The following is a 454,192-nucleotide window of genomic DNA, read 5'->3' on the forward strand; positions in this document are numbered from 1 at the left end:
CCCAGTAGAGAGGTAACTAGAATAAAACTTGCTCTTCGCAATGCATTCATGGACTCTGGCTCTTCTTGTGACGTGCCTGCGTATGTGTACACGGTATACATATACCTATACATACATACACATATGTTTTGCTAAGTGTTGGCAATCAGTCACTCAGGTGAAGAGCTAACATAATAGGTGTTATGGTTTAAAATAATTATCAGTGAAGATTATGTCGGTATTGGTGTTGTATATATATTTTGAACCTCCAAAAGCTCCATCAAGATGTTCACATAAATATAGGTAATTACAAAAGATCACAGAATGAAAATGGATGCAGTAGAGTTTTGGACTCTTTGCAGCAAATGCAGCAAAGTAAGTTCATGGCACCTTGCACTTCGGTGAGTGTTCCAGATATGTGGGTTTAAGTACTCATCAACTCGACAAGTATACTGTGGATAAAGCTGGAAGGACTCCTAGAGATGCGGGTTGCTCCTGGCTGTTTATATAGATGACAACTCCATGTTCTCTTAAAACAAAAGTAAGTAGTAACAACACTTCAAATACGACATTTTTGTTATATTTCCTCTCATTGCCACAGTTTACCTCCAGTTTAGACAGCTGTAATTTCCTGTGTGTATAAACTGCATTTGCTAAAGCCTTTAGAACAAAGGAGCTGAGAGGAACTTTGATCGTCTCTCACCCTTACTACGGTTTTCAGGGCTCATTTGAGAGATGTATTTTGGAGTCATATGGATTTGTGGATTATCAGGTATCTCGGATCCTGCAGCCAATGCCAGCATTGAAACTAATCAATTAGAAAACATTTAGCAAAAGCATGCCCCCTTGTGCTGTTGTATGGTATGAGATTTCAGTTTTTAAAGAGTAGTTGAGTAGATACTTATCTGAAGAAGGCACTTCAACATTTCTTCATTAGAAGGCAAACTGATAGCTGTAAAATTATGTGGACAAGATTGTATGACAGAGATGGCATGAATTTTTATCCATGAATGGGTAAATAAATGCTAAACAGGTCACCTGCTTACACAGTGGATTTGATGTTTTGGCACTTGGTGTCCTTCAGCCTTTCAGAAAGACATCCAGATCGGGTATTACAAACATATGGTAAGAGTCAAACAGAGGAAGAAAGTATTACATGGGGTTATTTTGCTGGTACTATACTGATGGTCAGGCCAAACAACAGTTGTCTTTTCAGATCACACGAGTCAAAAAACTTTTTGGTGTTCCAGTATTAACTTCACATACAGAATACAAAGCTTCTGTCTCTAACCCTTGAATTATTGTAATTGAAACAAGAACCACAAAACAAGCATTAAAATGTGCAAGCATAATCAACATTGACGGGCTGAAAACTGTCAGAAAGAGCATAAAGAGAACAAAATAACTGAGTATATAAATTTTTTTCACAGATTAGTTTCAGAATTTGTGTTCTGTTCTTATCTTTAAGAAAGTCTTTTCTAATATGCATATTCCTCAATCCTCTCTATGACTCTTACAAACCAGCCCAGACTGATGAACAGTCCTTCACAAATGAACAAAAGATATAAATGAGTTAATGTTTCAGGTAAATGTCTATGTTACAACCAGTGCCTTTATTATTTCATACCTGAGACTACATACAGGTATTTATTGGACCTTCAGCCTGCTATACAGCAGTGCTTGCTCATCCAGCAGTCCAACATAAATGAATTTGTGTTAACTTACTACAATCTAAGCCTGTTTGTCTCAGATAGACTGCAGTCTTAAGGAAGATATTTGATTACTCACTACATCCAGGCCACAAATAGAATCTGACTCAATATAGAAACGTTTAGCCAAATGACTTAAATGATGACCACAAATGCATACATTGCACACAAACTCAAGGTATTTTCACATCAAACTGGGGCCTGCAGCAGTGGCATTATTCCACAGTCCTGAATGGAAAAAAGCCTCGGCGTTCACAATAGACATGTACTAGCAAACAGCCCCGCTCTGTGGACACAGCATGTACTAGTAAAATAACGTGCAAATTTACTGCACTTGAGCTCTCTCGTCTCACCCAGCTCTGCCAAGATATACTGAATATTATCATGTTGTGATTAATTTAACAATTTTTTTGATATTAAATTTGTCTAGAGTATTGGGAAGAGGAGGAGCTTTTCAAAAAGACAGTTGGTAGATTTGGATTTTTTTAAAATTTTTTATGTTTTTAGTTTTATGGGGGAAAAAATGCAGAAATTCTGAAAGAGAAGCTGTTGAGTGGCATGTGGTCTTCGCAGCCCTTAGGGAAGCAGAACTCGGTAGGCCTTTGTAGAAGGATTAGTGGATGTCCCACACTTGATAGCTGAGAACAAATGCTATTCTGGAGCATAATAATAATCTCCTCCAGACTCATTGGACATGAAGATTTTAAGACTTATTTTCTGAAAATGAGGATTTTAAGAATTTTCCAGGGATTCAGCAGATTTGGATACATCGGTCTTTACAGGACGTTGCAGAATCTTTCTTCCTCTTCTAGGAAGCTGCTTCTGACCTGATCCTGGATCGATCGATCGATCGATCGATCTATCTATCTATCTTTTCTTTAATTCTGCTTTAAGAGGTGGGGAAAAAGGCCTCTATAAACATTTCTGCCAACATCCCTTTTATTTGGCTGACAGCTGGAGCTGCTCTGGGCAAAGGGAACATCCCTGGTAGTCACCCACTGTGCAGCACTCCATCCGGGGCTGAGAAGAAAGGTGGTTTCCCAATTTGCAAGCAACCACCATATATTCAGGAATGAAGAAATGCATATTGCACATGGTCCCATGAGCTTCCTCTCTCCCCTGTGGCCTGTTTAAAGTTATTCTAGTACTCTTTATTGGACTCCAGCTATTAAGTGAATACCTAAAAACTATAGACCCTTCAAGCTAAGTAACTGCAAGCAAAGCTGGGGAAAAACTGAGCACGCACTAACTATTGTTCCTAGTGACTCACAGTATCATTTCCCCAAGTGACTACGTTGGTGAGACTCCAAGGCTCCTCCCTTTAGAGCAGATGGCAGAAAAATTTTCATTTGGCATTATTATTGTGTAACATCAGCAATCAAGATAACAGTTTACAGAAAGATCCAGAGACAAGATCCCTGTCACAAAGTTCTCACGTTTTGTGAGAAACTAGTTAAAAAAACCCAGATGGGTACTTCAAAATGCTGAGGGGCTACCTCTCCCCTCAAATATGCAAAGTGACTTTTACTATAAAATAGAGTTGTAGCCAATAATAATGTAACACGTTATATCACCAGCAAAATGAAATGCTTTTTCATTTCCAAACCATTTCATGGGTTTCCCAAACCAGATGCTATGAAAAAAGTCTGACTTAAGCTTTATCTAAACAGCTAAAAAGATATTTCGGGAATTGGTATCCAGCCACTCCATACTGTTGCACAGACTGCTGCACCGCATTTAGCATTGGTGTAAGTGATCGGAAAAAAAGCCTGTTCAGGGTGGAGCAAAATCTCCTGCACTATGGCTCTGCTCAGGAGGCAGAGAAGGAATTTATTACCTAACCTCTTTTGGCTCCCTGGGGAGCCAAACTGTTTCTCAGGTAACAACTTAGCAAAACAGGTACCCCGCAAACATACCAAGAGTAGCAATTCCTCCCTAGACCTGTATTTTAAGTCGCTTAAGGGCAATCATGCCATTGGGAGGTGTCTTTGAATACAGCAGAATTTGCCTTCTTATGAATGGAATAATTCGCTGCTTGGCCAGAAAACAGAATGCTCAAGAAAACTGTACTCATACCCAAGCGGATAAAAGTGGGGAAGAAACCCTCTCTTGTACTCTTAGCTTGAATTATTGCAATTAAAGAGATCAAATTACAATGTGCAACACCACACAGCACATAATTTGTTGCGTGGTTCTCCTTATTTCCTGAACTGTACCATCATCACTCAGAAGCATGTATATTTAATTCCGAAGTCTACTTTTTGCATAGCGCTACATGTGACACTTTTCTGGCAGTTTTTTTCCTGGATGAATTAATAAAAAGCTCATAGAAACTAGCAACATAGAGTTGCTTTGTATATTAATATCATATAATGCTGACGTGATGTGTGCTTTAAAATGAGCTTGTTTGGTTTTTTTTGGAGTGATTGCAAATCGTATTTTAATTGCAGCATCAAGAGAAATCGTCTTGAGAATATGCCTTAAATGGTTAGGCTAAACAGGAATTACATGTGGAAGCTTACTTTAAAAACAACAGAGGCATCTAGTGGAAGTGTTTGAGGACTGCAGCTATGAGAGAATGCATTGATGCACCACTGATTTTCTCGCACTGCATCTTCCCAGGTTGAATTTCATTAATTGAATGACAAATGCCAACGGTGTTTATGTTTTATTTAAGAAGAGGTGAATCTTTAATGGTATGTAGGCACTGTGAGGCAAACATGATTTAGGAGCCTAAGAGCCACCCAAAACGGCCCACAGGAAACACTGAGAAGAGGTGCAAGTCTTCTACACAGAGTCTTTCCACAGTGGTAAGCTGAAGAGTGTGGTTTCCAAGCATGATCCAGAGCCTCAAACCCCCTTTAACTTAAGTTTTTCTTATAAAAGCTGACAGGTTGAAGTAGGGAGTCAGTCTTCCTTCCAAATAGAAAAGAAATAGCCCTTTCCACTTGCTTACCCAATACTTTGATAGTTAGAGGACTGCCCCAGGACAAGGGAGAGGAAGTTCAACTCCCTTCTCTGCCTGACAGCACACCTGAGCATTTTTTATTTCCTTCTGGGGAAGGAGAAGAGAACTCAGCAGAAATCCAAAAGCAGGTTCTTCTTAAACACAAGAAGAAACCCAAACTACAGCCAGACTACAACGCACACATAAAGAATGAAGGCCCAGGCCTTGGTGACACACTGGCCTGCTTTTCAGTTTTCCCCTAGGCTGTGGGGCAAAACACACCATAGAAGCATCTGTACTAACGTATTCAGAACACATTACACAAGCATTCATAGGCTCCCTGCACAAGCCTAATACACTGTGCTGGTTAGCCAATTAGACCAAGAAGCCTAACGTGGCTCTGTGTTTCTCTCTGACAGGGCCTTGTGACAGCAAAGTCATTGCTCCAAAATATTTCACTGCCTGGCAAAAGTATCTTCATAGATTGGGTCAGTTGGGCTCTATGATATGACTAGAGGAACAAAACTTGAATTTCCAAGGTGTGCAAGCGAGGAAGTGACCAGGTAACTTCAGGCATTTTATTGGCTGACTAGTCATATAACTCCCACACTATTTTCAAAATATAATTTTTAAGCACACTTCAACTCTATCCATGTGTCCTCATGGAAGAACGTGAGGTTTAAATAGAGTGTGGATCCTCACAGTGCATTTTCAATCTCTAGGCAAATTCCACTTACAATAAACTACCTGGCTCATATTTGCCAATTCCTCTCCTTGTTTGAATGTAGGAATTACTAATAAAGCCTACCCTCACAACTTTAAACCACAATTTTATTACTTCCTCTGCTAACCACACTGTCATTTATTTCCTCTGCATTCTTCCCTCACTTGCAGTGATACATTTCTTCCTCCAAGTGCAGTGTAGGCTCCCATTTGTCGTGCCTACTATTTTTTCCCGTTTTTGTTGGTGTGGAATTTGATTAACGAGGGTGGGCCTGCAGCCCAGGCTTTAAACTCCACGCTGCCACCGCTGCTTTCTCGCTTTCAAGCAATTTTCTGTTCCCATGTTCCTTCTGGCGCGGCACCGCCATTCCCGGGAGGCGTGAGCTCCCAGCCCAGGCTCCGGGCGGGCGGAGGGACACTCAAGGCCCGGGCGCCCTCGCGAGCGGTCGCTGTATTTTGCGCTGGCGCCTGATGGCCGCCCAGGCGGCTCCCCCCTTCCTTTAACAACACAAAAGACAAGAATTCCGCCTTCTTGGCTCCTTCTCCTCCAGGCGTGACGCCGCACCCGGGGCTGAAGGGCTCCTGGCTGCGGCCTCACTGCACAGCCCGGGCCGGCGGTGACACGGCCTCTCACGGCCGGCCCCGCCTCGGCAGCCGGGCACAGCCGGCCCCTTCCGGGCGCGCCCCTTCGCCCGAGAGGCGTTGACTTAACGCCCCGGCCGCTGCCGCGGGTGGGTTCCCGCCTCTCAGCAGCCGGCCTCGTTCCGCGAACGGTTCGAAGCGTTTTGGCCCGCGCCGGCCGCCCTCCTCCCCCAGGCGCTGTCGCGTTGCCATGGCGTTTTCCGCTCGGAGCGGGGAGGCGGCGCGGCCTGGCCGGGCCTGAGCGGCGGGGAGCCCGCGGGGCCGCAGCCTGGCCGGACGCTGACCGTGCCCGCCCGCCCGCGGCCGCACAGGACTGCGCGGCCCCGCTGGCCGATCCCCCGCCTCCTCCCTCCTCCCCGCCGCCTCCGCCTTGCCCCGCCGCTGCTTCCCTCGACCCCGAGGTTCCGGCAGCGGCGGGAGGCGGCGGCGGGCGCCGGCTGGGGCAGGCGGCGGGGAAGATGGCGGGGAACGGCGGCGGCTTCGCTGGCGCCGGGAGCGGGGAGATCATCCAGCTCAACGTGGGCGGCACCAGGTGAGCGAGGCTGCGGGGGTGGCGGGCGGAGGGGGACAGGCCCCGGGCCCTGCCGGCGGGCATCGGAGCGAGGGAGCGCCGAGGGAGGCCGCGGGGAGCCGCGCTCCGGGGGGCCGGACCTGCCGGGTTGTCCCCGTGGGGCGCTGCCCGGCTGGCCCGGCTGCCGCTCCGTCTCGCCTGGCACCTGCCCGCCGGGGCTCCGTGGTCTGGACGTGGTGCCGCCTCCGGGGGGCGCTGAATAAAGCTTCCCCCAGCGTGTTGCAGGGGAGCTGGGCCAGGGGCACCTGGAGGCGGGTACGGGGAGGGTTGGCTGTCCTGAGGGGTGTCTGCCTGCAGTGCCTGGGGTCTATAGCTATGTACTTCAGTAGTGCGTTTTATGGGCTGTCTGGGGACACTGCTGCTTCGGGACAGCTTTGCTTTGCCATTAGATCCGTATGCTTCTAGTGATCAGTCTGCCTAGTAGCCTCAGAGACGAAGGTATTGAAAAGAATAAAGAATTATATTGTATTCAAATATACGCTGGAAGTGCGGAATATGGCATATGTTGGCATTTTGGCGGGCTCGCACAGACAATTGTGGGACAGCTGCAGTCAGAATCTGTGTGAATGTTCCTGTCAAAATGCTCAGGCATGAAATTATTCAGATTACCGTAGCTAGTGGAAACTGAAGTGATGTGTCTTCCTGAGTCTGTGCACAATGTGAAACCAGCTATAAATAGTGGGAACTGTTAATATTTTAAGAATTTTCTTGCATTACTCGAGAGATTACCTTGTTCTTATAACTAAATTGTATGTTGCAGTCTTTATTAAAGGAAGGCGCCATTAAAATTGATGTGGAATTCCTTTGTTGTTCTATGACACTAAGAACCTGATTCAGCCCAGAGAAGTTGCTTGTAACTTGCAGAGGCAAAGCTCACCTATAATGATGCTTTCAGGATGACTTTGATGTTGGCTTGGACCGGATTTCATGTTAGACTGAATGAGGTTCTTCAGTGAACTCTATCTCTGAAATTATAGGCCAGTTCATCTTTTAGGTTTTTATTACAAGTGGAATCACAAAGATGCTTCAGTCTCATAATTTTAAATAGAACTTATTAAATGACACCACACAGAGAACTATGTAGAGGGCATGAATCAGGGAAGAAATATGCATCCTCAGAGGGCTTGCCTACACAGAGTATGAAGAATAAGGCAAACTAACAATTGTGTGTATTTCATTTCTCGTTGAAGGTCTAGATTCTCGTCAACAGTTATCCTTTGCATGTAGGGAGTAGTGCATGCATGTGTGCATGGACATTTCCATTTTAATAGGGAGACAATGGGCAACAGTCCTGTGTACAAGGTTTTGGTCTTTTGCAAGTTCAACTTCCCTTGTAGTGCCGATATTCTTTGAAAAATATATCTGAGCCAGGTTTCTCAGCTTGGAAAGGAAGGTGACTCAAAGCTGACAGTGGAGTGAATGATCTGGACAGCAAATGGGAAACCATGGATACTATACATGTTTCCCCCTCTTCAGTAGTTCCCTTTCTAGAAAGCTGAAACTTTAAAGTTTTGTTTATAGAGTTGTATGAGAAAATTAGTGCTCTCCTCTGTCTCTGACATTAGTTGTACTTTGGAGCATCTAGTACAGAGACTCCAGCTTTCCATGTTCTGACAGGAGGTTCCTACTGCTCACTGGGACTGCCAGAGCTGCTCTGTTGTGTGCAGCTGCTCCAACAGTTCCTGATCTCAGCTTTTGTGGATTCCTTTGCTAGGAGCACAAGCCTCTTGCAAGTTCACATTCACAGAAATTACTGTTACAAATTTGGTGAATTTTCTTAACTCTCTATCTGCCTCTCATTATAAGACAATTATACAAGTGCAATAGACTATGAAATGGTCGTTTTATAACTGACAGTGTGTCTGTTTCCAGTTGCCTTTGTTTTCTTTAAAATAACTGTAGACTGCTATTTGCTTAAGGGTATTTGAGGATATTGCACTGGGTTTGCGTAATTGTCCTCATGCAATGTCTATGTGACCACTGCATGTTAGCTACATGGAACTGCAGATGCACTTACACATGTAAATGTAGCTAGCCAAGCTTCTTTCTGCATCCTGGAAAGGAGCACTCTTATGGTTTACATAGGTTAATGTATATGTATTAAAAGTTCTAACCTATATGTTAGTATGAGGTGTTGCTTACAAGACGGAAAACCCTTGTGCTATCTAAACCCACTGATAAAGTTGCAAGGAGATGAACATGGAACCAGTGGATGGCTCTTTTTCCTGTCCTCCTTATTGTGTGGCTTGTTCTTCTGGAACATCTTCTAGTCCCAGATGTTTTGCTACTAAGCTTTTTAACTGACTTAGGAAATGCTTGAGTGGAACCCAGCTGGTCAAAATGCCAGCAAAATGTCAATATTGACACCTCTGAATAGTTGACTGTCACTCATGTGCCTAAGTGCAAACATGCCTCCAGTTCAGAAATTGTGCTGTAGCGTATTGAGAAAATAGTACCATTGAGTCCTCAAACATCAAATGTCTGTTTAAAGATCCAGAATGTCTTAGTGGTGTCATCAGACTTCTTTATTGCTTCAGAACTAGCTTAGCGTTTATCATTCAGTGTTGTAGAATCTGCCAGTTAGCAGTGGTTCTAGTACTTTTTCCATATCTTTCTACATAACCAAAAGTTGTAAAGTATTTAAAGTATAAGACAATAAAAGTCTTTAGCTTGTGAAGACCTTTAAAAGGGGTGATTGCTTGTAACTGTGAGGAAAGATGCAGCTTCACCCATGTCTGGATCAATCTTGGATAAAATTCATGTAACTCATTGTTTTCTATTATGCACAAACTATAACACTCTTAAAGTAGAGAAGGGTAGTGATATGTGTTACTGATGGTAAAAGCTGTGCAAAACTGCAAATAGAAGTCACTTTCCATTTAAGTAGCAAACTGCTTTGATTCTCTTTAATTTTTTAAATTATTTTTTAGAAAAGACTTTGTGCATGTTTGTGCTTAGAACGCTGATACTGTAGACTTTCTGTTAAGAACAGATTTGTTATTGTTATGCTTGAAGTGAGCAGCTACACAATCCATGTTTTATGCAGGATGGTAGTTCCATATAGCCTTTGTGTTTCTGCCTCTTAGGGGGTATAAAGTAATGCTTTTTGTTTACCTTTTTTTTTCTTCTCCAAAACTGGAAAATATAAGCAGTGAAAACTAGATAAATTATGATTAAGTACTGTTATTCAAAAAATATTTTGTAATGTGTTCCTGTACTGTATGTAAACTTGTCATGAAATCTTACTTTTGCATTTCCTTTCTTCATTCCCATTAATTACGAGGTCATCAAAGGTTTTTTAGCTATGGTACTAGTAAGAGGATATATGTGGAGCATGAACTCATTGTCCAAGCTGCCAGTCCAGTTGTCTTCCTTCGTGTTAAATCAAAACATCATAAGTAGTACTTTAATTTTTATTATTCAATAATTTGATTTGGAGTAAATGCTTTCTTTTAACTGGTATTGTTATTGGCTTCCCCTAAGATGGCCCAAATAGCAAAATGGTAAATAATTAGAGTTACTGTAAAATATTAAGTTGAAGCTCACAGTAGTCTTTTGCAGTGCAGAATCTAGCATTCTTTTGAGTCCTAAGTAAGGGTAACATGCAGGTAATGACAAATGTAGCACACTGTTGATAAACTTATATTTTAGTAGCTTCTTTTTTCTGTATTTTTTGTTTTTCTTGTTTTGAAAGCATTGACGTTGACAAAGTATGAGAACCAGAATATGCAGGATGTTTGGGACAGTGTGTTACAAACAAACATGCAAAGAATGACACTCTTGAGGTCTCTGGATGGTCCCGCTTCATGCTTAAGAACAATCTGTGCAAAGAATATGCAACCTCTTTGACTTTGTGCAGACATTTAAACGATCTCACATTTCCCAAACCCATTTGATATCAGCTTTGTAGGACAAATCAAAGAATTTTGATAAAGCAGACTTCCTTCCAATTTTACAGCTGATTCTAAACTTGTAACTTTGGTCTCCTAGGTTCAGCACTTCAAGACAAACATTGATGTGGATTCCAGACTCCTTTTTTTCCAGGTATTTATAATATATTATCACATTAAAGAAAGACAAATTATCGGCCATTTAAAAAAATATATACATGTCCTCAGTTCTTAATTTATGCTGTAAATAGTGTTTTTATTCCTTATGTTTTTTCCCTGTCTCAAGTAATGGGACAGATTAATTTTAAATAAGCTGTTGTCCAAATGGTGTCTTCTATCTTGAATGATGGTATGGCAGCTTATGTGTGCTGCAGAGTTGTCACTTTTTAGATGAAGTGTTGTGGAAATAAAGCTCCAAGTCTGCAGGAAAGGGAGATGCCACTGACTTGATTACTATATTGCCAGTTGTGATCTTACTGACCATGGAAGGTAGCACTGCCTTTAGTGTTGTTTAAATTATTGCTGTATGTTGAGTTTAGTCAAAGTTTTGTAGGGTTTTAACTTGTGGGACAAGAGCTGTTGGATTATTGAACAGCCTTCTGGTAACTTTTACTACTTCTGTAGATTGTGCTACTTACAGTTTGTACCCTAGTAATTTTGTGCTGTAGTTTCTGTACTTTTACCACACCAATTAATCACAAACATATAAAAGAAAACCTGAAGGCTGGCAGGTTTGCTTCCTTGCATTTAACTTTTCTGCTCTAGACCTCTTTCCCAATAAAAGCCTGGCAGCTGACACAGGCACCATTACCTGCTCCTGTTTTACTGAAATGTTCAGATAAATGGAGTGCCAGGGAAACGTCACTTTCTTTGAGGCACGGAAGGAAAGGCACAAGGAGGAAGTCCCTTGCTGTTCCCCAATCTCTCAACACTAATCTAAGGAGGTTGTTCTGAAAGTCATCCAGTACTGGAAAATCTCAGAGGTAGTTGTCACCCAGACTGGAATGCAATCTTGAAATAAAACTGTTGACATTGTTTAGTTTTCCTCACATCTGTAAAACAAGGTTTTGGTGTTGTGTTTCCTACTGATCTGGAGCAAAAGTACTTTGATCTGATGGGAGAGAAACTATGAAATAACATGGTGTAAAAGCTCATTCACCCCAGTAAGCCCTTGCAGAATAGATTGTTTACTCTTCCTTTTTACTTGAGCAGCTTTTACTGATTTACTAGATTCTAACAAACTATGCAGTCTTTTGGGTGTCCAGGAAAACTTTTCTATCCTTTTAGGCTAGGCCTTGTGTCTGTTTTCTTTGGGAATCTGAAGGTACTTATGATGCCGCTCTTAGCCTTTCCTTGCTCCTTTGTTCAGGAGAGATACTTCACCTTCACCATCATGCTGCCTTACCTAGACAGTGTTCTTTTCTCAGCTCTACATTTTTACCAGAATGCAATCTACAATACACAAATAGAGCAAACTGACTGAGAGTATTGCTATCTTATATTTGTGTTACTACATTTCTGGGGGACATCTAATGACGATTCCTTATGTTTCAGTTTGCTGAGTGGAAGAATTTCCACACTGAAGGATGAAACTGGTGCTGTGAGTAATAAACCTACTGATAAATCATTAATTTGATGTTATGCTTTTGGTTAAGTTCTCTCCTAGGGACTTATTCACTGTGGGTGCTAATGGGAGTTACACTGCCTGAGTCAGCTAATGCTTAAAAGCGTGGAAAACAACGGGTCAAATGAATTAAAAACATCCACTTTCCTGGGCTTTAAAAAGCTTGTTTTGGCTTTTGCCAGTATTTTCTCTGTCACTATTGTATTACATAACCCCTAACGTTAAGTATTGCAGAAGCCCACATTTAAAATGTCGACAGCCCCATCTCCGCTTCAGAGTCCACGAGGATTAATGTTCAATTGGATTTGACCTTTTGTTCATGTTTTGTCACTTATTTCAACAGGAGGAAAATATGTGACTTTGAACTAATTTCAAACTGTCATGATGTATTTTCCTTTCGTTATACTCAATACAAAATACATAATCCTTTTTCTTATCTCGAAGCCTAGTTGAAATACTGTTCATGGTATCGAGTGCAAGAATGACTGGGAGTATTTAATTTAGTTATGTCTAGTCAAGTTTTAAAGATTTTAGGACAGAATAAAGGTCTCACAGGTGTAACTACTTGAATGTGACGGCACCAGTCTGGTCTCCAGACTTTCATGAAAACTGGTGACATCTCTGGATTTCTTGGTTTTCATCTTCATTCCAAAATAAATGAGACTGGAACAATACGCGTATTATTGTACTTATTCTGAATTGTACAGACAATGCAGAGACAGAATCTGTAGTTTTTTTCAACAGAAAGAACTGCTAATTGCTGTATTGCAGAAGGAGGGATAATTTTCATTAGATAGTGTTCCGTATGTAGTTGACACGGCAATGTAGCTTTTGTTGGCAAACATATTTAGCAAAATGGCTATTTCAGTCTGTGTGTGTGATATTCTTAAATGTGAAACTATCGTTACAGCAATGTAGTTGAGTGATAGTAAAACACACAAGTACTTTGGTGAAAGCATAGAGGTAGTTGTAATGGTAATTGACTTTGTTAAAAGAAGTCTAAACTTACCTTGATCTTAATACATTTACTGCATTCTGAACACATGATAGAGAACGAGAATACCCGTTGACCTTTGCGGAGCCTCTAGAACTTAAATAACACATTTATTAAGTGCCATCTATTTGCAGCAGTGTTTGTATACATGTCTTTTAAGAATATTGAATAAGTGGATGGTAGAAGAATAATGAGAGCAAAGGGGTGGTCCAAAAACTTCAGGTTATGTTTGTCTGCTGACTGCCTCATCCTCCACTCCTCTTTCTCAGGCTCAGCATAAAAAAGCATTTTAGTGGACAGCTGCTCCATAATAATGCTAAAAGTACAGCAATTTTTCTTTGCAGATATTTATTGATCGAGATCCAGCAGCATTTGCACCCATTTTAAATTTTCTTCGCACAAAGGAGTTAGATTTGCGGTAAGAAGTTCTAACTCTTTCAACTGAAAATTAATTTCATTGGATGAATTAGAAAACTTTTTCAAATTAAGATTGTTCAGTTTTACTCAGCTAGTTGAGTGCCTGGTATAGATAGCTCCCTGGTGGGTTTGGGGTCATGTCTAGAGAGTATATGTATGGTGTGGTGGAGGCAGAAATAGTAGCATTATGTTTTGTTAGTGGATTCATGTAATTTAAACCACTTGTGGCAATATTTTTCTATCCTTGTTTTAATGCAAGATAATTGATATTAAGATCAGTTTGAAATCTCAGACATCCACATGTTGAATGTATTTGGTGTTAATTCAGTAAGTGGGTAGCTTGATGTTCACATTGTGTAATCTAGTTATATGCAAGTATTTTTATTCAAGATATTGACTTGCTCTGTGTGGTTGTTTTGTTTGGTTTTTTTCTTTCTCTAGGGGAGTGAGTATTAATGTTCTCAGGCATGAAGCTGAATTCTATGGAATTACTCCTTTAGGTATATATTTTTTTTTAATATGAGGTAATCTCACATTTATTACTATAGTAATGACCCACTTAGAAGTCCTGGGCAGTGGTGACCCTGAAGATTTTCAAACTTACTGATACAGAAGGTTATTTGAAATAATGTAACGTTTCCTGGGAAGTGAAAGCTATCCTCACATCTGTTTTTCCACCTTAGTGAGAAGATTGCTACTATGTGAGGAACTGGAACGGTCCTCTTGTGGCAGTGTCCTTTTTCATGGTTACCTGCCTCCTCCAGGTATTTTTGTGTTCATGATTTGATGTTGCTTACAGTCATTTATTGCTTTGGTTTGTGGGAGTGACTGGCTGAGGTAGTTACTCTAGCTGTCAGACTGTTCAGAGAAGGCTTTCCTATGGAAAGATTAAGAAGAATGGTTGAACCGAGCATTGTTCTCATTTAAAACCAAGTCTTTTATCTGTATGCTGTATGAAATGGTATATTTAGAGTACTGGGCTGGGGGGGGTGCCATGTTAATACTAAACAGGCTGTATTTGGTAGTGGACTAGAGCAGAGGTTCTTCAAGTACATTTCAGTTAAGTGTTATCAGTATGAAGTATTTTCTTCTTTCTGAAGGTACAATTGCTTTAGGTGTCCTATGTCTAGATGACAAATCAGCACAAATGAGCTTTCCTTAACAATATGAGTAGTTGTTGAATTTTTACTTCTCTGTAGAGATGAACACAGTTCATGTGTTAACATGAAGTGTAGGGGATATCTAGCCAATTGTTGACAAGTTTTCTGAAGACTGTTCCTTAAATTGTGAATGTGAACATGGAGAGCAAAAGCATTTTCTGTTTCAGTGTTACGATATTGCGTAATTCTTATAGCAGATGAATTAGACTTTAGATCAAAATACTCAAGTATTAATCCCGTAGTTTGAAAGTTTATTCATACCTGTTATATTGCTGAAGCTTATGAAGTGGCACAAAACATCTCTTTTCTTTTATAGGCATTCCTAACCGTAAAATAAATAATACTGCTGGGCCACCAGCTGATGTCAGAACTGGTCAAAACAGCTCTGAGAGTGAGATTCATGGAGGTGGTGTCCAACCTACACTTGCTGGTACTGGGGAAGGTACAGTCAGGCTAGGTGAGAAATGTCAGTTTTAAAACCAAAACAAATCTCAGAGTTGATTGTCACTGGGAAATAAAAACTGAGTGACTATTTCTTGTTTCAGTCTGTTACTCTGTGTTTGCCTGATCTTACATTGCTGAACATTTACTTAAACACTACTCCCTATACAGTATTTAAGGCTCACTGCTGCGCAACCAAGACATGAGGCTGAGAGAAAGGCAAATCATTCATGCAGTCTTAGTAGGGCCCTAGACAAATGCCTTATGCTGTACTAAAGCCATGATAAAAACCAGACAGACAGACTAGTGTCTCTTTGGTCTTTGTTCAGGACCTCCTTCCTGCTCTTGTGCCTCTTTCTTGCTCCTGGTGCTTATCTTGCCCTGCAAAAGTTGAGTTTCTAGAGCAAAGGTGGTCTTCAGTTGTTTGACTAAATAGAGTACTTTCCATATAAAATGTATATAACTGTAAATAAGATAAGCTTGAATTCTGTTATTTTCCAGCTTTTGACTTTGCAAGCAAAATGATGCTGCTACAGTGTCATGTTTCTGCTATAATTGTGTAAATCGTGGTAGTGTGAGGAAAATCTAGACTGTGTTAAAAGGTGAATCTATATCCACGTCATATGAAAATAGTTCTTGGATATGATTTGCTAATTCTTCTTTGTGAAGGTTTGGAAGAGGGCAGTATTGGGGAAAATGAGACACAAGATGTAGTCTTGAGGCATTAGTTCTTTTGCATGTCAAGGTTGAGAGCTAACGTGGGGAGAGTAGGACCATAATCATTGATTTCCAGTGTCATCCAACACTTCTGTCAAACCTGAGTTATAGATCAGAAACAGGCATACTCCCACTAGATAATAAATGAAGGAGCCATAGGTATTCTGAGATACTGGAAATTTCACTTTACAGCCTGGAACAATAATTCAGGGTTACACCAACTATTTGGAAAGAACTTTTACAAAATAAAGCAGTGTTTCTTATTTGATAAAATATTTTTTAACCTATTTGGCAGGCTTTAAAACCAAGGCTCATACTTGCCTCTTTCTTCTTATGAACACTTTGCATTGTAGTCACTGTGACAAAATGTCTTCTTTCCATGTAAGAACTGTAACAGTATTAAGGATTGTGAGGAATAACATTGCTAACTAGAATCTAGCTACAAATGTTTGTTGAGAAACTTCATTATCGAAGTTTCTGTTGCATATCCTAGCAGAGAGCTCTATCCTATTCTAGATGTCTCTGTTCATCTTCTCATACCCATCACTTGACTGACTTTAGCTTTCTTGTTGTTTTTAGGATTTCCTGTGGACCCACGGAAAGTCCTAATAGTAGCTGGCCATCACAATTGGATAGTAGCTGCCTATGCCCATTTTGCTGTTTGCTACAGGTATGAATATAGTTGATTGTTAGGTTACAGGAATCTAAAAAAACAAATGATGATTTGTTGTGAGCAAAGCAAAAAGCTTGCTTTACTCTGAAATGACAGCAGATCACACGCATTGTCTGCTTCTATAAATATCAATTGCCACTTGTGCTCGTGCAAGTAAACTGCTTGATAGGAATTCAAATTTTGCTGCTTTTATGGCAATTCTTGGTGTCATTGCGAAAGCAACGGACTACAATTGAACTATTTCAAAAGCCTGTTTTAAAGCAGGCTTTTAAAGGAAAGATTAATTTACAATGTTCTTCCTAGTTATATGGGTTTGAAGACAGTCTGTGAAGTTAGACTATCAAAGAACTTGAAACAGTTAATGGATTTTTGCTACATAAGTGATATACCTCATCTTCAACTTCTTTGTTTTTTTTGGCTCAGCAAAACTGTTATGCACTTGCTACTTCACCTGGATGGCTGAAAAATGTCTTTAAATGTCTTGTAAGCAGACTGGCTGTTTTTTAAGATCAGGTGAAGATAAATAACATCTTCATGTTACAGAAGCGGTTCTTAGTTCATATCTGGTAGTCTTGATTTAATTAGTGGCTGTCTTTTCAATGAAAAGGAATGTTTGAACAAGAGCTGTTCCCAAAAACAAATACTGCTGTCATAGTGTGGTTCAGAAACAGAAGAGAGAGTAAAGACTGTAATGTGAATAGCTTCTTTCTTTACTGCCAAACTGAAGCCACAGTTTGCTGCCTTTTTCACGATATAGAATACTCGCTTAAACTTTGTAACTTAAATCACATCTGACTTGTCTCTTGTGTTCACCATAGCAATTTGTTTTGCTTTAATTTGTGCTAAATATGGCTTCTTTTGCTCTGTTTAAGCATAATTGAAAACAAGAACATTAATATGGTCTGACTGGAGAAAAAGGCAATGATTTGCAATTGTCTTTGTGCTAATTGTCCCCTCCTTAGGAATTGATCTCTGACTGTTTTGCTTGGATGCCGGCTCACTTAAGTGAAAGTGCTTCTTTCCTGCTTGGTAATCTCTTAATGAGACTTGTTACCATTGAACTTAAGTCCTTAGTGATGCTTTTGATGAAGCATGTCTTACTTGAGTGGTTGCTGAAAGAGGACACAGGTCAATATGCCAATTTTAAATGCTGCTTTTCTTCATAATGGCTCAAGGTAGCAGTCTTATCTTGATTTGAATATTTTTTCTTCTGGAACTTGCAGGAATTCTAGGAATACAATGGTGGAATTTTCCTTCCTCCATTCTGCTGTTATACAGCTTTGGTAAAAGTTTTTTCCCCACTCTGCTGCATCTTAGTACCTGCTGCTTTATATTGCTTGACAAATGAATTTGCCCAGACATTTTGAATATCTAGTGTTTGAGGAGAACAGCATACACTTAAAGTACTTCTCTCTACCCACAAATTTTAGTATAGCTTGCTTATGCTACTGTGCTCTAGTCAAGTGATGTGATTTTTAAGAGTCTTGTAAGGGTTATGTTCATGTAAGGGCAACACCTGAATTTTAGCCAGAATCACTTCTCAAAATAAGTGGTAATTTGTAGTGGACTGGACAGTGAATCCCATGCAGTAAAAAATGAAATATACTCAGATGTTTAGTTTTGTGACTTCCTTTTATGCTTCTTGTAACAGGTATTATTTAAATACTTATCGTAATTATTTTAGTCGAAAGCTACAGCAAGGCACAATGCATCCTAAAGATAGTATTTTTTTCCCCTTTGAAGTATGGCATAAGTCTTCAAAACTTGATAATAAAGCTTGCGATAATGTCTTGGTTGCACTTAAAGGCTTATGGATATTGCAGTCCTGCTCTTAAGTCACTTCACTGCGATTTGTTCTGCACGTATAAGGGAGAGCACAGAGATCTGGGGTGTTTCATCTCCAGGCTGAAATGAAAGAATGGCAACAATGGCAAAAAATACTATAGATGTGTTTGTGCTTTCCATGTTAACATTCATATAATTTAAATGCTTGGATTTACTGTGCTCTAGCTCAGTTGCAAAGTATCTATACTATTGCCTAAAATTAAATCAGATAAATTGTGCTTTTCTGGCATCATATAAGTCTTTAAAATTGTACAGGCAAATGACTCTCTAAAAGAAAAAGCTTATTGTCAATTCAGCATGGTCTGTTTACAGTATACCATAAACAGAAAATGTGCTGGAGTGTGACTGGGTATCTTACAGGACATGTAAGACACCTTGCCTCTGCAAATTAATAGAGATTTCTTCTAAAGTCTTATGTGGAACCTCATTCTCCAGCATTTGGCTAACCCAAGCGTTTGGCTGGATCATCCACATTGGTTCAGGCTTAGGCTGAGATGTCTGTTTCTACGTGTCTAAGCTGCTCCCTGTTCCCTCCTTTGCCTTTCCAGAATTAAAGAATCATCTGGGTGGCAGCAGGTGTTCACGAGTCCCTACCTGGACTGGACGATTGAGCGAGTGGCTCTCAACGCAAAGGTGGTTGGAGGACCTCATGGAGACAAGGATAAGATGGTCGCAGTTGCCTCAGAGAGTAGCATAATTTTGTGGAGCATTCAAGATGGTGGTAGTGGCAGTGAAATTGGTAACTATAATTCCTTGGTGGTTTGTGGTGGTTTTTTTGTTGGTGGGTGTGTGCGTAACCAGAAAGAAGTCTGTGACCTTATTTTGAGGTGTGGATGATCAGCAGTGTTTGGTGATCAGTTTCACAAAATGTCAAAACAAGCTATAGTAAGCAACACATTGGAGCATATTAAGTCTCTTCCCTGTCATGCTAGAGGAATCCTTTCTCAAAAACAAAATGATGAATAATAAAGTAGCCTGTTTACTGAACAGATACTAACTAATACTTACTGTTTAGTTCAGCTTGAGTTTTTGTGTGAAGATGCAAATTAAACGTTTCCCTGGACTTGTATTTGAATCTACATCATAGCACAAAGGAACTAAGGTTCTGAGATGGAAAGCTACCAATACTGAGAGATTCTGCTCTTTTCTTTCCTTTGTCTTATTAAAGCCCTATTGTTACACAGAGATGATGAAAAGGTTTCAGTTCTCTGCCAAATGTAGTTCATAAATGGAATTTGGAAGATGAAAATGTCTTAATTTTATAACTTGGGTGTCTAGCTAGGGAAAGAGCACACTTGACTCCCCTAAGCATACAGGAATTGCTGCTTCTGCACCTTGGCACTGAAGGACATACAATTAGGAAGGCTTTAGAAACAGCAAGAAGACATTTTCAGAAGAAAACATTCCTTGGTACTGATCTGATGGCTTGTCTGACTCACCATCGTTCAAATCCAGGGCAAGTTTGGGAGACAGTGAAGGGAACATTATTAGGAACTTCCGCTAGCCTAATCCCTGGCATTGTGCCAGTAATGTCTGTTTCCTCTGGCAGTGGATACTGATAACAAAGTATGACAGCAATCTCCTCATGTGGACACTTTTCTCTGAAACTTAATGCTGAGTTAATTTGTTATTAGATGTATCTCAGTAGTTGAAGTCACGACAATTAATGTCATTAACTAAAGTCAAAATGACAAAACTCACGTTTTGATCCATGTGCCTTTAAAGGAAAAGCTTACTTGAAAGATGCTCCAGCGATTTTTAGCTATGTTAACAATTGTTGCTTTTTTCATACTTGAATGAGTAGAAGCAGCAAGTCAGATTTAGAGATGGGGAAAGGCAGAGGTCTTGTATGTCATGGTGCAGCCATGTACTGCTCTTTCTTTTGTGGCTCATAGAGTTCTTATGTGTAATTGTGGTCAGCAAAACGGAAAAGGAGGTTCCATTGTATTTAAAAAAATAAAAATCTGAGAAGTGTGTCTAACAGTTGAATGTGAAATATCTGTCTTAAACAGGAAGTAAATGTTATACTTAAAAAGCCTTTTCTTTTGTTATGCTCCCCTTGACCAATTCTTAAAGGCAGGGAAGAGTTGGCATGACAGCTGTACTCCTGTAACAGGCATTGCTTTAAGCACTATGCTATTTCATTCCTCCTGCATTTTCTGTTTTGACTTAGCTACCTTGGGATTTGCAATAAAATATGTGAAGCAACATCTTGAATTTTTGGAAATCAAGTGCAAAGAGAGGCAAATGCAATAAAGGGACTTTTACTTCGAATAAGAACTCTAAAATATGCCAGTATTATAAGGTTCTGATAACTCGGACTATGACTTAACATGGCAACAAAACTGAAGAAAGCACTTTTGCTAAACAGGCTGTGCTGCATTGAAGTGACTGTAAAACAAAGGAAGTGCCACTTGGGGCCAGGAGGAGCAGAGAGAAGGTACCCGCAGGATCGAATCTTTAGTCCAGCTAACATAGAACAAAATGTACTGTTCCTCTTTTAGATAATAGGTCATGCTGCTTGGTTTAAAAAAAATCTAAAATATACTTGTGTTAAATAGTAATAACTCAACTATCGCTGCCTTGTTTCTTTGTAGTGGCAAGTGCTTGCAGTCCTGCTTTGTGTTAGAGATGTAGTACGTTGCTATGATCTTCTGAAAGAAACTGCTTGTTTCAAACAGTCATTGGAGCCTGGCAACACCATCCTCAGAAAATTGTGTGGGCTGGCATCTTTGTGATAGAGCTCTCCCAGAGCGCTCGCTTTCCTTTCAATATTACTTACATAAGACACTGCTGCTGGATTGCTGCTGTAAGCAGTATTTTACCGGGAGGGACCCTTAAGACAAGAGCCTGTCATTACGTATAGCATTGTCTCCCCTGTGGATGGGTCTCAAGATTGTTGAGCCTAAGCAGGACTGACACTTCAAATTCCTCCAGACCATTCAAGCTGTCTTCCTTGATTTCCTTGAACCTCATCCTTCTCTGGAGGAATCAATTCTAGTTGTTTCTGTGGATTTTTCTATTATTGCCTTTTTCACGTGCCCTGTACTGCTGAATCTTATCTGCATCAAGTGATTGTACCATGACCTGGAAAACAGTTTAGCATCCTAATTAAAACATAAGTATATATTGAGCTTCCTGAGGTTCCTTCTTGGGGTTTAACAAAGGGCTGCTGCTTGGTTGGGAATGGCACTCTGTTCATTTGAATTTATCTAAAACAATGTTGGGAAATTTTCCAGCTATTGGGTACTCTTGTTTTGAAGACATCTGTCTGCTGCAGTTAAAGTATATTAGTGAGGAGTAATATAAATATGTAGAGGAGTAGTATAAATATGTAGAGTGAGCAGTATGGAATAGGAAGCTTGTGAGTGAAGCTTGATATTCGGTAGTGTAATGTATCCCCAGTAGTAATGACTTTTGTACTTACCAAGCAGTAAAACTTAGTAGTCTGCAATTGCTTACAAACTGAGTTGCTTACAGGGCTGATTTGCTGGACTTCGTAGCTGGCAAACTCGGAAATGGTCTCAAACCTTTTTAGTTTGCTGTAACTTTTAAATCCACGGTACAATAAATAGTACAAAATGTAGTATGCTATCCAGTTTGTAATTCAACAAAAATATTCATATTGGATCTATTGTGAGACTAGGAAGCTCAAAAGAGAGGACAGATTTTGTGGAAAAGCTCAGATGTTTAAGGTCTACTATAACTGTAGTCATCAATGCCTGTCATATTTTGCAGTGTTCTGATTTTTATTAAGTGAAATGTTCTTGATGCCACATTTCCTTTACTTGGAAGGCCAGCATTTGCTGGTAAGTTTTATCTTCCAGATTTTGAATAGTATGTGATGATTGGTGAAACCGGTTCCATAGATAGTTTCAGTTTTTAATAGCCTTTAGTCTCTACTCATGGGCTGTAACCAAACTTAAAGATCTGGAGATGAAAAGAGAAAGAAACAAAGAAATAGGCTTTTGCAGGCTGCTTATTCTTACGAGTTCAAGTATTTCTGCTAAAAAAGAAATTTGAATGTATTCAAGTAGTGTCACATTGGGGATGTTCAATCTTTTCCCAAGAATAGGGATGAAGCCTTATAGCCTAATTTAGTTTCTGAAATATGTTGTCACACTGCACCTATTTGATTTGACTTTAAAAAAACCAACCAAACAAAAAAGCTCTGAGAACTTGTAATACTTTAAAAGGTAATTGCAAACTAGTATGGCGTAAATTTGTCTGTCTAGCAAAACCCATGAAGTTACTGCTTCTTAAATGACATCTAATAGTCACAGACAAAAAACAAAACAAAACAAAAAACAACCAAACAAAACCTAAACAAACAACCCTCCCCCCAACAAAAACAAACACAAAACCACCACCACCAACAAAAAACAAGCCAAAACAAAAGAGTCCTGCTTGCTGTGATAGGATTTTGGGGGTTTTTTAATGCTTTGGGGTGTTTAAAGCCATTTGTGAACTTGATGGCTGTAGAAAAATAAAGAATACATATTTTGCATGGGCTCTTCTTCCTTCTCTTGCCTCCTTCTTCCCAAGTAATGATTGCATCAGCAGAGATGACATCACACTCTCATTTAATTTAACAGAACCCAGTTTGCTGCTTGAATTGTAGCTCACCTGGTACCCTGCAAGCCCAGTTTTGGCTTTTCATTACTGGCTACTGTAATAAATGTGACGTTTAATAATAGCGAAGAAATTCTATTGTTACTGTGTTTTTCTCTTTATTTTAGATGAGCTTCATAGACTTTTCATTTTTTGTAGGAGTGTTCAGTCTTGGAGTCCCTGTAGATGCTCTCTTCTTCATTGGCAACCAGTTGGTAGCTACAAGCCATACGGGGAAAGTGGGAGTGTGGAACGCTGTGACTCAGCATTGGCAGGTGTGTTCAATTCAATTTTCTGCATAATTTTTAAGAAACTAGTATGTCTTTCTAGTGAAAAGAGAATAAAGTAATCTAAAAGTATGCGTGAAATGCTTGTCACAGGGTTTTCAGCCCTGAGTTTGCAACCTTGGTAGCTGAATATAGTGCCTGTAAGCAGAATGTTGAATTGTTTGGTGGTACTACCAAGCATGCTTTTTAGGCTTTCAAAAAAAGGATGTGGTGTGATTTGGAGTAACAAATGTCAAGTGTGTGTATATTTAAACTTCCATGTGGATCGCTAACTTCGTAAAAATTCACTAGGATCACAGGAAATAAAAAAATAAAATTGTGGGGAATGTGTGATGGCAATTCTCACCATCTGAAAGAAGAAAACAAGAAGGCAGTCTGATATCTGAGGATCTCAAAAGTTCTCAAAAGATTTTACAATGGGAGACTCTTTAGCAGAAATATACATTATGCTTTAAAGATGTCTGTCTTGCATGTGGACGCTTTTGACTTTATTCCTATTGTCAGAATGCATGTTAAACAGAGAGATCCTTGGAGTCTGTGTGAGTCTGAGAAAACAGTTGAGCATTCATGTGAATAACAAAGCTTGTAACACAGCCAGATGGACGTCTTTGTGGAACAAAACCTGGATGCAATAAAAATCCCCAAACTGCCTTGCAAATCTCAAGAGGCAGAACTGACCTGAGGCTGCTGCAGTGTTTGCTGACTAAGTTCTGAGTCAAACCCTGAGTGACAGTACTGCTAACAAATAACACAGATAATAAGCATGGGATAGCACTGCTTCTGCAGCAGAGACAGACGTGTTAGTATGGTCTTGAATTAAACAAAACATTATTTAAAGCTCCATTGATGCCTTGGAAAACTTCTGTTAAGAGACAACTTACTGCTACGTGACAAACTGGCATTTGACAATGTTTTCTAAAGGAGCAAGTTATAAGGAATAAAAAACGATGTCCCATTCATTCTTTTTGTTTCCAGGGGGAGCCACAGAAATCTTTCAGATCACATTAATAGTTCCTCAGTTTGACTGACCATTCCTTTGGTGAAAGCATTTCTTACTGAAAAGCAGAAAATCTTTGTGCCAGGATGTCCTAAAACCAAGCTTTTGGTTTTCTATTTTTTTTTTTTTCCTAGAGTGATTTCCTAGATGGATTTCCTATGAGAATAGCTCCCTTTAAAACAAACAACAATAACTGCCCCCCCCAACCCAAACAAAACCTAACAACAACAAAGCAAACAACCACAAAGCCAAAACACCAAACAAAAAAACCAAAACAAACACCTGCCCCCCCCAATCCAACAAGTTTCAAAATGCTTTCTGCACCTCAGACTCTTTTGCTAGTAAGGAGAAGAAAAAAATATCTTCCTATAGATCTTCATCTCCCTTTAGAACACACTCTTCGTGAAGAATCCCATAAAGCCTTAAGTGGCAGGACTGTACCTCTGATCTTCAAATTCCTCATGAGAAATCATGATATTTGTGTAACTGCTTTCCATGAGTTGCCCATAGCTCTGGACTTAGGATGTAATCATGCTTGCTGCAGCAAGAAGGGTTTTGAGGAACAGAATGTGCCAGTGCTCCATTTCAGACCAAAAACTTCTGTTTCCTTTCAGGCTTTCTTTCCCGATGCTTTTCTAAGTTCTGCTTTCAGGAACTTAGTTTGCGCAAAGCTATCCTTCCTTACACTGTGCTTTTTATATTTGATGTATTACACCCTATAGAATAAGAGGTAACATAAAGCAATAGAGTATGACAGAAAAACTTGATCTGTAAAGTGAGAACTCTCACTGGCCGTGTTTTACCAGTTCTTGTTTTATAGGGTTGCTGTTTCCTAACGAAGGTTCACGTCTTGGCAGGTGCAACTGCTGAATCACCTCTGGTGTTCCTATCTGCTGCAGAAGAAAGGGCTCTCCTTGTTTTGTATGATCTCTCTGACCCAGTCAGTCAATCTCTGCTGTCAGCAGCATTGTGGATCCTCTTGCTCAGACCTCTCTTTGCAGTTGTTATGTTTTCTGCAAGGTCATGAGTGAAGTAGTGTATCTGTTGATGGGTTTCCTCTAGTTTTGTAAACTTTTTGCAGATGGGAGAGCTTCTGTGTATACCTTTGATCCACAGAACCAGAGAGCACACTGCACCTTGATCCATAGCCTCTTAGATGCTGAGACTGTTTTGTTTCTTGCCTCTCTGCTCTTGTACTACTCTTTTTTAAAGTAGTCTGGAAAAGAATAAATCTTTTGAAACCAAGCTCTGTGGCCCAGATCGTTAGACATGTTACTTAATTAGGTGTAGTATGACTTTGACTGTGGGGAGGGTAGGGTACTTAAACAGCTTTATCTGAAAAATACTATGTGAAAGCATCGAGATCAAGAATAGCAATTCTTTTCAGTAATTGGAAGGGATCCTTCTCCAGGTCATTCAATCATCAGTTGTATGAGGAAAATCCAAGTGCTTTCCAAGAACAATTGATTTTTAGCATTGAATCTCTGAGTTATGAGTGAGTGTAAGTGAGAGAGGCATAATTCTTTAAACAAAGAAGGGGGGGAAGGTGCCTCTTTCCTCCGCTCCAGCTGGAAAATATGCAGAAGCTGTATTCATGTTGCAACTTTCTCTGTAAGGCTAAGTGATAGGCTTAAAATATGTTTTAGGGGCTTACAGACTATCCATAGGTTAGGAATGGGTACTGGTTTTGAGTGCTAGCTCTTTGGGATGTGGGGAAATTTCTTTGGTTGGTTTATTTTGCTTTTATCCAACAGATTCATTGTAGATATTTGACAAACAATTTTGCAAGTCTCTGAAGTGATCAGAAGGATGCTGCTGGTCAGAGCGAAATGAGACCTTAAGCTGAAATTTCCATGAATTAGTATTCAGTGTCAATTAAGTGGACTGACTGAAACATATGGAATACAGGAAAAATGCTATGACTGTGCATCTTTGAGTGCTCTGGATAAAAAATGGCTTTTGGCTTTTTCTTCCTCAGGGCTGAAGCCAAAAAGAATTGCTTGAGATGGGGGAACCATACTTAGGATAAGTTTAACTTTTTCTTTGCATGAGATCTCTGTCCCAGCTGAAGGGATAAGTGCTCCTTTTGATGCTAGAGGGCAAAGAGAGGGCATTCTTAATCCCTCACCTTAAGTTGTAGACAAGTAAGTAAAATGTCACAATGCTGCCTTTCAGTTTACTTAATGTGGATGTGTATTGGAAGTGGGATATTGTAGTGGGAGAAGAATTTTTTTCCCCTCATATATCTGCTAGAGGCTGAGATATCCATAGAGGCTGGCAGAGGGACACAAGAACTGGGGGGTAAAAGAAGGCTTAGAGAGGCAACATGTAGTTCCTTTGCCCAGCAACCTCTTAAGGAGTTGTCAGAAAAGGAAGAATGGATAGGACAGGAAGTGTGACGTACATTCACTTTGCATATTGGGAAAAAAAAAATCCTCTTTTGAATATGTGCTTTAGCTGCAATGCATTAAGCTTTGTGCCTTCACATGGAGAAGGATCTTCCAAAGCAGTTGTGCTAACTTGTCTGTGTGCTTCTGCTGAACTTCATGACTTAGGATTCAGTTTGGCAGAGGAAAGTAGCAGCCTAACTTCTTGATTTTTTTTTTTTTTTTTTTTTTTTCCCTCCATTCTGTTTGCACTAGGTTCAGGATGTTGTTCCTATCACAAGCTATGATACTGCTGGGTCTTTTCTGCTGCTGGGCTGTAACAACGGCTCTATCTACTATATAGGTAAGAAATGGGGCCAGGTTGGAATAAAAAGGAGGTGGTACTGAGCAGCTTTGTTCTTTAATTCTTTAGTTGGTCTCAGTTGCATCAGAACAACTCTGTCTATTCAGAGCAATAAACAAATGGCTCTTCCCCACAGACATGCAGAAGTTCCCATTGCGAATGAAAGACAATGATCTTCTAGTGACAGAATTGTACCATGATCCCTCTAATGATGCTATAACAGCGCTCAGTGTCTACCTCACACCTAAGACAAGTCAGTATTCTATTCCTGTCTGTTACAGATGCAGGTTGTTTTTTGTTTGTTTGTGTGGGGGTTTGGGGTTGTTTGTTTGTTTGTTTGGGGTTTTTTTGTTTTGTTGTTGTTTGTTTGTTTTCCTAAATGGACTTTTTCTGTGGCTGCATAGCAGGGCTAAAGCAGACAAGTTAGCCCCTGACCTAAACAATGCATTTTTCTTCATTTAGTCACCTTCAAATGAATGGTGAACACTAGGCATAGCTGTTTCCCCTTACATTTGTACATATGTATAATTAGGTACATGTACATACATGTATGTGTGCAAACGCTTGTACATCATGCATTATACATTAATGTATAATGTAATAACAACACATCATATATTAATGTTTATGTATAATGTATCTTTGCTGGTTTTAAGCCTTTTACACAAGATATGCACTTAGATTTTGAATTGTATTTATTGAAATAGTTTTTTGAGCTGGGGGGGTAGACAACCTTGCTGTTGTGTCTAACCTTATAACCAATATACTAATTAACATTGCCATCTGCAGCTGAATGATGCTTAGCTATTGTGTCTATTCACCGTTTTGTAATCACAGTATAGTTTTCTTTTAGATTAAAAAAAAAAAAGCAAAACAAAGCAAACCCCACCCCCCAACCCCACATAACTATATTGATACCACAGTGACCTTTTAACTATAGTCCTCCTTGCTCTTGCCCTGTTTTCCCATTTGACCTCCACTAAGGCAGAAAAATAAACAGTATGTGGCACATATTGACCATATCACTATGAGGAGTTCCAAAATATCTGATCATATGACTATATCCATCTCTTTTTACACTTCTAGGAGGGAGGAGAGATTTGGAGAGAAGGCTGTTGTTAAGACAGTGTTGAAGATTAGAGTATGGAATTAAAAAAACGCTGGGGTTTTTTAGTGGCAAAAGGTCCTCTCTGTTCATGTGAAAATAATGAGTAAAAAGTGTTTAAAATTAATATCTATCCTACTGTGGAAGCTTGGAAATACTATTCTCTACAACTATATTCTTGCTTGCTTTAGGTGTAAGTGGCAATTGGATTGAGATTGCATATGGCACCAGCTCTGGAGCCGTAAGGGTGATTGTACAGCATCCCGAAACAGTTGGGTCTGGGCCTCAGCTCTTTCAGACCTTCACAGTTCATCGAAGTCCTGTTACAAAGATCATGCTCTCAGAGAAACACCTTGTGTCAGGTAATCTTATTTGTACTGGTGGTTCTCCCTTCCTCCTGAGCAGTGAAGTATTTGTATGCATTACTGTATAACTTGCATCATTCCCACATGTGATAGAAATGGGTGGGACAGATTTGGGAGCAGGGGAGGGGCTAAATTGGCTTGGATCCTCTTTCTTAAACTAAGTATTCTTCAAAGCCTGTAGCAGTTAAAAGGTTTTATTTGACCAGATACTGGAACAACTAGTTCTTTCATTTGTGTCTTACTCCAAGGTTGCTATTCGGGGAAATAAGAGGGTTTGTAAACAAATGTATCCCTGTCAAGTCTTATTGTTGTGGGCAGGTCCTTTAGGATTTGTCTTCTTTTAACAGCCTTTCAGGAGCTTTCTGAGTTGCAGCAAAATATGCATTATCTCCTCTTGGGCCCTAGAAAAAGCCTTCCCATGGCTTCAAAGGGCTGTCTGTGTTTCTTCTTTCCCCAACAGTCCCCCAGTGTTTGTTGTGCTGTCCTATTTGTCCTCTCTTATTCTCAGGAAAGTGTGTTGCTTTCAGGGAAGATGCAATCACTCCTCCCCCTGTAAGAATCTGTTTTACCTACAATCCAGCAACCAGGGCAAGGCAGAGAACAGATTTGCTTTCTGCTGCTATCCCTTTTTTGAAAAAAAAAAAGGAACAGGAGACATGATATCCCATTATACTGCAAACAAACGGCACAGAGATCATCTGTTCCCCTGCAACTTGGTGCCAAACCCTGAGTGCCAGGAAAGGGCACATCTGCATGTAGAAAACTGAGTAACTGATGAAATGAATAGAAGAGCACTATTGTGTGAGGAGGGTTCTGCAGCCAGGCTGCTCTCATGGCATGTCTTGTCCTAGCATCTGCACACAGACAACTGAAGTGTGCTGTAGGCTACTGGTGCTGACTCAGTCAGACCTTAATGTTGTGTTCCACCTGCCACAGTTTGTCTCTTGAATTTCTGAGGGAAGAGACAAAACTAATAGAAAACAGGACATCAACAATTTGTAGATTATTGGATAATTGTTTGGAGATGCTATGTCACATGACATTGACTGAATTTTGCTTGATTGCTCAGTCTTGGAAAGACAGTGTATAGAAATAATTAAAGAAGTTTCTCTCTAAAATTTTGTCATCCCTTGTAAATGCTATTGTACATCTTTTCCTTTTTAGTTTGTGCTGATAACAACCACGTACGGACATGGACTGTGACTCGGTTCCGGGGCATGATTTCAACTCAGCCAGGCTCAACACCTCTTGCATCATTCAAAATCTTATCCCTGGAGGAAGCAGAAAGTCATGGCAGTTACTGTTCTGGAAATGACATTGGTAGGATCTCTCTTGAATGCGCTGTGATGAGCTGGTACATTCACTGATCTCATAAAGATTTAACATACCTTCAATGCTATAACATGCAAGTCAGCTGATGGGTGTAAGCTCTTACATACTGCTCTCCCCTTGGAAAGATGGCAGGGATCTGTAAGATTCACCTGGAAATACTATTTAGGCTCTACAGAGTGAATACACTTAAGGGCTTACTCTGAAGGTCAGGAAAAGGGAGGAAAAACCTTCAAACACAGATACTACACCTCTTCCTTGAGCAAATCACTTTTGATTTAACTAGAGAATGACAGAAAGCACAGGAGACTGTATGGAAGCAGATGAGCACAGCAAGGTTTGGTTCTACTGCTAATTCCAGTTCACTGTTCAGTCAGGCTTGAATGATGCACATGTGAAAAATTTGTAAATAGTTTTGAAGTTGCGACAAAGTTTACTGAAGCCTTGAAGCTGCCGAGGCAAATGGTGGGAGCACATTGCTATAGCAAGATACTGAAGGAATGCGAGTAAATATGGGTAGACAGATAGTCTAGATTCCTGTCTGGTCTGAGTCTCACAAATGAACCTTTGATTAATAGGATGCCCTGTGAACACAGGGTGGGGTCAGTTCTGTGGCAGGAAATCTGATTAAGCCTTCAGACACCTAAGAGCTGCAAAATAAGAAAGTACTTACTATAGAGGCCTAATGTAGGGTTCGTACTGACATAATAATACCTCCAGGAATATGCAGGAAACTCAAGAATGGGTGTCCTTTAAAACAGAAGAAGAAAAAAGATTTGTATCTGTAGAGGCTTCTAACTATTGGATGGCTTTTTCTAGCTATTAGTTGTCTTTGATTCACTGGTCCTGATGCTTTAAAATTGCAGTGGTCATAGTAGTATGAGTTTGGGTCTTCAGAACCATGTGGGGAAGAAGGTGAGGGAACTGAAACAAAGATGTGATCTTTCTTTTTTTTCTCTAGGACCCTTTGGTGAACGTGATGATCAACAAGTGTTTATCCAAAAAGTTGTTCCCATCACTAACAAGCTGTTTGTAAGGCTGTCTTCAACTGGAAAAAGGTACCTCCATGTTTAGGGTTTTAAGTGGGAACAGGGCAGGACTGTTCAGGTGTTGGAGTCTCCCATCCCTGGGGATGCATGCAGTTGCACTTAGCAAGCTTCTAATGTGCTTGACAGCTCTGGCTGAACTGTAGTTTGTGTGTTATTAACAGAACTGTACTTAATGATCTACTATAACCTGGGAGCCAAATGGCATTTTGAAAAATGTGATATCAGAGACTCACTTCATTGTTGTTCACCTGCTGAGCTCACAAACATTTGTGTGCCTCTACAGAATCTGTAATTCTCAGCCACAGTACTATGTTAACGTTAAATTTCAAAACTAACGCTGAAGTTGCCAGTGGCAGGGATTATGCTGCTCACAAAGGTAGACAGAGAAACAGTTTCTATCTTCCTTTGCACTTGTCTTTGAAGATATTAGAACCTTTAAAACTGAGAGACTGTGTTACTAGGTCCACTATATAATTATTTACTTGATCTTGACTTCATAACGTTCTTCTACATTGCTGCCAATGTAGTAAAAAAAGTTTCCAAATAACCACAGCCACTGTATATCCCGTTAGGCTAGGAGGATGACAAGAGATCAGAAACGATGATGCATCTCAGTTCTGTGCTGCTGCTTCTTCCTTCTCTTGCCTAATAATTTTGAATCTGGGTGAAAACGCTGATGCCTTAATGCTGTTGGTGTGTGAACTGAGGACTGAGGACAGAAACCTGAGAATTACTGATGTGCCTTTTTTTTTGCTTACTTCAGGCTAGATTTGTATATAGTGGAGAACTTTCTTAGATGACTTATTTTGTCACGTCTTTAGTAAAAACCTCAGTGCAAGGGGCCAGTAAAACAAATGATCCAGAATATGTGAGGTTCTGGTGTGGAGCGTGGCTTAGCAGCTTACTTTTGGGAGTCCTTTTCCTCTCGCTCCCCACATAAGCTTTTTAAATAAAGGGAAAAAAGCAATGGAGATCTGCCACGTCAAGTGATATTGTAGTTGTCATAAGACAAAAGTTATCTGTATAGATAACCTTGGATTTATCGTCCTTGGATTTTTTTGCATATCTTTTATATGGTTAAATGTGCTGTTTTGGCAGGTTGGTTTCCTAGAGTGTCTAGCATATGAAGGGGCTAGCTGCTGTCATTCTGTGAGAGCCTTTGGTTTCTAATCATTGCAAAATGAAAATAGACATCGAACATATGGGGGTTCCCTAAAAAAAATAAGTAGTAAGACTGCAGATGGACTGGGGGGGAAGGTACTGTCTGCAGCTGAGCAGCATGCTGGTCATGCAGGGGAAGGAATTTAATCTGGAAGGAAGGTCCTTTTTCTGATGGCAAATTTGGTGCCTTCTCAGAAAATCAAAACAGTACTGACTTTACTGGCCAAACTCTGGCAGTTGGAATTGTTTTGGTAACTTGTGGTTTCCCTTCCCGTAGGATCTGTGAGATCCAGGCAGTGGACTGCACTACCATCTCGTCATTTACTGTGCGAGAATGTGAAGGATCCAGCAGAATGGGCTCCCGGCCGCGCCGCTACCTCTTCACTGGGCATTCAAATGGCAGCATCCAGATGTGGGACCTGACCACAGCTATGGACATGGTTAATAAGAGTGAAGACAAAGGTAAGTTGTGTTCTTTTTCTGTCCTCACGCGTGCATGACTATGGTAAATGGAGAGCACTAAGAGCTGTCTCTTTCAGATGTTGGCGGCCCCACAGAGGAAGAGCTGCTCAAGTTGCTTGACCAGTGTGACTTGAGTACATCTCGCTGCGCCACACCCAATATTAGTCCTGCCACCTCAGTTGTTCAGCCAAACCGGCTTCGGGAATCTAATTCCAGGTAAGTCACCAAGGGTGGCACCAACTGCAGACACCAAACGTTTTACCCTTCAGGTAAACAAAGAGGGGTTTGGTGACCTGAACGCTGTAGCTGAGCCCCAGAATGCATCCTCTAAGTGTCTTGAACTTGATTTCTGTTGGTTTATATGTGTGCAGATTAAAGTATCCGATGAGAATCTGAAGTGAGTGATCTGGAAGCCCTTGTGTGGGGGGTCGTGATGAGTATAATGTTATTTTAGTGGGAGCCGCAGTGGTGGGTGGGAGCAGAATGTGCAGAAGAACTGTTTATAAATATGTAAAAGGTGAGTGTCACGAGGATGGAGCCAGGCTCTTCTCGGTGACAACCAGTGAGAGGACAAGGGGCAGTGGGTACAAACTGGAACACAGGAGGTTCCACTTAAATATGAGAAGAAACTTCTTCACAGTGAGGGTAACAGAGCCTGGAACAGGCTGCCCAGGGAGGTTGTGGAGTCTCCTTCTCTGGAGACATTCAAAACCTGCCTGGACGCCTTCCTGTGTAACCTCGTCTGGGTGTTCCTGCTCCGGCGGGGGGTTGGACTGGATGATCTTTCGAGGTCCCTTCCAATCCCTAACGTTCTGTGAGTCTGTGGACTGGCTGCTGTTCTCAGCCTAACATCTGCTCTTCTCATCCTTGGTTGTTTTTCTCTTTCAAAGCCTCCAATTGCAGCACCACGAAACAATCCATGAAACAGCCACGTATGGTTCTGTGCGGCCATACAGAGAGAGCCCGTTATTGGCAAGAGCAAGGCGGACGGAGAGCTTTCACAGCTACCGGGACTTCCAGGCTTTTAACTTACCCAGCAAAAGCCCGACAGAAAAGGCAGCTGCTGCAAATGGGAATTCAAGCCAGGCAGAGGCCAGGAAGGCAACAGCGGAGGGCAGTGCTGCTGAGAGGAAGGCAGTCCTGACAACAGCGCTTGAAGCGCGAGGCACAGGCGTCACAGATGCAGGCGGGTGTTGCAGCACAGAGGTTCACCGTTTGCCAGAGAGTTCTCTGGATCTCAGAAGAAGAGGACCAGAAGAGGAGAGTGAAGCCAAAGCAGAAGGCAAAAAGAAAATGGGGTTTGAAGGAGCTGGCTTCCTGGGAAGGAAGAAAGTGCCTCTCTTGGCATCTGTACCGGTCCTGGCTGAAGGTGGGCCTGAAATACCTGCTGCGGCTTCTCCATCGCCTACGAAGACATCTGCTTCACCGCGTCACCGGAAGAATGACTCATCCTGCCAAGACTATGGCTTGTGAATACGTGACTGGTGGCAAAGATGAGGTGCAGGTGCCCTCTGGCTGGTAACAGGCATAACATTATGTGTTGTGGGTCGTTTCTTGAATGGGAGTTTGCTTTAATACCCACAATGAAAGTTGTAAGGTTATGAGAAAGTACCTGGCTGCTGCCAAACCTTTGAAGAGTTGTCCACATCAATGTGTGGCTTTATGTAATGCTCCAAAATGTAGTACGGTACTTGGTCCAAAATATTGTTGTGCATTCTGGTGTAAACATGGTCAAGCATGTGGTATGTTGTGATTATTTGATTTGGGGGAAGAGAGGGTGCTAAAGGAATGCTTGGTTGCCCAGTGGAAGATGCCTTTCAGACACAGCCACACACCGTGCTGCAGAGCTGCTGCTCTCTTGGCTGGATTTTGCCTAATTCACAAGGCTGCCTCTGTTGTCTTGTGTTACGAATGGGATCCTTGCTCTGTACGCTGCTGTTTGAAATCTGAAATGTTTTGTGCAGGTTAAGGGTGAAGCTATTCAAAATAGCACATTACTTTGCCTCTTAGTCCAAATAAATGGCCAGAGGAGTGTTGCTTGTGCTTTCTGAAAATGTATGGTATAAGATGATGGGTTTTGCTGATTGTGGCTGGAAGCATGCATAAAAATATGCTTGGCAGAATACACAGAAGTGGCAGTCTCTTGAGGGCTTCCTTGTCACTTTCTTCAGAAAAAGGACAGAGATTAATATGGGAGTAGGTTTACTGTCATGGTATAATGTAATAATTCTCAATTACAAGTGCCTTGACATGGTATTTCCTACCTGTGTTGTACTGGCTGCTTGCTGTTTGCTCCTAGTTTACTGTGGGTGGTGAACAAATTTTATTGCCTGTAGGTTAGTAATACATAAGCAAAAGGGAAGGCTGTGACAGCAAATGTTTAATATGGAGTGGGTCAGGAGGTTCGCTACCTCTGAAAAGCATGCTTGGAGTTAAGCATTAATTAATGGCTTTTTTTCTTTTTTTTTAATTTGAGCAGAGAGGGTGGGGATGAAGGAGGGAGAGAATGCAAAGTTTAAAGCAACTTCATAAGAATTCTTTAATTTGCTGTTTATTCACCTGTGCATGAAGACAATTTTGTGGTGGAGCTTTGTCAGGCCAGGAAAAGACACAGCTATCCTGTCACGAAGGTCCCTGTTAGCCACATGCTGTTTTTTGGATGGGTAAAAGACTTTTTTCTTTACCAAACACGCTGCCCCCCCTCCTGCCCCCACAACCCTCTTCAACTGTGAAAGTTGGATGAGAGACAGAGATGAGAGCCTCTGCCTTCACAGTCTGCTACTACTGCGTGACCTGGGGATTTTCAAACTGTTCTCTTACATTTCTGAGAGGTCAGTGCTAGCACACAGTTTTCACTATACATTTAAAGAGATGGTGGAAAAAAAGGCCAACTTACCCCCACTCCATCCCTTCCCAACAAACGGTTTTATCTTTTAATAAGTGGCCATGGGGTGAGGAAGCAATAGGCCTATCCCCTCCCCCAAAGGCCATGCAGGCTGCTTTTGGCAAGTCACCCACTTTGTATTTTCTAGAGAAGGTGGTTGTGTTCTTCAGAGGTGGGTGTCAGTGAATGTGGTGTGCTCCTTGGTGACTGTGCTGAAGCCTTTGATGACACTGACAAGATCTTCTTCATCTACATACTGTTAGGAGGGGGGAAAAAAGAAAACACAAACATGTAAGCCAAAGTTATACCAGACTAAAGGCGATTCCTTTATTTCCCTTTCCTCTCACCCCCTAAAAAATGGTTCTGAAATAGATAAATGTGTTTGTTTCTAGCTACGTTTTCCCATTCTTCCCAGCACAAGAGAAGAATCTAATGCATTCAAGGACCAGAATCCAAACCAAGTAGATTCTCATAGTAAGCAATTAGTTAAAAAAAAATCAATTACTATATATATCTGAAAAATGGTAAATACAAGTGTTTGTTGCCGTGTGATGGGGAACTTGGAGAGGTGAAAAGACAATACATGTTTACATTTTTGTTTTGTATAACAACTCTGTCACCTGTGATTTAAGTAAGATTTTCGTTCTTGAGGCTTCTAAAGGAGGGTCTAAGCTTCTTCCAGCTGTACTCATGCTGATGCACTGAGCCAGAGAAAGAGTTGAAAGCAGGAGAGAAATAAACTGTTTCCATAGCATAAAAAGATCACCAGCAGTGTTACTGCAGATGCGTGTCCTGGGCCACTTCCTTCAGTATATTAATTTGCAAGATGGAAAAAGGCATGAACGAAACTTGCTGGCAGTCCTATGCTACTGAGTGTAATAAAGGGAAGAACTGAGTGAAAAGCATTGCAGGAGGTTTGTTTGCAGGAGAGTAGCTGAGCAACACAGGAGCAGAGAGTTTAGGTTCAGGGCAACGTAAAGCAATGTATAGAGGGTGGACTGAAGAGCCTGGCTCTGTATATATAGCCACTGATTTTAAAAAGCAGCTGAGCTCATGCTCTCAGGGTTGTTTCCCACCAAAAGTGAGATAAAGTGTTTCTCCTGCTCCTATCACTTCTGAAACTCATTGGACTATTCTGTAAACCAGTTCTAACATAACCAACATCCAGCATGTGTATGAAGGGGTTGCAAATTAAACCAAATCATGGTGATAGCAGAAGATAAGCAGATAGAGCAAGAGCTTCCTTACTTAGTATCAGGAAGCTGTGCTTTTGGCTAATGAGAGATCATATGGAGGTACAGCCTGGTTGGGCCAATAGTCCCCAAGGAGTTAAATCATGAGGTTGTGATGGCTCTGAGAAAATGAGGGTGAGCCACACCACCACTGACTCAGGCAGTCCACAGACTGCAGAGCGCCGGCTGGAAGATTAACCGGTACCTCGAGGGGTTTTGCCTAGTATCGCTGTCGTCTTATTTAAGCCTTATCAGCTTCCTTGGTCCTGCTGTTATGGGCTAAGCAGGTATAGCAGCAGCACCCCCGTGTGCCTATACGTCCCAGCCCTTCTAGCCATTTGGTGTGCTGAAGGTGAAAGCCCAAGGAAGCTGCCTGGATTTGTGTGCCAGACCATCCTTCTCCAGTTCACTTTGCATTTTGGACAAGATCCACTCAATGGTAGCTGCACACTCCATCTAACTTTGTTACTACCTCACGTGTCTTTCACCCCATCTGTCTGCTTTTTAGGAACCTTATTAGTCAGCTTTTTCTGGGAGCAAATGCATCTTGCTGGCCCCTGAATCCCTTCCCACACATTTGCTCAGGGAATGGTGGAAGCTGGGGGAGTGGAGGTTAAAAAGCCTGTTTCTTGGTGGCAAATAGGAAGGGAAGTTGCCACTGTCCTTGTGTCACTTCTTATAACTAGATATACAGGTCCTTGCTGGTGACACTGGCCAATCCTGTCCTGTCCTATATTAAAAGACCCATACTCTGTCTGCCCCTCCCCAGCGTCCTAGTCCCACGTGAGCAGAGTATGAAGTCATTCGTCATGAACGCCAGAAGATCTGAGCATTCACGTGATCTCTGCATTGCAATTGAGCAGGGGCCAGATAGCAGGTCTTGTCAGCAATTGAGTCCAAGGTCACAGAAGAGGAACAAAAAGCTCCTGCTTCTGGCATTGAATGTGTGAAAGATGCCAGGAAGTCCCTCGTCACACGTGCATTTGCTGAAATGCATGGAGAGACAAGCCTATGAGTTTTGACCAAATAGAAGGGAATTCTTCATGGTGCATATCCCTGCTAGACCATGGAGTTACTGGTTCGATGGAAACCATAGACAGGTGCATGTGGACCCCTCATCCCCTCCCATAAGAGCAGTGTATGATCACCTGCGTCTCTAGAAGAGAGCAGTAGGCAGGAAGGATTTTGAGGATTTAACCTCTGACCTTGTCCTTCTGGGTCTTTTGGCTGCATCTCTAGCAGCTTTAGATATTTAGACCTTTTCACGATCCTAACAGAACACACGAATCACTAGCAGTTGACACACAACAACATCACAGGGGAGCAGGTGTCCTTACCAAGCCACGGCCAGCAGTGCGATGATTGCGAATAATGGCATCCCAAGGTGATTCTTCAACAAGAGACTTTTTGTCATAGAGGTTGAGCAGCTGGCTGACACTGCGATGAAGGGAGGGTTGGGAATATGTGCGACTTAGCTGGCTCTGACTTGGTCTCCTTGCCCCAGATGCAATACGGAAACTGCGGTTGCTTGTGGGAGAACCGGCTCCTGGAATTTTCGTATCTGCCAACCCCTATAAGGAAGACGCAAACTAATAAATCAAAAATAAACAGCGTGGTATCAAACACTTTATCTGAAAAACACCAAAGCAAGAGTGGAATAGAGAAACCCATGCTTCAAAAAATCATGCACAGTTATAAACAGAAGAAAATTTAAAAAAAACCCCAAAAAAACCACAACCTTTCCCCATTGTAGGACAACCATCATTTAAAAGGAAAAAAAACCCAAACAAAATACCCCTAATTTTTTAAAAAAATGAGTCAACAGGTAGAAGTTCAAAGATTTTAGGCTACCAGAATGCTGGCCCAGACTTGCACAGCAAGGAAATGTCAGCAGACTTCCTTTTTTTCAGTTAGCATGGCCAGGGAATAGACATTCACCCACCAGGAGAAACATGCAATGTGAGATGCCTTCGTGCAGCTGGCACATCACGCATCTTGCAACTCCACAAGCTAATGACTCTACCTCAAAGTGCATTGTGTAACTTTTGAGAGTGACACTGCTTGATGAATCAGATGTGTCAGCAATGGTCTCAAACTGAGATGAAAGAGAAGGAGGAAAAGCATTAGGGCAGACGGTGTAATGTGGGTAGGATCTGTTCCTTATGGAGGGTGTGAATTAGATGCTGCTCTGTGAAGGGGAGCAATGTGCAGGGGAGTAGGGGAACAGGCAAAGATGAGGCATGATTTAACTTTTAATAATTGCCACATGGGCAGCCGGAACTGTTTGCCACAATACCTCACTGACAATGGTAAAACACAAGCAATTTTTCCACTTCATAGTAGATCTATCCTAACTACTCAGATTAAGTCCTTCAATTGATGTAATGTAGAATCCTCCTTTCTATTAAGAAAAGAAGGGGCAGGAACATGGAAAGGAATCGTGCAGGCATGCCAATAGCAAAGGCATTTTAAAGTCAAGAGTAACAACACAACATGACAGACTGTAGAGGAAAAATAATCAAAACCATGAGACCAAAAAAAAGAAGTTTCTTATGCTCTTAGCCTTTGCCAGGAGAAGGGGCACACTGGAAATCCCATTGTTTCCAAGAGCTCCTTCGTTGAGGCACAGACGCAGCTTCTTGGCACTGAGACAAGAAGGAACAGAATGCGTGAAGGATGCAGGAGTCACTATCCTGCTTGATGGCGCTCACAGGAAAACAAAGCTGAGAAGTGACAAGAAGAATCATCTCACGATCTGCTCCTGGGAAGAAGCATGGAAATGGAAGGCACCGCTGCTCCCATTCTCAGTCTCATGCAAATTCTCATATTCCTTTTGTCTTGCTTTTCCTCAAAGGGTAGGACAGCACTACTACTCTGCTACATGGTGAAATGTGTTCTTTATCCATTGTGTTACAGAATTATAACTCGTCATAATAAAAATGATGCAAGGCCTTCCTTTTTATCACTCCCCAGCAGTCCTCCTCCCACCTCTCCAGTGGTCCCGCTGTGGCTCTGTGTGCACAGATGCACACACACATTTTGTGAAGGTCCCCAGGTTTCACTTGTGCTCCCCCAAACCTTCCTGGCACACAGCTCATCCTAGAGCAGTCCAGCTGGGTGTTGGGTGGATCCCAGAAAGAAACAGAGCTGCTCCCTAAGTCCTGCTTTTTGCAGGCACATTTCATGGATGCCTGACAAAAACTGTCAGGCATAGCCTGGCTAGCCATCCACAACAGATAGTTGGGAACACGTGGAAGATTCATCCAAAAAGCACGTTTATCACCTACGTTCTCACAGCATGCCGAGGCCTTTTCACCTCTGTTGCAGATGTCAGTTAACATCAGGTGACATTGATGGCTCTGCATTTTCTGTGACTCCAGACCCAAAGTTTGTCTTGGGCATCAGAAGCATTGCAGGGCTTGCAGACCAGATGCCATAGAACTCTCTTTTTGGACTGAGCATGGCTCTCTGTGCCCACATAGGTACACCAGACAGCCCTTTTCCTACACTGAACAGCCTTCACCTGGTAACCTCGAGTGCAACAAAATGGTGGAAGGAGGAAGAAAAACTGTGTGTGTGTTTAGGACGGCACAGATAAAAGTATAACGTGATGAACAGAGAAAATTGCATTTTACCAGACATACCGGATGGATTTCACCTGATGAATACACACTCATTGGTGATGTTCTTTTCTGTAGTGGAACTAAAGGAGGTCTGTCTCGTGCATAGGGTTGCTTGTGGACTTTCCTTTGAAGGATTAAGGAGAGAAGAATAGCCAAGATGATCAAACCTAGAACTACCATCAGCACTGCAAACCACAACTCATTGTAGAATTTTACACGTTTGGACTCCGCTTTGTCCTTCTCTCCAGGTGTTGTCAAGATCAGACCTGTAAAAATCAAGAGGGATTAGGGGAGAAAGGGAATGTTATTTCAGAAAGCGTTTAACAATATGCTATCCCTTTCCTCGCTAATAAATTAGGCGGAAATTTAAGTAATTTTGTCGTCATGTGCTTATTTGCACTTATGTTCAAGGTGGCATAATGGTTCAATATGCTAGAGGGCTATAATAAAAAGCTTACTACCCTCAAGAGACCCTGCTTAAAGTTCTGGCATTGCTGCTCAGGCTGGAAATCACTACTGCATCAGCAGCTCTTGAGAAAGGAGGCAGTGGAGGTGGAATGCGAGAAAAAAAAGGGTTCTCCAAGTAACCTTGAAGAGTGGAAATGACTATGGTAATTTCAGAGCAATACAGACAGAGGACATTCTCTCCAGCACTGTGTAGTGGCAGGCCTGTGCAGTTAAAAAGAGAGAGGGAGGAAGACCGATCCGAAATGAGTAATAAATTAATATAAAAGCAAGGAAGAAGAAACACTTTATGACTTCTTCCCCCACCTGTTAGAGAGAAACAGCCACTTGGTTGGCTTTGCTCATACACAACACAAGCATAAGAAATCTCAGTGACAGCATTTCCTGGTTATTTGCAAACCTACATGCATATCCAGACTCTTTGCTAAGGAATTTCCATCACCTTTGCTTGCAAGTCTCTGCTGCAAGTTGCCTGCAGTGCTGATGAAGTTTGCAGCACACTCTGGGTACAAGCAGCAATCAAAAGAAAAAAAGGAGCAGACTGTGGAAGGTCATGGATGTAGAATAACTGGGAACATTTTATAATGCCTTTACAGCAGCCTTGCCTGAGATTCTGCAGGAGGATGGAGTGAGAGCATGAAAAGGGATATAAGGGCAATGCAGTGTAAAGAGTAATTGCAAAGACAAGGCCCATCTATTTTAAGAAGCTGAACAAGATGCAACTCAAAAAATAAATAAATGAATTAAAACCAATATGTCAGTTAGAAATGATTTGAGCTTAGCTTTTCTTCTCAGAAAACCAAGGAAATAAAATCCTGAAACTTTTACTGGTGTCTACTACTCAATGGACAACAACTCTCTGGAATTTTATCACACCAAACTCCTCCACAAAACAAGCAAAGGCCTCATGGACAGAAGAGAAAGAGCAGATGTCATAAACGGGGTCCCTATGGCATCTCTTATGACATTCTTGTAGACTGGTTAGGGGAACACATCCCAGGTGAAACTGCAGAGACTGGCTGGTTGCTCATTTGAAAGGAGCAGGCAGGTGCCCATTGCTGGGGTGGGTGGGATGCAGGGAGGAGAGAGGATATGTATTTACATTGTCAAACTGAGGAGTACTGTGGGAGGACAGGATTAGAGTTTGAGATAATGTTAATTTGGAAATAAAATCTGGAACAGAGCAGATTCTATTCAGGAGGCAAAACCACCCCATTTTTGAGCAATATAATTATGTAAAAATACAAGAAAAAAACTATTACACATTTGAAAAGAGGATCTGAAGCTGATCATGATGTAAAGGAACAGAAATCCGTCCATGGCAAAAAAAAAGGGCATGTTACCTACATACTTCATACCCTAAGGCACTAAGGGATCCCCTGATCCTGCAGTGAGATGCCATCCTGTCTGGCATGCACTACATAGCACATTTCTACCACAAACACATAAAATGAATAGATGCTAGATAATTGCTTCACCTACTTACCAATTCCATCTGCAGTGTTGTACTTGATGACCGGTGTCATGGCACTCCCTTCATCAGTGATGCAGGTCACTTGAAACAAAAAGGCTGGGCAAAAAGATTATAAAATACTGTCAGCAGGAGAAATCAGAATTCTGTAGATGCTGCTTTGTCACCATAATCCACCAGTAGAGATGTCCAGGTTTGAGAAAAGCCAGGCAGGCATAGCACATCATAACCCACTTGAGACCCAGATCAGAGCCTCATAATCTCTTACACATGGGTATTGAACTTATAAACTCTGAACCATGGCAGATCACAGGTAGTTCCCAGTATGATGTTGCTACAAAGCATGTTCCTCTTTCACCACCCAATCCTCCCTCTTCCAATGACATGTAGCTGTCAACTTCCAATTTATTCATCATTTTGTTCTAAATTCCTCATATTTCGTTAATGGCTGATATAAAAATGTCAAGAATGTTTGAGTAAAGAAAAAAAAAGTATTAGCACCATTGCAGGAAAGTGAAAAATAAATGACAAAATCCTTTAAAATGCAAAAACCCCAACAACTTAAAAACAGATATTTTTTTCTTTTTTTTCTTCCCCTCCCACCATTTACAGAGTTTCTTTTTATTTTAAAGACTGCAAATTGTTGAAAGAGAAACTAAATTTCAACACATAGCTGATTCCAAGAGCTATTGACTTAGTTTTGTTTTAAAAAAAAAAATGCAGGCTGCAGCCTTTTCTGAAGCTGAAGATTTCCATGCATTTCCAAGGATTTTTGTTTCAAACATCTGCCTAGATGTATCTCAGTGTGTCTGTAGCACACTCCTGTGCTCTTAGCTTGGGATGGGTATGGAGAGTTTTTCTTAAATTTAGCACACAATAACATTAATTTAGCTCAAGAGCCTTTCACAGAGAGAAAGCTATAGGAAATTAAAACTGACTTTTGTCAGACGTCCTTGGTAAATAGAGCTCTGTGTCAAAGCCACTGTAGATGCGCTGCCCGCTCTCAGTTAACGCGTACTCCTTCAGGCGGCCGTTCAGGACAAAAGTGCGGCTCCAGTCTATGTGGATGGTAGATAAATTGCTGACAACAGAGAATGGAGCCATGTACCGAGGTGCTGCGAAAGAAGGAAAAAAGCCAACAAGCGTGACCGAGTTATACAGCGCAGAGAAGAAGACTCTGCATGATACAAGCTCTCTGTCACACACGCTCCCTGCCTCTCTCATATACATGTGTGTGAGTAGGGAGGGTACACGGTGAAACGAGAAAGCTGCTGTAGCATGCCAGCCTCTACACTGAGGAAGCAGAAGTATCTCCTATCTTTAAAATAAAGACCGAGAAGTCCCTTCCTTTGCCTTTCTATACATGGTACAGACACTAAAACTGTATAAATTGAATTCTAGCTTAAGGTGGGGGACAGGGAATCACAGGAGGTTCTGCAAGTTCAGCTGCGGCATGCTGGCCTGTGGGAACTGAACTGCTAAGGAACTCTTTTGCAAGCCCCAAGAAATTGCCCAAGATGATCTTTTAACACATGCACATACATGAAAACATGGGGTTTCAGCAAATCAAGAGCAGACAGCAGGCAGAGAGGAAAGAAACCCAGAACTCACTTCAGGAAGGAAGAGTTCATCAGTTGGGCTCAACAGCTTGCTGACAAAAGACTTCATTGAAGTTTGAGATGGCCCTTTCTTGTGGTTTTGCCATTAAGCCACGTGCCCACTACCTGCTGGTTTGTTCTTAAGAAAGCTGCTTGTCCAGCTGCACTTTGCTGCTAATTGCACCCTGTCACTAAAGCAAACCTTCCAGGCAAGGGGAAGGAGACATTCAGAGGGACTCAGGAGACCTGGTGTGAAGAGGTCAGCAAGGTGAGAAAAGCAAGACTGAAAGAAAAGGGCTGCAGACCCAGGGGGCATGGGGGTTAAAAATGGCTTTCAAACCCCTGTGTTCTGTATGTCCCACCAGTTCGTTATTAATTCTATCCATTTAAAAGTTCATTATCATGTTCTAGCTTTTTAGCTTTCAATGTAATAAAACACAGCTTTAGAGATAAGGACCTTTTTCTCTTTTTTTTTTTTTTTCAGTGGTGACATTAAAGAAAATCTGGGGCTGTTCTACCTGAAATTTTCACCTAAGGATGTAGCTGATACATTTTTAGTAATTACTAGGCAGAACTACCAAGTGATATAAAAGGGATTTTTCGAAAGCTGATTCTGAAATCCTAACACGAGACTATATGATAAAAAGTGAACATCCTCTTTGCCCTGACTGGGCAGGCTGAGGTGAAATGCCAATCTCATCTGTTATGGAATGACTTTGGCTACAGCACTATAGATCTTTTTAATAAAAGCTGATGTTAGACTACTACAAATTCAGTTTTGATGGCAAAATCTATTCTGACTGTAGGCACAGATCCTGCATGTTAAATTTCTGTGCAGACCACCACATGGCCTTCAAGTACTGCCTGTGGTGGTTAGATAGGTAGCAACAAATGCTTACTTCATTGTCAACAAGGCCCAATCATTCAGATGACATCCATGGAAAACTCTCATGAGCCTTGGCAGAAATCTGGCATGGATTAGGATAGTAAGATTGCTCCTGAAAGGAATCACCAGGCCTTCCTCAAGGTCTCCACTTTTCTTAGGGATTATTTATTACTACACCTCACTCTTCTGGTAATACTTGAACATTTTATGTTCTGCAGCTTTTCTGCCCATTCTCAGTAAAATAAAAGCTTTCCAGGCTCCTGAGACAGAGGATGTGATCTCAGATGATAAGCAAAGAATTATTTTTGAAGGAATGAGCAGTCAAGCCCTAGAGCAGAATTTCAATGAATGGGTAGCAGAGTCACAGTGACTGGAAGAGCAGGTTTCTGAGGACATCAGCTTTCACAAAGGTGGAGAAATCATTTGGTGCTATGCAGCCCTGTTCATCGGAAGTGAGCGTTGGTGATCAGTGAACCATTTCTCATACTCACGCTCCTTTTCCGTAGTGAAACCAATCCATTCCGAGGCACTGCTGCCAACAGAGTTGTAAGACACGACTCGCAGGTTGTAGGTCGTGTAAGGCTCCAGGTTGGACACGTTGGCACTCTGTCCTTTTCCTGTATACTTCACCTCAGTTGGGCCAGGACTGCAAGCCTTCACTGCTGGCTGTAGGTTCAGGGGACAAGCCATATACACATGGAGCTCATAGCTGACAAGGAAGTTGAGATTTCAATTAATCAAGAGCCTTAATAGTGTAAGGGCCAAACATACATTTCATCCTAATTGCTGTATGTCTGGCTATCAGAGAAGAGAATGGACCTCATCCCAGTTTCTCCCTTGGAGATTTTGGCCCCAACTCTAAGATGCCTACAAGCAATCGTGGTTGTCAGTCACACTCACAGTGAAACTGTTGATGCCTGTTACCTTGCTGCTCACTTCTGCACATCAGGATTTGCCTTCGTGATTACAAGATGCAGCTGTCTCTTCACTGCCACTTGATCTCACAACTTTTTGGCTGTGCAGCCACAGCTCTCAGGCAATTACCTCCACTCACAACAACTCAACCCCTCCACCTTCATTCCCCAGAATATCCTGCTCAGGAGAAAAAACATTGTTTTGTGTAAACACCTCTCAGGTGGCATTTAGGCCACACAGGATTTCACCACTAACACTGGGAAGAAGCAGCATGGCTGTCACAACCCTCCAATGCTTTCAATCCTGCAATTCCAGCCCACGTCCAGGAAAATTGTTCTGCCACCACCCCTGGCTGAGGTGGGCATGTTCAGCTGGGTGGCAGCTCCTACCTGGTGACAATGCCGTTGGGTGACTGCGGGGCGCTCCACTGGAAAGAGGCGTTCCTGGAGGTCACGGTGCGGATCTGCGGGGGAGGCTGCTCTGAGGGTGGAGCTGGCTGCGTGGTGATTTGGGCCATGGGTCCTTTGCTGCAACAGTTGAAACAGGTGCAAGCCTCCACACCAATGGAGTATGTGGTGAAAGGTTTCAGCCCATGTATTGTCTGCTGGGTGGCAGTTCCTTCTGACAGCTATAAAAATTAAGAGGGAACCTGTCACAACTTCAAGCACCACAAGTACTAAATAAGGGTTATGGAGGTGAATTAATTCCAGAAGAAGACGGACACAAGGTTCTGCGTGTCCTTTAAGTCTGACATTAATGCAGCTGCTGTGTACTGAGAACTCTGCATTCATTTTTCTCCCATTACGAAGTTAAAGGGCATTGTTCAAAGGAAAAGACCATGCCATCAGTGGCCCCACAGATGTCTTGAGTTGAGCTGTGACCACTGTATATCAAATTGCAAATGTCATTCTCAGGAACAGAGAAATAGAAAACCTTCAAGGAGAAACTCTGGGATAAGTGGTACTGAAGCAAAAAGAGATTAATGTGGAAAATAGCTCCATGATAAGTGTGCTAGCAAATACTCATGTGTATCTCACAACCTTCCTCAACATAGATACAGGAGATGGTGTTGGGCAGAGTGACATGCATGTGCATGGTGGGTCAGTTTACTCACAGACGGGAGAATGTCCTCACTGGTAGGTACCTCTAAGTTGAGGGCGAACATGATGCTGCTTTGCATTCAAACAGCCATAGTGCTGGGTGAGCTTATTAGGAAACTCTCCTATGCTCAGCAAGGGAGACGTGGCAGTTCTGGCAAAGAAGATGGTGCCCTTGTTCTGAAACCACTTGCAGGAACTGCTGCTTCACACCACTGCTATAGTCATTTGTGGGTATAGCTTCTTAAGCCAAAGAAATAAAAATATGTAGAAAACTCCAATGAGGGACAAAATCTGATCCCATTTGGCAGAACATGATTTAGCAGAGTGGCAAAAAATGGGAAGGAAAAAGTCAAGCAAACAAAGGAAAGCACTTAATACTTCTTGATGCCAGAGCCAGCAGCACGGCAGGTGTGAGGGGATGGAAAGAGAGGGCTGTGGTGGCACCAACGAGGTGAACTGGCTGAATCGGACATCGACAGAGCCAATTGCACTGGAAGGAATAATTGTGTAACGTGCAATTGGTAGGCAGCTTAAGCTCACACACAGGACTGATGACCTTAGAAGGGGTCCCTAGCATTTACAGGCTGAGAAAGATGGGTCAAGGGAAAAAAAAATCCCATACAAATATTTACCTGCGTGTAAAAAAAAAAAACAGATAGGGTTACAGACAAAAAGTATTCCAATATTTTGCATTGGTTTGGTGGTAACTGTTCCAGGCACCTTCCACAGCCCTAATCTTTCCCTACATCTCCATGTTTTATAACTAATGAAGCCCTGAAGGTTTCTTGAGCTGAGAATGGTCATTTCTGGACACCCAATGATATCTAAGCTGAGACACCAAACACAGAAGAAGTTGCTTGGCTACTTGCACTATTCTTCAGTGCTTTACCATTAAATACTTCTTAACAGCAAGAAAGATTTTCAAGGGAAGCCATCTAAAGCACACAATAATTTCCTAATGGCTGCAGTTTCTGCCTCCACCGTTCGTACTGGCAGGAGCAGTCTGGGAGCATTTTGTTTGGATGCTTAGCTACCCCTGAACAATACTGCTGATTCCCATCGCATTGTCACAGCACATCACCACCTGAGAAGTGTTTAATGATGAGGTTAGTTCCTCGCAAAGCGCATTTAGATGAGTGAAAGAGCTGGTGGTTCTTTAGCCAAAAAGATAGCACTGCAGAGCAGCTAGCAACGGCAGTGCAGGAGAGGAAGACAGTCTGCAACTAACAGTAGCAGCTTATAAAAAAAAAAAAAAAATTGTTAAAACTAGAAAATACAGGCTCAAATGGAAGTACAGAAACAGCGTTGACAATACTCACCACCACATCAGTCCCCTTTGTGTCGTTAGAAAACAGCCTGTAGATACTGACCACCCCATTTGGCTTAAGAGGGGGGCTGATGTTCACCACGGCCACTGTGGACGCCACCGTGCCGAAGAGGGGAGCTCCCAGGCCCTCGGGAGGCGCAGGGCCCGTCCGGCAGCGGGACCAGCCGCTCGGCGTCCGGCCCGCTGAGTTTACTGACCACACCTTCGGCACACAGAAACAGAGAAACTGTTAGCGAAGGACTCAAGCCTACAAAACACCCGCAGTTATCCAGGGATATTGCTGCAGCTGTACTGACACTGAGAAAAATGCAGTGCAATGACACTCATGCAAAACGTCCCTTGACTGTCGCTGAGCACCTGTGTCAACCCAGTGACTTTCTAACAGAAGAGGGGAATGTTTCCCACTGCTACATTTAGGGAAAAGGAGCAGATTTCGTGCCTCAGGCAGGATGTGTTCCTGTGTCTTCATACCTGATCCCCAAACTCTGAATTCCCACCACCGTCTGTGTCATAGCATGCAAAGATGGCTCCTTGAGAAGCTGTGATCAACAGTGATAATGTTTTCAAAGATACCCGAACAAAAATATTGATACGTAGTCCTGCCAGTTTCTCCCTTCTACACATTTCCTTCATGTTTTCAAGCAGCCCCAATTAATTCAGCCTAGCACTGTGTGACACTGAAGTTACGTTCACCTTGACTGAATCACACAAGCCAAACTCTAGTTACTCTAAAAATTGGAAAGTTATACAGGAACATCCTCCTCTAAAAATATTAACATATCAATCACATTTTCAGTAACTCACAATATAAATAAAGCCTATTGCAAAGTATAGGTAACTCAGCATCTCATTTATTTTCACAACATTTGCTTTATTGCATAAGCACAAAGGCAATGGCTTCAGTTCCAAGATTTCAAAATTCAGCAGCTTGAATTAGACCTGATTAAAAGCCACATGTCTCTATGAACTATGCCTACTGATTTTGTCAGCTTCCCAAAGCCAGGGTGATCTGCAGACTACATAAAACTCAGCACTTATTAAACACACTCTCCAACAAATCTGCATGAAAATTAAATTTTGCTTTCATCAAGGAGTGAATAAACATATGGAAGGATGTATAATCTTATTTATCAAAAACCATTTGTATAATTAAACACGAATATCATAAAAGGTTGCCTTAGGTCATCATTTGCATGAGTAAGTAATTTGTAGAATGTCAGGTACAATAGACAGAATAGATGGATGTGTGAGCGTATAGGGTTAAATTAGGCTCAATATTAGCCAACCACATAGTGATCAATCAGAATGATAGATCTAAATGGCAATACAAGAGGACTGTTTGAGCGATTTTTAGTATAAGTATTCCTTAGTAAGCTTTCATGTTGAGCAGTTCTAACTATAGTAAAACATGTTCTTATATGATCTGCTTTGGGCAGAGGTCCTGGAGAAGTGGATGGTGGGACTGTGCTTTAAAAAAAAAAAAAAAAAAAAAAAAAAAAGAGGTCTTCAAAACTGACCCTGGAGTCCTTCTGGCTTGTAATATTAAGTTCCAAGGCCACAGGACACTTCACAAAGGGTCTGGGGAAGGAAAAAGGCCAAAAACTACAACAGTGGCTTTGAAGACTGTGGTTCTGCCAATTACAAACCCAAAGTGACTGCCTAATTCCATCAGTAACACATAGCACCGTCCAGTGAAACACCACTTAAGTGCAGATGATGCCCTACAATAAAATGCGCAGCCAAAGCACTTTCATTTTCAGTGAAATCAGTAATTTATCTCCGTTGTGAACTTTTCATAAAGTCAAACTCTGTTCATTTTACTGCCGTAGGTCAAACCCTCTATCTCAGTTCAGTCCCAGCTGCTACAAAGATTTGCCCACAGTCGTTCATTGCGAGGGGCATATTTCTTTGTGAAGAGAATAAGCCACGTATGGAAAGAGCAGCATCAACTCAGTGCTCACATGAGTTCAAACACACCAGTTATATCCAGACTGTGGCCTTAATGAGCACGGAGCGTAACAGTGTCAGACGTGACCTGCTGAGCAATCTGCCCACAGCAAAACTGAAGGTGGTGATTTAGGAACAGAGGCTTTCTGTGTAGCACAGGAATTCAGCCTCAGAATGGGACCCCAGAGGAACTTTAGAGAAGAGAGAGATGCAACTCAGACACCTCAGCAGACACCTCACTGAGAGTTGGGTGGAGACACCTTCCTCCATGGATCCCTCTCCTATCATTGGTGCCTACTACTTGTCTTTTAGAAAACAAGGCTTATTTCAGACAAACAAGGGCTCTTTCTTTCAAAACACTATCTTAGAACAAGAGAAAAGGGGATGCTCACCCCCTTTCATACTACAGATAAGTGGTTAAAGGACTCCTCCAGAAGGCAGGTAATTTAGGTTCGACCACATGCTCCAATGGAGAGAGTCGAGCCCGCTGCCCTCCAGAGTGGGGATGCCCAAGTGGATGACCCATCTTTGTACTTGGGGTGCTTCCAGTGCTCTCTTTGGGGCTGTCTCACTGTGCATGAACACAATGAAATCAAGGTTGACTGGGCAGAGCACAAGCAAGTGGGAGCAAAGATGCTTCCCCAACCCAGCCCTTTCTCAGGGAGGTGAGGGAGGCAGGAGAAGGCTGATGTTGCAGTCCATCCACCAGCCACCACATGCCTGTCCTCCTTGAAAGAAGGGCAAGGTCATGGCTGCATGTGTGTGATTCTGACGGACAGGCATGCTCTGAGCATGCCTTCTAGACTGACACCAGCTACTCAGCCCTGCCAAGACATGTTTCCAGCAGAAAACCTCTTGGTGCCTGTGAAACGCCAGCTTCTGAGACAGCCGTGACAGCTAAATAGGACTTCTGAGGGTCTAAATTCTGGATTTACACTGACCTAAGCTGGATTCCCTTAACTTCCTCTGCTTCTGCTCAACCATCTGTAAAAGGATGGATGGGTATAAAAATATTTCCCTTTGAGAATCGCCATCCAGATAAATCCTGGGCAGCGTCTGGAGACTTGGAACAGTAAGTTCCCAGAACTGAATGCAGATGGAAATGCTGATGTTTAGCCACTTCTTTGCAAAAAGAAATGGGGCAGCATAGCAGCAGAAGCCACAATGAGGAGTGCCTGTTAAAATCAGAAGTTTGGTCATGGCTCCTCAAAAAGTAGCCACAAAATGATCACAGATTAAAGCTGTTGCCTGGCTAGCCTGGTTAAACTGAAATTTCATGGTTTGAACTTTTGTAAAAAGCTTTTTGGGCTCACAGAAATTCCTTCTAAAGTGTGATATAATCAGTACCAGAAAATATTTAACTGCATTCATATAGAAATGTAAAGAGCTTAATAGGCAGCAGTATAAATAGGCAGCAGTATATATAAAAGAGGAATGTGGAGCAAACAAGGAGTGATAACATCTTGGGGATGTATTGAATGGCAAAACACAGACAGCAGAAAGCCAACCAAAGTTTCTTATAACTTGGCTTTCTGAACATTGTGCCTCCAAAAGCATTAAGTCTGACATCATGGTGTGTGGCTCAGCACTCTGACGAAAGATGTGCTGCTGTTAATGGCTGCGCTGTCCCAAAAAAGCCAGGAGAGGGCTCTGAAATCAGCCGCATGGGTTACTATTTAAAATGCTTTATCAATCTGCTGGCCCCTGGCCCAGACTGCACTTTGAATTGGAGCCAGAGTGAGAGAGAAGGGAAACCTCTTCGGAGACCGTATATTCGGAGGACTGAAGAATTCCAGTTACAAGTAACTAAGCTTGTTTCTTTCCATCATAACTGAGCCTCCAGAGATCTCTGCTCCTGGAAGAAACTGGGGATCAGCTGTTGCTCAAAATGGTTACAGCACAACCTGAAGGTTCATCAGGACAGCAAGAAGGGTCAAAAACTATAAGGAGCAGGAAGAGAAGTGCTGAGAAGGTGGCCAGAGCCTTATCATGGTGAGCCCAGCCTGTTCAAGCTTAGTGAAGCTGAGTAACAACTCCTCCCATAAAGGCCAATAAAATCACAATGGCCCTCAGGCTTAGAAGCAAAAAAATCATGGTATTGTAGATTGTGACAGTAGAAGAAGCCCATTAGATGACTTACCCCATCTCTGAGCCACACAGATTCATCTGCTGCAACACTCTCAAAACCCCAGGTGCTTACTGAGGAAGCTATGTTTTAAACTAAAAAAGCTTGTATTTCATTAAATTGAGATCATATGTGAAGGTATTTACTCCATGCAGGAGGTACTAATGGGAACTGAGGGAAACAGCTGCATATATGCTTCCACAGCTCCTCCGACACTGCAGCACAAGAAAGGCACTAGAAAAAGAAAAGCAATGATAAACCAGATGAGTGCTATGGCCTCACCATGATGAAAAAGGGAAGGCAAAGAACCTGCCAAAATAAAGCACTCAAATTAACCTCCCTCAAAGAACAAAGATAGTCCAGGATTGAGGCAGAAAACAAAGTGCATGGCCAAAAATACCCCAAAGCAAAAAAGCAATCTCTTGATCACATGACTGATTACTTGAAGAAGCACAACCACGGCTGACTGAGCAGCAGTTTGGCAGAGGACGTTGTGCCTGTGAGAACGCCAGCCAGCTCACAACACTAGCATCTCAGACCTGGCTCAAACAATGTGACAGGCATTAAGGCTGCAAACACAGGGACCCAGCTGGAAGTCCCCAAGCAGGAATCCTCTCTGCTCCTGCAAAGGGGAGCCTCAGACAGCCACAGCCCATGGAGACTGAGAAACTCTCCCTTACTGGAGAGGTCTCATTTGCTTCTGCTGAAGCACGGCAAGGCAGAAGTGTGGACTGGCTGGCAGTAGCTTCCATGTCTGAAGGCAGCAGTCCTCAACTTCTGCTGACTTCCCAGGCCAGGGACAGCTGGGACCCCCTGCTTTGCATGATGGCCAGATGCTGCTCACCCTTCCTGCTTGAAGGAAATCAGCAGAAAGGAGAGCGAGCCAAACAGCTGACTGCCGACCAGCCACGACTCCTGGCTCCCACCACATCCTACAGACACTGTGCATCAGACCACTCTGCACTGCAGTTAATCTGCGGTCCCCACAGTTGCTTCTGCAAAGGACAAGATCTCGGCTCTGTATGTGACTGCAGCTTGCACTGAGCTCCTGCAGGCACTCAGAAAACAGCCGTTTGCCTTAAAGAAAGTCTCATTAGTAAATCACTGCCTACATTTGGCTTTGAGCGCTGCTTAGAGCTATAGGGCAGTTAGGTAGTGCTGTAGGTTCTGGGGAACCACAAGGTCAGACCAAACCACCCCTTTCACAGGTGCACATCACTCTTTATTCCGGTGTGTAAGAGTCAGGTACGACTTGGGTCTCTGCCCTTAAGGCATCCATGTGCTCCAGACACCTGTCACTGCTGGTCTTTCCAAAAAGGATTCAATGCTGGTACTACTCGGCATATGCCAGGAGAGACAAACAGTACCAGAGGAGGGTTTGTACCACTCTTTCTGGAATTGTTTCATGGAGGTTGGAAAGACGCAACACTACTTTGAGACTTTGCTTTGCGTTTCTTGACTCAGATTTGTTCAATTTATAACCCTACATTTAAATCAATGCAGAGTTTTCAGAGAGTAATTATTTTTCCAGATAGCAACACATTTTAGGGGTATATAAGATGTGACATCAGTAAGTTCAGAATCACAGCACCCAAGTTCTAGTTGTGTTCAAACAGTAGTCTGCAAGAAAATTGGAGACCATAATCTTTGCTGGTTAAAATTAGAGAAAACCAGAGCAGCTCCCTCTCACCATCAGTTGCAGCACCCTTCACAAGTCTTTCTTCTCATCAGAACTGACCGGCGTGCAGGCTGAGTAATTTGGAGTTGCTTATACAACATCAGCACAGCTCAGAGCACAGAGCCTGTCTACCGAAATCTAGCATTCAGCATTAGGGTAATGTATTCGCATCTAGGTGCTGCAGTGTCAGGCAGGTATTCACAAAGCAGAAAGTTTCAGAAGTGGCTGCAGCCTACGAGGGACAGAGCAAAGGCATGGGAAAGAAAGCATCGCACCCACTCATGACCAGGGGTACAAAAAGGTAGCAAACAAATGTGCGCCTTCTGATTGCCCATCCTCAGATCCATACTTTTCCCTCTCCAACATTCAGTTAGCATCCTTAGGGAGGCCATAAACTTACAATGGCATAGATTTTAGGTCCAGGCTTCTAGCACTGTGATAATTTGAGCCTCTTAACTTTGCCATTCATCTCCACTGTTCAAATGGTAATAATAAAACTACTAAACCCATTCTGGGGAAGGGAAAGGGAAAGGCAACAGGCAAACACTTTGGGACTTAAGCTAAATTACCAAATTCTAAAGGAAGCTCATTTCATGTAACGTAGTATAACACCAGTAATTAATGAGAGATGTAAACATGTTAAACTTTAAAAGGTAGAAAATTAAAGAATTCGTTTCCTATGGGTATATAATGAGATACTTACCAAGTTCCCATGAGAGAGATAAGCAGATATTAAAAGGTCTTTCCAATACCTGTAATGGCTAAGGGCAACAGCTAATTCAATAGGTTCGATCAAAATCACCACTTCTTTCTCCACTTCTGATTTATTACTTTGGCTGTAGTTAGTCATCACTCATTTTAGTTTGCTTTCCAGCAGTCATAAATTATGCCTCATAAATAAAAAGATACAATCAAGGAAATCACATCAAGTCATCTACAGCCCTGGAGTATATTTTCCCCTGATACTCACGCTAATGTCTTTTTAAAGGATAGCTTGCCATGGTTTTGAATATGTCAGAATCACAATTTACCAAGAAGAGTCTTGCAAGAGGGGTGCTGTAACAGCCTCACTGGTAATTTTAGAAGACAAAAAATCCAGTCTAATATCTGTATTTAGTTTAACGAACAAAAACCAAGGTTTGTTGCATCAATTAACTGTTTATGCACTTGAATTTAGGATGGCGTTGACAACAGAAACATAGTGCCTGAAGTGGGGCTTAATGAAAGAAATCGTGTGGTTTCAAATGACCCTTCTCTCTGCTGTCTACTCTCTACCAGGGGAGAGGAAGCATGTCGTTCTGCCAAAGAGTATTTAGAGTAGGTACCACCATTACATCAGTGAAACAATATAGGTATGTCTGCTTTACTTTTCAGAAGCTGAAATCAAGCTTGGTAGCCTAATGAAGGTGTAGTATGAGAAACTCTCTTTACTGAGAAGCAGAGTGCAAAACAAACCTTTTAAGAAAAAAACATTCTTCCAAACAAAATGAAGAGGGGACAACAAGCAGAAAAAACAATGAAGAACTACATTTTATGTCACTACTTTGTAGTGTATCTTTCTGTCAGGGAGATGGGAAGAAAGGGTGAGCTAAATCGACAAAATGCCGGATATGAGGGATATTACAAATGGGTGACTATCCATCACTGGCCAGTCAGAAAACCAGTTTCACCCCATTTTAAGATGCAGAAGTCACTGAGCTGTTTGTCAGTAACTAAGCAGCACAAACGGCAGCTCAGCCAACGATTTGATGGACAGGCTGGTAAACCAAGTATCATTCTTGTCATCTCTGTAAAGTGACCAAGAGGGATGACATATTCTGCACTCCATGTAGTTAAGTCCTTCCTGTCTTTATGACTTTGCACCATTTTTTTTTCCTCTTTATCTCTCCAAAGTCAGAATATGATTTGTTTACTCTTTGAGAGTCCAAGAGGGAGGACCAAAACCACAATTTCCCTGGTGTATCTTGGGGTATTTCCTAGACCCTTCCCTTGGCTGCAGCAACTGCAGTGTGAGAAGCACGCTTCACAAGCAAGAGGGATGCTGTGCCTCCCGCGGCAGTCGGAGGCAGAGAGCTCCAGTGCTGCAGACCCTGTCTCTGTGCACCAGACAGTCCTCCTGGAAAATAAACCTCTGCAGGGAGCCATAAAACTTCCTGAAAAGGGACAATCCTACTTTTATGTCTTTTACGTGTTCCATGCCTGCCAAATGGTAATAAGGATGTGTCCTAAACCAGGAAGACATTAAGCCATTAATCTAAGGAAGCAGTCTTAAGTATACAATTAAGCGCAATTGTAGATGAGTGACATTGCTCTTGCGTGGAAATCACACCATACTCTGACAGCTCTGCTCTGCACAATAGCACTAAATGCCACAAGTCTCTGTTCGAAAGGGTCTTTCCTTAGCTGAGAAAAATGGATCTGACTCTACAGGTTGCTATTTGGTAACACTGCACACCATCCTCAGTGATTCTTGAGAAGGGTCTACACACTCAATTTCAGAAAGATTCCAGGAATCAAAAGATTACACTTGCAAACTCATTGAGTTATTTTTTTTTTTTCAGAAGATCATGCAATTGCATCTGTTTAATACAGCTGAGGATCTCAGGCAGCATGCCAACAAATACCTAAAAGGCCAGATGCTCTAGAAAATGCAAATATCTAAATATACAAATAGACCAATAGAGGGAATTTCAATAGAGGGAATTTCAAAGATCTGAGTAATTATTTCCAAGTATGGGACAGTAGGCACCTTAATACCTCTTAAAAGCCCACAGAAACCTAGCAGGTGCTAACATGCTTGTGTAGATCTGATCCTTAAAGAATAAAAGTAGTTCCTTGAACAATAGTGACCTAAGCATTTAGGGGGCATAGTCCCTTTGACCAGCATGAACTGCTAAAGTCACTTCATTTTTGAAAGTGCAACTTTTACTTCTACACTCATGCGCTCTAAATATTCAGCTGAAGTTTTCACAAAAACCCCCAAACCAACAAACAACAAAAAAACCCAAATCAAAAACAAAACCAAAAAACCAGCTTCCAAAATACTGTTTTCAGATACACAGAAGCTATCAGAGTTCATTAAACTAAATCTCAACACCTCCAAAAATACTGGAGAGAGCCCCATCACAGCACTTTGATTTTATCTGCATTCTGCTGGAGGAAATTCAGTTGCATTTAAAGTTTTATGTCCAGCAAACAAGCCTCAAATGCAGAGACAGCAGAATCAATATCCAGTTTAAGTGAAATATAAATCTGGGTTTCATCAGCATAACAGCAAAAGCCAAGCCCTATACTTATGAATAACTTGTCTCACAGGCAAGATATAAATTGTCAACAATGGAAGGGCTCAGAAGAGATCCCAGAGGACTGCTGCAAGTGACATAAGCAGAAGACAAACATATGCATGCAAAAACTTCTCCTAGTGAAATAAATGGCCACCAGTGAAAAACAAAACAGAACAAACCAAAAATGATTTAGGGTTCTAGTCGACAGCTCAGCCTCGTTATGGAGTAGAACTGGGATAAAAACCAAAATCTTGAACAGGAATCTGGTCAAGAGACTTTCTTTGTTACCCATCACTAATAGATCATTAAAAACTTCAGCTCAAGCAAGTCTCTGTGGTACCAACTTCCCAAAAAACAGCTTCTGAATGAGATAATTGAAGGTTGGTACAATTGAGAATATCTCATAGCCAATATCTACAACTTCCAGCTCAGATAACAACCTGGTATGTTTTTCTTTATCTAAGAAAGATTCCTAACTAGTAAGTAAGGCTTGGGTCTGCTACAACACTTCCTACCTACCCAGCCCCACCTGAACTTGAATTTACATTCTGCACAGATTCTGTCTGTAATAGCAAGGAGATCTGGTCTAACAACAGTTCTGCTATAAGGAAACTACAGTAAATGGACAGCAAACTTCAGACTGTTGTGCGCCTACAGATGGGCCCTACACAGGCATTAAAGGAAAGCTGGGAGAAAGAAATGGAAACCTTAATATTTGCACACAGTAGGACTCAAAACACAAATAGTGTACTGTTTCCAGCACAAGAAGGGTTTAGCAGCTCTCGCCACAAGAGAAGTGACAATTGGAAATATACCCTTGTATATTTAAAGTGTAATAAATATTCAGGCTTTAAGTAATTATAATTTTTGCTTTGGAATGTATTGTTCTAGCACCTCCTGTACTGCTAAGTTTAGAGTAGATGTCATTAAGTAACTGAAGGAAATCAAGTAACTGGCATCTGCAATCAGAACTAAGAAGCAGTCCGGTCACAGATTCTCATCTTTTCCTTCAGCACAAAGCTAACAGACACACTTTTCACACTGGCTCTTACCTCACAGACATGCTGCCAATCCAGAAATACCGAAAGGAACAAAACAGGTTTGTGAGTGTTAAGCAGAGAAGAAAGGCTTTGTGAATGCTGCAGTGAGTACACTTTTCTAGTAGCATCCTAGGCTGTCTTTTCAATAGTTTTATAAGTGTCCCTTCAGAATACTTTTCTTATGCAAATTAGAGCTGCTGGAACTGATTTATGAAGAAAGCCACTGCATTTCTCCCTCCAGGCCCCACGACCCTGATAGTAAAGGAGCAAGAGGCAGGAGATGTGGGTTGAAACAAGGGAATTAGATGTAAAGACAGAGATACTACTACAGAGATATGTAGTCAGGAACTGGAATACGGTCGCCACACAGGCTGTACACCCTTCATTCTTGGAGATGAAAGGATGAAGAACTTGACCTAAAACTCAACTGGACACAGTCCTGAGCAGCCTGCTCTACAGAACCTGCTTCAAGCAGGGAGTTAGGCTATATGCCTTCTCGATATCCCTTTCAACCTACACAACTTGGTGAGTCTACGACACGTGTACATGTCACAGTTGGATAAACTAATGTGATAAAGCAACTTTTGAGATTTAATTCTTCATGGTTTCTGGTTACCAAAAAGAACACAACAATAATAGTGGAGCAGAGCTACCAAAGAATCCGATCTGTACAGTGCACTCTCATCAAATTTGCGGATGACACCAAACTGGAAGGGTCCCATTGATACGTTGAAGGTCAGGTCTGCCATTCAGAAGGGCCAGAGGAATAGGTCAATGTGAAGTCTTGCACTTGGAAAGGAATAACTTCTTGCAGCACTACAGTGTAGGGACTGACCAGCTAGGGAGCACCTCTGCTGGAAAGGACCTGGTCTTAGTAGACAGGAAGCTGAACACGAGCCAGCGGTGTAATCTGGCAGCAAAGATGGCCAACAGCATCTTGAGCTGTTTAACAGGAGTATAGCCAGACAATTAAAGGAAGTGATTACATGCCTTTACTTAGCATTTGTTCCATTTTGGCCCCTGAATTCAAGAAAGATATTCATAAATTGGAGCAAGTTCAGGTGAGGGCCACCAAGGTAATGAGGGGATTGGAGAACTTGGCCTGTAAGGAGAAGCTGTGGGACTAGGGCTTGCTCAGCCTGGAGAGGAGATGGCTTTGAAGGGATATAATCGCAGTCCCCCAGCACCTACCCACAGGCTAACAAGAAGGTGGGTCCAGGTTCTTCCTAGTGGTATGTGGAGGGAGGGACAAGAGAAAACAGATGTAAATTCAAACAAGAGAGGTTCAGACTGGCCATAATAAAAAAGCTTTTTTACAATGAGGACAGCCAAGCAGTGGAGCAGACTGCCCTGAGAGGTTATACAGTCTGCCTCCCTGGATGTTTTCAAGGTGCAACTGGATAAAGCCCTGTGTAACCTCATCTGACCTCTTAAATGGGCCTGCTTTGAGCAGGAAGCTGGACTGGGTGGCCTCATGAGAGCCCTTCCAACCTGAATTATCTTGTGAGCCTATAAAGCAAATGAGCCTGTAAGAGAAAGATTGCCACCACCTTGCAGGAGCTCATGGAGTGGAATGCACTGTGTGTCATACATTTCAACACAAATCCATGATTGAGCAATTTTAAATGTATTCATTTATTTAAAGGAAAAAGGTTGTAATGACTTCTGAGCACAGCCAAACTCATCTTCAAGACATATAATGTCTACAAATCTTGTGTACAAAATCGGTAGTGATGTTTACTGGTATCCTGTTAAATGGCAAATAAGTGTGCTTATTTGTAGACATCATCATATTAAAAAAATCAGCCTCATCCTGCTATGATACTACATTCACTTACCTTTAGAAACAACAAATGCAGGGCTGGTTTTTTTGCGAGGGTCTAAATTCCACTAACTCATATAAAAACTTGGAACAGATGTCAGAGGGTTATAAATAGCAAAGATCTCAGTTCATAGGCTTAAATCAAGTAAAACCTTATATTATCACTATATGATAAAAAAAATTATGCTGAAACTTGTAACTTTGACACAGAAAACAATTACAGGTGAAAGGAAGTAATCACTTTAGGTCTAAGGGCCAAGATATATGTATGTAACTTGGGCCAAATATCCATGGCACTATTCATAGCCAGTGATGATGATACCTACTCCACAGTTGGACTGATTCCAACAGTACCACTGACTTCTAGTGAGGAAAGAGACCACTCAGTCTGAATGGCAGAACTGGTCTCCTTGCTTTACCTTAGCCTCATACAAAAAAACCCCAATAGTAAAAATACCAATGTATATGGGAAGTAACAAGAACCATCAACAGCAAATTCATTTTTGAACCACCGATGAAAACTGCTTGTGATCATAACATCTATTTTAAGGAGAAAACAACCCCAGTCGCTCTTGATGTAAACTACGCTAAGATCATAAAATCAAAATTAATTCGGAAGAGATTGGGGAAGGATGGAAAAAGAAAGAAAAACTAATTAAATGAAATGAAGCTGCCTTTTAAGAACCAGAATTTCACACTACTCAGAGCCTTGCAAAAGCTCTGGAGGGTACACAAAAATGTAACATACAAGAAACAGGCACTTAGGATTCAGCTCAAGAAAAATGACCACTGAATGAATGTATTGCTTGTGTAAAATTATTTTCAGCTTCTCAACTATTTAAAATACATTAACAATAATCATTCAGGTATCACAATACTATTAACATTAGAAATGAGATGTATATGTTAGTTGTAGGTGTAAAGTAAGGTTCTCAAAGACTACTGAAACCACAATCAGAGTTGCTAAATGACTTCAATTCCCACCTGATATTCATATTCGGTGTAAGGCAGCAACTTGTCATCTTTGAAGGAGGTTGAAGAGCCATTGTAAACGAGTGCGAGGTCTAAATTTATGTGGGCTTGAGTCGTTCGCCTTCTATAAAGTTCGTAGTATAAAATCTTCCCATTTGGCTGCTGTGGGCCAGTCCACAGGATGGAAGATGTTGACTGAAAGCCCCCAGCTCTGGTCTGTATTTCTATGAGAGGGGCAGGCTGCAGTGCTGGAGGGGACTCCAGTGTCTGCACCGATGCCCACTCACTGGAGGCACAACCCAGCTCTGTGCAAGCTTGGAGTTGTACTTCATACCTTCAGGAAGACAAATCACAAATAAAGTGATTAAAACACTGCAAACACTAATATGGACTGTGCATGAGATCTTAATCAAGTATACATGGGAGGTTTCTTAATTTCTCTCGGTCTTTGGCAGTTTTTAAGAAAACCATTTGTATGGACACACAGATTACATGCTGTGCCTGGTATAGCAAAAAATGAAGAACACTGCCTTCTGGATTTCGATTTTTTTTTTTTTTCCAGAGCAGAGTTGACATCTGCAGGAGTCAAGTGATCAAAATAGTTTTGATTTTGATGATATGAATCAAAATGATGATTCTTTGTAAGAGATTATTTGGATATAATTTGAGAGCTATAGAGCTTCGCTCTATTACTCTTCTCTCTTTGGATTCAGATTAGTTATCTGTAAATTGTAGACAGACTTATCGAGCATGTAAAACACAAAAATTATGCCTACACAAATATATAAGGAAAGGTCAGGTAAACAATCAAGAATTAGTGGGGAAGATATTACTTCAGTATCAAGTGTGCTCCTTCTGTAGCCAAGTCTGGTGCCCTCTCTTAAGTTTTAGCTTTCACTTAAACACAAGTTGCTTGTTTTCAGCTCAAAGGTGCCAGCGTGTTCTTGGCGTGACTCCATAATCAGCTCAGCTACACTGTGAATGGGCAAGCTAAAAGGCCCACCCTGAACTTTGTGAACTAAAGCCCTAATTATTGTTGAAGGCAGACATCTTGCAAAAGATAGACGTGTACAAGATTGCAGATTTTGGAGTCTATAGCAGAGTACTGTATTAATTACAACCAAAGTCAACCCCTATGCAATTCAGCAAAATGATATATAGCTGGTGTTACTATAAATTAAAAAATCCTGGTTTTATCATGTGCTCTTTAGGAAACAAAACCCCATGGGCCTGACTATCTGTTTAAACAAGACGGTTGAGCTGTCTGCCAGCCCACTGAATGCCCTTGCAGCATTAATTTGACAAATGAGGTTTTCCAGGCTTACCTACTGTAGGGTTGTAGCTCTGCCACGATGTACGACCGTCTCAGAAAGGAAACATGAGATGCATCGAAGTCAACAATTTTCTTTCCTGTTTCAGCAGGCTTGTGGATCGAGACTGTGTAATTTCTAATGTCACCGTTGACTTTGATAGGAGGATCCCAGGCCACCAAAATCTCTCTTGAGGACCACGCCTGCAACCTAGGAGGCAACAGCCCAGATGGAGCAGAAGGGTTGGTTTTTATCTGAGCTGGCGGGCTGGTCACACTCCCTTGACTGTTATTTGCAGTGACAGTGTAGCTGTACTCCATGCCTGGCATGAGGGTGAAATCAAGATACCGAGTTTCCAGACCTGAGTAAACAAGTACACCATCCCTCCTTAGCTCATAGCTTGTGATTTTGCCATTGGGCTTAGCTGGAAGCTTCCAGGTGATTTCGATTGACTCTGAGCCCATGGCAAGCAGCCTGGGGGCTTCCATGTTTAATGGTGGGGCCTCCATGGTCATCACTGACTGGGACATGCTAGATGTGCAGCCACCCGCAGTACAGGCAACCAACACAAAATCGTACTGGGTGTAAGGCTGTAAATTAGAAACCAACATTTGCAAACTTTTGCCAGGATAATACTCTTCATGGTTTAATTTCAATATGTACTTGGTGATATCTCCATTTTGTATTTGGGGAGGTGCCCAAGATGCATTAATTTGAGTGGCACTGACAGCCTGCAGAGATGGTGGATCCACAAAGGCAGGAGCTGCTTCCAGCGTCTGTATTGCAGCTGGTTTGCTGGTGGAGCAGCCTCCCATCGTGCAGGCAACTATCGCGTAACTGTACATTGAATAGGGCAGCAAGTCTTCATCCGTGTAGTTGAAAGTTGCAGCGTCAAAGCTGAAAGGGTAGAGAACATCGTTCTTTAGCAGCCTGTACGACTGAAGAATACCATTTGGCTGTGTTGGGGAGGCCCACGAGATGAGCACTTTCTGAGGGTTAACTGATGCCAAGGATAACCTGGGGGCAGCGAGACCTTTTGGGGCAGTTTGACTAGTCTTTGCCACTGTCCAGGAGCTGTCAGCATAGCCTGCTGCATTCCAGGTGCGTATTTTATATTCATATCTTGTCCATGGCTGCAAACCTTTATCATTATATACGAATGTGTTGCTTTCAGTGTTATATTCTGTGAAAACAATTTTTTCATCTTCTGTTGTTGCTCTGTACCCTGCAGCATTTTCTTTTGTGTGTCTGTGAATAACTTCATAGCGAATTATTTTTCCATTTGGATTAATTGGCTGCAACCAGCTCAGTTCAATGTTGGTAGCGTTCACTGCCTGGATTACAGGTGCCATCTGAGACACTGGAGGTGCTTCATCTGTTCGAACCGGCTGGGGTGGAGAACGGGTGCAGCCGGCTGCGTTGCAAGCCTCCAGCACAAGGGTGTAGAGGGTGTACGGCTCAAGGCGTCTGAAGAGGAACTGGCGAGATAAACCACTGTACTCCAGGTTGTCATCACTGAATATATTGTAAATCTGGGGAAAAAAAAGAAATAGAGAAAGAAAGAGAGAAAGAAACAGAGAAATAAATAAAGATAAATAAATAAATAAATATCAGAAACCAGGATAAAAGGAAAAAAGGGTAAGGGCTATTAACCAATGATTCAGAAACTTAGTTCCTTACTAGCAACAATCACTCCACAAACAGATCATTGAGACATAAGGAATGTTTTGATCCAGTTTTCTTTTTTTTTTCTTTTTCATTTTGGACGCAGTAATAAATCACTTAGTGACAGTTTTCATTATATTTATTTGTTATCAAGTTTCATTGTGAGGCTCTCACAGGCTAGCATAAAGCTTCTTACAGACTAACTCTAGAGAAAATCACTTAAGACAGAAACTCCAAATAAACCCCTTTAGTTGCAAACCTTGCAGGTAAAGGTTTACACTGGGTTGAAATTGCTGAGCTAAAAGAAGTCCCAAATTTCAGAACAACATTTTGTCAAACTCAGGTTTTCTAGAAACGCATTTTGGCAATGTCTAATGTATGCCAAGTAAGACTATGAGCTTTCATGCATAGCTTTCTATACATTAAATTAACAATTTGGTTCACTGTAAATGAACGTTTACAGTCATGGGGTAGCACAGAATTGTTAATACTTATTTTAATACAACCACAAGCAGAGAGTGCTCACAGAATGCCTTGTGCTTACATTGGACTTCTGTCTTATTTTAAAGCATAATGCATTTAACTGAATCCTTTTCAGCAAAAATGTTTAAATTTGATATTCAGCATTTCCTCTCTCTTTTTTGATCAAGTAAAGTGTCAAGATGAAGATTACCTTAATCACACCATTGGGCTGGGAGGGCTCTGACCATTTTAGCAGCAGAGCCCTGCCATTTTCCTTCTTTTCCACAGTGAAGTTGCTCAGGCCACTGGGTGAAGCTTCCAATGTGCGCACAGATGTCCAGGGGCTTGAAACCTGCCCAGCATTGTTTACAGCTACGACATGAATATGATATGTTGTGAAAGGTTTCAATCCAAATAAATGAGCCTGATGCTTTGTTCCCTGAAGCAAGAATACAGATGTTTGAGTTAGTTAAAAAAGTAATCAGCATCTGTGGTTTATGTCACTTGGAAAATGAGGTCTCAGCTCTGGGTCACTTCTGACCGCTTTGCAGAATACCCCATCTGGTTACCAGGATTTTTTGGTGTGTTTCCATAGCCGAACCTCAAAAAGAAGCTCTTAGGCTTTAAAAAAATATCTATCATTAAGGTGGAGCCTTTGGAGCTGACTCCTGGGGAGCCCCGCACAGTCCAAACTTCAGCTAGCAAACAACTTGTATTTCGCTCAGCATGTGTTCAACTTTTGCTCCGTGAGGACCGAGGGCCTGGTACTCTGCAGGACTCAAGTACGTGTGAAACCTGTGGTATATGAGTCACGCCTGCCTTTAAAGAATCCTTGCACATCTTGTGTGTAGAAGTGACATTTGATAGGCATGCCACCCTGCTCTACCTACTTAGAGCATTGCGGTTTCACTTCCTTACTGAAAACAAACCCCTTAAAAGTGAGGGGTGGGAGGGAAGCGAGTGAGGGCAGGAGGGAATAAACTGGTTTCCACGTTCCTGCTTTGTAAAGATGTCGCTTGAGATAAACTCACAAGGTAAGATGATTGCGGGACAACCCTCTGCCTGAGAAGAACCCTCTTTGATTCTCCAGGTTGGAGGAAGCAGCCACACTGCTGATGGGGACACAGGCCATGGGGCTAGGCCCTCCCTGGCGCCAGACCCTCTCCTCGCACCGGCGGGGAGAGGCTCGGAGGAGCACGGCTCTTCATGAATCCCACCGGGCTCTGCCAGGGCTGGGGCTGACCCACAACGACGCCAGACCACAGTCCAGCTCAGGGCCATGAGGCTGGATGCAAACTCAGGGACATCGGCTATGGCCAGAGGCGCCACTGGCATCGCAGCTCACCCCAAAGAGCATCTGACACAGACCTGAAACCACGCAAATATGAGGCAAAGCACAAATTCAGATCTAGGCAGGAGGGCGACACAGCCATAGCAGTATTTTTAACAGCCAAGAAAGACCAGGTGGCAAACAAAGAACAGGGGTAATGCGTTTCAGTAGGAGACTGTTCAGATTTGTCTCATCAGAGGAGCAAGGAAGAAAGGAGTTCGGCTGATCACCAACATATTTAATATCATTTTTAGTTGTGCTTTCGCATTAATTATATATACCTCAAGAAGGGGAGTGCAGGAATTCAGTTTCCTTTGTGTGGCAGACACAGCTGAAGTCAATTTCCCTGTTTCTGGAAGTCATATTAAGTTGTTAAATGCTAACACTTCCAATTGTTTAATATTTAAACATTTGTTAAGCTATCAGACTCAGAAACAAATTTTAAAGAAATATTAATTTCTCTTTTTAAAATATTAAAAGTTAGATCATAAATATTTAAATAGTTATTTCCTCACAACAATGAGTTAGTCTTTTAGATAAATATAGCACAGCATTTGAATGACCATTATGAATATTAAATCTGAAGATGCCACAAGTACAGATTATAAACATACTTTTCTGATAAATGATTCCTTTTTCTGTTAAACAGGGCAAACACTAGCAAGATTAATAATGCAAAAAAGTATAATTCTTTGTTAGGAATTCTCAGTCATCACTGCCAAAAAAGCATAAGCTCAAATGCAAATAGCAATCACCTCGAACAGATTATATATAAAAAAGCTCTGGCTGCTGTGGGACATTTAGAGATATCTTTTGTCATAAGAAACATGGAAAGCATGTGGGCTATAAAGCAAAAACATATGTATATTGTCAATAGCAGCACCTGTCCAATTACAGTTTATTTCAGTATGGAGAATTTAGTTCAGCCCCTAGATGGCAATACTATCAAACACTTTTTGTAACATGAGTACTTAATGATTAACAACATGCGTTCAGTCATCCAACACACTCAAGGCAGCTATTAAAAAAATAACAAAACTGATTTCATTATAGATTCTTTTAATAAACATTTATGGCTTAGATCCTTGAAACTGGAAGCGTTCAAACTGCCATAGCCAAAAAAACCTATACAGCCGAATGCAAAATTATGAACTGCAGGTTAAAGTACAGAGCTCAAATTGAAGTTCATGCTTAGCATAAAAATCTGGCATCAGAAATTATGTTGGCACAAAACATGATTAAAATTAGCTTTACAATTGGATGTAGTCTGTATTAATAGTTTTTATGAGGACAGTTATCTATTAGGTTTTCAAAACACAACTTTTAAAAGCCTAAAATTTATATTCCATGGTTCGGGGGTGGGGATGGGAGGAAGGGAGCACACAACATTAAATTACTGCCCCTGAACTGCTAGACAGAGGCTCTCCGAAGGTACAAACACATTATTATACACATCATACAAAAAGCAATGGCTCTGCTTTCTAATCAGCTGCATCAGGGTGGGCTTTTGTGACAGCAATGCTACAAAACACTTCATTTTTAACCAGAAAACCAGCATATTTTTCATCACCCTCTAGCATTTTCCCACTAAACCTCAAGATTTAATTATTTACAATCCTCACCACACTTTGAAATGAAACAAAGATGGAGGGATTTCCTTGCCTGCACTTCATCATGTTCTCTGGAGACTGCTAAACCATTCCTTCCAGGGATGACTTTTATCCTTGGCTCCTACAGCTACTTCTTGAAGAGCAAATGGTTTACACGTATTTTTGTTTGGTTTGGTTTTGAAGTAAGCTCAGGGGATGTACTCCCAGAATACGGAGCCACGTTTTCTCCCTCTGCACTACTGACATTGCCATTTCTGAATTTGCTCAAAGGCTGATGCTGAAAAGAGGATGGATGACAGTCTTGGTGATTCATTTTAAGAATTACTTAATGTCCCTCCCATGACATTTTCAGCCTAGAAATACTGTCTTGCTGGAATGGTCAAATATAAAGAGCAAAATACACCTTGCAAAGGATAGCACTGTGACCTTTGGCTTCAGCTGACAATGGCACAGCCTTAAACAGGCACAGGATCAAAATCATTGCGCGGAATATTCTCCTACTCTTTGTCTGCAAAGCCATGAACTCATATATCCCATGTTTACATAGTGCTAACAGGCCAGATTTCATTCACCATTAAAAGTAAACCAACAAAATAAAATTTTAATGCAAACATTAAGATATTCGTAGACTGACTAATGATAATATCTGATGGACTACAGGCCCACGCTCTCCTTTCTCTGTCTCCTACCGTGAAGCATTCTCGGTCATTAAATTAAGAATAATCCAGCAAACACCTAAGTGTGTGCACTCTCACATTCCTCCTATAAGGCCCATCCTTTTAAGGTAAACACTACAGAAATGGACACCTGAGGCGAGCTGTGAGGAGCCACCACGACCTGACCCAGCACCACAGCTCCTCCAGGCAGGACCCCACCTTTGGTTTTGTTGTGTAAAATGCTTCACGCACTGCCAGTGGCAGCACAAGCTGTTAACTGCAACAAATACACTGCTCGGCTAATTCAACTCTTCTAACTGTAAATTAGGATAAAAGTTATTTAAAACAAAACCTTGTTTTAACACATTTTTCAAAACATAAAACGAGAGAACATGAACCATGAATAATGTATCCGCCAAGATTTGCTTCAGATTGCCTTTTTTGTTTGTTTATTTTTTAATTCATGAGCACAGAAGTCACTTAAAGTCTGGAAACAAATTAGCATAGTCTTTCATGCCGTTCAAAGGCAGTGGCATCCATAATGCAAGGTGCCTGCCTTCCTCACTGCCTCTTGATCCTCCTCCCCATCACGGGCAAGGCTGTGCAGTCTTCAAGGGTCTGACAATTTTACACTGCCCACTGTGATTGCTTTTGACTACTTGAAGTGCCCCTAAGGTAGCAACAGGGTCAAGAGGTCTTTGTAGGTTGAAAATGATCAAAAATTAGCATTGATCCATAGCTGTCAATAATACTCTGCACGGGTGGACTCCCTGCACAAATGTTTAAACTGCATACAACTACACAACGTAGTCATCTTTGAATGTATCGATCTGACGAAGCAGCACTTTCCAGTGGTGTCACTCTGGGCTCTTCGTCCTTTTTTGAGGCAGGCCACCTTACCAGTTGCCCAGGCCTCAGAGCCTGAGTTCCAAATGTCACAGATATATATCAGAAGATCGCTGAACCACTGAAGAGCTGCCCAATAGGCAGCTTGAGTATCTGTTCTCTTCTTCAGGGGTAATCATCAAAACTCAGCAAGTCCTCACTAGTTATGTTAAGGTTATGTTCTGGTTTCTTCTCTCTCCCTATCTTGTTTTCAAACAAAAATCTGTATTTGGCAGGCATCTTTGATAACCAATTAAAAAGCTAGCTCATTCTTTCTGTGAGTCTCTAACTAAACTCAGTGGCATCTGACACCACCACACTGCTAATGGTCCAGGGATGCAAACCTGTTCTTTCATAACCCCCAGACATAAATGATGGGAAGATAATTCGGCATGACATTCTCTTGTCTACAGAGGCAGAAATGCTGAACTCTCCATGGACAAGGGAGGAGAAAGCTATGGTCTCCTGGCAGTCAGCACATCAACCCAACCATCCTCCAATGCCAATTTTCAAATTTTCCATCAAGAAAGTCAAACAGATTCCTCTGCAGGTGACAGAAGTGACAGGGAATGCTTGAGGTTTACTAAGATACTCAGTCTATCCTCACCTTTGTCATCATCCTCTTACCCAGTTCTCCATTTAATCCAGATTCTTTGCCATCTTCTGCAAAGCACTGGGGGTGTTTCCACCTTGGCTCTGATGTTCACTCTTACTTCCCAGCCTAATTTTTAGCTCCTGCCTTCACTCTAAAAATTGCACTGAGGTCATACTCATATGCAATCCCTAACTTGTCCTTTGGGTTGCTTTTGTTCTCAGGCTTATATCATCTGCACTGTCTTTTTCATTTAAAAAAATCTACTCTAGTCCTAAAGTCTTATGCTCAAATTCACAGGATATAACTTAGGGACACCCAAGTGATCTATGAGTCCCTTCCTGTAGCAGTGTGGACTGGAATATAAATTATTCCCATGGTAGTACTGAAAAATCTCAAAGGTTAGGCAGAAACCAAAGTGTTCTTCATTTTACCAGAAATTCTCTTCCCTAGAGGTGACCAGAATTTCGATTTTTACCAGTAATTGATGTTGTACTGTTTACTTTCCTCCCAAATTGTCTTAAAAACTATTTTAGATTTTTCCTTTTTTTATGGTAAATTTCACTCTTAAAATTTTATTTTTTAAGAACTTTGCATTTCATTTTAGAATTTAAAAATTGCATTGAAAAATGTATTTTTCATTTAAAATCATTATTATATTATTTTATATTAGCCAACAGGATTTCTATAGCAGTAACATGTATCACATTGGTGATGCTATATAAAAAACCTCATGTATTATGAAAAAGAATCTAAAAAACCATTTAAATAAAATGTTTAAGTTTGTAAAACCAGACATTTCCTTATTAAATCTAAGATAATTTTGAGACATTTTTGCCCAGGGAATATTCTTCCTAATTGTCTTTGGTTGAGATGAAAAGACACTCTTTCTTTCTGAGCCCTGAGGTGGATCAATGGAATCTTCTACAGTGGCTAGGAAATGACATTCAGGAATTCATTGTATTTGAGCTTGCTTTTTTATGAATACATTTAGGAAAATTTATTTTAAAAATATATTAGATTCAAGTTACAAAGTAAAGCATATAAAATGGCTTTTTTATTAAAACATAAGCTTTGATTACATGATCATAAAATATTATTTCCTTGAGATTCCTAGAAAACTTAATGTTTGATGGGTTTTTTCTTTCAACTTTAAGAATGTTCTAATAATTTATTTTTAAAACAAATGATAGTTTTGCCATCAACATCAGAGAACACTAGTCTGTCCTCTATGACTCCACATTCTTGTCCTTTCCTAACAGTACCACGCCAGCAGCTTCTTTAATAAAAAACCCTAATTTACACAGCCTGTTTCACTCAGCACATAATGGAATCATTTCCTATGAGAATAGTCCAACATGGGTTTGTGGACTATACCAGGGAGAAACCCTTAGAAACAGCAGTAATCCAAGTTTAAAATGTTCTGCAAACAGCAATTAATACCTGATATAGAAATACGACATTGCGATTCATTTTCCTCCTTTCTGGCAGAGCATGTAGGGAACTGTGAATTGCTTGTTGCTGAACCTCTCTGGTGGACCTGGTGTCTATTTTCCCAGCAGACAGTTCTCTTTCCCAGCACACCTGGGGACCTCCTGCAGGCTCACCAGGTATCTGAATCCCCAGCTTTGACTTGAAAGCAAAGCATCACAAAGAAAACTAGGATGCATTGCAAATTAAAATAAGATCAGGCACATTTAGCAAGCTGCACTCAGTCACTGTGTTGGCCTATGGGCAGCAGGACACTTTTAAACCACGAACAGTGTTGTGCTTTTGCTGGTAAAACCTTAAAAAAACATCTTTGGGCAAAGTCAACACTTCACTTGCCTTCTCCACGCTATTTCAGCAAGATATTTTTCTTTTATTTTCTCTTTTCTTCTCTTCTTTCTTTTCGTTTTTTCTTTTCTTTTCTCCTTTCCTTTCCTTTCCTTTCCTTTCCTTTCTTTTCTTTTTTCTCTTTCATAATTATTTATTTAAAACTCATCAAACATCCCTGAATGCCGCCTTCTCAAAAATGTATTTGAATCTGTATTTGTCTAATTTATACTGAGAAATACTGAAATCCAAAAAGAGATTTTTCTGCATGACTAAATAAATCAAATAAACCAAAATATCAATGACATGACATTCCTCTACAGACACCATCTAGAGGACGATGTCAACATGTTTTCCTAACATTAATATTTTATCTCTAACAACACTCACAAGACCTACTGTATAATAAACCATAGTTTTGCACCTTTCTTCTCTCCCTGCACCCCCCCCCCAACCCCATTTACCACTTTAAATCATGTTTATTATTCCTCATCACGAGAAAGTGATGGAGAAGGAAAGAATAAGCTCTTTTTATAAACTAGATACCTGACAGGACTGTTTTCCCAAAACTTTTTGTTTTGGTCAGTTCAAATCCGTACTTAACCTGAATGATACTTTTTGCTTTCAATAATCATTCTGCATATGAAGAACTAGAATAAGTTTCTCTTCAAAATAAGACAGGCAGAATCTGAAGCAAAAATTTTAATACTATCTACTAGAGATACAAGAAGGCATGAGATAAAATACTTAAACTCCACTGAAAAATTATGTGTCACACTCAGTAAAATGCACACATATTGTAGGTTCTGGTCTTTAGCTGAGTGGGGCATGCTTTGTGGAGAGCTGATGGGAGTGAGAGAGGATAGAGCATACACATCAGCAAAGACTTCATGGTATATGAAATTCAGCATCCTATTAAATCACTGTCAAACCCGACAGGATTGAGCTGTGAGGCCTTAGTGATGTTCCAAACTCACACACTGCATAATCTGGAATCTGCATAAACTCATCCAGAACTTGCAATTTGTTGAGGCTGCCCTGGTTACAAAGGAAATGGGAACGAATGATCCTTCAGATGTAGCTTTATAACCTGGGCTAGAAATGTGTATTCAAGGGAAGCTAAAAAGCTACGAAAGGCAAGCACACAAATGCTGGCTGGAGTCTGTATGTCTACAGTTACAACTAGTGCACTCACACAGTTGAACTCCAGGAATATGTTTAAAATAAGTTGCTGAGCAGCAACTTTCCATCCACTGTTTGTCAACATTTAGGAGTGGTGGTCTTCTCAAGGATTTGTTCTATGTTGTCTGTAGGCTTGGCACAAGAAAGAAAAACCACTGCTGCTCTAAAACAGCAGCTAGAGCCTAAGGGCTCAAACCTGCAAATGGTAGGGGGTACATCCCTCAATATGGAGCATTAGGGGGTTAATGTTATATTTTTCCTAATGCCATAGATCGTATTTTCTATCTGATGCGTTGGCTGATGGCCAGAATGAAGTTAGATGCTTTTGTCAGAACAAACAAAATCCAGACTGCCGCATCAGTGCAGTCCATGTCTTCTTAGTCTCAAATCCTTTTTTTTTTTCCCCTAGCAATGTCCAGAGCAGCAGGTGTTTTGCAGAAGAGCTTCTGTAATTTTAAACTAATGTAATGAAACCATGGATGTTTTTGTTATCCATAAAAATGGATAGTTTATATACCCAAACTTCTCAACTCAAGGTATCTTGTTGCAACCAGTTTTGCTTTGTTGTAGAGAGAACATGCCCTTGTCATTATCAAATGTTTTGGCTTTTGATTTAATTTTAAGTTTTGTTTTTCAAGCATTCATGTTGCTCCACTATTTGTGACTTCATATATCTGTGAGATAAACTGCCTTCTTAATCTCCTTTCAAATTATGTCATATATGATACTGTGAAGAAAAGAGGCTCTGAACACTGTAAAACTTCTCTGATCTGATCTTAAAATAACCCGGGCACAGTATCTGAAAGTTTTATTTTCTGTAAAACTTAAAATAGACTGTTTGTCTGTGGTTTTAGTGAATGGAAAATAGAGGGGAGAAAACCCTTATTTTTCCCCTATAAAAGCAATTATTTTCAATTTTTGCCTTTGCACAACTCAATAGCCATAATGGAGAAAAAGAAATGTAAAGAGAAAAAAAAGTTTGAAGAAAATCCTTAAGGGGACTTGTACAAGGACAATCTGAATCTTAACATAGTTTGCAGCTGAACTCCCACATCAGTTTCCTTGAAAATGCCACTGAATGTCAGTTGTGCTCTATAAAATTAAGACTTTCAAGTTATATATGACTTTTCATCATAGGACCTCACATCATGTTACAAACATTAATTAATTAAGTCTCAGGATAACTCCCTGTGTTACTGTGTGCAGCTTCAGGAAACTATCATTATTGTTTTAGATCACATTTTACACAGGTACAATAGATGTGTTGTATTATTGCTACATGCAAGCTTAATTTATTCCCTTTTCTCAATCATTCTGAGTCCTTGTCTCTCTCACCCAACACATGCAGAGCAGTTCTAACTGCTGCTAAGTAGAGGAAGATAACACAGCCTCAAGGCAATTCACAGTTTTAAATCCCTGCTTTCTGCCAACAAAATGGAAAATAAAAGCAACATTTTAAAGGAGACTAAAAGGTTTTTACTTCCTACTGTTTTATTCTTCTGCCCTGTACTGAACAGTCCTAGCTCTTCATTCAAACTTTGCCTGCTATGTAATCACTTCTGAGAGATATTACAAGGTAAGCATAAACAATTTACTTGGAGCTACATTATACAGGCTGAAGTTTATTCTGAATATGTGGCTGAACATAAAATGTCACCTTTAAAATGAACTGGGTATTTTAAAAAACAGTAGGTCAAAAGGTATACAAACTCCTATCTCTCGAAAGGCTTTCCTTACCCAGGTTTTTCATTCCTTCCCCCGATGCTTTACACTTCCTACACTAAAATACCTGCTCTCTAAACAGAAAGTAAATGAAAGTGTGCAGGAAGCAGTTTGGGAAGGGTGCAGGGTAACTATGCCAATCCATACCAGGAAAAATAGATTCGCTCTGCACTTTTGTGTACAGAGCAATCGCTCCTAGCAGAAGGCCAGAAGCACATCGGTCATGCAGGTAGGGGTGTCCTCTCTCTCTTCTGTAGCTGGAGGAAAGTTCATCCTATCTTCTTAACATTAGCAGGGGATATCGATTAGGCACATATTTAGGTGTACACTTTGGGGACATATTCCTCAGCAAAGCACAGCTTCCCATGAAAACACTGACAGTTTCAGCAGAAAACTGACACCTTTCTTCCAGAACTTGTGGGATGTTCCTTGAAGTTTGGAGTAGAGGATTCCTACCAGAGATTCCTGCCCTTAGTGGTCCTATAAGCTAGTGGAAAGCCTTAACAAGTAGTCTGAAAAATCCCTCTGTCACATGATGGCAGGAGGAACAAAAATCTAATTTGCCCATTGCAGCTGCTGTGGACTGCACCGTTCACAAAAATAATGAAGTCCAATAAAGACAAATTATATATTGTTGTGTCCCTTCACAGCTATATCTTGCCATATGAAGGCTCAGAATCAACTTTACACCAAGAAAAGGACTGAAAAGAAGACAAGAATAAAGAGTGGTTATAGAGTTTGGTAAAGTAACTGGAAGAGAAGTTGCTTACAGGCTTAATGTCTTGAAACCAAATGAAGGCAGTGGACGGATGAACTTCCAGATACTCCTAGGATCATACAGCTACACGTCCCTCTGGCTTAAGCCTTTAAAGACACACTGTTGGGAAGAAACTCTCCTTGACACAGCATATGAAGCAGTGCCTGCAGACTGCCCATTCCCATTTTCTGTGCTGTCAGACCAACACTAAATTCATATACATATACAGAAAAGTAGCCAAATAAATCTGCTGCAGTGTGAACAGGAAAAACAGCTAGCTAGCTTCACTTTTAAATGTTATACGCATAAATAAAACAGAATCAATCATGACTTTTCACGTGGTTACACATTCATTGGTCCTTCCTCATATAACTCGGGTTTCTCAGTGCAAAGCTCTTGCCAAAAGAGAAGAAAGTCTAAGCTGCTTGTTACTTTGTTAGGGAAGAGGTGAAAGATGTAAATGCTGAAATATTACTTGAAAACTAAAGCACAACAGGTTTAGTTCAGATTCTGTATTTTTCTTGGATATTTAAGTTACTTGTGAAATTAAAATAGATCACTAAGTTAACAGATACATGGTTAAGCTTAGTACAAAACAAATTGTGCTCATTTCAGAAATGAAAATGTCTTTACAGAACATTATTCACTCCAGCATATTACCTTGTAAATCCACTAGTCTGTCTCATCTATTGATTAGCTGCATGTATGCATGTTATAAATGAGCAATCCAAAAAGAAATTACTAGAATTTAGTCATTTCGGCCTAGAGTTGTAAATATATTCAAGTGCTCAAATATGAAGATATGTGCTATGGGAAATAGCAGAACCCTTATATTCTGACACAAAACTTGCGTAGCTGGTGTCCTCAGTTACTCTCTATACTCTGTGCAGAGGAAGGGATATTCTTATCTTTGATTTTGAATAGCCCTTCAGAGGGCCCTCACTCTCTTTAAAGACAGAGTAGACAGACTGGCCTACATTGGCCATATAAAGTGTGTTTTTAGAATTCAGAGCTGTGAGTTTTGCTTAAATTCACTTAAGAATCAAAGAGCCAAGAAACCAGTGACAACATTTTCAACCAGCACACAGCAACAGACCATACAGGTGAGCTGTTTCTTTTTTCTTAAGGTGAAAGAGAAAACTATTAATAGCCTCAGAACTTAAACCACAGCTGCTTCAAAACACTTCCAAATCAATGGAAGTTTCCTTTTGCCTTCTCAAGGCTCCAGCAACAGGGTCTTAATGAGTAGAAGAACAAAACTATATGGTGTATGTAGGTGGCATTCAATTAGAACAGGGATTTTGTTTAGTTAATCCATACTATAGAAGCAAATATCCCTGACTCCTTATTTCCATGCATAGGGGCAACATGTTGGCAATGATATTCAGTTTGAGATGGTGTTACTCAGATCAGTGTGGTTTAAAATTTCCATTAACACCCTTAAACCAAGTATCGTAACAAAGCAATTGAAAGTGTTGTGATGCTTCTATACAGGACCAGAAAGATGAAAAAAAATGCAGTATGCTAAACAGCTGTTGCAAATTTTTCTCTCGGAAATGTCCTGTTTTAAAAGCCACATGTTCTCAGCTCTATTTGTCCTCAAAGGGGGCACTGTATTTGACATCAAAGCAACTAGAGCTCAAACTATTGTGTTACCTGGTGGAAAAGGTGATGTTTTTCTTTTCATTTGTTCTCAGGGTCTCTATTCAGTCTTTTTAGGCCAGGACTTCCCAGTAACATTACGCACAGCACTTAAATGTGTCACTGTCTTAAGCTACAACTATAGCATAAATCTCATGAGAAGAAAATCTAAATTATCATGTCTTGAACCCCTGAAGAGAAAACAATAAAAAATAATTTTATGATACCATAATGACAAGAATAATACTTCACTTCATCTGGGAAAAGATGTCTTCCAGACTTCTCATTAATTCTTTTTTAAAGCCTGTTGAAATAGAGTAGCTCTATAACATTTCATTCATTTTGTTTGTGCAAAGTTTTCTTTATGACAAAAACACAGAAAATTCATCACTGCAAGGAGTCCACTTTTCTTATCTTCTTTATATATGAAAACTGCATTTGCAGTTCTGATTTGTGGGACAATTATAAACTTGGTGCCTTTTTTGCAGCCACTAGAGAAGCCTCTCCACACTGCATGGAGGATGCACTGGATGGGAAAAAAGAATTGGTGCATTCAAACCTTCAGCAAATGGACTTGGAAAAATACTTGAAGCAAAATTCAGAAGCAAAATGAGTAATGATTTGCTGTATGCCCCAGTAGGTTAAATAGATACTGGGATCTCTGTTCATCTTCCTATTGTGAGTATACAGCTCCTCCGAGGCCTTCTGGCACACAGACAACACACACTCCAGGGGTCTCATTCAGATGGACCATACCCCAGCAGCAACATCGTCTCTGTGTTAGGGTGATGTGGGCACAGAAGCTTAGGAGACGTATGTGCTACATAAAGAAGGAAGGACGAGCAGCCTCCTTTAGTTTAAAAAATAAATGTGCAGCTGCAGAGTCAAATAGCTTAGTGAAGGATACCCTGCTGCAGGTCCGGCTGCTGCTCTTGCACCAGCCATAGGTTGTCTAAAGTGGAGATGTAAGTCTTTGTTTGTCTTTCAAGGCTTTGCCTGCATAACTACAAAGCCTCCAGTAATGTGAGATCTTTAAGGACATTACCTGACTGAAGCAGAGTCCTGTCTGTTGTAAGGACTGCAGGACCCACGGAATATCTGGAAATAGAGACAAGTTCCTAACAAAAATCTGAAAAAGACAGAAGTTTTTTTTCTACTAGACCCTCAGGATGGGAACTAATTCCTGCTCCCTGTATCACACTCATCACAGTCTCTAAATAGGCTCTTAGAAAAAAAGGCTTGTGAAGGGAAAGGAATGGAGGAAGAAACAGTCTCCACAGATTTGGTCGAGAAAGTAAAACAGCCTGCAGCTGCCAGAGTTATAACAGATGATGTTTGATGCCATAAAGGTTGTAACATGGCACCTACTAATAAAGTGAGAAAAATTTCTCTGAATCTGGTAGCAAGTTTGGCAGGGGTTCTTCCAGCAAGCCCCCCACTTCATGGGTAGAAACCTTCTCTCCATGCTTATAGTTTTTCTTGGCACTCATAACGCAGTTCAATGAGCATATCTTTTCCAAGTCTTCCAGCCTGTCAGACGCTGGTGGAGGGACATCTGTACCTATCTCTCTCTCTCTTTAAAGACCAAAGAGATTTTGTTTGATGAATGCTAAAGAAACAGATTTCAAAATACAATAAAATTAAACAATAAAATCCATCCATTATGGGTACATGTGAGTAGAGTAAAATACACTTAGATGTTCCAGATCCCACTTGCCATGCATTTATCATTTATCAGATAAAAAGTTGAAGGTGCTGAGGGAAATACTTACAGTTTATGATGGGATAAACCCATAAATTGCACTTTGTTTCCTCCTAATAAAGATTACATGTATGTAAACTACTCCACACATTGTATATAGGAAGTTTTCAGAATATCATTCTCACAAGAGTGTTCTACTTTCTGCCTTCAGTTTTTTTGGAAACAAACTAACCAACCAACTATTAATTACTTATATTTTGGTGCTTTTATTTTTGATTGTACTGGTACAGAAAAGGAGGACGGAGAGACTGTTTTGAACTTTATTGAATTTGATTAACTGCCTGGTTTGGGCTGCATTTAAATTTCTCAAGAGTAAAAGCCTCCTGTTATCTTTTCCCCATTCCACACACAAATGAAATCCTCACGTGATTCAGAAACTGTGCTACGTTTGAAAACAAATGCAAGAGCTGCCTGTCAGCTCTTTTACCAACCAGCCAACCCGGTCAGCTAACTCGCAATGTCCCTTCTTCCATTCATCTGTTTGACATTGCTCAGTTGTGTTTTCAACACTGTCAAAATGCATTTCCACCAGCATGAAGATCCCGCAAGACCTGGGTGCCTTTGCAAGGGTGTGGAAGTTTCTGTTTTCAGAGGTGCATGGGCGGCAGGTGCAGCAGCTCCACCTTGCTCAGCAAACCCCAAGTGACAGGGTCCATGGGAGGGAGGGGTGGCAGCGGGGGGGTGCAAGACCCTTTGGTTTCCAGTAGCCACTTCTTCCAAACTGGTGTAGACCACTGGGAGTGCACCTCCCCTGAGCCGCTGATGTGCGCCCCATCAACCAGAACCCCAGCTGGTAACGTGGCTGTGCTAGGTTACTTTACCAAAATGTCTGGCATACACAAACTGTTAAAAACAGCACATGGTTTAAAGTAGAAGTGGTCAAACTCAATATTCCAAATAGCATTTTTTATACATTTATGTGAATTTTTCTCTTTGTATGGCCATCTCAGATTTTTTCCTTTACAAACTGAAAAGCTGGATGAATGTTTTTGACATGAAATCTCATTGGCTAATTATTCAATCTATTTATTTACAGTTTAATTTTCATATTCTATGATGAATCATCAGAATCTGTCAGTAATGTATCTGCTGACTTGAAAACTACTTTCATTTTGTTTTTAATAACAAATAACTTTCAGCTATTTTTAATAAACAAATTTTTAGGATTGCTAACTATGTTAATATAATCACAGAGCTGTTGAGCTTGAACCCATTTTAATACTCTGCAGTTCTCCAAACAGAGAAACAACAGAAAGTACTATTATGATCCAAAAGAATAGAAATAAAGTTTCAGTTTGAAAAGAGAGTCACATTTTGGATTCCTTTTTCATACCCAGTTAACTTTATATACCGCTACAGCATAATGCGATAATAAATTTATACCCCTCCATTGTTACCTGTTCAAAATGCATCAGAATATTCAGGGCTTTTTTTTCCTGTTTTTAAATCTCCATCAGAGCCTGTGTGAGAACTGGAATAAATAAGCAGCCACATTTTCCCATACTGGAAAAGTTCCAGAAGGGAAAGGGCTCTTGACATTACAGAGCTAAAGGAGTTTTCAAGACACTTTCTATTTCCATACTCGTTCTTTTGTATGCTAGGTTGCCTGCCATTATGTTTATGTAATTCTGACAGTGTTCTTAATGACACACTAACAGATTGTAAAACACGCTGCTGGCATTTACTTGTTTTTTATATTTTTAAAACAATGTCCTTCATGTAACAGTAGTTAAGCGCGGCAGAAGGACATCATTAGAGCCATGGTTAAACTGTAATTTACACCATTAGGAAGGCAGGAGCAATTTTTATTGCCTGGCAATTTTCTTGCTGAAATATTTGGACCATATGGCTCAATTTGTGTAATAACCTTAATTTCAGCACCCTTCAGGTCTGCCTCCATCTCCTACGGAATGGTAAAATGCGGTTTAGCAGAAAAGGCAACTGTCTATACTTAGAGAGTTGAGATTAATAACATGTCACGTCCTGTTTTTGGTGAAGGAATTCGAACAGCAGCCAGATGGTATCTCTACAAATAACTGTCAGGGGTCTTGATCTAATCAATACAATGTATTAATACATCTCCCTTCGCTGCTTCTCGAGGGGCTAGCGTGCAACATCTGGAAAGATTGGGGGGACCGCCAAGTAGAAAGCTGATCCTTTTCAGAATCAAACTGAGCCCAATTAATTTTTCATGTATACTTGATAACTGTTTCATAATGAGCTATGCGTCTTGACAGAGTTAAGGTTGGCGGCACGAGCGGCTTGTGCTTCCTATCCCCATTCAGTCCACTTACAGAAACCAACCCATTAATCAAACTATCTGGCATAAAACTGAAATCTCAGCTCAGCAAGAGATCAATAACCATCCTTAAAAAAAAAAAAAAGCAGCAACAAAGACCCCACCATGGAACAAGGCTTTAGTGGGCATAAGTATCCAGGCATGACACTAGTAATTTAACAAAAACCAAAACTCAGAACCATACTCACCTGACAGGCACCTACAACATAGAATTTAATATTAGCTTCCTGTCAAAAAGTAACACTTAAGTCCATTAAAAATACACTGCCACTCTGCTTTCTAGATACAGAGGCCATCTGGCCCCTACTCACCATAATTGCTATTATAGTCTCAAAAATAATATTCATATAGTGCTGTAAATTAACAGCCAGACACCCATTCCCACTCCCAAAGAGCTTTCTGTTGATAAACTCATGTTTTAGCACTGTGCAGGAATTAGGGTCTCACCCCCTGAAAAAAGAGTGTGGCAAGATTATACATGCATCCCAGTGCTTTTGTAAAGTCTGAAAGGAGGAGAGAGAGAGGTCACTTGGCAGGCAGAAAATGGGAAACTGCAACAAGCATAGGGGAGATGAGCTTGAATGCGGCTGTGAAGCTGAGTGATGGGAATGGATTCAAAAGGGAGCAATAAAGAGAAAGGACAGGAGGTCAGCTGAGAATCCTAAACTTATCTTGCGTAGGACACCCCACGGCTGTTTGATGAGAATGACTTTGGTGACTGTAGACCTGGATTAGATTCAAATGGAGTCCCCAGCGGTACGAGGCTCTCTGTTATAGCACCAATTCCCATGAGTTGTGTGGCTTGCTCTTGCTTTTTTAAAAAAGAGGTAGGATTCTCCGTTTCTTAAATTACCTATTGCTTGTTAAAATGCCCTATGAAATATAAGCGTATGACATGACACTTCCCAGCCAATTTGAATAGAAGACCTTACCTGTGGAGAGGAGTGGGGTAGGGGGATAGGATGGGGGGTGGGCAGTGGCCTTTCTAATTATCAGCTGAAGAATTCCTGTATCTGTAGCTGTTGGGCATGACTCTGGGGATTTTAGGAAGCTGCCCTATGACTTTACCAATGAAGAGCGTTATCTTGGAGTTGCCTGATACATCCACTTAAGAATGTTGGTTAAACGTGAATTAAAATCTAGTCAAATCCAATTAAGCGTTTTTAAACAGATATCTAATTTGAAAAACAGCTGTACACATTACCCAACGAATTTCCGCCTCCCCCTTTTCCATTTTTATTTCCTACTTATATATGAAAAAGCATCTGTAGCTTACCAAAATCTTGTTTTTAAAGCAGATTTAGTGCAGTCACACACAACATGGCACAAACGGAACGTCCTTCATATTATATCTTCCTATCAAGCTATAATTAATAAGGTGAAGGTTCGGGGTGGGGGGTTGTTTTATTTTGCTTTTACAAATTAGAAAACATTCTGTCAATGTTGTTTTTCTACAGTGCCTGATTAGCTTAATTTTATTCTCATAACTGAAATGTAAGACTCACAGAAAAGCACCATAGAGAACAACATAAAGTATATATAAAAACATATGTAGAGAAACAGCATATGGAGCATTTATACTATCTCATTTTAGTCACGTGTTTTTAGGCTTTGTCATGTGGTCACCTATTCTCTTATGACTGCAGGTGCACAAACTGAAAAGATTACGACTTCCAGACTGCTGCCCACCACCATCTCTCTGTCAGAGGCTACCCTCTTTTAAACCTGTCAACCTAGATAATCTCATTGTGTGGGTTAGTAAAGACCTTTTGAGTGACACGTGCCAGTAGTGGCACACAAGTGCACAAGAGGAAAGCAGTCTTGTGTGAGCCATTGCAGCCCAAAGATGGTAAATGTCAATGCCTTACTTGTTTTGGAGGTTTCATGGTCTATAGAGGGCAGTTATGCTCCTAACCACGTTACATGCCTGAAGTCAGACATTATAAATATCCCTCAAAAGACCTAATTCTACATGTGTTTCACTCATCAAAAAAAGACCTATGGAATGGGTGAAAACTGGATCTTGCACAAGGAGAACTCAAGGATAAAACACACCAGATATTTCCAAATAGGTAACTAATGAATTTTTAGAAAAAAATGCCTATTGATCCAGGCACTCTGGTCTGGTCAGTCTAGAGTATGGGATTAGGCATAGTCAGGCATAACCCTATCAGTGTTTATACTTCTGGTCAAAAAATTTATCGAAGGGCTAAATTACGTTAACTTCCTGTTGCACACTGAATTAGGAGGAAAATATTTAAGAAAAAATGTAATGAAACAAACCCCTTCGCTGTAACCTTCACTAATTCAATCACCAGTTGTCTGACAACGTATTAAGACCTCACAGACACCAGCTAAACCTTTCCCTGCTACTCTGCAGCTGAACTTGCAAGGATTCTTTCATTCTTGGCAGAGTCCCACCAGGGTCTAAAGCTCTATTTCTGTGGCTGCTGAAAGCATCCAGAAGACACTGAAGTGGCCTTGGTTACAGCAAGGTTGGTATAAATAGAAGAACTGAAGCCTCTCTTTCTCTCTCCCCATTCTCATCCAGTTCTGTTACCGCAGTACTTCAAAATCATCAAAGTTGTGCAACAATCCATTATATCCTTTCTGCTCTAATTAGGCAATTCTACATGTCTGTCTTGATAGGTGGGGCTTACTGAAGCACTTAATCAGTTTCTGGAGGGGCATCACAGTGCCAATCCAAATGCTTATTTAAACAGAGCTGTAGTGCCAAATCCAGCATATTTTGCAGCAGCATGGAAACAACAGAGTCTGTGAGATACAGATTGCCTCACACACTTTTTTTTTTTTTTTTAGCAGCCTTCAATGTGAAGAAGCTCTTATCCTGTATTCATCCTCTGCAAGCTTAACAGGTCTAGACATCAAAACATAGGAAGCATTTTATATCATTGGGCTTTCCTGGCAAATAAAACAATTACAGCAATTCCAGTACAAGCCCTTCCTGAAACTGTGTTAACGAGGCTTTGAATCTTAAAAACTGCATTTAAATCAAATGATTCATTTGCAAACCCATCACATACAGCACACACGTAGTAGGTGTGGGTCATTTCATTGGAATTAGAAAGCAAATGTCTCTATACATGAGAGGTCACCAGTTGTTGTAAGTTAAAATCTTTTCACTGTTAGGCATAATTAAAATACTCTAACAGTGGTTTCAGTAATTTAAACATTGCAGTATTGTTGTAATATTTTTCTAGGCTCCAAGAGTTCACTATTGTTTGGTCCAATCAAATCTGGGAACACTGGAAAAGTTATCACCCATCAAGGTAATTACTTTCAAGTTGAAATAATTACTCCATCAATGTTAATGGTCTTTCAACTTCAATAAAGCACTCACCTGCCGATAATCACAGCTAACCTCTTGCTCTCATGCAATTCCCTCTCTATTTAGCAGGTTATATTACAGCCGTTAGAGTGGTCACTTGTCCTGAACAGCTGCTGAATTTCACTTTGATCAGCTGTGAACCATAAAAAAATTAGTCATCTGTGTATGATTTCCTCCTAACCCATAAGCCCTTGCAGAGTTAAGGATATGATCTTTTGGCTGTATTAGGGTACTGCTGAGCAGCCATCTTGTTTCTGGTTGTGGCTACTTTCCACTCACTAACAGCAGCACAGTAGCCTAATTAACTTTTGCCCTCCACTGCTGTTTACAGCTTTCATTCTTTGCTAAGCAGCACATCTTCTGAATTTATGGTATGTGTAGGGATTCCTCTATTTAGTCTCATCTTGTTTTCCTAGAGTCCAGTCCATTTTGCAGGCATTTGAAACAGGCATGTATAGAAAAGTTTCACTGGTCCCTCTCTTTGGCATATTTTTTCTTATTCTCATGGCTACGATCTTCATTTCTTCTTGTATAAGGAAATTGTCATGTACAGACCTGCATACTGCATTACCAAATAATGTTACGTATGAGGAAGTTAATAAATACGAGGGATCTCCAACGCGGCCAGATGCTCACTGGTCTATATGAGGAAAGAGAAATAAAGGATCACACACGGATATATTAAGTATTTCTGAATGTGATGAATAGAAAGGAACTAACTCTGGATGCAAGATTCCAGATATCTGTAAAATCCTGCATAGGAGGCATGTGTATACAGTACTATTGGCCACTTAAGATTATTTCTGATGCAATTTATTTTATATGCAGTTTTTCAGCAAGTATGTTTTAAAATTATTTTTCTCCCATTATATATTTGGTATACAAATTACTGTCTGATTATAATGACATAATCATGCAAACCAAAGCCTCATCCTACCAAAGTCTCTATTATTATTGGTATTCTGCAATATGCCTACAGATTTCCCTACCACAGATGAAGCATCTGCCAAGAGGAACTTGGCCAGCATAGTTATATGCCATCTCCCCAAATAATGTAAGGTGAGCCAACGTGTTCTCAACTGTTAGAATAGCTGCATCCAAACCACAGACTTTGCTGGTGCAGTGATATCAGCTAAGAGACATGTTAATTTTTTACACCCCAAGCTGACATAACTATGCCAAAAAAGCCTTGTAGGATAAATTTGGCCTGAGAACCTCATACTGCAAAACACATTGTGAGTAGACCTGTGCTGCTAGGTAGGCACAGGTGGAGGATTTCCCAGGAATAAGGCTATAATACTTATACCTATCTCACGCATCCTGTAACAAGCACATTGTACTTTTAGTTACACTCTGCTGAGGCAGATTTGACATGCTGAGGCCTTGATTCTACACAGTAATAACAGGGATGACTGCCCATAGCAGGCAGAATTCTTCTTTATAACCCTCATATTATCTCTGGATACTTTTCCTCTCCAAGCACATTCCTACAGCTACTTATTCTTACATTTTGCACTCATATTCTTGGCTTTGAAATCTCCTGCTTATGATAAACAACCAAGTACTTGACATCATTGTCATGGGAGTATCAGCATTACACGCCCACAAAACATCTACGAAGGAAAAGTCCAAACTTACGCCTAGTTTGACCTCAGGGCAGCGTTTGGAATACAACAGTTAAAGAGCTGTGATGCTTTGATGCCATTTGGCAGGTACTGGCTTTATAATGAAATCAGCTCTGGGTCCTATGTTCACAAGCTTAAGCCGTAAGTTCACAAGAGTGAGAAGCTTGCTTTGACAATCCAGTCACTTTATGCAGATTTCTGTAAATGAGAACTTACTGTCACTCCATTCCTCTATAAACACATCTGTCTTGTGTTAATGCTGTCAATAGGACACTAAATATCATTCTTGCTTCAGAGGGTTAAAATGAACTGGGGAGACATTGCGGGAGACACTTGTACTGCTGTAACCAGTCTTGACTTGACTTTGCTCTGCAAATAAACCAGAATATCAGTTTAACTTGCTGTCACCTAACACATGTCACTACGCTCCTGGCCAAACAAGCTGGGGAAATGGGTGACACTGCTCTCTAACTGCAAAGCGTCAGAGTGGTTCACAAGCACTCAACTTGCTTCTAACAGCGCAGGGAGATCCTCCTTTCATTTGAGTGGCAGCAGCTTCTGCTCTCAACTGAGTTCTCATTTTTATTTCCATAGGCAGCATAAAATTTCAAGGGGTCAGCAATAACCTTAAATTACTGGACAGCCTTTGACACATCAATTCAAATATAGATTAATGCACCTTAACTGGGGAGTGAATAGCTGCATTTTGGAAAGGTAGAGTGGATAAGTCTGTCAAATGGTTTGAAAACCCAGAAGTTGCTTTTCATTTGGCTCTGGAAATGGATGAAAACGAAGCTGTCAAATTAGAACAGTCTGCAGGGATATCAGCAAGAGCTTAATTTGTATCCTGCAGTGTCACAAGGGTTGTATTTCCACTTTAGGTTTGGTCAAGGTCTATGTCCTGTGGCAGGCAACCAGGGAGCAACCAACGAGAGCAAGGGTGAGATTGGCTACCATGATTCTAGCACTGCTTTTTTTCTGGAATAATCTAATGGGATAAGAATGGAGTCTAACAGATTAAATAAAGGACTGAACTCATTGCTCACTTAATACTTTAAGTCTTGCTTGTAACATGGAAGCTTGTGTGAGAGAATGACTAATGGCATATCCCATGAGGGAGCTCCAATAGAGATGCTTTAGGAGATTAAATGATTTAGCCTAGTACCCCTGAAAGCTATATTTTAAAGGGGTAGAATTTTAATCATTGGAATGCTAGTTCCTTCAATAAAATTACATTTTAATTAAAATGTCTCATTCACAACGCTACAGCTAAGGGTATACCAGCAATTTCTTAATAAAATTCTGTTTTTAACGGGTTATAACTTCAAAAGTTGGTGTCCAGGTTTTTGCCTGCTGAGATAATTGACCTGACCTCCTGAAGATATCTTTGATAACAGGACTCCATGCACTTTATGTCAATAACTTTGATTCAAAGCTTTAGCTGTTCTGCCATATTCAGAAGAGTCAGGATTCAGATCTCAACTGCTTGGTATAAATCAGCAACAACTCCATAGAGTTAATGTAGTTGCAACAGCTTAAAGTGAGTACAACTGATGGAAGAGCTGTGCGGAAAGATTTCTCCCCAAAGGGTAGTATAATGTTTAAAAATAAAAAAGTGTAGCAAAAATAATAATCGATAAATGTTCATGACAAAGGACAGCAGAAAAAACATGCAAGTCAGCTTTGCTGCAACAGTAGTAGAACAGCTACACATATGCTGCCAGAATGCCATTTTGATTCAGGATAGTGTTTGGGGAAAATAAAGGATTTTGGAGCCAGGAAAATACTAATTCAGTAAATAATAGCTTGTTAATTTAAAATGCTTTTAACTGATGCTGTTAAAGAAACATACTGTGGCAACATTATTTAAAAGGCCATTTTGGTAGGTTTTATTACCCACAATACAACCATCTTGGACATTTTCTGTTGTTGTTGGCATGCTTAGAAGACATTGCAATGCATGACCAGCCAGGTCAATTCCGATGCTCAGCAACACACTGCATGCTGCTGAAGCAGAGTATTAGAAGCCCTGTCATTTCACTGGTTTTGAAATCTTAGGTGTCCCATCACAATTATGATTGTGATTATTATTTTTAAAACAAGTTAAGGGAGCAAAGTATCAAAATCCTACTAAAGTTCAATAACTTTAAAAGCTAACATACTGTGCACTGCAAATGTAACTATTTCAGATGCTAAAAGTATATATGCCTATCATTCAGTTCAGGACCTGGTTTTTGTTTCAGAAAAAAAATGTATTACAGACTTAATCCATTTAGGCTTCCAGGAAGCTAGACACAAAACTGCTTTGGAACCATATGATCACAAGAGTAAGACTACTGAGTGGGAAATGTCTCCCACCTTGTCATGTCGAGATTTGTCTAAGGGAGTTACTTAAAGGTTACTATTGGGTATTCCAGAGAAAGCTCTTTAGGATCCTATTTGAATGTCAAACAGATACTTTATACCTGGGATCATTAAGAATTTACATGATTTCTGGTGTTATTCAATACAAACATACAATCATTTAGGGAAAATTCTAGGTTTATGAAATAGAGGTGGCACTGATGAGGAAACCCAACCTTATTACAATCTCCTTAAACATTTTCTAAAATTTATTTTCAGGAGACTGCCAAATACAGCAGCTATCAGACTATACAGCTGTTCAGTTCAACTATCTATAAGCTGTCTTTCTATAGACGACTAGAATGTAATATACAGGTTGGACAAGCAGTGGTAACTGCACGAACCATAACCACTTCTGTCACTGATTTACATATTGTTAGTCAGTTCACAAAACAACCTGCCCTTTCCTGAGTCTATCCATCTGCATATACATACTGATTAGAAATTTAATATTTACAGACATTCATGTTTGGAAAGTCCCTCGAAGGGAAAGACGTGTTAGCAGTGCAAAGTAACATGCTAATACAAGCACATGTAAGGAAAGTAACAGTAGATCTGCTTTTATTATTAATGAATTATGAGGGGAATATGCAAATGCATTGCATATATGGACTATGTAATTACTAATTAATTCATTCACTTTGTGATTCCAACTAAATTACAAAATTAGAATTATATACAAAGAGGACTGATTTTGTTGTTCTTTGTGCATATCCTGTGAAACTATTTTGACAGTCAGACAAAAGGTCAGGACAATATTTTCAGGGTGAGGCTGACAAAGTTACATGCATGTGCTTGAATCCTCCACACATGACCCATCTATGCTTTCGAGTAATCTAGTTGCCTCTACCAGGAGCTAGATATTAATGTGAAATGTTTCAGTCTTCATTGGAGCGAAACACAAAATCTAAACCAGCAAAACTACTGGCAAATGGAAACCTCACTTTTCCAATCAATGTTAAATGAGATTTTAAAATACCACAGAGATCAAAGCAGAGTAAAAACAACTTAAAACTGGTTTTGTGGTCCAGTTCTTACCGTCACGGTTAGTGCTGTAACAGGTGGGATGCTAAATGTCGGATCATTGCGTTTTTCTTGATAAACAACTTGATACAGAGATATAACGCCATTAGGAGAGACTGGCTGGGTCCAGTTCAACTGTACGGAGTATGCACTTGTTGCTTGTGCCGAAGGGGCTCCCATGCCCCATGGGGAAGCCTCTAGAGTTTGTGTTGAAGCCCACAGGCTGTCCACCGACCCCACAGCATTTTGAGCTCTGACACGGTATTCGTATAGAGTAAAAGGCTGCAGAGCATCGGACGCATCAATAAATTCCAAAGCTCCTTCAGCCCAGACGAACAAAAGCAGCTCTTCTTGACTGCCCACAGGACGTCTGAAATGAAATCAAAGGCAATGTGTTCAAAATTGAAAATAACTTGAACTGTCCCATGGTAGTAGATCCTGAAGCTCTAAGTTCAACCTGTACCTCAAAAAAGTACAGAACTTCTTTCTGTGCATTACACACACACAAGGAACTGCCTACCTGTCTTTTCATCTTAAATGCATTTCTCTGAACTTGTGTTAGGTGCTGAGTAGTGAAGAAGAGACTTTTGAGGTAATCATTTAATTATTCTTCTTTGTCTAGAAGAATACTCTAAAACATGTCAAACAAGTGTGCTGTCACAGTCCACAGTAGCAGAGTAGCAATACAATAGTATATTGTCTTTTTAGGATAGAACACATCAGATATGAAACTTTCAGAATTTAGAACATTAAATTTTAAATCCATATGTAGTTGTAAGTAATGACTTGAACTGCAATATGGGTGAAGGTTTTCAACATTTCTGAAAATCAAACTATTTATGAAGGTACTCACCTCAGCATCCCTCATTAATGGAAAACTTATGAAAAATTTACTTGAGAAAAATGTTACCTAGTGAACAAGGGATAAATATTCTATCATGCCCTCAAAACCAAAGCTGTGTACTTTTTAATACTGGTTTGCTGATGATAAATATCCCGTTTGTTCTTGTGAATGGAGTAAGTAATCCCTTGTGCATAAACTTAGCAGAATTTGCAGCTCCACCAGAAAAAACAGAGTAAAATATCACAAGTAGTACTTTCTATAATAAACTACATATTTTTCCCTGTGCTCTTTTTGATTAAAAATGCAAACTGAAGACATATGAAGACAATTCACTGTACAGGCTCTTGGTACACTGGGTATTTATTTTTGTACACATGCATATATATCCGTATGCATACATACATCCACACACATATATATACACATATATGCATTTGTATAGCATTTCTACTACAGATCTGCTTGTGTTGGACCTGGTGATATTCTGAGTATCAAGAGAAGATTAGAGATGATCCTCAGCCCCCTTCTAATATGTCCCCTTCTAGTATATAATTTACAACAGTTGTAATAAGGCAAGCAGTCATCTTCAAAACAGAGTTATCAAATCAATTCTTTCACTTGGCATAAAAAATGTTTGTGTGAAATTAAGTTGGTTACATTTAAACACTGTGATAAATCTCAATGACGGTTGTGCTGTACTGCACATGAATTTAAGTATTTCCCCTACTCTTCACAGGAACCTTGGACTTTGCAGAATGTAAAAGCACTTTCACCCTTCGTGCCAACAACAAAAACCAAATTACATTATCTGCCACTTTTATTGCAAGTAGGGCAAATTTGCAGAAGTAAAATTGGTTTGTCTGACTATTTGTTGTCATCATCACTACACACATGCAGAAGCTGAAGAACATTTCTTTGGCAAGAGAAAATCTGTATTTCAGAGAATCCTGTTGGATTTTATCTTGTTAGATCAACCAGGAATTACTTTAAAAATACAAGATGCAACGATCTTTAAAAACTGATACTCTTAGCTGCTTGAAATAATATATACTTAGGTATTTACATACAAACATGAAGAAGATAATGAATGCGTCTGTGTACACAGCTGTTTATTCATCCTTCGTATACGTGCTTATATAAGGCATGCATGAATACATTATTTTCTTATACGAAGTTAAGAATTTTTGCTAAACTCTAAGATAAGCAGGCTGTATGGACAGTTTAGTTTAAAAAGGGTAAAGTGTGATTTTAAAAAAAAAAAAGAGTTTTGTGTTACAATGTGCCTAGTGTAGTGAAATAGGCAAATTATAAGATATGTTGATACTGAGAATTGTTTGGCAGAACTGGGTGAAGAACGGCAGGTAGAACAGGCAGGAAAGATTCCCTAGCAATTCTCTCTCTTGCAAAAATATGTCTGGAAGAGTTGGGGTACAAAATGTCCCATTGACCCCAAAATTCCATCAGCTATTTTTAATACATGTCCCCATGCTCTACTGTAATGACAGATCAAGTCTTATGCAGAACTTTCCTTTAGATGCTTTTCACTGACTTAGTGTAAAATTCTGAAAGGTGAATCACTACTATGTCTTTCTCCTGCACCTGAAAATTTGTTTTTTCCCTGTGTACTCGAAAACGTGCCTAACAAAAATCTCTGTAGATAAATGAAAAGGGATTATATTTTAGTGCAGTAAAGTCACATTTAATGTTTCTTGTCTGACCAAACACTTTGGCATTTAAATAAATACACAAATTTATGTTTTATACATTTTTGAAACTCCGTGATAAACAGTTTTTTCACACTGAAAGATCAAGTATGCCACTGAGTGTAAGCTCATCCACAAGCAAAGCTGTACGATGTAGTCTGGTTAAGTATTTAGATCTTATTACTGCTGAATATTTAATGAATGAAACTTATGGTTAGGTAAATGGTTCCATCTGTAGTGCTAAAAACCTGAATATCTTCATGTATGAATAAACTTTGAACAGAAGTGGTTGAACAGTCTGTAATCATTTCAATCGTCTCAAGATTTAAGATTCAACTGCTCATTTAACTGGAAGTGTTTCTTATGTACAATGAGCTGCAAAGGAGAATAACATTTCCGGGAGCTGGAAGCTGTCTCTTAATCTGCATAGTCTGATTTGCTGCTTACATTCGTGTTACAGATGCTCAGATACAGTTATTTTTATAAGGGCAAATTCTCCCTGCCCCACTGCCAATCTGAGCCAGATGACATGAAGAGGAGAATATAATCTTCTTTGTGACAGATAACTATAGAGCTGTATGCAGACGACTGCAGCAACACTAACTGTGACACTCACCCCTGGGCTTTCTTATGTGGAAGGAGACTCAGTGAATCCCCGAGGTCTTGCAGGTCAACCCACAGTTATTCTCCACATGTTTACCTTTCACCAGGCAACAAAAAAACATGTTTTAGCAGTGCCTGCTGTTTTCCTTACCAGAGCAGTAGTGATTTATTTCTAGAAACACTGAGAAGTCCTGGGGTAAAATTCAAATAATTGGGGAATCCACTGTCAAATGTGGGGGAATAATACAACATCAGCAATGCTGCCCCTCTACAGTTTCACATCCAGTTAAACAAAGCAGCCTCACTTGCCATTTGGATTTGGCAAATACTAATGTAGCTTGTATATACGTGTATATATATATATATGTATTTTTTTTAAAAGATTTGATGTCAAAATGAGAACAAAAGGAATTTGAGATTATTATATGAAATATGCTAGTTTAGATTAGATATTATATCAGTTCCAGGTAGAAATAAAACCCTTCAGGAGATCTTATACTCAATGACATGCATCTATAAGAATTCTTGTATTAAGCCATCTACTAATACATGTGCCTTGGAAGCTGTCTTTGGTGCAGCTCACAGTTAAGGGTATAAGGATAAGCAATAAATTAATTATAAAGAGTCAGTCTAGAAGCCTCTACACTGCAAGTCATAACAGTCAACAGCAACTGAGACGTGTCCTCTGTCTTAAATTGCCTGTTGATTTTTTTGCTAGATTTTCACCATCAGGACTGCTCAGCTAATGAGAAGTACGTTACAATCAGACATATGTATACTAAACAGTATGATCTTACTGAACATGACTTAGACACGTTGACAGAAATTCAGACACTCACTTAAGTAAGATGTGAACCAAAATACTTATAATTTTACCTGCAACATTTCTTTCAGAGTCATCTCATGTGCATCCTACACAGTGCATGCTGGTGGTCAACAAAGAGCAGTTCCATTAGCTGATGTGACCTATATCTTATTAAAATACAGCAAGAAATATTTCCATAATATTATTTTTCCAGACTAGCAATTTCTGTGGTTGTCACAGGGATGTTATCTAATGATGAATGGAAAGAGAAGCAGATTGCTTGATTGTCTCATGAACCAGATCTTTTCTCATTCACAATCTCTTCTAAGTTGTGTTCCTTGCCAGAAAAGTTTAAAAGCTTAAGATCTGTGTTTAAAACTGCTATACGAATCAAAAATAAAATGTCACCACCTCTCTTCTCATAAACTAACATCTTAATTTTTTGTTTTCTAACAAAAGAACTGCAAACTTGCAAGTGCTTTATGATTCTAGAGTAAAGAACGAGTCCTGCCATTTTAATGCAAAAATCTGCACACAGACTCGTATGCCAGATTTTGAGTTAAATGAATTTATTTTGGTGGTGATGCAGTAAGGGAGAGGCACATGATGAAGAAGAAATTACATGCCATAACCTCCCATAGAAATACTGCAGTCTTGCTGCTATAACAATGTAAGGCTATGTGTGGCTACAAAATGAAAAAGAACTATGTGCTTACATCCCATTTCTGATTTTTTTGCAGCTATCTGAGAAAGATTTGATATTGTTGTTGTCTAAGCACATTTAAACTTCAGCTGAAATAACTGCCAAGTGATTCATGCCTATGTAGGTGAATATAACGATTGTATCTGGAGCCCCAGTGCGCCATTTTCATTTCACTTTAAATAAAAAACAAAATGTATCTATGTCAGTCAGTGCCCTTCTGCTGTACTCAGAGGTATCAAACAGGCTACAATTATGATTGTGAAGTGATTGTGTCACATTGGAGGAAGGTTTATTGCTTTTGAGTCTGCTAGGCAGTAACACATTCTGTTTCATATTACTCTTTATATCATTGTTTGGCTGTGACTAGAATAATCAAATGCCATCAAATGCTGTCAAATTCAATTTACAGTATTTTTCACTGAAGCAGGCTTTCTGCATTATATTTCCTGTTTTCCCTTTCTATGGTTGCCATGGAATAGCAGGAGTAATCATCAGCTTTATTTACAAAACCAACAGAGTGAAGACATGTCTTGGGCTATAACATACACTTTATTCCTCTTTATATAGGTGAGGGAGTTGGGGTTTTTTTGATTAGCCAATTAAAAAAAAAAAGGCAAACAAAAGGATACTTCAAGAGAGGAGGAATTTTTAGAGACTACTAATGTGTTTAAGGCAAAAGTGAATTTATATTAATTACCACTGCTGATTCCAAAAGGTAATTTGATTCCCTGTCTTCTCAGTCACAGCTCTAATACAATCAAATGTCCCAAACTCTTTGTGGGAAGCTAGGTCCAGCCCAGCATATATCTGCCACACATATTTAGAGTGGGGAAAACCAGGAATTTCAGAGTTTAGATTCCTCTCCAATATATGGCTTGAGTGTTATATTCTCTGCCTTTCTGAAGCTATTCAAGAAGGTCCCTTCAGCAAGCTTTTAAAAAAGGGTTGATGCGCACAGCAGACACCAGCACTCTTCTACTTTAATACTTCCCTAAACACAGTTACCTATATAGAAGAATCCTCATGCAGAGGTTATGAAGCTCCTCATAGGGAGTGAGGCTCTGTCAGTCAACCGCCTAGACAGAGCAACTGAATACAAATACCAAGGAACATGAATAGATGCTCTGTAATCACACTCCAAATTACTTACTTACAAACAGGAACATAATTCTGTGTTAGGAACCTAGACACCTTTTTTTTTTTTTCTTTTAAAAACCTGAGAAATGATGAATTACTCGTATTTCCATTCCAAAATTCTCAACCGTCTGTCAGAGAGGTTTGAAGAATCTACCTAGTGGTCTGGGAAAACACAGTGAGAGCATCTATCTTAAAATTTTTATCTGTCCCTTTGAATTTTTAAAAATGTATTTTCACCTGCTTTTTGTCACCTGTAGATCAGAAAGATGATTCTTGTCTCAGATCTTATTCTCAGCTTGTCCAGATCAGCATCTTACCTTAATGTTTGAAAGGTAACATATATTTTACCATATACTTCTACACATTTTTTTCACCTCTTAGTATATCAAGGAATAAAGAAATGAACAGTTCAATGAGATTAAGGATCTGAGACGATAAAAGCATTTACCTGTGAATAAAGTAGTTAGTAATGATGCCATTTGGTTTCTTAGGTGGTGCCCATTTCACTTCAATGAGTGCAGATCCCATTGCTTTAATGACAGGTGGGCTCAATTCTCTAGGAGGCGCTTCAGCAGTTCTTGAATATGTTCGACCACCCACTCCACACCCACCTACAAAACCAGAAGTTTGCTTTGTAATGAGAGCTTCTTCCTCAACAAAAAAATACAGTAAAAGCAAATGAATGTCAAGTAAAGAAGCTGCTGATGAAATGGTGCCTCGTTTCACCACATTTCATTATTGAATACTCATTTAAACCACTACATCTCCATTATTGAATTGTTCCTGATTTTCACCAGAGCAGGTGAGGAGAGAATTGGTTCTAAAGTGTCATTTTAGAAAGACTTATTTCAACAGGATTTTGAAAATTTCCACTAAAGTCAATGAATTTCGTAATATTTGGGGTCTTCTCTCCTGTCTTTATGATTTCCGCTTCTGGTTGGTGAACAGTTACAAAACTAATTTTGTTCTATATGTGCATTTTTTAAAATTGTTAAGCTATTTCTGAAGAGCTTTTAATATAATGGCACATATTACCTAAAATACATTTTTAAAATTTCCATTTAAAATATTCATGATATAATATGGAGAAATATTTAATGCTTCATCGAATGCTAGGCCTTTTTTTTTTTTTCCTAGGTAAACATTTGACTCCAATGTAGGAATAAGATTTTATCTGTTTTGCTGAATTGAATCTATCTGAAAAATCTCCATTCCCTTCCAGTCACAGAGGTGAGTCTTTTAAAATTATCTTACCATTCTGGCATGCTTGTATTCTTATCTCATACAGGGTATAGGGATCTAGGCCATCGACAAAAGCAAAATGTGCACGTCCTACTGGCTTTACCCGTAGAGTGGGACTGCTTGCGTTTAGTAAGATGTTGTATTCCAAAGGCACATTGACAATGAATATCCCTGTTGTGAAACAGAGAAGAACCAGTGATTATCTGAAATAGTAACAACAGTGCAGGACAACTTCAAAGAGGCATTCATCATATGCAATTTTAAATGTAAGCCCCCTCTGGAGTTTTTTCCTACTGCCTCTTTTGGAAACTACAACCATTTAAATATAAACTGAAACAGATTAATCTGTAGATCACAACTGGAAGACAGACACTACAGTTGTTAGTTAAAAATCAAAACTCAATTCAGTCAATGCCTCTGTTGCAATTGCTACTTCTGGGAAGAGTGACCTTATGACTGCGAACCAGGCAGCTTTTATTTATTTTGGAGGGACAATAGTTACCAAGAACTGCTGTTTGAACATAGAGTCATATGATCAAAAAAGTGAATTGCCACCATTCAGCAAATTATCCCTTTTTAGCCCAGCAGCAGTAGCTGAGTGTAGGTTCTTAGCCTGCTTTACCAGTAAAGTACAATACACTAGATTGAACCAAGAAACATATTATTTCAACTGATATAAAAACAAACTGTTTCATTTTTGTTGAAGACGGAATCTTCAATTTTTACTATTTTGTTTTAGTTCACACATTTTCCCCATCTCATGCTGTCAAGTCCTAATTTTCCAGTTTTGTTGAGAAGGTTCCTGGATTTTCTCCCTCTCTCTCTTTTTTTTTGGTTTGTTTGTTTGCTTGTTTTATTTTTTGTTGGTGGTGTTTTTGTTTTGGTGGGTTTTTTTGTTGGTTTGGTTTAGTTTTGCAATTAGGAACTGGGCTGCAGGGTTTTTATTTTTTTTGTCTGCTATGTACCGTTCTATGCAGACAGCATCAATTTCATAAAACCATGAGAATAATCAAAGAAGAGCATCTGTTAAGTGTGTTTGCTTTCCTCTGCAGTCACGTAAGGCACAGTCTTAAGAAAGAACAAAGTAGACAAGGCACCTTTCTGAAATGCATACATTTTTCTTTCAACATAATATCTATTTCAGATGTCACAGAGATATCTTTGTGGTTGCACCAAGAACCAGATGCCTATGAGCAGTTCTGAGACTTGTCCAGATCTTGAGAATCTTTCCCTCCTAACTTTGGAAAACAACTCCATTCTTTCTTCTAATTGTGGTCTTGGTCCTTTTCTGATAAAGTATCTACATTGATACTATTACCCTGAAGCTACAAAGAGCATTTTTTTCCACTGTAGTGCATCTTTCAGATGGATTTTTTTAAGCTAAGTTTGTAAGTGAAAATGCAAATTAACTAAACAAAAAAATTACAAGAAATCAGAGAGATCTCAAGTTTCTTTTGTGGTACTATAAAAAACTGACGTACTTTGGAAGATCAGAAAAATCTTTCAAATACCAAGTTTTTACAATTCTCAGAAGAAAAAGAGGACAGAAAAATCCCAAAGAAATAAGATGTTGCTGTCTCACTAGATGCTACACAAAGGAAATGCCATTACACTAAAAAGCTGAAAAACCAGCCCTGAAGTGGAGGCATGACTTCAATCATATTCAACTGCTCAGCTTACAGGAAGAAAAAAGGTGCTGATATTAGTCACTGGAAGAGGTAAAGAGAGAAGAACATAGAAAGTGCAAAAACCCAACTGTAAAATCTTCCTTTTTCAGTGTAAAAGTTTCAAGGAAAATGCCAAGATCTAATCATTAAGAATGGAACAACAGAAACAACAGAACAACTTTTAAAGTAATGCAGCATGTTACAGAGTAAACCTCTGAGAGGTGATCTTGAAGCAGATGGCTTCTGCAATGAAGAAAATTTTTTTTTTGTCTGTGATATATGGAAAATGAAATGCTCAGGAAGAGTGCACTTGAGTGTTCATTGTATAATTGTACCAGTAATTAAAAATATATTATTACAGCTAAACTAATTTTTTTTTTTCCTGTAGTTGGAGTACCTGTAAAGAACACAAGAGAAGATCTGAAAGTAAGAGCTTGAAGTGGTAGACAGCACATCAAATAGAAACCTTTTTTTAAATCTCACAGTTAAGGTCCCCTTCTTCTCCAGTCCTGACAACAGACCAGATATTTTAGCCAGAAAAACTCACTACCTTATGTGAGTGACACATAATTCACTTCTGTGCATCTGATCAGGGCATTTATTCTAGGCAAAATTCACCAGAAACCTTTGAAAATGGAACTGTTCAGAATGCTTGATTTCCCAAAGAAGATTAAATACAAACAAGGCCAGCCAAATCTAGACATCAATATGCAGTAAAGGACAATTATTTAAAAATAATTGACCTATCCATGTCCAACATTCTGTCCATATCTCAGCAGAAATGCTAAAAAACTCCCAAACAACCAAAACTCTAAACCTTAAAATTCTTCTAAATGCTGCAATATATTAGGAATTATATCAATAATAAATATGCTCAGGAGAAAAAATATTCTCAAGAAGTGAACATGATATTGTAAGTAAAACCAAGTAAACATCCTGAAAAATTCCAATATCTAATGGAAATCCTTCTACAATTTGACAAAATTCATTAAATGCTAAGTTCAAAGGATCACTTTATAATCAGAAAAATAAAAATATATATACTCATACAACATAGGAACTTGGAAAAAAAGCCTTTTCTTCCAGAATAGCCTTCAGCATCTGTGGCCAGTCTGAAACCACTACCTTATGTGCTTTGATGACTGAAGGAAACAAAATGGGCATATTTGTTAAAGTCAGCTGGGAAACCACACGACTTGGTTAGTTCCAGAGTTCATAAATTTATGTCAGAATAAAAGGAACCGTAAAAGCACAAGTGAACCAATTTACCCTAAGTGCAAATGGCAGTTTTGTTATTTGGTGTCAAAGTTACCACGAGCACAATGACAACCTGCCATAACACATTTTCATGTTCACTAAAGAACAAGGTTTTAGTTGGTTAATATTCCCAGCAATACTCTTTTTCATAATTTACAACAACTAGATGCTGATAGGTTATTTAACATTTATGAAGTTAAGATGTAATCAGAAAAACCCTGATTATCTTTACAAATAAAAAAGTTAAATTATTCCACTTTTTTTCTCTGAGACTTCATTTTACAGCAGGTGCACATTTTGCAATGGGACAAGTCAATCAAACTAAACCTTGTTTTTTTGTGGGCATATTTGGATAACATTTAATGGACAATTCTGTGCAAAACTCCGCAAATTAGGTTTGATGGCTCTGTGTACTTCAAAAATAGGGTCGCTCAAAAATAGAGTTTGCAGCACAAGATGCTTAAAATTGGGGGGGAAAAGCCACAGTCTGTTCTACAGACTCGTCACCAAAAATCTGTTTGAAGTCAACTGCTGAAAAATTGTTTAATAAGTTAAACCCAATCACAACTGATGTAAAATAGTTGAACTGTTTCACTTACAGTAAACAAATACTAAAATAAGAATGTAATATCTTTTATTTTAAAACAAGTAAGAGTAAAATGATATTTTAATATTTAACTTCACAAAATAAATCAATCTATTTGGCTTCCTGAGATTAGGTATTTACATTAAGCTTCAAATATCCAGATATCTAATTCTGGTTGTATGAAGGTTTTCCAACAACATTCTGAAGACAGTAACAGCTGGAGACACTAACTACTTTAAAGATGCAGAACTTTGGATGCCGAGCTTGAAAACCTTGTCCTACAGTGATTTGGAGCAAACAACAATTTACATGAGAAAAAAAAAAATAGGAAATGTAACATTAGCTTAGCAAAAGTCTGAACAATTTGTTAGGACACCATAAAGGAGAAACCATATTGGCTGGGGAAGTTAAGAAACAAACAAATGTCATTCAAATACCAAATTTGATCCCAAGAAGAATAAAGAAAGAATGTGGACATATTACACAATTTTCATTCTAACTGACAAGCAAGCCCAGAGGCAGATAGAGTGTTACAACATGATGAAAGAAGACATTTTCATCCAGATGATCACTAACATATACGAAGCAAGTAACCTAGGAGCAGAGGACAGGATCCTCTTTTGAGCATGTTCAGCTTTCAGGGTATCACCAGCAGTGACTGAAGACATCTAGAAGAATCAGGCCCCCAGTGAGGACTAGCAGGGTTGTCAATGAGTTGAAATGCAGAATGGCTACCTGCCAACCTGTCAATAACATTTATGGATATGGGTTAGGAGAGTTATGTGGTTGGGTTTTTTCCATTCAGCTTTTCTGCTTCTATCCATGGCACTAATAGTTGTTCCACAATAATTGTAACACATCCTTCTGTAGCGTATCAGTGAAATGTACCGTACCTTTGAGGTCTGTGCACTGAGGCAATGCAACACAAGATAATGGAATACCTATTTCAGCAAATAAAGTCCTATTTTCCATAGTGAGTGAGGTGTGTCAAATATTTTTTCTGAATCCATCACTTTAACCGCTACTCGGCCACCTTGCTGTTTAGCTAAGCCAGGAGTTTTGAAATGCTGCATATCTATAAAGTCATAAGATTTAGATACATTACAGATGTTGAAACATTATAATTAAAGCCATTCAAAAGGAAGGTATGTGTAATATGATGCCCATAATTAATCCTGAGGGTGATTACTTGATCCAAATTTATTACAGCAGATAAGAAGGTACAATGCCAAAGCATACTTGATATCCACAGACAGGAAGACACTATGACCAATTACCCTCTCGTCAAAACTTGGTTAATGAAAAGCACTTTTTTTTTCCACGGAGACTATACCAATTAAAGCAACTGTCTTGTCCAAGAGTGACTGCCACGCCTGACAATCCATATAACAAACACCGCACTCTGGGTTTATGAGAGAAACCTGTATTATCTCAGTGTGGCGTATTGTGAAACAAGGATTCATACGCAGAGTAAAATAGATCAGAAAAAAAAAAAAAGTTACTCCACGCACAATGACATAAAAAAGGATAAAAAGTTGCAGACTATTTAGGCTAATCCTACCAAGATGGGGCTGTATGTGGCCCCAGACATCTGCATACATAGGACTTGTTAATGGGATGTATGCCATTCCGGAAGGTCAGAACCTTCAAACCAAACCTCCACCTGCATCCTTCACAGTCTTCCACTTGGGGAAAAAAACACTAGGAGCACAACGGTCTCAGAATGAGCACGAAGCAGGATTATGAAGGGTCATACAGGGTTTCTTTCAGTAGCATTTAGTAACGTTTCTCTGCTGCTAGTACTCCCCATTCCCGTAAAATCAGCTAGTGGCCCTGAGGTGCTATAATAAGAGGAACAGCAAGTTTTGCTTTCCTGTCTGCCCAACAGGGGTAGTGTATTAAAAACAATCCCTTATTCATACTTAAAAACTTAAATAATTGGCCCCAAAATGAGAAGGCAGAGAAGAATGGAGTCAGTCACCAAATATCCACAAAAGTGAGGTAAGTGTTCAAGGTGCATCCAAGTACCTGGGCAGAAGGACATGTGCCTTTTCCTGACTGAGGAGAATTGATACAGCCATGTGAACACATCAACCCTGCATCCTCCACAGAGCCATAATGTCCAGCCTCTTCCTCACCCCTCTGATTATGTAGTTTTAGGGATACATGAACCTTTATATGTACAATCCTAACTGCAACATAACCAAATGTACTACTCAGAGCCCGGTTCTCCTAGCAGGCTTGTTACCTAGTGTAACAGGAATTAGAGCAGCTGGAAAAGAAAAGGTCTAGAACAAGGACAAGCTTTTCTGGGAAACACCCCACTCTTCACAAGCCTACACTATTCCAGTATATTCTTATGTTTTAAATCTATGTATAATGTTGTTGAATATTTTGTACCTTAAATTATATTTATTATCAAAACCATAATACAGCATGAGTCACTTTCCAGTAAAACCAGCTGTAGATTATATGCCATTGGAATTCACCTGCCTTCTGCTGGGTTCTAAATCCTTTCAGGCAGCAGGGAGAAAAGTTTAATTTAAGATTTTAATCTTTTTCATATATTATAGCATTTCTATAATGGATTTTGTGCTTCTGAAAACTAAAAGATTGACAGCTGAGGGTATTATAGATTTATTAATCATTGCTTAAATGGGTAGGGTGAACACCGCTAAGCACTGCCACAATACTTGCAATCCCAGCCTTGAAGGCAAAACATTTTTTCTAGGTGACTTTATTTTTAATGCCAATTGACTCTACTGTGACTGCTATGCAAGGAAATAACATCTCAAATAATTAGGAAGAGGAGACATCAAAAACTTCTCCGAGATCATTGATAAAACACACATGGTTATTATTGCAAGATGCAAACATTTGAAGTTTCTTAAAAAAATTACCTAGTTTCTACTGAAAAAAACAATATCTGGAAACTGGGAAATACCTTGCTGGAGATGAACTGCACTAGATAGAAAATTGTTCATTTACAATGCTCTCGTCCCACAATAACTACTGCATATAATTTTTATAACATCAGTAAAGTACACCAATCACTTATTAATCTATATTAATGAAAGAGAGCATGGTCTCTCATACAAAAATATGGTATTATTCAATTATTCCTTCTTAGTCTACCTCTGTAGAAGGCCAAGACAGCCAGAAGAGTAACAAGAGGAAAAATATTTCTTGGATTTTGCTGACCCACCCTCCACATAACACTATAGTGCTCTGATAAATAAAATTTACTCAATCAGGATCTCTGTGTCACACTCTTACACCTCTTGTTAAAAAGAGCTCAGCATTGCATACCTGAGGGAAAAATGAACATTTTAATTGACAGGATGGCTATCAAGACATCAGCAACCCGAAAGGCTGGCAGGTTTCCCTGTCGATAGCTCGGGTTAGTCTGAACAGAAGGGAAAACTTATTTTCAGTGTAATTTTTGTATTGTTTTGTTGTTGTGGGGTTTGTTTGTTTGTTTGGGGTTTTTTTGTTTTGTTTGGTTGGTTGGTTGGTTTGGTTTGTTTTGTTGGTTTTTTTCCTTAATACTTGCACTCAATAATAGTTTACAAGATCAAATTAACATACAGATCTTCGATCAGCTAATCCTCACAATACTTATGTCAAGTACATAGGTCAATATTATTAAAATAATGTCTCTAGGAAACAGCAGCTTTAGACACTGGTTATTTAAATCACACAAACACTAAAACCAAACACAAAAAATAAAAATATCAGAACGATTCAGCTGCCTGCCTGAATATGCTAATTTTTCCATCTTTGCATTTTGCTACAAAGTACTACATAAAAACATTTTTACCTGGCATGTCCCAAGCTAGAAATATAGAATATGCATCAATTACTGTGACATTATATGGGACATGAATTTTCTCTGGTGTTCCTACTGGTGTTTGTATAACATATTTATCACTAGTGTTGCTGCCGCCCCAAGTGCTGGCTTCCAGCTGGTAAACATATCTGCACAAACACAAAAAGATCAGTAGACACTACGGTTAGAAGCTTTAGGCATATCAGTAATAGAACAGTTCCACTTTCACCAATTTAACGTGAATAGGCTATACAAAGAGTATTACAATTACTGCATTAGTGAAGATTTTCACCTTTAAGATTTCTTAATGTGAGAAAAGTAACTATTTACTTATAATAATAATTTTAATACTAAAATTCACATTAGCTTACATAAGAGAAAGAAGTATTGACTCAAAAAGTGCCAAAGCCAATTTCAGAATGGTCTCTATAAAAAAATCAGCAGCTGCTACTTTTGAGCCAGTATGTTCCATATGCATGGAAACATTATAAACCATATTCACTCCTGTCTGCTGTATAAAGACTTAAATTTTTCTGAATATATTCCATGAGGGAAAAATACAACCAATGAGCCTGCAACAACCAAACAATGAAAAAAAAAAAAGGCCTCCCTCCTTTGAATCAGAATGAGCTTTTCTAAGAAAAGTAAAAACAGGCAAGTCCTTTGATAAAGGCTACTGATTTTTCAGTAATCAAGTAATATTGTAAGAGATTTTTCTGTTGTTAAAAGAGTAACTCGTATTTTGTATATTTCACAAACACATGTACATGTATTTTGAATATATTCCACATGTTACCAGAGCTCTTTAATGCACCTTACCTACTGTTAGGCTGCAGGTTAACATCTGTGAAATTCAGGTCTGTACGGCCACCCAGGAAAATCTCTTCTCCATCACGAAATAATAGATACTGAGTAACGATTCCATTGGGTTTCTTTGGTTCTGTCCAGTAGATTTCCACTTCTGTTGAGCTGACTATGATGTGATGAGGTTTTGGCCATACCCCTATTAATATCAGGACACTATTTTAATTTCATGCCAGAAACATAAAGTTGTTTTGGTTTTTTTTTCCCCACAGTTTGTGCTGCTGCTTTCAGCAATGTAACAAAAACATAAAACTTTGCCAGAGACAATGACAACATTTAACACACTTTCTGTATTAATCCGATATGAAATGCAACCAAATAGACAAGGTACAAGTTAATGGAGAATGAGGCCAAAGGCTGCAGCCTTTATATTCCCAGATGTCTATGCATATTTATTTGTGCTTTAAAAAATATGCGTCTGCTAATTCTAACTTGGGGAAATTGTTACAAAAAGAAAGTAGAAATGTAATGCTAGGCAGTCAGTATAAAGAGTGTGTTAAGATACAAATATTCTGAGAGAGATGAATTCTCTTGCATAAATTTATACATGATAGCTTGATGGATGATAGTGAGGTTTTACACCTTGTTAAACCTTCAGAAAATACAAGCCCATATGACCATTTCTTTGCAGTTCTATAAGAATGCCTTCTTCCCTTACCATGAGGAGCAGCTTGTAAAGTTTGACCTGAAAATGGTTGGCTATAAGCACACCCAGCAGATGTGCATGCAGTAAGGATGAAGCTGTAATTAGTGTATGGCTGCAGACCTAGAAAGAACAAAGAGAGGTTAGACTGAGATGTTGACATCTGATATTCGAAGAATTGTATCGCTACATAGAAAGTTACTGGACTTAAAGTTAACTTTTAGTATTTTCATCAAACAAAAAAGTATGAGCCATTCTAATTTTACACCTGAACAACACTGAAATGGTGAATTATTCCTAATTTAGATATGTATCCCCTAGTAGTTTAAAAGACCTAACAAAACAATTCAGATTGAATGTGTGCCTATGCTGCAATGGTTCTATGGATACCCCTCATGTAGACATACCTGAATTAACTTCAAATTAATTCACTTAGGTGGCACTTGCCACATAGATACAATGGTCCACATGTCCACAGAGATTACCATCTGAAAATTCAGCCAGTCTCTGAGGTGTGTTTCATTGGGTTTTTTAACCTATGTTTCTGCCTGTATAAAATGCTTAAAAATTAACTGGAAGGCATCTAAACATTCTTGGCACAGACATAATCTCCACCGCTGTTTATGGTCATAGAAATTCAAAGGTTTCCAACTGATAAGCACCTGAAAGTGTAATTGCTTAGAGTTTTGGACTCAAAAGCTGAAGAGCCTGTAATGTTTTGAAAATGTATTACAAATATATTTGCAACAATAAGAAAAGATAACAAAATACTCTCTTGAACATGAAATCTTCTACTATCTTGCAAACAAGTCAAAAGACAGTCTGTTCTTGCCCCCTTCCCAACTTACATTTGTTCAAATTTTCCCCCTATTTTTTCCTATTTTTTACAAGATTTTACCATAAATGCTATAAAGCAGTTAGAAACAATACTGACAACCAAGCCATTACAAGATATTAATTTTAGTTACCTGTATTTTTTAAAAAACTATTTTATCATTTCAGATCTTCTATGCTGGACATCCTTGAATGAGACTAAAAGAGAATATATTGCTTTGACCTTTCCTTGGAAATTTTCGAACATCCTTGTCCTGTGTGTCAATGCCTTTGGATTTGACATCAAGTTACCTGCAGCTTAAGAATTTGACTTTAGGACTCCTCATAAAATTGTACTTGAAATTTGGCTAAGATACTAAGCTTTCAAAATAGCCATTTCTGCACACCCATGAAAGGCCTCTTGCAGCTAAATCATTAAAGATGCAGACCACTGTGAGCCTGTCTTGAACATCTCAGAGCTCAGCTTTAACCATTTGATCAGATGCTTCAAAGGGCATGCTCCAGCCCAGGTTATTACAGGGTCTTTGCCAAACTACTCTTTTGGGTATGTCTCAAAGTTGATGTTAAAAATGATATTATCACTCACTCAGAGTGATACCAGACACTGGAAACCTCTCTCTTGCATTTTTTCAAGGACCCTCTTGTTAACGCCTCATAACACATTTTTTAAAAGTTCCTGTTCATGAATGCAAAGGGGGCAAATAGTACAATGATGAGGAGCAAATTATAACAAAAAAGTCTGAGAAAATATTAAGAGTGCATAACTGAACACACATAAACTAGGAAACCCCAGCATCAGGACACTGTACAATACAAATTGATCCCTTTTGCATACAGGCTCTGTGTCACAGTCCTATTGAAAATTCACTCCAGCAAGTGGTCTCTGGCCTGTATGTAATTTGAAGCTTTTTTGGTAGCGTCCACCCCTAGTGCATACAGTTGCTTTACTAACACCAACCAGCTGAGCATTGCAAGTGGCCTGTTTCAATAACAGAGGAATTAAAAGAAAAAAGAGAAGAAAAAAAAATTCGCTCGCTCAGAAACAAGATGCAGACACAAAGAGGCAGAGAAACTGAAACGTCCCTGGACCTGAGAAGAGGCCATTTGTGATGCCTGGGACCTGGTTGTCAGAGGACTTGGTGTCATGCAAAACTTCATATATCCAAGCACAACCCCTAGTGCCTTCAGCTGCAGCTCAGAGAGCTCAGGAATTAGCAATTCACGCCCCAGGTCTCAGGCAGGGTGTCTGAAAAATAAAGATGATGTAGTTGTGACAAGCTGTGAAAGCTTGAAAGCTTGAGATGTGTCTTCCTCGGTACCGTAGCCTGAACAGAAATGAACGCCCTGCAGAGCCAGGACAGAAGCCAGCTGCCTTGATCCAGAGACCATCTCCCCTCTGGGCCATCTCACAATTCACTCACTGGAACTTTTCAATCCAGCATCTCACAGGATTTAAGAGACCTGCCAGGGTCTGTCCCGCTGCCCTGTCTGTGGAGTGGGGCAGGCCAGGGGTAGCCCCAGCCCAGGCACCTCCCTGGGGACATGGGCCCGTGGGTGGCCCGGTGTTGGTGTGGCCCGTGGAGGGGCAGGAGGCCAACACAGCTTTGAGCAGGGTTGGAGGGCAGAAGGCTGGGCTGAAATGGGGTCCTGGCCCCCAAGGCAGGGCTGGGGGAAGGCCCTGGGGCAGGCTGGCAGCAGCTCAGCAGAGCTGATGTGGGGGCACGCTGCACCGGCGAGGCCGCCCTGTGTGCTGCCACTTGGCCATCTGCCCAGGACACCAACCCTCTCCATTCTTCCTTCTGGCGGCCACTGCCACCAGCCCATCAGCGATCCACGTTTCATCCCTCTGGGCTGGCACCATCCCTGTTTGCGTGCCTTGCTGCGCTCCACATTCACACAAACCTTGGGCTTGCATCTCCCTGACTTCTGCCAAACAGAAAGGAAATTTAGCTTTGGGCAGATACAGAATTAGGCCCATCTACACCGAGGTTGCCAGAAGGAATAAACCTACCGAACAGCAAACGCTGAGGCAGCAGTCCTACATACAGGGGTATTTACTTATTTGCATTCCCCCCCAGAAGAGACACAGCTTGTGGACTGAATGAAGCAGTAATCCTATGTATAAAGGACTGCGCTACTGTGTAATGCAGACTGCTTGTGTGAGAGAGGCTGAATTAGGATTATACAGGTCAATTGAGAAGTATTATCCAGGTCAATTTTTAAGTGCTTGGCTTTGTGACCTTAATAACGTACTTTTGATGTAGCTCATGTGCCTAATTGTAATTACATCAAGAACAATTTGATTCTGTGACAAGAAAAAAGTCTGTGCAAGATCTTTGTTTATAAACAAATCCTTGCTTATAGCCATTATGGTGATATTTTAATTAGAATATATTACAAACGAATGGAGAGAAAGAATAAACAACAATTATGTAGAAAGGTAAAATACTGAATGGAAGATATGCAGGCTGCTTACAAATTGAACAAGACATGGAGAGAAAATAAAGAGATGACTCTGAGGGACAGCCCTGGCTGTAACCTAATCATGAACTAGAGGAGAAGAAAAATCATCTGAACGCGCCGTAAAAAAGTAAGAAGGGAGAAAATGACAGTTGCAGACTAGGGAGAGGCAAAGGCATGGAGGAAAGCCAAGTATTTAACATTTCAGGATAGGAAAGATTACTGTGGCAACAAATTACTTGAATTCCCCTAAAGGGAGTCATGTTCACTTTTAAAGGAAACATGCATAATAAAGCAATACTCATTTTCAACTACACTTTAAAGAGAAAAATGGGCATTAAAAAAAGAGCACATGGTTTCACTAAATTTATTGGTGAAATTCTGGTATCTGAAACCTCTAGTCATACATGGAGCAGTCACTGCAGATTTTTATCTAGATTATTAAAGCTTTGCATTAAACACATTGTCTTATGTACACTTTGGAAAGCTCTGTGCAAATCTATGTATGTAATTAATAATAAAAATAACAAGTAAGATAATCTTGAAACATAAACAGCATTTTGCTTTCCCAATTTCTCTGCTTGATTGTTCACTAGAGGATACTTCTCCCTTTTCATTTTTGCTCTATTATTTTATCTGTTTATTTATTTATTTATTTGACTTAAGAGTCTATTTTGTTATGGCAGCGTTCATCATTCGCCAAAAGGCTGTGAAACAGTGGCGGGTTTTGGTATGGTTTGTTTGTGTGGTTTTGTTTGTTTGTTTTTGTTTTGTTTTTGTGGGTTTTTTTGGGTTTTTTTTGTTTTGTTTGTGGGGTTTTTTGTTGTTTGTTTGTGTGTGTGTGTGTGTGTGTTGTGTTTTTTTTTTTTTAAGAATGTATTCCCCTATTAGCCAAATCAATTCCTTCTGATACTGTTTGTCTCCATTTGTGGGTATGGCTCCAGCAAGGTCAGTAATTAGCTCCTAAGCTAACACTCCTGGGCTCCACCATGGGAATTTTATTCAGGAGGATGTCAGATTGCTGACCACAGCCTCACACAACCCCTCCACTCCCAAGAGTTTCCTTTAGATAAATAGCACTAATGATTCAGCGCTGCATGGAGATAGAGTTGACCAGTGACAACCTTTCTGTATCCCTTCAGTTTTCACTACCGTGAAATGGAGAATACGTTCAGATGAAAGAATTTCAAACCATTCAGTCATAAAGTATTCCTTAATATTGTTCCTTTTACTAAAATAAACATCAACAATCTTGCTTGGCTTTTACCTAAAGATGATCAGTCCTACAAATTCTTGACAAAGCCTCTTACTTGGGATACTATCTTTAGTGTACTAAAAAGGGGGAGCTGAGAAGAACCTTTGCTATAAATCCACCTGCTGCTGCTGAAGAGGGCACTCTTAGCTTTCTTTTACAATTCCTCTAATTATTTTCTTCAGTCTCACCCTCTGCCTGGCCCCCACTGCAAAGCATTAGCAGGCCCATTTGTAAAGTAGTAGTAACACAAAGTGAAACAATGCCATAACTGTCATCCAAATTGTTCTGTACAGGGTAGTGGAAGTGTTCAGTAATAAATGATATAAAAAGGTCTTTTATTGACAAGCTGCCATGTGCTGTTTGCATTAGAGAATATGAGAAGATGATGGCTGCTGCCCCCAGGTCCCAGTGGCATTCAACTCAGTGAGATAGCAGAAAATGCTTCAGTTTGCTTAAAGCATTGATAACACCTCTAAATAATTAACTGAGGACTTCCTGTCTTCAATTACTTAATGCTTTTTTTAACATCTTGAGAGGATTATAAGCAATTTATGGATTTCACATGATGAGCACATTCACCGCTCTTCCCACAAAGCATTTGTGGGATCATGTTTCCAAAGCTTTGATGTAATTAAAAATAAGCGGCAAGACAATGGTGCAGTGGCAAGGTGCTAGCCTTCTCGTCTATTATTTGCAAGACCCTAGATTCAAAGTCTCAAGAAATACTTATGCTACAGCTTCATTAATGTTCAACTGTTGCTCAGGGAAAAAATACAGTCAAAAAAAAAAAAAAAAGAAAAGAAAAAAAGCGAGATAAGAAAATGAAAACATACATCCACAGGGAATAACATGACAGTTCAAACATTTGAGAGTATGCATGAAATAAATTTGATTGTTTTATCTTATTCTTTTAATTTAGAGGGCAATAATTATCCACATTGCTAAATCAGTGTCAAGAATTACATGTTATTACCCAAGGAAGGTCCTGCAGAAAATAGCACAAGATTTGATTGTGACCATTAGGAGGAACCATCACTTATTGCACTCCTGGCTTAACATGGCAGCATTGGGCAGTGGCTTAACAGAACAGGCACACAAAAGGAAAAAAAGATCCTTGTTTCTCAGAAAGTAATTTCATTTCCTCACCCTTCCAACTAGTAAGAAAAATAGTATTGTATGCATTAAAATCTCAGTTACTCCGGAGGTGCAACTGCCTTTTGGGAAGGAAGTGGGAGCATGAGAAGTACTTTTCAAATGGGTTTGATAAATCATTCCTTGTTAGTTAGGTGTTCTTTACAGTAGAAATTTAAAATAGCAATTCTAGAACATGTGCCACCAGCTGGCATACTCTAGCTAATATCTCATGTCCAGAAGCACTGAATATGGAGACAGGCGTAATATACAGTTGATGAATTTCACACTTGAGCATGATATTGTCAAAGAGGAATAGCAATCCTTTACTCCTCTGTGAGTGACTACAGCAAGGACAAACTCTTTTAAAGCACTAAGAGATCTACTTCAGCTCAGGGCTCATGCTTTGAGGGGTGGTTGAGAGTGCCATATATGCTGTATAGGTTTTATGTGCCCTAAGTCAACTTATACTCTTTGGGAGGCTGTCAGATGGTGTGTACATCAAATGAATCTCTACATTTTCTACTCAGGTGGAAAAAGAAAAAAAAAAAAAGGAAAATAAAAGCATTTCTGAAAAACATAAATACAAGAATTTGATGAGCAATCTGAGGTCAAAAAGTGAAAAAGATAGCCCAGAATGCTTATGTTCCTATTTGGTGTTCAATAGAAACGTTTCTAAAAGTAATTTTGCTTCAGTGTAACATCCAAATATAACTAAAAATTGAATACGTGAAAATAATACATTTGAGGTCTGAGTTAAATCTTCCCCCACAATCCCTTGAGTAAAGCTTCTTTCAGATACACACACGCTAGTGAAATTTCACCAAGTATTTAGAAAAAGGCTACAAGCAGTATATGAGATTATAAACAGAATCCAGGATCTTTCCCTTTCTGTTTTCCTTTCCTTTCCTTTTTATTATCTCAGGCATAAAGTACTGGATCCTTCTTGCTCCTACATTGCTACATTCACAGCAGCACTAGTGACTTCAATTGCATTGCTGCACATTAATGACGGTAAAAGAGAGAGTTAAATCTGTGTGGAGTGGCAAGCCTACACAGAATACCTGAGACCTCGAGCACACCACAAAGTGTTCATCTTGAATCTAGCTGCATAGATTTATTTTAAAATTTTGAAATAAAATCTGTCAATATTTTAACAAACAGCAGCCAGAAATTATTGAAAAAATAAATTTAAGATATATAAAGTCATGAAAAAGCATTCTAAACTGTGCACTGTACTGGGGATTTAGAAGTTACTGATGAGTAGGATTTTTAATATGTTAATACTGTTTTATGTCTTAAGGACAGGACATTAGCCTGTCAGAGAGCTCTGCCTCCTTACCTGATACTGTGTGCTGCATTCTGCTTGCAGCATCAGTGTATATAAGTCCTTTTCCTACTTGACTGATCTGGTACTCTCTGATGATGCCATTTGGTTTCTTGGGTGCAATCCAGCTTAAATGTAACGCTGTTGAGTTCAAAGCACTGACGTCTGCTGGCTGAACACTCTCTGGGACTCCTTGGACAGTGACTGCAACTACCTGAAGACATATGAATTAAACAGCAATTTAATGCAATAGTACACTAGATACCATGATCAATGAGAATGTCACTTTTGTTTTAAAATGTTGTTTGGGCTGGCATATCATTACCAAGGTCCTGGAGAACTAGTTACTTTTTTCCTCCTTTTTCACAATGAAATCTGACCTTGAATACATTACATAAGTCTATGTCTACAATTTATCACAACAGGTTTCACCACGTTTTAGCTGCAGTGTATAGCACAAAGTGAAACAACAAAAACTGTATTGCTTGAAAACTCTTGATAACTCTCTTCCATATGGTTTGTCAGTGTCTCTGCATTTTAACTGCCTGATTTCATATATTTTAAGCACCAGTAAACATGGAGCTAAGCCTCCATATATCCCATGCAATCCGAACTCTCTTGTAGTTATTTGCAACTCAATATTTTTGTAGGGAAACCAAAGATTTTGAAAGATAGAATAACTTTGCAGTTGTTAAGGTCTTTCTAAAAAAAAAAAAAAAGAAGAAAAAGGAAAAAGTTAATTTTCTATTGACAGATCTCTACCATCTCCTACAGAGGCATTTCCAAATTACAGTTTTAATAAGTGAGTCAGACCTTTTTCTCTTTGAGAATCACTTTTCTTTTTCCATTATTACCACCATAAAGTATTTATATTATGCTTTAAATATAAAATATGCCCTCTATAATATATTGTCTTAGTGCATTTGGTAGAATCAGTCTCTACTTGCAGACTTCAATGTTTGCAACACTAAACTCCTTAATCACAGATAAGTGAAATAAGCAGGATTTATTAGCTCAGGCCAATGGTTGCAGTAGTTGTGCCTATATAGCTTGCAGATCACTATGTGCCTATCTTCATCCCTCTGCATCAGTGTTTCTTATAATTTTGGCTGAGATTTGCACAATAAGAAAAACATTTAAACACCTGAAAACAAAACAAAACAACCCAACTTTTCAATCACATAGATATTGTAATTACAAAGCAAAGCACAGTTGTTATTCCCCACCTCTGCCCCACAGACCTTACACTTGTAGTCCTAGAAATTAATTTTCATAGAGGCAACGATATTATTGTGAAACAGAAGTCACCTAAGAAACAGTTTTTCCAAGTGATGAATAAGGCCAGTACTTTGCCAAATAGAAAGTAGAGCTGGTTAAATAGTCATGCTGGTGAAAGGCATCTGTGATTTGAAGTGATACAAGAGGAAAGGAAGCAATGACAAAGGGAAGGAAGAAATTATTTTTGCTTAAAACTGAAGCAGAGGCAGGTTGTACACAAAGGGAGTGTAAAGCCTGAAGCAGGTGCAGACAGTGAAGGGTAATATAGTGGAAGGAATCTCAGAATAAGAAGGTTGTTGAACAAATTGATAGACTAGAGCTGGAGCAGACAAACTAAGAAATACCAAGGAAGAAGAGGCTATAGACCTCCTAGTGAGAAAAAAATATTTAATTTCAAGGCTTAGATAAAGTGCATTTTAATATTCCTTGCTCTATTATATCATGTGCAGCTTTCTCTTTAACAAACATCGGTTCCTACAGTACAATTTCATCTTTGCCAAGACTGCGATGCTGCTTTCTTCTTCCACCCACTTGCATCAGCCTTAGGTTCCAAATAATCGCCTGCCAGTAGCTGAATCCAAATGAGATTATCGATGTTCTTCACTTACTCAATAATCAGCATGTCTTCAAATTACACCTTTCCAAAAGCATTTTTATGTTACCACACTGGCTGATAAAATTCTGGCACCAGTTCCATACAGACCAATTCACTAACCTGGCTGCTGTCTGCGCAACCAGCAACAGTGCAGGCTCGCAGCTGGTAGGAATTTTCTTGGTATGGCTGGACACCACTTGTGTCTATGAAGCTCATTTCTGTTCCTCTGAAACGCTCGATTCCATTTCGGAGAATGATATAGTGAATAATAAGACCTATTGCAGAAAAAAGTTTTCTCTTTTGTTAGCTGAGAAATCCTGCGTGATGGTATGCTATAACAACCTACTCTGCACACAGAAAATATTAAATGAAATCTCTAGGCGACCACTGTAACAGACAATCATCCTGCTTAAATGGCTAAGGTGAATTACCAGCTACAACATCTCAGTACATCTCAATTTTTAAGAGTGCTATTCCAAGTTTTCTCACTCTTTGAAAATCACAAGCGAGATTTCCTGAAAGAAACTTGAGTATCACCCTTTCCCCCTCCCACCCCTGAGTCCCCAAACATGTTGTAATATGATTGTTATTTTCTGATCATATTTGCCAAGCATCATTACAACTGTTCTCAAAAGAGGCTTCTGGGTACTTCTTAGAGACATCCTAAATTGTCTTCTATGAAGTTAGACTCTACGCTTATTCGCAATGAAAATGACCTCAATCAAGAGCAAATTCTTCTTGCAGAGTTTAGGAATATGTATATTTCAGTGCCAGTGATTAATTAAGAAACATTTTGTGAGTTTGGAACACTGTCAATTGAATGATAGAACATACTCTCTCTATTTTTTTTTTTTTTTTTAAACGTGTATCAATACCATTTGGTTGAAGTGGTTCTTCCCAGTTTAGAAGTATCATGTCTTCCCGATTATCCACTTTGGCCCACTTTGGTGGACTTACACCCTGTGGCACATCTTGCTTAGTGACAGCTCTGCTAATTTCACTGAAGCCTCTTCCGTAGCTATTCCAAGCAGCCACCCTGTACTCATATGTGATAAAAGGTTCGAGGTTCAGGTCTAGAAAAAGAAAGTTACATATGGATCATCTCAGTCTCACCAAATACAATATTTTTATTTATTTTTTTAATTTATCCTGTGCCTATGGGACTACTCCTGTGTTTAAAGACAGATTTCCTTTAGTCAAGGCCACTTTCTGATATAGCAATACTTCTACCAACTTTTATGAACACAGGTTTAGACCTTATGTATTCAATGAATTTCTTGCGACTCATTTCCCTGAAGATACTGTCCTGATTCACAGATGACTTCTTAAAGAATGCTACTTCACTACAATTGCTTTGCATTTCATTAGAATACCTGATAGCATTCAGGACATCCTTTCCTCCAGAGCAAAGTAAGTACACTAGCAAATCACCACCTGATATGCCAATTTTCCTTACCTGTAAATGAATATTGGTTTGGACTTCCTGTGTAGACGGTCTCCTCTTCAGTTGGACACACACCTTCTTTTATCTCCTTTTCTGTAGCACTCTGTGAACCTTTTATCCATGCGCAGATATTCTCCCTAGGATCAAAGTCACACTTTCCGCAATGTGCTGTTGCCGCCATAGATAAAGGGCAGAGGATATTAGCTTTGCATTCTTCTTTTACCTAAGGAATATACATTCAATTTTAATATATTTACCACATCTTATTTTCTTTACAGATGCTTCCATTAGTATTTGTCTTTAGGCAACATACAAATCAGGCAATCACATTGAGTGTGTCGATATGTCTAGTATATGGGAGACCATTTCAGCTTTGGTCTGTCTACAGTCTTTGGTCATCAATGCTTTTATAATTATTTCTAAAAGAAACAGATTTTTGTTTTATTTGGTCCTTGAAAACATCACAAATTTTAACCACTGGAAGCCCAAATGACTGGGTTTGTTGAAAGCAGAAGAGTCTAGAATCAAATGAGATCAGGATTTAATCCAAGAATTTGAATAGTCTGCTCCTCCAAAGGCCAATATCCCGTGGCAAATAAGTAGTAAATTCCCAGCCCCTCACACAGCTTGCCAAGTACTCAAGAGGCCTCTGTGCAATTCCTTGGCAGCTTTCAAGAGCTGAGGACCCTCTCCATTAGCTATATAAATCGTGTCTTCTACCACATCAGTCTGGAACAGCAATTTTGCTGCAATAAGAGGACCTCTGCAAATGTCGACACAGTTACAATATTTAACCCATAAAGAACAATTCACAGAAATACAAATATACGCTGAACATCTACAAGTTTCTATTAAAATTCATGAAATAGTATTTTTGCCAAAGCATAAGCCAGAGAGCAATAATTCTCATAGAATATAGGTTGTTGCAGGAAGAAATGTACTGCAATACTTCCTACAAACATTTCTGCCCATTAGGCTACAAGCTTTAGAAGGAAAAAAAAATGTATCTAATGATTTCTTAATTCACCCATTGAAATTAGTTTGCTATCTGATCATGAACTTCAGCTAATTTAATTTCCCAAACTGGGCACTTCCACAAAAATTAGATTGTGATAGACATCAATATAGGATGTAGGATACAGATGGATTGGATTCACATATAAAAGTAGCTCCAGAATACATCTCAGAATATCAGTGCTTTTAATGTTAGTAAATCTATACATATCAGAAAACCAGCACTGCTATCTCTTTTCTACTGCAGGTAAGTGAAATACAAACCGCTTCCTTTGTTTATACATTATACCTATGGCATGGATCTAGCATGTTATCTACCAGAATTCATTAACTTATTCTCAGCCATTTTTTGCCTTGCATGAACTACTAATACAATGCATTGAGGAACTGTAGCTGACTCATCACAACACTTGGGTTTTCTCTGGGAGAAAATTATTCAGTCTGAAAATGGAATGACATGAAAACCTTGGCATGAAAAGGAGAAGAGGGAAGAAATATTTGTGTATTAACTTAGCAGATGAACGAAAAGTATACAGGAATGCCTGTATGTGGCAGGATGGGGTCTGTTTTTCTTTTTACTTTGGTGATAAATTCCACAATACCTACCTGATTTCCATATTGTAGAATTTACAATATCCAACCCTCTTTCTTTCTCTCTCTGTCTAAATATAGATATATATAACTATAAATAATTTATATAAAATAATATACATATATATGAACAGCGTTTTCGTCCTTTGAAATGATCATTTCCTAAAAAAAAAGTGATAACAGTTGGCAATATTTTCAAAGGTTACATGTAATACCAAGATGCTAATTCTTGAAGATTTCTATTCAATTCAACTGGAGTTGCAAGACATTGCAGCTTTGAAATTTTGGCTAAATTGTCTCATGTTGATACACATAGCCACTGGCCACTCTTAGAAAAGATGGAATTAGCCTTTATGGTGCATAGTTTACTCTTAAATTAGAGTAAAAATAAACTGTACAATTCGTTAGGCACTAAATGCACCAAAGCCATAATACCCTCACTGTTGCTGAAAGTTATACAGGTACCTATCCTAGTACTGTTGAATTCTATGCCAAAATTGCCATTGGTTTTCTGTCGGATCAGGATTAAGTCTATCAAGAAAACATCAATTGCTTTATTTTTATTTATATGGTTTTAGGAGGTTGGGGAATCTATGTCATACTGCCTGCTCAAATTGAAATGTAATAGCATTTTTATACTTCAGAACTGGCCACTTCAATTTAAATTTCCACTTAAGGAACATCATCAGAAACAGTGGTCACAGAACGGAAGCTGGCTGTACGTGCCAGTCTTGTTAGCATGCCAGCTTTTAGCCCCTGTACTAATCTGGAGTGCTGGGCAACACTTCACAGAGGCAGCTAATCATTATTAATTCCTTTAGAATTCATTGCAATAACATCAATCATGGTGAACTCATTCGGTATTAATATGGATGTAATGTGAAAATGAATAATGCACACAAGAGTTTTTATATTCCTATTTTAGAAAAATAGTTATGAACAGTGTATTTCTCTTTCCATCATCAAATCAGAGCTACCGAGAGATTTTCTATCAATTACCTTCATCATCATTCCAGCTGAAATCTTGTCAGAGCAAACATATTTCAAAGGATTATATCCAACTCCATTACAGCATTCTTCGCTCTTTGGAATAAGTTCAGTCTCACAGCATTTTACTGGCACTTGGTCATTCTTTCTAACATGTGTGAGGGACTCACCACTGGAATCTGAGCAGCATATGGTATCTGACATATTCACATATTCCTGCCCACAACAGAACATTCCTGAAACGAACAAACAAATATATCTGAATATAAAATGTAAGTAAATAAATAAATAGTTAGGAAAGGAGAAAGCTCAGAATGCAATATGGCTTGGCAGCTGGAATTACGCAGATTCAGCTGAAGTGAGTTTAAATTTGAACATGAGGTGACTGAAGTGAGTGTCCTGACTTCTAGACCTACTGAAAACAATGAAGAATTACAGCAATACACAGGGATTCCCTACAATCAATTTATACAACTGCTGAACTTTTGTAAGAACCTTTGCTATGAAAAACCGTACCAAGGTACTATGCACAGCAGGTCAAAGACAGACTGCTGATGAAAATTTCCTGTAGAAAGTAGAAAATGAGAAAGCTTCTCTATGTACTTTCCAGTCAGGTCTCATTCATCCCCCCCTTACACGAGCAGTCTTCCAAAAGAGCATCTTAGCATTCCAGAATGTTTCACGTTATAGTTTATGTTTTAAAGTGGGGGTTCATACTAGATATGTAGAACTGAATAGGTGACTTGACAAATACCCACAGTGAAGCTTCAGTCATCTGATACTCTTTAAGAAGTTACTATCTAAATATAATTTGCATTTCTGTAGTGGAAATGATAAGCTGCCAAAATTCATTCCACAGCCTTTCTTCTAATTTTAATAATTTTATTTTAAAATTAAAAGCTTGCCATAACCACTGTAATTTTCCAAATATTCATGTGAATGATTCTGCAACTGTGAAATAACAGTGTTGAACCACCCACCATTTAAAGAAAGGGGATAATTTTAGCTCTGAAACAAATGCTATAAACACCTCTGTAATTGGCAATGAAACAAATGCTATTACTAATTCAACTAGAACGATACCACAAAACAAACGAACAAAGAAACAAACCAAACAGGGCTGTGATACACTCTTAGATCTACAAAGTAATTTGTATTTGACATAATTTCTGTTATATGTCAACATTTTAAACACATGCAAAAGCGGCCACTTTTCTCACTGCCATTTCTTGCAGCAAATTTCTCTTACGAAGTCATACATAATGAAAATTACTCTTTAAGGGTATGATCCTGCTAAAGCATTCAGACCATTTCATTCTTTTCACTGGAATGACTCAAAATGGTGATGTTACTTGAATACTTTACCTGTTTTACGGGCTGGTTCCATTCACAGAAATCAAACTGTGATCACCAGCTCTCCAAGAGGTAAATATTTCCTCTTGCTCACACCCTTTTTCCAAATTGTCCTCAGATTCTACCAATTTTAAGTAGAGAATTACTGTAGAAAATGACTCAATTCAATACTAATAAGCAACTCAGACAGCCCCAAGGGACTTTTGACAGGCAAACTAAAATTTTGATAATGAACTGTTTCTCTATTGAAACAAACAAGGCTGTATTCTCTCACTGCGAACCTCATCTTTGTTTAACTGAATTAAATTTTTCAGCCAAGATTTCACTCACATAACAAGAAGTGACTCCCTTTCTAGTTTCTTTGGTAAACCATTACTTCTTTAATTATTATCAACCTTGTTCCAGTGTGATAAATTGCTAATTACTTAATACCCTAATCAGCGTTCATTCTTTGCACAGATAAACTGTGACAGCGCCATTAATTTAAATAGTAATTTCACTTAATGGCCAGAACGGCACACCAGATTTTTATGCAGCATTTTCTGAAGACTGCATCCATCACTGCAATATTCTGACATAAAGATGTCTGACGTGCACTAACTCACTTAGGGAGAGCAGATGTTGCAGAGCAGAGTTTGGTAGTAATTCCCATAGTGCATCACTTCAGCATGAATGAGCTGCAAAGGCAGAGGTAGACAATCTTCTGAAACTGCATTGCATAGCCTCTGACCTTTGCTTAATTTATCACATGTAGCACTTGACTCCTGAACCTTGACACCTTGAATGTACAATTTTAAATATGCTCCAAGAAAAACAAAATAGGACCATGTAATAGTGATGGATTGATTTGCCTTCTAAAAATCACTTTATTCAATTGCTTAAAGATCCAGAAATTCATATAATCCCTTGCTGAATTCAGCAAAATATCAAAATACAAACTATTTGTTTGTAGATCAGCTGGAATGTGTGTGTCATACTTTCTATATTTATGTTTCACAGGCACATAATGCATTACAGCTAAAAGGAAATCCACTGGCTGGAAAAGATATTTCCTGCTAACAGTGATTTCTGTCAACAATTATTTCATGTTGATCCCCAGCAACTGAAAAAATTTACAAACATTGCTGAGTGATGAATTACTAATTTAGTAAATCTGCAAAACCATTGCTTTCAAAAGGGAAAAATGAGTATTAAAAGGCTTAGCTTTTGGAGCCAGAATAGAGGATCAACAAAATACAGAGCCAGTGTACATTGCACACTAGTCCAAAAATCCTTGGCTTACATGTGGGTACTGCAACTCTTACAGATCAGGAACCACAACAGTACAAAGCATCACCTTTCATGAGTCTTGGATGTCAGTATAGGGGCATTTTGCTAGCTTTTTTTTTTCCTTAAATACAAAATCCAAGAGTGGTTTTAGCTGACATTATCCTTCATAGCCAGAAATAGACAATTTTGGATAATTCCACCACAGTGGTGGGGCTAGGGGGTGTGTGTGCAATGGCATCACTGCCAGCCTTTGCCAGTAGGTGTCTCTATGGTCACCCCACTAAATGAGGCCAACAAGGGGTGAAAAATAGAACATAAGAAAACAGAAATTATTATTTTTTTTTAAAAAAAAGAGTAATGTGAGATGGAATTTTTTTTTTTTTTTTTTTTTTTTTTTAGGACAAACTCTCTGAAGAAGGTATAAAATGGCAAACAAAAAGGTTCTACCATCCGAGCTCTTCAACCAACATTCAGTTCAAATGTGGGTCTAGATCCTGCAGACACATGCTGCGTTCAAGCTGGCCATGAGACAATAAGGCTGTGCACAAGGCTTTCACTTTTATCGATGCTGTTTTTCTTGTAGGATTTTTTTCAAGGAACTAAAACTCCCAAAAGGTTTAAATTGTCATTATATTTTTAACCATAGCATTCACTGCCAACTACAAAACAGATCTTCAGAAGCATTTCAGCTTTTGCATAAAGCCACCTCTGTTACAATTTCCCCTTATAGACAACGAGATAAGCTTTCCAATTATGATATTGTTTCAAAATTCTACTTATCTATTTGCCAATGATAAGTAAATTTTGATTTTATATGAGAGTATTATTTCCATTAGAATCATTACAACAATAGGGATGGAGAGCAAGTAGATTTTTGTGCCTGGCTTGTGTATTTTCATGATGTATTTAGCAAGGCTGAATTACTCTAAGAAATTAAGCAAAAACCTATTGAGCATGATACATACGATATGATCAAAGCCCACAATCTATTCTATCCTTAATGCAAAAGAATACGATCTCTTTTCAACTATGGCACTAATTCATCTTTCAAACCTGTATTGTGTTCAGCTGTATGCTGGCTTACAGTATAAAGTCCTCACAGAAAACCTGTGAACAATGAAAAAGACACTGTTTTCTTTTTTAATAGCCAAAAAAATGTCATCCTGACCCATTCTCAAGAAAAATGGTATAAATGATAGAGCGCTTTAGGCTTAACACATTTTAAAGAGAGGGGTATAAAGGGTTTTAAAATATATACATTTAAGGAAAAAAAAACCTGTTAAGAATACATATACACTGAAATGAAGAACATAACTTTCATCCCAAGATACCTGCATTACACTCCTACACAACTCATCTGCCCAGAGAGAGCAGTAAAAACATAAACGCTACCCCAGCAGTTCTGTTCCAACAGCATCTGTTAATTCACTCCATTTATAAAATACATATTGACAAAGACAACTGAACTGGGACCAGGGAGATTTGATTTGGTGTGAGAAAGTCAATTCAATGTGATTTTGTTAAAGGGCTCCTGCAGGCAAATAAAAGAGTTTAAGTAATAAAGTACATAAAGAGATGTTTTACGAGCCAGCCCCGTTCTTGCGGCAGCCACACAATGCATGGCGATGCAAGGGGGCCTTGTTCAGAGCTGATATCGTGAGCCCTGCATAGATACTGTAGGTCAGGCACAATTAGGGATCATGGTGAGGAGGAGCTAAAATCACACAAGCGGTGCTGTTCACAGCATACATGCCGTGAGTCACCACTGGAAGAGAAGGATGGTGTCGAAACCGCAGGAAGCCTTGCGATGGCTCTTCTGACAAGCCCTTCCTGACTGTCAGCGCAGAGCTGGGGTACTTCTCATATTGCAGCGGCCGAAGCATCTGGTGAATGCAAACAATGAGCTGAGGAAAAAACCTCATTTCTTAGGAAAGGAGGAGTGCAACCTTCAGATATGGATTTTTAGTTATGTATTAATACCTTTAGTTGTACAACCAGAGGCTCAAACTGGCAGGTATATTGTGAAAGCAATGCATTCCTCATCTTTGTACATCAAGTAGAATTGCATAATAAACCTTCATTATTTCGGTGTTTTGAAATTGGGCGCCCCTTTGAGACCGCAGTTGTTTCTGAAGTCTTTTGTCAGGCAGAGAAAGCCTAAGGCTGATTGTATATAACTGTCTAATAACTGTGGAAAGAAAAGATACGTGAAAATACCTGAACAGAGTTTCTAGTAATATAATACCTCCGATCTCTGTCACCAGCTAGTCACAGAGTGTTTTCCGAGGAAGTAGGTTTTAGATTGTACCTCTGAGAGATGGGGTGATTTCCTATGGTGTGCAAGAAACTAATGGGACACACAGATGAACAAGTGACTAGAGCTAGGCATTAAGTATTGTTAATTATAAATTGCAGCAGGTTTACCCCTAAGTAGATGCAAAAATGAGGGACATAGACAGCCAAGCAGATAACGACATCATCTTCAGTTTCTATGTGACTAACCACACATCTCCAGAGCAAATGAAAAATCCCTGCACTGCGATGCATAGCAGCACAAGGTGGACAAGTCTAACCTCTGCTCTACTCATTAAGAGGGGACTGATCCTATTTCCTGACTGGCATAATGAAAGATTATGCACTCCTTTTGAAATTTCTGAAGTGTCTTCAGACCCTGCAGCTTTTGGACAAAGGCAAAGATGACTCATCGAAAGCTCACCATTTTGCAGTCCATCAGAACAGACGACTAAAGTGCAACACCATTTTAATAAACTGGCATACACACCTTAAGACTGAGTGTGTCACTGCTGAATGGTTAGTGTTACAAGAGAATTAGAAAGACGAAGACCCTTTTTTCTGGAAAACTTCTCACTTACCTGTGACAGGTCTGTGTGCGGTCCCTTCTTCTTCATCACCACAACAGATCAAGTCCGTGCTTACCACTTCTCCACCACAGCACTGTTGGTTGAAACTGTCATGGAGGGATCCACCACAGCAGATTTGATCTCCTGATGTGGAGTAGGGTGTGCCCCGGCAGCAAGAGTCACCAATTCCAACTGAAACTCGGTTTTGCTCTTCGTTACGGCAACATACCTCTCCTGTCAATTTAAGAATACAATTAAAGATTTTATGCATGTATAGCTCTTGAAATCCCTGAGAGGCCTTTCATCTGATAGCAACAAGTCTGGGTTCACACACTGCTAGCTTCATGTATAAAATGTTCCATGTGAAAGCACGGAATCACTCACTACTTTAGAATGCTATTGAAAGTATTATATTTGTTTAGTAATAATACTTAAAGAAACATGCATTCATGAATTCAGGGCCAAGACTCTGTAAGATATCAAACTGCAAGCATGCCAAACTGAGGAGAGCAACAAAAAAAATTTCTGTAAATATAATAATTATAAAGTGGAAAATCTTAAGGTAGAAGCAGATACATAGTAAAGAGAATTAATTCCTGCTATGGTTAACCGAATATCCAGCTTACTTGTTCTCAGCAAAAAATTTCCATAATAATTTCAAACTTGTTTTGAAGGACTAATTCACATTGCTTAAAGAGTTTTTCAGTGTCTCCCAAAGAACTTCAGAACTAAACTCACTTTAAAAATTAAATACCACTGTCACAATCACATCAGTGGGCTTGGCTGCTACTTAAGCAAAAGCACCTGCTTTTGCAGGAAAAGGCTTTAGGATAAGACTGCCAATGAGACTGGCACTGTAATGGCAGGATGGGCTGGGATAAACTGTGCTATGAATGGAATAGACACTGCTATAAAAAATACAAAAATTATGGTGAATGGCAATAATTTTAATTCATTAGTGTCTGCACTTGATCTGATCCAGTGTTCTTAAAGTTCTATTTTTGTATTATCTTTCTGCATTGCAATGTTTTCTGTGGCTCAAATATCATTTGGAAGGTGCAGGGCTTTTTTTTTCTGCTATTGAAGACAGGTAATAGAGGTGAATCAATTATTTGGATTCCTGATTGTTAATAAAATAAATGTGTTTTGATTTTTAAAATTAATTTTTCTCACGGAAAGTAGTATCTCAAGTCCTTTACTTCTAAAAGGTTGGGAATTACAGACAAGGAGCCCTAAACCCAATGCAGCTTTTGTCAGAAATAAAAATGTGAGGCAATTGTAACAGGTGAGGGAGAACACCTTCCTTCCCCTCCAGATTCCCCACTATGAGGTGCCTGGGTGGTAGCAGCGTTATTTATTTTGCTCTGCTTTAAGAGTCTCTCCTCCCATCTTAGCTCTGGGATGGATGTTTGCACTTCTTTATGCACTACTATTAAAGAAACTGAGATTCCTGCCTTCCTAATTTGTAATCTTCATGCCTTCAGCCCAGTGTGCTTCAGTACATCTAGAGCTATCAAGCTGGCCAAACAACATCTGGGAAATATGTATGCTTAGAGAGTTTCCTGTATAAATAACTTTATCAAATAAAGTCAACAATAAACAAAAAAAGATGAGAACAAATTTTTAGAGTATAATAGATATAATCTGTTTAGATACTTCATCATATTTTCCTGCGTTCCCCGGAATCTAATTTCGTTGTCAGATAGAGTAAGTATTAAAACACAGAATGTAGCTTACATCTACTGGAAATAAAACTGTTTTTCTTTTTTTTAAAGAACTATTAGACATAAGACACAAAGGATCAGTAACCTTCTCATTAACCTCTCAAAATGGGATCCATTCCAAGCTAGGCTTGAAAACATTCTCTCTCTGAAAACTACCATGCAGTCTTACCAGTTAATTGTTATCCTTATCAAAAAATGACCCACATTAACATTTAGCTTGAGGTTATTAGCATATTTATAAAAATAAAAAAGAAAAGAGTGACCAACATTGTTCATGTTGCTGCCCTTTAGAGTGTGGAAAAAGAGAATGCAGCAAGTATACTTAGGAAAAAAAAAATCATATTCAAACATTCACTGTTTCATGCTTGTGGACTGCTGACTGAACACTAACTACTTTCAGACATTTTGTTTCACTGTACTTTTCCTTCTTGATGTAAACAATGTTAAGCTAGTTAACGCAGACCACTGGATGGGGATAGAGGTCACAGTATAATCTCTCCATTTCAGTACGCTGAGATTAATGAGGACAGCGAAATACTCTTCTCTGGTTCTTCCATGTGATAGCATTTTTCTGATGACATCATGGAAGGCATTCTAATATTGTGATATATGAATTACTTTTCAAAGGCTCAAAACTTGAGATGTGCTGAATGTGTTGGCAAAAATTCAAGCATTTCTGAGCCTAGGGAATGTGTGCCAGCTCATGAGTAATGGAAGCATTTTAGCTCCTGACCTGACAATTGCCTACAAAGAGATATATGCTCTGAACACTGCCCCCTGAAAGGGTTCTCCTCCCCCTTTTCTTCCCCTCTCCCTGTCAAAACCCCACCAGCAAACTGGAAAACCAAACTCTGGGCAACAGCACAGAAGCACAGCTTTGGCAAACTTCCTAAGCAGTTCTGAGAATAAGGGTACGATCAGCCTTAAGAAAAGCATAAATTTCCATCAAAGATAATAGATGTGGGATATGTAGTTTAATCTGTAACATCGGTAGAAACAAAGAGTAGACAATTCAGAAACAAGTAGAAGTGACACAATCCATAATATCAACCCCAAATTCTAACAAATGTTCCACAAAAGAAATGGCTGGGGAAAATCACACAGGGTCAAGTCAAACAAAGAACTAAGCTGCACCACTAGATTGCCTGATGGTGTTCCTATTAAGCAGAACTGCCCTCCCCATTATGTAGCACTTACTGCAATTAAGCATAGTTCGGCATAAATTAGTTCTCTGGGAAATGACCCAATCATCAGGTTTCATCAATTAAGCCTTTCTTGTATAAACAGAGTGTACTGTGTTTAGAAGACAAAGTCAGTGCAATTTTCTTTGCTTATCCCACTGAACACAAGTCTCGAAGACATCTAGAAATCTCGATAAATCCCACATTTATTGCTATGTTTTCATTCTCCTTGGTTTAACAGATATATCAACTTTGTTGTTGTGTTTCTTTCAAGCACTTGAAAGGAGTTGTTTCTTACCTGCTAATACCCTAGTGTAATAACCACCACAGCACTGATGTTTCGGTTGCACAGCATGTATCTGACCACCACAGCAAACCCCTGGTGAATTAAGAATAAATGGAATGTACTTGTCTTCGCAGCACTGGAAGCCAGGTTTATTGTCGTGAAGAATCCCATTACAACATACCTAGAAGGAGTTAAAAAAAAAAAAAAAATCAGTAAGGCAATATCTATTAAATAGAACATAATGTGTTCTCTGGCAAAATAACATATATGAAAACGTGTACAACACATCCTACTGTGGACACTAATATGGCTGCAGTCTAAAAAAATGTAACTTGGCTAAAATCCTGTGCCCTCCAGCATTATCAGACTTCAATAAACTATTGTGTCTCTTGTCAGAATGCTGATGTTTTGTGGCTTTCAGCCATACTTCACCTTAATAAAATAGTCGATTAATATGAATCGTCTTCATATGCCTGGAAGGCTGTTTGAGTCTCTCAGTGTGGAGTAGATTGCAATATGGAGCTATAATCCACCATCACCTTATTCTTTTATTTTCTCCCCAATTCTTATTTATTTATTTATTTATGATGAAGCACGTCATCTGAAACCCTTACAACTTAAAAAACAGTATTTCCCAATATGAACTCTTGGGTATTCTTTCACATAAAAATAAGTGGTATTTTCCTCTTATAGCACATGATCACTTATTTATCACCACAGTTCTTCAGACAATGTGATCTCAAGAGAATTGCATTTATATAAGGATTTTTTTTCAAAACAAAATTTACATGGAAATGAATTTTGAACAGGCCTTTTAACTGTGGACTTCTTTCTAGGTTCTGTCGAGAAAATGATACACTTGAACAATCAAATAATTGTTTGTACACTTACTCCTGTGTCGATGGAGTGGCATACTGCGTATACAGCAAATCATATAGAACAGTCAGTAGAATCTTCATAAAAATTGGAACCTCAGAACCTACAGTCGGTGCAATTTGTATGAGCCAGAAGGATGCCTTTTACAGAGAAACAGCAAATGCGGTTGGGCAGCGTAGCACAGATGTTAAAGCAGAGTTGCTTCTTTCTTTTCTTTTGACGTGGAGCACTTCCACCCCTTACTTAGCCATGCCCTAAGTCAGGTTATCTTAGCAGCAAATAAAATATTTCTTTGGAAGAATCTTTTGTTTACCTAGGTACTTTCATAACAAAAACGTTTAAAAAAATGTATGTTACTTCGCACAGGACATTAATTTTTATTACATTTATAGTATTAACATAAATATATATGCAAGAAAAAATATTACTACTTTTCTAGAGTCATAAGCAATTTTTACTGACTTCTACTTGAATACATGATGCTGTGTTTTGTTCAGTTTTGAATGGCCTTTACTCAATCATCCTTGGGAGAATTAGGTTAGGTTCTGAAGTTACAATTTACAATACATAAACTAGACTTAACACAAAATTAACATGAGGTAGAGTAGAAGGTGTTCTTGTTTTCTCACTATATTTTCAGGTTTTATAACCTTATATACTTTCAGTTGTCACACAGTTTTCTGTTTTTCCAGCACACTTTCACAGTCAGCTTCTTTTTTAGACTACCAAAGCAGCTGAATTTTGTCATTTTCTGTTGAGGCACTTTGAATCTCTGTAGGTCCTATTATATTATTTTGCTGTCCACCTTGTCACTGGTAATACAATCCAATCTATGAATTTAATTAACCTACTGTTCTTCCTTCCAGATCATTAGTTAAGATGTCAAATAAAACTCTGCTTTACACCTCTTCTCCGCTTCCCATCTTTTGGATATTTTTTTGGCTGGCACGCACTCCAGGCTGTGTTTTTCTTCATTTACAGTTGGCTCCAGAGCAACTTAGAAGATTACCTGATCTCTCTGTATTTCCAAGTCATTTAAAAGCATTCTTAAAAGCATCAAGTTAAGTACTATCACGCCACTGTCCTCAGAATAGATCACAATAATCAACGATTCTTGTCACTTGTAAAGAATGGCCTCTGTCCTGTCCTTTTCACTGCATCCTGAGCTTGAGACACCAGAACCAGTAAATGCTGTATGTGCTTGCATGAAAGAAGGCCAGAAATATGTTCCTCACACATTCTTGCTCTCAATCTGTGTGGCCCTTGGGATTGTCTCTCTCTGTGATCCCGTACCGTTTCCTTGTTTTCAGTGATGCACACCACTCAAATTTCACCCGAACGCAGTCCTTCCATCTTCCAGATAAAGAAACTTGCAAATCTTTGGCATTATCAGGCTCAAATGCCTGAGTGGCCATTTTACTTCCCATACAATGTTTCCAGTTTTAAGAAAGGCCCTTTCTCTTGTGAATCCTCAGTAGAAACCTCTGCTCTACATCTTCCACACAGACACTGGGAGGGCTATTTTAGTACTAACTCTAAAGCATTCTGGTTGGAACGTTATTTGTAAGATTGCATTATTACTGCTGTCTCTCCTTTTCCTCCTTAATTCCCTCAAAAAATCCCCAGGTATGTTACAATAGTTTTAGCCCGAACTTTTCTTTATTAAAAATTATTTAAGATCCTCAGTATTTCTCAATACCCTATAGACAGCTTCCAAAAAGGGGTCCAGTCAGCTCTAAATTACATTCAGACTCTCATCGGGCATTACCCATTGATATAGTTGGTGCTATTGTTATGTAGCTCCATAACATCCTCTGTAGTTGGCTGTAAATTGTTAAATAACACTTTTTTGGCAGTCCTCTAAAGATAGTTAGTTTCTATTTGCATTGATATTCAGCCCCAGGATTCTGCATTATCAATCCATAAAATAAAATGCATTCAAGTAATGCTAAAATTCTGTCATTGACAAAGAAGAAAAGCAGATGGATTGAAAGTTATAGTGGCAAAAGGTTATTATTATCTCATCCTCTTAGATCTAAAAGTGACAGTCCCAGCTGGACGGTGTTACTACATACATGAAAGCAGAAGCCTCGTAGCAATCAGATACAGTGATACCAACATTTTAGGCAGGTCGGAGATCTCACCCTCGTACAGAGGGTTGAACGCTTGACACATGCTTGCTAACCAGATCTTCACTGTCTATGGAGATGATACAAGATATTCATTCTTAGCTACCATGAGAGCCTTTAAAATATTGGTAGACTGAGTTACATACAAATCAGTCCTGTAGTTATCCTCCCATCCAAGCCTAGTGAGGGACTGTGACCCAGGAGCAGAGGGACTGGGAAGGTCTGGGCATAGAGAAAGGCTTTTTACGATACCTGAGAAAGGCCCAGTCAGCCATGACACTAGCGCAGAACAACTAGATATCAAATCTGGCAGGCAGGATTACACAATATTTTAGCAATTTTTAAAAAGACTTCAAATTTTTCTGTGCAACTCTCTTTTAATTAAAACTGTGCCATCCCTGATCTCTCTGCTTGCTGAAGACTTTGCAGAAGGATATTACGTGGCCTTGTGGACACATGCCAGTTGATATAGGACTGATTTACTCAAATAAACTGATGTGCTAGGCAGCTATGTTTATCGTTCTTGTCAAACGCTTGCTGCCAGAGCTACTTTGTGAAATAGCAAATCACAAAACACTCTAAGGAATTCCTATTAGCTACAGGAGTTCATTAAAAAATTTCTGCCAGTGGAGCAAACACCAGAGTAATGATTCACCCATCATGTTCTCATGTGAGAAGGACTATTTTAAATTAGCAAGGCTCATTCTTTTTTACTTAGATTATCTCTGAATCTATATAGACACACTTTTTTGTTAAGTGCACTTAGCCATTTATTTTCTCAGCCTGCTGTTCTCTTTTGGAAACTGGTACAGCCTTAGACCTAAAATCCATGAGCAGAAATTATTGTTATTCTATTACAAATCATTGTGTATTATCTCACTAAAATGAGTTTCATTTCCTGTCTTTCAAGTGTGTTAGAACACACACTATACATGAAGTCTTACCTTTTTAAAGGTTCTCTAAGCCTGAAAGAACTTGAAAAGAACTTGCACAATATTGCTAGCATTAATAGTAAATTTTACATAAATATTGATGGAATATCCTTCACCAGTGTCAAGATGTGCTAGTTTTCACTTCTGAAAATGGTGCTTTTGAGGCTAGCTATCAAGCCACCAATTCCCTCCACCTGTCCTCAAGTAAAAGAGTCCTGCTGCTGTTTTTAACAAATGACACGTTAATTATAGTGAGTAAAGGGGCAAGCCTGCACTTCTAGTAATGACAGAGTTATATTTGATCAGTTCATTAACTGCAGATTTATACAGCTTGTTGCTACTGAAAATAAAAAGTGCTGAAGCTGTATTAACACCTTCAGTCAGGAACCTTTTAACCATTGATGGTCATACTCTCGATCCATTGTGTATGGAAATTATTAGCCTTTTTGCCACTGTTTTAATTCCATTTTTACTGTACCTGTCATATTACTTTCAGTGTTCACCTCAGGATGCCAGTAACAACAGGACACTTCAGTAGCTACACGGATAACACAGGAATGCCTTCCCATCAGTACTGAGATCATGCTCCCTGATGGGTGGAGCAAGGGCACATTCCCTTGTTAATTGAAGTACATCTCTGCAGATCTCATGATATGTGCTCTGTAAGCTGATGTCTATTTTGAGATATCAAATCTGTATAGAATTATAGATCACACCTTACTGAAAATACAGCTGTAAAAATACTATCAATTTTGGCAGCTTGGGAACACCCAAGCAGCACAGGTCTGTTACTGTAAAAGGTACACAGGACATAGGGACCCTCCTGGCAGCTGACAAAATTAATCATGAGAGTGCATTCTCAGCTTTTCTGCAAAACTACACACAAAACCTCCACCCTTTCTAAATTCTTACTGTACTCAAGAATTATAAATCCATCCAAGTCTGATTACAAACACCAGGGTAAGCTTACCAGGCACAGCACTGTGCTAGCTATAGTTAAAATAACAAAGATTTCTAACACTGAAGCAGAAAACCAGATTAACAACTAGAAACAAGAAGTAGGGATCTGATACAAAGATTATTTCAGATAGCAGGAACCTTTTCTTGGTTGTCATTAGGCTGAATATCAAGCCCATATGAGCCCATGAATGTATATGTACACATGTCCCTTGTAGTTAAAAGGTCATTTGTTCTTTTAGAGATTCCAAACCCAGCTCTGAGCAAGCTGGTGTATTTACACAGCACAGTGCTATGCAGAGATAATAACCTGGAGCCCACAGGCAGCACACATATAAGGGTGCAACCCCACACCCAAGCTATTTAGCAGTGCCTTTCTGATCTAACTGTGCTACTCAGCTGGACCCAACCCAGCCAATGTTAGCAGAACGGTCTCTGCATCCCACCCTGCTGTGCAGTCAAAACACACCCTCGTATTCCTCTGAATGAAACCCTTTGGTTTCTGTGGATGGAGGGGCTATATGTTGGTGATCTCTTATGTAGATGAGAAATGATAACAAATCTCTCGTTTTCTACAGTGCCTTGCAATAGCAAGCTGATGATGACAAATATAACCCGTAAGGAAATATAAATAAATAACCCAAGACATATCTCCAAATTATTTTTGTACAAAAGGCCTAGTTTTCCTTTCACTTTATACTCCTGAATTCAAGGAAATTTTAAGAGGGAAATTAGAGCCATTATGTCTTGTACACAGGGTACAATAAATGACCTGATCAAAAGTGAGAACTCTACAACTTATTTGTCTATTGGAACTATGTATATAAAATATCTCTACTTTTGCTGAACAGTCTATCATCAAATGAAAAAAAACACCATGTTTATTGTTCTGGATCTGAACATTACTTAAGCTGCTCAGCATTTAACTCTCAGTGGCATCTCTTCCCATTTGGCTGTACCACTAGTGCATGGTGAATAGCGGCTGGCATTGTGATAAGAGGCTTTCTTTTCAGAAAGAGCATATGCTGGACAGTGTTGCTTTTCTTCAACTATTGAATCTAAAGGGCACATATACTAGCACAAATGCTTCCACAATAGCTGGCACATATTGACAGTGAATTCTGTAAACGTGTGACAGCGGGCTGCCACATAAGGTCTTAGGCTGTCCCTGCCACAGACTCTGGTTGAAGAGGAGGAACACGGATGTGCCAGGATCTCTGTAGACATCTCCTATAGATATTTTGGATGGCTGATGCTGGTAAACATAGCAAACCAGACAAAGCATTGAGAGGTGAATTTTAACCAATTCACCCACAAAAATTACTCCTGTGTCATTTTCCGTATGAGTGCTTCCGTTTCCCATGGACCTTCCAGTCATTTATTATCTGTCCATTACTTAACTAAATAGTACCCAGTCCTAACCACAGTCTCTGAGAATACAGAGAGACTATTATAACAAAATAATGCAAAATTAATTAGAAAAAATTAGAAAGTCAGGAAGCCATAAAAATAAATGGACATTCTCCAAGGTCAAAGTTACCATAAACGCATGAGGGCTGAAAAAATAAAAATGGAGAAAAAACTTTTAAAATTAATATAATACAAATTTAACTCACACATATGCTGAGATTTATTAAAAAGTCTACCATGCTAAAAACCTGAAATCAGTAAATTTACCTTTTAGAACAAGAGACTACCCATAATTCACTCACAAGATTTGAGAAATATGTATGTTTAATACAGCATTGGTTTCAAGGGAACTCAAAAGCTAAAGCTGTGTTGGCTGGAATAATTTATATTGAACACCTCAAATAACTCACTTCCTTAATTACTGTCTTGTCTGACAGGGAATCTTGTGTACATATATTGTTTGCTTTAGTCACGGAACATGTGATGATGCCTTTGACAAATAGGGACACTATTTCATTACATTAAATCTTACTTTCAAACTAAGAGTTTTCTACCTCATTTGTCAATAAAAACCATTACAGAGTCCTACTATGCTATTGATCCTACTGCTAAACAGGAATTCATATGAAGATTAACCTGAAAATAGCCATAATTTAAAAATACATCTGAGAAATCTCAATGGATCCCCTTCAGAGCTGCTCATCATTGTCATGTAACAGCCATCCACTTGTAGCTGAACCTAAATAGATAGTCTGTACTGGAGAATCTAGTCATTAAGCATTTAGCTAAGGAAGAATTTGAGTTGAGGCAAAAAAACAGCAAGTCATGTTAATAACCACTATTTGCCATGTAGACTTTGAGGAACGATTCCTCACACAGAGAGGAGCTTTATAGCTTTACTAGCTTTTTTGAAATTCTACATACACTCTGAAAATTTCCTATAGCCTTTAAGTGGCCCAATGAAATCACTTTATGCCAAAAGAGCCATGTGAACCTCCATCATGTGCTCCAGAGATACCTGAATATTTGAGCAGACAAAGAATCTCCTCTTGTAGTTTACAGTGTGTGATCTATGGCACGAACTGAGCAAAACTGATTGTTCCAAGCAGGACGCAAAAATACATAGAGAGATGTAGATATGCCCACCATGTAATTTGTCAGACTGAAATTTGATCTGTGGATTCAAGAGGCAGGTACTGAGATTCCTCACACTTCCATTACATGTGGCTTCTGAGATTTATTTCGGATCAGATACAGCCTAATTCCTTGGGATGAACACCTGCACTATGTATGTGGAGCAAAGCTTTCTGAAGGGGAGAAACTTCAGATAAGTGCTTCTGAAGTGAGGTGGTCCACAGACTGGGTGGGAGCCTGAAGTCCCCATCCAGAGCTGAAGCATATTTGAAAGGTTTTTGAAACACAGGTTCTGGCTTAGCTTGCTGGAGATTTTTGCAGAGATATCCCTGTATTGAGCTTCAGTTTTTAAAAGTTTCAAGACATGTATCAGACCCTTGATTTTAAAATATCAAAAGAAGTAGAATCCTCCACTTCCCTTCCTCAGATACCTAAAGAGGTTTGGTTTACACGCTTAGTCTTAAATGTATAATTTTTCATTGCATTGCTAGCTTAAGAACACATGCATACCTTCAACTCTGGATGATAACACACTTCTCCACAGATATTTTCATGCTTTTTACATTCTAAAGAGATGCACATTCTATTACTTTTGCTGCTTCTTGGAGTCTTTGATGGGCTACACCTCTGCCACACTTTACGTAGAAGTTCATATCCCAGGATAATGCCATTTGGTTGTCCTGGTGATGCCCAGTTGATCTGAAGAGATCTACAATAAGAAGAAAAGAAATATTTGTTAAATTACTGAAATCATTTATGTTTCTATGGATACTTACATTAAAGGATTAGCATGTAATAGTTCTATTTTACACTAGTTCACTTGCAGTGAAATATTTGGAAGTGTCCCAATTGTTCCTCTGGATGGTGAATTTCACAGCTGCTTTAATAACTGAAAGGTGTAAAAGTTTGGAAAAAAGTGTCAATATGTGCTAACAGTCTGGAAAAATAAATGACACATGCAACCAAAGTCCTTAAAAGCTGCTATTTAAAAGAAATCTCATTCACACTTCTGGAAACTTATATGTTAAAAAGTTTCTAGCATTTTACTAATTTCATTTCAGTGGTAGGAGAAAGGATTCAGGATGCCTTCTTGATGCTATATCAAAGGTGTACATGAACTACTGTCTGGGCTGGTGTGACCATTCCATTCTCAGATAAGAACGTGGTAGAGGACGGGCAGCTGGGGGGCAAGAGAACACCTCCTGCTCCCCCAGCTATTGCCAGTGCAGCTCACTTACAGTGTGCTCAGTCACCATTTAGAACAGATTTGAATTCTTCTTGCCTTTTCTCTGTTTTCAAAAACATTAAAAAAAAAAAAAGTTGCTTTGAACTGTGTTCTTCAGCACAGAATCAAAAGAAAGAACTCATCACAGCATCAGTAAGCACTAGTTCTCTTCTATGCTTAAATAGTTTCATTGACATAAAATTAGAAGTACAAAATGCAAGTGTTTATCACAAATAAGACTCAAGATTTCTGACTTTGAGCACAAAAGCATGACTGCAGCAGCCTGCATAAGACTGTCTCCAAAACAAAATCCTGTTGATTTGGAGTTCGATATCAGACCATAATCAGTTTATGGAAAAAAGTATCTTAAAGGAAAAATCATGTTAAACTGTAGCATGCCTGTCACTACTAATAAGGTGCAGATAGTGGCTCCAAAATCTCACTTAATATTACAATTAAAAAAATAAGTCAGAAAGGACATTTGAAACAGAAATTTGCTCTTTTATAATGTATATATTTTACATTGGTATTTCAAATGGAAACATCATTTCTTGCATAATCACTATGCAATGTTGCATAAGACATGTTTCTTTCATTATGACCCTCTTTGGGTAGAGAGACAGATCCCATTGCTACATGTAGATCAATAGGAGGACTGACAACATTGCATAATATAGGCTCCAAGTACCTCTTTTTAATCTCCATGTCCCAATTACACAGCCACTATCAGAATGACAGTGACATCATAAATTAGCATTAATTTAAACTGAAGATGTTACAGTGAAACAGCAGGTGCTGAGATAAACTTTGCCATCTTAACAGAATAAAAATAACTGAACTATTATTTCACTTCCTCGAGGTATAAATAGAGGAATACACACAGCAATAAGCCTTTACAGAACAGGAATTAATGTCACCTATGAACAGGTGACTTGTAGTGTCACCATTTTAATTCCAAGGTCTTCATCTGCACCATAGATTTAATTCCATATTCCATACATGGCTATTTTGTATTCAATACATATTCTACTACATGCACACAAACACATACACACACACGTCTACCTTTAAATGGTGTTACAAGAGCTAACTTAATAACTTAGAAGCAGGAAAATATGTTGTATGAACTTCAGAATAAAAAAATATAAAAAGAAAAGGAAAAGAAGGGTAGTACTTCAACCTTTATAAATGCCATTGTAACTCTCTCCTGGTCTTTGCACAGTATAGATCATAGGAGCAAAGAAAACATTCCCAGTCATATTTTTGAATGATTTGCTTTCTGCAAGTTTCATTCAGAACCTCAAGTGTATATTTTCAAAGTATTCTTGCAGGTTTTGCAGTTTTGCAAGTCATATTTCTCTCTAAAATACTTTCAAATTAAGCCTAAGAATTGATGCAATGATTTGGACGTTTGTCTTTTATGCAGAGCTCAGCATGTATTTGTGTTAGTCTCATCACATACAAGGTTTACATTTTAAAAAATTACATCAAATCTAAGATTAAAAGACTTGACTTTCAGGAGTTAGAATTGAAAAAAAAAAAAAAAATCACAGAAAGATCACAAGATTCACCTGACATTCTTAAGACAGGAGACAGGAAACACTGCTCTTATTAATGACCACTGGATAAAATACTTTCCTCATCAGGAGATCACACATACTGAGCAACCTCTTCAGCATTATTGCACAAGAGTTAACTACCTGCTATATCACAGACTGTAGTCCTAACGTAATTAGTAAGGCAAGATGCCATAGTACAGAAAGTCTGATAAATAGAATTATGCATCTGCTGTCACTATAAACTTCTTAGAAAAAATATTTCTATGCCTTGTTTTTCCCATTATTAAAGTAGAGGGAGTGATCAGATTTCCTCCATGGAAACACTATCTTGAACACTTGAACACTTTAGGGAAAGTGCTATAGAACTAAGCATATGTGAGAAACCTTTGTGTTTTGCCTGTCCTCTAGCTATTTCTGATTATCTTGCCATAGGTTGGCTGGACGTGTCTCCACAACAATCTTCCCCAGCATTTCATGTTTATTCACACAGTTAGGAACCTCTTACTTTATTTGTACTTTCCACCCATTTTCCCAGTATGAAAAATCAGACTTACTGGTCTGAACCACAATGTCTCGTCTTCCTCCAGTACCAAGACCAATGTAAAGGACATTTTACACAGCACAGTAGTTTCACACTTTCATATTTGAGCTCCTTTAGAACTCCTAAGAAAATACCATCATCCCAACAATTTATTACTAAATGTTTTATCAGTTTGTTCTAAAATCTTTCTTACTAACATGTTAATTAATCTAGCCCATTCACCCACAAACAGCATCTGAAATGGAAACCTTGTGAAGCTCCATTGACACTGAACGTCAAACAAAATAACTGACCTAGATTTTCTCCCATGGCCTTATCTTCTCTGAGCTTTGCATTAGACCCTGACCGCTGTTTCTGGTTCCTCCAACATGCATAATGGGCCCCCTCTTTCTTCATGAAGCTCTGAAGGATTTTCCCTAGTTTATGCCACATGGTGTTTTCTGAGCCATCAACATTTTAACTAAGCCCTGAACAGAACTTCTGGCAGGATTCATCTGCATTGCGCCTCAGTGTTCGGAAAGGAACAAAGCTGCTACTAAGTATTATTATTAAGGGAAAATTAAGCATGCTGTAATACAAAGAACACAAGAAAGAAAAGAAGTATTTTAAAGGCAAATTAAATTTAATCCACTACACAAACTTTAAGTCGACATCCATGTGCATGCAGTACTGAGAGAACTTTCTAATCTGTGCAATAAAATACATTACTTCTCTATAGAGACAAACTCTTAGGTCTTAACTTAAAACAAAACAAAACAAAACCAAACAAACAAACAAGAAAAACCAACAAAAAAACCATACTTGATTTTAATAGGATTTGTTTCTACCTAATGATGGCCAAAGCCACCCTCCTTCAAAAAAATCCCCAAACCCAGATGAGAAACATAACACAGCAGAATTGGGTCCTGTACTGTTTTCTATTTGAAGTTTGGCATTATAAAATAATCTTCCTATGACTGCGACCTTTTGTGCCAAGTTTCAGCCTGAAGCTGAATTATTAACTGTAAAGGGTGGAAAAGTAAGGTATTTGTAATGGCTCCAATGGTATAACCTTCATTAGAACAGTGTGGATGGAGCTGCTATCAGAAAGACTTCCAAGAAGTTGCTGGGTGAAATTATAATTTATGTCATGTAGCACCTTGAGGCAAACTTTAAAACAATTATTTGTGAATGCTACAAAGACATTATCCTACAGCATTCTCATCAATAATACAGCCCCCCAAAATGATTCAGAAGAGGGAAAAACACCGTGATTCCAATTAAAGACAGTAAACTGCACAGCCTGTATTATATCTCAGGTATCCCACAAGCCTATACTCTAGAAATGCCTTTTTTCTCTGTCTGATGACAGATATGTATTAATATGTCCTCTTGTCTACACAAACTGTGGGTGTTTTTGCCCAAGCTTTTTCTTTTATGGAGGATAAATAAGCAAAATTCATATTCAGCCCAGCACCTGCTGAAGCTGTCAGCTGTAGTGTTTGTCATATTTCAATCAAAGCTGAAGCCAGCCAGTCATTTTTATACTGCACAATCCCTACATACTCGAGGACCAGAATTAATGAATTAGCTATTGATTAAATTCCACTCTAGCAAATCCACCGTGGCAAATAAATGAACTACCCGGGGCACGTGTAGGCCACGGCCAGACATGTCCGGGCAATCGATCAGTAGTTAGTATTCTTTTGGGATATAAGAACAGCTGATGATAATATGACATGTAGGAAAAGGCAGTGTAGAAACAGAGTCTGTTTCTGGCTGAGCAGATTATAAAGTAGGAAGGCATTTTTGATCCCTTTGCATTCATGTGTTATGACATAGTAGTCTATATATAATAGCAGAAACATGCATAAGTGTTTGCAGTACAGACAATACAGACAAAGGCATACATAAGTTAAAGCCAAGGGCAAAAGATGAGATCCTGAATTGAGTTCTTATCATCAAACAAGCTTTGACTATATCTGTTTGTGTGACAGAAAAATAGCAAGCTTAATTTCACCCTTACACAGAGACAAAAGCTGAATTCAAGCAAAATGTAGGAATGATAAACAGCAAACCAAAGTCCTTAAGAGAGTGGAGAAGCAAATAAATTCTGCTAACCATTTCCGAAGGCTCAGATGTTAGATTTTTGTTATTAAAAAAAAAAAAAATTCTTTCTATAAAAGAAACAACTGCTAATGAGCATAATCCACCAGAAGTGTAATAAAAACACAGGAACAATAACATACACACAGGAGGCTAACTGTGTTATTGTTGGTGTAATTCTGAAAAATGTGTTAGAGAGCTTATTTTTAGTCTGTCTTTGGAAGATATGTACTCACAAATAATCACTGTATATGTTACCATTTGGCTGCTTCTAAGGACTGCAAATCTGATGCTCCCTTTACAATGAATAATTTTGCCCATGCCTGTGAATGCAGTGGATAGGCAGACTGCAAACCGTGGTTCAAGGAGACATAGATATGCATGCCTTTTGAGATAGCTTCCTAATTCTTACTGTTGTGATAGGTGACTTTTTTTTACCCATGATTATTCTAAGCTTCCATTATCAGCATCGCATTGCTCCCCGAGCATTAATCTTCCTCTTCTTAACTGACAGCAAAATGTGATAATTTTCATTCCTCTACACTTCTTCTCTTAACTACTTCCACTTACGCTTTATTTATTATCACAGCACACCAATACCCAAATGGGTATGTACATTCAACCAAGGGTGAGATTTCTTCAATTGCTCTTTTGGCCAAAAACTCCAAGACCAAAAATGACAACCATGAGAAACATTTTCAAAGTGCCTACTGAAATCTTGTATGCACCTTATTCAATTGAGAGAAGACAACCTCACATTCTGGTCCCCATTCTGGTTACAAATCGCTCTGATATACGAAAGCCAACCTATAGCATAGTACCTTGAGCCAATTACGTGAATAATGGGTGCTGACAGCTGCTTTGGCTCATCTTCCACAGTTGTAATCTGGGTCCCATTGCTTCTCACACAGGCATACACCGTGCAGGCTTCCATCTGAGGAAGAAGATGAGATTCACATTCTCAGCTGCAGAAATCATTCAGCTCTGCTACTTCCTTGGCCCAAGATTTTATTCTTTTCAATTCAACAGATTCCATATGGTCAGGAAAATACTTCAGTTTTGAGATAACTGTATCTGCCAGCACACATACTGTGCTGTATCACGTTTTCCCACACCATTTTAGAAAAAAAGGGTATATGCAGCCCTTTGGCACTAACTGTTGTTCTCCATTAAATTACCACCAACAGAGTAGCAATGAATTTGTTTTTCTGTATGTTTATGTAGAATAGGGTACACAACACTGAAAAAAACGTACTCTGACTTCAGGCCTTGAGTCAGTTTTCTACACCTGCCATACATTCTAACATGAATATGAGGATAACTTTTCCTTAGTATTTTCTATTCCTTCATGTCTATTCTGGAAAATTAAAAGTGAAAAATACAATTAAGAATCATACACTTAGTTATGAAAAATGCCACAGGAATAAAAATTTATTCCTTCAATTATTGGAATTAAAATACACAAAGGCAACATGAAACAGTTAGTGAAGGTTGCTAACATTGCTGCTGTATTGCCAACAGAGAAGTTGCTCAAAATGAAAGGGCACAAAAGACGAAAGATAATGCTGTAAGATTTCCAGTGAGATGCACATGCATCCAATACAATACTGTTTCCAGGACAAGAAGAAAAAGAATCAAAAGAAAAAAAAATTAAACCAACTTATTTTGGTTTTGCCTATATTAGTCCAGTATAAAGACTTGGAAAGCAGAAGAGAAGAATAATTAACATCTCAAGCAACAGAAGGTGGCCACAGTAAATTAATATAGAGGATCTATAAGTGAGGCAGTACACTGAATTTGCATTGTTATTGAGAAAAGACAAATGTGTTTCCAAGTGGCATTCAGAGAGTCATATGTGTATCCATGGATGGAGGTTTGCCGTTTGAGAGGGGCTGGAACACAGAAGTCTGTTACGGTATGCCTGTCTGTGATGTTTATTTATGGCATGTAGTAACTGGATGCAAATTTTCAGAACAAAGTATACATGGTACTACTAAGTCCTTCTCATATATAATGCAAACCAAACCTGAACAAAATAGACAAGAATAGTTACAGTTAAATGTCGAACTGCATTTCTTGAATACATAAATACCACTTAAGAATAGAAAGATATTGTTTATTCTTTTTTTTTTTAATTCTGCACACAGTATTCTGCCTTCCATTATATGAATATATATGAATAGAGAGGCAAAGATAGAGAAAGGGAAAAGCAAAGAAAATATATTGTACTTATTAACAGCATAAAAAGTACTACTATGATTTCAGAGATCAGCTCTGCTTCTTCCTTAAAAGGATAAGGAGAAAAAAAAATGATAAAAGAATGACAAATGCAATATCATTATTTCTCTGTGCTGATCTATTATGCATGCCTGATGTTTCTAAAACAATTGCAATTTTCTTTTAATGAGTAGGAGTAGAATCTTTTCCTCCTTGTAATATATGTTGGGGCTTTGCTAATGTTGTAGCACAAAGCATTTAGGGGAAAGTAAATGGAGTTTTGATGGTTTGAAAAAAGATAATGGAAATTTGTATTACGAAAAGTGTACACAGACCTAAAATATGCTTTGTATGTATATGCACACAAACATCCATGCAAATATATGTCCACATATGTAAAGAATGTCATGAAACAATGTTCCGCTTGGAAACACAGATATTTTATGTAAAATAAAAGTAACTTACACAACTCAGAAAAGAGATTCTAACCTGTATATCATATACAGTGAACGGAGTCAAATCTGCTAAAATAAAGGACCCCGGCACATTCATTCCAGTCTTGTACTGCTTATTATTTACATAGACAGAGTACTCTGTGACAACACCATTCGGGTTTGAAGGCGATGTCCAGATGACACGTACAGCTGTACTGTTGATGATGACAACCTCTGGAGGGAACATGCCTTCAGGCTCTAGAAATAAAGGAAGAAACTGAATAAACTCCAGCTGTCTCTGCAAAAGCACTTGTTTAACCAAATGCAGATTAGTATTTAGGTTTAGCAAAGGGTTCACTGCTTATCTGCTTCCCTCTGATGAAGTTATCACAGTCTGTAGTCTTCTGTAAATTGGCTTATTATACTCTCAGTTAGAAACCACGAGAGCTGATGGTAAAATGCTTTATACCAGCAGCATAGTGTCAATCATCAGTAGTATGTGGCCAGTGAGATATGATGATAAATTATTTGCCCATCTGCACTGCCAACATACAAATATTATTTTAATGTGCCCCCCAATCCTAATCCTTCCGAAAAAAAAAAAAAAAAAAAGAGGAAAGCAAAACCTGAGACCAAAATACTTTATGTCTGGTGGAACGTGACGTTATCAGCCTCATAGCTGAAGCGATATGAAGCAATATGCAATATTGTCATTATGTAAATGGTTTTGAATGTTGATTACTATAGGTAATGATGAGGTCTAATACTTATTTAAAAAAAGAAAAAAAACCACCTTGCTTAGCGTTAAATTACATAATTATCTAAGCATATCAGAAATAACCATGCAAAGACCTATTTTATCATAAGTACCCATCTTTGTCAGTTGAAAAATTGCCCTTATGATCCATTCTATTTTATAAACAAAAGGTGCTGACCCTTGGCATCAGCAAGGAAATGGAATCCTCACTTAAAGTGCTTTGCTAATGACCTGGAACACTTGCTTCTGAGGTAATGATATTATAATGTTTATAATGAGACTTTATAAAGCAAAAGGATTAGAAATACCATTCTAAACACATTTCAGATGCACATTTTTTTATTATTATTTTATCCTCCTCCTTTCCTCAACCCCCCAGTAGATGCCCACTGGCATAAAAATGACTCATAAAGAATTTTCTTACAGGCTGAACTTACACCTGGAGTTTCTTGTGAGTCAGGAAAGGCCCCGCGTATGACTGTCATGTCAAAAGCACATCGCTTCACAGAGCAAATCTTTTAAAAAACCCATTAATTGTTTCTAAATTCCACCATTTATTGATATGAACTCAGTTCCCAACTTAGTGCACACAGATAGGAGTATGCAGGAGAAGATGAGAACAAACTGGGTTAATATCTGCTATTAGAGCTTTTGCCTCTGTCTCAGTGGGACCGTTTATTGATCTACCACATGATGACAAGCAGCACTTAAGCATTTTAGCGTTTTAGACCTTTTTCCTTTTATACCGGAAATTTTATAATGGAAGGATGACTGATCTCAACCCTAACAAAAATCAATCAATTTCATTCTCAGATTTTAAACCAAGCCAAATACGCTGCTAACCAACCTCCATCTGAGGTAGTCACATGCACAACTTCGCTGTTGATGCTGTGGGCTCCGTTAAAAACTTGAAAAAATATCTGATACTCCGTGTTGGGCTGCAAATCACCTATGACTATAGAGTTTACATCAGCCTGGATCCTCAGAGATCTTCTGTCATCAGTAGAATTCAAGTAGAGGGTGTAATATGCAACATCTCCTTGCAAATCTTGTAGTGCTAAGAAAGTAAAAACACCGGGAGATCAACTGACAAACATTCAGTTAGCAAGTTTCTTATCAACAACATTTACTTTGAAGAGAAAAAACAATTTTATGTAGACTTCCTTATCAAAAAACAAAACCAAAACCAAATGAAGATTCCATTACCTGCCTTGAATTTCACCCTTATAAGCAGTGATGAAGACTGCTCCTCCAAACTTGTCAAAATCGCTAACAGTTCATCATCCTATCTAATACTGGAGAAAGCTTTCTTTCTCTAGACATCCCCATGATGACAATGGAATCTGTGAAGTAAATGAATTAATAGGGGAAACCTGCTGCTAGCAGTGGTGTGCCGACCTTGCAGCTTGCCGCTGTGAAAGGGTGGCTTTCACCCAGAAAGAAGGAAGAGAGCAAATCAGATTGCTCTATGGCACTAGTTGAAGTTGGAAACATCAAAGATGTTTTTCCCTTTTTGCTCCTTCCCTCACAACGCTCCCCCACACCAAAAGTACTCAATTCCTGTGTTTGTCCTCTGGCTGTGAATAAGGGGCAAGTACCAATGCCTTAAATTATAGCTGCATTCACCTTTACACAGACAGCCTTTTGGCCATAGTGAAAATGAAAATCTATGTGTTACTATTTTAGAACAAGCATGATAGCATCATCTACATGTAAAGCTATACTATTCTCAGAAGCATTACATTTACAGGGGAAGAAAAAAACAACTCCTCACATTTCTTCCTAAAATGTGTTTTGCCCAGCGTTAGCTTCTCCAGTGAAAGAAAGGAAAAAACCACTATGATTTTCTGGCTACACAGGGAAGGACATTCACTGGTCTGAGCTGGTGCATAAACATGGATTCCAGGCAAACCTTGCTCCCCCATTTTCGTAACTCAGATGTAGTTTATTATCTCATCTGTCCTTTGTCAAACAGTTTAAGTTCAGATCTGATCAAATGCACCTGCTTTTCCAGTATCAAGATGAAATGAAAAATTACCACAAAAACTTAAAGCACTATTACATATTGCTTTAGGTGACACACCGTACCACTGAGCAGGACTCAGCCGACTGGGAAAGAGCACTTATAAAAGCCAAAAGCATAGTTTCAGTTTTAATAATACACGGTTTTGTCATAGAAATTCCTAATCGAGAGTGATATGTTGTTTCTATTTTAAGTGGTACAGATACAAGTCCTAAATCCTTAGAAGTCTGAAACCTTCAACAAGTTTTCCAGAAAAAGAAAGATAGCCAAGCAATTTACATTAAGAACTCTCAACTTCCCAAAGACAAGAAGAAAATAATTTGAAAACTAATATTATTTAAAAAATCAAAATTTATGTATGAAAAGTAGTTAATATGATTATTGCCACATAGGAAGTAATAAAATATGATAAGGTTTTCAAATATTGAATGGCCCTGTCTTGGTGTTTAACCTTTGTATTCACAAACATACATGAAGGAAATTTCTAAGGTATGAATGAAAATAAAACCAGATTGCATTACCTACATCTAGAAGGTCAGGGGTTTAGATTACTAAGGTAATGAAACTTCAGTGAGCTGCTTCAGATCTATTACATTTGTCAGTTTTTATAAGCATGCTTAATTCAGTCATGCAATTATAAAATAAAGAGACGATATTTGTTGCAATTCAGCACCCAGTCCTTATAAAATCATTTGCATGTAAGTCATGCAGAAATTCCCCACTACTGTATTAGCAAACCAACTAGAGAAACTAGCTAAATTCATTTTAAGGAGTAGAGCAAAAAGAGAGAGAAAGGGGATTCTCTCATCCCGAAGGGAAGTATTTGTAAATTTTTATACAAAGGGATAAAGTATACCACAAAGACAACAGAATTTTGTGTACTACTACTTTATATATTTCTCATGAGTTTATATTAACTATTTCTTCACTTTCACTATTCTCATTTTGCAGAAGTAGCATATAATAAATACGAACATGAGTGAGAAATAGCAAAACGGGCACATTTTTTTTCCTATTTCTTTCCTCTCCTTTCAAGGACGCTTAGGTATATTATAAATCAAGACAAGGACTGTGTTTCCTATGAGAGCAAGGCAGGCTAACATAAGTGATGGCAGGTTAACATCTAGTTATTGGAATAAATACTAAGCACACTTACTTGGTTGTGACCATTCCACTTCTACAGCAGTGTGATTAACAGCACGTGCACCGACGACACTTCCTTTCTCTGGTAATCCTGCTAATGTAGTAGCTATCACTTCTTCACTTGATGTATATCCTACCTCGTTGTGCACTATGAGCTTGTACTCATATGTTGTGTACCTAAGACATTTTTAAAATAATTAAATGGAACGAAAAACACAGACATAGAAAACATTTGCTGTAAGCCTTCTGCCTGTGCCAAAGTTTTGTTGTTTCTTCCCTCCCCCCAGTCTGAAAAAATCAGCTGCATTGTTTGCATCAATTAAGTCTCTATAAGAGGTGTCTATTTTTTGGAAATAATTCAGCAACATTAACATGATAACAAAAATAAAACACATTCTTTCACTTCTTCATAGCTGTAGCTTCAGAGGTGTTGAGAGATTATAGCTCAATTCAATATGTAATTACAGCAGTGGCAACCTGCCAAAATTTGGATCAGAATTTAATCAAATGAGGCTTTTTTCCTCTTTTGGGAAAGCCATTGATTTTAACTTGCAGAGTCTCATTTGTAAAAGTGATTCACCACACAGCCAGGACTCCCACTACAAAAACATTAAAAAAAAAAAAAAAGTGCCTAGGAATGCAAACTCATTTAATTTTCTTCAGACCTGTATATATTCAACTTACATAGATTTATTAAATACTTCATGCATATTTAGTAAACTAAGCAACTGTCACTCCACAATTTCTTCTCTATATCAACTGGCATACTAATGTATTTTAAGTGGGATTTCATGATCTCAAATTTAATTTCATCATAAAAAGTGAAACTGTGCAATCACAGAAACACTGGATCATCTTGTTCAAATTTTCACTGAAGCTGCAGCACTTTGGGATAAATATCTACAAATGCAATAAAGGAACATACAGTAAAGGCCTAATATTTAGAGATTTCACTACAAAAAGTCACTCACTGTACATTTACTTTTACTTTTTTTTTTTAACTGCTTTGCTCTAGCACCTCATATTATGCAACCATCCAGTCTGACTTTCAACAGAGCTAAGCTTTAACAGTCCCACTGAGAAGAAAGCAAACTAATGGGAGCTTACTAGCTGCAGCTGTAACTATAAGCATGTAGAATGGTGACAATATACATAACATTTCCCTCTCTGCATTTTCTGTCACTTGCAAACGTAGTATTTCCATGGACACTGTAGCACACATACAATAAAAATTGTAATTTGATGATGAGAATTTGAGATTCATTTTTAGATCCATATTTCCAACAATGAAGATGAAATTTGTTTTAGCCTACTAGAAAAGAAGAAGCCATCATTGTTAAAATAGACTTCTGTCAAGAATATAATAAAAATTCATTAATTCTGAAACATGTTTAAAGCATGACACAAATGAAAATAGATGCTGATATATGGATTTTCTTTCTGTGAAAAATAAGTTTTGAGGTTCTCTGAAGCATCTTCTCTCCAGCCACAAAATCATCCGGAGCTGGTGACTGCAAAAACATAGCTGCAGGTTGCAGAAACCTGCCCAGAAGAAGTGTTCAGGTGTGTCCGAGGGTTAGGCACACTTTTGTGGTCATAGCTCATTCAACCCAAAGGGTCATTGTGCCTAATGGCTTCTCACTGAGGTCCTGTGAGAATTAATTGCCCCACCTGAATTTCTTGTGTAACTGCTGCACACATCAGCACTGAAACCAAAGGAAACCCTACGTGGAATTTCAAACACAGCTGAAAGAAAGAAATGGACACTTGGGCATGATGGAGTAGAAGAACAGCTCCATGATCAGTTATTGCAATGGATGAAAATGAGCAGAGACTTTCAGCAAGCAGGCAGTGACCAGCCAGATGCTGGAGCCCTTGGTTTGGTCTATAAAACAGTCTGGAGCAGAGGTCACATTCTGCCTCTTCACACCGTGCTCAGGAGGGATGCTCACACAGCTTTTACCAAGATAAGCAGAAGCAACATACAAATATTTGAGGGGCAATGATTGACATGTGGTCCTCATAAAGCATGTCAGCACACAAGCACAGAGAACACACACATCCTGAAACCATCCACGAATGCTTTCCTGAGATTGTACCTACAAAAAGCAATGCAGAATCCATGTTGAATTTTGTTAATATGTGTGTTGGCTTGTCTTAAGGACAGGAGGCTTGACTTCAAGATGTGGAAACTAAGACTGATCAAGAGCAAATGCCTTGCTCTGTACCACACACAAGGTCTGACACATACTGAGAAACTGAACTCACTCTCCATTTCCCCACTCTCAACACTCTGCATTTAACTATAATGAAGCTAAGACAAAGCTGCCCTTAAATTAGATCTGCCGTGAGTGTGATAAATACTCTTCTTGCCTTTGGAGATATTAAAGCAATTATTAATCTGCACTTTTAAAACCAGGTAAGAAAAACAATGCTGAAACCAAGTTTGAAATGTTTCCCAGCTAGGACTTCTCAAACATTCATTCTGCAGGTGTGATGACTCTGTCCACACACAAATCTAGAGCGTATGTACACATACATCTAAATGGTTTGATTGCATGAGCATATCAATGCTAAAATTTCACAACATCTTTATTTTCATTTGTTTTTCAGAGCAAAACAATATATGAGACAAGAATAACAGACTAATAATAAATCCCTGCATATTAGAATTATTAATAACAAAGATGATGACAAAAAATATTTCATTACATAATTAATATGTTCACTACATAAAGACACAAGAAATACTTTGAACTATTAAACATACACTATACAAAATGCCAGCATTTGTTTTTATAGTTTTTGTAATCTCACCTGCTAAGACCCTTATCTTCATAAAACCACTGAGTTCCTGAGTAAATATTGTGCCACAGATTTAAATCTTCAGGGGGATTTGATGCAAGTGGTTGCTGGATTTTACGTCTCAGGAGCTCATATCTAACACAAAAGACAAGCGAACACCAGGATTATCTCAACTAATGTTATTACACACACACAAAAAAAAAAAGACCAAAAACCCCAACCAGTTGTGTTGTTTGGTTTTTTTTAAAGCCACACATTATTTTGTTTTTACAGCTGTAAACTTTCTGAGATAAACATTCTTTTCAATGTTTCATGGTTTAAAACATTCAATTACTTAAAAAAGCTACTTTGAAAATGCAAAATGAAGCACTTCCATTTGAAAGAATGAGTTTATTTAACGATTTACAGATTTTAAACTTTGTGGAAATGCTATGAAGATCAAGTCCAAATAGCCTAGTAACGGTGTCTTATGCAGACTTGACTGATGCCATCTGATAGGCACAGACTGCTCCAGAATAAGAAATTACAGTGTCTCTTTCTTGCAAATGTGCTGAAACCTATTTTACTGTTTATAGCAACTTAAGCGTGCATTTGTGTTTAACGTGTGTTTGCAAAAAAACACAGTGTAAATGACAGGTGACAAAATGGTGTAGAATGAGTTAGCTGTTCCATCTTTGGACTTTAGCAAGACACCTTTGTGTCTGGGTAGAGATTCATGATATGAGCTTGAAAGACCAAACTATTTCATCTTGGTTTTAATCGGTATCTGAAGCTGTATTCCTGTCTCTGTTCCAAACAGCAGGTCAGCTAAAGCCCATCTTTCATCAAGTCACCCATGAGACCGCCTGATTCAGGAAACATCCTTGTCACCCATTCTGCATCACTCACCCTTCATGATCTTTTATACAAACCCTTTATGGAATTTGACAACGATTAAGTCACTTAATGTCTACACAAACTAAAGGCGATAACATTTCCTAATCATTCTAGGGATTACATAGAGAACTATACTGTAAAGGAAACAAAATTATATAGATTTGTTCAAAATCTTTAGGATTAGTATTATTACATTTTACAGGACTTTCTAAAATAAGATTTTCATTTCAGTTTGATAGAGGTGTTTTCTTTGTAAGGCACCAGATGTTTGTACTCTTCCTACCAGAACTGCTTTCAATGCTGAGCTGCAGTTTTAATCAAACTAGAATTACAACAGTGTTTCCACTGATGCCCAGCAAATTAGGGTCATATGCATATATATATTCACTTAAATCCGCAAGTTGATTCTCTAAAGTGCTGAGCTGCTGTGTATATACCTTTCCTGTCCCTGCCTTCCCCTCCTGCCCCATTTTGCTGAGGTACTACTGTTAAATTCCAGCCAAAAGTATGCGGATGCTCAGGCAGATCTTAAACACCCTCGCTTTAAGCACTTTTTGTGCAAATGTTCCCTTCTGTGTTTAAGGATTCTGCAGAATGCCTCAGTGTGGGTCACCACCCCGTATTTAATAGGTACTGCATACATTGATTTTGCTTTACTTCAAAAACAGAAATCAACTGAGAAGCTCTTTTACAAGACAGTTGAGACTCCCTATGCCCCATGGCAGTGAGATTGTACAGGCATAAATTCCAACAACTTTTGCCCTTGAGTTTGGGGAATAATCCTCAACAGCTACAAACACAAGCATTGTGCCACTACCGTTAGTGATGCAAAATCAAATTGCTGAAGAAGTTGGGAGTATAACCTCAGAAATCAAATAGTAAAAACTAATTAAACTCCAATTCTGTCAAAACATTCAGATGACTTTATACACCCAGAACAACTCTCCCGTGGGTGGTTCACCACTGTCAACAGAACCCAAAACCAGATCATTACAGTTTTATTAGGAACATTCCTGGCATATTCCGTCCAATATATTTCATAGTCAAGTAATGAAAAGCATCAAAATCCTTTTGAATGCTGAATGGTGATCATGTGTAAATCACCCCCACTGGCAGCTGCTGCTGCTACTCTGCTTGCTGCAGACTTCTTGCTCCATCATGCTGTACAGAGCAGCTGCTTCAGTGGTTGTTCTTGTTGAGGGCAGCATGGCACACCATGAAGGAAATGAAGTCTGCAGATGTAGGTCGTGCTGAATTACTTCAATAATCTATGGTAAAATGGCCATGTTGTTAACCCCAGAATAACAGGGACTGGTTTTCAAATCTTCAAATTTTATTGTAGAGCAATCAGCATCTCACTCAGTTATAGTGTGCCCTAATTAAGCCTGAAGAAATAGTCAAGCTACTGTGCTGTAATAACATACGCAACTGAAACTGCATTACATGATAATTATTGAACCCATCAGTGCGCCTAGAAGAGAGCTACTAACCAGAACATATGGAGTACAGAGATATAACTCCATGCACAGTTTCACATACATTAAAGCACTAGAATGAAAGATGTATTTGACATTTTTTATTGTGTATATATAAAGATACATTTGTCTTTATAAATCTTCATGCACTCAAATCCACATTTTTTTAATGTATATATACACACACACTCAGTAATCAATAGACTCAAATCAAGGTCCCCACCCCAGCATTCTAGACTGATGTCAGAGGAGATGCCTTCCTCTGGTTGCTGTGGTGGGATCCAACCTGCTACACCCAGCACTTCCTTGAATTTCCCATTTTTGAGTCTGCCCCCAGCATTTTAACTTCCATTTTTCTCATGCACACTCTCATTTGCAATTTCGTTAATCAGTTACGTTCTGAAGATTATTTCATGTCATCACACTTCCAAATGGTCACTTTATGTGGAATAAGCCACAGAGAGTATTGAGAATATCAAACGAGTTAGTTACTTATGTTCACAGAGATCTCATACTTTTCTTGTCATTTTGTTGGTGGAACGTATTGCTTGAACCTGCCACCAAAATGTGGCTGATGCTGCAGCCCAAACCCATTCTGACTTTGCAAATGTCCTGTGCTTGCTTCTTCTGGCTTTTCACACAGAACTCATCTGAAAGACCCAGAGCCTTCTGGAATTTGTTCCACAAAGGAAATACCACAGCACAGACATCATGCTTGCTCTTAAAAATCCTAACTTTTGTTTAAAACAATTCAAAGCTCACCCTGCTATCATCTGCTTCTAGGCATACCCACTTTCCATGAGTCCACTCACTGGCTCCTGAACTCTAAAGAGGAACTTCCAAAAGTCAGAAATGTAGAGATCACCTCATGAAGTTTGCATCACTCAGAATTTTCTGAGTCAGATCTAGGTAAGGAGAAGAAAACTGCCACCTCAGTTGCAACTAAGAGCTTACCTCAGATGAGGACCATTCGGCCTTAGTGGTGGTTGCCAAGAAATGGCAATAAAGGACTCGCTGATTGGAGTCACAGACAATGGACTAACACTCTGAGGCACTGCTGAAGGTGTAGTCACGCTTGTAGGCAAACTCTCCGTGCAGCCTCCTAGAAAGCCATCGCCTCCAGAACAAGCTATTACAGTGACCGAGTAGTTTGTATAGGGTAGAAGATTAGTCACCAAATGACTTAACATTGATGAAGTGTTCCCAGTAATGACAATTCGTGGATCAGGCATGCGAATCTCATAGTTAAGGATTTCACCATTCTGTATCAGAGGAGGTTTCCATGAGACCTGAAAGAGGAGAAAAAAAAAATAATTGATATAACAGGTCTGTTACAGTCAGAATGCAGAAATACAGACACAACAAGTGGGATCTGAGGATGTGTTTGTCCTTCATCAAAACAGACTTTGTGTAAGACTTTTAACTGAAATTTTATTTTTAAGGGTACATCAGTTAGAAATCTAATCTCCTTTAATTTTAGTGAGGGTTGCAGTAAGAGTTGTAACCATTGAAAACTCTACTATTTAGCTTCAACCAGTAAAATGTGAATGCTCCACTTCACTCAAAATTTGGAGGTGTTCAGATGCATTAACAAAAGTACACTAATTATCATAAGTATCACTAAGTGCCATTTATTTTCTTAGGGTGTATCACCTGTTGTGCTCATCTATTTGGGCAGAGTATAAAGAAATCTTACTTTGTGTTTGCAGAGTTTTCAGAAGTATTTAACTACATTAGGTTCTATGAGAAACAAGATTTGTCTGCACTCTCTATATGATGAAATATGCAGGTTTTCCCTTTTATTTTTCAGTAATAAATTACACTGGTAAGTATCAGACTACTAACAGACACAATTTTCAATTTTTAGAACAACAAATTCCCGCTGAGAAAACTTTATCACTAAAAAACTGGAAATTACATGCAGAATTCATGTTATATATATGTATATACATATTGCTATGCTTACTGTGGCTTTACTCTTCTTAAACTGATGTTAGGTGTTTGGGTTTTTTTAAGTTTTCCTTTTTTTTTTAAAAAAAAAAAGTATATTATTCTATATATTTATTCTTACCAGCTCCACTGAGGAATCACACTCAAATCATCATACGGTAAAGTACAAGGATGTTCTCAATTATTTTTTAAGGCTTTTTGCCACAGTATCATGACAGAGGGCAGTTTGAACTGACACAATGAGGATATGTAACTGAATTAAGAATCTCAAAATCTCATAAAGGTAGTGTAAGAGCATCTATTAATCCTTCCAGTCCTTCCTTCCCTAGAAGACCCAGTGTAGGAAGTACACCAGCTCTGCTTTGCTCATCCGTGGGACTATTTTCCTTGCCATCGACCCACTCTTCTATAATATTTCCTGTCTCTTTTCCTCCCAGGCACGGGGTAATTAAGTATTGAATACAACATTGCAAAGAACACAGAAATGCAGAAAACCGAGATGCAAGTATGTGCAGAATAAAATGAACAAAGATAATACTAAAGTGCTAAATAGTAATACCAAGATACTTTGTTGAACTTAAGTTTGTTGGGCTTAAGTTGAACTTTTTCCTTAATTCTTTCCAGCCTCTAAAGTAAGTATCTTTAAAAAGGTATATGCACAATTACACATGGCCGTGGAAACAGAGCAGCTTGATTTATAAAATGACTTTTAAAGGACCCTTGGGGATTAGGAAATGTTATATTTCAGGTACAGAAGGACCTCTTAGGCCATCAGACTTGTAAGAAACCTGGCAGAAAAGTACTGGAGAAAGCTGAAGGATTTTGATAACGGAATCTGGAATACTATTAAACAGAGAATTAGAAACAGGGTGATGTTGAGTAAAGACAGCACAAACAAGATTATTGGTGCCCATATAAGAAAGGCTTAGCTCTGGCTAATTATCAAATGCTGTATTCAGATTTCTGCTACTTCTGGCCCCAAATCACAACCAAAAAAAATGAAGAAAATACTATTGATAAAGCAATGCAAAATTTCACAGAGGGTAGAAATCAATTCTTCACCATTCTCACAGACATTTAGCAAAACTTCTATTTTGAAGTACTTCATGTGATCTAGTCGTAAGCTTAGGAAGGAGAGAAGAATGGAAGATTAGCACAGACAGCAGCAAGTATGTGCTGGTTTTGGCTAGGACAGAGTTAATTTCCTTCATAGTAGCTGGTATGGGGCTATGTTTTGGATTTGTGCTGGAAACAGTGTTGATAACACAGGGATGTTTTAGTTATTGCTGAGCAGTGCTTACACAGAGTCAGGGCCTTTTCTGCCTCTCACACCACCTCATCAACGTGGGGGCTGGGGGTGCACGAGAAGCTGGGAGGTGACACAGCTGGGACAGCTGACCCCAACTGACCCAAGCGATATTCCACACCATATGACATCATACTCAGCATATGAAGCTGAGGGAAGAAGGAGGAATGCAGAAGCATTCAGAGTTATGCTGTTTGTCTTCCCAAGTAACCATTACGTGATGGAACTCTGCTTTTCTGAAGAGGGCTGAATGCCAGCTCCTCCATGGGGAGGAGCAAATGAGTTCCTTTTTTTGCTTTGCTTGCATGCACAGCTTTTGCTTTACCTATTAAACTGCTTTTATCTCAACCCATGAGTTTTCTCACTTTCACCCTTCCGATTCCCTCCCCCATCCCATTGTGGAGGGAGTGAATGAGCAGCTGCGTGGTGCTTAGTTGCTGGCTGGGGTTTAACCAGAACAAACTAGAAAGCAGGCAGGCCAGTAAACTTCAGATGGAATTTCCAATCTCAGTGCTTTTTATTGCTACTTTACTGCTCCTGCTGGATGCGTTGTAGGAAGAGAAGAAACATGCATCACAGAAAGAGAGGAATGCACATTATTCCCTGCTGTTTTCAGGGACATATCTTTGAAGTTGCTGGAAGAAGCACAGAAGACTTTAAGGTCTGTCACTCTACAGCAAAACACCTATTTCTGCAACCATGATGTTATTCTTTTTTGAGGTGTAGCACCTATCCTGAAATTTTGCCTCAGTGAAGTGTGGCTAAAGATGATATATTTCATGTCTTTTTTAGGAATATTAATAAAGTACATGTCATTATGAGGGGAAGAAAACCTTCTTGTTGCTTAATGCAAGGTGTCTTCTAATAAAAGAACTACATGGCAAATGCTTTGGAAAATTCCTAGTACTACCCTCTCAGAAGAAAAAAATTGTCTAAAAATGTTCACCTTCTACCAAATCTTGTTTTATTTCCTGGAAGAGTAAAGGTGTTATTTTTTAATTACATTACATATTAGGTGCCTAACTTTTACATCTGAAACCACGAAATTACTCTAACAGAATTTACACAAGATTCACCATACACTGTAATCCCTTCACATTAAGGAACAGATTAATAACATGGGGAGGAGAACAGACACTTCTCCAGAACCTCAGCTCCTGAGTCTTATACAGCATGTGCACTAGCTGGTAAAACTTGGAAAGACTCCCAGGTGTTACTTCACAGCATTTGCTGTGCACTAGCAGATAAAATACTTCATGCTGTACATAACATAGATGCTTCATGGGGCTTACACTGGGAATATTCTCTCTCTTTTATTTTGTTCTTTTTTCTAAAAGACATTAAAACCAGGCTGAACAGAAAGAAAATTCAGTGAGCAGCATGACACAGAATGCAACTTTTTTTTTGTCTGAGCATGGATATCTTGTACAAAGGTATGCAGATGAGTTATCGCTTTGGTTTGTATTTTTTTAAACTACACAAAAAGGATGACCAAGGATACTCACAGTCACTGCTGTGTCACTTGACCTGCTTTGAATGACATATGTCACCTGGAAACGAGAGGACATGCAGTCTCTGACAAACCTCTCTTGTCAAGAGGCAAGGGACTGCTTGAGCCATACAGTGTAAATGAAGATGATGGAGCCCGCCTGGTTAACACACATGTGGCACTACTGGACCCCTTCTCCACTTTGATGTGCCAAGGTTTGAGGTAAGAACTTGGCAGTGCATGAAAGCAGGAAAGCTCACTAGACAGGCTGTGTTGGAAGCAGTAACAGTTTGTTCATTGATTTGAAGCTCAGCACTGAGACCATGAAAGAGGATGCCCATGAGGAAGAGAGAATAAGGTAACTACTGGGAGAGATTAACCGATTCAATGTAATGACTCTGGAAGCTCTCATTTAAAGATCAAAGCACCTTATTTTCTCCACCACAAAATTTAAAGAGACAGAAATTAACCATTTTCCCTCCATTAAACAGTTATAACCTTGGAAATTCTGAGCTATATGAAGAGAAGCATTGGCACACGGGTAACTATTTTACTAGTTCAGGTGTGGCTTCAACAGTTTGCTTTTAAATCAGTGTGTTTCACTTAGTTTTATTCTAATTTCTCCTAGCTATTGCTTGTAACATGTACAAATTGAATGTAATAAACACTACTGAGAGCTTTTCACTGTTGGTCTCAAAGCATGTTGTTTCAAATTGCAAGTATTATTATTCCAGTTTTACAGATGAAAAGACTAAATCCTAGACTAAGTCACATATCAGAAAGAAGGAAAACTGAAAACAAAGACCTGCTACCCTAATTCTGTATTCCAGCCACTGGACTATAGTCCTCTGGCAATCCCCTGGGCCTCAGAAAAGTAGTTGGGAGATGAGTTTCCTCGTGAGTTCTTATCCGCCTTAACAGAAATTATAGTGGGATTCAATCAAGAGCCAGTATCATATCAGAAAAGCAAATCCTGACAGTCACTGATACTTATTCTCATACACTTCGCATATGACTTACATTCAACTTTAGCAAGCACTACCACAAAATAATAGCATGATCAAGTTTGCTGTAACAGACTGCTACTGCAAAAACTTCTAGAAGCACTTAGCTTGAGTAGTCGCAAAACAGAAAGAACATTTATTTTTGATCCAAAACACCTACTACAGTAAAGTGTTTAAGCTCTATCAAAGGCAAGGGCATAATGCTGATGAAATCCTGATTAGTTCACCCCACTGTATGATCTGTATCAAATGAGCAAGCTGTGCAAGAAATCACAGTCCTAAATGTGGTAAACCTCTAGTGTGCAAGTTAAGGTTGTTCCTATGGGTGTTGGAGTACCCTAAAGTCGCTCAAGCAGCACTTATGTGGCAAATAAACCAAGGTCTCACTGACCTTAGCAGCATTACAAGGAAATCTTCACACAAGGATTGATTGCTCCTAAACAATTTCCCCAATGCACCAGACATACCTGCATAAAACTGGAAGTGTGATGAGTAAAAGTCCAAACTCTTTTTTTTTGGCCCCAGCACTAAGGTGCTATGTGGGCTTACTGCGTCCCCCTTTAGTGTACAAGGTCTAGGTATCAGGGTTGTTCGTATTCTCAACATCATGTTCTTAGGCAACTGCAGTCTGAAGCATTTTGAGAATGAAAAGGCAACAGGGGGTTTTAACCTGGAAGACAAGAAGGGTCTTAACAACCTCGTTCTCTACCACACAGTGATCTGTAGAGGTAAAACTCTGAAGGATCACCTCTTAGTCACTGACTTCAGTGACCATGGAGTTATTACAATTGCATCCAATGTTTTGTAATCAGAAACAACTTCACAATGACAGTAAATATTAATGTGTGGGACAAAAACCAACTACAGAACATGTGTCTATAACTGTAATTCCATAGCAAGTGGAAAATGGACAAAGAAAAACACCTTCCTTTTCATGGATGATACTTGAACTGTAACTACAGGGTACATTGCTTAAAATGTGTCAGTGGTATCCATTTCACACAGCTGAAATATTTCTCTTGTATATTTCAGTCTCAAGCCTATTTACAGAACAGCAGGCATTTAGCAGTCCACTGTCCAGCTTCTGGGACAATAATGAAGAACAGAAAACAACTATAAAAATAGCTCCTTGTTTATTTGTGTTTGCTCACTTGCGTATGCAATTGAGTAGTCAAATTTGAGAAATAGCTACTAGTTTCTCACTTTGTAGAAAAAAATGATAAACTTCTGCAAAGAAAGAGTGCAGACTGCAACTCTTGAAGATCCTGTGGACAGCAAACTGACGACATTGTTCAATCTGTAGGGTGGAATACCATCTTTCTCTACCGCAACTCATTGTATACAACTAAAAGAACAGCAGGTGATCCGTAAATTAAGTGATTGTCATCTATGAGCGTAAAAATAAACATGAATGACAAAGGAATTAGAAAGCCTACAACCCTTCCTCAGTCAGAAAACTAATGACACGAAATTAAATCAATACACAAAAAAGGGGATTAGAAAGAAGAATGAAAGTTTGGTGCTGAAGAATCACCACAGCCCTTCAGTTCTAGCAAGTAACCTGTATAACACATATTAAGGGAGCAATCAATGAAGTCATCATAATTATTTATATTTCTCACTTTGTTTTTAATCAAACTGCAGGAAGTTTCTGTAACTGATGTCATCACGAAGGAATAGCATGGCACAACAAATATATATCAAGAAGATACTTCATCCAGCCAGGATGAAAACATTCTTTTTTAACCTATCTAAGCATGAAAAAGATTTCCTTTTCCCTTGAGAGAAACATCAGGATTAAGTACAGCTCATGCCAAATTCTATCTTCAGAAAGAAGTTATGCAAAGAATGACAGGAAATGGATGCAGCTTCTTGTCTTATCAATGGTCCAGTTGGTGGCACCGGCCAGCAAGGGAGAGCAATACAAGCAAACATGCATCAGCAAGTCTCCAGTTAAGCCAATAATCAGGACTACATCTGTCTTCCCCAGGCCGAAGCCCTCAAGGGACAACCACAGCAGCAAAAGGGAAGTCTTCCTATTGAAAGTTAAATGGCCAAAGTTGGAGAATTTGCATCCTGCAGTTAATTTAGCTCAGCATACTCAGCCACATAATGCTTTTCTGACACAAAGAACTCCTTTAAATAATTATTCACTGTGTAAACCAGCCTCTTTCCCAAGCCACTCAACCTAGCTACATTCCCGAATGTCATATCAGTGTGAAGCGTGAGATTGAAGCAGCACAGCAATTGCAACCCTCACAAGAAAAGGAAACAATTTCTTTTATGCTTCTGTACATTAGGGTATAGCAAATCTTGTATAACAGGAATAATGTTCATGGCATTGGCATATACTAAATAAACGGCTTTTGCAGTTGCTGAATTCCTCCACTTCACTTTGGCATTTAATCAGCCACAAAAGCAGTTTATTGCGCAGTATACTCTGCTACTATGAACATTATCAATTCAGCAAATATTAAAAAATAGCACGCAGGTGTCACAGGAATGGGTACTTTAAAAATTATCGACAGCTTTACACTTTCTGTCGCACAAAAGAAAGCCAGCTAAATGTTACGGAAAGATACAAGTCCATTCTGACTAAAATTAAATGTTAAAGGAGCACGTACACATCAGAAGTGTTTATGCCAAGAGTGACCTGCTGTGTTGATATTTTCCTCCTTGCAGAGTGAAAGCTTTGGTCTATGAAAATAAGCTGTATACTCAAGTGAGTACTATTCTGGAGCATTTTGAATTCTCTACGTTGTCAAATCATTTATATTGATTCTATGACTAAATAAAGGAATGGAAATATGTTCCTCTTTTTTTGTAAATTCTTTCTGTTTTCAATAGAAGTAAATATTTGTGCTCATGGTTTAGGGATCGGTTGCACTGACAGCTGAAAGCCTCTATTGATTTGCAACCATGGCTGGTAAAGGAGCCTCTTGCTAATCTTTCCCACTCTGCCCTTCCAATACTTTCCACTCTAACCTGGGAGGACAGCTCTCTCTAGGGCAAGAGGTAATTAAAATCTCCCTCCCAGAGAGACGGTGTGTTTTCCACTCTCTGCTTAAGAGTTACCATTGTAGACACTGAATAAGATGAGAGCATTGTACAGCACACACGGATTCCACAAATTTCATTTGAACACCACACAGGTGATAAATGCACTGCAGGTATAGTGAGCTTGACCTGCTCAGGAGTGAAAATAGGCCTTTCTGGGACCCTTGTCAGAGTTTAAAGGCACCGATGTAAAGCAATCCCAAACCAGATCCATCCTATTCCCACACAGGAAAAGTTCTCAACCACTAAGTGTCAATCCATGCACAATACTTGACAGTTGTTCTGCCTGTGCACCCAGCGTACTTCTGGGGTGAAGGGGCACAGCGGGGTTTGCAGAGCAGCTGTTCAGATGTACACCTGAGTTTGAAAGAGCAGTGCAAAAAACCCAGATGTTTTTAAACCAGGCGCTACGTCTTTCTTCTTGTATTCTTTTAGGACAGAACCGTCACACAGGCCACAAGGCAGCCTCAGTGCCACGGCACAGCCCAAGGGGTGGTCTCAGAGTCTCACTCCTCTGATGTGAACTTGCCATAAAACTGAAGAGAAGGAAACACCAGCACCACGGGTGAGCTAATCCATTTGACAGACCTGTAAGAAGGCTAACTAACACTCAAGATGAAATGCCAGTCGCTTCCTCTGGTGCTCTCATCTGCAAACAAGCAGAAGTTGACAAAACCACTGGGTCTAGCAAGCCTTGTCTATAATCTCTTCAGTTACGAAGTGCAATGAGCTGTTCTGCACCTATAACTTTATTTTGTTTTTTTAAAGATACAATAAACATCAATAATAATGGCAATAACAATAATAATAATAATAGCACCTGAAAAATAATTAAGTGTCTTTCCACCTTGAACAAGAGAAATTTTAAGATTTTAAGAAGTTTTAGAATCTTAGAAATCAAAGTAATGTCTCAGTCATGGCATACTCTCTGCATAGGAACTGTACCAAGTATTAGCAACTCTCCCACAATTATGATGACTATCAAATTAAACAGCACTAGGTAAAATAAACCACTAGATAAATTAGAAGAATTCATGTCTGTATCAGCAAAGGACAGCAATACTCTGTACACTGAGACAATCTTTGCTGAAGGACAGATACTCAGAAGACAGTATGTTTGGAAAGGCACAGACATAAGTCACTTTTCTCTATTAAATGCTGCCACCTTTAAATATTTTGAACATTTTAACCTAAATATTTAAAATCAAGAAAAATGAAGAGTAAAACTGAGTCATGGAAATAAAAACATGCAGGTTTCAGCCTCTTTGACAGAAGATGCTGGTCTTAACAGGCCAAACAATATGTGTCTCCAGGTGGAAAAAAGAAGCCTGAGACTACAAGAGCAGCAGTGACACAAAATATGAGCACCAGTCATACAGAAGGTCATACAATGTAGACATTAAAGGGTTTTAAAAAGCTTTGAACATTAATGATTGGCTGGGGAAGAAGAAGAAAAGAAAGCATATGAACTCTTCATCAAGACAGGAAATTTAAAAAGCATTGTTATATTGAAATTAAATTATTACACAGTGAAGATGGCACTGCCTGATTTCAGGTTTCAGAAGAAACAAATTATCAAACTGACTTTCAGTATTGGTAGATTACTTGATCTTGGAGCTGAGCAAAAGACAATAAAATTACAACTAACCACTGACCTCTGATCTCAAGAAAAGACATCCAGTAAAGAATGACAAGACCTCTGATAACTTACAGGCTTTTAAAATTAGGATTGGGTGTTGACTGCACTTGGAGAAAGAAAAAATATGGGTAAGATATAAAATTATTATGCCCTTTTCACATTAACTGAAGCATTAAATGTTGCAGTGACAACTTCTTTGTGCTCAGAGTTGAAGCCAATGTGTAAAAGCTCACACAATAGATGTGGACATGTGTGCAAGTATGCCATCGAACTAGGGCTACTGTTTACTCAGCATTGCTGCTTCTGGCAAATCCATGAAAAATGCCTTACTATAAATTGTGGTGGATATTAAGATACATCTACAGAAGCACAGAGGGCAGAGTCCTGGAAGTAGATTGCCCAACACTTCAATAAGCAGTCTGGCAATTCATCACAATTACTAGTGGTCGATCATTATTAATTCTTACGGTAACTATTGTACTCATACTGAACTCATTTGCTATTAACATGGAGGTAACATGTAATTCCTCAGACATTAAAGCACAATTTTCAAAGCTCAGGATTTCTTTGTCTAATGGGGAAGAGCTTTTTTCACAGCTTAAAATTATGTGTGAACAAAGAAAAAAAAAACAACAACAACAAAAAAAACCCCAACAAACAGCATTGGTTTACTGCTTAAATTCATACCTTCAAACTATTTAGACTGCATTGGTAACACCACTCTGTTTACCTTTTGAAAATACAGTGTATACCAAAAATAATAAATCTAACAGATGAACTTCAATCTTATGCAAATGTCCTTTGTTTTGTGCTCTGGTGAGCAAGCTACTGTAGCAATACTTTTGGCAGTAGTACAAGACTGAATCCATGGAAGCATGTGTGTATTTACACAAAAGAGGCTTCTAAGCTACAAAAATCCCTCTTGTTTGGTTACACTAATTTCCCTTGAATGAAGTTTGTATGCAAGCCAAAACAATGGTAGTTATCCTGTCCTCTAGAGTTCATTCCCAACAGAACAATGTGAATAATTGAAAACTTCCAAGGTAGTCCTGTAAGACTCTTCTTTTGTAAATCAGGAGAACCACAATGCTATTTTTTTCTTTATTAGCTATTTTTTTTTTTAAATCTGATCATCATATACGTGATTTAATTACATTAAAAAATCTTCTTATTTCTTAGCATTTTAATGAAGTCTTTAAATTTTTGAGAAGGTGGTAGGTCATTTTCTGATCTGATTAGAGAGTTAAAAGTAAGCATTCAAATTTAACATTCAAAATATGTCAGGAGTTTAAGGAAGAAAATAAACTGGAATATAATGCCAAAGGCTGGTGTAACAGAAAAAAAATGGAAAAGAATCTAATGCTTTTGAGCCAGAGGACAGACACTAATTATTCAACTACCCCTGCAGCAATGAAATCTGTTGGCTCACTCAGTAGATGTCTCTCTTAAATACACAGCTGCTACACAGAAAACAGAGAATCATTTTGGTTGGAAGAGACCCTCAAGATCATTGAGTCCAACCATAACCTAACTCTGGCACTAAGCATGTCCCTAGGAACCTCATCTATATGGCTCAAACATGTTAAAGCCATCAGGCAACGAGAATTATTCCTACCTTAACTGAATGCGGTCCCAACACTTCTACATCAGGTGGCTGAACACCAGCAGGTCTTGACGGTCTAGTGGTAACTTCTGACCATGCACTGTTGTTTGTGCCTCCATGAAGAGTGCTCATCAGAATTCTGTATTCAAATTTCTGCCATGGGCTCAGAGCAGTACTCTGGTCAATGTAGCTCATGGACTGACTGAGGGGGAGAGTCACCACAGTTGATATTTGTTCTGTTCCTTTCACTCTCCTTTCTATCGTAAGGTTTTCCACCAAACCATTCGGGTGAGCAGGTGGTTGCCAGGATATGACCACAGAAGTTGGAGTATCAGAATAGAGCTGTGGAGCAGGAATATCCTCAGGAGCATCTGGAAGAGTCTGTATTGCTGGGGTCTCAGGTGAAAGAGAGCATCCTTTAGATGTGCATCCTTCTACCTGAAACACATAGACTGTGTAAGGATGCAAGTCTTGTATAGTGCAGTTAGATCTAGTTCCTACCACCGTAGCATGCAGTTGGCCATTTTGGTAAATATTATAATGAATGATAATGCCATTTTGCTTTAAAGGATGCTGCCAGGTGATGCTTGCTGCCCTTGCTGTAACATTCAATAGAAGTGGTGGATCTAAAGGTCCAGGTTCTGTAATGAAAAAAAAAAAAAAGGAAAGGAAAATTACTAGCAGTCTATGATTTGTAAAAGTCAGCATTAGGAAGCAGTACTCATCAAATGAGTCTCAAAACGACAAAAGAAGTTCAGATCTGCTAAACAGCCTATTTCTTGAGAAATGGTGGGCCCAGCTATTCAAAGCATGAATACAGCTCTCTTCTCAAAGGCAAGCTGCTCTGTAAGCACACCTTCCCTCCTCTCAACCTTCTGCTCTCCTTCTCTGCATCCTTTTTTCCTCCTTTGTCTCAAAAGCATCCTATTAGTTCTGTTAGCATGTGGAGAAAGTGCATGGCTAAGTATCAATATAGAATTGCAGTTCTAGCTTTTGTTGATATTCTTCTAGAGTGCAAGATACTAATTGCAACCAATGGCACAGGCATAACGAAGCTGCATATTTTACAGCTCAAGTAAGCCCTTACTGCATCTCTCATTATATATTCAATATTTTACTTCATTCTGTTTATAATTCTAATCCATTTTTTGCAATTTATCTACTCTCTGTTAATATTATAGGTGATTTTTTACTGCAACTGTGACAGAAGCTGCCGATTTAGCTCTTTCACCTACTGATAAATAAACAATGCACAGATCTGACCTTTAGGTTAACAGGTTTTATGCTTGCTCCACTCAGCACTCTAACTGATTCAATTATCATAAAGGTTCAGGAGCTTCCATGAATACTGAAAAAGACCGACCATATGCCTGCATAGGTGTTGTGGAACAGCAAATACTCTGCAGCCCTCCAGAGAAATTCCTTAATTGTAAATAATTTCACCATGCGACACAATCAAGTCACCTTGAATGCAAAACCCTCAGCCTGTGGAGGTAAAGTGTTATTTAAGCTTTACTGGGCTGCGTTAAATTCTGCAATTTGAAGGGCTGTTAAGTTTTTCAATTGAAATTTCATTTAAAATGCAGGTGCTTTTTATTATATTGAGGCTTTACTGCTCTCTAGGTACAAGCAAGAACATGGTGCAATAACACAAATCTGGCTCAATCACTGATCAGTAACAGCTGTAATTCCAGAACATTTAGCATTCTTATAAACCACGTCCTGAAATCTATAAATTGCTACAGCAGATCAAGAAAATACTATATTTCCCCCTATTCTGCCCATAGCAATTTTGACATTTATGAGATTTTTCTGTGAACATTACATTTTATTGAAATCTTAAAAAAAGATATACTTGGATTTAGTAATTGTTTAAAATAGCTGTAGGATTGGGGATTTTAGGAGAGTAAGCTTCAAATGCTAAGGGTCGAAAATTTAAAATTCATTAGCAATTGTGAGTGTGTTAAGACTCCAGGACACACAACATAGCACATGCTGAATTCCACAGCAGTCAACAACACCATCATTTAATTCCTAGCGATGTAGTACATTGTCCATACCACAATGTACAGCATTTCTATAGGAAGAATAATTTACTTCATTGGAAGTTAAATAATTCCTGATAATTTTAAAGTGAAAAAAGAAAGGGGGGGAGGGGAAGGAAACCTAGAAAACAAAAAAATCCAGCACAGAGCGGCCCCATCTGTATTTTAGAATAACAGCTGAAGCAGTCAGAAGTCTCGTTTCTCCTCTTACATACAGAGAGAGGTAAATCAGGGTTATTCCACTGATGTCTGTGGAAACAGTGATGTAAAATTGGGATAGCAAGGGTTTTTTTTTACTTTTAAATTTGAAAAATCAACAGTGTTTTTTCTTTCATTATATGATGCATCACAAAGCAACTCTATAAAATTCATCCGTATCACAAATCCTGTTCTACTCACAGTGATAATAAGGATGGAGTTCTATATTTAATGCTTATGCACTCTAGGATTAATTTAGATCTCTGAATTTACAAGTATAAAAGATGATCTGTTGTAAAGAGCAATCCAATTCTTTTGCGTGTACTCTTGGGCAAAATCAATTAGGTCATAAACTGGAACAAAATTTGGTCCATTATTTAGACTTGACTGAAAGATGGAGATGTGAGGGTGCAAACCAAAATTAGTTGTATATTCCATAAAGCAAATATTTTGCTGGGGTGAAAGGGAAAGAGGAAAAATTGCTTTGGAATTGAAGACCTTTCAAAGAAGTTGCTGCAAAATCTGCTTTAATGGGAGGGGGAAGGCTGAAAGATATAATATTTACCACTGAGTTACAAACTAGCAATTTATCTAATTATACCTCATAAATAAGCTATCATGCTGTGAGCTTTTGCAGAAGGAAAATAATAAACCAAAACAAACCCCACAACAATCAAGCAGTTTGTTGTGAGGGAATGGATAAGCCTTTTTATTCCTACTGAATAAGTTGCTGGCATTACAGGTGAAACATTCATGGTAATTACTTGAAACTGTGCTTCAACCTCCCAAGAGTTTAAACATATTCCTTAAGGACAACCTGTAATGTATGGGAGGAGCTGTCAAACTTAAACTTTAGGTCCCCCTAGCTCCCCCCCGCCACCTCCCCTCAAAAAGGCATATTTTGGTAGCTAGCATACCTACCCACACATTCCCTACTGCCCTTTTAAAAGAGAGACTTTTAAGACTCTCTGAGTTCAAACAAGACGTTTGAGAGATGCTTAATTGGCCCCACTGGATGGGAAAGCATTAAATCCTGGTCCCCAACACTCATTCAGTATAGCTTCTTTTTAAATGGCAAGCAGAATCATCTAATTCTATATACAAATCAACTAGGACGATACTGCTTGGTTGAAAGGGTCACCACAATTATGTAAAACATGAGTATTAACTATAATTGGGATAGTTTGCTAATACAATAAAAAGCTCTGAACATGAGAAAAGTTATGCTCACAGCACTAGCTATCACTTTCTAAAGTAAGAATTCATGGATGAAATGACATGAAAAAGATGGTTATAAAATTTTAATGGAATGATAAAAGGCAAAAGTCAGCCTCTCAGCTGAATTCTTAAAATCCCTATATATCACAATCAGCTCCTTAACTGTAAAATCAATGTGGAGTATAACATGTTGTCAATGTGGTTGTCACTGGAGGGAAGACTGCAAAGTATGACAGCTACACAGCTCAGCCTGACAATGATGAAAATAAAATCATAAAGCTTTTTACATGGATGTAATTGTTTATAGAAGTAACTACTGAACACAGGAACAGTGGGCATCTTTTTCCTAAAGATTCTAAGTTCATATTTCAAACCATTTCATTACAGTATTAATACTAAAAGGTAGTTTCATTTTGGCAAATGAAATTATCTTTTATGGCAGGCTATTTTGCTCATCTGCTTCAAAAGTTCAGACCTGACTTAAAATGAAGGCACAAAATTGTCATTAATCTTTTTTAACTCCCTGACTAGAACCACATATGTGTTTACTTGTTGTACAGACTAGGGGAGCAAGGAGCTCCCCATCTCATGGATGTATTTCAGGGGAATCTATACTTTCTCTAATATGCTGAGACATGTACCTGGACTACTGCCCTTTAGAGCTAATGAGAAATACCTGGTTTGCTTGGACACTCTTTCACTAAGCAAAATTGAAATTCTGTGCCTTTTATTCTTGAATCATTTACTCTTTTGAGGAACATGGACAATGAATTCATATATATTAACAAAATGTGGTGTCTTACCTATACTACCAACTACACCCAGCAGAAAATCCAAGTGTGTAGCTCCGGGCAGAAGGAACCACAAGAATCTTTTATCACATCGGATCACAGGACTCAAAAGTCCTTAAAGTGTTCATGCAATGCATGCAGTCCATTTGAACTTCCTCAAATATGTATTAAGAGTCATCTTCAAAGTATTCAGAGTTTTTGCCCACTACTACTCCAAATGCATATTAGCTCCAGGACATCAGTCTAGTGGTTAAGAAAAATCTTCTAATTCCTGATTTACAGGCATGTACAACCAGTTAATACTATTTATCATATGATCATCATATCGTATCAGCCATGATACAATTTCAGTTTCATTTGTTCTTCTGTCCTTTTGCTATTCCCCTTGTCATGTATTAATACTTCACATGACTTTATCACATCACTGGGTTTTGTCTTCTCTGGCTTCAGTTTCCTTTTATCTTTCTTGCGCACAGGTGACCACATTCACATCAGCTAACTATGGATTAGTTTCTATGCCTAAATTGTATGGATCTAACTTACATAGCTAAAGTAGGAGACTTGTCTTCTCAGACAACAAACATAATCAGCAGCAAAAGCAAATACTTCCAAAAGCCAAGAACTGCATCACCTGCCCTCATGTCCTGCATTGCCTCTGTGTTGTCTACATAAGGAAGCTTTAAGAAAATAGGCCTTCTCATCCTGGTACCAATGCTTTGTGGTAAGCATGCCAGAGGAGCACACCAGAGTATTCTATATATGATAGGAATAATGTTTCCTTCTTTTTTTCAGCTCAGCTGATACATTGCAGGAGTTGTCTCTTTTTTTTTTTTTAGTTACTTCCATACCTAAGGATTTTAAGAGACTACGGTGTACTTTTGACACTACTTATTGTGACTAAACATTGGACTGGCCTATAATGTTTTCATATATAAAAAAGAGATGGACTTGCACTCACGTAAGAACTAAAAATTAAAATATTGGACTGCCTGATAGGCAACTTGCAAAGCCTTCTCTCTGAACAACTGCAAGCCAGGCACTTATAAAAGGGCTTTAGTAAGAGTTCTCCATACTGGAATTGTATACTGACCCGTGAGGCTGAAACATAGCCAACGCAGGGAATTGGTTAGCAGGGCCAGGAATTAAGTGTACTTCTGCAACAAGCTGTCAGTATAGGCAGCTTTATAAGCAGCATATTGAAGCCTTGACAGAAATACTGCTTATACCCAATGACAACCATTCAGTCTTAAGCAATTGAGTTGAACGTCCTTTCACAGATGGCAGCCCTCCACAATGACACCAAGACCAGAGTCCTTTTTCACCACTGAAAGTTGGGGTTTTTTTTGTATTTTACAAGGATTGTTGGATACTGGGGACACATCAGCATATTTTAGCAGTATCAAGGCAAATGGAAGAGGATATTTTAAAGAAAATAATTTTCCTCTTGGAGAAATGGAATTTATAACCGACTATAGACGTTTGTTTTAAGCTAAGGAACAAGATACAGCATCATAGCTGAAGAGGTGAGTTGTCTGTTAATCTCAAAATATTTTAATTGCGTAAAGACTGACAGAGGCATTACATTTTTCTTTCCTTGTTCTTAAGTTTCCTTTGGCAACATCTACCTTCCATACTAACTTAAGGTATTTTTGCAGCCAGGTTTTGCAGAGGGTAGCATCTCATCTCATGCTAGTGCACAAAGACCATCCAAGTTCTATGCAGCAGGTAACTTCTACATACACGTTCACGAAGACTATATAGGAATGCATGTCCCGTGTAGGCCTTCTGCCCTGCCCTACACTCTCGAAAAAAGAATTTTAAAATTCTACATCTACTTACCTTGCACAAAAAAGAATTTTTACATATACTAACAAGTGATGCCTTTGAAATGCACTTCTGTACTCCTCCTATCTAATAAGAAGCAACCCTCTGTGAACTATCTGACCAGAGCTAAATAATCATTGCAATTTGAGTTAAATAGTCATAGGAGACTGGTTGCATTTAGACCATGAACACAGACAGGTTTAATAATATTGCATCCATTTTTGGTAACTAACAATTACAATAAAGGAATTGAATCTCAGTTGAAGATTTTCACAGGTAGATAGCACATCTCTGGTATGTAAAAATCATGTTCAGAACTTTAGTTTTATTAGGTAATTACTTATACATAATGTGTTCATAGAAGCATTTACAGCTTTGGAGCTTAAATTGATGTATTAAGTAAATTTCTGTTGTGAATTATTTGATCAGTTTCAAAGAAAATATTTTACAATTCTGAGAACATGTTTTCTTCTAGGTGTTTTCTTGAGATAGACAGCTATCCATTTAGACAAGGGACTAAAATGAAGTTGAGTCACAAGAACTAAATATTTGCTACAATAATTGCATATGAGCATCAGGTTACATTTACAGTCTGAAATGAAGATCTTATATCAGTGTAAAATAAAGACCACAAGGCAATTCGGTGTGAAGGCAGAGAAAGCAGCATATTATAGTAACGAAACCAGCAATGAAACACTTCCCACTCCCTCCACCTTTTCCTGCTCTGAATGACTTACTTTCTTATTAAACAAGATAACAGGAAAAATCTCTTTAGAAAATTCTTAATTTTGCTAAATGTTGGTCCAATGGGGTCATCCATTACAGATTAAAAAAAAAAAATAGTCAAGAATATATTTGAAAACAAAAGATTTTTCCAAAAACCATGCTATTAGGTATCCTGCTACATTGTGAGAGAAAACTAGTAGTTCAGTTTCTTAAAAAAAGCTAGAGATTATGTATTTTGTATATGCATTATGTACAACAAGCTCAAGTTTTGCCATATGCTTCTGCTTACATATTGTATCAGGTGCAAAATCCTGCCAACTAAACGGCTGTACCTATATGCTGACACCTGTTTGATAAATCAAGGGACTGTTCAACAAATTATGCAGAACTAGTCTGCAAAACACAGAACTATTAATGAGGAAAGTGATGGGACTGGCAATGACAAACTCAATTTTAGACCAGTAGATCACCACTTTGAATTAACAATGATCTCTGGGAATGAAAAGTTCTGTTCAGCTGTGGTACAGCTTTGGTATTCTCAACACAGAATAAGACAACTGTCATACACTATTAATTTCAACTTAGTTTCTCTGATATGACTTAAATCAGAAGTCTCTGAATGTAAAGGAATAACACTTACAAATATATACATAGCAGTGTATCTTTAACCATATATGAACACATATGCTTGGAGGGATATTATATAAAGAAATAAGATACTACTTCACGAAACATGTATTTAAATATTTACATTTTATGAAAATCTAAGACAACAGATACTTGATCTCTTAGAAGTTATTATTGCAAGTTAATATTCAGGAAGGAAATACATTATTGCTATGTAACTGAGAAAGCTAGATAACCAAAATAAATTATATGCAGAGGCAGCTGAACTGTTATTTGTATTTTCTGCTAAAGGGAGTTAAATAAAATTGGACTGCTTACTATCCTCTGCTGTCATCATTGAAGTCCAGTTGCTATAAGTATTGCCATAACCATTGGAGGCAACCACTCTCATCTCATACTCAGTGTACGGCTGAAGATCTCCGACCCTGTGTTGTAAGGAAGCAGTAGGGCTGGAAAGCAAACTGCAAAGAAAAGCAGCGTGAGCTACATCATTAAACATCCCAACACCTAAAGAAAGACTAAAACATTACATGTCTTGTAACAAAACCAGCCACCCTAAAGGTGAGCCATATTCAAGACAATGGGACTTTTCTTGCTCAGCTGTTGATGGTGGCCTTGCTATGCTCTGCATACTCTGAAATGTCACCAGCAGAATGGCTTCGCCGCATCTGGAGTCGGTAGCTGGGTGCGCCTGGGGCGTTGTTGCGAACTGGTGTAGACCAGACAACCTGAAGACTGGTCGGAGTGGCAGATGAAAGCCTTGGAGGCATCACACCATCTGGAGCTGTCGAAAAACATGGATGAATTAGAGCAGAGAAAACCACAGAGAACATATGCCGGGTGGAAACGAAATGCTCCATACAGTGGAAAAACTGTTCCTCGGGATCAACAGCAATGTTAACATGGTCCATTTAGTTTAACATTTTCACTACTGAACAATGCTATTTCTTCATTTTTCCAATACAGTTATGTGACTATCATTTTGCTAAAAGCAAACCTCCAAAACCCAAAAGTAATTCAGAAGCAACATATTCTCTACCACCTGTTCAAATATTATCTACTTCTCCTTGTGCCCAGCTCTGCCACCCCAAGAAGTTAAAGAAGTGCTCACAGAAATGTTACCTGGCAAGAGTAAAACTGATCAGACTTTTTATCGTTCAGATAAATTCTTATAAATTAATAACCATTTGAAAAGAAAACAGTGGAAATTTTAAGGGAAAAAAGGCCTTAAGGTTGAAATCAAAATAGATTCACTGAAGTCTCAGTCTTTAGCCACTGTTTCGTTAAGGAAATTAATTTTTATGAAGTCCAGGAACTGCAGATCAAAACGTGTCAGTAATGATATCACCAATGACCTTTAACTGCTGCAAATTTCACTGCATGCAGTAAAAAGAACTATGCCAATCTTCACCTCTGAGTTTATGGCTCTGTTTTTTCCTTTAAGAAGAAAACAATCTGTTGAAGAAACTTTCTGTATATAAACACATCTGGAACTTTTATATATAATGTATGTCTCTGCAGCTCTTTTCCAGAGAGTTAAAACACTGGGAAGTTACTGCCTTTGTCATTTAAATAGTTTTGCTTTTCATGGTCCAGTAATTACCATTTACTTCTTGCTTTGGTCTTTCCAACATAATTTTTTTTTTGCTCTTATTTTTCTTCCTTCTCTCTATTGGAAAAAACAATCTCACAAATCTGTAACTTAAGGTGTAGTTGTAAGCCTCAAGGCACAAGTTGTAAGTTGTAAGATGAGCTAACATTATTTTGCAGTAAATTTTATGATTTTCATTTACCACCTGTATATGGGGTGGTTATTAAAAGAACAGAAACCAACTTTGTGATACACTGTCTGAATCGTTCTCTCCCTGAAAGAGACGAAAGCATGGCATTAGCTCAAAAAAAAAAAAGGGGAGGAGGGGCAAAAAGTAATGAGTCATATACAATAATTTGTTTTTATACTGACATATATATACAGAGATATGTGAACCAGCGTCTGACGCTTTTATTCTCATTATACACTCTTATGACTGGGGAACTTCAAAATTATTCAGCTCCAGCTCCAAATTTTATTACATAGAAAGGCACAAGACATCTTGCTCTGATCTAGACTTGTTCCCTTTCCTTTACGTTCAAGGTGTGCCAGTACTCATAAGAATTTTTACTAAAAGCTGGATGCTGGGGTACCTGAGTTATTACCAGGTATTTTAATTCTGAAAATTGGCCCCTAGCCTTGCAACTCTACATTTTTTTTCAGGAAAAAATGAAGTGAAACAGGATCTCCAGCTTCCCTCACTCCTTTCCCCTCCTCTCTGTTACAGTGAAAAAGACAACATAAAATTTTTGGGCTTGAGCCAACCTGGCTGCCTTTGGATGCTCCTTCTTCCTGTTGTTATCTAGACCTAGGCAATAGGGCTCCAGTAAATCCCAGGTAAACTTGAAATCTTCCTGTTTCCACTTCCAGGAGATGTCCGAGTCTAAGGTAACTCATGGCCTGCAAATCTCTTGCCGACACCTTCAAGGCCAATCAAGAGCTTGTGAGCACCTCAACTCAGAGGGGAGAAGATGGCTGATTTAACTTGAACAGCCACCAACATCCCTCCAGCTGAGCCATCAAGAACAAACATCTGCACACCAAATGCCTCTGTATGTGAATTAAATTTCACTCTCAGGGTAAAATGGAGAACATATATTTACCTCACTTAACATTGTTCTGTTTAGCAGCAACATAACTAATGGAGTTAAGTTGTGCAATTAGGGGGTGTAAATCTTATGGATGTAAAGTACAGTATTTGCACATAATCATGAATTATTTTGGCATCCTTTATAAAGTGATTCCTGAAATTGTTAGCAGGCAAACTCAGCCAGCATGAGAAAGATAGTGCAATTAATGTAAAAACTTTCATTAGAGGGTTTAAAAGTGTTTTCACAAGCTGACACTAACAGAAAGACTAAATATCCCTTCAAAGCAGAGTACTACCTCATTTAAAGCCAAACTGTCTGTAGCTTAAAATTCACCAGTTGTTTAAGTGCACACAGAAATTCTACACAGAAAAAAAAAAAAGCTATATCTAAAAATGATTCTAATTAGCTGAGCTGTAATTTGGCGAGGAAGTCAAAGTTCACATTGTTGTTGAGGAGACAGTGTGAGCAACTCACTGAGGAGGCAAAAGTGTTAAATTTATTTCCAGTTCTGCTAGGACACATCACTTCACCTTTGTCTTTCATTTCTCAATCTGTTAAATGGAGATAAAAATACTTATCCTTCTTTGTAAAGCTCTCTGAGATCTACAAAGTAAAAGCTCTGATTAAGCTTTATGTATGTATAGTGGTGGTTATTATAGCGATACAAGAATGTTCATCAAAAAACAAAGATGTAGCTGTCTAAATGTCAATAACAATACACAGTGTGGATGTTATTTTAATGGCGTAGGTAATCTCAGCTAAATGTTCAAATCTCTTCTACCAACAAAAGCACGGCATAGAGAAGAACAGAAAATTTGGACAAATCTCTTCTGTGAAAGCCGAGTGACCTGTAGAACAAGCCGAACCCACTACTTTCAACGTGTTATAATATAGAGCAAATTTATTTAATCTGAAAGACTTCCTGTAGGTCACAGAGAATGTCCTCAGCTATGCACTAGCAACTCTCCTCAGTTCTGCGCTTCCAAAGGAATGGGGCAGGGGGGCAGGAGGGTACAACAAATAAATCCTCAAGTCTCTGCTGAGTCATAATGAGAAAGGTGCTCTATTAAACTAATCATGTTTTGATCATTAAAACTAGAGAGCACTTCCTCTGAAAAATGGTAATTCTAAATTGCACACAAAAAAACCTTTGACTATTTCAAACACTCTTCATTACCAAGGTCTTTGGTGTAACATTTCCCCCATCTTAACCCTTTTTAGCCAATCCATATTCCTGAGAGGCTCCTTACTACCCAAGTAACAACTGGCAACCAGCAATAATTCTACTGCAAATTTCTCTACAGAAGAGCCATGTATCTATCAGCTTGATATATTGTCTTTAAGATGCAATGTTGCTCAAAAAGCTCCCCTCAAGCTTTAATATGACCCTCAGGGGGCAACCACTCCACTTGCAACCTACTGAATCAACATCTAGCCCAGTAAATCCTCACTTAGCAGGGCAGAAAGTCACGCTTTGTATATGAAGAGACTACAAAGGCAGAATAAAATATTTAATCAGATGTCAATTTTAATCAAAGATTTAATAAAAAGCCCCACAAAACAATAAAAACTGTAGACTGTTTCAAGCCCACAATGATATATTGTATTCCAGATACTCAGGTACATGCAGATGAGTCAAGAAAGATCTGATCCCTGCTCAGCCATTAATGTGCTAAGCAGTCATTGAAAAGTGTTTCAAATTCTTGCCTCAATTTCCTTATCTTAAACAACATATGCAGTACTACTTCAGCTTTGTAAGTATTTGTTTATTTTAGGTCAGAAACTATTATGTTGAATGATTGTACTTAAATGTTTACTCCACTTTGAAAGTCTATTTTTCAGAGAGGTGTTCATTATTTCTATTATAAGGATATATCTGAAATTTAAATTTTCTGGAAGTACAAAACTTTGAGCAGGACTATTACAAGTTAGGACAAGAGGTTATTATTTAAATGTTTCACTAATTATTTTTAATAAGAGTAAGAAAAGCAGTAGAATTTGATTTGATCTCTATCATATTCATTGTAAATTCAAAGCAACTTTGAAATGAAGTGACACCACTTTTAACAGTGATCAGATATATTGGCCCTGCTGTATCCATAATATCTACAGACAGGCAGCTAGAAGAGTTTGGAACTATGTAAATGTTTGGCATATCTACGTATGTAAAATATTTAGTACAGATGATGGATTTTTATCTTATCAAAATATTTTTCATCCATGCGGATGCAAATGATAAGTGCAGGTATTTCAGTACAGAGGAGGAAAATAGACTCTCCACAGTTTGTGCCATGACAGCAAGGAAAAATTTTGGTTCAGACTGTGTCTAGATGAATGTCTCTGTCAGTCATGCCTATTGTCACTCTTTTCCAGGTTCAATTCACAAACGTCATTTCTCGATCTTATTGCAGTGGTTGTTCAGATACTCCCGATTCATTTTCTATTTTAGGTGCCCATACTGAGATCATCTCATTACAGCACTTTTTATGGCAATATGTTCTGCACGTTAACATTTGTTTCTTCTGATTTTCCCAGGTATGCCTGTTATCTAGTTGTTTGCTCAGTCCAAATAATTCCAGTCATTGCACTCTCCATAATTCTCAACATGGACATATGGGTTTTTTTCATTTAACCGAAAGACAGGCCATGATTCTGGGCCATATGTCATCACTAGAAAGGCATGCTAGTTATAAACCTGTATCTATTGGCAAAGCACAAGATTGCTTTTTTGTTTCTCATCTTCACAGTTTCACCGAAGTTTACTCTGCTTTGGTTTTTAACCCTCTTTTGCCAGTTACCTTTCCTACTCAGTGTATAGCTAACATATGCGGTTGTTCTTGATTTTTCATTTAAGGTATACATTCAGCCACGTTGATTTCTACCTATTCAATGCCTAAGAATGCATAGAATACTCCTGGATTTTCTTTTTAATTTTGTACTTCCACTGATACATGTTTTCAGTTACAGATATGTCTCCATCTAATAACATGTATGCCATGGACAATGCACCCCTTATTCAACACTCATCCATGCACTTTGGAACATGCAATGTGAAAGGTCCTTGGTGGCCTTCTTGCTTGCCCATCTCTCGCACATGGGGCTTGGGAAAAAAGGAAGCTGCGCTATGGGAAAAGTGGATAAAGAGACACAAAGGAGTGCCTTAAAGCCTCCATAAACTTCCCAGTGAATCCAAATCTGTTCACATCTCATGTTAGTGAAGTTTTCTTTTCAGAAGTATAACAGAGTACAGAAATATCTTGTTCTCTCTTCATGATCTATCCTGTTTTGTACATCTAATCTCTGCTATAATAGTAGTGTCATTTGAAAAGGAGTGGCTTTGTAAATATTTTCACTTTTAGCATTAATCTTTAAAATTACTTGTAAGGCACCATATCACCCAGAAAAATGAAAACAATAAGTTTGAGAAATATTTATCGGGATCGAGTGTGTAAGCTCTAACTGCAAAGTTTCCTCCACTTGCACTATTTGGTATTCCAGGCTGCAAAGCACAATTTTAGTAGGGCCCTGAAAATCAACGCAGGCTTTACTCTGTGACCCATAGACCTAAAGTTTAAGAAGACAATTGTCTTTTGAAATCAAAGAGTAGGCTTACTAATTCCTCATTAATACTGCTCTAGCAAAAAACTAAATCATACCTTCCCCTCCTTTTAATGAACTTTTCTTCATGTACAACCTCAGCATCTGCAATCCAGATACAGGTCTCAAGTAAAAATATGTGTAAGAGATGCCCCTTTCCCAAGTGTTGTATTTTACTGAGGTCAACACTATCAAAACGTCTTCTAGATTTGTCACCCTTACCTTTATATAAAAAGTAACCTGCTTTTCTTCCTCATGCTAGATAGAAGTTTATCCACGTTACTCAGCAAGAACTTTGCTAGACTATAAAAGCTACAAAAGAATGCCAATAAGCAATTAGCTGGATGATTAATGATTTTAATACCTGTAATAAAGACATTGGATGGAATTTATAACTGCCCAGTAAAACTAATTATTCATCAGGCTGTTTAAAAGGATGCCTAGCCAATAACTGTCATATCACAAAACTATTTTTTAAAAATACTATGAGGAAAACAATAAGGATTAGAATTACAAAATCAGGCAGAAACCACAATTAAACAAACAGCTCCTGTGGGTTAATTGTGACTCTGGTTACTGGAAAATGAAGTATCTCTGTGAAGCAGCTTTGAGAAACTACTAGATCTTCAGCTTCCTGCATGAAGCAGCTTTAGAGATTAATTTTAGGACCTTCCCTTTTTTTTAAAGGGAAGAAGGTGAAAGAATTTGACATCGTCTTCAAAATCTTGCAGCTTCCCTTAAAATTGATATCTGTAGTCAGACAGCTAGGACCAGAGGCAGGTATGCTAGCTTCCACAGTGATGGAAACATCTCTGCTGAGCCTCATAGACTGCTGGTGAGGAGATGCGCAACTACGCTGAAGTTTCTTTCTTAACATTGATGGTACAATTTCAAAAAACTGCGGGCTGGCTTTTAAGCTTTTTACTTCATGTTTGAAACTAAACAGTTCTTAGACAGGTCTGGAAATAGGGGACTCCTAAAAGCAACATAAGATACTCAAAACCAGAAAGCAGCATTCTACTTGGACAAGCAGATGTGGTTTCTGCAAATGATTGTTGCTGTATCTCCACTCAATGTGGCAAAAGAAACTGAAAATACAGCAACCTAACTGAATGCTAAAGAAAGTGACGTGTGAGAAAATATGTGAATATTCTCATTAAATAAGAAGGCTCCTGGTTCAAATGCTACCATTATGTGAACTCCTGCAGTATGAAAATGCCGGTGGACCATTACTCATAGAACAGTCTTCTCTGCTGGCAGAAAACTAACATGTTACCAGTTGATGTGCATTTTGATGGAAGCATCAGTTTATACATCCCTAAATGTATTGACTGGAGAACAATGCAGATTTGCAAATAAATTAGGTCTGCAATAGGATTACCTATAGATATTTTTAATTCATAAATTTCTCTGCAGTACATAGAGGATGACGTGAAACACTACCATTTCTGGTGGAATCCAAGCTAGAGAGTGTCCATAAATAGAAAATAGATCTGACAATATGACAGATTAGCTGGTGTTAGGGAGCCACAATGCACAGTGGGTGGTGCAGTCTTATTATACCTTGAATGTCCTACACGTATCTGTGAGATCCAGGTCACTGGACTACCTTTTGGCCATGAAACAACTGAAGCTGTAACAGACATTTCCCCCCTCAAATTCTTTCCTTATTTGCATAAAGAGGAGGAAAAGAGGTTTCCTCAAAGTTTCTGCTCCTAGTAATCCAGGCAACACAGAGTTGGATTTGGTTCGCACCTGCTAATTAACTTCTTTATGCCATATCTGGTAATCACAAAAAAATCCTTGTCTCATTGTGAATGTATTTTTATAGGGGAAATAGGAAGCAGGTGTTGAGAAAGAAGGAAGTGATTCTTCCCACATACAGTTGTTGTCCCCATCCCTCTCATCTCCTCCACGAACAGCACAAGCAGAAAGTCTGACTCTCCAGTATACCTGGAGGGGACCAGCTCTCTGTCATGGCTTCGCCAAACCACTGCACTCCCTCAAGCTGTCATCTCTTCTTTCCTTTCTGTAACAGAAAAATGAACATTTACATCGCCATGTTTCCAGTGGCATTTACGTTTTGTTTTGAAATGAATACTATTCATTATGATTTATTGAGTATTATGATTTATAAATAGAGGTAACTTTTCAAAAAAGAAAATCAGTATTGTTGAATGAAACTAAACTGTTAGTTATAAATGAGGAAGAACAGTCATCTTACTTTTAACTTAAAATACCCATTGTTTATCCCAATAAATAAACCACTCTTCACAGCAGAGTCACATATTAAAGGATCAGATGACTTTAACATTACCGGGAATTTGCGACCTTGCCTCCTTGGGTGTGAGTACATTTGGAAACCTCAGCTGAGGATGTGCCATCATTAACACATCTCATTACAGCTTTGGGTTTGGTTCTAGTCTCCCGATGGTACTGATACAAAGCAATACTGAAGCTAAAAACACAGCTGGTCTCATCATGTTTCAGATTTTGTGATGTGTTCATGGTATGATATTGCCACAATCGCTGTTCATACACCATTGTGATCTGTAAGGGGTTTTCAGAGTTTCCGAAAGCATTTATGTATTCTAACTTACATAATCTTCTGAAATATATCTTTATGAAATATATGTATATGACATGAGAAAAGCAACTAGTTCACATATCAAAATGCGCTGCAGGAGTGCTCTAGGGAATATATTGTCAAAGAAACCATGGAATTTTATCTTCTCATCTCCCATTTTCTCTAAGGTGTAGGTGCTTATCACAACAATATCAAAGGGTCTTCTATGTATATGCACTGAAATAAATATATTGTCATCTAAAGTCATAAAGGAAATTCAGAAATTGGGAATGTACAAAATCTTATAAATGTTACAAACTCTGACTTTACAGATTGGGAGTCTCCTCGCCTTTGCTTGCCAGAAGTGTCGCTCACCTAAAGATAGTGGAAGCCATGCCCTTAAAATACTAAGCATGTGATTCTTTGAAAATTTACATCTTATAGTTTGATCATGTGTCTTCTAAAATTCTGCTCCCTGGAAGTCTTTTTAGTAGCAAACATATTCTCACAAATGGAAGTTAAAAAAATAATTTACTACTTCGCTTCAATTTTCAAGCAATTAAAAAAGCATATTATCCTGTCTTGTTCACCTGAGCTGGACAAGGCTGAAAACAAAAATATCAAAGCAGCAATACTTATTAAGTAGAAACTCTGGTTTGTGTGTTATCTTAACCTGCTTCTCAATTCACTCTAAGGCATTCAAAGCATATAGTCTTTGAAGTAGCCTATACTCTCTATTTTTCTTCTGCAAAGTACAGCACATGTCAGGTTCAGACAAAATACCAAAAATGACTGTATATTTTATTAAAAGCTTATTTTTTCCTCTCTCTCTCTTTTTAACAAAAGTCTAATTCAGTTGTTGTTCCCTTAGGTACAAAGTACACAGTTCATAATTCATTTGATATAAAATGTCAGTTTAGATTTTTGCACTTCTTTGATAAATGAGAAAAAACATGTACATTTCAATTTCCTTCTACGAGGTTTTACTAGCAGAAGCCCCCCTCCCATTGTGCTGCTCAAAGACCTTTGTGTTAAATTAAACATCAAGATTCAGAAACTGTAGGGAATGATATTTCCAAGACATACAGTACAAATATATGAGACTGGGAAAAAAGGTAATGATTTTTCCTACCACTAAAGTGATCTCTCCCAAAGAGCATCTTTGATCCTTGAATTAGTTCTCAGTTATAATTTAATATATCAAAACCGTCAGCAGCTTTCCTTACATTTAGACATAAAGTGATATAGTCAGCTCCACAAAGACCAAAATACAACATTCAGGGGCTTGCTCCCCTCCCAACTTGTGCCTGTGACTCTAAAGTCCATCGATATTAATGGGGAAAATCTGTTTACATCAAAGGAGATGGCAGAGAATTAATTTAATTGTATCTGTCATCATTAACGGTATTGAGTGGGTTTTTTTCCTATATAACCAAATCCTACCACTGATCAACATGCAAACTCTCAGGGAGATAATCTGCACAACGGCACAGAGCAGAACCCTGGCAATAAAACTATTATAATTTTAAAAATAACAAAAAACATCGTATATTATTCTCTTATGTAACACATGAGGCCGAGGCAAACAAATCTGAACTATCACATTTACAGAGTAAACAAGAATTCTTATCACTTCTCAAAATTGCCACTGCAATGCTATGGCTGTCACTTCACATTACAGTCTAGTTCAACAGTTGCAGTATCAATAAATTAAGTTGTATTAGAAAACAGCAATAGGACCACATTCTGATGCTCATGCTGAGTATCAGAACTGATGAATAACACGTGTCCAGATCCACAAATGCCCAGGACTCAGGACCTGCTCCTCTTGCCCCCTTTGCTGCTGACATGTACCCTGCCTCACCCCAACCTGGGAAGTGTCTGTAGTCCTTGGTTACAATAGCACCTGCTCTGTCTTCTCTCCCAATAAATGAGGTATTTTGTTTGGTTGTTTTTGTGATGTTGTTTTTCAGGCAGCATTCTGCCTTCCTTGCTCATGAACCCAGAGGTTAGTATGCTGCCTGGCAAGTGGGAGACGGGAGTGTTAGTCACTTTAGGATGAATAATCCAGCTCTCCTTTTTTTTCAGCCAGTGCTCCGACAGTGATAAACTATGACAGAATATGAACGGTGATGCCCCTGTTCCACCTAACTGTGGCAAAAATCCCTAACTGTTTTTATGGATTGGTCCCCCACTAAAAACAGCATTTCAATTGACAGAAATTGATCCAGATGTTATCCGCTGAAGTAAAATATTTAATATTTAAGATGAAGAAAAAGCATTATAGACAAGCCTATTCACACATGGAAATAATCCGTGCAAAATAGACAGTTGACTTATCTGATGCATAGGGTAAAAGGATTACAATCTTTTTTACCCAACCCATCCACATAGGAGTGTTCGTACAGCATTATTAAGTAGCCACTCATCAATTAATGTCCTGTTCTAGATACTTTTAACAAATAAACCATTTATATGAATTAAGTCTTGGCTTCAGTTCCTCAGATAATGCTGAAGAACACATAAATCCACTGGAATTGGTGGAAGTGTGTCAATATACAACAATGAATGACCTGTTCCCAAGTATTTTTACTGAAAAGAGCTTGGCTACTGTCTTCTCGTTCAAAAGTGGCCTAATTGATTAGAGGTCTTAGTAACACCATCACGTTTTATTCAAATGCAAGCCGGGCTGACTGTGTTTTGCCTTATATGCCACAAGATGTGTCACAGCATTTACTCTAATCTGCACGTACAATTTACCATACTTTGAGGTAAAGGAAATACCTTGGCAATACTAACTCTCCATGGTATAGATTTTCTGCAGTCTTTTGAAAAAAAGTGAAGAGGCAGGGAAAACTTCCTCTCTTTTGTTCCTTTTTTAAAACATAGACTGGAAGGGCTAAATATTCATCACAGAAAATTTACAGCTGCTTAATTCAGATTACAACCATCAGGAACATCCTGTTGAATTTTTTGGACAGCACTATCAATTTCTTACGAATAACCCTCTCAAATAGGCTTCTTAGTATGTAAGACCACTCACAACTTTGGTGGAAGGAAAAACAGAGAAAAGAGAAGTATTCTTTCCTTATATAATGCCATCTCTTCACTCATTCAGCTTCTTTTCTGTGTGTTCTACTAGAGCTGTTTAGACAATCTAAAACCAGTCAACCTGAATTCACGCATTTTCTATGTACACAGTGGCCACATTCTACTATGGTGACACCTTTCCTGGAGAGGCAATCCCCCAGTCTAAGCTGAGGGACAAGAAGAGAGGCTGACAAACTTTCTGACATGTATATTTTACTTTTCAGCATGAGGATGAATGCAAAAGTCTCTTTCACCTTCCCTTGCTAACACATGCCCATCTTTCTATCTGTAAATGGGAATAACAATCCTCAATCATTTCAGAAGCCTGTTGAAAAGCTGAATTATTAAATATTTGTAAAAATTATAAAATTAAATATGTCAGTATACAAGTAGTAAGTATATAATTCAATACAGGACATATCCCACTGTAACGTGAAATATATTAATTCCCTTTCTGTCTTATTTTACTAACCTGGAATTAATCTAAGAGCATAGTATTTACTTGTCAGAAGAAAGCAAGACCTGCATACAGATCCAAAGAAAAAAAGGCAAAAATCCAGCATGTCTGCATGAACATGCACATACTAATATATCATATACATATTTGTATGTGTGTATCTGCATGTGTGTGCAGACACAAAAATAAATGTTCAGAAAGAAAAGCACAGTGAGGAAAAAACTGTCAAGTTTCAGGAATCGGTAAGGGCTATAGACTCATAGTTGCCTTTGTTGTAAGAAAGAGGATAGCATACAACAGCACTGCAATACAGGGACACTCTAAGGACTGATTCTCAATCAGTTTCCCTTTTCTCTCCCTTTCTGTCATTGTAGAAAAGCGTATTTCTTCTTAGGTACTCAGTCAACTAGCCCAAAGACAACTGCATAGATGTTACATAATGAGGAGCCTATGCTAGGAAAAAATAGGCAAAAGTCAAAATTAAAACACTACCAGAAAAAATAATTAACTATATGCAGGAAAAATATTGTAATTCTGCAAATAGTTTTAAGAACTCAGATACATACTTTAAGATTTATTAAGTTCCATTTCAGATCTATTTTTAAAATACACAGAAAATGCGCAAATAGGAGTTAACAGGAGTTATACTTAACTGTTAAGAAAACCAGTAAAAAGAGCAAAAGCATGTTTATGGCAATGATGTTTAAGAAAGATCATATCTGGTTTTGTCCCTAGCTAAAGAGAGGAAAAGAATAGTGATTTGACTCCCTGTATATTTCACCCACAGCAAGATCTTAAGAGATGCTTAATTTTTTCCCCGTTAGGCTTTTTTTTTTTTTTTTTAAGTAAATGTGATGAATATGTGAACATGTAACAGGGTGACAGAACTTTGCTGGAGGCTTACGAAGTTCATTGCAAATGGTGGAACTTCAAAGCTTCATCAACTGTGCAAAGTACCTCAAAAAACCACTTGTGACTTTCCTCAAGTGCTTTATGATCAGCAGGCTAAGTTCCATAATAAAGATGCTTCAAGTGCAGAAAATACGGAACAAAATGACAAAAAGCAACAACAAAAATAGCCCCCCCCCCCAGATCTTTGCCTTTGCTGACCGTTAATGGAAATAGCATCTTATTTTGGAAACTATAGGGGCAGGAGTTGTTCAAAATAAGTATTAAAAAGGGAGCTTTTTAGAAAAGCAGTGCAAATCATAGCGGCAAAAAATTGACCCAGTTCCTAAAAGTTGCATATTTCTGGAAAATGGTTCAAAAGACAGAATTCATGGTGTGATTTTTCAAATGTCTTCTGTATGTTTTCACTAGGAATTTCAACGTCATTTTATTGTAGAATTCCTCCAACAGAAGAACCTAATTTATCACATACAGAATGTTGACTTTAATTAGAGTACTGAACAGTCTAGTTCAGATTTACAGCAAATGAAAAAAAAACCCACAAAAAAACCCAAAATCAAAACAAAAATAAATCCCAAACAAACAAAAACAAACAAAATACCCACCAAACAAACAAAAACCAATCAAACAAAAAAAACAACCACGAATAGGCTTAAGCTTATATTAAAACTGCATACTTCATCTAAATTGTGTCCTTTTTTATGTACAATTAGAATTGGTCCAAAATAGGTTTATGTGATGGAAGGCAATAATTTTAAATAGTGATCTGCTGCTAAATTCCACAAAAGCCTGTTTCTCCCACTCTTATATACTATTCCAGTTTTCGGAATTACAATCAAGCTGTAGCTTTCCAGATTTCTTACATGAGATCTTAAGTACTGCCTGGACCTCATGCTAAGGCCGAGGTTTTGGAAAGACCTGGAGTGAGACCTCTACAAGGAGGTTAATTGCCTGCTTATAGATGATCAATTGGCTATTTCAAGTTCTTGCACCGTTCTCTCTTTTTAATCTGGCACTCCCCAAGCAAGTAAAAACATCCACGTTCTTCTTTCTAGACAACTAACATTGCAGTTTTGATCTTCTTGCCCTAACTGTTTTGTGCAGCTCCAGAAGACAGAAAGCAACCTAAGAGGTGGTAAATACAGGTGTCCTGTGTCTGGAGCATGGAAACAGCAGAGCTGTAACTATGGGAGATCTGCCCAGCCCCAGAAGTACATGGTGCAGGGGCAAAGGGAAGGAGGCAATCAGAAATAAAAAGACATTGTTGGAGTGTCATCGCCTTCTGGCCCTCTCCAGTTTTCTGAGTAGGGACTTACACCAAGGTTCAATTTAAAGCAACCTTGAGGTGGTCCCTTATGATGTGTGGAGTTAGGCTGAGACCCAACTGCCTGCAATTGTAGGAAAGCGAGCAGTAAAGTCGGCACCTCTGTACCTCTCATTGCTGGAGTCTGAATACACAACCCTTCAGGAATGAGACTTACCCCTCTCTTCTCTTGCCACCAAAAACACCCACCCAAAACCGAGGATAGACATGGTATGAGCTCACTGAAAGATGTGCTGAGCAGTCTGGGAGAGGGGAATAAAAAAAGGAAGTAGAACTGACAAAAATGGCAATCAGTTCCATACTGCAGAGCTTAGAGAAGAATTACTGTTCCATAGAACAATTCCCAGTTTTCCACACAAGCACTTTTGCAATCCCACCCTTATGTCTCCATGAAATGACCTTTCTGGACAAAAGGAACTAAAACAGACAATTTACACAGCTTGCAACTGACACTCTAATTAGCCAGGTCATTACTGAGAGATGTAGGAGAGCTCTTTCCCCGTCCCTACTCTATCCTGCTCTCTCCTTAAACTACCTCTAGAAAAGATGTGGTCATAGTTTTTCATTAAGAACTTCTTGATAACACTCCCTAGCCCACCTCTGTTGACTTGTTTGCAATTTTGTTTAAAACATTTCCTGTTCTTCATCAAAATAGGAGATTATGTTATTCTGAAGTAAATAAAGATATCATGCAAATGTTTGAGAATTTGGAATTTTAAAAAATTGTTTTTCACAATGAATAATATAGAATGATGCCAGAAGCATTTTTTCTAAACTACCTTTAATTTTTTTTTCCATTTCTAAATTATGTTTTTACTACTCTAAAGGAAATCTCAAAAAAAGTTTTATGGTGTGACTCAATGTGATACTAAGCATCATGGAAAAACAAACCTGTCTTACAGGGAAAGTTTTAGCATATACAGGTTTGATTTTTCTTCCTAAATAGTTCTGGCCTAGCAGCAACAGTTCGCTTGCTTTACTGAATACTAATTCATCTAAGGAGGCCTGTTGGCTTCAGTGATCAACTTGCATGAGCAAATGCTTTTCTGATGTGAATATAAGTTGTATGATGTGATTCTTATTTGTTTGCATAATTAGATCAATGATCCTATGATGTGGCTCGATATCCAGTCTCAGAGGTGTTCCTACCTAAACTGACAGTGGCTGAAATCATCTGGTTGCAGGACACCATCCTCTGTAGATTTTGAACAAATGTCAACAGCTACAAGTATGTAGGCTCACTTTTTGCTGCTGAGAACTAGCCCAAGCTTGCAAGCAGATGCATGCAGCATCCCATGTGCAAACAAGGAACCAGTGAAGGACAGGTGCTTAGGAGGCCACGGCAAAATCTGACGTTTCACTGCTAGGCATTCCTACGTTGTGCAAATCACATAGCATAGAAATGAACAACATACTTCATAAGTTATGGCAGAGATTAAATAGACACTTCACTACTTAGGCAAATATATTTTTTTTTGCCCAGAGTATCTTCCCTCTTATGTTTTACATAGGGAATATATATCAATTCTTGGAGGCTCTTTTCTATAGAAATTTGCATCCAGGTAATGATTTCTAATCCCCAACACAAGTAACCATACACAGACAACTCTGCAACATGATCCAGAATTACCATCCACAACCAGTTTCATACCTCTTGCCATCACTTGGGAATCCAGTCCTTTTCTGTGCTTTGGAGGTGACATTGAGCCCCCACCTTCCTGCTTCCCATCTGATCAGGAGCCTGTCTCCCTACCTCTCTTTGCACCTATTTTTTCAACACAACCCATCCTCCTTTCTGCATACAGGACTTCTCATTCCCTTCCATACTCAGGCTATATTATATACTATACTAGAGTATAATCACCAGCAGTGATTGCAGCTTTCTTTTCTGTTAGCTTACCATCTCTTACTACAAAGCAATCCTGAATTAACAGAGTCCTCTATCTGCCACTACATCAGAAATAGCACTCATTAAGAAGAAAAATATATAACCAAGGACTCCATACAGAAGATTTTCTCCCAGATATTTGCAGTTTTACATCCACTGTATCATTTCAATTCATTTACCTAATTTAATTAATTCTAAAACAATTTTTTCTCCAGATGTTTTACTGGCTGGCATCCTCAAATTAATGTGAAGCACTGGCTAGTATATGATTTTTACAACTTCTACCAAAGAAGTTTAGGACAAGATAAATAGAACAAATTTATTCTTTTTGGAAAAAATATAAAACTCAAAAAAATTTACTTCCACCTCTGCAGTATGAAATTTCTCACTAATCATTTTAAACTATGCCCTTTTATGCTTCCTCCATCTCTTTTAGCTTTCTATGCAGTTCTTTGATGTAACAAAGACAGTTTCAGACAACATTTCAGTTCAGCTGGAAAAAAAAGCTTTAAGTCTTGAGGCAAAAAGTAGTGTATTTAAAATTTATATACTCCATAATGCCTTTGTTCTGAACTTGAACATCCTGAAAAACTTCCCCGCTTTCTTTTGCCTTCCGACTCTGAAGATCATTTGTTCTCATGGTTCAAGCTTCTTATTATGCAACAGTGACTTTAACTGGTGGTTCCAGCATTTAAGTACATGCACAGTCATGGCTGACCCTTTCTGATCAATTGCCAATCCATACAGGTTTGACTGATAAAAGAGCCAATTAGATTTAAGCAAATTAAGGGACATCACCAATGTCAACCACTTATTAAACTGAATGCTGAATTCCATGCATACAAAACACTAATGCACCAAGTCCCATTAAGAGTTGAAATCCTAACCCCATTAGTAACTCCAGACCACTGCAGGGTAAGGGTCAAAACAAAGTTTCATATTTATGGATTAACATTGGATTCAGTTTTTATTTTTTTAATCTTTCCAAGAACTCTTGAACCTGCACTGCAATTTTAGTCAAGAGCTTAGATAAAATATATTCCTTATTTCTAAGATTTTTTTTTGAGCATTGCCTTTAAGCTTGGCAAATCAGCTTGATGAGAAATTAAGATATATTCAATCAGGTAACACTAAATATTTGGTGTACTTTACATTATGTGTTAAATACACTTTAAATACACTTTAAAAATGAAACAAAGGAAATGCATGTTGGAAGAAAATGTGTATAATAATTGAAAAACAGCGATCTGCAGTAACTTCAAAATGGAATATCCCTTTGTCCTCTGACACTCTCCCTCTTTATACAATCTTCCATCAAGCTCCATGAAGCACTCCCCATAATGTAAATTTTTGAAACAGCTTTTTTTTGGTGATCTTTGAAAAGAGAATGCTATATTTTAACACTCATTAAAAGACTGTGATTTTGTATATAATGAGACCTCTTTCACTTCTTGATTAAACAAAACTTCTGTCAAAGTGAAATCATGGCCACTGAAGTAAAAAATAAAATCCTTTCTGAATTTAGTATCATTTAGATTTCATTCAATGATTTAGAAAGTGCTTGTAAGTGAAGGCACTGAATACAGCCCAGTGTAAACTTACCGTTGTATTCATAACATGCAGTGGAACTGTATGGCACTCAAAGAGTCGTTGTAATAAACATCACAGTAAACATAGCTTGTCCTAGATATACACAAGTGTGTATCTGTATGTGTGCACACATTCAGTGGAACATAGTGTATGTGAGAGTACTTCTCTCATATACACTGCTTCATTTATTATTCATTTCACTACAGATCACAGTCCACTGGACAATAATATGGAAGATTTCTTTAATAACTCTCACTGTTAATTTAATTCTACTTAAACACACATATCCTAGTGAATGCCACATGCTTTTCAGCATGATTTTATGTGTAAATCAGGATAATATGTTTTCAGATCATTAACTAAAAGGAAGCATGAACTAAAACCTATTTAATCAATGAGGTATTGCTTTTAAACTACCACAAGGTCATAAAAAAGATAATTTCAAAGCTATAAGTTTTCTAATTGTAATCAACAACAATCTAATGATGAAAGAAAGTGTATCTTAATGGCTGTCATAAACTTGTGCACATCCTTGCCTATCTTAAAAGATCCTTTACCTTCTCATTTGGTAAAATTTTTACTACCAAATTTTGTCATTTCTACATGAAAAATTGAAGTGTGACAATGGGACTAGAAATGTCAGTATCTTATCGCTGAATCTAAAATGAGCAGTAAAACTCAGATGTGGTTTTATTATTACACGACAATGTATATTTGTTAATATTAGCTGTAATGTGGCAATCAGATTGGAAAAGTATAAAATGTGCTGGGAATTTACCTTTTCCTTCTGGTTCAGTAATGTGTCATACAAACTCTGCATTTAATTTATTCACTTTTCAGAAGTCTCTCTGTTGTTTTGCCCCCAAAACAATTCACCTGTTTGGAAGCAAACTGTTCTAAGTGTAATTTTATTTTTGAGCTGTAAGGTTTTGTTGGGCTCTCACTATAGAATTCAAAATTGCCTTAAATTCCACTGGCATTTATTCACCAAAAGCTAATTCACTAGGATGTCCATGAAAAGAGCACTCAAAAGGAACATATATACATCAGCTGCAAATCTAAGCTTTCATCTTAAAAAAACCAAAAAAAACAACAAAAAAAGAACATGCACAATTTTTAGGGGGTATTTGGACAATTATTTCATTTCAAATTTTTATGAAGATAAGATCCAAAGTGGCTTAGAGCCTCATTCTGTCAATCAGCACATTGCAATTGACTTTCTTACAGCTACATCAGTTTGTGTATTCTGGCTCAATATATAATTATGATTACTATTATATATATTACTATTATTAAATAAATTTGCTAAGTCTATCCAGTAAGTGCCCTTTGTCAGCATTTACAACTTTTATTCTAAAACAGACTACAAAATGCAGGTGACTCTCCATATTCTTAGATTATATTAGCCATTCATGATAGAATACATCATCATTCACAGAAAAAAAAATGAAGTATATAATGCATGTCTCACCTACATAATATGCTGTCTATAGAACTACTTATTTCCATTCTCTAGTTCTTAAATTGAACAATGTGACAAATCAGAACCTGAAAAGAATAATTTTGTTAGTAAGAACTACTAATGCAAACATATTCTTCCAAACTTCCAGTTCTCAGTTGCAATAATAAATATCATTTTGTTCAACAAAGTATTTCTGTAATTGTTACATGCACAGAAAAAGCACTTTTTCATACTTACCTCCTGGAGGCATGACTATTGTTATAGCATCACTTATCAAGCTGCCCTGACTGTTGGAAGCATTCACTTGTACTGTGTAATTAGAAAATGGAATCAGTCCTTTAATGGGTACCCATACATTGGATTCGTTGCTGCTGCATAACATCCGAGTACTATTTATAATGGAATAATCAGCATTAGCTGTTATGAAAAAAGAAAGGAGGGGAGAAGAACAAATGTTACACTTTGCATCTGCTACAATTCACCGTCTTTATGAACCAAGTCTTATTTCTACTCATACGAAAAGTTGTCATTGATCCAAGTAACACCAAAAAATGGTCTGTTTGGGAGGAAAAATATTAATCACCGTTTTCTCCTTCTTTTGCCAACAGTTGTACTTGTAAAACTTAGAACGTAAATGAACCAACCATGCAGTTGCAAAGCTGACTGCTAGGTACTGCAAATAGAAGCCAGCTTTCAGAAATTACTCATGTTCTAGAACAATTATGTTATAACTGCAAATTCAAAACATTAAGGTTAATTCTTATGCCTATGAAAGACTCCTAAAACTCTTTGAATTCACTAGGAAAAGACTTACCTTAGGAGTTTACAAGCCAACTCCATTGCATGTGTAAGAAGTAGTTATCTGTAGTAAGAACCACATGCTTTCCAGCATGGCCTGCAGTCCTCTCAAAGATAAAACAAGGATTTGAAGTATTCAGTTTATCGGTTGAAATCATCAGAGGACACCACAGCAACCTACATGTCCTTTACAACCCTTTTAAGATCTTAAACTTAAGATAAGACAATATTCTACCCTACAAAAATAACAAAATAAACCTTTCCAAAATAGCTGATGAGTAAGACTGGAAAATTTTTAAAAATGTCAAGTAACAACTTCTTTTTTGACTCAATGAAGATTTTACTCACGTATCTGAGAACAAAGCTGAGCTCATTTAAAATTATCCAATATTTTGAACGTATAAAGTGCTATATAAATGATTAATATTATTACTACTATCCATCATTCCATGGAGAGGTCCCACATTGAAGTAAACGGAAATTCTGCTTCACAAACAACAGCAGAATCACACAAGTCTGAGACCACAGGTATGAGAATGAGATTAAACAGACTATAACTATTAAAGATATCTTAAATTAATTAAAGTATTGTGACAGGCAGAAGGCTATATATTCACACGTGAGTCCTCTACAAAATCTAGTGCTATGTTATTTAAAAACTAAAACACCTTAGAAACTCTCTTTTAGTTAATTTTTTAAGTGAAACTCATTGGGTTTACACATTTTTAGGCAACTTTCAAATGAGCAGCTAAAACTACAATGTTATTAAACCCGAAACAGTGTCCTGGCTTCAGCTGGGACAGAGGTAATTTTCTTCCTAGTAGCTGCTATAGTGCTGTGTTTTGGATTTAGTATGAGACTAATGTTGATAACACACTGATGTTTCAGTTGTTGTTAAGTAGTTCTTATAATAAATCAAAGACTTTTCAGCTTGGAAGTGCACAAGGAGCTGGGAGAGGACATAGCCGGGACTGCTGACCCAAACTGGCCAAAGGGATAGTCCATACCATACGGTGTCATGTTCAGTATATAAACTGGGGGGAGTTGGCTTGGAGGCTCACATTGCTGCTGGGGGACAAGTTGGGCATAAGTCAATGGGTGGTGAGCAGTCGGACTGTGCATCAGTCATTTTGTATATTATTATTATTACTTTCTCTTCCTTTGCTATCCTATTAAACTGTCTTCATCTCAGCCTACAAACCTTTTTTTTTTTTTTTTTTTTTGAGCAAGTTGCTGCTTAGTGCTTAGTTGCCAGCTGGGGTTAAACCACAACAAACAGTTTTCCAAATATTCCATATTTCTATGACGTGCACTAATGTACATATGCAGTATATTTCAGTCATGTTCACGTTACATTTTACCATGGATAAGTGGTCTGGACCTTCCTCTAATTTGGGGATTCCTATAAACAATCTGTGACTCACTGTACAAGTCCGAGCCATTCCATTATTTTGTTGTTTGCAGACCAGCACAAAGGGTGTTTTCAGTTATTCTGCTGGCAAACTTTCTGAGTTTTGGGGGAGGGAGAGAGTTTTATAAAACTCTTTTTATAAATCTGTCTTGTAGTCTAGTTCCTCATTGCTCAAATTTTACCAGACTGTCTGAAGAGACTACACTAGTGTGAATGTAGAATAATTTCATGAAACCTGATGGATTTATTTTGGATTTCACTGAGCTTTACATTAACCTGAGAGACCCCATTGTATAAACAGCAATGGAGGCAAAGTTTCTTATCACAAAAGAAGAACCACCATGTTTTACACATTCCATGTACAGACACACCAATTCTGCAGAAGCAAAGTTATTTTGTCTGAGATTACTCTTACGTACCCAGGCTGCTCAGCCAGCACTAGAAAAATGCATCTGCATTACTTGATCTCAGCTCTGACGACGTATATCAAACCCTCCTGCACCTTTGTAAAGCTGTCTCTGTGTGGTCTGGGAGTAGATACAATCCAACAAAGCACATTTCTCCCATAATGTATCACAGCTTTTCTATGTACCACCAGGCAGTCTGCGACTTTTTATTTGCGATGCCCACCCAACAACATGTGACTCTTATATACACCTACTGTTTTATTCACAATAAAGCCATTAGAAATGGCCAACTGACGTGCACAGTCTTAAGGTCCTAGTGACATAAAACACGTAAGGACTCTGCTGGCTCTGAAAAGAAATGAATTTTTAAAAAATTTCACCTACAATGTGTAGGAAAGTTTAAAAATCCAGTACTGACAGATCAAGATGCTCAGGATAGATTCATACCTCAAGCATAAAAGTAGGCTGCCTAACAGCAATTTATGTGCCAAATTTATGAGAAAACTAAACTTCTTCTACCTACAGTGCAGTCTCAACATCATGTTAATATTCGTATTCTCATCCACCTGAGCCCAGAAGGAAAGGATATACTTCCTCTGCTGATATTTTTATCCCACTATTAATCTTTCTTCCAATGGCTAACTATGCTATATTTCTAAAAATACAGTTTAGAGTAACAGAAAAGGAATTAAAAGGATACCACTCTATTCCAAATTGCCTGGATAACAACATTAATATACAGTAATTATACAATTAGTTGTAACATTAAATTCTAGTTATAGCAGAGTGATTACTCGGCAATTATAAGAAGTATATAATTACTCAATAATTAGGAGAAGTATGTAATTACATAACCATTTTATTCAGCTCAAAAATGAACTTGCAAATTTACAATGAGATAGACAACACAGGAGTTCAAAATTTTGAATTGGTTCTAACAAAAAGCTGAGGAGTACTCGCAAGTTTCCAAACCTGAATATTACACAGACAAAAGGCATTTTATCCTAGTTCCCAGCCAAGCAAATTTCCGCTGCTGGCAAGTAAAATATTAGAAGAACATTTTTAAAATGCAGGTCTTACTGGGGATGACTTGCAATATGCAGCTTTGCCACTTCTCACTGCTTAAACTTTGCTTTCAGTGGGCTGGAAAATGCAGACACATAGGTTCAGCCTGACAGAAAGTGATACAGTGATAACCCTGTCATATCACTCTGTGCCATTCCTGCCCAGACTGCTTCGGGGCGGACCCTATTTGTGAGTATAAGTGGATAAGGCTTCTCTTTTTCCATTTTTCATGTGTGTTTTCCTCTCCATCCTGCTCACAGGTCCTACTGTAGCCTACCAGCAAGTCTTCCACAGAACTAAACAGCAGCTGCCTCAAACGCTGGTAAAGTTCTAAGAGACATTGTTTTACTTCAGATAAGTGGTTTCTACCAGAATACCTCCTCATTCCTGCACATTTCTGCCTTTTAAGTCCTTCCACGAACAGTCACCAGCACTCCAACAAGCAAGATCCCCTCAAGACACAGCTAACATGAACAACCTAACTAGGGAGGCAGAAAACAAACTACTAGAACTGGCTCACCATGTCCTTCAACACTTAGACACACAAGCACCTATACCAAAAGATGGATTTGGATGGAAGGGGGCTCAGAGCCACCATCTCCTACAACCCCTCAAAAAAGACTAAACCCTTTGCAGATACAAAAGGCTTCCCCATGATCCTTAATCTTTACATATTTTTTTGCATCGTGATGGTTTTGTTCTTTTTCTAGCCTTCCTCCTATATGGCTCTCCATATTCCCCCCAATATTCCTGAGGGACTTCTTTGGCTAAGTCTGGTATCTGAGAAAAATCCGTGTCATTCCCAGTTTAGCCCTAGTTTATACCAGATGAAAGTGTCTCAGTTTTTCAGGAAGACATTATCCAAATGACAAAATTAGGGCTAAAGAATATCCATACACATACTTAAAAACTATACACACTTGATAAAAAGCCAAGTAACAAAACATGCTTACATTAAAAAAGATACACGAATACATGTTCCATTCAAAACAATTGTTTAAAAGTGCTAAGCTTCACACAGTACTCTAGCTGGTAAGTATCTGTGTTTGCAAGTGCACTGTGTTTTGGGGTGGACACTTTGAAGGGAGTTCCCAAGCACACACTCATTCCTGTTACTGAGTACCCCTGTAAATAGGTGAATCCTGTGGGTCAGTGGTGCGTAAATTACTGCTGTCCTGGGTCCATCATCCTATGGGGTTCACTAGATTGAAATAACATAAATGGGTATCCTTTTCCATTCTTGTTATAATCATTGTCACAAGAATTTTAATGCCTCATATATTCCATAATTTTTTTCTCTGTGCTGTACTGCTCTGACCTTTTCAATATTCTGTAATTTGACTGGCTGGCCATTTCAAGTTCTCTCCTTTTTACAGCCTTATTAACTTGTGGGGAAGAGGTGAAATGGACAGCCAATCAGAATACATAATATTGCAAAGGTCACAGTAGTACAGTATAGTATCAGCAGACACAGAATACTGTATATTAGTCATTAGTGTTCTGATATCTTATTCATGTGACAAAGGTTGTAAGTAGTACAGGAAATGGTACAGCATGAAACCATCCTTATGACAAAGACCACAATGGAAAAAAGAAATAACACAAACTAAATGCATTCATCTCACATTTAAAAACTCTTTTTTTGTGTTTTTTTTTGGTGTGTGTAGATTTTGGTGGGTGTTTTGCTGTTCCCCATCCCCTGCCCCCCACATTTGCTGTATTTAAAGGTACTCTTTCCATCTGGATCAAAATAAATGTTCATAAGGAAATGGGTAATAAATTGAGATGTTTCCTTTTTACATATTAAACAGGAAATACATTTCATATTTGTGGGCAAATACCGAATACTTCTACTACTACCACTGCATTTGTGATTATTAAAGTAATAAGTTTAAACATAACCAGTCTAATGTGTCAGTATTGCAAACACACTGACACAACTATGCTGCTGACTTCAGGAAGTGAGGAGGCCATGCTGGTGAAAAATACTACTGGGTGCTCACATGGTTTTCTTGCCCTGATCATCAAGAGCTAGCCATCATTATACAGAAGATATTAGTCAAAATTCAGTTTCCTTATACTTCTGTGTTTGTATTCTTATAGGACTTCAACAACTGAGCTGCCTTTGTAAAATAGATTTCTACCTCCTCCTATTTGCAATGTCCTAGAAAGTGACTGACTGTTCATCTTACTCCTAGATTTGTCTGAACTTAAATGATATTACAGGACCATAGTCTGTGAAATGCAGAGATTTCCACCTGAAAGGTACTTAAGCCTGAAACACCTAAGTCTTATAATCACAAATGTTTAATGGGCTATTATGTTCTTTCAGTATCACTATTTCAAGATAACGTGAGGCTTCAATCGCAAAAGTACACTACATATTGTGTATTTTTCAAGTAAGTTTAAGGCTTTGTGTCATACTCTGAAATATTATTATCAATCTATACTGTTTCCTTTATGTACATACAGGTCCTGATAACCTCTTTTACATTAGAGAGGATGTTACAACACGACGTGCAAAAAGATAGAAGCAGAATTATTACCACTGTAGAAGACTACTCAAAGAGTAAAGGTAGCAAAGATACAGGTCAAGGAACAGTTTATATGAGGACCTAAAGAATTACACAAAGATTATTTAGTTAACAAGCACAAATACAGTTATTTTTTTTGCCACTTTTATATATGTGTGAACATCTTATCTTGGGCCACAGAAAAAGTTAGATAACAAAAGAAAAATGAAACAAGAACTCACTTTTTCACCTCTTTTCCCCATCCTTCCCCATACCTCATCCTCAGTGTCCAACAGTTTCTGTCCCTGTGCTGGTTTCTGGCTATTTGGCACCACATCTTTCTGGGGGAAATTCTGTGAATATGCACACTTCTTCATCTGTAAACTCATTCTTCTGTCAATTAGTTTTGCCTGTTCTTCAGCCTCATTAACTTCCACACAAGCTACTCCATTCCTCTCAGCTAAGATTTTTCTTCTTTTCCCACTGTTTCTAGAGCAGTATTCAGAATTTTTTTAAAAAAAAAAAAAAAAAAGTGACTTTCCATTTGTTCAATTTTCCCAATAACACACAGGTAAAAGTCTTTCCTTATCATTACTGGTGACTCTCTTTTCCTAAGACCTGTAATAATAAACTGTTCTCCAATTATCATCCCAATTGTTATATTGATCTTATGAAGTGGTTTCAGTGCTTTGACACCATATCCCTCTTTTCAAAGAAGCATTGAGGTTTTTGTGTGTGTTCTGTGGTGGGGTTTTCATGGGTTTGGGGCTTTGGTTTTGGGTTTTTGTTTTTTCAGATGAGTACACTGCTGATTCTGTGCCTCAATCTCCTGAACCATTATTTGTTCCTACGAACATATCATGGCCTCAGTCCACAGAACTGAGTCCAAAACTTCAAATTTCTCTTATCACAGGAAGTCTTCATACTCACGGGCCAGAGGAAGTTGCTGGATGAAACAAGATGGATAACTTAAAGGCACTGTGATGAACTGGAAAAACTATGAATCCAATATATTCCTTTTCCTGTAAATAATGAACAATTCACATTATCTGCATTGAGAAACCTTAGTTTTTTTCATTTTTCCCTGGTAATTAAAGAAGCCTTAGTTTTAAGACTGAAAAACAAAAAATATTTAAAGAACAAGATGAAAGTCCTTATGGCCATATACAGAAAAAATCTGAAAGCTCAAAAACCCAGATGTAGTTTCTGACTGTACTACTCAAATTGTTTCTTTGACGGCTCAGTTTTCCTCACTTTAAAACAGGCAAAGGCACCTTCTGTGACTTTTCACGGACTTAAATTTGATACAGCTGTCTTAGACTGTCTTGAGATGTACGGAATGCATATGCTGGACATTCTGTCCATCGCTCTGAGCCGGCCCTCAGTACAGGCTGGGGGCTAATGCTGGAAAGTTGCTTGAAAAAGTCATGGAGGTCCTGGTGGACAAGAAGTTGAACATGAGCCAGCAATGAGTCCTTGTGACAAAGAAGGCCAACAGCTTCATGGGCTGCACTAGGAGAAGCATTGCCAGCAGGTCATGGGAAGGGATCCCTCCTCTCTGTTCAGCCCTGGTGAGACACATCTGGAGCGCTCATCCTGTTCCAAGCTCCCCAGTACAAGACAGATATGAACTTACTGGAGTGGAGTCCATGCAAAGATGATTAAGGTCTTGAAGCACCTGTCACACAGAGAGAGTTCGAGAGAACTGAGGTTGTTTAGCCTCAAGCAGAGAAGGCTTAGATCCTACCAACGTCTATAAACATCTGACGTGAGTGCGTAAAAAGCCGAACATTTCTCATCAGTATAGAGCAACAGAACAAGAGGCAATGAGTACATACAGAAAATACAAGAAATTATGTTTAAGCCTAAGGAAAAAACTTCTTTACTTTGAGGTTGGCCAAACACTGGAACAAGTTTCCCAGAGAGGTTGTGGAGTCTTTGTCCTTAGTGATATTCAAAACCTAACTGGGCACTGTCCTGGGCAATGTGCTCCAACTGACCCTGCTTGGAGAAGGGGGGTTGGACTAGATGATCTGTAGAGGTGCTCTATGACTTCAGCTGTTCTGTGATTCTATGAAAATCTGCAGAATACTTCAGGAACCCTAAGGCAAAGCAGGGGTAATCATTATGATGAAAGCACATTCCTGTCAGGAAAAATAAGTGATCATTAGTATTACAAACACAAAGGCATGTGCTCATTTATATGTTCGTTAATTATATGGACTGACACATGAAGAAAGCCCACAGCTTGATGAGAGAGCTCATACAAGAAAGTTAGCACAGACTCCATGGATAGTTAATGACTGCAGTCAAGACTAGGCTCTGTCATGATGGCAGGCGGAGAGGAATGTTTGGTGTGTGGTCTCATCTACACTTTTGAGATTCCAATTCAGTGCCATGAGGCTTTCAACTTAAAAACTCTGTAACTGTAGATGAAACTGTCAAGAAGAAACTTGTTTCATTTGAATTACTGGTTTAGGTTTCCTCATTACTCTTTCATAAACATAGAAATGCCTAATGAGTCTTGCAATGGAGTCTGTCTCATTTAGACCTTTTGGTTAAAACAGCGTATTCAGTATAGTGTCAAACCTCTACTGTAAGTATACTCATCTGTATTGTAACTCACTTTGCTGCAACAGCACCAAGGGCCATCAGTCCTGCTCCCCCTCCCATGCACTGTACTAAGTACATTAGGGACACACTGTAAGAACTCCATCCATTACTAAAGAAATCATAAAATAGGTTGAGGCCACCCAACTCTGGAAAGCATTCTTTGAGTAGATCCAACTTTTGTGGGTTTCACACAGGCTTCCAGTATCCAGGTGCTCTTATCCCAACATGAACAGGAGAAAGTGTCGCAGCACAGTTTAGTACCCTGAGTGGCACAACATCACTTCGTCTATAAATGACCAGAAGGCATCAAATCGCAAAAACGTTTGCCATACTTGTGATTTTAAGCTGATGATAGACCATGTAATAGTTGATTTCATCCGTTTTGTTTGAGGAGTTTTATAGACAAATGATGACACTTTATAAAGTTTCTTTCACAAGAGATTTCACACACTAAATAAATTTCAGAAACAGTTAACTTTAAAATCTTTAAGTTGGTTTTCCATAGTTAGAACATTCTTTCTCAAGCTGCAGCACTACATAAATAGAGATTATCATAGTATCCGCTTTCTGAATCTATGCCCATAATTCATGGATGCCAATAAGAGTTTTACATTCTCCAGGGACACTATCAGAAGGAGACTAGCTAAACACACAGAGCAGAACTGGGAGTCTCAAATCCATAATCAAATATCTAGATTGATTGTGTCACTTGCACTTGTATTGATTTCAATTGGAGCAGCTGACCCAAGGGAACAATAAAAATGTGGAATAAAACTGATTTATGAGAACAAAATAAATCCTTTTGTGAGTGGTAATGAATTGGTACTATTTAACCCTTTCCATCACAAAGGGAGAACACCATTTATTTTTTCAGAATGCTGAGTTAGCTGAAAGAAGTCATATAAAAAATGTCAATACTGTCAAATGCCATTACACTTAGTTGTAATACTTTGGAAGGAATGAAGCTCTAAACTTGATCTAGGATTTTTATTTGACATAAGACATTCTTTTGGTTTTTCCAGTCACCTTACATGAGGCATCATAAATGATGCACTTATACATTGAAAGAATCACAGAATCACTCAGGTGAGTGTTTGTTGTGCTTACTTATATGGCCTATTTAGGGCAAAACCAGCCTATTTAGGGCAAAAACATATAGAACATAAATAGCCATATGAATGGCACACACTCATCCCTATAGAAGGATGATCTATCATAGTATCTAGACCTTTCTGGTATAACACTAGAAAGTTACATAGTCAAAACCAAATTTGATTCAACCTTCAAATAAAAACTTCATCCAAACTTGTCAAATCCCAGTTTTCATCATGCTTTCTCTACCTGAGAAAACAGATGAGTTTTACATTAGTTAGTCTCTAAAGAGAAGCATATTTCTTTGAAACCAAGACATACAAGTATCCAAACACAATTTCTTCATCTGCAGAAGCTCCAGTCAGATTATTTATATTTTGGGGGGGTCTTGTATTTACACCATTGACACTAATAATTTTGTGTCCAATGTCTTAAATTGTTTTTTGCATTAGGATTTACCACAGATAACTAAGCACTGTCAGTGTAGCCTCCTCAGCCTTCATGTGGTTTAAAAACTCTGGAAGACATTCATTAACTAAAAGACTGTTTTCATAGGAAAGCTGATTGGCAAATTCCCTTTTACTCAATACTGTTTACCAGTGCCATCTCTAGAAGATTGCTATTATTCCCTAGACTGTTCCAAGGGAGCAGCAACAGCCTCAGAGACTATCCTGCTATTGGAGGTCACTAGGAATTTCAGCTTTTTAAGAACTGATAATACATTCCTCACAGAAATGGGGTTCAGCCTTATGTATCTGCTTTATAACATGGAAGCCAATAAATTACACAGTACAGTATAGAAACAGATCATTGTACATGTGACAAAAACATAATGATGTGAAGAGAGATGCAGAAGATCAGTTAAAACACTATCTGCAGTCTGATACTAGAGTCCTCACCAAAGAAAGAGTCCACTGTAGAAATTAGAGAGAGACCACTTTCTTTTTGCCTTCCTCTGGGACACCTATATCAAGGAACAGAACAGAAAAGAAAATAAAAGCATATCTGCTGCTGAAGGATATCATGCTAGTAGATGGTGTATTGTGAAGCTGCTCAAAATCTACTAAATCTTCCTGAAGTGCATGCAAAACTACAAGTTTTCTAGCCATGCAAATCAAACTTTAAATGGCACATTACTCAGTCCCAAAATACCCCTACGTCCTGCCCTAGTAAACAGATTAAACATGACTATTTGAAAATGAGTAACACATCCCCTTCTTTTCCACCTCAAACATCTTCAGGACTAGCGAGTTCTATAGCTAAAACTAGGGAGATAGACAAAATGAGGTAGTAAGGGGATGAAATATGAAAAATCTCCTTAATGGCTGATTTGGAAAAGCAGCTAAGGGCTTCCACGAAAGCATCCTACTTTGAGATTTAGGAGGGTATCTTTCTGGCGAGCAGGGGGCAATGATGGATATGGAAAATACTTCCAGGAAGGCTCTGGAAAACACTGCCTCAGTGGCTTCAGGGTCCTTAGCATTAGTAACATTAAGGAACTAAGGTACCTTAGGCACTGTGCAACATCACAGCAGTACAGCAAACAGAAACGGATTAAATATTTCTTTATATATTACAAAGGTAACTGATAAATTACCAATATCATTAATATCACCACAATTTCTCAGATTCACATTCCTTTTGAAAACTTTACCCTTCTTTTAAAGTCAAGGATTTCTATTACCCTTAGGCCAGCTTCTTGAAGAAAGGATTATTTTTCTTATTAGTAATGTAAAATTTAGTGTGCCTATCGTATTGAAAAGCAAAATAGCCAAGGACTGCTACTAGGGAATTCAGGTTGCAGAATGTACAGGGTTACTTTGCAATCCTAAATAGTACCAGAGTAAAGTTGGAATGACTTTTCCTGTCCTTAAGAGACAATGGTCTGTCCCTGGCACAGGAACACACGATATTCTGAACATCTTTGGTAAGTGATTAAATGCAGGAAGAACACAGTCCTGACGTTTGCCTACTACAAAAAATACATTTCTTTGGTACCATCTTCTTGAATGTTCAGATACACGAGAGGAAACCCTTAATAACTACTCAACAATAGGAAAAAAAAATTAGCAAGTTTTTGAAGAAATAGCTTATGATGAAAGGAAATCATATGCTTTGATTACATATATGGAATGACCATACTGCCATTTTCATAAAAGAATTTTTCTTGTAAATATTAAAGCACATCTGAACCTGTATCTCTTGTCAGATATTGCATATCCATTTGGAGCAACTGTAGATGCAAAATTATACTTAGGTATTTATATTTCGAGGTAATTATGCAAACAACCATGTCTAAAACAATCCCTTATGAAAATTAGCCTAATAAGTCTCTCAGAAATGTTTTAGTCATTTCTGAAATGTTTAATTCTCAAAAATTGTTGTGTTCCTTTTAAACTGCCAGATTTAAATGTAAAACTCTTACCTCCTTCTGCAACTTTGAAGATAACATCCCACAGAATTTTCATTCTCCATTCTCAAGCCTTCGACACAAGACAGGCTAGGAACTTTAAGGGGCCCCAGCATTCCTCTCCCCACTTCTGTTGGCACCTGCAGATGGCACATCTTCCCCCAGCAGACATTGCTTGTATGCACTAGCTTGATTCACTTCATTTGATGAATGAAGTTCTAACATATATATGCAAAAGTCAACTTGTTTATAGATGTAGCTTTTTTAAAAAAAATTCTTTTTATCAGAAAATGCTGTATTCTGTCGTCGCAATTCTGCAGTTTGCCAAGAGAATGAGTACTCTGCAAGGAAGCTTTCTGGCACAGTATCTCAAAATAATCAGAGTTACCAGATGAATAATTTCCCCTTTACAAAACCACCAGATGTACTACACCACTGAAAAGTAAGAACCTTGGATGATATGTCAACAAGAGAAGTTACAAAAAGTAAAAAACTAAACACTGAAAGTAACATACATTGATTTCTGCATTCATGAGCAAAAAAGCGTTCTGAGTATAACCCTGCAACTTCGTGTTGTGAAACTCCCTAAGGACATATAGTTAATTAAGGATTCTCTTTATGTCAAACTTGCATTCAAATGCATCACAGCATCCAGGGGACTACAGATTTGGATTCATTTTGTGCTAATGCAGTCATCTGACACAGGTAGGAAGATAAGAATTTCCTCCAACTCTCTCCTCTGGAAAAGAGGTAATAACTGATTCTTCCTGTACTAGAACTTAATTTCAGATATCCAGATGCAATTAAAAATGACCCTGTACTTAATCTAAACCACCTGGAGGGTAAATAGGTCCGAATGAGGAAGCTACTTGAGGGAAATAAGCCTGACTCTGTCACCTTTCTTTCTCCCTCAAGTCCTCCGAGAACTGGAAGTGTATCAGATAATAACAAGAACTTTAACTCCTCTTAAATAGAAAAACTGTTTGTGATCTGGTAATATCAGTATTTCATGCCTTGGAATAACCAATTGCAAAACAAATACCTCTTTAACGCTTCTTCCAAGGAGGCACTAGGACTTAAATGACTTGAGGCAAAGCAACTTTCGCAGAAAAACACGTTGCCTGAGCATTGCAGAATTGGGACAGAACCCTCAATTTCTGAAGTTATATTTTACTCCCCTATGGAGTTTGCTAGGAACAAATATGCTTCTGGAAATCATACCTGTACAGATCAGAATGGTGAAACGGACTCAACAAAGCTCTTTCCTGTATTTTAACCAATACTTTCAAAGAGAAAGACTGCTACAAAAATAAACAGTTGAATTAGAAAATGAAGCCTAATTGACACAGATATTTCTCCTGCAGAGATTGCTAAAGCATGGTTCAGCTACGGAAAAATCCATTATCAGTAGCCTCCTCTATTGGCAGAAAATCCAAACTATCTCCTACTGATCTACATTTCACACTTAAAATTCCACAGTGACCTTTTCAATCAGTTTATGATAGGTAACCTTTTCAATCAGTCTGTGGTAGTATTTCCTTCTATTTCAATTTTGCTATTGATAAATGTTGACCAGGCTTACACTATTTATCAAGACCTCGCCATGCCAGGATCTGAAAATCCAAAAATAAGTATCCCCAGCAACATCAGAACTAAACAGCAACCAAAACCCAGGACATGCATCACAACACATTTATATTGGATTCAAAAGTCAGGAATTTAAAGGAGTCAGTACAATTAGGACATTCTTTCTTGTTTTATGCATTACAGTGTAGTTTTTACTAATGTATTTCCGTTTTGTCTGTAAGAGAATAAATATTCCACACCCCAGAAAAACACCACAGCAACTTTAAATCTTTTGCAAACTATTTAAGATGATCTGGCCCTGTTAGAAAACAGTCTAGAATGAAATACAATTTATTATAACAAGGAAATAGCGAATAAGCTCCCAGGCTGTTCACTTGAATTCCTATGAGGCATGCATATTTGTAAAAAACAGCTGGATGGAAAGTTATATGGTATCTTAAACAAATACAATGAATGGAAAATCCATTTGGTGGAGAAACAGTAGACATTAAATATTAAAGACAGTCAGACAGAGACATATATATGTGAAATTTGAAAAATTTGGAACAGAATGAAAAAGGAGCTAAGCCTGGGGATATCTACAGAATATCCAAGTATGAGATCAGCTGATGTCTCTAACGTGTTGGAATAACAAGTTCATGACAGAGAAAGTGTTAAGTTACATGTTATTTAAACACTTTCCATGTCATCGACCTGCTATCTCAACATACCATATGTTATAGTAGGGCGGTGATAAGATAACAACACATCAAGCAGAGCTTCACAATATACATTAGGGATGGTGGTGTAAAAATATCGAAATGCAACATGAATTAGAAAAAAAAAAAAACGCTCTCTCATAGTGGTGTCCTTTGCCCTGTCCAGGGCCTACACTTATGCAGAAGGATTTGCACTCTTTATAAGTGTGTATCCCACTAATCCATTCCTCAGATTAGTAACAACTCTTACTTAAAAAAAAAACCAAAAACCAACCAACTACAACACACCAAAAAACCAAACAAACAAGCCATGGGGATATGTTAGGTTCAAACGTAGGCCTTCCGGGTGCCATGTAGTTCAGTTACAGTTCAAAAAGATAGTGATATAATGAATTCAACTCTTCGATCAAACACAATAACCCCCACATTATCAAATTATATGTACCTCTGCAATATGCTCTGACATTCTTAAAAGTTTATTCAGGTTTTTTTATCTTTAATTCTCTCTAATTCTACTTCATCTAGAAACAGACATGTAGCTACGTAATTAAATACTAAACTTTTCTAGAACCATTTCCAAAATCTGGGCTTTCCCCCCCGCCAATACTCCATATCCAATGGGCTTTTTTTAAGCAGTTCTTGGCATTATGTAATTGAGTATCCCTACTTTCACATAAAAACAGGTCACGGCTGGGATGTCTTGGCCATACAGACAGTCAAGCAAAATCTCCCCCATCACACCTTCCTTCATAACAGACATTATTTTGACATCTACTAATCTTTGAAGTATTTCGCAAGAGAACGTAGTTGAAATTCTTCTCAATAAGACAAGGTGACTGTACTGTTTGGGAAATTATAAGTTTGTCTATTAAAGACTCATATTGCTACCAGAAGCATGAGGTTTTAATAAAAAGAATTAATTTAAATAAACATTTTTTAATTGAGAGCTGTATACACAGAAATCACAAAATATCAGTGTGGTCACTGCAACAAAATCTTGTTAGGCAAGCAACAGTCTTCAAAACTTATTCACTTATGTGACCTTCCATATCTGAGATCTAAAATCTGTTTCCCAAGCTTCCCAAACTGACAGCTTAATGTACTGCTGAGCAGGCCACCAATTCAAGTGATGGGTGCAACTATTTTAATGTGTATATGCAGCCCTTGGAGGTGAATTTCACCTCCAATTTTTACATTTTCCTCCCTCCTTCTAACAGACGTTTCAGCAAAGGATGAAATACAGTTGTTCATTATGTCAAGAAAATACCAATTAGCCAACAGACAATTCAATAAGCTTTGTGTAAATATAGTGAACAGATGATGTCTTATTTAAGTTTGATGAATTAATGCTTAATTTCCTTCCTGCATACCCCCAAAACAGCCAGCATAAATGTCAATTGCTAGAGCTCTGACTTCTGGGGGGAAACACACTTTATTTATTTAGCATTGCAAAGCAAAGTTTCAGCAACAGTGAACAAATGTAATGAAATTTTCTGGGTTCCATTCCCCGATGACTCCTTCACCACCACCCGGCTCTCCTGAGTTGAACTAACATAGCAGGCACTTTAAGTCAACTCTTATAATTGCTTCCAATTTGCCTGTTTTGCTTTTGGCAATTAACAAACTGAAATGTTATCATGAAAGAGGCCATCTCATTTATAAGGCCAGGTTTTCCCTCCACTAAAATATGCAGGCACTCTGTTCTTTATTACCAGCAGGAGATAAATGGCTGGTTTTCGTTGCTGAAGAATATATAATGGTTAAAAAGTCACTTTTTTCCTCCAGCTCTACATAAATCACAGAACTAGTCAATATTTAATAATGCTTGCCTTGGTCTGGAGTCCCTTGATCACCCCTGTCATGTGTAATAGCTCCCTCTCCGATATCTTTGACATAAAAGCCCAGCTTTACTGCAATACTAACATGTAGAGGGTCATTACGGATCGACATTTACCTTAATCTGTGACTGCCAACCATGAACCGATAAATTCCAGCAGATTCCACTGGGAGAAATCAGTAAACTTCTCAGTGGAAAGAACTGAAGGAAAATTCTGCCGAGAACAGAATACATTTTCTACAAGGGCTGCTCTGCAAATGGGTTCTGACTTTTGAAAGTTCTCTAGCTGCACAGCTTTGCAACATTTAATACCGTTTTGATGGTTTGAGAGACGGGATGACAACCGAGGATGACATGACTTAGAAAGCAAGCAAAAATTTTCTCTGCAAAAACAATGCAAGATTAAACACAAGGGGAATATGGCTTTTGCATTATTCACCCTGCTGCCTTGGCGGAAATGGCTGTGCTGTCACAGGTCCAGCCAAAATGTTGCTCCTTTTTTTCAAATTGATCATCACTCCTTCTCCTCATAATCTTACAAGTGCTTCACAGCAGAATACATCAAAGACTTCATTGCATAAAAAAGGGACACAACAGCCTTTGTGAGGGGTCAGCTGAGACTGCCTACCACACGTTACGCTCCTCAATGAATGTCTCTCTCCAAACAGCGCACAAACAAGTTCATTTATATACTACTTCGTAGAGGACAGCAATTACAGCGTCCATGTTCTCTTTAGCAGCAATATTGGAAACAACAAATCGTTCGCATTCTGAGCAGAAAAAAAAGGCAAGTTATGAAGCCATCAGTGGTTCAATTCTCTATCTGTTACCACATTTACAGTACTGATTAAATTTGCGTACAGTACATAGAAGGATTAAATGTCATCCAAACATTATTTTCAACGACAATTTTGTATTATGCTCATAAGAAAATATTTGTATAGTTGCCTGATGTCAATCACGCTATTTAAAGTGCACTAAAAATTAATGACAACATTGTTGGGTATAATTCATACACATTATTTGTGTACAATATTTTATTATTTATTATACCTTAGAGCATGCTTAATAGCTCAAATTGACATGTTAAATGCTCACACGCATTTTGTGAGCATTCATTTTTACTCACTGCCCAAGTATTTTATATTTATATAATAATTAGAGGACACAATGTTTTACTTTCAACTGAAAAATATGCACTTTGTGCAATATATTTGGAAAAACTGTCAATTTATATTCTTTAGTGCCTTATATAGTCTTCTTTGCAATGGTAACATCACTGTTTAAATCTACCTCTTCGGATTTAGCAATATTTTTACCCAAAACCACATTATTATGTTTAGATTTAAAAGACACATGAAAAAAGAAACCAACCTATAACATAAACCAGTGGGAATAAAACAGCAGCTCACAATGCAATAAGGTTTAACAGATAACTATTACTCTTCAGGCTTTTTTATTGTATGTTAAGTCTGTTTGTTATATACAAATAAAGAGTCTGTTTTCCTTTCATCTTTTTAGGAATAAGTATCTGATTTCATTGCATACTTCTTTAGGTAGCTGATTGTTTGTAAGCCTTACTTCTTCACACCAGCTTATATAAATTTCAAATATACCCATAATCAACCATATTATGAAGAACTCTCATGAATGGCTCCCACTTATACAAGCAAACCAGCTGAAATTTTCTGAGTATAGCCTCCTTATCTGACTGAAGGTTGTGAGATAAGACGCCATGTGTATATCTAGAGACTAAATGACTGCAGAGGGCTTATCTTTATTTGCCAATTTATGTGTTTGTACAAATGTAAAGCACCATAAATCAAAGCAGCAGTACTTAAAGAATAAAATTGATAATTCTAAAATAATCAATGGAGTAGCAAAAAAAGGAGAAAAATTTGGTGCTAAAGGGATTTTTTTAAAAAAATTAAACGGAATATCAATGCTGTCATTAGACTTATTATAAAGGAAAAAAAAGTACCTTGATCAGCATAGAAGAGACCAGTGACAAAGACTGTGTAGGTCAGTTTTCCATTAGGTTTATTTGGGGCAAGCCATTTTAACTGGGCTTCTTTGGACCCATGCACAGCAGCAACTATATCAACTGTTCCCTTGGGGGAAGCTTCCATGGTCCGACCTTCTACCTGTAAGTTCAATCATCAGACAGAGGTTTGCTGCCATAGTTTACAAACAGAGAAGCAATCAGAAATGCAAAATTTTAAGAAAAGTTATTTCTTCAGAAAAAAAAAAAAAAAAAAACAACACTCCAGGTGTCCTAATTTTTAAGCATTTTACTTTCCTTTCATCTACATTTGTTTGAAGCTGTCCAGCAACTAACATACTTTATACAGAGACCCCTGTAAGGGATAGCAAAAAAATACTAGAAAAGAATGATTCATTTCTTGAAAACACCATTACACCTCATGTGGACGAATTATCTCAGCTTAGCATTAAAGGAGAAAGCAGCAATAGAAGGCCACATGTTTTTGAGCTTCTGCATTTTAAAAGACAACTGTAAGCAACACGCATTTAAACACTACAGTAAATTACCACAGATATTTGATAGAGTAAAATATCCGTTGCGGAATACTGGTTGCTCCCCGAATTAACAGGTTTAAGTTGCAATTAAAACTAGATCTTTGAGAGAAAACAAAATATTGTAAAAGAGCTGGAAAATGTAACGAATATTATTTATATATGTATAAAAATAAGTAAATATTCATTCAATATTATAGAAATCTAGTATTTAAATTTCACACATTGTAGTAAACATGCAGTGCTGTGGAACAAAATAATTTGTTATTATGTTATTTGTGGCAACAAGTTTGTTTCTCATACATTATTTATTTGATGTTTTCTAAGGTATAAGATGATTTCACACCTTTTTAAGTGCCTCTCAGCTGTAAGTTCATGGCAGTGCTAATAAATGCTATTTTTAATCTGCCACACCTGCTCTGACATCAAAATAACCAAACATACTTTCTCTGTCCTTGAAAAATGAATGTTTTACTTTTTAGCATGTAAAATTTGGAAACCTTATTGTTTACAAGTGCCAGGCTGTATCTTTGATGGTCATCAATATCTCTACATGTGCTTCTATATTCATACACTCTATTGTATTTAAAATACAATAAAGTTGCAGTAAAGTCAACAGGATAAAGTCCATGCTTAAAGATAAACACTTCACAGATTTACTGTATCAGTACCACATTGATTATTTGGATATTTCAGTCAAAAGCCTTATGGAAGAATGTGACTAAACTGTGCTTTCTAAACTGAAATAATTTCCTGTAAAGCAGTGCTGCCAAATACACCTACTCTGATCTCATCACATTAGAAATATAAATAAATGAATGCCAACTATTTTTTCTACTGAGAGGATTAAAATATTCTTAAAACAGTAGGAATTTGCAGCAACCTGTACCACAGCCTAAACAGTTGCAACAGATGTGCTGTGTCTCTCGCCTTTTCTTTATGACCTGCTGTTCTTTTAGTATAAAAAATATTGAAGCACTGTCTAGAATCAGTACATGTAGTATCCTCTAGAGCAGATATCCTACAGATACACACATTTATACAGCCCTAAAATTACATTCGGCCCTTTGAAGACAACCGCGAGGCTGATGTGGCCCCCAGTGAAAATGGGTTTGACACCCCTGCTCTACAGCTACACCTCTGCAGTGTATTTTGAAAATAATATTTTGTGTAAAAAATGTACATGCTGTATATAAACATCTGGCACAGAAAACCCACTTCATATTTCTGGTTTTTTTCCTGAACCTTACAAGAGCTAACACATTCCAAAACCAGCTTTATTCCTTTTTAAGCAACAAAAAACGATTGGAACTGCCGCACAAGTAATATTTTGCCTTTCCTAGAGAGTAAGATTCAGCATTTCTTAATTTACATGTTACCAGTTTGCATCTCACTTGAAAATAAATCATAGTCACTGAAAAAAATAAGTTAAACAAAAACTACCTAACCCAAATAAAGAAGTTACTATTAATGCATTCATAACTGATTAAGATCTTCAGAGCCACCTTCAGAAACATTAGCTGAAGAAATCCTGTATTTAGGATAGTCACATTCATTCATTGATTAGGGCACATTAAGCTCAAGATCAGCAACAAAAATAGCTAGAAGCATATCCACTTACTGCTGGGAGACAGCTCCCACACTATTTAGGGTAGAGGCAAAACATTTGTTTTTTCTTCTCTTTTTTTTTTTTTAAAGTTTTGGATTTATTCTGTAATTGATACAAAAATCTTTCAAAAAATCAAATGAAGATGCAGTGCTTTCACTTCCTGGCAGCACTTTGGTGAGCCTGAATAAAGACATTGTACTTCAATTCCTGTGATTAGAGATGGATCACTGGCTTTGGAAAACAGTTTGCGTACTGATCATGGGTTGCAGATGAGTATCAGCTACAGTGACCTCTACTTTGAATTGTTTCAAAAGTCAAGTTATGAGTCTGCAGTTCAGTGGAGATGTGTAAAAAGACTACTAAAATATTTTTTAAAACTCTACTGCTTTTCTGTTCTGTCCCGTTGATGCCTATTTGATAGGACAGAAGTACTGAAAACATGCATATTTCATCTGTATGCAAAGTCTGGTAACGACTTGTCTTAAATGTTACTGCTAACACAACGGATCAGGTTATTGCACACCAAATACCTTAAAACAAGTTTTGCTTTTGGGGCATATGTGAAGTTGTAAAAAACGTACAAGAAAAACTGGCAAAAAGCCATTCAAGCTTTTAAGAGTAAATATCCTTCAAGGCAGAGCAAGCTATAAAATGTTTAATGGTTATAAAGTCTAGTATTCTACAGATAGACGATGTTACCAGCATTTAAAAGAAAGTAATCTTGGAAAGAATATTGGAAATGTGACTAACAAATTATATCATAAAAATAAAACCTGGAAGATCTTTTCAGAGCACAATATAGTGATATTATAAATTATGATGGAACAACATCGAAAACTTTAAGATCTTCCTTTTTCTCTTTTTTTTCCTCTTTTTTTTCTTCCTTTTCTTGTTAGCAAAATTAAAAGAGCACACAAAGTTGAATTAAACAAAAAATAAAATCTCAGAATAATACAGATTTCTTAGTTATGCTTGAAAACAAACCCAAGCATAGTAGATATTATTCCAGTTAATCATCAGCCACAGTACTACAAAATCATACTCAATTTATCAGTTCAGCTATACGTCTAAAAACCTGTAAAAAAATAAAAAAGCCTTGGAAGGCTTGTTTTTCACATGTCAAATTTAGCGTTCCTGTAGTCTTAAAACCTGAAAAAAATGGAGTGTTGTACAAGACTGTTAAAATATGTCCAATATAATATTTTGATCACATACTTACATTCAAAAGATATTTACTAATCACCATATTTTCCTTGCTCTTGTTGCTACTTCTGGCTTCTGCAGTTCTGAAATTAACTTCAGCCCTTTCAGTCAGGCAGCTAGAAATTTGCTATTTACTGGAACAGTAACTCTTTATTTATATATGTCCTTATAGATCTGGCTAAAGCACATCTGCACCTTTCAAACATGTTTACTTAATTTCAGTAATGTGTGTTTCAGCCTCAAATTTTGCCTTTCTTCACTGTACCTATGTTCTACTTTGGAACTGTGCCTAACAATGACCTATCAAATCTTTTGCAGCTCTTAAAAAGGATTTTTTTTTTAAATGTCACATTTTGCCAGATGGGTTAGCACTGACCAGAGTGAATCATCACCATTTACTCTGATATTCACTGCCATCTGACATTTATTACACTCCCAGAATGCAAATTAAGGTACTCACCAGTGGACCCAAAGCACAACCTTTTGCAGTGCATGCCTGGACTCTGAAGGAATGCAGACTCCAAGGCGCAAGTCCATAAGCATAACAACTTAGCTGTGATGAATTTTGCATCAGAACACCATCCATGTACAATCCATAGCTAGTAATAATACCTATAAAACAATGTGATAGCTCTCACTTAATATCTAAAGAGCTACAGAGTTTAGAAGAAAAATAATGCTCCAGACATTAGGATGGTAGTAGCAGTATTTCAAACAGTTTTCAGTTAAGCAGGTAGGTGTTCAGCAGGACTGTGTAGGCAACACTTAGAAGAAACACACTCTCCCATCTTTAACTGTTGAAAATCTCACAAGTGGACTGCATCTTTTGAAAACTATCCTACTGTTCCAAAGATTACCCCTTAAAAAACATGTTTCTGGATAGCACATAAGATCACCTTGCGATCAGGAAAACTGAGGCAATTCTGTTTCACAGCCTGCTCTGCATTTGACTATGGAAACAGGAAGGGGAAAGACACATAAAACCATCTCGCATCTTAACAGCTTTAAATTTAGAAAAAAAAAAGTGATCTACAATATAACTGAAACAATGAAAGACAACTCAGGCCAGTGTTATAACTACAATTGAACAGTTCCTAACAATTTTATCATACAAAAAACCTTATTGATATTAATTGGCAATTATCTCAGATTTTCCGAGTTTTGCCAACAAGGTAGATACTTCATTCGAGGGTTTTTTTCTTTGGAAACAGTTTTACCGACTTTTCTAAACAAAACTACAAAATTTTATAAATTGATGTTTCCTCCTCAGTATGCTGTAGAAAAATTCTTGAAGTAAACTATTCCTTAACTATTCAATCTAAAGAAAGAAAACATATTTGCAAACTCAAAACAAATGTTAGCAAGATTTTTAGATAGATGAGCAAATGGTCCAACTGATGCAATTGGCTAATACTAACTCAAAAATTGCAGATGAATGTTTATCTCATTTATAAGGAAACCTAAATCTGTGTTCTTCCAAAGGTGCATTATAGGATAGCATGACTCCTGTACAGAATATACATATACAGTGTTTTGAATTTAATGAACTAAAGACTGAATTTGACAGATTTGCTTAGTCTTTGGAATTTGAGCTTGCAAAGGAATCCTTTTTCTCAGGGCTATTCCTCCATCTTTCTCACTTCTGAATTTTCTCCTTTTTAAAAAGAGATATTTAAGGCAAATAAACGCAAAGCTATAGGATTCGTTAGAAGTGAGTTTAATTCAGAGGATGCCTTCTAATCTTTCCGTTATAGAAAACATCTTCTTATTGTAAAATTATAGCTCGGTTCCTCTTCTCTTAAAACTGAATTGTTTGAAACTACATTGAGGAAGATTCTGTTGAAATTGAGAAAAGATTTTCACATCTACTGAATGGAGAAGTGCTTCATAAATAAAAGTGTATACACAACTGTTTCAGCTGAGCTTTGAAGAGTTACACTTCAAAAGATTTATACACTAAAGCAATGTAGCGCTGCTTATGGTGAAGTGATTCACCGACTCCTCAATTCTTTTCTCTTCTAGAAAAGCGAGAGGCTAAACTCGAGTCACAGCAGAGACGTGTGTGTGGGAGGAAGTCCTGGTAAATCTCACACTATCAATCCTACCACATTTGACAGGCTTCTTAAAGCAAAAATCCCTTGGGGTTCCATGTTTAGTTGCTTGTAAAGTAAGGGGATTAATGGTTGATATTTGCCCTACATTACATAAACAAATTATATATATATTAAAAAATGTTATCTTTATCTCAGGAAAAATGTGAACACTGGCATTAAGGATGTGTTTTACAGGAAAAACAAAACAAAGCCACTGAAGTACTTTAAGTATCTATACAAGTAACACTAACCTTTTAAAGTAATGGACAAAGCATTATTAAGTCCTTTGATATTTATGGTAACAGCATGAATCATAATGAGATCATTTGATATTAATGTGGGTGTCATAAGAGCCTTTATGTGATCCCTGCTTTAATTCAGTATTATTTAACTGGACCATTATTTTAAAGTGTTCCTAAAAACCACATCACCGTGCAGCACCTACACTCTTGAGGAGCAGCTTCCTGGTCAAAATCGTGAGCTTTCGTTAGTCCTCCCAGTACTGTCAGAGAACAATCATCTCTAATAAGTTGACCGATTATCTTGATTCTACTTCTGCCTTTGCCTTATACGACTCTGATGGACAAAATTATAGAATGAAAAGAAAGAAAAAAAGTACATTTCAGAACAAAAGGGCTAGTAGTCTGACTTAGAGATGTGAAGCCATTTCTCAAAATTGGGCAATAATTCTTTTTGGCCAGGGATAAACAACTTAGCCTCTCTATTTCACCAGTATATGTTTCCAAAGCATACTAAGAAAAAGTTCAAAGTCAGTCCAAAGTTTATGTACTTCTCAGTTCTTCCTAGATATTCCTGAAGTTTACCATCCATGAAATACTGAAGAGTATGGCATATTTTTGTAATTTACAAGGCTTTGGTGCAACACATGATCACCATGGAAAGATGCAGTCTCTTCATACTTATTAAGTCTAGGTAGCTAGATTAAATCTTGCTTTCACTGATGACAAATTCTCTATTGACTACAGTACAACCATGCTTCACTTTTGAAAAAAAAATACAACAATGCAAATTAAGCTTAAACTGAATAAAGTTACACACTCTTCCCTTTTTCTTCTTCCTCTCCCCACCCTGGGTAAGGCCCTATAATCTGTTAATGACATTCCAGACACTAAAGATGAAAAGAGGTTTTGAATCTAAAGTGTCAAGAGAACTTTACTCTTAGGGTGCAATCTAGAGGCCAAATCTTATGCAAACATACTTTTACCTACACCAGTTTCACTGACTACAAATACAAGTCATGTCTCACAAGCACAAGGATTTGCAGGAACAAGTACTGGATTAGTTCACTGAATAATTTTATAAACCTAATATTGGCCATTCAAATTCCACAAAGCCTTGGAAGATACGGTCCAGATCAAGACTTGATTTTATCTATGACCCATACACAAGTGAAGTGTTCAAGAAGTGGTCACCTGAGGAAAATTTTCAGTGATGAAAAGAGACAAAGTCACATTTTCATGTGAGTGGATTGTAGAAGAGCAGATCTCAAACTATATGGCAAGACTGTAATAGATATGTTCTGAAGAATATATGATTCTTTACTGAGGCCGCTAGAATGATGAAGGCTCAGAGCAGAATATCTGATGCCACATGTCATTTCACAAGCATCTCCATATCTTGCCCTCAACTAAATGGTCAATATTGCTTATATTGCACTACCTATGTATGTGACATGTATGTGATAGAAATATAGGAGGATTCTGCTGTAAAGTGGCATACCTCTGAGCCATGTCTCATCAACAGTTGCTTTGCTGGTTTGAAAATAAGATAAAAGAAAATGTGCATATTACAAATATACTCAGCATACCATCTTCCAAATGTCTTTCTTCTACACCTGGTAGATAAATGACGTTTCTGACATAACTTTCAACAAAGAATTGGGTGTATTGTTTCCCATTTTCTATGAAATGGAAAATTTTCACATGATAATATAAATTTGTCTTAAAATCAACCAAAAATGGAGCCCAGGAATTCAATATCCATGTCTGAATAACATTAGCCTTTGACATACAGATGGTCCCTTATCTCAAAGCTTGACTCCCCTACATTGCGCCATCTTTATGAAGAACCCAAGTAGCCTTTAATCCTATTTGCCACCTTTGGCCTCAAGGGTAGCATATTAATCTCCCTTAACCTTTTCTAATTGGTGGCAAGCAGCTGGACTCCATATATATGTAGAGAGCATGGTAAAATCTATGCTGTCCAAACCCCAGTCAGCCTACACGCCCATTCAACATCACCAACAGCTAACAAGTTTTCTCAGCCCTTGGAAATAAACAGTAACTTCTGTCATATAGTATCAGAAGAAAGGAGGAGGGAGATAAAGAATGGCCTCAGAGATCTACTAAGGAGATGACAATTTATGGGATGCAAATGTGTGCAATTCTGAGGTTTCCACCTGAAACAAAGCCAGGTTTAGTAATTTCAAAAAGCACTACTTACACCTAGCAGACTGAAACTCAGGCAGTTTGGACCAACTAAGTCAAAAATGGGAAACAGCTTCTATCTTTTTGGAAAAAAGAAAAAAAAAATCTGCTTTAGAACTTCTGACTACAAGAATACACCAGTAAAATGCTGAAGAAAATTTAAGGAAAAGTTCCTTCTGCTGGTCTTTCTCATCTTTCAGTCTTCTCAACTATGATATTTTTCAGCCTCCTACACAGTTTTAAAATACTGACACAGAGAGCGATTATAAATGATGTGGCCACTAGGCAGCCCAAAAGATATGCTGAGAATGAACAAAACAAAGTCACTGAACAATGCAAGCTTTCCTGATTAAGCAGTTGTTCAGTTTTAGAGCTTATTCTTTTTTTTTAATTTTAATTCTTTTTATGAAATAAGGAAAGGGATGGAAATAGAAGATTGGAAAGAAATAAATAGGCGAATCGAAAAATGTGTTATTAGTTATATCATCTTGCTGAAACTCCTAAAAAGAGTGGAGAAGAAAGAAGAAAAATGATAGAAAATTTGCATACCTCTTCTTGATCATTGTGCAAGTGTGAGCATGCAAGGGTGAAAAACAAAGTCTTTGCTCCCCTAATGCCTTTCAGACTGCTAAATGCTTATGAGATAGCAATTCTTCCACTCTGAACCACTCAGCAAGAGCTCGCAGGTGGAAAGAAGCCTTTCCCTGCAAGGCAGAACAGCAGCAGCTGACTTGGCTGAATCAGTTCTGACCCTAAGGAAAACCCTCTAACAGCAGCACGCATAGTATCCACATATCACCAAAAAAATAACAGTCCCAAGGGAAAATGTGAAAATACCAGGAATATTTTTTAAAGGGGAGAAATACACACAGGAGGTCTACAGAGGGTATATTCAGGATCACAGAGTAGGCAGATTTATGGCAAAACTGGTAATTACATAGATGCATTGTTCAAAACCCCAATATTGAGGTGAACAGCATTGTCATTGAGGCTGTTGAAACCTCCAGTTTCCATTGATGAAGGGATAAGGGACAAAAGAATATAATTTCTTTCATAAAGCTCCCCTGATTCTTATTACATATCTGCTGCTCATCCAGTTCAGATTCACAGCTTTCCTAACAAGCTATTTATTGTATTTCCTAACAAGATATTTAATGTATTTAAATATTTAAATTATAATTAAATTATATATTTATAATATTTAAAAAGAGATCCAAGCTGTACAGAGTAAATGCTGTATTAACAACAGCATACGTCTAAATTTAGTAATGTATTCCCAACTTTTATTTGTTTTAAAGGAAGTGTGAGGAAACTTATTTATCAAACTATAGGTCTTTATCCTGTGCTGTTCACATGCATCTATAAATATAGGTATGTATACGTATATGTGTATATTTATATTTATTTGATTAGTTAAACCACTCTCTAAACTATTTGGATTTTTTCCCACAATGCAAGGATAACAGCATCAGGTCCTGACAGGAACTGTTCCATGAAAAAAATGTTGATTTCATTGAAAATTATTCAGACTTCAGTCACTAAGACACACACATGGCCTTCCTTTCCCCTTCCTCCCCCATCCCATACATCTTCCCCCTTCTCCTTCCTCCTTGCCATCCTCTAAACCTTTGCCACATATGCTGATAGGATTTTAGAAAACAGGGTTTCTAAGGGGGTAGGATGCAACTTCGTCCAATATGACTATCACACAAAGAGCCATAAATTATCAAACAGATTGTTTAACAGGAGATACCATACTCTTATTTCTTTCTAAAGGTCATGTAAGACCTTACAGAATATTACATAGATGTAACTTTACAATCACTACTTTTTGAGGAATCATTTAAAGTGCCTTGTAGTGAAGTTATACAAGTAGGATGTGCTTTATCACAACTGAAAGCAGGCAAAAACTTGCAGGGGAAAAGTGAAATTAAAGAGAAAACACTGTGAAAAATAATTTATATATATCAATACGATAAGCCAATGAAGAAAAACATTTCTGCTTCTTTAAATTCAGTGATTTCTGCATAGCTTCCTCTGCTGTGATTTAAATTGTTATATGCACGATAATAAAATCAAGGAGAATCCCAAGGCCATATGATACTGCGCAATACCATTAGAAATGTAAAATTTGTCCAAAACTTTTACACATAGATATTTCACAATGGAAAACATTTCTAAGCAAAAGAAAGTATATTATTTCACTTCCACAGCCATGAAAACGTACACCTTCAAGATGACTATGTAGAACACAAATTTAATTATTATTTTGTATCAATTAATGTAAAAGAAATGAATGTTTTATTGGAAAGTGAAATGAACACCCTAGACTAATACTGTCCAAGAATGCCTATTCCTCAGCTCAGTCGTCCTGGAAAACATTAAACAATGAGATGCAGTACACACGAGTTATCAAAAGGGAGCACTTTTGAGCCACTGAAACAGTACAATAGGCTGAAATCCACAATCTCCTAGCTGCATACAATGATACTATCTCAGGTATTTTATGTGCTAAAATGATCATTAAAAATTAAGCACCACATATAAGCTGCCATTTAGAATATTAATTTACCTTTACTAATCATCTTTTTAACTTGAGGCTAAAAGAGTTCACTTACCATTCGGATACTCAGGCTTAGTCCATGAGATGTTAAAGGAGTCAGATGAATATGACTGGGCTTTTGGAGCAGAAACACCTTCTGGTGTACTCTCATCTGTTATAGCTGTGCTCGCTTCGCTTACTGAACATCCACCTCCAGTGCAAGCCTTAAAATATGAATCAAAACAAATAAATATATTTCAATGTAATACCAATAATTTTAGCAATGATTCTTTGTAATGTTTTATAATTTTTACATACCTGAACTTAGTAAGTCTGTGCTTTTCATAGAAGATACTTTTCTTAGCATAGATTTGTTTACCCTTTTCTTAAATATTAAGATGTGCTACTCATGATATTTAGTTTTTAGGTATAACATAGCTAAAACATTGTACTAATATTTGACTTGCAGCATTTTGCTTTGACTGTGACTCATAATCACAATTAGATTTCTACTGCTTTTGCAGCCACATTTAAAGAAAACTACAGTAACATATACAACATTTAGAGTGCAAAACTCCTCTGGAGCTGACTGAAAAGCTCTCACAAGTTTCAGACAGAATACACTGACTAACCTGCAACGCACTTAAAAAATTATCTCAATGAGTAGTCATTAAGAAAAAAATGCCATTCAGACACTCCTGCACTTCATGACAGCACATGGAGTAGCATGCAGATGCAAATAAAACAGTGAAAAAACACTATTATAAATAAATATGTAACAGTTATTATTACATGTTTATGGATAACAAAGTCAAATCATTTGTATTCAGTTACCAGAGAAGAAAAGATTGATTACATGATTTTTACATTTGGCTTGATTATGAAACGATACAATGTGATATTGCCCCACATAACAGGCTTTTAAAATTTTACATGCACAAACGTAAGTCTACACAGCAATGGTCCTTACGTGTGCTGGTTTTCCAACTACTTGCACTAAGATCAATGACAAGAGACTGGAGTTCTTAGGGAAGTTAAAAAAAATATACAAGAATATATAAACTCTGTACTGGATTTAAAGATTTTTTTGCTTTAGTTTATTGTTTGTATTTAATTTTATTGTTTAGCAAGAAAATGAATCAAAATCTGAATTCAGCAAAGATTCAGACTCAGACACAGGCTTAACTGAAATTTATGGGATCACCTGTGTTTTCAGGAGTTGCCCATATTTTGAAGTGGACAAGCAGCCACAAGGAAACTGTCCAGATCTCCAGAAATAAAATGTTTGTCTCAATCTAGCATATTTCATTTGAAAGCACTAGCTTCAGTTTTCCATTTCACGGTGTGTTTCAAATCAGAGAGCAGTCAACATATTTGCTACCCCCTCACCCCGCCCCCCAAAATGCATACTAGCCCCACAGGTAAAAATAAGAATTGTTTGTGAATGAGAGGCTATTTTATACACCAAGATTATTGTGATTTCACTGGAAATTATACTCCCAACACAACTACAGAATTAGTCCCTGTGTTCAATTTTGGCTATCAAATAAAGATGAAAGAATACAACCTCAGTTTTGGGAATATCCGAAAATGGCATTTATTTACCAAAAAAAAAAAAAAAAAAAGGCAGGTAGACAGATGCTCAGACAACTGTTCATGTTTTGATAAAGAAAATATCTAAGAATGTCATCCTTCCAGCAAAAGCAGACTACTCTTCAGGTTATTTCACTTCTACTGGCTTCATGCAGCAGCCAAAAAGACCAGCTCTGGAAGACCTCTTCCTCATACATTCCTTACTGCCTTGCTAAAGAAGTTCCACCAAGCCTTCCTCAGCAGTGGAGGGCTTTTTCATTCACAGGCTCAGTAACAGCAGCCTTCCTGTTCATTTATTTATTGAATTTCATGAAGCTCAGTTTTGGTACTCTGAAACTTGTTGGGTATGAAGTTTGCGGTTCTTCTAATGGAAAAATCAGTAAAAGAAAGCTCACCTGCATTTCAAATAGTGGGGTTTTATCTCAGTGTATCCAAGTGGATTGGACACTGCTGGGACTCTGGCAATCACATCCAGTGATGCTCAAAGGCATGAAATCCTACACCTAGATTGAGCCCCACTGTGCATTTCTGAACTTCACTGAAAAACATATGTGTGGCAAAATTTGCAAAAATACCAAAACATCTAGAGGGCCAAGGCACAGACACAAGCCGCATAACAAGGCAGCACGCAGCGATCCTCCAGCTAGCACCTGAGCTAGTTTGCCCACACGATGCAGTCGTGAGGAGATACTAGCTTAACAGCGGAATCACTAAAGCGCTCAAGTCATGCAAATGGGTGTGCACCCCAGCGACTCCATGCAGCCTTTCAGCTTCCCATGTGCTGTCGGGTTGGCCTGGCTCACACCCACCCAGCTTAGAGCACAAACAGAGCAAAACCAAGTTCCTTTGCACTAATCCATGGAGACGTGACCTTAAGAATTCTCAGCTGACTTTTGGAAAGAAGCATTAAATTTGTTCATAAAAGCTGTTGCACTCTTTTATGAACACAATTGCTACATATTAAATGCCAGTAATCAATTGTGAAAATTGGTAACAGCATACAAAGGTAAACATTTCGTTAAGTATCTCTAACGTACTTATATTAACCTCTCATACAAAAGGTAAAGCCACCAGCCTGTGATGTGCTGGAAGTTCTGTTCAAGAGGATCCTGAATCCTGTGTTCAAAGCTGCAACTTTTGATAACTCAACTTCCAATTTCCCACATAAACCAAAACCAGTTTTTGCATGGATACAAAAGAAAATTATTAGTACCTGTGAAACAAGGAAAAGGTTCTGGCTAATAGAAATGTTTCATTCTAACAAAAAAAAAAAAGAAAGCATTTATTTAAGTTTCTAGTGTTTAAGGCATTCTATTGTTGTTTTTACTTTAAAAGTTTTACTGAAATTCAGATTAAATTATATGAGAAACACTATCTTTTTTTTCGAGGAGTGTGTGTTTTATTTCATTGTGCTTTCCTGTTTGTTTGTTTTTTCTTTCATGAGGTATAACATTTGGACATGTTTAAGCTTATTAAGTCACAAACCTCTAATATTACACTCTTCTCAAACTAGTCTGACAAGTTCTAGATACAAGGGGGCCAAATGTTTTAAGAAAGCTATCACACCTCAAAGATGCTGTGCATTTCATGCACTTCTAGACTTGTTATTTTTAAAGTTGCAAGGACATTTACATCTTCTAACCTTGCTATCAGACTATTGCATTTTATCCAGGTAAATCTGATTATCTTCATCACCAGAAGAAATTATATTTTCTTATTTTCTGGTTACCTCTGATGCAATGCAAATATTAAAAAAAAAAAAAAAGACAGAGAAATCAAATATAAAGATCAAAGTTTTCTAAAAATGTATTCAGTAACTTCTAGCAAAGCTGTACACATTGATGAAGTAAAAACGAAGTCCACGCAACACTTTGTTTTAACCATATGCCAAGGCAGCGCCAACAAAACCAGCCATCCCTGTTGCTCTCCAGACTCCAGATCCTACCTCTTAATTCTCCCCTGATCCTCTCTCCTTGTGCCCCATGCACAGGAGCTGGGTAGGGGCAGACAAGAGCTGTGGCACAGTGAAGAACAGCACGAATTCCTTGGACAGTCCCACTTGCTTATAAAGGTACGAAATGCTTGTTGAAGTACTGCCTTAGTTTTGCACATGGTGCTATTTTATATGCTATACAATCTAACTTGCTGAAATATCTAGGCACAAATGAATTAATTTCGACATGAATCTGAGCTTTAATTAGACTAAATATCCTTGCTTTTTCAAGTTCAAGTCAGATTCTTATCATTACCTGAAGGTAGTTTATTTTTTGTGGTATAATATTTAGAACATTCAAGAGCATGTTAAGAAAAAATGAATGCATATCCAGTCTACATAAATGTAAATTTATTCATAATCAAGAGCAGAATATTTTTCTATGGCATTTATCAAAGCAAATATCCTTATATAGGTATTGTTACAAAATGAACAGAGTGCTTGAAACAAGGGATGATCCCATGCTTTTATGAACACATTTTCAGGTTTGTTAGTGAGCTAAAGCTGTTCTACTTCATCAGAAAATAAAACCAATGATAAAGAGATGCAATGAAAACACAAAGGTCTTTCAAAATGTTTTGAATGAACAAACTGCTACTTTGCACTGAACTCTTTTTCTCTCTGCTACTTCCTTCTACATTTTATGAAGAAAGAGCAAATTACCATGGTAGAAAATATGAAAGGCTAACATTTTCAAATATATTCAATGTTTCTCATAAGTTGGAGGCAGGAGACATTTGTTTAAGTCTTTCATATATTTCTGGTCAATTCTCTATTAGTTATTCAATTTAACCTTGAAGAAAATCTGTATTTAAATTACATACACATTTTTGAGGACCTGTTTTGAAACAAAACACCTCCTGTTGTTCAAAATGGCACATCCACCTTAGTTTCAGAAAGAAGAAGTTAGACAAAGTGGGCACATGAACCCTTAAGTATTTAAGATGTTAACAAAATCAGAATCATTTTCACCATTTCACACCTCTACTACACATTTTTAAAACTTACAGCTAGTTTTATGAGGTATTCAGTACCCGGGAAAAGCTGCTGAATAGTAAAATCCAGAAAACGTTCTGTGTTATTATAGATTACATTCCACTTTGTAAAATTCTGCTCATTGTTGGCAATATAAATTATATAGCGATCTAGGATTCCATTTACTTCTACTGGTTCTTTCCATCTGCAAATAAAAGCAAAATATGATTAAGACAAGCAAAGATCCAGACCATACTGAAAAAATGTAAGGCTCTGTTTAGGGGACTTTGTGGGGTTTATTTTAAGAATTTGAAAACATAGTTGTGCGACCATAAAACTAAATCTAAGGTATACCTCTAATGCAGTATGTGTACTCAGTTGATAAATGATTACAGTAACACACAAAGCAGGGGCTACAAAACAGGCATATCACCAGAACATTTCCTGCACTGAAGTTTGCAGAGGCTATGCCCATATGTAGGTTATACTGATTGCGTAAAGACAAAATGGAAATTAAGTTGGCAAGTGATAATCAGAAGGTTCACAGAACCACTAAACTAATCACTTCTATGCATTTAATCACAATAAATTTAATTTTATGTCACAAACCCTTCCCCTGATTGAACTCACTGGAATTCTTGAATAAACTGAGGCACTATTGTGTTGTCAGGAAAGAAGAAATCCTTACTTACTGTACATATATCGTTCTAGAATCCAAAACTGTCAGGACCGGGGCATCTACATGAGATGGTGGCAGCTGTGCTGTAAACAAGGTGACCTGGGAACTGTTTGTACAGCCAGCGAGCGTGCATGCGGTGAGCAGAAACTGGTGTGGCGTAAAAACTGCTAAATCTAGGGCAAAAAAAGAATAAGAATTTACTTTGTGTATTAATTTTACCTTGTTTTTGTATACCTTCCAGAGGGTAATGAAGAGGGACCTGTATCTCTTAAAGGTTTCACATTTGTCTGAGAGGAATGGATAGGTGCTGGCTACTTAATAGCAAATAACTGCAAATTTTGACTACTAATAGGTCTATGGGGCTTGCTTTGGTTGAGATGACCCCATTGTACAGTACATTTACAGTAAAACACACACCACCCAAACAAAATAAAGGTGTTAGCCTTTTCAGTGCTACGTACTATATCAATTTACTACAGTGGCAAATGAACACCTTTAAGACAATTAAATTAAATCAAGTTAATGAAAAAACAAGTACAGGTTCATTAACACAGATCCTTATTTTTTTAAAACGTGCCGGATGGTACATGAATGTCAAAAATCAATATACACAATGATTCACTATATGCAGATTTCACTATAAGCATGAACACAAATGATGCTTATCGTTGCCACCACTCATACTGGTCTATTCTCTCTTTTCCTGCTTGTCTTCAGCTGCATGGATGCCAACAACCTGTCTAACGCTATAGCAAAAAGACCTGTTAAATGGTTATTCGTTATGAAGCTATCTTGAGTTTCAATTACTGCAGAAATTGCTGAATAAAATGTAGCATCTTTGCTGAAAAAATATTCTAAAAGATCTTTAGCTTCATATATTCTTTCCTATACTAATAAAAGATTTTTTTGTGTAGAAATATATAGTAGGAAATTAATGCAGACATAATTTTCTCATATTTTTAATTTTTATTAAAATGCAAATGACAGATTTGAATGAGCAAATCCTTTAAGAAGGAATTTACAATTGAGGTTTTGGCAACAGTATAAGGTATATAAATAAAATGCATACATTATAGATACATATTTTTAGTATGTGTTTTTGCAAAACATAAGAAATGCTACACTTTTCAGAGCCGAATAGTATCAAACTATCACTTTGAGCAAAATTATTTGAGAGTACCAATTCAAAAATTGCAACTAGACGACGAAGTCATCACTAAAGCAGAAATGTCATAGACCCAACTTCTTTCTCATTAGTTTTCCCCCCATATAATGTCTCTAGCCCCCACTGCAATGGAATTCCTTCTGATTTACTCCACTCTGTGTGAGGAAAGAATGAACTCGTGCACTTTTATTGAAAACACAGTATCACTCAGTGGTATTGCTCTGTGGAGCACATGGCAAAGTGCGAGTTAAAAAAAAAAAAGCTGTAACTAAAAGAAAAAAAACCCATCAAGTGAATGCCTGTAACACAGTGACATGTTTAATCAACATAATGGGGCTGATTCTACCGGGGTTAAGCAGTGCTTATGTGGGTGAGAGGGGGAAAGCACACTCCAGAGCAGGTGCTCAAGCTGGCTCAGCAAGCAGAGAAGGTAAAATCCACATACTGCACCGGCTGCATTGCCCTCATTAGTGCACACCTCCCCGGAGCCCTTGCTCCTTGCAGCTGCCATCAGAGAAGCCACAAAAAGTACAGATGGAGATGGAAGTCTGTGAGACAAGCATCAGATACTCTGTATTCTGGGTGGGCAAACAAGTGACCAGAAGGATTTTACTTTTAGCAATCCTAAAATGAAGAGCCGAGAGCAGTCCATGGCACCTATTTATTTAATATCTTTGTCAACAGTGAATACGCCTTCTCTCTAAGTTGAAACTGTATCGTAGGGCTTCACTTAGCAGAGTAAATATAACGGAAGAGTAGGGAGAAGAGAAAGAGTGGATTTCTCTTTTTCCATTTCTTTAGGGTAGATCACTGTTTTCCTTGTACACGGATTTGTGATGGGGGTTGCAGAGTAGTATTTTTCTCTCCTTTAAGGAAAACTGCTCATAAAGGAACTGCATTTTTTAAAAAGGTAGCTTGGACTGAAACCCCGATTTGATGCACACTGTAGCTGATGAAACTACTTGCATGCATAAGATTTTCTGGAAATACCTGGTTAAATTTGAACATGGAGGAATTTTGTCAAGGATTAAGATAATGGAAGATGGAAATGTGGTTTATTCTGCTCCATGAAAAACACACATGACTATAAGTAACTATGTGTGTCTCAGTGTCTGGAATGGAAAAAGCAAAAAGACAAGGCTGGGAAACATGCAAAGTTTAAAAGAAAAGGAAAAACACGGAATGGAAACACGGGACATATGAGCAGCAAGATCCTTTAGGATGAACTGATAAGCATACTGAGAGGGGAGACAAGGAAAAGAGACCTTAAAAAAACGTAGAAAGATAAAACATGAAAAAAAGCAAATTGGCACCAGGATCAGAGTAAATTTTTATTCCTCATCTTGATTTAATAGTGCCAATCTATTTTGACTAGTAAATGCCAAATATTCAATGGAATATGAAAGAATTTGATGGGATAAAGGTTGCAAAGACAAATTACATTAGGGGGAGCAGGAGAAGAACATACAGAAATTTGAGACTTAGGAATGTTACTCAAAGCATGAGCTTTGCAGTCAAAGAAAATCTCTCCGTAAACTTCATCAAGGTTTGGATTAGCCCACAAATATGCTGTAGGCTGTATTTCTAAAAGATTAGAACCAGAAATAGACAAACTGAACACTAAAAATTGTATTGCATCATAATTGATGCAATTATTTGTCACAATCTGATTTGGCAGATATTTTCCTATTTAAAGTTCAAAGTGTGTCATAATGGATCAATGGATTCAAACAACTACAGATACAAACATGAATCTGAATGAGGAGGGAGGAGGTTCTTAAAACTACAAAGCCACTCTTTGTCAAGGTCCTCTAGCAACAATGCCTTGTTTTCACAGAATCACAGAATCACAGAATCACAGAATGTTAGGGATTGGAAGGGACCTCAAAGGATCATCTAGTCCAATCCCCCTGCCAGAGCAGGAAAACTTAGGTGAGGTTACACAGGAAGGCGTCCAGGCGGGTTTTGAATGTCTCCAGAGAAGGAGAATCCACAACCCCCCTGGGCAGCCCGTTCCAGTGCTCTGTCACCCTCACTGAGAAGAAGTTTCTTCTCACATTTAAGTGGAACCTCTTGTGTTCCAGCTTGAACCCATTACCCCTTGTCTTACTGTTGGTTGTCACCGAGAAGAGCCTGGCTCCATCCTCGTGACACCCGCCCTTTATATATTTATAAACATTAATGAGGTCACCCCTCAGTCTCCTCTTCTCCAAGCTAAAGAGACCCAGCTCCCTCAGCCTTTCCTCATAAGGGAGATGCTCCACTCCCTTAATCATCTTCGTGGCCCTGCGCTGGACTCTCTCCAGCAGTTCCCTGTCCTTCTTGAACTGAGGGGCCCAGAACTGGACACAATATTCCAGATGAGGTCTCACCAGGGCAGAGTAGAGGGGAAGGAGAACCTCTCTGGACCTACTAACCACCCCCCTTCTAATACACCCCAGGATGCCATTGGCCTTCTTGGCCACAAGGGCACAGTGCTGGCTCATGGTCATCCTGCTGTCCACCAGGACCCCCAGGTCCCTTTCCCCTACACTGCTCTCTAATAGGTCATTCCCCAACCTGTACTGGAACCTGGGGTTGTTCCTGCCCAGATGCAAGACTCTACATTTCCCCTTGTTATATTTCATTAAATTTTTCCCCGCCCAACTCTCCAGCCTGTCCAGATCTCGCTGGATGGCAGCACAGCCCTCTGGCGTGTCAGCCACTCCTCCCAGCTTGGTGTCATCAGCAAACTTGCTGATAGTACACTCAATTCCCTCATCCAAGTCATTGATGAATATATTGAACAGTATTGGTCCCAGAACTGACCCTTGAGGCACTCCACTAGATACAGGCCTCCAACCAGACTCCGCCCCATTGATCACAACTCTCTGGCTTCTCTCCTTCAGCCAGTTTGCAGTCCACCTCACTACCCGATCATCCAGTCCACACTTCCTCAGTTTTGCCGTGAGGATGCTGTGGGAGACGGTGTCAAATGCTTTGCTGAAGTCAAGGTAGACCACATCCACTGCTCTGCCATCGTCAATCCACCTTGTTACGTCTTCATAAAAGGCTATGAGGTTGGTCAAACACGACTTCCCCTTGGTGAAGCCATGTTGACTGTCCCTGATGACCCCCTTATCCTTGATATGTCTTAAGATGGCACCAAGGATAAGGTGTTCCATCACTTTCCCAGGGATGGAGGTGAGGCTGACCGGTCTATAGTTGCCCGGGTCCTCCTTCTTGCCCTTTTTGAAGACCGGAGTGACATTTGCTTTCCTCCAGTCCTCAGGCACCTCTCCCGTTTCCCAAGACTTGGCAAAGATGATGGAGAGCGGTCCAGCAATGACTTCAGCCAGCTCCCTCAGCACCCGCGGGTGCATCCCATCTGGACCCATGGATTTATGGATGTCCAGATTGCTTAATTGCTCCCTAACCCAGTCCTCATCAACTGAGGCAGACTCCTCCATTGCCCTGCCTTCCTCTGGGGCCTCAGGGGTACGGGGCTCCTCAGGACAGCCTCCGGCAGAGTAGACAGAGACAAAGAAGGCATTCAGTAATTCTGCCTTCTCTGTATCTTCTGTCACCAGGGCACCCACCCCGTTCATCAGTGGGCCTACATTGCCTCTGGTGTTAGTTTTATCTGCCATGTATTTGAAGAACCTCTTCCTGTTGTCCTTGACCCCTCTCGCCAGGTTTAACTCTAAGGAGGCCTTAGCTTTCCTAGTTGCCTCCCTACATCCTCTGACAACAGCCTTATATTCTTCCCAAGTAGCCAGCCCCTCCTTCCATGACTTGTAAACCCTCCTCTTCCACTTGAGTTTGCCCAGCAGTTCCCTGTTTAACCACGCAGGTCTCCTGGCTCCCTTCCTTGACTTCCTGCGCGTCGGGATGCACTGATCTTGAGCTTGGTAGAAGCAGTCCCTGAAAGTTAACCAACTATCTTGGGCGCCTTTACCTTCAAGCAGCCTTGCCCACGGGATTCCCTCCAGCAACTGTTTGAAAAGGCCAAAGTCGGCCCTGCTGAAGTCCAGGGTTGCAATTCTGCTCGGTATTCTGCTCCCACCACAGGAGATTCTGAACTCCACCATCTCATGGTCACTGCAACCAAGGCAGCCCCCCACCTTTACTGCTTCGACCAGACCCTCCTTGTTAGCGAGGACGAGATCCAGCAGCGCACCTCTTCTAGTCGGCTCCTCCACCATTTGCATGAGAAAGTTATCGTCAATGCACTGGAGGAACCTCCTAGACTGAGGCTGGCTGGCTGAGTAGTCCTTCCAGCAAACATCAGGGTAGTTAAAATCCCCCATAACAACCAGAGCCTGTGACTGTGAGGCCACGCTCAGCTGCCCATAGAAGGCCTCATCAACTTCCTCACCCTGATCTGGTGGCCTGTAATAGACTCCCACAACAGTGTCACCCCTGCCAGCCTGCCCCTTAATTCTCACCCACAGACTCTCAACTCGCTCCTCAACCGCACCTGGACAGTACTCTATACATTGCAGTTGCTCTCTCACATAAAGAGCAACTCCACCACCTCGCCTGGCTGGCCTGTCTTTCCTGAAAAGGGCATAGCCATCCATGACCACATTCCAGTCATGTGAGCTGTCCCACCATGTCTCTGTAATTGCCACCAGATCATAATCTCCTGACCGAACGCAGGTTTCTAACTCCTCCTGCTTATTCCCCATGCTGCGCGCATTGGTGTACAGGCATTTCAGGGAGCGAGCCGAGTACACCGATTTCACCCTAGGGGCCATTTTTTCCATTTTTTCCTAGGGGCCTAGTTTTCCATTTGCTTGATTGCATGATTTGCATAAGATCAAATGTAGGCAATTGTGGACATGAAAACCAGATCACTCTGAAACACATTAGAAATGGATCCACAAGCATTATACAGAAATGTGTTACAAGAAAATGCACCCCAGTGCATGGAAAACTCAGTGATTAATGTCAAGCAAACTATCATTTACAATATAGGGCATGAATTATATGTTATTTTACAATTGATTTCATGCTTTTGCTGGAAGAATTTCATTGATCTCAATTTACAAAATGAACCCAATAAGCAGACAATTATTTTCTTTTTAACTCATAGCAAAAACTGAGATTTTTTTCTTACACATTTGCTTGATCAGGTTATATTCCTGTGTGTTCCACAATTCCAGTCCCCTGTGTTACTTTAAAATAATATCAAATGATTATTATTGCAATTTTCCAATATCTAATCTCTTAAATCACTTATTTATTACCAAAATAAAGCTAAACTTAAAAATTATAGGGGTTTACCGAGAAAAATCTAAATTCAGTCTTTGGTCTTGTACTCATTTCTGGACTCAAAAGGGCAAAGAAAGAAGATACTTTCTTGGGGGTAAGATTTCCCTCAAATCATTCTGTTAGGGCAGCAGGTAGACAGAAAAATAATTCGCCATTTTTCACATCAAAAACAGAACAAAAGAAGAAAACTAAAATAAAACTCCACATATTTTTTTTTAAACCATTACTTAATTTCCCCAAAGAAGAAGGTGGGGTGGAGGGAGGGGATGGGCAGGGAGAGAAGGGGTCAACCTGCCTTTTCATCTCTTTGACCTCAGAGGCAATACAAACAAGCTAAATTCTTTTCTAACTCATATGTCAGCAAGAGAATTCCTAACTACAGTGGCTGTCATTAAAATCGACATTTGCATACCACTGCATTTATTATACATGTGGTACACGTAGAACTTCCCACACTAACCACGGCAACTATCTTAAATATCATGGTAAATCTAGCTACAGGGGTTCATATATATCTAGTTTCTAATAACCACCAGCATAAGTCCTGATAGCACAATCAATGCATGAGACAGAAAGAATAAAGAATGACCGTGTTTGCATGGTCAATAAGAACACTCACTTTGCTCTGATCAAATTCAATGGGTAGTCATTGAAAGATAATATGCAACACTACAGTGCTACTTTTAGTATGGAATTTGAGATACGTTACTAAGAGAAGAAACACAGTCTCAGTAGAGTAAAAAAAAAAAAAAAGTGTGATATTAAAGATTTAAGAACTTGACTCAAAACATGAGCTTTATCATCAAGACGTCAGAGTACATCACAGTTCAATAATAACATGGTAGTAATGTCTACAATGTTTTAATTTATCTGTAGCATGCAACATTCTGCATTCAGGTTTACAGCAATGAGTCACATACCCTTCTTTCCTCCCATCTTCCACTCTATTTCCATTCTCCCTGGTTTTAGGCAGCTGTTGTAAGCCCCAGAAATGGCAACGTCCTGTCCTGGTGAGTGCTCAGCTGGAACATGACTTGGGTAAGGAACCCCACATAGTTTCTCTCAGGAAAATAATTGGGACAATAGCTATCCCATTGCTATATTCAAAGGAAAATAATATGGCAGCACTGTAGCAAAGGATTGTTAGCAGCACAACAAAGAAAACCCGCTGAGAGGGTATGAAGATGAAAAACTTCCAAAGAATTCCAATCACCACGTTGTTTATGTAGGTAGACTATACAACTACTTCAGCTCATTATTCACAGCCTTATTCAGTTCCCTCATCTGATATCTCATAGTTTGTTAAATTAACTCACAGTAACTTAATATTTAATTAGAAGGTAAACTCTTTGGGATCATAAATCTGCATCACCAAATATAACAATATCCCCATCTGATTTTTATGCACTACCAAAAAAAAAAAAAATCAATTCTTAAAGTGCCAAGATTGTATTATCAGGCTTGCTCCATCAGACATCATTAGCAATTTTTCCCCTTCCACTATTTTCTAAAAGCAAGCAACAACTCATATGTAACTTCTAGTACAGTATATCCTGCTTTCCATATTTAGAAAGCACCAGTCACTTAATTATATTGACTCCTGAAGAACCACCACTAATGTACAACCTTCTCTGGCAAGGTATTATGCTAATACTGCATCTTTTTCACAGTATCTCCTGTGAACCCCATGCCATACTCATCACTTCCTTAAAAATATTTCAGAAAAACAGGGTGTCAAAAATGACACCACTTGCCTACTTCAGGCAACTCAGTCAAGCCCAAGAAAACTGTGCTCATGCACCTGTTTGTATAAATTAGCAATGAATGGCCCATTAATTGAAGAAAACAGATATCTTCCAAGAGAGTGACAAATTCTGCTGGATATTAATAGTTAAGAATGTTCCAGAGTGAGATTTAAAAGAATTTTGTGAAGCCACTAAAAACAAGGGCAAGAAATAGAGATTAAAAAACTCAGGGTCACAAATAATTATTTTCAAAAAGCACCATAAGCTGTTGTTCTGGTCTCTGACCAGCAAAGACTTTGACAAAATGGCATCTGGACAAAACAACTTTGCTTCTGGCTGGCCAACAAATGCTGATGTGTTTTAGAAGCTATTTGCTCAGCAGTAAATATCGCTGGTTTTCCAAATGACTCATAACGGAGTAAATCCTCATTCCATTTGAGATTTATAAGTTTCAGAATAGTTTAGGAAAGGTATAACTTCCAGGCCTTATCTGAAGGGAATTAAATAGCATAGCACAAAACTGTATATCATATGGGAGCACCAAAAGCATGATAGCTATGTGTCGGACTGTATAAAAAAGTTATTTTCAAGAAGAAAAAACCTTTGGCACAAATGAGAAACAAAAGGATCTTTATTCATTTCAGTTTGCAATGATTTCAAACAAGTCATGGAAGTTATTTCATGCATGTGAAAGAACTACAATTCCACTTTTGGTAAAGTGGCAGCTCCAAAGTATTTTAAAGCTTTTAAATATAATTATGTTTTAACAGCAAAGATTATAAGTCTATTTGTTCTTACATCTAGTAACAGCATCTCTTGGTTATGCTCTTATAACCCTTAACTGCTGCATGGGCAAGCCTTTCTGCCATTTATCAGCCCAAACTCTTGTACTGCACTGAACACAAGCTCTTCCCTCAAAGGTTTGATTTCATCCTGTCCTGGCCAATTCACAAGGCCACATTAGCATCCACTACTGATTATTGTCTTTTATTTTCACTTTTTCTTTTTTTTGTAAAACTACTAGTTTTAACCTTACCCTAGTAAGGTACGCCTTTTCAATTTAACATGCAGATTATGCCTTTCCCATTGCAAAAGCTGGAATACAAGGATTCCAGTCTTTTACTTTAAAGCCACATCCCTGAGATCGCTACTATGGTTATGTTTTTCAGGCTGTTCTTGCCCTCCACTTAGGACACACGAGCTCAAAATCCTAAAGGTGCTCAGCTGAAGAAAACTCAAATCATGTGGAGTGCTTCATACCACATTGTTTAGAAAAGGTTGAAGGGAAACATCAGAGAAGAGATTTAAACTTAATACTTTACCACCAATTAATCTACCTGATTCCTTGTGTGACTCGAGACATCTAATGGCACTTCATGGTGCATGCGTGAAGCTCCTTGGGACCCTTCTTCCCCGACATCCCTAAAGTGTCTCCCTGGTCCATCATCATTAGTCACCATTAAAAAAATATAGAGTAATTTTGGGAGGTTTATAAAGGCTTCTCTTGCCAAAACAACACATAGCCAGTCAGTGCAAATATCCAGCATCAAATGAACCTAATGAACTTCCAAGTTACGTCTTCATTTACTAGAATTAAAACCATACATTCTCTCCCTAGTTTACTTCAATTATAACAGCTGGAAAAATAAGGTAAGTTTGAAGGTCAGAGAGTGGTGGGAAGCAGAAAGAGGACAAAGCAGATTAATTTTTACCAGGCACACGAAGAGAACTAATTGTGGTCATACCAATATCCCTATCTTAGTTTTATTTCTCTCTTTGCCATTTCTTTGCACATCATATAGCATGACGCAGCCCTGTTTTGAGATTTAAATCAAAATTTCCATTCATGAATGCTTCCAATCCAGCCACTGTATTGCTATCAGCTTAAATAGATGTTAGTGTACATCCTAAGAACCACGATCTCTATGTCAATGTTGAGCCAAAAAAAAAAAAAAAAGTGAAAAAGAAAAAAAAAAAAAAAGTGTTTTGAACATTTCGTCTCTGTATTACTTCAGTTTTATGTCCACAATTGGAAAATAGATTTGCACTAGGCAACTACCCTGCCAATTTTAATCTCAGATACCAGCTGCTATAAAACTGGAACTACTCTGGATTCACATTAGTATGACCAAGAACCCCTTGGCTCACTAACAGAAGTACATCCTGTATTCCCAAGTAATTCTGATCTTGCTGCAATGGGAGAAACAAAATTCAGAACCAGCAAACATTTGGTGCAAAGTTAATTGTATCAGGTCAAGAGAAGTGCCTGGCTGCCACTTTTACAATCCTCTGAGGAACACATATGCATGTGCAGCTATGTTAGAGAAACCAGTAAGATTTTCAGTTATATAAGAATATATGGTAAGTAATACAACAACTATTACTATCCGGTTTATATAAATCAATTGTGCAGTCTCATCTGGAATAGTATATATTCCAGAGTGCAGAAATAAAGTCTGTCTGGAAAATGGCAGTTCAAAAGCACAGGCTTACAAACAGTCTCTTAGGAAAAGAAGCTGAAAAAACAACCTGAGAAAAGGAAACAAAAAATTGGACACATCATACAGGTATATAAGATAGTAAGTGCTACATAGAAAAGCAATTAGGACCTTGTGTCCCCATGAACTCCCTTTCAATAATACAGGGGAAAAAAGGACATCCAATAAATCTAGAAAGTGGAATTTTGAGAGAAACTCATCCCACCCAAAATCATGGAACATCTACAGCTGACAAAAAGTTTCAGATTGATCTTTATAAATCAAATTCTGGAGACAGACATTAAATATCATCATGTTTTTAAAGTTATTTTTATTGGCATCACTGTAATTTGCAGATCTGTAGAAAAATGCTGCAAGATTTCTATACTTATCTCTGTATTTGAGACTACTTAGAAGTCTTCAATACTGTATTTTATTTTTTAAGTTTCCTGCCGAAGTAAAGAAAAAAGATGGACGGAGTGAAATAAATTAATTTCCAAATTTTCTTTGGAAAAAAGTAAACAATAAAATTACTAGTAGATTTTCACTTATTAAAATTGTCTATGCATACTAAATCACAAAATACCATTTTAACCCCAAAGCCATTGTTTTAGTCAACAAAATGTTCAACAACAACAAAAAATTCATTAAGTGGAAACACACTCAGACTAGAAATTGGAATCTAAACAAGAAAAATACAACAATGGCTGTTTGAACTGCCAGCAGATAAAGATTACAGATTAGTGGTTTGTAAGTTATGAAATTTAGCTATATATGCATTTTCTATCCATTATGCGTAACTTGTTCCACCATTTTTCATAGTACCAGGCATGCAAAATGAGAACAACTCTCACCATCCAGGCAAGGCATCATGTGATTTAAGAGTTTCTGTAGAAGACATACTATCCCCTTCTCAGGACCAGAACAGCTCTGTATATCTGAATTATAGTCAGAGAATACAAAGGTTTGCTAAAAATTACTGTAGTGCTGGAACAAGTTTAGTGGGAGGACTCAGCTTCTGAGCATTGTCCCTAAAAAACCCAATTTATAGCAAGTTAAATCTGTTGCAAGACTGCAAAAGCTGAGCCAGTTTTCAGATGGCCACAGAATTAGCAGCACTGTAAAAAATACAGTACTTCCACCTGCTTGCTTCTGTCCTTAGCAGAACAATCAGCCCTAGATGTTGATTCATTAATATAGTCAATATGTGGTTGGGGAAAACTATTGAGATTTTTTTTTTTTTTAAGTTTACTAGCTTTATACTTCATTGCAAAACACACACACACACAAAAAGCCCCCAAACCCTGAGAAGTCCAAAGGTTTTTTTCAACTTGACAAGTTGCACTACCCAATTATGTCATGTAGTGTCAGTAATGTCATCAGATAACATAACTGCCACAATCTGATGTGATGCATTAAACTGGGATTACTGGAATAAATCATGTTTGTGGGTACACAGATCACAGGTGGTGCAGTCAGATGCTCTGTATTATGAAGTATCTATAGGACGTGCAGATTAGGATATAATGCTCAGAGGCTTGTCCTCGTTTGTGAAGTGCTTTGCAACCATAACTCAATAGTAAGGAGCCACCAAACAGTTATAATGGTATAAACTATCATCAGGGAAAAATACAAATTGATCAGTGCCGGTGATATAAAAGAAAGAGCATGCATCTGTCCCCAGTCTCATAAATCCAGTGGTTGTTGCAGGCTTTTTCTCTATCCCACATGTATTTATTAATAACAGTAACTATCATAAATAATAATAATACAGAGTAGTTCCTTTCAAGATGAATGTTCTTATTAGCTGTTGATCCTTTCCCTTATTTCTTACATCCTGTTTATCTTCCTCCCGTAAATGGTGGGGGAGAGCTATTTTAATTTATTGTTTGAAGTTTATGCCCTTTAATTGGCAACAGTGTGCTATGCCAAGAAAGTTGTCTGTGTAGGCTCCCTGAAATATCTGCATACCTTAAGTGGCATGTTAAGCTTCTACAGAGGAGGCACAGAATTTACATTCTACAGTATGTTATAAATAAGTAATAAGAACAGATTAGAATTATGCATTTACACCTACTAGTGAGAGTGAGATGCATAATTCACAAGTGGCAAACCCTTAAGAGGCTTTTGTATTTCACCCCAACCCTCTCCCCACTCCAATCTTGAGTATGTAGAACATAGTATATTTTTCAGTCCCACTGCTCCACAATTATTGCTTTTTCCCAGCTAGACTGTTTAGATTTTATAATTACTACTTTATCTTTCTTGCAGAAAAGCAACAGACACTATATGTTAGTAGTCATCATTGGGAATGTATCTGCTTTATGCTACAGTATTTGTGCCACCTTTCTGAATTTTTGTGATACTCAGGACACGACTGTCAGAGGTCGATGTTAACTGGCAATGCTTTCAGAAGGTGGCAGAGTAAACTGAAGTCCTCAACTTACAAAGAGAACACAGAACTTGCAACTGAAAGTTCCTTATGCTTCATAGTTCATGTGACATACTGCTCCTCCAGTCGGATCTGCAGGAGCAGACTAATGTCTGTGCCCATTCATGTCCTCAGCTTTTCTGCTGAAGCCTGTAAACTAGTATCTAGTTGTGACCACAACTTATTTGTGCCCTGGGTCATTGGGGGGAGCAACGAGAGGAGGTGGTCTGAGTCAGGTGACCACAGATTGACCAGTTGGAGTATTCCATCCCATTCACGACTTCCTGGATATAAAAGATGGACCCGAAGGACTCTCTCTCTCTTCCGCTGGGTCTCGTGATGCTTCATTTCGTTTCTTTTTTTTTCTGCCGTCCCTGCAAGCTGAGGCCTCGTGGCTGTCCCTGCAAGCTGTGGCCTCATGACAGACTGAATCTAGTTCCGGTTGGCTGCAGGATCCTGCTGGACTAGCTGCTGGGAATTGCAAGACTGGTTCTATAATATTTGTTCTGCTTTATTTTTCTCTATGTTTATTTAGTAGCGTTAGTAAAACGTTTTCAAATTTTCCAGCCTTCTTCTCTCTGCCCTTCTTTTCCTTTCCTCTCAAAATCACCTGTCCTTAGTGAAAAAGGGGAAGGAGGGGGGGTGAAAAACGGGAGGGGGGAAGAGGGTTAAGGAAAATACATCTGCCACGGTTTTTGATTGTCTCCCTGCGATCAAACCACAACAATATGACAGCATACAAAGGTCATGGATTTTGCAGAGCCTGTGGCTTTCCTTCACAGAGGTTCTACCTCTAAGCTGCACTTTGTTACTGAGTGATAAGGTGTAGGAGCAAGGAATGATTTTAGTCTAGTTGCTTTAATATTTTTTGGTTCTCTGCTGGAGCCCTACAATGTCAATTAATGTACCTTCCAAAGAGAAATCACTAGGGACAGGTTCTTTGGTGGAAGATGTCATATTTTAATTTCTCTCAATTGTTTTGAACTTGATCTATTCAGTTCTTTGGGTTTTCCTTTGTCTTGTGGGCAATTATTTTAAATTATGTTCTAGTTCTACCATTTATTCTGCCTGAACCTCTGCCATTCTTGTCAATTGGATTATTGTTCCTCGATCAGAAAACAAACGACTAAGAATATTAAAATTAAGTGACCATCAATAGTGTCAAAGTTGAAGTCAGTACAAAATTCAGCTTTCAAAAGGAAGCTGTTGACATACTGCACCATCATGGGTTACTTTCCACTATTGACAATTTCCTTCATTTTCTACATTTCTCCTAGAACAGACTGTGGAAATTTTCACCACTTATGTATCCTTTGTATGAGCTCACCCAGTCTAGCCAATGATACTGGAAATTTAAGCAACGAGGATGCAGAAACTTTTGATAAGTCAGATTCTCTAGCTACTTCTGAATAACCTTCTCTACTAACAAAAGGTTATCAAAGCTATTCATCCACTGTCCTAACAAGAAAGCTTCCAACTGTTGGAGAGCTGTTTTAGCTGCCCCTCCTATCTATTCAACTATGATCACAACTCTATACCAAATAGAAAAATTTTTAAGTAAAAATATTGTAAATCTCCCCCAGGATGTTTGTATTAAATGTTATAAATTCATACATCTCTGTCGATGGAAAGCGTATATACTCACAGAAATAACACAGAAACTTTGATTAAATAACAAATTAGAATTTTGGAGTGGGGGCGGGTCTGGAGATGAGTGCTGGTTCTAGATAGTTGTGTGGTTCTAGAGCGGGTTCTAGCTCACTTGCTGGTTCTAGATCATGTACTAGCTGACTCGATGGTTTTAGAGGGGGTTCGAGCTGTTCACTTGTTCTAGATCATGTTCTGGCTCACTTGTTTGTTCTAGCGCGGGCCCATTTGCTGGGTCTAGATTGCCTTGAGGTTCCAGATCGGGTTCTGGATGATTTGCAGTCTAGCTTGCTTGTTGGTTCTAGATCAGGTTCTTGATCACTTTAGGGTGCTGGATCCTGGTTCTGGCTGGTTTGTGCCTCTAGACAATGATCTAGTTTGCTTACTGACTCTACATCAGGTTGAGCTCATTCTATGGTCCTAGATGGGGGTTCAGGAAAATTTGTGTTTTGTAGAGCCGATTTGTGGTTCCAGTCCGTGCTCTAGGTCACTTTTTTGTTCTGGAATAGGTTCAAGGTCGTCCGGTGGTTCTAGATCGGCGTCGTAGGTTTTGCGGTTCTAGAGCGGAGTTCTAGAGCGATGGTCTAGGTCTGGTGGTTCTAGATCGAGGGTTCTAGGTTTCTTGGTTCTAGATCGGGTTCTAGGCTTTGTGGTTTTAGACAGGGTTCTAGAGTGACCGGGGGGGGGGGGGGGGGGTCGGGGGTCCAGGTTCTGTTGTTCTAGATAGGGTTCTAGACCAACAGTCTAGGTCTCGTGGTTCTAGACCAGCGTTCTAGACCAGCGTTCTAGGTCTCGTTGTTCTAGATCGGGGTTCTAGGTTTTGTGTTTCTAGACCGGGTTCTAGATCGGGGTTCCAGGTTTTGCGTGTCTAAACCGGGTTCTAGAGTGCCGTTCTAGGTCTCAGGGTTCTAGGTTTTGTGGTTCTAGAGTGTCATTCTGGGTCTCGTGGTTCTAGATCGGGGTTCCAGGTTTTGTGGTTCTAGATCGAGTTCCTGATCAGTGTGTGGCTCTGAAGTGGGGTTGGGTTCTGAGTTGGGAGCAGGTCTTAAAATTTTAAAATTACTCCTGTTTTAGCATCTCGCGAAGATTCCTGATACTTGCTGATGAGAGCAGTCTTGCTGGGGATTTTGATTTTGTGTTTTTGTTTTGGTTTTGTTTTTTTTTGTTTGTTTGTTCACATGCTTATTTGCTTATCTGTGGCTTTTTTGAGTTGAAGGCCCCTAGGATGGGGATCCTATTATCCCACAAAGGGCAGCTCTCCAATGTTTCCAGCTCACTGACTTGTGCTGCCTCTGTGGCCATTCTCTTCTCTGGAGACAAATTCAGAAACTGGGCACACGGCAAGCTCTGACTTGCCACTCTCCACGGTAACTGGTTGTCACCCTCCTGCTCCCAGGATTCTTGCCAGCCTGCCCAAGAGTCTTGTCCAAGACTTGTCAAATTGGCTTTGCTACCCACTCGTGCACCCAGAACCACTTCAGCCAGGCCAGGTGTGGCCATGCAGCTCAGAAACAGCTCCAAAATTTTCAAGTATACACAAGTCCCCACAGCTGCCATCAGCCTGCTAACCTGAAAGCTGAAGGAGCAGCTGAATCTCTCTGGCAAGACTGAAATCTGCTGCATCACTTGCCTGCTCAATCCTCATGCACAAGACTATTGCAAGAGCCATTGGTGCTGTTGGCAGAGCCCTTCTGCAACCTTGCCTGAAGTCCCAGGGTCTGAAAGGCATGAAGATGAAATCATCCGGTCTCCTTATTGCTGGACTCCAGTGATAAGTTTGTGATCTCTATGAGTAGCTGCAGCACTGTCAGCAGTTTACCAGGCTGACACCGCTGCTTTTGTACTTGTAGTTTAGCTCCAGCTCTGCCCCCTACTCAGCAACTAAAACTACATGCCGCCTGCTTACCTCTTCCCTGCCCTTGGTGGGATGGGGAGGAGAATCAGGAAACAAAAAGCAAATCTTGTGTGTTGGTAAAAGAACAGTTTAATGGAACAGAAAACTGTGGGGGACTACAATGGGTCTGTGGATTCCCTGACAGAGGGCATGGGAACAGAATTAGCCTTGAAGGTATTAAGGCCTACCCGTGAGAAAGATGGGAGTAAAGGAGTATCCAGAGATATTAAGGTGCACCCGTGGCAGAGAAGGGTAACATTGACTATAGCAAAATTAGCCAATGAGATGTTACTACTGCAACTTGTAACCAATAGCAACAAGACACATGAACTGTTAAAGACTATATAAAAAGGCGTTTGTGGCAATAAATGGAGACTGCTGTTTGTACAGAAGAACTTGGTCTATGTCGTTTGTCCGTCTCAACCACAACATATGGCGACCTTGACGTGATCCTGCATGAAGAAGGATTCCGCATGAAGAAGAGACAGCGGTGAAGCTGTGACAGCCGATGACGAGCTGGGGAGACAGAGCCCAGTGCAGCTGATAGAGCAGCAGGGCGGAGCTGCCAAAGGTCCGGATCCTTGAAGAGACATCAACACCAAGAGTAGGTGAGCTACCGGGAACACGGGAGGGAACGTCTCTAAAGAAGAGGGTATTATATTATCTACATGGAAGTTGCTTCTGAAGAAGAAGGGTATTAGCCTTCTGGAATTGACTTTACGAAGGATGTTACTATGGGGCAAAGCACTACCCAAAGATCCAAAGGAACAACTGAACTGTTAACGACATGACACTTGTTGCTAAAGACTTTGAGAGGATTAAAAGAGGAACGGGAACAGGCAGAGACAGTGCAGGGGGGTGGCTTCCCTGGGCTAGATTTGGAAGAAAAAAACTGAAAATGTGCACTGTTCCGAACCCCCCTGTTACTAATGATTCTCCAGCACTGTTCAAGTCCGCGTTGTCTGATGATTCGGGTGAGGATGAGGGTCTGCAGCATTCTCTTGAAAAGTTAAAAGGAAAAGGAGTATGTGTATGTGTTGCCCTGAGATCAGATAAAAACCATGAAAGACTCAAGCAAAATTAGACCTATGCAATGTAACAGCTATAGATCATTTAAGACAGAATGAAGGGGATTTGTTGAAAGGGGTGGGTATCCCCCAACTTTTGGAAGAGACACTAATTGGCACACCAAAATTACAGGTGCGATTAGTTTCTGAAATCCTGAGGCAGTCAGCAGATCTTGCATATCAAGCTATGATAAAGCTGCCTGAAACCGACAAAGCAGCCAAATCATTTACGACTATTAATCGGGGTCCCAATGAGAATTATATGCAATTTATTGACCATCTTCAAGAGGCCATCAATATGCAGGTCGAAAACTTAGAAGCTAAGGAAGCACTGATGTTGAAATTAGCAGTAGAAAATGCTAATGTTTGTTATCAACTTGTTATCTGTGAGTTTTACAGTATATATTACGTGCTTCTGTGTATTGCCTCTCTGAAAATCAAGCAGCTTGCCAGGAATGTGAGTTGTTTTACTGGTTGTTGTTACAGTTGTTTCTTTGTGGTATTGATTGTGTAAGTGCGCTGTAAACCTTCTCCCCACTTTTCCTACTCGCGCTGCAAGCAGCTCTGTGCTTCCCTCCCTGCCCCCTTCTCATGGTTTTTACTTACGATATGGGGTCAGAAATTACTGTTTTCAGTCATGTTCCTAAGAGATCGGTATTGGGAGGTGTTTTAGAACATAGGAAAGCACTTGGAAATATGAGGAAAGAGGATCTTGTGAAATATTGAAATCAGTGGTGGCTGCCGTGTAAGTTAAATGATTGGGAAAACTGGCCGGAGAATAGAATATTTAAGTACCTTTAAGTATAACACAGCAGTCATAGATGTCTTCCTTGTTAGCCTGTTTTCTTTGTGGGTATCTGTTTAAGCATGTTGCAGTTTTAGTAGGTTTTTGTCTGTTGTGTGGTATGGTGAATTCGCAGACTGTTAAACCATGAGAATCCATGGACTCAAAATGTGCGTTTTGTGATAATACAGAAGACCACGAGTAATTTAGTTCTTTACTGCATGAATGTGATGATAAAATTTTGTGTGTAATAGCTGTTACTTTTCTTTCTAGCATCTTAGCTTGATTCCAGCATTCAGACTTGCGCAACTCTGTGATAGGCTCTGTCTCATCTCGGTGTACTAAATTGGGCTCCTTTGTATGCACACCAAGTAAAGAATCCTGTTTTCGGGATAACAGTTGTAGCATGCCAGATGAGACACTAATAAAAGCCTTGCCCAGTCCAGCTTGCTGGGGCAGCAGGGGGCAGGTGGTGACTGGGCTCCAGCGCGCACTGACCTGTTTTGTCAGGGAGACCCAGCAGCACCTCTACCTGGCTGAGCAGTAAGCGGTTCAAAGGTGCAATGCAAAAATTGAGATATAGTCTTGAACAAGTGTAACTGTGATCCATCTGCATATTTGAACTGGGTATTTGGTTTTCATATCTGAGCTCAGTATTTTAGTTTGCACATATATATATATATATATATATATGTTTGGTACCAAAAGAATTTTGTTTGGGGAGATAATTACAAAATGGAAACTGGTTCTGCTCCTAAAATAATATCACCTTGCTCCCTCTTAGGATGCATCCTTACACATTAGAGTAACTTTTGGGGAAATATTCTGATAAAAGAAAACTTGAAACGATATTGTACTCGAGTGTGGCTTGAATGTGGAATTCTGGGGTTTAGTGCTGTATTGCAATTAATGTTGTTTTGCAGAACTTTGGAAAAAATGGGATGAAGTATGGTACTGTAAGCTAATTTGCTCCTATTGTTATCTCATAATTTTGAGACCAGAAAAGATTTTAAATTGCTAAACTCTGATTCGCACTGAAAAAAAACCCAAACCAAAACAAAACCAAAACAACCCTAAATGCTATGATGGATGTGAACTTGGTATTGTATGAGGTCATATTTAAAAGTTGCTAGAATATGAACTGATTTGGATCTAGGAAAATGGAATAATGGATTGATGTTTAATATGCTGGGTTTTGACATCTGTAAATTGTAAAAGGTAAATGGGGCTGAGGAATGTGATGACTGTTGAGCTAATAGGAATTGCATATAAAGTGTATTATGTTTGGAATGAAATGGGAAAACAAAAAAGCAAAATATCCCAGGCCTGTCCTGTACAGCTTGAACATAAATTTCAGGCCTGTGTCAAGCTGCAAGATAAACTCAGCACATTGTAACCCAGCAGTCTGGCAACTCCCCCTTAGCACCAGGGATTATGCCACCTGCGTGGCCTTGGCTATGTCTAAACTGCAGCAAGAAGAGAAAGAAAGGAAAAAAAAAAAAAAGGAAAAACCTGGTTGACCACTGCTAAGCAGAGAAAGGGGGCTTTATTCCCCCTCCCCTGTTTTTTTTTTTTCCTGGAGTGTTGTCATCCATCCTTGTTGTGGCGCTGCATTGCTTCTGGGCTTTGAATCAGGGCTCGTTGGTGCTGTTTCTTTTTGTTTCCATCTCGTTTCTTAGGTTCTGGCACATCTGGGGAAAGAGCTCATCATTTTACCTCCTTGCTGAAGTCGGTCTTTTCACACTGGTCAGCTTTGGAAAGTCAGAGTGCTCAGTGCTTCTCTGGGTCAGACTGGTATTAATTTGGGTGTGGAGTGGAGCCAGGCTGGTTTGATGTGGAGTTTGAACTGATTTGTTTTCATGCTGGGCTGGAGATCTTGCCATCTCAGATGGGGGCGAGAGGGAAGCTTTATTCCCCCCTGCCCACCCCCCCAGCAATGTTACTGCTAGAGAAGTGTAATGCTGTGTGAAGGAGTCTGAGGGTGAAATTCAAAGGCATCGCCAGTGGAACCATAGTTCTAATGAAGCTGGGAAATTAAAGCAAAAATTTTTTTTAATAGACTTATTCTGTGGTAACTAGTTGTAAGAGACTTCTTAGTAAATTCACCGTTCTAGTTTTTGAGGTCATGAGAAAGAATGAAAGAAAGGCCATTTTTTGAGACCATTGGAATGCCCAATTTGGAACCAAGTTTTAACAGATAAATTCTTGTATTTGCCAGAAATCCCTATACCCATTCTTGGGTCAAGATTTGTTAAGTAAATTGTAAGCCCAAATAACGTTTTCTGAGAATTCTGTTTAGTTGCATGTCCCATAAGAAGCTGCTTGGATGGTGCAGATCTGCTTGCTTCAAGTGAGAAATCTCCAAGAAAATTTTGAATGCTGTATTTCCATCAGTATTGGCAGCCAAAGTATCGATAAAGCCAACACTACTTTGATAGAACTGAATCGGGTCTTCAATCCGGTAAGGGAAAGCAATATCCAATAAATATAACAGACAAAATGGAGTTAGAGACTTTGATGAATAAATTTATGACAACCTTACATGCTGACTGCATTCGATTGGACTTGCAGATTTGTCTGTTTAGAGCTACAACATAGAAACAGCCTGTGGCTATTGTGGAACAGTATGATGAGAATGCTAACAGACTGATATACCGATTGTTACTTCGATCAAAAAATGCAGGGAATGAATTTAAGTCTTAATAGGCCATGATCCTTTTGTCATATATGTACCATTTGTGAAATCTAATTTTGATATTTTTATTTGCAATCTATGTCCTTGTAAATTGCACTAGCTGATTTTCTTAACGCTATAGCTTTTGGCATGCCTAAATGTAAATTGCTGCAGAACCTGCAAGTCTTTCACATTGGGTCACAGACCATACTTGTATTTGGTCTGATCCCACATGCTTGCACAGTTTGTGTTGATGTTTCAGGGAAGTCTCATAAAGCTGCAGTGGTCTGGCATGAAGATAACAATTGGCATCATTCTGTAAAAAATTATTGAAGGTTCAACCCAGTTAGTAGAACTTGGCGCAGCTTTACATTACTTAGAGCTTTTTAAGGAGGAATCTCTAAATTTGATTTGTGATTCTGAGTACGTAGTCAGGGTCCAACGCACGTATCTGATTCTGAACTGGTTTTTTGTAAAAACAAAAAGGGGGAGAAGTAGGGGAAACGCCACAAAACTGATTGTCAAAAGCATTGTATGTGATGAATCACTTAGATATAAGTGATGCAGCCCAAGTTCATCGTGTGATGAAACACTTTACAAGTATGACCCAAAAACATGCTAAATCAGAAAGAACCTACATTAGTTATGGTCAAATCACTAGTTAATGGTCAATGGGAAGGGCCAAATCAAATGATAACCTGGGGGAGAGGCTATGCTTGTGTCTTTACAAATCAAGGGCCGCAATGGTTGCCGGCAAGAAATGTGAAACCTGTATTATCTTCCTGACGATGATTGCTGCAGCTGCTGCATTTTGGATGCCTGCACAGACAAAGACTAACATGTGGATTACTTTAGCCAACGTGACTGGCCAGGATTCTACATGCCTAGCTATGGCATCTCCAGAAAACCTGTTCCACACATGCTTGGTTGGCATCCCCCTTGATGACTACAACAGCATCACACGACCGTTTCAAAATAGTGGTCAGTGAAAAGACATTGCAACGAACTGTAATAATACCAACATGGCACTTTAGATTAATTGCCTCCCGGAAGCAGATATTGAACCACAGGAACTGGAATTGCTGGGATCTGTGCCCGTGGATGCTTGTATCCAGCTGGTTTGTGAAAAGTGTGAGAACAATATACAAGAGCATGAATGGATAAAACTGCAAAATGTTAATGCTACCTTTGGTTACTATAGAAATGAAACTTGATGGTGTAATGCTTCATGGAAGAATCCAAGGGGTGACGTTGATAATGTGGGACAGCGACCCCAAAAACTCCTGTATGGTGTATTCCTGATCTGTGGAGATAGAGCCTGGCCAGAAATTCCTTCTCATGCTGTTGGAGGACCGTGTAGTTTGGGACGATTAACTCTCTTAATGCCCAATGTATCTGCGGTAATAGATCACAGAAGAGCAAGACGGCAAAAACACTTTTTGCATGTATATGAGTCAAAATGTGATGATAGTGTAGATTTTTGGGGATCAGGGTTAAGAGTTTTAGGATCTCTTGTACCTGGTGTTGGCACAGCTAAAGCTTTAAATACTTTAGAAAAATTAGGATGGTGGCTAGCTAAGCAAACTAACAGAAGTTCTAAGGCCTTAAGTTGGCTCTTGTTAGATGTAGATTCTGTAAGACATGCTACACTGCAGAATAGAGCCGCAATAGACTTTTTGTTATTAGCTCAAGGACATGGGTGTGAAGATTTTGATGGTATGTGCTGTATGAACTTGTCAGATCATTCTGAGTCAATTCATAAAAGTATGCACGGGGAAGTGAGTCTTACTGATCACTTCTTGGCTCTCCAGTTGACGGAGCACCTTATGGATAGGAATCAGAAAGTCTTGGTTAGTGCAATATTGCCACCAATGCTAATATTTCCAGATACAAAAGATGCACAGTATATTATCACCAGGGTAAAAATTTACACTTTCCCACCTGATCACTTATTCTCTTACATGTGCAGACTTTGTGCTTTGCCACTCCTCACCAAAATAACTGAACAGCACATTTCTTAAATTAGAAATCCAGATGCTTATTTACATGCAGCCATAAACATACACAGACATGCAGGAAAAAAACCTGCATCCTATAAATGTGACTCAAATGTGTCTCTGTAATAAAGGAATATGGTATGCCCAAAGTAGCCATCACAGAAACAATGATGTTTATCACCCACCTTTCCGTTCACCTTAAGACCATGAGTCTACTAAGCATTACTTAAAGCACACTAATCTGTGTTCTTCGTACATGTTTAGTTTTATGTTCACCCATGCACTAGTTAATTTCCCAGTAACATGTCACTTTAATTTGTCATTCTATTCACACCATGGAAAAGAAAGAAAAAAAGATAAACCCCCCAGCAGCTTTCAAAGTCCAACTACAATTTATGTAAAATGCTTCAATCAGAAATAGATTGTCATAAAAATACAATATTTCATGGAAGACTCATGGAAAGCATGATGGAGTTCAATACTGACTAAAAGGCTATTAAGATTTATGTAAACAATTTAGGCAATCAGTGTAGAAACCTAAGATTTCTGGCAGCAATTCAACAGGAAAGGAAGTATCCTACAATGTCTTTCATGCTTTTTGTGACATGATTTATGCCTTGCATATGTTTTCACATAACTTAGGAAGAAAAGGAAACAGACTGAAAATACAGAAATCCTCCTCCAATCATATCAACCATCAAATATTTTAAAAATCAAACTTATATCCAAGTATTTCATCACATGATAATAGTCTGGTTGGTATTGTTCACACACAAGATAAGACTTGTGAAAGATGAAAAATACTTAGGAAGGTCTGGACTTACAGTAACAGAAAAAGACTTTAATTAATGAAGTACTTTAGAAATGCAAGTTGTAAGGAAGTTGCTCAGCTTTATTGAAATAACAACTCTGAAAGATATGCAAACATCAAAGATGTCTCATAGCTTTCCAGGGGTTTTGTGTGTTTGGTTGGTTGGTTTGGGGTTTGTTTGTTTTAAAATAAATAAAATGCTGAAAATATTTAAGTAATGGTTAATGACTCAATACCCTGGTGGCCATGCATTTAGTAAAACCAAGGAAAAAGGGAATCCTTGGTTGGGAACCCTTCAGAAGTATTACCGTGGTGTTACCTGCCTGTACGTTGTCACCATTTATTAATATTCCACTAGTGTTAAAGGAAGGTTGGAACATATCATGTAGAGAGAGAAGGGTCTGTGACTGGTGCAAGCCAAATAGGAACACATGTACTGCTCAGTCAGAATAATTATCACAGCTGATAAACCAAAACAATTTGTAATAGCAGCATGGAAAAAATATTTATCTTAAATTAAATATAAATCAAGTGTTTGGCAGTTCGAGAGACCTAAATGAGTAAGGAGATCTATGAGTGTATTTCCCAGGGCATAAGGAAATTCTCAGAGAGATGCCTTATTATACATCTTGCCATATCAAGGCTGCCTGACCCTTTCCAAGCCCATTAAGTTAGAGCTAAGTGAGGTATATCCTTATGAATGGATATCAAGAAATCCAAATAGAAGCAGCAGATTTGGCTTTAGTTCATCTGTGCAAGAGATGCCATATCTTTATTGACATGAGTCCAGTATTACCTGAAACTAAGTGGAAATGCTTTTATTTATCTATAAACATATGATTTGTAAGTTGAACACAGAACCTTGCGGTTTCTGATGTTTTCTAAAGCACTTTAAAAAAGTCTGACTGAATGAAATCTTGACTTAAACTATAAGCTCATGCATCTGTTTCATCAGCAAAATTAAAACTAGAACAGAACCCATCACCTTCCCTAACCAGCTACTGGCAAACCACAATTACCACAATTACTGAAAATAAGATCCCACAAAAAGGATTTCAGGCTATGAGCACAACATGGCCAAGAAACATACTCTAGTTCTCATAAATCTAAGAAGACGTCTCAATGTTTAATAGCAAACAATAGTCACCATGTGACAACAGCTCACAAAGAGAAACTGTATCACTTGATAGGGCCCTATATGAAGTTCTCCCTGATGAAAGACAAATGAAACAGATTATGCCCTTCAGAAATCCCAGAGAACAAAAGGTTCGCACAGGTAACATTACAACAAACCGATCTTGGAAAGTAGCAAAATAAGAATTCGTTGCTATCTGACTGCAGCGGGAATGTCTTGGAGAAGACCTGAAAATCCACATGACAGTACAGAACACCTCCAAGACAATAATGTGTGGACAGTAAGCTCTGCTGCTTGGAGGTAAAAATAAGTAAGTAAGTAAGTAAATAAATAAATAAATAAACACTAAGACCATATTTAAATTTTACAAATTGAACTCAATGAACAATTGATTTAAATCTGTCCTCCACAGTACACACTGTCTTTTGAAGAGATCTCAGCATCTTTAAGTCTGCTGACCAAACATAGATATCTGCTAAGGAGAAAATAAAGAACTAGATCCTACAAATATTAAATTCTGACAACTAATTTTGAAGTAAAATCACAAGGCAAAATAATCTGGCAGTTTCACATTTTCAGTGGGCTTAATTCTTGTCATAAAATTTAAACAAGCCTGGAAATCGGTGTTTTTCTTCTCTTTGTTTAAAAAACAGAGCCCAGAGTGAAAATATTTCCTACACTGAGAAAAAAAGGCCTCTCCCTGTTCTACAACCACTAGGCTCTAGACAAGATATTTACTCCAGTATGCATTGGTACATACAGAAGATTGGGAGGTACCAATCACTCTTATTTTATAATTTGTGTCGCATTTAAATTTCTAGAAAGTGGTACTTAAACAACCTGAGAGCTCAGCAATTCCAGCAGGGTTAGCGTGAGTTCTCTCCTGGCTTGCTGTGTTACCCAAATCTGATCAAACGACAAGGACTCCAGAAGCTTGTCCAGCTGTGGTTTTATAATGACACCATTAGGTTTTGCTCTATAATCAAGGTCCCTAAAAGTCTGTGTAGCTTCAGGCTTAATATCTGCGACAAGGTTAACTGAAATCTGCAGCAAGGATAACTACTTTAGCAGATTGTATCAGCAGGAAATATTTAAACACTATTTAAAAGGATTTTAAATAAGCAGATTTTATTTAACACTGCACTAATGCACTGCAATAGAAAATGATACAACAGAGCTGCTACAAATAAACATAATGCTTTTACCCTTACCCCACTCCCCTCCCTTCTAAATTCCCCAGATTGTATTATTAAGTCCAATGCGTGTACCAGATCTTTCTGTCTGAAGCTGAAATACAGGAATGCCAGACTCAGACGGCCCATTTGCCCTTTGGTTTTGTGCCTGCTGAATCTGCATTCTGGGTCTGCAGAATTAATTACGATAGTACCGGTCACTGGTAATGTCAGTGTTGCCAGTTCAGGTGTATCAAATGTGCTTTCTTAAATGCCTACAACTTTTAGAGGAAGGCAGCTTCTCCTGTAAGACTGGTGTACTCTGCCCTCTAGTGCTAGGTGCACCAATATATGTTTACTTAAACGCATATTGGGGGCAGAATAAAGCCTGAAGCAGCAGGTGTTCTTTATATGCCATTCTGGAAAACGTGTTTTTTCTTCTAGGCCTTATCAGCTGGATATGTTGCTAAATCAAATATAAGGGGTGCGCCTGGAACTGTAGCATGGTATTGCAAGACCCTAAAATAAGAAAGAGGCACTGGGGCGTATCTCATTGGATCACATGCAAGACATTTTAGACAACTAATTCTAATTGTGAAGAGGTGAAGACTAACTTTTCATTGCTCACAATGGTGTTAAATAACTCTGTGCTTCCCAAAAAAATTACAAATTGTGATATTCAGAGTTATAATATACATAGATCTAGCACTAACATATTAGATGGCAAACCACTCTTTCCAAGACGCTCTAGTGAAAGAACAGACTGGGTTCATTTAGTATTTATATGTATTTCACTGCAACCTGGAAGATGGGAAATAAAGTTATACCAGAGTGCAACAGAATTCTTCTGGTTTTTCTGTCCGTTAAGGCAAAAGCTGCCTGTCACCTTTGACCAGGACCTAAAACAAAGGAACCCAAATCCTTGGAAATTGGTTGTTGGAAATTGGTGGTTTTAAACATGGCTAAACATTGGTGGTTTTAAACATACAAACTGTATGAAAAGTAACCACGAGATCTACATCCAAAAGCTAAGTACTTTCTTCTCAGTGATTCAGCTTTTCGCAGTGGTACGTATTACCGCAATTATCCTCTATGTACAATTCTGTCGATTTTCCTGTTCAAATTATTTCACTTGATAATTAGTACAACACTGATATTTTGATGGATTTCACTTTTGTTATCATTATCTATCATGTAAAACAAGCAGCAGTAGTCATAAGGATAAAAAGTAATAATAAGGATAAAATGTAATAATTATGCATGGCTGTACATAGTGTGTACTGCAATTACTACTGATCTAGAGCAAAATAAAAAAAAAAATAATAAAGGCATACCGGTACTAATTTACTAATTTGGGTTCTCCCATTTTTTAAGTTCGGATATGATAAGCCCTGTTTGCACAGATGCCAAACATCTGCCTCTTCCCAACAGAAAAACAAGGTTTCCATTCTATCTGGGTTTTGTAGGATCACCCTTTCCACACTCAGGTCAAATAACAGTTTGAATAAGACAAAGCTTAGTTCATACTCTTAGACAAAATTGTGAAGACAGCTCTTTCTCACCTTTTCCAAAGCTCTCCTTAATATTTTGCCCAGAAATATGGTACAAAGCAGTCTGTCACAGCTTTTTAAACTCATGGCCATGTATTATAATTTTGGATCACTCTATACTCGTTTAACTCAGATGAAGATCTGCCCTTGTAGCATAGTTGACAGGATCTTTTTTCCTGAAAAACTAGAAACACTTCTTTCAGGTTGGCAGAGAAAAATAAGTTTCATACAGCTGAGTCTTAATAAGAACATCTTCCTTTTAAACATTCATGATGAGAACCATTAGATTCTGCTAGGAAAATTATACGAACACAATTTGTTAACATTGTCAAGTATCTAGTGCTGCAGAAAATGCAGACGTACATCCTCAATGCCAAGCTCAGTAAAAAGACAGACTTATACATTCTTTGTTTTCTGAAGATATCTACAAAGTCATTTCCCTTTGTATAAACATTAGGTAACAAATGCCTTTTCTCAGTCCATCAAGTACTCAGCATTTAAGAATAGAGGAATATTTTGCTCTAATCTTTTTTCTGAAGTTTCTACACAACAACAAGGTTTCCACCAAAACACAATTTGGCACTTGGGTCACATCAAATCATTACTGTCCCTGCTTATACTATACCTTTCTGCATGTATTAGACCACTTTTTTGCTGGTGGTATTAGCACCACCAGCTCAGGCCACTGCAGTCTGATACTTTTCACTATAAAGTCCACTCTGTTTTCTCTTTCATGTAAGGCAGGTGGAAATTTTTGAGAATAATTTAAAGAAAAAACAAGAACAAACACCTTGCCTAAATGTAATGAACGAATAATAAGAAAAAAATAATTACATTAAGAAATCTCCATATTTCAAAGTAGAAGCTTCAATTTTGCCTGTGAGTGCCTGGCTGAGTGAGAAAAGCACATTTTCCTCTCTACGAGAAAAATCAGGTCAAATTTTCCTAAAGTCAAAAGCCTTTGTAAGAGTAGTGTGTATATACTAAGTCTTGAAGATAACTGTACAAGCTTCTCCATCTCTTCACAGCTGTTAGTCATCTCTACAAAATGGTAAGCTATGCAGGTTTGGAGAGCAGAACCATGTTACAATTGCTTTCCTGAGCTGCAGGTGTTGTTTACAAGAGCTTCTGCACTCTCACGTGGAGGAACTGAAAACATGCGTACAGGGGCATGGATTCACAGAGCCTAAATTCCACCTGGGATCCTGGACTGAATATTTCATCTTTGGGCTTGTCCCTACCCATTGGAGACATTAGGCATTCACTGGAATTCGGGATGTGAAACAGCGCCCAGATCGCATGAGGAAGCAGCACCACATAAGGTAAATGCATGAAGGTAGGAGACAGAAAAATCGCAGACAGTTAACGAAGATGTCGCGGTACAGGGGCTGGTTTCATTTCAGTGCTTTATTACTTACAACACAGAAACCGAATTTGTCAATATGGGGAAAATATTTAAAGGCACTAATGGATGATGGATGCCTAATGGCTCCCCGTTTTCAATGTGGTGAAGTGTACATTTGCCATATGTGCTTTTAAAAGGTTTCCTTTTTAATTGCAGCTCACCCCCTAGAGGAAACAAACACTTGAATTTCCATGAAAATCAATGAGTATTTTAAGCCCTCAACAACCGTCAAGATCAGAAAGTAAGTTAACAATACATTTGCAATTATGGTGTTGAGAAGATATATTCCTCCTCAAGTTACGGATTAATTAGTAGGAGTCTAAACTGATTGTACTTTCCGTGGTCTGAAGTGGAAGTCAGTGGAGTACTAATTTTCAGATAGAATTGACGCCTTCCTAAAAATAAAGGTTTAAAAAAAGACATTTCAATAGAAACAGCACTTCAAAAAATACAGAATCTATGACTTTCTAGGATAGACTAGTGGTCAGGAACTGAGTCATATAGCTATTAAATTAGGAAAATCATTTTGTGAATGAATAGGCAACAGATGTCAGAGACAAAGAATTCTGTCTCTCTGTTTAGGGTCAATATCATATCATGTTGAGACAATTAAGTCACTAACATCACTAGCATAAATACTGAAAGGAAAAGGATAATAATATGGGAAAAGCCAAAAATGCAGAAGAGAGATAGGTATAACACTGGAAAGTCAAAAGCTGCAACTTTTCACTGTAAAACCACAACCCTCGCAAAAAGAAAAAAAAAAAATCAACACCCACAACATTATGTTATACCTTTTTTTACCTCTAGCCTACAAAGAAGAAAATCTTGGGCTCTAAAAGGAAGCAAAACCAGGTCAAATCGAAGATACATGCATATCGAAGAAAGATCTTGAATAAACCTGATTTGGAATGACTGGGATTTCTAGTGACCCAAATCCCAGCCTGCTGGCTCACGTTGCCTCTTCCCCCTCCGGCAGAGTGAAAAATTGGCCACTGAATACAATGGATCCAAAGCAAACAGCCTGATCTCCACGGCCTGTTTGGAATGGGAGGCAAGAGTGGCTCTTGTGCTATACTGCATAGGGCAACACAATCTGGTTCACTAGCCTTGTCTTTTTATCTTATGTCTGCCTAAAAATTAATTGAAATCAAAGTTATGAAGTGTTCAACAGGACCAACAATATAAAATTTATAGAAAAATATAAATAATTTCTACATACAAGTGGCAAGAGCTCCTCTAGGAATCTTATGAACCACATGACTTTTCCTTAGACTAGTTTAGCTGCGTGCATTTCACTGTGTCATTCAAGACTTAGAAGTAGAAAAGTCAAGTCCCGATCCTTTTAAATTTATCCATTTCTGTATTTTCAAAGAACAATTATAAAAGTTACTTGACCACAATTTCTATCAATAAGCATTCATTTTGGCTATGAGTCAGAATATAATCAGACATGAATCTAAAACCAACCAAAATATACTACGGTGAACACTTCCTCAAACATTTTACATTGCTTGTGGATTTATAACGAGGTCGCAGAAGAACACATCAGTAAAACTACCTGTGATGAACTTTCAGTAATGATTTTAATAAGATTGGAATCACAACTATTTGCACTTCAAAATTCTTAAGAATAGTGTTATGGTATGGCAATAAGAGATTAATGGAGATCTTGCAAAAAAGATAAATGGCACTACAAGAATACCAGAAAACTGGGGAGATGGGGGGGAAATTAATCGAACCTATACTTTTGATAAATATTTATTTTTTTGCAGAAGAAAAATGCACAGTAGTTTGAGCTGTCATTATGCTAACCTATATCCTATTTTTCATATTATTAGTAATACATAATGTGGTAGTTTATATTCAAAAATAAAACCAGAATGTATATACCTCATGTATTTATCCAGAAATACACTAAGGTTACTATGGTAACGAAAAATCCATTACCTTTGAATACAGAATGAAAAAGTTTGACTTAAAGTGTGCACTATTTATTATAGCGATCATCAACAGCCTTCAGGAGGTTCTCTAACTGGATTCATTTTTCAGTGTCAAAACTGACCCACCACACCAGTAGCTTATGGCCTGTGCAAGGCAAAGAAATTTGAACTATATGAATTTTTAAATATGTTTTATACTAACTCAAGATGCAGAAATGGCTTTGAATTTTAAGGCCTTACATTAAATAGAAAGTAGGGTCTTGGTACCCTTTTTCCCCAAGTTATCAAATATGAAATGCTTTAACTTGTACCTGCTACCATATACAAATTCTGTTGGGTCCAGAATAGTGCTTATGCTGTGCTATGATACTTCTAGCTCAACATTTTGTTGTTGCTGTTCTGGTGGTTGTTTGAATAATATCTGAATAAATAACTTGGATACTTCATTAAACTACACCAATAACATTAAAATAGGAAGTCTGATTATCATGCTTCACTGTACTGCCAAACAACAGTCATTTAGCTTCTATATAATAGTTTAAGAGCACTGATATAACTTTGTTATTGACACATTGCATAATCGTTATCAGAAGAAAATGGATTTTTAGTTTACGATTTTAACAAATGAATTACACATTCAGGAAAGCAACACAGTGTCTCTCTAATTAAGAATATTTAAGGAAGACAGTAGGAAAAACTATTAAACCTGTACATAATACCTTGTCTTCAACAGCTTACAGTTTACTGATTTTGAGACCTAGACGGTACGAGATCAAAAAGTTATAAAACTACTAAAAAGATGACTCAGGTCCTGTGAAAGAGGACAACACAGCATAATATTTACCTACACCGTGGCAACATTAATTTCTGAGAGTCCCAACAGAGTTCTATGAAGGATTCTTTATAAAAAAAATGGAACCCATCAGGGTTTAAAGTGCATCCAGCCCTTTTTAAAATTATTTTTCATTTCATCTGAAATAAGGAGTCAGTCATATAATTAGTCAAAACAACTATGAGACACCCATCTGACATGCTACCTACCAGAGAACTCACCTTTTACAACATATTTAGTTCCATTTCCAAAGTAAATCGGTACTCCATTCATATATAAAGTATATTGTGTAATAATACCATTTGGTGTTTTGGGTGGACTCCAACTCATCAGCAGGGACATGGGAAAGGATATTGCTGTGGGTGACTGCACATCTTCAGGGGCTGGTGAAAAAAATGTATAACATTATATCGTATTTCCACAAATAACAAACAATTTCACTGAGCAGCTACTAACAGAATGATTTTTAGTAAAGTTGAAATTTCAGAAGAGATTTTATGCTTGCAACATACATGCTTTGAGAACCCTGCTATTACATGTGAGGTATCCTAGCCAAACAGAAACTTCCATGAAAGACAAGGACATACTTTTTGCTTTCTAGGAGAATAATTATGATCAAATAACTTTATCTTTCCAGCTTGATAACACTGAGCAAGGAGAGAGGTACACGATTTTGGTACAGTCCTTTTTTTTTTTAATACAAGTTATTTTCTCTTCCTTCATGCTTTTTATTCCTAATTACAAAGCAGTTATTCTTTCTAATCACAGATGCAGATGCTGTATTCTTAGGTACTGCCCCTTATTTCAGACTTTTCATAATTCAATACACTTAGTAATATTTGTCTAGCCTAGATTTAATGTATATAATATACTGGAAGTTGGCAATGGATAATAATTTAAAAGCCAAATTCTCTCACCATTTCAATGAGTTATATGTGAGAGGCACAAGCAATCCCACTGAATATCACGGGGGGAGCAGAACTCAGGCCTTAGTCTGGGAGGAATATCTTGTAATTTACAAGCTCTGTGCTCTCAATTTAAAACAATAACTAGCAGTAGCTGGCAATGTGAAACAATATAAAGTAATGAATGTTTCAGTAGGGAAACAGGGATAGCTGGAGGGTGTGATATGGTGTCTGTCTTCTGTATCATCCATTTATTGTTACTAAGAGCATGCAACAAGAGCATCCAAAAATAGAATCTCCACACATTGACTTTTTCTTCAATTCTTCTGAGGGATAAAACACATGTTCCCCATGGTTTTATTTGATCTTTGGGAGAAAAACAAAAAAAACCACCAAAAAACCAAAAAAACCTATTTCTTGCCTAAATCTTCTCCATATGACAGCAATCTGAAAACAGTGGATGTTTTTCTCAAACACATGTAAGAATTCCTGCTTTATTCACTAAGCTGAAAAAATAAACCAAACAATTTATTTTTTAGTCACTGTATTACACCAGAAAGAAATATATAATGCTGTATTTCATGTTTACGTCACAGAGTCCATTAACTAACTATTTGCTTGTCAGAAGCTACACCCTTTCATGGATAATGCCACCAGACAAACTCAGTCAGTTTATTTAGAACTTCCAAGAGGTGATAATAGGATTTTGATTCAATCAGTGCTGCTGGCAGTTGCTAACATGTTCACATCAAAACACTGTTCCAGCAACCTTAGACTGCAATCTTCAGGACTGTTCTCATCAGGACAATGCCTTGCATGACCTGCTTTGGCAGCAGTTCAACACTCCAGCATTCTTTTAATCATTGTGGTTGTAATTCTCATAACTTCATGCTTTTTTTTTTTTGTTTTATTGGTACTGTATTACTACCTGTTTACATGAGAAGATAAAACAAAGCACTGTGGGAGGGAGGAATTTTGAAAAGTACTCCACATTATGGAAGATTAACTACTGTCCTATAAATAAACATCAGATTGTCCTCAAGTTGCACCAGGGGAGGTTCAGATTGGATATGAGGAAAAATTTCTTCGCAGAAAGGGTTGTCAGGCATTGGAACAGGATGCCCAGGGAAGTGATGGAGTCACCATCCCTGGAGGTGTTTAAAAGACATATAGATGAGGATCTTCGGGACATGGTTTAGTGCTGGAGTTAGGTTATGGTTGGACTTGATGATCTTAAGTGTCTCTTCCAACCAAAATGATTCTATGACTCTATGAAATTCTTCATTATTCTACTGGTGTGAATTTGGAGTAACTGATGATTTTAATTGGATTAACATGGCTTTGGGATGATAGAACCAGGAGACATGGACTTCACGTTTAATTGAGAGTGGAGTGAGATATGTCACAGATACTTTGGGAGCATTTACTCCAGTAAATGATGTGTATTACTTATCAGCCTAATCTCTAAAGTGAGAATTATAATGTATTTTCTCTTTCTTCCTGCTCTAGTTCTCAATGTAAGCATAGAAAACACTAATTTACACTCACAAGCTTTAAGTTTGAGCACAACAACATGTAAAAGTGTTTAGGAAAAAAAAGGGAAAAATCTGAACAATGATTAATAAATAACCCAATCAGCATTTGGAGGTTTCATCACACTGAAATAATTGTTGCCTATTGCTGGTGTTTAGCAGTTAAAAGAAACCATGGAAATCAACCGTTTGATTCTCAATTTCATACTGTGCCATACAATCAATTCTTTTTAGTCAGACTGTCTCTAGATTTACTTCTGAGCCATAGTAAAATGAGGAAGCTTTCATTAATCTTTCAGATGCTTCATATTAATGACAAGGCTCTTGCATGAACAATGTAACAGCAATTAAAAAGCCCATTAATCTGCATTACAGCTATTAAAGATGCATGTCATTAAAGGGTATGGAGTTTGATTCATTTTCGCACCCCCCAAAAAATGGAGCAATTATGGTCTGGCAATGCACTTTGTCATCAAATTAGGTTGGGGTTTTCCAGCAAATGGCTTTGCAGCATTTAGCTCTTCTCCTGTTTTATTATTCATGACTGAAATGTGGAAGTCAAGACCTTTGAAATTACTTTACCTTCTTGTGGAGTGGAGATGTTCAATGCATGCAAGCTCTCAGTACAGCCAGCCAAAGTGCAAGCAGTTAGGGTTACAGCATAGTTTGTGAAGGGATGCAAACCTGTCAATACACCTGCAACAGAAGAAAGCAAGGTGTTACGCATGTAAACTGTACAGACTGATTACATATATACACAGACAGAAGTAAAAAATTAAAGTTTTCCATTATGGGCTTCCACTGTTACGGTCAGAAAAGAAAAATTATTTTAAGGTTTCATTCCTATTGTGCCATTTTGCAAAATAAATTAAGGGTAAATGGTATTTTATTCGATCCTTAATACTAATGATGCAACTAACTTCCTTCGGTTATGCTCACTATAACAGATACTACTTCAAGATTCAGGTGTATATTTTAATACAACAATGACGATAAAGGAGTTTTTTTCTTAGCCCCTGCCTCACAAAGTTTTCCCAGTTATTCTGCCAAGGAATTTTCAGTGTCTCCCAGAACAAAATTTTTTAATGCTTCGTCTTCAATGTTGCCCCTAGTCATACATAAACTGAAAACTTTTTTGTATGAAACAACCCACTTGTGTTCCATTACTTCAGTGGCAACATAGAGATCATATATTTGCTATACTACTACAGTAACATAATTCAGGTGACACAGTACCCAAGGGTTTACAAGAAAAAAAAAGACCTGTAATCTTATGCTTTGTCAGGTCCTGCTTATGTTAGTGAAGAGAAGTGGCTAGATTCCCACATATTGATCTACTCCTTGTCACAGTAAATGCAACAAATCACTGCTTACCACTTCAGGAAGTTACACAGTATTTTGAACTGCAATATGCAGGACTACATAGAAAAAAAAATGTGGTTTATAGTCATTTTCAGAAACATCAGCAGTTCCCATTTCAAAACAGGTCCGACAAGGAAGTAATATAAACTGAAAATGCAGCAGTAATTAAAAGGAGGCCAATTCATGTCAAGTTTTATTTCAAACCATGTTCTCACCTTGACTCTCACAGCTTTTAGTAAAATCAATGGGGTGTTTCATGAAAAAAAAAAAAAAAATATATATATATATATCTCAAACTATGTTATTTTGGAAATATCCAATGCCAGAATTTTGCAAAGCAGCTTCAAAAACAACAGTACCTCAGAGAACCATAATTCTTGGCCAAACATCCCATAGTACTGTAAGACTGCAAAGCCCCTCAGCATTACATGTACACAAATAGGTAGAAGAAATTGGTCTTTATTATTACTCTTCATTGAGTTACAACATAGAATGCAACATAAGTTTAGTTTTTTTTAAAAAATGTCTTTTTTTTCCCCACATAAGCCCTTTACACTCACAAAATGGTCTGGAGAATTTGATGCTGAAAGTTAACAGTTACAGCATAAATACATTATTTTCTGAGTGGGACAATCAAAGTCTGTGAATGTATATATTGTGTTTACCAGCACGTGTTCACATGGAAAATATGAGATTAGCTTTCACTGGATTACTAATGTTTGTGTCTTTTCTTGTAATTAATCCAAAAGTTTGGCACTGCAATGATCTATTTGAATTCTCTGAGGTCCAGTTCTACTTGTACACACAAAGAGATATTTGGAAGTAATCACGTTTACTTCAGAGTAATGTTGAACTAAAACCAGTTGATTAGAATCTGCTTTCTCTGGTTATAGTTTTGATTTTGCAAATCCCCCATTAACAGTGGAAAGCTGTACTGCCATCTTACTGTATAATGTAAATGTGACAAGAAAGAAAAAGCACATTGTGCCAGCCACCATTCAAGGAACTGTGCCTGTAATCTTCCTGTGATGGAAGGCAAATATTTTTAAGAGCATTCAAAAAGCAGAAAATACGAAATAATGATGTTTTAAAGCATGACTATCCCTGTAAAGCAGGAATATTGGAAACAACAGTAAATTCTTCAACAAAGAAATTTCATTAGTCAAAAACCCCATATTTTTATTTGCACAAGACTTAGTAGAAAGCACTTATTTCCAGATCACAGAGAGTTAAACATGGGAAAGTATAAAAGGTACTATTGGAATTACCTTCAGCAAATAAACACATGCAGAAATCAAATCCTCTAACTGTGACATTTGCAAGTTCTCGGTCAAGAGGAGCATGGTATAGTGTATATGCCATCTCTCTATTCACTCTGCTGTGCTTTAAGAAGCAATTTAGTTTTATTTGTACATTTAGCACTTGTAGCATTCTTTTCTTATGAAGCAGCGAATTAATGCTCCTTGCATTTCCTGATGGAAGACATTCTGTGGGGTCACCAATGGCTTCAGGCACTAAAAGCAGTAGCACATATCCAGAAAGATGCCTGTAGCTGTAGAAGGTTTGGATTTGGTTGTTTGGTTTACTTTTGACAAAGTAGAAAGGTTTTATATAAAGCAGCTGCAGTGCAACAGAGTGTACATTGCATAAGTAGGTTTGTGAAGGGCAGTGAGAATTTGGAGAAAAAAAATGAAGAAACAAACAAAACCCTTTTGCAACAGGTTTATGTTCAAGTAATTTATTCAGCAAAGGCAGCAATTAAAAAAAAATTTGTTCATTTCTTAATTAATATTTTCCTTCACATATACTCTTGCACTGTTTTCTTTCAACAAAGAAGCAGATGTGCTGCATAGGTAGGCAATAGAAAGTGCACAGATTTTATTTACATACTTCAGCAAACTACTTTTTTCTCAGCTGCCAACCTATCTATTTGGCCAGCATCCACTGTAATCTGTTCTCCTTCATTATGTTAATCTGTGGGCGGAAAGATTTCTGTCATCTTCAAATCGCTTGTACAGCAATGGTAAACACCTTGGCCTGTCTGTAATTGGACAGGTGTCTGCATTGGTGTCACCCGGCTTTTAATTCAATTAAAGAACTGGCTGCTCTGCTCTCATTACCCACTCATTTCCTCTGCACTTTTAGTCAGTCAGTGCAATTTACGCTCAGTGCCTGACTATCTTAGAGTACAGAGTCAGCATGCCCATAGCAAAGATCACCACTGATACACGTGAATTAGTTGATAGCGCAGCAAAATAAATTTTGCAATAAAAAATAGCCTGTGATCCAATGAAGCTGGGTAGACAGCGTTAAAAAACTTTCCCTAACTCCTCAATGACCACACCCTCAGACTGGTATCACTTGTCTGTACCAAATAATTGCTGATCTGATACATGAGTGCACCAGGCTTTCTAAGTCAGGATGCTTACAAAGCACAATTTGGCCACAACCACACCTGCATATATTCTATTAATGTTAACAGAGGAGAGGTAGATAAATTGTCACTTTGACCAGGAGATACAATTAGAGGCATCATCAATATTTAAGACGAGGATCAGCCTCCCACATTTGGGATATGAGTCCCATTCATTCCGCCTGCCACTACAGAGCAGCTGAACCCATCTAGACTTCAAATTTACATCACAGACTACGTTCCAAGCCTCAAAATCCACATGGGGAATCAGAGACAGTAAATCATTCTAACACACCAGTCCTACCTGCCCACTCAAAGAACCTTTGGAAATAAATTAAAGTTCTAACACAGACATTTTGACACAGTGACCCCATGAAACTGAATAATGTCATTTGTTAAATATGAATGTAAAGTTAACAGTATAAAAGAGTGATCTGGAATCACACCTAGAACATTAAGAAGCTCACTTTATATGCAAAACTAGTATTTCATTTTCTATACTTTTATTTAAAGGATCTTTAATTATTTGCAGTATTTAAAGTTGAGATTTGGAGTTCTATCAGAGAAAATGCTGGGTTCGTTCTGGCATATAAGAGACAAAAACATTTTCATGGACAGTAGAAAAGGGTCAACAATTAATTTATGGTAAAATGAATGCATGGACTAGTCAGAGTTAGTTGCATCTTTATATCCACTCCATTCATAATTCTAATGCATACGCTATATAAGAAAATTAAATATCCAGGTTCTTCCTTTCACTTCTTCATGAAACAGACTTTTTTTTTTGCTCAGTACATCTAAAAGGGTGGTATCATATATTTAGGTAGCTCAGACAGATTCCACAGTATTCTGGCAGATTTTGAGTGGAAAAGTAATACTTTTCATCAAGGAAAAACAGTGGTTCTACCACTAAGGTATGAGGGCTAATATTCTGTTCACAAACACTGAAAAATAGATTCAAAGGCAATTATAGCATTTTAGCAATTTCCTCATCCAGTTAAAAGACTTTTATGAAAGCAGCTGCTTCACTGTTTGAATCTGCCATCCTGTTTTTTCAGAAAGTTGCTTCAAAACACCACCAGGTCTTCAGAGATGAAAAAGCGCACTTGCTTATGGTAACTTATAGAGCTTTTACTCTGCATAATTAATTGGTTAAAGAAATATAAATTGAGGTGATTTTTTAAAAACATATAAATTGAAAGAGTCTTCCCATAAAAACAAAACTAAACCCACTTGCTCATGGACACAACTCACACACACACACAAAAAGCTATTTTATCTTACAGATGCAACACAAATACTAATGTTCTTTTTCCTCACTTCCACAAAAAAAAATGCACTCAGCTAAGAGGACGGAAGAGAAAAATTTTGCAAAGCTACTTCAATTTTTTTTTACAAGTAAATATAGCTAATTTTAATCATAACCAGGCACTACTTTCATATGCAGCCTGAAAACTCAGCTCTGCTACTGAATATTAAGATTCCCAAAGACAACCACAGAGTATACCCACACAAATTCCATTTGTTTTACAAGCTGAGTGTAGTTTTTGCCAGAGACTTTTCTTCGCCAGATTTTTTCATTGTTTCCTCCATAATGCTCTACTTCATAAAGAACTATTTTAAACCACACATATTGCAATTGAAACAACACTTGACCTTATAGATTTACCTTAATTCTTGTTTAAGCTCTTTAAAAAAATTACCAAATCTCCCCTCCCCAAACCTAAAGACCATTTAGCCAACTTGAATGCCTGAGGTCATGCAGCATCTGTCTAACAAAATCACTTGTGTGTCGAGATGCATCATTGCTACAGTACACTTAATCACAGTCCACTGACCAGAAAAGGAAGTCCTCAACTGACTTTGTGTTTTCGACAGATTGTAGCAAAAACTGTTTAAGTACATGAGTCTTCTACATATGCATTGCTGGACTGGAAGCCTGTGTACATCAATCTGTCGCATACATCTGCATTTTTAAAGCATCTTCTACCATAAGTATAGTACAAGTCAGAAAATTTTGAAAAATTATTGAACAAGAAGGCATCTGTTCCAACTCTTTGACTTATAAGAACAACAAAAGGTTTACTTTACTTACTGGATTTCTGTGGCTTGGAAAATCCTTTTTTTTCCCCAATAGAAAAATTTCATAACCAACCATACACAAGTTCCACTGGCCTTGAAGATGCAATTCAGGCTGCAGTGGTTCAAAGAAGCCTTTTTATGCTCACCATAGCATAGGACAATTCTCTGGCTGCTTTAATTTACAAAAAAATCTTAGCCCAAGACTCCACAGAGAGTACTGGTTCTGTAATATTGATCACTATGTTACTCTTGATCCTTCTAGATAACTTTTTCATTGTTCATCTTCTGCAGGATGACTAATTTTAAAAGTTTGCGGAGAGAGAAAGACAACTTTTTTTGCAATCTTTTTTTGAGTGTGTCTATAAAAAACATATTAATAATCCTTTCCATCCTCACAAACATTAAGAAGTTGATTTCTTTTTATTAATAAAAGTATTGGTAAGTAGCTGTTAATGTAATTTTGATAAAATGTTCAGGTTTATTTAATTAGACAATTTACATTTCATATGAATAAATTTATACAACAGCATTGGACTGTAAACGAGATTAATTTGGGTCTAAACTCAATCAAGTTAGAACCATAATATTGCAGAATATTAATAACATTTATGTTTTAAAATGCATATGTTGAAAAATATGCTGCTACTCTGCTAAAGCCAGCTAAATGGAAGGGGTTATGAACCTACATTCTTCCAGTCTACAGCCACAGATTTAGAGTCATCAGAAGCTCAAGCACCACCTGACGACTCACAGAAACCTCACGGGCATAGACAGATCTATTGGCTACCCCGTGTTGCATCAGCTGTCACAGTCAAACCAGAATCTGAGCAGGGGCTCAGGTGCAGCTTCTGGCGCACTCCTTCAGGTCCTCCCAATGAGAGAGGTATGTGTACGTGTGGGTGGGAGAGACACAGACACCAAATCTCCTTAAAATGCCTACAGGGACAAAACAGGCCAACAATGAGCACTGCAGCCATCAAGACAAGGGTCTCGGTACATGATGCCCCTTTGTGTCAGAAAGAGATATACAGCCTTCCAGATGTCACACAGCATGGCATGGCACTGTAAGGCACATATTGTCATTCTTCTGGCTATGGGAAATACTTAGATGTTCTCAGTCATTTATCTGTGCTTCTGACCAAAGGTTACCTCTACAAAAAGACGACAAAAAATTACATGAAAATGACAACCATCCCTGTATTTAAGAGTCGTTCAAGCACCTGATGAAGCAGCTCTTGAAAGCCATATTTTCAATACAAAGTTTCAGCTTCTATTACTTCAAACGTTTTGTCAGATTTTTGTTGTAAGTAAATACAAGCTAAATATAACAAACCTGGTTAGTACGTTGTGACTCTTTGTATCTTCATGAAACGTTTCAGAATCTTAGAAATTTGTTCCAACTTGGCAGTGGGGATTTGGGAGTCCTCCTAGCGCTCTGGCTCTATGTCATAGAACCATCGAATGTCCCGAGTTAGAAGGGACCCACGAGGATCAGTGAGTACAACTCCTCTTGGTTTGCAATTCTTTTCCACGAATTTACAAAAATCTCATTAACTGCAGCAAAGGAGTTTTGAGCATAAAATATTTGCACAAACCAAGAGCTTTCAAGTAATTTCAAGTGCACGAAAGTATTATCCAAGTAATTCACTGATAGCTTCACACGGCAAACTACCTGGCTGAGATAAATTTCTTATGTGCCCCACGTAGATCGAAACACCCTAAAGTAAAACAACATTTTCTAAGAGCCACCCAGCAGCAAACTCTCATTTTAGGCTCAGCCTGCCGGGGCTGGCTGCTCCCCACAGCCCGCGAGCCGAGGATGGCCATGGCGCAGGCTGGAGAGTGCCCTGCAGGTCCTGGGACTCCCGAAAAATGCTGGAGGCAGGAGTCAGGGCGCAGAAGCTGGTCACAGAGCCACAGGCTGCTTTGGCAGCACCTGCTCGAGCCCAGCAGAGCTCTCCCCGAGAGGAAGAACCGCTCAGCCAGCGGCGTTTTGCTGAGAACAGGCGTCCGGCAGCAAGCTGAGCCTGGGCCTGTCAGTCATGGCAGGAGGTCCCATCTCCTCTTCTGAGGGACTCCCTAGCTAGAGCGCTTTCAAAGCCAAGGCACAGACGAGCCACTTTGATTAACCATATGAAATCATTAAATTAACTTTTCCTGAGATATTCATCTGCCGAGCATAAAAGACTAAAAGGTGAAGAGTAATTACAAACACGTGTCAAGGGAAGGAGGGAACATTCAGGGCATTCAGAGGGGAAGCCGCTGACAACAATTTTCTCATTATCACACGTGCAGCCGCAGCTCCAGCACTTGGCTATTGTGGCAATGACACAGGCAGGATGAACTGCAAAAAACATAGAAAATTAAAAGAGGGGTCTCTAATAGGAATACCAAACATTCATGAATTCTTTTGCAGAATATTTTATTTAAAGATTATTTGCAGCTTTTGCTAGCATTCTTCACTGCCCATAACTGGGAGATGGTAAAATTTCAAGGCTTGTGGATCTCCTGAATTCTATAATGAGAGCAATCTGAATTACAAAATGTTTTTCTCATATGTGCCTGACAAGAGAAGCATCAGAGGATTGTCATCAGAGGCAAGACACCTGTGGTGTATCCCAGCATTTATTCTGGGGCTGATATTGTTCAACATCTTCATTAATGACCTTGATGATGAGGGAAATGTGAACCCTCAGTGAATTTGTGGATGACACAAAAGGGCGACTAAGATGATAAAGGGAAAGTAGCACATGTCTTATGAGGAGAGGCTGAGAGAGCTGGGACTGATCAGTCCAGAAAAGAGAAGGCTCGGGGGGATCCATCAAGATATATAAACACCTGATGGCAGGGAACAAAGAGGACACTAGACTCATGTCAGTAGTGCCCAGTGATAGGACAACAGTCAATGGGCACAAACTGAAACACATGAAATTCCACCTGAACACAAGAAAACACTTTTTTACTGTGAAAGTGGTCAAACACTAGAACAAGCTTCCCATAGAGGAATATCGCCATCTGTGGAGATATTCAAAACTTGACTGGACACAGTCCTGGGAAACCTGCTTTAGCTGACCTTGCTTGAGCTGGGGGGATAGACTAGATGATCTCAAGAGGTCACTTCCAACCCAAATGATCCTGTGATTCTGTGATATTATGGATTCCAGAGGAAAGAGGAAGAAACAGTTGCCCACAAACCACACTGAAACAGTATGTTCTAAAGCTTCTTTTGTTTGTTTAAATACTGATCCTAGTTTACATTCCAAATTTTGATTGCAGCATAATAATAGCACATGGAATGCACTGGAATGCAGAGTAAAGCCTTTATTCCTTTATTACGCTGCTGAGTATCACTGGCTGCATCCAAAGTGTATCAATGTTATTATGTGGTTTTTTTGAAGGCGAGATGGGCTAGCACAGTATTCTTTGAACTCCAAAAATTAACACTCTAACTTTATACTCTCATCCAAGAATATAGATCCTGAACACCATGTTGAAATATCCAATAAACTTTTGGTTCAACAGTCAGAACCTCATTTTAAGGATTTAAATCTGCTGAATATTCCTTTCTTGGATGAAAGTGAAAAAAACAGTTTGACATTTTGAAGATTACAAGGGTCAGTTTTCGAAGGATTTTAGTTTCTCAGGAGTCAGAAACAGACACTTGAGACTGTGGGACTATGGTCATTTAAAGACCTACTTTACCTTAAATACTTAGCTCAGCTTTACCTCTTCTTGACAAGGGTACGACAGGTTCTTCTGGCTTCGACACACACAGGACAGCCTTCTGGGAAATGGGTAATGCTATTAATTTTTTTTACCACGTTCCAGTTATGACTCAGGCCCCTACTGCACAGAATAGACGCTGGTAATTGTTCAAAAGAATTTACAGTCTAAGTAAAAAACAAAACACAACCGATTACTATAAAACAGTGCAAGGAAAAAAAAATAAGGTAAAGGCTTTGCTAGTTCCCTCAGATACATTTGCAAGCAGCAGATTAAGTGGTTCGTGGGCTTAACAGTGAATGAAAATTTGAAGAAGTGCAAAAATAACACAGTTGCTCCATCAGCCATCTCAGTGAGAGCTGCGGTGCTTTCCTCATTCCTGTTGCATTAGCAAGCCTGGCTGTTGGGCTTACTGTAGCATCTTCTCATGGAATTCAACAAAGGAATTTCTAAAGAAATTTCTCTGAAATTAGGGAGGAAAAAAGCAACATTTCCCTTGTCAGCAAACTCAAAGGAGTTTGCTGAAATCAATGGGCTGGAGGTAAAATAATTTCAAGATCAGTGATTTCATTTTTCACTTGCCTCAGCTCTGACCTCAGCACGAGGACATAAATTACATATTTTGTATAATGCCAAAATTGGAAAATACATAACTAAACTATTGGGCAGCAGTTACAGATAACAAGAGGAAGCACTCCTTCCACACACACAAAACGAAATTGGAAAACTTACTGCCATAGCAAGTGATAGAAGCAAAAAGTATAAAAGTATTAAAAAAAACCCCAACAAAACACCATCAAGAATTATGGTCCAGATGCAACTTTCAGCTCAGGAATTCTACAAACTACCATCTGAATTTGTGTCAACAGGAAGACTCACTCCATGCTTAGCACATTTCTTACACCTTATTCCTAAGCATCTACAATCTGACATTGTCAGAGGGGACAGTGGTTGAATGCAGCCACACCTAAATTCTTAGGGTCATTTTGTTTTGTAGTATTCAACAGCTATCTGCTATAATAAGGAACGGTAATCCATTTACTATAATATCTCTATTTAATATAAAGGAACATCTCACTCTTCTGCCTCCTGAAAGCTGCATGGTATTGAATTTTTCATAAGCCTGACACATAATCACAGCACAATGCCAACAAAATTTAAACACAATTTTTATTCTGACCATCATCTGAGAATAAGGCATCTAATTCACATATTTCTAATATGGTCTTTAATTTCTACCAACATAATTTGTACTGCTTTAAAGCATAGATAAAGAGTATTCCATCAACAAGTCCATGAAAGAAATCACAGTAAGTATAAAAAGCCCATGCAGTTTTGGTATTGTAATCATATTAATCACAAATCATCAAGAGATTTCAAACTGAAGAAAATCAAATATGTGCATATTTGCTTTTGAACAGATATACACGTTATGCCAGAGAAACAACACAACACATATAAACATGTATTACCTGGACTTCAGAAGAGCAGCAATAGTATACTGACTGAGGGTTAGAGGCACTTTCTAAGATTGTTACATTGCCCAAAGCTGGGCCAAACCAAAGCATCACCTTTGAGTATTATGTGATTAGGACTTTTTAAATTGTTATGAATTATATCATGAATTTTAGAGAGTATATAAACAAGTCACAGCTTCTTACAATGGAAGTAAGATTTTGTACTATTGCCCCTTTTAGTCATGATATAGCACAATTCAGACTGTCTATAACGTGCTCTCTTCCCAGGCAACTTTCTAGCAGCCAGCAAAGGTTTTCTGTTAATAGAGAGAAGAAAGCCAGATCCACAGAAAGAGAGGTCCCAAAGTGTTCTCTATGCAGCAGAAAGAGTTCAGCTTTTCTTCCTAAAAAGCTTTGCCTTCGATGGGTAAAAAGACCAAGAATCCAGAAAATATCTCCTGTATAATGGTTCCCATAGCTCCTGTCCACAACCCACAGCTCAACAGTGACCAAACTCCATAAACTCAAGGCCTCAAATTCCTTCATTCTGTAACAGGCCACCTCCGCATCCCAGTGGTATCAAGCAAAGCATCTGATTAACATAAATACATACTGGTTCCCACTGAAATCAGTTATGTTTATATGATCAATATTAGGCAAGTATATCAAGTGCTTTCATACCTCGGGTCAAATACTATCTTATGGGACTCACATATGGAGTTTATTTAGGTGAACTGAATATAACAGCAGGGGAGGGGAAAGAAAAAAGAAAATCACATATGCTAAGCAAAACCAACCAAACAAAAAAAAGTATTCTCCCCCAAAGTATCAATAGGTTGAGAAGGAACACCTTAAATAAAGCTGCTTTTTAGTATTTGAGTTGTATCTCAATTTCTGTTGTTCTTTGAAGTGAGCTCATTGCTCTGCATGTGGATTCTGACGCTAAATACTACCTTTCCAACCATTATATATGCTGTGTATACACAACAAAAAATACTTTAAAGCTCAACAAAAGGAAGTATAAGCATCCTGTGTTATCAGATGTGCCTAAAAAATGGTACTTAACAACGTTTACCTGTGAGCATACTGGTGTCAGCAAGCTCAGCACTAGTGATGGGTACACTGGGACCATCCTCTTCATACGCTTTCAAAATGTACTTCTCAATTACACCTATGACCCCAGCAGGTTTGTCCCAGGTGACCTCAATGCTGTAACCATTTATACTGTGAACTCTTGAGGGAGTTGGCACATTTTGTGGAACTGTAGAAGGATAAAATAGAAAATAGAGAAAATGGCAGTTCTAAGGAGACTATTGCCCCTATTCTTCACTTTTAATGGCTGCAGTAAATCAGACTCAACCATTAGCATAAATACAATTTATTAGAGTTGTAACTTTTCAGCATTGATTTAATATGACGGTACATCTTGAGCTATTCAGTTTAAGCTATATTTCAAAACCATCAAAACTCCATCTACATAACATGCCTTCTTATCCTGTTGTGATTTTCTAAAAACATTTAATGTATCAAACATATTTAAGCATCACTCAAATAGAGCAGGTGGATTGTAGGTAGCTAACAAGTTCAGGCATTATAATCATATAACTGAATGAAGCAAGACAGTATTGCAACAGAGAACAGTTTGATATTTATCTCTTGGATATCTGGGCCACAGAATGCCACAACTATATAACAATTCTAAAAATATGCATTCTTATTTACGAAAGTACTTTTTAAAATCTAAGCTCTTCCATTTATTTTCATATTTTCACAATGCCATACAACTGTCTCAGGGCAAAGCAAATATTTGTGAGGCCTTTTTGCAAATTCCTTTCATTCTGATAATTCCATATTATAAAAAAAAAAAAAAAAAAAGGAAAATGAAGATGTTTAAAAGAACTGGAAAGCCAAGCTCATATATACATGCAGTTGCTAATAAAAAATCATCCCATTTCACATAACCTTTAAGTATTTATTAGATATTGCTATACCAAGGAAAGGTCTGGCCAGTAACAACTTCATCACAGATGACTGCACAAGGGATGCAGAGGAAAGGCCCAAGGAACACTATGGCAGGATGATGGATGACAAGTTTGCTGTAAATGCATGTGGACTCCCTAGCCCTGTTGATGCTCATTTGCTTTTCTCACCATCAAATAACCCTTTTTTTGTGTGTGTAATTTATTGTTTAGTTTCATTAAATATGAATGCAGTCCTGGTTTTTCTAATAAGGGTACCAGAATGGAAAGTACAAAAATATCTACAAGTTGTGATTCTTGTATAAAGAAAGACTGTAATACTCTAGGAAAGCTTCAGTTACTACAGTAATGTATTGGTTTTATTAGTTCTGAAGTGTATCACAGGGCAAGGTAAGGTACTGTATAGCAGATGGTCTTCTCATAAGGGACATAACAAAACCAACTCAAATATAATTAAATAGCGCAATTATTCTCCAGCCCCGGGGAACGTGTAGATGCTCAATGCTGTGGTCAGCTTGCAAACATGAATTTATGGTAAATCTTATAGTTGTCAGACAGTTGATAAGAAAATAGGCATGAATTTTCTGTCTTCTGGGTGGTACACAAAATAATGACAGTAAGTTGTATAGGAATGTGTCTGCAAGTCCAATATTTACGTAGGTATCATATCATTCTTTAAGATCATACATTGAATAACTTCCATCAAAAGAATTCTCTGCTTCAATTAAATGCAATTAGGCTTCAATTTACAGAAGAGGGAAAGTTGATTAAATAAATCATGCACAACTATAAATCTTCAAAAACTTTGCTCAACAAACTTTGCAAAAACACAGAGCAGAAAAGGAAAGATCTTTTAAATTTTCTTCAGAAAATATATGAAAAAATTGAGCCTTAAGCTCAGAAGGTATTATGTTCCTACTTTGAAACCTTCTTCACAAGCTATACGCTGCTTCCATAGTAAATAGTACCACATTTTCACAGACAATCTATGGGATACTTGTTTAAAGAATCCTCATTCAGCAGCCCTGAGCAGTGGACCCATGTGCAGGTAATGGAAAGAAAAACTTTCACAAGACCACCTTCTCTCTAACAACTACATGGCTTCTTATCTTCCACAGCTTGTGCCTGCTACCCCAGTGTCTACTTTCCCTACAATTGATTTTGTATCGCTAAGATACACATAGGAAAATACAGATTTACTTACTCCAGCAGACTCCTGTAACGTGAGGTTAGATGTGCATGTATGACCACACCTTAATGCAGGGCTGTTCCTACTCAGCTAATGCAGTTCAATCCTTTCATATTCTTTGCTCTTACACAGTTATGTAATCTAATCTATATCTGGAAAAGACTTTGAATTATGTGTGGAAAATACTTGCCTGAACACTTTGTAGCTGACAACAGTAATTTGGTACCTATTCAAAGCATAAAGCAGTTTTGCTCCTTCAGAAATGCTATGCAACTTAGCCTACTCAACATTGTTGTGGTGAGATTTTGCCCAGCCTGACATTACACAGCTAACAAGAAATGGGAATAAGTAAGATTTAAAATTATATTTACCTGATTCTCTTATACGAACACGGGTCCATGCACTAGATACTGATCCTGCTTCATTTGAGGCAACGACTCTATAAAGATATTCTTCAAAAAACACAGAGAAGGATGGAGAACAAAAAAAAAAGAAAGAAAAAAGAAAACAAACAAACCAGTTAACATGGTAATACATTAATATAGAATGAAATAAAAATGAGATATTTCATTTAAGGAACCAATGTGTTACCTGTAAATGGTTGTAGGCCACTCTCATAAACACTCTGCTCTTTTCCTCGGTAGATCAGGATGGAGTCATTTCCCCTGCAGTTAACAGCACTGTCAGTTGATGGGCATCCATCCAGATTGACTCTGACAGCACTGCTGGACACAGATGCCAAGTTAACGACAGCACCTTGTGTAAATTTGACATCCTTCATGCAACCACCGAAACCTAGCAAACAGTAAGGGATTATTATCACATAAAGAGCTTCAGTCATAAATTAAGAATCACTTTTGTTCCTTCCAATTCTGGATTTTCAGCATTAAAGACTGTAATGTGAATAAGTTGACTTCCAACATGATATTGTCTTCTCCCTTTCAAGACACTAAGCTGGTAAAAATTCCTGGTATCCTAGTGTTGAATTCCTGCCTTACTGAACTAGACTTTCATTGTTATCAATTCCATCCCATGAGGAAATAGCTTACTGTTTTCTCTTCTATCACTTCTCTGAAATTATTACCGTAAAAGTGATTCTGAATTTGAATATCAGCTTTCTGCTGCTTGCTAATATTTTGTTAATATACAGTCTTCCTCTAACTGAGAAGAATATATAGATTAAAAATATAATTAACTTCAGGAGATCATAGAGGTATATCAGTTTATCCTAATGGGGATATAGCTGCTATGCTGTTTACAAACATACTCTAGAAACGTAACTCCAAACTGTTCATTTATGAGAAAAAAAATCAGTAAACTCACTATATATTTATTTATATATGTACATATATATATTTTTTGTGAGTGTGTACAACATTCCTATCAACACTACAAGTATGATAAATTTGTTACTTGCAGTAAAACACCACTATAAAATTTCAGGATGCAGTTGTTCAAATTTCTATATACTTCTGTGACTTACTGTACAACAAAATTAATAAACTGATAAAAAATATTCTCAGATCTAAGTAAAGTACAGCAGTCGCTGTTCAATGAAAACCCAAACTAAACAGTAACCACACTGAAGACTTCAATCCACTGACGAATTAAATTTGTAAATTAAAAATCAGCCTCTTAAAGATCAGTGCTCTTCTTTAGCTTTGTGAAAGCATCGCATTTATATCCTATGTACTTTTATTGCCTTTTATTGCAAGATGGCAGATCAAAGTAGTGTTTGTACCCACTCTGAGAATCTAATATCCATAGATAGTTCATGCAAAAAGTAAGGGGCACTGAAGGTAAATACCCATTTTGAATCATCCTCTAAAACACCTTCCCTCTCCACAATGCTAGGAATTTAGCCAAACTACTCCTTAAAATTAATACATCCTAATCAAAGCTCAACTCCTACTCCACAGTAATCTGCTCAGTTTCTCAGGCAGCCTGTAGCAGGGGAAAGAGTAGTCCCAGTCTGCATGAGTGTCTTAATCATTAGACAAAACAATGTTGTTTAACTTGCAATGAGATGCACATTGTACAACCTATTTTAATACATTATTTTTAGTATCTTTTTAGCTGCATTTCTCAATATTTGAAGATTTCTGACTGACGTCAGTCAAATAATCTTGTTTGCTTTCAGGTAGTTGCAGAATAAGTAATGACAGTAAAAATTCTCACAAACATTCCTGCCAGCTCCTCTCTATCTTGGCCTCTCAGGAGAGCTTGTGATGGGTCATGCAAAGGCCCACAGACGCTAGCTGAAAGTTCTTAAAATAAAGTTGGAACTGACATGGAGGTGGAGTGGGAGAAGGATATTTTTCCCTTATTTGCTGTGAGTAAAACCATATTCCTTTATTCAAAACTAATTACTAAGCAGCCATTAATGGAGAAAACCTTTTGTAAATACTTAATACACTGAGAAGGTCTCTACATAGTGTTCTCATACCATTACATCATTATAGTCCTAAATAAAGGCATGTTTAAAAGTTGTACTGCCTAATCTTCCTCATCTAAATCTACATTTAGGAACACACAAGTATGTTTTTATCTTCAGATGCTCTGAATATAAATTCACAGCCACCATCTTATTTTGTTGCATGCTGAGGAGGCTTGGTGAAAAAAGTAATGTTTATTGATGTGCCTCAATATGCACTTCAGACATATTCGACTCGATTCTTTGTTCACAGATCTCTTTGCTGCAGGAGTCGCGAATGCATCCACTCATGAGGCTATACCATCTGCTACGAGGCAACATTGACAGAGTACAACTGACTAGCTCTTTTGGGCCATAAGTATTATGCACACAGAACCTGGAGGAAGAGTATAATATATGTGATGCCTACAGCCGGAAGAATACTTACAACAATATTTTTGAGCTAGCTGTCAATGCTAGTGCATGGATTTGATTCAAACTATTTTATAGCTGTGAAATCATGAGGCTTCAATGCAGCTCTGCAGAGCTTACTTGTATGCACATATCCAATGTCAGCTCATGCATTCAAAGCCACTTACTAGATTCCCTACTAATCACTTACAAACTGACTGCTACTTATTTGCCCACAGGATCTGAAAAATACACCATGACTGATTAATAGCTTCATAAGTAATGAAAAAACCCACTCAAACCATAAAGAGAGCTAGTTTAATAGGCACTTTTTGACTACATTTCATACAGTAGATCCTTTGGTGGAGGCCATAGGCATCAGGCTGTAATTGATCCTTCTCTCTTTTCCTTAGAAATTTGATCTGTTCCAGAACAGAAGGGTCACAGTGATGGCTAAAAGCATGACCATCTCCCCTCTTCCTGAAAACATGGAAAACATCATGGTAACATAGCCAAAATCCAAATTCAGGGGTTTGTACTCCCTTAATTTTTCAGACCAGAATCAATATCACCTAAACAAGGACTAACAAACTCTCAACAATTCTTCCCTGTGGCAGCATTCAGCCTCATTACAGTGATTTAAGCTATGTTTACTGTCTTCCACTGGTTTTGTACTCCAGATCTGTGAGTGGCACAAGTTGACTACATAAGACAAGTTTATCTGAACTGGCATTCTCTGATGAAGATTCAAGGTCTTCTGGGTGGGCATCTCAGATTACCATTTGCTGTTCTCCAGTTCCTCTCCTATGAGTTAGATTACTCCAGATATCACTGGGTTGGAAGAATTTTTAAAGCATTACAAAAGGATCAGAATTAAGTAAGCTAGATGGGTAGGGATAACTGGTAGTTAAAGCAATAATGGCTGAGAGGAAAAATTCATGTTACATATTCATGTATTTACACTACCAGCAGCAGAATGTCCACCTTGTGCATGACACTAGTTTTTGAATAAAATATGCTCTCCTTGGTGTCACCTTACCTTGTTCTAACCCCAGTTCTTTATAAAAATTCTGAATCTCAGGTGGGATTCCTCCTATGTAGATGGGTGAGTTTACTTTCAGCTGCTGAACACGGGGTTCAAGTGTCTGTTCTCGCAGTTCATTCATACTTGCTGAAACTATGGAGCCCTCCTTGTTCACGGTGACTTTGTTCCAGTTTCCATCACAGTAAGACAGTCCTAACCAGAGGTCCACTTGTGTAAAGATAATGCCAGTTTTTAAAAAGATGTTTAATATTCCACTTTTCAGTTCAATCTATATATTTTAAAACAGAGAAAGATTTTGAAAGATACATCACATACACAGCAACAACACAGTTATTTTAAAAAGTATTCAAGGGAGTCAATGAACAAGATCAATGAACAAGAAATTTTTATCTTCAGGATAGCAGAAATTACAATAAAACTGTCTACACAAAACATGCTAAATACAGTGTATCAGTTAATTCAGACTGTAGGAAAATATATTCTGATTTTTTGACAACCGACTTTGGCAGTAATGTAACTAAGTAAAAAGAAAAGACAATGAACCAAGGCTGTTTTGTTTTTTCGAGAGTGAGAAAACAGTATTTTATCTATCAACTCATTTTTTAGAAGAATGTAACAAGATAATAAGGAAATGAAATGTCAGACCTGATTAAGGTCTTTTTAATTGGCCGGTGAACTCAATTTCAAATTTTTCCAGCATACATTGATTCTGTATTTCCTTATTCTTCTAAATCTTGTAAGAAAATAATTGTTTTTGTATGTGCTTTTAGAGATTAATGTGTCAGTTCTCTAATAGAAATATATGTTACCTAAACTTGCACTGCAAAAGTTTCCAAATGCTTTATTGCAAAACTGTTTATCCTAACCAAATGGAACTGTAAATTGGCAGGTATAGAGCACTAAACACATAGATGATGAACTTGCGACTGAAAAATATGGATACGTTCACAAAAAGGCATTTCTGTTTCCATGCCAAAATCTTATTAAGTGAAACAAAAACTATGGATTTAATATAAATGCTTATCACCAGTATAAGCAAGCTGACATGTTTATATTACTGATAATATTAATATTTCAGTATTTGTAATTGGATTGTATTTTCTTAACGGAGACCCCAGCTGAAGGATGGACCCAGTACTTGAGATGTCAGGGGCAATACAAGTCCTGTTCCAAAGTGCACACTGACTGCTTGCTCACAAGACAAAGGGATTGTGTTTATTTGTTTCTTTGGGACCACAGCTTTTCATATTTCCATGAGTTCATAGCCTTTTGCAGGTAAGGACTCTAAAACACAGGTGAGGGATGGATCATGGTATCAATGCTGATGAGCATAGCTTGAATGAGCAGTCCACTGGACAAGCCACCGTTTTTCTTCGCTCATGAGAATTAATATGGAGCGCACTGTGCTGGTGTGAAGTGTTCCAGCTGCATGACTACAGCAGTAGGGCAGCAAGTCTGCCTGAGTTAGAACCTGGAGGACACGGTCTTTCACACAGGGTCACTACTCAGCACATCCCTCTTCCAATTTACTCATTTTTGTATAATCTTAAAGCAGAAAGACCGTGATGCTTGTGCTTTTTATGATGACCTGGACTGACATTTAGAATGCCCAAGTGCAGCTAGAGATAGGGAACCACTGTTCACTTTGAACTGTTCTGCATCATGACGATAAAAAATCAAGTCCTGCATAGATCTGGCATTCTGCCTGGTACTGAGCATAGATTCAGAAAATCAAGAGATAAATTGTTTGCTTTGGATAAAAGTCTGGGACCACTTTAAAAAATTCTTGATTGTTAATCTGTCCTTGGAAAATATATTATGACATTAAGCCAAAAATGCATGAATGTAGTCTTATTCTTCTGCCAGATGTGTCAGTTACCATCTCTCAACAGACTGAGACAATTTAACATCATTATAAGAGCATTATATTATAGCTCTAAACTTGAGCAGGTTCTCAATTTGATAGTTAAAAGTATAATTCCTTTTTAGTATTTGAGGTACAAAGATTAAGCATCACTGCAAAATTTTATTAATACTGTTGTCTATGCACGCAATTCTCATTTTGATATACCTGAGCATGCAATGTTGTAATTAGGAAAGCCAAAACAGCTTGAATATGGGAGACAACATGAGGGGCAAGAAGAGCTTCTATAGACACATGGTCAAGTTCAACATGCTGCTGGTTACTAGTGGCATTGCTCAGAGAGTGACACATGGACTGATCCTGATAAAAAACTTTATCAATGATCTGGGCAATAGGATGGAGTGGACTCTCAGCAAGTTTGTCATTGTTAGCAAAGGTGGCATACAATACTCAAACACAAAATGCCTGGAGAAACCTTATCAAACTTAAGTTGGTCCTGCTTTTAGCAGAGATTTGGAATAAATTTCTCCAAAAGATCCCTTCAACCTAAATTATTTTGTACTTCTGTATTTTCCTTCTCTGCAGGGACTAGTCCCTACCTCACTCGATCTGCTTATAAACATATGATTGTGAAGATGAAAGTAATATCCAACCATAGCTCAAAAAAAAAAAACTCAGATAGGAGTTCAGCTGCATTGGAGGCTGAATGACACTTAATTGAACTTGCCATCCAAAAGCCTCAATGAATGTTGAGCTATAAGACTGATTATGGTTTCAGCTACTTTGAACTGGGAAGTCATCCTGAGATTCACAGTTATCAGCAGAGACAAGCAAGAGACTTCAAAGAACTTGGCAATGACAGTCAGTTTGTGAGACCTTTGAAAGAAGCAGTACATGGTACCAATGTTGATCTGGTCTTTCCAGTTCAAAATCAATAATGTTAAAAAGATGTTTTGCACTGGTACCAGCCAACGGCAGATGCCCAAACACAGACACCTCAATAGCCTCCTCAGAATCAGCCAGTTTCTAACAGAAAGGGAAAAGGAACCTATTCCTCACCCCAGATGGAGAAATCACTGGTGAGTAATAGGAATATCACCTTCACAAGTCCCATATGAGTACCAGTCACTTCTTTGATACTTAGAAGATTTTGAGTCCCCAAAACATTTATTTCACACCCCTCCTTAGCTCCATCATAGGTAACACGTTCATCTTGGACACTGGTTATTTTTCTTCATGTAGCTACTTAGGTGCAATTATTTTGAAGAAGTTCCTGCAGGACTTCTTTCTTACTTTGATCCTTTGCAGAAGAAAATCATAACATCCTCATAGAGAAGCTCAAGAAGTGGAGTACTGCGTCCAGTTCTGGGCTCCCCAGTTTAAAAAGAATATGGAATTACTGAAGGGGCTCCAGCAGTGGGCTATGAAGACGACGAGAGGCCTAGAGCACCTTTCTTATGAAGAGAGACTGAGAGAGCTGTGTCTGTTCAGTCTGGAGAAGAGAAGACTGAGAGGGGATCTCATCAATGTTTATAAATATCTCCAGGGTGGGTATCAAGAGGACAGGACCAGACTCTTTTCAGTGGTGCCAAACGATAGGATGAGGGGCAACAGGCACAGGCTGGAGCACAGGAGGTTCCATCTGAATATGAGGAGAAACTTCTTTACTTTGAGGGTGCCAGAGCCCTGGAACAGGCTGCCCAGAGAGGTTGTGGAGTCTCCTTCTCTGGAGACATTCACACCCTGCCTGCACACATTACTGTGTGATCTGCTCTGGGTGAACCTGCTTTAGCAGGTGGGTTGGACTAGATGATCTCCAGAGGTCCCTCCCAACCCCAACCATTCTGTGATTCTGTGATCTCTTGAATTTGACATCAGGTTCATCAGCTACAATGTCTTGGGAGCTGATGCCACTATCGCACATAAAATGGGCAGTGCTTAGGCTTTCACTGCTGTTGAAGTGGTCAGCATCAAGATCAGTAATGCAATCCCTACCAGCAGTCACAGATATGTTCTTTCAATCACAACCTCATGAGGAAACACATGACAGAGTGAGAACCAGTGATTCGTACTAGTTTTTCTGGTCACAGTTTGCTCATAATTATTGTGCCTGGATTCAAAAAGGAACAGGCTGATCCCTCTAGCTTGAGTTAATTTTCAGGGCATGGAAGTCATGGAAGAAGTGACCTTTACACAGAGCACCTTTCTAGCACATAATTTTGTCTTGGGTGGAAGACAATACAGAGTCTTTGGCTGTTTGATAGCAGGCCGGCCATGTGTCTGGTTTAGTTATTCCAAAACCATAAAGCTAATAAGAGAGCTGTGACCTATGCAAAGGGGAGGGTCAGGGAATACCATCTTACATTGGCAGTCAGGATAAGTGGTAAAGCTTCTAATCTGTTTTGCAATGCAAGTGTCTGCTGACCAAAGCTCCTAACAAAGACATCACAGCTGATGCGCAACATGCTACACACCTTATTTTCACTTTCTATTAACCTTTTTTTGTGAGCTCAAGTGTATGGAAAAACCTTCTGTCATCATTATGTATGTGCAGAATACAAAGCTGCAAGGGTTGGAAAAGCATGTGTATACTCATCCTCTCTAAAATTCCTCACCTAAAGGCTAAGGAGATGTTGAGGTCACGAGTAAAGTAAGATTAAAGAAAAAATCTACTTGGGTTAGGATAAATGCTAAGAAAATTATCTAAACACAGTTGTTAGTGCTAAAAAAATAAATAATAATAATAATTTAAAAAACCTGCCAAAAATCTGGAAGTATGAGTAGAGATAGAAAGTATTTTGTCTACCTACTTTGTGCTTTTGACTGCACTTTCAATGTATTAAGTCCCCTTTCTCCTTTATAGTCAGAAGCTGTTTTCCCATATTTCTGTTAGTCTTTCACAAAACAATAGAAAGGAAAAAAGGATCACATACCACAAGAATCTCCAGAAAAAAACAAACCCCATGTTTTACCCCGTCAATACTGTTCATGTAAATAGTGCCCCTGTACTGTGAATTACAGAGATATAGGTATTTTCAGAGTCTTTTCAGTGTATAGGATCTTATGCTATTAGCTCACAATCTTGGTCATTACTTGGTGGCAAAACTAAAGTAATAACACAATTATCAAGACTTGTTATTTCAACTCATTATAAGCAATCAGGTCTAGCAGAATTAAAAATCCAGGAAAAAATGATCTGCTGGAAAAGTCAGTAATACACAGTAAGTTACAGTTGACCTGAGGATTAGAAAAATATATTTATACGTTTTAGGTCAGAAGTTTAAAAGAAAAGGCACATTAGATATAATGTCATGAAATAAAACAGTCTGTGACACGACAGACATTAGCAAAACAGCTACATAATAATAAATAAATATATGAAATTCAATAAAAATTAAGAAAGGGCAGATTAGGTCATAAAAAGTAACAATACCCTCAAAAAAGTCTAAATGTCAATAATTGCTTCTTGGATCAACTAAAAAGAGATATTACTTTCAATCTAATATCTACTAGTTGGTGTAAGTAGTAACTATAGTTGACTCACTAAGCAGTGGTAAACACTGTCTAATTATGTTCAAAACCCTTGGGGGAAGAAAAATATGAAAATCCAGAGCCATGTAACTAAATAAATTTGAAAACACATTCAACCTTAAACAAAATACTGGAAAAGACTGAAGAATGAGTACTCCTGAGCTTTACGAGTCTTATTTCAGAGACACAACAAGAAAGTTTACATGCCTATTTCGCAAATGTGCTTAATACAGGATTTGAGCAGCTTCCTCTACAGTATTGGGAAAACAGTGACAGAGATGAGATGGGATTAAGCTGGACGGCTAACTTCTGTCTCTATGACAATCATTATTTCAAATAAAAATGAAGAAATCCTACTGATTATTGAAAAACTACATATACCTTAAAGAGAAAGCTTTATTAGGAAACCAAACAATTTCTATCATTAATTTCTTGAGTTACAATTGATTTGATTTTGTTCTAATATGAGAACTGGGAAATGGGGTAACTTTATACTTTCCCAGGGATGAACCAAAAGCTTTTAATACGTCTTATTCTTTTTTCTAATCACTTTTAATTCAGCAAAGAGAATAATTCTTCTTTTCTGATATTGATATCTTTCTTATTTATGATAAAAATTACACAGGTAACTTATTCTGCACATTTGTTGGAGTCTTTTTGCTCCCCTTACACTTTGCTGTGCACGGCATTTCAAAAAAGTAAACCACTAAAATAACTATTGTTTGAAATTTCTTTAAATACTACACATATCATAGAAGACAAAAATCACATGTCATATCTGAATATAGTTATTTGTATTTCTGAACTTACTGCAAGATAATCTGGGCCATCTTCATTGTAAACAAACAAAAGCAATCCATTCAATTGATCTGTTCTAAATTTGAATGAAATCTCAAATTCCAGGCCACCACTGAAAACACCTGAGTGCAGTTCCAGGAATCCTTGAAAGAAAGTAAGTACATGCATACCTTAATCAAACACATAAATAAATAGGTTCAAGAAACCAAAGCAAAAGCCTAGGTGCTACTTTCTACTTTGACTTGAAGAACTCAAAGGTTTCAAAATCAAAGGTTACAATTTTATCACTGAGCTTTGTAAAGAACACTTTTCCATAATCTACTGCAACAAACCAAAATGGTGCAACATCCTAAATTTTGCTACCTGGCATTTTCTGATACATTACAGGTATCTGTGTCTCTTCAAATGTGAAACTTCACCTTTTACATGCATATCAAATCTGCATACAACTACAGCAGCACTACCTGTCTGCGAGTGCAATTCTTATTCCATATGGCGGTCTCCCATAAACCCAGAAACCAAATTTTAAACCATTAAAAAATAATCCTATATAACTAAAACTAATTTGAAAAGCAGAACATTGCAGTACTTTTGATATTATCACCTTTTATATCTCAAGATCATACTGGGCTAGTGCAAATTTTACAGTAAATTACCTTTGCCAAGAAAATGTGCTCCTTCAGAGAGGACAACAGGGCATCCTTCCCAAATATGATAGACGTTGTTTTGCTCTTCAGCATCTTGCCAGTTCAAAGATTCCCAGTTCTCATAGGGAGTATGCACTTTTTTCAAAAATATGTCACTGAGACACCCCACAAATCCTTTCTGGACTATCATCTTCACCCCTGCAAAAAGAAAAATAATTTCTTTTTAAGCCAACCACCTGCAACTAAACACTGGGATTAATTTGTGTTTTGTACATGCTCATCCCATCTTTTATGACCGTGTGCGCAGTGATAATCAGCCAATAATCAACTTCATAAAGCTGATCTCCAAGCTAAATGCAGATTTCTGAATGGATCTAGTCACTAAAGACAGCAGCTACTGCTATCTAGCCGGAAAACATTAAACGTTTAAAGATTTTGCATACAAGTATTTTCAAATCAACAGCACAAATCTACTCCATGAAGATTCCAAGGGAAGTTTTCGGGTTTGCTCTCTTTAAACAAAACAATAATTGTGAAGAAAGGTATGCAACTGCTGAATAGAAATAGACAGCATTGCAAGAGCTAAGTCATATGAATACATGTTTAGAAGCTTCATCAGGAAGTTTTTCTTTCCTTGTTTGCTTAAAAAAATAGCAATTTACGGCTGCTAACTCTTTCCTTACTGGGGCAGAAATATAAAGCAAGTTTTAGAGATGGCCTTCTCTTGAATGATATTTATAGTCAATCTCATTTTGATTATTTAGCTAAGGTTTCCGAGGCAGGCATCCTGGATTACTTTATAAACCACAGTTTTAGAACAACACATGAACGTATTCCTGGTTTTAGTAAAGTGACATAAGGAAGGAAAAGAGGGAGTTGTGCTCTAGTGTACCTCACATCAAGCCATCAACTAAATTTCACATCTTTATCAGTGGTGGGAATACAAACTGAAAAAACCAGTTTGGCTTTCAGCTTAATATGGAAAAACAAATAAACAAACAAACCAAAAAACCCCACAAACCCAAAAGCCTGGATATGAATCCACTGAGAACAGCTGATTGTATACTGGTTTTGTATGCAGTCACCTCTCTGTTATCTGCTGGTAGAATACACACTTGGCATATATACTAAGTTTATATATGACTTCTTCTGGAAGTCAGCTACAATCCAGCTCCACATAAATACAGCTGTAGAATACAGATATATTCATATACCACTGAGTTCAATGCAACAAACCCTGCTGGATCCAAACTCACACCAAAACAGGCCAGCATGTTGCATCCCTGCATCCAGGTGGAATGCATAACCCTGTGCTTAAGCTAGTAATAATAATTTGTATGTGTATTTTGGGACAGAATTTGAAAATCTAGAATGTAAAACAGACCCATAACTTTCACATGCATATCAGTTCTGTCTATAAAATTCATTAAAATGTACACAGACCTCATACATGGCTTTATGGCTGATGAAATCAGCTACATAGATATTTTAGTCTATCCTGAAATATAAAATTCAAGAAACTGTCCAGACTTACTTTTTTAGTAAAACAATTTTGTAAATAATTATGCAAATTAAGTACTGTCCTCATGTTTCTGACACAATGTCAATACTCCCTACAGTACTGCAAAGGCCGTTAATTCAGTGCCACTGTATTGGATTTGTCATATTACATAGACCACAGTCATACTCACCTACATCCTCTCTCACAATAGTATAACCCTGTGGAAGGCCTCCAACAAAAACTCCGGTGTTCTCTCCAATAATGGTACTGCCACTAGTTGCTAAGGAAGAACCTGAACAAAATAGGTAATTATTCTTGCGTTTAATGCTTTCAACAGATTTTCAACTCAATAACAGAATATTCACATTTGAGAAAAGAGGCTAATGTAACATAATATCCTACCACTTGCCCATACATATCCTGGAAATAATTACAACTCCATTTTACAAAAGAATGTTAACACAATCATAGTCACAAGCCCAAAAATACAAACTCCTCATACATAGTATTAAATTACCAAAGATTCACAGTGGACAGACACCTCAGATGCACAGACAAAACACTAGTGATTTTGTCAGAAAACTGAGTGAACTTTTTGCTGTGTGGATGAAGACAAGCTGTCGAAAAGTATGCAAGTGAACAACACCCTGAGAAATATTAAAATAATAAAGTAAAATGGAACTGGATGATTACCTGTGTACTGCCCATCCACTGTGATATTTCCCAGTGCTTGAATTCTTGTAGCAATTATTTGGTGCCAGCTGTTATCATTGTACTCTTTTCCACCATCATTAGTTGGAGTGACTGCTACTGCAGATCCCTATTTATTAACAAAAGAATCTGATTTAGAATATTTTCAAAGTAAGATTTAAACTTATACCTTACTCTCTATACCACTCTGCAGTATATAACATCTAAAAATAAAGACAAAAGTCCTCTGCTTCTTTTGGAATACTGAATTATGTTTAAGACTGATTCCCTCACTAAATTAACCTTCTCAAATAATAAATGAGGGATCAAGAATCTAGCTCCATTTCTATTAAAAATAGAAAACCCTGTGTCGTTCCCCTGATAAAGACAAGGATGAGACACAAATTACTGAGGCTGGTATCCCTCAGATTTCTTATTTTTTATTTATTTTTTAATGAAGACTCTATTTAACTAGTTCATGAATTGCTGTGATTGTGAAGTTTGATGGCCGTGACTCAACATGCCATCTACAGAAAGCAACTGCTTAGCAGGATTATTGACTGCAGTGCTTGTCTACAAGAAGGGACCCAAAAAAGAGATGTAGTTGTAGGACAGTATGAAGGCAAGTGTTCTGTCTCTGCTAACCTGGTATCAAAAGGACTTGAATTTTTAGGTGAAAGGGTATAATACACATATGAAGGAAAAGGTCATGCCAAGAGATTCAGGCGAAAAAAAAAAATAGGAGGTAGTTATTAAGGATTTTTTTTACTTGTACAAGGGATGCTTGTAAAGATGTTTTTCATTTTAACTAGAATTTTTACCTGGTTTTATTAAAACAAAAAAATATAATTATGAGTGGGTGAATTAAGAGACATTCATGGCAAAATGCAGAGAAATCTTTCCTGACTCGCTGAGTAAGAGGGATATGACAGATGCTGTTGCCAAACCAAACGTCAAGACTGTAAACAACCAAGCAAAATACCCCATAAATTCATGTAATGATGCAATAAAAATAAAATTAATGTATTTCAAGAATTTTGCTGAGATTTATATTCAAAGAGTCTTCCCAATAATTCCTGTAATATTGACTCAGGATCTTCTACTGTACTTGAACAATGTGGGAAAGAAAAGTTAATCTGTTGAATTCACAAAATAGAATCATCCTATGTAGCAAGCAACTATTGAACAGTAAGACCATTTTTTGCATAGACTACATAACATTAAAGAATCACGACCTCTGCAGTTACTTTATGGCTTAAGATAGGCTTCAAAAAAATCAATTTCCAAAAAACATATAAAAGAAAAAAAAAACAACTTCCTTATAATTTGGGGAACTAGCTTGTTACTTTGCAGTTGCAAACAAGACAGTTCTCAATTTTCTTTTTCCAGATCTTCTAGTACTTTTTCTGGCTCAAGGACCTTAGACTTGTGTATATGAAGAAAACCTGTTGATAAAAACAACCACCTATTGTGATTAATACTAAAAAAGTCTTGTTAAAAATTTGTATTCTGCCTTTAGAGATGTGCATCTATTAGAAATTGCCTGTCAGAAAATAGATTTAAAAACACAGTATACATTTTATAGTACATTTTGAGTTGGAGACTGTCACTGTGTATCCTGTGCATAAAATATATAGGATGTGTACATATGTACATGATAACAGAAAAAATATTTGCCCATGAATACTTACAGCATGTTTCCTACTCCATTCAGCCAGCCTCTTGGTACTGAGGCTGTTTGTACAGCAGTCCTCTGTCCCATGGTGACAATACAAAGCTATATATCCTTACATACTAATGTGCACTTTTTCATATACTATTTTTTATTGTCTTCCCTCCTATTTCAACATTTTAATATTTTACAAACACACATTTCATTATCGTAGTTTAATAATTAAAACCAGAACTGGTGTCATGCCCAATTAATGTGCCCTGGTAGCATGCCCATTAGTTTTTCCATTAGTGAATTCAACAATACTAATGGGATTACTAGCATGGGATGCTAATTGGGCGTGACATAAGAAACTGGCTTACTTCTTAGCATACCCTTGCTAATGATGAAATTAATGAGCATTTTATTAAATGCTGTCTCATCAAAGTGTACTTAGTTAGCGTTAAAATTGTTACAAACGATGCTGCATTCTAAAGATCAGGTGCCTGAATAAGTGGTTCTTCATATTATGTTTGGCAACAGTCTGGTGCATTAACAGTTTCATACACCAGAAACCACATTTATTTGTAACCAATTCAATCTGGGACCACACAACCATATGTGCTAACCTGTGCTTCATTTCAATGGAAAAAAAAAAAAGAAAAAAAAGTAGCATTCAGGGTTCAGCACACACTGCCTTGGAGGCCTCTGTGTGACACTTTATCCAGAGCTACTCGAGCAACTCTGTGATCACATACAAATACCCTGTTGTGAAATGGCTTTTTATGCATTTTAGAAATCACACATAGGGAACCCAATATGGATTAGTTTGCTGAGCCATACAATAAATCTTAGTTTGTAGTAGCTCTTGATAATAAATAAGTAAATATGAATCTCTGTGGCTCTTCATGCTGATGACTACACTCATGAAAATATGTAGAAGCATCACGAATATGGGTGCTCAAAGATACTGGTCAGGTGCCAAAGTCTGATTGTAACTACACTTCTCCCAGTCAAGTTTTTTCAATGCCCAAACTCCTACAACTGAGAAGGTGAACAAGTACTGAAGTTTTGCCAGTGCCAAGCAGCAAGGTGTAGTCAGGATTCATAGCTAGGTATTCTCCATCTTCAGCTCACCCTCAGACTGCCTACTACTTCGGCCTCTGCACAAAACAAAGGCAACAAGTGTTCCTCCTTTTTTCTGTAAAGGTTAGTAAATGGTTCATCTTCTAAAATGGAAGAGCTGGATTCAACTCTCTCCATATTGTGAGAAGAATCCCAATACTTTGTCCTCAGAAGACTGTCCTAATCACTAAGGAAAGTGGTGCTCAAGATCGACCTTAAATTTCCACTCTTAGTGATTTCACTTTGTATAAAATATTCAGTGCCTTTCTGGGAAAAAGATAGAACAAATGACCTGTAGCTGCTGAATGATAACTATAAATTTAGCTAGAGTTGATTGTGTAGTTCAGGACTGGATTTAAAGGTACTATGATGAGAAGAAACTCCACGGACACCTGAAGTTTTGAAGGCACACTGAGTTTGAAGGAAGGTCTATGGAGGAATTTGGTTATGCAGACAGGACTGAGGCAGACATCTGTTAGTAAATAACCTCAGGTCTCCTTTCATGAGTAGAAACCCACAAAGAATGACAGTAAAAGAAGTAAGGAAAAGAGAGCAGCTGGACAACACAAAAGGGAGACAAATGAGATGGTCAGACAACAGCCAGATGAATGGTATTGTACATAAAGTTGAGAAGTATAAATGGACAGGAAGAAAAGGATTTGAAATTAGAACTTAGAGAACGAAGAAGTTGAGCTGCGGAAGAATCTCCACTTAAGAAGACTTGGCAGGGCCATCCCCAGAGCAGATACAATGAGAAAACATGCTGCTGCTGATGAGCAAAGGTACATACCAGAATCCTGAAAGGAACTAAAGGTAAAAATCATTAACCTGTGACAGGACACAGCTGGAAGTGTGCACAGAATATTATACCATGTTGCTCTAAAAAGCAGCAGAGAAACAATTGTCATAAAAATGAGGTTTTGCGGTTTTTAAAAGAAGAGCACAGAGGCAGGGCCATAAATGCTTATCATATAAGCCATGACCATGATTAGAGAAAACGATGCATACAACCTGGTTAAGAAACCACATTATGTCAATAAGATGTAATTAAAACCTTTGCATACTAATGCAAACTGTGATGCACAAATGAAGGATTAAGAATTTTTCCTAAGTACATGATACCTGACATTAAAAAGATAAGAATAGCAAATAACGACAAAAAGAAAAAAGAAACAAACTATGCAGAAAACACAGAAACAAAGCTAAAGATAGTAAGGTAGCACAGCATATTAAGGATACAGAAGACTGAAAAAAGTTTATAACTAAAAGAATTATATTGACGTAGGCCACAGTACGCTACTTCTGAGCCTGAGAAAGCACAGAAATCTCTTCCATAATACTATGAGAAATTTGAAAATACTCGCTTTCAAGAAATATCTATAGTAAATCAAATGTTAAGACCTACAACTATTCCTGAACACTTTGAATGAAAGATTTATTTTTTCTTTTTCCTACAAGCAGTCACTGAACCGGCAATATAGGCTATTTTAGACTTTAATAGTAGGGAACAGTATGGAAGTGATGGTCATAAAAATCAGCATGGGACAGAGTTGTCCCAGGCTGACTCAAATGAAACACAAATGAAGATATATTAATAAACAACTAATTTGTTGAAACCCAAGACAGTAACTATTGAAAATATTGCTGAACTGAGAAGCTCTAGGGACTGGATATGGACAAGACCTGCATTTTTTAAGGTTAAAAGATAGTGATAAAAAGGATTAAAAGAAGAAAAAGAGAAAAAAAGCCCCAAAGCAGTCACTCTTCCACCTGCCCCTGCCTTCCTCCCTGTCCCCCAAATACCATGAATCCAAACAAACACAACATCTTCTTGGGAATGAATCCAACCTAGCTGACAAAGTTACTTCAGAAGGTGCAATTCTGCATGGAAGGCTAGGAATAGTACTTGAAGCAGTAAAATACTAGATGAAAGACATCCCCTCCCATTAAACCAAACAACCCAAAAAAAAAAGTCAAACTATTACACCTAGAAAGCTCTTGCAAAGGAAATAAAAATTCCTTTGCAGTTAAGTGAAGGTATAGGTGTAAAAGAGATAAAACAGAACTGGTACCTATTGAAATGTGGATAACAACATTAAGCATGGTCCCAAAAATTGAAGAAGTACACGCTGATTCACTTTGCAGCAAGGAAAAGCCTGTGCGTAAATGCAGTGAAAATAATAGAAATTTATATGCTGGGGACAGAAGCAGATTTAATGGTTTCTAGCACAGGGATCACACACACACTAGCCTCTGTGTAGCATTATGCCTCCTTCACAGATCCTTCAGAGCTGATGAGGAGTTTCCCTGCTGCACAACAACTCTGCATCTTCATGGAGCACCAGTCCCTGGACCACAGCAGAGCTCAGGAAGCAAAGGTTAGCGGAGGATCATCAAATCTTTAAATCTCCACCACTTCATATCGTTAAGCATTTCTGCTCAACCCCTCAGAGCAGTATACATAAGGCCAATCACATAATGAGACACAGAGGTGTGGTGGAAGGTAGGGCTGACATAGCGACCAGGCCACCCAGCAACCCGGAGGCAGCGGTAAACTTATGAAAAGGATGCACAATACCTCATTCTGCCAATATAATTAGAAAAAACAATAATTACTTACAGTATCTTGTATAGTTATGAAATATAAGTGAGTCTGTAATGCTTTTTTATTCCATGAGAAGATCCAATTTTGGGATGCAGTGAAAACAGAAAATACCCAAACAGAAGTGCAAGGAATGCAGCCTCATTTTTAACTTGGTGATTTTTTTAATAATATTTCCCTCGTTATTACTAGAAGTCAGAGACAACTTGCCTCACATTAATGGCAACACACTGACTTCAGTAGGAAAAGACAAAGTCTCAAGATGAGAGGCTTAAAAATAATTGACTAAAAATATACAACCCTTATTTGGTAATTCAAAATGATTTCTGCTCACCTTTGAAATCTTGGTACTTTAAGCTGTAGTACTATTTGGTGGTACTGACAAAAAATCCAAACCCATAAAAATGCAAAAACCAAGTTGTGAATTGTGGCAAACATAACAAAAAATGAGCAAAGCTTTAGTGTTTCAGTGTTTGTCTGCCCAAAATGTCCAGTTATTTAAGGGTTCTGAAGAGCTAGTTAACTTATATCAATTAAATCAGAAATAAGTTTTTTAAGGGATAAGTATGTAAAGAAGCACTGAAAGAAATAATATAAGCCATTTTTATAGGATCCTGTCTTTTGTTTTACCTGTGGATCAAAAAGAAAGTAAGGACGTCCACTCCTCAGCTGAAGTGCAATATATTCCTCTTGATTCCCAGGTGATGCAGAGAAAAAAATCAAACCATCAGGTTCCTGTGTTCTAAATTTCACTTTAATACCTGATTAGAAAAAGCAAGCAGATGGTTAATGCCAGAAATCCTATGCATTCTAACAGTGTAATTACAAACAAATGTTGTTTTAAAACAGCAGTAAAATGGCAAACCAAAATCATGGAAGTTTTGTTCACCTAAAACTCTGCCAGTCATTGCAGGAGAAATTTTACTAATCTAGACTGAATCAGCCCTTGAAAGAAATTGTCGTAATTTCAGAGCCTTACTCATTTTTAAAAAAAGATATGTAATGGTTAACTTACGCTGTTCAGTAACTTCTTGAAAAAAATGAAATTTGAATATCAGCATACTGTTCTAAGAGCTGAGGTTTTTCATGTATATTTTTGCTTGTCCCTTAACATTACTACTGGTAAAGTAGAAATGAGGTTCTTGCATGGAAGGATTTCTGTGAAGAATGTGGGGGTTTGGTTCCTAAAGATATATACATATATATACATACGTATTTTAATATATATTTATATATATTCTTTTATAAATACATATAACTAAGTGCACAAAGAACAAGTTTTAACAAAAATTAGTAATATCCCAAGGAACAATTCATTAACTAAGCTTAGTTAAGAACTCTTCAGATCATTATCAATAGCTCTCCATTGGGTTTCTGATGAAATATTGTCTCAGTACATGAAATTTCGTTCAAATTACATACAAGAAAAAACAAAACAGACAAAAAACCTCTCATATACCATAGATTTTTTTACATTACCTTTTACCACAAATAAAATATCAAAACAACAAGCTAATTAAACAGCTTGTAAATTTTGGAATATTATTGTCCACGGTATAAACTTCGTCAGTAACTATCTTAGGACACAATTCATAAATTATGCATCCAGTATTGAGAAATATAATTACAAGTAAACATGTTTTGTATAACCACCAATTTTTTATGAATATAATGTCTTTCTTTTAAGCTGTGTCTTGGAACATTATCTTAGAAAAATAAATGAGAAAATTACAAAACCATATGCCCAGCATGGCCCAGTTTTTCTAATGTGCAAATCCAGATATTCCAGGCTGAGTCTATGGTGGAGCCAGGTCTTTACTGTACTAAATTTTTGGCAAAGGGAAAAGAAAAGGCAACTACAGCAACATCTACCTATACTATAACACTTCCATGACATTTCTGCATAAGGTGCTTTTTACAGAACAGGATAATTTATTGGGCTTTAGCCAACTTCAAACTGTTCAGTCTTTTCACATGCATTTTCACTATCTTATGTTAGGCAGAAAACAGGAAGTGACAAAAGTTTTTCTTGTAGACAGCATCTATATTTTAAAAAATTTAAAAAATTATAATTCCGATGCACATTCATACTAGATCATGCTTGTTAATTACCTGTACACATAAGAAATATCCTCTGACCCCATTTCCTAATCACATAAATGTTTTTACACAAATCACATGATGCCCTCACAGATACGGGACATATTCTCTAGGCAATGAAAATCAGTCTTGCTATTAAAATGCATACAAAAAGCAGTTGTACATAAGTAATGCCCAGCAAGTAAAAAACTCAACTGCGTCCATACTTAAGGAAAAGCATAGCTTTGCCTGGCTCAGAAATAACCACTATTATGCTACTTTGAGATAGAGTATTTCCAGCCACAGTATCTGCTGGCAAGGCAGAGACTGATGGTCTCTAACCCAGCATGGGAGAGCACAGCTAATTCAACAACCTGCAAGTATTTTTAATGAGCTTCCAGAAGACATTTCTGAAGACCAGAGGATCCCTCCTCACATCTAATTCAAAAGGACAAATACAAACAAAATAATTGAATTTCTGCAAAAAAAGACTGTGTTAGAAAATATGAATTAAATGGTTAATAATGGTAATATTGCAGTAATTCTAGAAGTTTTCAAATGTTATGCAAGACCTTGCTTTCTTCTTTGGATACTGAAAAGGCTAACAAACCTTAATTCCTGCCTGTAGGGCTGCCATAGCTTCATATAAAGCATTGATGAGTCAGGAACCATCTTTTTCAGACATAGCCCATACAGCAAATTCTTCTACATTTGTCACCTATTACATAATTCAGAAAAAGACACTGTCCCTTTAAATGCAGGTATCTTTGAAGTTTCTCATGAGATAAGGAAGTTCATATAAGCTAGCTCTAAATAAGTACTTTCATTCTTCAATATTAATATTTTCCCATATTTCTAGAAGTGAGTGCAATGGAGAAGCCAACTATTAAGCAAACTTCTGCCACATGGATAATATTTTCACTGGAAGATAAAAACTTGTGAAATTAATATTTTTCACAGGAACATGGCAATTAAAATAAAATCTGAAAAGATTTCTCAGGTAAATAACTATGTAATTGTACATTCCAAGCAAATGAACAGAAAATTCTTGGCAAAGAAAGTGATCTCTTTAACCTTACTAAAGCCCTTCTTTCTGCCTTACACCAACTAAAACCAATAGAAATCGTATATAAAATTTTGACTACAGCATTAGGGTCTCAGCAGTTCCTTCAGGATTACAAACATCAAGCGCTTACTTATTGTTAAGATTGTGTATAACACTTTTGCCTAATCAAAGTACATTTTCCCACAGAAATTATAAAACAAAATTTGGGTTTAACTGTGGAGGGGGTAGATGGAGAGTAAAACTGTCAGTTCCTATACACTTCCATATTTAGTTGTTACTCTCTCTGGGAGAGTGTTTCTGCATGCTGCATGACATTACAATAGCTAAAACACGTTTAAAATGTATTTCACAAAAATAGATCAGTATTTAAAGTAGCTGCACCTAATGGACAGTGGAATTGGAGGAAAAGAAGAAACTCTGAGGACACTTTCTTGTACATACTCATGAATATCCTCTGCTGAATACATGGAGTTCTTCATACTTTGTGATGGCCTATAGCTCTGCATTTTGTTGAGAGAAGCTCGAAAGTATATATTTTACTATTACCTTAATGCGTTTGAAAATATTTTCAAAGTTCATCATCACAATCATTACATACAGTTAATAATCCCATTGATGAATAAATGCTGTTCATTTTTAAATTGCTTTAGTTTTTTAGTAGAAATCTAAAATATAAACTTAAAAGTCCTATATCTATGTCCATATACATATGTACATACACACATATTTGTACATGCAAACACACACGAAAAAATTTCCCAAACTTTTTCCAAACTCTTACTGGAGTCTCCAATTGCAAGTCAGCAGCCCCTTTTCTTTGGGGATTATAGTAAAACCAGAAGAAATTTAAAATCCATTGTTTTTAAAATCAGAGTGTACAAAACTCCCATATTCTGAAAAAAGTCTAACTTTATCCAGAATGACACAATTTGAAGACTGACTTTTATATACTCTTAATACCTCAAACTGCCAAAAAGCTAAATCAAACTAAAAGGTTGAACAACCATAAACACAGAATACAAGTGAATGAAAGGGGGAAATATGTAACATCTCTTGTGGAAACCAACTGTCAGGCAAAACCACAAATCCTCTTGATGAGAACTGAGTATTTCTTTTACACTAAAATGACTAATTTGATACCTGGTTTTGCTTATTTTGCTTACTACCCCATTATACCCACTACTGGTAAAACAAACAGGACATTTTAGCTTTAATCTTCTTACTACATAACCCAAATAACTTCAGTCATGTTTGCATTAATGCTGCATTAATCATGTTGTTGCGTATTAATGAGTTTTCAGGCTATGCTAATTACTGTCATAGATTCTGCAGCAGCCCATTAAATATACAAATTACAGAATTAAAGAGCCAGAGCTCTTCATGATTAATCTTTAAATGGAGAAAAACTAATGATGTCTGTACAAAGTTTCTCTCCACTTTTGGCTGACTGAGCCCAATGAACAATCAATTAGAGTATTTGAAGAATAAGAATATTGCACATGTTGTGCTGTTATGCTATGTAGAAGACACACATTTATAAGCTTCTATCAAACAGACTTCTGTAATATATTCCAGTCTTTAAGGTCTCCCAAAGCATTGCATAGGGGTAAAAGCTATAGGATATTTCAATTCATTATTGCATACTCATAGGAAGCTGCTGGTTCCATACAAATATAGTAAATCAATCTTCTCCTTTTAGCAAGGACACAAGTCCTGCTACTCCCTAGTAAGAAAGATTTACAGCAAACCTTGGTGAAAAGAAAGCTAAGATAAGTTTAAAGTCATTTGATAAGATTTGATGTATTAGTAGCACTTTATCCTCTCACTTAGAGAGTGATGCTTTTTCAGGAATAGTGTAATACCTAGTGGTTAAATCAAGAGATTCAAAATTAGAAGACCTTGAGTCTGTACTCAGCCAATGACTGAGGCATGTCACCCAAGAGCCATCACTTAAATGCCCTGCCTCCTTGTTCTTTCCTGAAAAATGGTGGCCAATATCACTTGCGTAAGGTTCTGTAATGTTTGAAAAATTCATTACTGTTTTGTTCTCCATAGCCTTAAGATACATATAAAATCAGCAAAATGCCAACATGTGTTCAGAAAAATTATCCAGACACTAGGTATTTACTGACATTTGAGAAAAACTAATATATCGAAAAAAAGGGTATTAGTTTAGCCTTCTCCAAATACTGCATATTATGCAGAACATCACAAGACTTCCCTAAAGAACGGATTGTCAGTCTGTATTAATATTACTCTGCACATCAATAGCTGCAGTTTAGAATTAACTGGACCATTCCAGACCTGTCCAATCAGTCCTCAATACCATGGAAAAAGTAAATAAATCCTACTTGATACATAAAAGATTTTATATTTATACAAAGCAGTTCTTCAAAACCAAACCAACAACAAACAAACAAACAAAACCAAAAAAACACAAACCTGCTCAGAGCAAGACTAATCATGGCATGAGAACACTCTCATATGAAGATAAAGCGAACAAGACTGGACTGCTGCACTTAGGGCACAAGGAAGAGAACACAACATAAGCACATGAGGTTGTCTACAAAAGGCCAATAGGGAGCAGAGAAGCTTTCCAACACACCCTCAACATACAAAGAAGACAGCATTCAAAGAAAACAAAGGTGGAGAAGTTCAAAGCAAAGATGTACCTTTCCACAGGTACTTTACAGCTTCTTCGTGAGAAGGGAAATGTAATTATAATAGGACAATCTGCAAAACATTGACACAAGAAGTACCTGAGAGTTTAGCAAGGCCCAAGAGGAACTGGACAGTCTGACTACCTAGATTTACCTAAACAAATAAAAGAAGTGTTCAGAAACACACACATAAAACACATATCAGGGTGAAACCTTGTGTGGCGATGCAGATGATGCCATTATCTGTCAGCATTCCTCTGCCACTAGAGTCAACATCCAGTTGTTTACACAGACATTTAAAGCAATACAATCAAGAAACTGGTGTCCTGACTCAAATTCATTTGTTAAGCAAGTCTAGGAACAGAATTCACAACTGTCTTCCACTTCTGTACATTGGGACAGTACACAACAAGCATCCATCCAGCCAGCACTATTTTTTCAGAGCATAGCTACCAGAGTAGAAATAATAACTGTAATCTTGAAACTTCAGGGGCCGAGTCTTGCTTGGGGTAAGGATCAGCTGTAAGTTTGTTTCTGTGTTGCTCTTAATATTGATGTGAAATACGAACAGAGGAAACATCAGCCCAATATGCATCTCATGCTTTCTTTGATGTTATTGTCCAACTTGAACAAAATTTGAGAAACATTTTACTCAAATATAGTCTCTCTCAAATAAGACCTGTAATCTTTATTTTTATTTATTTATCTTTACATAGGCTAGAAAGAAGTTCAACAGACTCTGATTTGGTTAGAAAAGGAAGAAAATAGCTTCTAGGACTAAGATCTTTTATGAGCAATTTCATTAATTCAAACTATGATATTTAAAGTATGGAAATAGAGGCAAGCATTCATCTTCATTTCAGGATAAATTCTTTAGAGAAAGAACTGTATTCTGTTACCTGTATGTGAATTAGTGCATAAAAAAAGGTCATCTCATGCAACCAGGGTAAGGTGGGAGAGGCTTCTAGGTGTTAATGCAATGCAAATCATAATTACTAGAAATATGATGACAAGAAGAATCACTTCGAAGATTTACAACAGTGCAATCTATAAAAGGTCAGCATCACAGTGAAATCAGAAACGGGCCGGAGGTCAGTAGCTGTAAATAGCACTTCAATTATAAGGCTTTAGCTAGTATTTCCAGCAGTAGTACAAATGTAACACTGCACAGAGAGTAATTTAACTGATCAAGGGAAAAGAGTATGACTAGAACTGAGTAAAATGCAAATACATCAAAATTAAAGTCAGTGTAATGATCTGAAACACAGCAAATTTAGACAACAGTGTACTAGCCAAGGCAGAATCTCATCACACAGCATCACAGAAGCTGGAAGCACAGTAACGTGGAAATCCTGAGGCAAGTGAAGAAGGTTATTGATTAAACAGTGTACATACGGAAAAGAAGTATAACTAAAATAAGCTAATGAGTGTCTTGAGGGATACTACAGGACAAAAATGGAAATGTAACAAGAAGGGGGAAAAAAACCCAACCTTTTAGACAGAAATACACCACCACAGAGCAAAAGCATAGTTTCAGGTTGCAAACTCAGCAACAAATGCTACTCACAGTACAACTGTGAAAAAAAGCCAACAACATATCCAAATTAATGCAGAGGTTTAAGGTAGACCAATAAACTGCAACAGACTGCCAAATTAAGAATTAACTGAGTTACATAATATTTTCATCTATTAGTATTTGTGGCAGTATTCCCCCTGACTATAATTTATGTAATGACCTTTTCCAGAGGAAGCCTAAAACCAGTGTTATTTGCAGGAACTAAGTTCACAAAAGGATTTCAATTGAATGTCAGATGCAAGTCATATATAGATAGCAAACTCACTTTTCTCATATTCACAGGGGAGTGTGCTAGATACACCATGACATACCTGCTGACAGTCAATAATTATTTCCTCAGCCTCCATCAGTGTAGGTAATTGTAAAGGTTCACTCATCGCCTTCTAAGATATTTGCCACCTAATGGAACTACACCTTGAAAGTGCACCAGGTCCTGCTTTGAAAGGGTTAATAATATTCCACTACATTTTGTTCTGTTATCCATGTTCCTCTGTACCTAGGAACTGCACACTCTGTAAATTAAGTGCTTTCTGAGGTTTGGCATGAAATGCTCACTGAAAACACACCCACTTTCTAGAACTTACGCAGAATATTTTACTTAGAATACGATCTACAGCTGCCGAAACACTGACTTCAACACCTTAAGTTCAGTCTCAGTGAAAGCATCACCCTTACAGATCAGAACATCATGGAAACAGAAAAGCTCGGTTCAACTTCTCTTGCACTGGATGTGTAGGGTTAGCTGCAATCCTGAAAGACAGCCTTGGCCCTCTTCTCTTTACATTACCGTGTGATTAGAGGCATGAAAGTCAACAGGATAAAGCTAACATGCTGGCTCTGTTACTGTAAAAGTAAACTACTCTGCACAATCTTCAATATGTAGAAAACAAAGGTAAGTGCTGCATGAGAAGCTACAAAATCTAGCATTTTTCTCTTAGAAATTACTTTATCATACGCATGACCCCCTGCTTTACTCTCACTAATGTTTCCAAATGCACAGAAGGAAGAATTTATCATGCATACAGCAGTCACAGTCCCTGGACTGTTTTTGAAGACAGAACTGAGGAGGGAGGGGAGAACCACCTGTAGTAGTTGTTCAGCATCAGCTGCTGTTATAATTTCTTTTTCCTTTTGTGGTGTGTTACTATAAGTATATGGCCCAATAACAGAAGAGGGGATTTCATGTTATTTGTCAAACATGAAGGCCGTATTCACCCAATTCACCAACTTTCTCTGCTCTGCCCAGCTTCTGTAAAGAATATGACCCAGAAAACATGACCCGGTGCAGTAAGCCAGCTGTGGAGGTTTCATCAACAATTTGTAGCCTGGCTTATTCCCAAGAATCAAAGCCCTGCACTCACTCTAAGAGTTAAGTGCATACAGAAGCATAAAACAAAGCTAGCACGGCAATGAATAGCATTTATCTATCTGCTGAATCATCACATACTATGAAATACTTTCAGAGTGATAAATACAACTCAAACCCTCTCCCTCCTCTGTTTTTTAGGAAAGCAATACAGTGGTATACGGTGGATGTGGAAAAACTCCTGTACTACATCCAGTAATACAGCTAATGTGACAAATACACCTCACAGGGGATAGATACAGACAGATATTATGCTAAATCCTGTGTGCAGTCACCTACCTGGGCAACAGGGATGGCACATAATAGTGCCGGCAGTGGAGGAACACAGAGGTCATGTCTTCCTCCTGCCCAGGTGGGTTACCTGCTCCTCAGCTGGGGAGTTGAGGTGAGATTTTTCACTGTGTGTCAGGATGTGCATGAAGAAGTAACAAGTCAACTGATACACAGAGCAGCACCAGCAGTGATATCTGTTGGTGTTCCAGTGCATTTCATGTTTGGTAAGGACTGCATGATTTTCTCAAGACTTTAATCAATACCTGGAGGAAGCTAAGTATATTTGCAAATTCTGAACTACATCCACTGGCACAAACAGTAGAAAAGATGATCCATAAATAAGCATAAGATATTTCAATGGTATGAATAGCCATGTAACTCAGGCTGTAAGGGCTTAAAATAAAGGGCTCAATTTACACAAAGATTCAACTTGAGGCAAACAAGAAAGTAAGGGATACAGAAAACTATAATGACAGGAAATGGATATAGCACGTAACATTTTACTTAATAGTGTCATAATTCTGTTTGCCCAATGTAAGTTATATTGCAATAATAAATAAAGAATAAATTAAACTTCCAAGGCACAAGGATTAAAAAAATAACTTCCATACAATTTCCCCTTGTTGCCCTCTATGTATGTATAGCTGATTCTGTCTAACACTTTGACTGTAAACTTTTTAGGGCAGACACTGTCAACTTTTTGTTCCTAATAAAAAAGAGACATGTAAAGACTTAAAATTCAACCAATTAATATAAATAAAAAGAAATAAAGAGAATACTGAAAATAGTTTCCTTAACAATTTCTTTCACATAGCATAACATCATTTAGCCTTCATATATTGTGATATTTTCAGGCAGATATTGATTGATCTTATGTCATCTTTTCAGAATTTTAATTCCTTATGGGATTCTTGAATTAAAGATCACTTTGCTGTAGCCTGCCTGTGTGTTGATTTTTACATTATTGTTTAAAATGTGAGTGATTAGAGAATACATGACTGAATGACTCTAAATGATGGTAATAAGGAAATTTCTCCTTTTGCAAAATTCATTGGTAGTTTTTTTTTTTCTTTCTTCTACCTCTCCCTTTCTCTCAGAGAGACTTTCCGCAACACAGAAAATCATGACTGATTACAATATTGTAATAGACTAAATCAAAAAGTGGGTGATTGGACATACAACATTACTAAGAAGTATGAGACTATATTCTTTTGTTTCTTTTTGTATCTTTACCACTTGTAATGCCTCATAGAAAGACACCCGTATTTAAAACAAAAAGCAAGAATCCTTGCCCATGCACTCTAACAATAGCTCAAGTCACCTTTTTTTCTGTTCCCTGTGTTGCTGGAGGATTGAAGTAACAGCCAGTTTAACTCCCACTGATTATTGTAAAGTTTTACTTGTGATGCTTGTGTAAGGGAAAGGGGAAAAAATTACTCACCTCATCCTTAACAATGCCAAAACCTTATTTATAGATGCACTTAAAAACATCAAATCAAAAAGCCTCTACAAAATATTCAATATAAACTGTGTTTTGCTACTAAAAGGGTGAACTGTATCAATGTATCAGCAAGGCACGTCCAGTGTAAAATGGCATAGCCTTAGAGCAGTAGTAACTACTCCTACATTTATATAGTCCTAAAATTACATTTGGCCCTTTGAAGGCAATCGCGAGGCTGATGTGGCCCCCGGTGAAAATGAGTTTAACACCGCTGACCTAGAGAGCTGGCGAAATGCTCCTGAACAGCATTTTCCTCTCAGCTACGTCGGAGCAGGAATGCTGCCAGTGCATCGAGTGCTGGCAGCCAGGCTTTCAGGCATGGGACTGACAGTTCATCCAGATCCCAAACTGCTGTAGAAAGGAAACACTGGACTATCACGGCTGACTCCAGAGTACCTTGAAACCTCATATGTGTTACAACAGGATAAGGGGTAATGGTTTTCAACTAAAAGACGGGAGATTCTGGCTAGACATGAGAAAGAAATTTTTTAGAGTGAGCGTGGCAAAACACTGGCACAGGTTGCCCAGAGAGGTGGTAGACGCCCCATTCCTGAAGACATTCAAGGCCAGGCTGGATGGGGCTCTGAGCAACCTGATCTGGTTGAAGATGTCCCTGCTCATGGCAGGGGGGTTGGACTAGATGAGCTTTGAACATCCCTTCAAACCCAAACTGTTCTATGGTTCTGTGGCTCTGTACCCAGCTCGGAGCTGTCCCACAGTAAGAGCTCTGAGGAGGGAACGCTTGTGAACTATCAACGTATTTCCTCCCATAACATGCAGTAAATTATGCTGAGGCCCTGAGGTACAGGAAGATTTCAGTCGATGGCTTATAAAGTCAGGAGAACTGGGTATTTCTGTCTTAAAGCAACCTTGAGCACTGGCCATTTCTCGGGCTGGCTGCAGTTGCCAAGCGCTTTGCAATTCTGCGGGAGTACTGCATTGCCCTGATTTCCACCTCTGACATTTCCCTGGCCCTTTCCTGCCTATGTGAAAGGCAGAAGGTCTGGCATGAAACCAATTATGCAGTCTTTGCTTCACCTAGGATTCCCATTTAGCTCGTTTCACCCCCTTAGCACATGCAGCTCAGTAGCGTAACGAAGTTTGCACAGGATTACCCTAATATTTTGAAAATTAACAATGCTAACGTGACAATCCAACATGTGTTTGGAATAAGTAACTCAAATTGGCATATTTCGATCAATGAATTGGAACAATTTAGGAGAGGAAAATGTAAAAGATGAAAGAAAGATTAAAGAATTCTAAAGGAGGGAAATAAATGGAAGAAATACCTAAATTTGAAAGCTAGAGTGCAGAGGCAGTATCTTGATAATACATTTCATGTTTTAAAAATACTGAAAAAAACCTCCAAAACATAATGATTACAAGTGCAAAGTATTTGTAAAGGAATACACTGAATAGCACCAAAACTTTCACAGAAGGGATGACTTTCATCCCAAGACAAAACTCTCTCTTTTCCTTCTCCAATGCACTAAGTCTTCCCAATGGTAGACATTGTCAAAAACACTTATACCTCACCCCCTCCCTGAATCTTCCCAACAAGGTTTTGCCCTCTTCCACAATTCACTTAATAATTTGTTTCTGACTCAAAAGATATTACCTGAGATAGTTGTACCTGCCAGTCTAGCCTTCGTTTTGTTCATCCAATTATGAAGGTTGATGGGAACAAAGACTGTAATTTGTGTAAATAGATTCCCCCTCCTCCCTCCCTGTCTCTGCAGCAAGTCACTGAATTACTTGAAAATGCATAAAATAAAATCCCCCAAGGGCTAAAACTCCACCAAAATTCCCACTATTTATTACAGAAGAAAGAGAATGCATTCTGTTAGTGGTGGCACCTCTGCTGGTGAAGCTTCATTTTTAGTAAATCAAGGAACTTTTAAAGTAAACCAGAATAAAAGAGCACTATTAATTAGCAAGCCTGAAAAAATGGTCTGTATGAACAACGACACTACTTACTAATTTTTTTCTTTACTCAGGAGAAAATATGAGGGCAGGCTCCCTTCTAAGCATCACTTGTTGTAACTCTACCCTAGAATAACAAGACTAATCTCAATTTACATCCATGTAAACATGGTCAGAACAAAGATTTTTAGATATTAAGTATCAGGTCAAGTTATTTACTCTTTTTTCCTTTTTTTCCCTCCCTGAAATAGATGGAGTGCCACCAGTAACAATGACTCTTTCAATTAAAGAATAGAACAGCAATGTATTTCTGTAATTCCTCCTTGCTTAATATGAGGGAATATTTTATGCTACACCTACTTGCTTGTACAACATTGCATAGATTATATAGGACAGCAAAGAAAGACATCTTAAAAATATTCAGAAAGCAGAAAGCATGACCTTCAAAAGCCACAGTTAAATCACAGTAAAGCCTGTTCTTCCAACAAATAAAACAAAACAAAGTACTTCATAAGAATATGACCAAAAAAGGAAAATCTCTTCTGTAATAACGGTAGTAAGCACAATATTATTTGCAGAAAGCACTGAAATAATTTTGAAGCAGACATGTAGACCACCAAAAGAAAAGTGGACCTGCATAGCAGAAATTTTGGAAATCTTGTGTTATTGCAGTCAACGTATTTGCCAGGAATAGTCTTGTTTTATAATCTAAATCATAATTAGAACCACAGAGAGCAAATAATCGCTTCTTAACAAGATAAAGATAGGACTTTAGCATCAGCACAGGTAACAAGTTAGTTTAATAAATAAGTGCAAAACTACAGAGTGCTTTATAAGTAATGATCAATGTTTAAAATCAATGCTCTTGCAAATTGGAGCCAATGCAAAGGGGCTAGCACCAGAGTAAGTTGATACGGTTGATGTATTTTGGACCTGCTGAAATAAATCCATTTATAGGAGCATTTGCAGGATGACAAAGTTAAAAGCACTGCAACAGTCAGGCCTGGCTAAGGGAACGCCTCCTCCTGCTGTCAATATTTCAAACTGATAAAGAGCTGACCAAGTGCAATCAGTGCTGCAATGAATAAAAGAAAGCTTGGGACCATTAACATTAATGGGACTTGTGTGGCTAAATGCTCGTATATTGTACTGAGAACTTACTCGATGAAGATTTTTTTTTTTTTTTGCTTATGCTTCCCCTTTAGCCTGCACACTGCATATGATCAGTCTGAAAACATTTTTAACATAATATAAACATCTACAATAAGTTCATATGATTAATATCCCATGAGTGCCTGGAAGGAAAAAATTACAGAGCTCACTCTGGCTACCTGGAAGACTTGAGAAAATAGAAATGCTGGTTTCATAAACACAAATAAAATTGGCTGATCTAATATCTTCAGGCAGAGTGCCTTAGCCTTGGGGCATAATGACAAAGACTGTAGCACCTGCCATCTACGATGTGTATTAGGGAATGGTTAATAAACTGTTACCCTAAGAGAGCTGGATGAACTTCTGTGGGAAGACAGAAGTTCAGATCAGCAAGTACAGTCCTAAAAACATACATATCCAGGATATGACCTGGTTCAATAGTTTTAATTTGCAATGTGGCAGACTGTTTTCTTATTATCAGTATTAAATACCTTTCATATAGCCAGCACTGTACTAAAAGTAGAAGACGACACAACTTTTATCTCGGGCCCCTCCTGCAACCTATCAAACACCAAGTGGTACAACAGGGGGCCAAGGGGACAGGTTTAGGGTTGTTCAGGAAAACCCATTGCTTCCTTTTAGTATATATTTATAGCATAATTGGGTGGAATTAATGTTTTGCCCATATATCTATTTAACACAAAAAGTTTTCAGAAATAATCAGATAAAAGATTTACTGCTGTGTAAAACACCGGTGTGAAGTTATTGCTATAAAGAATATATTTAAAGCTTTTATATATTGTCTTCTAGCTTAGGCAGAGTACTCCCAAACAAGGTGGAATAGTATAGAGAGAAGATGTTCAGTAGGACAAAAAATACTGAGGGGGAAAGAGACCTCTGTCTGGCAGGTTCCTCAGATAGAGGGGGGGGGGGGGAAAAAAACTCAGCAGCAGCACAAAAGACAAGTCAATGTGCTTTATGACGTCAAGGCTTATCATAGTTCTGAGGAATTCAACTTTTTTTCTTTTTTTTTTTTTTCCCAAAGAGAAGAAAAATATATAATTTTACCCCAGATTACCTGTCCCAGTGTTGAATAATTTTTATTTTTGTTTCCTGGTCATGGGGGCAGATGGGGATTCTGTTTACTCTAGTACCTGCATTATTTAAAAATCAAATGCTATATTGGAATACACTCCTACTATAGGCACTGAGAGATAAAAAGATGCACACATGCAAATATCTGTCACTCTACTGTGAGCTCTTGCGGTCCTAAAATGAGATAACAGTAAGGCCTAAGGTAAAACTTTCAAGCCTACTGATCAGTCCCAGCCTTTACATACCATCTCATTCAGCCTTTGACCAACAGACTGAAAAAAAAGAAAGTGCACCACTGAACAAGGCTGTGATTTAGCAAACCACAGTACTGTGTGCTTGCACAATCAAACCTATTAGCAATATAAAAGAAGATAAAAATATAGAACGCTGACAGAAGAATTCTGAAATTACAAACAAAGAATGGGTTGCAAACCCAAAACAGAGCAAATATGAAAGAATAAAATGCCTTAGCAACAGAAAAATTATTTCAAAATAACAGTTTTACAGGTCTTACTGGTGATGAAATCACAAAATGTGGAGACTGGAAAGAACATTGCTGGGCATAATTAGAAGTTTTACTGCATCATCGACTTGCTCATGAACACAGCTCCAAGTGCCAAGTTCTGGTCGTTTCAGCACAAGCTGGCAGACACAGCAGCACACAAAAACCTGCCTTCTTCCACCTCCAGCTAGCAAGGAGATCACGGCACTGCTTCTCAGGCATGCACCTGGTCATAACAGCTCATACCTTCATGACCTCACAGCAAGAATGAGACGCAATATTTTAACTCTACATTAAAAAAAAAAAAAAATCCAGAATGCAATCACTTTATTTACACACTCTGCCATAAGCACATCATCCCACTTGCTCTGCTCACTACACGGAGTCTCCATAGAATACTAGGTCAAATGTAAGGTCCCAGTATTAATCTTCATGGCCATCCCTGGAAGTGGTTCAAGATATCTCAAGAGTGCCCCTCTCATTATGTTGGTGACCTTGCTGAACAACTGCTGGTAGTTTCAAGGCTCACCAGAGCAAGACTGAACTCCCTCTGCAAGAAGGGTAGAGGCTCTGGAACTCATTAGAGGAGCAGATCAAAATGAACGCAAATTTCACAGTTTTCTAAAGCCAGTTTAAACACACATCTACCCAGGCTTTCCAAAGTCATACATTAAAACAAAAGTGGGAGGTTCGGGGAAGGCAAGTCATGTCCAGAGAATAATGTTAGGGAAGAGGTAAAAAAGAAGTAGGTGCATGAGGAATTAGGAAATGATGAGAACTAATCAGCTGTGAGTATGACTATGCTTTGGAAGATATTAAATTACCACTTGGAAACTATGATAAAGATCCAATATTTCAATTATATTTTTACCTAATGCATTGATATCAATATCAGTTAAAAAATTTTGCACAAAATCCATGTGCAAAGTGTTGATGTTGGTTATAAAAAAATAAAAACTTCAGATGGATTTCCACCATCAAATGGAAGAACAGAAGTTTGCAACTCTAAATTCATAGTATAAAACAGACTTAAAAAACCCCTTACCAATGAAGTAAACCTTCCTCCCATAAGTGTAGTGAATTAAAAAAAAAAAAAAAAACCAGGTTTTCCCCACTAAGTAAACCTGACCCCAAAGGACCATCTGCTTGATATACACACTTAAAAAAAAAAAAAAAAAAAAAATCACACACACACAAGTTGCCAACCTGCAACTAAAAATAGTTATGTTAAAATATGTCATGTATTGTATAAAATAAACTGCTTCCAATTTCTAGCTAAGTTTATGAAGTGGAATGTTATGGATTTCCCAACATTTTTTACTTTGCTTGCAACTTCATAATAAAATCCGAAATTCTGCATATTTTTAAACCAAATAACCATAGTAATATCCAATATATTTAAGGCCAGCCTAGATAGCAATAGTTGGTGATTACCAGATCAAAGGCCTTACTTAAATCAATAAGGATAGCTCCTGTACATTGATTACTATCCAACACTATAAAAATATAATTGCTTACCTTGAGAGGAGCAGTACAAGTGAAATGAAAAGGTCATAATAGGTCAATAATTATTTAAATTAAACTTACATCTTTCTTCATCCGATGGACCAACTCTAGCATACACTGAAATGGTGGTGATTTACCAGTTTAAAGAGACATATTAACATGTCAGCAAAGGGCTTAGCAGTAATTGGGTCAGCAATTTTAAGAAGTCAAGGTTCCAGGTTGTCAGCTTCTCCATTTATGCTCCCAATTAATCTTAAGGTATTATAGATCTTAAGTCAGTAAGCACAGATCTAACTACTTTTGATCAAATCTCATTTTGGGTATATACAGTGATAGAGTATAGTTACTTTTTGATATTTTTCTACAATACAGTATATCATTCTCTAAAATGCCTTTCAATTCAAAAAAAAACCTGTCAGGCAACAATTCACTACTGAGTTCAATGGATCCTCCAATAATTTAGTATATGATTTTTCTGTCACCATATTTAATGGTCTTTATACCAGAACAACATTACTTGGCAGTTTTGCATTTTCATTCTAATTGTTATGCTAACAGTTGCTTTCTGAATTTGCAGTTGCTATACTGCACTGTTATTTAAGGTCACAATTTTGTTCATCTATGTTTGCTGTAGGGATCATCTACCAAGTCCAATGCATTTCATGGAAAGTATGAACAGTTTGAGGAAAAAGATATGTATGCAGGAAAAGAAATGTGTAATCCCATCTCATTCTGGGGATGTATCTTGAAAAATGATTTGGTTCAGAAGTATTTGTTTTCATAGTTGTAAAATACAGCATTGTATAGCCCAAAAAACAAGAAAGGGGGTTACACTTCACAACTCAAAATAGCAAACTACATACAACCAGTATCTGATCAAATACATGTTATACTCTTTAGTTCATTTTTTTTTAAATACACACTTACTGATGAAATGCACTAACAAGTAACTTGTGAGAAAGCATGTCATTCTAGTGTCAAAAGCATCATGTGTTTTTTCCTGATGATCCCATCCTGTGACAAAGCTCACTGCCATCTTTGGAAAGTCTATACGTACATGAAATAACTAATAATGTTTTAGTCAAATCAAAGTGCTGCAACTTCAACATACTTTATAAGTCAGTGCATTTATTAAACAAGTCACTAACACTCAGATGCAAAAGGTACTTCCTCCTCAAGGTCTGCAAATCGGAATGGCAGCAGCACTTACTGCTACATTTATCTCCCACATCCTTGACACCATTGTTGCACAGAACTTTCCTGAAATATTCTCTCTTAAGAAAAAGAAAATAAAAGCTCTTATAACCATGTTTTCTTTATGCCACAATACTTTTTCATTATTACTTTGAAGTAATTTAAATCACTCTTTTACACAAAAGTGTTTTGGTTCTTTCTTTCTGTGGATCAGAGATATGAATTTGCTAGAGTGTAGTTATCCTGAGGTAAAAATGGAAGCATAAGTTTATCAATGTCAGGAAACAGCTCTTTGCAGGATGGTTAGCTAGAGGATGGTGGCAAAATTCTCAAAGAAAAATTAAATTTGTATGGACACTTCGCATCTTAGAAACATAGGGGCTAAGAAGGCTCTTTCATGAAATTGGTCCTGGCCACCAAATTCTGATGGTGAGCTAGACCAGAGGTATCAAACTCATTTTCACTGGGGGCCACATCAGGCCCAGTCAATGGGGCAGAGTCTGGTGGAGTGCCTCAAGGGTCGGTACTGGGACCAGTATTGTTCAATATATTCATCAATGACTTGGATGAGGGAATTGAGTGTACTATCAGCAAGTTTGCTGATGACACCAAGCTGGGAGGAGTGGCTGACACGCCAGAGGGCTGTGCTGCCATCCAGCGAGATCTGGACAGGCTAGAGAGTTGGGCGGGGAAAAATTTAATGAAATATAACAAGGGAAAATGTTGAGTCTTACATCTGGGCAGGAACAACCCCAGGTTCCGGTATAGGTTGGGGAATGACCTATTAGAGAGCAGTGTAGGGAAAAGGGACCTGGGGGTCCTGGTGGACAGCAGGATGACCATGAGCCAGCACTGTGCCCTTGTGGCCAAGAAGGCCAATGGCATCCTGGGGTGGATTAGAAGGGGGGTGGTTAGTAGGTGGAGAGAGGTTCTCCTTCCCCTCTACTCTGCCCTGGTGAGACCTCATCTGGAATATTGTGTCCAGTTCTGGGCCCCTCAGTTCCAGAAGGATAGGGAACTGCTGGAGAGAGTCCAGCGCAGGGCCACAAAGATGATTAAGGGAGTGGAGCATCTCCCTTATGAGGAAAGGCTGAGGGAGCTGGGGCTCTTTAGCTTGGAAAAGAGGAGACTGAGGGGTGACCTCATTAATGTTTATAAATATATAAAGGGTGGGTGTCACGAGGATGGAGCCAGGCTCTTCTCGGTGACAACCAATGATAGGACAAGGGGTAATGGATTCAAGCTGGAACACAAGAGGTTCCACTTAAATTTGAGAAGAAACTTCTTCTCAGTGAGGGTAACAGAGCCTGGAACAAGCTGCCCAGGGAGGTTGTGGAGTCTTCTTCTCTGGAGACATTCAAAACCCGCCTGGACGCCTTCCTGTGTAACCTCATCTAGGTGTTCCTGCTCTGGCAGGGGGATTGGACTAGATGATCTTTTGACGTCCCTTCCAATCCCTAACATTCTGTGATTCTGTGATTTATAGACACTGAGAGGAAAGCAAAGAGTCTTTACCTTGGCCTCTTCATTTTCTACCACTTGGTGCCTGGCCGCATGAAGAAAAAGATGACAACACTGAAGAACATGGAAGGAAGACAATCAAGGACATTATAATGGCCAAACCAGGAGGGGGAAAAAGGTAGAGGGAGAGGAAGGGAGCAATAAACAAATCATGGATAGTGTCAAAATAAGAAAAGGATGAAAAAGCAGGAGAAATGGGGGTGGAGGAAGGGAAATTAAATAGAAAACCAGGAGAACCCAGAGAACCTATAACCACTAGTAAAAACTCTCCTTACAAATCCAGTTGAAAATATATTGTGTTAGTAAACAGCAAATACAGTGGGAAAGCAGGCACTCTACTCTTCACATACAGATTATCATCTAGTGCAGCACTCAGTGTCTCTAACAGTTCAGATCAGAAAGAGATTTCATGAATATTAAAGATTTTTAGCCATTGACATCTGTATTAGTCAGCAATGTTCCGTATGATGGATATGTCTGGGATTCCCCTCTGACATTGAGATTTTTTTTTAATTACTCTACAGAATAACAGTATAGACCACACTAGGTCTGTAAAAGTAAATCCTCAAAATTTAGGAAATGCAAAACCAAAATTGTCTGCAAAAAATAAACGCATACACAAATAGAGGATGAATAATGATATAGTCTACAATTATACAAACACACATTTCCCATAAGATATCTGCCTCAAGGATTTTATGATGTTCAGCAACTAAAACAGAATTCATGTAGCAAGTAAGGATATTGTGCATGGAAGCTTGTCTTATTTGATGTAGTGCTCTACGAATGTTTAATGAAAGAGGAAGGGGAAGATGAAAAGTGGACAGTTTCATAGCTACCGCAGTTCAATGTCACTCTAGAGAAATCTGTCCCTACCTCTGCCACAAAGCTCTTACACAATGTGAGGCAAAAATCACTTTAGTCAAACTTTTCAGTTACTCACTTGTTATGCTGTCTTCATTTTCTTGAGTGCTTGCATTTAAACACCCCACAGAGATCTGTGGAAGTGTTAAGTGTTCCTAATTGAACGGAGGTCAGTGGGAACTCTACTTTAAACACATAAACTACTCTGAAAACTCAGGTCCTAACTATGTAAAACTGAGCACTCAAAATCAGCATTCAGTCCTCTTTTTTCTTTACCCAAAATCCCCATTCATAAAATGAACCTAATAATATTAATGTTCTAAAAATGAATATCAATTATTACAAAGTATTTGGATACTCTAGTGAAAATAGCATAGAAAAAATTCAATCTGCATTACTTAAGAATTAGATACGTATAATAAGATAGACCTCAAGCCATATACAGAACAGTAAGGATTTTTAAAAGGCAACAGCTGGTCCGTACCATACACAGAACCTATGGAAAAGCTGGTTTTTAATCAATTGATTATATGCCATCATAACCCATACAGATAACAATGTTGAATTAAGTTCATGCTGCCTATTTTAACTCCATTTCCTAAATTCTAGGTGCTTAATTTTGCAATCTTAATTTTTCCCATATGTACTAATACAGACAGCCTTTTTTTCTACAAATTACCACAGTCTAATCCTGAGCGATAGTTTTGTCATAATGGAATTATTCAGTCTATGATCTGATTGATTTCAGACCTTAAATACTGAATCTTAACACACGTAAATTTTTAATCCTTTAATTTCTCTGTTCTGCCAGTAATTGATAAGGACAGTTGTACTTAGACAAGGTCTTAATTTAATCGCCCTGAAAATCAATTAGAAGGTGAAAAGCTTCCTTATATTATTATTATGAAAATTTCCTGATCAAATTCACAATGCAATCATAATCAATGCATGACTCTTCATACATTTTAAGTCAATACATAATTCAGTAGTTACATCTTCACCATCTGAAAACACAATATGGGAAGGAATTTGTATGTTAAAAGCAGGCATAATTTAAAGGCTTAGTATTAGTCAAATGCAATGCCTCCCTCAAGCCATCAGGCTAAATAACCCTTTATAGAAATAATCTAAGTAAGGGCCAAACATGGCCCAGAAAGCATTAATTTCATGTGAAGTATCTCACCAGCCAATATAGAACTAAACCTCTCTTTGCTTCATCCTTGCTGAAAACTCTCCATAGAATACAAGAATAGGAGGAACAGATAACACTCTTTCTGTGCCTGTGCAAAAACTGCTCCTCAAAATACATCCAAGAGCTTGTTATGCTGCAACCCTTCACAGTCACTCTGAGTATCCTCTTGTAAATTAGGATCCTCTTGTCTATACAACATACGGAATCACAGAATGGTTGGGGTTGGAAGGGGCCTCTGGAGATCATCTAGTCCAACCCACCTGCTAAAGCAGGTTCAATTAGAGTAGATTGCACAAGAATGTGTCCAGGTGGGTTTTGAATGTCTCCAGAGAAGAAGACTCCACAACCTCTCTGGGCAGCCTGTTCCAGGGCTCTGGCACCCTCAAAGGAAAGAAGTTTCTCCTCATATTCAGATGGAACCTCCTGTGCTTCAGCCTGTGCCTGTTGCCCCTCATCCTATTGTTGGGCACCACTGAAAGGAGTCTGGTCCCATCTTCTTGACATTCACCCTTGAGATATTTATAAACATTGAGGAGATCCCCTCCCAGCTTCTCTTCTCCAGGCTGAATAGATCCAGCTCTCTCAGTCTCTCCTCATAAGAAAGATGTTTCAGACTCCTCATCATCTTTGTAGCTCCCCACTGGACTCTCTTCAGTAATTCTTTGTCCTCCTTAAACTGGAGAGCCCAGAACTGGACACGGTACTCCAGATGCAGCCTCACCAAGGCAGAGTAGAGGCGGAGGATAACCTCTCTCAACCTGCTGGTCATACTTTTCCTAATGCACCCCAGGTACCATTGGCTTTCTTGGCCACAAGGGCACACTGTTGACTCATGATCAGCCTGTTATCAACCAGAACTCCCAAGTCCTTCTCCGCAATGCTGCTTTCCAGCATGTCTGCCCCTAACCTGTACTGGTACCTGGGGTTATTCCTCCCCAGGTGCAGGACCCTACAGTTGCCCTTGTTGAATTTCATCAGGTTCTTCTCTGCCCAGTCCTCCAGCCTGTCCAGTTCTCGCAGAATGGCAGCACAGCCTTCTGGTGTATCAACCCTTTCTCCCAGTTTGGTATCATCTGCAAACTTGCTGAGCGTGCACTCAGTCTCTTCATCCAGGTCATTGATGAACAGGTTGAACAGGACTGAACCTAACACTGACCCCTGGAGAGCCTCACTAACTACAGGCCTCCAATCAGACTCTGCACCATTGATCAGAACCCTCTGAGCTCTGCCATTCAGCCAGTTCTCAATCCATCTCACCATGCACTCATCCAGCCCATATTTCCTGAGCTTACCTATGAGGATGTTGTGTCAAAAGCCTTGCTGAAGTCAAGGTAGACAACATCCGCTGCTCTCCCTTTGTCTAGCCAGCCAGTCATACCATTATAGAAGACTATCAGGCTGGTCAAACACGATTTCCCCTTGGTGAATCCATATTGACTACAGGAACCTTTCTTAAGAAGGTTAAGTAACATGTTTTTCTTCAATGTAATAGCATTTTAAAGGGTGAGGGAAAAAATTTACAAGATTCATGTATCATTTGGAATTAAGGAAGAACTTTAGAGAAGCAGCATCAAAAATACTAGAATTCCTGCCATCCTGCCTTGGACCAGCCAATGTTTTCCAAGCAGATGCAGTATAACTGCACCACTAAAAACACTGGAAGAGAACTTGGCATGATTAGTCTAGATGAAAATCTTGACTAAGCGTCATTGTTACTGCCTTCTGGCTCTAGCACAAACTAAAATCATAAGAGTTTAGAAATAAAAGACATCAGAAATTTGACATTTATTAAAGTCAAACCTACAGGAATATTCCTTTTTTGCTATTACTTCTCATCAAATCCCTCTAACTAAAACTAGTTTGGTTTACAAGTTAAATTATACCAGAATATAAGAATGCTACAAAAATCTTACAAAGTACTGAAGTACTGGTGTGGAAGATCCACAATTGTGTTACTAAATGAACAGCATTGAAAATAATCAGTTTTCCTTCATCTGTCTCTGCACCATCAGGTATTTGAGTCTGAGAATTCCCAGACGCATTCATACATTCACTCTAAAACATGAACATCCATTGAACTACCATTTCCTACCCTCAAACCTGCTTCAAGTTCTTTCTTTGACCTGTATCATTTCAGTCCTTACTTTAACTATTATAGTTACGGTTAAGTGAAATGAGCCTCATTTTAACACAGTGTACACGGATCTATCACATGCAAAACTTCCAAGAGATGCTTGGCACCTTCCCCTACCTCATTTTATTGTCTTTTTTTATTAAATAAACTTCATGCATTTATGCAGTTTCTACCTTCTAGTTTTTTCTTTACGTTTGTTATTTTCAGCAACTTTTATTTCCCCAAATCTCCCTCCCAACAAGTCCCTCCATCTCGCACCCTTTCTTAGCAGCACACAAGCACAAAAGGAATCCCAGAAGATGTCGTGCCTGAAGCAAAACACAGCACTTCCGTAACTGTTTATTTTCAGAGACGTATATGAGAGCACCTAGTATCCTTGCTGTACACAGAAGAGGCACAGAGAACAAAAAGTCTCCTTGAACTCTCTCTTCCCCTTCTTTGCCCTTGTAAACACAGGATATAACCCCTGCCTTTGGCTTCTTTAGTGAGATGAACAAATACATGAGAACTCCATTCTTTGTGAATAAAGGCCAGACTAGATACTAAAACAAAAAAAAATTTTTTTCCACATTCACTGTCATTAAATTCAGTGAGTATTCTTTGTGTAGTTTCCCATATAGAGTTCCTACATCAAATCCTATCAGCATTTTTTTGGAGATGAGCAAGAAAAAGAAACACCAAATATACAGGTATGCTTTACTTGTGGAAATCAATCTTTTATAAAATAGCTTGGTACATAAGTGGTTACACTCTCAGATTAGTTTATAAAAAATGCAAACTCCATAGAGAATATCTACTTTCATTACCCTTGACTAAACACATGCGCTTTGAAAAAATTTACAAAAACCTTTTCTTCTGCTAATTTTTCAGTTTGTCACCTATAGAGAAAATGCAGACTACATTTCAAAATAGTGAATCATTCTTGCACAAAATTAACAGAAGCACAACTAGAGTTGTAATAAAAGAGGAAGAAATGCTGTTTTACAGAGTACAGGTCATGTGGTATAGTTGTGATTATCAAAAGACCCAGTTCTGTAACTGGTTTTACACAAGCAAACAGCTGAATCTAAGTATGACCTAGTCTGGGAAATGGTTTCTCCACTGGCAGCTTGGTATAACAATAGGAAAGCTACTGTTTTCACAACTTCCACAGTTGTGACTACTAAAAAATTTGGTTTTAACCATACAGTGCGGAATGTCACACAACACTGGCAAAAATGTTATTTGGCACTAAAGACAAGAAGATGCAAAAAAATTGTGATTGGATGCCAAAGCTTGTGCTGCATAGTTCATCTGTTAAACTGTAAGAGGTAAATATCAGAAATCATATAGAAGAGGAGAATCTTCTTTTTTTTTTTTCTTTTTTCTCCCATGTATTGTCTACAATAAATCTTTTCTACAACAAAAAGATGGAAAAAGCAGATACTTGATACTGATAGAAAGTATGTCTGTGCCCAAAAATGTAGCTCATCTTAGTGAAAATATTACCCCTGTAACACTGGCAAGGTCAGCATCGGCTTGGCTTATTTGCTGCTTAAGTCCCTGTTGTGCATGTTCAAAAATGTTTTAAGTTGTTTTGTTCACAAAGTAGCACAGTTCACTTTGTTGTGATGGATCACTCCTTTTTCTTTATATGCAGCTCCTCTCGCACTCTCTGTGTCTTTAGGCTTCTTGGGATTCAGAAGAAAGAAAGAAAGAAATGTGTTTTTCAAGACGAAACTGTGAATTCATTTTTAGCACTAGGACAAAATTCTGCCTAAAATGTCTGTGCAAACAGTCCTCAGGCAGAAAAAAGGATGGTTCCCCTTCTTACTGAAGCCAGCCACTTGACGGTGATATAGAAGGTCTTTATCTTTCTTTAACAGAAGATGAAGACACAGGTTCAAATCATTCTTTTGTGATGACAAGAAGAGAAAATGTAAGAAGTTGTTATAAAAATTAAAAGATTTTCTTGGGAGAAGTCCTGTGGCAACAAGCTAGACAGAATGAATGCAATAAAATAAGAGCACTCCAAGAGCTCTTTAGTGCATGATTTAATATAAAAGTCTGAAAAATAACTGGCACTATGAAAAATTCCCTGAGATATGAAGTGTGTTCTCCAAGTCAGAAAAATAAATGTGCTCTCTTCCTTTCTCCCTCAGTATTAAGAAGCTTGGTGTAAGAATTTGAAATATACTTAACTATATATGGAGATAAAACTCAACTAGATGAAGGCCTAAGCAGGCTAGTTGGACTCACTATGAGAAGGAGGTTGGTCCAGATGGCTTCTCTTCCAACACAATTTATTCTATTATTCTATGATTTAGTGATTAAAACTAATTTCTAGCCATCTCAAGCCTTATGAGTAGTCATAAAAAGAAAGGCTGGAAACTATCTAGAGACAGGTTGTAGAAAATTGTAGAATTCAGATCTGTATTGATGCAAAGTTCCTGGGGGTGCAGGGAGAAGTGGAGGGGCAGGGGCAGGGGTTGCATGGAGGGGAAGGCAGGTCTTTCTAAGTTATTTGGTGAAATGAATATATTTCTCAGTTTCATTGGCTTAATCTGAGCTTGTAATAGGATATATGTTTGGAAAACATTCTTAGAGGTCACCGAATCAATCCACTTACTCTAAAGCAGAATCAATTTTACATAGGTTATTCCTGACAAATGCTCATCCAACTGTTCTTTAAAATCTGCAGTGTCAGAGCTTTCATTTTTTTCCCCACAACAATGTACTCCTTAACTAACCTGTCTTTTAGAAAAAATTTCTTGTGAGAAGATGACCTACCTTGCTACATTTAAGCTTATGATGAGACCATTGCTCCTTTACTCACAGTAGACATAGATAAAAGTTCATTCTCTTCTAAACTACAGATTTTTTATTTTCTTTAAGACCATCATCACATCTCCTTTTAGTCTTCACTTTTCTAAACAACTCAATTTTCTTTAGCCTTTCTTCTTACATTGTTTTTAGACCTCCAATTGTATTCATTTTCTTGGTCTTCAGTCCTAATTCATTCCATAAACTTCTTTTGCAACATCTGTTTATTTGGCTCCATATGTTAATGGAAATATTTGCATCTTCTACTAACTATGAAATGTTTGCTCAAGATTATATGGAGTGGAATTTGTTTTACATTACTGCAAAGAGAGTTCACTGCGAAGAGCTACAGGGAGATCAAACACTGAATGACCACAGCCATTCTCAGTACTTCTGTTCAGAACAAATGTGAACAATGCTTGTGCAGTGTTCCATGGCAAACTCATTAAGAAACATCATTACTGGAAAGATTCACCACTCTGAGTAATGTGTGTGTATCTGAGTCACAATTTGGCAGTAAAAACAGTTGAACAGATATATATATATTTTTAAAATACACGTTTTTTAAGATCACAACACTAAAAATGTCATTGTAAAAAAGCTCTGCTTGTAATGCTGAATATATGAACATCTTACCTCATACAGTTATTTCCTAATTATGACAGAGCTGAGTTTGCATCATGCAGAGGTTGCCAAAGAGTACGTATTCCAGGCAAGACCCACTTCTATTTAAGCATAGTATCCTATTTCAAAAAACTTAGATTCAAAGCAAGGCCAAACACAAAAGTTTCTTCTGAGTGGACTGCATTTTGATCACTATTACATGAATAACTTTCTTATTAAACAAGTAGCATCCAAGAGGGATTACATTAAAATAATAATAGCTAATTCAGCTATTTTTAAAATATCTTAGTCACAAAAAATTTTTCATCCATCTGAAAAAAATGAATATTTTATCACTAAATAAGCAAAGGCTTCCCTTCTCCTATGGATGTATAACTACTGACATGAAGCTCAAATTGTATTTTAAGCAACACATAAATCATGCTTAGAGGATTTGTTTTTCTCCATTTCGCAGAAAGAATACATATATTATTTACAAAACCCACCAAAATGCCACAGAATTGCCAATGGATGTCCAATATTATGTTTGAAAAACACTCTCATTTTGAGAGATGAGGAGGAATACAACCTTCCACACGACCATCTTGGGACTCTGTGATTTCCTTCTTTTGTAGCAAGGGAATCACTCTTTACACAGTGAGTAGTTCTTACATAGCCCTACAAATGCAATGAGTTTACGTTCACGGAGCCCAACTATCTCCATATAGAATGGAATCCTAGGAGTTTTCTCACTCATTCGTTTGTCCAACTGATTGCAATTTCTATCCATTCTAACTATAATTGGCCTTATCTCATCAGCTGAGCCACAGACTTTCTGTCTTGCAATGGATCAGTCAGAGGAAAGATTAAAAAACTTATTTGTGTAATCCATGGCTGTACTTTAGAAAACTAAATTGCTGTCCTGAAACTCCTAGCTAAGATGTCACTGTATTGCAGAGCCATTCACTTTTCAACCAGTTGCTCTTAGGCCCAGAAGTTCCTTTTTGAAAGAACTCAGTAGTTCAGTATCTATGTACTTAATAAAACCTGGAAATTAAACTACCCTTTGTCTGTCTTCAGGAGCTTAATCCAATATATTTGCTCTAGAAAAAAAAAATATTGCACAGCTTTTTGACAGGATTTTCTACAAAGTTAAAACAGAGGTACTATTTATATATGAAGGTATAGTATCCACCAATGCACTCAGTAAGTGCACACATGCTTTCTCAGGGACTCGTGTTTTCAAAGAAAAATGGAAACGCCTACACTCTGTAAAACAAAAAATTGAAGTTTCCTGCCGTCAAGAGATATTTTTGAATTCAGAAAAGAAGACAGTGCCTCATATTAGAACCGAACTCAATTCTAAGCAGGGCTCATTTACACAAGTCAAAATTCACACTTCAGTTTTTATTTCATATATTCAGGTACCTCAAGTCCTGACCCTTGGCCAAGGAGCAAAGGGAACTGAGGAAAAACTCTTATCATAAATATATCCATTGCCTCGTTGTTGATGTTCACACACACACACTTCAGCAGTTGAACATGCTATTGCCTGCAGAACAAACTAACCTAGAACTCCTGTTAGCGGTGAAAGCCAGCTTAACAGGGAATCATTACCTTCATCTTCAGGCTTTTCTTGGACCTAGCCATTAGACTTGGTCATTGAAGGGATAATAGAAGTATAATTTGAATTTAAAAGATATTCAGACACTCAGGTTTTTACAGTTCTTCGAACTCCAAGCTTGCCTGTCTGCACCCTATACAAAATGGACAATACCTCCCTAGACTACTAGAGAGCCACAGCCGTGCTCCTGCAGCATTCTGACTCCAGACCAGCAGTCTCACCACACAAGCTGTGCTGATAAAGCAAACCACACAAAATAACTAATTTGTAAAACCTTCTAGCCATTTCTAGTGGGCCTTTTAAGTATAAACTCCTGCAATAAGTAAAATCTGAGCGTCAGCTCCCCATTCATAAAAACAGAATGACACCACTTTGCTGTCTTAAGGGGAAGATATGAAGATAAACACCTAAATATGCCAGTCTCCAGAGTAATGGGAGACAGATGAGTTCCTTAGCTAAAACAAGAACGCTAGCAGTTCCTTTGCCTGGTGGTATTTTGATAGATACAAAGAATGCTGTTGTATCTAAGAACTTCAAGGGATACAAATAAGTATTAAAAATCAAGTTTGCATCTTTCAGGAAATTATATTACAGATGCCTAAAACACTTCTTCACAGTTTGAAGAGCTGAGAAGTTGCACATGGACAGTTCTGGTAGAAATAATCTTTTTCTTTACCTGACTTCTCCTCATCTAATGTGTACTCAGAGCACATCTTCCCATGCAGCTGGAGGCTTTGTTACAGACAGAAGGGTGCTGCTTAGTGTAGCCAGTGTTTATTGCCTAACTTTTTTTTTTTTAAAAGATGAATTTGGAAAATTTCCCAGATAATGCACCTGCCCCCATCACTGGCACCTTGGAATGTAAGATCAGACATGGAGGTAGTGAGGACAACTGCATTTATTAGCAATGAATAAACCGAACTATCTTTTTCTGGATTAGCAGTAGGAGATCCCAGACACAGTAAGAAGTATCTGTCTGCTGACTGACATGTACACGCTGGCATACTTTTGTGTCAAAAATGTACACAGCTGCGCACACACACTAAAGTCATTCCATTTATAAAGCAAAATTGCCAACTGCTTGTCTTCAGAGATGGGTAAATAAGAAAGGGTCTCAACAACAAAACAAGTGCAGAGTACAATTAAAGAATATTTTTTATTCCCTTAAGAGTCTTTCTTTCTAAGTACTCCTGGATTTACTATAATTTTCCCTCCTTCATGTTTTGGAAGAAGGACTGCTGATCTACTCAGAAAAAAACAGTTTTATATTTCTCAAAAACTCTATTGAGTTGCCAAGTACCTGAATAACACATTTTCAGGTACCAAAGCAGGCTGATTTAGCCTGATTGTCAGTCATCAGCAGCAGGTGTCTGCACAAATTGCCTGGCATGTTTTGGTTCTACGTCATCTCCAGATACTGAGACTAATAGCTGGTTGAAAAGAAAGAACACAATCCAAAGCAATTACAAATTATATTTATCCACACAGCATTATCAGCCATCAGGTGCCAATACAAAGGGACTTCAACATCTTCTCCCAACCTGTCTGTCCAAACTTTGTCAAATCAGCCCAGCCATCTCAATAAACCTTATTCAAGGCCTTAGACTCAGCTTTGGGAGCATAACCGAACCCCAGACTGAATTGGTGCTTGGGTATATTACTGTTGGGCTTGTCTGGTGACAAATAGACAGGCATGTTAACAATCCCAGTAGCACAACGCCTTCTTCCCCAACACTCTTGGAGACTTCTGATGAGAAGAGGGAAATTCAGTGATAATCACAATTCTTCATCTGTCTGATTAAACTATTTAACTAAACTGCAGTGATGGGCTGACCACAGCTCCAGTGAGAAAAACTGCAGCTCACAATTCCTTTGCTGTTTAAATTATCACAACTGACAAGAGAAGAAATACATCAAAGATTTTTTACTAAATATATAGTAAAGGGTGGAAACTCTAATATCAGGAAAAGCATCAAGCAATTTGGACGAGGAAAGAAGCCCAACAGCTGTTCCTACCAGTTCCTGCACAGACACAGGTTTTGCAAGTCAACATGGTGTCAATATTTAACTAACACATTATCACTTATTATTATTTGTATATCAGTTCAGTAAGCACCTAGCAAGAAAAAAAAAAAAAAAAAGGAAGTGATCTTCAACTTTTCTTTTTGTAAATCAGATACACTGGGTGATCATAGAGAGACAAGAAGATGGTTTCTTTGCTTTATACACAAACCGAATTTGCACACACACATACTTGCAAGTACCAAGATATCTGTGCTCACATATTCTTGCCAGAATTACCTGTGGTGACCCAGAAGACAATTGATGTCAGCTACTCAGTCCTCTTCAAATCTTTGGCATTCTTTTGGGCGTCAACAATGCTGCGTGTTTTTTGCAGCCCTTATCTGTCTTAACAAACAAGGCTCTGTACCAGGGTAAGTTGTGCCACACTGTGGTGTGGCCTTTGCACTATCAGCATGCTTTCTAATGACTGCTCTCTGTTACCTAGGTTCCTTTTGGATTTCTCCTTGCTGCTATCAGTCTCATTACTTTATATATGTATATATATATACATACACACTCTTCCCTTTCATACACCTTTTAAAATTATTTTTTTAAACCTTCAACTCTGACATTTCTTCTTGTACTTTTAAAACTAATACTTCATGCACACCAATGTAATATTTCACTTACAGACATCTACAAACGACCAGGTTTATCTAGATATTTTCCAAAAAAACCCCACACTGTCTATATCTTTGCTTTATCCAAGAAGAGAAGACATCGGCAATTGATGGGAGTCACAGAACATTGGATAATTGTTCTGCTTCAATATGAAAAAGGCACCATTCCAAAATAACTAATTAATCAGAAAAGAGTGGAGATAACACCCAGCAGCCTAGAAGCAGCAGACTTTTGACAGTTTGGCAGCCTTTTTTTCTTTCCATGACAAAACAAACAGGACCGCAGCAAAAAATGTTCCGAACAGGGAAGAAAGTACTTTTGGAATCCTCATGTAACTTTGAGAATCCTCAAAAATATACCAAAGAAAACATGCCTTAGTTATCACAGCAAATTCATCAAAAAATTTTTGTCCCAAAAGAATAAATAAAATCCATCTTACATTCATCATTAGGAAATGAGTGAAATATGCAACATTCACCATCATGTACATCTCTATGTCCAAAGGTGAGGGAATACAAATCCCACATGGCCAATAACGTTTTCCACAGGCTTTTTATGTAAGAATCGAAATAGCCGACAACATCACCAACAATCACATTATGCTCATAAATTAAAAACTTCAGATTTTACCATGAAAATTATATAGAAGAAAATCATAAATGGTAAAACAAATGCAGAGCACAATTGGTACATTTTGTAAGTCATTTAAACTCACTTACCTGTAAAGTAAGTATTAGTGGGGATAGTGGAACTAGCGAATCTGTAATATCCATTTCCTGGGAAACGGATCCCTTTCATTACTTCTGTAGCTGATGTAGCTAAAGACGAATCCATCCTTTCCACCTGGTAGATGGGAGAAGGCCCATTAAGTTCTTCAGGTTCATTCCACTTTATCTTTGCTGTTGTGCTGTTTATTCCTTCAACACCAGGGGCACTAAGTTTTCTTGGAGCTGTGCATAAAAAAAAAAAATTATCTAGGTATCATCGTCCGTAATACTTGGGAAGTTATTTATTGTACATAACGATTTTTGCAAAACATCTTGGTTCAGTTTCTGACGATCTTAAGAATAAACAGAGATATCCATAGAAGCTTAATTAGAAAAATATATATTAAAAAAAAAAGCACCACACAAGGAAACAAAACACAACACATTCTTAATCTTTATAGGAACTTAATTTAAATTCCACAAGAAATCGCTCGTTTGTTCATTCAGGCTTTGGATAAATGTCTCTAGTATTATATCCAAAATATATTTTTCTCAGTCTGTAACAATCTGAATCAATGTCTTCAAGAAAAGTATATTTGTATTCCTCCCTTGATCCGCCTCTCGTGTTGTACTCCCTGTAAGCACGTCTCTGTATGACTTTCAGCATTGGATTTGAGGAGAATCTGAACAGTTCATTAACTCTTGTTAGATCTCAGCAGTATGGTACATGACAACATGGGTCTTTCATAACTGAGCTTATCCTCATCAACAGGAGCAGAACAACTATCTGTCCACAATACTGAAGGCCCATCAGGTTGTTTTCCTCATGGTGCACACAGAAGACATCAGCATTTGTTCAGATAATTACTCAATTCAAGAAACTGATCCTCTCTAACTTTTCTCCACCAACACCAGTGCACAGCAAGGCTCCATACAAGATTGTTTCCATGAAGGTACCGGCATAAAATAGTTATGTTACTACAATGATCCTGCTACCATTAAAACCAATACTCTGATATTCTTTCAAACATTCTGGTAACGCTGGTCACTCTATAGCTGAGTTATGAACATTTTTTTTTTTTTTAATACTGTACAGTAAGCCACTAGAGGGCAGCACAACCTGTTTGGATAATGGTACGATGGCCATACAATTGGGAAAGAAATGGACCAACAAAGAAACAATAGAAGTCATCATCTGGAGAAGGACAAGAACACTCCTCTGCTACCTATAGAATCTATACTATCTTATCTTGCCTTTTTTTTCCTCCTCTTCTTTCCCCAATAAAGAAAAGGATCTAACAACAGAAACCTAATTTGTACCCAGGAAGTGAAATACAATGACAACTTGTAAAAATTACTTGTTCCCATAATGACATAGTAAAGAGCAATAAACGCCTTTGAAGAACAATAACACTGAATTAAAATACGGGCCTTCGAAATCTGACATAATACTTCACAGTAGAGCATTGTACAAAGTGCATGTTCTTTAGAGAAGGAGAGATTGCTTCATTTAGAATGAATTAATAACATCCTTTTAAAAATGCGCACATTTCTAAGATCATTAACAGATTTTTCATTTGTCCTATTTGCCCGTAGCATGTTGCTACTTTTTTTTTTTCTTTCTTTCTTTTTCTTTGCCCCCCTCTAAATTGATAAATACTCTTCTTGGAGAAGGCGGGGAGCGGGGGAACTGGGAAACTGCCAGCGACACCATGTGCTGTAAATTCCTGCTTAGGCATCATTTATGACTTCACAATCTAATTAGTATCTCACACTACGGTAGAAATTTACAATGTCAAAATTGAAGTAATGCAGCATGAGGTCATAAGCTTTCCTGCATAAGTAGGGCATAGTACTAATGAATTGTGGTATTAATGCACGAGTTTAAATAGAAAACATGGCTTAACAATCAAAATTTCACCTTTGAGGGAACCAGTGTATGTCAGCATTTTAAATGTGAACATAAGAGGCTGGGCCCTCCAGTTCAGCCTACTGATGCCAAAACAGAAATGCTAAAATTCATTATTTCTAAAATGCATACAGCTAACTAACATTCCTGACAATAACTATATCTTCTTTTAAAGTCTAGTATTAATAAACGGCGGTTAGTTGGACCATAATTACGGCATCTCTGATACCCAAACCTGAAGCTTTTATGGGGCTTATGCAATTAACTACTTAAATGCATCGTAACATTTGCTTCTCTGACAGGGAAGTATTGATTTTTTAATCATTTTCAAGTCTCCTCTAGCACAAATAAATGTACTACAGTTACAGTTAATGCACTGTGTACACGCATTAAACACTGGCATGACACAATTTATTATTTTGTGATATATGGAACAGAAGCCTACACTTTCAGAAAGTAACATCCTTTCTATAACATTAGTACTAAACCCACAGTCTCATTGATGCTTAAGAATTCTTGTGCATCAAGAAGTGAAAGACTGTGCGTAATAGGTTAACTAAGTTTTGGGTGGTTGGTTTTTGGTTTGGTTGGTTTTATTTAAAAAAAAAAAAAAAAAGAAACACTAAACCAGAAACCCAAACTCTGTACGGGAGCAGACAGGATCTGTAGCACTAGCCCAGCAGGGTACTAAATGCTGAAATTAAAAATATCCAGGACTAAAAGATACAGTATATATTTTCCTAAAGGTGTCACTGTGGTACCTGTAGCTACTTTCTGAAAGATGAATTGACTATAATTTTACCTATTTAATTTTTTTTAGTCACGTTCTGTTAAGACACATCTGTCAAAATAATGAGCGTACTACATTTTAGTGGATTCAAAGTCACATTTTGTGTATTTTAATTATGTAGTTTTAATGTCTTGCTATATAATACATATTAAAAATATTATAAAGCCAAAACAGTATTTAAAAGCCCATGATTGCTGCATGCCATTGTGTAGCAGAGGGCACAAAAAAGACCAATAAAGACAGATGGCCTATACAGCTTATGTTGAAGTCATATATCTAAATATAGATGTTGCTACACAGGTCATTACAAACAAGCCTTTCCCATGTGTGCATGCACACACATGTACACAAAAATGAAGTTGGTAAGTAAAGAGCAGTTAATTTTGTTTTGTTTGAAATAATATCATTTTAGTTTTAGACTCGAAGACAGATGCCAACATTTCGCTCTGAACAGATGGTAATTCCATCTAATAGTGCATCTCTGTATTAGTAAGGTCTGCTGTGTATACAAACAGTAATAAACACTAGGTAAGGATCAAAATAAATTTTAATTGTTGACATTAAATTCTGGCAGCCACAGTTCTAAGGATACAATACTCCTTTCTCAAGTCTGTCAGGTTTACTAATACAACTGCTAAAGCTTTTCGATACTCTGCCAGATTCTTGTCCCAGGAATAACATATTTACATGGTGGTTTAATTTAACGGGTTTACATATGTTTGAATAACTACTGCTCAGCATACTGTAGGTAGATATTTGTGTACCCTTCCACAGAAGCCTTCAATTAGCCATTCTGAATAGTTTGGAAAGGTAAAAAAAGTATATGATTTTTAATTATTGTTCAATTGAATTCAAAATGCACACATACAAATTAAAACAAAAAAATGTTCGGCAAATTCGAGGGCAAAAACTTAAAGGAAATCTATTTGTTTTCATCCCAGAGTTTACCTTGCAGGTAAAATTACATGCCTCACTACTGGTCATCCATTTCATTTTTAGTACAAGTTATTAGTCCAGAGGACCCTGAGATTGCCATAGCATTTCTGGTATGAACTTTTCTATCTCTGTGCTTCACAATAATATCAGTCATTTCAACAGTAAATGACTCAAGAAATAATACTTATGTCTTCTGTCAATATTTAGATTTTTTAGATATTCTTTAGAGTCCATGTTGGACTCTTCTACAAAAATGAATAAAAACCATCCATAATGGACTTCAAAAGAAAATTTAATAACACAGATATGTTATAATGATATTTCTTTAAAAATAGATGTAATACACGGTATTTTTTAAAAATCATGAGAAATATATTGCTTCCACCATATGGGACGACCAACGACTCACCAACCGATTTAAGATGCAGCATATTGAGCTGACCATATGTTACAGTGCTGTTGAATGGCTGAGTGATTCATGCCCGTCACATTCTAGTATATCAATTAAAGCTCCTTGAAGTCTGCATGATTTGTGTCTCTGTTATTAAACCCTGCTAATTCATCCCACTTACACATCTGTTATAAATCTCTAGGAGTGCTGCATGATTCATGGCAATCTGTGAGCATGGTACAGCAAATTCTTCTCCTTGTAATTAACAGTAAATTGTTTTACTGCCATGCAATGAATTTTTCAGTTATATTGCAAATGAACTCCTAAATGCACGGTTCTTTCCTAAGAACTGACTTATATCATTAGGCAATTAAAAAGAATTGCTTTGAACCAAAAGCTTTTAATCAAGAAGAATCCAACTTAAACATAGCTTAAAAACCTTGCAAATTTGACACAGAGGGAAAAGAACAAACTGAGCCATTTTCTGAAGTATAATATGTGGTTTGTAGGGGAGAAGAAACAAATAACTTTTAAGTCCCTAGAAATTTCCTGAAACTCAAAGAGCACTTTAACTACATCTTGAACACTTGGCAAGACAAGTTTGAACAGATACTATTTATCTCAGAAGTTACTTAAGTCATCTGTCATTATGAAATTTCTCAGATTACTTTACACTTTTCTAATTGTAAAACAGTGTCTTTATTCTTGAAATAAATAATTGGATAATTAGCCAAGCTGAATCATCAGAGGATTCCAATGCTGCTCAAGTGTTCTTGTCAAAGGTGAAGCAAATTCATTTCAGCTTTGCCTCTGCAGCTTTCTGAAGAGGCTTTGATTTTTTTTTCCTGCTACATTCTTGGCAGCAGCCTCAAATTCATGAGTCCATACATCAAGTCAGTAGTTTAACAACAAATGAAATTAAATTCAAAGAAGGGAAACTAATTGAAGGACAGCAACAAAAGTGTTTGGTAATGTGCTTTTTAATATGGCATGCCACATTTGCATGATAATTTTTCCTTTTTAGCAGGGAGCAGAAAGTGACTAGCTTAATGAGGGATTATTCAAGACAGGAATGAACAAAATGCATTCATAACTAAGAACAAAGATTGTATTATGAAACGGAAACAGGCAACTGCCGAGAAGTAACTGGATGATTGGTTTATGCATTATGAATAAAAGGTAGAAAAATATTTATATTAGTATGCACTAATGACTATATATACAAGATTGTTGTAATTAAAATTATAAATTAACATATTAAGAGTGCTTGTTTAATCACTTTGGGTCCTATTCACAACGAAGAGACTTATGTACATGCATGCAAAACAATCTGTGTTTTCAGGCCAGCAGCAAATGGCCCTCGTATTTCTCTTCTGTAACAAAGGAAAATATACATTACTTATTAGCTGTTTAATGGGTATTTGTGATTTTAAAATTGAGGCATAGCTTTTTGTGGAAAAGCAGTCTATGACAGCTATAAACAACTGCTGTATTGCCATGACAAATGGGTTGAGGCTTTTGAAAAGGGCTTGCACTGGGCCTTATTCATGAAGGGAAAAAATGGACAAATTACTCAGATTAAAAGGGTAATAAAAAAGAAAACTACATCAACGAGTGTAAGGCAGCCCAGAAAGCCCATCAGCACCATTACCCCAGCAAACCCAGAGGCAACTCCAAAGCCACCAATACAACTGCGCGAGAAGTCTGCCAAGAAACCAGATGCAGCTGGTACTGGAAGAATATCTTCTACAAATTAGCTTCTGAACCCTGTAATTGCCATCAAAAGCAAAGGATCAGAAGTACAATGTGCTGAGGTAAATGGCAGCAATCACACAGCCATACTTTGGTGTCTCTTAAATTATTTTTAAATGAAGTGTGTTTTTTTTTTTTAAATAAAAAAAAGCAAAGGCAAGACAAACTTAATTACAAGAAATAAGCTCAGTCACACAGTTGTTAATGAAACATAGCTGTATAGATTGTTTAAAGCACCCTTTGACTATCTGATTTGAGAGGGGTAGGCTAAGCAATTGTACTAGTCCAAGCACTCACATGGGTAATTCCATCCTGTTAATATGTCAGAAGTCGCTGGGAAAAAAAAAAAATATTCTCTGCCTGACTGAAAAATTTGGAAAACACGAATATTTGGTCTTGGTAGACGCTGCAAAGAATAATGGAAGTAATTAATTTTTATGCAAAAATGTTGTCAAAATACTACTTTTAAGGGACCAGGTATTTCACTGGTACCAGCTAGTACAGTTCTATAGATTCCAAGGTACCAGCTCAGAATTCTACGTGAACTAGAAACACAGAGCTAGAAGCGCTTGTGAAAATTAAATAAATAATAATAATAATAATTTTCAAAACCACTTTTGAAAATAAATTAAAGACCAAACAAGCAAAAAACACACTAAGATGACAACACACCAAGATAACAACAATGACAATGCCATTCTCAAAAAATAAACAAGAATCTGAACTCAGCAGAACCTGGAGAAAGGAATGAAGTAAAATGTGACTCCACGTGTTGAGACGAAAAATGTGTAATTACTGTCCGATATTGCTTTCATTTACATACATGCAGTTCCACTTGATGATCTTGGGGTAGGCACACATAAAAACAAAACTCAAAATGAATTTCAAAGTTTCAAAGTATTAAAAATGATCTTTCCTCATCTATCTGCCAAGGCTTTCACTAGCAAGTGCACAATATTGCAGTGCATAAAGGGTATATAAAATACCACATGGATTGTGGATTGCACATTATTAGGCATTTAAAATACTGATCAAAATAAGTATTAAATACTTTTTAATTATTGGAGTCTTTAAAAACCAACTATCTGTGTATTTGTATCCAAACACCAAACTGAGGTTCTATTTGTGTCCAGTCACCTTCTCTTTAAGTAACAAACATGGGTTAACTTTCTTCTTCCATTACCTTGGCATGCTTGCTTTGGTCTTTCATCCGAATACTATACTACCATGTAACATTGATCTTCCAACACTTTTTAGTATTCTCAGAGCTGGCATCAGGCATACCTGTGCAAGTTTTTTCATTCACCACACCTATTTTTCTTCCTGGTCTCATATGCATTTGTGATAGCTTCCACTCAGTTGTTTTTTGGTTTTTTTATTCTATTTTGTTTGCTTCCTCACTCCCTTCAAATTATTCTGGCTCAATTGTCTTCTTTTATTACCATTTACAAATATTGTCGCTTCGTATATAGGTGAGGAGATTTTTTTGCCAGTCTGACAGATATACAGCTGATTGTAGTTTTCTTTGACTCTCTTCCTGCAAAGATACTCACGAGATATCCCTGGTGCGAATGCCTATACTGAACCAGGCTAGAAAGGATCTACTTGTTATGTTTGCTTTTGGATTATTTTAACCAATTTTAAGTTATACTCCAAAAGACTACTCATTGAAAGATCAGTAGACTGCTTCTGATGCTCCTGCTCCCTTAGGTCTTACCCCTAAATTCTGTCCCTGACTGCAGAAATTTCTTTTAAATCCTCTCTCAAAAGTTCTTTCCTTCCTCAGCAACTATGTTTCTAATGGTTTCACGCCTTGTTTCTGTCCTTGTTTTTATTTGCTGTTTTATGCCTTATAAAAGATCAGGTTGCCAGAGAAAATGAAAAATTATAGATTTTTAAATATCTTTTTTTTTTTTGTTGCTAGTCTTCAAATTAACCTAAGGGATATGAAAAAAAGCCTAAAAACTATTTGAGACTTCTAGTGGCAAATTTTAGAAGACATTGGCAATTCCAAAAGCAAGCCCCTTGCTAATAAACATCAGTTGGACATGTCAAAAATCACAGTCATAAAGGTACCTATTGATTTAAATACTCTGCATGATAAATCAGTGTAGTTCACACATGGAAGGAGTAGAGGTGGTTTTCCCTTATCCTTCTCAGGATGAGAGGAGAAGAATTAGTCTAATTTAGTATAAGCTGTAGCTCAACTTGGAACACAATTCAAAGCTCCTGGATTGTGTTACTATACAAGGGGACCATCATGCTGGAGCACATTTCAGTCGAGACTTTCTCCAAAAAGCTCCCTTTGCCAGGGCATGAAGGGGGACTGGCATCCAGCCATGGAGGTTGTTTCTGTGCCAGGGAGACATTCCTTCACGAAAGAGAACTCCTCAACAGTCCTAGAAAGGCAATTTTAATTTCATTTTCCACCGTTCAGTGACACAAAAGGATATTAATGGACTAAGACTTGATCATTTATTTTTACAAATGACGGGAATAGTTTCACCTAACTTTGTTCCAAGTTTGAACTCACTTTGATCTTAAAGCCATCACATAGGTAGTGTTTCTTTTAAATTTTCTTTGGAAACACAGTTTTACGGAACTTTATGAAATGGAACATGCAACCATAAAAGCCTGCAAAGAAAACCACAACCCGCAATGAGATGATTAAAAATTTTTCTCCAGAAATTAAAAATATGAATGATGATAGATAAAATTGCATGCAAAATTTAAGTGGTTTACTCTTCAGTTTGTCAAAATTCAAGACATTGCATTAACATGCTTTAAAACCATAAAAGGAACCCCAAATGAGACCAGCTTTTTGCTTTCAAGGCTTACAACAGTAAGCAGGAAAAGGCTATACCGCAAAACAGCTAATATATTGGAATGTGTCTGTTATTCTATTTTGTATTCTTCTGTCTTCTCTAATGTGATAGGTCTCTAAGTATTAACACAACCACAGAGGAGATGGTCATAAACAAGCTGTCAGGCATAACTAAGCTATTGTTTCTGAATCTTTTAATAAATGTATAAATGCATAGTTGGATCATTTGTAGCAATAAGGTGTGCCGTTTAGGCCATATTTGTTTCCATGGTTATCAGCACAGACTGGAACACTGTTCCTTGCATGGCTGTGTGGTATGACATAAAGTCACACTCATACAAGTAGGAGGCTCTCTAGTTGGCCACCTTGATATTTTAAGAGTTGGCAGTATAAATAAACAAAATAAATTTTGAAATCTGCAATTCAGCGAGACAACTGACAGAGCAATCTTTGCCCACTGATATACAAAGATAATATGGTGAATCAAGGAACCCTATCTATCAAGTTATCTATCTTCCACTCGGGAACAAATGAAAACACAGTTAAATAAAGAGACAAATGAAGAACAGAGGACACACTAGAGGTAATACCCCAACAGCTTAAATTCCACTTCAGTTCATGTTCCTATTTACTGGCTCTGGGCAACTCCTTATTCCCTGTCTGGAAGCTCCTATATCTCTTTGTTGATTATGCAGAGGAACTTAGATGGAATTCAAGGAACTCAATATAGCCCAGAGGACTTAGGAAAACATTCTGCACGGCAGAAATTTTCAGGGTTTTTTTTTCTTACAGGAGACCAAATTACATAAGACAGGTAATTTCAAAGATCATTATCACAACCTCCATATGACACCACCACAAATTGTTTAACTGAAAATGCTAATATTGTGAAAATAATTAATGTGTTTTAAATACCTATAAAAAATGAAAACACAATGTGAAATAGTCAGCTCTCTGTAGGTGAGCACCAGTATGATGCATAGCATGGATTTTGAGCTTATATTTATAGCATTAAAGACTTGCATTGACTACCTTGTTCCACGAATAAAGAGACTTGTGAAGCTGATTTTCCTAACAATTTTTCTCTCAAATCCCCCTTGATCCTCAGAAGTGAGTTCATGCCAGTCTTTCCTTCAAAGTAAATACAGGCTTTCTCTATCTCTGTTCTGTACTGATGCTTATTTTCTTCTAAATTTGTAGAAAGTTAGTAGCTTTGAAGTCCCTGACATGTGGTTGAAATTAACTCAAAGACCGGCGATTTATTAAGGTGCACAATCACATATGTGCAGTTTCTTTAGTGTTGTTTCTGTACGGAAGTGTATATATACATATCTACAAAGCAAAACCTCGTAAATCTCAGGGGCTAAATAAACAAATATTTTTGAAAGAGCAGAGCCAAGGCATGTATGTTGCTTCCAATTTAGACACACAAATACACTATGTACATATGTTAGATTTTAAAACAAAACCAATGCAACTTCATGGGTTAAGCAAGGCATTGGCACAGCATGTGCATTTTACGTCCTGTTGTATAAATGTGACACACACACTAAAAGCAACAAATTAACAACTTCTAAGCATCATAAATAAATGAATGTGTTCAGTCACATTTATGTACATTAACTATTTAAATAAACATGAACATAAATATACACACGCATAACTTGTAATCGAGGGAGAAGTGCACAAATCCTATTGCCGTAAGAGTGCAACCTTAAACCTTCATTGAAAACATTTTGGGTTTAATCTGTCAAGATAAACAAATAATAATTAAGCAAGTCACTTTGCATTAATACAACACCTACCCCTGTCACTGTGCATCAAACTATGATCATCTTAATGGTATTCATTAGTAACTGCGTGTCGGCTTTGCACTTTGATACAGACTGTTTCCTTACCAGCTGCCAAGGTTTGCCCCATGCCTGGCTCACTGGTTACACAACCAATTTGATTGCAGAGAGTAACAGTAAAGTTGTACATCCCGTAAGGTTTTAATCCCGTCACTACATAGGATAGCTCATGAGCCTCAGCTATATGCAAAACCTGCAAAGCAAACAGATTGGAAGACAACAGTTGGTTAATAATATTTTAATTCCTATTAATGGATGACATGTTCACCAATAAGAAACTTGTCTCTGAATTTGCAGATTCCTTCATCTAGATACGGAAAAGCCTGCAAAGACCAACTGAGGGAGAGGATTATTTTGGAGAATCTGAACAAGATAGGATTTAGGTAATAATACTTCCCATCACACTGTTTTATGAGGCAATAAGCCAGTTCCTGAGTGGATAAATGAGGAAACAAAGTTATTGCCTCATAAAACTGTGTGGTGGTGCAGTTATCTCTACAAACAGTGCAGCTACAATCCAGATGACGAAGATGACACTATTAAGTGGTGACATCTGACCACCATTGAGTGAGTGACATGATTAGCAGGCATTAGGAGGAAGGGGAATAACTATACCTACAGACATTTTAATCTGCTTCACTTAGAGCTATCAGAGAGAGTGGAACTGAGTAAATTGTTGTATTTCAGATAACTTCTTTATCAGATGTTTACTTAGATGAGAAGTCTTGCAAGCCTGTGACTAGAAGCAATTTACATTTATGTATTGTTACAACAGACCCAGGAGCAACAGTATCCTCACTTCATAGACAAATAAACTGAGGCCCAGTCTGTGGTACCACTGAAGGACAAAATCAGCTCTGAAACGAGAAACACAATGGCAGAGCACAAGATCCACTCCCACATTCTGATTACCTATAACCTTGCTAATTCTCAAGCTTTTAGCTTACTACTACTGCCATGGTATTTGTTTGCCAAACCCAGTTACTCAAATTACAACACTATTTTAAAATCATGTATTTAGGCTTTATTAACTTGGTTTTCTCCTATTTTAGGTTTCCCCACTTCAAAGATTGGTCCAAGGAAGGCAAGACTGGTACCTTCTTAATGAAAATGCAAATTCCTACAAAACAACATCATTTTAAACATATCACCAAATCTAGCAACAATACAGAATCAGAACATGCAAAGATCAAGGCAATTTAAATGTCGTTGCTCAATCTCATCACTCTTAACTTTAAATCTCACCCACTACTGAAAACAAGTCAGGTCAGGAATACAACATTACAGAGCACTCAAGATAAACTGATAGGTGGAAAAGTTGGATCAGATGATATCCAGCAAATCAGGGACAAAATTCATCGCAATGTCAAAGAGGACATCAGACTTTATTAATCTTATTATTAGCAGTTAGGAAAAACTAAATATAACAATAATACCTGGGAAAATGGCGGCAAGAACCTTTGTTCTATCATCAAACTGACGCTATATCCCATCACTTCTCCTCTTGCTAAATTATCTTCAGGTTTTTCCCATGACACATTGACGGAATATGGTGAAAGGGGGAATACTGATGGAGATGGCATGAACACTGGGGCTAAAATCAAATTAATAAAATAACATTCATAAAGTAAGTGACCAAAGTGCTTAATGCAAGCTTCCTCACTGTATTTGTAAAACACCATTTCAGACAGTCTTTTTCTTTTCAAATTTGATTTTCAAGCCTAACAGGAATTTTCAGATTATTTTATAGCACATAAAAAGTACCTCACCCATCATTCTCCTGTTTTCTACTCTGGCCATGAATGCAGAAGAAAACTCTGCCTATGCCTTCAAAGAAATACTAATCAGCACTGATATCCTAACCCCTGCAGCAGGTAGGAAAGTACATACAAATGAAAAAGTCTTGAAAAAAACTTCATGCAACCTGGGAAAAAACTGATAAAAGCAAAAAGTGTTCAATACTTCAGCATCTTAAAAGCAATTTTGTTTGCTAGGCCAGTTTGAAATTAACATGTCTCTCACTTCTTACAAAACAGTTCCCTTGTCTTCCATAGTAAACCTGTAAAAGGATTGTTTGCACTGCAGTTAAATCCCCACCTGATTACTCTGTAATAATAGGATACCAACTCATAGCACTTCTGCTACATACAAACAACCACACTAATGGACCTCTTCCCAAATACAATTTAACACTTTTATAACATATTGTATTTAAGAACAGATAAGCACAAAGACTCATTTGAAAGGGGAATTAGTTTAGCCTGCTATTTTTCAGGAGCAAGTGACTCAGGACAAGATTTTCAACCTAACAGCAAACAAAAGCATCAGTGATATAACAGAGATGTTTAATTGCAAAACAGAGCCTCTACTAGCCTAAAAAAAAATCCTTAGATTTATAATGTAAACATAGAAATAAATATCTGTTGTTTCAAATAATATGTCAAGTGGGAACCCCTTTTGAAAATCTGAACATAAGGGCCATAAGAGCCCTTGTGAACTGGTTAAACTTTTGGAAAAAATGGTCCGTATGATGACACTTGACCTCCATAAAAGCATATGAAAAGTTTCAAGTACTATACTCCTGAAAAGGTAACTCTCTCAAGTTCTTTAAAAAAAAAAAAAATCTCTTTCTAAGCAATCAAAGCCTCAGTTCAGGAAAATTCCTTAGAACCTTCTCCCTGAATACATGTAACTTCTTGGACAAAATATTTGATTCACACCAACTGTTAATATGCTTCTGACAAAACCAATCCTTTTTCATGTTTCCTCCCTTTAAAGAATATAAATAACAACTGGGAAGACAGTGGAGAATTCAAACACTGCTTGGCAGATTTTGTAATCTTGTAGTTTTGAAATTTTGGTTTAATTGATACGTGTTATTTTCTTCAACAATACGATTTTAAGGTGAACAACATGTTTTTGCTTAACATGATAAGTTCTGAGATAATCTGACCTATCTTTAATTTGTTAAAAAACGAGAATTCGTCCCTATTTCAATCATCAATAGACACATTAAAATAAAAAAAAGGCATTCTAATTTAGTTTTTCATTTCTATAAAACAAATTGAAACCAATACTTACCAGCCTCTCCTGTTCTTCCTGATATCCAGTCTGAAGATACGCTACCTGCCATGTTTACTGCTAGCACATAAAATTCATACTCTGTGAATGGCTCCAGATCAGTGACTGTGGTACTGGTTTGTGGCGGAGCCAGGGCATTTTCATTAGGAGACTCCATAACTGGTTGAGGACTGAGCCATCCACTGCTTTGGAAAACACGAATTTCAGGAAGAAGAAAGTTTCCAGCTTGTTTTAATTTTTTTCTCATGTAAAGTTCATATCTTATAATTATGCCTAGAGAAAATTGAGCCAGAAAAAACAGTGCATTTAAACAATTTCTAGAGTTCTTCTAAAATACCAACACCAATATATTTAATGAGTTAACAATCAATCGATCAACATCACAGAAAATATAGCATAAGAAGCTTTCCTAGTTTCTGCTATTTTCATCCAAATGTTCACTTTGGTATTTCTTGCATTACACTATTTTCCCTTCCATGCAGTTTCAGGATTTGAAAGCAAACGGCTAGATTGCACTACGAGTGCTACCAGCCTCACTGGAAGATGATATCTTATCGAATGTTAACTGGAAATTACCTCAGGCCTCTAGTTTTCGAAAGGTGTGGTTTTGGGGTTTTGGTTGGTTGGTTGGGTTTTTGTTTTGGTTTTGATTTTTCGTTGGTTGGTTTTGTTTTGCACAATGGGTAGAGAATTCTTAAGTGACAGTTTAATGTTAACCTTTTAGAACATACTACTGGATAGGAGATGCGTATGTGTGAGTTTTCCACCAATGTAAACCTATTCCATATGCAGGAAGGTCTCACTACTTTGGAAAAAAAAAAAATAAAATTCAATATTATGCTATGAAGTGATACATGACCTAGGCTGGATCATGGAAGCAATTTAACTGTAGAAATAGACTGTAAGAAAGCTGACTGGAGATTTCCCGAATGGAAAAGATGAGAGACACAGTAAAGCCCGGAGTTAATTAATGGCCATAAAATGTATTCATTTGGGCCTGTTTTCATGTACAGAACTGGAGAAGTTGCCTGGGAGAAACGGCTTCTCTGTTTGTCCTTGTGAAGACCAGATTTTAAAAAAATAAAAATTTATAAAAATTTATTTTAAAAGAAAAATACACTATTGCTTAAACCTTCCCGTGCTAGCAATATTGTAAGGAGCATATGCTACAGGTTGAGGCACAAGTGCTATTAGCAAATATCACAACCTGCACTGCAGGAACTACCCCTCTAAATACATATAAGTATTCTTGTGTGGGCGTTCTTCCTGTCTAATCTGATATTAGCTGTGAAATGAGATGTTCGAAGAGAAAGTTGAGCTCCCTATACACAGACGCCCATTTTGTGAACAGATCAAAACGCTTGCTTGCGCATACACAAATATTTGTGCTTGTAAGTGCAAGTTCACAAAGCTCCACTGCACGTATACTAAACGATAAAGTGTTCAGCGGTAAAATCTGTGGCATCACAGAAGTATCCTACAACAGCTGTGTTCTCAGTCTCAAAAATCTAAAATATTATTACACAAGTTAGACCAGCAATTCTTGGCAATCGCCTAATCCCTAACAAAGTTATACTGGTAATAGAATTAGTTACTATACATGACGGATGGCTTTAAAAACAGACTTCTCTGTTAATTCTTACAATTTTTTCCATAACTGTTATCTGTTTATTTATTCTTTGTAAGGCAATATCACCACATCTGTCTGAACTAGGTGATTTGGCAAATTAGGAAAAAATTAACTTTACTGTAAATGTTTAATTATAAATGTGATTTTTGCTGCAGCAGATGCCACTAAGGGCTAAATTATGGACCAAACACATTCAGTTGGAGTTCTGGACTCCAACAGAATAAAACACAGACTCTGAAGATACATTTAGTGGCACACAGGCAAATTCAGGCAAATGCCTTACTTAGTTCTCAGTCTCAGTTTCATGTCGCATTGATAAGTACATTCTAACCAGATTTGAAGAAATGCTGCTTTTTCTTTGCAAAACCTTTGACTCATAAAAGTAAATACAATGTCTTACCATTTGGTTTCTCGGGTGGTGACCATTCCACAGCCAGTTCTGTAGAGCTGATAGTTTCTATCAATGGTGGGCGTAGCTCTTCTGGAGGAGCTTGTGCAGTAACTACTGTTACTGGTTGGCTCTTTAAGCAGCCTCCACTAGTACAAGCTTGCACAGAAAAAACATATTTTGTAAATGGAATGAGATTCCAAAGAATTGCTGAAGTTTTCAAGCCTTCATACTGACCACAAGGCTGAAGATCAACCAAGCTAGTACATGTCAAAATGTATTTCTCTATGGGCCCAGAGTCATTGGAGAGGCTTGTCCAGTGAAGTAAAACAGAGTGGTGACTAACAGGAAAGACAGGATTTAAATACAAGTTTCCTGTAGGAATCCCAGACTTTGTTCTGTACATCACTGAAGCACTTCTAGTCAAACCATGAACGTTGCTGGCTTGGACATAATAGGAATAGAAGGTATATGGGGATAACATGGTATCAGTGAAGGTCTGAACACCTAAAACAAAAAGGTGAGAAGAAAATTTTATCAGTCTAACATGTTAAAAATAATCTTAATTTGACTGAAGTCTTTCCAGTCCTAATCGAAGACATAAGATATTTATGCTCATTTGCATGCTCTTCTTGAGATTATGAACACCGTAACTTTTCAATTTTTGTTTCTTTTTGTCTTTTTAGATAGGGGAAAGTCCTCTCCTTTTCCCTCTGTTATCTTCCACTGCATACTGGCATCACCAGAGACATAATTTTTCCACTGCATTTCTCCCAGTTCCTGCTTTCATGATGGACAAGATTAATACAATTACCTGCTTGTTCCTCCTTTGCTCAAAAATAATTGTTTCAAATGTAAATCAGTATCAATATTAGTGGACCTGCTTTAGAAAAAGAAAAGCGAACCATTCTGTAAATTTCCACACCTTATTCATTTCACAGTGGAAAACTTTCACTTCCTCACTCCTAAAATAGTGCTTAGCAGTTCATTTGTAAAGCGTTTGATCTTGGATGAAAAGTGAAACAGAAGTGCAAATAATTACTTAAAAGGTATATCCAAAGCCTATTTACCTTCCTCGTCCTTATCTTTTTAGCAGCCATGACCACGAATAGCTCCTGTGTACATCCCAGAAGCAGTGACACATCTTAGTCATCACAGCACAATATGAATTTATGTACAACCATACCATCATACATTTCTTTGCCTTAAGAAATAGGAAACATTGAGTAATATAGTACATTTCCGAGCACAGATAGTCTGAAACTTTTCCAAAGCAAAAGGAGAGGACACAGCTATTTCTACCTCCTCTCTGTACATTTGCCCTGGCAAGGCAGTCCTGAGTACAACTTGAAGAAGAGGATCGTGAAACTATTAGTATTGCTAGATTCTCAACCCTTGACATTGTAGCACTGCGCTGGGCCAGCCAAGATAGGGATTATCTCCAGAAGTGGCTGAGGGTTGACACAGCCAGGAGGGCTGACCCAAAACTAAAGCCAGAGAGTCGTGATCAACGGGGCAGAGTCTGGTTGGAGGCCTGTATCTAGTGGAGTGCCTCAAGGGTCGGTACTGGGACCAGTATTGTTCAATATATTCATCAATGACTTGGATGAGGGAATTGAGTGTACTATCAGCAAGTTTGCTGATGACACCAAGCTGGGAGGAGTGGCTGGCACACCAGAGGCTGTGCTGCCATCCAGCGAGATCTGGACAGGCTGGAGAGCTGGGCGGGGAAAAATTTAATGAAATATAACAAGGCCAAGTGCAGAGTCTTACATCTGGGCAGGAAAAACCTCAGGTTCCAGTATAGGTTGGGGAATGACCTATTAGAGAGCAGTGTAGGGGAAAGGGACCTGGGGGTCCTGGTGGACAGCAGGATGACCATGAGCCAGCACTGGGCCCTTGTGGCCAAAAGGCCAATGGCACCCTGGGGTGGATTAGAAGCGGGGTGGTTAGTAGGTGGAGAGAGGTTCTCCTTCCCCTCTACTCTGCCCTGGTGAGACCTCATCTGGAATATTGTGTCCAGTTCTGGGCCCCTCAGTTCCAGAAGGACAGGAAACTGCTGGAGAGAGTCCAGCGCAGGGCAACAAAGATGATTAAGGGAGTGGAGCATCTCCCTTATGAGGAAAGGCTGAGGGAGCTGGGGCTCTTTAGTTTGGAGAAAAGGAGACTGAGGGGTGACCTCATTAATGTTTATAAACATATAAAGGGTGAGTGTCATGAGGATGGAGCCAGGCTCTTCTTGGTGACAATCAATGATAAGACAAGGGGCAATAGGTGCAAACTGGAACACAAGAGGTTCCACTTAAATTTGAGAAGAAACTTCTTCTCAGTGATGGTGACGGAACACTGGAACAGGCTTCCCGGGGAGGTTGTGGAGTCTCCTTCTCTGGAGACATTCAAAACCCACTTGGACGCCTTCCTGTGTAACCTCATCTGGGTGTTCCTGCCCTGGCAGGGGGATTGGACTGGATGATCTTTTGAGGTCCCTTCCAATCCCTAACATTCTGTGATTTCTGTGAAAACTAGCCAAAGGGGTATTCCATCCCATATAGGGTCATGCTCAGCTATAAATGGGGGGCTGGACAGGGGGAGTCTGTTTCTTGCTGCTGCCGGGGGCAGGGTGGTCTAGGACACTCTCAGCTCTCTTTGGGCCATGTGGTTCAATGCTATTGTATTTCGGGCATGAGCTGCTGTCTGTGACTGCAGAGGAGGCTTTCGGTGCAGGCTGCTTTCATTATTGTTGTTGTTATTGTTTATTTGTTTGGGTATTTTTTTATTTTTTTCTGCTGTTCTGTTAAACTGTTCTCATTGCAACCCAAGAGTTTTCCCTTTTGTTTCCTGATTCTCCTCCCCATCCCACCAGGGGCAGGGAAGAGGTGAGCAAGCAGTTTTAGCTGCCAGCTGGGGTGGGGAGCTGGGGCCAAACAACAGTCCTTTTTGGTGAGCCAGATGGGAGACGTAAAGGTTGGGTGCATTCCAAAGTATCTGTGCTTCCGCTGAACAATAGTATATATTTTTTTTACTCCAGGGTATGTGTCAATAACTAGAAAGACTCAACTTCTGCAAAATGTCAATGCTGCATTGGTATGAACAGGTAACAAAGCTGCTAGAACAGAAATTAAACCTTATGGGTATTAAACCACATCTTTCTTCTTAAAAAACCCAACATATTCATGTCCCATATATACATAAAACCAAGATCCAAATCCACCTCCTTTTGTTTGAGAAGACGATCAACAGTAGCACAAAATAGCCTTTCCAGCTAGGACAGAATGCCAAATCCTTGAGGATTGCCTTCTGAGGATCCCTTTGCAAGCCTCAACATGAGAGAAGTGGTGCTGCTAAAGGGAAAGCAAGAGCTACACTGATAGCTTAACAGAAGGTGCTAAAAGTTAGAGACCACAAAAAGCTTTCCTAATCTGTTAACAGTTTAAAACCAGGAGGATGAAAAAAGGGAGTTTAAGCACATTATGGTCTCTTCCATTCACCCTAACTCTTTCTCTGGGACCTCTTTTAGATTTTGGATCCTATATATATTTGCAGGGAATGGTTTTGGTGAGTAAATTCAAGTTTTTCAGATTAAAAAGTTAAAAATTATCAGCCATTTTGGGTGACTGAGTTTGCGAGATTTTAGACCAGAGTATTCCTTTCTTTCAAACAAAATTAATAACACAGAACAGTAACTCATTAAAGGAAAACAGAATAATGTGTTCAAAATCACAGAAAATTATAATGACAGAAATGAGAAATAATTACAAAAAATTGCAGATATATATATATCTATATACACACACGCACAAAGGCAAAACTTCTGATACCATCTTCCTATAAATACTTACTGTAAGGGTAGTAGTCTTCTATTGTATAAATTTCAGTCTCATCCCTATACAGCTGGTAAGTAAGCCTGTTAGAATTTGGAGAGTCAGGGGAACTCCATGAAAGACTGATAACAGAGGAATTGAGAACTTCTCCTGTAGGAGGCGGCTGCTGGAATGGAGCTAAAACGTACACAAAACCGCAGGATGCAAGAATGAATGTAATCAATAATCACACAAATTTAAATAAAAATGCAAAGAAACTGCTAAGTTTTCTTCAAAGAAAAAACATCAAGTAAACATACAGTCACCCAAGCAACACATTAATAAACTGATCCATCCTAATGTTCTCCAGCAAAGCTTTTTATCCAAGTACATGAAAGAAATTTATGCATTTAAACAAATGACAAATAAACTTAACCATCCTTTCCCCCTCAAATTAAAGCAAGTACACAACAGTTTCCCAAACACTTTGTTGTTGTTAATGTATTTCAACATCTTTACAAAACAGGAACATGTTTATCTGGTCACATTATTGAAGTCGATAGTTCAATTATAATTTATTTTTTCCAGAGGATTCAATCCATTTTAGCACAGGCCAGGCATAACTTCCTCTAATAGAATAGAAATGGAAAGTCCAACTAACTACAAATTTCACTCAAGTGTTACAATAACCCTATGTAATTAAGTGACAAAAATATAAAGGGGCAAATTTGAAAGGTTATTTAGGCAATTCACTTCCATTTGTTTCCAGTGAAATATAAATCAATGAAAGTGAGGTATCTAAGTTTTTAAGAAATCAGCTTCAGATTCTTATTTACCAAAATACTACTCTGCTATCACCTCCATTAACTTTGGAAAAAGTGCTACTTAATTGCACTGGTATCAGTAAAGAGAAAAGTTCACAAGCCAAAAGTCTCACTTTTTCAGAAAGAACAGTTCAAAATCCCTCCTATCACTCTTTGGTAATCCAACTGTATGATCGTGATCCTTTGTAAGATAATTGGCTGTCACCCAGAAATCAAACTTTATGTGCATGGATAGAAACATCAACATATATACACATACACATAAAGATACTGTTTTACAGTTGGACTCCATGATCTTAAAGGTCTTTTCCAAGGTATTAATAGATGATTCTATGATAGTATAGAATCCTGGCACAGGACAAGGCTGCTCTGTTTTGGCCACTAGTGATTGCTATAGCTTGACTCAAAGGTAGACTTTGCCATTCCCTACCCTCTTTAACCAAGGGAGGGAAAACCAGGGGAGCACGAATCTAAAGGAAAATATTTTGCTCCAGGGATTAGAATAGCCAAGCACAGTACAGAAATCCACATATGGGGTAAGCTACCAGGAGCTGGATACAGAACCACCCAATAAGCTTTTCTCCCTTACATTAAGCATTACAGGAAAATATCAACATTAGGCGCATCCAGCACAGCATCGCCAGCCGGGCAGGGAGGGGATTGTCCCGCTCTGCTCTGCACTGCCGCGGCCTCACCTGGAGCACTGGGTGCAGTTCTGGGCACCACAGGATAAAAAGGATATAAAGCTACTGGAGAGTGTCCAGAAGAGGTCTACGAAGTTGGTGAAGAGTTTGGAGGGGAAGCCGTATGAAGAGTGGCTAAAGTCACTTGGTTTGTTCAGCCTGGAGGAGACTAAGAGGAGACCTCATTCCAGTGTACAGCTTCCTCACAAGGGAACGAGCAAGGGTAGGAGCCGATCTCTTCTCTTTAGCCACCGATAACAGGACCCAAGGGAATGGCAGGAAGATGTGCCAGGAGAGGTTTAGGTTGGACATGAGAAAAAGGTGCTGGTCCAGAGGGTGCTGGACACTGGAACAGGCTCCCCAGGGAGGTGTCATGGCCCCAAGCCTGACAGTGCTCAAGAAGAGACTGGACAACGTCCTCAGACACATGGTGTGAACTGTGGGGTTGTCATGTGCAGGGACAGGAGTTGGACTCAATGACCCTTGTGGGTCCCTTCCAACTCAGGACATTCTATGATTCTATGATGACTATCATCATCTCTATCACATGGATATTTGCTTAATATACACAATTCACCAAATTTTATCATCAATATCTGTTCAGCCAACCTAACAGGAGACAAGAAGCAAAGAGTGAAATTGCAAACAGAAAGCAACAGTGAGGACCTCAAACCACAAAAATGATAGATGTAGTGAGTTATGCCAACAGTGGGTCACATAACATCTTGGCTTTTAATACAAATCTAAAATGTGATTTGAAGCTCTTTTAGCTTAAGATAATGAAAAGCCCTGCTCCTACTGCAGTCTTTCAGCCAAGAAATAGCAGAAAATAAAGAGTGTTTCTAAAAGATGGACCCAATTTGAAGTCACAGTCAACTTCAAATTGGGTCCATCTTCTGGAAACACTCTGCATTTCTAGAATTCATTGGATTGGACAGAATACAATCATCATCTCCCATTAGAAAGCACAGGTGGTTGTGTTGCCAGTCTAGAACTTTTGAGTTCAGCTGAGTTAGGAAGTGAATCTACACTACAGGAGTTTGAGAATCCAGGGAAATAAGTGCTCCTAAATCCCTCTGGCATTTTTGAAAGTTTCTCTCCATGTAATACATGCTTACAAGACCTGAGCAATCATACAAATTCACCGGCCTAACCTTCACACTCCATTCTGAGTCTCACACTAGTGCATATTGCTCTCACGTTTGCTGTTTCGCGTTTTAGATGTGTAAGCAAAGTACAGTATTTCAGATTTTTATGCAGCATCTAAGACGTTGTTGGTCTGAAAAATTGAAAATAGGCCTTCTCCTTAAAGAATGTTAGTTGGACAGTGACAGCAACTTACATTTGCTTCCCTTGGCAAAGGCTTCTAACCAGTAATAGTATGTGTCAAAAAACTACTGCTCTGCAAGGAAAATAACCACAAATATCAAGCCAGGCAAAGCTTCATATCTGTGCAACAAGTTAAAATATTTTGGTATGAATAACAAAAAGACTGCAATTGCTATATCATCTATGTCCAGAAGAGGACTCCGCTTGTCATTTAGAATACTGCTTGATGTATTTTTTTTCTAACTGAAATCTATGATATTATTTATCTATGTCATATTATTATTAATCAATTTTATAGTTCAATTGCCATTGACCTTTATCCAATGTATATCCCAACATAAATAAGTAGGTTGGTTTATGTTTGTTAAGCACTTTGAAGATGAACAGCATCATAAAAGTGCCATGTATTATTATTATACATTCAGTTGAAACATCCTACATTTTTTAAAGAAACAACTAGCCAATCAACTGTCTGCACAATGAAGAGATACTATGCCTTTACAGAAGAGTACAGGGGAAAACAAAACAAAACTGTATCTAAACACTTCCAAACTTTGAGGGGAAAAAATCATGTTTGGAAACAAATCAGTCTCTTCATTCTATCCCATTTTTAGCGTTGTGCATTCTGCATTGCGTATTATTTGAAAGTTAAACAAATTTACAATGAAGTACAAACTGGCATTGACATGTGAGCTGTCTGTCCTTGTAAAGAAACTCTTTGTGCACATACATTTCTGCTTACAAATCTGCAGTGTGCACATATCATAATCATGAATGTCACATAAATACCTACACGAAATATACAAAGAAATATGTTACTGGAGGATGATCCAGAATCATACTCCAGAGATCAGTTGGGAACATCTAACCCTGCTGTTGCATGACACATGGCTACCTGAGCTGACTCTCACAGTAGCATCAGCCTGGCCATTACTAATTAGGTCTGCTGACAGAAATTACCAATTAGCATCTGCAGAGTCCCTCACTGGCCGGTTGCATGACTTCCAAGACTGGGCCATTAACTGTGTATTGCAGTAAGGTGTGTCACAAAAAATTAATGCAACTTTTTCAGAATTAGCTGAGGTCCTACCCACACAGTTTGGCATTGTGTGATATGAAGTCCTCAATGCCCATTTCCGAACATTGAACTGAAGCCAACTTAAACATTTAATTTTCTCTTTAGGTATAATGTTTTTTCTCTCCTTCTGTAAAATCCCTGCCAGCTTAGAGACTATGAAGTGGTGAGCAAATCTGAATATTTAGTTTTCACTACTTATGACACAAACAAAGGCTGAAACTGTGCCATCTCTTCATATTCAGACTCATTGCCATGGCAGAAGTGCAGATATTCCATTGCAATGTGTTTCATTACAATTCATGATCTGCCCATCAACATAGCATTAGCCTCACCTCACACACACCAGTTTATGACTTTCTGTTACACTGCATCACATATTTTCCCAAACTGACTGAAAAAAAGGCCCAGGATAAGGAACACAAAGCTACGTTGCGCTGAGGAGCAGATTTTGAATTAATTCCCAGGAGCAAATCTTCAATAGACCTTCTGAAGAGAGGTCGTCTGCCTCCTGTCAACAGCAGGAAAGTGGGCTAAGCTGGAAGTTGTACAAATACTGGTGCATTCATGTAACTAGAAGGTGAACTCTGCATTGGTCACTACAAAGAACATGGTGGGAAGTCCAAAGGAGCTATTGGCCATTACTTCTCCCCTGGGTTAGACTGCAAGCAGAAGCTGCGTGTAGGACACAAAGCATTCTGTACACCTCTCTAGAAAACATTCCTAAGATACTCACCCAGACGTCAGGAACCAGAAATATGTGGAGAGAAAAAAAAAGTCAAACCCAGTTTTAGCACTGCTGACCTAATTTAATACTCACTAAATCAATTTTTTTTTTAAAAAAAGGCAACATTCATTTGAAAGGCCTGCTTTCAAGGCCTATCATCCACTTACTTTTACTGCAGCCAAATAGGTTGTGGACATCCAAATTACTAGCATTGGGAACACAGTTGTCACATTTCAAGCCAGTTACAAATTGTTTACAAACACACTGTCCAGTAACAAGATGACAAGTCCCAGTAATGGCTCCTGCAGGATGACAATTACAGTGCTGACATCTATAAACAAAAACAAATCAAGGAAGTGATCAAAACACATTAACACTCTGGTTAAGCACAGTAGGGTTTTGTTTAAAAGATTCTTCGGTAACATAATTAAAAAATCATAAACAGTTCAGTAGCCTGAGACACAGTAGAAAAATCTATTAGCCTGATAAAAAAAAAAAGTAGCTTACAAAAAAGGTGTCCATTATAAAAATAAACATTAACATTTCAGCACCAGAATAACATTCTAATTTAGACTAAAACTGCCTGAAATTAAAGAGCTTTTATATATATGGATCCATACACAAAATGGATAATAATGTTCAGCAATAACCACTTCATGCACTCAGTCCTGCAACGCTTACATAACCTTTCTTGCAGCGCTTTAGAGTTCAGTGATACATGTGTAAGCGATTTCATAGGTTTCTGCACAAAATATGCAACTTTCCAACTTAGAGGAAACTAGGCTTTTGTTGAAAAAGAAATCAATTAATAATTTCTTGCTCACAAAGGCAACTTGAACTTGAAAAAAAAAAAATAACATGCTGTGAATAAAGGAGACTGAATGTAGACAAAAAATGGGAGAAAAAAATCCTGAGATTAAAGCAGTGACAGGAAACAGCAGAAATATGTATATAATAACAGAAAGCACAGTTTCTTCGCAGCCTGAGGGACAAAATTACTAAAAATAATATTTAATTAAATGTGTAAATTAAATTATTTTTTTATTTAAAAAGAACAAAAAAAAATAAAAGCATTGGTATCACACAAATGCCACATTTCAGTTCTGTAAATCTCTTTGGCATCAGTAGAGTACTTTCAGGATTAACTTATGCTTTAGTTTTTGCATGTGAAACCTCTCACGATCAACTTGTTTTTCACTTGATATATAATTTTGCCACTGACATTCATTTATAGCAGGGATACCAATGTCAGATTATGCAAATATTCAAAGACTTGGAACATCTCAGAAGTTAAGCAAAGCAATTGTTTCCTTACTGCAAATACTGTTATGCTACCCATTGCAATACAGACTGCCATTAGTAGTCATAACAGAAAGTCAACAATGGCAAATAAAACTTTGCACCTTAGATTCTAATTTCAATATATTTTAATTGCTGCAAGCTAAGTTTCGAAAAACTATGCACTGGGAGAAATGTGGGACTGTACAGTACGGCTAAAACATACTGGGAAATCTCCACTTCACTCCCCCTGCCCTGAGCTGGAAAAATCCCATTTTCAGGCGTAGGCAACATCAGCCTGCAGGGAATCTTAAATTACTCCAGATGCCAGGTCCCAAGAAGATGAGGCAGCAAAAAGACCTTGGAGAAGTCCAAGGGAGAGACAGTCATTCCATGTCCCCTTTGTTCTGCTAACCCTAAGACTAGACAAGACCTGATTTATATTTGGCTGATATTTCCTTGGCCAGTTTCACCAGAACCTTCATACAAGTTGTTTTGCCATTTTCCCAGTCATCACCATCACCTTGGTCTATCTCTTTCTGTCTACATGAAGGCAGAAATATAAGTGAGTTCTGTTATGTTTTAAGTAACAGCTTTTTAAGGCAAGGGAGAGAGGAGGAGAGGGTGGAAACTGTTTTCACATTAGGACACTAAAATTCAGGTCAATAATCAGTGAAAGAGACATTAAATGTGACAGACTTTTAAACAAGTTTAAGAAAACTTTTCACATACATTTTCTGCCCATCACAGAGCTCTCTCTATTAAAGTTCCTTTACTCCACACAGCAGCTCATGCTGTGTGATCTCCTGGGTAATCATTCAACACCCTTAAAAAGGCTGATAAAAGCCAAAGCTGCAAAATAAGCTGCAAATTTGTTTTATGGACTAATATCCTTGTGGGAATAAATAAAATACATTCTCTCTTGGAAACTATACTGTAGTTTGCTCTCTTTTATAGTCAAGAGAAAAGGGCAATTTTTTCAAACTGTATTAAGTCTTTTCATCTGTAGACAGTGCATCCAAACCCTCCTTCAAATAGAGGTTTTGTTTAGACTATTTAAATGTCATGACTGAAGAAAATGGTTTAGTCAGAGAAGGAAAAAAAAAAAAACACAAAGACAATTCAATTATTTGCTCAGTAAGACAGTACTTTATTATTTCCTAATTTCACTACATGATGATATTTAGTACATATTTAGGTGGGTGGGGGGGAGGTGTCAACAAAAGTGCCCCAATAGATAAACAGTAAAAGACAAGCTTGTCTTACTGCCCCTGTATATTATTGTACCTCTTATAAATAAGGGTCCCCTGAGTATTCCAGTTTTTATTCTTATTTATACATGAGACAATCAAACTCACATACACATACAGTCACATTAATAGTTCTCAGTGCCTGGCAGGGTGGGGCTGCTTCTTTGTCCTCTAAGTAGTTGCATTTTATTCTAGGAAAGGTGGAGGCTCCCTGCCTCCACCTATACTAAATTAGGGTCCTGATCCTCCAAACAATAGCACACACCATTGTATTCCGTTCCACAGGATTACACATGATATTTGTGTAATCACATGCATCATTTTCTTAAACTGCAGAACACTAGAACTGGCTTTGTTGTTATGCATAGTTCGTGCTTTTCAGTCAGGATTAAGGATTCCATCAATTAAGGATTTTTTAAAAAATAACTAATTTGAAACTATTTGAAACTTTCAATCATGTAAGAAATATTTTCAGTATTTTTGATAAAAGCTACTTCTTCAAGATACTCTGATTCAAACATCTTTGAGTTTTATTAAAACAGAATTATATATAATCAAGGAAAACAGACTTTTAAAACATGGAAAAAGAAACGTCAGGCCAAGATGAATTGCAATATTGATTTTGTGAGGATAAATGGTTTTTGTAATATTAATATAGAGAAACCTTTATTACATTGACTCTCTAGGTGCAGTTAGAACCTCTCCAGCAATCTGTTTAAAATCTTCATTTTTCATCCTTACGGGAAAACCTCACTTGCTAAATGGATTTCATAAACAGTAATCTGTCAAGATATATATATATAGATAAACAATTTGTGATGTTCATTGACCAGTTCATTGTAGTAAACAATACAGAGGTAAAGTATTTCAAATGTGTACTGATGCCCACAACCATTACAGATCTGTTCAGACCACTGCAAACATCAAATATCTCTTATTCTTTAGTTACCGAGGAAATTTTCCTGCTTCATTAGCTGAAATGCATTAAAAAAATGTGTTCATGTTTTATCTCAAAAACATCACAAAACAAATCAGCTCACATGTACATTCCTCAGAGTGGGAGAATTTTAAAGCCTTACAGTCTTTGTGTGACACAACTTTTGCTCTTTCTCTGCTTTGTGCCAAGACAGATACATCTTTGCCACTGCAGACAGCTCATACCCTTTTCATTCTCTAACCACAGCATCGTTAATAAGACTCTTGGAGCAAGGATGGTTTAAATGACACTGCAACTTTACAAAGCAAGAAGAAGCACATTACTCTTTTAAGGAATATATTAGCAGTTAAAGAAATGGGTTAAAAAAGATTAATAAATAAAGACCTGTATCACCATTTTCAGTGGATAAACATTTCTGCCTGAGGAACAGAGGTGCATTGTCCGAGTAGATGCTAACCAAAGGGAAGCCAAACATAATGCAACACAACTTAATCATGTTAATGTACTACCAGAGCCATCTTCAATACTGTCATGAGGATTAACTAGTATTAAGGCATTAAAGCCAACCCTGATTCAAATTCCAGAATGGTAAAAACTTTGCATCTTTACAACAAGATCTGGGTCTGGATAACTCTAGATATTTACATACATTGAATTTCCAAAGATATCTTGAAATGCAGGTAATTGAAGGCCAATATCTACTTCAGGAAAGCTATTGCTTAACACAGACATAAACCTCTCCATCAGCTGCTAAAACTGAGAGGGGGTAAAGCAGGGGACAGAAAAAAAATCTATTCCAAGTAACAAAAAAAAAAGATCATTAATAATAAGGAAAAATATATCTTAAAGGGAACTTTAATATTACATAGATTTTATTCCTTGCAATTAGAAATGACAGGAAGTGAAAATAGAAGTCCTTATTCCTACAGATTACTTTATGGCCATTAGCAGATACCTCTGTGACCCCCAACGGTAAAAAATAATTTTAAAAAATCTCCTAATGAGTGACAGTAACATAAAAGTTAAAGTGAAAAATCTGCAGAATAATGTCAAATATATGGAAGATGACACTGATAATCACTGCCTAAAAGCACATCTACCCTGCAGTAGCTGGGGGATAGGAGCACAGGGAGGGGAATATTGTGCAGACTTTGCTTCTGTGGTTTGTTGTTGTTGTTATTGTTTGTTTGTCTTAAAAAAAACCCCTCAAAAATACTAAATACAACAAAACAATTTAACAGCATCAGTCTGCATGAAAATACAATAGCATTAGAGCTGTGCAAATCTTATTGGACAATATTTAAAAGGAAAATGAGATTGTAGGGATTAAGCAAGAAATATTATCCTGGAAAAGAAATATAGAGTAATAGTTGGAATAAAAATGCACTCGCTACCTATAGATAAGTTTTTCCCCTTACGTACCAGGGATATATTCATATAATTTCAGTGTACCTAGAGGCCTCAGGCTACATTAGATAAACAATTTACCCTGTGGCACATAACTAAGTGCTGAAACAGAATACACTGCTTCAGAAAAACAGATTTTTTAAGAGGAAAGGTGTTGTGAGTATTTCAACTGCTGCTGCAAAATTAAATTTGGAAAGACGGGGATATCTAATTTTTTACATAGTTTTTTCTCCATTAAAATGTCTTCCTGAGATCTTGAAAAGCATTCGCTGCTTATAGGAAAGGAACATTACCTGCAATTTAATAGTCAATGATTAACACCTCAAAAACCCACACATCTTACTGAAGATGCAGAGGAAATGTAGAGAAACAACTACCAAATAGCTACAACATTAGATAGCATTAGCATTATACAGCTTTCATGCTGTTTCCACTTCAATCTGTGGCAAAACTTCTATTTCCTTCAGCTCATGGGAGCACAGAGGGTTGTATAACATACCACACGTAAATCAGAGTGCACACATGAATGCGAAAAAGAATTTACCTACCTAGAGCACATCTTTTCATTGTCACTGAAACCACAGACTGAGCAACTACGAGAAAAATGTAACGAGGAGGTTTTAAGTGACCTGTAAAAAAGAAACACTCACCTCCCTGTGACAGAGTCAAATCCAAAATAAAGTTCTTTGCAGCGTTCACACGTCTGTCCTGTTACAGAGGCATCTTGGCAAGTACATTGGCCAGTTAGTTTATCACAGGTCTGATTCACGGAACCAGCTCTGTGGCACAGGCAGGGCAGACAGCCAGTGACACTGAATGGAGAAAAATAAAAACCTGGAAAAGAAAGGGATTTTGAGAACAGACAATACGCAAAAATTGAACACAGTAAGAATATTAACTTGTGTATAATCAGGGATGAAACAATAAAACTAAAGCTTAGGAAACACATATCAACTCAAACAATATAGTCCTCCTGCAGAGCTGAGCTTCTAAATCTTCTCATTGGCACTTTGTAAAGCTATTATCCATCCTCCAATTGCCAACTCTCTTCAGACTTTAGTTTAGACAGAATAAGTGCAAAATAGGGGAAGGACATTAACGTGTCCATAGGGAAAGCAAAGACCCAAGGACAAGAGAGGTACTAATGAATGCACCACAAGCAGTTGAAATGTGAAAAATAACATATAAGATCAGACACTTATCCATTATAGTCTGGAATCTCATCTCTGACAATGGCCAGCTGCAAAACATAAGAAATGCACTTTTTTTTTGAGAAAGTCTCTTAATATTTCTCAACCAGTGGATGGCTTAACCCTTGAATCATGAGAATGTTTCTTTGAAAAACCTATATTTGATGAGCATTATCAGGTCCATGTAAAATCTGCGTTTTACCCCTCTTCAACATAGAGCTTGTATCCTACACAAATGCTTTCACAGAAACTAACAAACTGATGAAAAAAAAAAGGTTACTTATCTGCTATAAAAGAATATTCCATTCTGAACCTCATCCTTCTGTTCCTATATTATTTCCAATTAAAAAATGGAGCATTAATTTCACTTTCCTTCACAGTATGTTTGGTATGCTGCTTCTATCCTCTTTCATTCTCTTGACCTCAAAAGCAATTCTTATCTAAGCAAATCTCTAACACATTATTGATAAACTCAGCTAGACAGAGTTTATATACCTCTAATCTGGTCATTGAAGAACTTACCCATTATTAATAGGCTTGCCTGAAATTTCAAACAAAAGAACTTTTAAGCACATTTTTTTAATGATGCTATACCACTTGTATAATCTATTTTGCTAACTATGGACTTCTTCCATTCTTACTCATTTCTATATGTTTGATCAGAAGACAACTCAAGTAATAGGACAGCAGTCAGGAATACACAAATTGCTCTGGGGTTTTTTTGGGGGTTTTTTTGAGTGGTACAATTGATTAAAAATGTAGCAACATGTATGAGTTCTGCAAATGATGATGGTATTAGGTTGGTGTAAAAGCAATTGCGGTTTTGGACCGTGAATTTTAAGTCATTATAAATAGGCTCAAATATATCTTTATTAATCAAAATAGGAACCATTACAATCAACACATTTTTGCCAATGAGAAATAATTTTGCTTATTTCTGTAGCATAAGAATCCCTGCTTCAGGATTCAATGAACTCTTGGAAAGCATTTTCTGCATCCTGCTGGTTGTGGAAGCATTTTCCTTGCAAAAAGTTGTCGAGTTGCTTGAAGAAGTGGTAGTCAGTTGCCGAGAGGTCAGGTGAAAGTGGCAGATGAGGCAAAACTTCATATTCCAATTCATTCCTCTTTTGAAGCGTTGGTTGTGCAACATGCAGTCAGGTGTTGTCGTGGGGAAGAATTGGGCCCTTTCTGTTGACCAGTGCTGCAGGCATTGCAGTTTTTGGTGCATCTCACTGACTTGCTGAGCAGACTTCTCAGATGGAATCGTTTCGCCAGGATTAAGAAAGCTGTAGTGGATCAGAGAGGCAGCAGACCACCAAACAGTGACCATGACCTTTATTTGGTGCAAGTTTGGCTTTGGGAAGTGCTTTGGAGGTTCTTCTCTGTCCACCCACTGAGCTGGTCATTGCCGGTTGTCGTATACAATCCACTTTTCCTTGCACGCCACAATCCAATCGAGAAATGGTTCATTGTCACTGTGTAGAATTAGAGAAGATGACACTTCAAAATGATGATTTTTTTGATTTTTGGTCAGCTCACGAGGCACCCACTTACCGAGCTTTTTCACCTTCCCAATTTGCTACAAAAGCCGAACAACCGTAGAATGGTCGGCATTGAGTTCTTCGGCAACTTCCCATATGGTTGTAGGAGGATCAGCTTTGATGATTGCTCTCCATTGGTCATTGTCAACTTCCGATAGCCGGCCACTATGCTCCTCATCTTCAAGGCTCTCGTCTCCTTTGCGAAACTTCTTGAACCTCCACTGCACTGTACATTCATTAGCAGTTCCTGGGCCAAAGGCATTGTTGATGATGCAAGTTCTCTCTGCTGCTTTACGACCCATTTTGAACTCGAATTTGCTTTTTGTCTAACATCATTTCCATAGTCTAAAATAAATATAAAATAAACAGCAAGTAATAAGTCAGCAGCAAAAAAACATAAGGTGAGAAAAATGCATTAAATTATGTATAACATTGCCACATTTATTTACGAATGTACTCCAATATCGAATGGCAAATTTCAACAATGCAAAAACTGCAATTCCTTTTGCACCAACCTAATAACACAGTATTAACTAGCACTTGTTAACTGCAGGTGCTTATCTTTGAACATCAATCCTAAGACAGGGCCATTGATAGGAGTTTGTCTCTGGCAGCTGGTTACTATTAATTATTATTGAACAGCTTCAGTAGAAGAATTTCAACTGTTACTCTGATATACAGTATTTGCACAGACTCCTCAGACACTTTCCATTCTCTCTCCAGTTCGAACAATTTCTTCGTAGTCATGTTCCAAGTTAGCGAGTCTTTTTTTGCTGTCCAACAACTTCCTAATGTCCTGCTTTATAATAAAGAGCCCCAAATTGTATTGTAACATGTCATATCACCCAAGGCCTTATTATTTATTTTGTCTTACAAGAGATAGCTTTATATATACACCCCTAGGGTGGTATTCTCTGTCTTCGCAGCAGTGTTGTGCTGTGAGCTCATATCCAACTAGCAGAGGAACTAAACAAATTGAAAACATTAGAATTTTACTGCTCAAATCTTTGTTCAAGTTTAGCCTCTGGTCCTCAGCGAGATAAATCTCAAGTGGACAGTGAAGTGATATCAGTCTCCAGTTAACATACATTCGCATCATAAAAAACCACGCTGTTGGCATTTTATTCCAGAGAGGCCCCGAATGGAGCCACCACAGAGACTCAATGGCTTGAAGTTATTAGCGAGGCAGCATGTATTATCTCATCCTGCAGTTGTCTGCGCAGCGCAGTGCCTATCCTGTGCATAAATAGAGAAGACCATTTCCCAGCAATGTCACTCTTGAGCACAATGAACGACTCCACTCAAAGAACGTAACAGGAAGATGGGAAACAAGTTTAAGCCTGGACTCCTCCAGAAGGTCAAAGCACTTCTTCGGGACCCAGTTTATAGGTGCAGTAAATGATAAGCACGCAGGCTAAAACAGATCCCTGCCCATCAGAAATTCTACATGAAACTAATGTCTAAGAAAAGACTACAGTGGGTAAATAAGCACATCTCTAGAAAATAAATTCATTTAAGCTGAGCAGCATTGATCATTACAGCATATATTGGTTTTGTCATAGCAGTGAAATTCATAATTATAAAGAATCTATACCTTAATGTTAAACAGCCCAGCTTTCCTAATGTCAGGCAGCCTAAACTGCTGTAGAGCAGTAAAGGATTTGGTATGACTTTTTTTTAATAATAATCTTTTAGAAATGCTGTAAAAGTGTAACTAAGTTTCTCAATACTACCATGACTATCCTTTTTCATAAGTAGCAAGTAATTTTTTTTTAAATAAAAGTGAGGGATAGGAAAATAGGAGAAAGTCCTTCCCTCAACTAATTTATAAGTAAATTAATATGATTAAATATAGACAAAAATAGAAGAGACACTGGATTACAAATTCATACTGTTTGTCATAACCATTATTATTATTTACTTCCACCACCTAGAATTTGGCAGGAAAGAGTAAGAAACAACTTAATGCAAGCTTAATTTACAGCAAGGTTAGAAGGGCTCATAAAAGTTGCTTTATGAAGGATCCACTGTTGTATAATAGAGCCAATTTCCAATTTTAAGGCAGCCACTGCAAATCTCTACAAGATCTATGTATATAACCAGTATTATGCTTATTCTTTTTCAGATTTTTTTCCAATTCAACCATAACCGATCACATTTGTCAATCAAACATACTCTTCAAAAGGAAGAATGAAAGTCATAGCAAAGTATTTGGCTTCCTTTTTTAATCATACTCTTACTATTTCTCCCACTGTATAGCTTATAGAGAAGGAACATCTGAACAATTCTTTAGCACTTTAATATGCTTACCAACTAGGGTGGTAAAGCTCATTTCTTAACCACAGTCTGTGCTTTGAAGTGCACAGTTAACAACACTGACAATATTGTCACAACACACTCCACATTTTTCTGTCCAAGAAGAGAGTGAGTACATACCCAAATCTCAGTATTGGTGCCCAGCCACACATCCTAGATGTTGGTTTACACCTTTCCATACTATGTACCACTCCATGAAAAGCTGTGGTCACCGAGTATAGAACTATTTGGGGGCTGGAAAGATCCATTTTCTACCACTGCAACCTAGGACATCTCAAAAGCAAGTTTATATACAAGGTAAAACTGCTCTTTCATTTGCTTTCATGTTAGGATCAAGTCTTCCTTTCTTTACGCACACTATTAGTTTAAAAATATTAAAATGTACGGAAACTTATCAAAAATATTACTTGCATGAGAACAAGCAAATGAGAAAAATGGTTTTTTTCAATCTCATTATAAAATAATTTCCTGAAGTTACATCCAGTTTGAATTTTTCTCCATTGGCAACTCTTCCTGCATTAAGATTTTGATAGCTTTTTGAAATGCCTCAAATTTTATCAAAACACACAGATGATGCGCTGCAATGGGGCTTTATTTTAAATACCACTAACTATAGCAGACTTATAATTACACAGAATAAAAAAAAGACACATGACCTGTGATCCACCAAGGAAACTCAGACCACAAACTTGAAATGTCCCAAGAGCCTAAGAAGTCCTCAGTATGTTTTCAGAGTTGCCAGTTTGAAGTCATTATTGCGTGCTTTTAATTAGGCTGTTTTGGCTACATATATACATGGAATACGTTTTCTTATCTTTGTCCCAAGGAAAAGCCAAAAGATATGTTTAGAGCACTTGAAACCAATTAAACTCTCTTGTTTCTCCAGCTTAACACCAGTATTACTAGCTGGTTATACCCACCCCTGTTTTATAGAAAACTCTCCTTTGGTACATATTAACAAAGATTATATAGATAAAGTTAGATATATTAAATGTCTAAATGAGCTCACACCAGGATCCACACTAAAATGTCAGTGAAATGACCATAGTACGCTGTGCTACACTCATAGCAATACACTGCTTTTACAGCGATAAGGACTTATACTTTCACCTGCAGAACAGAGCTCAGTGTTCAGCACATACATGTTTGCACTTATTACTTAGAAAATGTAAAAATAATTCTTACGGTGAGATATATTTTTTTAAATTCATTCTTTTTTAACAGGAACAATTGTGGAAGTATTCCTTCGAGTGCCATGTAAGCTTTTCTACAAAGCTGTCTGTTCATCCTATCAATTAAACCTTTTTAAACCATTTAGTTCTGCATAAACCCTGACCTTGCTTTTTCAAGGACAAGGGCGGTCAGTGATTCGGGAAGCCTTGACACCACTCCTCTGCCGATCTCTGATTAAGTGGCTGCTGCAGAGGGTTAGCAGGTCAAATAGCACTGGAGGAGGAACTAAGAAAAACAGAACGCTGCCTTATTTATTAGTATATGTACCTAAAATAATTTAAATGAAAGTATTTTTAAAAATACTTAATGGAGGTTAAGCAGCTTTTTTAACCTCTGTTCAAATTATTGAATGGCATATTAAAAACCAATGGAGCTATAATGTACCTTTTAATGTGACCTGCTACTTTAATAAATTGCCTATGTATTTAACTTGAACTAAATCTATCTGTTTAATATTATTACTAAGGGTAGGTTAATATTACCTATAGTTTCACTTTACTCATCTCCTTTTTAAAACAAAAACACCAAAATGTAACTACAGGGCTTCTCACTTATAATGAACATTTAAATTCTGTTTACAGTAATATGGTACAAAATCTTGAGCTGATACGTGGCGGCTGCAGCATTACCTGCTCTTAGGGCTGAACCGCAAGCAGTCCTTGTGCAAGCCAGCACATCCTCAACATAGCAAGGCAGGTGAATGCTTTTTCAGTGGCATGTCTGCTGGCCTCATCAAAGTTTAAGCAACCATCTCTGCACCTCCCACCATGCTCAGCTTTATGCATGAAGTGCCCTTCCTTAAGAGCTTGCACTCTGCCTTTCAAATCCACATTTTTCATTACGAGGATAGCTGCTTTTCAAACTATCCTAGTTTACCTTTTATTCAGTCAATGGGCCATGACCATTTGTATATTTTCTAAATACCTAGAAGAACTAGGCCTAACCTTATTTTGGACGTGTTGAAACTGTAGTAATAACAGAAATTATACAATCTCTGGCAATAGAATAAATATTTAATGGAGATCAGGATGTATATACTTCCTTCTCAATTTAGGAAGAAATGGAAAAACAATAACATAAATCAGGGACATGTCAGACATGAAGCTGTCTAAACACATATTAAAAACTGTAGGAACTATGATAATACCCAACAAAGCAAAACTTACTACATCGAATGGATTATCTTCCAATTTCCTTACCTGGTTTACACTCATTACACCTTCTCCCCTGACGCTGAGGCAAACAGACACACTGTCCAGAAATGTGGTCGCAAACTGTTCCTGCCAACGTGCCCAGAGCGTCGCAGTCACAACGCTGGCAGCCGCGGAGGTTGCTCATGCTGAGGTTGTACGTATGGAGCACGCACTGGCTGCACTGAAGGCCAGTGACACCAGCTTTGCAAGGGCACTGTCCCGTTGATTTGTCACAAAGCAGAGAGCCATTTACTGTACCTGCCTTATTGCAGTTACATGGAAGACAAACAAAGGAATGATTTTCCTGTACTTTGTGGTAGCCATCTAGGCACTCGTCACATTGTCTTCCCCCAATATTCGGTTTACATGCACATTGCCCTGTCTTCGCATTGCACACAGTTCCAGAAAATGACCCTGCAATGTTACATTCACAAGCCTTACAACCAGTTACATCCAGCCCATAAAAGTTGTCCATGCAGGTATTACAGTGAAGCCCTTTTACTCGTTCTTTACAATTGCACTGCCCGGAGAGAGGGTTGCAAAATTGGTTCACTGAGCCATGGCTGTTGCACCAACAGGGCTCACATCCATCTTCATTAGAATATCTTAGAGCTTTAAATCCAAAATTGCAACTATCACACCTAAGACCTGAAAAGAGAACAATTATTAATTAAAAAAAATGCTGAAAAGTTATTAGTTTCAATTTTAACAAACAAACAAACAAAAAATAATTACCCTAAGCCTGAAAAAAAAAAAAAGATAAATGAAAGGACTAATATTCTTCGCAGTATAATTAACAGGAATGACAGGGCTACACAAATCAATTGAATAACAGTGGCATCCCAAACATCTGTTTGCTTTTCCAATTTGTTTCAGAAGTGATGCATTTCTGCTGGCCACTCAATGCAATTTAAGATACTTCTGCAAGAGATTCTTCGTAACATTTCTAAGACAAACCAGAATTAATCTCTTTGTCTCCCAGAACAGCACCTGTTGCACAATCAATGCTTACGTGAACTCTTCACTCTATATTGTAGAAATGCAATATACAGTGCATTGCACTGGGCCCTCAATCTGTTCTCATAACTGAATTATACATTATATTAAAAACATTAAATATACTCTAGGACAACACAAGTTAGACTAATTACCATGAACGATTTACTTAACACTGTACTTCAGTTTTAACATTGATCACATTTATGTTAGTGTTTATTGTTAGCCCTTGCTGACAGCAGAAAATGTTTTCCATAATCCAAAATGAAATATTTTTATCTAAATGTATGATTTAGCTAACTCCTGCGGTACATTAAAATCTAAACTGCTTTCTTTATACTCCATCCTGCAGTTTTATTAGCTTTGTTTTCAAAGTCATTGCTTGCTTTATCCCTGCCCCAAGGGATGGAATTTGTATTTTAGTTTATAAAATGTACATTACAAGAAAGCAAACTAGATTATTATATGAAAAATGCAAAATCACAGTTACGTATTTTCCCTTGCAATGGGAAAATCCTTCACTATGAAGCCATCGCTTAATTGTTGCATACAGAAAAATACAGATACAGTGTTCTAGCAAAACATTGACACCATTTAAAAAAATACAAACCCGTGGAAAAATATATCTAGCAACTCACATGTAGAAAAATAAAACTAAAAATGATAGGAAATGCACTATATATATGGATAAAACCTCAAAAACTCCAACAGAAGGCAAGTTCCTTTAACAGTGATGAATGACTCACCTAAGGCATATCATTTAATTTCAATAAGGAAAATAAAAAAGGACCACTATTGCTGCAAATTTTAAAAATAACTGTATTGTTAACAAGAATTATGACTCATTTTGAACTATTAAAATTGGTCTACATGGATTCATATCATATCAGTTTTAAAAATATGCGCAGTGCTTATTTGAATATGCCATACATATTCCTGACAGGTAATCTATTCCTAACGATACTGAGGAAGGCCTACAGGGCATCACATTCAATGTTAACAAGTACGGGGGAGTTAGCACGCTTGGCATTTAATTCACATTCTTCTACCTTTTTATTCTAGATGAATGACCTACTTTAATAAAATTATTGGTGCTAATGTATTTTACTGGTGATAGAATCATTAGTAAGATTTAACAGTTGTGTTAACTCTAACAGTTCATGTTTCATAACACCGCAGTCCACAGTTGCATTTTTCTGTTATCATGTTTGTTTAAATAGATAAAATGGCAATAGACAGGTTGCTCTAAAAACCAATTTAGAAATCCGGAGAGGAAAGCTCTTTGTTAAAGTTTGCTGCACACGTTCCAATACACAGAAGCTTATTTACAATTGATTTGGAAAACAAAAAAGAGAATCCAGTCTGGAAAGAATTAGGTCTTTATCCTGCGGACAAACACTTGCATAACTACAGCCCCCCCCCACATAGTTACAGATAAATTTCAAGAAAGCATAGGTTTACACATGTTTTGTATTACTATTTCAATGGAAATAAAAGTAATTTTTTATTGTTTCCTTCAAAGGGAGAAAATATTTAAAATAACATAGACGATCAAAATACGTGAGAACCAGACTGTGCATTTCTTGTGTACCGAGCTCCCACTGTGTTAAGAAAGGTTTTCACAGATGCAAACATGAATGTAGGCAAATGATATATAATTAAGAACACTCTGAAGTCCTTTTTATCAAATCTAGAGAGTGGGTTTAAGATGCACAGAGGTTGTTTTTTACTCTTAACATCATTTTTATCATGTGGAAAACACAAGTACTTGGCATACCACAGGAAAGAGGACAGGAACTATTCAGACTTATGCCTGTTTAGAGTTATTTTCATTATTTGTTGGTATTTTGTATTTGCTTTTAGAAATTAGAAGAAACAAAGACCCACAATATTACAAATAAATCAATATTCACAAGTCAGTGAGCAATAAATTTACATATACTTGAACACTGTTAATACAACCCACAACCATGGTTAGCTAAAGAAAAAAATAAATTTCTAATTTTGTTAATAACAAAGCAGAAAAGGATCTCTCTTTTTTTTCTTTTTTTTGAGACATATGTATAGTCTGAGACATGTACAGTTACCATGCAAGGCTCACTTTATCAGGAAATTCTCCTTGCATAATATTCCCATACATCAACATTTCAAAGTGTATTATATATACTGTGTATTTTGGGCACTTGATAAATTTTGTCCTTATGTGGCTGTGGCTCCCCTCAAATATGCTGGAAGTAATAAATTGCTATAATCAAATCTAATTTCTGAAAAATACCTGTGGGAGTAACAAACAAAAAAGCACGTCTTGTAAAAAAAATGATAAATAACACAGAAGGTAGCAGTTTATTATAATCAGCTTGGCATTGAATTACAAAATTAAAATTATGTGGCCCTTGATAACTAACCCTAGCTATGTACATGATCTGTGGAATTATGTTGACTTATTTTGCATTTCATAGGAACAGTTCAAAGAAATATAATAGAAAAAAATGGACAGATTTATCACAAAGGACCCTGTAGCACAGAATATTTTGAGAAAAAAAATCCATTTATTTTGGTCTATTAAGAAAACTAGCATGGAAACGATTTGCTTAGAACTCATTAAGTATAAAACATTTTGAAAAAGTGTTAATTTCCTAAAAGAAACATCTATGCAGTAAGCAAATTACATTATTTCTGTGACTTATTAGTATGGAGCTATGTAAGCTAATGTAGCTATGCCATAAAGAAACTTCTAAAGGGTTGATTAAACTAAGCTTCAAGCTGTATTTTGATAGAATTATTAAATTAATAATTTTTCAACAGTTAATTTCATTCATTTTTATGATGTGCCTTCAGCAAAGTAGTTTACTATACTTTTCACTTAGAAATCAAGTGTGGTTTATTGCCAGAGATAACAAGAAAAATAGCTCCAAACTCTTGCATTGCACATACCAATAACATTTGCTTTGCACTTGCACTGGCCTGAATTTTGGTGACAGGTAATATCTCCATTGACTGTCCCAGAGGTATTACAGTTACAGGGACTGCAGCCATCAGGGTTTGACTGTTGCAGATTGTAGAATCCTTCCTGGCACTGATTGCATTGTCTGCCAGACACATGTCTCTTACAATTACACTGGCCTCCAATCTAGAAAGATACAAAATATTATGGAATGATGAACATATCTATTTTTAGATGATACACTCATTAGCAACACGAACGCGAGTCTAAGTTGGGGAGGAGAAAACTTTAAATGGAACAGAAAAAAATAAGCCTGTGTAACACACACTTTTTTAACTTGTTGAGAGACAGAAAAAAAGAAATATTAAACAGAGTATAACTATTCATTTTTTAAATAGAGTTTAAAAGCCCTGTTTTTTCAAAACAGAATGAAAAAAGAACTCAGTAAACAATGTGACAGTATTTACCATCTGGACGGAGAAAACTGCAAAGAATAATTATGAAATTGGCTTGTATAAATGGTGACTTCTATTAAAACAAACAGTAATTTTTTTGAATCACAGTTACTGCAAAGCACTATTATTTTCAAAGGTCAAGTTCTGCATTTTTTTGCTCAGACTATATGCTTATTTATTTTAGTGAAAATGTTAGTAAAATAAGAACAAAGCAAATTTGAAAGATTTTCTTTCTGATTATTCATCCAATATATTTTTTCTCTTTCTTTACAGAAGGACATGACCCAACAGCTCAGTATCTGAAAATCTCTCCCTCTTTTCTTGGTTCAGTTGGGATCCAAGCATTCCACTACAGTGGTGGGATATGAAGGTCCTTTCCTACTTTCTCAATGAGTAGCATTGCTATTTGGAAGGAGCTGAAGCATCTTTTGTTATGCTTGGGCCATGTTCTGGGAGTATTTGTCTTGCATTTTGTGCAAGATTACAGGGGTCCTGGGAAGCTCTCAATTTCAAACCTCTGAAAGCCAGGGGAAAAAAAATCTCTATATTCATCACTTTCTCATATGGTGGGAAAACTGACCACAGGGAAAGGGCAATGGCACAGGGATGGGAAAACAAATGGAAGATATTGAATCATAGAATCATTTTGATTGGAAGAGACCCTCAAGATCACCGAGTCCAACCATAACCTAACTAAACCACATCCCTAAGAACCTTGTCTACACATCTTTTCAATACCTCCAGCGATGGTGACTCCAGCACTTCCCTGTGCAGCCTGTTCCAATGCCTGACAACTCTTTCCATGAAGAAATTTTTCCTAATATCCAAACACCTCCTGGTGCAACTTCAGGTCATCTCTTCTTGTCCTATCACTTGTTACTTGTGAGAAGAGGCCAACCGCCTCCATGGTCCAACCTCCTTTCAGGTAGTTACAGACAGCGATCAGGTCTCCCCTCAGCCTCCTTTTCTCCAGGCTGAACAGCCCCAGGTCCCTCAGCCGCTCCTCATCAGACTTGTGCTCCAGACCCCTCACCAGCCTCGTCACCCTCCTCTGAACTCTCTCCAGCACCTCAATGTCTTTCTTGTAGTGAAGGGCCCAAAACTGAACACAGGATTCAAAGTGGGGCCTCACCAGTGCTGAGTACATCAGTCAATACACAACACAGAGGAAAACAGCGAGTCAGAGCAACACTGAGATGTAGGAGGAGTGAATTGGCAACAGGTTTAGAATTCATAATCAAGGAACAAAAACTAGCTTTTCTAACTCAGGTGTTCTGGGCAATGCAGCAACGGCAGCAAACAAATTCTGGTTTATAAGTAATTTTCTTTAGGTAAGTGTAGGTGCAACTATTTACAAATATGAAAAAGCAGTCATTCAAAACTAGTTATTCATCTACAACATCAACAGCTGTAGTTCAATTTCTCTTAACAGTTTTCTTTTTCTTTTTGTGCATCAGGTAAAGCAGAAAAAAAAGAAGAGTCCTGAGGCAAGTTCCACTTAAAATAAATGTTATTAGCGCACCCTTCCATCTACAATGAAGCTCTAAGCTTTATTAATACAAGATAAAATAGAGTATTTCAGCATCTAGCACTAAATTCTCAGTGCAGAAAACACTGAATGAAAAGTTATAGAGAAGCATGTATTCCTACCCCTTCTCCTCATAAAAGGATTATTTAGTCCAATAAAACCTCTTTACTACACTTCATGATAGAGACCATATACTGATGTATCAGCCATATTTTCAGGAAGATGAAGATATTAAAAAGGCAAGAAAACAAAATTCTATAAAAAAAAGGCAAGACAACAGCAACAAGAATTTTCAAGTTATTCCCTTTGAGACTGGATTTGATCTAGATATTTAGTGTATTATAAGAGACCCAGTCATGCATCACAGCCATTCATCAGAGAGCTCACATTCAGAAAGCAAGTCTGAGTTTAATCCTAAATGAAGAAAAATACCTATTTTAACACATAACTGTAAAAGAAACATTTTGTGTTAGTGATCATAGCATACTCAGATTACACAGTAGCAAGTGTTATATCGAGTTACCTCATCAACACTCAAACACATAACTCACACCCAAAAAGATTTTAAAGTTACTCCAATAGCTACCACATGAAGGAAAGCATTAGATACAAGAAGTTATCTTCAAAAAGTGGAAATCAGATCAAAATAAGGATGTCAAATAAGAGAGAATAACCACCACCAAGTTTTAAAACCAGGATAAGACAATACAAAAATCAGCTTTTAATGAGCAACATGCTTAGGGCACAAAGGATTTTTTTTTTTAATGTCAGAAACAAAGGAAGACTGCCCAAGAATCATTGAGGGCAAAAAATAATTAAGTGGTATGATTAGCAGATTTCAGATTGGACATCAGAACTTTTTCACTAAGAGGGAAGTACAGCATCAGAAACGGGTTGCCCTGAGGGGATGTGGAATCTGCATCCCCAGAGGTATCATGACTCATCCATTAAAAATAATGACTGGCTGGATGTAGAGCTGACAACAATCCTACTTTGAGCTGGAGCAGATGACCCACTAATGCTTCTGTGATTCTGTGTAGCATTCAGGAAAAGAAAGATAGAACCACAACACAGATTGCAAAGGAAGTATTAATATTTCACAGCCATTCACTATGAAAGAGGTGTTACCATTCCACATTACGAATAATTTTCAAGACTGGTTTCAAACCAAAATGTCAGATGAAAAAGGATTTTAGCAGAATCTTATCTGTCGGTAAGTGACTACATGTGAGCCAAGAGTTCTAGATGAACTGAAGTATAAAATTACTGAGTTATTAATTGCTTTAACTACCTCAGTAAAAGAGGAATATAATTATAAAAGTTACATCAGTCTCCTAAAAAGGCTGTAAGGAGCTTTTGAGCTCTACAGACTCGTGGCCTTTTTCTGTACAGAGTGAATTAATAGTAATGAAAACATGAGTTTGATATATTGGAAAATATTGGTACTTTTTTTTTTCCCCAAACAAAAATCATGCTTCATAATTCTACTGCAATTCTTTAAGCCAGCAACATCAGGAAATATCACATATACTGAACCAAACAAATGATCAAAAAGTCAAATTAATTTCTACATCAAGAACTACAAATCTAATGCGTGAGGAAAACCAATGTTGACTATAGTTAGACAGTGATGAGTCCAAAATTAGCTCCTGTGACTCAAGAAAGGAGCTGTTAAAGCTGCTCCATTCACCCTGAAAATCATTTGAAAGCTCTGAGGCAGTTAAAAAGGCAATAGGAATACTGGAATTATCAGGCAAAGAACTGAAAATTAGACAGAAAATGCCATTCTGTCATAAAAATCCATTGTGTATAAATGTTTTGCACAATTCGTATATCTGATTACCCTCTCTAAAAGAAAAGAGGTTGCAGAGGGAGTAGAATAAGCAAATATACCAATGAAAAGAGACTAAAAGAAAGACTTTTCAGTTTGTAAAAAGATGACTAAGATAAAGAGAATACATTTCTATAAAATTATGAATGGATTACAAAATTAGTATTCATTGTTTCTCACAATATAAGGAGGAAACACCCAGTAAATTATCAGAACGCAAACTTAAAAGAATGAAAAAGTACTTTTTTCTACACACTACGAATGTGTAGAAAAATACACTTTTTTGAAGTACATTTAAAAAATGAGTTAGATTAATTCCATATGTGGACACCAAACATGACAACTCAGATGAAACCCTGAGTTTAACTCAGGTAGTCCCAAAATCACAAATAACTACAATCTGGAAAAGTACGTCACAGAAGGATCATGCGTCTTAACACCAGTTTCTGGTAACTATCAGAGAGGATGCTGTGCTAGATAAAAATCTCATTTCATCCAGTGTGGCTGTTCTTATCATAAATACAAGGAAACCCAACTCTAATTGTGAGCACATAAAAGCCATTTTCTGATGCAAGAAGTTAAGTGTGTAGATTACTGAGTGCTAAGTAACTTCAGCATAATTTTAAGTGTCAAGGTATAACAATACAAGAAGCAGTAATTTCCATCCCATTCTGTTGTAGAAAATGTATGTCCCCAAACTTTCTTTTAATAGGGTAAAAAATTATGCCAGAAGAATAAATATAACTCTTCAGAATGAGGGAGAAATAACTGGTCAACTGAAGAATATAATTCACATTTTCTCTAGGAACCAACCAATGAAACCATTTGGAGATCTCCCTATATAAATTTCCTCCTACCTTGCTGTCACATAGAAAAGAGTTTTCCATTCGTAATCAATACAAGTGGCAATTGGTTTCCTGGTTCTAAAAAAAGAGTCAAAGTCTTTCATGGCACAGTTAGAGGAAGGTATAGGAAACTAAAGTTTTTGTTAGAGGGAAAGGTTTATCAGATTGCATCTTAATAGATCTGAAAATAGGTTTCTATGTACCAGATTAGAGGATCTGTATATAACCCACTGACATTCTTCCATAACACTGATTTCAAAGTCTGGGGGGCAGGGGGAAAGTGAAACAGAAAAAAGGCATTCTAAAGACAAGACAAAAATTAGACATCGAAATGGGTAGAACAAACCATTTCTATAACCACCTAAAAATCTAAGTGAAATATGAAGCAAAGTGGTTGTTGTTGTTGTTGTTGTTGTTATTATTATTTCTGTAAATCTCGCTTACTCTGGAAACAATGGTGTCACTGAGAATACCTGTAGCAATTAATATCTAAAGTTTGTTAACCAGGATTTCACCAGTTATGCACTGGAGATAATACTGAAACTTCCCCTTCTCCCCCCGATCCAAAAGCTATCTGCCATTTGAAGAAACAGTCTCTAATTGTGTTGGTTATAGAGGAGCAGAAAGCAATCTGCTCTACTGTTGCTTACGCCTGACAGGACTGGTTCTGACCCAAACAGTAGGCAGATAGAAACAACCTGTTTATTAACATGACCATCTTGGTACTAAATCACTTATGGAAAATATCTGTCTAGATTGTTCACTACAAAAATTAGTCTAGTTGAGTATTACTACCAAGTGGTGGTGTATCTTGGGACCTCATAATTACAATTGTTATTTGATACAGAAAATCACTGATGCTGAGTTGGCATATATCCCTTGTGTCATTTATAATTTACGTATGAAATACACATTAGTCCCATATCCTTGAATGTAAGCAGTTATAAAAAGTAAGCAAGCAATTTCTTCCTGCACAAATCACAGCTACAGCATCATTGCCCTTAATCAGGAAGCAAACTACTTGTGATTTCTGAGTTTCAGATATACCGAGCAGTTCACACTGCTTTAGACTGTAGCGATACCACTCGTTAATCAGGGGACACTTTAACTCATCACATCTAGAATCACAAATTCAAAGAGGAGTCCGTTCAGGAACCTTCTCAATGTCCAGTTACTAAACTGTATAAGGACTTAAGAAGAGATTTAAGTACTCAGGACAAAAGGTGACATATCCCAAAGAACTGTCTTAATTATTGCTTAGGGTACACCAAACTATTTACCCATACCACTTGTTTCAACACATATGTATAATATTCTAACTACATAAAATCTTGTTGACCATTTGTATTCATAAAATATAAAATTGAATTTGCTGAAAAAAAATAGCTGGCCTAAGCCCTTCTGAAAGTTAAAACCATCTTTTTCTCCTTGGATGTCCTTATAATTTCAAATAGCTATTCTTAGGTGTTTGTAATAGAAGAAACATACTGCCAGAAATGTAATCGGAAAGTCTCTCCAGTTCTGGAGAATAAATATGAGATGTGGCTTGATGTTACTAAATGAAAAATTAAAGCTGATACTTTCTAAGTTTCTTTTACTAATGTTAACTTATGGTTTTGAAGCCCAAAACAGATGACAAAAGAAAAAAAAAAAACGCACATACACATACACAAACAAACAAAAAACCCCACAAAACAAAAAAATAAACAAACAAACAAAAAACCAATACAAACAAACAAACAAAAAAAACCCACCAACCCACCTTTTGTGATTGGCTGAGTCACTACTAATGGCAATTATTTAGTCTCTACCAGAACAGAAACACCTTCCCTTGACCAGTTGGCAATGCCCTAAAACTCACATTTTAAGATCCATGGGTATTCTTAGTTCCTGCATGAAATTCTTTCTGCTCATCTTGCCACTGGTACCAACCAATTGCAAAGCCAGCAATCTCGATGTTCTGTCTTTTTTATATAAAAGCTAATCACACACTTCCCTCTACCTTCTTACTTGACACAAATCTGGCAAGGACCACAGCATCCAGTTGACTGAAATCTCAAGAAGTGGGAGGGGGGAGCAGGAGGGTTGAGGACTTTTCTTCCGTTTTGGAAATGAGAAGTGTAAGGTGTGTTGGCTCACACACACAGGTCAGACCATTGTCTGACCACCAAATACCTGAGAGTACTCTAAGTATGCCAGCTTTGGGAACTGACAATTGAATAAGCAGCAAAAATGAAGTTCCTTTTCACTCGCCTGCTATCTTTTCTTGTCATCACATATGATTTTCAAAAATCAGTAGCTTTCTACTACGTCTGTTCAAAATGCAAAATGAGGTGTTTACCATCTGCCCAGGACACTCCAAAGGGTGGGATATATCTGTTGACTGAAATGCCCTTAATTAGCTCCTTTACCTATGTTCTTTCCCTTGTAACACACATTCTTGTTACTTATTTATTGTCAATCACAATAAATGGGTTGAAAACTGTGTAGATGGAAAAAATGAGAGCAGAGCAATGCTCATTCTAATTTTATATCAAAGAATTTATCATCTCAGAAACAAAATTATCAGAAATAAATAAAGATGCTACTTTGGTTTAAAATACACAGCTATTAGCTAGCTTTTACATTCTGCATAAAAAAAATAAATCAAACATTCAAAATTCTGAGGGAAAAAAATGAAGAAACTCAAAAAGAGCAATATTCTGGAAGTGTACAGAAAGGTGAATTCTGAAGCCTGTTCAAAATCTTACTTGGTAGCCCTGGAATCTATGTTTTCATTTGACTCCTCAAAGAAAACAGTAACTAACATTTTGTCCATCTTCATGCTTTAGAAAGAGTTTCCTTGCAACACAAGACAACACAGCTGCCACCTTGACAGCAGGCAATTAAGTCTTTGCAACTCAGAGCAATATCCTCTGCAGTAAAGTACAGCTTCTTTGCACCAATAAGTATATGATACATATTTATTTGCACATTAATAGCAAATTTTCAAAAATCAGTGAAAACTCAATAAAGATAGATGCCTAAATGCACTGAGATCAGAATGGTACTTCCAAAGACTAGGTAAAAACACTAGCAGCACTTTCAGCTTCACTTAGAAACAAATGCCCTGGGAAAGAGTGCTTTTTTTCATGCTATTATATATGGCATAGTATAATAGAATCATGAAAGGATACAAACTGCTGTGCCTGATTGAATACGTAAGCATCTGTAGAGCAGTCTGGGTAAAAAGCAGCACAGGAAAATGAGTCAAGGATTGTGGTATACGGGCCAAAAGAAATTAATCTCCAGTTCTCTATACAGAGCAAGAATGATCACATCAGCAGTGTTCTGGCAGAATTTTCTGGTGTGTGAATGGTTAGGGAGAAGGGAAGAGGCAGCCAATTCTTCTTCTACTCTCATAAAATTCAGGCACCTCAAATAATTCATCTGGATTTTCTGATTGTTTGAAATATTTTGTGACAAATGTTCACAAAGAGGATGTGATCAATGCGTACCTTTTCTACACTGATGAGATGTCAATAAGCTGCACGGAAGTGGACAAATTTTATCGGGCTATAGCAATTCTCTCTCATGTACCCACCAGTCTCAGAGGAATACCTCTCCCTGCAAAAATGTCTAACTGCTCATGGATGTGCCACTACATCACTCTTCCAAAACTCCACTCATTACTATAAGCCATAAAGTTATAATTTTGAAGTTTTAAATATGTCAGTTTGCACTTTAAAATACAAATGAAGTTACACATTGATCTGCATGTGGATATGATCTACAGATGTATGAGAACTGAGCAACACTACACACCTACATGTATTTCTCACCAAGGGTAGGGTGAAATAGGTAAACAGAACAAGCACAAAGTTTTCATACTCAGTCCCAAGAACTGAGATGGGAGTAACCATTCTACAGTAAGCTCTTCCATCCATCCTGTAAACTATCTACATTAATAATACTTCATTTGATGAGTAAATATTCTTTAAGTGTGATTGAATAAATTAGTTTTAGAACTCTGTACCATCATGGAACTTAGTGACACAATTGGCACTTTGCAAAAAGAATAAAATATTGATGAACTGCAGAAAATGGTAAAATAAAAGTGTATTCTGGCCCATTTTTGGCATATTTCCTTAAAAATTATCATAGTGATGGGACAATTAATTTTCATGAGTAGGATCCTTATTCCTTACAATTCCATCTTCCACAGGTCAAATTTGGAAACACTTCCTTCAATGATGCCTTCCTATTTCAAGTAATTCATTTCAGCCCTTAGTCCCCAGCCTTATTAATCTGTTCTTTAATGCCGCTTAATCATTTCTCCCTGCTCTGCTTCTACTGCAGCGGTCAACTGATGCTATATTGAGCAATACAGTCGCCCCCATTTTTCCCATTTTACCTCCCTGTTCATACTTTCATAATCAAGCTTCACCAACATTCCTGTACATTTTACTATGAAATCAGTGATTTCTATAAACTACTTTTCCTTTCATGATTAATAACAGCTGCAGTTGGTTTAGGTTAACATTTCACCAGAAACCATAGACATGCAAATCAGCATCTGCTTTCATTTTTTCTATAGCTTAAAAAAATAATCCTAAAATGATATCTGTGTTTTTGAAGGTATCAAAGTTAGCAAAAGGTAGCAAAAAGTATCAGCTTCACAAGACAGAAAATTAGAAATTAATTTTTATTTGTACTACAGGGGATTATTTTAAAAAACTCATGGATCGAAATTTGTGTATCACTCAGTATGTGCACTGACATGAGTCCTGTGAAGGTGCAGAGTCAAACTGAGCATGTATTTGTACCACTACAGTACCAAGGATGAAAATACAACATGAACTGCAAGAGCTTACTGTTAAATAAAATGCACTAACGAGAGACATCATATGAAAAATGCTAGAGATGGCTTTATGTAAAAAAGTTTGGAAAAAGAAGAGACAGGAAATGTGGCAACAAGCTGAAGAAGTTCCATCTCAGTTTCCTGAAGGACAAGTTTTACCTTTAAAATCTTTTTAAAATACATTTCAGACAAAGAAGCTATTTTTCCCTATTCCTAACAAAATTTGGATTTTGGTAATAGACAGGACACATGTGAACAGAACGTGATCCACAGTATATCTTTAACATATGTTCAAAACTTTTCCTGCACTTTTTAATGTACATTTTGAAAGTTAAAGATTTATTAATGGACTATATATCTTGCATGTCAATGAGTTGCATAAGCTTAAAAAGCACAGCTGATGGTGTTACCATTTCAGCATCACTTTGTGGGTTACTTTTTTTTTAACGGACTTTATGAATTAAAAGGGAAACAAGGAAAACTACCTTAATTTTAGTACAATTTTAGGCTCAGCTTATTGCCTGAATTTTCAAAATCTGCTAGTGATTTTAAGACAGTATCCAGAACTTCAAAACCACTCAAAACCTGGTACTCAGGTACCTGTTAGTATCCCCAAACCACTAATCACTTCCAAAAACTCATGCAGCATCTTTTATGTTTGTTGCTGGTCTAGACGAAAAACTCTTCAATGGTATGTCTCAAATTGCTTTCTGCTTTTTCTCCGCTTTCAGTCTCCAACGTAAGTCAATTATTTTGAAAAGGCTGAACTCAAGCATTTTTATAAAGTAGTCACCATCTAAATACACTTTGTAAAATCTTACTGGTGTCTACCCAGCTCATTAATGTTTTGACATTTTTCCATGTTAACGCTACTTACATTATCACATAGGAGGCTCTTATTTTTGGTGCCTGTTGCGTAACAGTCACAAGGTTTGCAAACGTCGATGGCTGAAAGATCTGCACCAGCTTGTCTGTAATGGAAATCCTTGCACAGCTCACAGTTCTTTCCTGCATGAAAGAAAGGTTATGCATTATGGCTTCCAATTCATTAAAATTAGCTGTATAATTCAAAATTAAAGACTCTATTCCTTTGAGGGAATTCTATAATTTTCAGGACGTCCATTTTAATGCACCTTTCATCTCTACCTGCCAATTTAGTGATCCAGAGCATATGAAACAATGAACCTGTTACAAACTATGTTTTACTCCATTAAACTTCCATCTGTTATATAATACCACACTTATATAAAAGCTGTGCCATGCAAATGCCTATACATTTTTTGGAAAAATTATCGTTGAACCTGAAATTTTTCTTTTTTTCCCTTTACTAGACAAAGCCAAGAAAATTGAAATAGAAAAGAACTGTTAAAAAAAAAGGTATTCAAATATGCTACTTACACAGAATAGAAACCTTTGCTCAATAAGCAAGAAACTGACATTAGAGCAAAATTTGACAACATTTTTAACATGTTATCTGTTAAACATGGAAAGATTTTTTTTTTTTCAGTTGGAAAGATTTTTTTTTTTTTTCAGTTGGAAAGATTTGATATACTGGATTTAAATGGTCTAGGACACGTAATGGAAACAGCTTTGAAACTATACATTCTAATTATCTGTTGGAATGTATTTTGCACAAGATTGGATCAAATTTTAGCAGTATTTTCCTACAGCTTGCATATTGACACAATTGTAATTACTGCACTATCTGGATAGTTTAAAAATACAGATACATGAGAATTTATTGGAATGTCAGACGTTAAGCATCACTAATTTCATCTGATACAAGACTTAGCCAAAATCAACTGCAAAACAAACAGTCCATTCTCTTCCGTAGGACTTACCGGCCGTGTTGTGTTGACAGTTATCACACACTCCACCGCTGCCTCTGTAGTGTTCCTGAGGAAAAGGGTCTATTGCTAAGTCGTAGTGGCAGCTTACTGCATGGCTGTAACACTGACATGGTTTGCAGTTATAGGCATGAGCTTGGTCACCTGGACGAAAAGGCTTGTCATTGTATAATGGCAAACAGCGATCACACTGAAATAAAGAAAAACAAAATAGAAGGAAAATACTACTTCTTTACCTTACGGGAACACTTTTATACTCTCTGTATTCATGGTCTGGTCTATGTGCTTTCCTCCATTTCAATATTACAAATATTGGGTTTTGACAAGCAGTGAGGAAGCATATAGAGAAATAACAAAATCATTTTTAAAAATCTTTTTAAGTTACTTTAACAACAGATTAAAAACAAGGAAGGTGGGCAGAAGAATAAAATTTTAAGTATCTAGATACTCAACACAGGCTAAATTCCTGAGATTAAGATTTAGTTGAACCTCTAAAGATGCAAAATGGTGCCTACTGTGCTTGAGGCACAGAAGACATATTCACCTAATGCATCCATTTGGATGCATTTTAAACAATGTCTGTTAGTGTAGTCTGTAGTATTGCAGTAGCTAGTTTGTACAGTTAGCATTTGACCTTGTGAATGAAACAAAAGGCCCCCTATGGCCAGATATGTGATGCTGGACAGAGTATCTGAAATATCAACACTTCTTAATGTGCATTTATGTCACTAAATTTTCAGGAAAGAAATTTTAAACAAAACCCACAAATCTCTACACATATTCAACTCTGTCAAGTTGTATTTTAAATATTACACCAACGCAATAATTGGATAACAGGTACATTGTTTAAATAAACACCTAAACAAACGATCTTGTTTTCTTCAAGTCTTTTCAAATTTAGTAGATACAACGACTAATGATATTCAAGTACTTAATTAGTTTAAATCCAAACCAGTAAAAATATTTTTAAGTAGTCCAGGAGCACCTCCGAAGCTCCTTTTTTATTTGGATGAACTCACAATATTACTGACTAAGCAGAGCTTTGTAAAGAATGTGAAGTTGGAATAACCTCCAGTTCATAATAGACTCTACAGAACTTCAAGGAGAAAATTTATTGTGTCTACTGGTTCATCAAGAACTAAAACCTAATTGGATTTCTTACAAGTTAATGAATGGATAGCATTTTGGACAGTTACATTCTCTTTATGGTGAACAATTCAACTAGTTTTTATGAAATTGGCTCAAAGAATTGTACATGTTGACACTGGATAGATGTTTGTTTAGAATAATTTATTTTAATTTAATTGGCATTACTAGAAGTCCATTCCTAAAATACAGGTCCCTTGCTGGATCTAAGAAACAAAGTATACTGCAATCATAATTTCTATCTTTCAGAAGGAATTTTAAAGCTTCAGAATAAATCACTGTCTGTAAAGTGTTTGGGCAACTTCTTTCTTCTTCTTGGAGAACTTCTTAAGTTCCAGAAGTGTGCTCATCTTTCTTCATGTCTACTATTCCAAGCACTGTTATAATTATTTAGGCCCAGTGTGCCTACATCACCTACACGCTGATCATTAGGAAACTGTATTGAAGTTTCCAAACTGTTTTACTGTTCATGCTGGGAAAGTGTGGGTAAAATGAGAAGCTGAATTAGGAAACACGAGATTAAGATAGTCCAAGAATTGTGGAGCAGTCACAACTCATAACAAAGCAACTTGAGAGTGAAAATGAAAGCACATGAATTTATCTGCTGAAATTTAGTTTTCGTAAATGAAATTAACAGTAAGAGGTAAGATAACAATAGCCACCGCACCTTTTTGCAATCTGTTAAAAACAAAACAACAAAAAAACACAACAGTGAGATAAAAAAAGAGGTGTCAGGATGAAAATCAGCAGGGTTTCCCTTGAGACCTCGAACTCCAACCTATGTTTATCAGAAGAATCACTGCCTAACCATTATTAGCCCAGTTTAAGTACACCAAGGGGAACACCTTGACCATAACTGTTACCCAAGTTTCCCAGTTTAAAACCTATTCAAGTCCCCAAAGATGAAGAGGGGTCTGGAGCACCTTTCTTATGAGGAAAGACTGAGCCGGGTCTGTTCAGCCTGGAGAAGAGAAGGCTGAGAGGGGATCTCATCAATGTTTATAAATATCTCAAGAGTGGATGTCAAGCAGATGGGACCAGACTCTTTTCAGTGGTGCCAAATGACAGCATGAGGGGCAACGGGCAAAGACTGAAGCACAGGACGTTCCATCTGAATATGAGGAGAAACTTCTTTACTTTGAGGGTGGCAGAGCCCTGGAACAGGCTGCCCAGAGAGGCTGTGGAGTCTCCTTCTCTGGAGACATTCAAACCTGCCTGGACTTATTCCTGTGTGATCTGCTCTGGGTGAACCTGCTTTAGCAGAGGTCACTTCCAACCCCAACCATTCTGTGATCCTTCCCTTGTTCACATCCACTTTTCCTCTCTCCAATCACTCCCTTTGTCTCTACATTGAGGAAAATCAGCATTACACTGCACCAGCAATGTAAGACCAGAGGGTTCAATCAGGCATTGCACAACTTGGGAAGTGCAAGAAAGAAACCCGAGCTCCCAGCCAAACCATTCCACTGAGGCAGCTTTCTCCTTGCAGCATGTCTACAGAAAAGCAACCTTCTTGAAAGGCAAACAGTACAGGAATAGCCACCAACATGCCAGCCCTGAATTTCCATCTGTGCCTGGCCAGCCACATAGCTGCTGCAAGCATTCATCATTTCATCTCACATTTAATCTTAGAGGTCATGCCCACTTGTGCTTGCACCTATTGTTAAATGACACACAGGCACCAATGAGAGAAAAAGATGGCATTTGATTACCTAGCATAGAGTCTCTTTGAACAACCATGTCTCCTGTCCTATGGCTTTCAAACCTTTGACGAAACTTTTTAAAAGCCACAGCAAAACAAGTAATCATTCAGAAGCTGATAATGACTGTGAAACAACTGTTGTTCTAGCACTTGTCACACCTGTATGCATTAAAAATGTGCACTGGACCCCCACCTCATCCTCAGCCTGCTGAGTCTGTCACATCTTTATTAGGTTAAGAACTGCATTTACCTTTCAGACCAGCTGTGTTCAATTGTCATTTTCGGTAGCACCATGACATACATATGGCAATCCTCAGGCCTTCATTCAAACATAAACTCTGCATTTGCTCCAAACATAGTTATTGAGATTTGCAAAGGTCGAAAATGTTGAAAGTTTTAGAAGGTTCAAGAATGTTAATTCTTGACAAAGCAAGCCTTTCTCTGTAACCATAAAACCTACAAACATGCAGATGTCCATTTTCTGAGACACATCTAGGCCCTTCAGAAAACATGGTAAATATATAGTTTTCCCTATGGACAAGAACAAACATGTGCTCTTGATAAATACTATCTGAACTGCTCACTTTCTGTGAAAACAGTTTTCTGAGAAAGCATTACATGGTGCCAGATCGTCAAAATATCTAGCTCATCTTGGCCCAATTCATTATGCTAAAATTATGATTAAAAATTATTTCCAAACATGAATTCAGGATCTTTTTACTAAAATTATTATTAAAAACTTACTTTCTCAAAATTTTTGAATTCAATACAGTTATAGAAAGATCACCAGCGACTTCAGCCTAAGCCTTTATGTGCCAAGTTCCTTATCAGTCACTAAGAATACTGAGGTCAGTGCTTCTGAAGAAACAGTCAACAAGAAGACAATCGTAATACTTTAAGACTTGCAAGAAGTCATGATTAACTAGAACCTTCTACTCCAACACTTTTAAAATATCCCACAGTTTGCCTCTGGGTGGCATTCCGTTTTGGTTTTGGTTTTTTTTTGTTGTTTTTTTTTTACTGTCATGTAGAATTTATTCCTTTTTTACTTTTCCTAACCTGAGTAGGAGTTCCTATCTCACATTCATTAGTCAAAGTTCAGTTCCAATAACCAGTGTACATACACACCTACAATACATATACACATGCTTCTATAACATACATATGTCGTTAAGAGTACACAGATTTAAAAATCTGCTGAAGTGATCTCGAAATTGGAATGCCACCTTCTCAGGCATTTCAAAATGCTGCCTTGTCTTTGAAAAACTCCATTATGTGTATCACCCAACCATGTTTATTTATGCTGCCCTGTAAGTGTTGACTATAATAGGATAGTTAATCACACACTATTTTTCCCTTCCTACAAGATCCCAGTCTGTACCCAAATGGACAGTGTGCTTTCATTCCATTTAGCTTCATTAGCCAAATAAATATGGCTTCTGGGCAATATCTATTCCAGTGCAGCTTAGCCCTGCTCTGACGACAGTTGTCTTAATTTCCCCGTGGCTTTTTCCTCAGCACCCTCACTACAGCATTTGACTATCTATCAAGACTGCATGTTAGCAGAGCTTTGAACCATATCTGTCTCTTGTGAACTCCCCAAAGACAAAAGAGCTTTTAAACTCAAAAGTCAGGTTTCATTAGGACAGAAAAAAAAAAAAAAAAAGAAAATCTAGAAGACTCTAAGTGACTCCAAGTGACTAAGGAAGACAGAACAGAAATTAAGAGTGTCTTATGGGGTTCCACCATAACACTCCATGTACCTTAAAAGGATGCAACATAATTTTAGAAACTAAGCACAGCCATACCACATGGTTTACAGATATCAGAGGCCAAACAGCATTCTAAAAAAAGATCCTATTGCTGCTTTGCAATGGCAAGCTGACTGACAGAGAACTTGACTGGCAAAGGACATAAGATCTACCACTCTGAATGCCAATAATAGGACACAAGTGAGGCCTCAGACACTGGCACAAATGTTGTCAGGCAGCATAAGATATATTTCTACTCAACTCCTCTTTCATTTATGCTTTTTTGGTGAGGTTATTTGAAGCCACACTAAGTCCCACAAAATCAAAGCGTATGCAACTACACTAATTTTGACAATCAGGCTGCTCAGTAAATTAATTCATACTTAAATTCTCCAGGATTAAAATTCAAAAATATTTTAAAATCAGGCATCCACTCCATCTAACTCTCATGTAGACTCAAACCCTGTATGACTTCTGTAAAATAAGAGAGGAAGAAACTATGATTTGCAGTTGATGAGTTTGGCATGTGTTCTGTTTTACCAAAGCTCTGACTTGCTCAGGATATTAAATTGTAAGAAATATTGTGTTTATTTTTCCCTCTTTCTAACATGTCTATTTGGAATAAGCCTATGAATCCCATTCTCCTGTAACATTAGGGAGTGCTGTAGCCACAGTTACTAGGTATTCTAGGGTTAATCTTACTTTTCTGAGGAAGCCATTGCATGGGATTTTTATTTTTTTTTAATAATCATTTTAGTAGGGTAAAAGATGCAAAAAAACCAGATTGGCTAATCACTTACATGAAATACGTGAAAAAACACACAGAAATTCAATAAATATACACGGCACAATGGTTTACAATAGCTACTTCCGAGAGCAGTGAAGCACCAGCCCAGTTGTGTCTCAGTTTTCCTTCACATTAAAGGAAATAAATACTCTGCACAATAGATAAGCCCCTGAAAATAATTTTCAGACTGGAACAGCCTTCTTAATTTCTGAATGGTAGCAATGACAACCATAATGTTAGTTGCCATCTGCCTACCTCTTAAGTAAAACTTACAAACGTCAGATCAAAATGTGTAAGAGATAACGACCACTTCGCAATTCCTTCAGCATGTCATCACCTGTGCAACAAATCACGAAGTATCTGAGACTGCAACAAGTTCTTTCAGGATTTCAGCAATGCTTGTCCACAAATGGTTTTAGAAGACTAGATCTTTGAACTATGAAATTACACCAGTTTTCCAGGGATGGATTCATAGACAAACCTATAAATTCCACAGACATGTCAAAAGTTATCTAAAATGTTCAGACAGGTAGGACTACTGAATTAGGTACCTTTCTCCCTGCTGTTTCCTACAACTCCCATCAAGCACCTGCTTCCTTGATTTGCTTTATTTTCATTCTGATATAACTGGTTTCCTCTCAGGCCTATCCTCTGGGTACATAAATTATGGCACAAAGCTTATCAAAAAGTGCATTTTTTGCTAGCTTGCTTGCTTCTGCAAGCTAGAAGCCTGTTATTGAGTGATCACTTACTATGGTTAATATTTACTGCTCCTCAGGTACTATGAATCATTATTCCAACACCTAGCATGATGATACAGATTGGACCTTTAACTAAGATTTAGAAAGGGTCTTCTGTAACAACATAAAAAGCCTTATTTATCCAATTCTTGTTAAATCAACAATGCCATATTCAGTTTTCAGACAGCAGATATTTAAGACAATTAATTATTTGCACGGAAAACTCCGAAGACCTGAAGCTTTTTACTAGTCTATTTTACTATCTAGTCACACTCTCACTTCCATTCATACCCTCTCAAGCATTTATCAGAGTTGCTTTATTGATGTTAAATTCTGGTTTCTACTATTACTTCTACAATTATTCCTGTACATTTTGCCATTACTTTATTAAATTCTCTCTGCCCGATTTAAAGGAGGCTCTGAGGTTGTAAGGTAAGGCTGACTCTGTTTGTCTTTGTTTTTCATGGGCTGTTTCGAGTTTTCATGTGACATCGTGCAAAGTTTTTGAACATACTATTACTCATGTCTGTAAATCAGTCTTTGCATATAAATGTTATCAAAATCTCAGCTACTCTTGGTGCCTTGGTTTCCATGTGTAAAAGGCAGAGCTATTTGCCAAAGCAGGACACAAGGCATTTGCAGAATAATTCGGAAATGAAGAAGCTGAATATTTTTTTCATTAGATGAGAGACAAGCTCTGTGAGGATTTATTTCCTTTACTTTCTTAATCTGGCCCATCAACATCTGCAAGTTCTTCTTAAAGATTCCCTTCTTCTCATCATCACAAATTTCATAGCAACATACTTCTTCAACAAAACAGAACTCATAAAAAAATTCATTTACTATGTCAAATTTCATAACACAATGATGCAAATAACTAAGATTTCCATTTGTAATGAATTATGCAAATTTTTAGTTTCTGGTATTGCTTTGCTGCGCAACAGCTATCCAGATGTATATGTCAGATAAATTCAAGATGGTAACTTTAGTTGTATTAAGTGTAAATGTGACAAGGACATACTCTGCCATATGTTAAGAGCTTGTCAAGGGATCTCTGATTTCTGGTCCAAGATACTAAAAAAAAAAAAAACCAAACCAACAACCCAGATCAAAAACCTGCTTATACCCCCTCAGTTTTGGTGACTTAACTCACTGCTAGCACAAGACAGAGGTTAAAAAACAAACAAACAAACAAACCAACCACTATTTGCTGACAGTGCAATTTATTCTCAAAAAAATTCACCCTCTCCCACCCCAAAAAATTTATATTTGGAAAGTTCCCTTATCAAATGCTTAATTGAATCCAAAATAATAATAAATTAATAATAAATGCCTAATTCACTGGAGTGGGAGCCTGAGAAACATAGGCGCAAGTCTATAAGACAGTTTTATCAATGCCACTGGTTGTTGAAAATCAGGATGGATTTTAGTTTTTCTTTTAAGTGTTTGCCTTACAAAAAAATGAAAACCTTTAAGCTGTTTCGATTTCATGTAAACCTTTCATAAAACTCAAAGTAGTCAGTGATACATTTTCAAATAGAAATTCTATTTTGTTTCATATTTAGTAGATATTGACATAGTCACTAAAGAATTAGGGAAATAATTGAACAGCATCCTTATTCTACTCTGAATGAATACAGTTAATTCAAGCATTTCAATTATAGTTACAATGCATATATACCAAAAATGTGACACTCACTGGAACAACACATTAACATTGACAGAAAATATCTGATAAGGCAGATATATCATTAAAATGTATTTAGTTTGTTTTCACAAGGTAGCATAAGTCTTGCAAGAGTGCTTGGTGAACTTCCAGATCTTATTAAATATTTATAATTAATCCCTGAAAAGTAACATTTCACAATGTGTGTTCTAATTAAAGGGACATTGTCAGTTTGAATTTTTTTTCTAATTTAACTCATCTAAAATCTTCAAATTTCTGTTCAAATCTCATTTAGACTGTAGATCCTATATTTCCGTTTAAAAAGACTAGAAAACTTAGCTGCCCTATGAAATTTTACAAAGATCTTTCGCACAATCGTAGGTGCAATATCAAATCCACTCAGGTTAACAGTTCTTGCTCTGTTCTAGCAAGTGCAGTCTGCTTGGGGCTTTTTTGATGTGAGATTAGTCTCCCCTTTGCTACTACTGTGCTACTCAATAACCCCTTCTTAATTTTTAGAAAGACTATTTCCAAAAGGTATAAAAGTAGCAAGGAATATAACGTGTACTCATGATGGAAATCTAACATTCAGTGAGATTGCGACATTCATTCCTTTGATGTAACTCATTCTTTATTAACCTCAACTTCTTTTCTTTCTCTTTCTTGGATTTTTTTGCTTTTTTTTTTGAGATAAATAATTAACCTAGAGACAGAATCTATTCCATTATTCTAAGTTCTCCTCCACATATTTCACCAGAAGACCATGACTTACACCAAACGTCCACATTTTGGTTCCCCCATGACAAAGAATTATAAAACTAGTAGGAAAACTGTAATTTTGCAACTTGATAATTTTCAACTACACACTACACTTCACAAAATCCCTCTTTACTGAGAAACGCTGTTATCAAGAGCAGACCAAAGCAATGAAAAGAATGTATTTTCTAGATGTATCTGATTTTAATATGGCATTTTAATTAATTCCAAGAAACTTAACATTAATGTCGACTACCTGAAAGCACAGAGCATTAAGAAGTAATATCAAGTTTGTTCTTTTATTATAACAATCATGTTGCTACTACAGATTCTTTTAAAAATAACCAAATGTCATATGTGACTGTAAAAAGTATGAGAAATTGAAATTTCCAGGCTGTCCTTACATAAGTAAGTTCAAAGGTCAATTTTCAATGTTTTAAAAAGCCACTACCCAAATCACTGGTCAGATCAAATAATGAAAATAATGAATAAGGCCCCCGAGAAAATAACTCCCAAATGAATATGTACAGGTATGTCTCAGTATTTTCTTAACTGTGCTCAACTATGCAAAAGTCCTTAAAAATCAAGCCCAAAATATTTTAACTCTTCCTGTGTTAGACATACTCTGTGAAATAACTGCATTAAAAGATCTCATTCTTAGCTGAAGTCAGAGACTGCAATCAACAGACGTCCCAAGTATCTACAGATGTTCCAAGCATCAGGAGTTAAATCTACAACAGTGTTTTACCTTGGATTAGGCATGCAGTTTTGAAGCAAATATCTAAGTTTTCTGCACTTACTGTGCTTTGGTTTGCATCATGGAGCTGTCTTGGACCATTTGAACTGTGCCCTTTCAAATGAAACTAAATTTGAAGGACTGTGGCTAGTGCACTCCATCTACTGAATGGGTCCAGAGTCCATGGGACCAAACTAAAACTACTGGCAAGTAAATAAACAAAGAAACAAATAAATAAGTGAAATCCTTGAAGTCCTTGAATCAGACCTGCTGTGAACTTTGTGTCTTCATTAGCTTTTCACTCTACAGATCATTTGCTAGTTGCAACAGCAAGTATATTAGATGCTGACAGTCTAAATTCAGGTTTGCATCTAATGTCTGAAAGTGGCATAGCCCTCCAACAAGAAATCAAATCCCTGAGCAAAGCACTCCTAATGGTCTGTGGTGGAATGGCTTTGGGTGGCAGGAGGAGGGAAAAGCGTTTGTGTCCTTGTTTAATACAAACACTGCTATGGAAAAATTCCCTATAAAAGACAGAACAACACTAACACACATACACTCTTTCCCAGAACTAAAAGTCCAGTTTTGAGGCTGTTCATAGGTGATGTAGATAGACAAAGGAGATAGTTACATTATTTCCTTCTGTATAGCTTTCCTTGACACACAGGCATCTATATGGTTTCATAGCTGCATCGCAATTATCAGCATGGCCATGACAATTACACCTGAAAGAACAATAAAGAGTGAAGAAAAAATTAAAACATGGAATCACATCTGTCCAACAATATATAACACAGTCACAAAGACAATTTTGTGAATTACATAGTCTGCTTCTTTATTAAGAACAAATAGTTCTTATTAAGCAAAGAGAATGTTCTTCTTATTAAGCAAAGAGAATGTTCTTCAGTGCAGTGACCTATAAAAGACTACTTCACTTAACATATTTTTAAGTACCAACAATTGCTTTCCAAGAAAATAAAAACCAGCACGTAGCAGAGCGATGGTTACTTTATATAATATGTAATTAAAACTGTATTTCAGTATATGATATTAATATGTAAAAGTTTATTAAATAAATGGTTATTATCCATCAATATTAAGCTTTACAGCATGGCTATAGTTTTTCAAGAAATCTTAACCATATCAAGCATAATTTTCTATCTTACCTACTTTGATCTCATTTAAAATGTCCATTTCTTACTAAAATGAAATCTCTATAGAGTATTAGTTAATAGGCAATAACTATTCCACTCTACTTGAAGGGCCGCTCTTCTGAAGGCATTGCATAGCTTTGCAAACTACAGCTGAAATTATTTTACTGTAACATACTCACCAAGACAGTAGCTGTTTTAGTAAAAGCACTATCATAACATATCTAAATCAATAGTCAAACTATACTAGTAGCGTAGAAAATGCTAAGGTAAACATGGCCTCTAATGGTGTTCTTTCTCTCAAAAGGAGAACTATCAAAATAACTTCAGGAATAATACTTATTAACAAAAATCTGCACCATATGCTTCTTGGAAAGTGTTTCATTGCCAAATTTGCATAGTATTTACAGGGCATAATTAGTCCTTTCACAAGACAGCACACTCATCATATACAATGAAGTTGTCAGTCATAGATAATGTAACACTTTTACTGATATCTGCTCAGTTTTAAAAGCAAAACTACAGCTAAAACAAAGAATGAGCTCTGCATTAAGACTTATTAAAATTGCCATGTCTGAGAATCTATAATGAAACTTGGAAGAGCTACTGAAGTAAAGCACAAGCTGTGGTTTCAATCATAAGCCTTTGCTTAGAGGCATTGGTAATTCCAAGGAAAGGACTGCTTTTGACAGATTTGTGTAATAAGTATAATTAATTTTAAACTAACATGAGCAAATGTTTCAAAAAAACAGCACACCAATCATTTCAAACTTGATGCATTGCTTCATACCAAATTCCCTTCTCATTCATAAATGTAAAAGCAGAATAACTTCATTAAATTTTAGGCAGGTCATTATATTCTTTGCACAGCTGTAATTGTTGGAGGCAGTGATGGGTGGGGGAAGAGTTCCATAACACCTACCTTCCGCTGATTGTAACTTCATTAACTCCATAGTATCTATGTCTAAAATTTATCCAAGACTCATTAGTATGATACTGGCCGTGGAGATGAATCCTCACTTGTGTAGCTTTTACAAATTCTTGGAGAGAAGGAGTATTGTAAAAATCATTGTAACCAGGCCGGTGATTTGGTTCCGGGGTAAGAACACTAAAAGTTAGATTACCACGGGAATACGGTGTAAAGCTGTTTGAATACAGAGGAAGACAAAAAAAAAAAAATCAAATGTCACATATTTTACAGATTCTATCTCCTAATAGCCTTTTTTCTCAGAGAGGTTCTCCACTTAACCATACATAGTTTTTTTGTGGTTTCTGGGGATAATTCTTATGTCAGTGGATTCTCAAACACCAGAATTCAAGCTCGGGAAATGTCCTCTATACGTCTGTTTTTCCCCAAACTGACATGCTCTTCGCCAGACTCTAAGTTTCCAATTAAAAGCAAAGCCTCTAAAGGGCAACTTCAAAATACGGATAAAGTGTGACTGATACAGTGTCATCTGCACTAAGTTTTGAAAAAGTTTAACACAATGACTTTGAGAAACATGAACTATGCTTGAACTACATAAGGAAATCATTCAGACGACTAACGTGATAATTAACATGCCCATATCATTAATTTTATACTTGCTAAACACATAAAAACCATACACAAACAATTATATTTTGAATTCCAGAGTCACTGGACTCTATCGTCTCATTTGATGAGTGAGCAGAGGCAGAAACACATGCCACTTTCCAGTAAGTGAAGTGCAAGAGAACTTATTGGAATGCAGCAGAATTAAGAGTAAAACTGCATATTTAAGCCCAAGAAGGGGATGGACAGTCCTGAGAATTCAAGCAAAGGCTGAGTAAACAAGTACCTATAAACTGCATATTTGCATAATTTGGTATTAATCGTATCTCATGTCGGTATATTTATTAGGCAGAGTTTAGCTATGAGTAGAACTTCCCTCTGCAAGAGGCAAGAATGCCTGATTATGTGCATACCTACATGGGCTCATTAAAAAGAGGTATCTCACAATATCACCTGGCACCTGACATATAACGTTCAAAAATGTAATTCTCATCACTTCAAAATATCTCTGAGCTTTTTGAAGATGAGATTCGTAGTTAGACTAGATCTGCTGAGTCATACTCCTCTGTCTTTGTCAAGGATCTTTGAATTTTACAGGTCAGTGCTTCACAAAAATCTCAGTGGAATATATCTTTATGTTTCTCTGGGGGATACCATCCTCTCTTCCCCTCTGCAGAAAGTTAAATAGAGTATTTTTCTTCCATGACTTATAAAGCTGTAATGGAAATGTTAAGATGGGTATGAATGGCAGATAAACTACACCATCTTGGCATGGAAGCACCAGAAGGAACAGCAGAAGGACTGTAAGGCTGATGGCACCTAGGCAAGCATGTCTTCAAGATCTTGGGGCACCTACGTGCAGCTTCTCAGGAAACCAGGAGATCCTAAAATAAGGGTCAGCCAATATTCAGACTAAGAAAGACTCAGGCCTAGTGGGGGAAATGGACAGTGAGCAACTCCTAACTTACAGAGGTGCTACAGGATAAAAAAATAAAAAACTTAATCACTTTCATCTCTTAAAGGACACAAAAAATTCCATTCCGCGCTAGCATATGGTCACCAAACCGAGAACCCTCAAGCCATGGTAAGGATTTCAAAGCCAAGGTCCCTTTCCTTCCAGGTCAACCTAAGGAGTCCTGGCTAGGCCACCCAGGAGACAAATACACTGGTGTCAAAATCCTGGACAGACAATTTGGACATGTCTTGGCACTTACAAGTACATGGGTATGAGTGAGCAACCAGTTTTATTTTACAATAAAACCACCTTCCCATCCTATGAAAGTCTCAGCAGGGAGCTCTGTTACACTGCTGACAAATTTGGAGCACTGTTGCAACAGTAACTTCTCTTTGACCACACAGACTACTCACCATTACAGGGTGTATTTCTTATCTTTCAAACAAAGCTTTCTGTACAGCAGCTGTACCCAAAATCATTATTATCACTTTCTGTCATCATTTACATCACAAAGCAGAGAAACAGTGCTACTTACAAAACATTTATGGAACCAGTTCATATTTGACTCCTCAGTTCTTTTTAGAACATATAGAGATACACATTTCTGGGCTGAAAAGGGCATTACACCTCATTTGAGATATTAATCCAAAACTGTTTGGCTTACTTCAGAGATTTCCCTTCTCCTCTACCCTCTGCTCCAAGGATCAGCAATAAAGCTCAAAGTCCTTTGCTGAAAACGGGTGTAACTCAGATGACCTTACACTCCTTTCCTCAGAATACTGAACTCCTGGAGAATAAAGATGCTGACGCTTGAAAAGTCTTAGGAAGGTAGCAAAAGTGAAACAACAAAAAAGCAAAATGCCTGCAGCACCTGGTACTGTATTTTCTGACTGATTTCCAGCCAAGTACTATACAAGCCTAATACTGACTGGCATCTGAAATCAGACAAGAGATGGTGCATTTGAATATACACAGTGATATAGATTCAAATATATATATATGTACATACATGCATGTGTGTGTGTAAATTTATAATACAAAGTAACTATATAACTATATTTGCTATACTTATTAAATGTGTTTGTATATATTACATATTTTTAAATTTGCACATGCTGTCTAATAAAAAGGCTTGCAACAAGTTTCTAAAAGGTTATGATCCTTCTCGCCCCCCCAGTTTTATTTTGGTTCTTGCTTAGAAAGATTAGAAAGCTTCAAGATAAAAGCTCATTTCTTACATGTTTTGCATAACTAGTAGAGTAAGGCTGAATGATTGGCTTTTGAATGTAAGTTTGACCTCTCTTCTAAGCTTCAAAACAAGTTGCACCCTCAGAGATAATAAGGAACACTTTCACATTCAGTAGACAGTTTAAAACAAACTGTTGTATCAGTAACTTCTTCCACTCTTCATCGAACTGTTCTGTAATTCTACTGACAATAACCCCCCAAAATACAAGCATGTAAAATTTCAGAAGTCTAGCTGAAAAAATAACAGAGGAATTAATTATGTCACATTTCTCAATGTCTGAAATCTGATTAAAAAATTGTAGATGACCTTTTGGAGATCAGGTTTGGGATCTTTTATATACTCATCAGTCCATAATAAATGAGTATACCAAATTAAAAGATTCTATCTCATTAGGACATAGAAACAAATCATGTCAGGATGTTACCTGTTCAAAACATCTGTACTATGCAGATAATACCCACTCATACCTAGGAAGCTGGAGACAGTTGACGGAGTCTGGTCTTTCCAGAGATCCATTGTTATCCATTCCAAAAATGCTGCAATTTTTAGCGAAATACTGCCAGTCTTCCCAGTTTAGATCATCTGTTTTTTTCCTTTCAATTCTTATTGCTTCAGGGTGTGGGCTAAAGAATTGTAATATAATATAAAATACCTACAAGAAGAGAACAAATTTATAAACCAATATTAATGGCTAAGTTGTAAAACAATGAGAATATAAACTTTCAATGTGACAGTATAGACTGCTTTACCACTCACAGACAGAAAAAGAAACAACATTTCAGTCCACAAAATCCCAATTAAAAACAAAGATAACCTTTTTTGTTAAACAAAGTGTTTGATATCTCAGACATTATTACACAACAACTGCAATGTTGCATCAGGACTCCACTTTTTCTTGAAGACCATTTGAAAATGCACTACCAAGTCCATGTTATTTTGGCAAAAATGAAGGGCATAGCTTTCTGCTGCCAAATATTTGACGAGTTGTTTGTCTGGTTAACAGGTAGTTTTTTTTTTTTTTTTTTTTTGAATCTCCATTTTCAGCTTGGAATCTTATCAAATAGCCTGTATTGCATTAAAGAGCACTTCACCCAGCATACTGCTTATGCAGAAATGTGTACGTGTCAAATAAGTCAAGTCTTAGAACTTCACAGACATTTGAACTCTTCCCCTTCTCCCCGTTAATGACAAAAAAGAAAAAAAGATAAGCTAGCAAGATTACACAGAAATTTGGTAGAGCCCCTACTGTGAATGCAGCCTCACTACTGACGTGTCCCTCCCTTCCAAGACATCCTGACACTCTTCAACAGCACAGTGGAAGCATTAGGTGCACTCTGGACTCTTCAGGAACCTCGGCTGCTTATCGTATTCTCCTTCCATATTCCTCAGCAGGCTAAACTACCAGCTACAAATGTACTATGTACTACATGTACAAAACAGAAATCCCCTCTGACATGTCAGCATGCCACAGACATGTTGAATTCCATTTGACTGCAGTAAGCTTTCTACCAAAAGGCATAAAACAAGCATTTCATGTTTTAATAGAAATTAAAATTTAAGTTGAAATTTACAAAAGTGGAGTTAAAAGGGAGGAATCAATTTCTAAATATTGATGTATTCACACAGGATATCTGCTCTGGTATATCTGTTCTAGATTATTGCTTGTTACAACAGCCAAACCACATCGAAAGAGAATGACAAGAACCATAATGCATTCTGTTGCCTTTTGCATTGTTTCATGCTGAAAAGGAAGTTTTCTTCCTGGTCCCTTGAAGATAGTGTCTTAAAGCATAAAGGTTTGAATTTCCTCAAAATTGTAATGAAAAGTCTACAAAAATGTTTTCCTAGTTTTGATTTAATAAATAGCAATTGTAATATTTGTTACCTGATACTGTCCATTTTGTAAATCTATTGTGATAGTAACACCATGATCCAGTTCTGCAGTATTAGCAAACACAGTTGAAATCCAGGTGGTCCCAATGTCATTATCATTGATGTAATCCAGAGGATGAGCTTCTGCATCCAACCTCAGCACTCTGTCGTTAGTGGTATCATCGGCACCATTAGGGATGCAGTACCTCTGTATCAATGGGTGTACCCGGGGATGGCTTCCAGGACAACGGCACTCAGACTGCGTATGCAGATGAGGAAATCTCCCAGATAATACTTCCAAAATGTCTCTGTCACAGCATATAAAAAAGTAATTACATACAGGATAAAAAAGGACAAGTGCCACTTTGTGCGTCTAGGATCATAGATTAAACAAAACTCATCTTAGATTACAGTAGAAGCCCTAAAGGTCTGGTTTCATCTCACATAAATGAGACAGTCAGCAATGAATCAGGCCACCCAGGGTCCCTATGTAACCAGTGGTAAGCAGCAGGCACCATCAGAAGGTGTTGAGAAGAAGCACTCTGCAGTTGCTTTTGTTGTTCCACAGACATACATGGAGCTCCACAGACATATACAGAGCCAAGGGAAATCAGCTCCTTGCTGGGATGTCTAAAGTTAGGCAGGATAAATCCACACCTAGATGCAAGGAGAAGAATGCTTAACATTTTATTACAGTATCATGTCTGATTCCAATCAGCGATCTGGATGCTGTTCTTAAGCATACCCATAGCATCAGCATATTGCCTGTAACCGCAGTTGAGTTGAATGTTTGCACCTAAATCCTTCAAAAAGACCAGCTTGAGCAATATCACTTTGCACCTTAGAAAACCTGGACAGAAATATTTTCACTTTCAACTAACTTTAATACAAATGTCCACTTTTTTAGCTGTCCCAGTCTGAGATCACTCTAGTTGGTTCTTACAGCTCATGTCAAAGCCATTGAGTCACTTTAGTTCCCTCTGACATCAGCAACTGGAATAGATACATAGGTAGTTAGGCAAACAGAACGATATATGAATAACATAGGCAGGTTTCCTTAAACCTCTATCTGCCTGTCTCTGGTATAAAAGAAGGATTTTGTGAGCCCAGAAGATACTGAACTTTTTAATTTAAAAACCTCTTACTTTTCCCATTTCCTACTTTATCAGTAAAGACATAATTTTTGCATACTTAAAAAAATACTTGCAAGCTGCCACTCCAAATTCCGCAAAACTAAAATTACAGGGCCTTTTAGACAGCTGTAGACTTAAATTAATTAGAGATGCAGGCAAGACTTTCCTTTGCAGTTTATCCCAGATAAACATTTTAGATCCAAGTTATTTGTGGATATAAAACTACATCTATAGAGACATCAGTACATCGCAACACTTCATAAAATACCTTCTCTTTCAATTTTTAAACTTTATTCCTTTCAACAGCTTAAACTGTAGTTCAAAGAATTTGACAAGCATTGCTCTGAAAGAATACAACCAACACAATTTTCATATAACTTGGAATTCAGATTCATATTAATACTTTAAATTCACAGGAGCTCAGTTCATTGTAATGTCCTGCAGACAGCTGAGCTCTTAGGAAACGGCTTTACATCTTATTGAAAGAATATCATTAAGTAGCCTTAAGGTCTGCAGTCACGAGTGTCATTGTGTGTAGCCTACCCAGAAGCGCCATGCAGACAAATAGGACCTGACTACTTCTGGCCAGCTTGAATTGACTAGATTAATCCAGCATGAGCTGGATAACAAAGGTAACATTTCTGTGTAATGCGCTAGGAAGGGAGGCTGGAGGGCAACACAAATTGCAGTGGCAACTGTAATTTGGCCTCAGGGATGAAGGAAGTCAAAGCAATTGCTGAGGGCTGTGTGGGCTGAGCTAGTGAAGTCATTGGTGGCTTATGGTGACAATCTAATGTAGAAAGCAAAGAACAGTTAAGACGATAGCATCTCGAGGTAGGGTTGTGTGCACGGGGCATGGGGACCATCAAGAATACCCAATATGGATGTCCCATACCATGGGGATGCTGAAAACAGAAGAAAGGAACTGCTAAGCATGGGACCCAAGCTCACAGCCATGAAGCCAACATCCTGACCAGCTGGAGAGCCTGTCCTCTTCATCATTTCAATCACTAAAGTGGTCTAAGCAGGACTGGCACACTATGCTTTCTTCCTCGCATTACAGTTTACATGGAGCTCTGGGAAAGCTTGACAAGTCTCATCCAGCAAGACTAAGCTTATCAACACACACGATTATGTCAGAGTTATGAGTTGATAACACCTAGGTAGTTGATAAGCGCTGAAATCTAGCAACCGGATCTACTCTCTGCAAGAACACTTACTAAGGCAGGTCGTAACAGTGACAACAATAACAAGGAAAGCACACATTTATTTTTGAGTGTTGAGTTTCACTACATATATACTACTACATATACTAGCAATATTTAAGCAACAGTTCAAAAGCAAAATACATTAAGCTGTTGAGTTTGTTTTAACTCAAGATTTTTAAGAATAAAAGTCATCTTTGAAATGAGGTTCAGTAAACTATGTCATCATAAGCAATACTCTAAAGGAGCCATCAGAAAAGCACTATACTTTGAGAAATAAGCATATTGTTATTTGTTCTTCCTTCTCACCACACTCCTATTATTTTACAAAAATAAAGGTTCTTTACCTGTTTGTAAGTGCCACTGGGTAAAATCGAAAATCTTGCATTCTTCCAACAAATTGTTCTAAACCTAAGAAAATATACTATAAATAAGCAATCTATTGAGCAGAAGGCAGATTTGCACTGCATGAGAGCACCTTTAATTCAGCAATCAGAGATCTCTCTTGCACTATTACCCCTCCTGAATGAAACCATCTTGGAACTGGACAAAAGTATAGAGGGCAGTGACTTAATTTTTTTGATAAAAAGAATGATTTATAATAACTTTATAAGAACATTTTGTACCTATCTCTTTTCTGATTAGAGAGGTGGCACAAGGATCGGCTCATTAGACAGAAGTAATGAGCCAGTCCATGTGCCACCTCTAATTAGAGGAGAGATACAGTAGGTACAACCATACCTATCAAATTATACAATAAAGACAAAAAGCATTTAAAAATATTCCTTTCTTTTATGCATTTATTAGTTATCCAGTGTTCAGAATCAAAAATCACAACAAAAGACATTTCCAAATACAACCTTTAAGAAACGGGGCACAGAATTACTTTCTTGCCCAAGAACACAATAAAGTTGTTTAAGTGACATATAATTATTTTTAGGAGTTAGCTTCAAATTCTGTGTGCTCCTGAAAAGCAATAGTCAGTGTTCTTACATCTACAGAGCAAAGAATTTGTGGAGAGCAACAAAACATTCCCCAGCTGTTCTGCGATGATCATGTCATGCTGTAGTACATATAAAATTCTAGCTGCAGATGAAGAGTAACGCTATCAGGCATTACTAGAGGCTGAGGGGTTCTCATTCTGCTAGTGGTTTATGTCAGTACTGATAGAACTGAAGAACATGAACAGCCAGAAATCTTCAACTCTATTCCTGACTCACTGTGGAGAGGAGTATAGTTTAGCAGCCACACACAATACCATTCTGAAGTAGTTTCATATATATATACTCAGAAAAACTATGAATGTAAATTAACGGAATATTTCACTTTACAGACCTATGTTTTAGAGAATACAGGAAAACCTACCTATATGCAGTAACACATAGAATTAATTATGAACCTACAGGATCACCTATCAAGCTTTTATCTTTCAGCCAATCTTTTGAGAAACCTAATTATACAATAGGAATTTTCTCTTGTGGGAAGATATTACTTCTCAGCATATAGATAACTTAAAATGTCTCACACACATTTTTTAACCACTTTGTACACATCTTTTTTTCAATATTCCAGTGCATTCCACTAAAATACTACAAGATTTACCTGTGCAACTTTGTCCAATTTGCAGTGTACCATCACCATCAGTATCTGCAATTGTTCCCACAAGAATCCTTGAATCAAAAGGTGTGTTGTCATCTTCCCAGCCATTCAAGAAGAAACTAATTCTGCTGTGATGCACCTATAGAATCAACACAAATGGTGAAACAATGCATTATGCAATCGCTGATTTTTCTATATGTTGCATCTATCACTGATTAACCATTAAACATTACTTCAACCTACTTGCTGTGTTTCTTTATTTTCGGCGCCTACTGAAAGTAGAGACCTCTTTTGCATCCATCCATTAGCAATCCAGTTAATAAGATCATCACTCAGATGCACAGAGTATAACATTTCCACAGTGGTTAAATCAAAGCAGAATCTACGGTACAGCGATCTGGTGGGGAGGGGGAAGAGAGGAAAAGGAGAAGGGTCTGTTTCACGAGGTATGAGGCTGGTTACAGCTACTTCACTTCAGGCCATGGGCACATGTTATAGCTGTCAGAGCTCTTCTCACACACATCAGCTCATCCAGGCCTCCAGGGGATATCTACCATCCTCAGGATAACCAAATGCAGCATGTTTCAGCCAGGCCTCTAACACCCCTCCAAAATGCCTTCCTAACACCATCACATTTCTTTCTATAGGGGCTGAAGGGAACAGTATAGGAACCAGCTACATCTGCCTTACACCCAGTGGGTAATACCCTTACGTCGAGGGAACCCTTGGTTAGGAACGCGTGCTCAGCCAGCAGCCCAGGGTGCTGTTTTCTGCAAGCGTTCTCTTCCCTGCCAATTCATTTTAAATCTGAGCTAATGTTCACAGAAATACTTTATGGCATTCTCCCAGCTCCACAAAGTCACAAGATGCTGAGCTTTTACAAAGTACTTTTTTGCATTAAAAATCCTCATGTTTAGGTTACATAAAATTAGAATGAGTTTAATACTACCGGAGTGTCTTTCAGCCTTACATTTTATGAAATTCAATACTAATTTAAAAAATACAGGCACATACAAAATGAAAATTGGAGGCATCATGGCAATAGTCATCTTCCCATTAATGAAGTTAATTATCAAAACTAAGTTCAACTTATTCAAAACTTTGGAACTCTGTTGAATTGTTTACTGAATAAACTTAATCTCATTTATTTCAGAAAGTGTTTTATTTGCAAAACTGAAATCGCTTGATTTTTAGCAATATTTATCATGCATGAGGCTTATTTTCACATGAGAGCTTGGTAGCCTTCAAATTCTGAAACATTGTTTCGTTCTTGCCAATTTACAGAGCATTATTTCCATTTTGCAAATATGAATGCCTGGTGAATCGTGTCTACAGAGGCCAAATAAAAAGAGAGTGCTTTAGCCTGCCTTGATACCCACGCTAATCAAACCAAAATAAACCTGAATAATTGCTTCCATAAGAACAATACATATGTGAGGACAAACAGAAGGTTTACAAGCCAGAATAATTTGTTGCAAAGAGTACAGCCAGAACCTGAAAAAAGTATCAGTTTTAAAAGCACAATATAAGCACTCACAATGCTATTCCACCAATAAAGTCTTTCAAATTTCAGACCAAGATAAACGGATACAATTATCTATAAATCTGAGCTCAGATGATCAGCATCAGTGCCTCAGGCAATGAGAGTCTATCAGTATTTTAAGAAAGAAAATATGAAATGAGATGGGGGATTTGTATGGATTTTTTTATTATTATTTAGGCTTCACACAAAATTGTACAGATGAATTTTTCTCCTTAAACTGCACTTTCAAACATACAGATGCATGCTGATCTTTATTGCCGTTTCCAGATTCAGTCAATATTTCCCAAATTTAGACAGGAATATTTATTGCCCTTCCGCTGATGGAAATTTGAAGGCTATTATCATAATTACTAAGCCTTGAGATTTGTTCAAAAAGTTATTGCATATGAGTTTCGCCACTCAAAATACATCTCACCATTTTAAATTATCTTTTGTGTTGACACGTCGATGACCTAAATACAACAGTTTTTTATTTAATTTTAATTCAAGGCCCTGTAAACATCTGATGCCCTATTTGCAAGAGCCTAAGTATATGTGTATATGGTGGTTACATTGCATTTTTTTTCTGCATCACATTTTTTACAGCCTGTTACTGTCATTTGGTGTTTGACTGTTATCATCATAAAAGATACAGGCTTTTCTACTTTGTTATTTGTAGCATTATCTCATGTTTTACAACATCTTTGCACAACATGCCCGCACATGAAATATAACTAGTGAAAAGTTCTCAGTGGTATTAATGCATAAAAAAGAATGTGGTTCCATCTCTACTGTCTTTACCCAGCCAAAAGCTGATGAACAGCCAATTTTCCTTTATCACATTAGCACAGCCATGAGGGAAACACATTTGTTCTAGTCAGCTACACTAAAGATACTATTACCAAACATATACATGTTTTATATCAGCAGTATTCTCAGAGTATGAGGGAGCCAACAATATATTAACACTAGCATGACAGTTTATTTAAGAAAAGAAAATTGTCTCTGTAGAGGGACAGAAGTTAGAAATGTATGGCTAAAGCTCAGTGTCACTGGTCTAATAAAGGTAATAATTCTTAAGCTTTCTTTATAGCAGGTAACACTCCTGTGGCAGCTCTGTCATATCATTCAAATAAAAATGTTGTCTTTTACAAGTTTAAGAGTACCTTTATTTTTAGTCAGATATGAAGCATGTTTCTGCTTTCCTGTGTTCACTGTCAAACCTCTGTAAGCAGAATTGGGGAATGGGTGCGCTTACCCCCCTCAGCTCCTTGCAAACTCACCATCTCAGCTGCAGCTTCTACAGGACCCAATTCTGCCTCCCCCAGTGGTAAACACAGTGCTCGCCTCCATGCACCCCCTGCTAAAATCAGTGGGATTCTTTATGACTTAAGAGTGACAGAATTGGGCCCTAAATGACCAGGTATTTTTATTCGTTGAAAATAGGTGACTAACATCAATTTTAAATCTCCCTCCCCCACCACCAATCCCTTTGTATTAAATAGGATTTAGAATAGTTGGGTTTAATATAGCACATCCCCAAGGTAGCCCTAAGCACTTTACAATGCTGAACTGGATATCAGTGGTGCAGTGACTGTGTGAGGCAAAGGCAGCAGTCATTATGCATTTGGCAGGAGCTCAATGTAATGATGCCCCTGCTGGTTATTAAAGGGGGTATGAATATCTGACATGGGAGGAAAATGTAGGAGGGAAACCATGTGTGGTATAAAAAAAAAAAAAAAAAAAATCCCAGCGGCTCTCCACTGTGGGAGGAGAGGAATGTCTCAAAGTTTGGTGTCAGTTTAGACTAAGCTAAATAAGGAGGAAGGCTGGCACCAAATTGGCTGTTTGATGTGGTTATTTAAAGTCTCCTGACCGTTAGCATTAAATTGCATACAATACCACAGAAATAAAAGATGTATTTTACTCCTGACTAGGACAACAGGATTGTTCCTCTGTTGTCTTTATTAATAATGTTCTATAGCAATTTGCCCCAAAAGAGCAAAAGAAGATGGGTAGGAAAGGCTGGCTTTGTGGTTGTGCAAAGCACAGGACCAGAAGCCTGGGACATCAGCACTCTAATCCCAGCTCTGAAAACATCTCTCCCTCCCGTGCTTCCCCATCTGTCAAATACTTAGCAAATCACCTCACAGGGAGGTGGCAAGGATTAGTCACTAAGATAAATTCACTGTGCAACTACATTAGCTTCTGCCAATGCAGAACCTAATACCAATTCCAAGCAATGGAAAATCCATTTGATGGTGAACTGAGATGGTGAAAGATATCCACAATCTTTTCTCTAATAGCACTCTTATTGTGATCCAGAAGAGTTTCAAAGATGAGAGGTGCCAGGCCAATGAGCTGATAGGCAAGTTCCTTCAGCGCATCCTGACTGAAGCTCTTCTGGTCCTCCATCACAAGCAAATTGCACATCAGAGCCCCACATCCAACTACTTCCTACTTAGGTGAAATTCCCTGCCCTGTGGGTCACCAGTGCGGAACGAAGAAGGACACACTGAAGGACAAGTTTCTGCTTATAAAACGAGATAGGGACAGAAAAGGCATTACAACTGTTTATTTCCTCACCTAAAAATCTCTGCTACTCCAACCCTACTCATGAAAACATAACATGAATTTTGCCACTTGGTTTGGATTGGGCAGAGCTATCATGTAAACAAAAGACAGTATTTTCATGTCTTAACTGCTAACAAAAGCTTCCATTATATCGCAGTAATCTGTGTGGGGGGAAAAAAAAAAAAAGCAGCATCACAACCAAATATTGCATTTCAGAGCAGTGCTACTGACTAAGACCAAGAGATCAACTATGGCAAAAAGCAGCAGGGGAGCATTCCAGAGCATGGTAAGGACAGATGACACTGCTCCTGAATACTCTTTGAACCTTAAACCATCAGCAGCTCAGAGACCTCATCAGTTAGCCATAGTTTCTACACATTTAGTAGTATTCCATGGATTTCTTTTCCATGATTTTGTATAGCTGCTCCTTGAATGCAAAAAACTTGCACTTCCCCCAAAGGAACTCACTGTATACATTGATTCAAGAATACTGTGGTTTTTCCCTTCTCTCTTTTTTTTCTAACATCTTGAACTGTAGTGTTATCTAATAAATACATAAATAAATAAATAGTATAACAAATAAATAAACAGTATAAGAGGTATCATAAAAATATTTAGTATTTCAAGAAAAATTATCAATATGCTTTTCAAAAAAAAAGTCTAATATTCCTCTTCAGTGACACAGAGGCACATTTTGAGTATCAAATAAAAGACACAGTTATATTGATTCCCATTTTTTGAGCTACAATTGCACTTTCCAAGCTAAAAACAGTCTAGGGGAATTCTGAGACTCCAATCTACAAAGTTTTGGCTTTCAGGTAATAACACACACACATTGCAACATACATGTGTGACATCTGGCACGTTTATGTAAATACACTTTTTCTTTACACATGTTAATCATCCTGCTACATAATGTCCTGTTACACACATTCAAAGGAAACTGAGACAATTTTAGTCTCTTCCGTGCAGAACTGAATTGCATCATTTCAGCCAAAATAAATGAAGTGAATTCTTCTTGAGTGGACGCTATGATCTTTTTGCATCAGTAAGATTCTGCCATTAAAAATAAGTCCTAACATTAATATGAGAGAGACATGGAAAAAATTCCTTTTTGTTCCATTAAAAAATAGAGAATACCTAAATAGAGCAGAGCTCAAGATCACTAACCAGAAATCAAAACTCCACTGCAGTGAATGACATACGACCAACAGATGCAGTAGTCTCTTCCCCAAATGTTTTAGAATTTGTGATTACTATATGTTTCAAAGGCATAGCTGCTTTTTAATAAGTACCATCTTTCCTCTAGGTCATTTTTCCTATTCCAATATTTAATGGCACAGGAAAGATTTATTAAAATATTACAGATAAATTAAGGCGAGTTATTTCAGGACAACACTAACTTCTACTGGTTAAATATACATTCCTTTTACTCTTAAAAATACATAACTTTTACTCTTATCACAGCTTCTAGTAACCATAAAATACAATTCAATCTTAAAGTTTTTTCTCATCATCTATTGTACTAATGACTAGATCACAGTGTCTGGCAAGACAGATGAAGAAACCAGATGGATTTCTTCCCAGATTCACAGGCCATAAATGAGGAGTTCAACAACAGAGAGAACGCTGGCACCAAAAATGAAAGAGAAAAATCTTTTCCAGTCATTCAAGCCAAATGATACCAACTCTGGCCTATGTAGTTATCCAGCCAACTTAGTGATGGCAAACACTTCAACTGTAACTTCAGCTCTTAAGGCTATTTATACCACCAAAGAAAGTCTCAGATGGCAGGGGTGAGAATGACCAACATATAAAACAAGGACCAAAAAATTTATCTTCAGACAAATACTAGGAAATTTAATACATATCAGCACATGTAACAGACACCATTCTTTCCAAATAATATGAAAAAGATGCAGTTCCAGGATTGATATGTACCAGACAGTGAACAAGATTCTCCCAAATATCAGGTATGTGCAAACTAAAGTTAAAAAAAAAAAAAGCAAGGTAATTTTTAAGTTCAAAGTGCAAATTTAGCTAGCTGCAAATGCAAGCTAAATTTAAAAATTAAATACAAATTAAAACATAAAGCCTGTTTCTCAAATATGAAGAAACAGGCAAATTCTCCTCCATATAAGCAAACACAAAATAAACTGTAAGAAAACTCAAACAAGTCTATTATTCTATCCTTTAAATAAGCTCTATTTTCACAGTAATAAACTTCGCAGAAATAGAAATAATTTTACTATTATAAAGAAGGTGATGCACAGCATGAAGAATTTCAAAGTGCTTTATGAACAGCAATTAGGTAGCTATACAATTTACCCGTAAGGCATTTAAAAAAAAAAAAAAAAAAAAAGTTTCATCTTTTTCCAGATCAGGAAACTAGCAGAAATGAGCCCTCCCCTTAGTTGCTATAAAGGTTAAAGCAACTCCAGGATCAATAGAGTCACACACGCTTTACAGAAGTTAGAAGCAGAAGTTAGCATAAACGATTTGCTTAATCATTCAGAAATAATGAGGAATCAGAGATGATATGAAATCAGGAGAAGCTGCAACTCATCCAGCTCAAAAATTACTACACAACGTACTGTTACAATTGCTTACCATCACTTAAGTTGGTATGATTCTTATAAAAGTTGCTACCTAAACACAGTTTGCTATCTGTTAAAATAACTGAGATTCAGAAACACTTTTCTTCTTCTAAACATACTGCAGATTTGTTGCATCAGGAACTTTTTCTGCGAGTTCATTCTATAGAAGCAGACAGTGTATTAACACATTTTCTCCCAAGGTGAGGAAACAGATTAAGGTTATGACCAAAATGACAGGTCTGTGGCTTCCTTGAATACTTTAATAGAGTCAACAAATCAACAGTGGTCACTGATGACAACAGATGAGGGAGACAATAGATGGAAGGGGGGCGGAATTAGTGATGCTGCTATAATGGTCTAATCAGAAACTTGAGTATAGAAATCTTTTTCACCTTCAACCTGTCTAAATATGCTCTTTTTGCCTGCTCATATAAAGATATACAGCATATTCTGCCACGGGGGGACATGCGGGTTCATACCTCTGCTCTGTGAAAGCAGGCGTGAAACAGAAGCATAACAGTTAACAAAAGAGACAGTAAAGGGGTTTTGCATATCAAAGAGATGAGACACGCACAGGTATGTTTTTCAGTATTTTCTTGCATAATTGCAGATCTTGCTGAAGCTGTAGTTACAAAGGCTTCCACACAGCTTTAATATTTCTTAAGTGAATTTTTGTAAAAAGGAAAGGTCAATGATACAGACTTAAGCAACACAAAGCAGACGAATGGAATTTGGGGGAAAAAAATAGGATGAAATCATTAGCACAAATCCGAGTTTACTTTCAGCTGTGATTTACTTAGAGCTAGGAACCAAAAAGCATAATGCTGCATGTTTTTGAAAATCTGGGCATCTATGCACTCCTAAATTGATGCATCAGAAATGGCAGACAACCTTCTGACACAATTCAACACCTTTCTTCAGTAAATAAACTGTGGAATTTACACATCTTGAACAGCTGTCTGAAGGGCTCCTTTTCTACCCCTCAGTTCTGCCTTATTCTTCTTATTTTGCATTACTCTACTAATTTTTATTTATCCTTTTTAGTCTACTACATTCACATTTAGCTTTAAAAAAAAATAAAATAAAATAAACATAGTGAATACAGGCGGGAGCAGATTCCATGTGCCCAGGGATGATTTTTCTCGCAAACATTAACACAAACAAGGAATAACATAAAGAGTTTATCCCAAAATTCACCTACCCTTCCCAAGCCTTCAGGCCATCTCTCTCTGTCATCCACCTTACAACTGCTTTAGAAAATAAAGAGGAGCAGTAGCCTCCACAGCTTAACCGCTGCAGATGCGTCAGGATTCGACACCACACTCAACCATCCCCTACTCCACACTTTACACTCACCAACACCAGTGCACAGCCTGTTCATACTGTCTTACATTGCTCATCACTCCTTACAACGTAACATACCATGTACAGACAAACTCAAATTTAAAAGCTTAGCTGAATGGATAATTCAGGAATAAACGCTATTGTACGTTTTTGTAGTGCAAGTACATTTTGCCAGTGATGCCATTGCTGGAGATGTTTGGGCAGATGTCTTACATATATCAAAATCCCCTGTGATTTTTTTTTTTTAATATATATTTTTACCCCTCTCAGAGATGAAGCTTACAACCCTAACATAAAAAGAGTTCACTTTTAGTCTTTTGCTCTTTGCATTTTAATTCTCCTATATGGAATGAAAATTGAGAGAACACAGAAGGAACCTGGCAGATGTAAAGCTTGGCAAGATACAATGAATTTATGTACCAAACATATGAGAACAAGAATATGTCAAGAGGAATTTGCCTGGGATCTTGTTCTCAAACAGATCCAAAAAGATGTTAATAACTACATTAATAGGGACAGGGGGATGGGGGAGTCGAGGGGTGTGAAAATTAAAGAATAATATCCAGAAGGACAAGCCAGCTCAGATAATTTATCTGCATAACACTTGACAGACAAATGGCACCTTCCCTACCAGTAAAAGAACTTCTGATGAGTTTTCCAGTGAGCTTGGTGCTGCTTCAGCTAGAACTCTCTCTCGATTTCAAATGCATTTCTCTTTCTTACAAAGTACAGGGAAAATAAGTACTACCTTATCTAGCTACTACAGTTACTTAACGTCTTCAATGTTGTTTTAGATTGTATGCCCATTATCTTAGAGCAAATGCAAAAGATCCGCACATTAAAAAAAAATATATATATTACCTGCTATGATTAAATTAGTATTCACATTTCTAAATTCCTGTGTTTCAAATCCTATACTATCTTCACATGGAAAAACCTAAAGTTTAAGCTATAAGAACTTTGCACCTCTGAGTAAACCTAAACGTACTACCCACCTCTGTATTTCAAGCCCGTTAAGCAATTTGGCTGCAAGCTTGAAGAAAAAGAGCACAAGAAGATAGAGGCAAGCTGCAACCCTAAAAAAAAAAAAATGCTTGGAGCCATTCATTGCAGCCACTGACTTGAGTAACAGTACAGTCAGAGACTTTATTATGATGATTTTAAAAAAGAAAGTGCTTAACTACCATTCATGGTTAGGAGAGATTCCTTTACTTCTAACCATTCTGTTGCTTTCAGAAGGAGCCCAAGCCAATGCAATTCTAGGCTGAGATTCGTTATCTAACCATAGCCAACAATACAAAGTCAACTCTGCCCTCTCACCAGAGCATGCCAGTCTAGCCAAATACGCAACTACAAATGTTTCTATTTATTATGCATTTTATTTTTAACTCCTTCATATCAGAATTCAAGGATGCTGCATTCCTATTCTTCACTGAGAAAAGGAAGTAAAAACTCCAAAATCTCCCTTTTATAAGCTCCTGAAGCTCTATAGGAAAATCACCTTTGGCTTTTAAAAACAGAAGTGAAAGTAAGTGAAAACGGTTTATATGCACAAGCTATTTGGTCTTAAATAACTGAATTTTTCTTCAAAATCAGGATGCTACTTAAAGCTGATCAGGAGCCTGCATGGGGAAACGGTTTGAAATAATCCAGAAGTTAAATTCTTGTCAGTATGCCTCAAATGAGGTTTCAATATTGATAAGTTCACCATACGCAGGATCAGCTCACCAAATCAGTGAATTAAACCGTATATTAACCCAAGCTATTTTAGGACTGTTACAAGAAAAGACCTGGAAAAAAGCCTTTTCTTTACAAGATTTATAGGAGGTGCATACACACATCAGTATTTGATGACACTATGCACAGTCTTGTTGCAGAATCCATAGGATTTTAACTTACACTCATATAACAGGCTAAAACACCTCTCTTGAATATATTCTCCTGCAGGACAGTAAACTGGTCAAATACCAGGAAAACATTCCAAAAGGAATAATACTTTTTCAAGTTTTCTTTTATCCTCTACTTTTTCCTTTCATTTCCCCTTGTTGTTAGGCTTTGACAGACATTTTTCTAGGAGTTCCTGATAAAAAAAAAAATCCCGATTAGATGGCTTTTGAAATTAAAACTGCCTAAACGGGAAAACACATCATTTTTTAAACACTGAAATTGACTCATCACAACATTCTGTCCAGAGATAACAAGTGGACTGACTAGTACTTCAGCTGTGAATTTATTTAAATGTAGACATACACATGCAGTATTAGGAAGGCAAAAACAGGATATGAAATAAACATAAGGCATCAACTCTAAGCTCACTGTCAGGAGTATACCAAGGCTTCTAACCACAGAGTTCAGCTGAAGGTAACTATCTGTCAAATATAATCTGTGCAAGTGAATATGCTTAAGCTGGTGCTATGAATCAACCAAAATTGCTTTGGTCTTATTGACATTCAATTGCAAGAAGTTGCAGCTCATCCAGTCCAATAGACATCTGACAACACCAAGAGTGCTTCGGTGACAGAAAGCTTTAAATATAGATGCAACTATCATCACAATACATATGGAAGTAAACTTCATGATCCCTCATATTACCTTCAGAAACTGGTCATCAGCTGGATGCCATAAGACCACACGGTCATCCTCTCTGCCTGTTGCCTATTTCTGCAGTTAACCAATCACTCTGACTTAAAAAAAAGAAAAAAGAGAGAATACAGATTGACTGACAGAAAAAGACCACTTGATCTTTCATCACTGTCCCGTTAAATCTCTCTGTGAAATCCACTTTTGCCATTATCATCTTTGTGCACCTTTTAAAAACAAAATGCCAGATCAAAATTTGTTCAAACTCTTTGCTTTAGTTAAGGGCCAGATCTTCAGCTACTATAAACTGCCTTCAGCTTCAGCAATGCCATTTTACACCTGCTGAGATTCAGACCTCAAATATGTTCAAATTTACTTTCTTCCTCACAGCTGTTCTTTACATCTTGAAACAAGATGTCTGATAATGTGTGTATGTGGGATGTTGGATAATAAAGCATCTTGCATACTGGGTCCCAAAAGAAGACTTGATTCGTACCCTAACTTTGCACAAAAGAAAGGAACACCACCTGTAACCATCTGTGTGCTTGTTTGACCCTTCTCTCTCAGAGAATTCCTGCCATTTCAGTGGAAGATGTTCCAGTGGAGCAAGGTGTATTTTTCTAAAAATTTTCAGGCAGTCCCACCATCTACATGAGTTGTTTTGTACCCACTCACTGGTCCTCCCCAGCTCCCTCTGCCTCACTCCTTCCAGTGAACTGGAATCACCCCAGAGCCACAAATGGATAAAGGAATTTGGGGAAGAGGAAATGTGTCAACTGTATACCCCTGGCATTTACAGGGATGCACAGTGCAAGCATTTTTGGCAGGAAAGAGGGAGAGAGACTCACACCCATGTTATGAGCTCTCTGAACAGTTAGGCCCATGCTCTGAGAAAGCCAGTGTACAAAAAACAGAGACTTGAGGAAGAGACCTCATCATGGGACCACAGCGATAGAACTGTCTTAAGACAGAAGAGCTGGAGAGAATAAAGGGACAGTAGAAGAAATTCTAAAGAACAGCGAAGGGGAAGGAAAAAGCATAAGGTCGGGGGGGCAAGTTGTCTCTTTGCCTTTCCCTCTTTTGCCTCAGGCCTATATCGGCCTTTCCTTTTCTTGACTTAACTGGGATGAATTTTAATTGTGGCCTCTCTACGTGTTTTATACAGTATGTACTCTCCACTTGTGCGGAGTGGATTTCCCATTCATCACAGGATTGCAGGCAAAAATCCCAGGAGCATTTTTCATTCCTTCAAAGTTAGCTTTGCTAAAATCAATAACTTTAGGGCTGCTTCCTCCATCCAGAGCACAGCCACGACCATTTCAAATGTCATGATTTTGTGACAGCTTGATTTTGTTTCTTATCTTCATATACAGATTCATATTTACAATCTTTCCATGATAACAGTGTCAATATTCTATACTGTTTTAACAACACTATAAAGGCAACAACCTGACAGGAATGGTGGAAATGTGTTCTTATTTGTAGTTTTAACACAGCCAAGATCCTAACCGATCTCTAACAATCTCTCTCTCTTCCTACTGTCTCCTTCTCAATACCCCAGGATTCTTCAAATCAAAGTTCTGTTTTTCTTGGGGACCCATTTTATGTCTTAAATATTTTTATTGTCTGGGGTTTGGGGTTTTTTTTTGGACCACCTGCAAGTCTAGTGTGACAGTCAAGAATCACAACTACATTAAAATGTCCTTACCTTGTATGCAAACCACTGAACTTAGTTTAAAAAGAAGGAAATAAAAGAGAGGGGAGAGAGCAGAGGTGTTTCCAACTGCAGATTGAGAATCATCCCTCAGCAATATTGTTACATCTCTTCCAGCTTTGTATTAGCTCTCCCTTCACTAAAACTGTGTATCTTGGCATTTTAAATCCCCCTTCATTTTCCTGGTTGTCTCTCTTACTCCAATAATATCTTCCTTATCCTTGAAAACATGTCACTCCAATTCAGCAGCCTTATTACATATGCTCCCAGCATTTGTATAAAAGATATTTAGCTTTTCTCTTTGCCCTCCTTTACTTTTCTTTTTCACTATCTCCTACAATGTTAATCCTTTCTCAACAGGAAATGGTTTTCCTTCAATCCAAGTCTTTGCTTTTGTGCATAGATCCACTATTTCAGCCTGAATTCCCTGAAGAACAACATAAATTTTTTTAAAAAGGGGGGGGAGGGGAGAAGAGGAAGAAAAAGATGGAACCCTAGTGTGTTCCTGAAGCAATTAACTCTGTTCAAGAACAAGCCATCTATTAACACAAATTTGACCCTAAACAGTGAAATCAGAAAGCAACTGGAACGCAGACCGATCCATAAGGTGCTTTACAGGTTTAAGGAAAACTAACAGCTATTTCATGAACAAAGCCTTCCAAATGCAAAAATGCAAGTAAGAGAAAGAAGAAGGATCCAAAATAAGAATCATGTATGCCATTAATTTTTTGGACAAGGGCAATTTTAGTACTGTGTTAAAAACTGAGTGATATAACCCACACTGTCAATTACCTGATAAACAAGGCTGAAGATAAAGAAAGATCGATGCAAAGAGACAGCTTTTGAAATGGTCTTAGTATTTAAATAAGTAAACATTGTTTCAAAATAAACAGTTGAATCAGAGATTAGCAATCCTTCTGCCATAGAGCATGCATTCCAATTATGGACTGGCAATTTTTATTTAATCTTGTTGGTGAGTACTTCACCAGTATTTCAGTAGTATGAAATATTACTAAAATGGTTAACTACAGCCCTGCCACTTTCTACCCCAACCAGCACTGTACCAATCAAAAATATTCTTTATTGCTTACATCAGTAGAGGTCTATCAATCTATTGCTGATACCTCAGGACAGAATAAACATACCTGGGCAGGGGAGTGGCAGAGAGAATGCAGGAGATCAAGACTGCAAATACAGATTTTGTTAAAAAACTAAAGTAATTATTAAATAACCTTTGCTCTAACTATTTTAACCATCGATCCATCTCTGTTATTTTTACAAGGAGAGGTTTAACAAGTGACTCTTGCACTGCAAATGAGTTCCAAACAATCAAACATAATAAAAGGATCCTCGTCATCAGATCTGAAAATACATGGAGAACAATTGCTTTCTTGCTGCATAATGACTCTATTTTCCCAAGTCACAGAACAAATCAGATCCAAGATCTGACGATCACTATAGTAACATGAAAGGAGACAAGTATTAAGGATTCGACAAGCTGCTTTTTAGCAGCTAGAACAGTTACATAAAATAGACTTGCCAAAATTAATTGAAACAAAAGGTCTGAAAGTACATTTTAGATAATCTCATAACAATGCACATTTTCCCTCTGCCCCCTCCATTTAAAATACAGCACAACCACTGATTCTGAATTTTCCTGAACTACTTGTAATCATGTAAATTAGGGATGAGATGTAGATGTCAAATGAAACGTCCCTTCTGAATAAAGTCTCTGTGCTTCACTAGTCAAAGAATAAGCAGATACTCACACAAATGAAGGGAGCTGTTACTAACATACAATTATTAACCCTGCATTACACTATCAGCTGTAGATTAAATTCTAGTCTTTTGAACTGATTATATGTGAAGAATTCTGCACCATTTTGCACTGCTCAATAGCAGGACTTGTAAGTCATTCCCAAATTTAATGCAAAAATACAATGGTTCTACAACAGCTGAACAGCTCTGCTGGGACTAGAAAGTTGAAAATCCATCCCTCTGTCTTCTTTTGTGATGATTTACATAAGAAAAAAAGCAATTATTCTTGCCTTCTGAATACCTCACCACAAAAGTTCCATGTATCCAGTTACGGGATTTTTGCAAATAGTCTCATCTTTTCTTTCAAGGTTTAGTTTTCCTTCATGGTCTAGGAGCCACAAAATTCTGCCTTTGATTCCTTACATATTCCTTCCAATAACCTTACTTCAGGCCCTTCCATTCTCCTCTGTGCCCTGCTTTCTTCCTTCCATCACAAAGCTCTTTTTAGAAGCGGTCATTTAACTACTCCTTTGTACTGTAACTCTCCAAAACTTTTTGATGACAATTAACTGGAAGCTTCAACTTTCATTTTTTAATAATACTGTTTTTTCCAGAGTTACTAAGCATCTAAACTGTGTTAACTGAACATAGACCAAACCTGACTTCGAAGGACTGTGTTATGATACCTTATTGTTGGTAGTTTTTTTTCAGGAAAAACCTAAAGGAAAAATTTTATACAGCAGCTCCCTCAACCACATTTCATTGGAGATGGGCCAGGAGAGGCTGCTCAGAAAGTTCATAGAGGTTTTCTGTGCACTTTAGTAGACAGGTCTCAAGGCACAGGAAGGCCAGGGTGATTACTGATCAAGAGCAAGGATGAGGATGCCAATAAACACAATTTAAGGAAAAGGATAAAAGCCCATCAAATATAATAAAATGCACATAGAAGTCCAGCAGAAGAGTGGTAACCCAATTTGCCAATCTATTACATACATAATTACCTGCCTGACAGACAAGAGGGACATGCATAAGGCACAAGTAGTAACACGAAGAGACAGAATATCTACTATCAAGACTCAAGCAGGTCACCTAGAGAAGCTCAGAGAGATAAGAGACTTTTTCTGTTGACAAGTCCTGACTCCAAGAACCACGAAGTCCTATGGGACATGGTCATCAAGCTAGAAAGAGAAAAGCACATATCTCCAAGCAATGTGGATAAATCTTCAGGATAAGAATTTCAGTGGAAAGAAACAGAATCTTGGAGTTCTGAAATGTCAGATTAGAAGCAATATCGATAGTTTAATCTATGCTGCCACTGAATATCACATGCTGATTTGCCTACAGGTGCAACGACGATGAACCTCACAAGATATATAGGCCATCTACACAACAACAAATTGCAATTGCAAAGCTACACCTAGGTACCACTAGAAAGGAGAGAAGAGAGGTTCAAGAGGAAAATATTTTGGCTTTAATTCAGGAAGCAGAAGATCAAAGCCAGTGCCATTCTTTGAAAAGCTGCCAGTATCACAAAGGGCCAGACAAGCAAGGTTGCATGATTCTGCACACAACTGAGCAAATAGTGCATGGAAAGAAAGATTTAGGTCAATTCGGAACTGAAACACTTTTCCAGAACAGAAAGAATCAAAGAAGGGTAAGGTTTTCCTACAGCCAAATACAGCAAGTTCACTACTTCATCAAATTATGAAAGAAAGCCATCAAGTTTAGCGAAAAAATAACTTGAAAGTATCTAAAAAAAAACCATCCTAACTAAGCATGCGTGTAGACCATAAACCATGACAAAATATGCCTATCTTTGGAATCTAAAGCCTAAGACATTTGAACCTGAATGTCAGGAATTACATAGATCATACCACTAAGAAAGCGTTGCTATACTTTGAAGAAAGTTCAAATTTTGATAAGGTAAATGAACTACCTGTATTAAAACATACTACAGAAGCTGGTATTCCAGCCATTTTTTAAATAAAAAAGAAAAAACAGCACCTTCAGATTCAATGGGAGATCAAAAAAGCAGCAGAAACAGAAAATACAATTTTCAGTTAGCCCTGCACAGACGAAAGAACGATGCAGAGATTCAAATTATAGAGGTGAGGCATGACCAGGTCTTGGAGCAATTGTTCTGATACTTCATCAAATCAAGACTACACAGGGTGAATTGGTTGGAAAAGTACATGGATAAATATTGTATACTGGAAAAAGGAACATGGCTTTTGTGGAAGGATATCAAGATCCAACTTTGAATTCTTTTAAGTAGTTAAGATGCACGTGGATAAGGAAGAATTGACCAACATAATATACTGGCTTTGCAGAAAAGTTTCAAACTTGGTGGAGATTAAATGGCCACATTTCACACGGACAATTTATCAGTAAGTAACTCCAACGATCTCTGCTATTTAACATTTTGTGTAGGCTTGAAAACAGTGGTTAGTGAGGTGAAAAAAGGATGTAGTTAATACATTCAGACAGTAAAAGTCAAAGCTTACCTCAGAGTTACAAAAGGATCACAGAATCACAGAATGTTAGGGATTGGAAGGGACCTCGAAAGATCATCTAGTCCAATCCCCCCACCAAGCAGGAACACCCAGATGAGGTTACACAGGAAGGCGTCCAGGTGGGTTTTGAATGTCTCCAGAGAAGGAGACTCCACAACCTCCCCGGGCAGCCTGTTCCAGTGTTCCGTCACCCTCACTGAGAAGAAGTTTCTTCTCAAATTTAAGTGGAACCTCATATGTTCCAGTTTGCACCTATTGCCCCTTGTCTTATCATTGGTTGTCACCGAGAAGAGCCTGGCTCCATCCTCCTGACACTCACCCTTTACATATTTACAAACATTAATGAGGTCACCCCACAGTCTCCTCCAAACTAAAGAGCCCCAGCTCCCTCAGCCTTTCCTCATAAGGGAGATGCTCCACTCCCTTCAGCATCTTCGTTGCCCTGCGCTGGACTCTCTCCAGCAGTTCCCTGTCCTTCTGGAACTGAGGGGCCCAGAACTGGACACAATATTCCAGATGAGGTCTCACCAGGGCAGAGTAGAGGGGAAGGAGAACCTCTCTCCACCTACTAACCACCCCGCTTCTAATCCACCCCAGGATGCCATTGGCCTTCTTGGCCACAAGGGCACAGTGCTGGCTCATGGTCATCCTGCTGTCCACCAGGACCCCCAGGTCCCTTTCCCCTACACTGCTCTCCAACAGGTCATTCCCTAACTTATACTGGTAAAGAACGGGCAATAAAATAGCAGACTAAATGCATTAACCGCAAAGTAGCAGACATGAGAAAAATATTCTGAAGTATGTAAACCTAACATTAAGTTCTGAACTGTCACTGCTCAGAAAAAGTGGTCTTGGAGTTACTGTAGATAGTAATCCACTAATGAGCAAAATGCCCAATGGTAAAGAGGAAACACATTTCCTATGGGGAAAGAAATGGAAGAACGAAACCACAAAACTTCATTGTTTAGAAATTTATGGTGCAAAGTAACTGGAATAAGAAGTGGAGTTCTGACCTTTGCATTCCCAAAATTATAATAGTATAACCCCAAAAGTTTCAGAAAAGATCAGTGAGGATCATCAAACTGCAGAATGGCTTCAATATAAGGAGAGATCCAGTTTATAAACAATTGTAAATGTGATCAAGTTTTATAACCAAAATATCAAATTGAATGAGAATTATAAATGGAAAGCAACTGACAAAAGAAACTGGCAAAAATAAGTTAGCAGACGGCAGATTTAAAATAAAAAACAATTTCATACAGCCATAGTTGCATAAGAGGAACTCATTGCCACAAGATACTAGCAACACTAAAATATAAATTATAAAAAAGAACTAGACTATTAAACTAAAAATAAGGTCAGTCACTGGCTATTCAATACAATCTGTCTTAAGAATCTCCAAAACCATTGGTTGTCAGAACACAAGTCGGTGGTGTATCTAAAAAAAAAAAAAAAAAGCTATTTCTGTCCATCTACTCTTCTTTCATACTCAGTGTATCTAAACAGATTGTCAAATCAGAATAGCACTTCTTCAATGATGCAAAAATTACAGCATTATTGAGCTGAGGTACTGGAACGAGATACATGGACAGGAGTTCTTCCCCGCCAGACCTTACTGTTTTCCAGCCAAGACGACAAATTGTTCAGTGCCAGGAAATATTCTTTGCTTCCATGAGAAAAAAATACATGAAGACTTACCAGAAGATTCCCCTCCTGTGGACTGCCACCAGCACATATGGATTTTGCATTGTACGGGATGGATCTACACACATAATTTATGTCACCTTCCATTTGCTGCATGCATAGGTGATAATGCAAGATGTACATGAGAGAGTTCACACATAAATAATGGAGGTTGCATAAAGGACAATCTGAAAGTTTCATCTTCCATTTCTTGATCAGACTTCTGACTTAAGTCTCTGTCTTTAAGCTACAGAAACCTGAACCAAATGTAGTAATAACTTTTTTTAACTAACCAGGAAAAGCAGAAGCTGCTGTATTGGGCTGTACTCATGAAGTTTTTAGAATCTTATCAAAAAGTTTCCAGCACCTTGCAAAAACATCTACTTAACAATTGGCACAGCACAGAGGGAAGGACAATGGTTCAATATCTGTGATACATTTTTACCAGCAAAGTAGTTCAAACCAGTTGCCAGTTTTCTGCTTACACACTGTGTATGCCAAGAACTACCTTCTGGAGGACCTTCTGCCCACATTGCAAATGGTGTGCTCTAAATGGTGATACTCCAGTGTACAACTTCAAGCTTGGTCTCACCCAGAAAGGAATCTAATTCAATACACCAGCAGTGCTCTTCAGTAATGCGAGATTCCAAACAGACAGAAGGTAAACCTGTACCAAAAAGAATTTCCTGTACACAGAACTGATAGATGTACCCTGTGAGTGTCATCTGAAAGTATTAATATTATACCAACAGCCATACCAAGTACACGCAGCTACTCCCAACCTCTCAAAGTTTGCTCCCTACACAACTCAAGGGCACACACACGTACAAACAGAAGAGCAGTCCTACAGCTGCAGAAACGTACCTAAAATCACGCCAAGCAGTACCTATCTGGGAATCCACTTATGAGCAGGGTACGTAAACCTGTATTTAACTGCCTATCTCACAATCAAGGGCTATCTAGTTTAAACAATATTTTTTTGCTTATGTTTCTCCCAGTAGGACTCCAGATATCTAGCAATATGAAAGCAGTTCATTCCAATGACCACAGTTTAATTCACTGGATGCTGTTAAACAGCACACATCCCTCTCTCAGTTAACTTCAGTTATACAATTTTTACTTTTATTATTAATATCGAATTTGAATACACAAAGTACATCTTTTTTTCTTTACCTTTCAAAACATTCTCCTCTAAGAAGGCAAGCTACTTCCATATAGTATACATACCTCTAGATTCATATGTCACCACAACATTACATAACCATTTTTTTCCAACAAAAAAACATGCTTACAAATGATATTTTACGTACTGTAACGACACATGACAGAAACAGATGTATTGCGTATTACAATGGTCACTAGAAGTTTGATTCTCAGCTATTAATTATCAAAAAAAAAAAAAAATTGTATGCTTAGGAAGAAGACTGAAAGTTATTTTCTAGTTTAAAAAAAAGACACGCTACCTCACAATTCTAGAGTAGCACAGACCGTTACCCATGGTTACTTTACTTATTTTTATCTAAAAAATAAAAATTAAATAAAAAAGCAATACACACCAAAGGCCAAAAACACAACCTTAAGAATTGCAGGACAGTTAAAAATTTGAGACTAGGGGATAAAAAGAAGGTAAATCATTCTTAACATAGTGCTTCTGTTATTAAAAATACAACTTAATTGGCTGCCACATATTTTTGTATAAGCAAACAAATTACTTGTAAAACAAATTGAAACCTGACAGATTTCAAATCTCACCTGAAACTCTCCAGACAAGTCAGGCATATCTTCTGCAAACCATTCAGTACTACCTCATCCCAGCACTGGTCATACAAAGACTAAATTCCATTCCTACCATATATAATTTAGAGTCTGTGCACACTTTGGTGGGATTTGCATTTGAAACTGAAAAAAATTTGCAATTTCCAGAAGTGTAGTCAAGATAGCATTGACAAAACCCAAAACCTCTATATTTGGCATTCTCTGAAATTAAAATCTTGCAGCAGGTGACGTTCCTTGTCTTGTGTTCCCAGGCAGCTGTTAGACTGCAAGTCTAAATCTGCAAATATACAAGAACTTGCCTGAACTCATATTCAGGCAAGAAACAAAGTAGTTTTTTAAGAAACCCGTATAAGTGAAGAGAGAGGCTTCTAGGAAATATCCCAATTTTCCAAGGAGCTGAAGTTATTACAACAAAGATCTTTCAAATCAACACAGCCAACATCCTAGAACCCCCAGAGCAGAAGAGGCAAGCAAGAAGCAGGACTTCTGGATGCAGCACTGCAAGTTACAAATATCAAAGAACCCCAAGGCTGCAAGTTCAGCAGCAGTACCTGAACAGCTCTCATTCGTAGCAGATTAAATGATGAACGAGTCGCCAAGAGAGCTATGCTCACTGTTTCTGTGAACAGATCTCTAAACAGACACTCAAATACATTATACAAGACTGTAACATGTGTTTTATCTCTGCTGTCTGTTGGGAGCATTGCACCAACCATATGGACAGACTGCATCCTCCTAAATATTTTCAACACACAATTGCAATTAATAGGCAAGATGCTCTAATATGTAGAACTGATGCAAACTCTACTTCAAATAGGAGAGCAAAGCAATTTGTTAAACTAAAATGCTTCTTTGCTTTCTCATGTCCTTACTAAACTTTGGGAATATACAGTTTAAAACACCTCATATTTAGTAATACATATGCAGAGAGTGTAGAGTAAATGTTTTCCTCCCTGCTTTTAAATCTCAGGTTCTTTGCTTTTAATATAAATTTTGAAGTATTCAAAAACTTATGCAGAAAATAAAAGGATTTCACAAATTGGAAAGGACAAGTTTTCTCTTGATAGTCAAACAGTTATGATGTAAAGTGGTCTCATTAAATCATAAGTACTTTAACCTTTTCTTGAAAGAACTGGAAGATTTAAAGATTTATAAAGAAATTTTGCCTAAACTAGGAAATGACTCATATTTGACATGTATTGAAATGATAATGCTGATTTCAACAGGCACTCTAAGAGCATTTTCCTCCCAGGAGAGTAATTCAGTCATGGTTACCTCTCTGCATTTAGATTTTAAACTTACTTTCTAAAGCTTTTAATGTGCTATACTCTGCCAAAACATGGCAGAGTTACATAGATATGATCAGGCAAAATAAAGGCTAGTAAAAAGATTATTTTTATAATTGCAGGCACTAAATATGAAACAAATACATCAATCTGACATGTTCTCAAAGAATCCCCTGTTTCAGCAGCTTTGGTTGTATCTGAAAATTCATGTTTAAATTCCACTCTTCTTAATTGGTTAAATAAATTCTGAAGTATCAAAGGGAAAGCGAGAGACCCTTAAAGTGAATCTGAAAAAGAAAATTCGTATGGGAGCTGATGTTACTAAGTGGCACATATCTGATATTGGTATCACTAGGCAGAGACAATGAGGTATACAACTGGCCTTAATTATGCGTTCCTATTTTTTCAAATTTTTATTTCTTTAAAAGTTCATTTTTTCAGACACTAGTTTTCCTGAGGTTTCACTTCAGTGGATATCAGATTCTTTTAAGGCTAGATATCCTTTACTCCACTACATACCTTCAAACAGAGTTTTTGCTAATATACACCTAAAAAGATACAGTGATACATACCATTAAATCGAGATCAAACACACGGAAGGACTCTAAAACTTTCAGACGCCTGAAGGGCTTGATCATCATCAACTCAAATCAACTAGAATAGTGACAGTAATCTCAAGGAAACAAGATCGACAACTTATGGCTTTCAAAAACACAGAACTGTTTGAAATGGTAAAACTAAAAGATAAGTTCTTTCACAAATCATAAGCAGTGGACAGTAAAGGTAGACATCATTAGAGAAAACCAAGTCATATTAATTGGACAGAAAAAAAAAAAGTCAAAATTCACGTCTGTTGCAAATCCACTTCAACTTACCTCAGCAGAACTTTTTGAGGATTCCTTTTCTCAAATGTTTATTGGTTATAAAGAGGAAAGAAATGTACAGCAAATAGTTCTGTCAGCAGAACACCGCATATGAAGAAGGCTGCATAAACTATTCAAAAGTATGAAGTTACTCTTAGACTGATGCCATCCAGGCTCAAGTAGCCTTTTCAACAGTCCACTCCAAGACTATTAGTGACTTATGTCCAACATCCTGCTGGCAGCGGTTGTTACAGTAATATTGCAGGAAAAGGGAAAAAAAGAAAAACAAAAAAAAACCAACACCACAGTCCGCCTACATAATTACTGATTAATATGAATTCCCACCTTTTCCTGTTGGATGCACTATCCCACATCACTCTTTTTACGAAAGTTACTGAATTTAAAAGAAAAAAACATTTTCTTATCCCCATTATTCGGATCAGAATGCTTTTTCAGAAACACTCTGCTGCAATAGAACAGACTCAGCTGTCAACTGAGAAAGTTCCTTTTTCTGCCTGGTGTTTACTCTCCAATAGATTTAGACAAGAAAACTGTACAACTTCCTACTCTTCGCTATAAATAATTCCCAAAAGAAGATTCTCCAAATCATGTTCTGAAAGGCCTGCGTGGAGCCCTTCACTGTCATCATAGACTTAGTAACTCTGTTCTGAATTAAATTCCTTAAACCTGAATGCCAAAAATTGTACGTAACATTTCACATGAAATCTTCACCAGTCTGGAGCAGCTGCAATGACGCTTTTCTCTCACTACTGGGAACACCTCTCCTGATATGTTTCCCCAAAACACACCTTTTTTGTGGCCACATCATGCCAGTAACTTATCATCACTACGTGGGACTACTACTTCAGTCATTTTCAAATTATTGACTACTTAGCAAAAGATTTTGTGAGGGATTTCATGTTCATTACTTTGCATTTTGTAATACCAAGCATTATTGCATGCCAGTTACCCCAGTCCTTTCAATCATGTCATTCTTTCTATATGACATCTTACTGTTCTCCTATTTCTGATTATGTTACCAGCTAGTATTCTCACTACATTCTTAATATTTCTGCCAAGACCATTAATGAAAATATAACACAAGGTTGGTCCAAAGACTAATCCTCGTGGAATTCAATTGCTTTTTTGCCTCCCCTCTCCCCAGGATTATAAGCAAGTTCCTTTGAGCAGTATCTATTGCCAAGCATCCCCATAAGCATTCCCTTTAACCCTGCAACTTCTCATGGCTTGTCACATCAATGCTAAACTGAACTCCAGACAGAGGAAATCTGACACATTTACTTTGCCTTAAAATCAGTTTTCTCATTAAAAAAAAAAAAGCCAAGAGGTTAGACAGTGACGAGCGATCTTTAGTAAATCCACGCTGCATTTTATCCCCTTTTTCATTTACCTCCACATCTTTATCTATTCCTTCAAAGATCTTTTCTAAATCCTCATACGCCACCGTGTCAAGACAAATAGGTCTGCACTGCCAAGATCCTTCTTCCTTCCTCTTTGTACAGGCTCTGGATGGGATGGAGTTAAACTTCTTCACAGCACCCTGTATGATGCGGTGTTCTGAATTTGTGGTTAAAACAGTATTGATAACACAGTAATATTTCAGCTGTTGCTGAAGAGTCCTTGAACAGTGTCAAGCCTTTCTCTTTTCCCACTCTGCCCCCCCCATCCCACCTCAGCAGTAAGCTATGGTTGGGCCAAGAAGTTGAGATAGGACATAGTAAGGAGAGCTGACTTAAACTGCCTAAAGGGATATTCCACCCTGTATAACTTCATGTTTTGCAATAAAAACTGGGGTAGAAAAAGGACTCCAGGGAGACAGGAGTTTTACTTCCAGCGTGCTTGCTGCTCAGAGACTGGCTAGGCAGTGGTCTGCTTGTGGGAGGTGGCAAGTGATTGCCTTTGTATCATTGGTTCCCCTCCCACCACCCTTTCCTTCACCTGTTAAACTCTCTTCATTTTGACCCCTGTGTTTCCTCCCTTTTGCTATTGCTCTTCTCTCCCCTGTTCCACTGGTGAGGATGAGGTGGGGCTAGGTGCTTGGCTGCTGGCCAGCATCAGTGCATGACACACTTTTTCCTAAATGTAAGCATTAGAGGCCCACCTCTGACTTGGTAGATCTGCATAATACATCTCTTTGCCAAAAGGTTTTATGCACCGGTTCCTTCAGAATTTTTGGACAAAGACCAACTGATTGCATCAGCATGCACACAATAATCTTGAAAAATTCATGTTTATACCTCGTTATGATCACTTCTGTTTCTGTACGTTCATTTCTGTTACCCAGCTTGTTTTTGCTCTGTGACTGTTATCCTTAGTGAAAACAGAAGCAAAGTATTTATTTAGTTTGGGGGCCTTACTCAAACCATCCTGAAGCACACCTTCACTGTACACAGGTCTTGTCTTCTGACACACACACACAAAAAAATCTTAAGAACTTTTTACCATTTAGCAGTCATTGCAAAGTCTAATTCACTTTGACATCCTTACAGTTTTATTTCTATTCCTACACTGCATTCTCCATGAATTTGCTTCCCCATTTCCCAGTGCTTTCAGATTCTGCCATCTCGAACTGCAAAGGTGCTTATTCACTCAGATAAATCTAGGCACGACATCTCTAATTTTTCCTTTAAGGGCAGAGAGTTCTCTTAATTCTATTATTTTTATTTTCAGTAACCTCCAGGCCTTTTTTCAATACAACTTCTGGGTTCTGCAGTTCACCTTGTTTTATTAAAGTAGCCTTATTTTTTCGTTCCCTTTGAATCCTGAAAGTATACCTACGGAGCCAAAGAACTGTTTATTCTTCTATTTCATCTGAATCTAGTTATGAATACTCAGCATTATTTGGAGACATCTCTAATAATTCTCTCATCACTTAAAAAAGCTCATATCCAGACTTTGTGTTCAGCAACTACTCAATGAAAAAACTTTTCATGCAGAACACACAGGAATATTTGGATCCTGCTCCTGTTAGAACTTTAATTTCCCAGCTATAAACTGAAGCATAAGTCTCTGCAACGACACAGTTCTTAGCAGTAGTTCTTCCTAGCAAATTACACATCTAAATCCACACCCAAGGATTTAAATTCCTAGAGTACCTCAGTACAATTCATTTGCTAGCCTTCTCTTCTCTTATTTTATTCCAAAGAAATGATTTTCAATCTGTGCTGTCCTTTCTTCTTTCCTTCCCTCTTATCATTTAATTACTATTTGGTGCTATTCCACCATTTACCTTTCATTTTTATCACTCCTGAATAGGCATGTGCTCCTACATCTGAATTCCAAACATATCTGCCATCCTGTCGTATTTCTGCTCTCTCCAAATTCAGTTTCACACCTGTAACCAGTACTTCACACTCCTCTGTCACATTTATACACAAATATTTCAGTTTTTCCAACTGACCCTGTTTGCAGGCTCCAGCTCCTACTGGCTGCTTGGCTTTGGAAACCTTTAGCCCAAATCACTCTCATATTAGTCATACCCACTTTCAGAGGTGGACTTGGACCTTAGCTCCCTGGCAGAGCAGTCTCTCTCGTGGTCAGCTACATCACTCACACACACGCTCTTCACAAACTACAACCAACCTGCTAAAAAACAAACACAAAAATTCATCAATCTGCCATGAACACTTCTCAAAACCAAAACCCACAGTCTCTCTCAGCTGTTATTCCTGTCACCAATGCAGCATGCAAAGCCTTGTGCCTCAATCCTCGATTCTTTGGTTGCAGCCACTGGATCTCCCAGCCAGCCCACCCATTCTTTGCCCATGTATTGTGACAAACAAGAGGCATAAAGTCCCTGTGAGCAAACCAACAAGTATTGCTTTTTTTTTTTTCCTCAGGGGTAGCACTAGACACCCCTATTTGCTAACTGTATCGGTAAGTTCTAGCATTTAGTTAAAAACTTTTGTCCTGAATCAGACTCACCCCAAATTACACATATCTGTAATTTGGTCTGCACTGAGCAACACAGCATCAGCCCATAAACTTGTTTTCCTCCCTGTTTACTGGCCAACCGTGCAACACTGTGCATGGCTTTCAACAATAATTTGCAATACACTGTGGAGAATATCTGGTCAAGTTTTTACCCAATACAATTTACTAGGTAACCATTTTGACCCACTGTTGTCATCTGTGTTTCCTACACAGATCTAAACCACTACAGAATTTAAGAGAAAAGCTACTGTTAAAAATTTTGTAGCCTTTTTCATCATCTTGAGGAAACACTTTTATTCAAATATGTATTATCGTGCTATATAAATATATATCGCCATCAAATACTACCAGTGTCTGAAGACACAGATACTTCTATATGAATGTTACTTTTGCATATTTTTGTACGGTCTCATATTCTCCATTTATAGAAAAAACGCTTTTGGACAGCTGCTAAGAAAAGGCCAAAGGTCAAAAGACCAGACACAACCAAAACTTTGCCTGAAGTTTCATAGCCAGACATAGTGCTAAATGGATCATGCTGCAGGCACTATAATCTTTAATGGGGAGTTGACTCCTACAATACCACAAATCACAGAATGAAAGGTGGTTCTACCCTGAGCTCAGAAACTTGGGAAAGGTATTTCAGCCTGGTGTCCCTTTAAGGGTCGAGAAACTACACTTCTTTACTCCTCCTATGCATTGAACAGCTTCTCCCAAAGAAACAAAGGACCAAATGCTACAGAGTGCTTGAGGGCTCTTTGTAATACAATTTGAGATATGTGTATTTAAATCCAGCCCTTTCACTCTGCACTTTGCTATCCCAGGCTTTAGCAGTTTCTGAGGCTAGTAGGAAATGTGGCTGACAGCAACAGCAGTAATATAGCACCCTTGGAGTGTTTGAAGTGTAAAGTTCATTAGTTCTACCTTAAGGTCACTCTTTTAATCCAACAGCCAAAATCTTATTCGCACTACCATGCTGTTATCCTGGAAAAAAGAAAACTGCAAAAAAATCAAGACGTCAGCTTAGATACTCCTTACGAGTGACAAGATCAGCACTAAAAAATCCAAATCGCAGTCAATACCTTTTAGCAAGTTTCAAGAAAGCAGCAAAACTACGCTTCATTGTGCTGTAAACCAAATGAAATTTAATAGAATGGATAAAGGAAATGAAGGAAAGAGAAGATAAACATTTCAATACCCGATAATTGTGTTTTATAATTGTTAGTTGAACTTGGCTTACAAATAGAATTTACTAGAGCATCTGCTGGGAATTACAAGACATGCAAATAACTGAATTTTAATTTCTTCTGTGTTTGTTTACTGATTTTTGTACATACAGTTTAAGTTTTAACAAACTCAATTTTGTTTTATCCTCAGTGGATATTTGTACACTTATTAAAAAGTTATGTCAACAGAAGACTTAGAACACAAGGATTGTGTTTTAAAAATTCTGAATCATATTTTTAAAATATGAGTTAATGGCTCTGTTACTTACTAGCTGGCACAAACTCATACATGTTTACTTATGTGCAGTGTAAGAAGTTTTTAACATTAAATGGGGTATACCTCTAAGATCAGTACATTAGCATGTATAGATGAGGATGACATTGCCTTTTTCGGGAAATAGTCTCAGAGACCCAAGACTTATTGTTAACGTTAGAAATACTCACGTTCTTAAGGGCAAGAATTTTTAGTCATCTGTTCAGAAGAACGAGCATGGCATTTCTTTGCAGTGCTAAATTAGAAAATGCCTCAAAATGAGCTCTCAAATTAAGATACTTGCCTACAAGACTCAAGAGTTGTCCAGTTATATTCCCCAATTTACCCTTTTATATTTATACAGTTTTACCATTCTCACACAAATGATGTAGTCCAAAAAATATTAATGGTTTTTATTTTACTCACCTGCACACTAAGATGAATCCATTTCTTCACAAGAATTCTCCCCAGTGTCATTACTTTTATTGGTGGCTGCAAACCATTTACTGTGCGATAATAAAACATGGTCTCTTTCTCAGAGATTGTGAGTTTGAACACAGTCTGCCCATCAATAGCCTTTTCTATCACACACCTTTGGAAATAACCAAGAAAAACAACATAAGGTCAGAGGCACACACATATACACATTCTTGCCAAGGTGCTATCCTGTAAAGTGATGCTAACCAGAATGCATTAAAATAAACGTTAAAAATACAGCTCTTGAGAAGATGCTCAGTGACAGTGAAAGTCACAGGATGTACTAAGTGTAAAAGAACTTTAACAAAGATATTTTCTGTTTGTAAGTTTTTTGGTTTGGTTTGTTTTTAATTTAGCGCATGCAACTTAAGCTCATTTGGGGGTGGAAGAGGGGTCCACATTGCCTCCTCTCTTCAGGGTTCCGTGACAGAAACCACAGTGTCTGGCCAGCACCGCATGGGTCTCTGCTGCACTTCTTGTACAAAGTTGTGCAACATAGTACATCCTGAGGAGGCACTTACATTTTTCTTAGTCTAACAGGGCAAATGTAATATAACCACAAAAAGTAATACAAATGACACGTTCCGGAAATAAGTCTTCCAGCTTTCCACCAAATCTGTCCAGGTAAGGCAGCAACATCACCAGCTTCCCCCTACGCTTCCCCTTTGACACAGCCTTTCTTTAAACTAAGAGAACCAGAGCAAGATAAGAAGGCTATCCAGCCACTTGTTATTTTTTTTCCCCAAAAGATTTCACATCAATATCAAACAAAACACTGACATATAAAGTACAAAGAATATAATGCGTAACAACCCATAGCGCATAACTAGCTGCTGAAATATTTTTGCCAATCTGATCACCAAGATGCTGAGGGTCCTGGCAACACACAGGCTATGTATGCTCATGAAACAGCTGTGCATTTTATTAAGGTAATCCTTAGTGCAACAAAAACTATGAAGTTCTGCGTTGCCATTTCAGCTGCTTGAGAACTCCAGTCCCCAATTTACTGACCCATGAAGGGCCAAATATTTTAACAGCTACACCAGACTACATTAGTGCACCAAGTCACAATGGGAAAGCATATAAAATTTGTGTTAGATCAGGATTTACTTAGATGCATTTAAGAAAAAAAACCAAACACACCTTATCTACCGATAAGCATCTTCAGTTACTATGCATTTACAAAAGAAAAGTATCAAAAATGCTGTTCTTTGATACTGCCATTATTTATTAATTCCTCTTTAAATCCAAGAGAAAAATGAATTCATTTTAACTGTCACCATTTTAGACTGCTGGAATGTCATCAACCAAACAACTTGCAAAATGAAGACTTTTGTTTTCCAGACTTTACTAAAAAGACATTTCTTAATATATTGTTGACCGGTCTTTTCAATATTTTGTTTGCCTGTAAACATGCTAGTTTTGCTAGATAATAAATGTGAGGGAAGGTTCAGCTAAGTAGCAAAATATTTAGGAACTGGATTTACCCAGTTCCTGGATAAACAATAACTGGATAATCCGGTTTTTTGTTTATTTTGGTTATCTAAAACAAATATCCCCACATTGTTTTTATCCCCAAAGGTGTCATGACTTTTAAGAAGGGAAGTGACCTTGATGTACATCACTTTGAAAACTAGAAAGAACAAATGTGAATTGTGACTCATGTTGAAAGATTTTTAAAAAATTAAAAAAAAAAAATAAAACCAACGTAGTGCTAACATAGGTGAAATAGACATAAGTATTATTACTTCTGACTCTGATAATGATTTTTCACTCCAGCCGTGATTACAGAGAGAAACTACTGTCCTTTGTGAAGTTTCCAACTTCTGGTAGCCTGCAGTCCCACATAGCCAATGCCTGACTACGTAATTCTGTGTGGTGGGGTTGGAGGGAGAAACAGCAAGCAATACAAATCCACTTGGTCAGCTTTCAAAGAGAAGAATATTCTAGAGAATCTAACACAGCTGCACTGGTGATCCCCACACATGAACTGGAGCACTTGCAAATGGGAACACCTGCACAGGTTCAAAATCAGATGTATGGTATCTTCAGGCAACTCTCCCTTTTAGTCTGATTCCTAACGTAAAACGGCTGAATGGATAAAAAGTAATAGGATATGATCTTAGTCCTTTAGATAAATAAAGTTAAAAAATACATCTACTGCCCACTTCACAATCAGGCCATTCCCCCTGACCCTTTTGCACATAAAAGGCTCCAGCTCATTTCTCTCCCACCACCAATGTCTTCTGGTCATCTAACATCCAGTTAGCCCAGTTCACACTAAATTGATGTAAACTGCTCAGAATGATTACTTATATATGCTAAGCTTCTACTCTTATTCTTCTCCTGTTCCATTGTGAAGGGTTATCATCATAGACAGTTGCCAATATTGTGCTGAGGCTTACTTACAGGCCACACACAGGTTTACTGGAAGCATTTATAGCTGACGAGTACATGTAGTAAGAGAGGAAACATGGGGAAAGAATAAAATTCAGGGACGAGCTCTGCTCACTTACTGCCTAAAGGGAAAGTAAATTGAGACTGGAGTACAAATGTCAGTGTTTTCTCACTATTCTCTTGCTTTTATTCAAGATTTCCAATTTGCAGTGACTTGAAAGCATACCTACAAATATCTACACTATACATCTTACTTAGAAGAACATTAGGGCTTCAAATAAATCTGCCATGTGACCTGTCTCTTTGTATGAAAGCGTATTCTTTCCCAGATTCACGTAAAAAAAAAACTTGCTATATGAAACTGATGAAGAAAATTCTTGGTGTCTTTGATCGCCCACATATATTTGCTCCCTCAGAATATCACAATTTTTAAAGGGCCCTCAGACTTTGGATCCTCGCATCAGTATCTCTCGGTCAGCCAGCGCAGTAACTTCTTACAGAAAAATCCTGCTATTCTCTCACATGGGCACATGCCTAACAGAGAAAAGTCACAGTCTTTACAAGGAGGCAATGGGATGCTACACAGCAACACTCCCAGCCTCTTTCCCAAGCATTCTCTAGCAGCCAGACCATTTAACATTCAGCATGAAGAAACACATTAGTATGTCATGTCCAAAAACCATTGGTCTACTGTACTTGATGCAAAAGTACTTTGCCAGTAAACAAAATACCCTGTTCAACTTTCAATTATTCTACTGGTAAAATGAGTGGCTGGTTGTGGCTCATCCTCCTAGTGTTTTGGTGGCAGAACAAAGACTTTGTTAGAATAAGTCCTGGTTCTGTCCCTCTGCTGTGATAATGGGGTTTAAAAGGTCTCACAAATGACATCCAACAGGGACAATTCCCCATCAGGGACTGCAGAATGTAGGACACCTGGTAAGTCAAACTTCTTCTGCCAACCTGAAGGACTCACTAAACCAATACGCTAAAAGGAAAAATATATTAGTTTGGTGTTAAACTACTCTTTTGTAGGATGTCTCCCGAGTCAAGCTTCAGTGGCTATTCATGTGTCATTACTGTTTCGCCTCAACTGGAGCTCTGTATTCCTTTTATGAAGAAATGAAAATTAACACCCTTATTGCTGCGAACAGTGAAAAAGGGTCTGGACAGTGGCATATCAGCCTGTCCACTGGAACAGCTGTTGTCCAACTTCTGTTTTCAGGATTGCACTCTACCATTGTCATTGCTACATGTTGAGTAGCAGCAACCGCACAAGGCAGAAGAATGAAGTGATCTATTACAAAAATTGAATGAAAACATTTAGATTTTAAAGTGATCTATAAAACCCACTGAACAGGAATATGTACACTCTGTAGTTATTAACACAGTAGCAATTGGAGGCTAATGTTTTACACTACTCCATGGATAATCAGACATCGGTAGAGTGTCGTTTCTGTACAGCACTTAATCATTCGAAACCAAGGACATACATTTCATTGTTTTAGGCTCCATGCAAGCAAAAGCCTATCCCCTTGACAAAAAAGTTTCATGGATGTCATTCAACATATCACTGCAACAGCTTGCTTGAAAATTAGCAAGACATTCCTACTTCAAGTTAGGCATATGCTCTGCTGACCAAGACTGATATGCCCACATGTGTATGGACATGAACTCATGGCAAAGGACAACCTCAGGAATGGACTCTCTGGCATTCAAGATTCAAACATTATATAGGAAATACTGTCTCTCAAACACAATAGGCCAAAGCTCTAGAGACACATACCTTCAGCTGAGCCAATTTAACTTAAGCCCAAACTAAAGTCACTTTTGCTCTGCAGATCTCATTTATTTCCCCTCCATAACCACAATTTCTATAGCTATGTTTATTTTTTAAAGGTGATTATCCTTGCATAAAGCAGACTATAATTTTAGATATATTATTATAATTCTAGACATTTCTGTCGTTTCTGATTATTTTCACACCCCTAGACAACTTACTATTTCACAGCAACATGAAAAATAAGTATCAAGAATGCTACAACAGTGCAAATCATTATTTTCATTCTACTAAGTTGTAAGTACGAAAACATTTGTGACACATACTCTGAAGGAATGTACTATACTTGTGTGCTTCGCTTTAAAGAGGATCTGCACAAGCAGGACAAGAAAGAATAGGAGGCCCTGCATTTTGCAATAGATGAAGGGAACTTTTTTTGCAGGATTTGCAATACAGTTTTCAGAAAGCAAATTTTTCATTATAGTAAGGCCCAGTCAAGCTGAAGGCCACTTACAACAGCAATATTTGCTAAAAATGTGACATGTGGACAAATAAGAGAGGAATTATGCTTAGCCGTGTCTATTTTGTAAATATTTAGTGAAACTTCACTAGCAGTTTGAACAGTGTTGAAGTAGCAACACTATCATTCAGTCAACATTCCCCAGACCTTCCAGAAACACTATGACCACTCTTCTACATCTCTGAAATACTCATTTTGGGGTTTTCCTCGTTTCTTTTTAAGGAGTAAACTTGTATTGTGAGATTCCTAAAATTTTAGATTATTTTTTTTCATCATGAAAGCAGCAACAGCCCAAACCCCTGACATGTTTTTTCTAGCAACTTTTAGAAGAAGGAATGTGAATTAGACATACAAATTTAGATTTTTTAAGAATAGACCAACATATTATGTATGACTAGTTCCCACTGAAAGCAACTGGAGCATCATCTGAGTCAACGCTACTGAAACTGAACCTACTTGTCTTGACATTTGCAAAGACCCCAACCTAAATACAGCTTTAAAATGTCAGAGTTTCTCACTGTACCTTTTTAAAATTTTAAATACCTTGCTAATAATGACCGTGAGTACAATGATCAATTTTTTTAAGAGCACCGGGAAAGTAAACACCTTCAGTACTACTTACATTACACCTTCTTGCTCAGGTTTCAACCATACAGTTAACGTAAATGAAGCTGCAAGCCTCAGGGACCGGGGAGTAGAGAAGCAATCCTTGTGATTATGAAAAATAAAACTGGAAGCATTGCTGAAGGAACCTGGATGCAAGTCCCTTTTGTCCTCGGTGATACAGGTACCAAGGCCTTCTGAAAGAAGCAGTTTGTAGGAAGAAGGTGATGACCTGTATGGACATTCCTGAACACAAAACCTCTGGGTGCAGGACAGAATACTTTCAACAGCTACTGAGCTATGACAAAAAGTACTTCGGTCTGGCAGCCCACAAGTGGCTTGAGTTGGCACGATTGACACGTTCTTGAAAGCTCCCACATTTTCAAGCCTAGGGAAATGTCCCTGAGAGCTGACCAACACAAAAGAGTCATAATAAGTTAAGATTAATGTTTCAATAGCATGAAACAAGAAACGACACCTCAAGGAAAGAGCCCGGCAATTCATGTTTACAAAAAAGCTCCTCCTGATTAAAGCATCCGTAAATAAATAATGATGTCCATGTCGGTAGCAGTGTCCTCAGGTAGTACGCTTTTAGAGTTTATGTAGCATTTCATCTTCAAAACACTCATGCAAGGACTCAGTCGCAGGGGACATCCATGTCTTCTAATCAGCGAAACACACGTGGGTGACAGCCAGTATCTGCGAACCACAGAAAACAGACACAATTCGCGGGAGGAACGTGCCCCTTTTGCACCAACAGAGGTGATGCCCCGCTAGGGATTCCAAGGGTTTGAATCTTCCTTCCAAATTTCAGCCAGCAGGCCCACCTGCAAACCAGCAACAGCCAAGACGTCTCTCTAAGTGAGGCCAACGGGACCAGGCCGGCTCAAGCCTGCACAGGCTCACAGCCCAGCGGGTTTATCCCAGATCCGTCACGTCACGCGAGGCCGACGCTCGGCTTGTCAGTCTAAGGTAACGAGAACAGCGTATGGCAGCAAACCAGGGCATGCAACTTCAGCGCCCCAGCGTCTTTCCTGGGGGTTTCAAACTACGCTTGACCGAACCTCAGGTTTGCATTCCCCCCGGTGCTTACCTGCGCTTTACACCGCGACCTGGGAGCCACTCGGCGCCATCCCCACCGCGCTATTTCGGGGTAGGCTGGGGGGCACCCCCCTGCCTCCGCTCCTGGGCACCCTGGGAACAGCAGCCCGAGCCCCAGGAAAGTCTCTCTACCGTTCCCTGAAGTTCACAGGCCGCTTCGTGCCCCTACCCCGCCGCCCACCTCACGCTGCTCGCTCCGGCTCTCGGCAAAGCTGATTAAATACCCCCTTCCCCATCTGTCCCGTGTGGATCTCAGAGCGAACGCCTGCGCCGGGGCTCACGGGCAGGGCAGGGCAGGGCAGGGCAGGGCAGGGGGCGAACGGCGCGACCGCAGCCGATGGAGAAGTTGATTTACCGTTATTGACTCCTCCGGGGAGAGGAGCGGGGAGAGCGGCGGCTCCCCCCGGCAACGCCGCCCGCGGTCGCCCGGCAACGCCGCGGCCTCTTCCCCGCCCCCGCGGCCCGGGCCCGCCGCCCGCCCCGTTTTAAAGCGGCCGCAGCAGCAGCGGCCGACGGCAGCCCCGGGAGCAGCGCTCCCTCCTTCCCCGCTCAGTTTTACACACCCCCAGCCCTCCCCCGGGAGGCCGTTTCGCTGCCGCTCGGGTGCGCGGAATGAAATGTTTGAGGCGGCCCCGGGCAGCCGTCCTGCGGGTCTGTGGTTCAGTGTCGCTGGGGTCAGGCCGGCTTTTGGGAGGTGTGAGACCTTCTGTAGGGTCATGATCAACTCTCCTCCAGCTATTAAAATGTACTTGCATTGTAGTTTTATTTTTACTTGCAAAATATCGGAAAAAATAATTTTGCTAGACAGTTAAATTTGAAATAAATATTGACTCTGCTATGCAAATGGATGTTTTATGTTAATTGTCAAGTTCTGCCTTGTGGAGTTTTAGAAGCGACAAAGTAGTTGCCTCTCAGCCCGGTTTTCTTGAGTTGTGTGATCAGACTTGCACTGGGCAGGGACAGGGGAATGAATTTCTTTCACACTGAAACAAGTGTGGGAGCTTGAAGACCAACAGAGGACCACAAATGAGCAAGTAATTCCCTTACGTAAACCTTCCACAGCAAAAAAAAGTGCAAAGAAGAAACCTCGCCAGGACCTTCAAATGTTTTTGACACGAACCTCAGTTCCGTCTTTGGTACGGCTTTGCAAAGCAAACACGAACAAGCTTCAAAGTTGACATCAGTGATCTGAGCATGAGCTACAATAGGTGCTTTATGTGTCTTTCTGGACAGAGAGGCACCAATTAATGCATCCCCTGAAGATATGTATCTATAGGTTTTATCTTCGTTATGGAATTTGGATGAGCTGCAACCTGGCTGGTATATTTCCTGACAATTTTGTTGAAATAACCTCTAGTATCTTGTCACCTTAGCATGTTTGGACTTCTACTAGCTACATAGTGACAAAGTTGTTTGGCAACACATACAAATTTTAAGAAATCATCCTCTGTCATAATTCTTAATGCATTTTAACAAGCCCTTCATCTCACATCAGACAAGCTCCTCAACCATTCCCTGAACACCTCTGCTTTAGTACAGATCTTTTTCCTAAGGTCATAAAAGATAAATAGTAATTCCTGCTAAAGTGTTATCAGTCAATTTGCAATGTTTTCATGTTCTGGTAGTTATTAAACATTGTAGCTCTGTTGCCAGAATTGCATTCCCTGAAGTATTCAAATGTAAAGAACTGTGTTTACCACAGAAGGGGTGGGGGGGAAACATTGGTCTGAGCCATGGTGCAAGACCTCAGCACAGAAAGCATTCCTAGATAAATACATTTAGACCATAGGTTGCCACAGTACTATCAACAATACAACGGTAAGAGCATTTGCACATCAAGATCCAGCCACGTCTTTTGGAACTTGATGGAAAGAGGACAGGAAACAATGCAGGAATAAAATCCCAGCCATTAACCGGCATCTCAGGACACCAAACAAGACAGGAACAGCTATGAGCCATGGAGCATACACCTGACAAAAGTGGGAACTTATCAAATGGCCAAAGATACCAGACTGTGACCTGTATGTATTTCTTGGCACTCCTGAAATAATAAAAAAATCATGTTTTGCTCTATCCCACCTCTTTCTAGCAACCACAAGACCTGTTCCAAGAATCCTTGCAGATCTAACAGGTATCCAAAAGGAAATTCAGGGCACATTCACCACAAAATGCACTTTGTTATATTTCACAAATACTCGACAGCCCCACCACCTCCAGAGTATGCCATAGCATCTTTCATAGTCAGTGCTCAGTCTGGGAAAATGACTCTGCCTCACATTACACCCTCTGTTGCCAAAGATAACCAGCCCAGCACAGATCGAAATTTTTTCCCTTTACATATTTCATCCAAATATACAAGGCAATAGTACCAACCTTGCAAAACCACATTGCAGGCCAACAGCACGATTACCCAGATCAAGGATCACTACATTTTTTTGTCAAGGTCACCATTGTTCATCAGGAATAAAATGAATAAACTACTTGCAGGTGGTTAAATAGATGAGAAAGTGTCCAAAGGCCTTTGCAGCCAGGAACAGGCATGCGGTATAAACTGTGCCACAAACTCAAAGCCTGGAAGTGATTTTGCGGGAAATATTGTGGATTCTGATTACAGGAGTGTTTTGGAGGATCTTTAATGTACATATATGAAAATAGGGAATCCTACTAGGCAAGAAAGTGTGCTAGTATTATGCAATGAATTCTTGCGAAGAATTCATTATGCCCATTTAACAAAATTAGAATTGTGGCACGAGGAAAATGACCTCACTTGAATGCTCCAAGCCTCTAGTTACAACTGTTTATCTCAGAAAACAAAGCCTCTGAGAGCCACTGGGGTGACTTTAAGCCACACAGATGCCATCGGGGAATCTGACCTGCATTAGAAAGTTGTGATGTAACTGGGAGCCTGATGCTAATTATCCAACACCCTGTCCATGGCAAATAGCATCATCCAAAAAAACCTTCCATACCAGCTCTTTTCTTAACCCATGGTTAGCAGAGTCTCAGGACCCACTGACTGCTCTAAGCAGGTTGGGGCAGGTTACTAGGGAAAAGAAATCATAAAGCCTAGTTTGTTATACTGTGTTATGTCTGTGCCTTGTCTGGAAAATTTTGCAGAACCCATGTCTAAAATTTGTGCGCTCTGAAGCAGGGATTTGATATAAGTCATCTTTTTATAATCAGGTTATAAGCCCTCAAAACTACCAGTTTGCTCATGCTCAGTGGAGCATCTCGTTGGAGTTGGTAAAACCACAGGGACTAATTAAGTTTGCATAGAGGGCAAACCTGACACCATTTTTTCCCAACTTCAATGTGCTCAGCTTTGCAACAATAATCTTGGGGTTGGAAGAAGGAAGATGAAGGGAGATGGGAGAATGCAGCAATACACTCACTCAAAACTCCAATGACAGAAAACTAGTCTGCACAAACAGTGCACAGTTGTGTGTGTTTTATACCTATACGAAGCAATACCAACTTATAATAATTCCTTAGACTCAATTTCTGGAACTATTGAGGTACAATTTCAGGTAATCCATTTCTCTCCCCAAAATACCATGGCTGTTCTGCACCATCATAATAGTATTTTAATCAGTGGTGAGCAAAATCTTGACAACTAATTTTGCCTTGTCTTCTGTTCATTAAGAGTTCTGAAAAACTGAAGAACTTTGCAGTGTATGGAAAGCTTTCATTTCTGTCATGTTCTGCAAGGACCTTGTACCAATATTAGCTTGTATTTGGGCAGTGCTGCCTAGCTGCATGCTACTGTTTTTGCTATTGTGTGAAGTGACCTACGCAGACTAACCCACACAGCATGACTTTCAAAGATTAGGCTCAAGTGTACAATTCAAAATTCACTTTCAGTAAATATTCATAAAGACTTGCTTCTATGTGTGTGTTTTCTTGTAAAACTACACCATTTGAGTATTTGCAGGAAATTAACATAAAACATCCATTTGCATAGCAGAGTCAATATTTATTTCAAATTTAACTGTCTAGCAAAATTATTTTTTCCGATATTTTGCAAGTAAAAATAAAACTACAATGCAAGTACATTTTAATAGCTGGAGGAGAGTTGATCATGACAACCCAGAAATAATTAACAACTTATGTTCTAAAAGGGAGGAAATTCTGTATAAGCCAGTGAAATAAATATTAGAGTAAAATTTTCTGAAAGCACAGGAGGAGGTGGCAAGTATTTTATAGAGCTGTTAAGAGCTTTTTAACAGCTTTAGAACTACAGTACATCACATTGCTTATTTTAGCACCAAAACTTTCTTTGTTACTAGAGAGGCAGAAATGAAAGGCTCTTTTCGGCAACAAGTTTTACAGGCTTCTTTCCCTTGAAAATACTGAGGTAGACTGTACATCTCCAGACAGAAAATCCAGTGAAAGGAAACCTCTGCAAAGACTTCTTTGCAGGCATTTTCTTTTGCATGACCATGGTAGGCTATAATAATGGCCTGTCCAAATGGGAAGGCCCATCTCATACAGCTGGAACACTTGGGCTCTTCGTGGTCAACCTTTTCTCTCCCCACAGCATCTGTTATTTCCTCCACACCTCCCCTCACCCCAATCCATCACATGCTTTCCTGCCAGTTCCCAGCACAGGACATGTCCAAGTAACAGATTCTCTTTTCTTTTATTAGCCCATTCTCAAAAAGAAAATCTCTAATACATCCCCTGGCCTTCAACCCTTTCAGTACATTATCTGTACCTAATTAATCAATTCTGTTTTCATCAACTGATTATCAACACCTTCTCCAGATTCTCAGTCAAATCCCTGCCCCTATTCTTCATTTTACTTTAGACCTTTTTTAATCCCCTGTTTCATGGCTGCTTAATCCATAGCTGCTTCACCAGGCAGCCCCTTCCATCTTCATCTTCTTTATCACCATTAAGCAACAAGCATCTTGCCCAACCTTGACCAGTCAATCTGATCTCACTTTCCTCACCCCAAGGAGTCTTTCAGCAAAACATGACTCCACATCTTCTTCCAACTTTTTGTTCCATCCTGAAGGACAACCTTCCAGCTCTGCAGCTACCTCCCCTTCTCAGTTTGGGTTCAGTTGCAGTCACAGTGTGTCTTCAACATGGCCCTCAGGTAACAGCAGAGGAGAGGGGCTGCCTCCTCCCCTGCCAGGAGGAACAGTCAGCAGCCAACCCGCAGAAGTTCTATAAAGAGACTTGTACTTGAAACATTAAAAAAAAAAAAACAATCTTGATTTCAAGTGTCTGACAGATTCACCAAACATAGCTTTTCTTCTAAAAATACTTTCCTTATTTTCAAAGAATGATAAAATTGATTTCCTGTGCTTTCTTAGGAAAAAACAAAAACAAAAACAACACAACACCAAAACAAAAAAAACCCACACACAAACTGTGAAACTTTGACTTGGCACATATATGTTGACAAACTGGAAAGTTACATTAGTGTTTGTCCAAGCTGCATATAGTTAGGCAATTTTCTGAAGACAGAGGAACAGGATATTTGATTGAGGACTGCACCATACAACACAACCATAATCGTTTCCTCCTATAAGCATTCGAATTCTGCATTTTCTTCCTGAAAATTTATATTTCCCGCTTCTCAAAATACTACACGTGTCTTTATCATCTTTTTTCAAAAACCCTGCATTTATATCCTTCTCCTGCAGCTTCTAAATTCACTTTCATTCCACAGCCCCTTCTGTTGCTTCTTGCAAATCACTACAGTAAATCAGTCATATTTATCTTTGACAAGGACATGCTCCTTCCCCAAACATCTTCTTCCGATTTGGTCCTAGAAGGATCTTGCCGCTTTCTATTCAGACCAACTCTTCAATCAGCATCAGGTCTCTCAAACCTTTATCTTCTGCCCTCAGAATCCTTATTTCCCACCAGTTTCTTCTGCCTTTCAACATATCCCTCTCCCTCACAAGACACAATCCTCACTAATTCTCCCACCTTTAGTTTTTCTTCTCGCTTCCTATTCAGCTTCCCTTCCCTCAAAGTTCCCACTCTGAACTCACCTTAGTCCAAAGTTCTCCGACAGTTGTGTTAAATCCCTTTTCTTCTCAAGGGCTCTCTTTCTTCTGTACATCCTGAGGGAGGAACCCGGAGGAAAGACTCTGGAGACACAGAATTGTCATTGCTGTGCTTTGCCTACCTGCTAGGGTAGCAGACCCAGTGACAGTGAAGTAGGACCTTTATCATCTCCAGAGCAGAGTCACACTGCCCTCCTTTCCCATATAAGACATATTCACGTTGCCAGGAGGGGCAATTAGACCCTTCCTGCTGCACCAGCAAGATCCCTGGTGAGCAGCAAGAGTAGGATGTAGGAGTGGAGCTGCTGCTGCCTCTCCATCTGCTCCCGCCTCTCCATCTGCTCCCCTCCACAAGGAACTAAGAAGAAACCAAAAGTTCGTTGCACACCTGTTTTCTTCCCTTCCTCCCACCCCTTTAGAGCTCACCTGTGCCAGCACTGTGCAGTGTTGCCTTCTCAACTAACAGTTGTCTCTTCAAGTCATTTCCAGCAACCAGGACCAATTTATTCCCTCAGCGCTGAGAGGACAGGGCTGGCTCAGGACCATGGGGCAGTTCACTTCAGGTCCTTTCTCCACTCCAGACTGATACAGAGCAAGAACTTTACCATCAGTACTATTTCACTCCAAAGTTCCCCTGTTATATTTTGTGCCATTTTTCAAATGCACGCAGTACCTGTCAAAGCTACATGCTTTTCTTTAAAGTAGTGTTTTGTCTGTTCCTGGCACCACTTTTTCAGAAATCATTCCTAAAAGTGTGTTGCATTTAAAGCGACAGCCATCTCCCCAGAGCCACTGAGCTAAGCTCGTTACACTTCCATCTGTGTGTGAAACACATTAACATTATTCATCATCCTAACTTTGAGATGTTCATTATTCCCAGTTATCTTCAACAAGTATTATATCTGCTGTAACTGCATACACATTTTTGCATAAAGTAATTTTGTGCACCTTATTCTGTACCGTAAATTCTGGGGAGCATTAGCATACACTTTAGGATTTTGTACTTTTCTGGAATGGCGGTATAAGTATAGGCTAGTTTAAATAAAATAGATGGACATCCTTTTCATGATAAAATTCAGAAGCTAGATTAAGGGAGGCTATTTGAAGAGGAAACAAAACAGTCAGAAAATCCAAATTCTAATCAGAGCTCAGAAATGAGTAACTGTGCATGTCTGTGTCTTAAGTTTCCTTATCTACAAATCAAGAAGATTGATAGTCACTTTAGCAAAGCACTATGAGATGTGCAGGAAGGAACAAAATACCAAAGAATTATCAACTGCAGTAAAATTTCCAAGTTTAACTGTCAAATGTCAAAACCAACCCATTTTCTGAAGTTCAAGAAAGTGCTTAACTTTGCAGTAAATTTAGTTTCAGCTACTAACAAGAAGAGCTACTGATAAAAGCCAAAAAATGAAGTAATGTATGATTGCTGAATGTTCCAACAGACCAGTCCCGTGAAATGCGAGAGAGCATTTAATAATTAATACCCCATGGCAAAGGAAAATGGACAGTAGGACTCTGCATCTTTATAAATCTTTTCTGTATGATCAGCTAAAATCAAGCTAATAGTGACAGCAAGGAATCATGGATTTGCATCTCTTCTGCTGCAGATGTTCTAAAGGTGAAAGATTAGAAAGTCCTTCAAAGAGCTGGGCGACAGCACAGGGAGGCAGAGGAGCCTCCCATGGTAAGAGAAGTGGCTGTAGAAGAAACAGTCCTTTTTCTCCACAAAGTTCCCAGTGGAATAGGTTTTTGAGGAAAGGTTGATTTAACCACATTCTAGTTTACTAAATGCAAATCTAGAAAGCATGATAAGTAAGTCCAGTGAGAGATAAGGACATGGCATAGGAAGTGTGTAAGGACAATCAGAGGGAAAGGGTGCTGCTAGAGGATGCAGCAGACCCAATCCAACAGCTGACTGCTGCCCAAATGGGCAGTCCCACTCCGCCCAGAGGATTTAGCAGATTGAATCCACTCACCAAGGAGTCAAGCAAGTGCCAAAATTGAGTACAAGGGTATTGGCAAGAGCGGGATCACCCATTCTAAACACAGTGACCAGTCTCAGTCTGCTTTGAGGAAATATATCCCAAGCTGCGTATTTGTTTGATCCTTAAAGTCTCCTTCCAGGGCCAGGACTAATGGCAGGTTTTGAACCAGTTATGTAGACTAAGGCATGACTTTCTAGGACATTATGCTTCCTGGTGTCTTTCTCCTTCCCAGGAGCCTAGAAAGGAAGAGGACCCAGAGAACTCTAAACCTACTAGCTAAGTCAAAGAGGGATATTTAAATCAGCTACACCACTGATGGAAAAGGAGGCAGAGCTCAGTGACAATACATTCTCCTTGGCTGTACTCAGCCCACCTGTAATTACACCCATCTCCTTGACAAGGCACAGCACATGATGCCCAGGATCTTGACAGTTACATCTGAAAGCAGAGGAAAAGGGACAGAGTGCAAGAGAAACAGGACATCACTAGATAAACAAAATACTAGGAAAACGCATTCCATTTGTTTTGTGAGAGGCAGAACTACTTTGCCCCATTATCATTGCATTTTCATGACCATCCTAATGAATATGCACAAATGTCAGTGTAATTTTCATCAGGAGTATGCAAAAAACACAAACAATTTGGTAGATCCACTGTCCAATTGACTCCTTTTTGAAATCTCTGAGGAAAGGTACATCCTAATACCCCAGTTTCCCTAAGGGAAGGGAAATAAACTGTTATGTGCATCAATATGCTTATACTGATATAGCTGAAGACTGGGAAATGCACTGCTTTATCGTTATCAATATTGCTAAAACAATGCAGTCTTTGAATATAGAGGAGGTTTATACAGCAGGCAATGATCCCCTTGCACTTTGCATGTAATTTATATTAAATATATGTATATATTTTTAATCAAGCTCATTTGCTTAATACATATTTTATAAATCTCATAATTGAGATTTTTTTCCCCCTCACAGAGTTGGTCTCAGAGCAATGAAAATCCATCGAGCTCAAGTGAAAGGTGCTAAATAGCTGGAGGTTCCTATAGCCTCAGCTACACATCCGTAGTCTTAGACAGGGACTGGACAGTGAAGTCTCATCCCATTAGGATACACCACACAGGACAGTGACAGCTGCATTCACAGGAAAAGCCTCAAGACCAATGAGGACACATGACTTGGCTTGGGCCCAAGCGACAGCGTTGAGGTTTAAATCCTCTCATTCAAGGACACCTTGACAAAAATCACATAACCATCTATATTTATGCCTTTCAGCATTTGGATGTTTGGGATAAAGAGAAGTAATTACCATCATCTTCTACACACTTGATGTTAATTTATTATATAAATTTTACCAAGTAACACTAAAAATACCAGCATTATATCAGCATAACATGAGTGTAACACTATAAATGAGAAAGTGACTTCATATTACAGTCCAGTTTTGAGGGGCAAGATGACTATTAATGAATCATCTTGTTTGCATATTTAAAACACGCCATTTACTTCCTAGCCACTAAAAAAATATTCCAGAAGTCTTTCAAATATACATACCTTTTGTTGAAACTGATTTCCAGAAGAATTCAATGATTTTTTCAATTAACCTTCACAAATTATTCAAGAAGTAGTTGTTTACCAAAAACTCCACAAACATTCATTTTAAACTTTTTAAAAACTTACTAAACATTAACTCAGTGATATAAATATGACTGATGTATACCTCATGGTTTGTATTCGAGGCATTTCACTGTACATCCAGCTTTTTGACACTTCTGTTGTCTACTCGAGAAGTTTTCAATGACTGAAATTATTTTCAGTTTTAAAGTTCCTTTGAATTCTGAAATTTATCCAAATATCTCCATAGCAATCTAGTGTTCGTACAGCTGGAAAAACTACAAGTGTCCCAAAGTTCCATGCGTAAGGGACTGTATTTAGAAGAAAGCAAAACGTAATGACTTCAGCAGTCCACTCTAGAAATGAATCTGCTATGAATGACAAATGACTGGTGATATTCCTTCCTAATGTTAGAGATAATGGACTCTTCAAAGAATAGAATTTGACATTCTGTAAACTTTTTTTGGGTACATTGCAGCTTATAAATTTGTTCACAAACTCCATCCCAGCTGTAGCTCTGATCTCACCAGCCACCCTGTGAGGCCTGAACTTCTGTTGAGGCTTATTAACTTTTCAGGAGAGCTAGTAATGGCATCAGGGTTCAGATGAAGAGATGGCAGCCTGGTGGTTCTTTTACCTTTGACAGTTCATTATTTGTGGGCAGAGAGTAGATCACCTACACCACACCATTCCTATTCTGCTGGGAAATTTTCGTCTCTAACTGAAAAGGAGAAAAATAAGTGATTTCAGAAAAGACATAAGTTTCCATGATTATTTTTGTGACTAAAATACCTGTCTATTTGATGAAAATGCTTTAAAAGTTTCTAACGCCATCAAAATTTGTTGCTGGCTTTTAATCCTCCTTAATTCTTTTCATCCATTCAGGTTCTATATAAAATTTCCAACTTGGTTTTACCCAAAATCAAGATATAAAGCAACTTTAAGTTATTTTCTCCTCTTTTTTAGTGAATGCAAAGCATAAGAATGTTTTGGAACTACAAAAAGATTGATATTTATTCATATTGGTGAAAGTACTGGTAACTACTGTAGTTTCTTTGAGGCCCAGGAAAACTAGGACCTCACTATCATAACGGGTAGACCATTAGATTGCACTTCTAATGTTATTTGTTCTCTATGGGACAGACTAAGGCCACACCATTTGCGTAATAGTTATGGCAAGCGCAATTTCAAATCACATTTTTCCATCATGAAATGTATCCTTAAACTGCCTCACAGGTTGAAGGAAATATCCTATCAATCCATTACAATTTAGCGTATTAAAAATAAAGTTCATCATTAGAATTCAGCCTTCTCAGTTTATTTAGCACAATAAGGCATTGTTTGCTGGGATATCCAAAAAAATTAAATTTGAAACTGGAACAGTTTTGACCTTCGCAATTCAGTATTACAAAAGTGTGTCTCATCTTTTTGCCTTATATGAATAACCTGGCTGATGTCTGCAAGAATACTTACTCAGAAGCACTGGAGGACATAAGATTGACATGAATATCTGTAGCAGCTCTGAAGAAATTTTTATTTGGAAGTCATGATCCGGGAAGATAATGGTTGAACTCAGAGCAGTCATACAACAGCAGTGGAATCTGGGAAACTCTGAAGCTGACTCAGGCCTTCAAGGTGTTTGGACGTAGCCCAGGGTATTGACTCAGGGCCTCCAGTGACTCAGAACAAGACAGCTCAGGTTACCCAGCTTAAATCTTGTTTCTCTTTTTTGTTTTCTCATTTCAACTGCCGAACCGAAATATTCAGTGTCAAGGTAAAATCATTTGTGTCATCTAGTAGATCTATTCTCTCTCTTTTGACAGATTCACAGATTAGTGTGACTCAACCCCTGAGAGCCAAACTGGCCAGAGGACCAAAACCAGCGTCAGCTGCTGAGAGAAGTTCCAGCTTTCAGAGTCTAAGATTCTTTCCACCTACCATGTGCTGACTTACAGGATACTTTGTGCCTCTTAGAATATTTTAAATGGGATTTTAGGAATTGTTCTCCTCTTCCTTGCTTCCAAGATGTTTTTGTGACACTTTACCCTATGTGAAGATTGTACTTAATTTGTGGGACAATTAAAGGAGTAAAAAAAGTCTTCCAAGGCTTCATTTCCAGGGGAAATAGGAAAAAGCCTACGAGCGAAGAAAAAGCCAACAAAAAAATGCCCAAAACATCAAAAACCAAACACACACATACACATCACTCACAAAAATACCCACAAAGACACACATATTAAAAAAAAAAAGAAGTCCAGAAATTACCAAGAAGAGGGAGAAACCAGAAATCTGTGAATTGAAATTTATTCTTGTTCTCTAATGCTGAAGTGGAGCATGCTTCCACAAAGATGATTCATAATCTTTCCTGTGCATCTGTTTAAGGAAAGGATAACTAAAACTGCACCGGGGTGATGTGTTTGCTCCCCATAACCCATGCATTGTCATACACACCTTCCAGTGTCAGGCTTGGCCTCTCTTCCCTTTGCCTCTGAAGACAGACACTCCCCATTGCCAGCATTCGTTCCTACTCGAATGAGATGCAATCTCCTTGTAGGCAAATAGAATAAAAAGGGAGCTGACAAGATACAGTGTCTTGCCTCCCCCCTGCTCCACTTCCCAACTCCCAGTCTTTACATTTTGAGCATTTTCTATAAAGGTTTTTGTGTAGAAAGTGCCTGCTGGTCTTTAGCATTCATGACCAATATGTCATTCTCTTATAATCAAGAACTGGGATTCTTCTCCCTGCCACGTAAAGCTCCCAAGGGTGTCCACTGATACATCAGGGAAGCCTGAACTAAACCACCAACAGCAATACATAAAAAGAGAGCAGAAATAGCATGAGGAGCAGGGACTCGAGGGTGTTTGTTTCACATGATGCCATGAAGCTAAATACTCCTGGCTATAAAAAGCCTATGCGAAACACTACTAGTCTGATAAGTAGGACACATTTTTAGAAATTTAAATAAAGCACTGAGCATAACTGAAATCATCTGGAACCTGTTTGATATGTTAGTCCACAACGACAGGTGGACAGTAGCAATAGGGAACTTCAAAGATGCTGAAAGCCTTCCTTTTGAAGCTGCCAAACCGAACACTATCTTTTTATTATAAAATCTGCCCCTACTTCTCCTCCCCCCACAAAGTAGAGAGGGCTTATTTGACTGTATCGCAGATTAATATGGAAATAAAATATTCATGGACAGGTTGTCAACATGCTTTAGCCTGCATGTGGAGAACAGATTTCTGTAGAAGTAACTCAGTCCATATTTTCTCAACCTTTACCTTCTCTCTTGAGAAAGCCAAGAAGGGGAACAAGTAATAGCAAGTTCTGTCATGAGTAGATCTGCCCTGTGGAAATTACTTTATTTGCATACTTACATTTCCTCTCTTCCTGACATACCTTGACTGAGTCAAATTTACTCCACACGACAACTTTGTTGTCACCAGATCAAACTGGAATAAGTTGAATCAGGAGACAAGAAATGACATATTTGCATCATCTAATATCAAATTCCAAACCAACATATATAGGACTGAAGTAACACTCTCATATATTACTTTTCCATTTGAACCTTGCTTCAAATGTTAAGTTGATAGTATTTACCAGTACCTTAATTCATGAGGGGAAAATGTTAAGAACTGTGGAATAAGCCTCAACTAAGAGACTACACACATAAGGTATTTAAAACTCTTATTACATGAGAAATAGGCTCTTTGCCTTTTGTGCTGAGTGCATATAGAGAAGCTTTTCTGGGGGGTAATTTAGTCCACCTAAATTGCATTCCTTTGGAGAATAGTTCAAAGGAGGAGCCAAGCCACTGCTTGTGGTCCTGACTGACTCCAAGATTTATATCTTTATTTCCTCGTATGAATACTGATACTTCAGAGGCATATCTCACTTAGATATAAGAAATGTTCTAAAACCTTACAGCTGTATGAGCGTTCCCCTTTCTCTGAAACAACTGCAAAATTCTTCAGTGCATTTCATATTGAAATGTTTACTACTGTAATAAATATTAAGTAGTTTTCAGCCAACTACCCCAGATCAAAATAGCAAGCATTTATGTTGACTTCAGGCAACGCTGAAGCAATATTAAGATACATTCAACATTTTTGGTTTCACAGTTGAGTAATTTAAGTGATTTGTATTAAAAGCTGTTAATATTTATAATTTGAAACAACTTATTTTGACTAGTTACAGGCCAGCTCTTCAACTAGAATGAAGACAACCTAATGCTGCTGTTCTCAACACACCATGTAAACTGTGTCCCTTGGCTTTGAAGACTCTTACTGACTCAAGTCATAGCTGAAGACGTAGCCCAGAATTTAAGATTCACTGAAAAACATTTAAGCCTTTGAACTTAATATTTGCTTGTGTTCATGCTATAAAGCTCAATGACTATAGTAGTCATGGAAAATTAACGCTGAAGGGGCACAGACTAATTTAGAATGAATTTGCTTTAAACATGGATGAAGACAATTCATTTGCCTGATTGCCTAGAGAAATGAAGTTTTGGATGAGGAAATTGAGACCAGCTGTTGAGAGAACGGGAAACTCAGAAAAACCTGGAAGAATATGAAAGTGAAGACAGGAGTCAGCACTGAGAAGAAAATGGTCCAATTTTTATAGGGAAAAACTCAAGAAAGCAGACAATCTGGAGGTGACCTAACACAGTAGTTCTTATGAAGAGCTCTAAATTAGCTTATTAGAAATTTTCAGCATAGAAAGTGTGAATAAATTATTTTTAAAATCTAGTTTAAGTTTTTGCTTTATACCTACTTGGGAACCTTTCAAAATAGACCATCACAAAATATTTTCTGGGTGAAATTTGTTTTTTCTGTGTTCTTAGTTTGCTGCTGGAGCCAGACCTATTCTGCTACTGTGTGGTCACCAGTCTGTCAAAGAGACCAGTTTCGGCATCAACACTAAGAAGATGCCATTTGCACGTAGGCTGTTCACATCATCACTTCTCTCTTAGAGCTAGGACTCTACTACACATGGATGGGTTCAGATCTGTCAGGCATCTTAAAAATGGGAGTTAACAGGCCAGATATCTGCAACAATAGGGACTGAGGAACTCAGCTTTACAGTTTTGCAGTCTGCATTTACACAAAAGCCATCAAATCGGCTGTGGCCATTATGAGCTTCTAATTAAACCTCTTTGAAGCCAAGGTCACAGACAATTAAGAGGAGAAAAAAGGTTAGGCAAAAGAGTAACAGCCCAAAACTACAGCAACTTTGCTTTTGAAAACCATCAAATACCACAGAGCTTTTAAAACAAAAGGAGATGCAACTGCACTGTGCCTCAGGGTGGTCGCTTCCAGCTTGGCAGAGAAAATATTAATACACAGGTTAAGGTCTGTTTCTCCCAAAACAGAAAGCTTGCAAGAGTCTATAGCTTTGAGATAGGTGCTCAAATCAATAAAATTTTAGTGAATGTATCTTTGAAAGAATACTCTTCCACCAACACACTCCAGAATCACGAGGCAGTTGCTTTACGCTGTGACATCCTCATAATACAAACAATTTGGCTGCAATTAAAGGAGAAAACACACGGTACTTTGGTTTGCAAGCCAACCTGAAAACACAAAGCCTGACTAATGTGTGAAACACTCTCTTAAATCATTAGCAGTGACTTAAGGAATAAAATAAAATAAAACTATGTGGAGGTTAATGCAGCTACCAGATGGGAGACTTAGAGAAATGTCTGCAGTTAGCAGCATGAGGAAATCTGAAGGTCAATATGTGCAGACATTATGGCAGATAAGGTAGTGGAAAGTAATCCTCACAGTGAGATAATATAGCTTTTTCATATTATTATGATATTTGAAAAAATGTAGTAAATTCACTTGAAATATCAGCATCCAGTCAGCATAAGCTATAACATTAATAGGCTGAGTAAAGAGAATAAATAGTTTTATCCTATTTAATCATAAATTTGGTTTAATGACCTTTATCTGATTATATGAGCAGCCCAAGCAACAATATTAAATAAATAAATAGAATATTAAAAGATTGTTAGCAGATAAGCTGCTTGGAAATTTTCAAATTAAATGTATTTTGGGGGAGGGAGCGCTGTCATTTAACAGTATATACATTTTCAAAATTAAGATGACTGCACAGGTGCTCCAGCTGAGTCCCAAGCCTGTTGCTGGGAAAAACCTCTCCTTGGCACCCTAGTGGAAACCAAAGGGTTTTTCAGGAGAGATGCTGTTTTGGCTCTTAGGCATGGAGAGTTAACTTTCTCTTTTGATAAAACCTGAAAAAGCCTCATAACTAAAAGGTATTCTTTCCTCTCTGCTATACACAAATAATAGTAATTATATAGGTTTCTAATGTGCTTGACCTTGAGAATAATAATAATTTTTAAAAATCTGAGTTGTGCTCTGAAGCTTGTATTAAACACAGGGAACAAGTTTCTGTTCCCAGATGGACACTGCACTACTTCACACTATTTGTTCCACCATGTGTGAACAGTCCCCTATACATTTTCTCAGCAATAATACCAGCGTGAAAGAAATCACAGTTGCTCCCTTCCACTACTGTTTTCTCCCCTCTTTAATTTTGTTTTCTCCCTTCATTTTCTTACCTGTTGCACAGCCAAGCTTTGAACTTAATTGGAGAACAGATTTACTTAGAGCAGAAATTTTTTGCCATGTCTAGTGGTATGTGGTTTTTTGTTTGGTTGGTTTGGTTGGTTTTTTAAAGCAAGATCGGTTCCATAGTTTTGTTTCTAGCATCCTCACAGAAAGCTCTGATAACATACAGAGCAGACAAAAAATTTAAATCAGTACTTCTGCCAAAGACAGACCTTCACCATAAGTCAAGGTGCCTGCTAACTTTCTAAACAGGCTTGATTAGTAAAATAAAAATAATATATTATAAAGACATTCTCAAATGCAGGTGTTATCCCAGAATGACACTGGGTATATGATCAGGACAGATAATGTTTTATCCTGGCTTAATGAATATATTTGCATCTAGAGATCAAAATGAGAATTTTATCCCATTGGCAAGGATAGAATCCATTTTTTAATGGGAAAAGAAAGTTACAACACGAGGCCTATCTTTGTAGAAGATTTTTATACATCTATACCTCAGATCCAAAAGAAAAATAAAATATTGGAGGCAAATAAATGAGCCTTAATATGGGTTAAACCCAAAACTTTTGTGACTGACATTTTATCCTTGCAAGTTTCCCAAGTCTAAAATACTCTACAGGTGAGTCCTCTACCTTGAGATTTTCTCCAGCCCCCTGAACTTGCATTTCCACTCTTGCAAAGCTACCTACTCAGGTCAAAGAGAGAAAGAGACTGCTTTCCTCACCAGCTGGAGACTCTCTACAAGAGCAGCACCACTAAGCACAGCTGAGAGGTCTTTGCTGGCAGAGCTTGGCTGGGAATGCTCCAAAGCTGCTGTTCTATTGGAAGTGACACCCCCATCCCCAGTGCAACGCTCATCCTACCCAGCACCCTAAAAGGGACTCAAATGAGGTTCATCATTTTCTAGGTACATTTTGTTTTGGTCTTAAATTACATACTTAAGTCTGTAGAGCAGAGTACATGACAGACATATGGTGTTTTGCTCAATATTTTTTCCTTTCATTTTAGCAAAAGGTTTCTGCTAGTGAAACAACAACTGTATTGAAAATTCAACCTATATATAACTATCTCATGAAACAAATTGTGTAAGAACCAGAAAACATCCTGTATTTCATTATGCGTTAAGTCTTGAAATATATATCGTATTAAACTTATCTGTATTCGTATTTGCATAGAGTAATGAAAAAATTCTGATATTCGTAGAACAAGGAAATTCAGATTTCTGTAGAATCACATTCCTCTAACCTCCTGTCTCATTACCAATATTCCTGGTTTTCCCTTCCATACCTTTAAAGTCACCCAGACCATACCTTCAGCCTCCTTCCTTGACTTTAATGAGAAGCTCCTCTGAAACTTCTCGTGTCCCAGTTGCCAGTCAAAAAGACAAAGAAAGTAACTTTGAGCATCAAATTTTCTGTCAAAGAAAACTTTAATTTAAGCCTCTCCATCTTGCTGTTACCTTTCAGGAAACTCGTCAGAACTGAATATTCCCAAGATTGTTATCCTCTCACTGCCAGTGCAGGATGGAACAGAACTGGGTTATAGAAGAGAGTGGGGGAAATTGGTACTGCCTAAGCCTTACAGTTTAAGAAATCAGAGTTTCTTCCTTGCACAAACTGCAAGAACAGATGCTGGATGCTTTCTAGCCTCCTTTGCAGCCTACTGAATGTATTTGTTTGGGAAAATATAAATGACAAATTGACTTTTAGATTAATAGCTACCATATTGGTGATGTACAAATCACTTTTAACAGTCACTATTAACTTGGTAAAGAGAAGCTTGCTAACTGCTCTTTAATTAAGTACACTTAATGACCTTAAGGGGATTAGTAGTCTTGTCTGATAATCAATAAACGTGGCAAGATTGCTGCCCCATAGACAGGGGCTAGAGAACAAAAGTAATCTGTGCAGATTAGTGCTACCTATTTTGGTTTGCTTGCTAGAACTGTTGCAAAATCAATCTGGTTTAATATATCTTAAAAAAATAAAATGTTATACACAAGGTTTTTCCTCGTTTAGCTAGTGTTACAATGGCATATGTGCTTGTTAAGAAAATCCTGTATTCTGAGCAGGAGCTGGTACAAATCGGTTCAGAACAAATAAAGAAAAAAAAAAAAAGAATACCCATGTTGCAGTCTCCAGAGAGAGCCAGAGGCTGAAGGAAGGGACACAGAACATGGTGCCTAGAATCACAGAATAGTTTGGGTTGGAAGGGACCTTCAAATCTCATCTAGTCCAACCCCCCTGCAATGAGCAGGGACATCTTCAACCAGATCAGGTTGCTCAGAGCCCCGTCCAGCCTGGCCTGGAATGTCTCCAGGGATGGGGCATCCACCACCTCTCTGGGCAACCTGGGCCAGTGTTCTACCACCCTTATTGTAAAAAATTTCTTCCTCATGTCTAGCGTGTATCTCTCCTCTTTTAGTTTAAAACCATTACCCCATGTCCTATCGCAACGTGCCCTGCTAAAAAGTCTGTCCCCATCCTTCTTATAGGCTCCTTTTAAGTACTGAAAGGCACAATAAGGTCTCCCTGGAGCCTTCTCTTCTCCAGGCTGAACAACCCCAACGCTCTCAGCCTAAGAAGACCTGGAGTGGAATGTTGTCCCCACAAAAAGATCCTCAAATGTGGCAGGACTCCTGACTGCCACTGCCCCAAGCCCAAATGGCCCTGTCTGTGCCTGGGTAACCTTCCTCCTCTTGCTCGGGCTGCAGCCATTCCAGCAACAAGAAATAGCTGTGGGAGCACCTGATCTCAGTGCCTTCACTCTTGCCGTGGTGCCTATTCCAGAGCAGTGGGTAGGAAGATTTTCAGACAAAATGCTGCTTGTTTTCTGTGTTGTCTGGACCTCCTCTACCCATCTGTAAACAAACAGACACCTTCTATAATCTGGCCTTCATCAGCTCCTTGGAGGCAGTCTTTTCCTTTCTCCTCGTCAATGCCCTGCCTTCCCTCCTTCTTCTGCTCTCCACAAAATAATTACAATCCAGGCTCAAGCAACATCAATTCTGCCCAACTTAACCTATTAAATGGAATTTCCCTGTCTATTCCCCAGCAGCTCACCTTTCCATAGCCAGAATTGCCCCCCACAAAAAGGATGTAAAGGACTCATAACACCAGGAACATTCAACCTTGATACCCCAGCTCTCAAGCTGCTCAAAGAGCCTGTTGTCCCCACTCACACAGGTGTCCCTTCTTGGTGGGTGACCCTGGACTCTCCTCAGAGGGAAGCTGCAAACATTGTGCTCTTCCTTCGCATAACATGAAACAGTTTGTTTTCCAGTGGTTGTTTGGTATAGGAGTCTGTCCTTACTCAGGGTTTAAGATAGAGAGAGGAGGAGTTACACACTACTGATTTGTGTGCAAGGACGTCAATGCAAGAAATATTTCAGTCCATTGGATAAAGCATGGTGATTTTATTCTTTCCATATGCTTGGCAGATAGGAGGGAGATTTTTCTCAAAAGAAACATGGAGGTAGATTATTTTTTCTCTTTATTTTTGAGATCTCTGTGTCCACCTCAGGATACATTCCTCATCCCAGTACAAAGATTCATCCCTTCAGTTTGAGGGCTGACGTTCTAAGGGCTCAGAAGAGAAGGTGGCAAGAGTTGCACTGCAGTAACACTGCAAGTGTAAAATACAGAGAAAAGTCCAAACTGGTGAAAATATTCTCCCTTCCAAACAATTAACTTTCAGGCAGAAATATATACATACAATTTGATATGACTTCATATGATAACTTAAGAGAAATAAGCAGTTATGCTTTATGAATGGTTCTTCTCTTTCCCCTGCAAACAGAACTCCTCCCTAGCTCTCTCAGTTCAAGTGCCATGCCCACAGTAAATCAAGTAGCTTAACTGTAAAAGAGAAACCTCTGTAAGACATGTATACGGTGTGTTGACACTTATGCTACCAGAGCCATAGGGATATTAAAATTGATTTCCATCAGGCTGAGGCCTTCTGCTTTCTAATCTCATGACCCACAAATACATATTAACCCAACTCCCTAAAGAGGGGTAATTAGCTTCCAAAAATAGCTGCTCATAAAGAAGGTGGAACATGGACGTTCAGCTTGCCTTCACATGGTTCAACTTCAGCTGCCAAAATGCACAGAACAGTTTACATACTGACCAGGATGGAACTTCATTGCTCTCAGCTTATAGGAAATCTCTCACACTTGATTAAGTACTCAATACATAGTGATCTGATCAGGATCCCCTCACTGTTATTTGTACCCACCCATGATTTTTTTTGCTTAATTATGTTTTACCTTCTACGCCATACTTTAGATTCCAAGGCCTTCAGTTCAGAGACCTTTTTGTTGTACTTGCTGGTAAAGTACTTCATCACCCACTCAGTCCAAACAGTGACAATCCACACAGGTTAGAGTGGAAACAGATCACGATGTCCGAAAACCACCAGAATGAACCAGATAAAACAAATAGATTAGGAATAGGTGGCCAAAATCAGGATGGCCAGGCTCTTAATCATAGTTAAAACAAACCACCAAACCGACATATTCAAAGCAGCTCCTACTAATGCTGGTGTTCCTCCTGGATAGGACCTAGTGAAGCAGAACAGCAAAAAAGTTGTTTCACCTCAGACCAGATCTTACACCCAAGCTCAAAACCACATCTGAATCCGTGTGGCAGAAGATTGGCTTTCCTCTTTCTGCCTTAAATACAGAGTGAAGACCTCCTGTTGCTCAGGCTTAATTGGTTTAGGGCATAATCAACATCAACTGAGAGCAAGTTAGGGTAAAACACCTGGAAGCCTTGCGCTTGGTGCAGGTGTAAGCAAAGACCCAAACAGCCCCATTGGCTCCAGGGGGAGCCCAGGTCAGACCGTCCTTTGGACAGGACAGCGGCAAAGGGGGAGTGGGGGCCAGGGCACTACGGCTCCTCACACACCTGTGAATCGTCCTGGTACTTAAACAAAACATAGGGCATGCCCGTCGCTCTCTATCACAAAATCAAGGAGCAATGTCCTGATTTTTCTATTAAGATGCCTCTTTATCCCAGTATCTGCCATCTACCTCCTCAGCCTTGTGGGTCCATTTCATATTCTGCACTGACTTAAGAATAATAATAATAATAATAATAATAATAAATGAATGTAACTCTATTGACTCAAAGGGCAGGGTAGGCTGTTATAAAATAGATATAAGAGAAAGGCAAGCTGGATTCTTTATCCTCTTCCCTGATGAGTACTCCATTCCTACATATGTTCATGTTTTTTGTCCACAATGGTGCTTTCTCCCTCCCCCAACTACATTTTATATGCAGGTCTCCTTTCCATTCTGCAGATTTTGCTTCCGTCTTCTAACGTGGACATGACCTTCCCGTCTTCATATTCTTCCAAATCCATGGGCATGCTTGATGACTACCGTTTGCTACTGCTTCTAGCTACTGTAAATCTGTTTGCATTAAACAACCTCTGCTCTAGACCCTCATTGCTGTTGGTATGGTCTGTACATTTTAAATAGTTTCTTTCTGTATTTGGTAAGCCCTTTCTGATAGTCCTTGCTTTGCCAAAATGAAGTCTACTGAAAGAAGTGCAATTTGGCTAGGCCACAGTGCCTAACACAAATAATTTATTTTTAAGCTGCCACCTCTGTTAAGATCACTTGACTTCATGAATGGCACTTCTAAACTGCTTCAGTCCAAGAAGTGTGTTGTGCTTCACAGGTATTGAGTCACATAACTTCTGTTACCTGCTGTTAGACACTGATGGAGTAAACAATAAATAAACCCTCAAAGCCACCCATTGTAGTGATTTTGTTACCAGGTACTATTGCATTCACTGCAGTGTGACCCAATGTGATCCAAATGTGATACATTTTCTGTGAATCACACATGCTCGACTACCAGATGTTCCGCCCGTAAAAGTTACCACTAAGTAACTAGAAGTAGGGAGGCAAGTTAGCTTTTCTTCGTATTTAATATTAATATCATCCCTCTCTCCCGAACTCTTTCTATTGCAAATCTGTAAAGAAGTGGTCCAGTCCCAACAGGATGTTGTAGACTCTCTTGTTTTTCTCGGAGCTAGAAACCATGTTGCAGGTAGGCTTGCAAATCCTTTTATTATGCTGTTCTTGTGAAAAGGTTTTGTAGTGTAAAGTGACAATCTTTTCACATTGGGAGATGGAATATTTTCCCCCCTGAATCTTCTGGTTGTAAGACAGAGTCCATTTATATATAAAGTATAAGAACAGCCTGGCTCAGCAAGTCATTTAGAAAGACATTTGGTCAATGTAAAGGAGGAAGGGAAGGAAGGGGAAGGGATCCCCCTCTCCATTGTACACTTTTGTCATGGTCACCTTGTGAGTGGGTCTCTGTGTCAAGGTGACAAAGGAGCAAGAGAATCAATGTAGGAACTATGTAAAACCTCATTTATTGCAAGTATAGGCATGTTTATGTCTTAAAGCATATTCAAACCTCATCTTAACAATTTGCCTGAAATCCATCAATGTACCTCAATTTCAAACACATCAAAGACAATTTTTTTGTTGTTGCTGAAGTCAGAGGATAAGATGTAAATGGGAGAGGATGAAAAGTCATGGGAAGAAATTGAAGAACTTGTTCGTTTTACTCAAATTCAAACGCAAAGCAAACTCAGCACAGTGTTGCAGTTGTCCACATTCTTTGTTGTTGCCTTACGACTTCCAGAGTTGGCCTCAAGAAGTGACCTGTTCCCTCCCACGGCAGTTTATTTTGTCCATCTGTAAGGAGTGGAATACATGGACAGTATCAGTCCTTGTCTACATACATGGACTGAGCCATTATTTCTCATGGTATTAGTGGGACATGGGAGCTTATCTCAACCCTAGAGATGGAAAACAGCCAGTAAATGGATGTCCAAGTTCACATAACCAAACAAGAACAGGACAGAAACTCGTAATTATGGATTCGTATTCATTCGCCCTGTTTCTACTCATTAGAAAACACTCATAGCCAGGTTGTTGGTGCTGATGTAAGCTATTTGTTTTGCGCTCTGCAGAAGCAGCTGCTGTTGCACAAAGCTCATGCTGCAGCTTTTAGGTTACCTGGTGTAGTGAACAGGGACCAACCCAGGATGCTCCGGTATGTGGCTGATCTTCTGGAGCAATATATGTCTGCCAGGGTAGGCTGACACTGAGCCAGTCACCTGGGAATGGGGTGAACCCCAAAGTGTCTTTAAACTACATGAGCACAGCATGTGGAGATGGGACTGTGCCACCCTTTTTTGGGAAAGACCCCTTTCAGAGAAAGCTGGTGGTGTGAAAGTCACATGGAGACTGCAGTGCCAGCCAGCCAGAAAGGATAAAAACGTGTGTCTAGTGAGACTATATTACAGTGGGTGGGAGGAGGATTTTCTGTCTTATCGCTTCTTTTGTTATCGTGGAAAACTGCTGTACAATTACGCTGAGGTTTCACGGCAGAGCGGAAAGAATCTGCCGTGAATTAACTGAGGTGGAAACTGTGGGCATGATCTGGGATTCAGCCCCTGCTTGGGGTGGTTATTCCATCTCTGCCACCAAGCCGTACAGCTCAGCCTCAATAGGCTGTAGACATCTGATTTATTAAGATGGTTTTCTCATGTAGTAAAGGACAAAATATTCGGTGAAGGTTCAACTGTGGGTATGGAGAGAGACCTGTGGAACTAGCAAGCCTGTGGAGCAACAAGCTTGCAGGCCCTTGGGAAGACTGAAGCACTTCTGCTTCAGAATATAGAGATGCTCATTGGGATTCACACTCAGTTTTTCTGTTTGATTTGTTTTTAATTTAAATTGGGATATCAGTGAAGAAGGAGACTGCTGAGGCTGTTATGGAGTTTTTCCACTCAGTACCATTGAGGAGCCCTACAGACCCCAAGTTAACCTCTGGCAAGTAATATTGGCACTTCTGTGACTCCTTCGCAGCCTGGTATGAGAATCGTGCCCTTATTGACTTCCTCCTGCTGCCAGTCCCTCACCTTGTGGACATTCCCAATGAAGCTGTGAAATTAGACAGAGCGTGGTAGATTGAACTGGAGAGTGTTAGGAGTGTGATTCAGAAAGCACTTGCCATTTAAAAATACCTTTTTTTCTCTTAACCCCTTTCACTTGCCGCTTACCCTCTAACTCCCTCTTTAAAATGCATTCTGGGGGGCTACAGCAGCAAGTTGCCCAGTGCCCAGCCAGGCGAACACGCGTTGTTGGCAAACCTTGCTTGTGTTGCCTGTGAGGAGAGCCCGTAAGGGCTGTCGGCCTCAACCATGCCGGCTCATGGCTGTGGCCACAGAAGCCGCCGCTCTCTGCCCGTCACACCACGGCTGGTGTGAGTGGCTGGTGGCTTGTGCAGGGGGCTGGGGAATGCAGTCAAGGGGGGATCACTGGAAGGGATGTGTACCCGGCAGTCCTCGCCTCCCCAGGACGTGGTCCTCCCTCCTCAGGAGTGTGGTAGCTCCTCTAACAGATGTTTGACGTTTTGTTGTGGGGCAGATAACCTGCCCTCGCACCGTTAGCTTAGAGGTATCGCCTTGTCCATGCTGAGCTGCCTGCCCTGCACTAGTCAAGTGCCTCTCTGGGAAAAGCATCTTAGAATAGAATCATAGAATCATTTTGGAAGAGACCCTCGAGATCATCGAGTCTAACTATTAACCTAACCCTGGCACTAAACCATGTCCCTGAGAACCTCATCTACAGGTCTTTTAAACACCTCCAGGGATGGTGACTCCACCACTTCCCTGGGCAGCCTGTTCCCTGACAACCCTTTCTGAGAAGAAATTTTTCCTAATATCCAATCTAAACCTCCCCTGGCACAACCTGAGCCCATTTCCTCTCATCCTACCACTTGCTACTCGGGAGAAGAGCC

The 454,192-nt window shown here is 38.1% G+C and overlaps 2 protein-coding genes across 2 annotated transcripts; one reads left to right on the forward strand and one right to left on the reverse strand.

The window, feature by feature from the left end:
- Positions 1 to 6,055: 6,055 nt before the first annotated feature.
- Positions 6,056 to 34,571, forward strand: KCTD3 (potassium channel tetramerization domain containing 3). The gene is made up of 18 exons (XM_065630576.1): positions 6,056 to 6,532; positions 10,562 to 10,615; positions 12,016 to 12,061; positions 13,424 to 13,497; positions 13,938 to 13,996; positions 14,180 to 14,260; positions 14,973 to 15,113; positions 16,394 to 16,484; positions 18,881 to 19,071; positions 23,103 to 23,218; positions 26,870 to 26,957; positions 27,094 to 27,210; positions 28,254 to 28,424; positions 29,592 to 29,747; positions 30,718 to 30,814; positions 32,244 to 32,428; positions 32,506 to 32,644; positions 33,319 to 34,571. Exons 1-18 carry the CDS (start codon positions 6,459 to 6,461, stop codon positions 33,899 to 33,901), a joined length of 2,463 nt encoding a protein of 820 aa, XP_065486648.1. The 5' UTR covers positions 6,056 to 6,458; the 3' UTR covers positions 33,902 to 34,571.
- A 907-nt stretch (positions 34,572 to 35,478) lies between these two features.
- Positions 35,479 to 428,531, reverse strand: USH2A (usherin). The gene is made up of 71 exons (XM_065630575.1): positions 428,047 to 428,531; positions 422,680 to 422,845; positions 394,614 to 394,749; positions 393,359 to 393,422; positions 390,687 to 390,981; positions 389,269 to 389,453; positions 385,986 to 386,207; positions 384,544 to 384,637; positions 374,623 to 374,818; positions 373,659 to 373,789; positions 363,273 to 363,468; positions 359,349 to 359,990; positions 352,520 to 352,703; positions 347,165 to 347,328; positions 342,399 to 342,557; positions 338,572 to 339,066; positions 336,542 to 336,814; positions 334,897 to 335,054; positions 333,509 to 333,653; positions 323,021 to 323,251; positions 291,614 to 291,744; positions 285,609 to 285,735; positions 285,110 to 285,207; positions 283,424 to 283,604; positions 282,780 to 282,910; positions 276,569 to 276,842; positions 273,297 to 273,500; positions 273,077 to 273,157; positions 270,613 to 270,798; positions 259,083 to 259,196; positions 256,285 to 256,446; positions 224,092 to 224,251; positions 223,433 to 223,604; positions 218,915 to 219,062; positions 212,217 to 212,368; positions 208,391 to 208,553; positions 190,216 to 190,395; positions 171,047 to 171,197; positions 170,732 to 170,874; positions 162,997 to 163,625; positions 151,891 to 152,225; positions 148,598 to 148,720; positions 145,794 to 145,957; positions 143,462 to 143,671; positions 141,913 to 142,115; positions 140,028 to 140,140; positions 134,307 to 134,505; positions 126,371 to 126,539; positions 123,180 to 123,401; positions 117,697 to 117,920; positions 115,105 to 115,315; positions 114,524 to 114,721; positions 113,769 to 113,923; positions 111,791 to 111,989; positions 104,784 to 104,891; positions 104,081 to 104,264; positions 103,253 to 103,410; positions 95,935 to 96,093; positions 95,129 to 95,291; positions 88,901 to 89,255; positions 64,446 to 64,673; positions 62,123 to 63,639; positions 60,810 to 61,131; positions 47,922 to 48,131; positions 45,892 to 46,130; positions 45,079 to 45,296; positions 43,042 to 43,218; positions 42,119 to 42,202; positions 40,189 to 40,433; positions 37,882 to 38,115; positions 35,479 to 35,568 (listed from the first exon to the last, which is right to left on the reverse strand). Exons 1-71 carry the CDS (start codon positions 428,529 to 428,531, stop codon positions 35,479 to 35,481), a joined length of 15,624 nt encoding a protein of 5,207 aa, XP_065486647.1.
- Positions 428,532 to 454,192: the final 25,661 nt, after the last annotated feature.

Source organism: Caloenas nicobarica, chromosome 3 (assembly GCF_036013445.1).
Source record: "Caloenas nicobarica isolate bCalNic1 chromosome 3, bCalNic1.hap1, whole genome shotgun sequence".
Taxonomy (NCBI): Eukaryota; Metazoa; Chordata; class Aves; order Columbiformes; family Columbidae; genus Caloenas; species Caloenas nicobarica.

What these genes read in the sequence shown, in the direction of transcription:
- USH2A (XM_065630575.1), bottom strand. Translation starts at nt 428,531, where the DNA reads ATGAATTGCCGGGCTCTTTCCTTGAGGTGTCGTTTCTTGTTTCATGCT. An exon ending in GAAGTTACAATCAGCGGAAG is followed by an intron (nt 384,638 to 385,985) that starts GTAGGTGTTATG and finishes TTGTTCTTTCAG; the next exon opens with GTGTAATTGTCATGGCCATG. An exon ending in GAGCTACAACCCTACAGTAG is followed by an intron (nt 61,132 to 62,122) that starts GTAAGCCTGGAA and finishes GTCTTCCTGAAG; the next exon opens with GTATGAAGTACAACTCCAAG.
- KCTD3 (XM_065630576.1), top strand. Translation starts at nt 6,459, where the DNA reads ATGGCGGGGAACGGCGGCGGCTTCGCTGGCGCCGGGAGCGGGGAGATC. An exon ending in CGGCTCTATCTACTATATAG is followed by an intron (nt 26,958 to 27,093) that starts GTAAGAAATGGG and finishes TCTTCCCCACAG; the next exon opens with ACATGCAGAAGTTCCCATTG. An exon ending in CTTCGGGAATCTAATTCCAG is followed by an intron (nt 32,645 to 33,318) that starts GTAAGTCACCAA and finishes TCTCTTTCAAAG; the next exon opens with CCTCCAATTGCAGCACCACG.